Raw genomic sequence first — 576,716 nt, forward strand, 5'->3', positions numbered from 1 at the left:
GGTAGTCTGGAGACCCAGGGAAGAGTTGTACTTCAAGTTCAAAGGCAGTCTGCTGACACAATTCCTTTGGGGGAAGTGAGTATGTTTTCTATTTAGGCCTTCAACTGACAGGATAAAGCCCACCCACATTTTGGAGGGTGATCTGTTATACTCAGTTAATCCAAGCTAAAAAATACCTTCCTAGAAACATCTAGAATGATGTTTGATTGAATATCTGGGTACTGTGAACCAGCCAAATTGTCACAAAAATTAGCCATCATAGCAGGTGAAATCAGGCAATCGTCAACCCCACTAGCAACTTGAGAAACACATGCGCACACGCGGACTGCACAGACATGTACACACTAAACACACTGTAAACCCCAGGGCAAAGCCTAGTGTGTAGATGGGAGCTAAAGACCCTTGAATAAAATTCACGGTTTTTGTAAGTGATCCAGAATCCTGCTTGTACTCCTTCATCGTCCCTCAAGACACCTGCTCATGCTTGTGGGGGTTCTTAGGCTCAGCAATAGCTCTGATCTTTGGGTTCATGATCAGACAACAAAGAAATACACTCGTGCTGCTGTGAGAGGGGTCAGTCCAGCTCCTTGGACCTGCCAGGGAGACTTACAGGAGGAGGGGTGAAAGGGGCAAGTCACCCCAAGAGGTGAGGGATGCGTGGAACTCTGGGAGGGTTGAGGCCCATTCTGGGGTGCAGGCTGGCTCTGAAAAGGACCCGCTCCTGGGGCAGCCCCTTGTCCCAAACTGGGGTCAGTCCCCCTGCCCTGTGCTGTGGCACCCTGAGCATAGCTTGACCATTCCTATGTGCCTTATCTCACTGTTTACATGTGTGTCCTGCCTCCTGGCCTGTGTGTTCTAGGGCAGGAGTGTGTCACCAGCACACTGCCACGCTCACCCCAGGACCACTGCCTGGGCCCTGTAGGCACACCATTGCTATTTCTAAAATGACGTGAAGGAACCCCTGGCTCCCACCATCGGAGTCATGGGTGCAGGGCCTCAGGGCTGTCTGCAACCCTTTTCTCTACTTAAAACTCTCCCAGAAGATCTCAATCCCAGCCCAGGAGGCCCAACTCCTAGGGGACCCCATTTTTTTGTCTGTTCACATCTGTCCAGCTCTTCCTGAAACTCCAAAGGAGAAGGACCTTCCAGGGGAAATGCAAATGCTGGATGTCAAACTGGGACTTGGGAGTGTAGCTTGATTTTTTTTCAGGTGTTTTTAGGTACTGGGAAGTAATATTCAGCTACCAGGAAAGAATGGGAAACCTCTTGCCATTATGTTTTTCATTCTTTGTGTATTACATGTTTCATGTTCTGCCTTCTGCATTGGCTACAACGGCCTTGAGGACCGGGACTTTGTCTGTTCCAGTGCCTGGACTACAGTGGAGGTTTAGATCTTTGCAGGCTGACTTGTGCCTTATGCTGGACAGATTGAAAACTGGTAAAAATGCCCATTGGTGCTCTCTTCTTGAGATTTACAATCTCTGACGACAAGCTAGGGGAGACTGGGAGAAGACGGCACCCTGCCTACGGCTGGGGAAGGCTGGGGAGGGGTCCCGATGGTCCAGCCTGCTGTTATCAGAGGGAGAGGGAGAAATGGGTGGTGCTGGTGACCGTAACCACAGACTAGCAGAGAAAGAGAAGCAGCATGACAGAGAGTGGGTGTAAGCACAGCACACAGAGTAAGAGCCTCTTTTTTCGATTGAATATATTTGACATGTAACATTGTGTAAGTTGAAGGTGTACAACGGGCTGCTTCATACATTTATATTGTAATATGTAATATACATGATCCTTGTGGTTGTATTTACCATGTTACATACCTGTAGTGCAATATTATTGTTTGTATTCATTATACTGTGCATCAGACCATTATGGCTTATTCACTACATGCGCCAAGTTTGCGCCGTTAAACACCTTTACTCTTACCCACCCCATCCCCACCCTCCACCCCCTGGTAAGCACCATTTTCCTCTTGGTTTTTTCAATGGTGGGAATGAAATTAGTTCCTGAAACAGAATCCCCAGGTCACCAAGTGGTTGGGAACTGAGCAGTAAGTCACACCTGTCACTTCATGCCCTCACCTGACTCTGCCCGGGAGCTGCACCTGACAGTCCTGCCCCCAACCCTCCAACCCCCAGGGCCCATCAGCATGCATGCCTCCGGTGGCCAGAAAAGTTCATTAAAAAGAAACCTCACTCCCTGGCTCTTGGCCTTCAGTATTATAGGACCTGAGGAGGAAAATTAGTTGTGGACTTAAAGCACAGAACTTCCCTTAGATGCATAAAAATTTTAGGGCGTTCATACTGCCCACTGACAAAATCTTTATGGCTAACCTAGAGATCTCCTGTCAACATCTTCCTGCATCACCGAAACTGAAACTCGAACTGAGATCTAAGGGACCCAGACTGCCTCTTAGAATGAGCCCCTGTCATTACGTCACCTCAAGGGTGAATCTGCGGGGAGCAGGTGTGCGGTCTCGGGAAGGATCCAGAGGAGGAGATGGACCTCCAGGTAACCTGGGTGGGGACTGCCAGAACATCGCCAATCCCTTTTGCCTTTAGTACATATGTGAGGAATTAATAATTATTGGTGGCTGATTCTTGACTTCTGGCAAGACAAAACTGGCAAACTAATATTGGTCCTCTCTTGGGGACTTGACGAATCTGAAGCCTGGAACTGCCTGGAGAGATAGCAGAGGAGATGGCACATAGGCCACGGGCCCTCCCCGGAGAACGACTGGTGCAGGCCAGGGGTGATGGGTATGGAGGGTGCGTTGGGAAGGGAGAGAGTAGGCGCTCCTCTTCATTTCAGTGGAAGCTTTAACCAGGTCTGAGGGCTGCCCCTGCTCGGTCATTCCTTTTCAGAAGGACAAGCCCTGGGAAGGCGTGGAGGACGGGCCTGCAGATGCAGGCGGCATTCCCGGGATGGGCAGGCTGCAGCCCACTCCTGATGGCGCGCTTTGTGCTTTTGGAAGGTCCTTGGAGATCTGGATTCCCTGTGCTGAGAAACAACATGGAATGTGCCCCTGATGTCTCCAAGTCTGAGGAAAGCACCCAGTTGATGTAAAAATGGCTTAGAACTGGGACTTCTGGTGTTTTCACACCCTGATCTGGGCTTCCTCTAGAGACCCTTGACCAGAATATCATGGCTGGGGAGAGTGGCTCCAGACCTGCAAGACCATTGCCCTCAGGAGAGGGGCCGCTGAAGATCAGCAGTGACAGACCCAGCGGGTGCCTCTGTGAGGGCTCAGTGGGGAGTGGTGTGGATCTTTACTTAGAACAAGCAGGAGAAGTTATCCCTGCCTCTGATCAACCGGGAGCCCCTTCTGAAGGAGAGTAGGAGAGAGGGCACTGGAATTCTTGGAGGACCTTGTGGGAAGGGGAGGCTGTCCCTGGCCCAGGGCAGCGCTGGAGTGGGAGAAAATCCACCTCACCACCACTGGATAGACATACTTCAGAAGTGACCCTGTGACCTGTGTCCTGGCCCCTGCCGTGGCTCCCGCAGCCCCACGGCACACTGACCAAACTCCTGTCCTGTCACCTGCCTGTGACTGGATGACTACTATCTGACTCCTGCAGTAGTCTGAGCCACACCGAGGTCCAGCCCGGGTCTCAGTTATCTATCACTGTGTCCTGCCCATTGGCTGGGGGCCTGAGGCCTGGGAGGTGCTCAGTGATGACTTGATGACTAGCTGACCTGGTATCAGTTGACCCCAAATGTCACAGCTTGAGATGGTGTGTGCTGATGCTGGCGATCTCGTTTCCCCAAATGTGTGTGTGGGTGCATGCGTGCGTGTATCAGGAAGGAAGGGAGAGAGAGAGAGACGGCTCGTGTTAAAAACAGTGCTGAAGTCCAGCCCTAAAGCCTTTGAAGAAGGCCTGTTCCTGGGGAGTCAGGATTGCAGGGTTTTAGACCTTGTCTAAAACCACTGCCAACCCCAGGGATGGCTGATCAGCTGAGTAATGTTCCCCCTCCCTGGAAGAAATCCTTGCAGAGTGCTTAAACATGTGCTTAATCATCAGGCAGCCGCCAAACTGGAGTTTTTGGTGTAATGTGGGAGATTGATAGCTGTTTTCAGCAAGCCGAGTGATACCCGAGCACATGAAACTTGTTGGGAAATCCAGCTTCCTCCTTGTCCGGCTGCACCCAGGATAAAAGGGCCCTGGTGTGGCCGTCTTCACGCCACTCGGATCCCTGATCTCAGGAGCAGCAGGACGCAGGTGAGTGAGGCTGCTCTGCTCCCTTGCAGCTGTGCACGGGCATTCTCTTTTTTGGTAATCTAGAGAATTATTTTTTAATTTTTTACATTGTTAAAGGAATATTAATTAACTAATTAGGTTTTGCTGCAAGGAGCAAATCTATCCAGTTTTATTGAGATAAGACTGACATGCAATACTGTGTAAGTTAAGGAGTACAGGATATGAGGAGAATTTCTAGAAGAGTGGAGGATACAGGGGGTGGGGTGGGGAGAAAATTCAGAGAAGCAACAGGAGAGTAGTAACGGCAGAAAGAGACATGGGAGGTGGGACCCGTCAGCCACGGAGAGGAATGGAATGTGAGATCCCGGTTTTCAATGTGATGAAAATTTTAGATGAGTAAAACTATGTCCCGGGCCACAATATGGTTTGTAGTAAAACTGGCCCCAGCCCTTCTCTTCTCTAGCTCCATTTCCATTCCTCTTCTCTCTTTACCACTGTGCTTGTTTCCTTAGCTAGAGCTTCTTGCCTGCTGCTCCGAGCATGACAGGCCATCTATCATGGGATTAAGCTGAAGCGCTGAGCTGTGTTCTTGGTACTTGAGCAACCTGGTGGCTCTGATTTCCTATGGATTATTGTCTTTGTTCTTTCTTTCTGATTTTTTATTTGGCCCTTGAGTGTGGGAACATATATACTGCCTGCAGAGAGTTGCCAGGATTCCCTCTGGAGTGTACAGAAGGGAGAAGAGAGAGAGCAGAGAAAGAGAGAATTGTCTCTGTCAATCACAGACAGACAGACCCAAAGACAGGATGATGTGCAGGGCACACTGGAAGTCCCACTGCATTAAAATCTGCATCCACACAGTCTGCCGTGCAACCCCTGAGCAGATGCTTCAGCCTTGGGCCAGTCCAAAGTGGGAGGGACCAGTTTCCTACCCTCTCACCCCTCCATGCTGCTTATCCCCTCTGCAGGCCCACAGATGGTCTTGTTCCCCATGAAGGGCTGCCCTTGGGTGAATGCAGGCTGCATTATTGCCTCTCAAACATTTTCTTCCCCAGGATGATCACCCCCAGCTTCTCCTTTTCTTTACGGCACAGTATTTTGACTCTAGGCCATTCCTACTGCCTTTCCCCTGACTTGATCCACCAGGAGCATGTCCTTCTTAGGGACAGAGCCTGGAATGGGCCCCAGTTCTCTAGGTCAGAATTTACCTTGGGCAGCTGCAGGGTGAATATTCTGTTATCAGATGCTCCTCTTGACTCACCATCAAGGCAGAGAGCAAGACAGGAAGGCTGGAGGCTCTGAGAATTAGAGAGGAGTAGGAAGAGACAGGGTATCCATGGAAGAACGCCGCACACTCTCCCCTCCTGCCTAAAATGCTCATCTCTTTTTACCTGCAGGCTTCATCAATCCAGGAAGGATGTCCTACCAGCAGCTGCAGCAATGCAAAGTCCCCTTCCAGCCCCCTCCCCAAGTCCCCAAGCCCCACCCCACCAAGGTGCCGGAGCCCTGCCCATCTCCTGTCCCAGAGCCCTATCCACCCGAGGGGCCTGGGCCTGCCCTCCCACCCGGGGTCCCAGAGCCCTATCCGCCCCTGGAGCCTGGGCCTGCCCTCCCACCCACCGTCTCAGGGCCCTATCTACCCAAGGGGCCAGGGCCTGCCCTCCCACCCGCTGTCCCAGGGCCCTATCCACCTCTGGAGCCTGGGCCTGTCCTCCCACCCCGGGTCCCAGAGCCCTATCCACCCGAGGGGCCTGGGCCTGCCCTCCCACCCCAGGTCCCAGAGCCCTATCCACCTGAGGGGCCTGGGCCTGCCCTCCCACCCCAGGTCCCAGAGCCCTATCCACCTGAGGGGCCTGGGCCTGCCCTCCCACCCCAGGTCCCAGGGCCCTATCTGCCCAAGGGGCCTGGGCCTGCCCTCCCACCCGGGGTCCAGGAGCCCTACCCGCCCGAGGGGCCTGGGCCTGCCCTCCCACCCACCGTCCCAGGGCCCTATCCACCCAAGGGGCCTGGGCCTGTCCTCCCACCCGGGGTCCAGGAGCCCTATCCACCCGAGGGGCCCGGGCCTGCCCTCCCACCCCAGGTCCCAGGGCCCTATCCGCCCGAGGGGCCCGGGCCTGCCCTCCCACCTGGGGTCCAGGAGCCCTATCCGCCTGAGGGGCCTGGGCCTGCCCTCCCACCCGGGGTCCAAGAGCCCTATCCACCCAGGGGGCCTGGGCCTGTCCTCCCACCCGGGGTCCAGGAGCCCTATCCACCCGAGGGGCCTGGGCCTGTCCTTCCACCTGGGGTTCCGGAGCCCTATCCACCCCTGGAGCCTGGGCCTGTCCTCCTACCTCCCAGCGAGCAGAAATGCTCCCCTGTGCAGCATCCCCCATGCCAGAAGAAGCACCTGCCAAAGCAGAAGTGACAGCTCTGAAGCCACCATGCCCTCACCTTGGGCATGAGCTGCTGCATCGTCTCCAGTCCCCCGACTCCTTCCTTCCAGCAACTTCAGGGAACACCACAGATCCCCAGGGGACTCTACCTCTCAGCTGACTCTGAAGAGAATGGCAGCTCCATTCACAGGTTTTCCAGACAATGATTCGACTGGCTCCCGTCAGCTTCCATAACTAGAAAGCAGACAGAAGAGACTGCCGCACCCTGTGATGCAGGCCTTCCCGGCACCACATGGGCACATCCGCGGTGTTCAGGGTGGCCGTCCGTCCAGACGTCGCTGCCGCCCTGCCTGTCTGCTCCCTCGTAAGCCTGAGAAGATTATCGAATGGTGGAAGCTTCCTCCTCGGCTCTGCCTCCTGCAATTTTTTGAATTTTTTGAAGTTTGAGAAGCCAAAATGCTTTCAAATAACTGACCTAAATTATTGGGACGTTCCTCCAAGTTTGCCCCCAACCCCGACACTCTCCCATACTCTTCAGTTATGACAACGGGGCCTTCTGTTCCCCATCACCTCCCTGGTCACCCCTTCATCTCGAGACAGCTGACACCATGTGGACACCCCCAGCTCTGTGATGTCACGACCTCCCCCTTCCCCTTTCCTTTAGTAAATTCAGGTGTTCCTACGTGGGTCTGACTCCTCTCACTGGCTCGTGCTGGGAAGGGAAGGGGCCAATGCAGCAGGTGGGAAGGGTGCGTGCGGCCTGGGCCTGGGCTTGTGCAGGTGCTTGGACAGGCCACCAGGGGGCGGTCGGGGACCACGGGAAGGAGGTGCCGGGATTCCTGGAACTGGGGCATCCAGCATTTCCCACGTGCTCTCAAACTGCCCGCGCTGCCCACAGCCTGACCCGAGTCCCCACTTCCCTCCTTGCCTCGGGGCAGGTGTAGCGGGCAGGGACGATGGGGAGTGCCGGTGTTGGAGGTGTCCGCGTTTGCAGGGCTCAAGGGAGGTGGGACTTTGGGGCTGGGCTCCCAACTGTAAGTCTGCCCAGCGAGGCACTGTGGGTCCTGCTCTGTGGATTCTGTGCCAGGAAACACTCCATGGTGCCGGGAGCCCAAGGCTCTGAGAGAGGAGTTCTGGGATTTTTCAATTATAAATATAAGGCCTGTGTCCTCTTACTCGGTAGATGGGCTTGTGGATGAGAAGGTTGTTGAAATAAATGTCTAGGCCCGGGATGGAGCCCCTCCTGCCCACATAGGGGGACCACATTAGCAAACCCAAACAGAGCTTTCAAGTCCTGTAAATGCTCTGCTTGGCCAGAAACGCGGCATATCCACCAGCCAATCCCCAAACTACAAACCAACTCTGGGCCCTGTACTTCCCTGTTTCTTATTCTTTTTCTATTTTTCTCTTCCTTGTTTCTTATTCTTTATCCTATAAAAGCTTCCTGCCTTCTGCCTCATTTTTCAGTTCTCTGGACTAGTGGGAATGGAGACTGCCTGCTTCATAAATTACTGAGTAAAGTTTGTGTCACCTACATTGTCTTCTTTAATCATTTTTTAACAATATGGATCTATTTCTACTCTTCTCTAAAATTGTTGGGTAATCAGTAACCATTTACTGAGCCGCTGGTCCATGCTGAGAGAAATAATTTGCTGATTCTGCCAGTTGTTGGGGTTCTTGGTTCCAACTAGTCATTCAGGAACTGGAGGAATAACCCCAGGACTGGCTTGGTGCCACTGGCCTGACTCCTGGGTAAGCGAGGTCAAAATTCCATTTATCACTTAACCCTGATATTGGCATTGATAAGAGATTGGCTGCTGTATTGAGAGTTAAAACTATCCACTTCCTCTTTGTCTTCCCATCTCACCCCTGGCTTCACAGTGTTGCTAAGTACCCAGTTCTAAGAGCAGAGTCAAGCCAAAACTTGACATCAGTAGATGCTTACTGGGCAAAGTCATAGGATAAATTTCTGATGGAATGTAGGAGATAAGTTAGTTTTCAGGGGTTGTTGCCGCAGCATGGAATGCCCTTCCCTTCCTTCTCTGACCATTAGCCTTCAGTTCAGTGTGCAGACTCCCCTTAGCATCTCACTAGTCCTGGGTCCTCCACCAGGTCTGCACCCCCTGCCCCTAGACCATTCCATGCATGCTTGGCACCTCCATTTCTGTGCTGAGTGTCCCATCACGGCCCCTGCACCTGGAAGACGAGCAACTTCTTGGAGTGGCCCTGGGCTCTTTATCGCAGAATCCCCAGCTCCCAGCTCCCAGTGAGTGTAGTGGATGCTCATTCAGTCGCTGTCATTTGGTTGGATAAGGTAAAATTTAACAGTGAATTTGAGAAATGAAAATCACAAATGGCTCAAAAGATATGGGTGTTAATTTTTGAAACCAGAGGAATCCCATGAATGCGTGGAAGTTTTCTGAACTCTTCACTGCAGCATTGGACTTCCTGGCTTCCATATCTTAGGCGTGGACACCCCAGAGGCCTGCTGAGTGGATTGCTCAGTGGACAGTCTCCTGCAGGGAAGGCCCCAGGCAGGGTCGGTGCACACTTCAGGGTCTGACCCTGGGCTGAAACTCCCACCTGCTGAGTCCACAGAGCATTCTTCCTGCCCAGCACCTGACAGCCTTGTGCTGGAGGCTCCATTGCAAGCCCTTCCCACCAGCCGTGCCCGCAAGTCCTTCCTCAGGGACGGGGACTTGGGAGGAAAACACCTGGGCCTTCTGTAGGCCAGTGGGTATTCCTGATTTAACTGCTCCCCTGCCTCCCTCTTCACTGTCCCCAAGTCTTTAAGGGCTTCCCTTAAGGATCTACTTGCCTGCCCTGGTCATTCTTTCCTGGTAGGAAACAGTCTCCCCTTCCCAGGCCCAGCAAGACAGCAGAGTCAGGAACCCCTCTGAGACGTTGCTTTTCTTGGAAGGAGCATAAAGGAACATTCCTCCGAGGGAGTCCAGAGCAGGCTGGGGGCAGAAGCAGTCCAATATGTCAGCTTCTTCAGAGGAGAGGAAGTGATTAATAGGAAATATGAAATTGTCTTGGTCGAGGGTGAGGGATTGGAAAGTAAGGAACCTCTTAAGAATTTCAAATTGTTTAGGATACTTTTACCTTGTTACTCAATTTCTTCCAAAGAGTGGAACCCAGGGGTACAAAGAGCAAAGGCAGGCCTGTTGCATCCTTTGAACATCACGGCTTGGCCAGCAGGGGGCAGTAGTGGCTGTGGAGGCGGCCTCTAACAGTCGGGACTTCTCACTGCAGCAGGGTCAGAACAGGGAAGGAAGAACAGGTCTGGTGTCCAGGAAGGGTGCCTGAGACATGGCCCCTCATCCCGTCCTCGCTGTTTCCTGGAGGAGTTGCCGGAAGGAGACTGCTGATGACCTGCAGTCAGCTCGGTGGTCCGTAGGGATACCTTTCACATGGAAGAGATAATAGCTCCCCGGCTGCGGGCGTTGAAAGGAAGGGAATGCAGAGGGGCAGGGGGCAACTTAATGCTCAGCTGTTTGAGGGCGGGGGCTTCAGGAGAGCTCCGCCCCTTTGGTGGCGTTCCTGCTGACACGGGGAGGCGGAGGGACGGAGGGGGGCTGCCGCAGGACATCTTTCCCGGATTGGTGAAGGCCTGCCAGAAACAGGAGATAAGCTTGTCATCTGCAGCGACAACAGTGGAGGCCCGTAATCCTGAGCTTTCACGCTGGAGAAGAGCCGAGCCCCGTTTACCAGCCACTTTCTTATTCTAGGGAGTAAGATTTTCCTACCCTTTTCATCCACTGCCGTGACCCCTAGCCCCCTCTAGCTGAGGGGAGGTCTCTGGGGCTGCCCGAGGATGGCCCTTGTCTGTCCACGTCTTCCCAGCCCCAGAGGGGAAGCTGTCCTGGGTCCTGCCCTCCACGAGGATCGTGCTCACATGGCAATGACCCAGTACCTGTTTCACCGGCAGGTGGCATCTACCTGCAGTACTTGTTAGGAAATGGGAAAATTGAGCGGCGGAGCTTTAGTCTCAGGAAGCCAAGGTTTGGAATGGCATAAGACTGCGCATAATTCGTGGTTACCCCTCAAGGAGAATGCCCCCAAGTACTCCAGAATGTGGGAACAGAGTGAGTGGTGGGGAGTGGTAAGAGATGAAGTTGAAGCCCCTAAAAATTCTTACCCCTTTTTAGCAGCTTTTCCCATGTTTATAGGCATTCTAGCCCAGTAAATATTTAATTAAGTCCCAACCAACCTTTTAAAGGCCTATTGACAGAGAATATTTGATTTGGTGGGAGGCAGGACTGGCTGACTTTTAGGGTGTCCTGCAAATTTCCCTGTCATCTGATCTGTGCCAGTTAAGAGGCTCTGTTGTCTTTTGCCTTAGACAAACTGGCTATTTCTCTTCCCCATCTATGCTTTCCCCCATTACTTTAAAATCTGATCTCTGTGTCTTCAGGAAACTTAATACGTGTCAGTTTGAATTGGCCAATTAAAAAGTCAAAATCAAGCATCAGAAATAACATCCCGTAAAAACCAAAGGCTCTTGTTACCCCAGTCTGAGCACAAGCTCAAGGTGACTGCCAAGGAGGAGCACAGTGTGGGGAGCCAAGAAAGTGGAGTTCTAGCCCAGGCCCATCAGAACCACTCTGATCTGGGTCTCTGGTCCCCTCATCTACAAGTGTGGTGCACCCACTGGAGCCCGGGGTCGAGGCTGTGCATCAAGGGGCTCTGGTGACCGTGCGGTGCTCACAGGCCTGCGGAGATGCTGCTGCTCTGAGCTCTGGGTGGACCTCTGCTCGGCAGCCTGTGGATGCAGATGAGGGAGTGGAGAAGGGGGTAGAGGCAGCCCACTTTGCTCAGCTGTGCTGGGCCTTGGGGTGTCCTGGTGTCTGCGAGGAGACAAGCAGGAAGGACTCGCTGAGCCCCTCATCCCCAGGAAACAGGCCTTCTACCAGGATTCCAGGTTGGGAAGTCAGCACCTTTCTTACCCCCCACACAGTCACACTGTCTTCTTCAGTACTTGAAATAAAATTACCATCAACATCAACACATGTCACTTCCAGTTCTGACCTTTAGGATCAAATGAGTGTCAGAGAACTTAGCTAAACAGTCCTTGAGCCTCCACGAGAGGCCAGCCCCTGAGTGTGTGTGTGTGTGTATGTATGTTTTGGGGGCGATGTAAAGTGTGAAGAAGCAGACAGCCCCGGAGGAGCTCGCAGTCCAGGGTGGAGGGTGGTTATAGATGTTTAGGTACAGAGTTCAAGAATGGGGACATATGACAAAAGTCTCATCAACACGCTGAGGAAGCCAGGTTGGGTGTAGGGGTGGGTGTCTCCTCCAGGGATGATGTAGAGGAGATTCTGTCTCTTTCTAGAAATTTCCTGTGCATTGACCCTCCCGTGGCTTGTCCAGTCCTCTGTTCCCCAGCTGTTTTCATGGGTGGATACTGCACCTTTTCTTCTCCTCACTGGGAAGGCTTCCTGGACTGGTAGGTTAGCAGAAGGTTTCTTCTGACCGATCTCTCAGAATAAGAAATGAAGCCTCATCCTAGTCTGTGCCTCAGTGAGAGACTTGCCTTGTGCCCCTTAGGCAGGCGTAGCCCAAGAGTCTCTGATCTTTTGATGTGACCGGTTCCCAGCTGGTAAAACACTTTAGTGGTTTTGTTAGGCAGAAAAACCGAAATGAGCGGGATGAAAAGGAGAGAGGGCCTCGCCAAAATGACTCAGGGAGTGGGTCAGATAGAGCCAGAGAGCCAGAAATGACTCAGAGACTTAATCAGATGAAGCCACAGGGTCCAAGGGTGACTCAGGAAATGTCCAGGGTCTCCCCAGATAAACATCAGAGAAGCACAGGCCCAGTCCCCATTTCACCAATCAGAATAAGCCTAGAGAGCTAAGAGCTGTCAATCAAGGACCTCTCTGCCCTGCCAAAACTGCATAAAAGAAGCCTCAGAATGAGCATCCGGGCCTCTCTCACCTTAGGCAGGCCCGCTCTGATACTCTGTGCAGAGTGCACTAAAACTTACTCTGCGTTCTTGACTTTGGTTTCTCGTCTCACTGCATCTGACGTCCCTGTGACACTGAGCCGATTTCCTTCCTTCGCAGCAGGTTGGGCAAGGCAGGACAGGGAATGAATGGAGGTCCTTACCTATTCAAGAAGTAGTTTCAGCTTAAAGTTATTTAAGAAATTCTGCCTGCTCATCTTGAAAAAGACTCCAGGCTTTGGAAATTGTGCAGAACATGCATACTACACAGCTACAAAGCAGAGACAACCTAACCAGGGAGTTAAGACCAGGTAAAGAGATTAATAACAAGATTTAGAATAAGCACTGGAAGCCGTCTCTGGTTTCTCTCTGTTTCAGGAGCTGAAATCAACCAATGGGGACATTCCAGAAACCTACAGTCAACTGGGAGAAGGGAAATTGGGTGGAGTTTGGGAAGAGACACCCCCCCACCCCCACACACAACCCTTTCCAGTCCTATGGTAGGTAAAAATTCATTCTTTTCTCTCTCTTCTACACCCACTCTTGGTTGTGCTTGAAATTTCTTGCCCTTTTGGTATATTTTTTAATTGACTGTGACCTGGCTTTACCCCCGTGGAGATGAGAGATCCTACTGTGTGGCTGGTAGGAGAAGGAGAACTGGGGGAACATGGACGTGATCAGAATCAGACTTCCATAATCACTGACATGATTAGCTCCTATGGAAGGTCTTCCTGTGACCCACAGGAGCCCAGGGAAGGTGCCCAGGTAAGACATTAAGGAGTCACCCTCTGCTCTGCTGTCTTCACCATCCAGTTACACAGATCAGCCCCACATGCCCTCTGCTCCGTGATGTATGTCCTGGTCAGATGCCATCTAATGGTCCCTGCTGGCCATATCTGTCCCCACCACCTCAACAGACTTCTGAGGAGGCCGCTCCCAAGGGCCTCAGCCCCTGATTCTCTTTCTCCAGGGTTTATCAGTTCCAGACACTTTATTGGTGCTAATCAATGATTGGTGAGTCCTCGAGAATGAACATGGACATAGAGGTAGGCTTGGGAGACAGCTGGCCCTTTGGGACACTGAGCATGGGAGAGCAGAGAGGAAAAAAAAGAGACCTTCCGGCTTGTTCAGGGTGCCATCTCCCTGCCCCATGAGCCTGGATGCCTCCAGGGCCTTCCCAGCCATTCCCCCTCAGTTTCTGCTTCCTTTCTCAGGACCTCATGTGTTCCTGTGACTTTCTTCCAGCCCCAGCAAGACAGTAGAGACATGGCCTATCTGGATAAAGAAGTTTTATTGCGGAGCAGGGAGGAAGGAAGACCGCAGAGGTTGGAATACCCTAAATAGGCTCAAGTCCAGAAGGAGAGGAGCTTTGTGAGGGGTGTGGAGACAATTAGGGAGTAAATCCGAACAAAAGACCTCGTTACCTCCCTCAGGAGAGTGGAGTTGTGCTCTGAAGAACTCTGGAAAATTTGGATGGGTTAAAACAGTTTTTCTTCTTTTGATTTTTCAACCATATTAGCTACTAGAAACCTTCCTAAAGTTGTTGAACCCCAGGGAGGCAGATTGCTGAGCCTGGAAATCTGGGTCCTTGTAGTGATCGCATACAACCAGCAGGGGGCAGTGTGGTAAGGGGACAGCGGCTGGCAAGTCGGCCCGGTCTGGACACAGCAGTGGAGCAGAAGGGGGAGGACCAGTCGGCCTCGGGGAAGGTAAGAGTCGGTGGCACTGCTGTCTACACCAGACAGTCTCCTGGGAGAGGGGCTGGGAAGAGTCGCTGATTTGGAGAGGAAAACCCAATAGACGATGCCGATACCTTCTGGAGTCTGAAGGCAGCATCTTCTGGGCGTGTGCGGAGTGAGGGCTTGTGGGTGGGCCAGGCGACGCAGCAACCTCATGATCAGGCCAGAAAGGTGGCTTCAGAGGTGTTACTTCTGCTTCCGCAGATAGTTCTGCTGGCAGCAGGGGCACTTAACTGGGGGACACTTCTGCTGGGTTGGGGGTGGGAGGCACAGCTCAGGGACCTGGGGAGGCTGCTGGCAGGGGACTTTGCATTGTTGCTGCTGCTGGTAAGACATTATCCTCAGATTTGAAGATAAACTGGAAGGAAGAAGGAAAGCCCTTTAGAGCCAAGCAACATCAGTGGAGATTGTTTCCAAATTAGCACAAGGGAGAAGCACCCTCCTGCCACCCTTTTCTTTCATATCAAGGCTCTAACAGCTCTCTTTCCCTCCCCACCAAGGCCACCCATTCCACAGGAGCCCCCATGGACCACAGCAGCCGACGCAGAGAAATTTCTAGGGGCTGCCCCGCAGATGCTGTTCTGACTGCCCCACCGGGAGAGGTGGTACTGGGACTGCACCGTGTCCTTTAAAGGGTGGGTGCTCACTCTGCGGGGAGTCAAGGGGCAAGAAAGAGCTTGGAAAGTACCAGGAAAGTGTACCCCCAAATGCAAGGTACAATGTCCTTAGGACAGTCAGCTTGAAGAAAAGTTGGGGGACAACAGAGCACCTGCTACATTTTGTAAGACCTGTTGGTGCAGAGGGTCTGAGTTGGAGAGATTGGACTGTTATTTCTTCCAGATACCAGGAAATGTTTCCTTTCTCTGGGACTATGCCCCTGTTCTGGCTGGGGCATTTCTTCCCCTTACCGTGCCCCCTGGGACCACTTCTCTAGTCTTTCCATATCATTCCTGACCACTTTAAACTAGATCATTGCTTCTTCAAGGATAATTAATGGCCTTCCCAATGACTATCTTAAAGAGCTGGAATCGAGAGCAGAGCCAGAGTCAGCAGGAAACCCCGGCCAGGCATCCAGCCCAGGTCCTCACTAGATGGCTCATGCTCTGAGCTGGGGTCAGAAGCTTGACCACAAAATAAGAGAAATATTCAAGGTGGAGCAAAGACACAGACTGGGGATTATGCAAGCTAAGCTTTCCTGACATCCATTTGGCTGACCTGCACCCTTTTCATCTACACCTTCATCTCTAATCTATCACATTAATCTCAAATTACCTCCCACTTTAGAACAGAGGTCAGCAAACATGTTCTGTAAGGGGCCAGACAGTAAATATTTTAGGCTTTTCAGGCCAGTCTGTCAGAGCTATTCCCCTGTGCCATCGCCAGTAAAGCAGGCACAGGACAGATGGGTGTGACTGTGTGCCAATAAAACATTATTTACAAGAACACATGGTGGGCTGGGTTTGCCTGTAGACCTCAGTTTCCCGACACTGATCAGACAAACCCCTGACTTTGTGCGTCACATGCACCTCAGTTCTCCCAGCTCGCTGTCTCTGTCACCTAGTCTTTATTTTCTGGCCTTTTTTGCTTCTCCCTTCCTATTGCTATCTCTGGCCATTGTTCTTCTCTTTTCTGTACCCCACCCTAACCCATAACTACACAATGTCTCATTCCCTCCTACGGGAACCTACTGATGGCCCTTTTGAAAGCTGCTGCTCACCTTCCTGCTCACCCGCCTCTCCAGGCTGTTCCAGGCCTCGGGAACTCAAGTGCATGAAGCCCACAGCAGGGTCCTTTAATCCTGGGCTCAGCCTGGGCAGGAAGGAACCAGATGGGGTTTCCCCACCATTTTCTGGTGTCCCCATGTCTTAGTCAGTTCTTGAACACACCCGCCAGATTCCCTCTTTGCATGCAAAACTCTAGTTTGGCAGCTTTTCAGGGAATGACAACATTGATACTTCCTCTGGCGGGATCTAGTGTGTGTGTGTGATGGGGCGGGTGGAGGATCACAGGGAGAGATGCATTTTCTTCAAATGCTCCTGGTCCTCAGTGACGTTTGGGTATATGAGACCAGAGGGGAGACCTCTCTGGGCTGGAATGCCCAGAGATAGTCTTTTCTAGAGATCCCAGAGCTGGATCTTATGCACTTCATATTCCAGCCTAGTGTCTCCTCCCCATATTTTCTGCAGAGTAAATGAAGGTACCATCTACACCATACACCTATCTGCAGCATTGAGGTTTGGGGTAAAATGATGTCACCATCATTCGCCCAAAGACCATGGAGCCTCCCACCAGGAGCCAGGTCTGGGTGTGGGGGAGGACACCATAATGACTAAGGAAATTTGGGCTGTGCAGTGCAGCCCGAGAAAATCTCATAGTCTGGTAGGAGACAGGTATGGACGTGCAGAGAGAAGGGAGAGTGCACCATGGCAGATAGTTGAGCGTGCTGTGCATTTGCCAACTGGAAGGTTACATGGAAGAGGAGTCTCCTGTCCAGGGGATTTTCTCCTTCTAGAATTGTCCTGAGCTCTGGAGCTTGATTTCACCCTCCTCCACCAGCGTCACTCATCCTGTCCCAACTCTCATCCATGAAGGGATGTTACCCTCTCTTCTCCTCTCTCCAGGACCGATTGACACCCAGGATCTTATCATATTGCCAAAGAATAAATGGGAGTTCCTCCTTTGTCACTGACCCCCCTGATTGGTCCTGTGAGGCTTTTATCTTGGGACTCCTTTCCTGATCAGCCCAATAATCTCAGAGTCCTGGGCACCACATCTTCCCACCTGACAGCTCTGGATATCTTATGTTACTGAGAAAGTAAAAAGTAAATAGTGTGGGCAGAACAAAAGGTGCCCCAAACAGATTCTGAATCCCCAAGTAAGTTAGCATATTCTGCATCACACATTTTAGCAAAGACCGCTCATTAATGGAAAATTTAATGGAGGTATGGACATTTTAACAATACTACGTTTTCTAATCCATAAACACAGATGTTTTTCCATTTATCTTTACCCCAATTGACCTATACATTCAATGCATATGAATCTCAGTACAATTATTTTTGTAGAATTTGACAAGATTACTTAAAATTCTAATTGAAAAATTTGAATATATACATGAATTTCATCACATTTTTGTGAGTAGCCCTTGACAATTCTAAATTTTGCATGGGAAGACAAGTGACTAAGAATAGTTAGGAACTACTATATCAAAATATAGCTAAGTTAGAGAACTTTACCAGATGTCAATGCTGCAGTAGTTAAGACAGTGTGGATTACTCTTAGGGTAGATGTATAGGCCAGTAGAACAGAATGGAGACTCTAACAAGAGACTCACATGTACATAGTTAACTTGATTCATGGCAAAGGTGACTCTGCAGTGCAGTGGGGAAAGGCTGTTCTTTTCAATAAATGCTGCTCAGATCAACTGGATTTGGCTATGGGGCTAAAAAGATATGACCCCTACCTTATAACATATACAAAATTAGTTCCAGGTGGATTATAGATCTGATGACAAAACAATAGAACTAAAAAAAAATAGCGGAGAATATCTTCATGATCTTGTTGATAGGAAAAGTTCCGTAAACAGGGAATAAAAAGCATAATTATAAGGGGGCAAAATACTAAACTAGATTTCATCAAAGTTAGGAATTTCTGGTTATCAAAACACTGCTACAATTGCAGAAAGGCAAGCCACAGAGATGGAGAAGCTAGTTGTGATACATATATTTCAGAAAGAACTTGCGTCCAGAATATACAGACACAGACAGACACACACACACACGCACACACACAGGCACGCACACACACACACCTCTGCTGATCAACAAGAAAACAAGCAATGAACAAATCGAAAAGTGTTCAAATGGCTTGAACAGACAATTCATGGAGGGGTATTTCCAAATTTCCAATAAACTGATGAAGTGCTCAACTGCCTCAGTTGTAAGAGAAAAGAAAATCGAAATCACAATGTTTTACCTCCACATACCTGCTGAAGTGGCTAATGTGAGAAAGGCAGATACCACCAAGATTGGCTAGAGGGCAGAACAATTGAAATTTTCATATACTTCTGATGGGAATAATAGTCAGATAAGTATTTTTGAAAAATTAGCCATATTCACTAGAGCTGACCATCTTCCCATCCCTTGACAGCCATCAGAATCCTAAGTATGCATGTAACAGAAGTATGCAAAGATATATGAACATGAATGTTTGCAGTGGCACCACTGAAAATAATTTAAAATTGGGCAATACTAAAATGCCTGTCAGTAAAGTGGATTCATAAATAGTGGTTGATTTTCACAAAAAAAGGCTACTGCAGTGAGAATGAACTACAGTTCCAAAATGAATGAATCTCATAAACACAATTTCAATGCAAAATCCAGGCAACAAAGAATTCCTACTGCATGATTCCCTTTATTTCAAAAACAAGAATTGCATATCCACGGTGTTGGATGTCAGGGTACTGATGATATTTGGGGGCAGGTGATGACTGGGAGAGGATACAGGAGGACTACCGGGATACTGGTCACATACTATTATTTTCTTGACGTATCAGTCACATTGTTGTTCAGCTAGTGAAACTTTATTGAGCTTAACGTTTCTGTTGTTTTCCAAATTTGCTCCACATTTTGTTCAATTAAAAGGTTATTTTGAGAAAAAGAAATCATTAGAATACCCACATTCCTGCAAGGTAGTGAACATGAAGAAAGAGATGAAAGGGTCAGCAAAATAGTGCCATTACACAGAATGTTTGGAGGGCAGTAAGGACTTTGGATTTTATTTTAGTTGCAATGGAAAGATGTTTGATAATTTCAGTAAAGACAGCATATAATATTATTTGTATCTCTATGTGATTGTTGCAGTTGGTCTGATAAGGGATTGTTGTGGCTGAAGATAGAAGGAAGGGAACAAGGCAGGAGACTTTTGCAATGAAGGATACTAGTGGCTCCAATTAGGGTAAAAACACTGGAGGTAAGGAAAAGATGAAAAGTGATTCTATTCTTAATACAGAACTTCAAGACTTTGGGAAGAATTGTACATGGGAGGTGATAAAAAGAGGAATCCAATGAATTCTAGGCTTTCAAAATTATTATTTATTAAAAATTATGATTATTATTATTTAAAATTGTAATTATTAATTTAAAGTTTTTATCATTACTTTAAAATAACATCTTTATACACATGGTGACAATGTTGTGTCTGTTAAAAGTGAAAAGTACAGCATAGGGAATATAGTCAATAATATTGTAATAACCTTGTATGATGACAGATGACAGCTATGCTTATCATGGTGAGCATTTCATAATGTATATTATTGTAGAATCACTATGTGTGATTACATACTGATTACAACTGAAGCTAATATAATATTGTATGTAAACTAGACTTCAATAAAATTTTTTTAAAGCTTAAATTCATATATAAGAATTAAACTAAATGTATGATTATTTTATTTTTGTTATTTTTTTCAAAAGCAATATTCTTATGAAAGCTATATGTGTTATTGATCAGTGTAATAAAAGTATCAGAAAATAATTTCACCTTTTGATTGCCTAGAGGACATATGTTCTTTAACGAAATTCTAAAGAAGTATTTCCACTTGAGCTTTAGTTTTTTATATGAAACCATGTTTACTAAATCATATTGTTATTTTAAAAAGTCGACAGAAAATATTCTACAAATGGTTGACATAATATTAATACATAAAAAGGATAAGACAATATTATAAACAATTTTATAACAATACATTCTACAGTTTAGGTGAAAAGTACAAATTCCTTGAAAATACAACTAACAAAAACTAACACCTAAAGAAAATTGGGATAGCCCTATATTTGATGTGTCTACTTGGCTAGGCTAGTTATTTGAACTAATTTGTTACAGTCAAGGCAGATGTGCTTAAAGTCCATAATCAACTGACTTTAAGTAAGACAGAATATCTTAGATATCTGAATTGGTCTGATTCAGTCAGTTGAAAGGCTTTAAGAGCAGAACTGAGGCTGTACTGAAGAAGCTCTACACGCATACAGCAGCTTCTCAGGCATTCAGTTTCAGCCTGTCCTTCTTGATGGCCCACCCTCCTGATTTTGGACTTGCCCAGCCAGCCCCCATAATAATGACAGCCAAGTCCTTGCAATAAATCTCTTAATGTGTATCTCCTACTGGTTCTGTTTGTCTGATAGAACTTTGAATGATACAATCTGTATAATTATTAGAGAAATTTCCCTCATAGTTTCAAATCTCCCCATAAAGAAAACTCCAGATCCAAATAGATGAACTAGTGAGTTATATCAGACACTTAAGGAAGAAAAAATATTACTCCTACATAATCTTTTTCAGTAAACAGAGGAAGAGGGAATAAATGCCCACCAAGTCTTTTTGAGGGTAGGAAAGCTCTGATACCAAAACTTGATAAGGACATTACATAAAGGGAAATTAAAGACCAGTATTCATCGTGAACACAAAAGCAAAAATCCTTAACAAAATATCAGTAAGCTGAATACTGCAGTATACAAAAAGGATTTATCACAAGAATGGAAGATTCATTTGATTTTTAAAAATAAGTCCATGTAAGTCACCAACATTCACTACATAAAGGAGAAAAATCATATTATTTCAATAGGCGTAGGAAAAGCATTTGACAAAATTCAACATAATTCATGATAAAGCTCTCTGCAGGCCAGAAATAGAACAGAATTTTCTCTATCCAATGAAGGTCATCTATGAAAGCCTACAGCTAACTTTATATTGATTGTGAAATATTTTCCCCCCTAACATCAAGAACAAAGCAAGTATATCTCAACTCACTGCTTCTGTTCAACATTTACTAGAGGTTCCAGCCAGCACAATATTGGAATTAAGTGACTTTAGCAACACCAAAGAATACAAGGTTAATATATAGAAGTCAATTACATTTCTGTATATCATCATCACACAGGTGATGAAGTGAAATAAAACAAAGTCACAACATAAAAATCACAGAGTATTAATAGTATACTAAAATAAATATGTAAGATTTCTTTACTAAAAAAACAAAACAATCCAGATAACAATTAAAGAAGATATAAATAAATGAAGAGATATACAGTGTTCACATATTGGATAACACTATTTAAAAGTTATCAGTCATCTGAAATTGATCTAGTGATTCCTCACAATCCCAACAAAAATCCCAGCTGGGTTTTTTGTTTGTTTGTTTGTTTTTGAGAAACTAGTAGGTCAAATTTAACATTTATATGGAAGTGCAAAGAATCTAGACTTATTCACACAATCTTGGAAAAGAACAAAATTGTGGACCTCACACTATCTGATCTCAAGACTTACTATAAATGTTCATTAACCAAGAATATGTGTTTTTGGCATATGGATAGACATACAGGTCAATGGAATGACTTAAAGAATCCAGAAATAGATCCAACATTATGGTCAAATAAAAATATACAAATGGCCAAAAAGCATATGAAAAATATTTAACAAGATTACTAATCAGGGAAAGTAAGCTAAGAAGCCCCATGAGATACCATTTCAGAGCCATGAAAATGGCTCAGATTAAAATAAATGATGAAAAAAAGTGTTGGAAAGGATGTGGAACACTTGGAACTTTCGTAGAATGCTGGTGAGAATGCAAAATGGCACCACCAACTTAGAAAACAATTTGGCAGTTTCTTATAAGGTTAAATATACATCCATGCTGTGATTAAGAAGCTCCATTTCTACATATTTATTTAAGAGAAATAAAAACATATGTCCACAAAAAACTTGTACATAAATATTCGTGGCAGCTTTGTTCTAGTAGTCCCAAATAAACAACTCAAATGTCCATCAACACATAAATGGATAAACAAATTGTAGATAATCCTCACAGGGAAATACTACTTAGCAAAAAAAAAAAAAAAACATAAAGAAAATAGTGACAAAAGAAGTAACATGATGAATATCAAAACATGTTCACTAAAAGAAGTCAAACACAGCAGAATATGTCCTGCATGATTCTGTTTATATGAAATTATAGAATAAGAAAACTAACCTTGGTGATAGGAATCTGAAAAGAAGATGCATTTGGGACAGAATTAAAGAGAAAGGGTTTTTGGAAAGATTCTATACCCTCCTTGTGTCAGATGTTACTGAGGCTATTTCTTATGATAGAATCATGGTATCTATCCACTTCTCTCATTGCCTAAGTTCTTTGTTGAGATAAAATTATTCTACCAGAAATCTACATACCTGAGTTATTTTATTCCCTTAGCCTCAATAAAATGATGCATTATTGCTTTATGTTTTTGCTTTTACTTGAGTGACTACAAAAGCTGGTTATATAAAATCTGAGTTAGCTTTCTTCGTGACGACTAATAAGTAATCTTCATCATATCATACAGGCATGGATATATTCTTCTCCTCCATGGCTAGTCTTCCAGGTGGGAGAAAGATAGGAGTGCCTGTACAGCTGCCAATGTGGTGTTTTCTTTGAAAATCAGGAGCTAGTTTTCAGGAGATGACATGAATCAGAATCGCAGGAGAAAGACTTGATATTTGTTTCAGACTAGTTGCACCAGTCCTCTTCATGCCACTGGGACCTCCTGAGGACAAGAGCAGCTTGGACAGAGTGATGGAGAGGGGTGATTCTCTCTGCCCAGGTGTGGGGATGGGGTAATAATTAAGACTGAGAAGCAGACAAGGATGGATGGACAAGCATACATGTGGGTAACAAACTGATAGGGCACAGAGGAAGTTTGTGTGTTTCATGTTCCAATAGCTGAACCAAGGTCTAGAAGTATAAATTGTGTGTAGGGCCACCCAGTGAATCCCGGGCCCCAGCAACCTGGTTGATAGTGCCCTATTCCATCTGTGGCACTATCCGCTCTCATCTCGTGAGTGGCCAAGACTGGGTTTCCAGAGGGGAAGAGAGATGGTCCAGATTGTAATTATTTATTGAGAGCCTCATATATTCCTGGGAGCTGTTAGGTGCTGAGCATACAGCAGCGAGTAATACAAGAAACTTAAATCCAGCAAAGACAACAGACATTAAATAAGTGGCTACCAGAAGAATTATGTAATTACAATGGCTATGTGTGTCATGAAGGAGTGGCTCAGATTTGCAAGAGCATGCGCCCGGAGGAACTGACCTTTTCTGGAAGAATCAACGAGAATTAGCTTGAACCCTTTACAGTGCATCAAAGTCAGCCATGGAAAGCTAGCTCCTGGCTGATACCAGCATGTGGGGAGGCCCGGACGGAAGGAACCTAGCGTATATGAAGAGCAGAGAGGCCAGTGTGACCTGAACTAGTAAGCCACACCTGGAGACCAGAGTGCGGCAGGGGACTGCCTATGGGGGCAGCCAAACAATCAGGGCCTTACAGGCCAATCTTAAGGAGGCCAGGTATTTTTCTAAGGGCAACAGGAAGTCACTGAAAGATATCAAGCAAATAACATCATCCCATTTGTATTGGCTGCAGTGTGATGACTGGCTTATAAGGCATCCAGACCAATAGAGGCTCTCTACAGTTAGGCCAGGTGAGAACTGAAGGCACCTGGACGAAAGTAGCACGAGTGAGATGGAGGAGGGTAAATGGAAGAAACAGAGGTGGTGATACCAGGTGGAACTGTTCAGCTAACAGTATTAGCTCTGATCCTCCTAATAATTCCCTGGGTCTGGTACCCATAATACCTTCACAGCAGTCAACATGAGAGCACAACCAGTGAGTCAGGCCTACTTTCCTTGGATGCAGCCTGCTTGAGATTTAGAGCTCTATTTCTGTTTTTAAATGAGCATCCAGATAATTTCCAGCCAACAAAACTGAACTCCACGACAGACGTTTCAAATGTGCTGCTGACGCTGGCAGATGGCATCTCAACTTGCCTGGATGTAAATCCAGTTCTAATTTGGGCTTGTGGCAAATATATGTGATCTCTTCCCTTGCTTTTCAATATCCTTTGCACACCTGTACAAAGTATGGGCTATTTTATATCCCTGCTCCCAAAAGTAGATCCAGGAAAGTAAGCCTCATCCTCTCCTCTGCGGCTGGGGGTGGGTCATTGTGACCTAGGCTCTGCCAATCAGAACTTGTTCCAGAGAGCAGCCTTGGGAAGAGGGTTTACCTGCAGAATACGTTTTGCTGGCAAGGGTGGTGGTTCCCTGTTGCCAGGGGGCCAGGTGTTGCCCTGGCCGCGTGCCCATGGCAGCAGCAGCTTGCTCACCAGGCCAGTTCTGTGGTGTGGTTTTGGGCTTTGTTCCTCCGTACTTAGCCTTAACCCTGGTTCTTCAGCCCTCCCGAAAGTTCCATAATCCACCCAAGAGCCTTTTAATAAACCCTTTTTCTGCTTAGTCTGCCAGAGTGAGCTTCTGTTGCTCACAATTAATATTCCCCGCTGATGGAAAACTAGATGTTAATTACACAGTATGAAGCTGTTCTTTAAGTTTCGCTGAAGTGACATCATGCAGCTGAAGCCCGTGGAAGTCTGACAGAGTAGGAGAAACGGGTCTGATCAAAGCTTCTGTTCATACTTAGCTTACATAGGGCTCCTACAAACGTTTACCAACAAATAAGAAAAATGTCTTCTCTGTACTATTCCCAAGAAACTATGTCACGCAGATGAATTCCTGAGCCCACCAGCTAAAAATCAAAATATAGCAAAATAAAAATGTACATGCCTCTGAATTTCTGAGTGAATCTTCCCTGTCTCATTTTCTGGGTGGTGGGGAAGGGTTTGTGAAATTTCCTGAGGAAGCCGTGAGCAGGTGGGAGAGTGGCCCTAGTTGGCAAGATCAAGGCATAAATAATTACAGAAGTTAGCTAAGGAGAGACTTCAGTCGGCTCCCCCAGGCCCAGGGAAGGAGCCCCCTGGAGCATTCCTGACTCAGGTCTTCTAGCCTTTGCTAAAATACCTCTAGGGACAAGCAGGGAATTGCTTTTCAAGGAAACCACTCCACTAGGAGCTCTGTTTGCTAGAAATACCTGCCTTATATCGAGCTGAAACCTGCCTCCTGAAATTCCTACTTACTGCCCCTGTGCTTACTTACCACCGGCACCTCGTCAAGCACTTTTTCTTTATGCACCTTCTTGCAGGCCCTTAGGCTTCCATCTTTTGCTTTCTTTCCCAGCAAAATCTTCTCTTCTCCAGGCTAAGCAATTCGGTTGTCTGTGCATTTCCACTTATGACCCAATGTGATGGCCTTTGTCTTCTCTAACAACAACAGTTCTGACAGGGTTGGAGCCAGACAGACTCTACTAGCTGTACAACCTGGGGCAAGTTACCTAATTCACCCGTAACCGCACTTGTTAGAAAGGCAGTATGTTCCCAGCCCAAGTGACTCAATTCGTATCTTGGTTCTGCCTTTTCTTAATGTGAAAATTAATCTTAAACTATTTCATTTCTTCGTTGAGCTGGAAATTATAGAAAAGACCAGTCAGCGGCGATTGCGAAGATGAAATTATTTCGTATAGTTAAGACCTGGCTCACCACAGTGGAGCTCACAAGACAGTAGTTATTTTATTGTTGTTATTCCCAGAATGTGGCAGCTCCTAAGTGGCTGATGGTGGTGACAGAGAGGTTTTAGTCCCTGAGGCTGAAAGGGGGGTGAGAGGACAGAGTGCCCTTCATATTCAGTCTTGAGGGTCATAGCCATGCGGTTTCAGTGAGAAAGCACTAACTGAGAAAGAAGTCTCTACCGTTTCTTGCAGGTTTCTTAATTCTGGGGGAAGATGCTTTAGAAGCAGAAGCAGCGGCGTTAAGTGACCTGCCAGCCCTCTTTCCAGATGCTGGAATCTGTCCACTCAGGACCTGAGCCTGTCCCACCCTGCAGTCAGAAGGGCTTCCTTCCAGGTCTTGGCTCTGTCTCCACATGTCCTCTTGCTTCTCCTTCTCCTTCTCATTCCTCTTCCCTTGCACCTTCCTTCTTGGCTGTCTGCATCTCCAGAGTCCCTGTCACTTTCTCACCTCTCTTCCCTGCTCTGGGCACTCCCTTCCTGTTACTTCGTCCCCTTCATCGCCTTAAATTCCAGTGCTGTGGACAGATACCAGGTGCATGGGAGGCTGGGCCTCTCAGGGAAGCACGCTTTAGTGGAGAAGCAGAGAGGAGCCGGTGGGGGTGTCTCTGGACCGGAGGTCCGGGCGGGGGAGAGCACGCAGAGGCGCATTCAGCCCCCTAGGAAGGACCTAACAGGCACAGCCCTTCATTGAGTCCGGGCCTTGGTGCACTTTTGCTCAAATGGGAAGAGATCTAGAGAAAGAGATTAAACCTCTGTCCTGAGTATTTTCCCCCAGCCACTAGAAGAAGTGAATCTTTCTTGAGCACAGCTGATGATAAGAGAGTGACAACCGTGCTGGAATTCAGGGAAGATCTGAAAGTGTGTTATTTCTATTTCCTATGGAAGATGCTCCCAAGAAAAATGATTCACTCTGCTTTGGTTTGCTTTGCAGTTACTTCGGAGGGCATCACTTCTGCTATTCCTCCTGACGTGTGAGGTGAGGAGGGCAGAGGGCAGAGGGCAGGGCCCTGGGGTGGGCGAGGCTCAGGTATTTGGGGAAAGGATGGAAAGAGGACCTTACTTTGTTGAAGCTGCTGAAAGGCCATCGTTCTTGGATCTAAGTAAACCTGTAAGATACAAGATGCAGAGATGTTTAGGTATCACACCTCTTTGACTCTGAAGTAAAGTCTCTCTTTCTACAGGTGAGAATCCCTGGTCCTCTCAGCCTTGAAATCCTCCTGGTCAAGTCTGCCAGGAGAGCTAATTCAATCCTAGGCTGCAGAGTTAAACCTGCCAGTCGAGTAATAGGAGGTCCAGTGTATGAGACTGTAGTCAAGAGGCCACGTTAGACCAATGCACCAGAGAAGGTTCCACACTGCCCTGGAAATGCTGACAACAGTGCTTTACTGCTGTTCTCTCTCAATCTGACAATCTCTGGTTGCTTTTTTGCTCTTATTAGGAAACTGAGCTTCAGAGCAGCGAAGGGACTCTGCCAAAAGCAACCGGAGGCAAGTGTAAGCGGGTGGCTGATTATTCCTTCCTATACATCACCCTTCATCGGAATGGTGAATATTTTGAAAATAATCTCGTAAGAGGGATGGTTGAAGGCAAAAGGGCATTTAGTAAGTCATTCTTCCTCTCTTCATTTACTGCAGTCTACTTTGCTGCATTATCCACTAGTTTATATTTCCCCCAATATTAGACACTGAAATCTCCAGAGACAGAATCTGTTCCTTAATTTTCAGTGCCAATCACAAGATCAGGCAAATGGTTGGTAGTCAGCACAAGTATGTAAAAAACTGAAAATTGAATAATATATACATATTTCAAAATACATACTTTTTTTTTTACAAATAGGCAAAAACATAGTTAATTGCCAGAATTTTCAAAATGTTCTGTTCTTCCCTGAAAAAAATTCCTTAAACATTTTTTCCCCTGTGTCTTATATATAAGCAAGTAACAGTCATAGTAAATCAAAACAAAATGAAACAAAATACCCTCACAAGTATCTAGTTGTTTTGATTTGCAGCTTCTAATATTTATGTCTTTTTTTTTTCTTTGTCTCACCTATTGCATTGATAAGGGCCTTCAGTACAAGACTGAGTGGAAATGGTAACAGTGGACACTGTGATCTCATTCCTGATCTGAGAGTTTGGAAACCTCTCATATTTCATTATTAAGCATGATGTTCGCTGTAGATATTTTTGGAGATACTCTGTTAGATTAAGGAAGAACCTTTTATTCCTAACTTGTGAAGAACATTTATCAAATAGAAGGTGAATTCTATCAAATGCTTTTTTAAACATTAAGATAATCATATATGTTTAAAATCTGTTTTCTGGACTCTTAATTTAAAAGGTGTCCCACTCTTTTTCTTTCTCTGGAAGAATGTGTGTAAAATTCATTTTATTTCTTACTTAAAAATTTAGAACTCTATGGTATTGGTCATGCTCTAGTTCTTAATGTGTGGTGGATACATTGGTATTCATTTTATTATTTTTTAAAAAGGATGCATATACTTTCCCCCCTATATATACTCTTACATACTTTTCTGAATGTATGATATATTTTTACAATAAAAATTTTTGGCAGAATTCACAGTGAAGGCTACTGGGTCAGTGTTCTTTGTAAAAAAATTTTTAATAGCTGATTCATCTATTTTACTGTATATAGGCATATTCAGTTTTTTTTTGTTCAGTTTATTTTTGTATTAGTTCTTGTTAGGTTACATTTTTTGTGATTTATCTATTTCATTTAAATTGTCAAATATATTTGCATAAAGTTATTTATAGTGTTCTATTATTACTTTTTGGATGTCTGTAGGATCTGTAGTGATACCACCTTTCCCATGACTAATATTAATTATTTATGTTTCTCCATTTCTTGGCCAATTGTCTATGGAATTATCAACGTTACTAATATCTTTTAAAACTAGCTTTTGGCTTTGTTGACTTTTCTCTGTTCTCTGTTTTATGTTTTATTTCTGTTCTCTATTGTTTTGTTTCCTTCTACTTTCCTTGAGTTAAATTTGTTCTCTATTTTGTTTCTTGATATGGAACCTTACAATTGATTTTCAGTTTTTCTTCTTTTCTTCTATGTGTATTTAGGACTATGGAGTTCCCTCTTTATAGTGCTGCATCAGATGAGTTATGGTATGTCACACTTTCATTATGATTCAGTTAAAATATTTTATAAGTCTTATAGAGATTGATATGTTCCCATGGGTTATTTTGAAATTATATTGCTTAATTTCTAATTAGTTTGTAATTTTCTAATTACCCTTCTATTATAAATTTCTAGCTTAATTACAGGATATTTGAAGAATATATTCTGTATGATTTTAATCCCTTAAAATTTGTCTCAAGTATATCATCTGTTTTGGTAAATGTTCTATGGGTATATTTTATTGGATATGATATTGTGTATATTTTAATTAGGTCAGGTTTGTTAATTGTATTAGCAAGATGTTCTAGTTCCTTATTGACTTTTTTTGTCTGCTGGTAGTAACTCTTGGGATTAGTGTGTGGTTTTGATTTTCCTGTACTTTTGGCCTGTCAATATTTGCTTTTTCATTTGGAAACCATGTTTTGAGGTGCATACACATTTAGAACTCCTATACTTTACTTCATTGATCATTTTATTCTTATGAAATGCCATTCTTCATTTTTAAAAAGGCTTCTTGACTTAACATTTTCTCTTTTAGTAGAGCTATACCAGCTTTTCTTTCAATTATTGTTTGCAGTCTCTTTTCCATACTTTTAACATCAACTTTTCTGTTCCTTTAAATTTAGTGTCTCTTATGAGGAGCATTCATTTTTTTAAAAATTCACTGTGACAATCTTAGTCTTTTATTTATTTGGCCTATTAACACTTAATTGATTATAATTATCTTCCACTTTACTATTTGTTTCTCTTTGTCCTACTTGTTTATGTTCATTTTCTCTCTTGCCTTTTCTGAATTAATAAAATATTTCTTATAATTTTATTTTCCTTTGATTAATTTCTTAGTTTATATTGTTTTACTATTTCTTTAGTGTTACTGTAGAAATTACATGAATTTTTAGCTTATTACAATCTAATGCAAATTATTTCAATTACTTTTACTACTTCCCTGTAATATTTAGCTTTTCAGTGTCTCACCCCATGCAGCTTTGGATTTGATCAATTATTTTCAAAATAATCAGTCACGTGTTCAAAACCCGTCAAGTCTACAGTTTTGTCACACGATGCCACGAAGATCACCAAAAGTTTCTCTGCCTCTCAAAAGTAGCTGAATGCCTGGGCAAGCCCAGAATATCAGCCTCTAGTTCTCTGCCAGAACTGGCAAATTCTCCCAGAGGAAAAGTCTCTCTGGTCTGCATTTCTCCAGGAACTCTTCTAATTCTTTAAACAGTTGATTTTAAAATTACATCAGGCTTTTCTATTGATTCCTATTGAAAGCATTGGTTTCTGGGGAAACCAATGAGCAAATCCATGAGCCCAGGCCGTGTATTGTGTTATTCTTATTGGGGAAGACAATTCCAGGCAGAGGGAAATGCAAAGAGGAAAGGCTTGTTCTGCTGGAGAAGTGGAAACAAAGCAGTTTGCTGGGATATAATTGTTACCAGGTGATGCAATCCGGACACGAGTACCGGCTTTTGGAATAAGCCCGCCCACCATCTCAGAGAGACCTAGGTTTCATCTTACCTAGGCTTCAAGCATTCTCCAGAAGACACGTCTGCAAGCCACAAGCCCACCTTTTCCCTGGCCCCGCCCCTCAAAAAGCCTGCCCAAAACACCTGGCCATAGAAAGCCTCTTAGCCTGTAAGAGACGCCCTCTTTGTTCGGCCAGCCAGGACAGAGGGGTCCCTCTCAGGCTTAGCAATAAACCTGCCTGGACCGTTGAGTTTGCGTCCCCTCCGTTCTTTCCACCAGGGATGTGTTCTTGGTCTTGTCATGATAAAGAACTCAAGGACAGACACAAAAATGCTTGAGTTTTAAGAGTATATTGGAAGATGAGAGTTCAAAGAAAACATAAACTACACGCCTTGGAGGTGAGCAGGGGCCAGCCTAGAGAGGGTTGCCTCCAGGAAACAATAGGGAGCTTTTTATGTAAAGGGAGATGAATATTCAATAGACATAGGTTTCAACGGGAACAGGCAGGGTCTTCTTGGAGTTTGGGCTTGCTTCGCCCTCACGCTGGGCAGAGGAGTTTTTAGCTATATTTGGTTCTCAGTGGAACTGTCATGGTATAGAGAGGTATGAGTTTTATTATGTTAGTGTCAGAGGAGTGTGATTTTTACTGGTAAGGAGTGTAAAATGTATTTTGAGGTGAAGTTTGGGTCAACTTCCTCTCCCTGTTTTGGTCGGGTATCTACACCCTCACTGCACACATTCCTCAAGAACAGCTTACACAGAATGTGCAGAATGTAGACGAACAGTTGCTGAAGGCCCCCTCCCCATGCCTGCTCTGTATGGTTGCCCACCTCCTCTAACACAGTGGGCGGGATGGAGGGTTGGGAATGACACAGAAGTACAAGAAAAGGCAGGGACAAAGTACTTGGAGCCTTCTAGGTCATTGACATGGCATCATCTAAGTTACATTTAAAGAGATTATCATGGATTCCGAATGAAGAATAAATTACTTGAAGGCAGGAGTGGAAGCTGCAGGACTTTATTTTGTTATCTCTCATAAAAAGATTGTAACATGAAGATTTCCGGCGTTAAACCTAGAATTAACGTTATGTCTGTCTACCTGCCTATGTATCTAGCTAACCCATTCCTCTAAAACCCCACCTCAAAGGAAACTTCCGTCTAGGTCTGGCGAGAACGCTCTTCCAGCCCAGGTGGGGGCTATCTCAAACCCTAAGGGGACTCTTCCCCTTATTTACAGGTAACTCAGTCACCTATCTCTCCAGGCTGCTTTCTGCCTCAGAGGATCCAGGTGGCTTAAGGAAGGCCTCAATCATGCACCTTTAATCTCAAGCCACTCAGATTTAAAGAAAACAAAGGGGTTTTCCCTAGTTTCCTGTTTCTTGAGCGTCTCACTCCAGGTCCTAAAATGACTTGTGTAACTACTTCTTTCTTGGTACAGAAATTTCCAGTTTGGCAGTATTGAGTAACTAACAAGCTTTCCATCTCCTCAGGAAGGGCAACCATTTCCCACAGGGCCTCGGGCTCTCAGCAGGTGGTGGGCAGCCCTGGGAAGGTATAATAATGGGCCATGGGAGGCAGGACCTTTGAACGGGGGAAGAGCATGTGTGGGACTGGTGCATGTCACGTTCAATGGACTTACCATGTTCTAATGCTGTAGCAAATCAAACCCCATGAGTCTAGACCATTATTGCGGTAGGTGTTCCTAGGAAAGAATTAGGTGAATTTGATGGATTAAAAAAACTATGACAAAAAGCTAAATGAAACCATTTGGAAGATTAGACTGGGAAATAAAGAAAAGCTGACAACCATATTAGGGTGATTTCTAAGGACTAAGTATTGAAAAGTTTCATTACCTCTGGGGGTCTCAAAACTTAAACTGTCTAACTCTGTAACACCATCTGTTAATTAAAACGAAGTTAAAAGCTAAACAAAGTATTATCACCATACCTGCTCTCCCAGTTGTCTGGATTCCTGCTTAAGGACATAAGACAAACAAAAAAATTTGCCTTTCCCTTTAATACTCTTTGGTGCCAAGATGTATATCAACACCAACCTCTTTTTTTTTCCTCCAGCATTGCATATTTTATGTAAATGTATGTATCTCTTTGATCTTGCCTTCATCTCCAAGGACATAAAAACCTTTATATGACTTGGGATCCTTCAGCCATTTCTCTGTGTGGGAGTTAATGTTTCTGGGCCTATAGGTCCTTAGTCTGGCTCAAATAAAACTGTCTTTATTTCAAGATGACTATAATGAATTTTCGTTAAAAGATCTTTGCTTCCACAGCTACTATTTGAGAACAGTTTTGTCCATCAGGGTCTCTACTCTTGATAGAGCCTCGAAGGCAGGAAGTAAAGTAGAGGGAGAACCAATTCCCATTCTCCTCTCATGGGTCATTCGTTGGCTGTCAGTTCAGGAGGATTTGGAAAATAGTGGAGTATAGTCTGTTACCTGCAGCTGTAGAACACCATCCAAGTATAGACGGAGATGCTGATAGTGGGAGTACAGGGCTGGTGAGCAGAGGGTCCTGGGAGGCGAGAGAGGAAGGCACTGGGCAGGCCAAGAGAGGGGAGCGGCTCAGACAGCCACTATGGTGCTGGGTGATGTGTTCACCTTGTACTGCCTGGTAGGGAAAACTAGTTATCAGACCATGAACAGGTGGAGAGAAAAAGATTTCAGTATATGCACCAGAGAAATGGGACTACCATCTGTTAATAGCTGTGAAGTTGAGAGGGGTCTATTCATCACAGATCAATACAAAACGATTTCCAGTAATTTCCAGCATTTTGGTGCATGATACTTGAGCCCTAGTCAGTAGAAAGGGTGAGCAATTACCTGCTGAAGAAGTGTCCTGAGAGGCAGTAGGCTTGGTGGGGTGGGAGTTGCAGGCAGGATGAAAGCCTGTGCAGCACATTCTAGGTGCGGAACAGGTATGTGATGCAACCACCAAAGCTAGTGCACCCCAGGTTTCCCAATGTCAGCCTAAAGAATGGGCATAGCAGAGTTATAAGGAGGTGAGTGAGTTCTAAAGGTTCCCGCAGTCCAGGAATCTTCAATGTGTATGTGCAGTTGATCAACTCAGTAGTTGCTGTAAATGTTATTTACTCTTTTCTGGAATTTAGTGTTTTGTGGAGTAAGATACACTTGTATTTCAGGTAGTCCCAGGAGTGCTGGGAAAAGGGTAGAGGAAGGGTGTTTACCTGCTAATATTCTGGGAAACTAATTACCTAGGGAAATTCAGATTAACATGTAGAAAGAGGAGTTTTGAGACTTCAGTCATGCTGGCATTTAAAGCAAGCGTGACTAAGTGACCCCTAACAACAAGAGCAGCCTTGCCTTGAAGAGTATCTTCCTTGAAAGGAGGGAGGTCATTCCTCCCATCCGGTGTGACTGTCAAGGCCCAAAGGGGTGGATTAAGCTGACTGGGGGTCCTGGATCCCCTAAGCCTTTTCACATTTCTGCACCAGCTGTCCACAACACCCCGTTCCTCCTCACCCCTTGGCTGACTCTCTGAATCACTGATCAGTCAGTGAATGTCTGGATGGGTTTGTGAGCTCCTGGACTGAATCCCCATATGCAGAGATGGCTCTCAGTGGATGGTGGGCAGTGGGGAGGTGTAATGGCTGGACTGTGGGAGGCAGGACCTCTGAGTGGGAGGAGAATATATGTGGGGAATGGTAGATGGGTTTGTGGGGTCCTGGGTTAATTCTGAGAATTAAATGCAATTTTCTGCTGAAGCCGTGGCATGATACCACTCTTCTTTTTATCTCTTTATCAATGCCTTTCTGTCTCTCTACCTTCCCTTTTCTTCTGTCCTGTTCCCTCGCTCTGTCCTGTTGCCCAATAGTCTTCAGGATTGATTTCTAAACCTTGATCCATCTTTTCTACCAACTGTTTGCGTCACATAGAACCATTGTTTTCTCTTCCTTTTTTATAGAGATATGATGTCTTTGTGTTCTTCAAGTTAACTTTTGTATATCACGAAGATGATATTAGGGCTACATTAGTGTACAAAATTAATATTTAATTTATGTAAGTTACAAAGTAGCTTAAAGTTCAAGTTTAAAATAGCTTGAAGTTCAAATAATTAATATTATTGATTTGATTAAAATTCTAGAAATTTTAATAGTGTTTTTCAAGGGGGCTTTGGAACAATGTTTGGTCCATTTAACAACTTCAAAGTTCTCAGAACAACTTACACTGAAGTTGCCAAGTTGTTACATTCAATGTAAAAGTACCACAGTACTCTGACTGACAAATATAACCTCAAATACATATTGAAGAAAATCTATACTTGATTCATACATTTTCTTAAATGTTTCAATACTAAAATCTAACCAATTCTATTATACCTTGCAATTTAAGATCATGTCTAAATTAATCAGTTACATGTTTTCATATAAAGTATAACTAATTTAACATGTCAAATTTTATATTTTAAATATCAAATATGCACACACACACACACTGACAGAGATGAAGGGGAGATAAAGATGATAGAGAGAGAGAGAGAGAGAAAGAGAGCTAGAGAATATAGTCACCATCTACTAGGGACTAGTGCCCACATGGGGTGCTCTCGTAACATATGCCCTCCTGCTACAAATCGCACATTCACCAAAAATTCCCTACTGTTAAAATCTATATCTTCCTTCCCAGGTTCTACCTAACCCCCATTACTACTTGTTTGGATTTTGCTTTTCTTTGGGTCTTTTTGTATATTTGTTCTCTTCCCAGGCTCTAACGACCTATCAGTGACAGTCCATAGGATCATTTCTACTCTTATATAATTCCTTCACAATTTCTTTGGAATGTAAGAATTCTAGGTGAGGTAATATTAAAGAGAAGTATAGAGTCCCTAGTGGATACTAAGCATTTAATAATTCCAATTATCAATTATATTGCCAATGAACTATTATGGTTTTGTTTTTATACAAATTATGATCATTAAAATCAGACTGTTACAAATGGCAAAATATAGGTACAGAATACTGTGGGAGTGTGGAGAAATTAATTCCCATTGTAGTATTCAGTAAGGCTTCATTCATTAGTGTCTTGCAAGCTGCGCCTTGAACAATGCACACACTGGAAGAGGGAGCTGGACTTCCAGAGGGAGGGGCATTTATGGGCCAGGGAATGGCCAGCAAGTTTGTGTAGCCAGAGGGATGGTTACAGATTGAACTGGAAAGGTAACTAGTAATACAAGCCCTGAATGCCAGACCCAGGACTCAGTAATCACATTTTAATTATTTATGTGTTGGAGCATCATGAGAAAACTCTGAAAACAGCGATGTGATCTGATGAATTGGAGAGAGAAGAGGCTGGAGTCTATATATTAACCATTTTACGTCTTGCCATTCACAAAAGGTGTGAGGCATCTCACAAAGAGATGTATGCAGTGATAAAATAAAAACTGAGAACCAACATGTGGAAAAAGAAGAAAACAATATTCTAGAAGAAAGGGCTAAAGACTGTTTTCGTCAGACTTTAAACCGTCTCTTAACTTCCAGGCAGTGAATCCCAAATGCTACCGTGTAATTGCTTCTGTTTAAATCGAAAAGAAATTGGTCATGTTGAATTTTCATGAATACTAACAGTGTTATTATAGTATGCCCCATGGCAGTTTTCTTACTTTTATTTCTTGGCAAATTTTGTTTAAAAAGAAACAAGAACAAAAGTGTACATGAAAAACCAACATAATGAAGATGGTTATCTGTGGAATTACTACCACCTTGGCATGTGGGTTCTTGTGGTATAACTTAAATCATGGATCTTTAGAGCATGTAGGAGAGTGAATTGATTGCATGTCCTGTTCTTGACAAACTTCTCTTGATACACCTTGGATAGGAACTAGAAATCAGTCAGTTTGAAACTGCACTCTCCAGAATTCTATATTTTTGACAGAGGGTGAGTTTGAGTGAATTAGAGATCAGGCGAGCCTCTGCAGAGATGGCCCTCTGTGAAAATGAGGAAATCGCATTCACGTTCAGCTTGAGCGGGGTGGTGGTGGGGGTTGCCTGCCCCAGCCTGGCGAAGTGTCTGCAGGGTACTTGTAGACAAAGCTGGGATTTCCACAGGCAGCTCCTGAGCTGTCTTGTCAGGCGCTGCACGGAGCCCAGGGAACCGCCCTCTGTACACCACAGCGAGATGGTCTTGGAGTGGGAACTCGTCAAGGCAGACCGTGTCCCTCAGTTGCTAGCCGTGAGAAAAGCAGAACAACATTTCCTTGGATTATCCGATTCTAAGCGGGAACTCCTCATAATATTCTTTCTAAAATAAACTGGAAGCAAGAGATTATTGTGGGGTTTTAAAACCTGGACTACTTGGAGGAGCAGAATGGATTCCAGATCACTGATAAACCTTTTGATATATGGAGTAATTTAATTTAAGCCAATGAATTTTAGAGAGTGCACGCCAAAGACATTAAAAAAATTTTTTTTGTAGAATTAGTAATGAGCCAAATACCATCTATTGTGACATCTTGTGTCTGTATATAAAAACATGCTGTGAGTGTATGGGTAACTATTTGTATGAAGACATGCATCCAGCTCATTTTAGAGTATGTCAAATGTTTGAGATAAAACCAAAAAAGGGCTTGGGAGGGTTTTTCTTAAACACAATCTTGCATTCACCACTCGCAAATATTATTCTGTATAGTCCGATTCTTGAGGAACTGTCAAAGTGCAGATATTCTCCAAGTCAAATAAAATAACTGGGAGTCTTTATATGAGGCCAATACTCTTGTTATATACCTGATTCCTAACACAGACTGAAAGGCCAAATAGGAGCTGCTGGCCATTTGGAATATTGCTTGCAGCAGGTTTTTCCATAAAGTGATAGGGAGTGGAATAGTTATCAAGAAAAGCCAGATTAGAGGCTTGCTTACTAACAACGTATAAAATACTAGACTGATAGAGCCACACCTGAAATGTATTAAAAAGGAAGTGAAATAGTTACTATCATGTACTATTGATGGGAGTGTCATTTGGTTAAAATATTTTGGAAATTAATGTCATGCATTTTAAATACACTCCTGTTTTTGACTCAATAATCCCATTTCTCAATTTGGATATTATTTGCATATTTTGAAATGAATAGAGAGACAATCATAAAAGGAATGCTACAGTGTTGCATTAATTTCCTCCTGCTGCTGTAACAAATGAACTAAGCAGCTTGAAAGAAAATAAACTGATTTTCCCCTGTTCTGGAGCTCAGAAGTCTGAAATGGGTCTCATAGGCAAAAATCAAGATGTCAACAGGCTGCATTCCTTCTGATGGCTCTAGGGAAGAATCCTAGCGTTCTCGTCTCTTCCGATGTCTAGAGGCTGCCTGCATTCCTTGGCAGGTGGCTCCCTTCCTCCATCCTCAGAGACAAGGTTGAGCCTGGTCCTTTTCATGGTATCATCTCCCTGTTATGTGTTTTCTGCCTCCCTCCACTGCCTGTGAGGATCCTCGAGATTACAGCTGGCCCTTGGATAACCCAGGCTAATCTCCCCATCTCAAAGACAACCGATTAGCAATTTAATTCCCTTTTGCCATGTAATCCAATATGGTCCTAGGCCCCAGGGATTAGGATGTGGACATTTTTGGGGGGTCAATACTCTGTCTACCACAAATGCTATTTAAATAATGAAGTACTCAAATAAAGAACAATAGCTGAACGGTTGGGTAAATCATGGTTCATTTTTTCCATGGAACATTACGCAGCCAATAGTGATATCAGACAATTACGTGACGGTGTGGGGAAGTGTCTGTGATGTACTTTTATATAAAAATTAGGGTACAGAATTTTATAAACAGTAAAATCTCAACTGTTTATTTTGTATTTTCACTTGCTGGCTTCTCAGGTATTTCAAATCCAACTAATTCTAAAATTGAAACCCTGATTTTTCCCCATCTCTCTCACCACCGTCTATCCAATTTTTTGCTAGGCAGGTGAGAGTCATCCTTGACTCCTTCCCTCCTATCTCTGCCACCCACCCAGCCCCTCAGCAAATGCTCTGGATGCCGCCTCCAAAATGCGTATCAAATCTCTGCACTCCCTCTTCGGCTTTACGGGCTCCGTGCTGATCCAACTCACCGTCTTTTCTTGCCTGAACCCCCTCAGTGACTTCTCCTGGTATCTCCTTGCTTCCTCTCTGGCCACCCTCTGCCACACAGTAACCTGAGGGAGCTCCTTAAATTGTAAATTACGTCATGTCTGTTTCTGCTGAAAATCTTAATGCGGCCTTAAAGTTCTGTTTGCGGTGGTATCTTGAGCCTATCAGTATCAGCCCCGGCACTTTGTTCCTATTTAATTGCATCTGCTCTCTTGACAACTTAGCCAGGTTTTCTTTATCTCCTTGGTTCCCCATAGTCCATTTCAAACCAGGAGCTAGAAGCCAGATGAAGAGGACAGCAGTTGCCCAAACATAAGACAGAGGGCATTGGAGTCTGTTCATCAATAATCTGACGTTAATAAAAATAGCTAACATTGCTGGGGGTGTGTAAGCTGGATGCTACACCAAGCACCTCACACTCACTGACATATTTAATTCTCATAGTAATGCTCTGCAGGAGGTAGCATTCCTGTCCCCATTTTACAGATAAGAGAGCTGAGGCTCAGAGACGCCAACTAGCTTCCTTTAAAGGGACCTCATTAGGAACTGGTAGCTCCAGGATTCATATCCATGTATATCTTCCTTGCTCTAAAACTGAAGCTCTGTGCTGTACTCCTGTGTGATGTAAGGTGACGGGGTGGCTCTGTTAAGTCATCACTGGGGTGGAGCTTTCAGAGAGCAATTCCCAGATTGGCATTTGAAAATAGATGAACTTAGACCAGTGCGGCCCAGGTACTGCATCGAGCCTTTTGTCTGAATGTCACTGACAGCAGTGATGTAAGATAAAAGCCACTTGTGTCCTCTGAGAGCAGAAGCAGCTTGCAGAGGATGATGAATGAGATGATTCTGCCTTGCAGGAGGGGCATCCATCCCGCAGATCCTTGGTAGATTCCCACGGAGCCTGAAAAGTAGGTCTGGCACATGCGGACTCAGTCAGCTTTCAGAATCGGCTTTAGTGGAAATGGATGGATAAATGAATAGATGAATGGGTGGACAGAGATGTCGTAGATCTTACATATGGACAGCTATTGAATTAATGGTATCAGTTAGGATATTCTGAGTGGAAAGAATTCCAAAGATCACGGTCCAAACACAGTGGGAGCGTGAAACTCCAAACCACATGTCAGGTCATGACACTGAAGCCCAGAGCAGATGACTGGCTGCACAGCTCCCCTACGCCTGGCTTGGGAAAAAGACAGTTCTTCAGGTTCCAGAGCTTGGCTCATTTTTCTGCAGTTTCTGACTTTCACTTGTCCAGTTTATAAGGTTAAGTCCCTGGCTCCTCAGAAGCATCAACTAAAGGCTCAGGGTCCATTATCCTAACATCAGATTCATGTGATGTCGCTGGGATACATCCCTAGTGTTATGTTATCTCCTTTCCCAGGGTTTCTTTTTAATCATGGATTAAAGCAATAATATAAAATGTCTTGAGAAAACAGCATGTGTCAAATACTGAAAACAAACCCAAACCCCCAAAATCTATTACGTGATAGAGTCCCGGAAATGTAGTCTGGGAGGTAAATCAGAGTCCTGTAGCTGATGAGATACATCTTTCAGTCCTGTTGATGTGTCTTGTGATTGCCTCTAAAACCATGTTTAGAGATTAAAAACTGAATTCTCACTTTAAAGCCCCCTTTTGAGTGTGAGGCAGAGCCTTCTCGGCTCCACCAGTGAGGGTCCCAGCCATGGGGACAGCTCTGACTAAGAAACGTCTTTCTTGTTCTATGTTGAATCTGGCAGCGTCTCCCTAGGGCTACATGGGGTGACACCTCTGCTCTCTCTTAGCATTTCAACCATTTGGATGGTGCAGCTAACGTCCTCACCCAAGTCTCCTCTTTCCCAGGCAGACGTCCCCAGGCTCCTTCCCTGCCTGATCTCCCTGCCTGGACCTCTAAGCTGGGCAGATGGATAGGGCAGATCCAGAGAACCATTCCTAACCTGCGTTATCTGTTCCTGATCATGTGTGAAGCCCTGTGGTAGACACTGGAGGCCCAAGGTTGAATGAGACACAATCCCTGTTCTGAGGGGCTCCTAGTATTTTATGTAACATATAAAGACACATAGAAAAGTAAAATATGATGTTGACAAGTACAGTGATGAAGAGGCATAGTTTGTAATAAGGATGTTAATCCAACACAGGCTGGCTGAGGTCAAGAGAGGCTTCTTGGGAGATGCCACATCGGATCTGAGACAGAAGCCTGGGGCAGCCAGGCTGAGGGGCATGAGGCGTCTATCCCATGAATGTGTCCTGCTGCAGGACCCCGCAGTGCCTTATTCTCACTCTGATCACTAACCTAGTCTAAGCCCGGGGCCTCGGGCTTGCACTAGGTCAGCAGGCTGGGCTAACCGGCATTCCGCCTCCTCCCTTGTCCAGGGCAGAGGCTCTCCCTGCTTCCCGGCAGCCGCTACAGCAGCAGTGGAGGCTGCAGAGTGTCCTGGCTCACCTGCAGCAGGAAGGCAACGAATCTGGATTACTCTAGGCAGCTCCTCTCGTCATTCAACAGAAGACACTCATTTCTTGATACTATTGATATTCCATAGACACTGGGTGAAGTGCAGTTTCCTATCCTCTAATTTCACGAGGAAAATTTTGGACATTGTCAATTTAGAAATGCCATGTACCACTGGGACCCCTTTGCCTTTTGACGTGAAGATTTTCAAAGCCTGCATATTCCCTGAAGATATATTTCTAATTTTTGATTAGTCTTTACAACTTCTGTCTGTCTGGTCTAACTAAGAGTAGTCACAGTTAGCGTGTAGTCGATCTCAGTCCTTCGCTCCCAAAATTCAGCTACTGGTAGGCTGAGGTTCCTAGCTGAGTCCCAGCACAGTGATATAATTTAAGATTTAGATGAAACTTGTACCTCTGGTTCTAAAGATGAGCAATAATTCATGAACTATAACTCGAACAATGCTGAACAATCTTGTTTTGGCCTTCACGTAGGGTTGCATTGAAAAGATCACAAATACGAGCTCTAAAAAAGAAAAAAATATCAACAATCAATGAAATACTTAGTGACATGTTTTTAACAAATGACAAACTGGAAACATGCTGCAAAAAAAAAATGGCTTAAAATCCTCTTTACTTGTCTCCTCAAATCTGTGCTCATCTGCATAGCAGCTCCTTCTAACTGCTCTCTCTTCTCTTTTCTGCATCTCCTCTTTCTCCCCCCGTCGCTTCTTTAAACTCTTCAGAATAACTCAGTATTTGCTGTTTTTGCTTCTTGGCCCGTTCTTCCACATTTCCAGTTCAACCATTTCCCTCTCCAGGCGGTTCTCTGTCCTTCTTAGCATCACTCTTCTAGGCTTTCTCGTGTTCTTCTTGCCCTCTTCTTCCGTTATCCATTTCAACGCCGCAGAAGGATCCAGTCAGCACTGGGCAGTGAGGGGTAGGGTGTGAGAATGAGGAAGGACACAGAAAGCAGGGCTTAGCTGAATGTTGTTATTTTTTTCCTGTCACAGAGGTAATAAAATCTTCTTCCTAGATTTCACGAGGTTTCTGTGAAGCTCATGTAAGATAATAAAATTTAGGAACCTAAATCATTTATTTATTCCACAAGCATTTATTCAGCACCTAATATGTTCCAGGTCTTGGGCCATAACTTGGCCCAAGCATAGGATGGTAAAGAGGAAGCCCAACTGTTTAGAGAACGGTGGGCTTGAGAGAGAAGCCGATGAAGGGTAAGCCCACTACGTGGACATGGACGTGGTAAGTGAAGCTCAGAGTGCTTTGAGAGACTTCCATTAGAACCTATTTTTCAGTGAATTATGAAAAACCTTTGTTGTGAATAGTGTAGATATGAGCCAGGTAAAAACAGTGAATAAGTGCAAAAGGGTAAGAAAAAAAAAAATGGTGTGTGAAACAAATGACAGGAAGTTTGATATTGCAACAGCATATAGTTTAGGGCATGGAGTCATGAGGAATGAGGCTGGAGGGGAAGGAAGGGCTGGGTGGTGGACCTGGGACTCGGCCCCATCAGTTAATGTATTTTAAGCATGCAGGTGACCTAGTCAAATTTGACTTTTTAATGGGTCACTTTGACTACAATGCGGATGATGGGTTTGAATTAAATAAGACTGGGGAAGACACATGAGTGAGGCAGGTATGGTAATAAGCGTGGAGAGGAACTAGGGCCTTGGCAATCAGCACAGAAGGGGTGAGGTGGGTTCCAGAAATATGCAGGCCATGCGACTGTCATGACTGGGTGTTTGATTGCATAAGCAGCATGTAGCAGAAGGAAAATAGTCAAGATAGCTCCAGTTACTGGGTGATCAGAAATGGACAAGAGAGAGTACTGGAGAGTCAAATGATTTGTGGGAAGATGGGTTGTTGATACTTGGAGGATATTTGGAGAGAGATGTCCAGGGACAAGGTGATGTTTCAGTCTGAAGTGAGGTTCTGGGATATAAATGCAGTTCGTGGTGTTTTTATGATGGTTGAAATCATATGAGTCATTGGGATTAGGACTTGAGAAGGCTTAAACTGGACCAGAGAGCAGGGATTCCCTTTGGCCCTTAGAGGAAGAGGTTCAGATACAGGAGAAGAAAGAGCAAGCCCTGGGGAAGGAAAATCAGCTAAGTGATATCATGGAAACCAAGCAGAAAGTGTCAAGAAAGATGGAAGGACTGATACATTACATGAGATGCAGAAAAGAAATCTAGAAAGACAAGAACTGGGAAATAGTTTGCCTGAAAGTTGGAAAGCTGTTATATTCCTTAGCAGGAGTAATTTCAGGAGAACCGTGGGGCTGAAGCTGGATTGCTCTGGGTTGCCGTGTAAGCGCAATGTGGAGCAGAGGAGGCAGCCAGTGTGGATGTGTCCTCCAAGAAGGGATCTGAGCTATCACCTGTAACCACACAGGATCTCAGCCCCAAGAGATCAATTTTAGAGTGGGAGCACTTCGGCTGGCTTATAGGCTCATAGTGATATGCCCTCAGAACAGGATAAGTTGAGTGAACAGAAAGCTTGATGGCTCAGAGGGCAAAGCTCTGGAGTAGACGGGGGATGAGTCTAGGGCACAGGCCAGTGGGTCAGCTCTGGGGAGAGCATCTTCGTGAGTGTGCTTGGTTTATGCTTTTCTCCCTCTACCTCTCCCAGATTCACTTCCAGTCTTCAGTGGTAACTGGTATTTTCTTTGTAATTTGTAATTGCTTTGTTTTATTGAATTTAAATAAAAATCTCTTTCCTCACTGCTGTGAAAACTGAGTATTTGTTTCCTTAATCACATCTTCACTTGCTCTTCTACATTTTCATAGCTGTATTCTTAGTGATTATATCATTTATGCTTACGGATTCAAACATTGTAGTGTATTTCTTGCTTTATAATGTTTAGACAGTTTCCTGACTTCCCACTAAGTGAAGTGAGGATATATTAATGTCCCTGCTCTTTATCACTCCCTGAAAAGCCACAACTATATTTTACACTTTTACATTGTCAAGATTAATAACTTTTACTTTCTGCACTGTATCTATATTCAAATATTGTATCATTTATACACATGTTGATTTAACAAATTTGGACTCCAGTGAAGGGAAATTCCATTACTGAGGTCTGCCACCTAGTTTCGGAGATCCCCAGCTTGCAGAGACAGCCTTCCCAAGTTCACTCCATGGTTCTGCTGCTTAGTAACTGTGTGACCTTGGGAAATTTGCTTAAGCTTTCTGAGTCTCGGTTTCCTTATCTTTAAAATCATCATCATCATAATAATACATATCTTACTGTTCTTTTTTGAGTATTAAATTCATAAGTACACATGAAGCATGTAGAACTGTGCCTGGCTCTCAGAAAGCACAATGCATATCAGATATTGCTGTGAGTACATAGCATTGTTCACTGTATAACCAAGTAGCTTGTTAGTGTTATTACTTTTCTAAATTATGAGTTTACTGCTCTGGCCTCTGCCACTTAAAGAAAAAATGGTTTTAGCTTTAAGGTTGAGATAATCTTATAGTTTGCTTTATATTTAACCTATGTCTTTCCTGTATTAGATTTTTGTATCGGCATCTTGAATTACCTCCTCCTCCTTCTTCTCCTCTTTTCTTCTTTCTTTTGGGAAATTCAAGTATGCTGCCACTACAAGTGGTACGCTCTCTTCAGCTTATTTGGAGGGATTTGTTGACAAATATTCCAAATCAGCACCTGATTGATGGTTTGGTTGATTGTCTGGACTTGAGAAAGTGATAAAGGAAGTGTTAGTAATGAAGATTAAATTTAAAAACCTCTAGTGTTAGTAGCTGTTATGCTATGAGTAGCAATGTCTATGCACACATACCGGTTTTTCCTCCAGAGAGCTGGCTGGTAATCATTTACCAACACACACTACTGACGATATCTGAAAATTAACTAGCATCTCCCTCTTTCTCTCTCATGTTAGATACAGTTTCTAATTGTAAATATCACTCCTGGAGTCCTCCAAAAATGTTTTTCAGTAAAATCCCGTAGATTCATAAGTGTCCCAGACCGCTGTCACCTAGGGCTTTCATTCTTTTAATTTTTCTCAATTATGTCCATAGTTTTTGGCATTTTAGGTCTTTCCCATTTGGAGTTTTTAATCTTTGTGTTGTTGGGGAAAAACTCCAAGAAGCTACATCAGAAAAGACAAACCTACATCTTTGTATTTTTGAAAATGAGGTTATTTTTCATTCATATTTGATTGATAGCTTGGTTGCACATAAAACGACAAGTTCAAAAATATTTTCCATTGGAATTTTGAATGCCTTTCTCTTTGGTCTGATAGCATACAGGTTTGATGATTTCTTCTTTGCCTCCTGGCTTATTTAGTCTTAAAATGATGCATAATTATTCTCACACCCAGCCTTTCTCCCTCAGGAGTTGTATTAACAAAAAACCTGGACCCAACTTCACTCATTGCTCCTCTTACTGCATTTCTGCCAACTTTGTGTTTGGGGTTGGCTAGTAGAACCTTTTACCACATTGGATTTCACTAGGTGATGGCAAGAAAAATCTGACCAGGGACCATTTCAAGCAAAGCATTTCCTCTGTGCCCCAGGAAGCATAGTGGGCCTTGAGCACAGGCTTGGAATTCCACCTCTGATTCACTTGGGAAAAGTTGGATTTCACCTTTTTTTTCCAGCCATAATGTTTGTTCATTGCCAGATATTCACCACCTTTTCCTGGTGAATACTCACTTTATGGCAAATGTGGACAGTGCCAGAATTCTGGAATCTGAGAGGGAGCCTTTATCTTCACCAGAGATGACATAGAAGACGATCAAGCTCACTGATGTGTTAGATCTGTAGGGGAGAGAGGACAGCATAGACACAGGCTCTTCAACAATAAATTTAAATCTTTAGTGAAATCTGGCAGTCAAGGGCAAATCTGGATGTGCCCTGGGACCATCCAATCCCACTATTGTAATGAGGAATATGACTCCCAGATGGTAGGTGTTTTATCTAAAATCACACTATTGGTGGAACAACGGGGACCAGGACTCAGGCATGGGTACCGGACATGTAGTCCTCTCCACTCAGAATCAGGGTATTCTTATCAGTCTCCTAGGAAAGGACCCGTTTCTTAATGATTATTATTTAATTTTAAAAAAGACAATAAAAAACAACGTCATGCACTTAGATTTGTAAGATTTGGCTCCCAGGTGTGACTGCTGAATGCTGGACTTTTCGTTTCTCTGGACTCCACTTTCCTCATTAATAAAAGGAGGCAGAGGTGGACTCCATTATCTCTGAGGCTCTGTTCATCTTGAATTCTATCACTTTGTGATTCTACAGCCTCTGGAACTTAAAGACATATTACAGCCTATCAGCACATTTCATTATTTTTCAACATGGATATAATTTTATTGGGAACGTACAGAATGAAGCTATAAATGTTAAATCAAGTAGACTCAAAATGGCCCTTGGGAAACATAATCTTCCTCTTTCCTCTTCCTTCCACACCTCTATTCTCCCCTCTCTCTGCCATCTGTTCTTCATTTCTCTGATCCCCATAAAATAGCTCTGTCCTTTTCAAAATCTCTCAGCAAATCGAAAACTTTGGAACCAAGTCATTCAGTCTTGTGATTTCCAGCCTTCAAGATTTGTTTTTCTGGGCTTTTTCTATATTATTTGTATTTTACAAAAATGTTGGTCAGAAAAATACTATTATCGCCATTATGAGGAACCTGAGAATTGTAGAAATGATAAGAAAATTGCTCAAAGCCGCACAATTAAGGCACGGAACCTTGATTACACTCAATCTTGTATTTAAACCACACCTATTTGCTAACCATGTTTTCTCACAGATTTGTTTATTTAAATATTGTATTTGTTATAATTAATTCTATAATTAATAATTATTATATATTTTATTTAAAGGTAGTTAAACATTTTAAATAGGCAAAAAATACACATGATACAAAAATTCAAAAGGCAAAAACGGTCACGGAGTGAAAAGCTATAGACTCCCCACTACTTCTACCCCCCAGATTCTCAACTCCTCTGGTAGAGAACAACTATTACCAGTTTTCAAGTAAAATCTAGCAAACGCTTATGTGTATATTCAGAGATTTAATTTCCAAAGAATGCTTCAAGTACCCATTATTTGCCAAAAGTGCAGACACCTGTCCTTTAGTCATTTTCTCCATAATTATAGAAATAATTATCCCTCTTCCGAAAGATGACAAACCTCATTAACTATTCTTTTCTTAAGAAACCCTGATTCTCCTTCAGTTTATCAGACAAACGATAACCCACTTAACCTGTTGGTAAAAATAACTTTGGAATCTATTAGTAATTCATCTGGCAAAGAACAGCAAGTCTAAAATTGTGCTGGTAGAACTCTTCTAAATCGCATGATGCTTAGGTAATTAACTCCCCTCCTCCAGGAGGCACCGGCTCTTGGCCCTAAGATTTCAACATGGAAAGAATGTTATGAAAGTGCCTCACCCATCCTAAGAGTGTTCCTATTTCTTTTGGCATTCCTGGAAGACGTCAGTTTCCTAATGGTGATCCAGGTGGCTCCACTGATGAATCTGAGAGTGATAGGCAGGAAAACCGGGCTCATCTCGAACTCAACCCAAAGAAATTCTCGTCCAATCCCCAGGTGAAGACAACAATTTTTTTCTTTACCATACCAGCCCAATCAAGTTTGAGCCATTGCAGATGCCACCCAGCATTCTTCCCAGTAAAGCACGCTGGGTGAGAATCTTCCTTCCGGCGCTAGTGAGGGACCTTCTCATTACCGGTGATGTCAGAGGGGGCAGGGCAGGATCTCAGCCAGATAGGCCTTAGTCTGTACAGTACCACTCTTTATTGCATTTTTAACATGTTTGACAGATGGACCGGTTATTCTGATTAGTTGTTCGTTATTCTTAATGGTTTTCCACATTTAAGGGCTTATATTTCTTTCCTTATTAGAAAAGTTTTATTGTGGTAAGAACACTTAACATGAGGTCTACCCTCTTAGCAGATTTTTAAGTGTACGATATTGTTATACATAAGCCCAATGTTGTACAGCAGATCTCTAGAATTTACTCATTTTGAATAAGTGAAATTTTATACTGTGATTAGCCATACCCTTTTAATCCTTCTCCCAGCCCCTGGAAACCACAGTTCTATCCTTTACTTGCACGAGTTTGACTGTTCAGGATCTGCCTTTTTGATTCTCGCTTATTCCTCTTGGCATATCTTCCAGCTCCATTCACGTTGTCTCATATAGGATGATTTCTTTCTTTGTTAAGGCTGAATAATATTCCATTGTATCTATGAACCACATTTCTTTATTCATTCACCTGTTGATGGACAGTTAGATTTCCCCACTTTGGCTATTGTGAGTAATACCACAATGAACACAGGGGTGCTAATATCTCCTTGAGATCCTGATTCAAACTCTTTTTGGTGAATACTCAAACATAGGTTTGCTAGATATATGGTAATTCTATTTTTAATTTTTTAATGGGAACTCTGTGCTGTTTCCCATAGAGTCTGTGCCATTTTGCATTTCACTAACAGGGTACAAGGGTTCCCTTTTCTCCACATTCTTGCCACACATGTTACTGTGTCTTTGATTTTTTTAAAAGATGATAGCCACAGATGTGAAATGATATCTCATTATGCTTTTCGTTTGCATTCGCTGGGCATTAGTTTTCCCCTAGTGAGTACTTCTGGATGAGGTGTTACTGTGGTTCAACAAATCATACTAAGAAAAGATCGATGGGTTCTGTGTCAACCATATTTATTTCTTTAGGTAAAAATATACACATTTATTTCTTTAGGTAAAAAAAAAAAATTGAAAACTAGGATAAAGAGCTTATGGAGGCCCATTCCTTGAGTGCATTAAGGAAGTCGGAAATGCCATAAATGCCATTTCAAAGCAGAGGGTCTAATAAGAAGCCACAGAATTAACTTTTATTTTTAATTGAATTGACTTTTGTAGGAAAAAGTAGCACATGATAACTAGGGAGCATGCTGGAAAAGCACCTAAATGAATGCAGCCCAGACACTGAATCCTTTGGAAAAAAATGAGGGAGGAGGCATTTTGTAGTAGACCACAAATCACTCATGGCCATGAGGGCCACAGAGGCCAGGTGAGTGTGTAAGTCGAAAAATGTGAGCTCTGGGGAGGGGCTCCAACAGTGACTCTTAGGGCCAAGAAATCTGTAGGGTCAGGTGGTCTTGTTCAAGCCCATTGACGGAACCATGGAAACACCCAGCAAGGGACTGTCCCCTCCAAGGAAACCAAGATAAGACTTTCAGGCTCTGTTCCACTCAATGTATTATCCAAAAAATTCTAGAACCAGTAGGACATGGTAAAAGGAAAAGTTAATTTAAGAAAAATTTTAAGTATGGTTAAGATATGGCCAGACCCCAGGGTTAGCAGGGAGCAAAGCTGGATGTTGAACCAGGTAGTGAGCTTACATATGGGATGCCAGGGAACCTGGGGTGGGGAAGCACCGCCTCTGGCTGTGGAGGGGCATCGTGGCTGTCACTGAGTCTCTCACACCCCCTCCCTGTCCCGTGGCACCATCGTGGGAGTGTGACACAGGGTCCCAGCAAGCCACGGACGCTTCCGCGTAAGGGCTGAGGAAGAGCGGAGACGAGGAAGTTCCGTGACACCTGCATGAGTGTGGCAAGTCATTCCTGAGGTTGCACACAGGTGGCATTAGGGTTGGGAAATAAGTGCATCGCCCTGGTCCTGGGCCGTCCTGCCTGGAGTCGCCTGCTCCTTATAAAAGGGCCTCCTCACACACAGAGGCTATCCTGCAGACACACAGTCCTAGATCTTCTTTGGATCCCCGGGTGAGTACTTACCTGAGAGGCCTTTCTTGGCACTTGGGTGCTGTTAGTGTGTAGCATGGGGCAGAAGATGCACCCGGATATTTGTTGAATCTGGGTAACTGGGAGAGGGAGGGATTGAGGACTTGGGTATCCATTTTAGCAGGTTTCAGGAGGTGAGCCTGAAGGGGAGGGGAGAAGGAGATGAGAGGTACACCCTTAAAGGGAAGGCAAGTAAGAGGAGAGGCTGCCCTGTGCTGCCCACCCTGCTTGCAGTCGCCTCCCTGCAGAGCTGAGGCCCCCTGGGTGCTGGCGGCAGCTGTGGCAGCCCCTTGGGAGCCACAGTGGCACAGCCGGAGAGGGGAGGCCTGCGCCTAGCCCTCCATGGCAGCTGTGGTAGGGTTTGCATTGGGATTGGCAGCTGGTTTAAGGCTTGGGTTCTTCTTGTGCCGATGAGGTTTATATTCACACAACACCTCCAAAGGCAACTTTGTCTTGAGGCAGTGGTGGAAGGAGAGAGCAACCAGACAGGGCAGGAGAGCGGACAGTAGGAGGTGCTCGGAGGGGAGGGTGAAGAAGCTGGGTGAGACCCCAGGCACCGGACTGGGATCAGAGTCCCTGGGCACGACAGGGTTGCTGGCGCCCTAATGGCTGTGGTGACAGGCCTGTGTCTGTGAGGAGCCCCGTGGTCTGTTTGTCTTCCAGATTCCTCGGACACAGGAGAGATGTCTTACCAGCAGCAGCAGTGCAAGCAGCCCTGCCAGCCTCCCCCCGTGTTCACACCTAAGTGCCCGGAGCCTTGCCCTCCACCTAAGTGCCCAGAGCCTTGCCCACCCCCAAAGTGCCCGCAGCCATGCCCTCCCCCTCCGTGCCAGCAGAAATGCCCCCCCTGTCAGCAGAAGTGTCCTCCCAAGTGCAAGTAACAGCGCCCGCACTGCCCAGGATCATGAAACGGAAAGACCCAGACTCGTCTCAGTCCCAGGACCCCATCACCCTCTCTGCCGTGGTGACACATGCGTCTTCTCTCAGCTCCCACCTGAGCTGACAGCTCACAGAGAAAAGGCCTGGTGCCTGAGCTGATGCCATGCGGCTGGACGACGCACAGCAACATCATTGCCTAATCTCACTCTGCCATCTTTGTGTGTCACTGGGTGGCGATCTCTGTTCTGTGAGCCTTTGAGCGTCTATTCTTTTGCTTCTCTAATAAAGCAGATGTTTCATGCATGACTCACATTACTTTTGTTTGCATTTTCTGTTTTTAATCTCTTTGGTTAAGTACATTCAATGAGCAATACTTTTCTGTTGAATATTTGGAGTCAGGTTTCTTCATTACACAATTCACTTTGGGTATGTGAAGTGTGTCTTTTGGATTTGGTATAGCAAGTAAGTATATTCTACTGGTTTTTAGAGACATTTCTACATCTTTCTGTCTTGTATGGCCTTGAAAATAATTCCTTAACTTCTCTCAGCTTTAATATCCTGATGCGTAAAATATGGAAGGCATGTGTTAGCTGAGTGTACTCACAGACATCAATTCACTCATGAATGTCTACCTATTATCTATCGTGCACCAGGCAGTGTTCTCTATCCTAGGTTGTAATAATGCTGACCAAAGTCTTTGACCTCTAAAGACACACAGGGGAAGGCAATGTGCTGCATTCATATGCTGGACAACATTGTTTGGAAAGAGTCTCTCAAGGTGGCTTTTGGGAAGAGACCTGAACGAATACAAGAGTGAGGCAGGAGTTCAACAAGGGTGGATCATCCAATGAGAGGACATGGCAGGTGCTCAGGCAGGGCAAGGAAACAGCAGAGGGAATGCTGATCAAGGGGACACTGTTCCCAATGAGGTCAGAGAGGTTGGGTTGGGAACATGTGGTCACCATCTGATATTTGTTGAAAGTTTGAGAGCCATACGAGCTGAGGTACAATGGCCTAAGAATTTATATCTATGTGATGCTCAATTATTATATATAATTTCTTCTGCATAGCATTTCTACTAAACGGACACACTGTCTTTCAAAATTATTTCAGAAATGTTTAGAGGACCTAAGGAATAAAAAGCAACTTTCGTGAAATGAAATATCATTGAGGGGGTGACTACACAAAAAGTAGGTCTAATAGGTTTTCCTCTTATAGGGAAAAGTGCACCATTAATTCTTGTGCCATATAGGTTACAAAAAGCAGAGGGGATTTGGTCTTGCTGTGCTCTGAACCCTAAGATAAGAGTGTTGGGGGTAGACCTTGCTATACTGACAGGGACTCTGTGCTTTCATTGCTGTAAATGATTTATTTTGTCTGGTTTTTCTTTAACAATAACAAAAAGTAAAAGGTCTTCTCTCTTTTGGGGGGAACACAATCAACACATTCAGAAAGTTCATAATCTTCAGCTGTACAGGGTGAATGGTTAGAAATTAAGCAGTTACATATCCAACCCCAAAGTCAAGAAAAAGAACATCACCAACCCTTCAAAAGACCCTTCATGTTTCCTTATTCAATCAGATCTCATTCTAAGGCAGTATAGCGTGGAGAAGACAATTAATGTCTCCATAGCATCTTACTATGCTGATGGACAGTGACTGCAATGGTTCCGGGGGGACTTGGTAATATGGGTGAGTGTTGAAACCGTGGTGTGCTCACGTGTAACCTTCATAAGACTGTATGTCAGTGATATTTTATATTAAAAAATTAACTAAAAATAGAAAAATCAAGATAAAGAATTTCTAAATATAATATAATTTCTAAATATAATTTATAATAAATAAATAAATAAATAAATTCCATCCCACTCTTTCACCAGCACAGGTGATCTCTATCCTGACCTTAAAATAATATGTTTGTTGACTTTCTTCCTTTATCTTTTGCCACCGTCATAGAGTCATCTCAACAAACTGTATACTTATATTTTCCACTTTGTGAACATCATGTAAATGGACTCATATGGCATGCCATCACTTTTGTCTCTCTGCTTTCAATTGACATTATTCACAATAGTGTTTTTATGCATCATTGTATGACTATAGAACATTTTGTTTATTGTAAAGTTGGTGGGTATTTGAGTTGTTTCCTATGTGGAGCTGTCTGAGCCGTACCTCAGTGACACAGTTCTTTCAGGCTTGCTGAGACACATGTCCAGAGATTTCTCTAGGTCATATTCACAGGAGATACACATCTTCAACTTGACAGGTAATGTCCAACTGCTTCCAAAGTACTTGCAGGAACTTAAAATCCTACCAGTGATGTAGTGCATTTCCTGATTTACTCTATCCCTTTAAACTGATTGATCACTGCCACACTTCTGACAGTTTTACCCATCTAGTGTATGTGTGTGTGTGTGTGTGTGTGTGTGTGTGTGCGCGCGCGCGCACGATGATCTTTCATTGCACTTGAATATGCACTTTATTAGCGAATAAGGGATTTCAGATATTTAAAAAAATTCTGTGATTGACTTTTTGAGTACATGCTCTTTTGTGAAGTGCCTGTTGTCCACTTTGCTTTTGAGGTGTTTGTCTTTTTCTGATTGATTATGAAATCTTTATGTATTTTGCATAGTGATATTTAACAGCGATTTCCAAACCAACGGTACCTAAGGTTTGTGTCTGGTGTTTTTCTCCAGAAATTGGAGGCTTATATCTTCCATTTAAGTCTGTGATACATTTTGAATTCTCATTGTCTATGGTAGATGGTAATGGCCAAGGTTTATTATTTCCTGAATCAATATCTAATTGTTTGATCGCCACTTGTTGGCAAGATGACATTTTTGCCCATTGAATTGCCTTAGCACCTTTGTTGAAAATCGGGTACCGTATATGTGTTGTATTTCTCAACTTTCCATTCTATTGCTTGCTCTGTCTGTTCTTATGCCTAGAGCATACTGTCTTCATTAGTGTGGCTCTATAATAAAGTCTTAAAATTAGTCCTCTAACTCTGGTTTCATCAAAATCATTTTGTTGTTCACAATACTATTCATCCCACATGTATTTTATAATTGAGTTGTTGTGAATTTCTCCTAACAACCCACTGGCAGTTTGTCTGGAATTCCACTGAATTTCGAATCCATCTGGGAAGAAGTGATAACTTACAATAGTCAGTCTTTTTATCCACAGAAAGGATCATAAACATGCTCTCAGCACAAAGTGTTTAGTGTTCAGTGTAAAGATGATGCACATCATTTGTTCAGTTTATCTGGCTTTATTTTTGTTGGTTATATATACAGTATCTCAAATTTTTATTTCATAATTGTCTGTTGCTACATATGACCTCTTTTACCTTTTCCATGGCTATGACCCTGCTTCAAACCACTTGAATATCTGAATTATGGCCATAACCTCCTTATTAACTTCCTGCTTACATCTTTGCTCCCAATACACAATGTTCCACAAGCAGTTGGAGTTCATCTCTCAAAGGTTAGCGTTGCTTCTCTGGTGAAACCCTCTCGTCTGAACCAGGATAAGACCCCAAGTCCCTACTGTGGTCTACACAGCCGAATATGAACTGAAACACACTTCTGAAAACCTACCTCACATATTTTCATTCTCATCCCCTCTCTCAGAAAAGCTTAGAAAGGCTGGAAGTTGGGTGACTGACTGGTGGGTTGGGGGGCAAAATTGTGTTTCTCTTAAATTTGTGGGCCATCTAAATATCATACAATACATACATCATTCCAGCCTACTAAGAAATCATTGAAACACATCAGCATGGTTACAAAAGTAACAAGATACTGCACTAAATGATCAGCATGCCAGCTGTTTTCTTTGACACTTGTTCACCCCCTGCGTGTCCTGTGTTCCTGCTCGTTGGCGCAGAAGAGGAACCAAAACTTGGGGAGAGTTCTGAAGAATGATACTCAATAATGAATGCTCATGCACATGCAAACGTATCTTCTTCTGAAATAAAGGCACAACATCTGTTATTGTTTGATTTTTGAGGGATCAAATAAATGATATTAGCTCCTCTTTTGTTCCCAGTTCCTTCTTTCATTTCTTCATTCTTTCCTCTCACATGTTCACCTTATTTACCACCTGAATTTCCCCCTTTCTTCTTGCCCTTGGAAGGCATATTTCCAGCATTTAATAGCCAAGCACCAAAATTGGGAGTAAGGAAAAAAGATGACATGTCATTTTACTTGTCCTTTAGAACCTCAGAATCAGATGTGAAATTATTGTTATTTTATATACACTCCATGTTAACATTAATTTTGAAGAATAGCAAGGAATGTTCAATCTACTTGTGAAAGGGGACTGGAGTCAGGAGATGCTTCAAATAAGCAAACATGAGCGAACTCATTGCAGAGGCATCTGCCGAGACTCCCCCAGGGAGACAGGAGGGCTGAGAGGGAGTAATCCAGGCACGTGGAGCAACCTCAGGAAGCACACAGACACTGCCGGTAATCCAGAACCTTGGAAGGCTGCTTGTCATTCGGGAGGTATGCAGTAGATGGTGTAAGGGATGCTGTTACACGAGGCTGCGTTGGGGGAAGTCGGTGGCCCCTGGTTGTAGAGTTCTTTGTGGTTATCTACTCTAATAACCACCATTGTTCTGTTATTTGAAGTAAGATTATATCTCTATTAAGCTAGAAAATATAAGCTTTTAAATAACAGGGAAAGGTAGCATCTTCTCTGCCCCAGACATCCTCTTCCCTTTACCCAGAGGTACCTGCAGTTGATACCTAAAGAAACCACTGTTAACATGAACAGACATCATTATAGGCACATTTGTATGCATACTAAGTAGAAGAAGACATGGAACACGAAGGTGTTATGGTTGGTATTTTTAAGGCATAGTGAGTCCAGCTGAAGAGGAGAAGAACTCATGATGATACTGAGGGACTGTGAGACCACAGGTGAAAGCATTTCAGAGCTAAGACTCCTACAACTGTGTGAGAAAGCAGATATTAAGAACTCAAAATAGGAGGACTCATCATTTTCTTGACTCAATGTTTTAATTTGGAATAGTCTTATTTATTCCCAAAATGAATGCTGAGTAAATCTGTATCTTCCCAACCCCTTTTTCACTTCCCAATGTTTGCTTGTTACATCTGTGAATACTGACAAGGTGAGGCCTCAGTGACATGCCATCTGGAGGCCTGTGGCTCTCATGCCACACGAGCTCTCACGCCCACCACTGCGGCCAGCTGCTGATCCCGTAAATTCACACGGGTCCCTTTTACCCACCATCTCCCCAACATTTGCAATTTTTTTTTCTTTTTCTGGATGACAACCATCCTATCAAGAGTGAAGTGACATTTCCCTGTGGTTTGGGTTTGCATTTCCCTGACGATTAGTGATGTGAAGCTTGTTTTCCAACACCTGTTGGTCATTTACAGGACTTCTTAGGGAAATGTTTATTCAAGTATTTTGACAATTTTAATGTAAACATACTTTTGTGTGTGTGAGTTGTAAGAGTTCCTTACATATTTTGTGAATTATCCATTTATCAGATATATGGAGACCTCATATTTCATGAAGTCCTACTGTGTATTGTGCATCATCTCAAAGAAAGCATTTTGTTGAGTCTCTGCAGCAAACTTTGTAGGCAGGAATAGTTCGTATCTCTAAGTTCCAGCTGTGTAAACTGACGTTCAGGTGGCTAGGAAACATTTACTGCCACACAATAGTGGTGCCAATAAATGTATGTGTAACAAATGTACTCACGTTTTCTCCTGTTGAGTAATATTACCTGATGTGCTACAGTGATTCAACAAATCATACTAACAGGTTATCAAGGGTTCTGTGCCAGCCAATTTTATTTATTTAGGTAAGAATAACAATGAGTTGAATACTGGGAAAGATAGCTCATAGAGCCCCAGTCCCTGAGTGCACTACCAAAGTCTGAAAAGCCCATAAATGTCATTTTGAAACAGAGGGCCTGATAAGGAGTCAACTGAATTAACATTTGTAGGAGAAAGTAGCAGGTGATATGTGGGGAGGGTGAGTGGAAACCCACCCAAGAGGTACAGGCAGACACTGAATCCTTTTGGAAAAACCTGAGGGTGAATGCATTTGGTACTAGACCCCAAGTCGCTCACGCTCATGACGGGCACATGGGCCAGGTCAGGGTGTCAATCCACAAATGTGAGCTCTCGGGAGGCGCCCCAGTCGGTGACTCTTAGGGCCTGGAAGCTGAGCGGTCAGGCTGTCTCTTTCAAGCCCACTGATGGCGCCATGGAAACACACCCACCGAGCTCCTAGGAAACCAACACAAGACTTTGAGGCTCTGTTCCCCTCAACTAATGTCCAGATAAGCCAGAACCAGTTGGGGGGAGTAAAAGGAAAAGTTCATTTAACAAAAATTGTAGATTCAGTTGAGATATGGTCAGACCCCAGGTCAGCGCACCCTGGTCTCTGCCTTCAGAGGGGGTGAAGCAGGATGCTGGGCACAGAAACTGACCAGGGCAGTGAGCGTACACACGGACGCCCGGGAACCTGGGGTGGAGGAGCACCGCCTCTGGCTGTGGAGGGGCATCGTGGCTGTCACTGAGTCTCTCACACCCCCTCCCTGTCCCATGACACCATCATGCGACATGTGACACATGCTTCCGCATGAGGGCTGAGGGACAGCGGAGACGAGGAAGTTCCGTGATGCCGGCATGAGTGCGGGAAGTCATTCCTGAGGTTGCACACAGGCGGCATTAGGGTTGGGAAATAAGTGCATCGCCCTGGTCCTGGGCCGTCCCCTGCCTGGAGCCGCCTGCTCCTTACAAAAGGGCCACCTCAGCACACGGAGGCTATCCTGCAGACACACAGTCCTAGACCTTCTTCGGATCCCCGGGTGAGTACTTACCTGAGAGGCCTTTCTTGGCACCTGGGTGCTGTTAGCGTGTAGCCTGGGGCAGAAGATGCACCCGGATATTTGTTGAATCTGGGTAGCTCCTGTACTGGGAGAGGGAGGGATTGAGGACTTGGGGATCCATTTTAGCAGGTTTCAGGAGGTGAGCCTGAAGGGGAGGGGAGAAGGAGATGAGAGGTACACCCTTAAAGGGAAGGCAAGTAAGAGGAGAGGCTGCCCTGTGCTGCCCACCCTGCTTGCAGTCGCCTCCCTGCAGAGCTGAGGCCCCCTGGGTGCGGGCGGCAGCATTGGCAGCCCCTCGGGAGCTGCAGTGGCACAGCCCAGGGCTGGGAGGCCCGCGCCTGGCCCTCCATGGCAGCTGTGGTAGGGTTTGCATTGGGATTGGCAGCTGGTTTAAGGCCTGGGTTCTTCTTGTGCCGATGAGGTTTGTATTCACACAACACCTCCAAAGGCAACTTTGTCTTGAGGCAGTGGTGGAAGGAGAGAGCAACCAGACAGGGCAGGAGAGCGGACAGTAGGAGGTGCTCGGAGGGGAGGGTGAAGAAGCTGGGTGAGACCCCAGGCACCGGACTGGGATCAGAGTCCCTGGGCACGACAGGGTTGCTGGCGCCCTAATGGCTGTGGTGACAGGCCTGTGTCTGTGAGGAGCCCCGCGGTCTGTTTGTCTTCCAGATTCCTCGGACACAGGAGAGATGTCTTACCAGCAGCAGCAGTGCAAGCAGCCCTGCCAGCCTCCCCCCGTGTTCACACCTAAGTGCCCGGAGCCTTGCCCTCCACCAAAGTGCCCAGAGCCTTGCCCACCCCCAAAGTGCCCGCAGCCGTGCCCTCCCCCTCCGTGCCAGCAGAAATGCCCCCCCTGTCAGCAGAAGTGTCCTCCCAAGTGCAAGTAACAGCGCCCGCACTGCCCAGGATCATGAAACGGAAAGACCCAGACTCGTCTCAGTCCCAGGACCCCATCACCCTCTCTGCCGTGGTGACACATGCGTCTTCTCTCAGCTCCCACCTGAGCTGACAGCTCACAGAGAAAAGGCCTGGTGCCTGAGCTGATGCCATGCGGCTGGACGACGCACAGCAACATCATTGCCTAATCTCGCTCTGCCATCTTTGTGTGTCACTGGGTGGCGATCTCTGTTCTGTGAGCCTTTGAGCGTCTATTCTTTTGCTTCTCTAATAAAGCAAATGTTTCATGCATGACTCACATTACTTTTGTTTGCATTTTCTGTTTTTAATCTCTTTGGTTAAGTACATTCAATGAGCAATACTTTTCTGTTGAATATTTGGAGTCAGGTTTCTTCATTACACAATTCACTTTGGGTATGTGAAGTGTGTCTTTTGGATTTGGTATAGCAAGTAAGTATATTCTCCTGGTTTTAGAGACATTTCTACATCTTTCTGTCTTGTATGGCCTTGAAAATAATTCCTTAACTTCTCTCAGCTTTAATATCCTGATGCGTAAAAAATGGAAAGCATGTGTTTAGCTGAGTGTACTCACAGACATCAATTCACTCATGAATGTCTACCTATTATCTGTCGTGCGCCAGGCAGTGTTCTCTATCCTAGGTTGTAATAATGCTGACCAAAGTCTTTGACCTCTAAAGACACACAGGGGAAGGGAATGTGCTGCATTCATATGCTAGACAACATTGTTTGGAAAGAGTCTCTCAAGGTGGCTTTTGGGAAGAGACCTGAACGAATACAAGAGTGAGGCAGGAGTTCAACAAGGGTGGATCATCCAATGAGAGGACATGGCAGGTGCTCAGGCAGGGCAAGGAAACAGCAGAGGGAATGCTGATCAAGGGGACACTGTTCCCAATGAGGTCAGAGAGGTTGGGTTGGGAACATGTGGTCACCATCTGATATTTGTTGAAAGTTTGAGAGCCATACGAGCTGAGGTACAATGGCCTAAGAATTTATATCTATGTGATGCTCAATTATTACATATAATTTCTTCTGCATAGCATTTCTACTAAACGGACACACTGTCTTTCAAAATTATTTCAGAAAAGTTTAGACGACCTGAGGAATAAAAAGCAACTTTTGTGAAATGAAATATCATTGAGGGGGTGACTACACAAAAAGTAGGTCTAATAGGTTTTCCTCTTATAGGGAAAAGTGCACCATTAATTCTTGTGCCACATAGGTCACAAAATGCAGAGGGGATTTGGTCTTGCTGTGCGCCGAACCCTAAGATAAGAGTGTTAGGGGTTGACCTTGCTATACTGACAGGGACTCTGTGCTTTCATTGCTGTAAATGATTTATTTTTTCTTTAACAATAACAAAAAGTAAAAGGTCTTCTCTCTTTTGGGGGGAACATAATCAACACATTCAGAAAGTTCGTAATCTTCAGCTGTACAGGGTGAATGGTTAGAAATTAAGCAATTACATATCCAACCCCAAAGTCAAGAAAAAGAACATGAGCAATCCTTCAAAAGACCCTTCATGTTTCCTTATTAAATCATCTCATTCTAAAGCAGTATAGCACGGAGAAGACAATTAATGACTCCATAGCATCTTACTATGCTGATGGACAGTGACTGCAGTGGGGTTGGGGAGACTTGGTAATATGGGTGAGTGTTAAAACTGCCGTGTTGCTCATGTGAAACCTTCATAAGATTGTATGTCAATGATACCTTATATTAAAAAATTTACTTAAAATAGAAAAATCAAGATACAGTATTTCTAAATAAATAAATTCCATTCCATTCTTTCACAAGCACAGGTGACTTCTATCCTGACCTTAAAATAATACATTTGTTGACTTTCTTTCTGTACCTTTTTACCACCATCACAAAGTTATCTCAAAACATTGTATACTTATATTTTCCACTCTTTGAATATCGTATAAATGGAACCGTACAGCATATGGTTGGTCATTTATAGGGCTTCTTAGAGAAATGTCTATTCAAGGTTTGTGTCTGCTATTTTTCTCCAGAAATTGGAGCCTTATATCTTCTATTTAAGTCTCTGATACATTTTGAATTCTCATTGTGTATGGTGGGAGGTAATGGCCAAAGTTTGTTATTTTATGAATCAATATCTAATTGTTTGAGTGCCATTTGTTGGCAAGATCACATTTTTGCCCACTGAATTGCCTTAACACCTGTGTTGAAAATCAATTACCGTATATGCAGGGCTGTATTTCTCAACTTTCCATTCTATTCCTTGCTCTGTCTGTTCTTATGCCTAGAGCATACTGTCTTCATTAGTGTGGCTCTATAATAAAGTCTTAAAATTAGTCCTCTAACTCTGGTTTCATCAAAATCATTTTGTTGTTCACAATACTATTCATCCCACATGTATTTCATAATTGAGTTGTTGTGAATTTCTCCTAAAAACCTACTGGCAGTTTGTCTGGAATCCCAGATTGAATTTCGGATCCATCTGGGAGGAACTGATAACTTAGACTAGTCAGTGTTTTGATCCACGCAAAGAATCATACACATGCTCTCAGCACAAAGTGCATAGTGTAAAGATCATGCACATTGTTTCTTCAGTTTATCTGGATTTATTTTTGTTGATTATATATACAGTATCTCAAATTTTTATTTCATAATTGTCTGTTGCTACATATGACCTCTTTTACCTTTTCCATGGCTATGACCCTGCTTCAAACCACTTGAATATCTGAATTATGGCCATAACCTCCTTATTAACTTCCTGCTTACATCTTTGCTCCCAATACACAATGTTCCACAAGCAGTTGGAGTTCATCTCTCAAAGGTTAGCGTTGTTTCTCTGGTGAAACCCTCTCGTCTGAACCAGGATAAGACCCCAAGTCCCTACTGTGGTCTACACAGCCGAATATGAACTGAAACACACTTCTGAAAAACTACCTCACTTATTTTCATTCTCATCCCCTCTCTCAGAAAAGCTTAGAAAGGCTGGAAGTTGGGTGACTGACTGGTGGGGTGGGAGGAAAAATTGTGTTTCTCTAAAATTTGTGGGCCATCTAAATATCATACAATACATATGTCATAACCTGCCTACTAAAAAGTCATTGAAATACATCAGCATGGTTACAAAAGTAACAAGATACTGCACTAAATAATCAGCATGCCGGCTGTTTTCTTTGACACTTGTTCACCACCTGCGTACCGTGTATCCCTCCCTGCTCGTTGGCCCAGAAGAGGAACCAAAACTTGGGAAGAATTTTGAAGAATGATCCTCAACAATGAATGCTCATGCACATGCAGACGTATCTTCTTCTGAAAGGTACAACATCTGTATTGTTTGATTTTTGTGGATCAAAGAGATGATTTTAGCTCCTCTTTTGTTCCCAGTTCCTTCTTTCATTTCTTCATTCTTTCCTCTCACATGTTCACCTTATTTACCACCTGAATTTCCCCCTTTCTTATTGCTCTCGGAAGACATGTTTCCAGAATATATTGGCCATGCACCAAACTTGGGAGTAAGGAAAAAAGATGACATGTCATTCTGCTTGTCTTCTAGAACCTCAGAGTCAGATGTGAAATACTTGTTACTTTATATACACTCCATGTTAACATTAATTTTGATGAACAATAGCAAGGAATGTTCAATCTACTTGGGAAAGGGGGCTGGAGTCAGGAGATGCTTCAAATAAGCAAACATGAGCGAACTCATTGCAGAGGCATCTGCCGAGACTCCCCCAGGGAGACAGGAGGGCTGAGAGGCAGTAATCCAGGCACGTGGAGCAACCTCAGGAAGCACACAGACACTGCCGGTAATCCAGAACCTTGGAAGGCTGCTTGTCATTCGGGAGGTATGCAGTAGATGGTGTAAGGGATGCTGTTACACGAGGCTGCGTTGGGGGAAGTCGGTGGCCCCTGGTTGTAGAGTTCTTTGTGGTTATCTACTCTAATAACCACCATTGTTCTGTTATTTGAAGTAAGATTATATCTCTATTAAGGTAAAGAAAATAAGCTTTTAAATAACAGGGAAAGGTAGCACCTCCTCTACCCCAGACATCCTCTTCCCTTTACCCAGAGGTACCTGCAGTTGATACCCAAAGAAACCACTGTTAACATGAACAGACATCATTATAGGCACATTTGTATGCATAGAAGTAGAGGAACATGAAGGTGTTACGGTTGGTATTTTTAAGGCACAGTGAGTCCAACTGAAGAGGAGAAGAACTCATGATGATACTGAGGGACTGTGAGACCACAGGTGAAAGCATTTCAGAGCTAAGACTCCTACAACTGTGTGAGAAAGCAGATATTAAGAACTGAAAACAGGTGGACTCATCATTTTCTTGACTCCATGCTTTCATTTGGAATATAGTCTTATTTGTTCCCCGAATGAATGCTGAGTAAATCTGTATCTTCCCAACTTCTTTTTCATTTCCCAGTGTTTGCTTGTTACATCTGTGAATACTGACAAGGTGAGGCCTCGGTGACATGCCATCTGGAGGCCTGTGGCTCTCATGCCACACAAGCTCTCACGCCCGCCACTGCGGCCAGCTGCTGATCCCGTAAATTCATGCGGGTCCCTTCTCTCCACAAATCTCCCCAACGTTTGCGATTTTTTTTCTTTTTCTGGATGACAGCCATCCTATCAAGTGTGAAGTGACATTTCCCTGTGGTTTGGGTTTGCATTTCCCTGATGATTAGTGACATTGAGCTTGTTTTCAAACACCTGTTGGTCACTTATAGGGTTTTTTAGAGAAATGTCTATTCAAGTATTTTGTCAATTTTAATGTAAAGTGTATTTTTGTGTGTGTGTTTGAGTTGTAAGAGTTCCTTACATATTTTGTGAATTATCCATTTATCAGATATATGGAGACCTCATATTTCATGAAGTCCTACTGTGTATTGTGCATCATCTCATACAAGGCATTTTGTTGAGTCTTTGCAGCAAACTTTGTAGGCAGGAATAGTTCTTATCTCTAAGTTCCAGCTGTGTAAACTGACGTTCAGGTGGCTAGGAAACATTTACTGCCACACAATAGTGGTGCCAATAAATGTATGTGTAACAAATGTACTCACGTTTTCTCCTGTTGAGTAATATAACCTGATGTGTTACAGTGATTCAACAAATCATACTAAGAAGTTATCAAGGATTCTGTGCCAGCCAATTTCATTTATTTAGGTAAAAATAATAATGAGTTGAATACTGGGAAAGATAGCTCATAAAGCCCCATTCCCTGAGTGCACTACCAAAGTCTGAAAAGCCCATAAATGCCATTTTGAAACAGAGGGCCTGATAAGGAGTCAACTGAATTAACATTTGTAGGAGAAAGTAGCAGGTGATACATGGGGAGGTTCAGTGGGAACCCACCCAGGAGGTACAGGCAGACACTGAATCTTTTTGGAGAAAACTAAGGGCGGATGCATTTGGTAGTAGACCCCAAGTCGCTCACAGTCATGACGGCCACAGGGGCCAGGTCCGTGTGTCAATCCACAAATGTGAGCTCTCGGGAGGCGCCCCAGTCGGTGACTCTTAGGGCCTAGAAACTGAGTGGTCAGGCTGTCCTGTTCAAGCCCACTGATGGTGCCATGGAAACACACCCAGAGAGCTCCTAGGACACCAACACAAGAACTTGAGGCTCTGTTCCCCTCAACTAATTGTCCAGATAAGCCAGAACCAGTTGGGGGAAGTAAAAGGAAAAGTTCATTTAACAAAAATTGTAGATTCAGTTGAGATATGGTCAGACCCCAGGTCAGCGCACCCTGGTCTCTGCCTTCAGAGGGGGTGAAGCAGGATGCTGGGCACAGAAACTGACCGGGGCAGTGAGCGTACACACGGACGCCCGGGAACCTGGGGTGGAGGAGCACCGCCCCTGGCTGTGGAGGGGCATCGTGGCTGTCACTGAGTCTCTCACACCCCTTCCCTGTCCCGTGGCACCATCGTGGGTGTGTGACACGGGGTCCCGGTGAGTCACAGACACTTCCGCGTGAGGGCTGAGGAAGAGTGGAGACGAGGAAGTTCCGTGATGCCCGCATGAGTGTGGCAAGTCATTCCTGAGGTTGCACACAGGCGGCATTAGGGTTGGGAAATAAGTGCATCGCCCTGGTCCTGGGCTGTCTCCTGCCTGGAGCCGCCTGCTCCTTATAAAAGGGCCTCCTCGGCACACGGAGGCTATCCTGCCAACACTCAGCCCTAGACCTTCTGCGGAGCGTCAGGTGAGTACTTACCTTGGAAGCCTTGCTTGGCACCTGGGTGCTGTTAGCGTGTAGCCTGGGGCAGAAGATGCACCCGGATATTTGTTGAATCTGGGTAGCTCCTGTACTGGGAGAGGGAGGGATTGAGGACTTGGGAATCAATTTTAGCAGGTTTCAGCAGGTGAGCCTGAAGGGAAGGGGAGATGAGATGAGACGTACACCCTTAAAGGGAAGGCGAGTAAGAGGAGAGGCTGCCCTGTGCTGCCCACCCTGCTTGCAGTCGCCTCCCTGCAGAGCTGAGGCCCCCTGGGTGCTGGCGGCAGCTGTGGCAGCCCCTTGGGAGCCACAGTGGCACAGCCGGAGAGGGGAGGCCTGCGCCTGGCCCTCCATGGCAGCTGTGGTAGGGTTTGCATTGGGATTGGCAGCTGGTTTAAGGCCTGGGTTCTTCTTGTGCAGATGAGGTTTGTATTCACACAACACCTACAAAGGCAACTTTGTCTTGAGGCAGTGATGGAAGGAGAGAGCAACCAGACAGGGCAGGAGAGCGGAGAGTAGAAGGTGCTCGGAGGGGAGGGTGAAGAAGCTGGGTGAGACCCCAGGCACCGGACTGGGATCAGAGTCCCTGGGGGGCGCCCTAATGGCTGTGGTGACAGGCCTGTGTCTGTGAGGAGCCCCGTGGTCTGTTTGTCTTCCAGATTCCTCGGACACAGGAGAGATGTCTTACCAGCAGCAGCAGTGCAAGCAGCCCTGCCAGCCTCCCCCCGTGTTCACACCTAAGTGCCCGGAGCCTTGCCCTCCACCAAAGTGCCCAGAGCCTTGCCCACCCCCAAAGTGCCCGCAGCCATGCCCTCCCCCTCCGTGCCAGCAGAAATGCCCCCCCTGTCAGCAGAAGTGTCCTCCCAAGTGCAAGTAACAGCGCCCGCACTGCCCAGAATCATGAAACGGAAAGACCCAGGCTCGTCTCAGTCCCAGGACCCCATCACCCTCCTTTCTGCCGTGGTGACACATGCGTCTTCTCTCGGCTCCCACCTGAGCTGACAGCTCACAGAGAAAAGGCCTGGTGCCTGAGCTGATGCCATGCGGCTGGATGACGCACAGCAACATCATTGCCTAATCTCGCTCTGCCACCTCTCTCTGGTCTGGGTGTGGTCTCCATCCTGGGAGGATGTTGGCGTGTCTATTGTTTTCCTTCTCCAATAAAGCACATGTTTCATGGTAGAGCCCTCATTACTCTTGTGTGTGTTTTGTGTTTTTAATCTCCTGGGACGCAACACTGGATGAGTGTTCCTTTCCTTTTCACTGAATTATTACAGGCAGGCTTTTCCACCGCTGAATTCATTTCAGCCTGATGTATGTGTCTCATTGGGGTTGGTGCATCAAATAATTGTCTTTATTGGTTGTAAACTCATTTCTTTGTCTTTCTAGCTTGTATGTCCCTGTGGAGAATTCCTTAAATTCTCTCAGCTTCAGTTTCCTCATCTTTATAAAGTAGGACAGGATGTGTTCAGCTCAGTGTATTCATGAAGGTCAATTCATTTTTTCACAAATATCTCCTAATTATCTCTTATGTGCCTGACTGTTCAGTGTGCTATGGATCTGATAATGGTGCCCAAAGTCTTGCTTGAGGGGGTTTTATACAGCACAGGACAAGTGAGAGTGACGCATGGGGTACATTAGACTATATTGTTTGGAAAGGCTTTTGCAAGGTGGCCTTTTGGCCAGTGACCTGAATGAGGAGAAGAGTGAGCCGTGAGTTTATCTGGGGTGGACCATCCAGTGAGGGGACGTGGCAGATACTCAGGCAGAGCAAGGTCACTGTTAGGGTCCCGGCTTCCGAGGCTTCTCCAGAGAACAAACTACACAGGCATAGAGATGTAAATTCAAGCAAAGTCTTTATTCAGCCAGCTAGCTGGGGTCCAAGTGTCAGCCCGACGCAGCGGGTCTCAACAAGGACCCCGAGCACTCAGAGCCAAGGGTTTATATAGCATTTTCAAAGCACTTAACTCATAGTAATTTTCCACAACTATACATTATTCTTGCAAGACATACATCCTGGGGTTAAGCAAGGGCAGGATAAGACTACTCCTCAATGGTTAGGGAGGTTCTGCACAATAAGCTTGGTATGTAAGGTTAACTGACCAAGGTTAGCTGACCAAGGGTCACAGCTGCCCACCACCCGGTGCTCATGATTAACTTGTTTTTCAAGGCCTTACCCAGGCCCAGGTTTTTTGTTTTTTTTTTTCTTCTTCCTGAGTCACACCCTCAGAAAATGGTTTCTAGGTTTCTAAGATGGCTATGCTTATGCTAATTTACTAATCTTACTAATGCTTAGATTCTACATTTCCCCACTTTCCTTTGACCATTCCAATCATGGAATGTTTGTTTCTTCCTGCTGTGTGAGTGAATGATACTGCAGTCTCAGCATTAGCACCTGAACAGCACTCACTCTTTCCCTAACAAAGGCTATTAGCCGGTTTAAGATACAGGGACCTAAAGTGAGAAGCAGTATAAAAATAAGCAAGGGCCCTGCCAGGGTGGATATCAGGGTTGTAAACCATGGGGATTTAGTAAACCAGGATTCAAATAGCCCTTGGCTGGCCTCTCGCTCTCTCTTCCTTTGATCTGGCCTCTCTCTAAGTTTAGACATTGAATCTCTTACTATTCCAGAATGGTCTGCTGTTAAGGTTTAGCTAAGTTTTATTAGTTCTTTTTCTGACTCTTAATGCTCTCTGCACTCCTTTACAGTCACAGCAGAGGGGATGGTGGTGAAGCGGACACTGTCTCCAAACGCTGTCAGAGTGCTTGGGTCTGGAGGACATAGTAACCGTCTGAATTCATTCAAATTTTAATGGCCATATAATGCTGATGGGTGAAGGACTAAAAATGCCTATTTCTGCAGTTCTCAATTATGACATAAAATTTCTTCTGGGTAGCACTTTGACTAAAAGTAAATACAGTCTTACGAATATACTTTCAAGAAAAGCTAAAAGAACTGAGGAATAAAATGAAACTCTTTGGAAAATGAAAGCTTACCTTGAGGGGATGACTGCACAAAAAGTAGTTCTATGTTTTCCAACTTAAAGGGAAAACTACTCCTTTAATTCTCATCAAAGCATACATCACAAAATGCACATGGAATTTTGTCCTGCCATACTGCAAACCCTAAGAAAACAATGTTGGAGAATTGACTTTAGGCTCCTGAGAGGGATCTGGTCTAATATTATTGTTGATCATTCTTTTCTTATTTTGTCTCTGAAGACGTAAAAGCCCGTCTTTTTTATGTTGGAACATAATCAACATATTCAGAAATTTTATAAACTTCAGCTGTATAGGGTGAACAGTTATAAAGCAAGCACTCATCTAACCAGTCCTCCAGTCAAGGAAAAGAAAATCACCAACCTTTCAAAAGTCCTAGGTTTCCTGATTAAATTACATCCCATTTCTTCCTCACCCCAGGTAACCTCTATATTGACTCTTCAAATAATCATTTTTCGTTTTTCTTTATATATACTTTCACCACCATCATATAGGCATCTCTAAAAATTTATAATGATTTTTTCCACTTTGGGAACATCACATCAGTGGAAATATATTACATGCCTACATTTTTGTCTCTCTTCTTTCAATAGGTATTATGTAGGGTTAGTTTATTCACTGTCGCATTTGAGTACATTATTGTATGAATACACAACACTTGGTTTCTTTCTTTATTCTCCTCTGGGTGAGCATTCAAGTTGTTTGCTATGTGGAGCTGTTCTAAGCAGGGCCATGATGGCCTTTCCTTCCTGCACATTTCTTTGGTATATTCTCAGGAATTTATACATGTTCAACTTTGATAGGTAATTCCAAACTGTTCTCCAAAATACTTGTACCCATTTAGAGTCATACAGAGGGTGTAGTGCATGTTTGTTATTGAGTTTACTTTTCTTGGTTCTTGTCCCTGGCACAGAAGGAACTGAAGGGCAGAGACACAGCAGTGAAGCAGAGTAGAAGTTTTATTTGCTTGCACTCCAAGGGAGGAATGGGCCAGAGTAGATAAGGCAGGTTTGTTTGATTACACTGCAAGGGAGGAGTGGGCTAGAGTCAAGATAGACAAAGGCAGGTTGACTTGAATAAAGCAGAGGAAGGAAAAATGGAAGAAAGGGAAGCTCATTGAACTGCTGCTTGGGCTAAGGGCATAATCCCTTGCCAACTCCTGAAGCCAGGGTCACCTGGTGTCCAACGTCCATTTGAATCTGTAAGGCATGGGAACTAAGACCCTACCACCCCAGCATTCTGGGGAGCTGCAGAGCAGTGGATGGAGTGAAATTATGTTCTGAGAACTTTCCAAAGGCAAAGAAAAGAGATTTTCAGGCAGGCTACTAAGGAACATGATTGTACAGCGGCAGTCCTGTCTGGGTTACCCAGGTGACAGGGACTTGCAAGCCCAAATCAGAGCTCTCAGCTGCCCTTCTGTACTTTCCTGAAGTAAGACAGGGAGAGACACACACTCGAAGAAAGGGAAATGTGGGCAACCTCAGGGAGGAGGTGTGCTTAAGAGTTTGGGGTCTGGGGTTTTACAGGGTCTTTTTGGGTAAGGGTCAGCATAAGGCATGATATATGCAGGAGATATATAATTCCCAAACTATGCTTTTTTGGGGACTTCAGCACTGTTTGTCCACATGGGTTTCTTTACACTTCCAAGATCTGTCTTCTGCCCTGGTTCCAAAGTTACTTGATTAGGGGCTGGAGAAAGAGGAAAAAACAGCATACAGGTTAAGTTAAAGAATAAACTGGGCCTTTCAGCAAGCTAAAGTAAATCTTACAATGGCATGATCTAACTGATACAATGAAGGCAGGGGCTGAGGTCGGATACTTTTTATCTGGGGAATATTTGGACATTCTAAGTTGCTCCTGGCCTTTGGAGCTTCAGCTGATTAACTCATTAACTCTGTAACTCAATTCTGGATTTCTAGCTTTATTTATTTAACTCTTCGAGTCCCTTTTAGTGGGCTTCACTGGCCTTATTCTCCCTCCACCTGCTCTATTTTCTGCCTAACATGTTCTGCCTTACTCTTCCTTTTAAATTAGTTGATCATTGCCACACTTCTGAAAGTTTACCCATCTGGTGTGTGCATAATGATCTTTCATTGTGCTTTGAATATACTCTTCATTAACTATGAATGGCTTCCAGATATTAAAAAAATACTTTTATTGGCCATTTGTGTACATCCTCTTTTGTGAAATCCCTGCTGTTCATTTTTGTATTGAAGTATTTGTCTTTTTCTGACTGATTTTTATGAGTTCTTTATATATATTGGATACTGATGTCTATTAGCGGTTCGCTTAACCCATGGTAAGTAAGATTTTCTCTGATGTTCCCCTCCAGAAATCGTACACTTGGGTCTTACTTTTAAGTCTGTGATATATTTTGAACTAATTTTTGCATGCCTGGAGGTAAGAGTCAAGGCCCACTATTTTCCATATCAATATTCAATTGTTCAAGTCCTGACTGGATTTCAGATTCTCACACAGAAGTTTTTAAAGTGTGCAAGTAGATCTCTTTCAGGTATGATTGCGTAAAGGAGGTTTCTGTGAGCTCTCTCTGTGCTGAGCCCAGGCTGGGTAGCCAGTTAAGAACTGCTTTTTTGTTTGCTAAGGTCTTGTGGGACTTGGGAATGGAAGCTGTCCTGACCAACAGAGCCAGGTGATCAAGCGGTACATCTTCTAGGCAGCAGCTGCAGAAGCCAGTGCACCAGATATGTGCACAAGCTCCTCCACAGGGGATGCCAGTGACGTGGGACAGGGACCTGGGACAGGCATCATTGTTAACCCTTCCTGCCTATGATGAAAAATGCTGAGATATAAACAGTACAGTAAGAACAAGAAAGATTCCATCTTATGGATAAGATTCCACTTGAAAAACCAGGAAGTTAAGAAGTAAGATTCCTGACATGTTTTTTAGCAAACAGACAATAACTCAGCCCACTTTGGGGGCAGGGTAGGAAGTCTTGATTGATATGTTCCCAGAGGGAAGTTGTTATCCAGGAGAGGAACTGACCAATTTCTTGTGTTAAGTTAATTTTGCAGAATTACCTGGAGGACTGATAATAGAAGAGGCTTAATGTCTCTCACAGTAGATAAGCATTTTGAGACCACTTTACAAGTCTATACCCCCTGGCCCTTTGAAAAATGCTTAAAAGAAGGAACCCCCAGCTTTTTAGTGTTTCTGCTCTCTGAGGATACCCACATTTTTTCTCTTTAAGTGTGTAAATATAAATAAAGCTTTCTCACTGCTCAGATTAATTGTGTTTTGTCTCTCTGTGCTTTTCCAGTGGTAAGCATTTTTGTCTCTTTGCTATTTCATTCTATTTCTAACTCTTCACTTAGTCTCTGCTTTACTCCTGATAAGTAAGGAGCAGCTACTGAAAGCTCAGATTTGGGCCTGCGAGTTCCCCTCGCCTGGGTGACCCGGACAGAAATACAGCTGCAGGAGCCTGCCTGAACACCTCCCTTCTTTGGGAAGTTTTCAGAATATAATCTCACCCCATCCTGTGCTCCACGGCTTCCCAAATCCTGGGGTGCTAGGGGCTAGCCCCCATGCAGTGCAGATCCAAGCAGACATGGGACGCCAAGTGACCTTGGCTTTAAGAGATGGTGTAACTCCAGGGGGAAAATATATTCCCAGCCCAGGGCAAATAACCTTTGAAGCCAAATCAAAGGGAGAAAAAAGTGGGAGAATCCCATTTATCACAAGCAGTCATCTACTCCTGCTCACCCATGTCTCTCATGACCTGCCTGCAAAAGGACCCCACCAAACCTTTCAATCCAGGTGGGCACTCACTCGCCACCTGCCTTGTAATCACCTACTGATATGGAGATGCACTAAGGCCAAGCGAGTTTACCCACAGATGGCGAGGGAATCTGCCCTATACCAAGAAAATGTTTGGCAAGCTTCCCCTCTGCACCTCTGCATTTTCCTGCTCTCAGCTGCCTGCAAGGCCACTGCCATTCATTTCTACTCTCACTCTAATGAATTCCTTCCTTACCTACACTCTTCCGACCTGCTTGAGAATTCTTGTTCAGAGTCAAGAACCCTCCCACATCCAGGTTGTGGTGTCACCTGGTCCACAGGGGCAGAGACCTCCAAGACGCAGTGGCCAGGCAACACCAGTGACCTGGAAGGGGCCAGAAGGAGAATGTAAAGATGGTGCCTGCCAGCCAACCTGGTCTCCAGGTTCAGTGGACTTGAGGGGGGGAATTGCAGTCAACCCCCAAATGTGTGCTAACTTAAAAGCCTGACCATCAGCAGCAGCTTCTACAGTAGGCAAATAGGCCCCTTCAGGGAAAGACCAGGAGATGGACCATCTGCCTACTTCCTCTGTGCTGAGCCCGGGGGGACTGCCACAGCAAGTCCACAGGAGCCTGTTAAGAACTGATTCTTTGTTTGTTATAGTCTTATGGCTCTCAGGACTCACTTCCCGTTGGCTTTCAGAGCTAGGCATTTTGGGAGCCATTCCCTCAGATGGAAGTTTTAAATACTGGGCATAGTTGTTCAGTTCTAACCCTTCTCAGGAAGAAGCTGGGAGTGGGATGTCCCAGTTGAATTTTGCTGCGCTGACTGTGAAGTTTATGGTGAGAGTGTATCTCAGGCTTTTTTACTAATGTCTGTCTGTGTATTTTCTCATTCACCCAAAGTGTAAGAGTCATTCAGCTAGTTTCTGGACTTATTTCAGAGAGAATTGCTCCCTGTGAAGCTGTAGATTTGTTATGTCTATGGAAAGAGGTGAGTTCAGGAGCCTCCTACGACTCCGTGTTGGTCCAGAACCTGGTATAATCTTTAAAAATCAACTCCTTTTACCACTTTATTACTGCTAACCTTGCTTTTGTGCAATCTAAGAGAATTCTTTAATTTAGGAGTCAGCAATGTATGTCCTGTGGGCCAAATATGCACTGTTGCATAATGAGGAAAAGACAGGAAAACAGCACAGTGGACCTGGCTTTGTAAGGTGTGGACCCCTGGGACTAGCTCTGGAAAATTTCAGATTTTCATTTTAAGTTTTAAAGTTTGAGCCTTTAAGGTACATTAGCTTTTCATAAATACTGCCTTGTGTATATCTCATGCGAGATGGATGGAAAGGATAGGAGCACATCTTACATTAAGGAAAAGGGGCATCTTACCCAGGGGATGGAAGGAGTAATAGCCACGCCCCTTTTCCTTAATTTTTTTTCTCACATACAGGACATGGACCTTTTTTTTTTTGCTCTTAGTCTTTCTCTGCCATAGGCACTGAATCCAGTGTGTTCATACTGTACCTAATGCACAGCATTCTTTTGGGTAGAGAGTGAAGTATGTGAGATCTCTCAGGGAGTTGGGAGGGTCCTTCTCAGAGGAAACCAAGTGGAGACACTGAGGCTGCTATACCCTGTGCAGATGCTTCTGATGATCAGTAGAGCCTGTCAGAGGAAAGGCAGTAGCAGGCATTACTGCTTGGTATAAGAATGCCATTCCTTATTAACCACATGTTTTAAATTATTGATAAGCTTAATATGGCTAAATGTTTTTTAGAAAGCTAACATTTCCCGAGGACACATTCTCTGATATGCATGGTGCTTAGGATTCAGACCGGCTTTCTCAGTAAATCTGTATAGAAACCTTTGAGTTAGTTATTGCTATTTTCCAAATTTAGATCTCAGCTCCAGAAATGTTAGGAAATAGGCACATAGCACTGTGACTGAATAGTCAGGCAGGTCAAATTTTCTCCATCTGGGGATGGTGAGTAGGTGCGACTGTGGCTCAGTTAGTTTACTCTATGGAGAGATTGTCCATTGTTTTTGTGATTAACACTCTTTAAGTGAAACTAGCCACATTCGGAGTGGTGAAGGAGGTTAATGAGCTCCATTCCCTGAGTGCGCCAGGAGAAAGTTTGAGCCACCCACTCAATGCTGTTTGAAGTTTCAATAAATTGGAAAGAATCAGCTGAATTAATTTGTTTAGGAGAAGGCAGTGCAAAATATTTAGGAAAATACAGTGGGAAATAGTTCACAGTTGTGGAGCTCAGAGATTGAGTAATTTTTGAAGAAAATGATGGAAGATAATTTGGGGTGTATAGGAGAGCACATTGGCCCAAGGCCATGAAGGCCACAGAGAACAGGTCAAAGGGCATGGGGCCCCCCACGTGGAGGAGCACCTGCCAAGCCAGTCTACAGCCCAGAAGCTGGGAGGTTTTGTGCCCTTGTTCAAACCAACTAAATGCCAAGAATATTGACATCTATCTATTTGTATGTCATCTATATCATCTGTAATGATGTCTATGTCTACGTCCATATCAAAGCTGGGGTGCAGGTTTTAATATGGCCTGAGAGAGCAAACCCCAGCCTCTGATATGCTGGGGAGAAAGTTGGACGCCAAGCAGGTGAGACTGAATAGGAAGCAAATTTTATATCCAGGGGACATGCAGGGTTGGGAGTTGGACAGGGGGCAGGGACAGATGCCATCCCCCCCTAAGTCAGCTAGAGAACTCATGTTCCCCACATGCCCACAAAGCAGGCTCTGCCCTTAGGAAGAAGTCTCGCATGAGGATGAGGTTATTTTGGAATTTCAGAATTGCTTGTGGAATTAGCTAGAATTTTAGCAATTAGGTCTTTCCTTTATCTTACATCCATTCACCCATTTTTGATGCTGCAGGACAGAGGCACTTCTGTCTTTGGAAAGAGGCATGTGAAATGATAAACACTCACAGGGAAAAACAAGGAGGTGCCAGACCAGGCTCATGGGGAAGAGAAGGAAAGTCAGGGAGAATGACTGGCCTGGTCATAAGAGTCCAAAGCATATCCTTGGGGAAGGGAGAGATAATGGTTAGACTCATTAGAGCTGTGGATTATTTTGCAAGCAGAGAAATTACCACATAAGCACTGTTACATGTTTCACTCAGATTCCCGGAGATCTAGAAAGATGTTTTTCTCAGCAGTAGCAATACAAGCAGCCCTGCCAGCCACCTCCTGTGTGTCCACCTGAGCCATGTCCTGAGCCTTGCTTACCCCTGAAGCGCCTGGAACCATGTCCACCTCCATAGTGCCCACCAACAAAGTGCTCCCCCATGCCTACAGAAATGCCCTCCTGTGCAGCCATCACAACCCTGCCAGCAGAAGGATCCACGTAAAAGCAAGTAACAGCACCAGAATTCGACAGCATGATGAAGTCATAGGTGGCTTTTCTCAGTCTAAAGCCCCATCTTCTTTTCTCTAAATGCTGCCTTAAGGAACTGTCTCTTCCTTAAACTTCAGCCTTGCTCTGTTTGGGATGCTACGGCACAGGAAAGAGGGTGTATTACTGAAACTTTTCTAATGCTTTCTGGAATCAATTCCTCTTTTCTGAAGGCAGTGAGCATAGAGCAATGTAACTGGTTTCCTAAAGCCTCAAAAGAGAGAGAAGCAATAGTTCAACTCTATTACACCATACTACGATCTCCTGCGTTCTGTTCATAACATGGGCTCTTGTTTCCATCACTCAGGCTACTGTACCTTTATTCCTGCTTCACTAATAAAGCATGTTTCCTGGTGGTGTTCAGCAGAAAGACAGACATGAGTGGGGTGGAAAGAGAGTAAAGGATACAAAGAGTTAATCAGGTAAAACCAGAGAGCTAGAAAGGACTCACAGAGTTATTAAATGAAGTTTCAAGGGCCAGGAGTGACTTGGAATGTCCAGACATTCCCTAGATGAAAAACAACTCCCCAGATAAAGAAAAACATCAGAGCCCAGGCACAGCAAACACCAGAGCACAGCCCATGTCTTCATTTCATCAATCAGATCCGGCATCCAAGGCCAAGGATTGTCAATCAAGTACTTCTCTGCCCGGACAAAAAATCCCACAAAAGAAGCTCACAGTAAAGAGCTGGAGCCTGTCTGACTAGGCAGCCCACTTTGTTACAGAGCAATAAAACCTGCTTTGATTTCTTGACTTTGGTTTCACGTCTCACTCTCACTTCCCTGTATCATCGAACCCAACTCCTTCCATGCAGTGGAATACAGATATTCTCTTCTGCTTCTGTTTAATCTTTGCCAGTTACATTTGATCATTTAGTCTCCCTCTCTCCTCTGCTCTCATTCTCAAGTGACTACTGAATTCAGAATCTCATAATCTAGGTGAAATGGGTTTAATTTGAATTATCTTATTTGGAGTTGACAGCAAAAATGGTTTCTGGTATTGGAAGCTATTCTGCTGTGTCATTGGCTAAGTCATGTAGTCCCTCTGAGCTTGAGCATCATCATTTCTCAAACTGGAAAAAAAATTTCACGTATGTCTAAAAATAAGCCAAATTGTAAAAGATTTTGCATAGTTGTAGAAATGAACAAATGTTTAATATATGTAAATTGTTCAGCATCATATTTATCATTCAGAAACAATAAATACTTCTATTTATTTTATGACATATATCATTTTATGATATATGATATATATCATAAAATACTAGTAAATAAAACTGTAGTGAATGAAACTGTCATTTTGAAAAGATGCCTGTATTTATGTTTTCATTGCAGCATTATTCACAATAGCCAAGATAAAGGTACAGACTAACTATCCACCAAAGGATGACTGGGTAAAGAAAATGTGGTATATATAATGGAAAATTATTCAGCCTTAAAAGAGAAGCAAATCTTGCTTTTTCTGACAACTTGGATGACTAATTAAATCATTGCCAGGGGTGACTGACTCAACCTTCAACCCATCTCCCCTTCCCAGAGGTTGTGGGGGTCGAACTAGAAGTTCCAACTCTTTATTCATCAGGTTGCTTCCCCTGGAAACCAGCCCATCCTGTGGTTATCCTGGGGCTTTCCAAAAATCACTTCATTAACATAAACCATTAATATAAGGTAAAGCTTGTTATGAATAATGAAAAACACCTATTTCACCTTCATTACTTTAGAGCTATTTCAGGAGCTGGGAACAAAACCCAAATATAACAACAGATGCCCCTATTGCTCTAATCTCCCAGGAAATTACAAGGGTTAAGGGAGTTGTGAGCCAGGAATCATAGACAAAATCTAAAATATGTACTTTTATTATAAATCACTGAATTACAGTAGGTATTGCCAATGTTTTTCAGAAACAGTGGCATCAATTTACACCTTACTAGTAAAATAAGAGAGTTTTGATTGCTTCACATGCTTGCCAAAACTAAGTAATATTTTCAGTTGTTTTAATCATTTTTGTTTTTATATTAATGTCATTTCTGTTGTAATTTTATGCTGGCTGCTTTTAATGTTCATTTTCTCTGACAACCAGTGAGGTTGGGCACATATTCACATGTAGGGTAAGCTGAATAATAGTTCCTCCAAAGGAATATGTTTTAAAACTCATTAAGTGCATACACATTTAGGATTCCTTTTTATTGAAGCATTGTTGATATACAATATTGTATTGGTTTCAAGTACACAATATAGTGATTTGATAGCTATCTACATTTTTAAATGCTCACCCCAACTACAGTAGTTATTATCTGTCAACATAGGAAGATGTTACAGTATTATTGATTGTATTCTCCATGTTGTACTTTCATCCCCATGACTAATTTATGCTATAATTGTGATTTTGTGCCTCTTTACCCCTCCACCTATTTCATCTACCTATCCCAATTCTGCCCCCTAGTAACCACCAGTCTTTTCTCAGTGTCTATGAGTCTATTTCTATTTTGTTCATTTGTTTTGGTTTTATAGATTCCACATATAAGTGAAATCATGTGGTATTTGTCTTTCTCTTCCTGGCTTTTTTTTACTTATCATAATACCACCTAGGTCTGTTCATGTTACAAGTGGCAAAGGTTTCTTTCTTTTTTATAGATGAATAGTGTTCCATTGCATATATGTACATTTTCTTTATCCATTCATCTATGGATGGACACTTTGATTGCTTCCAAATCTTGGCTGTTGTAAATTATGTGGCAATATACATAGGGATGCATAAATCTTGAATCAGTGATTCCACTTTCTTGGAGTGGAATTGCTGAGTCATGTGGTATTTTTTTAGTTTTTTGAGGAACCTCCATACTGCTTTCCATAGTGGTTGTACAAATTTACATTCCCATCAACAGTGTAGGAGGGATCCCATTTCTCCACATCCTCACCAGCACTTGTTTTTCTTGTCTTTTGGATGGTAGTCATTCTGACTGGTGCAAGATTATATCCTACTTTGGTTTTGATTTGCATTTCCCTGATGACTAATGATGTGGAGTATCTTCACGTGCCTGTTGGCAATCTGTATGTCTTCTTTGGAAAGATGTCTATTCAGGTCCTCTGCCTATTATTTAATGTAGTTATTTGTTTTTTTGGTGTTGAAATGTACAAGTTCTTTACATATTTTGGATATTAGCTCCTTGTCAGATACATCATTTGCAAATATACTCTCCCATACAGTAGGTTGTCTTTCTGTTTTGTTTATGGTTCCCTTTGCTGTGAAGAAGCTTTTTAACTTGATGTAATCCCACTTTTTATTATAAATCAGCCACATAACAGTAAAGGCTGTCATTTTTGCTTTTGTTTCCCTTGTCCAGGAAGATGTATCCAGAAAAAAATTACTCATGCTGATGGTCAACAAATTCCTACCTATGTTTTCTTCTAAGAGTTGTATGGTTTCATGTCTTATATCTAGGTATTTAACACACTTAGATTTTACTTTTGAATATGGTGTTAGGCAGTGACCCAGTTTCATTTTCTTGCATGTAGCTGTCCAGTTTTCCAACACCATTTATTGAAGGGACTGACTTTTCCCTACTGTATATTCTTACCTTCTTTGTCATATATTAATTGACCGTATATGCATGAGTTTAATTCTGGGCTCTCTGTTCTGTTTCATTGCTCTATGTGTCTGTTCTTGTGCCAGTACCATACTGTTTTGATTACTATAGCTCTGTAGTATTGCTTGAAGTCAGGGGGCATAATACATTCAGCTTTGTTCTTCTTTCTCAAGATTGCTTTGGCTATTTGGGGTCTTTTGTGGTTCCATATAAATTTTAGGATTACTTGTTCTAAATGCCATTGGTATTTTGATAGGGATTGCATTGAATCTAAAAATTGCTTTGGGCAGGATGGCCCACATTTAGGATTCTTGTATCATCTAGATGATTTGGCTACATTATCATTATGAAATGTTCCTCACTCTTTGTAATATTATTGTCTTGAAGTCTACTTTGATCATAAGATAGCCATTTCAAGTTTTTTTTGTTAGTGTTTGCATATCATTTTTCATCATTTTGCCCTTAATTTTTTTTGTGTGTAAAGTAGGATTTTAGTACAGACTTTATAGTGGGTTCTCAAGTTTTTAACCAATATGGCAACCTCTGCCTTTAATTTGGGTGTTTGGATTTAACATTTAACAGAATTATAGCTATTGTTGGGCATATCATCTTGCTATTTCTTTTCTAATTGTTGATAGAAGTGGTATCTGCTAGTGCTCTGGACCAATTCCATGCTGAGATATGGGAAAAGGCTGACTGCAGAGAAAGCTCACCTAATGAGAAACACATTGGAGAATAGGAATCCTAGGAGACATCCAGGTGGCAGTCAGAGAGCTGCTAGGTAGCAGCCAGGTGGCAGCTGGGAGGCCACCAGGAACTCATCCTTTGGGCAGCAAGGTTGGAAAGAACTGTGGAGACCACATCTCTCTGCAGTCAGGTCTGTGGAGAGAAGTGTCTCCTGAGACACATGAAGTTGTTATCTGAAGGGCAGGGAAATAGGCTGAATCTGGGGGATTGCGGGAGGAAATAAAGAGGAACCCTTCGTGTTATGTGGCTGTACCCCTATATACTGAAGTAGGAATTTTTCTCACCAACAAATGGAAGGCGCTACAGCTTTGGAGAGAAGATTTGATTCTCCTATCAAACACATCTGCTCCATGATGGAGCTGACACTAGAACTAATGTCCCCAGAATCTCTCCTTAATGCTTTTTCCTTTCCAGCACCATACCATGCCACCTGAGGAAAATGATGAGCTGAACACATATGACAGTTAATTGAGCTAAAAGTGTTGGCATCTATAATGATCAGTAATAATTATGAAGCAACAGTAATTTATGAATTAAAAGCTGTTAAGTGAATAGTTGTTAGTAATAATCACTGGTGTATTAAAATGATAATTTCTACTGATCTTTTAAATATGACTGTGATAACCAAACTGCATTCACTTAAATTAATGAATTCAAAATCTTTTTTTTTTTTTGGATAAAAAGTTCAAAGAGCATTTATAAATATGATAGAAAAACTGGCAAAGCAATAGACCAACATGATCAAATCAATATAGCATAACATAGTTTATGGGTAAATATTATAATGTGTACTAAGGAATACCCAGAGAATTTGATTTTAAGGCAATTATTAGGAAGAATATGAGATAAAGAGGTGAAAAGGACTTGGTTCAACAAGGTGAAAGGAACCATCTACCCAAATCAAATACACTTAACAACTGCCAAAGATCGCTTGCATTATAATCATGAGATCAATTGTACACAAAGAAAAACAGGTTTTGATATTGCAGAACTATGCCATTAAATAACCAGTTTCCTAACAATCAATTTGGCTGTGACACATCTGGTTAGGTTAAGTGATATGCTATGGGGTTTTTTTTGTTTTTTGTTTTTTTTAATCTTTAATCTACACTTACATAAAGAATACTATGTTTACTATGCTCTCCCCTATACTGAGTCCCCCCTAAAAACCACATTACGGTTACTGTCCATCAGCATAGCAAAATGTTGTAGAATCACTACTTATCCTCTCTGTGTTGTACAGCCCTCCCTCCCCTTTCTCCCTCCCCCCCATGAATGCTAATCTTAATACCCCCTTTCTTCTTCCCCCCTTTATCCCTCCCTGCCCACCCATCCTCCCCAGTTACTTTCCCTTTGGTACCTGTTAGTCCATTTTTGGATTCTGTAATTCCGCTGCTGTTTTGTTCCTTCAGTTTTTCCTTTGTTCTTATACTCCTCAGATGAGTGAAATCATTTGGTATTTCTCTTTCTCCGCTTGGCTTATTTCACTGAGCATAATACTCTCCAGCTCCATCCATGTTGCTGCAAATGGTAGGATTTTCCCTCTTCTTATGGCTGAGTAGTATTCCATTGTGTATATGTACCACATCTTCTTTATCCATTCATCTACCGATGAACATTTTGGTTGCTTCCAATTTTTGGCTATTGTAAATAGTGCTGCGATAAACATAGGGGTGCATCTGTCTTTCTCAAACTTGATTGCTGCGTTCTTAGGGTAAATTCCTAGGAGTGGAATTCCTGGGTCAAATGGTAGGTCTGTTTTGAGCATTTTGATGAACCTCCATACTGCTTTCCACAATGGTTGAACAAATTTACATTCCCACCAGCAATGTAGGAGGGTTCCCCTTTCTCCACAGCCTCGCCAACATTTGTTGTTTGTCTTTTGGATGGCAGCCATCCTTACTGGTGTGAGGTGATACCTCATTGTAGTTTTAATTTGCATTTCTCTGATAATTAGCGATGTGGAGCATCTTTTCATGTGTCTTGGCCATCTGTATTCCTTTTTTAGAGAACTGTCTGTTCAGTTCCTCTGCCCATTTTTTAATTGGGTTATTTGTTTTTTGTTTGTTGAGACATGTGAGCTCTTTATATATTCTGGAGGTCAAGCCTTTATCGGATCTGTCATTTTCAAATATATTCTCCCATACTGTAGGGTTCCTTTTTGTTCTATTGATGGTGTCTTTCGCTCTACAGAAGCTTTTCAGCTTAATGTAGTTCCACTTGCTCATTTTTGCTGTTGTTTTCCTTGCCCGGGGAGATATGTTCAAGAAGAGATCACTCATGTTTATGTCTAAGAGGTTTTTGCCTATGTTTTTTTCTAAGAGTTTAATGGTTTCATGACTTACATTCAGGTCTTTGATCCATTTTGAGTTTACCTTTGTATACGGGGTTAGACAATGGTCCAGTTTCATTCTCCTACATGTAGCTGTCCAGTTTTGCCAGCACCATCTGTTGAAGAGACTGTCATTTTGCCATTGTATGTCCATGGCTCCTTTATCAAATATTAATTGACCACATATGTTTGGGTTAATTTCTGGAGTCTCTAATCTGTTCCACTGGTCTGTGGCTCTGTTCTTGTGCCAGTACCAAATTGTCTTGATTACTATGGCTTTGTAGTAGAGCTTGAAGTTGGGGAGTGAGATCCCCCCTACTTTGTTCTTCTTTCTCAGGATTGCTTTGGCTATTCAGGGTCTTTGGTGTTTCCATATGAATTTTTGAATTATTTGTTCCAGTTCATTGAAGAATGTTACTTGTAATTTGATAGGGATTGCATCAAATCTGTATATTGCTTTGGGCAGGATGGCCATTTTGACGATATTAGTTCTTCCTAGCCATGAGCATGGGATGAGTTTCCATTTGTTAGTGTCCCCTTTAATTTCTCTTAAGAGTGACTTGTAGTTTTCAGGGTATAGATCTTTCACTTCTTTGGTAGGTTTATTCCTAGGTATTTTATTCTTTTTGATGCAATTGTGAATGGAATTGTTTTCCTGATTTCTCTTTCTATTGGTAATGAATTCAAAATTTATAAATTATAATAGTTATATGACAACTATGGGGATTATGAGCAGGCTTAATGCCAGGTGGACTCAACATAGTGGCTTATATTTAAATGTGGAAGACCTGTGTTCCAAGTGGCCCAAGGACAAACACTTGAGTGCATGTCCCACAAAGGTGACAGGCACCAACTGCAATCTATGATGGAGTGGGGTTCTGTTCTGAGATGAATGGCACGTGAGAATGGAGGCTCATGGTTATTGCACCCTTGAGTGTTCATTTGTCTTTTCTTATGGAGAAGACTAAGGAGAAGTGTCATCTGGACCTGCTAATGGTCCATAAAAGGAGTGGAGGGAGCAGCAGGCTCTAGACTAAGGGGAATTGAGCCTCTATTTTCTGAAAGAAGAGAGCTGAAGCACAGGTAGCTGAAGAGATATATGACAGCACGATTATCGGGCAGTTAGGTTATAGAGTGGTAGGAATAAGCTTCAGAGGCGTCTTCTAGAATTGGAAAGAAGACTGATTGGTGGCCAGTTAGAGAACTTCCAGATTCTCGAGCTGCAACAGGGAACTGTAACAGCCACAGAAAGCAGGACTGCCATGAATCGCTGAGAACCCCTCTGTGGAGGATCCTGGAACAAGATGTTTCAGAGCAAATGTTAAGTAAGTTTTGGAGAAAGAATTACCCAGGCTGTTGGAGGAAGTCATTTAGAAGACGAGAGCACCAGCTGACCCAGGCGCTGGACCCAGACCGTCTGAGGCTCCTCATCCCCTCCCTGTCCTTGGAATATGGGTTCTGCTTGCCTTCCCCTCTCCTAGAAGCTGCTCCAAGGACACAACCTTGAGATATAAATGTGGTATGGTGACTATCTAGACAGTATATGTACTGAATTCAGTTGGGGGTTCCATATAGAGACTTTAAAGATTTGGCAAGTGTGCCCATCTTAAGCCTATCCCTTCCTCTGGTCTCTTCCTGCCCTCTGAGTATGGGGGCTGGGTTCAGATGACGCTGGAAGCTCCCAGGTTGTGAACCAACACAGGCACGCTATTAAATCAGCTCTGGCTAATCTTCCTGGAGGACGGCTCCTCCTATGAACACTGGTGTCTACTCCCTTCTGATTCCTGGAGACACAGGAATGTTACCTGACCAGCATCGGAAGCAGTGAAAGCAGCCCAGGCAGCCACCTCGGGTACACCCAATTAAGTGTTCTCAGTTGTGCCACCTGTACAGGGCCCAACTATTTAGTCCCGTCCACCACGCCAGCAAAAACACCTTCTTGTGTGGCCTCCCCCGCCATCCTGCCAGCAGAAAAACCCACCCAGGAGGAAGTAACAACCCCAAGAGCCTTTGGGAGCAGAAAATGACAGGATACGTGGCTCTTCTTAGCACTGCCCCTTCACAATTTCAGTCCCTTTTCCACCTTTGGCGAGACTTGAAATGGAGGTGGATTTTTCCTGGAATTCTTATTGCTCTTTGAAAAACTATGTCTTCTTGTCTGGGAGATTCTCCAAAAAGAAGCATTTTTAGTGATGCCAGAGCCTCAGAAGAAAGAGCATCAGGATCAAGTCCAAACTTAATCTGAACTGGCAGCTCAGGAGTCCTATGTCTGTTTGGGGTCATGATATGAGTGTGAATTGTGTAATTTCAGCCAACATCGTTCTCTCTGCTTCTCTAATGCATCATGTATTTCATGGTTAAAAGAAAAATCTGTGCTTTTGTATCTTCTGTTTGTCAGAAACAATGCGATCTCTGATGCTCCCCTGTGCTTTTATCACACCATTCCACCTTTCGCATTTCTCTCAAAGTCTTTGTAGTATCTGATAACTAGGACATTCTTCAGATTTTAAAAAATCTCATTTACCCATGGATACTCTTATGCTCAATTTCTCACGGCTTGCAAGTTGTCTTAAACTAGCTACTCATGTTTTTTGTAGAACCTCTAAAGGGAAGAGACTTCATATACATATCATGGCATATCTTAAAGTTATTTATTTCTTTAAACATTTCACTGAGTATTGTATTTTATTGTTACCTGGAAAAACCATGTAATGGTATATACATAGTATTAAAATACTTTAAGTAAATCTTTTGTGAAGTATAGTATACATAAAAAGAATACACACATCATGAGTATACAGCTTAATGAAGTTACATATTAAAAAATAGAACGTTAACAGGACCCTGGAAAGCTTTCCCAGGTTAGCTCCACTCACAGATTTCTTCTATCAAACATAACAGTTATCAATCATCATTCCAACTTCTATTATCCTTGACCACTTCTGTTACTTTTTTAGTAAATATGTCGGTGCTTTATGTAATCTTTTGTATGGCTTCTTTTTTTCTTAAAATATATTTTATAATGCCGACTAAATTTCAAGTCATCATGGCGGGGTCTTGGGTAAACTTTTCAATTAGCAATAATTGCACCTCGGATAAACCTCTTTGGCTACAATACTGCCACTGTGCAAAGCTAGTCTGGCTTCTTTTATTCATAATAGTTTCTTTACTTCCCTCAGAGTGTTGGCCATCACAATAGTTCTTTCACTCATCTAGCCATATAGCAATTCATTCTATGACTATAACAGTGTTATTTAAATCCACTCTACTGTTAATGAATTTTCAGACTTTTTCCAGTTTTTGAGTATTACAAAAGGTGCTGCTATGATCGTTCTTGTATATGGCTTTCCGTGAACATATGTAAAATTTTCTGTTAATTATATGTAGGGGTGGAATTGCTGCATCAAAGGTTTAAGAGACACTGCCATACGATTTTCTAAAATGGTTAAACCAGTTTATATTCTTATCAGCAATGTATTAGAGCTGTAGTTGTTTCACACCCTTGCAACACTTGCTGTTGCCTTTATTTCCATTTTAGTAATTCTGGTGGGTACATAGCCATATCTCATTGGAGTTTCCTTGATGGTTAATAAGATTAAGCCTCTTTTAATTGGTCATTATATTAACCCTTTTGTGAAGTGTCTGTTCTAGACTTTTGCAATTTTTACTAGGTTGTTTGCCTTTTTTCTCATTCACCTGTAAAGTCTGTTTATATATTCTATATATGACCCCGTGGGAGATATTTGTATTACAAACATTTTCTCTCACTGTATGGATAGCTTTTATCACAGTGCCTTTTGATGACGGAAGTTCTTAATTTTTATGAAATTTAGTCTATGATGTTTTTTCTTTTATGATCCTTTTGCCCATGTCCTATGCAAGAAACCTTTACTTACCCTAAGGACAAAGAGATGTTCTCCTAAGTTTCTTGTGGAACCTTTATGCTGAAACTTGTACCTTTAAATCTATAGTCTTTCCAGGATTTATTTTTGTGTATGGTGTAAGGTATGAAACAAAATGCATTTACCTTAATATGGATAGTTAACTGAATCATTCATTAAATCATTCATTAAAAATACTTCCATGTCACATACACTTCACCATCATGTTTAAACTAAATCAAGTGACCATATGAATGTGGGTTAATTTCTAGATTCTATTTGATAACATTGGTCACTGTTTTTCCTTCTGCTCAGATCACACTATCTTAATTACTACAACTTTGCAATAATTCTTAAATAGAGCATTGTAAATCTTCCAACCATGTTCTCCTTTAAGATTGCCTTGGAAATTCTTGGTCTTTCAAATTTTCCTATATAGTAGAAACAGGTTGTCAATTTACACAAACACACACACACACACACACACACACACACACATGAACTTACTTGACTTTTGACTAGTGTCTGTTGGATCCATATATTTAATTGAGAATTGACATCATTACAATGTGGAGTCTTCTAATCCATTAACGTGTTAATAACTTTAAAAATTTCTCTCAATAATAGTTTGAAGTTTTCTGTTAAGAGGTCATATATCTTTTGTTGGATTTGTTCACACATATTTGATGGTTTTCGATGTTACTTTAAATAGTATCTGACTTTAAGTTTCCTTTGTTAAGCATTGGTATACAGACAGAATTTATTTTTATATATTGTATATTTGTATATCATCATAAATTCACTTAATTCTAGATGATTTCATTATAGATTCTTCTGGATGTTCTACATGCACTACTGTGTGATCTGTGAACAATAATATTGTTATGGGTTCCTTTCCAGTCCTTACATCTTATATTTTTTATAATTCGTTTGTTTTACTGATCATTTATTTTGCCTATTGAACTAACTAGAATTTCTAGTCAGTGTTGAACAGAAGTTGTATTAATGGGTATCTTTGCTTTGTTCTTGATCATCATAGGGAAAGCCCTAGTCATTTCACAATTGCATAAGACTTATTAAATAGGTATTCTTATCAGATTAAGAAATGTTCCTTCTGTTTCTAGTTTCCTAAGAGGTTCATAAAATAATTTATGGATGTTTAATGTTATCAAATGTTTTTCCAAATCTACTAAGGTGATCACATGAATTTTTTACTTTTATTCTGTTAATGTGGTGAATTATACTGATTGATTTTCAAACATTAAATCAATCTCACATTCTGGGAATAGCCCAAGTTAGTTATATTATCCTTTTTTTTAATATTGTTGGATTTTACTTGCTAATATTTTTGCATCTATGTTCTCTAATTTTCCTTTCTTCCAGTGTCCTTGTCAGTTTTAAAACCAAGGGTTTCCATGCATTCCATCAATATTCCATTAATGGATTGGGAATGTATTGGGAAGTATCGTCAGTTTTTTCAATTTCTTGGAAAATAATTAGTATAAGATTGTTATTAATTAATGTAAGAATTTTACATTTATCTGATCCTGGCAGTTTCTTTCAATGTGATTAGAGATGTAATTCTTTAAATCTATAACTATACCAGTTTTGTTTCTTCTTTAGCAGTTTAGTTGTGATGTTCCAGGAATTCGTTGATTATTGTCTTCATTTTGAAAGTATTGGATATCACTCCTTAAAAGAGCATCAGCAAGTTTTCCGTAAATGACCAGCTAGTAAATGCTGTATGTTTTGAGGGCAATGTGGTGTCTGTGGGAATTCAACTTTGCTTAGCAAGAAAGCAGCCGTAGGCGATACACAATGGGCGGGCGTGGCTGTGTTCCAACGGAACTTTATTTACAAAAATAATTTTTAAAAGTTTAAAAAAGCAGGTAGCAGGCTGGATTTGGCCCATGGGATACGTAATATCTTGCTATATTTTAAATTTCTGTTTTCCTTTTCATTTCCAATATTAGCGATGCTTGTTTTCTTCCATTTTTACTGGTTAGTTTTCACAGAAGCCTGTCCATGGTGCTAGGCTTTCGAAGAACCAATTTGGGTCTTTGTTAACTTTCTCTGTTTTTCTCCTTTGTTGGGGTTTAGCTTGCTCTTCCTTTATGAGCTTCAGAAGATGCTAGGTTATTACTTAGGTTGTACAAGGTTAGGTTATTATTTTCATGCTTCGTCTATCTGAAACATGCACTTATGGCTCTACATTTAACTAATCACTTGTTAACTGCATTTCATAAATTTTGATACATTTTACTTTACTATTATTCAGCTAAAATTAAAAACAATAAATTCCACTGTGATTCTTTCTTTGACTTTGAACTTCCAAACGGTTAAGGATTTTCTAGTCATATTTTATTTTTTAACTCTAACTTTACTCTGTGCGGTCCTATAACACTCCGGATGATTCAAACTTCCACTATTTTGAAACTTGGTTTATGCCAGGCCCGTGGGGCTTCATGTCTTTTTACAGTGATGGCTGCTCCCTGTCCCTGATGTCAGCACCGCTGAGGGAAGCAGTCTCTGGTCCACCTGCCTGTTCTAGACATTTCTCCTGGGCACCAAACGGAGAAGCATGGAGAAGGACCTTTAAGTGGATGCAAAGTCCCCCGTTTCTGTGGCACCCGGAGATCCCTTGCTGTCATGCCAGCCTGTGCTCCGGTTTTGCCAGTTTGTTAGACACACAGCTGAGTTCTTTTTCTTCGATTTATGGCATCTGACATCTTTCTCTGAGGCCTGACGTAAGTGAGCCGGGGCTCACGTTCTGCATCTCCATGAGTTTCAAGCTCTTGGATCATTTTGAAACTTCCATTCCTGTGGGTCTGAGAAAAGTTACGCTTTTGTCGTTTTGTGGCTTTTGCCTTTTGTTGAGGAGAGAGTGCAGCTCCTGCAGCTTGCCGCACCCTCCGTGGGGCTGGATCCTCTCCCGTCTCTTCAGTATTCCTTTCTCTCTCCTCTCTTGCTTCCTTTGAGATTGACTAAATGTGCTATTATTCCTCCCTCCCCAGTAGCTTTTTAGATTTTTTTTTGGCAGTTCTTTTAGACTCTAGAGATTACAACAAACACCCTTCATTTATCATCTAAGATCCATTAGCACTTGCAGTCTTTCTCAGAAAGCCCTTGAGCCCTTAGAATGCCTTAACTTCATCAGCTTAGCCCCAGGCTCGTGTGTTTGTGTCATGCAATTTAATTACATATAAATGATAAACCTCACACATCATTCTTATTAACATACTGTATTTATTTACATGTATCCACATCTAAATGTCATTGCTCTTTATTTCTCCCTCTCCACTAGGATAGTTTGCTCTAATCTTAGGTCCTTATCATGGGGAAAGTTCATTTTCGGCTTTCATCCGCTTCCAGAGCTAGCCACTCAGGAACCCAGTACAAGCTTTCTTTTCGCTCCCTGTCAGCTGGTCACAAAGAGCTCCCTAGTAGCCAAGGAGGAGAGACTCATATCCAGGGGGTCAACACTGACTGGGTGGCCGCGAGCCATCTGTGGGCCAGTCACTTGATGGCAGCCACCCTTGTGGCTGGCTCTGTGCCTGAGGAGAAGTTCATAGATCCTGAGGGACCAAGCTTGCAATAGAGCTTTGCTCTGAGAGGTCTGGGGCCCTAAACTTGAAGAAACTTCAGTGTCTTTATCGTCATGGACAGCAGCCAATTTTGGGAGGTGTGTCTCTCTGCCACTGTGATCCAGATTTAGGCAAATGAGTCACAAATTCTGGACTGCGGAAGCCAGGCCTCCTTTTAAGAAATTATATGTTGGGTGTGTTGTGAGATTATGAGGAGTCACTTTTTGTCGGGGAAATTCCCTTGGCGTGTCCGGGAGTCTGTATCACAACAATCATGGGCTTAATGATGATGACATAGTCCGCCGACTTCTGTGCTGTAGTTGTTGAGGACCGCAGTTGTGTTCCTGGCAGTCGTGAGCAGTGCGGATCCCACAGTTCTGTTTCCTGGTGATGTGAGGCAGGGACCTGGGACAGGCATCACGGTGAACCCTTCCTGCGTATGATGAAAAATGCTGGGATATAAACAGTATAGTAAGAACAGGAAAGATTCCATTTTAAAAACCAGGAGACTAGGAAGTAAGATTCCTAACATGTTCCCACTTTGGGAGCAGGGCAGGAGGCCTTGACTGCTAAGTTCCCAGAGAGAAGCTGCCATCCTAGAGAGTAACTGACCAATTACTTGTGTTAAATTAATTTTGCAGAATTACCTGGAGGACTGATAATAGAAGAGACTTAATGTCTCTGACCAGAGATAAGCATTCTGAGACCACTTTACCAGTCTATACCCCCTCGCCCTTTGAAAAATGCAGAAACCCCCGTCTTTTAGCACACCTCCTCTCTGAGTTCACCCGCACTTTTTGTCTTTAAGTGTGTACCTTTAAATAAAGTATTCTGACTGCTCAACTTACTGTGTTTTGTCTTTTTGCTATTTCTTGCCTGCGAGTTCCCATCACCTAGGTGACCTGGACAGAACTGCAGCTGCAGGAGCCTGCCTGGAACCCTTCCTTCTTTGGGAAGTTCTCAAAACATAATCTCACGCCATCTCGTGCTTCACGGCTCCCCAAATCCTGGGATGGTAGGGGATAGTCCCCAAGCAGTGCAGATCCAAGCAGACATGGGGCGCCATGTGACCCTGGCTTTAAGAGATGGCGAGGGAATCTGCTCTATAGCCAATAAAATGTTTAGCAAACTTGTCCTCTGCACCTCTGCATTTTTCTGCCCTCAGCTGCCTGCAAGGTCACTGCCATTCATTTCTACTCTTGTGTTAATGAATTCCTTCCTTACCTAAGCTCTTCTGATCTGCTGGAGAATTCTTTCTTGTTCAGAGTCAAGAACCCTCTCCCGTCCAGGCTGAGGTTTCAGGGGCTGCGCAGGGAGAGACCTCCCCAGATGCTGCCTGTCAGCACTGGTAAGTAATCCTGCGCTCCTGAATGGGGGCTTGTATGATTCAGTGTTTCCGCCCTGCCCAGCGCTTACCTGGAGAGTGGGGGTGACGGGTGTTCTCTTTTTGCCCTGTCCTGCTCATATCTTTGCGTCCTTTGGAAAATGACATTCTAAGAAAGATTTTTGATGCTCTCACCAGATCAAGTAAATTCAAAAAGGGTCACCTTGGATGCTGAGGAGAGCAAAATAGATACCATTCATGAATGAATTCACCAAGTTTTTATTGTCTACTCTTTGCCTGACTCTATTCTAGATCACGTGGATATATTCAGAAGAGATAAAGAACTGTCTGCTCTGTCCTCCTGCAGCTTCTGTTTGGTGGAGGTGGTGGGGTGTCTGTATCTGCCTGGTGGGGGACACAAGGAGAAGGCAGATATTAAACAAATAGACCGTAGTAAACATGAAACCCCTCGCTTTGAGAGACTTCCAGCCTAAGCTGGAAGGGAACATGTATACAGGAGTCCCACGGGCATCAGACCTCTGTGCTGTGCTGTACGTGCTCCCCTTATAAATCCAGTCACTCATATTTGTGTCTGTGTGTGAACTTAAATGACTATCTTACACTTTTCTTAAGTTTTGCTCATATTGGACCTTGTTTATTTCTGGAGTTTAGGATATATAGGGCATGGGGCATGCAGAAGGCGTCCTGAGGTTCAGAGGTAGAGGTGGCCCCCTTTGGGCACTTTTGTTAACAAGATAGGGATCCTCAACAATCTACAGCAAAACTAGAACAGAGTTCGTGACAGAAGGGCATAGTGAGGAAGAGCAACGGCGGAGAGTTCTAGACTCGGATGGATAGGAAAGTGCAATGGGCTTTAGCAGCAGGGAACTTCCCAAGCAGGCAGAGATTAGGTTATTCTGGAAGGACCTGAAGATACATTAGGGAGGGTTTCCCAAACATCAGTGAATTCCATATCACTTTTCTTATATCTGCCTTTTGTCCACATTATTACATACTTAGTTTTCACTGAAATGACTTTTAAATCAATAGGCTTTAAAAATGTGCAGTAATTTTAGGCTCTATTATATACTATATGACAAGTTTGAAATTCAAATGTGATATTTACATCTGAAAATTTTCAAATGTAGATTAAGCCGGGAAATGATGAAAGTGTAAGAAATTGTTTGCGTTTGTTAGATGGTTTTCTGTAACAAGTCGCACCATTGCAACCCTTGGGAGCTGTTGTTAACAGGCATTAGTGTTTACAAGCGGAACATTGCCTTCCTAGGAGAGCCCCCTTTTCCAGAGAACTTCCATTCACTCCTTAACTGTCCTCATAAGGAGACCCTTCCACTGTGGAGCAGAAATGAAAGGCTGCGCCATGCCCATCGCCAGCAGGCACGGGAAGAGAGGTGGCTTGGTTCTTATTACTCATGCCTCTTAAATCTGTAGGCTGAGACCATGGGAGGAGGGGCTGGGAGGAGACAGGAACAGCAGGAGCTATTGGGGGCTGGGGGAGGGGAACTTGACCTTTTGGGGGCTTCTGGATTCCCAGGAGCGCTGTCCCAGACAGCCATGCTGCGTCTGCCTGGCCCCCCCACCAGTGTGTAGCTGTTGGAAGGCAGTTCTGCTTCATAGAAAGCACATAATCATGCTTATAAATTGTTACTAAATGAATATTAAAATTTTTTTTCTTTATAGTATCAACAATGAAATCATTAACATTACTAAAAAGAAAGGGCCTTTAGGTATCATTCTGAAGGAGGTAAAGATGCGGCAAGCTGAGGGATTGGGGTACCACTCTACATGCAGTCCTGGGGGGAGATGAGACTCCAGGGAGGAGATTGGAGATGCCATCACCAAAGGACCATGGAAAATAAGCTGCATCTGATGTCTCGCAGCAGCAAGAAGACCCGGGAGGCCTTTCGGGCGTGAACTATGCAAGGGAGGGCTTGCTGCGGTCTCACCCCCAGGACCCTCGTCCACGCGGCCACTCTGCCAGAGTGTGTGGAACAGTGGAACCAGAAACAGGTGATAAGTCACTCTGAGAGATATGATCACTAAAGGACCATGTTGAAAGCCAAATAATTAGTCACAATAAATTAGCAATAAGTCATAACTAAACATTCTTAGCGAATGGTGAATCATGAATAATCTGACTTTTTCCTGGACTTATTTCTGGTTTCCCTGCCAACCACATTGTCATTATTTAAATACATAAATCAATTCAAGTAACAAATATATTAGTACCTTGAATGGCCGACCAAAGAAGTTCTTCAGGGATTAGATTTTTCAGAGATGGGGTTGGGGGCCAACAGGTTTACTCTTCAAAAGTGGAAGAAATGGAAGGAAGTCACCTGGGAATGACTCTGGTAGAGGAAGTGGTGTGATGGGGCTGCAGAACTGTGAGGAGAGCTTCCTCACGGGGCCAGCCCAGAGGCTGGGGCTTGGACACCTGCAGTGCAGAAGGTCTTGGAGTCCTGGCGAATCCCAGATAGCCACCATGGTGCAGGATTTATTAAGACTACAATGTCCAGCTCAGAGCGTGTCTCTGCTCTGTTTGGAGGAAGGCAGCTTGTGAAAATATGGCCCTGGTAGTCACTGTTGGTGGGTACCCGTATGTCTCTACTTGTAAAAAAAATTTAAGGAGAATATTTTCAGTGAAGGACCACTAAGCATGTGCCCCAAGGAGGGGGGATCTTGGGGCAGGATGCTCTCAGTGACCAGGGCACACGTCAAATCCTTTTTTTTTTGGGTCAAGAGTTTTGGGTGAATCGCACTGGGGTTGTGCCCAATGTGCAGCTGCCCAGGTGTGGGCTGCTCCATTTTCCATTAGTGTTGCCTGCAGTACAGCGGCCACCTCAGTTCCCCATCAGCTTTGGGGAATCTGAAGAGTCTGATTGGTGAGGTTCAGGGGGAGGGGTCATATCTTGCTTTAGGTGCTCTGAATTATTTGATTCAGTCTGCAGGCTCACATTGTGTTGATCCGTTTAATGTCATTTGGTCAGTGGAAGTGGCAGCTGGCAGCAGGTTGTTTGGTCTTATTGTTTTCTTTTTTCAGAGAATTGTATGAAAGTTCACAGAGGAAAATTAATTGATCAGAAATGAAAATGAGTGAGAGCCAATGGAATCTCCCCCTTCTCGTAATCATCTCAGGAGTATCTAAGAGATGTGATTTCCAAAACAAGGGGGACCCTTCTTGCCCTCAAGGAGCACAGGAGGCTGACACCATCTTCTCTCAGGACACCTTCTTACATATCGATAGATCCTTCTCTCGTGACAAAAACTGATTGCATCAGTCGCAGAGGAAGACGCAACTGACCCAAACAATAAGATGACTGTAGAGGGACACTCCTGTAGGCAGAGAAGCCGAAGTTCAAGTAAGAGCTAGATAATTATCCCTTTGATTCTCGAGGATCTATTTTGATTTCTTAACACCTTCTTTATGACTGTTTGGATTCCACACCCTTTTCCTGAGACATGCAGTCCTGAGAGCCTCCCCTGAAATCCCCCTCAAGCCCCTGAACCATGCCCACCTGTGCACTGTCAGCAGAAAGCCCCTTTTGTGCACCAGCCCTCATCCTACCAGAAAAAAAGTTCTATCCAAGATCATACTCAGTCTCCAGATATTTTCAGAACCATGAAATAAGAGCAAATGTTTCATCCCAGTAGGTGGGTTCTGAGTCCTCTCAACTCTCTTTTGTATCCTTGCTAATCTTTACACCTGCCCTGTCTGGTATGATGTGCGACAGAGAGCAAAATAGTTTTTCATTGTGTTCTTGATTGTTATGACCTAATAATGAATGTGTTTGAGCATCACACACACACACACACACACACACACACACACACACACACACACACACAAAATCAACCATTTATGTTTATTTGTGAAATAACTTCTTGTGCCTTTTACTTAATTTTTTCTTATAATATTTTAAACTTATGTGTAGGAGTTGATATCACTGGAAAAAAGTGCTTATTGAAAGCTTGATATAACCTGCACCAAAATAAAATTGGGGGCTTAATTTGGCAAAATATCTGTCCTGTTAGGATATTTTAAACTGCTATTTTGATTTTTAAAATAATTGTAAAGGTAGTCACAATTTTTGTTGCTTCTAGAGGGATTTTTTTACAATAAATTTTAATTTTATTTAAAAATTCTGGCCAAGTAAAATCTGTAAAACCTGGGTAAGCTTATGGAATAAAAATCATGAATGGAAAGTTTTTAATGTCTTAGATCTCTTTTTTTTCTCTGCATAGTTTTTAAAATAACTTTTTTTCATTGTGGTAAAGTGTACATGACATAAAATCTGCCTTTTTAAGACCATTTCACAATTGAGTGTTGTTAAGTACATTCACAATGTCGTGCAACAATCACCATTATCTAGCTCCAGAATTTTTCATACCCCCAAACAGAAACTCTGTACCCATTAAATAATCACCCCATTCCTCCCTCCTCAAATCCCTGGTAACCTCTACTCTTATTTCTCATCTTTATGAATTTGACTCTTCTAGGCACCTCATATTAGTGGAATCATACCATATTTGTTCTTTTGTATCTGACTTATTTGACTTAACATAATGTTTTCAAGGCTTATCTATGCTGTAGCATGTGCCAGGACTTCATTCCTTTTCATGGCTGGTAATATTCCACTGTGTGTTTATACCATATTTTATTTATCCACGCATTGGTTTATGGACATATGTGTTGTTTCCACCATTTGGCTATTGTGAATAATACTGATACCTATTTTAGTCCTTGCTGCCTATTCACTTGAGTATATACTTAAAAGTAGAATTGCTGGATCATATGGTAATCCTGCTTATCTTTTTAAGGAAACACCAGACTTGTCCACAGTGGTTGCGCCATTACATAGTCCTACCAGCAATGCATAATGGCTCCAATTTTCCCACATCATCACTGACACATGTTATTTTCTGTTCGTTTTGTTTGCTTGATAATACCATCTTATTAAGTGTGAGGTGGTGCCTCACTGGGTGTTTGATTTGCATTTCCCTGATGATTAGTGATATTGAGCTTCTTTTCATATGCTTATTGGTCATTTGCATACATTCTTTGGAGAAGTATCAATTCAAGTCCTCAGCCCATTTTTGAATTGGGTTTCTTGTTTTGTTTTGTTTTGTTTTAGGAGTTCTTTATATATTCTGGATATTAATCTCTTATTAGCAAATGATTTGCAAATATTTTATCTCATTCTGTGGGTTGTTTTTTTATTCTTTTGATAGTGTATTTTGATGTGCCAAAGTTTTTAGTTTTGATAAAGTTCAAAGTATCTATTTTTTCTTTTCTTACCTGTGCATTTAGGGCCATATCCAAATAATCATTGCTTAACCCAATGTCATGAAACTTTTCCCCTATCTTTTCTTCTAAGAGATTTATAGCTTTATCATTTACATTTAGGTCTTTGATGCATTTTGGGTTAATTTTTGCATAAGGTGTAAGATCATTCATTTTTTGCATGTGGATATCCAGTTTCCCCAGTACCATTTACTTGTCCCCATTGAATGATCTTGGCACTCTTGTCAAAAATCAAGTAACCATACATAGGAAGGTTTATTTCTGGATTCTATTTCATTGATCTATGTGTCTGTCTTTATGACAGTATCACACTATTTTGATAACTAGCTTAGTACTAAGGTTTGAAATCAGGAAACATGAGACTTCCCTATTTGTTCTTTTTCAAAATTGATTTGGCTTACTCATGATTCACTGAAGTTCCACATGAAATTTCAAGGTGGTATTTTCTCTTTCTACAAGAAACACAGTTGAAATTTTAATAAATATTGCACTAGAAATGTTGATTTTTGGGGTAGTACAGTCATCTTAGTAGTATTGTCTTCCAATCCATGAGTTTGGGATGTCTTTCCATTTATTTAGGTCTTTAATTTTTTTAGCAGTTAGTTTTTAGCTTTCCATGTACAGATATTTCACTGATTCATGAGAAAGAAATAAATGTTTGCTATTTTAAGCCACTGAGATTTTGGAGTTGTGCAACGTAAACTATCTTATCTTCATATATTCACCTAACCTCACCTTACCCTCCAGGGCTACTTCTGTCCGTGATTTCATATCCTATCATTTCCGCCTTTCCCTTCTCTAAGAGCTATTGTTCCAGTTACATATGACTGCATAACAAACCACTTAAAACCTTAAAGCAACAATGATTTATTGTTTCTCATGATTCCCTGGGTTGGCTGGGCTCACCTGCATGGTTCTTCTGTCCAATGTAGGTAGCAGAAGGTCACTTATGCAGTTGCATTTGGTAGGAGCTTGGCTGGGCTGGCATGTATAAGATGGGCTTTCACCCTTGGGGATCTCTCTCCATGTGGTCTCTCATCTTTCAGAAGTCTAGCTCAAGATTCTTCACAACATGGAGCTTTCTGAGAGGGTAAGTGCCCATGTGCAAGTCCTTATCAAGTTTCCACTTGCATAACATTAGCTACTGTTTCATTGGCCAAAGCAAGTCACATGGCCAAGCCCAGAGTCAATTTAGGTGAAACTATGAATGACGGGGATTCCAGAAGGCATGTATTTTGGGAGACCTTCAATATAAGTCATTACTTAAGCATTAGCAATGAATATTCAATTTTAAAAGTATTTTGTTTAACAGTAACCCTTAAGGAACAAATAAGTGCCACCTCTATTTTACAAAGAAAGAGACTGGGGCTCAGAAATCTGGACACCCAGAATCATACAATTATACATGGTAGAATAGACTTGACCTTAGGTCTTATTACTCCAAGTCCTGTGTTTTCATATTGTATCACAGCTGCCTTTGGCTGAAAACAACCTGTGCTATCTCACTATGATTTCCATAAATAAAATCATCCATTTTTCCAAATATTTCTTATAGAGCTTAGAGTTCCTTATTTTTATACTCCTGTGTAAATGTCAATACTAACAGATCACCACTGACTAACAGGACTTGTGTTGCTGGTGTGGAGTTGGGTTGGGTGGGACTTACAGAGAAAAATGTATATTGAGAGAGAATCCACATTCTCATTACTGCTTTCAATTTCTGGATGCTGGAGAATAAATCTCGAGGAGAGTAAAATCAGATCTGGCTCAGTGATGCAGCCGCCATGGGAACCAATGGCCCAGGATCAGAGATCCAGGGAAACTACAGCCCTGCTTCCAGACCCTCCCTGGATGAGGCGCTCCCTTGGGGACCACCCTCTGCAGAGTCTTGTCTGGTTCCATACTGTCGGCCTCCAGCCTCCAGGGGACACTTTTCATTAGCAGCTTTGGCTGGCCGGGCCTTTAATCCATTCCCTTCACTCTTCTTGTTATTTTCCTGGTTTGGAGAGAAAGAAGAAAAAGTTTAACTGTAAACCCATTACCTCTGAACAACTCCCACCCCCCTTATAGAGATATCTTTGTTAAGGAGCTTCTCCTTTATTTAAGCAATCTCAGGCTGCTCTGGCTCATATGACATTCTGACTTCACACAAGAGAGGCCAATATGAAGTGTCACAGGGTAAAGGGCATTAGAAAACCAAGTCACGCTGACCACGGGAGCTCAGCAAAATTGCAGCATGTGATTACTAGGTGCGGAAACACTTGTCTCTGTGGGCCTGAAGCTTAAGTAGCCCGCCTTCCCATCTCAGGGCTATCGATGTCCCCATCAGGAGGTCACGTACCTTATTTTGTGTTCTATAATACTCGTTTAACATATACTGATATTTGGGTTGATTGAGACCAAAGAAGACAGCAAATCTCCCGCCAAGGAATTCACAGGCTGAAAGAAAGAACCAGCGCTTTGTTATGGTGAATTAATAACTAGAGCTGAGAGTCGGCGGAAGTACCGAGTGTAAACTTGCCTGCCAGGGCTGACAAAAGATTTCACCCACTCTGGACTCACCCAAAATTCTAGGACTCAAAGGGTGTTTGTTAAATCTTCTGTCTTCATGTGTGATTACATCTCATCCACCCTTTCCAGATGAATATATCAGGAGAGACTTCCAAAACACTAATAACAAGTATATGACTGGTTCTGAGCAATCAGAAGAGATGCTGCCTATTTCTGTGCCTATCAGCTGATCATCGGCTGTGAGTATATTTCAAATTATACCAAATATGTAATCCAGTGTTACCAAGACTCATGCCAGAAATTCTTAGCAGCAGTTTAAGGCCTTACTTGCCTGCTTTCAGTCGCAGTAGCAAGGTGACCTGTAGGCTCAGTGCTGTGACTGTTAGAATCAGGGACAGAGGTTTAACATGAATAATGAGTGGTTTCCTGAAGCTCCTAGAAATGTTTTCCCTTAAAATTACTGGACGTCTGAGCCCTCCTATGACAGGGCTTTCTGGCTCCCATGACTCATTCATTTCTTGGAGTATTGCTCTTAGCATGCATCAGAATGATGCTCTATTTCTAAAAAATGTGTTTTATCTTTCCAAAAACACTTTAGCGCTTTAAGCAGTTTGCTTGCCACAGTGCCTAGTACATGTATAGAAGAGAGGTTTTTGAAATATTAGAATAAATATTGGGAAGTTTTCCTATTTGTAACCTACTAGAACTTGAAATTTTTAAAATAATTAACTACCACCACTGTTATCTGGGTTCCAGCTCTACCCAAAGTCTCTGTGTAGAGACCAGGGTGCTGACCACTAGCATATTTATGCCTCCAGTACAATCTGGAAACCCCAAGCAGAAACACTTTGATGCTACAGCTCTGTTCGGAGCCCTAAAGGCCGCCGGACTCCCTGTGCGTCCTGTCCCTGCTACACTGTCAAAGCCTAACATGGAAATCACTGTAGTCCATGTTCTCCCACATATGCCCTTTGAAGCTGGGTTAGGTTTTGCCCCTTTCACCTGACCTAATCTCCTAAAGCTCCTTCCCTCCAGAACATGTCAGCTCTTCAAACAATCTTGTCCCAACTAGAGCACACAGCTCTCCAGAAGACAGCCGTTCTTCTGCCAATGTATAATGGTTGAGGTGATTGGTATTTCACCTGGATTCCAAAAGTAATTTCCAGGTCACTCAGCCTCCACCCTGATGCAAATGAGCTTATTTCTTTAAGTCCATTACCATCTGACTAAATCATCCCTATCATTGCTTTTTACTGTAACTGAAAGACCCGACCCCATCACTTTCATGGTCCCCAAACTGGCCTCAGCCAGACATACTTTCATAGCACTGTTAAGCCATATGCCAGCATTCCCATGTGTCCCAGTCAAGAGTCCCTATGTTCCTTCTACCTTGGCAATTATGACAACAAACTGTGATTACAGGCATGTCTACTGGCCTATGTTATCCATTGAATACTGAGTCTTTTGAAGGCAGAGGTTTTCATTTGTCTTTGTGTCCCAGGGTCCAGCACAGTGCTGAGCATGTATTGGCACTCAGTTAATGTTTATTTAATGAATGAATAAAGATCAGTTCCGAAGAGTTATATTTTCTCAGATTTTTAAAGTTGTTTTCCCTTCCTATCATATACACAAGCATATGTAAGGTAGAAGGAAATGAGGAATTAGATGTCACCAGTTGTGAGTGTAAAGAAAACTGGTGGAAGTCAAGCAAAATAAGATTTAGTATTCCTTCTGTTACAAATAGCCATTTTGGCCGTTCACTAAGCCCCTGGGAGGTGTCAATAAAGTTCTTGTTCATAGCAGGTGATTATGTCAAGGGAGCTTGGAACTGTGATATATAATAATAGTTAAAAAAAAAACTTGGAAGTTTATTCAGGTGAAGAGTCAGCCCTGGAGGACTGATTATTGTCTTCAAATATTTGACACTCTGTCCTGTGAAAGAGGAATCTGGACTGGCTTTGTAGGGCCTTAAGAAAGACATCTAGGATCACTGGGAATAGCTTTATAAAAGGCATAATATAAGATAGGATTTACTCAGAGTTGGAAAAAGATGGAAGGGTGAAGTTCTAAGCCTTTGGGGATGTTCAAGCATGGATCTGCAAGTGACCAGATCGCCACTTTTTCAGGACACTGTGGAGTGGTTTAAACTATTGGGAGTCCCACGTTACTTTCAGAGTCTGAAAGTCTATATTTAGGACAGAAAAAATAACCTTAACAGTACTTACTAGAAAATGATGTTCTTGCTATTTGCTCTACCCAAAACCATAGGTAGGGTCCCCATGAAAGTTTAGGCTGAAAAAAAATCAAGTTAGAGAAATTAATAATAGGAGTGGTGACTACACAGTCTTTCATGTAGAGTCTTCAAAATGCTTTGTAATAAGTTCCATTTTCTCTCTCATAGATGAGAAAACTAAGATTTATCAAAATTATAAGTTGACTATAGATGGATTTAGAAAGCAAACCAAGGAGAACAAGTTTAACTTAAAACTATAATTTCTATAAACCTTATCTTTTAATTTCACTTTCACTCAGCCCCAAGTTCACTAATATTGATATTCTAAGCTTACAGGATCAAGTGTGGAATTCTGTTTCTCTTTTTCTTCCTCCTCTGTGCTGTATTCTTCCATGATGTCTCCATCAGTGAAATGGATTATTCTTTTGGGAATGGTCCTTTTGGGAGATCCACTCTTCTCTAGTTCTAACGGCTGGAAACTGTCTTTTTCCATAAGGGAACAAAATAACTACTTGATCAAAAACAGGACACCTTAGGGCAAGTCACCCAAGGCAGTGTTTATATAGCTGAGAGGTGTCTAGTTATTTTCAGTGGATGGTAAAGACAGAGAGTTCAGACATAATTATGGCTATGATCTCAACAATTCTTCAAATTCAAGAGAGGACGAATGTTCAGTTCTGCACCAAAATGGAAAAGATTCAATTAGTTGTGACAATGTGCATTTCCGGTCTTCAAACAAAAATTTCCACAGGGTTCCTTTACCCTTTATTAATTGCAAAACCAGCAAATGCTAGTAGGAAGAGGTCATTGCCCTGTGCAAGTTTCTCAATGATTTCAATAAATATTGAGACACAATATGATAGTGATTAAGAGTACAGACTTTGAACAGACAGGAGAAAATATTTTCCAAATATATAACCGGTAAAGGATTTATTTTCAGAGTAGGTAAACATCAATTCAATAGGTAGAAGACAAACAACTCAATTAAAATAGGGGCAAAGGATTTGAATGCAGATTTTACCAAAGAAGAGTTACAGATGCCAAGCAAACTTAGGAAAAGATGCTCAATGTCATTAGTCATTAGGGAAATGCACACTGAAACCACAATAAGATTTCATAACATACTCACTAGAAGGCTAAAATTAAAAACAGTAACAACCTAAATGTTGAGGAGTAAGTGAAGCAACCAGAACCCTCATACATTGTTAGTGGAAATACAATACGGTACAACCACTTTGGAAAACAGTTCTGCAGTTTCTCAAAATTTAAGCATATGCTTGCTGTCTAATCATGAATTTCCATGCTCTTGTGGGTTCAGAGATCCAATTCCAACATAGGGGGAGTTTCCCCTGCCAAGGAGCAATTTTCAAACTGCCAGGATACTGGTTGGGTGTTCCACAATTCAACCTAATTCTGATACTATCTACCCAGAGATAGCACTAGGTCCCACAGGTCAAGGGTCCAAACCCACAGGGCTGTCCCTTCCCCACACTTCAGATGCCAATAGCAAGCCCAGATTGTTACCTGCGCATCTAACCTACTGGCCATAAATCAGAAGTTCTATAAATCAGAGGTTCCCAGGACCCCTTCCTTGGGTCTGGCTAATTGGCTAGAGTGGCTTACAGAATTCAGAAAACCCATTCACTCACTAGATTACTCTTTATTATAAAAGGATGTAACTCAGGAATGGACAGATGGATAAGATCAAGGTATGGGGAAGGGGTACAGAGTTTCCATGCCCTCTCTGAGCACAACACTCTTACCTGGTCTCCATATGTTAGCCTACTTGGAGGTTCCCCAAGCCCTATCCTTTTGGGTTTTTACGGAGGCTTCATTTCATAAATCACTGGAGATCACCCAACCCTCTAACCCCATCCTCAGGTAGGTCCAAAGGTCACCTCATTAACAGAACAACACACCTTTGTCTTTCTCACTACTTCCAAGGGTTTTAGAAGCTCTGTGCTAGAAATGGTGAATAAGACCAAATACATATTTGGGTCTAGATATTTATCCAAGAAAAATGAAAACATATATACATCTAAAGATTTTTTTTTTTTTTTTTTTTTTTGAGAGGGCATCTCTCATATTTATTGATCAAATGGTTGTTAACAACAATAAAATTCAGTATAGGGGGGTCAATGCTCAATGTACAATCATTAATCCATCTCAAGCCTAATTCTCGTCAGTCTCCAATCTTCTGAAGCATAACGAACAAGTTCTTACATGGTGAACGAATTCTTACAGAGTGAATAAATTCTTACATGGTGAACAGTACAAGGGCAGTCATCACAGAAACTTTCAGTTTTGATCATGCAATATGACCTATAAACCATCAGGTCAAATATGAATATTCATTTGATTTTTGTACTTGATTTATATGTTGATCCCACATTTCTCCTATTATTATTATTATTTTTATTTTTAATAAAATGCTGAAGTGGTAGGTAGATGCAAGATAAAGGTAGAAAACATAGTTTAGTGCTGTAAGAAGGCAAATGTAGATGATCAGATGATCAGGTGTGTGCCTATGGACTAAGTATTAATCCAGGCTAGACAAGGGCAGCAAGACATCCACGGATGCAGAAGATTTCTCTCAAAGCAGGGGGGGTGAGGTTCTGAGCCTCACCTCTGTTGATCCCCAAATTCTCACCTGATGGCCCCCCTGCGACTGTGCCTGTCTTAGGTTGTTCCTCCCTTGAGGAATCTTACCCGTCTCTGGCTAACCAGTCATCTTCCGGGGCCATACAGGGAAATGTAAAGTTGGTAAGTGAGAGAGAAGCCATATTGTTTGCAAAGGTTAGCTTTTTACTTCTTTGCAGATTTATGCACTGTGGCTTCTATGCCCAGCACTTGTCTCGAGGTATCTTTACCACCTGGAGGAATTATGATACTCGGTAAATTCGATATGAGGCACGAATTCTATTTAAAGTTTGTAATTAGGAAGGAAGAAGAAAAGCTATAGATGTAGCATATGAAGGAAACTTGGGAGGATTGATTATTTCTTTGACATATCTTCTTGTATAGTACCTTAAGTATGTATAGGTTTTAAACTACTAACTAATTTGCACACACATATTGACATAATAGGAATACGGTGACATAAACAAAGCAAATCTATAATTACCAGCCATCTCCAGTGAAGCCAAGAAAACCATTTAGGCACCCTAGGCATTTGTGAAAATTTATCTATGATATGATGGATATTTTCCAACTGTACTTGAATAAAGATTTTTATGTCAACTCACAGCAGCTTTATTTGTAAGAGCCCCAAATTGGACTCCACCCAAATGTCCATCGACTGGTGATGGATACACAAAATGTGTTCTATCTATTCAATGGAACACCACTCAGTGGTGAGATGTAATGGACACTCATATATGTGACACTGTACATTCTCCTCAAAAGCACTATGCTAAGTGAAAGAAGCCAGACACTATATATTAAATGATTCCATTTATGTGAAATTTTATAAAAGGTAAAATTATAGTAGTAGAAAATAGATCAGTGTGTGCTAGGGGTAAGAGGATAAGGGGAAGAGTTTACTCCAAAGGCACAACAGGGAAATTTGGGGGTGATGGGAATGTTCTAATAGCTATTGTGGTTGTAGTAGCAGTTACCCAGTTGTATACATTGGTTAAGATAGATCAAATTCTACAATTACTACTGAGTAATTGTATTCTATTTAAATTATATCTCAATAAGCTGATAAGCTTTAGAACCAGACTTCCTAGGTTCAATATCCTTTTACCATATATCCCTGTGCCTTGGTTTCCCTACCTATAACATAAGAATAACACACCTTGAGTATATGTTTGAATATAGCACCAACCTTATAAAATTGAGGATTAAATAAATAAAGACAGGTAACGGAATTAGAACAATTCTTAGCAAATAGTAAGTGCTTAATAAAAGCTAGATATTATTGAATACTTATTTTAATAGTATATATGTCTTAATTACTACTGAATATAATTTAAGATTATATCAACAAATATGGCCAACTGAGTTGATGTGGAAGACTTCATCCTGTTCCAAACACACAGAAATACTGGATAAAGTCAAACAAAATATTGAATCAGGTTGCACTAAGGAAGTAAGAAAGATAGAGACAGAGAGAGAAACAAAGAATGCCAGTTTAAGTGTCAGAAAAAGAGAGAAAACTCATATTCATAAGGGTGAACCGAAGTTGAGATACTTCCTGAGAGTTTGTGAACTACACGTAGGCTTTGGGGCTAATGTTTTAATACTGGTACAGAGAGGAAAGAGTCCAAATCACAGATCCCACATGTGTGGGGAGCTGAAATGAAGCTTCCTGTATAAAACTAAGACAATGAAGTACTATTTTTTCTATAAAATAGTAAGAAGTATTTTACTATATGGACTAGAAAAACTACCCACTGGCTTACAAAAGTGGCAGTAATCTGTCACCTCCTGGCAACACAGGTAGAAACAGTCACTTGAGAAATATTGGAACCTTGGGCCAGCGCCATACACTGGTATGTGGCCCAGATTCTTAGTCCTTAATACAGTCCCAGCTCTGAAGAGAAGCTGAATGACCTAAAGGCAGGGTAAGGCACAGAACTGTCAGATGCAAACACAAAACCACCCTGCAGGGATCCTCCGACAAGCCAGGGCACACTGGATCTCTACTCAGAACACCCCATAATGAGGACATGCCCATTGCAAAAACTTACAAGTCACGTGGAGAAACCAACCCTCATGAGGAAAGTTCAGAGGATGAAAAAGTAGGAGAATCCTCAGCCACGAATTAGGAATAATAGAATGCAAAACTTTAAAATGAATCTGTTTTATATGTTCAAAGAGATAAAGAAAGAAAAACATTATCACATCCAAAAGGAACAGTTTGATTCAATTCTAGAAGTGAAATACGTAGTTGACATAGGGTAGGTTGGATGTAGATTAAACAGTAAGGAACTCTCTCATAACACAGCATAAAGAGATATATATTTATATGTTTTAACACAAAAGAAAAGTTATGAGATACAAACAATAGATAAGAAAGTTCTGATATGTTTATGGGAGTTTCAGGAGAAGTGAATAGAAAGAGCATTTGAAGAGGTAATGGTTATGAATTTTCCATATTTCCCTACTTGAATAAAGACACAAATCTTGAAGTATGAGAAATCTGAAGAATACTTGGGTAAATAAAAATTAATTCAAGTCTCGATGATGGAAATTACAGAAAATCTTCAAGTTTACTATAGATAGGGCAGATTGCTCACAAAGAAATAACAACTAGATCATGACTGACTCAACTCAGCAACAGTGGAGACAAGAAGACAATTGATCATTGCCAAAAAGAATTCAATACCCAGCTAAACGATTACTGAAAGAGAGTTAAATAATGGCATCTTCAGACCTATTAAATACTATGAGTTAACCATTCCTGCATCTTCACTGAAAGACGAATAGGATTGCACACCAACAGGAAGGAAACTGAACCCAGAGGTAAGAGTGAGATGTAAGCAGCAAAGGAAATGTCGATGAATCAGTAAGCAGAGTGATAAATCTTGATAAGCAGTGACTTTCAAAACACTATTTCGGCAGGGAGCAGACATAACAAAATAGTATGAAGTGTTAGATAATAATAACAAGTATATGAGGAGTTGACCTCTGAGTGTTGTTTTAGAATAGGTTGGATAAAATAGGTTCTTAAGTACACATGTTAACAATTTAGAGGTAACTAAAAAATAATGGAATTAGAATGTACAGCTTCAAAACCAGTAGAAGACAAAAAAGAATCCAACAGAAGGCAGAAAAGAGGAGAGAAAGAGACCAAAGAGAAAGCTTGATTAATGGAAACACTAAATATAATACTATAAATAATTCCAGATAAATCAGCAGTCATAATAAATGTAATGAATTATCAGCCATCTATCAAAAACAAGATAGCAGATTGAATTTTTAAAAGATTTTTGGCCAATACAAACAAGGATTAAATACACACATGTATTTATATTCATATATATACATGTTTATGTATATATATATATATATGAATACATCACAGATCTTACTGGAACAATGCTGAGTTTTGCCATTGTCAAAGGTCAAGTTTGCAAAAGATTCAATTTGTCATCCTCAGCAAGGTAATGTGACACCTACCCAGCCCAGGGTCCTCTGAGGAGACTTGAAGATAGTGTCCCAGACTTAGTGTCAGTGTATCACAAAAGAGCCTCAGTAAGAAATAGGAAGAGAGTTCTTGCCATTTAATTTTGGAAGCAAAAGAGCAACAAAAAAACAACCATTTTGATTCGGTGTGTACGACCAACAATATGCTAAGCATACTATTGCACAAGTAAATATTGTCAGTGCTAGGAAAATAAAATACATTCTACACCAACGATAGAAAGAAAATGAAAACATTTTCAAAAAGCAACTCACCTACATTATTTCTCTGCATTTTCTTCTATTGCTTTAATGTGTTTTGTTTAGTTTTGAAAGAAAGGAGAGCAAAATTTGGTGCTAGGCTTTGTTGGGTAGACAATAAATTAATGAAACTGGGCAGAGGCCACTTGAAGCCCTTGGCTGTGTTGACGTGGAAGTGTTCTCTTGTGTGTGTCTTAGAGGGTGGAACATGTTTGACTTGTGGGAAGGTCGATCATATTTACACATTTGGCATTAAATAAACCCAGTGGCCCTCAAACTCCTCTTCATTGTAAAATCATCTGAGGGTCTTAAAAAAATTCCAAGACTAGACCACTTAAATCACAATCTCTGGGAGTGGGAGACAAGCACCAGCTATTTCTGAAGCTGGCTGCATGACCCCAATGTGCAGGCACGCTTGGGAACCAGGGCCCTAAGGGGAATGGCAACAGGTGTAACTTTTAAACTGGAACAGAGCCTTGTGATTTAGGGATTTGATGCACTTCAGAAAAGCTCTAACATCAAGCCAATGCCAAGACATCTTATTTTTTTAAAGAGGGTTTTTTGCTTTCTTTCTGAGCCTTTCTCCCCGCCGTGCTGCAGCTAAAAAGTGTAAATACCAAAAGTTTAAGAATAAGGGTTAATAGTCTCATTATAGTTAATTTACTGAAGACCATCTTCCAACTCACACATTTCCAAACCAAATGAAGTACCCTATCCTCCATACACCTGGCTCACCCTTATTACAGGCTATTGATACCTGCTGGCCCTCTGAAGGAAATACTAGCTTCTATTTCTAATGATACTAGTGTTGAAAGAGAAGGAGAAAGAGAACATGAGTGAGAGGAAGGGAGAGGGAGCAGCATAGGTTACAGTTCATAGTGAACTGCCACTGTTTGCTGCCACCTAATGGACATATAGCATGTACTACACAAAATTCATCTGTAGTCATAGTGCCTATGATACAGAGGAGCTCAATCCCGATCAGGGTGGAATCTATTTTTATTTACAAAAACCTTGGGAGCATCACCAACTTCACACCAAGTGCATAAATGTGGATATTTTTGTAAGCGGTGCTTTCAGAAGGCCAAATATTCTCTACAACATGCTTTTTACCTTAGTTTAATTCTTGCAGGCACCTCCACTTTTTGTTTCTTAAAACCCCAAATCTAGTTTACCAAAGATTTTTCCTACGTATATAATGTAATTAACAGATTCATGTAATGAATCTCCCTGACCTTTCAATATTGGAGTACCTCAGGGCTCAGTGACTGGATTTCTTCTGTGTTTTATCGACCCCCTTGGTGATCTCAGTCGGCTGTATGGCTTTAAATACTATCTACACACACATTTATATCCAACGTTTATTTCTCCAGGTCGGACTTGTCCCCTGAATCTCAGATTCATGGCTCACACTCTCCCCTCGACACCTCTTCTTGGATGTCTGACGGCCACGTCCTAACATGTCTAATCGTTGTTCTACTATTACCTCCTCCTTCCAGCACCCCGGCTCCCCATCCCCGCCCCAGTCTTCCCATTTCAGGAAATGGCAACTCCTGTTCTTCAGTTGCTCAGACCAAAAACAAGAGTGGAGTCACTCTTGATTCTTCTCCTTTCATCACACCTCCCATTAAATCCTTCATGAAATGCTCCTGGATACTTCCAGAATCCTAATTCCTCCACTCCACTGCCCACACCCTGGTCTAAACCATCAGCCCTCACCTAGATTATCCAGTGGCCCCCTGCAGTCTATACTCAGAAAGCAGCCAGTCCTTAAATCCTAATCGCATCCTGTCACTCCTGTTTAAAACGCCCCAGGGGCTTCCCACCTCACCCAGAAAACCGGAAGTCTTTGCAATGGCGCCCAAGAGTGTAGATCTGGCCTCCAACACTTCCTGACCTTATTTTGCACCATTCTTCCCCTTCCTCGTTATCACCCCAACTGCACTGGTCTTGCTGTTCCCCCGACCTCGCGGACTCACCTCCCCCACAGGACCTTTGTGCTGGCTGTTCCCTGGACTGTTTCTTCACTTCCTTCAGATCTTTAATTCAAATGGTCTGCTCACAGCTCCTCCATCCCACTTCCTTCACCTCCACCATTCAACATCTTGTTTTTCCTCCTTAGCACTTATCATCACACTGAACCTATTTCTTTTCGTTTGTCTGTCTCCTTCCTCCCTGCACCCCCACCCGCCAGCACCCCCTCCAGCAGAGGGGCTGGGGTTTGTCCTGTATTCTCCTTGCTCAGTCTCCTACCTGACCAGAGGCGGTAACTCAGTATTTGTTTAATAAATGAATCATGTTTAGTTTATTTTAATGGGTGGGGGAAGGTATCATCTAATGAACTGGAAAAATAAGGAGACAACAGACCTGTAGTTGCCTTTATTTCCTGATGTTAAAATGGCTACCTTTCAATGTTCTCTGATAACATTTACACTCTGATCCTTTGCTGAAACACAGCATTGTAACCTGTTTTCAACAAGGTTAACACACTAATTCTGCATCTTGGCATTTAACTTCCAGAAGGTATGATACCTAAACTTTCCTAGGATTCTTGTTTTCATTAATCCAAAATGTTTTTAAATGAACCAGGTCAAAAGACAGCAAGGAACTGTCACTGGGTGATTACACAAGGGCTGATGTGCACTGCTCGCAAGGGCCACTGCGTCCCCCTGCTCCCACCTTGCCCTCTTCCCCGAGGTGGTCTAAAGGCCACAGCCCTGGGGAGAGCAGGGATGGGCCTTCACAGTCCTGCCTGGCAGAGCAGCACCCACCCATTTCTCCAGGCCGCTTCACCCGAGGAACCCGGCCCCCGCCAGTGACTCACCCTAGTAGGCGGTGGCAGGGTAGTGAGGAGAGACATGGAGTAAGAACAAACTGCGGGTGTAAACATACCACTGCTCCCCAGTGAGAACGCTGACAGACCACCGCCTGGCAGGCATCTTCTATTTTCAGTACTGAACTGTGTGCATGCACCCACTGTGAGTTGAGTGACATTACTGACGTGCCTGTCTAACGATGGCAGATGATGTGGGAAATCCTTTGAGACTCTGGAGGTGACTAGCCGGGGAGCTAGTACCTTAGGCCCTGCCCAGCATCCCCCACATGCTAAGACCAACAGCTTGAGGCAAACTAGTTGAGCAGCTCTAAACAATCAAAACGGAGCTCCTGGCCATCTGACATTCTCTCTGGGCAGCGCTCTAAGTGTGCTGGCGTGATCGTACATCTGCCTCATGCACACCACGGGCATCACACGTACCAGATTGGGTGTCTGTAAATTTGGCTAAGTGTGGTCAAATATGGCTTTCTATTCTATAATTTACAGAGTAGGCTCTCTTTCCAGATTATTTTTAGTTTACTATTAAAATGTTTCTTTGAAAATGCAAAATCTAAGCAAACTCAAATATCAAATTTAGAAGTACTTAGACATAAAATTATGGTATCCCAAATGATACAACAAATTTGTGGTCATACACATATTAGAAAACACCTGGTATTTTTTTAAAGCACAATTACTCTGGTAAATAAGGAAATATTTCTGAATATGGTTTCATTTTGGAATACATTATGTATGATTTAGGTTGCCACAGTACACAATACAGCAGCACGCTGGACGCCACCACGAGTAAGATACACACAGGTAGTGAAATTCTACTTCAAGATCAAGAGGTGGTAAGTACCAATAAACATAAAGAGAAACCAAGTCGATGGAGTGCTGAATGTTTAATGTGCGGCGCATGTGGCGTAATACAAACTGATGCAAGTGTGTTTGTCATTTGAAAATGTTACTGAGAAGAATTAGGATTTTGCATTGTATTAACTGTTACCAGCTTAATAAATATAAACATATTTATCAAAAAACAATATTTCCAATAAAATTGTAAGTAAAATTACTTTTATTTTCATAAATAGATGATTTGTTATACAAACACCTTTAGCAGAATGGTAGCTGTCAATACCCAGTTTAAACTAAGTATGAAATGTATGCAACAGTTAAATAGTTATAGTCTCTCCATAACCCTCATGCCACTTCTTTATATTTAACTCCTTAAAATTCTCAGTACTACTTCAAAGAATATGATAAATAATGGAATACTTTAGTTACAAAGTGTCATCTTTACTGAGTCAACTGAATATATTATCTGCTTATGTCAAAGCCACCAATTACTGATTGAAGGTAATGCCAGTATTCACTGCGTTTGACAGAAGCACTGAGCATATAACATTTCATTCCATATGTGGTAGTGTGAGCCACAGAAATGTTAATGTGAAAATTTAGTAACCCAGTTAATAAGTACTATTATATAAGATAAATAGGTCCTATATGCTGAGACTAATACCCTGGTATCAAGTACTGTTTAGAGCAAGTGATTCTGTACTAAGTATTACACATAATACAGTGAAATTTAATTAAAATAATTTTTGTACAGTCAGCCAAATAAAATTAAGTATCTGTTGTTACTCCACTTATTCTGGAAACTGCAGCTTGAAATATTAAGTGCTATACACAGCAAGGAGTAATTAGCATTTCCATGTATTAAAAATCTCACTGATTCTATGCAGCTTTTTTCAGGAGTATAAACTATAATTTAGGCATTTACTTGAGCACAATATTCAGATAGGCATGATCTACTTTTAATTCATAATGAAATGTGTATTTCTATTTCAGCACTTTATACAGATTTTAATTACTTTTCACAGAGTTGCTGTGTGGATTCAATGGCTGCAGTGCTCAGTACAGTGCCTGGCACATTTTCAATATATACTATTACTATTATTCCTATTATGTCAATTAATCTGTCATTTATAATAGGGAAACTAGCTAACTCCCTAAGAGAATAATCAAAAGACAAACCTACAGATGTGTGACTTTTGTTACAGTATAATGTGTCCACTATTTCCCAACTTTGTGTATATACTAAAGTAAGTATTACAAGCTATTTTTAAGATCATACTGTATCTGCTGGCTGAGTTTTTCTATGGCCTTTGGCCTAAAGCAGCACAATTTTGACAGGATATGTGTATTAGAAAACATTTAAAAATGAAAGTATACTGAAATCAGACATTTTATAACTTGTGTAACAAAGAAGGAGAGAGTTACCAGTGTAATTTAAGACAACCTATCTTGTTAAGGTTAAAATTTATATCATGCAATATTTGACTTTTGCAAAAACATTTTCATTCTTGTCTTATCTCATATAGAAATGCTAACAGCTGTTACAAAGTTTTGTCCTTTAAGTAAAAAAATTCATTAGAAAAGGTACCTGTAAAAATCACCACAGGTTTATAGGGACTGAAAGGAAGTGCAGGGCTACCAGAATAGGAGTTAAGGTCCCAACATACCTATAAACACTGATTTTCGAGTAAATTATAAGTTCTAATAAATACAAAGGATTTGGTATTAAGATTTCTGATTTATAAGTGTGACTTTTTTTCCCACCAGAAGACAACGGACTTGCAACATAACAAGCCTGTGCTGCAATTCCTTAGGAGAGAGGGAAGAAAAGCATGAAAAACCGACCCGTCATTCTTCTGGTATCAAGGAAGAGGAAGGAAAATCAACTTTTTTGTGAAGACATTAAAACATACCTGAAACCACATGATTCTGGCCCTATATTAACCTGGAATTTATTACTACCCAGAGTTCAGGGGGAAAAAAAAACAAACCCAGCCCCCAAATATGCCTTTCAGAGGCACAATAAAATCTTTCACACATTGTCCTGATTAAAAAGGAGTCTAGAACAAAACACAAACATCCCCACTATATTAAAAATCAAGAGCAAATAAACTGAAGGTAGTTTATTCAGTTATACTCTGTATTAAATTATTCTATAAGTTTCAGAGAAATCACTTTAAGAAATACGAAGTTCCATGATTTCTCTTATCTGCCAGTAGAGAAAGTCAAATGCACAGTGCGTCAGTGTATTTTAGGAGATGTGGCACCCGGTGTCCTTTTGAGGTTTGATGTCTGGTTCTTTCACAGGTTTCACCACTTCTTCTGGTTTGGGTTTGGTCTAGAGAGAGGAAAACACTCTTTTAGTACATAAACTAAGATTTGGAGGAAAAAACCACTACATCTTTCCCACTTCAGACTTTTAAAAGATGTCATATTAACCTACACAACACTGACATTAATAAAGCTATTCCAGAAGCTACGTATCAATTCAATTAAGATGTAATCGGAAAGCAATATTTCAGTGGCGATGAAAACCTAGATGGGTAGGCAAAAATCAAGCTAATGGAACTTTTACTTTTTCTGAAGAGGGAGAAACTGAATGATGAATCCATGCACTGGGACCTTTAATTCTGGAAATAACTCATGATAATAAGAGGCTACATCTTAGGGCATTATTTTACAGGCGGCACAGGATACAAACACAATTATTTTAAGGATGATGGTTTTAGTATAGGTAGAAAATTATTTAAAAATAACCCAATTTCAAGGAAGGAGTGATGATTGCAAAATAATTCCCATTCCCCCCCCCCTTTTTAATAGATCCCTCATTTTTTGGTAGTCAAACCTCACATCTTCTACTTAATCTACTATGTGATTTAGTACATCAAGATATACAAAGACATCAATGAATAGAAGCAGTCTTATTTTACTCTTGGGTGATTTCATGGAATGTTGAAATTATGTCAAATCTTCAAGTAACCACCAATATGCTAATCAAAAAATAGTAAAAAAATACAGGATATTGCTATAGGGACATAAACACGGATAAACCATCCTCTTTAGACCTTTTCTCACACTTTTCTTAAAGGAGGCTCTGACAAATCATAAAAGGGAAGATAATGTGTTGAAAACATCAATTATGTAGAAAATCAGAAGACAATTAAGGCCTAGAGGTCTTACCTCTAGAGAGCTCTGTAACAGATTACAGTAGTCACTGTAACTAGCTAATTTAACATTCAGAGAAACATGTATTTCTTTATGAAAAAGGAAAAATATCAAAATGATAACTCTGAATTCTCCTTTTAAACTTTTGTGAATAAATGGAAAAAAAAAACACGATCTCATACATTGTCATCCTTGGGTCTTTTGGTGAGATCAAATGCAGCCAATGTTTCTGGTGTCCAGTGAGTACTTGTAGGCGGAAATTCAAAAGGTACAGGTTCTACAAGACCATAATTTGCTTTGAGTTCCAGTTGTGGGGCTTCTGTTGGAATTTTTTGAAAGTAACTGCAAAAAATAATTGGAACAGTAATTCATTTATTTACTATTTGACTGCCAATTATGTTCAAGGCCCTGTGCAAGAAAATGACAATTTAATGATTAGTAAGACAGAGATTTTCCTGCCTCATGTAGATTATAGATGACTAAGTTAGAAGTCAAGAAACCCAGTCAACTACAATGCCAGTAACAGAAGCTACTGAAGGATGTAGAGTGCCAGAACACAAAAGAGGGACAATTCACCCAGATTTGGGGGGGTTCAGGGATGCTTTCCAAAGGAAGACAGCAAAGTTAAACTAGACATGTTCAAGGAAATCAAAGGGCTCAGTATGACCAGATGCAGAATATAAGGGGAGGAATGTAAAGAGATAAAGGCAGGGACGAAATTGATCCTACCAACTTATGCAGGATGGTGACCTAGTCTGAAAATGCTGACTTAATAATGGAAAGCTGCTTGATTAGGCAGGACTGACAGAAAATTAATTTCCCTGCAGTACAGGTAGCTGAAACCAGAGTGGGATGAATATGCACAGGGTACCGACAAGATGTATGTAATCGTGAAGAAGGAATGGCAAGGAAACAAAGCTAAGAGGAAATCAGGACAGTAGGAGTGGGCTACATGTTACTTAGGCTTCAATCTGAAGACCTTTCATACACCATCAACAGAAATAGAATAAAAGTTAGGCCCAACAGAAGTGAACGTTATCAACCAATTTAAAGAGAAAAATAGAGCTGAACTTAAAAGCACTCTGACAAAAAATCTTTGGGAATGTAGACTAACACAAACTGTGGTATTACTAAAACAGTATTAATATCTAAACATAATTATAAGCTGCACTCACATAAATCCATTTTCTCTCTCACATTTTTCCATGGTATTCTTTACAAGATTTCCAAGCTTTCTAAAGAATAAGTGTCCTGAAGGTTTGACTGTTGGTCCAGGTCCTTTGGTTTCTCCATATTCTTTGCATAACGCTTCGGCCTTTGCATAAACTGCACGTGAGAGCAATATAAAGTCATTTGACTGTAATTAATTATCGACTACTTGGCTTTAAATTAGATCTGGTAGGAAATGTTACTGCTCTTTACCTAGAGTAACAGCAATACCAAGAATAGTAGAAGGGGAAGATGCATATTTTCTACAGGTTCTGGGTATTTTCTACAGGCTCCAGGTTTTTGAAACATTTTTGTTTTTCTCCAATTACCTCACTGATTTCCATTCTCTTTCATGAACTCAGCCAAAATCCCTTTTAACTGCTTATTTCCTCTTTCTGATAAAACATTTGTTTTTAAAAAAGGAGCTAATATCCTGGCAGGAATACTTACATTTTTCAGCTTCTTGGAGAGACCGAATTGCTTCACCACATTTATCACTAGCCAACAAAGTCTGACCATGATAACAGTAAGCCTGGTAATAGAAACAAATTTTATTCAGTCTTCCCCCAAATGATGCTTTCCACTATCGCTGTTTTACATATACATCATAAATGCTTTTACCCACTGTCTGAAGTATCAGTGCAATCTCTGACACTTTACTGGAATATGCTTTCCCCCATCTCTGTTACTATAAAAAGTGAAATTATGTCAAGCCTTGAGCCAGGCTAGCCTTCTAACCGTGGGCTGAGAACAAAACATATTTGCTGAAACCTGTTTTTAAAATAAGGGCACAGTGGTAAGAGGAGGGAAATTACTGTGCTAATGCAGGGGGAGAGGGAGAGAGGATTTTGAGGTTAAGGACTGAACAGGTTTTAAGAGAAATGTACCAGCCTGAAGTAGGACTAGGCAGGACCTATACAATTATTAGTAGGACTCTATTAGTGTCCTACTACTATTTTAGTAGGACTAATATATCTTTAAATGTCTACATTAGTACAGGGCAAAAAAAACTATGTACCCAGATCTGAAAAAGGCTTCTTAGTTATCCCTCACAAAATTCTAACCAAAACAAGTTTGTTTGGTGGTTTTACAAGACTGATTAAATTACTTCCAAAAGACCGCTTATAAAAGATTCTTCAAAACCCAGGTGATATATTGTGTGAATGACTTAAGATTAGAATTAATAAATACCTTCTCCTCAATGTGTACGATGAAACAGGAGAATTCTCATTAAGAGAATTCTGCATGCAGAAGATTAAGCCTAAAAGTAGGTTAAATCAAATAGTAATTCCACTGCTATAATCCAGTTCTATAGTTTTCTAGCATCTCTTTCCACCCACTTCAGTTCACAATGGCTGCACTGACCATCAGTGACTCCATTACTTGTAAAATGCTAATTAAGAGTCTAGAGAGATGACAGCCCTGGCACTCAGGGGACTGGAAAGACAGTAAATTTATATTGCCTTGAGAGCTATGAATACTTACATAAGCTGTGTAGAAACACATTTTCAAGTGAAGATATTTTCTCCATTTAGCAGAGTATGCAGGCTCCAAACTGGATAAAGTATGATCTAAAGTTACATTTTAAAAAGCAAAATATAATTTCACCCTGATTCACTAGAAGGCTTTTAGTTCATGTGTTCAGATGCTAAAAACAGAATGCTATTCAGGTATAAAACTCGAGCATTTACATACTTTTAAAAGACCTTCCTTTAAAGTGATTTAGTTTCCCGTAACTATATTCCAACTACATAAGATTAGTTAAACAGCATCTCTCTGGTTTGATAGTTAATGTAACCTTAGTTTAATGATAAACTAAGAACTTCAAGGTAAATACAAATTGTACTATTACACCTTTTAAACATTTATGCAATATAGCAATGCAAAGAGTAGTCTAGCCACCCAAGTCAGAAATCCGTAGGATACCCTCCTCTCACCACCCTATCATCAAATCTTGTATAAAACACACGCTCACGTATCTGCCAAACATCTCTCAATCTGTTTCTACTTCTCCATTTCCTACTTTGCTGTCTTTGTCAACGTTTTTATGGTTTCCTCCATAATCATTTTTTCCTAAGTGTTAAGTAAAGTTGGCCTAATGTTCCTTCACCTAGCAAACATATTTCTCATCTAGCAACCACAGGGACCTTTAGGAAATTGAAATCCAATCAAGTCCGATTTACTTTACATCTTTTAATGGGACCCAAATATCTTCCAAATAAGGTCAAATTCCTCAGGCAGGCCTACAGACCAGTCTATGGTATCACACATGCATACTACCCTAACCTCTTCTCCTTTCTCTCATCCTGTTTCAGCTAAGGGTATCTTTCTAAAGGTTCCAGAATGTGTCTGGTTTTCTCTTATCTCTGTACATACTAGAGAGATAATGTTTCACTCCCATTTGCTAAAGCTTCCTAACAAACTTTCAGAACTTCTATATTTCAAAATAAGGCTAAAACACCATCTTCCTCCAGAAAGCCTTTTCTAGCACACCCAGATCCTTCAGAATTTTATTCCACCACTGTAGCATCTTAATTCATGCTATAATAATGTGGTTGTACATTTGTCCCCTTCCCTAGACTGTGACTCTGATCTATTGATCTTTGTATACTCAACAAAATTGCAATCATCCCTTAAACAGGAACATGCATGTTTCCTAAATAGGTAAATAAATTGAATAGGCTAATGAAACACCCGAATTCTAGCCCCAGTTTCCCACCTACTAGCAGTTAATCCTTTGGAGTTTGCTTTCCTGTTTAAATAAGGATACTAACCATAAAGTTATATAAAGACCAAAACAATTTCAAAAATAAGAGAGCTATATTACTAGATATAACTGCTTAAAAAACATAGGATTACCCTTTCCATTAGAAGTTATGTAGTATGTAACTGTGAACAGCTCTTTTATTTTCTTTTAAACAAGATTAATAATGCAAATATTATTTGTTTTGCAAATGAAATCATCTCAGAATCTTTTTGTTTTGCTTGCTCCCTCTTAAACCAAGAGTTCATCTGCAAACCTAAAGACTAAAAATATGACAGAATTATAAACTTACCTGCTTTTTGATAGAAATTGGCTGTTTCATGTGCCAGTGCAGCAATTAGCCCAGGAGCGTGTTTCAGTTCAATTGCTCGAGCAATTGTTACTATAACCAAAACACAGTAAAGTGAATGTATAAATAAGTTCACTTGTATTCACCCTAAGTTCAATTGTAATTGCAAAAGATGGTACAACAATTTGGGATTTTAATATAGTTTGTTAAAAGTTTTAACATGAAAAGGTAGAGAAAATGCAAAAATAAAGATAAAACATTGAGCTTATTGGTTCTGATACCATTTTTCTTTTTAAAAAAACACAAGCTAGTTACTAGCTAATCACAGAAAATTACTACTATAAAATAGCATGACCTAAGAGAAAACAAGTACTTTCAGGGTACTGGAATTTGAAATAAAAAGTAACAAAAGCCTATGAAGTTTCATTAATGATTTCACCTGAGTCTTCATCTACTTTCTGCCAATGAAAGGTGAAGGTTTCAAGGTAAGTCAAATTGTGAAAGAGGAAAAGGAATGAGTTACAAAATTCTATGCCTTGAGAAATTGCATGAAATCAAAATGCTCTTAAAAAGAGCCATTAAACTATAAAGCCTTTTCCTGCTAACTAAAAATGAAGGAAAATACTACAGGAAAAATTACTCCTCACTATAAATTTCCCAGAACCTAATTCTAGCTAATTCTGATTTGAAGAATAAAAGAATAATGTGCCAATATATTCCTTCAAAAGAAAGCAATCTTACAATATTTAGGATACCTTCTTGAGCTTCAGCCTGACACTGGATAATATAAGCTTCTATGAGTCGTGCCTCTAAATCTCTCCCCTTTTCTGCAGGTGTAATAAGCTTTGGGATATGACTTTCCTAAGAGAGAAAGAAAAACAAACAAAAAAAAAGAAGCCAAATTTTATTGTAACCCCGTTGTTAGAGATAAAGAAAATGGAAGTTATGACACATTCAATTTGGGGACTTATCAGAAATTTAGGGTACAAACAGAAACTGTGTAAAAAGCAGTTTTGAGCTTATAGAGAAGAAAAACTCCTGCATACTAAAATTCAGGAACAAAATCTGGGTGTTAACAGTTTGCTTAGACAGGGAAGTCATGTTTGTCTTAGAAAACATTTAGCTGAAACAGTGGCCAAGGTTCCCTTCTGTGGGGCAGCCAGAACTGCTCATTCACATTAATAAGTGTAGACAAAGAAGGCTATAATTTTATAGCTAACTCAGGGTCACAGCTTTTTAATCACTGTAAAAGCATCTTATTTTATCATGAGAAAACCCAACACTGGCCTTCAGTGAATGGTGGCTTAATGAGAATGAGGTGGGGTAATTCTGGGTGGAAAATACATTAGTCTTTTCCCTAATTCCCATCACATCTTCAGGGAATTTGATGTAATTAGTGCGTACTGATAGCCCCACCAGCATTTTCACTGGCACAGAGAATGCATTCAGAAATTCAGTTCCACAGGATCATGATTGCTTCTGGCAACTGCTGTGGGAACTGTTAACAACCATTGAATTTTTGTACTTTGTTTTCTCCTATCTTTTCAGAAAAGACAGAAAAAGCAGTGAATTATAACTCTGACTTTTCTAATTGTAAAATTAACTGCTGATTTTCTAAAACGGAGACATTTAATATTCTGTAACTGGCTGCACTCACTGACAAGATACTTAACATAAGGAAAACACAACACATATCAGTTCTTTCTACACAATGAAATAATTCTCTACCCCCATCTTCCAAAGAAATAAATAAAAATTACTTGAGAATTAATGCATTAAGAATACATTTTACTATTATTATTGTTTTACCTTTAAATGTTTAAAAATCCCAGCTGCAATTTTTAGGCTGCGATGGACTTCTTTTGCTTCATCTTCTGTTATGCTTAAAGATAGTGGTTACATTAGAGGATGAATTCCATTTCTTGTATTAGAACTAACAACTGATACATTACTGTAACATCAAATGAGCCATTTTTGTGTTTCTCACTGCTAGTTTTCTTCCTTTAAAAAAAATCTAACTCAACACTTAAAAAAGTGTAACAAATACATATGAAAAATATCCAAAGAGAAGATACTACAAATGAAAAAAAGTGAGAACCTATTTAGAAGTCTGGACAAAGGCTTCTTGTTTTTACGCCCATCTGTGCATAAACAAGCACAAAATATATACACCTAATACATGCACACAGTAAAAAAAACAAACACACACAATATTCACTAGATTGCTTGTTTTAAACACCTGAATTACCTTAGAGATAATTTCACATCAGCATATACAGTTCAACTTCATTTTAAATTGCTGCCTACTACGTTCATGTTCAGGTGCACCATAGTAGGTAGGTAGCTGCCAGTTTTGTACTAATATCCTCTTTTACTATTATAAGAATCGTATCTCATTTTATTTCATAATTCTTCAAAACATTGGTCACATACTTATATGCCTTTGTATTTCTATTTTCTGTGAATTGCCTGGTTATGTCATTTGCTTATTTTCAGTTGATCTCTTGGCCTTTTCTGTGTTTACTTGTAGGAGTATACATTATAAAAACAATTCGTCATCTGAATTGCAATTTTTTTGACCAATCTGTCATTTGTTCTTAACCTTCTTTATGGTACTTTGATGCAGTCAACTATTCAATTAGTCTTTTTCATGGTTTGGGGTTTTATTTAGAAAGACTTTCCCTATGAAAACATTAGTTTTTCCCCTTCTAATACTGGCTTCATAATCTGGTACTTAAAATACTAACATTATGAGGCAACCTTTCACTTATCAGAAGCCTAGACGTTTTCATACATATTTAAAAAATAACATATGCAGATAGCCCTTCCCTTTTAACTTACTTTTCTTTTCCAGCCAGTCTTGAAGCATATTTGGTGTACCACAAGGCTACATTAAATCCCATGGAAATTAACTCAAAAACAGCATCCTGCTGGGCACTAGAATTATAAACATGATCATTAAGTTCTACTTTATATCTTGTTTCCTTTAGATTCTATTACTACAGATGACTCAAAGATGATGACAAAGGCTTATTAATCAAATATTACTAATTTTTATTCACTATTCTGCTAAGAACCTGAAAATTCTTTGGACATTATCTCACCTCAAATGATGGAGAAAACAGAATACTCTATTTTATACACATATTACCAAGATACAGAAAAATTACCCAAAGGGAAGAAACTAGAATCATGATTCTGCTTTTTATTCTTTATTTATTGTCTCCATCTTAAAAAGAATGTAGAAATGGAAACTTTTTAGAGTAAAAAAAAATTTTTTATACAACATATAAAATAACTTATAAACTATCCCACTGAACATATTATGTATTAATATGCAAAAACATAAGAGTCATAAATAAACTTCTGAAAACAACTTTCCTGGCTGAAAAATATTTAATGTATAGTTTAATAGCTTACTCTTTTCAACACTGAGGACTTTCAAATGAATTACATCTGGTGATCTTGTAGGCATATCTGATTTATAACTTTAAAAAGATAGTTTATAGTAAGTCCCATGAATAACTCTCTCCCTTTTTATCCTTCATTTATTTCAATCTGCCTTGCTGCTAAACAGTCCATTTCTATTGTACCACATCTAAGTAATAGGGAGTACATACAGTTGAACTTCTCAGTGTACTTTCTATTGAATAAGTAGTACTCAAGGATAAAATAATTTAATCTCAGATATACTGAACACTCAGTATTATTACTTAAGGCCTTCATTTCATAATTCTTCACTGTCTCATAAAACTATACTCAAAAAGGCTGTGACAAGGAATCAAAATCTGTCATGGTGGAAAGGTGCCAAATTTATGTAATCCGAAACACCTGACAGAGATTTGATTCTTTAAGAAAAAGTTCGTTATTAACAGAAATATTCCTTAATTTTAGGTTAAGTACAAAGGGATCATATACAGAAAAACAGATAATGAGAACTTGGAAAACCTTAGTATCCCAGAATATTAAAATTTGGAAAGGATTCCATAGTCCTCAACTTCCTACCCAATATGAATTCTACATACAGTATTATTGATTTTGTATGCCTGGCATTACATTAGTCACTTAACATAAATTTTCCTATTTTGTTTCTCACCAAAGCCCGGTTATCTGTAACCCCAACACTCAAAGAAACGGATGTTCACACAGTACAAGACCTGAAATTGCATCTAGAAGGAGTCCATAGTCCATACTCCTTCCACTCTATTACCTGCCCTGGCCTTTGAGCAATCTCCATTTCATTTTCTTCCCTTCTGATTTTATAAAATAGTAATATTCTAAAGCAAATTGAGATAAAGACATATGATCATTTTTACAACCCAAAGGTGGAAAAAAGATAAAGATTAGGTACCATTTTGATCTGTATCCTTTTCCTGTTATAATTAGGTTTGTCCTAACTGGTTTCAAGTGAGTTACGATAAAGTTCTGAAGGGAAGTCTTTAAAAAAAAATCAGGAACTGTGGATAGGAATTAGGAAGAAAACAAATACTGTGAGTCAAACGAGTGTGGAGTATGGAACTGGGTAAAAGGAAAGAGTGGGCCTGGCCAAAGACACCTGGACTGTCCATTAGAAAAGACAAGTGTGAGAAAACCAAAATTCTGCTCTCTTTGAATGCAGGCAAAGACTGAAAGCCAGATGTGGGCTCCAAATCTCCAAACCATTCTTTGTGTTATTAAAAGCCAAGGATATTCAATTCTAGTTAACAGTTGTATTGCTTACCTCAAAACAGATTTGGTCCAGGAGAAACAAAAGTATATTTTTACTTACTAGAATGTCTTAGGAGTTTAGGTCCAATATTTTAATTTCCTGATTAAGAGAAAATGCTGATCTGACCTATATGTTATTTCTCCAAATACAGAGGCTGTGAGTTAACTATGGTACTGTTAGCATTGTTTACCTAGGAACATGTCCTTGTAATGTATCAGTCCACTTGAAATTCTGAATATATCGTAACTTGCTTTCTTGGGTGGATTCATCCAATGAATTTATGAAACCTATAGAAAGATAAAAAACATTTCAGTCTTTTTATGTTAGGTGATATACAGTATTTTATTGGTTTCAGGTGTACAGCATATTGATTCAACAATTATATACATTATGAAATACTCACAAGGGTAGGTGTAGTTATTTTCTGTTACAATACAAAGATACTATAATATCACTGACTGTATTCCCTATGCTGTACTTTTCATCCCTGTGACTAATTTATTTTATTAATTGGAAGTTTGTACCTCTTTATTCCCCCCTTCACCTATTTCACCTGCTGTCTCGCCCCACCTCCCCCCATGGCAACCACCAGTTTTGTTCTCTGTATTTGAGTTTATTATGTTTTGTTTGTTGGTTCTTTTATTTTCTTAGATTCCACACATTTAACTGAAATCATATGGTATTTGTCTTTCTCCACCTGGCTGATTTCACTTAGCATAATACCCTCTAGGTCCACCCATGCTGTTGCAAATGGCAAGTTTTCATTCTTTTTTAAAACGTTTCTGTTTTAAAAGAAATATAAAATGTTGTGTTTAGAAAATATTTCAGATAATGACTTTTCCAGGTATCTGAAAGAAACTCCTAGCCCCTCTCTCCTTTTCCATCTCTTACACTTTCTCCTAAGGTAACATAATGTGAAATATGCACATACTGTATTTTCAAAATGTTAGAAAGACTACATACCACACCTATATTTTCACATTTCTGAAACTCAAGCATATCAAAGAATATAGCCCAGAAGACTAAACTTTGAAAAGTCTAAGAAATAAATGTGAACTTCTGCATAGTTCTTTAAAAATTCTGAAGTTCATATAAATAACTAACCTTGTAAGAGTGAAAAATATGAATCTGCTGCTTTCATCATTATTTCTGGATTACAACTCAAATCAGTGAACAGTTCAAGCAGTTGTGCTCTGCATGATCTCAAGTCACTTGCATGAGAAAGAAAGAGACAGTTAAGGCCAAGCAGGTGGTACTACAATGGATCTGTGTAAAAGTGGATTAGAAGTTTTAATTGTAAAAGCTTTAAACATCCCCCCTGCTCCCACTCTAAGGTATTACTAAGTACACAGGAATGAATGCCATTAGGACTAACACCAGAGGAAGTGAAATTTCTAGTAACAATTGTTTATAAGTTGTACTAAAATAAACTCAGTCCACTTAAAAGGACAAATCATGAATTCAATTATGTAATAAAAATATACAGCAAGTTTTAATTTAAAATATCAAACACAGCATTTACGATGGGAGGAAAGAATTAAGAATGAGTAAATTAAACAGGTTAGTTCACAATAAAAGCTTTCTGAATGGGAATTTAACATGTTCGTGCGTGATTTTAGTACCTCTTTAAAATTTCAAAATTTGACATATCAAAATATACCCTATTAAGTAGAAAACTGTATTTTAAAAATGAAATTGTATTGTGTAATTCAACATACACGTGAAGAATTTGTAAAACCCCATGGCCACTGGTCATTTTAAAACTGCTCCCTCATCTCTATTCTCCTTTCACTTCTCTGCAGCAATGTTTCAGATCCACCATTTCTCCGGATTCCAGTGATGCTAAATTTTCCAGAGTCTCCTCTTATCTCTGAAAGTTCCTTCTGTATTTTTCCTGTCCCCTTCCTATTCCCACCTCCAAAAATGTTCAATCTCTGCCTTTCCACTTTTCTCTCTTGAATCTCACCTATTTGTACAGCTTTACATCCACTCCTGCATCTACCATCAGCTCTAACTTGGTCCTGTTCCAGTTCCACATCTAACTTCAGAAGGCAACTTGCTTAAAGAGGGTTCACAAATGATATTACATGAACAATGAAGACACTTGTGTGAAATGACTAAAAAAAAAAGACTACATTTAAATCCTAAGCATCAGGAGAGCAGGGACTGTATACCCAGAACTCAGGAGGTGCCCACAGCAAAGCAAGCACTCAAAATTGTCCGAGTGAAAGAATGCCAACATTTCAAACATTTTAAGATTTAAAAGGGCTGCAATGTAGCAGTCTTGATTGGTCTAGATGGGAGGGTTTAGTCACTGGTACTTGCTCTAGAGGCTTATTTCAAGAAGGTGTATACCAACAATTACATACACTGGCCAAAAATGGGGTGGACTATCTTACGAATCTGTCACTGTTACTTAACTAGAAGCTGGGAAGTAGTAGTTCCTGGATTAGGAAAATATTTGAATTCTTAAATAAGGGCTGTTCTAGACTCAAACAGTTGGCTAGCTATTTCCAGGTAGGCACTCAATCATCACGTTCAATCCGACTTGTGTAAAGTGACATTCACCTTAAAATTACAGAACTTGAGAAACATGTACCTCAGAAATATCAATGTAGGCCACTCATTTTGTAGATGAGTACTGAGGCCCAAAGAAGTTGAGACATTTGCCTAATGGTGCACATAAAACAGTTAACTGGGACCAGCTTCTAGGAGCCTAAGACCAGGGTTTGGCAAAATACACCCTGTAATTTGTTTTTGTATGGCCCACAGATTCTTTCTGTGAAAACGAACAAGGAATGTGCAACAGTGACTTTATGTACAAGTCACTGTAAAGGGACTAATATTACTAAAAGATTTGGCCCTTTATGGAATTAGTTTGCTGACCCCTGGTCTACATGCGAAGCCAGTTTTCCTATCTTTTGCTCCAATTACTTCTTTCCACAAAAAGCAGCAACTCTGGCTGGTTTTCCTTTACTGGTAGCATCAATGTCTTGATCATCTAAGTTTTGAATTCCTTATAGATTGAATTATTTTCAACTTCCCACAGCAAATCAGCCAATCTAGCCAGTTGAGTCTTCCTTTGAAATATCTCTTGCATCTACTTTTTTGTTCTAGTCAAATGGATATACTCACTAGCCCTAGAACAAAGGTTTTCCTGTCAGAAATGACTTTCTCTTCTCCCTTCCTAATATCCCAATCAGGGACCAGCACACTTTTTCTGTAAAGGGCCTGAAGGTATTTCCAGCTTTGTGGGTCATTAAGTTTCTGTTGGGACTACTAAACCTGCTACTGTAGAGGACAGCAGCCAAAGACAGCCAGAGACAGGATGTAAATAAGCGGGGGGAGGGGGGTGGCTGTGTTCCAATAAAACCTGATTTATAAAAATAAGCACTGGATCTATTTATGGGATGTAGTTTGGCAATCCCTGATCTGAGCCATATAATTTATTGAAACCCTAGTCAAGTCCTTTCTCCTACATGAACATACTGAAGGCTATCCCAGGTGATAGGAATCTCTCTCCCTGTTCAGAAGTCAATGAATTTACTATGTAGCCAATTAACAATATCCATATACAAGTTGAGTCTTTTGTAACAAATAGCTTAACTCTTTTATTGCGATTTCTTCAGTGTCTCTGGGACTCACTAGGAACCCTGACCTAAATGACTGCCAAAGTTTAAAAAAAATCTATGATTTAATTCTTCATGTCATTTGTAAGGTTTTAAGTAGTCTAAGGTTAGGAACTGTGTGCTACATACTTCTGAATGGCCCATGGGACCTAAAACAAATTGAATCCAAGGGTGGCTCAATACTTAGTGAGACAGACTAAAACTTACCTGCAAATTTTTGAAGCAGCAGGGCCAGTGGCTACACCATAATAGTTAAAAGGGACAGGAGCTGTGGCTTTTAATGGGTTCCTATGAAACCAATGCGTCATTTTTTCCAGACGTTGCCTATAGACAAAAGAAATGTATAAAAAAATAAAGATAAAACATTTGATAAACAATGTAATAGTATTCAAATCTTTAAGAATATAAGATTACTACAGGATATACACATTTTCACATAAAAATACATAGACCATGCATATATATATATATATATATATATATATATATAAAATGCTTCATTGCCATAAGTCAATCTTGTTTTCTCTATTTATAGTAGTCTATGTTTAGATCAGGCCTATAGAAAAACTGCATTTGGAAACCTTCCCAGAGTAACTGCGATGTTAAATATACCAAAGCAGTAATGTTTAAACTTTAATGTTCATAAAAATCACCTGGGGGGAGGGAGTCTTGTTAAAATGCAGATTCTAATTCAACACTATGGAGCAGGACCTGAGACATGATGCTGCTGGTCCCCAGACTGCACTTTTTAGTAGTATAGTACGGGACTTCAGTTGGACGGCTCCAATTGAGAAGGGCACAGAACTAGATGAAAGTAACTTCCAAAACAGGTTCAAATGGTGACCCTTATTTAGACCTCTAAGGTTACTTGAAATAAGTATGTTTTAAGTTAGCTATTTCCCACATGATATTGCTGACACTGTCTGACTGGTTATATAGCATGTGTTCCATAAAATGAGCATTTTCATGATTAAAAAAAAACTCAGTAACTTCTACCTGAAAAACCAAAATGTTTGAAAAATGACTTAAGTGAAAGGCCAACTTAAAAAAAATTAAGTTCCACACCTTTTAGGTTAAACAAAACAAAAAACAGGAGTATTTCACTTGCCTAGAGTCCTTGGGTAGAAAGTGCACCTAATACAGGAAGGCCTAACTAAAGACTTAAATAGGGCAATTAGATTCCAGGAAGTAATAGACAAGATATTATAAGGTTTAATTAATCTGAAGGCATTATCCATGCGTCCATCGACTTTTCTTGCTGGGGGAAAAACAAAACAAAACATGGACTGAATGGTGAGTGATACACCTACTTCAAGCACCTCCCTTAACGGTATTTACTTACTTCTGTTAAAACCGGTTTTGGAGAGCACAAATATTTGATGAAGAGAAAATACATTGTGTACTAAATGAAAAACTGAGCAAATTCATTTATGACTGAAAATATTTACCAAGTCCTTTAGAAATACACATAACCTTGTAAACATCATCCATGTAAACCTCCGTTATAACCCAAGTAAACTAGCACGTGCATATAAGTTAAACCTTCCAGAGAGAAAAGCACACAGTACACTTCATCTTGTGATAGCAACTTTTCTACAGTACTTTCTTAAGGCGGCCTCCCACTTCCGGACGAAAACGCCTTAAGTTCTGCACATGATTACTTCAGCAACGAGAGGGGCAGAACCGTACCCGGCCCCATCTTTCCGCTTCTGAGACCCGGCCCTCCAGTCCTCAGGAACGCGGAGGGTAGGGCAGGACGCAGCCACCCGCGGGCGCGAGGGTGCCTTTAGGGCCATGGGTACAACAGTCGGATCGGCCACCTAACTGCCCCCACTGGGGTCTCGGATTACTGTCAAGGGTCCCCCACTCCCGAGACCCCGGCCCCCGGAACCTACCCGAGCGCCGCGCCGAGCTCCGAGCGCCCACTTCCTGTTTACCACCCAGCCTCTTCCTCCCGGCCCCGTCCTGTTTTCACGCGGCGGGCGGCGACCTGGCGCAGGCGCCAACCTTTGCGTGCCCCGCTTTCTTGAACAGGCATTTGTGTGGAGAGCCGATAGCATCCTTCAGGGAGGGGCGGGCAGACGACCGCTGAACAAACCCGTTTCGCTTAGAAGGCCCCCAGCTGCTAGGGGGGACGCGGGTATGGGGATTCGGCGGAATGTAGCTGCTGGTACCACTGATTCGCAGGGCCAATTTACTTTCTTTCGTTTGTTTCACGGCATTAGAAGACTTTTTCGGACCGCTATCCGAGTCTAAGGAGACTGTGTACAAGGGGGCGACCTATTGTTTGGGACTCCTGGGAAACAAGGGTAGGGAGAGTACAGGGAAACGCCCATTCTCATGACATACTTACAGGATTTCTGGGCGTCTGTACAGCAGATCTCCTGAGGAGAGAAAGGCAATGTCCGAATCCGCGAAAGACCGAGGGCAGGAGTCTGGAGAACCAGAGCTGCCGAATTAGAGCGACGGGAAACTAGGCCTGCGACGAGCCGGAGTCACCTGACCCGGGCGGCCATGACAGCTACCGAGGCGGCAGCGCGCCCGGTTTAGGGGCGGAGGCTGCTTCGTAGTTGCAGCCCTCTTGGGACACTCCACTCCTCAGCCCTCTCCTGATTATTCCTCCCGAGTCTTTTCTCTTGAGCTGCAGTCTTCCCTTCAGAGCGGAAGGACAGAGGTGGCCAAGCCTCCCCAGCCCAGGAAGAATGCCGCAATAGCACTGGCGGCCGCTCGGTGGAGCGGGGCGGCCTCAACCTAACCCGGGGCGGAGCCTCGGGGGCGGGGCCTCGGCGGGGCGGTCGCTCCGGAGCCGCAAAGTTTGGCTGTGGCGGCAAATGGGCTTGGGCGGCTCCTCGGCGGGTGGCGGTGGTGGCCGCAGCGGTTCCTCCTGGCTCTGTTAATGTCGGGGCCAGGCCCGGGGAGGATGGCGCCCTAGAGCCCGGCCCTGCTGGGGTAGGGGCGGGAGGGGACGGTGGTGGGCACCGGCCATGTCGGAGGTGACCCGGAGTCTGCTGCAGCGCTGGGGCGCCAGTTTTAGGAGAGGAGCCGACTTCGACTCTTGGGGCCAGCTGGTGGAGGCGATAGACGAGTATCAGATGTGAGTGACTAACCGCGGGCCCGACCGGCTTCAGTCGGCCGCCTCCCCCGTTACTGTCGGTGCCTCTCATCTCTGCATCTGCGGCCAAGGCTGCTCAGGGTGGGGCTCCGCCGGCTCTGGGCTCAGAGCGCCCTGGCCCCGGAGAGGCTGCCCTGGAGACAGCGGTCCGCTCTCTGGGTTTCTCGCCCATCTTCCCCCTCCGCCTCCAAGAGCCAGTTCCATTCAACAGGTAGCCCTCCTTTCCTGGGGCTCCGGGCCTCTCCGGCTGTGTACTTAGTTTCTTCCACCGCCTCACGGGTCCCCTGCTCTGCAGTCAGTTTCCTTTCCTCCTTTTCCGCCGCCTCTCAGGTTGCTGCCCCTCGATTTCCCTTTGAGATTCTCTGAGGAGTACTCGTGTGCTCTCCACCCACGTTCCAGGGATGAGTGGCCTTGCTCGGTGTATGGTGCCTGCTTTCTCCCGTGTGTAGGACAGGAGGGACCTGGTGGCGATCGAGGGGAGGGGGTGCCCCCAGGAAGCAGAGACACTGGAGGTGCCTCACCCGCCAAAGCAGGGTCCCTCCTCGCGCCCCTTCACCCCTCTTTCCGGGGAGCCGTGTTTTGACAATTCGCCTCGATTCCGTTTCGGTTTCTGAGACTGTTATTTGTTAGCCTGTGTGAGTCCCACCCACCCCCTTGCTCGGTTGCTTTGGGTGGAGTCCTCGCAGGATGTGAACAGAAGAGAGCAAAATGTGAATTCATAGACTACGCACAGGAGCCACCCCTCCCTCCTTAGGTCCCTCCTCCTTTTCCTGTTATAATGTATAGCCGCTGGGTACATGTGAGTACCAGTGTCTTTGATCTTTGATCGGAAGTACGATTTCTTTCCCTTAATGGTTCCCCCCCAAAGCTTGAGGGATGTTTTTAAAATGAAAAGATTTACGTATATGTAAAACCTTAGTTTCTTGCACATTTTACTGAAAATAAGAACTGCACTCTAAAATGCTATTGTTTGCAAACTGTTGCTGTTAATAACTCCTTGGTTTAAAACAAGTTGTTTGAGGTGTTGCCCAGTATGAAACCATGTGTGAGTAAAATCTTTCTCTCTCTCTCTCTCTCTCTCTCTCTCTCTCTCTCTCTCTCTCTCTCTCTCTCTCTCAGTGCCTTCTGGAAAGTAAACACGATTGGTTCTTGGAAACTCAAAATTTACTCTTTCTTTACAGTAGTTATTTGTTTTTATCTGACCATCATGGTAATTTAAATGTGTAGACAATTTTGAACCGCCTGTAGCTTCAAAAAGTAATGGAAACAACCATGCTGTGGGCCATTCTGCCTTGCAGAACAATCACTGGCATTTGATTTGCAATTTCACTTGGTCTTACTCAGTGTGACTATTTTGATTTTACAAAATGAGGAAAGTGAAGCTCAGGCTGAACAGATTACTTAGGGTCACAAAGCTAAACTACTGGAATCTGGGACTTTTTAAAAAATTTCATATCCTGTCTGCTCTACTACATGCTGCTTAAGGCACTTTTAAGTTGTGTTGTGAAAGTGAATTGGACAAATGAGGTTTCCTTCATCACCAGAGAACATAGCCTTCCACACTGTAGCCAGTTAGAAAGAGAGCATCTATGTGTGTGTGTTAATTAAAATGGCATACTCTGAAATACAAAGCAGCTCTCACTTGGGATGTAGTGGGACTTAGCAGCTGTTGGCAGTCAGCGGCAGACCTTACAATGGAAAGTGAAGAATACCGTGTCCAATTGAAAATACAAAGGAAAATTGAATATACAAGCTGTTCAGCCGGAACTTCTAGAAAATCTCAGTGAGCATAATCGACACACAAATCTATTGTTGGACCTCGGTGATAACCTTTGAACTTCGTCTTCATGATTCATAGTAGTTCTCAAATTATTATAAAAACTGCCAGTGGAAAATTTGAATAGAAATATGTAATGATTGGCTTACATTTTGTAAAACATACAGGCTACATATACGATGAAGTTGAATTTAAAATTCATACATTCAGAAGTAAAGGAAAGCCTGCAGAAAAGGAGAACATTTGGGGGCTACAAAATGACATGAAAAACAAATGACAGGATTCAGTCCCTGATGAGAAATTGAGAGAAAAGAAAGAGGAAGAGTCAAGGTTAACTGGCAGCAACGTCTGAAGAGTGGTACGACGTACAGCAGTGAATTTATGGAAAGGGGCTATGGGGAGAGAAGGAACATGTTTGTATTATTGTACTGTCTTCATGTAAGAATACTATTGCTTGAACAACTTCACTCAGCAAGTGAGAGCTGGGGATTTAAAGATGAGTAAGATTTGATTTCCTTCCTCAAAGCACTGAGAGTCTAATGATGGATTGGGTGTTGCTATTACAAAACCATGAAAAGAGTAAGTGGTGCCACACTCCTTGCTGTTTCCTGAAGCAGGTTTCTGCCTTAGGGCTTTGCACTTCTTCTGGAACACTTTTGCATTATCTGTTTGGGTCACTGGATCACCTCCTTTCAGGTCTTTGTTCAGGTGTTATCTTCTCAGTGAGGCCTTCTCTGGCTGCCCTGTTTAAAATCGCAGCCTGCTGTCCACCCCACTCTCTCTACCTCTGTCTTGCCCTTCCTAACCCTCCCTGCCCCCAGTTGTGCTTAATTTTTTCCCACAGTATTTATCACCATCTAAAATATAATATACTTTACATGTTCATTTGGTTTATTATCTCTCTCCCCACTTGAATTATAAGCTCTTTGAGACTAAGTATGGGAGGGTTTGTCTTTGTTACTCTTTACTGTCTACTTAGCGTCCAGAGTAGTACTTAGCTACCATTAAATAATTGTTTAGGTATTACATAATTATTGTATTTTATTGAATGGGTGGATTCAGGAGGTGGATTAAGGAGTTGATGGCAAAATACTGTTGGAAGATTTAAACAAATTAGGTCAAAACTAAAATTGCTATTCCAAAATACATAGTCAATTAAAAACAATTGCATTTAGCAGGCAACCTCTTTCAGCAACTTGGGGCTACATGACTTCCAGTCTATTACAATAGAGTGGTATGGACTGTGTTGCTCAGGATCAGATATTTCACAGGATCAGTCCTGAGGCATTAATCTAGCACATGGATGCTCAAAAAATACTTTGTTAAATGAAGGGGTGAGTTTGAAGACTGGAGAATATCTGCTGTTAATCATCTTTGTGATTGATCGTATATCAATGCTACTCAAAGTAAAGCCTGGTCCACAAATCTTTCTAGTCTGTAAACTGTTATTGGTCTGCAACGAGATAAATAAAGGAACTTGATATTTAGAAACTTTATAGCAATTTGACTCCATCACAATAGTTTTTATTGTATTTTATAAAAGTATTAGCCTGAGACAAAATGGGGGGAAAAACCTAGTCCTTCACTACAGAGTTTGAGAAGCACTAATTTCTGTCATGAATTGTGAGATTTCAGTCAGTCATTTGTTTATGTATTTAAAGTATATTTAAAATCTCCTCCTGAGAATACTTCTGTTTTACCTGTAGGTACCCTTGTAAGGTGAGATTATTCTCTAGAAAAGAATATGTGATAAGGTTCCTCACATTAACTAAAAGAATGTCAACTCTTTTACCTGCTCATCCAAAGTGCATGGATTTTCCTTCAGAAGACAAAATCACATTTGTGGATTTAGAAAATTAATATTTTTATCTAGGTTTCAAAAAGTTTTTTAAAATAACTTTTTGAGGTCTAAAAATATATACCATGACATTCACCCATTTTACATGTACAATTCAGTGAATTTTTTGTAAATTTACCAAGTTGTGCAGCCATCTGTACAATCAAATTTTAGAACATGTCCATCACCCCAAAAGATCCCTTGTGCCCATTTGCAGTCACTCTGTGTTCCCACTCTGGCCCCAGTCAACTACTCTAATCTATACTCTTGTCTAAAGGTTTTGTCTTTTCTGGAAATTTCATGTCAATTGAGTCATATAATATGTGATCTTTTGCTTGTGGCTTCTTTCATTCAGCATAATGTGTTGGAGGTTCATCCATGTTGTGGCATGCATCAATACTTAGTCCTTTTTGTTGCTGAATAACATCATGTTGTGTGGATATAACCACATTTTGAGTATCCATTCACTGGTGGAGGGACGTTTGAGTTGTTTCTACTTTGTGACTGTTCCCAGTAATGCTACTGTGAACACTCACACGTAGTCTTTGTATCTACATATATTTTCATTCTTCTTGGGTAGATATCTAGGATTGCAATTCCTGGCAAATATGGTAAATTTGGTAAATTTGTGTATAATTTTTGAAAGAACCTGCCAAAGGATAGAAACCTTTAATAGAATAAAGGCCATCAAGTGTAATGAGCTTTACACTTGATCTTTAAAGACTTGATGGCATAGAATTCTCATCTTAAGACTTTTTGGGAAACTTGGTGAACTTGCAGTTGGCTTGGTAGGAAATATAGCACTTGCTACCCTTTGTATCCTTGCTTCCATTTCCTACCCAGAATAGTATAGTATGCTTGGAAATAACGGTTTCAGATTCCTTTGCCAGTTACCAAATGTTTTACCAAAGTGTCCTTTTAATTCTTTGGTGGTTTTTTCCAGAGCAAATTTTTGAATAGTTGAGATAAGTATCACATAATATAAAATTTACCATTATACAGTTATCTGATTTGTTGATTTTTAGTATATTCGCAATGTTATACAACCACACCCCTGCCACTATCTAATCCCAAAACATTCTGATATCACCACAGAAGAAACCCCATACCTGGTATCAGTCACTCCCAATTTTCTCCTTCCCTCAGTCCCTGGCAGCCACCACTCTGCTTTCTGTCTCTATGGATTTACCTATTCTAGACATTTTATGTAAATGGAATCCTACAATATGTGATCTTTTGCATCTGGCTGCTTTTATTTAGCATAATATTTTTGAGGTTCATCCATGTTGTAGTATGTACCAGTACTTCATTCCTCTTTATGGCCAAATAATATTCTATTGAATGGATATACCACTTCTGTTTATCCTTTCATTAGTTGATGGATGTTTTGGGTGTTTCCACTTTTTGACTATTATGTATGATGCTGCTGCTGTAAACATTTGTGTGAACATGTTAGCAGTTCTCTTGGGAATTTGCCTAGGATTTTTTTTTTTTAACACTGACAGCTGGGCTGTCTATTGGGGCTTGACCCTGTGACTACCGACATGGTATCATGCCAACTGGGTGGTTGGTCACTGGCTTACATAGGATTTTGAAATTGCTGGGTTATAGGGTAACTCCATGCCTAGCTTTTTGAGGAATTGCCAAACTGTTTTCCACAGTTACTACACCATTTTACAATCCTACTAACAATGTATCAGGGTTCCACTTTTTCCACATCCTTGCCAACACCCGTTATTTCTATTTCTGTTTATTTCTTTTTAAAGATTATTCCAATCCTAGTGTGTGTGAAGTTGTATCTCATTGTGGTTTTGATTTGTATTTCCCTAAATGATTGATATGATATTCACATGCTTATTGGCCATTTTAATATCTTCTGTGGAGAAATATCTATTCAGATTCTTTGCCCATTTTTAAATTGAGTTGTCGTCTTATTGTTCAGTTATAAGAGTCAATCCTTTGGGTTTTTACTGTCTCACAAATAGCTTTGGATCCTTACTGTTGAGCTTGGGCTAGTAACAGATCTGTCCTTGATGACTCATCCAAGGCCTAACTTGTTCTTTTAAGTAGAATGATAATTGGGCAAACAATTATTTCATTGTCTCATTGTACAGAATTTTCTTTATTTTCCATGAAAAATATTTTCAGAAGTATAATTTGATCGAGTATTACCACTTTGTTGTGGCGGCAATTTGGACTAATCTTATCAGCAAGTTAATGATAAAGTGTCTCTGGTACTATTACTGTTGCTCACTGGAAGTGTTTAAGCAGAATCCGGACAACTACTTACTGGCTTGTTAGAGAAGAAATTCCTGCATACTAAAGAAAGTTGGATTAGATGCCATTTGAGATTCTTTCCAGCTCTTAAGATTCTGTTTTCACTGCCTAGAGCTGAAATTTGTCCAGTGAAATGGCATGAAAAGTATTGTATTTTATTTTCATTGTTGTTCTATAAAGTGTTTGCTTCTAAATATAATGTAGATTTATACTTTGAAAACACAACAAAGTATTCTTGTTCTTCACTGTGTTTTAAAAGATTTAAATTGTTTCTCCTTGTTGCATTTGAGACAGTTTGTTTTTCTTCAATTCTAAATAATGTGTTTTCTTCTTACAGATTAGCAAGACATCTACAAAAAGAGGCCCAAGCTCAACACAATAATTCTGAATTCACAGAAGAACAAAAGGTACAATAAAATAACCTCTAGATATATCGAATTCCAAATGAGAAGGACTCTGTTTTGAGTCTCTTGAGTAAAACAGACAACAAAAACTTAAATGCATAAGTGCAAAGGAATGATACTGATTATGTTTTGCCCAACATTAGGTGATCACTAGAGATACTATATGACTTACCACTTAATGAATTTCTTTGCTCAGCCATTTAGACTTTAATCTTAGTGTAGACCTTCCACACTTTGGTTGGGGAGAGCAGGACTCCAGAGACTGGAGTTTGATTGTGAGTAATTGATTCCTGCCCCAATTATTTGACCCTGAAATTTCTCAAAACAAAAAACAGAAATAACAACAAAACCCCAAAAAAGCTACCCTTGGCTTTTAATTAGTTCAAGTCAAGAATTTGGCATAAGAATCAGCAAAATAAATGCATAAGATTGCAAAATGTGTCAGTGGTGTTCTTTCTCCTTGAATTAAAATTTTAAAGTGTCAAGTTAATTCCCTGTACAGTTAGAGATTATACGAATGGGATATTTTAAGAAGCTTTACTTTAAAAGAGTGAGAAGAAATGAGAAAAAACAATTCCCATTTTTTCCTGGCTCAAAGTACCTAGTGTTAAGTCAAATTTTAATCTTGTAGATAATGAAAAAATTTACTGTGTCAGTTTTTCCCTCATCTCTTAAGAAAAGACATCATGAAAACTATAGTGACTTCACTTGCTTTCATTAATTCTTTTTTTGTACAAAGGGTAGGAGTGGAAGTGACTATTTTGTACGTGTTTTAAATAAGCTTTAAACAAATACTATTTTAGTCCTTAGGCCTTGTATTCATTTGATTCTTTTTTATAGGAGTTTGGAGAGAAAAAAAAAATTCCCAAAGATCAGGATTAGCCATATTTTTTTGTACAAGTTAGTATGTTTGCATCTAAAAATAGTTGGGAATGTACGTTTTTTTGTATTTAAAAAAGAAAAAAAAGTTACTACAATTTAATAGTGTTTTTTTCTTTTTTCCTTGATAGTTGCTAATATCCACAATAGTTATAGGAAATTTAGGATTAAAGCCCTGGAAAATACTTACCACATAGGACATGATTGGTTTGCTTAAGAAAAGAATAAAAACTGTATACTTTATCACATCTACAAGATTTGTGAAATCTATTTACGAATTGATTAGGAAATGACCAGTTGACATCACAGAATTGAGAGTTAAAATGTCTAAATTTTGAAACAGAATCTTATATATCTGAGTATGTTCATTAATAGCTAACAAAGTGTGTTATGAATATGGAAACAAAATGAAATTTTAGAAAATTAAAAAGTTTAATGACCCCCATGTTTTAATCATGTTTGCCTTGAGTTACTTACATGTTTTGTCTCCAACCTTCCATGTTTTGTCTGTTGCTTAGGTATGGGACCTCTAAGCCACATGACTTCAAATACAAAGTGATTTGACTTAAAACATACATTTTTTTTTAAATGCCATCCAGAAAGGAACTTTATCATATGGTGATGATAAGAGTAATGAGAAAAAAATAACATTTTCTTCAAGTTTCTAAGGCTGAAGCTGGTGTTTGATAATGCTATTTATTAATTTTTTAAATTTATAGCTGTTCCTTAGTGGCCACCTGGCTGCTGTCTCTTCTCAGCTTACATAGATCCACAGATCTTATGCTCCATAAGGCCCAGGAGGCGGCAGGACCTAGAGGAAAGAGCCTGAAATGTGGAGTCAGAAGACTTGATTTTGAATCCTGGCTCTTGTCTCTGGGCCTTAATTTCCTTAAGTATGAAATGGGGGATCAGATAGCCCTGAATGATCTTAAAAGGTATCCCTGTATCTTGTGATGACCCCCACCTTTGAAGTATTCTGTACCTCCTCCTTTCCTGGAAGCCTGATTTCTGAGGTATTTATTATTTATAATACCTGCCTAGGAGGCATTTGTGGCTGCCAGTTGTGACTACAGAGAGAGCTTGTGCCTGCCTGCCTATTCCTTGGGGCTTGGAGAAGGACCCCCCAAATCACTCTGTACTACATTAGGAATATAAGGCAAGTTGTATGCATTTACAAATGTAATTTTCTTTGAAAATACAGGTGAAACATTCACAATGGGCCGAAAAACTCATACTGACATATAGGCCTTATTTGAATGTCACATAAGGAAAAAGTTAGAGGACCCAAGTTAATAAATGATTAGAAAACAAAGATTTCCCAGAGGTGATCTGGGGAACGTCGACTCTGAAAAATTAATAGATGTTATTTGAAAAGGGAGCATTTATGACTTGTTAGGGTTTTTAACATGCTAATACGTATGTTGAATTTTTAAAGAATTTGGGTAATAGAGTGTTTCCAAAGTTGTTTGCTTTCAGAAGTCCCCTCTTCCCTTTATACAACATTTCATTGGGTCTAGTGTTCTGAGAAACATGTTATGGGAAATTTTGAAACCAACTGTTAGGTCTGCAAAATTAATTGAATAGCAGACCTGGCACATAAGCCAAAGGAGAAAAAATGCAATTATATTTTCCTCAAAAGAGGAAAATGGAGACTATTTCTTACATTATTCTAAGCAAATTGTTCCTTTTGTTTTCTGTTTTGAACTATATTCTTTATGCTTTTACTGTTTTCAATGTTTTTATAACTATGACAAGTTACAACCATGACTTATTCATAGATGATTATTATTTTAAGATAAGAGAAATCCTAGTTTTTGAGACAGTAACATGTAAATCTTTCACTTCTTATTTTAAATCTAAAGAACCCTCAAGTAGAACTGCTGATCTCTCAACTTTATTAATTGGTGATAAAATCTTCATATGGCTTTTCTAGTTATATTATTTTCAAAGCTATCTGGTAGAAAATAAGAAAGTTTATGACTCTTATTTGATCCTCCCTCATGATTAATTGACTTAGCTTTCATTTCAGTTCTCAATAGTTTTGTCATTATGACAACTGCGTTTAGTAGCCAAAGAATAGCTGCCAAAAGCTTTCATTCCATTAAATTCCCTACTTTGGTGTAGTAGATTTTCTCATGTAAGTTTCTGGACAGAGTAGAACATCCTGTCTCATGATGCTTAGAAAGTTTTTCCCTGTTTTGAGTCAAATTTGGTGGTAATGAGAATTCCAGCACTCTATGCTAGCCTTATATTTTATAGGTACCCCCTTTCCACCACCTCCCCCTGTCTTCCTCCCTTCCATGCCTCCCCACAGCTAAAGAGTAGATGACTGGCTGTTCAAATCTAAAAAATTAAGTCTGGATTGTGACTATACTACTTTAACTATGTGTATTTTTTAACCTTGTTTTTCCTTATATAAATTGAATATGCTTTAACAAAATTAATTTAGCTCTTTATTTTTACATCATCTTTGCCTTTAACTGCTCTCTTTTGAACTGTCACTTTCCCTAGTAGTGACAAAGTAAGATAGCCAATATTGTGGAAACGAGGACATTGTCCATTTCTGTACCATATTAGGCATGACTTATTAGGCTGAATGAAGTACTAATAATTTAAATTTTTCTAAAATTAAACTTCACTTAGATCTTCTTTGCTTATTCTTAATGTGCTGGTCAGTATTTGTACTCTGGCACAAGTGACTTTGTGGTTCTTAATCATTTTTCTGAACCATTTGTTTTAAGAAAAGTGAAACAATTATAGTGGCAAGCACTTGATTTTTGACATGAATAAATGCTACATATTTTAAAAGTCATGACTAGAACTGAAAATGATAGTGTTTCACTCCTCTGCTAATATGTTGGGTGTGGTCCCTTAAAATAGTTATGAATAATGCCTATTGGTATCTTGCCATCATTCAGTAGATTCTGTGTAAAAAGCCGTTGCTTCTGCTTAACTTGAAGGAATGAATGTTTAAATTTAAAATAGGTTATTAGTAGACTCATAGTTTTTAAACTGCATTTTACTTTAAATGTTCAAAGCATCAAATCAAATGGATTTCATACTAAAGAAGGAAAAGGACTCAACTTACATTTTGAAAGACTTACTCATTGGTTCATCTCACTAATATAGACAAAATCCTTTTTAAAAACTTTTTAAAAGAATACAGAAGTTTGGCCAAATGGTATTAAATTAAGTGTATTGCTTTGTTGTATGTATTGCTAGTATATAGAAGACATTAATGTCTACAGCAAGTTATGTTATTAACATATCTATAAAAATCTTAATAAAATCTATTTATCTGGACTCTCTTGTCCCCTCCTGGCGTGAGCCGGGAGCTCTGTCCTTTCACTGTATCTCTAAATAAAAGCCTGTACCTTGCTCTCCTAAAAAAAAAAAAAAAAAAAAAAAAAATTAATCTATAAAATAGCTGTTTCTAATTCATAGGATTAAAGTGGGGATTAAATTAATTATATAATGGTTATATGATGGTTATGTATAATTAGGGAGAGCCAGTCATTTTTATTGAGTACTCAATAGTTTGTCATTATTATTACTACATTATTATATTAAATTCTATTTTAGAACAACAGTAACTTTGAGATAATTGTATTTTATGTGTAGAAAAAAACAATTGCTGGTTCCTGTGAAACAGCTATTGGAGAGGGTAAACAAATCTCTGAGTATGTCTTGAATCCGTCTGTGCTTACTATATTAAATATAATCTTTAAATGTAAATTTTCATAATAAAATTGGGTATTTGCTAAACTCTTATACTGAGATTAAAAGTTTTTAAAGATTGCGGAGATAGTCATCATTACTTGTTCCTTGGCAAAGAGTGATACCTTTCTCAGCGTTGGTTTATTTTGTGAGTTGCTGTACCAGCTGTGTATTGTCAGATAAGATAATTGCATAGTTCTCACTCGCCTCAGCTCCTGGGGCCAGGATGATACTGTTACTCCTCTTTGCTCCTCATTTATCTTGCAAAGAAAATTGACAAAAGAGAAAACCACTGAATCCAATAGTACATTTAGTGTCATTTTTTTCCTTAGAATATTTCACTGTGAGGCACTCAAGTATTATACATAGATACCTCACTTTTACGGTCTGAGTTATTCCTAATAAAAACTTAAGAGATGTCTTTTTTAAAGGACTGGAAAATCTTGATGGGCTTAATTCAGCCAACTGCTGGTAGACATGTTTCATGTTTCTTCTACGGGCCACCGTTTCATTTTCATCCTAGTCATTCATGTTTTGATTCTGATTACCATTTACCTGGACAGTTGAAATAACCTGATTGATTTGACTTTTAGTATCTTCCCTCTTGTGCTCCAACCTATGGACACTGTTAATACAACAGTCTTCTTAAAGACTGTTGGTCTTTCTTCTCTATGATGGTCATTCTTCTCTATGAAAATATGTGCAATTTACTACTGAAGTAATAACGGATTCCTCAGCTGGTCATTGAAGTTCCGCTTCAGAGGGACCCCCTCTCCCCAAAAACACACAGGCTTCACATTTCAAACTTACCTCCCTCTGCTTTCCGTTTAGGCCTTTGACATCTGAACCATGAGAATTCTGTAAACTCTCTAGTTTTAAACATCCTCCCAGGCATTGGGGTTTGACTCCTAACACAGATTCTTAATGCTGTTTCTTCAGAACAGATGGTAGCTTGCTTTGCTGAAGCTTATGGAATCAACCATCTCTTCTTTATGTTACAGTGATTCTGTGCTTGTCTAATCTCACATAATAGAACATGAACTTATTAAGACAAGGGCTGTGTCCTATATTTTTTATCCATTTTAAGGCTCCTATCATATAAGACATCTAATTGTAAAATTTGCCACCTTCCATCACAGTATTGATTTTGCTTAACATTGCTTATAAATGAATTAAGTCAAGATTGACTTAAGTGAAAAATTAAATTATACTGTTGTGCTAAATAACTTTCAGGTATTTTTATTCTTAAATGTTTTTGTGAATTTCAGGCTTTACAGAAAAGAGAAGGCAAGTTGGAAGTCCTTCTCATTGCCTCATGCCCTGTCCATCATATCATCAAAGCACCCTGATTTAGAAGTGGTTGTAGCACGTTAAAGCAGGAGATAATGGATACTCACCTTCTCTTCCTATCCTAGTCCTTTGCCTCCTGTTTCTCTTTTGTAAAATCTGCAAGATGCTTAAAAGAAAAAAAGTTTAACTTATTTTTTAAAAATATAGATCCTTTTCATCTGATCATCTACATTTGCCCTCTTACAGCACTAAACCATGTTTTCTACCTTTATCTTGCATCTACCTACTACTTCAGCATTTTATTAAAAATAAAAATAATAATAATAATAAAGGGAGAAATGTGGAATCAACATATAAATCAAGTACAAAAATCAAACGAATATTCATATTTGACCTGATTGTTTATAGGTCATAATGCGTGGTCAAAACCGAAAGTTTCTGTGATGAATGCCCTTGTACTGTTCACCATGTAAGAATTTATTCACTATGTAAGAATTCGTTCACCATGTAAGAACTTGTTCGTTATGCTTCAGAAGATTGGAGGCTGACGAGAATTAGGCTTGAGATGGATTAATGATTGTACATTAAGCATTGACCCCCTATACTGAATTTTATTGTTGTTAACAACCATTTGATCAATAAATATGAGAGATGCCCTCTCAAAAAAAAAAAATATAGATCCTTTATCAATAAAAATTAACTTGATGATTTTGACAACTAACAGTTACATTTGGTATTTATAGCTTTCTTTTTCCTACAGAAAACCATAGGCAAAATTGCAACATGCTTGGAATTACGAAGTGCAGCTTTACAGGTAAATAGGTGTATTTTTTCCTCTCTTTAATATAAGGAAAAGAAATTATTATGAACTATTCTAATAAAACATTAGGCATTCATGCTGGAAGTATTATCGAAGAAGGGTTTTGTAACAATAAGAATTTGTGGGTCAAACCCATATTAAAATGTTTAGTTCAAATTTTATAAACCATAGAAATCAAAGATATAACTTCAATTTCTTTCTGTTATTTTTATTTTTAGCCTGAATGTACCAAAGATACAAAAACCAGTTTGGGACTTTTAATTTCCAATCTGAAAGCAAGAAATAGATTCATTTATTTTGGCTACTTTTTGAATATTTAGTTCTTGACATTTAAAACACATAGAGTATAGTGAAATCTTTGTAATAAAAAGATGTAATGTGCATATTTTAAATTTAGTCCACACAGTCCCAAGACGAATTTAAACTGGAGGACCTAAAGAAGCTAGAACCAAGTAAGTTTTATTTTATATTTTTTAGTGGTACTCCTTTAGAAAAATATTTACTCTATTATACATATTAAGATTATTTAGCATAGGTGCTGGTTTATTTTTGTTAATATCTAGTCCTATGTGATTTTTGGGGGGGTTCTTTCATAATTACTGTAATATTTACAGTAATTAGTTGCTTCACCTTCACTATAGTATATGATGAATTATTTGATTCTAAGTAGTGCCTCATCTATCTGTTTTAGCCTTTATTTTGTTTTAATCACTTTAATAAGACTATAATAATGTTGGTAAGCGTTTATAGTGAAGTCTGCAGGAGAATATAAAGTTAGAGTCATTGATGCCCATTTATACTACATGTCATCAAAATCTCCAGTCTGGTTGTTTGAGCTGCTCTACAAAATATTCCCTGGCTCCCATTTGGTCTTCTTGAAAGCATTTTTTTAAGTAAACAGTTCCTTCAAAGGTTTTGGTGGTTAGGATGATGCCAAATAAAGCTTTTTTGCTGGTTCAAATCAATATTCTCTTAGAGGAAATATTTGCAATTTTAGGACATTTTCATCACCCCAAAAAGAAACCTGTATCTATTAGCATTCACCCTTTTCCCTGCAGCTCCCCAGTTCTCAGCCCCAGGCAACCACTAATTTACTTTCTGTCTCTATAAATTTGCCTGTTCTGGACTGGCTATATATTAGATTACTTTAGGAAAAGCACATATGGCTCTAAAAAAGATTACAACTCCAGTTAGGATGTCTGGGTTATATAATGGTTCTAAAGAAAATTATGTTTAATTTTTTTAATGATAATGAATAATTTAAATTTTTGTTCCTCATTTAGTCACTATTTTCCACTAGTTTTTTTCCCTCAGTTTGTTTCCAAATAAAATTTTAGAATCCTACAAGTATGTAAGATGACTGTTAAGATGGTGAACCATTTATCCTCAGATACTTACTATCTCTTCCTACAAACATGCTTAATTATTTCTCCTCTTGCCTCATTGGCTCTTTCATTGTTAATAATGGTTTTTAAAGTGGCAGCTGTAAACCAAGCACTCAGATAAATTTACTCAGCTACAGTTTGTTAACTGACACTTGCCCATGACCTTGTAGCTTGTAAATGCCAAAACTGGGTTTTGACCAGGGTTCTGAGTGACCCTCAAAGCCTAATGTACACTACACTCTGTTATTAATACCTTAATGGTGTAGCTTCTGAGAGATTATTGACCCATATGTTAGATTGGACTGAAATCTCATTAGTCTTCTATTTCTTGTTTGTTTTTATTTTTTTAAATTTAGGGATGGGAATGGAAAGGAAAGATAATATTATTGGGGTTCATTTTGTTATATGTTGAATTTATATAGTTCTTTCATTCAGACTTCTTCCTTCTTAGTATTTATTGTCTTTTTAGAATATTTAAATTTGCTGTTACCTCTTAAAGGAACATAAATATGTGTGTTGTAACTCAGGGTATGCTTTGTAATTTTTAATTTATCACAGCTAGGCACTTGTTACAGTGTCAAGTTTTGCTGTCTGTCAAGTTAATTACTTTATCAGAATCAAACATTTTTTACAAATTGGTATTTGACTCTATTTTAGATTAAGCATTCTTAGGCTCTCCTCTGCCTTTTCTGACTATAAGGAAAGGAAAATTAATGAATGACTGTACCTTCCAATATGTGGGACTTTGTTGGTTTATTTTGCTAATAGATTTTTCCTTCAGGATATCTCTTGATAATCTTGTCTGAAATTCATGCTAAAACTAGCTAAGATCATGAAAGTACTAGTTGTTTTATTTTCTTGTATTAATCCTTAGTAATCTTCCACTTACTCAAACATATATCCCCCGCCAGCACTCTGTATAATTCCCTTCCATTAATTCATTAAGGCTCCAAAGAAATCCCTCTTTTCCCTGAATGCTTTCTGTGCTCTCTGAAGCTGTAATTAAACTCTACCTCCTGTCTTTTCTGCAAGCACTTTTTATATCCATTATCATTGTCTGTCCTGTATTCTCACTTACATTCATTCCTCTCCTCAAGGATATTGTGAATAACCTTTGTATTTTCTCCACAGAGCCTAATTTAGTGCTTTGCCCATAGTATGAACTTAGCAAATTTTTAAGTTGAATAGGTTGCATGTCCTCAGGGAATCTTCTCTCTTACTCTAAAATATAACCTTTCAAATGGAAGCACCCACTCATTTTGCGTACCACAAAAAAGAAAGAAGTCAGCCACAAAAGCAGAACATATTTTTGTATTTGCTGTCTGTCATTTCTTAGAGCGTAACCTTCAGGAGGGTGGCAGGTCATGCTCCATGAGAGCAGGCTGGAAGTGCTGAGGTTTTACTGGTGGAGGGCATGATCCCGTGTGAGCTGTGCAGTGGTTGTGTGTGTGTAAGTTCTGCTGGGTCAGTCAGTCCCCAAACCATGGTGGATTCATGGTATTACAGTAATACCGTCCATGAAGTTACAAACTTGCTTCTCTTCTTCTCCAGGTCTTCTTAAAATACCAGTGGGTGGAAGAAAAACCTATGTAAAGTTTAAGTAAAACCCAATTTTAAAAGGACATTAGAATCTCTGTATTCCATAATTGGTGAAAATGAAAACTCATCCTACAATTACAGAAAATAAGAAAGGATCTGTTATTTTTCTTCCAAAATTATTCACACAAATTAAATATCTGATATGCTCTATATTTGTAAATACAAAATTATGAGAGGCTATTACACCAAAACAAACATTTCCTTTCCAAAGGATTGATACCTAAGGAAAAATACTGTTTAACTCTTCTATTATAGTACAAATGCAAGATATTCTTAATAATGATAGAGATTTCAATTTTTTATTAATGCTTTTTTATACATGTTTTAAGGGTTGGTTTTTTCCCCCTTTTTAAATTAAAATATGATCATGTCTGTGTTTTCATTTCTGATAGGGGCAATAGATCATCGGTCTTTATCACCTGCTCTTCTAAAGTATCTAGCACAATACTATGTAAATGATTGACTTATGAGTTGAATTAATAGTTTAGTCACAGTGAGCAATTATACATCAGATTTAGAAAGGATTTTCTTAAAATTTTAAAAATAGTGCTTCTTAGTGACACCTGAATACTAGGATTCTAGCCAGCTGGATAAGGGAAGCTATGGAGAGAATAAGTTACCACATAATAACATAGGCTTACGTTTATATGTTCTTTAGATTTTCCTGTGCAGTTTCATATATATTACTTAATTCCCTCAACAGTCTGTGAAGGAAGTGATATTTGCATTTTGGAACTGGGGAAACTGAGATTCAGAGTAATGTGAATGCTCAAGTCATTGACATCGTCGTAGGCTAAGATCTGACTGTAGGTCTTCTGCCATTTCCCTCTTGCTTATCAGACATCAACTGTACAGTCCATTTTATTCTTTGGACACGCCAAGCTAGTTCCTGCTCAGCACCTTTGTGGTTGCTCCAGCCCGTTCTCTAATACTCGGAAAGCCCTTCCGCAGAGCAACGTAAGGACAGCTCCTCTCATTCCAGCGCATGGCCACATGTCTCCAGCGGTTCCCTTTCGAAAGGCTCACCCTGTCCACCTTAGCTGAGCTTCTCCCTCTGCTCCTCTTCCACGGTCTTCCTGTTTGTGTCCTTTATAGCACCAATATAGTCTAGGTTAGCTTGTTAATTTGTTGGCTTGTTTATTGTCGCTTTTCCTGACTGGGATCTACGATCCATACAGGAGGGCAAGAACCTTCTATCTTGATCACTGTCATGTCTTGAACACCTAAAACAGTGACTGAAACATTATGGGCATTCAGAGCATTTGTTGAGAGGAAGGATGAGGGTAACAGCTGGACGCAGAGGGAATAAGAGTGAATGAGAATCTAGACACAAGTCTCAGACTTCTTTTTTACTGAAGGACTTAGTAGGAATGTATGTATTAGAAGAAATCTGATAAGCAAATCTGACTTCTGTTGGAGTAAGTAAATCATGTAATTTTCCAACCTGCGCATTGGGATTTCCTCTTTGGGATGACAATGTGCCACATTCGTTTTAGCTCTAAACTGCAGGACTTCAAAATTAGGTTGATTTAATTAAGTACAAAATCATAGGAACTTTTAGGATTGCCCAATTCATACCATTACTTCATGTTTGTATAATTGCAGGTAGTTACTGGGAACCCATAACGCCAGATAGGAAGTATTAAATTACATACTTACAGTACCTCTATAAGGCATACATACTTACAGTACCTCTTCAAATGTAGGCAGAATTGTAGAACATCTCTCTTTAAATTTAAGCCAGAATGTAATCCTCAGCCACAACCATAATATAGGAGGAGGTGCATGTAATTCGAAGACGTCTCTTGAGGACAAATCCCCCTTTGTGTATGTATGTTTGTGTGTGTGTGTATGTATGTATATATGTACCTATACCTGTGTATGTAATAAACTATCACAAAAGCATATGAGAGTAGAATTATTACCAGTTTTACCAAACTTCCAGTTTTATAGAGTTGAGAGGGAATTTAATCAGAACACAGAGGTATGCTCATGTACCTCTAATCAGTTGTCTCTGATGCCAGTCTTTTAATTGCAGTACTCCAGGGCGGAGGTGTTCCCTTCCTCTGGTGCCCTGTGTCTCACCTTGGGCTTTGTACATAGAATAACTGTTTTGGATTCATTTTCCATGAGGACTCTGAGACTCTGCAACTTACTGTCCTTCAGATCTGACAGCACTCTGAAATTACTGGTAGCATACTATGGATGTTTTCATTTTGCTAGAACCTACAATGGACAAATGTGTTGTAGCTTTGAGTGACAGTAAGATTGGGAATTTGTTTAAAAAGTATTTATGTGCATAGTAAAATTGATTAAAATCAGTCATTTACAATAAAAAATTTTGATTTATGGAAGAATTCATGTTTCTTTCTCTTTCTTTTTTGTTCTAGTCTTAAAGAATATTCTTACATATAATAAAGAATTCCCATTTGATGTTCAGCCTGTCCCCTTAAGGTAAAAAAAAAAAATCACCAATATTTGTCTTCTTATTTTATACCTATTTTTAGATGTCTGGATTTTTTATATCAAATTGGTATCATTGATATCAATATAACATTTTATGTCATTTTTTTTAATGAACATCTTACCCAGGAAATGAGTGGCTACGAGGCTTTATTTAGTATATTTAGTTTTATAGCTCACAATATTTTCTGTTCTTTTGCATGTAGAAGAATTTTAGCACCTGGTGAAGAAGAGAATTTGGAATTTGAGGAAGATGAAGAAGAAGGTGGTGCTGGAGCAGGGTCTCCTGATTCCTTTCCTGCTAGAGTTCCTGGTGGGTATCCCTTGTTTAACAATATATTACTTAAATTAGTCCAGGGTCAGATGTTTGGAATTTATTTTGGTTCTTGTCGGTGGGGAGTAAAACCTCCCCAGAACCCATGTCAATCTTGAGCAAATTTTTATGTCCATGTTACTGGCCGTACCTATTTTGTAAGTGTAGGTCGAAAATACCTTACTATCTGTGTTGGGGGTCCGCACGACCACCAGCAAGTTCTGTTAATCACTCCCAGGACTCAGCATATAGTTGTACTCCTGGCTCTGATTTATTTCAGTGAGAGAATACATGACCACATCAACAAAGGGAAAAGGGTGGAGCCTGGAGGAAACCAGGTGACAGTCACCAAGAGCCCTCTCCCAGTGGAGTCTCACAGGACACGCTTAATGCCCCCAGCAATGAATCATAGCGACACGTGTGAAATGTCCCCTAGGGAAGCACCTTAGAGACTCTGCCCAGAACTGGTACTGAGGGCTGATCACAGAGGCACCCTCTGCCCAGCACTGACCTAAATCTCACACTAAATCCCAGAAGAAAGCTTAAAGTCACCAACCATATTGTTTGCACAAACCACTTAAAGTGACTATTCTTAGCAGAGGATGGTGGGAACCTTCCCCAAATCCAAGTTTTCAGACACTAGGTAAGAGCTGACCTTGTGAGCAGACCTTTCTGCCTTTCTAAGAATCAGGCCTGCTCCACTGACCCTTCTTTGTACACTATCATAAGTACCTCTTTAATTAATCACACCCAGGTCATTAAAACTGGACTTGGTAATGGATACTCAGCAAATGCTCTTTTTTCCCACATCTTGTTTTAGGAAAGCACATAATGTCTGGTAACCTTTTTTATTTATAGAAGATCTTGTTGAGGATCCCCCCACCTCTGTAAATAACATAGGCAGACACCCTGGATAAACTTTTTGTCTCTCCCAATTATCATTTTTACCCTGTTGGTTTTTAAACTGTCTAGTTTTAATTTCTGATAAACTAGTTCAATTTAGGAAGTATAGCAGTAAGCTGTGATATTATGATGCATTTTAAAGTAGATTCTAGAAGCTTTATAGTACAGTTAAATACAGTTTGTGTCATCCAGAATAGTTTCTGGTCATGAAAGTATAGTAATATCCCAGTATTTTTAATCATCCTTGGAGAGGAGCAGCAATGACATAAGGCTTGAACCAACAGATACTCGGTGTGAGTCTAGGCTCTGACTGTTAGTAGTTGAGTGACTTTGCACCTATTTCTTAAACCAGCCTGACATAAGGTTACTGTGAAACTTAAGTGAGGGGCTGGATGTAGAGCTTTGAGTACAGTGCCGATCACATGCTGACTGTTAATGGTGGCTGCTCTTCTCATCCTGATCTTTCAGTGGAGAATAGCAATACCTACGCTAGGATTATTGGGAAAATGACAGGCACCATAGACAGTAGCCGTTATTGTTAATGTTTCTTTGATACAATGGCATTATATCCAATCTGCTTTATGAAAAGAGACTTGTATTTTTTCTTGCTTTTGTTGCGTATGTAGGAAATTTCAAGATTGTTGCGAAGGTGAAAGAAATTACTATGCTGTTTTACCAACTGGATAATTGTTATTCCCTTTTCAAACCACTTACTGTAGTTGATGTAGCTTCCAGTTCTATAAATTACTATCTGATTTGGCTGTTTGCTCACTTGCTGTGCTTCCATAGCAAACAAGATCCTTGAAGTAGATGTTGTAAACCATGAAAACCAGAGTAAGGTCTTTGTGGGGTTCAGGTTGCTGAGTTGAAAAGAAACTTCTGCCATCTATTAAATCCATCTGCTCTGCAAGATTAAGCCCAAATGGAATAGATCTTTGTATTCTGACACAGCATTGTGATATGTCACTTCAGAGGTATAGAAAGCTTCCTGAACCCTTTGATTCCTTGAGTTTCCTTTTCCTAAAGTAAGAAAGAGTATGTATAGCTACTTAGCTGTATTTAGTTTGAAGTCATATTGTCCAAGTCCTACCAGTATTATTAAAAAGTGATTTGTAAAATTATATTCATTCAAATTGTCGTTGAAACAGCAAGATATTTAACTTCTAACTTACTGTAAAGCAGGAAGGAATTTGTTTTACTTGTTACCTGAGAGAACCCAAGAGTCCGGTGATGCGAAGGCTTTGTCTGTTTTTTGTTGGCAAGATGGTTGGAGGAATTATTGTTACTTTTTATATAACCTTTGTTTTTTTGTAGGTTATTGAATTGCAAGTTTGATAGGACTTTTTTAAAAGTCAAGTTTATTGACATATCATTTACATATATAAAATCCACTCTTTTTAGAGTGCAGTTTTATGAGTTTTGACAAATGGATCACTTGTGTAACTGCCACCAGCATGAAACTGACGAGGAGTGAGGTGTGGATAAGGTATGACCCAGGGTAGTTCTTTCCCATTTAAAATTAAAAATGAATTTAACCATTTCTTGGGTAAAAATAAAAAAAAGATAGTTAAGCTTAGCTCATCTTTCTTGAAGTTAATCTCTTTCCTTTACAAAATTTTTGAAGTTCATAAGGCAAACATACTCAATTTCTGTTAAATAACTGGCTTACACCAAAATGAGGTTTAATTTTTCTAAAGGGTGGCATGGTAGATTTCATTTAAATAAATACATAACATAATATAATTTAAATTGCATATAAATAATATCTATAAATTCATAATAGGGTATAAATTTACAACCTCCTATTGTGACCTGAACATTTTTTGACAGGGTTGAATAGTAAAGCTACTAAAATCATAAACAAAGCAATATGACTAACAATAGCCCAAGACACAATTTTCAACATTTTAAAAAACATTTTCTTACTGAAACATGATCAAGCTCAAATATAGGCTTTGCAGTTCTAAATTTATTATATAAATGTGTGTTGGTTTCTTGATCTCTTATATAGGCTTAAATATGCATACACATGTTTATTTTTGAAACTAAAATAAAGAGTGAAATTTACCCCTTTAATGTGAAATCTGTGCTTGGTTTTAACTGCACGAATACTCTGTTCCAAATTGAACTGAAGAGATAAGCAAACATGAATTTCCTTTTCAGCTGAAATAAGGTGTATTTTCTTGCCCACTCATGTAAGAAATTGCAAATTGCAGCAAAAGTTTATTGCTTTCTTATAAATGTCAGGACATTCAGACTTCCACCTCATGTCTAGAGACACAGCAGTGAGTGTCATCTTAAGTGTACGTTAGACCCTGGCCTGCAAAGTTCTTCCTCTTCTCTCAAAGTGTTAAGTTCTCAGGCCGGACCGAAGATTCAGGAGTCCCTTGCCCAGGCATGTATTTGTATTCTGAGGATAGGAACATGCTGTTTGGTTTTGTTCTCTAGTTCTCTAGGGCAGTTTTCAGTAAGATTTGAGACTTATTTTTTAGTTTAAGCTTTCCTTCTACAGCTTAATTCTTTTCTTTTAAATCCAAGAATCCTGTCACTCGAAGGCAAAAAAGGTTTTCTCCAGAGCTTTGCAGAGACTGGTTCATGTGAAATGTCTGCTAAGTAGGCTAAGTTCTGCAGCCCTTCATGTTCAGAGCACCCAGCAACATCTGGATTACTCTTTTTCCCAAGTACTCTGACAGTTCTCTTCTCATTTCAGATACCTGCTGCAAACTCTTCCTGCTTGCTATACGAAATGATGGATGGCCCTTTTTAAACTAGCATTTCTATAAGAAGCACATGCCCACTGACCCATTCCAGATCTGTGGGTGTGTTTTTATTAAGTTACTGTTTTCCAAACAGTGACACTTTTAAGTCTACCATGGGTCAAATCACATATTTGTGATACACTGAAATGAAATTCGGTAAATGTCTATTAGTGTTGATAAAGAAAATTAAGTAAGAGTCAATGTACTCGTATTTCCTTTATGTGTACAAACAACTTTGTATAATTTTAGTTTCACAGACCTAGGTACAATATTACTTAAATGATAATGGCTGCTAAGATTTTTTCAAACTTATAAAGTAATTAAAAAATGAACAAACTTGCAATTTTTAATTCTTTGTCTTGGAAGTTTAGAGGAACCCATGTTCCTCAGCTGCTAACCAATTATTAGCTAAAGACACTGTGTATTTATTTTAATATTTTACCTCAATTTCTCCCTCTAAATTGAATTCAGTATTTCAAACAAATAAATGGTCTCCGTAACTTTTTATCTATGTGCAATGTAAATTGCAAAGATTCTCTATTGCTAGAATTTGAAGACTCATTTAATACTTTATCTACCATTTGCCAAATACTTTGGCGATTCTGAGCAATGTCATTATCTTAAATTGTGTTTAAAATTATCCCAGAAGAACTGTTTTTCTTGAGAGAAAAAGATGCTGCTTAAATACAAAGCATTATCATGTATATCCTTTTATTACACTTTAACAGCATGAAGAAATGTGCACTTAGAAAAAATTGGCTGACAGAGTATGTGAGTTTATGATAAATTAAAACAGTGAAAACTAACAGCACATATATACTACCACATATACATGATACTGCTTAGTTCACATTTTAGACACCCAGTTGAACCCTGTTCTAAGTGTGGATAAAAAAATATATACTGTTTGTTTATAATATTTAATTTCTGAAGCACCAGGGCAAAATAAGAACCAGTTCACCTGTCATTGTAGTACCAGTGCCTGTGGCAAACACCTGTGCAATTGCATAACATGCCAAGCAAATAAACCAGAAAACTCAAATCAGTGTTTCCTAAAGCTGTGCCCTCAGTGAGTTTCTGAGACAGCATTGCCTCCTTAGGTTCTGGTCTAGCAGATATGCCACTGTTTTCAAACTAAGACCATCATGCTATTTCCCATTTTGGACCAGAAGGGGAAAAAAACTCTTTATTGTGATGTATGATATAAGCAATGGCAATTTTTTTAAAAGCGAAACTAATATGATGAAAAAAGGGTGGCTGTCTTCCCTTTGATATGTTAGGACAGAGTCTTAAAGGATTTTCCTGACTTTCATTTCCATACAACTTGTGTTTTCTGCTGTGGCCTTAACGGATCCCTGAGTCCCTGGCTGGTGGTCATCCCGAGTCTGCTTCTCCATAATCTCTCCTGTCCTGAGAGTCTTTGGCCCCACGCACGAACTCCTCAGCCTGGAGAGGTCCTCCTCACGTGAGGCACAGATGGGCGACGAGGGGCCGCAGGTGCCGACTGCCAGAGGGAGACTCTGCCGGCCACGGGCCACCTCGCCAGCCCTCTGGGCACTCGGTGCCTGACATGCAGGCCTCCTCACCCTCCCCGTGGTGGCATGGCTGTAACAACATACTTGACCCCGAGTCTGCACTGTTGCTTAGACATTTCCACACGCCTTAGAAACATTCTGGAAGGCCAGTCTTTGTTTAATAAACTGAGCCATTTCTGTGATGTCATTTAGAGCTGCTTTTCATTTCATCTGCGAGAGTTTTGACACTAGTACCTCTCGGCGAAGAAAGCCACGAGTCGTGGCAGTGTTTGTACAAGAGCGGCGCCAGCTGTTGGTGGCTCCTCTGCAGATGCCAGCTCTTCAGCCGTAGAGATGAAGACCATGCATGAGGCCTCTGCTTGGGGTGGGGCCTTTGCCGCCGAAAAAGCTTACTTGATTTTCACTGTCAATTATTGGCCTTACAAATGCTACAGCCTGACACTTACTGGCAAAGCCTGTCGATTTAACAGAGAAGCTGTTTCTGTGGTTTATCACAGTGCCTCTGCAGCATCACGTGGAATATCGTCAGTATGTCAGCCTACCGTACTGTTTGAGAGTGGAACCTTTTCAGTTTCTCATCTGGCATTTTGTCCTGGACACTTACAGTTTCACATACTGGCATTATTAGATTCTTACCAACTGTGTGACTTCTTCTGGACATTAAATTCTGCTACTGAGTAATTTACTTTCTGAGCCTTTTTAACTGAATATGATATTTTTTTAAAAAGCTTCACTCTCTTTATCTTAAATAGCTGTTAGAATCTCCAAACAACCAGCAGCTTCAGTTGTCAGTGGTTAAGTGACTTTGTGGTTAGGTGCATGCACAGCTGCATTTGTAAAGTGCTCTCTGTGGATGATGATGGTAGAATAGGACAGCTTGGACTACCAGCCCGGTACAACCTAGTGATTGTTTCATCATCAGGATGGACTCGTGTGTGTCCTGTATTGCACTAGTGCAGTGAAATGGCCTCTGAAGTTTGTGATTCATTGTTGCTACCTTATCAGAATAGTCTGTAGGCTTGAGATCTTCCTCTCCTATCTTATACCTCTTCTTCAGAAGCCACTCTGCATAGGAGAATTCCCTTCAGTTTTCTTTGGCAGTAATAGAACCTGTTTGCTCCAGTTGGTGGTACAAGGTGGGGGTCAGGGCAGGTAACCCAGAAGAGGCTGTGTCGTCTGGCTGCCATCCCTGCAGTTTTAGAGCTCACCAGCTATCGACAGCTGCCCTGTTGTGCATAAAAAACTGTAAGTGGATCCAACCAAATGAGCATGATCTTACTGCCTGCGTCTGGATGAGGCTTAAAGCCCTGTAATAAAGTCACTGTGGGTGCTACCAGTCTCTGCTCATCGCTGTGAATGTGCATTGCCCTGTGCAAAGTTCAAATGGCATTTGTTCTTTCTTAATTACTCTTTTGGAGCCTCTAGCCACAGCTCAGGCACACCCTGGGATTCTCGAGAACCCTAGTTGAGAAACTCTGGTTTAGACAGTTAGCTGCAGCATCTAGAGCTTTCTGTATTTAAAAGTGTGAGGCAGAAGTAATGCCCCCCTAAAGATGTGCATATCCCAATCCTTAGAACTATGAATATGTATATTACATGGCAAAAAGGCCTTTGTGGGTGTGATTATGTTAAAGACTGAGATAGAGGTTATCCTGGAGGTCCTTTTTGGGCTTTGTGGACAATTAAATTAAAAAATGGTAAATGAGACGTGGTTAGAAGCATGGACTCTGGAGCCAGACTTCTGTGTGATAATGGACAAGTTACTTAAGTATGAATACCTATGTCACTGTGAAAATTCATTCAGCTGTGCTTAAGAGTCTGAACACTTAAATATGTATATTACCCTTCAGTATAAGGGTTTGTTTTTTAAAAAGGCAAGCCACTGAAAAACTGCTTGCAAGATGTACCCAACAAAAAGCTTTTATCAAAATATTATAGAACTCCAACAAGTGAATAAGAAAAAGATGAACATTTCAGTAGAAAAATGTGCAAAATAATTGGACAGACACTTCAGAAAAGAGGAAATCCAAATGCTCATTCTAAAATGAAGAGGTGCTCAGCCTCTTTAATCATTGAAGAAATGCACATTGAAGCTAGATCAACATTTCTCCACACCTAAACTGGCTAAAGAGAAATCTCTGAAATTACAAGTGTTAAGGAGGATGTAGAGCAGTTGGAATTGTGCTATGAGTAGAAATTGCCAAGTCCTTCACCACCGCTTTGTAAAACAGTTGCCATTCCACAGTAAACATGAAGGTAATGCACCATGGGATTCAGCATTTCCACTCTTGGAAATGTGTGCTTTTGTGCACCAGATTTGTGTACAAGAATGCTTCTAGCAGCATTGTTAACAATTTCCAAAAAACTTGAAGCAACTCAAATGCCTATGGACAGAAGAATGGATACATAAATGTGGTATATTTATTTATACAACCTACATACTATTGCCTAGTAGTATATAATCATAACAAATGCAAAGTTACAGCTCCTGGCAACAACTTGGATAAATCTAAAGTTCAAAAGCAGACAAAACATTACATAGGGATGCTTTTTGTAGTTATTTTAAAAACCACAATAGTGGGGAGGGATTAGGAAGAGCATTGGGTGGGGATAGAAGGGAGATCTTGGGATAATGTTTTAATTTTTGACCTAAGTGGTTTTGTGGATGCTTGCTTTCTGGTTTTATTTGCTTTTCTGTGTGTTAGATTTCACAATTAAAATTTTTAAAAAGAAATAGTACAGCAAGAGACCTTTTATCTTTTAAGAAAACTTTTAAGTATTGAAAATGTGTTAAAATGTGGCAAAATGTAAAAACACTGCTTTGAAGTGTTCCGTTTTGGTTTTCTACTTTGTATAATTCTGACGTTTAATTAGGCATTTTCTTTAATAAGTATCACCAGTAAGGACTCTTAGATTTCTCTCATAACTTCCATATCATAAAATTCACTCACTGTAAGTATACAATTCTATACAACACTTGGATTAATCAAAATCTATCAGTTTGACACAATTTGAGAATATTTCCGTCACCCCACAGAATTCCCTCAAGCCTGTTTGCAATTAAATTTAATATATTATGATGTAAGTAATGTGATTGACATGCTTCATGATTACGAGTAGGGTTGCCCATTGGTGCATAGAACCTTGAACAGTGTCAGTGAAAGTCCATCATGGATATTAGGTTTGATAGTTTGAGGTACTATGTCCATAGTAAATCTAACAACAGTTAGATTAACTGTTGTGTGAACATCTAGTCTCCATAGATGATTTGAGATACATGAACAAGCGGTACAGTTGATTTCTTCCTTCATGTCATTTTATTGGCCAGAAATGCTCCTGTGTGGTTCTGAGTGGTTCTCAATTTTAAAAAATTTAATTGATAATATGGAAAAGATTTCAAACATCAGGTTGCTCTTGTATGGCTTTCTCAGTAGGAATAATTCCTGAGAGAATAAATCATACAGAATAAGATGAAGAAAGGAGTAGGCAATTAGACCGTATCAGTTATCGATGAAACACATAAATAGTAAATTCTAAGTTATTTCCTCCATCATTAGTAACTACAGGATTTGTTGACTATGGCATCAAATTTTTCAGACTTTCAGATAATAAATTTAAAATTCTTTTTCTGTCTTTGTTCTACCACTTCCCATTGAGATATGAAGTATAATTTATATATATATATATGTGAAGTATATAATATATTATGTTATGCCTAATTGTGTGTAATTTGTTATTGGGCTTCCTGGAGTGAGTTGAATTTTTAACAAACTTGAGTTAATAATTTATGCTTTAGTGCTGAATATGAGGTATGGCAGTACAGATGTGTCTTGTGTCTAATTAAATATTTGTCTGAAAAAATGACCCCTCGTGTGAGAGGGTTTTGGAAACCAAAATAATGTCCAGCTAGTTGCTAAGTCAGTTAAGAGCAAGGCTGTATCTCCTCTGTGTTGTTAAAATATTTACTTTGAAATTATTGGTGGAGCTCATTTTTATTGCTGTTTCTCTGTTGCCAGGTACTTTATTACCGAGGTTGCCATCTGAACCAGGAATGACGTTACTCACTATCAGAATTGAGAAAATTGGTCTGAAAGACGCTGGGCAGTGCATTGATCCCTATATTACAGTTAGCGTCAAGGGTAAATAACTGTCTGCATTTTTTTCCTTTGGTGAATTTTATAATGTTGCTTTTCATTTGGGACATTGGGCGGGGCTGGCTCTTCTATATGTGACAACTCAGTTTAGTTCATTCTGCGATGAGGTAATATCCCTGGGAAGAGGTCTCATTCCTTCACCAAACATTTCTGGGAGATATACTAAAAATACTTGGCTGTTTATAACTGCCATTTGCTTTTGAGTTTTCCTTTGTATGTCTTTTTATTCTCAGAATTCTATCCAAGGTGCTGAGTAGACAAGCAGAGTCTTTAACAGCAGATAACATCCTTCCGGAAACAGCTTCCAAAAAAGGCCCCCCACTCCCAAGGCCAAGTGGGTCTTTGCAGAGCCCAGTGCTTTTCCCGTGCCCTTGCTTTAAGCCCCCTCCTTCCTGCCCTGGGAGGTGTGTGTGCAGCAGAGTCCTGCAGAAGTGGACGCGAGGCCTCCAGTGGATCGTCAGTGGGGACAGGAAAATAGGGCACATCCATAAACATCCATCCCCTGAATGCAGTCCTGTGGGACATTGAAAAAGTGATGTATTTCTTATCCTGAACTACAGTACCGTGGTTGTTAAGCATGATTATCCTTAGGCTTTGTTTCCTTCTACTATCCAGGGTAACAAACCATTTATTCCTTGGAAACTTTTCCAAAGTCTTTGGTTTAAGAAGGAAACACAGTGGTTGAATTGTTTTGTTGTTGCCAAGTATTTTATACAGCACTGTATTTGTGAAGCACTCAGTGGTCTCTTAAAAATAATTATTGGATGATTGAGGATGAACTTGTCATGCTATTATTCAGAAATAACTACACAGTTGATCCAATCCACAGTTAATCTGCAGCCTGAGGCAAATCAAAGAAAGAAACAGATACCGACTGAAATTAAATAGGGGGGATTTTTAATCAATCAGAGAAACAAATTCAGACCCATGGATTCATCAGTACCAAATAAAATAAAAAGGAATTCAGCCACAGAGAAGAATTTTAACCAGGAGACACCATGATCCACAGCATTAATATTGTAGTACTTTAATTTTTTAGCAATAACAATTTGTTATTGGTTATCAAATCTGTGCTCTACTGGAGAGTATTTATACCCAACATTATTTGATAGGCTATTTGCAAAACCACATATTTGATTTGGGAACATACAAAAAAAATGTGATGATAATGTGGTAGATATTATGTTACCTTTGCATGCCTGTTGAACTGAAACGTGTTTGTGTAAATATTTTTAAGAACTGAAATAGTCAAAATGTTCTAAACTGTTTTAAGTTTCCTAACATGGATCTGCTGAATGATACAGAAACACTAAGTAGTTATTATAAATGAGTCCATGTTGAATTTGGTGAAATGGGAAGATTCCTGGCTCCAGGAAATTAAAACCTTACACCACACATAGTGTATTATCTGGTTGTAAATCAAGTTTATGTTATAGCAAATACAACCAGAATTTAGGTAATATATATAAGAATTATTGTTTATGGAAAGGTTTCATAAGCACCTTTCATGTCCATTGTTTGGTCTTCCCACTTGAATACAACAGGGAAATCCTGATAACATCAGATTTAAAGGCCTTCCCATGCCATGCCCCCGATCAGCATTGGAAAGTAGGGGTAAGGGTCCCACTATGGAATATTATACACATTTCAAGTTTTTATTTGCACACAAAAATATAGTGGCATATTCCTTAGAGAAGACAAAAAGTTCTTTCACCTCTTAACTATAAAACTGCCTGGCAGGGTAACAGTCGCAGACGATTCTTATTTTCCAGAGAATGATCGGAAGGAAGCCTCCAAGCCCGTCCGGCCCTCCCCAGAAACCTGCTAGATCCGGGTGACACTGGTCGAGCCATCTAGAGCCTGCGTAGGATAGATTGATTTGCCTGGTCATTGACCTTTTTTAATGAGAAAATGTGTCCCACATCAGCAGACAGCTAATTACCTAATAATACATAAACCGTGGCCATCACAGGGACCAGAGGATGTGGGAATCACTGTGGCATGGAGAAAGCCAAGTAGGAATTTTTCAACCCTGAACCAGTCCCACTTCGCCACACTCCTTAAAAAGCCTCTTCTGTTGCTGAGCCAGGAGACGGATTGGAACTGGCCTCCTGCAGTAAAGCTCTTTCAGTTGCCAGAGCCGGTGTCCTGTGTTTTTTGGCTTAGGGTGTGCTTGGGGCAGTGGACCCTTGTTCGGTTACAACTGTGCAGGATCAAACTGTGTTGCCTTCCAGCTTCCTTTTGTACCCATTTTAGGGAAGGGCTTTCTCCTCCCATCCCTGTGGTCTCCCACCTTCTCTCTCCTCAGCTCCCTCCATGTACCTCTGGAAATCAGCATCTCTGCAGGCACCTGCTCACACCAAAGTGAGTGTCTGTTACCTGGGACTCTCCTCTTAGCTCTTGCCGAGATTCTCTAGGGAATACAACCTTCTGCTTTTTGTGAGCCTGTATATTTGACTTCTCCTAAGTAGACACCTTTTTCCCTTTCTAGATCTGAATGGCATAGATTTGACTCCTGTGCAAGATACTCCTGTGGCTTTGAGAAAAGAAGATACATATGTTCATTTTAATGTGGACATTGAGCTCCAGAAGCATATTGAAAAATTAACCAAAGGTTGGTTTGTAATTGTAAATAATTGGCTTATATCCAGAGTTCTCATCTTGTTAATGAGGTATTATATTATCTAGTTTTGTAATAAATAACAGTTATATGATATTCTTTAAGAGTAACATTTTATCATCTTCAACAGCAAAACAATGAAAGCTTCCCTCAAACTAAAGAGCTGGGGGAGGCCGGAGGGGCTCCCTCAGGCTCCCTGATTAAGTCTCTAAAAACTGAAAGAACAAGTGTTTGGGGTATTTTTTTTGCAGCCGAATTTATTGATTTATATGGGTAGAAAAGACACCGTAACTTGTAGTTAGTTAGCAGGAAGATGGGAGGGGACAAATGCAAATCTGTGAAAAGGTGAAATTCCATTTCCAAGTTAAACAGTTCCTCGGATAAACACCTCTCCAGTCCTCTGGCCCAGCGGGAGTGTCCGCAGGCTCTGGGAGGAAGACGCTAGCATCCCTTTCTCACCGGAGAGTTGGTTGCAGTTTTTAGATTTTCAAGCCCTGCAGGAAGCTGGCACAAGATAGAGAAGTGCCCTTTGAACGATGGCCACCTCCTCGGGAGTGCTTGGTATTTTCCCTCTCGGATCTGGTGCTGCTCTGCCCCTGCAGAGCCTCGTCATCCCGAGCTTGTGTGTGAGCAGAGGCTCCCAGAGGCCGAGCAGCAGCAGCAGGAATTGTTCGGCGTGAGGAGACAGGGCAGCCCCGACCTCCCCACTCTGGAACTGTCGGGTGGGACCCAGCAGTGTAGTTTAGAAGGCATTCCAGGTGATTCTGATACACACCAAGGTTTCAGGTCACTGTGTTAGAAGAACACATAGCACGTGCTTATGAAATAATGTTGAAGGCATGCCTGCTGCATAAAAACATTAATAAAAGAATATTTTCCATTGCTTTGAGAAATGCTTCTGATAAGGTGGAGGAGTATTTCATGGGCTGACTTTCCTATTTTTTTGAGCTGTGTTTTCGATGACTTGACTTACAAGGTGCTAATAGTAGAACTATATTCAGAATTTGACTCGCTTCATTTTGTCCACTTTGAATTTATTTTGTACAGTTACTGTGGTTTTAATGGATATGAATGCTAATGAACATACTGTCTTCATGTTCACAAGCATTTCAGTTACTCTTTGGAGGCTTTTCTCACTTCATGTTTTGTTTTCTTTTTACTTTGAAGTATAAAGCACATTATGCAGACCAGGGATGCAGAAAATATATAATCTATTGGTGCAGATGAATAATAAAAATTTTTTTTAGTTCCTTAAAATGATGTTATCATATTTGGACTTTATATTGTTTTCAAATGAGACTTTATTTTCACATTTATTCAGACTTCATACATAGACATGGCAAGGAGATGGGTTCCATAGCCGAAGAGACTAAGAAATGTAATCTAGCTTAAAAGCCTGTGAGGTTTTTTTAATAGAGTGAAACAACTCTGTTAGTGCTGTGGAAGGGAAAAGAGAAGCCACCTTTATGAGGGTATGGTGGGGTCATACACTTGGGGTGCAAAGTCACCAGTAGCCTAGCAATGTTATCCTTTTGTGTGTGTGTGTTTTGGGAGTAGTTGGCTAAATGTGACCCTCTTTCCCTCACCCACATCCCATTGTCTCTTGGGAATTTGGTTTTCTTCCTTCTCTTGACATGCAGGGTATTCCATTTGGACCCAAGTGCAAGGGCTGCATATACATTTCTGAATATTGTTAAACCTCTAGTCACTTGTGAGTTTTGTTATCAGTGAAAGCATTAGATGTATGTTGTCTTTAAAAGCTGAGCAAGGTCCAGCACTGCTCTGATTAAGGGGTATTAATAAGTAGCCAGTTAAGACTGAGACCCCAACTTCTTTCCATCTGTTTCCATGCCTTTAGAACAAACTACTTGGCTACATTGATGACACAACTTACTGTTCTAGTTTTTTTCTTTGGGGAGGTGGGGAGAGCTTATCTGTTGGGCTTTAGAGGAGAAAACTATCTAAACTTTTCATTATTACTTGTTCATCAGGAAGGTGGTAGGGGTCAGGGGTGGAATAGGCTTGCCTTCTTTAGACTTTCTCCTCCATAGTGGTATCTTTACACAAACATATATAATCATGGGGGTTGGGGGAGACAGATGCTTTGAACACTGGAAAAGGTGTTAGGAAAAAGGTTAACATTTAAAAGCTTGAACCAGCATATGATTTATATTGTTTGAACTCCAAAACACTCAAAAATTCAGTTGCGGGGTTTTTGTTGCAGGGGAGGAAAAATGATTTAAGCTTGATTTTTTTTTTTTTGGATGAATGCTTTACATGCCTTTTCTACCTATTGAGTTTCTATGGATAATATTAATACTTAACAGGTATCCTCTGTGTTCTTTTTTTGGTATTTGGTATTTTATATTTTATATTAAGTAATTTTATATTCAGTGTATTTTATATTTTTCAGTAATTTATTATTCTACCTGTATATGAACTTGAATACATTCTTGAGTCAGTCTAGCTCAAGAAGTTTTGCTCTACTTTGTAGAAATGGATGATATGGACAATGTTACTCCATTCACAGGTGTTTTGGGTGACAACCACAGTCTTAATCATCAGAGAGATTGTTTGACAAAGGTGACTTCATAAAATTAAACCAGTTGTTTGTTTATGTGGTCTGGTGATCAAAGAAAATGTGTTGACACACTGGAAATGGGCTATCTGTGGCTTATGTGGTTTGCTTTAATTCCTTAGGTGCAGCTATCTTCTTTGAATTCAAACACTACAAGCCCAAAAAAAGGTTTACCAGCACCAAGTGTTTTGCTTTCATGGAGATGGATGAAATTAAACCAGGGCCAATTGTAATAGAATTGTAAGTGATGCACGTACAAAATTAGTACTAATTTCATGGTGACTAGCATTTCTTAATGTGTGACATTGGAATAGATAAATTATCAAAATATTTTAAACAATGTTTTATCCAACTGTGGTTACAGATACAAGAAACCCACTGACTTTAAAAGAAAGAAATTGCAGTTACTGACCAAGAAACCACTTTATCTTCATCTACATCAAACTTTGCACAAGGAATGATCGTGACGTGAATAACCTGGAACTTCTGTGAATTTTATCACTCAGCAGAAACCATCATAGCTGTGTGGCTTATTCACCCTTCAGCGGGCAGGAAGCAAGCTGTGCCCTTGCCGGTAGGCCAGAGTGAGTCCACTGCAAAGCCCTACCACGGAATCCAGTCTAGCACATCACTGACATAGAAGACGACTCCTTTGGATACAGGCTTATTGTAGATTCTGAAACATGTTTGTACTTTTCTATTAATTGTGCAATTAATATTCTCTTTTCTAATTTACCACTACTCCTGCCCTGCTTCCTGGAACAGCACCGGTGTGGGTAGGATGTGCTCATCTTCAAAATTAATACAGCAATAAGAATGTGTTGGAGTTTACACATCTGTTCACTTCGGCTCCAGTGTGCTCTTTTTGTTTGTTTTTGAGTTAATGTCAAACTTTGGGCTGATGTGGGTAGGATGGTATGAAACTGCTTTGAGAGGAATTGGACTAATTATGCTGCCCAAGTTCTGGAGATTGTTAGGCTGCTCCTCAGAGATGGCCTAAGTTCACCCTGACTGCAGAGTTTTCCTGCTTAGAAACAGTGTGCCTTGGCCAGGTCAGTATCCTATATGGGAGTGTTCCCAGACTGTAGCTGTGATTTTTCCAGATGACCAGATGGTTTTTCTGAAAGTGAGCATATTCTTAGTCATGTTGATTAGCTGTTCTTCTACATCACATTGTTCTTCTGTCTGATAGTGATTCTAGGATTAATGAGGGAACCATCTCAGAATCAGATTTTTAGATGGGTTTATAATGTCTTCTAAATCATATAATCTGAAAATAATTTGAGTCAGATCTGAACAGGATACTGCAGGAATAACTGCTGTTTTTGACAACTGATTGTGAAACCTTAAAACCTGCATACCTCTTCTTACAGTGATGAGTATGCAAAATCTGGAGATACTCTATTTTTTTTATATATATATAGGTAGATAGGAGTGTGCCATTTATTTCTTATTTAGATATACTGACATCCATATGGAAATATGCAGGTCATTAGCTTATTATAATTTGACTATTTACATTACTTTTGACTTAACGGGGCATAAAACCTTTCATAGTACACACAAGGTGGATATTTGATACACAGAACATTAAGATTCAGGGTGGGCTTTCTGTGGGTTAGATATAGAGCTCACATATTTAATGTTCACTTTTAAGTGACCAATGCTAGCATAAGGGGAATGCAGTACCAGTACTTGGCCTATATTTAAGCTAGTATAATAACCCTAGTCAAATTCAATGTTTACTTTTTAAAACAAGTAACCACAATCAAGTTGTTCTAGCCCTGGAACATGAAGACAGCTAGTCTTTCAGTTGTCTGTTAGGTCAATTCTGTTTATGATGGATGTTAAAAACAGTATGAGCCTGAAAGAATTCTCAACCAAATTTAGTCTTGTCTCTCATGTTGATTAGATTAATTCCAAAAATGATTCAAGCCACACTAGCTTGAGGGGATGAAGAATTTGCCTTAATAAATTACTTTGTTGTTCATGCAAATCCTAGACTGTAAGCTCCTCAAGGGGCAAGAACCACATGTTCTCCTTGTCATGTAAATTTTCTAAGGTGCTTAGCAGCACTCTGTACCCTGTGGAGTACTCAGTACCTTTTGTTTGATGTTGCTGACAAAACCTCAAAAATAATCCCTTAAAAAACCTACTATTAAAATGTAGCAAACCTGATACATTGTTCTTTTTTTCAGACCGTAACACATACATTTCAAAGTGATGATTGATATGAAGATGCATCAGCTGTTATTCACATAAGTATGGTTTATATGAACTACACAAGCCCTTAATCAGTATTAAAAAGCTTACATGGAACACTGTGTGATTAGCTTAGCTTTAATTCAGACCTGAATGAAACGACAAAACAAGCGATTGTCCTGAAGGAGACACAGAATAGTCCACATCCCACAGTTTAGATTTACTTTCTAATGAAAGAAATCAGCCATTGACCAATAACCACTGCTACAGTAGAAATGCTTTTAGGCTGAAACATTGCTGCTTAATAAAATGGTTTTAGCAACTAAGCCCAGAAACAAAATTAGCTGGAGATGACTTCTGAATAGAGGTCACTTTAGAGACAGCCCCCTTTCTGTACTTGGCAGCCTGCCTGGGCTCCGCTGCAGAAGTGGCACCATCAGGGCTCAGAGAGTCAGCAGTATGGCAGGTTCCGAACTGCTCCCCTCAGGGACTTTGTAATTTCTCTAGTTTACTGATTTTTCAATAATATGATACACAATAAAAATCAAAAGAACTTTAGAGGGCAAAAAAAAAGACTAGCATTTGGTTTTAAAATAGATTTACCTTTACCACTTGATTATCTTCCTACCTGGTATGATCTATATTTAAATACTATTGAAACTTAGAAATTTTATTCATTTTGTCATTCTTTTGTGAGATTGATATATTCAGGATGTTATATTTGTGACTTATAACCTGTGCTATTCACTATGGAATTTTCCTTATAGATCTCTTCTTGGTATTAAATGGGAGAACAGAGATGAATTCTCTTCTCCTAAAGAACTCCTTAGACATTCCTTATGAATTTTGAGTTTTCTTCTTTCAAAGGTCCTTATCTTTCTGAAGTGATATATTTTCTTAGTTTAATGTAAAGAAAAATTGCTTCATTTTATATTTTTATATATTAAATGTAACTAACAAATAATGATCTAGGTTTCAATAGGATTACATCATAGACCTTAAGAGAATGGGAGAGTATAGTCTTAACAGTGAACAAGAATGTCATCAGGCTTTTATAATTTTGATTTATTCTAATCTTAAACTACTTAAAATGTGCTATGAAGTTACTACTTCATAAGTGTCTAGAGTGAGTTCTCAAGAAACATTGTTTACAAGACATGGTATAGTAATGGGTATAAAAAGACTTATTTAGGGTATTAATTCCAGCTTCTTAGATTGGTGCTTATATTTTAAAAATCAGCAAATGTTCAAATACGAATTTTGAAGTAGTATCAAGCAAAAAGAACAGTTCAGCCCCTGGTTGCTGAACTAAGGCATGTTACAAGCCTCACAATCCAAATAATTCTCAACAGTATTATACTCTTCTGATCTTTTCTGCCATATTCTTTGAAAATTAGTGGCTAGGTATGAGGGTAACAGACTGTACATTTTTAAAAAGAAATTGCCTTTTCTGGTCACAGTACATCTTCAATTTTCTGTTACGTACCCTTTAATGCAGGAATGGTAAAACAACAGAACATCAGGTCAAACAACTCTTGCTATTAATACAAACTCATACTCAAGAAACTATTCTCCACGAGGCAATGAGAGTCCCAAGCAAGCATGCGAATGCTGTACAAACGGGCCCACTGACTTTCGCAGGAAAAGGAAGACATCAGTTGTGGCATTCCCAGGTGACTAGGGTTGAACCTCTCAAGCAGTGAGCAAAACGCCATGTGCTGCCAAGTCACCATTTTCAGTTCTGGAAGCATGAGATTACGTGTTTCCGAAACGGCACATCTTAGGAGAAAAATCCAATGAATCGACGGACACTTGGAAAATATTAATAACCAAAGTTTTATGATCTGTTACTACAAAGAACTTCAGCAAGAGGGGAGATAGTTTAGTGATATTTTAGTAAACATTTTTAGCATAAGTCTTTATGATCAATTATTTTTAAAAAACCACACAAGCTCATAAACACTCTTGCTCTGTATTCAACTTGTATATTAAAAATAGAATGGAAATACATGTTCTTATAGCATTTCCACAGGAAATGTTTGTATTTTTCATGACATTCTAAATCATTTAGTAGTTACATATGCTACATTAACTAAAACACAGGTATTTATTTATTTATTGCACATTTCAAAGTTGTAAGGAGGCTCTAGCTTACAAGGTGATTTTTATTTGGGAGAGAAAATGGTATTTTTTAATTGGCTCAAAAAATGCACACTGCCAGAGCAGCTATTTCTAAAAACAAACCTCTTAAAATAAACTTTTGGATGTTGAAGCCAATGAAATCCGTTACTGTAATGAACAGTGCAGTCTCCTTCGTCTCAGACTAACGTCAGAGTCACAGTTACGGGCTCTGCTTGAAAGCCGGTGAGCAGTCCTGGCTGCTGCCGCGAGCAGCAGCTGGGGGCTCATCTCTAGAGCCAGAAGGCAGTACGTCTTTTGCAACAGGTGAAGGTGGATGATCCTGGGGGCCATGGGTTGGAGGTGGTCCTCGGGTACCAGGAATAAAGTACTCTCTTGGGCCGTGAGAGCCTAGAGGTCTAAAAGGTGTGTGTCCTGGTAAAAATTCTCGAGGGTCATGGGGCAGGTCCCGTTTCCCAGGTGGAATGCCCGGTGCATATTCTCTTAAGCCTAGTGGTGGGCGCAAACCAGGACCTGGAAAAATAAAAAGTCAGGTAAATATGTATGAACATACCTAAACTTCGATGACTCCAGGTAATGTGAATAGTTTCTCAAAGCGCTAGAAGTGGGGTGGTGGCACCCCCACCCTATAGGAGAGGAAAACGGAGGCTCAGCAAGTTTAGGTTGCATGTTGATGGCCAGCAGCCATGAAGCAGCACAGGCAAGATTTAAACATGTTCTACCTCGCTTGTGTGTTTTTTCCTACACGATTCTGCCATTTTTATCTCACAACAGCTTGGTTTGTACTTGGAAGTACCATGTATCATACCAAGATGATACATTATGAAATAGAGGCTTCACTGCAAAAGAAATTTTGATAAAGGAAACTGAATCAAACATACATGCAGTAGCTCAGCAGGGACCTAACATAGGCCCCTGCAGGGAAAGGCCTTCCTGCTGCACCTACTTAGACTGAGCAACATTCATGAGGTAGCTATTCAGTTCTGCCTAGTTCTTAACGCTTCCCATTTACTCCCAAGATGAGAAGTCAGTCTTCCTCTCGTAGTCTGCGACACATTGCTTATGCTTCCATTGTGGTGATTATAAGCTTGATGTCGTATAATGGAGGTATTCTTGGAGTCAGGAGAGTGAGGTCTTTTCCATCACAGAGCCTAGCAAACAGCCACCCATGTTCAATAAACAACTGCAGAAGCAGTACCTCTGGCTTTCTGTGAACAGCTCCTTTGTCCTTGTCTACAAGAGATACTACCTACTGCCCATTTTAGGATAGGGACATTATGAAGCAGCCATGTAGCCTACGAAACCTGAGGAAGAGTTACAGCAGACCCAGCCTGCTTTACCCTTTCACTGCAAAGCTCTCTGATAGCAACTGTTAAAATTTTACAAGGAACAGAGAGAGAAGATGAATATGCTTTACAAGTCATTACTACTGTTCTATCATACCGAACGGTGGAGGAAGTGGCCGAGGCCCGAAAGGCCCGCAGAGTTGAGGAGGTGGTCCGTATCGGATGGACGGTGGTAGTGGTAGAGACCCTCCCATGGGGGAGCTCATGAGGGGCACCCCTGGGAAAGGAGGGGGCCCTTTTGCTGCCATATTAGCCTGCAGAGCAGAAACAAAAGTTTTAAAATACTTCAGTATGACAGACAAAAGCACCAACACCAGTAAAAGCTGAAACCCAGTAAAGCAGACGTCCGGCACCTGCCCAAGGAGCAGAACCAGCACAAACTCCACGCCTCCCACTCACCACTGTGGTACTACTGCTGGCCTGGGCGAGTGGGAAGGAACCCAAGAGGACTGACTGTAAAGGATCTTAACAGAGGTGAGTCCCAACTATAAAAAAAATCGTTAACATCATACTCCACTTCTAGGGCCACCCTTCCCTCCCCGTGTGTTTCCCATCACCACAACAGGACACTACTTCCAGGCTAAGCATGGAGGGATAAAAGGGAATGAAAAACCCACTCTCCATACATGTAATAATAGTTACTATTCAGAGTGCCTGCCTTTCATATATTATCACTAATTCCCAGGTCTCTTAAGTCTCTAAGTGTGATCATCTTGTTTTAAATATGAGGGAACAGAGACACAGAGAGTATAAGATAATTTGCTGAAAGTCATGAAGCACGTAAGAGGCCGAGCTGGAATTCAGGCCATGCCTCCTTCCACTTCTGCCTCCCTGATCTAAAAACGGAGTCTACTCTCTTTGAAGTCTTCACTTTAAAGGGGTCTCAGATCTTATCCAAGTTGCCCATGGATAAAAACATCTAAGATATGTGTATTCCTGTACTGCTGCACTGAAACTTAGAAGCATTTCTCAGCAGAAATAATGGCATATATACAAATTAGGCAGGCACAGCAATAATATTTACCTTCATTCACCAGTAATACTATACTTTATATTATGAGATACTAACTAATCCTATGGGAATCTGGGTTGGAAATTCTAAATAATTAAAAATATACATATTTTGACTTCAACTCTGAGGTATGATCAGAGGACTTAGCAGCTAAAACAGCTATACAAGTTACAAGACAATCCACTTACATGGATATAATTGAAGGCCATTGCTGGGAATTAGGACATCAAGTAACTACAGATTTTCACTGTTGGGTAAACATTCTTGTTATCAATCTGTAATTTCAGATTATTCAAAATAAGGTTTGCCTAGTATACATTTGGAGATATTCTTACCCAGCACAACCCCAAACAAATATATAATAATGACTGTGTAACATAATGAATTTACTTTGCCTTGAACACTTCAAACTGAAGCACACAATACAAAGCTGGAGTGATGACTTTTCACATTCTTCAGTTAATTACATCAAATGTTCTAAACAGGTTAATCATCTAACCAAAACAAGAAAGAGGAAAAACCAAGCAACCAACAAGTCAGATTTTAGCAACCCAGCAACACTTCCAAGTCAGAGACAATGGTGAGATGAACACTGCCAAGCAGTGTAAGGCAAAGCAGTTAGTGACACGCTCGCCATATCCTTTCCAGAAGTGCACCACGTAAAGCCCATTTCAGTCCCCAAATCTAAGTACTTACTGCCACTGGATGCTCAGCCACAGATGGATTGCTGGGAGCTGCAGGCCCTTCAGGCTCTTGGGAAACAGTTTGCTTTTTAAAAAATAAATGGTAGTATAGATAGAACAGAGCACAAGAGCAGAAGATGGATGAGGCAGAGAGGGTGTTGGACAAAGACTTAAATGTGCCTGCAATACTTCACGACAACTAAAAATGAGTGCAGAACGTACCTTGCCATCATCCACCACCTTAGCGGGGGAAGAGCTTCTCGAGCTGCTGTTCCCTGCAGGAGCTGCACCCGATCCTGGATCTGCTGAAGGCCAGGGAACAGATTCAGGCTTATCCTGAATTACATACTCCCTGAGGAAGAATAAGCAATCTTCTACCCACTTCCTCCATGACTAGACTCTGACTACACTCAGTCCCTTTCCCAGATGCCTCAGCTGACCACCGAGGATGGGGCAGTGGCCCATCCACTGACCCTTGAGAAACAAAGAACAGAGCACTTGCATAGGTTTTTCAGAAGAAATAAACCAACTGTGGAAGGTCAGAGTTCAATTTTACCTAGAAAGCAACATTAAAAAGGGGTCTACCAATACAGATGAGGGGAGACTACAACTTATACACAGACTTAAATAGTTAAAATGATTATCCTGGATTGAAAGAACAGCACTAAAGCCTACACACACATTAACAGCACTGGTCAGGCACTTCAAGCAATAGGCTTTATACAATTATATATGCTGATTTTTTTTCAGTCTAAATATTCCCTTTAACAACTTCCATAGTTTATCAAGTATTATAGACATATTTATGAGTAGAAATAGACTTATAGCATTTTATATTACAGCAATAAGAAATGAATGTATGCTGAATAAATTATACTCTTAAGGCTACCTTTATTATGAGAGGAAGTCCACAGAAATTTAAAGATAAAGCTCTACTCCAGTTAAAAATTAAAAAGTAAAAATAATAATAAATAACTTTAATTTATATATTTACTTAAAAATGTATCTTGTATCTTTATTTTACTTGTATTTGTTCATAATCAACAGTAAATGCTTTCTCATCTAAACCAGATCTTTCAGTAGATCTCAGGCAAATTAAGAAATTTTCTTCTCCGTATTAGACATCCGAAATGTTGTGTGGATCAGAATTCTCAAATAAAAGGGAAAACAACACTTGAAATAGTTTAGTGCAAGGTAACATGGGAACACTCACCAAATTCACTTCTTGGCATCTCTCTCCGATGGAGCGTAGCAGACGGAGGTCTCGCAGGAGGGTCTGCTGGCAGCGGGGGGGAGCATTCGCCAGCACTCACAGGAGACGGGCCGAAGGAGCCGTTCTGGCTCAGAGGACCTGAAGACAACAGTGAACTGCTACCACTTTAAGGCAACCTTTCTTTTCTTTACTAAGTTCTTGGAATTACTTCTAGGTCATCATAACTGTTACAGACAGAAATAAAAGGTAATGCATACACATTTTGCATAAAAAAGTAGACTGTAGCCCTTTGAAAGTTCTCCCTACCTCTCCATGGAGGGTTTTGGGTGTTGGGTCTTCCTGGTCTTGGTTTTACAATCACTGGTTCTTCTTGCAGCATTGCCATCTTTTGGGTTATTTCCAATAATCTTGAAGAGAGAGAGAGAATGGACTTAAACATGAAATAGAAAATAAACTCCTTATTAGATAACACACAGCAGAGCCGTAAAACACTCTAAAATGCACTGAAAAAACAGGTGTCAAAAATCACATACTTGTGTCTCAAGTTGGCAGCTTCTCTTTTCTCTTCAGCTATAGCTCTTTCTGCAGCACGAGCCTTGAGCTGTAAGAAAAAAAATACCCAGATTCAGTTGTGGTAGACTGTGCACAAAATAAAGGAAAGAAAAAAAAAATCTTACCCAGTTATCATGAGCTTTCTTCTCATGAGTAGCAATCTGAAAAAGAGAGCACATCAAAAAAGACTTATTATTGTAGCCTTACAATGGTCTGTATTAGAACCAAAACATTCTGCACCCGTAAGGCAGTATAATCACCTGGCTTTTAAATGAGCGCTCTGTCTTCTGTAATTCATCCTCCATTTCTTCAATTCTCCGCCTAAGAATTACATTTGCTCTATCAATTAAAGCCCAACTGAATAAAATTATAAACAAACTTCACCCTTTACTCTGTTAACTCTAAATATTCTCTTTAATAACTGTACCCTTAGCAGCCTTCACACATCACATAAAAACATATTTCACATGGTTTATAGTAATAAAGTTGACACATTATATCAAGTTGTATCTTGAATTGACACATTATGATTTCCTTAACTGTTCTTCAATATGTTCTCAATTATTCTGCTATGAAGACTGTTTTCCATAAAGCTTTTTCTTCTTTCTCCAAAACAGCCACTCAGAAGTGATGCCATGAACCAAGTTCCCTTACAGTCCTGTCACTATTGGGTTTGAAGAAATTTCTGTTAACATTTTTTTTCTTTGTTTACTTAAAGATTATTTTTTCTCATGTGAATTAAGTGTATTTATGCCCTTTGACCATTTAGTTAGGCTTCTCTGCTATGTTGTTCTACGCAATGTAAAAGCGGTTTTGTTAACAAGAGCCAACGGCAGGCAGTTCCGGCAGCCGCTGACGCCCTCTTCGGGAGGCGCGCTCACCTGTAGGTCTGCACCTCCTCCGCAGCCAAGACCACCTTCTCATCCGCCGCTGACAGCCGCTGCTCTCTTTCTTGCCGCTCATACTCTTCTTGACTCAGCTTCCTAAGATAAAACCGGCGGTCAAAGGAAAGTGTTTCTCCTTCTTCCCAGTAGTCTGTCTGAATGTCTCTATTCAAACGTACCTTCCCATCCACTCAAAAGTGCACAGACATACAAAGTTGTAGGAAGAAACTGAAACCTGCCATTTAGGGATAAAAACTGATGTCTGGCCTGTTGGCAAATCACCTGCATTTGCTAACTTCTCCTCAAAAATTCTCTACTCCTTAGTAAATAAAACAAATACATGTTAAAAACACTGTGTGCCCCATGTACAAGCTTCTTATGCTGAAGATGATGAAAGCTCATTTTATTTCAATGTAGAAAACTAGGGCTGATCAACCTAACACAATTAAGCTTAGGTTAAAGTAGGGGAATAATTAACTTCGTTATGTCTACTATGGGAAGACCTGTAATCCCTTCACTTATTTCTATCACGGAAGGACTGTTTCTCGACCCAAGACTGGTACCATGCTAAAGACAGTCAACCAAAGGAGAAGAGCTTTTTAAAACAAGTCTTCTAACTGTGAATTAACCACAGAACATTTCCACACTTCAGATATGGAACTCCTATACACATTTCAATGGAACTGTGATAAAGGAAAAGAAAAACCTTAGAACTGTAATGTCTATTGAATAAACAAAGAATCTGAACTGTCCCATTATCAGGGTATCAGCTACTAAAAACTGGTTTTAACCTAATACCTTCAGGCTTAAGATGTCTGTCTAGCATAATATAGAGTGCAACATTTAATGGTTTAAAAATGCTGTTTTGCTATTACCCTTGTACTTCTTTGCCCATAGCTCTGATTCAAAAGATACTTAACTTGAATTTTCTATGAATCAAAAGCAAAATGAGAAGAGCTATAGAAAAAAGGTTAAGAACACCAAAGAGAAAAAGGCCTCTTTTATAACTGCCCATTCAACACCTCAGCAAGTATTTTATGAGTGGCTGTAATATACTGGTAACCGAGTACAATGCTAAGATAAAAACTGTGGGCAAAGTACTATCCCTGCCCTAACAGAGTTCACAGTTTAAAGTATAAAAGATGCAGGTCATAACAGATCAATCCCTAACTCTGGCTTAGGAAGAGATGCAAGAAAACTGAGTCTTAAAGAAAGATCAGAGAGAAGTTTGCTTCCAATAATGAGTGAACCAGTCTGAGAACAATTAGAATGCTGGATGTAAAGAATGCACTTGAAGGCATCAAAGAGCCAGTACATTAGCTGACAAGTTAATATATGAAGCCGAGGTCCAGTAGTAAAAGTAATCTCAGAATTACAAGTCCCCCTGGCACCTGAAACCACTTTTCCCCTATGTTCATGCAAAATTACTAAAAATATTCAACCAATGCAAAAAGAATTGAAGAATGAAACAAAAAGGAGAGAAAAATGAACACAGAGAGCAGGCCATCAAATAGAAAGCAAATACCAATAGGTAGATTTAAACCTAAACATGTATTTAGGAGTTATAAGAAAAAAAATGAGTACTCTCCAGTCTCTGCGGCTACCTACCTGTTTGTTTACCACGCCAGAAAAAAATTTTAACATAAACATTTAAGTAGGCAGGAGACTGACAGGTGGAAATAATGTAAAAGGACATGTTCACTGCAGACAAAGTAGGACACACGACAGAGAGGCTCAGGACAAGAACTGCGGTCAGTGGGGCTGCGGGTCAGCAAGAATTGGGATTTGCAGGAAATGCACCTGGACAGGCAGCTGGGGCAGTTCAGGGAGGGGTCTTGTGTGCCTGCTGAACAGTCCGGAACTGAGGGGGTGGAGCATTCCTTGACAGACTTTAAGCACATGGTTACACGGATAGACTTGTATTTTAGAAAGTTCACTTTGGCAGCTGCAGAGAAAATTAAACAGTTTGGAAGAAAAGATTTAAGAAAGGGAAACTGGAGATGGGTGATTAGTTACAGATTGGCAGAAAAGATGATAAGGGCCTGAACTAACACAGTAGCTTTGGGTATGGAGGGGCAGGGTACAAACCAGACATGCTGTGAGAATGCAAACCAGCTGTGTGAGTGCATGTTGGAGGAATTAAATAAAAGAGTGCCACAGTGACTGATCCCGAAGAAAAACAACTTCCATTTAGCTAATCCAGATTACTATTGGTGACAGAGAACTGCTCTTTAAAAAAAAAGGAATGAAATGAAAATGTTTCTCTAAAGCAGGCCAAGTTTTCAGAGCTGGCCTGAACAAATCTTCAAAAAACCTAAACTGACTGCTTGGTAAAAAAGGAGTTAGAGAAAAAGCTAGTGGTATGGCTTCAATATTTAGTGGCATCAGGCAACAGCAGCCTAAGCATTTGAAAAGATTACACTGGCACAGCAAGATCAGCCCTCTCGCAGACGGCCGTGTGCACCAAGGAGCAAAGTATAGGAGCAGCCCAAACAGCAGCTGCTGCTGATAAGCTGTTTTTGGAGAATTCAGGTATTTTATGTAGAGAAAGAAACTTAAAATGAACTATAAAATTGTATCTTTCAAAGGATATCTGACTTCAAATTTGAGATGTGTATTTCAGAAACTAGTATCAAAATGTATGTATCAAACACCTATTTCTGTATTTAAAACTCCCAACAGCCTTGCCACAACTACATTATTGTGTAATGTTTACTCTGAGTATTTGACTATATTAGCTCCAAAACTTATGACACAGTCAATAACTAAATATTCCTTCTGAAGTGTTTACTCTACTAAAAATCTTGTTATACAAATCAGAACTGCATCACTGACCACAAGGAAAGAAAAGTAAGATTAAGTGATGGAGCCACAGAAATGATACGCATATTCAAAAAACAAAGCTCCTCCACAGCCCTGTTAGTACCAGTAAATCACTCCCCCTTCAAAGGTTTCTGACAATTGGTTAGAATGGGAAGAAAAATTCAAGTTAGAGGGAACAAGATAGAAAGGAAGAAAGATTAATCTATTAACAATTATAGATGGAAAAAAACCAATCTTTAAAAAAGACAAAACTGTCTATAGTAGTACAGTTAGTTGCATGGCAGTGTTGCTGACAAGAAACCACACCATCTTACTTTTGGAGAGCCATCTCCTTCTGCTGATAGAGCTCATTCAGAATTTCCACTTTCTGCCTCAGGGTTCTGCACTCATCTTCCAGCCCAGCTTTGGCAGACTGCAGTGAATTGCGATCATCTTCTAATTTCTTTATTTGGTCTGTGAAAAATAAAGCATCTGAGCTTTGTGTGTGTGCATAGGGATTTGGCCACTTGTTGAGTGGATGGTGCTAAGAGGGCTGAGAAACTCGAAATCAGGAAGCTAGTCTACAACTTTCCAACATGTGGCAATTTCTTCTCAAGAGTAACCTACCTTCCAGGTTACATTTAGTGGACATCGAGGCTCTAAGCTTAAACTGTAAAAGTTTTAGATCCTCTTCAACTACTGATATTGCAGTTTGTGTCTAGAAATTGCAGGAGAGAGAAATATTCTTAAAAGACAGGCATTGTGAGAATTTACAGGTATTTATAGTACTCTATAAAGAGGATGATACCCGAGAAATGTCCATCATCTGCTTGATCTGATTTTTCATCTTCTCATTCTGGTCACCTAAAAAAGAAAACGCTTCAATTGCTTTTTCCTCCCTGGTTTCTTAACTGTATTTTTTTGATTTCCTAAAAACTAAACAATTACTGTGCTCAAACTTTCAAAGTAGAAACAAATTAGCCAACAAAACTTATCAGGCTATCTGACTTCAAAAGAACAGCAAACTTAAGATTCAAAAAGTAAATTTCCAGTTTGTACAATAAAAATGTTATCCATGCTGTTCTTGAAAGAAGAAGGGGTATGTGAGGTAAAGCTTTCTTTCCCTCTCAAAGTTATCCCTACTTGGTCAAGTATCTTATTTAGAAAAACTCACTCCTCTGTTCTCCCCTTGAATCTGCCACCAGGTGTGGCTTAAAATACCCACTATGCAAGCAAAACCCAACTTGGGAAAGTGTCTAGAAGCATTTCCCTTATCAATAAGCAAACACTACTACCCCTTTCACTTCCACTGTCCTGCCTTAGGTTATGGTACCTACCACCTCAGTACTCTTAAAATTGGTCATGGGCCTTAAAACCATAGAGTTACAGAGACGGAAGTATTAAATTCAAGTATCATCTCCATCAAGATGAGAAACAAGTTTCTCCTGCTGAATAGCTGTCAGGACTCAGGTGTTAGGCACACCTAATGCTGCTGTACGAGCTCCAGGGCACGCATCCAGCTCTCAACTTAAGCAACCCACTCTGCTCAGGACACAGATGTACAGATCTGGATTCAGTGATGTGTGTCTACAACTCTAATGCTTAAGAGGAAATTCAGTCAGCCGAAAAGGAGCAACAGGGTACTTTTAACTAAAGACAGGAAGGCAAAAAGAGGTCCAGCCTCCCTGAAACTGATCTTACCTCCTACTTCTCCATTTGCTAATTCATCTGACTCATTTCCTTCTTTGCTCTGACCTGTAGATTCAGATTCACAATCTAACCGATTCAACTGTGTAATGCAATTAGTCAGAGCCTAGAAGTGAAGGAAAAGTATTATAAAGAGCCTCTCAATTTTAATTGTGCAGATTTCATGAGAACTCATGAGAATTAAGCATGTATTCAAGAAAATGAACTTACACTAATATTATCATCTTTGTGAGTAAGAACTACTTCCAAATCTTTCTGAGACTTCTCAAATGATTTGATTTGCTCGCTGAGCTCAGAATGGGATTTACTCCAGTCTTTGATTTCCTGCTGCAGCTGAAAAGTTAAAACACACGTATTTCCAAAGGTTAGGGCTTTTGAACTGGAGACATTAGGACCATGTCAATGAGAGGGAAGCAGGGAGCCATGTTCCTCTATGGCCTGTCACTATGGGCTAAGGCCTTGGTGAAGGGAGAGTGACTCCAACCCTCTGAGCTGCAGTGACAATGAGAGCTGTCAAAGAAGTTAATCCAGTTTACTGTATCCTTCAGAAAATTGCAGCCAACTGAAATAATTTAATTTCAGTATGAAGAGAAGGGCACATGTGTCTCCCTAGTCCAGACTTCAGATGATGTAACCTTCCCTTGGTCAGTGAAGAAGGAACTTGTCAAAGGACTCTTATAAATACCGAATTCTTTGGTCTAAGAACCAAATCCACCACCCCCTCAAGCCTATTTAAGTCAATAACTGGCTGGTGTTTGACAAGACAAAGACTAAACTATAACAAACTGTACAGAACAGAAAATCCAGAACAGATGGAGAATGTATACATGCACTTAATTTGAGGAGCATAGTTTAAATTTTGTCTATCTAAGAAAAGCATCCTGCATACATACTTCTTTAAAAACAGATCTGAGAAAAGACACCCAAGAGGTAAATGATATTTGGTTCTCTAATTTATAACCTATGACGTTAACTTTTCTTTACCTGCTGTTTCTTCTTCTTAAGCCTAGCATTTTCTTCCTGAACTCGATGGCATTGAGACTTCACCTTCTCTTCACTAAGTTTAGCTTCATTAAGAGCAATCTGAACCTAATACAAAACACCTGTATTAGAGAAGTAACTGCAAAGGGGAAAAAAAGTGACCTGTAACCAATTACACAACACAGTTTTCATTTTTTGCATATTCTAGTGCACATCAAATGTTTGCTCCTCAATAAAACCAAGGCACCGAATTAATATCTTACTGGAATTGTAAGCAGCTTTACCTCTGAAAATTCTGAAGCATTCACTGAGATAATATCCTTTAACTTCTCTATAGATTTCTTGTTTTCCAGTATCTGCCATGTAGGGGAAAAAAAATCCATAAAAATATAAGGATTTCAGGAGAAACAATGGGATATATATATATACTAAAAGGAACATTAACAAAACACAACCCAGAGCCATTCCCTCCATATCAGGCAAAAGCAAGTGATCCAGTTTTAGCCCATTAAAAAAGTCAAGAATGTAAAGACATGAGCAAAGAAGAAAATAATTGGGGCAATAAATATTTCATGCCATCCACAACTTTCCTGGCTGTGAGATAATGTGGTGGATGACCAGACAAAAAGATGAAAGCAAAGAAAATAGAAAAACTTTCATAAACCAATTCAAATCAATGGTTTTTCCTAGAGATAGAAAAATACCTCCAAGGTCACATTTCCTTGTGCCTGAAACGAAAGATGGCTCAAGTTGAGGGAGACTAGATCAATCTCACATACAGAAAAATTCCAAATAATTTATGAAGATACTCTCCTCTCAAGGAGATGAAGCATACTCTCCACTGTTTAACTGTGGGTTGTGCATAGTCAACTTCCTTCCAAAGAGTACAGTATGCAAAGGGTGGAAAAAAGGTAACTCACAGTGGCAAAACCTAGCAAATACTTCAGCCCGGTGATCAAGTTTAATGGGGCGTATATGGGAACCGTCTCTACTACCATTGCAACTCTTACATAATTCTAAAACTGCTTTAAATTTCAAGTTTATTAAAAAAAAAACAATGCAAAATAAAACAAAACAATGTACTTGAACTGTTCTACTGGGCAACAGTTTCTTAGTTGCTCTATATGTTTTGGAGGACAAAGCCAAGCAACATGAAAATTATCCAGGTCTGACAATAAAAATATTTTCTAGGACCCTAAAAATAGTAACTTGTGGTATTAGCACTTAAAATTCCAAAAAAAATGGACAGAAGTCAGTTTGACTTCCCTGACTCACAATCTTACTAGTCACAGCATGGGAAAATGCAAAGTTCAACTCACCCCACACACAAAATAGTATGAAAGCCAAATTACAGTAACACTTAGTAGCAAAACTCTTACCAAGTCCTGTTTCTTAGCATTCTGTTCTCTCTCTGATTCTAACATGACACGCAGACTTTGAGCTGTATCATCTAGAAGTTCATTAGTTTCCTCAAGTTTCTTGATTTTATCCTATGAAAAAGATAGAGGTTAATAATAATACTCATCATTTTTCTTTTGTTTTTAGAACATAATCTCAAAAAGAGAAGGCATTTTTACCTTAAATTTAACTGCTTCATCAGAGAGAATCGTATTTTGTTTCTTGGTTTCTTGAACATGTTTCTTTGATTCCTTGATCTATATAAAATAAAGCATTCAAAATTCAGAAATATAAATTATAGTGCTACTGAAACTTATCTCCAAATAGGTGACCCCATGGAGAAGAAAGCAGTACCCTACAGATATGATGACTGCTTCATATTAGGAGGGTTCATAGTAAATTATCAAACAAAAAGTATGATTTAAACATACCAAAATAACTGAATTAAAAGACAAATAGAAATAATTCAAGCTGGAACCATGGGAGAAAAATACAAAAGAATGATTATACCTTTTGTTCATAATTTGATAATTTTTGTACAAGTTCTGCATTTTCTTTCATGATATTCTTCAACTTCTCAGAAATTTGCTGTTCAGTGACTAAAAAGGGGAAAATCCATAAAATTATTCTGATCACTATATAAAACTTAATCACCCAATGTATGAGAAACAGACATGTTATCTGGCACTATGAGGAAAAATAACTTCTTAGCATAACTTTTATGCATAATTAACTTAGCATAGCTATTGCTTTAAAAACCTATCTGTAGTTAAAAGCAATAGGGTGAAAAAGTATTATTAAAATTTAAGAAAAATATAATAACCCTTATTTCAATGAGATTTCAATTTATTTCAAAGACAAGAAAATATTTTAGCTTGATAATCCTTTCCTTCATGAAGCACCTTTCTTCTCAGAAAAACGTGATAATTTCAAATACATGTCACTTGCAAAGAGAAACAAAAACTGCATGCATGATTTATGTCTTTATTCTTCACATTATCTACTTAAAATGTTAAACTGACCATCTTCCTATTTCCGCAATTTGTTCTATCTCAATTCCTATCTTGGTTGGTACTATCACCATGTACTTTTGTCATCCAAGCTATCAACCTAGGATTAGTAAAATGTTCAGGAGTAATAAGTCCACCAGACATCAGAGGTCATTGTATTTACATCTAACTTACATAAAACTTAAATCAAACACCAATGAGAATAGTACAAATAGCAAAATAAACCTAAATATTTACCTTGATATACTCTATTCTTTACCTAAAATTGAGAGAAATAAAATTACATTTGATGTCAAAACTTTATATTAATAGAAGTATTATAGTTCCTAATACAACAAATAGTAATTAAATGAAAATTCAGTAATTTTTGGTTCAGCATAATGAACCATAGGATTAAAAAAAAAGTGAAAAAGTAAAAAAACATTTCCAACATAATTGGTAGTGATATTCCATAATAGTTTCCAATAGATTAAAGCACTAAGGTAAATAACTCATTATGCAACTAAAGATATGTTTACATATCTATTAAATGATCATCAGTTTTATTAGATAAGTATTTAACTTTAATAATGGAAAGGATAATATTTTCATATTAAGAATAATACTGCTTCATTTACCCAAAATCATTTATTTGACAGATTTGACAGATTAGATTTATTTGACAAATAAATGACCCAAGATCATTTATATGACAATAAATGACATAATCATTTATTATTCAGATCAGTCCCAAATCACCCACGATATCTCAGTATTATTACAATATCTAACATCACTCATAATAGCACTGCTATGGGAAAATGCATTCAGAGCCTCCACTTCGGAAGAAATTACTATTTCTCTAGTGTACAGCCTTGCTAACGAGAGGGTGAGCTTCCGGTGCCCGCCTTACACCCAAATCAGCAGAAAGGAGAAAGCAGGAAGCAGCAGGCAACTGAGGGGATGCAGCAGGGTTCCAAAGTCAAAGGCTGCGGCTGAGAAGCAGCAGGAGCTCAGGAAGCCGGCATTACCGCGTGAAAGTCCAAACAGGTGTTAGAATTTTCAAGAAGGGAGAAACAAGAGTGGGAAATAGAAAACATTTTCTCCCCTTCCCCTTCCATTCACCCCTTTATTCTCTTTTTTTCCTTTTATCTAAGGAAAAGCCTCATTGTGTTAGAGAGGTTTTCCCAGGAATTCCAGGAAAAGACCCTTCTCTTTAAGTAATCTTATAATTACTTGTGCAAATAGAGAAAGCTTATTAACAATGATATGTCTAAAATTAAGAAATCAGAAAAATAATATTTAATTTAAAAAAATACATCACTGCTTTTGGCTGATTTAACTGTTAAGTTTCATCTGAAAGCTCTTCATCTGCAAAGTCATTCTACACAGAATATTTTTCCCCAATTATGTTAGACATAAGTATAAATCTTGTATGAGTATACATACACAGATAAGCACAAGGCAAATTCTGCACCCAAAAAAAAGACTAAGGGATAAAAATGTTAATAGTGTGTTTTTGGATACTATATAATCTGTATTTACAAATAAAAAGATATTTTCTAAGCACAACTATACATGATCAATTTAGAAAATCTAATATATTATATATATACATGAAAAAAATTGAAAAATTTTCTTGCTTCCTAGATATAAGTACTTTTACCATTTTGTTATATTTCCTTGTAGCATTTTTTTTGTGGGTGTGTTTATATAATATAGTTTATCTACGTTCTAAAATCTTGGTTTCTGCTTTTTTCCACTTAATATTAAATTGTGAACATTTTCTGTGTTCTAGTGTCTTGAAATACATAAAGTTGCCTGATATCCCATTATATGGATGTACAATAATTTAGCAATCTCCCCTGTGGATCATTTAGGTTGTATCAAGTTTTCGCTCTAATAAATACTGTTCCACTGAACACCTTTACACAAGATCCTTAAAGCATGATTGGTATTTCTTCAGGATCGATTACTAGAAATGGTATTACACTATATAAAAGGATATGAATGTTTTTAAGGCTTCTGATACTATTATTAAACTGCTTTTCAGGATGGCTATAAGAGTTTCCAATTCTATAACAGTACACATATGTGCCTAAATGGTTAAACTTTGGGTTTTTATATAACGGATTTATAAATTGAAGTTTTCCCACTGAGATTATACAAACATTGTCTTGTTCACTTAAGTCTTCACCAACAAAGATTGCCCTGAATTGTTTACAAGGTTAGCTTAGATTGTAGGTATTAATTTGTGTTCATGTTAGTAACTGAAAGAGAAACAAAAGGACCAGTGATTATAAAATATCTCTTGTAAGCGAATTTGTGACTCAAGTTACTCACAACAAGAATAGTTCTCCAGAAGAAAATGGCAAATGAAACAATTCCCAAGAAGGCAGTAATAAGTACAGGCTTCCATGGCAATCCATAAAAATCAGGCCCAGGCTGAACCTCATCAGGCAATGTAGCAACTAGCTGAAACAGAAATAATAGAAATAATAGGAAACTATAAAGAAATTTATAAAAAGCAGTCACAAAGAAATTTTAAATCAACCTCCATTAGGTAATTACCCCTCAAAAATCTTCAATAGCTTCCACTGACTCAATAAAGAAACAATACTGGCAGCCTTATATTTCTTGTTTGGCTTGAAGTATTTTTAAACATTTTGAATCTAAATGTCTTTAAGTTGAGCATGTGTTTTCAGTTTGCAGTGAGTCCTACACATCATGTTGTCTAACACATGGCTAGGATCTCTCTGGATCATACCTTTCTCTTAGTTGATCTTTATTACCTAAAAAGTCACACAAAAAATTGAAACACACTATAGAAATAATTAACTTTTAGAGCTGCAAATAAACCCAAAATGATGATAATTAATAACACAAATGGGCTTTTCCTCCAAGAGTTTAAATCTTTATTTCACTCTTACATAAAAGCAAATGCTAACTTCAGGCACCTCCTGATAACTGGTCTAGACTGCTTTTGAATTCGTCTTGTCTTTAACTCAATGCCTTAACTTTAGCTTCCTCAAAGACAGTGCATTCAACATCTGCCTGCTTCTACAGTTTTCACTGCCTTCTAAAAGAGCACAACTAACTATCACACTGGCCCAACCCTGCAAGGGTGCGTGGGGTCACTGGAAAAGGCACGTAGGGATGTGATGCTTGCATTCCAGAAAGTGGCTGGACACCATAAAGTGGTACCTGGTACTTCGTACATAGGGCCTGGTACATCGTAAGTGCTCGTAAAAAATGAACAAGTGACAAACCTCAAATACATTCCCACTGGCTTCCCTAAACAGCACAGCACCGTCCTGCCTGCCTCGGGCCTGACACACTCCATTTCTCTCGAGCTCCGTCAAGGAAGTGCCACCCACACCATTAAAACCTCGTCCACCCGCCTGCTAGAGTTGGGGTCCCTCCCTGGGAAGGGGGACCGTCACCTCCAGTAGCTTGGCTAAGAGGGCTGCGTAGAGAACCGACAGGGGTCCCAGAAGATCCGCGTCCCCCGGGGAAGCGGTGACAGAAGGCACAGTGGCAGGTACTGAGTCCATTGTGTGTGCACCGCTGAGCGGAGGCGACGCTTCCCCGTGGAACGGCACTCGACCCCCCCCCACTTTCAACTTGTTTCCTCCTTCGGAAAGGACCCGGCTCAGGGGGAGGATACCGGGAGCGAACTTCACCTTCGCCCGGCGTGGGCCTTTCCGCCCGCGCTTCCCAGGCAACACGTCATCAGACACCGCCCCTGGGCGGACGCAAACGCGCGACGGAGGCCGGGCCCGCGTCGGGCGGGGCCCGGGCGGAAGAGACCAACGGTCGGGAGAGGCCGGGGAGGGCGAGTACTGCGCGGAAGACGCCGAGTAAAGGGGGGCGGGAGGAAGGTGGCGGTTACAGGAAGAGAAAGTGAAATTTAGAGGAGGCCGGCAGTGCGGAGGCTCGCGGGAAGGCCGATGGCAGGCGTTATTCCAGCATTACCTGTAACAACAACAGACTGGAAACAAATGACCATCAGGAGAAGGGTTACTGAATACACTAAAGGACACAATAAACTAGAAAAAGAAGCAAAATAATTCTACGTACTACTAGGGTACAGTTTCCCTACGAAATAACAAAAAGATGTTTTTTAAAAGGGATGGAGGAAAGTATAGAATACTTCTTTTACCTAAGAAAATGAGATGAAATTTTTTTAAGGCTGTGAGATAAAATTGGCACACAATAAACCACGTATTTCAAGTGCACAGTCTGGTAAGTTTTGACATGAATACGTCTATGAAACCATCATCACATTAAGATAATGAACATATGTATATGTTCGCCTCCCAAAATCTCATCCCCCGTTGGTAATCCCATCTCCTGCCATTTACTACCTCTTCCTGTCCCACAAATAGAATTTCTGTCATAATAGATTAATTTACATTTCCTAAAGTTTTTATATATGTAATAGTACACCACGTATTCTATTTTCCCTGGCTTCTGTCATTCAGCATAGCTTGATATTCATCCATGTTGCTGCATATATTAATAGGTCATTCCCTTTTATTGCTGAGAATCATTTCATTGTATGAATACATCACAATTTATTTACTTGTTGGTGGGCATTTCCCAACCCCCGGTTTTCAACTCTTACAAATATAGCTGCTATGAACACTGATCAAGTCCTTCTATGAATGTATCATTTATTTTCTCATGGGTAAATGCTCACCAAAGGGATGGCGGAAACATTTGGCAAGTGTATGTTTATCTTTTTATATAAATTGACAAACTTTTTCCAAGACTGTGCCGTTTTATATCCCCACCAGTAATGTACATTTCCAGTTCCTCCACATGTTCTCTAACACTTTGTATAATAGGTCTTTTTAATTTTAATCATTATAGTAAGTACACAGTGATAATTCATGCTGGTTTAAATTTGCATTTCCCCAATAAGCAGTGATGCTGAACATTTTTTAATGTACTTGTTTTGCTACCCACATATCTTCTTTAGTGAAGTGTTATTTGGATTGCTTTCTTATTAATGAATTTTGAAAGGTCTTCATATATTCTGGATATAAGTCCTTTATAAGATATATGCCTTGCAATGATTTCTTCCTAGTCTGTGGCTTGCATTTTTGTTCACTTAACAGTGTATTTCGAAGAGCAGATGTTTTTAATGAAATTCAAATTATCTAATTTTTCTTTTATGAATCATGCTCTTGGTGTCAAACCTAAGAAATCTTTGTTTAACCTTTTTCTAGAAGTTTTACAGTTTTAGGTTTTTATTTTCAGGTCTATGAACCATTTTGAGTTAATTTATGTTTATGATGTGAGGTATGGATCAATTTTTTGCACAGGGATATTTCCAATAGTTCTAGTACCATTTATTGAAAAAGACTTCCCTTTCTCCACTTAATTATCTTTCCAACAGTCAGAAGTCCATTGCCATATATGTGTGGATCTCCTTTTGGATGATCTATCCTGTTCCAATGATCTGTCTGTCTGTCTTTATGCTGATATGATGCTATCATAATTACTGTAGCTTTATAACAAGTCTTGAAATCAGGTCATATTTGCATGGTTCTAGGTCCTTTGCACCTCCCATATGAATTGTAGAATCAACTTGTCATTTACTACAAAAAATCCTGCTGGGATGCTGATTGGGATTATGTTGACTCCAGTGATCAAACTGGGGAGCTTAATATCTGACATAATCGGGCATAGCGGCAATAGGATACTTAATATTTAGTCTTCTCACTCATGAGCAAGGTGTCTCTCTCCATATACTTAGGTCTTATTTAATTTTTATCAGCAATATTTTATAATTTTCAGTTTATATGTCTGACAGTTTTAACAAATTTATCCTTAAGTACTTCATATTTTTTGATGCTGTTGTACAAGGAAGTTTAAATTTCAATTTCCAACTGTCTATTGCTAGTAGACAGAAACACAATTGCTTTGAGATGTTAATCTTGACCTAGCAACCTCACTAAACTCACTAATTAGCCCTAGTAGCTTTTTTGTAGGTTCCAAAAGATATTATTCATAGACATTCTTGTCTGCAAATAAAGGTAATTTTACTCCTTCCTTCCCAATCTGGATATTTTTTCTTTCTTTTTCTTGGCTTACTGCACTGGCTATTTATTGCATTACTGTGCCCCACTACAATGGTGAATAGATGTGATGAGAGTAGACATCTTTATTTTGTTTCTGATCTTCGGGGGAAGCCTTCATTCATTCACCATTAAGTATGTTAGCTGTTAAGTTTTTCAGAGAGGCAATTTTCAACTCTCTTCTATTCCTAGTTTGCTAGCTTTTTTTTTAGTATCAGTAATCAATGTTGGATTTTTTTCACATGCTTTTTCTGTGTCTATTGAACTGAACATAGGGATTTTCTTTTAAAGTTTGTTAATATGTGACACACTGACTGATTTTCTAATGTGAAATGAACTTTACATTCTTGGGATAACCATACTTGGTCATTTTGTATTACCCATTATATAACTGTTGGATTGGATTTGCTAAAATTTTAGGTAGAATTTTTGTGCCTATGTTCATATCAGATACTGGTCTATGGTTCTGTCTGGTTATCATGCTAATGCTAGCTTCATACAATGAGTTGGGAAGTATTTTATCGTCTTCAATTTTCTAGAAGAGTATGTATAGAGTTAGTATTTATTCCTTACAGGTTTAATTGACTTCACCAGTGAAGCCATCTGGGACTGGAGTTTTCTTTACAGAAGGTTTTTATCTGTAAATTCAATTTTTTAAATAATCATTAAGTCTACTGAGGTTATCTATTTTGTCTTGAATGAGCCTTTGCAATTTGTATCTTAGATGCAATTGCTTCATTTCATCTAAAATGTAAAGTCAACTGGGATAAATTATTCATAATATTCACTTTTCATTGTTTGCTATTTGTAGACTCTATAGTGATGTTCCTCACTAATTGCTGATATTGGTAATTTGTGTATCCTCTTTTTCTTCCCTGATCACTCTGGTAGAGGTTAATCAATTATATTAATCTCAAAGAGCTGGCCTTTGTTTTCATTGATTTTCCTTTTTTTCCCCCCACTGATTTATACTCTTTCTTTTCTTCTTTTCAGGGATTAATTTGTTCTCTCTTTTTTTAGTCTCTTATGGTGGAAACTGAGGTCACTTCTTTTCAAATCGAGACAGTGCTATAAATTTCTAAGTTGTGGCTTTAGAGGTATTGCACAAATTTGTTACATTGTGTTTCCATTTTAATTCAGCTCAAAATACTGACTTCTCTTTTGATTTCTTTGACCCATAAGTATGTTACTTAGTTTCCAAATACTTGGGAATTTTTCCATAGTTCCTTCTATTAATGATTTCTAATTTAACTTTACTGTGGCAAGAAAATGTACTTTGTATGATATGGATCCTTTTGTATTTATTGAGACTTGTTTTATGGCCCAAAATGTGGTTTATCTTGGTAGATGTTCCACGTGCACTAAAAAGGAATATGTATTTGGCTCTCATGGGTGGAGGTCTTCTATAAAAGTCAATGAGGTCAAGTGGTTGATAATGTTATTTATACCTTATAGATCCTTACTGTTGTTCTATTTGTTCTACAAATTGTTCAGACAGGGGATCAAAATCAGTTGTAATTGTAGACTTATCTATTTTTCTAGGTAGTTCTATCAGTTTTTGTCTCATGTATTTTAAATGTATGTGAATAGAAGCACATTTAGAATTGTTATGTTCTCTTGATTAACTGATACCTTTATCACTAAAAAAAATAATAACTTTCTTTTATCCCTGCTAAAATACTCTGCTATGGAATCTCCTTTTTCTGGTATTAATATAGCAACTCCAGCTTTCATTTGACTAATAACAGCATGAGATACATTTTCAAACATTTTAGTTTTAACCTTTTTGTGTCTTTTCATTTAAAGTGTGGTTCTCGTAGGCATCAAGTTGGGTCCTGCTTCTTTACTCAATCTGACAATTTCTGCCTTTTAATTGGAGTATTTAGAAATTTTCCATTTAATGTGATTATTGATATGGTTAAAGCTTAAGTCTAACAACTTTTTTTTCCCTATTTGTCTCATCTGTTCTTTGTTCCCTTTTCCTTCTTATTCTGCCTTCTTCTGGATCAACTGAGACTTTTTAATGATTCTAATTTGTCTCCTCTGTTGGACTATAACTCTGTTTTGTCATTTTAGTGGTTGCTTTAAAGATTTAACTCATCAGTCTACCTTTAAGTGATACTATACTACTTCATGTATATAACAACTTTACAAGAGTTATTACCATTTTCCCCTCCCCTGACATTTATACTATTGTTGTCATACATTTTACTTTTCGTGTTCTAAACCCCATCCTATATTGGTAGTATTTTTCTTTAAAAAGTTAACTTTAAAGATATTTAAATAACAAGATGATGGTTTTATATATTTAACCATAAGGTTACCATTTCTGGCATTCTTCACTCCTTTGTGCAGCACCATTATTTCCATTTGTTGTCATTTTCCTCAAGCCTAACTTTTTTTATGGTGCAGGTACGCTGGTGAATTTGTTCTGTGCTTGCATGTTGGGGGAAAAAATCTTCATTTAATCTTTGTTTTTGAAAAGTACTTTGCTGAGTATGATACTGTAGGTCAAGAATATTATTCTTCAAGTATATTAAAAGATATTATTCTATTCTATTTTCCCATGCCTTGTGACAAGAAATCTCATGCCAGCCTTACCTTAGTTTCCCTCTATGTAAAATGTCTTTTTTCTCTGACTACTTTTAAAGTTGCTTTTTATCCCTTATTTTGAGCAATTTGATTATGATACATCTTGGTGTATTTTCATGCTTCCTATTCTTGGTTTTCCACTGAATGAACTTCTTGAATCTGTGAGTCTGTAGTTTTCATAAATTTTGTAAACTTTTCAGCCATTTATTTCTTCAAATATCTTTCTGAACACCTCTTGTACCTTCTCCTCCAGGGATTCCAGTTGCACATTTATTAGGTTGCCTGAAAGAGTCCCACAGCTCACTGATGCTCTGCTCATATTTCTTGAGTTTTTTTCCCCTATGTGTTTCATTTTAGATAGTTTCTATTGCTGTGTATTCAGGTTCACTGATCTTTTCATCTATAATATCTAGTCTAGCATTAATTCCAGCCAGTATTATTTATCATCTGACACTGTAGTGTCCTTATCTAGAAGTCTGATTTAGGTCTTTTTTAAAATATCTTTCATGTCTCTACTTAACTTTTTAAACACCTCAAATAATGTGATAATGACTATTTTACTAGCCTTGCCTAATTCTACTATCTCTGGTGGCTCTTGGTTGGTTTGGATTGGTTGATTTTTCTCATCATGGGTCATATTTTCTTGCCTCTCTGCATGACGGTAATTTTTGACTGATGGATTCACTGATTGGATGCCACACATTCTGAACAAATACAATGGTTAATTTTATGTGTCAGCTTAAATGGTCATAGGCTACCCAGATTAAACCTTATTTTGGGGTGAGTCTGTGAAAGGGTGTTTCCAGATGAGCTTAGCATTCCAATCAATGGACTCAGTAGAGTAGACTGTCCTCCTAAATAGAACAAAACGCAGAAGGAGGAATTCACCCCTTTCTGCCTGGTTGCTTGAGCCGGGACATCCACCTTCTTCTACCCTTGGTATTCCGGTTTTCAGGCCTTTGGACTCAACCTGAATTATACCACTGGCTTTCCTGGGCCTCCAGCCTGCAGACAGCAGGTTGTGGAGCTCAACTTCCATTTGTGTACTATATCAATTCCTTATAATAAGCTTCTTCCTAAAAACTTCCTATATGTCTGTCCAACTGGTTCTACTTCTCTAGAGAACCCCTGACTAACATAGCAAACATTCTTGAGTTTTGTTTTAAGATGCAGGTAAATTACTAGGAAACAGTTTGTTTCTTTTGGGTCTTGTTTTTAAGATTTGTTAGGTAAGACATCAGTAGCTTTTAGGCTGAGGCAAGACCTTTCTGAGTACTCTGTCCAATTCCCCTAGAATATAAGGTATTATTCTTGACCCTGTGTGAGGAACTGTTCCCTGTAATCATTTAGATGGTTTCTTTAAACTTGAGTAGTTTTGTCACACTCATGTGCTGATCAATACTCCACTGAATACTCAAAGGAGACGTGACACAGATCTACACAGAGTTCTGAGTGTAGCTCTCTCCTCTGGGTAACCGGCGCTATGAACTCTAGCTGCCTTGCTTTCCCTGGACTCTCACCTCCAGCTCTTCAATATAGGGTTCTTCCTTTCTGTTCCACAACCTGGGGAGTTTTTCAATGCAGTAAGCAGGTATAATTGTAGGGCTCACACCATTGGTTCCTTATCTTTCAGGAATGACTGCCCTTTGTTACCTGATGATGTCCACAGTCTTGGAACAGTTGTTCCATCTATTTTGTCTGTTTTTTTGTTTTTCTTAGTTGTTTCAATATAGGAGGATAAAGCTGGTACCTGTAAATCTATCTTGGCTAGATGTGGAATATGCTTAGCTTTTAATGATAGAATAGATAATGAAATTAATTTTTAAAATCACTTATAGAGAAGGTTAACAACAGGTTAAATGGAACTGGGACAAAAGCTAGACTTCTCTGAATAGACTTTGTTTTACAAACTGACTTTAGATGATTATAAAATGAACAAAAATATTTAAAAGCAATTCCTAACAACTGAAAGCAAAAATGAAACAACCTAGTATGTTATCAAGTTGGTGGCAGGACAAAGAAAGTAATTATTTCAAGCATACTCTAGTGGAATATAGCTTAAAGACAAAAAGAACTACAAGGATATTTTCAACAACATATTGTTGGTGGTAATGTTGATATTGGTGTGTTTAATACTGTTGTGTGAATGTTGTTAAGGTAGATAAATAATTATGTTGATGCCATTGAAAACTGGGATTTCCAACACTGGAGAAGCAAAAGTGTAAGAGAGATGAGGTTAAATAAAATCCCTCTAGCATCCTGAATTTTGATAGGGAGTATCCATATGGCATCATGATGAATATTCACACACACACACAAATCCCCATGTATTTCCTAGCTTTGTCCTCTGAAAAGGCCTAGAAATGATAGCCAGTGCAAATGCAATAAGCAATCTTAGTACCCAGAAGGTAGTTTAAATTCCATTTCCAATTAAAAGGAACCAGGGCTCCTTAGAAAAATAGCCCCTTCAAAATCTGGGCAGGAAATGTACAAGGTGAGCTTGGAACATCTTGTCATACTAGAAAACAAGGAAGTTATCAGTTACCACTAGGTGGTGTCAAAAGGCACAGGAATCAAGCTGAAGAGGCTCCCCCCTCAACTAGCAAAAACAGAGAAATTGAGCATCAGTAAGTTAAGTACGGTGGATTGAAACACATCAGATATTTTTAAATCCATGACATCGTAACGAGTCTTAGCTTTCTAGGAATCATTTCTAAGAGTCAGAAGAAACACACACAGAAAAAAACCCTTTGAGCATCTTTGAATAATGTCAGAAAGACAACTCATTATTTTGAAAACTAAATAGAATGAAATATTTACGCTGCCTTAAGTATACAAACAAAATCTCAGTGTAAATAATACTTGATTATAAGCGACTCTTTGTAAAAGTATCCCAGCCTTTAAATGAAGCAGGAACAATATAATTGGACTACCACCATTTTGCAGCCTATAATATATTAACAGATCTAGTCAACATCACCAATGACTAACATCAAAATTAAAGGGCCATCTAGACTTTAGATGCCTCCTGACAGAAGTACATGACATCTCCTATTAAGTACTCTTGCCAAACAGAATTGATTTTGAATCTGATTACCAATTCCCAGGAAATACAATGAATCAGAGAAACATGTTCATTGTACCAGGGGGTTATAGTTAGCAAAATCCAGACCATGATACCCCTTAGAAGCCAAGCAGACCTGTTTCTTCAGTGAATACACTGCAGCAACAATAAACAAAAAAGAGAAATCTGTAGACAGAGTAACTAGTATACTTGCCCTCCCACTGAAAACAATTAGAAAACTGGACAAAACATATGAAAAATTGTTTTTCAGTTTGATAACACCAGGCACCGCACAACTGTGAATCCTGAGAGAAGGAAACAAATGAGGTGAGCCCAGTGATCACCCAGCTACCTGGAGGCACTTTCAGGACCCCAGTTCAGGGGAGGAGAACCCAACCCAGGTACACCAGTCTTGTGGAGGAGGCAAAGATGAGAGTTTGGGGAGACTGAGTTACCCAAAATATGCAAGGAAAGGCACCAGAAAGATGAAAAAGTTCTTGGAATCTGTAATCCATCAATCTTGGGCTGAATCTGAAACAGCACCTGTGTAAGGTAAGATTCCTCATGGATGCGCAAAAAGCAACTAAGTTTGTTGGAAGCTGGAAGCCAAATGATTTTCAGAGTTAAAAAAAAGGACTGGGAGACATTCATATTCCAGCTAGTCAGAGTGAGCTAACCTTACTCAAGGTTATTCTGTAGATTCAAGAAGAACCAAACCTAGAATTTAGATGGAACAACACTAGCTCTAGAGTAAAGACCACTATATACACCTCCCTAACAACCCTTAAAAATAAGATTAGAAAGGCTCAATTTGATCCACAAGTAACTTAACAGTCTACCAAAACAAACTTCAAAACTATGTAAAGGAAGCCACTAACATTCATTCTCAACAACATAACAGTCACAGTTAAAATAACAGAACACTAGACATGCAAAAAAGCAAGAAAATGTGTCCCATAACTAGGAGATATATCAGTCTATAAAACAGATGATTTTTGCAAGAAATTTCAACAGAGATGACAATTAATTTAGAAGGGCTTTAAAAGAATTATTTTAAAATTTACATAAGAATTTTAAAGAAATGACATACTAAAAAAATTGGAAGATATAAAATAGGGCTAAGTGGAACTTTTAGAGTGAAAACATAGAATGACAGAAATGAAAAATTCACTTGATACAGACTTAAAAGAAGATCAGATACTATAAAAGAAAAGATCAATGAACTTGAAGACAACCAAAGGAAATATCTAAAGCAAAGATAATAGAGTTAATATATAAAAATCAGTTGTATTTCTGTATATCAGCAAAAAGCAATTGTAAATTAAATGTTCAAAGACATAAAAAGACTGAAAAAGACTGAAAAACAACTAAAAAGCAAAGACATAAAAAGACTGAAAAACAACTAAAAAGAACAAAGCCTTAGTGACTTATGGGTCTAACATATGTGTAATTAGAGTCCCAGGAGAGGCAAGAGAAGAGGGGACACAAAAATTTTGAAGAAATAATGTGAAAACTCATAGAATTATACACAGAAAGGGTTAATTTTGCTAGATATAATTATGTTGTAATGACTTTTTTAAAAGGTGTGTTTATTCACAGATGACATGATCATCTACACAGGGAATCCTAAGAAATCTACATAAAAATCATATAGCAAGATATAGAGTTAATATACAAAAATCAGTTGTATTTCTGTATATCAGCGAAAAGCCATTGTAAATGAAATGTTCAAAGATACCATTTACAACAACATCAAAAGCCATGAACTACACTGGCATACCTAAACAAAATGTGCATGAAACCTGCATTGAAAACTACAAAATGTTTTGAGAGAAATTAAAGATTTAAATGAATATAGAAATAAACTTCATTCTTAGATTAGAAGCTTTAATATTTGTTGACACCAATTCTTCCCAAATTCACCTGTAGATTCATCATAGTAACAACCAAAAGCTCAGCAAGACATTTTATAGAAATTAATAGGTTGATCCTAAAATTTATATGGAAATGCAGAGAAAAAGAAATATCCAAAACAATTTTGTAAAAGAAGTACCCAACTGCAAGACCTACTATGAAGCTATTGTAATTAAAAAGGTGTGATATAATCTTAGGATAGAAATACAGATCAGTGGAATAAAACAGAGTCCAGAAAGAGACACACATATATGGTCACCTGATTTCAACTCAAGGTTCTGAGGTAATCTGAAGGGGAAAGAAATGCTATGGAAGCAACTGGATATAAGGAAAAAATGAAACTTGACACCATTTACAAAAATTAACTCAAGCTGGAACGTAGACCTAAACATGAAAGCTATAACTATAAAACTTCAAGAAGAAAACATGAGCAAATATTTGCATTGTTAGAACTGCCTCAGATTCCTTAGGCAGGAAACAAAAAGCTGCAACCATAAAACTAAAAATGTATAAAATGGAGTTCATCAAAATTAAAAATTTGCTCTTAAAAAGGTAATGTTAAGAAATTGAAAGGCCAGGCCATACAGAGGAAGAAATCATTCACAACATATACTGACAAAGGAGTTGTATCCAAATATCCAAGACCTTAATATTTAGAAGGAAAAAAAGCTTAAAAGGGACAAATAATTTGAAGAGCTATTTCACACATGAACACACAAAAAAGTATGGCCACATGAAAAAGTGCTCAACATGTTTAAATCTCAGGAAATACAGTAACCTCTGGGTCCTATACCACATCTGTGTCCACCAATCCAGGCCTAGAACAGAGCTCTGTGCATACTTACAGCTAAAATGAATAAAGAATTCCTTCACATATCTAGAAGCTATTATATTTTTGAAGTGATAATTTATTCTGGTAATCAAATTCTAATTCTAAGACTGTCTTACTCACTGAAAATTTCACTCTAACTGTACAGATCCCTCCAACCATGGAGCCTGGCTTCCCTCCACCCTTCACCCAGTGGCCTTTCTCCTGAATGCCTCGTGTATTCAATGTCTTTGTGCTGCCCTCTGACCATCCAAATGAGAAGCTGCAGGGGATGAGATGGTACAAAATGCCAGGTACTGCACTAGACACTTTACATTACCAACTCATGTAATTCTTACAACTGGAGTCAGTATTATCTGCATTTTAAAGAGGAAAGAGCTGAGGTTCAAAGTTCAAGAATTTGCCCAAGTTCCTAAATGATGAATCTGGAATTTAAAACCAGGTCATCCAGACTCAAAACCCATGCATTTTTAACAGAACAAAAAACCCCACTCTTTCCTTAAAATGACAGAACCTAGAGGAAAAACATTTTTTGTTAGGGAAGATACTTTCTCTTTAGCTCCAAAGGCAATTTGGACCCCAGCTTCTGAAAGCTCACTCCTTCCCATAATTTAGCAAAAAAAAAAAAAAGTCCAATTCAACAAATACCACAAGGGGGAGCTAAGTCCTAAAAAGCTCGGATAAGCTTCTAAACCGATAAAATAACTCACCTGGATCTACTCCCTTTAGAAAAATAAATCTGAATAAATATTCTGCCATAAGTGACTCCTTCTAAGAAACAAATCTGACCATATCTCTTTCCTGCTTAAAACCTTCTAAGGTGCTCCATCCCAAAGAGTCTAACATCACTTCCGATATATGACTTCCTTTATGTTTGCCCCTATCTCCAGGACTACCCGCACCCCCACCTCCACCCCCTCCGCTTAACACTGCACGTCAGCCACACCAACAACGCTTCCCTGGCTGCCCCAAATAACCTTTTCTCTATGCCTACATCTCTCTGAACCTGCTATTCCTTCTGAGGGCACACTTGCCTCCGTTTCCCTCCCCCAAGCCCTTCTATTCACAACTACACATCAGACTCACATTTGTCCTTCAACTCTTGTCAAAACGTGTCTCTGCTAACTTCTGACCTCCTCTGATCATCCTCCCACCACAATGAATCACCTTATTCCTGATGCTTTTCTACCATCAGGAAACTACTTCTCTTTCTTCCCATGTCACATTACGTCTTTATCTTCCCACTGGACTGCAAAGTCCCCGAGGGAAAGAACCATGCTTCACAGGTGTGCATATGCCCAGCTCTGGCATGCAGCAAATCCTCTGCAAATTTGGAACTCAACTAAGAACCCATCAAGTCATATATATCGGAGGCTTGTTTCAGAGGCAATCTTCAAAGGATCAGGAATTATCTTCATAGACACATTTTCAGTTCTTTATCTCATGTTCAAGATTAGAAACTAATAATCAACATTCTATCTGAAGAAACTATATATGTTAAACTTACCGTCTTAGTTAAATAAAACATGAATGAATATATTAAAAGAATGGCACTTTCCAAAGGTGTGACACTTGCTGGCTCCTCAGCCTTTGTTTCTAGTTGCTTTTTTGCATCAACAGGATCAAGAGGAGTGCTTTCTGTTATAATTATCCCTAAAAGTAAGGGGGAAAATTGCTATTTTATTTTATGCTTTAGAAGAAGAAGAAGAATTGTTTCTCTTCATTTAAGATATTTTAATGCCCACTAAATGTTAGTCACTGTGCCTAGATATGTGGTTCTCTTAAAGAAAATTGTATAGAGAAAAAATTCAGAATCCCTGTCCACTATAAAATGGACATATCTCCAACATACTCTACCCCTCACCTTTGCCCTCCATCATTTCCCTGGCAATGCAACTGCTATCTGAACAATATTTACTCAGGGGAATTGGGAAAAATGAAATTGTGTGCTTTTTCCGTAGAGATGCAGTCACCTTTAACAAACATTTACTTAGTGCCAGTGATACACTGTAGTAGAAACTTTGAACAAATGACATGTAAAGAAGTATGAGTTTGCAGATTTGTAGGCGGGATGCACCAACACTTAGCCCAGTGTGTGACACCTGGCAGGCACTCAGTACTTGCTTACTGAACGGGTAAATGGCAGCTACACAAAAGAGGATTTGGGAAATGCCAAGAGAGACTAAAGGGAACTGCTTACAGGGTGGGGCCTGGCTTGGAGCTCTGTGTAAGAGGTAGAATTCCAGCTACACCTGAAAGAATTTCCAGAGGTAGCAGGGAGGGGGTTTCAGTACGAGTTTTTAAGTCTGGTGCATATCTTGTAAACAGCTAGCTTAACAAGCAATCAGTGAAAAGCTGGATGAGTTGCCTCGCAGGTCTCTCCCAGCCCTGAGATTCCATTCACTTTGGTCTATGAACCTGACCTCTGGTGAGAGGTCCCCAGCTAGGTCAGCATCTTGATGTCTGAGATGTATGAAGGGACACTGAAGAAGAGCAGCCTGTAAAGGCAGGTGATATCGTTTTGTGGTGGAACTTAAAGGAAGGGCAAAACATCTGTTTTTACTTCTGCAAGTAGGATTTTCCTAACCATCGAAGTTTTTGAGCAGAAGAGAAACAAGTCTAAATGGTGTATGACTCATTTTCAGCCAGCAGAACCTTTCTGAGTTAAAAAGAGTTTAGAAGTAGAGAGTATTGTGTAGAGAGTATTGTATATGAATGCAATATCCTCTGGAGCATGGGAGAGCTATGACATGTCATTTCTTCTCAAATTAGCTGAATTCCTCTCCCTGCTGTGACGTCTATGCTTTGAAGGGGGTAGGGGAGCTCACCCAGCATTGCCAGGCCTAATGGTATCACCAGGTAATGCTGTATCTACAGTTAGGGACCATAACCTCTACAAACACAAAAACAGTAATGCTGTCACATCACCATAGTGGATAGACAAAGTCACACAAGCAGCTGCTTTTCTGATTTACTGATAAAATGAGTGAGCTACATTATTGGGATTGTATTTTTTTTTTTCTCCCAATTGAAATGCAGTAAGTTCGTTCCCATTGGAAGTCTGCTATGCTCTGTAGATGAAGTAATATTCACAAGTGTCAGTTTACACTGGACTATTACATACCACAAAGTCGTGCATTGTTACCTATAATCTTACAGTAAAAGATACCTAGACATAGATACCTCTTCACTGTTTTAAAAAAAAGTCTTTACCATGTCCCAGGTAGCAAATTAACAAAAGAAGAGAGCTATGTTGTATTCTGCCGGTGGGGGAGTGGGGTGACTGCGGAGGGCAGTGGACACACAGAACCCGTGAGCTCTACAGCAGTCACTCATAAACTTTCAATGCTCAGCAGATCAGAATTTTCTTGAGGGCTTGAGACAGATTGCTGGTCTCCACCCCCAGAGTTTCTGATGCTGTTGGTCTGGCTGAAACTACTGTTTTATGACATAAGGCTTTTTAAGAATAATATTTTAGATTAGACTTATTTACATAAGCTGCTGGCAGCCAAACATTGGTTTGGAGGTTACAGGCTCTGGCCTCTTTCCTATTGTTGAATTCCACCTGTCTGAACTCCTGCTTTTCTCTCAGTTCTAAGGCCAGCTTTCTTATCTTTTCAACTCATTCATACTGTACTGTTCTCCTCTCTATTTCCTTTCTTTAACAACATAACTCCCTGAAGCTCTCCTTTGTGATATGCCTCTAAGTCTGTTGAGAAAAATCATCCAGCCTTACCTGGGTCTGCGTCTTTCTCCGTGTCTGGCTTCTGCCACGCTTCTGAGACACTTGTGTCACTAGTCACAGGTTGATCCAAGTGGCTGGGCTCTTCAGGGATCTGTACTTTAGGATCTTCTGTATTATCTTGTGGGAAATTGTCTTCAAGTGGTGGCTGTATCTCTACAGGGAAGAAGAATGCATTACGTGGCAAAGCTCGGTGACACTCCCCACTTGGCCCCTCCCACAGGGCAGCGTTCCCGCACCGTACAACACCAGAGCTTGCGCCGCTGCCTTCCACCGGCTGAGCAGGGAAATAAATATTTCCATTGCTTTTCATCTCACTTCATTTGGCTAATTTGCATAATAAAATTTACAAAGAAACCCTTATTCCAAAGTATTTCATACCTGTATTTACAGTAGGGACTTCAATAACCTAGCTTCCCTTGACAAACCAACACAGGCTCACACAGATAAATGTGCAAAAGAGAATTCCAGTCAACAGCAGAAAAATGAAATGCCTATTCTACACAGAAATCCCATGACCTCTTTGTAAACAAGCATGCTCGTTACACAGAGCTATGCAGAGAGAAGGGCATTACAGAGACAGCTTGCTGAAGCGCCTTTCAAATATTCTCACAGTGCCTCTAAGAGTCAGCACGAGTGAGCGCTCACATCTCCTTCCAGAAGGCGCAGAGCATAGTCCAGTGTGACCCACAGTGAACATGAACCTCCTGGAAGGCTCATAGTTTACCCTGAAAATTTACTTCCATTTTGCATTTTAATCTAAAATGTATCTGCTTTGATTAAATGCACAAGTATTCCTCTCTCCAAATTCTCAGGAAAAACCAGCACTCTGGGAAGAAGTATTTATTCTGTGGCTTTATGTCCCCTTGGTATTTGACCAAATACCTTCAATTCAAACACCTCAGTTTGAAAAGCACGGGGACAGAAAACTCAGCATGGAACTAGGACTCGGCTTCCTGAGGGTATCGACTCAAGGTCAATTCAATCAATATGTATTGAATGGCTTCTATATATCAAGAGCTGTGTTGGAAGGCTCTGCATCCTGGTCTGATGCTTCATTAATCTGAATGCAAGAATGCCAGGGCCCAGGTAGCACTGAACGGACTGACCTAAGTGACTGTCTCAAAGAAGCAGGAAAGAACATGACATCCACACAAGATCAAAGTTGAAAGGAATAAAGAAACTCAGACAAGGCACTGATTTACAAGTTATGCCAGTCAAATTTTGGTCAGAGAGCAGTTATTCTACGATTAGAAACTGTGTTCAAAAAAGCCCCTTCACAGTTTTACATGAAACTTGTACTTTGTTACAGGTCGACTTTCTGCATCTTTTCATAAAGTTTCCTTTTGAAAATGCTACCAATCCCAAATGTCCGAACAGGAAAACAGGGTAAGAAACCCTTACCTGTGCTCCAGCCTATGAGAAAGATGGCAGGAAGCCACCTGGGATGCCACCGTGCTGCTCCGCCTTTAGGCACACCGAGCGGCGCAGCGCTTTACAGACAAGGTAGGAGACGCTTTGGCAACCCTTTCCCCCTCCACCCGGTTTCTCAAGGCCGCGTCACACAGCCACAGGCAGGCACTTTACCTTCCTCTGGTCCACCCCAGTCTTCCTCGGGAGGCTGTGCTGTTCCCAGTGGTACAGTCTCCTCTGCTGTGGAGTGTCTGTACCTGACAAAATAGATCAGGTCTTGAATATCATCTAGCACTGCAGCTTCTTCAAGTATGTTATTTTCCTTCATTCCCAGATCTCTATTTTCAGCCACTCGCGTATACAGCATTTTCTCGGCTACGCTCAGAATTTGTGACTCAGATGCACGAAAGACCTTATCTAGGACTTTTTCCACATTATAGGGCAGGCTCTCCCGCTGTGCTAACTTCAGCTTTAATGACATTTCCTGGAACATGGCTTCCAGCTCACGGACATCAAAGTACTTCTGGAACCGCTGCAAAGACTGCAGTTCTTTAAAGAAGCCGCCTATGATAGGCAAGTCACTGTGCTCCAGCTCTATGGCTGTACGGGGAGTCCAGTGAAACGGGTCACCCTCAGGTTCCTCAGAGGCAGACTCCTGGCTTTCTGTGCCCATGAATTTCCCTAAGTCCCCCTGGTCCTCTTCCGAGAGTTCTTCTACTCCAGGCTCTTTTGTGAGCCCTGAGGCCTTCAGGTGTTCCTCAGGGCTGTTTTCTTTAAGATAATCAGAATCTTTTTTCTCAGACACTTCACCTATCTTTGGAGCCTGATTCTTTTTCTTGTCAGGAAAGTCACTTACTTCAGATGGTGTCTGTGCTTTCCGATCTACAAGAGGGCTTTCTTCTTTTTCCACCACTGTATCATCCAGTTCCTTGCCTACTGTGTTCACCCCTTTGCCCACAGTTTCACCTTTTTTTCCAATTTCCAAAATATTACTAGTTTCTTTGTTTTCTTCGGCTTCTGAATCAGTATTAGTGGCACCTATAATAGTTCTTTCAGGGCCTTGCAGGTTAACATCTAACCACCTGTCCTTAATCTCAGGACTTTTTTCTTTAGACTGTTTTGCACTTACAGCATTTTCATCTTCCAGTAGTTCCTCGAAGGTGTAACCATCATCTTCTGCTGGGGGTTTCTCAGCAGGGAAACCTGGAACTTCTGTGCTGTCAGATTGGTCTGCTGGTTCCAATTCCTGTGTGCCCAGTACTGGCTGGTGACGAACGAACTCTTCAGCTGAGGAGTCCTTTTTGACCTCTTCCTCAGAGACCCTTACCTTCTCATTCATTTGCTTATTAACTGCAGCAGCCACATCTCTTTCTCGTTGCCAGGAAAGATTTCTCCCCAGAATGGGACCCTCTTCTTCCAGTTCTCTTGGCAAATCAATTTCACCTGGAGAGAAGAGTGAAGGTTGGTTGTGAGTTTTAAGAAGCTGTTTCTCTTCAGATTTCTCACTGGGATGCTCTAATGAAAGCGTGTGTGTTTTGGGCCCACTTACTAGAACATCTAATTTCTCCACACTGTCTTTGGAGGCATTATGCTGATCATCTCCCAACAGCAGAGCAGTATCTGTGCCTTCCTGTCTCAGCTTTCCTTTGCTCACGTGATTCCCTGCAGCTTTATGCACTGATTCATGCTCCAACCCACCTTCCAAAATCTGCTCTTCAGGTATTACTTCATGGAGCACTCCTTTTGAGATGTGAACAGCTGCTCCTTTTAGGTCCTTTTCTTTGTTATCAAAGGCTGACTTCAATGTCTCTTTATGCTTTTCAGCAGCTGGCAGAGAGTTGAGGTTACTACTTTGAGTAGAACTGTGAACTGCCCTGCCTTCTCGCTTCTCATCCTCTAGATCTGTCCCATCCTGCACCAGGCCCCTCTTGGATTCCTCGGCTTTATTCCTTTTTCCTATAATGTGAGGTTCTGTGTCCATTTGTGGGTCTTTGTCATCATTTGTTTTAGGAAGTTCTACAGTCAAATGACCTTCCTCTGCCTTTTTAGGGGCAGTATGATCTGTTGGTGACTGCGGTTTCCTCCACTTGCTATCTGAGACTAATGCACTGTCACCTTCCTTTTCTTCCCCTGAATTGGAACTCTCCAAACCCACACCTATTTGTTCTTTACTTTCGGTGACAACCGAGAAGATAGTATCCTCCGAGGTTGTTAGTGTATTCTTATCATGGCTTTTGATGCCAGGGGGCTGAGCTGCCTTGAGCTTAACCTCTTCATTTGAATTCTGCTCATTATCTGTCAAATATTCCTCAACTTCAGATTTCAATGGAGTTTTCATATCTTCTGCATCTATAAAGGTTAGTAATGGTACCTCATCAAAGTTTTCTTTATTCTCCTCTTCTTCCTTCCCAACTGTGTAATACTCATCCAATTCCTCATCAAAATCATCTTCCAATGAAGTAACAAGTCTGGTTGTCTCATCATCGGACACAAGTGCATCAGCAGTTGAGCCAAATTTGGTTTTCAAGTCCAGAGTCATGTCTTTTTTCAAAAGTGTATAAGCGCCAATCCTCTCCTGTTCATCTGAGACCTGAGAACTATTGCCGGTTTTGTTGTTTTCACTTTCTGGCACTTTTAATTTATCTTGCAGTTTCTCTTCAAAAGGTTCAAATAAAGATTGGTCTCCCGGTGCACGATCTATTTGACTGTTTCCATGGGGGAGGTTCTTCTGAGTTCCAAAGCTTTCCCTAAGTTCTTGAGTGTTTTCTGAGAATACATCTTCACTTTCCTTTGAGTTGGCTTCTGTTGGTTCAGGTTCAGGGTCACTGTACTCAGATACTTCAGGAAGCTTTTCCACTGGCTGAGAAGTTTTTTCTAGAGCTTTCTCAAAATCTCCACTTGCAGAATTGTCCAATTCCAAAAATCCTAAAAGTTCTTCTACATTATAATTATCAAAATCATCTCTTCCCCCATCAAAACAAATAAAATCTGTCTCCTGTAAGGGAAAGAGAGAATTGGTGTGTCACAAACCAAATGTCACAAGAGCAAACTCTTACACATGCTAATAATAGAGATAACCTCAAATTCATGTTTGACCCTAGAGGAGCCTTTGTGCCAACTGTGGTTGATGACTGTTCTTGGGAGCTGGGGGATATAGAAGCTGGAACCCCTGCATGAGTAATGCTCCTGCTGCCCTTCATTCTCTCTTCCCCAGGGAAGGAAGGATTAATGTGGCTGGTGACTTGGCTCTGTACCACCCCTGCTTTCTGTTTGGGACCTGCTGGAGGGAGTACACATCCTTTCTCCTCCATGCTGTCTGTTTTATAGAGACAGTCCCCCTTGAAGAGCCCCAACCCCACCATTAGCTAGCTCTCTCTGTGGCTGGGTAAGTCTGTCTTATTCTAGACTGCAATACTAGAAAGTCCATTATTTCTTTACACTTGAGCCATGTTCAGCAAAAAGCTTAATAATGGGGACATTTTGGTCTCTATCTGCCTGACTCTTGGGTCTCTCAATTTGTTCTGAGCACAAGTGGGAAAAAGTAGGTTATCACTTATTGGGTCTCCCAACTCCCAATATCTAAGCTTAATGTTGTAGGAATTCACCTCACAATAATTTGTCCGGGAAAATCTGGAAGCCCATCCAGCCTCTCTATCATCGTCCCTGTTAGGCTGTACTTCTCTGCTTACCCAGCTAGAAACAGGCAGATCATCTTGCTCTCAGGCTCTTATTTTACATGGATTTTTGGCTCACATTCTCTTTGGATTAGGAAAGATAAATCAACTTAAGTATCCTATTGAAATACAGGTGCATGGGAAGTAAAAATTTAGAGGGACAGAGAATGGTGTCAAGGGGGCTCCCCACTTAATTATGACCACAAGTACAATTTGAAAACAAGATTCAGTTAAGGGACATACTCTGCCCTAAATCAAGGTTCTGGGTGTCATTAATATCTGCTTTCAGGACTATGTATACATCTACATTCTTCCTTTCCTCTGCTAATGAACAAACTACATAAAAGGATCCATTAACAGAGGGAAGAGTTAAAAAACCAACAAAGATAATTTTCCTCTAACTAAACTTTCACAGTACTCTGGGGATAGCTGACCACTGTAGTAGGGAAAAAATGATTTCCTCTTTTCATCACATGCATATCTAAGCCATTTTCTTAATACTGTGGGAAGCATGCAGTAAGAAATACAATGAGAAGGCAGCATAATCCCAACAACTGAGATCTCTGTGACCAATGAACTCCTGTCTCACACGCACATCCTGGGCAGTCTCTTCACTAGGAATGAGGCCAAACAGGCAATAAGGCTGATTTTATGACCCTAAAATTATCAAGAATTTTAAGAATAGCGATGGCAATATTAAGATAGCAATTTCAAGACTTCATCCATTCTGCCAATTTCATCTGAGGATTGCCCTAGGTCAGCAGCTTACCTGCTCTACAGCAACTTCAAAGAGCTGCTCAAAGATTTCTGATGAAGGTGGGTACCAACTGCTGTAAGTTTTGAAACTCCAGAAACTAATCAGCTGAAATGAGGACCCCAGCACACAAAATCCTTGTCATCATAAAGTTGTTTTTAAGTCAGTGTGCCCTACATGAACGCTTTATAGAATATGCCGTTGGTACCTTGCAATTATGAGAATGGACCTCATCTGAAACTCTCAGGTTTCCCTTTTCAAATCTATAACATAACTGTAATCCCTTAAATCACCAGAGTACATAATAAGAAAACCTTGTAAATATTTCTGGCCTAGTACATAAGTCAGGGCTTGACTAATTTAACTTGACTACTATATATTTAAAATGTCTAGTAGCCATATAATGAGTAGTTTTCAAATTGAGACACCTTCTCCTTTTGTTTGTAAAAAGAAGTATTTGCCTCTTAAATTTAATAACTAAATACAAAGATATTGAATTCTTTATTTTTTTCTAATAGAAAGACACAAAGAAAACTTTTTATAGAGGAGTCCACAGCCTTATATAACAACTGCTTGAATGTATTAGATAAGGGCCAGATTATGACATAAAGTGCCATGTAAATTCTTCCCAAATTCTTTTTTTCCATTTTTAAATGTAGTCTAATTCTAAATTAAAATCTGAGACACAAATGTTAACTTGTTTTTTTCTAACCAAAACACATTTAAAGACTTTTGGAAATGGTTAAATGAATATAATGGATGAATTTATGATTGAGTAAACCCCCAAATCCACAACTTACATCTGCTGGAACTTGTAGCTCCTCTTTAGTGTATTCATAAACTACCTGGATTAAATCCTTTGGAAAATATCCAAAAATACGCCCAACCTACAGAAAAGAATGGGGAAAAGAAACAAAGATCACTCAAACTTCTGAACAAGAAATGTGAATGTGAGACTTCTTGGTAGTTGGAAAAAATATAGAAATAGATTAGATCACTAGATATAACAAGAAGACATAGTTGCTATTATAATTATATAGATTATTAGTCTAATAAAAATTAAGTATAGGATATTTTAGAACCAACTTTCTAAAACCACTTAAGATTTCTTTGAACATTTTGTTCAGCTTAACAAGTCTAAACAAAGGGCACATAAGTTAGATTTCTAAAGTAGATAAAAGATCTGCATAAGAGAAGATTATTGTATATTATATGATTAAAGCTATGGAAATCAAAGCTGCTTAGAAACACAATTCCAAATAACCTCTAACAAGAATTTACCTGCATATTTCATAGCATGGCTCAGAAGCCAGTACTTGTAAGTACTTCTTATACCACTAAACAACAGCCATGAAAATTAAGTGAAAAGAAAATTTCTGAGATGTATGACCATTACAATGAAAGGCAAATATTTACTCATATTAAGGTCTGCACTAGCTTTTCAAAACCAGATTTTCAAGTATTTGGGGAGGAAATAAAATTCATACTAATTTGCACATAAAGTTTTCATTTCATGCAAAGTAAAGCTATGCTATAGAAAATAAGCCCATTTATCTACAACATTAACAGTTAAGGTATATAAAGTGTGTCCTACTGAGAAACATACAGTTTTTACTAGCTGGTCTGAAACGGAGCAGCAGATCTCTGTCCCAATCGTTAAAGAAGAATACACAGATGAAATGCACAAAAAGAAAAAAAAGTCTATCTTATCACTAACTCCTAAAATATCTTTATTATGAATGCCCTTGTATCTGAAAGTAGACTGTCTTAAAGATTAGATAAGACAGGGCAATTAAGATTGCCATATCAGCAGTTAAGTTTGAAACTTTGTTATATTTTATATGATAAAGAAACCAAAAAGGACTGCAGGATGAATACTAAGAAACAGAAGCAAGAATCATTTTGAAAGTTAAACAGCGTTTTCAATTTCCTAAAGTATAAGGTTCATGAAATTAGAGGGGAGACTGAGGGCAAATAATTTTTTTCTTCTTGGGAAAATTTTAAGAGAAAATCTGGAAATGGGAAAGAAATCAAAGATGTATGGAGAAAGGAAATACATTGACCTTTGTGTAACCTTTGTCAATCAGGTCATATAAAACTATACTTTTAGATTGGGAGTTATCCCATTTCTTATGATCTGACAAAAAAATGTTGCAGGATCATGTCCTCTCATGACTGGAAGTAATCTTTTTATCTAATTTTTCTTCCATATTTCATCCCTGCCAAGGAACTGATAATTTTGGGAAATTACAAAGAGCAGAAATTGTTCAACAAAACAAATTCTGCATAAGCTACTATCAGGACAAAGATATGTTAAGTGCCTCTGCCCTGAAAGGAAATATTCAAAAGGAAGATGGGTAAGATATGAGCCCTTTCTTTAGAGCTTTTGACTTTATAGGAGTTAAGAGAGTACACAATCTCATCCCAGTGAAGGCAGTAAAAAGTTATGCCACATGAGCAGTGCAAGCAAAGAACCACCTAAACAATTATGAGGCACCAAAGATCCCTTCTGGCTGGGTGCTGCGGCTGTGCTTCCCTAAGAAGGTAGGATGAGAACTGGAACTCAGAAAGACTGGCAGGCTTTCTTGAGCTGATTATGGTCATAAGCAAAAACATGAAGGTAGGAAAATGCTAGTCAAGTTCACATATCCAAATGCTCCTACTTAACCACTATGTTGCCGATGAAAAATGCAGGCTCAGTATATGGAAAAAACATTCCAAGAGTAAAGATTATCAACAAACCTCATGTGGTAGACTTGAAAGAAACAGAATAGATTCTTCTTTGTATAGAGTGATTCAACCAGAACTCTGCCTAAATGCAAGGGCTGTACCTGACCAGTGGCCTTTGAAGATTCCTCCCTAGGAATCTGGAGCAGCAACAAAATCAATCTATTTTTCCCTATGAGGGCTTCTCAAGCCTTATTTTCTGTTGTGCTTTATTGAAAAGGAAGGTTTTTACAGTTGGCACTGGGCATTTTTCTAAGGTTGGACAAACCTAAGGACACCAAATACTACTTTCAGTTAATACAGTACACACATCACGCTTTTTAACAAGGAAAGAACAAAAACTCATAAGACTCTCTCTTTCAGGTCACTCCTAGTAAATCTCATTAAAAACATCAAAGCATGACGCATCCGCTGATTTCCATATCTGACATCAAGGCACCTGAAAAACTGCCTGGGAACAGTGATGCTGGAGGAACCTCCAGGAGCAAGTGTCTGAAAAGCAGGAAAAGGATGACCCAGAAGTTGCAAACAAACAAGAAAGCACACAGTGGAAGTGACATATCACTTTTTTAACAGACTAATAACAGCACACGATTAGATTTCCACAGCTGCCACCTTTTGACGAATATTAATAATTTAGAAAAAAAGAAATACACATAAAATCAACTTTAAATATGAATGCCTGAAACACTATCTTGAACATAGTTTATAGGATTAAGTCTAATGCCCATGAATCCTTTCTTTTAAAAGCAATGAAACAGAATTCTTAGGTTTTACCATTTCAACCTTTACTTTATAAGGAGCACCCATGGGTGATATGCCCTAGGGCTTGATGCTGAGAAGCAACAGCCAGACGCAGTTCGGTTCTGTGCTGAGCCTCTACTCTCTGCCAGGCCTGATGGCTAGGAACAATCATCTTTTTTCAAAATCTAGCAGAGAGGACAGGTTAACTCCATCAAAGACTCTAAGAAAACAGTTATTTAAATCTACACTGCTAAAAAAAAGCAATAAAAAGTAAGAAAATAAAGTATGTCCAATTTTTACTTACACTGCCAGCCCAAACTTCAGGCGATCTCCCTGACAGCTTATAGTAGACATATACAGTGTCACCTTTTTTAAAATTCATGAAACGACAATCCGGACCTGTAAAATCTTCTAGAGCTTCACCCCGGTACATTAACACTGTATATAAAGAGAGGGGGGGAAAAAAAACAGCTATCAGGATTCAGTTTTTGCAGAACATACTGATTTATCAGGAAATATAATAATCCACTGTAAACAGCAATCGAGTTTCTCCAGTACTCTCTGGAATCAATCACTTTCAATTCATATGTTCAAAGTATCTAAAATCTTTAGAGCTTTATCAGTTAAAAATCATGACAACCTTTGCAAATAGAGGAGAGGGAAACTCCCTAGTTTTCTTGATGGATAATGCTGAGAAAGAGCAATGTCTACCACCACACATAGCTGGTCTCAGGTGAAACTCTTGGTTCTTTCTCTAACCTTCTAGAGAACCTTCAATTGTTGCTATTACGTAATTATAAAAAGCTTCATTTTGCAATTAGGTAAAATTCAAGGGCAGATTCTGGCTAGCTTAAGCATGGTTACACACAGAGGTAATAGGGAACTGAGGAGAGCGCACAGGAACCCCCCAAGGGGTCAATTAACTTGAACTAACACTAAAAGGCACTATCTTTAAGTAGCTGTAACTACAGTCAGGAGGCAGTAAACACTGTCAATTTCATTTGCAGCCAAGTTGTTCTCTCCACACAGTATTTGGATAAATGAACAGGAAAGAATATCACACCGTATTACGGATCCAATACATTACAAAGCAATGTGAAAGCATTATGAAAGGAAAGAGCGGTGATTGTATCCAACATTAAGAAGGTTTCAAAACAAAGGGAAAATGACCTTCTTTCTTTCTTTCTATAAACAAAACCAAAAGTAGACATCACATGTGGCAGGGACAAGCAAACTATGAGAATTGTTCAGTAGTTACCTTCAGTCTTAAAGTGCAGGACTTACATCACACTCAATCTAGAAACTGGTAGAAGCAGTATTTTTCTTTTTGTTGGCCAAATACTCAGTTTCTGATGTAAGATGAAATGGACAATAAATGCAATTAAATCGCAGAGAAAAAGAAGAATGAAATGGAAAAACAGTTTTTCTAAGGCCAATTAGCAACAAATACATTAAAATGTATCTTCAAATATGTATTTGAGGAACAAACGTATAGATTCTAAGGGGATTATTTTGATTTTGAAGGTAAAATCTATTTTAACACATGGGAGCATCCTAATCCAGATGTAATTGAGAGGCCAGGTTGAAGGAGATGGACAATTCAGGATTGAGGATTCTGTCGGAACTGGAACTGGCAATGTTTCTCTTGTCCTCCCTCAGAAGAGAATGTTGAGGATTTGTAATCAATGAGACTGGAATGGCTGTCTGCAAAGCACACAGGAACACCTCACACCTTACTAAGCAATACAACATAGCACATGGGGCTGCTGCCTCTTGTTTGGTCACATCTGTTTGGACACAAGCCATTTCTCATGCTATGTGACACCTAAGGGCCCTTCCAACACCGTGTCTCCATAGGGAGAACACATCAGAGATGTGATGCTCCATAACTAGTTTTAAGTAACCCAGGTAACAGTGCTTGAATGCAAAGAAGAGCAAACATTTTGCCACAGCCAACCCTGCTTGCTAACAATCTGGGCTTGTCCGAGAAAACTGGAGGAAAAAAAATCTTGGAAGTTGCTCAGCTTTTGTAGTGTTTACTTCCATCAGCCTAGAGTTACCTCTAGGAATGGCTCAAGACAAATCAAAGACTGCCTCCTTTCTTTTCTTTAACGGCGTTGCAGTGATACAAACTCTTCAAATCATGATATGTGTTTTTTAATAACACCAATTTGAATATAAAGAGCTAAACTGTAGGCTTATGACTTTTTCAGAATGAACATTTTTCTACACGTATTGATTAACATTTATGAACCACCGCTTCCGAACGCAGTCATCATCAGTAAATTACAAGGTTATTTGAGACCAGCCATAAGAATGATCCTGGTCAGGCAAGAACGAGATAACGCGGTTCCAACAACGTTAACTGACTAAGGCTGACTGGGTTTATAAGACCCCTGCAGGGTTTATTATTATTACTTTAATAATCCTTTTCATCTCTGTCTGGAAATCTTGCTCTCCTCACCGCCCACAGCGTCACCCCCACCCACCCCCAAACCTAATTCGAGACTGGGGAAAAATTCCGCTTTCGGCGCAAGGAAGAGAAGGTTGCCAGTCCCAGGTGACCGATGCAGATCCTCGGCCTTTCTCGAGAGTTAAAGATTTTGGCCTTCCCGGCGCCCTCTCTGCCTGGCTGTTCGCAAGGAGACTTCCAAGCACAGAAATGACAGGACTGAGGCAGAGCCCGGGAGGAGACCTTGGAATACGTTGCATGCCTAGACTCCGGGCTCGTCCCAAACCTAAACTCCAGTCCCTGTCCAATAAACGGTACGAGCCCCCAGTCCGAGAGAAGCAGAGGGGCGAAGGAACGCGCCCTTCCCGAGTGCCAGCATCAACCTGCGGCAGGGAGTACGCCCACCGAGCCCTCGGAGCATCTGCCCCCGGCTGCACCCAACGAGGTCCCCGCAGCAGGGACAGGCAAGCGCTCAGATGCAACGTGGAAAGCCCAGGGCGCGCGGCGCGCAACCCCATCTCCCCTCGGAGCCCGGGCGGGCCGGGGAGCAGCAGCTGCGCGCTGCCTCTGGGACACCCGGCGGCCACCTCCAGCCCCCAAGCCCCGCCTCAGTCAGCAAAGCGAAACTGAGACGCTGGCAACAAGTGGGAGGTGCAGCCCCCCCTGCGCTCTGCCCGCCCGGCCTGCGACCCCCCGGCCGGCCAGCGGGGCCGCCGAGCTCCCGCCCCCGCGCAGCCCCGGCGCGGCCGCCCCCGGCCCCCGGCCCCCGGGGCACTCACTGCTGCATTCGTCGTCCGCGCAGAGTTTGTGCTCCGAGAAGCGCCGATCTGCGGCTGGGCTCCGCTTGCCCGGCACCCGCCAGGGCGGCCCGAGCAGGAGCAGCCAGAGGAGCAGCCCCGGCGCCGCAGCCATGTTGTGGTCACCTCTGGGGAGCCGGCGACGCGGAGGCGGCGGCCGGGGCGGGCGCCGGGGGCGGGGCGCGGAGGGGCGTCGCCTCCCGGAGGCCCCCGGGTTCCCGGCTGACACGTCAGCGCGGCCTCAGTGAGGGACGGGTGAGGTTGGGGGGGCTTCTGGAGGGGCTCGGCGGGAGCTCCGACCTGCGCCCCGGGGCCTTGTGCTTCGGGCGCTGCCGTGGCAACCGGGATTCTGTAGCTTCTCCCTCGCCCAATCGCCTGCCTTCGCCCCGGTGCCTTCGCAGTCGGCCCTCCGCGCAACTCCAGCCCCTCGCTCGCCCCCTCTGAGTCCTTGGGACCCGCAGCCCCGCACCCTCCCAACATCAGGGCCTTTCTGGCGCCTTCTCGTAGCTTCTCATTTCTGGTCCGTACCAAACCAGCCCGCCCTAGACCCCCCATTCTTGGTTTGGTACCTCCTTTTCGGAACTACCAAATCCCACGCACGATTTGCCATTGCTGGCTCTTTCTCCTGCAGACTCCCAGGGGTTCCTTGGGGTCCCATCCTGTGACCTTTGATGAGAAAAAAGGTGTGTGAGAGTGGAATGGCGGGCTGGGTGTGTAAATTAGAGCCCGTAGCCCCCTTGGTCTTTTTTTGAGCCAGGGGATAGATGTAGTCAGTGGGTACCCTTGCTGAGATCTTCAGATTCTTGGGGCTTTTATCCATACGGCAAGAAGTAATTAAATTCAACACAAATGTGTTGGACTTCCATTGCAGGCAACCATTTAATGCCGACAGTGAACAAAGCAGTAGCTTGCTATAGGTAATGTTGTAGGTCAAGACAAGATATCTAGCCCTTGTCTAAAGAAGCCCACAATTCGGTGGAAACCAACTGACATAAATACGAATAAAGAATAAATTTCTGAGTAGGGAAAAGCCAGTTAATTACAGCTAACATTTATTAAGCTTTCTTTAGGTCCAGGTGTTATTCTAAGGTCTTTATATTTATCAGTTCCTTTAATCTTCACAACAATAGTACCTCACAATAGTGTATCGTATTATACCTTCATTTTTGAGAGGAACAAATTGAGGCATTCTCACATAGAGTGAGTGATGGACCTAAGACTCAAACCCAGGTAGTACACTCCCTTTTAACCACAATTCGGTAAAGCCTCCATCAAGCAACATGCAGTTTTTGTACGTTCTTGCTGACCAGGGAAAGCAAAATCTTGTTTAAATCGCAATGCAACTGAATTATCTATGTATGTGATTAAAAAAAAAAAGTCTATAAGCTCACAGGTCAGCCCAGGGAAGAGTAGCTATAATGTTCTGGCTTTACATTTGCCTGTGAACAACTTCTGCTAAGGTTTGACTTAACACCAGTTAAAGCCATCAGTGGTTTCCCAAATCACTTGGATTCTTAAAAAGCAAGAGGAAAGAATGTGGCCTATGCAATCCATATCAATGAATAAAGAAAAATGTATCATGTTCACAGAGAAGTTCAGAGTTGTTTTGTCTACAGAGGCCATGAAATATCCCATGTGGTTCCCATGCTGTCTGGAGAAAATGGACAGTGGATACAGTCACTGGTCATCCATGTGGTGGTGCCCTTAGGCAGTCTACATTGCTTTCCTACCCCCTTTGCGTTTGTTTGCTTTAGAATCTCAGGTGTATCCAATAGGCATCTGCATGTTAATATGGGAAAGACCAAGCTCTTCATTTTCTCTCTCAAACCCTGCTCCTTTCAGTCTTCCCTATCTCAATAAATAACCATTTTAATTTCTGTCTTCCGGGTGCTTATTAAAAACTTACAAACCATTCCTGACTTCTCTTTCTGTTACACCCCAAGTCTAATCCATCAGCCAAACCTGTGCACTGTTTTAATAGCTTTATTGGGATATAATTGACATATAATAAACTGCATACATTAAAGAGTACAATTTGATAAGTTTTGCCATATGTATCCTCCCATGAAACCATCACCACAATCAAGAAAATTAACACATCATCCCTGAAAGAGTCCTCATGCTCCTTTAGAAGCCCTCCCTCCCCTCACCTGCCTATCTCCAATCTTCTGTTGCTGTAGACTGATTTGTAATAATTTCTAGAATTTGATATAAATAGGACCATACAGTATGTATTCTTTTTTGTGTGTGACTTCTTTCACTCAGCATAAGCATTTAAAATACAGCCAGAATCTGACCACTTCTCATCATCTCCTGTGCTCACACTATGGGCTGAGCCTCCATCATCTCTCACCTGAGACTCCAGTAGCCTTCTCACTGTTCGCTACTCATGTCCTTGCTTTCCTACAGTCTATTGTCTCAATAGCAGCCAGAGGGACTATTTCATGATACACATTTCATCATGTCTCTCCTCTGCTCAAAACCTTCCTATGGCTCCCCACTTCCAAGTAAAATGCAATGACTTTGTTATGGACTGTGCTGTCTTATTTTATCTGACTCCACTCACCCCTTTTTCCCCCATTTCCTTACACTCTCCCCTTGATCTGTTAGTCCCACTTAAACTCACTAAGCTCACTCCTGCATCAGAGCATTTGTGATTGCAATTTTCCCTCGACCTGGAATAGTTCCCCCAAATAATCCACATGGCTAATCAGTTCCTTCCCTTCATCGAGTGTCTGTAACCCCATCATATCTCATTAGAGAGGCATGCACCCCACATAAACTAGAGCTCCTTCCATGATTATCTAGCCCATCATTCTGCTTTATTTCTCTTTAGAGCACTTTCTACCTGCCTTACATTTGTTTATCTATTTGACTGCTCTCCTACCCCAAAGATAAACTCCACAGGAGCAAGGAATTTGTCTGTTCATGACTGTAACAGAAGTGCCCAAGAAAGTGTCTGGAATGTATGAGGTACTCAACAAATTGTTGGATAAACCCATGATTATACTCACAGAAGCTCACTACACTATTAACCTACATAGAGCCTCCCTATGTAAATATTACTGAGAGAAAATATGCCATGAGAACAAGGTATTTTGTGTTTTCCCCTCAGACACTGGGAACAGGACCTGAAACATTTATTGTTGATTGAGAACATATTTATTGCAGAAGGAGTGAATGAAATTGCACTGTATTTTTCCCTCTATACTACCAGAATATTAAAGCAGATCAATGTAATTTTTTCTTATTTCTACTTAGAGTAGAATTAATCACAATTCATTGGTGGAAAAAGCAAAATTCCAAGATGACCTAATTCAATATTACTTTACTATTATCTACTTTGACTAATATTCAGATACTTTCACATGAAAAATGAGAGTTCTGAATTACTGAAGAACTGGCTGCTTAGTTTGTAGATTTTCCAGGGCTCTGATTTATCTGCATTCTTTTTTTTTATTATGTTTATTGCCTTAAATAGATATTAACAAGTTTGGCAGATAAAAATTTCTCAGCTGACCACAGTGAGGGTGGTGGCAGTAATTCTTCCTGCCAGCATGTATATAAATTTCAGTGGATGAGTCAGCATTGATTTTTAATAACATTAAATATGATGCTTAAAATAAATCCTAACCCCAAATGTACTATTTGTTAACAGTTCAAATGTATTTTTCACTGCATAAAGGTTGTGTAGAACTTTAAAAAAAAAATGTGTTTAGTTTGGGGGTGGGGCATAAAAATATGAAGATATGGAGGGTCCTGACCTTAAAGAATTTGCAGTCTAATTGAGAAGACAAGACAAATACATCTGAAACAAATAGAAGACAGCGTAACAACATATATCATTTTAAACTTCCCATGATGCCTACCCTGGAACATCCAGAAGGCCTAACACTGAAATTACCAGAAAGAACCCGGTCTGTTGTCAACTATGAAAGCAGCCAGAATCTAGAGAAGGGTGTGAAACATTTATTGAGGACCACGCTTCCAGCCAAGATGGAGTAACAGGACCAGATTTACCCTTCCACATTAAGCATCTAAAATAAAAACCTGGATGAAGCATATAAAATAAGAATTTTTAGACACTGGACAACAAGCAGTGTAGGACAATAATCCCTAAAATAAGGGGAACAATGGAAGTGAGAGCTATGATTGCCCCAGCTTACTCCCTGCATAAAGTTTTCAGACCACAAAAAGAGAAGGGAAACTCAAGCAGGTGATCTTGAAAATCTGGGAAGGTCAAGGCAGCTGGAATTTGCAGGGAAGAGGGTAGGAGAGAAGAGGGCTGTATGGAGAATAGAGAATTGTACAGGCAAAGCTCCAGAAATATGCAGAGGGTTTCTCTCAAGCCATCAACTGAGTAATGATAAGTCCATGTGTGAAGAGCTACCTGGGGCAGGGAAAGAACCACAAAGAGTGCAGAGAGAATTGTTGGAGCACAGAATAGTTTGTGCTCCCACCAGCGAGAGCGGAAAACCTATAATAAACAGGGCATCAGGTAGAGTGCTCAGTTAAGAGGAAAATATCACCAAAGATTGAAAGATACTATAATAAAGCTTAAAAGCAAGACTTGAGAGGATCAAAAATGTTTCCAAGGAAACTAACTGCATGAAACAATATCAATATGTCGAAGGATGAAACTGAATGCTGCCTTACAACACACACAAAAATTAACTCAAAATGGATCATAAACCTAGATGTAAGAGCTGAAACTATAAGAATCTTAAAAGGAAACATCTTCAAGTAGGCAATGACTTCTTAGATATACCACCAAAAGCACAAGCAATGAAAGGAAAAAATAAACTAGATCCTATCAAATTTAAAACTTCCATGCTTCAAAGGACATCCTGCAAAAAGTGAAAACAATAATCACACAGAAGGACCTCAATAACCACAATGTGGAAGTTCCTCAAGAAGCAGACTTATACAACCAATTTCACTCCTATGTATAAAACCAAGAGCAATGAAAACATCTACACAAAGCCTTGTACACAAGTATTGGTAACATCATTATTCATAATGGCCAAAAATGGAAACAACCCAAATGTTTGTTATAAATGATGAATCAATAAATAAAATGTGGTATATCAATACAATGGCCATAAAAAAGTATGAAGTACTGACATGCCACAACACGATGATTCGTAAAAACATTAGGCTGAGTAAAAAAGCCAACCACAAAAGACCATATATTGCATGGTTCCATGCAAGTCTATAGAGTCTATAGAGACAAGTCACTTGGGACAGAAAGTAGATTATTTGTTGTCTAGGGCTGTCACAGATGAGGGATTTGAAGGTGACAGATAAAGGGTACAAGATTTCTCTTTGCGGTGATAATAATGTTCTAAAATCGATTATGGTGATGCACAACTCTGAATATACTAAAAATGTTGAATTGGAAACTTGAAATGCATGAATTGCTTAATTATGTGAATTGTATGTCAATAACACTATTATAAAAAAAAAAGGAGAATTAAAGACTCCCATCTCCAAAAGCAAATGTCTAAATGTGCAAAAAAAATATTTTCAGAACCCAAAAGCTAAAAGAATTCATTACTACCATATCTACACCATAAGAAATGTTGAAGCCTTTTAGGCAGGAAGAAAATACCAGATTGAAATCTGAATCTACACAAAAGAATGAAAATATAAGAAATGTATATATGTGGGCAAATATGTAATATATTTTTTTATTTAAAACACATCGAATATAAAATACTTTTTCAATTTAAAAATCTCTTTAAGAAGAGTTAACTATTTAAAGCAAAAGTAATAATGTATTGTGAGGTTGATAAAATATATATAAGCAAAAATGTATGACTGCAACAGTATAAAAACAGGGGAGGGGAAATAGACATACACTGTTGTAGAGACCTAAAACTATAAGGGAAGTAAAAAAATATCACATGAGGATGTATATTATACACCCTGTAACAACAATAACAAAAACAAAACCACAAGAGTTATAGCTGGTAAGTCAACACAGGAGAAACACATTCTTAATTAATCCAAAGGGAGACAGAAGAAGAGAAAAAAGGGAACAAGGGGCAAATAAGACAAATAAAAAGGAAACAGAAAGACCATAGATTTGAACCTAATCAAAATAACAGACTAAATGTTAATAGCCTAATGCCCTTTTAAAAGGCATAGATTTTCAGATTCAATTTAAAAAACCACAAGACTCAACTATATGCTTCCTACAAGAAAACACACTTCAAATATAAAGACAAATAAGTTAAATGTTAAAAAAGATGAACCAAGCTAACACTAACCAAAAGGAAGCTGGAGTAATCATATTAGTATCAGGCAAATCAGATTTCACAGCAAAGAATATTACTGGGGTAAAGGAAATCATTTCATAATTTTTAAAAAGTCAACTCATCAAGAGGACATAACAATTTTAAATATTTGTACAACTAATAAGAAAGTTTCAAAATAAATGAAGCAAAAACTGGTGGAAGAACTGCACATATTCACAATTATAGTTGGATATTTCAACATCCCTCTCTCTCAATAATTGATATAAGTAGACAGAGTCAATAAGGATATATAAGACTGAAACAATACCATCAGTTAACTTGACCTAATTAATATCTATAGAACAAAAGCAGAAATATACATTCTTTTCAGCTGTTTGTGGAACGTTTACCATGATATTATAGACCATAGAACAATAATATTAAAAAAAATTCAAAACATGCAAAGTATGGTTTTTGACCACATTGAATTCAATTAGAAATAAAGAATAGAATGATATCTGGAAGACCTCCAAATTTTGGAAATTAAATAACAAATTTAAATAACCCATGAGCCAACGTGGGAAATTAGGAAGTATTTCACAGTGAATGAAAATAAACACACAACAGATCAAACTTGGAGGGAAACTTACAGCCTTAAATGCCTATATAAGAAAACCATAAAGGTCTCCAATCAATAACTTCTGCTTCCACGTTAAGAAACTAGAAGAAAAAGAGCAAATTAAAAACCAAGTAGCAGAAGAAAAGAAATAATAGAGGTAAGCTCAGAAATCAATAAAATTGGAAGAGAAAAGAGAAAAATCAATGAAACCAAAAGTTGTTTCTTTGAGAATCTCAATAAAACTTATAAACTGTTCATTAGACTGAGGAGGAAAAAAGAGAGAGATGGCACTAATTACCAAGATCAGAAATTAGACAGGACATCATACAGATCCTATAGACATCTGAAAAATATTAAGGGAATATTATGAATATTATGCCGATAAACCATACAACTAAGTTGAAATGGACAATGTCCAATAATCTTGACACTTACCACATACCATACACAAAAATTGACTGGAAATAGATCATCGACCTAAGGATTAGAATTAAAGCCATAAAACTTCTGGAAGACAATATATGAGAAAATATTTGTGACCTTGGGTTTGGCAAAGATTTTTAAATACACACAAAGACTATAATGCTAAAAGAAATAAATCAATAAATTGGCCTTCATCAAAATAAAAACTTTTGCTCACACTTCCACATTCATTGTTATGAAAATGGAAAGGTAAGCCATAATGGGGAGAAAATATTTGCGAAACATAGATCCGGCAAAGGAATTGTATCTAGAATATATAAATAACTATTATAGCTTACTAATAAGAAGACAAATAACTCAATTTGATAAAAGTGGGCCAAAGGCTTGAACAGATACTTCATCAAAGAAGATAATACATATGGCAAATATGTATATGAAAAGATACTCAATGTCATTAGTCATTAGGGAAATGCAAATCAAACCACAATGAGATATTATTACATACATACTAGAATGGCTAAAATTAAAAAGACTAATCAAAAGTGTTGACAAGGATGAGGGAAACTGGATTTCTCATAACACTACTGGTTATAATTTAAAATGGTATAACCACTTTGGAAAACAGTTTGGCAGTTTCTGTAAAAATTAAAACACACCTACCATGTGAACTCAGTCTTTCCACTCCTAGGTATTTACTCAAGAGAAATAAAAGAAGTGTCTATCCACACTGAGACTCATTCACAAATGTTCATATTGGCTTCATTGAAAAATACATACTGTATAATTCCATTTATATAAAATTCTAGAAAATTCACACTAATCTATAATGAGTGTTTTTGGTGACAGGGCAGGGAGGCAAGAGGTAGACACAAAGAAACGAGGGTGATGGATGTGTTCTTTGTCTTGATTGTAGTGATGGATTCAGGTGTGTATGCTTGCTTCAGAACTCAGAAAACTATACAACTTAAATACTTAAATATAATTTATACCTCAATAGAGTTGTCCAAAAAAACTATATGGGGGGAAAGTAATTTGTAATACTAGAAGGAAAGAGATGAGATATGGTTATCCTCAAAGTTAACTGAAGACTTATAAACCAGGTAAATCCTAGTAAAGGTCTTTAAAAATAAAAACCCTCTGTTTGGTTCTAATACAGTAAGACAGTAAAACAACAAACACCATTTTTTTGCTGCCTGCACAGTGTCATTTCCTACCGGGCATCCTGAGATCTTCTTCCTTTCTTCTCTCTTCCCAGATTTCTGGCTTCTTTTGTGTCCAGTGTCATCTCTGATGTCCAGTGTCTAGAAGATGGGTCCACCTTTCATATCCATGCCCCCAAATCACCAATCTTGGCTCTACTCACCAATGTGGAGGATGACACTGGATTATATTCTTCAGAGTGGTAACTCCTAAAATAAAAACAAATTTCTCTTGCTAATACCAATTACTTCTTTTACTAAGAATGTTGGGTGTTGGGAGGCCAAAGAACCCTGCCAGACAATAAATGCTAAAATGTACGTTGATACAAATTCTAAGCACTGAAGAGTTAAATAAAGGAGGAAAGTAAATGATGGTGCTGGGATTTGAGTTAGGTCTTGGTGAGTAGGTAGGATTTACATTCTAAAAGGCAAGGAAAGGGCAAGTGGAGAAAACGTGAGAGAAGAGAGCGGAAGAACAGCAAAGAAACCTAATCTTACTAGAGTGAAATGATCCACTGTATGGTAGTGGAAAACATATTTGGGTGGCTATTGTAGGTCAGATTATGATAGCACTTGAAAATCAAGCACATGGATTTAGATTTAATAAAGTAAAAAACAGAAAGCTTTCAGACTTTGAGTAAAGGGAAGAACTGAAGTGGATTTAAACAAGTATCCTCTTCTGAAAGCCAAGGAGAATGTAGTTTTGTGTTAGATATGGCCAGTTAAATCCTTCCCTGCAATGAAAAAGTCATGTCAGGAATATGTTCTACTGTGAGTGAGTCATATACAAGGCAAAGTTTCTATCAACATGGACTATTTGTCTAGTACTGACAAATATTTTCCCAATTTCTATTATACAAAGAGAGAAACTCAAACATCTGAAATTGCCACTAATATATAGGCTTATATATAAGTTCCTGTTTCTGGTTTTGCCTAATTTACCTTGGCACTATTTTCACAGAAGTCAAATATTTGTGCTTTGAAACAAATACAGAACAAATTCCAGGGTGGGGCCTGTACAACTCAATGTCCACAGTGTAGATTCATTGGCTTTATCCATTTACAGTTTTCAGATATGAATTACTTCCTTACCAGGACAATAGCAGAGTCAGGGAATGTCGTCAAAAGCACCAAACTAAGCATCAGAAATCTAATTGTGTGGCCATAGGCAAGTCATCAATTTTTCTGAGTCTTAGATTCCTCATCTATAAAACTGGAGCTAATGTTAAAACTTCATAGTGTTTCTTTAAGAAGCAAATTAGATAATATAAGGTTACCCATTTGTGTTGTTTAAATAATTAACCAGCAACATATCTGGCTCTTAGTCAACAGAGATAGTTGATGATGCAATAAGAGTCTCAGCAAATCAATGACTTCGTCACATAAGAGACATTTTTAGATAGAAACCACCCTGAAAGCTAACAGTCAGCATGGCAGGTAACGTCCTCCCAAGTGGTGCTTGGCAGGTCAAAAGTGCCTCCTAGGGGAGACACTAAGAACTGAGAGAGAGAAAATATGTTCCTCAGGGTAACATAATCTTAGCAGCCCTGTTACAGATCACACATCAAAACAAAGCAAACCTCCTGAATCTTCAGTCTTTACTAATACAAATAGTGTAAAATGAGGGACAGGAACATATATACCATTATGAAGACTATTCAAGTGTGGACACTGAGCAAAACGAATACAGAAAGAGTAAGATGTCCCTGCAAGTATGAAAGCTTGTTCCTATTTAAGTCTACATGGGATATGAAATGGTATGGAATACATACGAGGATAAATGAGTGACATCAAACAAGAATGATTCTATAGTGAACCTAAACCTAATGATATTTCCCTTGTTTCTCACTGAGTCTCTAGGACAATGCTGTCCAAGAGCAATAAAATGCCAGCCACCATGTAATTTAAAATTTCTACAAGTCACATTAGAAAGGTAAAACAAATAGATGTAATTAATTTTAATAATAGTTTATTTCATACCATAAATCCAAAATATGACTGTTTCAACTTGTAATCAATATAAAAATTATTAATAAGACAGTTTACAGTCTTCATTTCCTATGAAATTTGGTATGTATTTTACACTTATAGTATATCACAATTCAGACTAGGCACATTTAAAGACAGCACAGCTCTGGAAAGCAGGGCTTAAGAATTAACACAAGATCCATACAGTGTATTTGTATATATGTGTACATTATTTTATATACACTTATTTTAAAGACAAGTAAAGCTTAAAATTAAAATATTCAAAATATTTTTGGCCATGCTCACTTGGAATTTCTGCAGAGGGAGAGAGAATGATGGCGGTTGTCTCAAAACTCCCAATTTTTTGTATGCTATCAAAGGTTGAGATTTTTGTTGTGATACCTTGAGAAATTTCACTGCCATTTCAGATGAATTTGAAGTCTTTTTTTCTCATTTTATTTCAATTTTCTTTTATTTTGATTTCATTGAGAAAAATGTTTCTATTGCAAGAACACAAATATTATTTTAAACATATTATCTAAAACCAGTAACATTGAGATTAAAAATATATAAATACATCAAAGGAGTAAAACATAGATTTTATTACCTGTGCATCATGAATCCATGTTCCTCTTTCAATTCAAATGCCTACCTAAAGTTGTCTGTAATGTGTAAGTCTTGACCTGTGACATACATCAATTCCTATTGCAACGTTCCTTGTATTTATTTCTGTCTCTATATGGAGTTTAGGTGTGTCTTATATGACAGGTGAGGGGTAGTAGGGTTGGGGGCTTTTCAGTACCATAACTATTGCTTTATCAGGAAGTAGGTCCAAAATATTTGCTTCATTTTGCTCAACAGAAATGAGCCGCTTGGTTTATCTTTTACGTCTTCTCTTTTTTGGATGTAGCTGGTCATGCACAGATAGTAAAGAAAAAAACTCCTCCTAAGTCTTGAGATTTGTAGATGGCACAATCACTTTCAATATCCATTCCATCTTTTGGAAGTAGCCCATGGTGCTGCCCAGCAGTAAGCCATTCACGATGGCCCTAAAGGGGAGCTTTCAGTTGATATTTAGGGTCACTCTAATTGTCTGAAAATCTGATGTAAAGATAAATATTTTAGTGAGTCTGAGATACAGAGGTATGCGTTCATATTCCCAAATGACGGCTGGAATCAGCAAGAGTTTTCTGTAGCTAGATGACGCTGCTTTCAGCAGCAAAATGCAGCTGGGTTTTTATTTTTCACTGTCATGAGTCATCCTATCCATAGGAAGGTAGAAATGCTAATAAAAAAGGGCAGTTTGTTCTGGAGAAGTAACTGCAAACATTCTACAGAAATCCCACTCACTGGCATATCTGATGTCATCGAGATCAGCGTTCTGGTTTGAATCTTGAAGCTGCCACCATCTCAGGTATGCTTCACAGAGCGAACAAAGCATTCAGGGTTTCCCATGTATCCAGTGTGGTCCAGGGACAGGTAACAGATTCCTACACACAGGTTCTCCTGGCCTGAGTCTTTATTAAAAAGTATAAGCTGCAGTCATCATTAAGCTGATAAACTAGTTAAGCTTTTATTATGTATTTTACTATTAACTACTATTAACTATTATGTATTTACTACTTAAACACATTTACTATTATTAAGAAACATTTGAGAAACTGAGAATGACATTTAAATGGGTACTAAAACAATGTGACTGCATGAAAGCCCTTAACACTTGAGGTTAAATAGTAGGAAAACACAGTTGAAATTAAGGAAGGGACCAGAGCACGTTACTTGTTTAAGAAAGTGTTTCTCTCTAGAGCTCCACTGGCACATTCTGGGTGGGACATTCCTACCTGCTGAGGGATATGCAACAACCCTGGCCCTGGCCACACAAGTTCAGTAACATCCTTAGTCATGGTTAACAAAATAAAAACTTTGCACTTCCAAACTCCCTTGGTACGAATGGTACCACCCTCCCAATAATTGAGTTGAACAACTTGAGACTTTTGTTAAAATTTCATTAGTTAACAAAGCATCTGCAGTTGTTAATATTCTATATTCTGTAATTTCTCTTATCAGCTAAAAGGAAAAGATTATACCACCAACCTACAAAAAAAAAAAAAGAGCCTCTGTAGATCCAGGTGACTTTTGCTTTAGTTTGTTTGGTTTTTTTGTTATTAAAGCTAATAGGACTTTAATGATGTCTCACATTTTAAAATTTGTTTTCTCCTTCCTCCAAGAAAGGTCTTATATTGTTCTATTTCTACATTTCCACATTTATTCCCTTCCTGCACTGTCTCATCTTAAATGTAGATCTGAATGAATTGTACTGTTTTTCTTTGTGTTAATATTTTGTCAAATCATGCATACATTTTTTTGAATTATATGGAAAGGATATTGCGAGGTTTTTTTCTTTATTCCTAACAAAAGAACATGTTTCTCAGTTAAAGCTTATGGGAATATAGGTTGAGATACAATATGTAGAGTCATTAGGATAACAGTTGTAATTAAATAAATATAAGTGTATCTTACAAACATGTAATTGGAGTCCCACAAGGGTAATTGCATGGAAAAATGTATTTGTGGCAATAATGGCTGAAAACACCCCAAATTTAGTGAAAAAGAAACTTACAGATCTAGGAAATTCAGTGAATACCAAGTTGGATATTTACCAAGAAAACCACGTAGGCACATTATAGTCAAACTGCAAATAACCAAATGGGGAAGGAAAAGTCTAGAGGGCAGCCAGAGAAAAGAGATGCATTACATGGGCAAAATGATAAAAATGACAGCTGACCTCTCCTCAGAAACAGAAGATCGAAAGATAGTGGAAGACAAAAACTGCCAATCCAGAATTCTAAATTCAGAACAAAATACCCTGCAAAACTGAAGGCAAAATGGACACTTTCAGAAAAACAAAACCTGGGACAATCCAATACCAACAGGCCTGTACAATAAGAATGCGAAAAGAAATTCTTCAGGAGGACTGATGGCACATCTAATGGAAACGGTCTATCCTTTACTGTATAATACATTGAGTGGTTTAAAGTGATAACCATTTATTGTTTCTCCCTGTTCTGGGCCTTGGCTGGGCTGAGTTGGGTGGTTCTTCAGATCTGGGCATTGCTGGCCGAGGTCACCATGCGGCTGCATTCTGCTGGGGAGTTGGCTGGGGCTGAAACTTCCAAAGTAGCTTCATTTACATGTCTTGGTGGCTCAGATGTGGTGGCTGAAATGGATGGGAGGGGCCTCTCCCCAGCTAAACAGTTTTTGTTATTCGGTAATCTAGCCCAAACTTATTTACTTGCTGGCTAGATTCCTAAATATTAAAAGTAGAAAATGGAAGGCTTCTTAAGGCCATGTCCAAAATGGCATGGTAGCATTGCTGCCATATTTTGTTCATCAAAGCAAGTCAAAAGAGCCACCCATATTCAAGGGGTGGGGAAACAGACTCGACCTCTTAATGAGAGAAGCAACATGCAAAGGGATGGGAAGAATTTCTGGCAACTACTTTTGAAGATAATCTGCTGGGAGGAATGAAAGCACTGGATATGGTAAAACGTAGGTGAATATAAAAGGCAATATATACTTTTTTTCTTTAAAATACATACAATTGTGTAAAGCAAAAATAATAATGAATAATAATGAATGTAGATGTAATATATAAGACGACTTGGGGTGGTGACAAAAGGAACTAAACTGTGTGGCAAGGCTCCTTTATCTTATGCAAAGAACTGCAATTTTAACTCTAAGTAGACTGATCATTTAAGAAGGCTTGTCACAATTCCTAGAAACACTGCTACAACAAAAATAAAGCTAAAAGCAGCAGAGGAATTCAAAACAATACTTGACTCATCCAGAAAATGGCAGAAAGTGAGGCACAAAGGAACACAAAACTAACGGGACCAATTGGAAACAAATATCAAAATGACAGACTTGAACTCAATACTATCAATTATTACAATTGACATAAATGGATAAATGGATAGAACATGCCAAAATAGGTAGAGATTACCAGATGGATTTAAAATATGAAGATCCAATTAATTATTGTCTACAAGGGAAAAACATTAAATAAAAAGTTTCTAAGGAGAAAAATGGAAAAAGACATACCATGCAAATAGTATGCTATGAAAGCTGCAGAGACTGTATTAGTATCAGATGAATTTCACTTCAGGATAAAGAGCATTAGCATTTGGTGAAATGGTTATTTGATCAGGAAGGCTTAAGAACCATGAGTGTTTATGTGCTCAATGACAAAGCTTCAAAATATGTGAAGGAAAAGCTGACAAACCAAAGGATAAAAAAGGCAAATACACAACTATAGTTTGCAATTTTAACACCCCATCTCAGTAATAAATAGTGGCGTTGTATGAAAAGTCAATAATTATTTAAAAGACTGAAGAAAGCTATCAACTACTTCAAACTAGAATACAATGCTCAACAGCTGCAGAACATCCATTCTTTTCTAGTGCCCATGGAACATTTCCCAAAATAAACCACATTTTGGACAACAAAATAAGTCTCAAAAATTTATGACATCTCACAGAGTTTGTTTTCTGACCACACCATAAATAAACCGGTAATCTCTAACAAGACTGAGGAAGAAGATGGAAGATGCAGATCACGAATATCAGTGTTTCAAACTACAGTATCTGTGTAACAAACTACTTCAAATCTAAAATCTAGTGGCTTAAAACAACAACCATTTTATTGCTCATAATGTTATGAATCAGGAATTTGCACATGGCTCAAGGAATGCAGCTCACCTCTGTTGCATGTGTTGTCGGTGGAGCTCATGCAATTGCATTCAGCAAATGGCTGATTTGGGTTTAAAGGTCTGAAATAGCCTTCCTCAGATGTATGGAATTAAGATGCTGATGGTTGGCTCCATGTGGCCTCTCTCCACATGGTGTTTCATCCTCCAAGGAGTCTTCGTGTGGCTTCTCTTCAGTAGGATATCCAGGACTTCTTTACATAGTGGCTCAGGGAACCGAATGGGCAAAATAAGGAAGCTGTGCCTTTGAGGACATAGTTTTTTTCTCAAGCCTGAGCCTGGGTGGGATCCTAGTCCATGTATTTTAGGGAATTTATAGCTGGATAATATTTTTCTCTGTATTATTATGTGAGCTGTTTTTGTTTTTATGCTTTCATTTTTGCCACATTTCTTTCTTATCTTGTTCACATTAGTAGCTGTGGTATAGTATTGACTATTTTATAATGCTTTCTCTCCAATTTTTTGACTGCCTGAAGACTGTTCTTTATTATATTAAAGGAAAAAAAACTAAAGGGCTCAAGGGGATAATTGAAGGGTTTCAGAAAACAGTATTCTCTAAATAACAGTTTGCATTAAAAAAATGTAGTCATTATCATATTAAGTTGTTCTTTAGCACAATGTAATTAGAACATCTTTCTGTTCCTTAGGATATGTTTACTTCTAGATTGGTGTCTAGAAAACTGCATGCATTATTTTATATTTGTGTTTTTGTCATGCTGTTTCCTTTTTTATCTTGTTTATGCTATCTGATGAGATATAATATAGTCATTTTTTTTACTCTCCTTACCCAACACATTTTCTACTAGACTTGTACTCCGGGAAAGGGGAAGGGTAGGTAGAACTTATAAAGCTACTAGTTCTTAACTTTCTTTTATCTATTATTACCTAGAGTTATCTGAGAACATTAGGCAAATCAGACATTTCTTCCCCATTCTTATGAAAGCATGAATTTCTAGTCACGTAAATTCAGTACTGGGTTTTTTTGGGTGAAATTATACCTCATGGCAAGGGAAATGCAGCCAGACCAAGCCTCCAGACTAGAAGTTTGTATGATTCTACTGTGTGCCTTCCTGGATTACATCATCATTTAAGTCATCCTTGCCTGTGCAATTAGAGAATAGGCTTGAGTGAGGCCAAGGATTTACATACAACACAAGGGGCAGAAGGAACTTTTCTTGCAAGCTCATAGCTACTGCATAGTGTTTGAGGACAACATAGAATCAAGTATTTGTAGCATTTTAAAGGAATTCCTGTACAAATTCTAGGCCCTCTCATCAACTCTACCACACTCTGATTCTGCTTAAATGGATTACTTTCAGATTAGGAGAAATTTAAGAGATCCCTGAGGGAGCTTCTGCCATAATTTGTGCAGTTTTACTTCTGAACAACATTCTTGTAGTTACTTTAAAGCTGTATCCCTTTAACTGTCACTCCTTAGTCCTAGTTCGGTTCTCTGATGCTATATAAAGTCTGATCCTTCTTTCACAGAACAAACCTCCAAATTTCAGAGATACATATCGTATTCCCGTGGGTCTCTGCTTTCCCATGGTCATCTTCTCTAGAATTCCTCAACTTTCCCTGATCTCACATTTAACCATCTTATTTTCGACTCCTATTTCATATGCTTTCTCAATGTTCTTCATGAGAAGTGACCCCAAACAAGTCCACAGAACCACACCTGCTGAGAGGAGACAAAGATATTCTTGCTCAAATTTTGGGCAGGTAGACACGAGTCACTTTAAGCTTTGAAGAGAGAAAAAAAGATTTCATGGAGGCAATTAAAAGGCTATACAGGTTTATCCTGTGAGGGCCGCACGCCCCATCTCCAAGGCCCCCCCAATGAGCCTGTGAGCCAACAAAACCTTTAGGTCATCGTTTAGTGAATTACTAGGGTAAAGTGACATTATGCTTTTTGACTGCTCACCTCATCCTGCCGCCCACCCCTCGCCCCACTCTCCACTTGCACTTAAAATCTCCTATTTTCCGATGGCGACAGATTAAGACGTAAATTCGAGGCCAATTCAATGAGAAGGCAGAGGTCCACGGCCACTTCCGGGTCACTTCCGGGTTCGAGCCGCGGACAGCTACGCCTCCGCCGACGAAGGAGGAAGTAGGGGCAGAGCGGCGTCTGTCTGCTCGCGGCCTGAAAGTCCGAGCAGATTTTTGCGCATGCTCAGAGGGAGTGGTCGGTAACTACTTCCGGTAAGGGTATACGCACGCTGTGGCGGCGTAGGGGGCCTGGGTTTAGTGTCGCAGAAAAGCCCCGGCTCCAGGGAGGTAAGCGCTGTGAGTGGCGTCCGTCAGTCATTGCCCACATTCAAAATGGAACCAGAAGGGCTGTGCTAGGATTCACCCCTGTCCTCCTCATTTTTCGTCCTGATTCTCTGAAACCTCGAGTTCTGAGGCAGAAGGGGTGCAGAAGCTTTGGTTACCGTGGCAACTGCATGATACCAGTTTCGTCTTTGAGAATTTGAGAACGGAGAACTTTTTCTGTAGGAATGCCTTAAAATATACGTCTGTCAGATTCAAATTCAGGTGCTATTTCAAACCCATGCTCCTAACCATAAGCTTTGATTTTAAAAGGTTCACTCGGACTTAAATGTGGAGTGGCAAAATTTGAGGCAGAGTAAGTTGTTAGAAAGCTAAAGCGGTCTTTCGACACCGTTTGAAGATGTCCTGACCGAGAGTGGTGGTATAGGATTTCGGAGAAGAGGGAAGATTGGAGAAATACTAGCAGATAGCGTCTGCAGGATTTAGTAATCGATTGGATATGGGGAATGAGGGGGAGGGCCCCTGAGCGTGTTGAGGATTAAGTCCAGACTTAGTTTGGCATATGGCTGTCTTTCTAGATTCCTTTCCCGCGGTCAGTTTTGCCTTCCGACCCCCTCCTCCACACAGACCCCAAACTCTGTTCATGCCAAGTAGTTTGATGTTCTGGTTCCTGGATTACTGTCCTCACCTTTCTTGTGATGTTGGGCCAGGTTACATAATTTCACTAAGCCCCTCATTTTTTCAGCATGAAAATGGACAGACATAATTGTACTTACCTCAAGATTTTTGTAAGGATTAAATTAGATAATTTATATGCCTGCTGTATATAAAGGGCCCAATAATGTTAATTACTACTCTTACCATGTACTCGTTTTGTTATGCATCATTTTACTTTTTCTTCCTCTATACTTATTTTTTAATTAAGGGGCAGTATCTTATCTGTCTTGGTGCATGAAACAGTAGTAGCTCATACTTTTTTTGAATGGATCATTTATTTTGGCTGTTGCTGACAATTTTATTTTACTTTCACAGAACTACCAGGTACAATTAATTTTGCTGATCAAATGATATTCGTTAGATAAAAAGATGGCATATTTCTGTATAACTCAGAAGGCAGTGGATTAAAATGTATAGCGAGAGTAATTGATATTCTCAGTTTGGAATAGGTATGAGTGATTCCAGTGAAGAACTGAAAAGGCCCACGACAGAGGATGACCTGAGGGGAGTGCATGTGCTCTCTGGTTCAGGAATGTATTTTCCTTGGCTCCAAAAGCATGTAGAAACTGTGGGTAAGTAGAATAACACATAACTTTTAACTTTAATGCAAGGAGATGAAAAGATTCAATATGGGTCCAAAATGAAAAGCACACTGGCTCAATTTTCAGGTAGGAATATACGAAGGTTTTTTAAGCTTTAAGCAAAAAAGAAATAAATAGGTCCTTTTTTCTTTAAGAATTGTTTTCCTTTCTATTAATAACATAGTCTGTCTTACAGTAGATACATGTTTTTCCAGCAATTTACTGAATACTTATAATATCCCTGGCATTGACTAAATATTGGGAATATTTGTAACTGAAGAAGATATAATTTCTGCCATTGAAGAGTGCATACCTAGCCTGTGTTACCAAGATGTTTCTGTTGAACTGCACTGAACTTGATAGATTTGATAGTTGATCTATAATAGGTTTCAAAAAAAAGAATATTTCCCCCCATTTTTATCTAAGGTAAATATAAGCAAGTTTTCCTGAGATATATTCCCTGTAAGAACATATAAAAAAAGCATTTATCTGTATGTTGGCATGTTGCAAGGTGTAGTTCTGGGAATATATTTGAACCAGCTCTTTTATTATTACCTTCAAATACATTTGTTTTAGCCTCGCCCTCTTTCCTCTTGACTAAGATTCCTTGGCTCCTAGGGTTTAGCTCCTATTTCTCTATCTTTTAATCTAAATATCATCTCATTTAATTATCTCAGTAAATTAATCCTTCGTAATGTATGTGTTAGGCATTTTAGGGAGGAGCAAACTACATTTTAAAGAAGTTAAACTTCAAGTACTGGTATCAGGAGTCAAACCCAGGTCTGTCTTCCCAAGCCTATACTTTTAATGACAGAAGTGTAAATATATATATATATATATATGTGTGTGTGTGTGTGTGTGTGTGTGTGTGTGTATGAAAAGTTCCTAGTATAGAGCCTTATGCATAGTGATGTTGAAAAAATAATAGTTTCTTTCCTCTCCTTTTATTTTTGCTAATTGGTTCACATGGTTTAAGCTCGGTTCAAATGGATGATACTTCAGAGGGAGTGCTACCATACCCTTATGGGGGACTAGCAATCGAGAGCTCCTGCTAGTTAAGGCATACTTGGGCATGTTTCTGTCACCTGTGTTCTACAGAGAGCTCAAGTCAGTCCACAAGCAAATAGGTTTAAGATCAGAAAGTACATGCTTAGAAATGTTTCATGTTCTGGATAACCTGTTTTTGAATTGTTGAATTGGGGTCACTATGGGTAGACTCTTCTCTATTATCTTTATAGTGACTGGAGGGAAAAAGGAGAAGGATTTTGCTCAGACAACAAGTGCTTGTTTAAGTTTCATCCAAGAAGCTCTGCTGAAGCACCAGTGGCAGCAAGCTGCAGAATACATGCACAGTTATTTTCAGATCTTGGAAGATTCTGATAGCAACAAAAGGCAGGGTGCGCCTGAGGTAAGGAAAGTGTGAGTCTGCTGGAAGAGATTATAGATATCTGCACATTTCTGCCTCTTGAGCCCCACCCAGAATAGCTTTTGCAGGATCTCAAGTTCATCTTACTGAAAGCTACTGGAAGTAGTTTTGGGTGTTGGGATATTTTTGCATATTTCTTTTTTATTATAATTTTAAAGGAGACTAAAAATAATTTGAACTCTCAATTCTCAGAGTCCCCAATATTTATTCAATCATGTTAATAATTCTTCCTTCATTCCCCATGTCGTCATTTTCCCCTCTGTATAGGATGTTTCCTGTCATCATACAGATGTGTATTTCTCCCATCTTAAAATCATCTCCTGACCGCCGCTTCCGTCATAGGCTGTGCCCGACTTCCACTCTCCCTTTCAGCAAAACTCCCGGGAAGAGTGTTTACTTGTTCTCTTCCGACCTTCTCCATGAGGCTCCCCCAACCACCACCATCACCAGTTCTACCAAGTTGCTCTGTCAAGGTCAACAATGATCTCCATGTTGCTAAACCCAGTGGCCCCTTCTCAGTGCTTATCTAGCTTGATGTGTTGGCAGTTTCTGGCTGTGCAGAGCGTTTCCTCCTGTGTGCTAAACACTCTTCTCTGATTTCCAGGACGCTACACCCTCTCCCAGTTCTCTCTCCTTCCTCACTGGTTGCTGCTCAGTCTCCTTTCATATTGCTCCTCTTCTCCTTGGCCTTTTGACACGGGAGCAGCCCAGAACTTAATCATTAATTAGTCCTCTTCCTTATTTGAATGCGCCCTTGATGACCTCATTCAGTTTGGTGGGCTTAAATTTAGTCTATATTCTAGTGATTTCCAATGTAAATTGTATGTCTGTGGCCCCGACACCTGTTCTTGAAGTCCAGATTTCCATATCCAGCTGTCTACTCCACATCTCTGCTTGAATATCTCATGGTCATATCATTCTAACATAGCTAAAATGGATCTTCTGATCTCCACCACCTGAGGTCATGGTTATTTTATGTCTAATTGCTAGGGCCCAAAAGTGGTGGAGTTATCTTTCTTTTATACCCCACATCCAGACCATCAGAAAATCCTGTTGGCTCTATTTTCAAAATATGTCTGCAGTCTAAATACTGCTTACCACCTCAATTGCTGCACCATGATCCAAGCCACTGTCATCTAAGTGCTTGCTCTCCTGTACCCCTCAGTCTATTTTCTACACAGCAACCAGAGTGATCCTTTTTAAAAAAAATGATTTTATTGAGATATAATTAGCATATCTTAAAATTCACCCATTTAAATAGTACAGTTCATTTTTTCATATATTCACTGAGGTGTGCAACCATTACCACAGTATAAATTTAGAAGATTTTTGTTCCCCCCCAAAAAACCCATGTGCAGTCACTCCCTGTACCTCTTCCCACTCCTGCCACGACCTCTCCCCCAACCCCCACCCCAAGCCTGGCAACCACTAATCTGCCTTTTATTTTGGACATTTCACATAAGTGGAGTTGTATAATATATGGCCTTTGTGGATGTCTTCTTTCACTTAACATAATGTTTTCAAGGTGTGTCCATGTTGAGGCATGTAATAGTACTTCATTAGTTTTATTACAGAATAATACTCCATTGTGTGGGTCTAGCACATTTTGTGTATTCATCCAGCGGTTGTACACATTTGGGTTGTTTTTCCTCTTCGGTTTCTGTGAATGCTGCTATGAAATTTCATGTACAAGTTTCTGTAGGAATGTTTGTTGCAATTTCTCTTGGGCATATTTCTGGGAATAGCATTGCTGGCTCATAAGGTAACTATGTTTGACCTCTTGAGGAGCTACTAGACTGTTTTCCAAAGTGCTTATGCCATTATTACATTCCCACCAGCAAGAGATGAGGGTTGTAATTCCCTCACATCCTTGCCGGTGTGTTATTGTCTCACTTGTTCATTATAGCTCTTCTAGTGTTTGTGAACAGTGCCTTTTTGTGGGTTTGATTTGCATTTCCCTAATGACTAAAAAAATCCGTTCATAGCTGATGGAAGTTCTTAAATTGGTGTCCTGCGTAAGATTAAATAGAGTCTAGTTGTAGAACTTAATGGGATCTCACGAAACATCTAGTCCTTTGCCCTCATTTTGTGGAAAGTATAGACTGAAGAGTAGTAAAGAAGCCAATATTAATAGAACCCAAGTTTTCTGACTTTAATATTTTTCCTCCTATGCTAATTAAAAATTTTATTTTCACTATGTATCTTAATGCCTATCTTCTTTAGACTAGTACCTTAAAAATGGCACTGCTCTAGTTATCTGGTATTTTCATTTAATCAATGAAAAAGATTTTATCAGATAAGTAATCTTAGTTTCCCTGGGTGAAGTACAGTAAAAGGTACGGGGTGGTATCTAAGAAAGAAATTATAGGTTGCTTTTTAATGTAATCAGAAAAAAAAAGCTTTCTTAGGTACACTTTGGTTAAGGCAAGGATTTTACATTGTTATTAGTAATTTCTGTTTTGACAGATTATTTGGAAGCTTGGAAGTGAAATTCTGTATTACCATCCCAAAAGCAATGTGGAGACTTTTAACACCTTTGCTGACAGGATGAAACATATTGGTGTCATGAATTACTTAAAGGTGAGAATGTGGGCTTTGTGAGCTAACATTTGCAGTATTCATTTTTAAAAAGTTGCATGTTTCAGTGATAAGGAAGGTAATAATAGAAAAAGGTATGGAAAAACGGTAAGACATCTGGATAAATAAGAGAAGCTGAAAAAAAGCAGTGTTGTGAGAACCATTTACTTCTGCATTTTCTGTCATCCCTTGTTCTCTGAGTGAAAACACCTTCTCTTTGTGTATCTCATGGCCAAAGCCAGGCATTCAGTGATGGCATTGTGCTTCATTGTGATCATGGGCCAAATTCTAGTATCTTTGCTTTTAAGTCATTTGAAAATGAGTTCTCTAGGATTTGGTGCTTTTGGAAAAGAGAAAGAACTAAACAAATTGGGAATTTGAATACACACGCACACAAAATGTTTTTCCCCAGCTTTATTGAGATATGATTGACATGTAATATTGTGTAAGTTTAAGATGTACCATGTGATGATTTGATACATGTATATGTTGTGAAATATTTACCACAGTAAGGTAAGTTAACATGTCCTGTAGGTGAGAAAAGCTCTACTCATAGCAACTTTCAGCTGTACAACCCAGTATTATTAACTATAATCACCATACTGTATGTTAAATCCCCAGAAGTTTCTCATCTCATAACTGAAAAGTTTTATCCTTGGACCAAAATCTCCTCATTTCTTCCACCCTTCAGTCCCTGGTAACCACCATACCCTGTTTCTGTGAATTTGGTGTTTTTTATAAGTGAGATCATATAGTGTTTGCCTGTGTCTGACTTCAGTTAGCATAATGCCCTCAAGGTCCATCTGTATTGTTGAAAATGGCAGTATTTCCTCCTTTTTTTATACTGCATAATATTCCATAGCCGTGTGCATGTGTGCAGATCTATATCACATTTTCTTTATGCATTCATCTATTGATGGACACTTAGATTGCTTCCATGTTGTGACTATAGTGAATAATTCTGCAGTTATCTCTTTGAGATAATGATTGCATCTTTGGATATATACCCAGAAGTGGGATTGCTGGATTGTGTTGTAGTTCTGTTTAACTTTTTGGGGAACCTCCATACTCTCTTCCATAGTGGCTGTGCTAATTTATTTTCCCACTGACAATGGACAGGGGTTCCATTTTCTCCACATCTTCACCAGCATTTGTTATCTCTCATTGTTTTGATAGTAGCCATTCTAATAGATGTGAGATAATTTATTTATCCTGCTTTTGATTTACATTTCCCTAATGACTAAAATACCTTTCATTTGTATGTCTTCCTTGGAAAAATGTTCAAGTCCTTTGCCCATTTTTTTTGTTTGTTTGTTTTTTTTTTTTGAGAGGGCATCTCTCATATTTATTGATCAAATGGTTGTTAACAACAATAAAATTCAGTATAGGGGGGTCAATGCTCAATGTACAATCATTAATCCATCTCAAGCCTAATTCTCGTCAGTCTCCAATCTTCTGAAGCATAACGAACAAGTTCTTACATGGTGAACGAATTCTTACAGAGTGAATAAATTCTTACATGGTGAACAGTACAAGGGCAGTCATCACAGAAACTTTCGGCCTTGATCATGCAATATGACCTATAAACAATCAGGTCAAATATGAATATTCATTTGATTTTTGTACTTGATTTATATGTTGATCCCACATTTCTCCTATTATTATTATTATTTTTATTTTTAATAAAATGCTGAAGTGGTAGGTAGATGCAAGATAAAGGTAGAAAACACAGTTTAGTGCTGTAAGAAGGCAAATATAGATGATCAGATGATCAGGTGTGTGCCTATGGACTAAGTATTAATCCAGGCTAGACAAGGGCAGCAAGACATCCACGGATGCAGAAGATTTCTCTCAAAGCAGGGGGGGTGAGGTTCTGAGCCTCACCTCTGTTGACCCCAAATTCTCACCTGATGGCCCCCCTGCGACTGTGCCTGTCTTAGGTTGTTCCTCCCTTGAGGAATCTTACCCGTCTCTGGCTAACCAGTCATCCTCCGGCCTTTGCCCATTTTTTAATTGGATTTTTTGGGTTTTTTGACTATGGAGTTGTATGAGTTTCCTATATTTTTTTGGATATTTTTTAACCTCATCAGATTGATGGCTTGCATATATTTTCTTCCATTTCATGGGCTGCCTTTTCATTTTGTTGATTGTTTCTTTTGCTGTGCAGAAGTGTTATAGCTGGATGTAGGCCCACTTGTTGATTTTTGCTTTTGTTGCTTGTTCTTTTGGTGTCATATCCAAAAAATCATTGCCAAGACTGATATTATGGAGTTCTTTCCCTTTGTTTTCATCTTGAAGTTTCATGGTTTCAAGTCTTATGTTTTAAGTCCTTAATTCATTTTGAGTTACCTTTGTGAGGAATGTATTACAGGGGTCCAATTTCATTATTTTGATTGAGAATATCCAATTTTCCAAGCACCTTTTAGTGAAGAGACTGTCTTTTTTCCATTAAGTATTCTTGGTTCACTTGTTAAATATATGCCAAATATATGACCCTAGTTGACTGTATATATGTGCATGGGTTCATTTCTGGACTCTCAGTTCTGTTCCATTGGTCTATGTGTCTGTACTGTTTTGATTACTGTAGTTTTATAGTAAAGATTGAAGTCAGGAAGTGTGTTGCCTCCAGCTTTGTTCTTTCTTAGGATTGCTTTGGCTATTTGGGGTCTTTTGTGGTTCTATAAAAACATTAGCATTGGTTTTTATGTTTTTGTGAAAAATGGCACTGGAATTTTGATAGGGATTGTACTGAATCTATAAATGGTTTTGGGTAGTATAGATATTTAAACAATATTAAGTCTTCTGATCCATGTATTAAAATGTTTTAATGTTCCTAATGTTCAGGTGGAACTTCTCCAAATTCTTAACATCTGTCAGTAAAAGTCTTGCAGAAGGATTGTTTCCAAAACATTAGATATCTCCCTGTCTGAAGTGATATTTCACTAAAAGAGAGAAGTTTTTAAATGCTTTACTTTTTAATTTTTTTCAGTGTCTATAAATAAAATTATTGAAACACAGTCACACCTAATCATTTCCAAATTGCCAAAGCTGCTTAGAATATGACAAAGGACAGAGCTGTGACAGAGACCATCTGGCCTGCAAAGCCTAAAATATTTACTCTGTGGTTTTTTTTTTTTTGTTTCACTTTTACTGTTCCTATTTCTAATTTTTTTTGTGGTAAATTAACTACATATGACATAAAACATGCTGTTTAACCATTTGTAAATGTACAGATCAGTGGCATTAATTACATAATGTTGTGCAATTATCACCAGTATTTCCAGAACTTTTCCATCATCCCAGATAGAAACTCTGCACCCATTAAGCAATTACTCCTCATTCCCGCCTCCTCCCAACTCCTGATAACCTCAAATCTGTTTTCAGTCTTTATGAATTTACCTGTTCTAGATATTTCATATAAATGAAATCAGAATATTTGTCCTTTTATGTCCAGCTTTTTTCACTTAGCATAATGTTTTCAAGATTTATTCACGTTGTAGCATATATCAGAACTAAATCCCTTTTTATGGCTGAGTAGTACTTTGTCATATATGTCACATTTTACTTATCCATTCATCTGTTGAGTTTTTTCCGCTTATTGGCTATTGTGAAGAATGCTGCAATGAACATTGGCGTCCAAGTATTTGTTTGAGTCCCTATTTTCAGTTCCTTTTGGTATATGCCTAAGAGTAGAATTGTGGGGTTGTGTCTTATATATATAAGAAATATAGTAACATAATTTTAAACAAATACATATAATATATAACATAATTCTATGTTTAACTGTTTTAGGAATCACCAAGTTGTTTCCTTTTGGCTGCACCATCTTATATTCTCACTCTTTCTAATTTTGAAAAAAGGTTTTCTCCTAGTTTAGGTTTCTTTTAGATCTTATTAATTTAGGAAAATTTTTCTGAGTCTCTACTTACGTGCAAGGTGCTCTCTTTTGATCTTATTCTCTAGTAAACCAGGTATACTGAGTGGAAATTCAATGGAGACAGCACATGGTCCCTCTTACGGAAGAACTTGCTAATTGAACTGTTGGAAAAAAGAATGGCCTGTCTTGGTGTTGTGTGCAGCCGTCTCTTCTTTCAGGAGGAAACTGGATAGCCTTTTGATTGGGGAGGGAGGGTGGAGTTTTAACTACATTACTGATTAGGTCCTTTTGAGCTCATAGAATGTATCAGTTGAAGTAAGGGAACTTGAGACGAACCTTATTTCATACTCCAGAGTCTGAGAGTGGAAATGAGATAGGCAATAAAACATTGTCTTGTTAGTAATTTTAAAAACACTCAATTGCATTTTCTAGGTAATGTGTTAGACATGGTTCTTGTAGTGGAGGGAGAGAGGAGTTAAATGGAATTAATTATTATGACTTCCATAGTAGAAATGCAATGTACAGTGAAAAGACAAGGAGAAAATGGTGAGTTCCTGGAACTGGAGAGGGCTGGGACTTACTGTGTAGGGGAAACAGGGAAAGAAAGGGAACGATGTTGGAGATGAGTCTGAGAAAGCAAGTGGTTGTTCACTTGGCGTCCTGGGGGAAAGGGTCGTCCAGCATGGCAGTGGACTAAAGAGTTAAAGAATCAAATATTTCAGTTACTCTAAAAATCACTTGGGTAGAAGCCAGGGAAAGCAGGCTGGGCCCTGTGTGCCATACCTAAGCAGCTTAGATTTTGTTCTGTAAGTCGGGGAAGCCTTTAAAAGATGTTACACAAATGACTAACAAGATGAGATTTCTTTGCAGACACAGGGGAGATGGATTGTAGAGGCTGGGATTGGAGAGACCAGTTGAGAGAAGATTGCAGTGGTTTGTGATGGAGGCCTTGAGTGCTAAGGTCTGACTACTCACGATTAACTACTTTTCATTATTCTCCTCAGTGTCCTCCCTCCTGGTGATGCTCATTCTCTGCGTAATTATTCCTATTTCTTCTCTTGCATCAGAGATTCACTTTCCTGTCCATCTGAACTGATGCTGTTCTTCAATACCCCTTATTAAGATGTTTGAACTTACATAACATTCATAAAATAAGTTACTGACTACCTGGTGACGCCAAGTTAGGCGTTAGGTGGTATGTAAACCTCATTTAATTAATTATCTCATTAATTATCATTTAATTCTCATCACACTAATAATAATTGTTATTATTATAACATTTATAATATAATTGTAACGGCTAATAATAATTGTTCCATATAACAGATGAGAGTCACACTCAGGTCCGTGTAGCTCTTCAGTGGCATCTGAGTCAGGACGCCCTGTCTTCAAAGCTACTGTTCTTTTCACTATCTCACACTGTCTTCTGTCTGTGAGTTTATACAGATTAGTTCTCATTTACATCGTGTTAATTGTTTCATAGATCTTTCGTCTTGGCTGGATTGACATTTTTGATGACAAGGACAATGTTGTTATATCATTTGTGTCCTACCAAAGTCTTAACCCAGATCTATCATATATTTACTGTGCTTTTTGATTAATTGTTATCTAATGACCTATATATAATTTTTCTTATTACTGGTGCAGATCTCCTTACAACATGCATTATACCTTCTGCATCATGGAATGCTTGAGGATGCAAACAGAAATCTCAGCCAGGCAGAGACATGGAGATACGGTGAAAAGTCATCTTCCCAGGAAGTGTTAATCAACCTTATTCAGGCCTATAAAGGGCTTTTGCAGTATTATACTTGGTCTCAAAAGAAGATGGAATTATCTAAGCTTGGTGAGTGAACATAGTGAACTTTTTCTTATGATGAGACTGAATTAGAGGGACAGAAGGGATCTTAAGGGAATAGTCTAATTCCCCTACTTCCAAGCCTTTCTTTATCCAGATGTTACAGAGAGCAGACATTTTTATTGATGGAAAATTCATGATCCTACTTTGTAATATTTCTGATATATCACAAAAATTTTTGGACATAAATTAGATGATTCATAAATTAAAATCATGACCATTTTAGATGAACTACTTTTTAAAATATGGTTTCTAAGGTTACAAATTTTCTTCAGTGGGCATGACTGCATATAATAAACATTTCTTCCTGTGTGTCTAGAATGGAGTTTGTTTTATAATGTTATTTCTTAGGATAATATGTTTAAAGAATAGGGCAAGATAAAGTTGTTTCACTTCTGGACAAGGGTCACAACAGGTAATTTGCTCAATTCACTGACCAAGCCAAAAATTGAACATGTGTCTGTCCTTCTCAAACTGAGTTCCCTTTCACTTGCAGTGGTGATATGAACCTCTCCTCCCCGCCTGATGTGTGTTCTTTGGAGCTATGTAATTCTTTGCATTTTCTTCTCTTGTGTAGTTTTTCTGTAGAGCTGCTTTAGGATTAACCCTTTCATTTTTATTTTCTCATCCTCCGTCCAAATCTCAGTTCTGGTATCATGTCATGTGTGGTGAGCAGTCTGCCCTCATTATTCTTGTGTGGTTAAGTATTATCTCCTTGGTCTCTTGGACATGTGGTTTCACTAATCCCAAAACTCCCTTCCCTCTTTCTGTCTGTGATCTCTCTTCCAAGACACTTCTGAAATGCTATTTTCATCATCTTCATCTTTTAAAGTCTTTGTTCAGTTTCCTCACCGAGAATGCCATCTGCTTTTCAAAACTCATAGATCCTCATTCTAGTACCTTAAACCTGATACATTAGCTGCATGTTCAGCCTACATCACTTTGCTCCTTACGTCATGCTTTTTAATTGTTCTAACTTTTCTCATGTGCATTTTAATGTTGCATCTCTTCTAGAGTAATCAGTCTTTGCGCTCACACATCTGTTCCCTCTTTTGTTAACCTTGCCATAATGTCTGGTGTAATGATTCTTTTAAAAAGGGCCTGCTGATATTAATTGATTAGGTGAGTTTCAGAGTCAGTATTTACTTTTTCTTACACATGGTTAGGTAGAACTCAAGCAAATATTTGATGATTAAAGCAGTTGGCACATGGCACTTACACTGTCTCTTCCGTGGATAAATGATTCAGCACCTTTCTGCAGCTGGCACTTTGTAACAATGAGAAGTGAAGGTAGGATAGTATGTGGAGTTCCTTAGATGATCATTAACCTCAATTGTCTGTGTAATGAGAAAAAAAGTTAGCACTAGTGTTAGATAACCAGACCCATGAGAACATAGCACATGAACTTCTGCTCTGAGTTGGCTTGGGAATTTTTCCTTGCTGCTGTGGCCTGTCCTGGTTGGGTTTGATGGACTTGTTGACTTGGAACCCCCTTTCCCAGTAAATTCAGACCCAACTCATACTTCTCAGGCATCTGCCTTTTTTTCCTTGAAATTTTTTTTTCTATATAATTTCTTAACTTCTTTTCCCTCATCACCTCATTTCCAAGTCCATATTGATATTTATTGGAGACTACCAATGGTTTCTTTTGATGGGGGGCTTACATTGTGTCCACAAAGTCACATTGGTACTAAAAAGTATTTAGTGCTTCTATTAGCTGTTGCTTTTGAGAGACCGAGTTACTTTCCTTCTACACCTTCAAGATGGTAAAATATAACATATACAGAAAAAGTGCATAAAACAAATGTCCTATAAAATGAATTATTATAAAACAAATATCCATGTAGCTACCACCTATTTCACACTGAATGTTTCACGTATGTGTCCCCTGATCACGTATTCTCTTGTTCTGTCTTTTCTTGGGGACGTGTTTGTGAAGAATTAGTATATTGTCTAAATGTTAGAATTCACCAGTGAAACCATCAGAGGCTGAGTTTTTCTTGTGGGAAGTTTGTTGATTACTATCAGCAGACACCCTCAACACTGAATAATTTTTTAAAATCTTCATCTTTGGGCAGATAAGGATGATTATGTTTATAACACAGCATCCCAGAATATGCTTAACCACAGCTGGAAGACATCTGTAAACCTTTGTGCATTGATTCAAATTCCTGGAGTTTGGGACCCTTTTGTGAAGAGTTACGTAGAGGTAAGTAGACTTCATAAAGGTTTATTAGTTTCATTTTGTTAAAAGCCTAATCTTTATTGATCAGAAGACACCTAGTGGAGAAAATTAAAAAAAACAAAAAAGAAGATGATGTCTCTTTTTTAGGTCTGAATAACTTGTTTATTTTACTACTATACTACAAATGTTACTCTGTATGTATTTTTACCAGTGAATAGCATGTTATGGTCAAATATTTATAAAATGAAGAGCAATATATAGTCGTAAATGTCAATTCTGTATTATTCTTATTGGGCTTAAAAGAAAAGCTGAAAGGTCTTTTATGATTTGTTGTGATGTACAAGGGAAGGGGACAAAAATCTGAAACTAGCTTTTAGGGAGTTTATGAGGATGTTGTGTTATCTCAGAGTCCTTGTAGAAGGACTGAGGGCCATGGCACTGGGCACAAGGAGTAAATCTTGAAAATAATTTGCTTTTTGGAAGTTTCATGAGTGCTAAAGTGTCAGAAGATAATCTCTGAAATCATATGCCAGCGGAATTTGGGATTCCTGTGTTAGGATGGGAACTAAACGAAAGGAATCGGAATTTCCCTGCACTTTCATGGCTGACGTCAGTAAGGCACTGAGGTTGGTTGCTTAATTTGGTCTTTTTTATTTGTTAGTGTGGCCTACTTTGAGGACTTCATTTCGTATAGGAACAGTTCTTATGTTGAAGTTGCTGCATTTTTCAGTAACAAAACATGATAAGGGAAAAATGGGAACCCATGTAAGCCTTTGTTGGGAGTGATCTGTGTTCTGTAGAGGTTGTGACATGCTCATGAAAGCAGAAAGTAGCATTACTGTTGCCCCCTATACAGTAGGTACTGTTTGTCAGTTTTAGGAATTTTTTGTACTCATCAATACACTTAAGTGGTACATTATCTTTCATATGGCTATCTACAACTAGCTAAGATATTATGACTTACTTTCTATAGATGCTGGAATTCTATGGGGATCGAGATGGAGCCCGAGAGGTACTGAGCAATTATGCCTACGATGAAAAATTCCCATCAAATCCAAATGCTCATGTCTACTTGTACAACTTTCTAAAGAAAGAGAAGGCACCAAGAGAGAAACTGATAAGTGTGCTGAAGGTATAGAATATTTTAATGTTTGCACAGGGCTTGAGAATCTACTTTAAATATTTTTAGTCATTGTTTTCCAACTTGCGTATGATAGCATGCATAGAAAATGACAGTGTTCGCTTGGTACACTGAGGAAACAGAAGAGGCTGCAGGCTCTAGGCAGGCCCCTGCCACCACCGGTACGCCACCCCCTTGCCCAAGTTAGACTGAGAGGAGGCAGTGTTGCAGAAGCCCTTTGCCAGCCTTGTTGGAAAGTTCTGCACTGATATTTTCTGAAAATTAACTTTACTAAAATTTAATTTACATGCAACACTTACTTTAACTATACACTTGGATGCATTTTAACAAATATACACATCCATGTACCCATGATAATCAAGATACCAAACATTTCCATCACCCCGGACAGTTCCTCATTTCTCCTTACAGCCAATCCACTCACATATTCCTGGCCCTAGGCAATCAGTGTTCTGCTTTCTGTCACCATAGATAATCTTTACTTCTAGAATTTCTAAATGAAATCTTCATTATATACTCTCTTTGTCTGGCTTTTCTTGCTCACCATAATGGTTTTGAGATTCACTCGTAGTATTGTAGGGACCTGTAATTTGTTCCTTATTATTGCTGAGTAGTATTCTGTTTTTGTTCATTTACTTCTTGATGGACATTTGGGTTATTTTCACTCTTTGGCTGTTGGTGAATGCTGCTATGAACATTCATGTACACATACAAAGACTTGTACAACCTAAATTAATGACCAAGAAAAATCCTCATCTATCTTCTTTATTTTAAAAGGCCAATTAGCTTTGATCTGTACCTGCATATTCATCGAAATTGACCTAATTAAACCTTCTGACATGGAAACTGTACATTTTAGAAAGTTTTCAACAGCCATTGTTTCATACACAATGCTTTTAAAGTCGCTATTTTGCTTGGCAAGATTTCCTTTCACTGATTTTTTGCACAGTAAAATACTAAGGATAGTTACAACAGAAGCGGGCTGGCGACTCCATTCGGATGGTCAGACACCAGTGGTGTTTTTGAAAAGACTAAAAGGTAATGCAAAATAACTATGCTGAATACATGTTTAAGACAAGATGAATTTAGAGAAATTCCATTTTACTTTTGAAAAATGCAGTATTTGAAATTAAGAACTCAATCCATGGATATAATAGCTGATTGAACATAGCAGGAGAGAATTAACGAACCGTATAGAACCTATCAGCCCAAAACACAGAAAACAAACAGGATAGAAAGGCTAGAAATGAGTTTACAAAGAACTGGGTGAAAAGCCTGACAAACTTGTAATGGGAGCCCCAGGGAGAGGAGGGAGAGAAGAGGGCAAAAGCGATCGATTAGACAAACAAAGCCACTTTTTGAAGACCTAAAATGGCTAAGAATTTTCTAAAACTGACAAAAGACTGCCAGATAATGTCCTATATTTTTGGTCTGGGTAGTAATGACATGAGTTTGTATGGCTTTGTCAAAGTTTATTGAGCATACTCATGATTTATATATGTTTCTATTACATGTTATATTTCAATAAAAAGTTTTTTAAGAATCTTAAGTTAATTGAGCCATTTATAGAGTTCCATAAATCGTAAGACAAATGTGATTTCATGAACTGGGTTTTAATAATACTCTCTGATACTGCAACATTGTTCTTGATTGATTGATCGCCACTTGAGAGAAATCAGCAAAATTTACTTTTCATTTTGTAGGAAACTATTTCAGTGTAAGGTCAAAAGATTTCAGCAAGCAGACAGAATAAATTCATTTCTAATAGTACATGTGTTGAAGTGAGATATATAATTTTACTTTAAACCCAGTTATTTGCATATTCATAAAAATAGCCCCATTTTTCTTCTTTCTTTTTTTCCTTTTTTTCTTTTGGTATCATTAATATAAAATCTCATGGGCAGCACTGTGGTCACTAGATTCCCCCTATTATCAAGTCCCCCCACATACCCCATTCTAGTCACTATCCATCAGCGTAGTAAGATGCTATAGAGTCACTACTTGTCTTCTCTGTGCTATACTGCCTTACCCATGCTCCCCCTAAAAAATAGCCCTATTTTTAAAAGGAAAACCCTCAGTTTCTCCCTATTACATAAAAAGGTTGTAAAAATATGCACTTGAATACTCATACTGTCCTGTGGTCCTGGACACAGTCTACCAAAGTAGTCACCCTTGCCTTTTTGGTTTTTTTCTTTTATAAGTATTCTGTGATCGTTTGTGATCAATACATATTTACTAAATATCTTTCTGTGTGATATTGTATTTTTCCTGTATTTTTTGTCCCAGTCCTATCTTCTAAAAAGAAATTAAAATTTTAAGTGTGGTAAACAGTACAAAAAAATAAATGGAGAAAATGAGTCCCTATGTATTTCCCTCTATCCACCCCAGTGACTCTCTTATTATTAGCAGGGATTTCTTTATTTGATAGCTTTACATAGAATGACTTTCTGTACTCAGATTAGAAGTGGATAAAAGCAAATCCTTGATTCATTTATTTAGGGCATATTAGACATTGAGAACTTTCTTTGAAAGCTGAAATTTGGGAAATGCCTTTAGCCTGTCTGAAAATTACGAGATGCTTCTTTCTTTCAGATTCTGTATCAGATTGTACCATCTCATAAACTGATGTTAGAATTCCATAGATTGCTGAAAAAATCAGGTAAGTTATTTTTGTCTTATTTCTTTGTGCAGACAAACTGTAGAGTAGTGGGCTAGGGGTCAGCAAACCCATTGGCCAAATCTGCTCCTCACCTGTTTTTATAAATCAAGTTCTGTTGAAGCACAACCATGTCCACTGTTTACATGTTGTCTATGCCTGCTCTTATGGTGCAACAGCAGGGTGGCATAGTTGTGACAGTAGACGGTATGGGTCACAGAGTTTAAATATTTTCTGTCTGGCCCTTCACAGAAAGTTTGCTGACCCCGGCTATAGAACATCAGGCAATAGTTAGCAGAAGAGAAATGGTTTAAATTTATATAGTTCACCTCATTTTAATCCCTACTATGTTCCGGCTCAGTATAGAAAAGAATATACTTCATAGGAGGAAATCAGCTTCAGTCTACACTGCTAGGTCCTGGGACTACCTTGGTACGTCTCATAATAGAAGAGAACATGCTTAAAATGCCCAAATAGGGCAAGTACTTAAAATAATATTCTCAGGAGTATATGACCCATTAGAGGTCAGACTCACCACTGACTTCATTAGCATGAACTGAACTACTGAATTTTTCGGATTCATCACAGGAGGGTATAAGCACAATGAATTGTTTTAAACTGTTAACCAAAATAGAAGACTTACAATTCAGGAATATTTTATGAACTCAATATATTTTTTTGGCTTCGTGTACCTCAGTGCCCTGCGTAAACTCTAGTTATGTGTGACCATTGCAGAAAAAGAAGAGCACCGTAAACTGGGATTGGAGGTATTGTTTGGAGTCTTAGATTTTGCGGGATGCACTAAAAATATAACTGCTTGGAAATATTTGGCAAAATATCTCAGACAGACCTTAATGGGGTAAGAGACATATAGTATTTATTAAAGGATCAGTATAAATAATATTTCCCAATATTTTAACTAATATCTATCAGTTTTTTAAAGTTCTTTGCTCATGTTTTTGGACTTTTTGAACTGTGTCTTCGTCTGTTTTCTGCTGAGTACGTCAAAAGTAAGGAAATCCAAGGTCATAAGTAAAGCATACAAAATTCTATCAAGATTTCTTTTATGCTCTCAAACTTCATACTATAGCACTACACTGCGAGGGGTACATGCGTGTGTAGATTGGAAATAAGGACCAGACGGGACGGTGCCCGCTCTCTTGGCAAAGCTCCTTGTGATTTATGTGTCGTTAGCTTCCAAGATCACGTGAGGAGCAGCGTTCCTCCCAGTTGTTTTCAGTAATTTCAGTGGGTGTTTAGGGCCTCAGAAGATAGTCATTGTAGGTTATTCATTCAATAAATATTTATTAAAGTCCATTGTGAACCGGGTATCTAAAACTATACCTCTGATTATAATGTCATTAGTGCCACATTTTGAGTAAAACTTTGTATGTGGGAAGAAAGGATATAACAAAATTAAGTTTCATTTATTTATTACATCCATTTTAGTTGGTTAGAAAATTCAGTGTCAGTGGGAACTTGTTTCAGGCTTCAGATCTGACCTGACCTTGGAGATGGAACAGTGCTGATTATAAAATGTTACTGGTGTGATATGTTCATGTACTCACTGTAAGCCACTTTCTAAATCTAAAGCACTACATAAACTACTAACCATAAAGTTCTTGAAGGTGGAGAAAAGTGCTGTTTATTTTTTGAAACCCCAGAAGTTCTGCCCTAGGGCACAAATAGGTACTGAATATTTGCTCAATCAAGTTATTGATGAACACTCAGCATTGTGTTCATGTATTTGTGTAATAATGGTATCTTAATTTGTATAGTAATTCTTTATAGCGTATAATTTAAAGTAAGGCTTTAAAGTAACTTTTAAGTAATAACAGTAATGCAAAGAGCTTGCAATGAGACCACTATGCTGCTGGGCCAGTTTAATCCTAGTATGGGTACCATTAATATCCTCAAGGAAATTGAGGCTCAGAGGGGTTAAGCAGCTTTCCCAGGATCACATAGATAGAAAATGGAAGAGCTGAGATATGAATCTAAAATTTTGACTTCAGAGTCTCTGCTGTTAATCACTGTGCTATGCTGAACTAGCTATTTCATTAAATGGAAAATAGGACATGGAAATCAAAGAACTACAAAGGGATTTGCTTTCCTACGTGTGCTGTCCCATGGCTGTAGCCATAAATTAGCTGGGAAATACCTTCCGTGTCATCTTTTACAGACAGTGTAGATTCATCTCTATCCTTGACCTTCCCTCTCGATATTTTTCTTTCCCAGGAATAATGTTGCCTGGGTTCAGGAAGAGTGGAGCTCCAGGAAAAACTGGTGGCCAGGCTTTCACTTCAGCTACTTTTGGGCAAAAAGTGATTGGAAAGAGGATGAAGCTTTGGCTTGTGAGAAGGCTTTGGTAGCTGGACTGTTGTTAGGAAAAGGTACATGTTTTTGTTTTCTTTTATCTAGACATGTCTTTTGGACAATTTTGAAATTGCAGAGTATGACCATTCATTCATGTTACAGTTTACCTAGTACAGTGCCTAAGGATATTAGATGCTGAGAAATAACTTGAGTGGAAAAATGAATGCTGAGCTGGGGCCAGGTGATCTGCTTGTAAGGAATCTCCATGGATTACTGATTTCATATTGTTGATTGTAGTTGGGTTTTATGCTCTAACTTGAATATCTTTAGGAGCCATTAAGTGAGAAGATGCAGGCTGTTTTCACAACAAATGACCATTTGGCGGTGCTATGTATAGAAAGTTCACTGAGATTGCCTGCTTTATTAGAAATAGAAAAATACTCTTTATGGACCTCACTGCTTTATAATAAATGTATATTTACTTATCTGTTCCTGTAAGGATGAAACATTTTTTTCCCCTTAAGAGAAAGTATACCACCTATTAACTCATTTAAAACTCCACTTACAAGAAAGGGAAATTGATCCTTTCTTTGTGGAACATCTTGGCTATTAGAACTCTTACCTGCTTTGTCTCACTGAAAGATGAAAAGGTAGCCAGTATTGAAATGAGACACCACAGAATGTGTTCAGAGATGAAGAAAGTGAACCCCACAGTGACCAAGAGTAAGCAGTTTGTTGCAAGGGAGTTTTAAAGTATCCTAACGAGATTTTTCAGGTTCGTTTTAGGTACAGTTTATATTATTTTGGAATTAGTGTTCTCAGCGGGTGTTTCAGATGGTTACTAAGATTAATGAATGCTGATTTTAAAATTTCTCTCTGATACACTGATGACAAGGAAGAGATGTGATCTGGACTATGATTTTTCTATGTTATGAGTATAGAGGTGTCTCATACAGGTATCTAAAGGCATCTTTAGATATGAGAAGAGTCTGAAGGCCTGGGTTAATTTTCCAGTTCTGTCACTTAATCTTTTCATGTCTCTCAGGCCCACCTTTGGGAGCCTCTCTGAAATGGCCCTTGTAATACCTGTCCATGTTTGCTTATAGGATTATAAGCATCAGGTGAACATCACATCAAAGTGCTTTATAAACTCTGTAAAGTACTGTCTGAATTTCTGGCATAATATTCATGCCTGAAAGTGGGCATATCTCCCTCCTCTTTCAGGGGCTTAGTGTGGGGTTTGGGTCAGTCTGCAGGAGTTGAGCTGGGTTTCGTTCTTGCTCCGGTTGCCCTCGTTACACCACAGGACTCAGATCCTAGCTGTGCGCTGCCGTTGCTCTGTGCCTAGAGCGGGCTGTGGCAGCGGCCCTGCTTCCCGTTCTCGGCTGAGGTGAGCCAGGCCCGTTTCTCGCTGGGGCCTTTCCTGCTTGCCGTGCAGGCTCCCTGGTTGCCCTGTGACGTCAGCTGTCATGGGTTCAAGAAGAGTTAGGAGCATCTGGTTCTCTATGATAGGGTGGGAGCAAAGTTCTTCCTGTATTTTAAATAGAAGCAGAGATCTGTGTACAGAGTATTTTGTTTTTGTTAAGTGGTAGATGTATTTAGAGACACAAATTACTGTATTAATACCACAGATACCACTGCTTCCCAGCTAATAAAATACTAGTAATTCTGGCATCCTATTATCAGGGATCATAAAATGATTTCTCTAGGTACATTATACAGCCAGCAGTTCCTCAGAGAAGATGGATATATACAAACTGAGAAATTAATTTTTCATATGTGATTTATGGTGTTATTTATTTATCAAATAAAAACACGTATATAGCCAGTTTACATTTTTCTTACAGAAATTTGATTCATGTCTCTGAGATATTTAACATGCGTTCCTCTTAGCATTGTAACACTGAGAAAGCAGGTGGACTTCCTATGAGCACGAGGCACCTTTGTCAGAGCAACATGGTTCTGTCTGGCTGCTTGCTAGATGGCTAGAAGGACTGCATGATTTTTTATTCTAACCTGTGATTTGTATATTCTACTCCTTCACATCAAGATTTTCTAGAGACCTCCTGTATTGTTATAGGTGCCTCTTTGGCTGTTTTATAAGATGACATTGAAAGGGAAGCTATAGTAATTTGCTTTTAGGGAGGCTCATTAATATCTGAATATATGTAATATGTATATCCCCTTAACCGGCCTTAAGAGGCAGGGTAGAAAGCAAGCTAACATATATGCTTTGATTATGAGGGATCAGAAACATCTTCATACATAGGAAGCAATATACTTCATTGGTGACAGCTCTTAGAATGTGTTTAGGACATATTGGTATAGATAATGCAAATCCATCTATTTTCCTGATCGTTAGTATGCCAGAGTTGAAGCAAAATTTTCAAAATGTAGAAACAATGCCTAAAGAATTGACTAAAGGTTAAAACTGTTTATTTTGCCTTTTTTGTTTTTTAGGTTGTAGATACGTTCGGTATATTTCAAAACAAGATCATCAAGTCCTGAGGAAGAAAATTAAGTGGATAAAGAAATCAGTGAAAAAACACAGTATTGTAAATCCAAGAGTCTGATACTGAATTTTAGTTATTTCAGATTAGCATTGGTAGTTCAGTAGATAGTCATTGAATGTATTTATTTATTTGATCTTTCAAGAAGGTAGTTTATATGGCTACAAAGAAGTTATTTTTATATTTTTCTATGTTTTCTTTTACCAGCAGTTATAGCTAGAGAAACAGTCTCACTGCCTTTGCAATTTATAAATACATTTTTTTCCTCTTTTGTACTGTTAAACTGTAACATTTATTAAGGAACACTCTTCAAATAAAAATATATTTATCTAATTAGAGAATACAGTTCTGCAGCACTTATTGCTGTTTGCCTCTGACTATTGTTATAAGATACAACTTATGGTAGTGTTAAATGAGTTTATATTCTTCTTTTAGATTCAAAATGATCCCTGTTACATTTATCACCGTGCAGAATATATTGGGCATGAGTTCTGTTGAGGAATTTTGGAAACAGGATTTAGAAAAGGACTTCGTTTTCTTGGTATAAGACATGGCAGTTTGGGGTTAAGGGGCCTTCTGGCAGGAAGGTACCTTTGACTCTAGAGGACGACGTCGGGTCAGAGAGGGTAGAGTGGGCTAACTAGCACTGGCCTGACTTCAAAGGGCTCTCGATTTTTTCTGTTTTGTTTTTTATTTGCCAGCAATCTTAAGACATGCTTTAGAACTTCTGTGGCCTCTCCTTCTTGAAAACTAAGATGCATCAGGAGGCAGCCGGACAGTGGAGAAGACTGCCAGTGAGTTAGTGCCCCGGGCCCCACAGTGACAGGAAAGCTTGGCCCAGAAGCGAGGAACAACTTTCCTGGAATGTGAGCTGGGGTTTTATAATGTGTTGTGATAACAGGTAGAGGAAGTGTTTCTTCGGAACTGTCTTGGCTCTTACACATTTACTCTTAAGATAATTTGTATTTGAGTTCTATGGAGGCTCACTAACTTCAGAGCAAGTCCAATATTTAGATGGCAAATGAACTATTTTCCCCATTGGCTTATATTCCTACTCATTTTTAACCATTTGCAAGAAAGTTGGGGGGCAAATTATGCTTTCTTAATAATTTAGTTCAATATTTTATACTTAGTAAGAAATGACTATCAAGAAATAACCAACCCAGCCTTATAATGTACATATGAAACAGGTAGGTGCCCTGTGGAACCCATAACCCATAAACCAAGTTAAAGCTACTGCATGAGTTGGGCCAGCTTTACTGCTGGGAGTCAGTGGTTGTATTGTATAGATATTTTGTACCAAGTCAACACTAGGAATAAAATTCTCGGGTAATGTGGACAAAATCTCAAGCATCAGATGATGTAGACAAAATCTCAAAGCACAGGCCAACATTGTCAGGGCATCTGTACCCTGAAACCTTTAGTCAAAAGCTATGAAACAGGATTTATGACTTCTCATGGTCTCTAGCAAAATGGAGGTGAACATGAAAGAGAAACGAGTAGGTATGGTTTTTGGTTTCCACACAAAGCTTAGTTTCCTAATTTTTCTTTCAAATGTTCCTGTCTAATCATGCGGTAAGAGCAGTGTGAATCAACAACCTGGATATTTTTTAGGTCCACTAAAGTGAAAGCCAGTTTCATGAATGGTAATGGCTAAAGTTTATCAAGCACTTTGAGCTTTACATTTCTTCATAGCGTTGCCACAATCCTATAAGTTATCCCTATCTTACCAAGAAAGAAAGTAGGGTTCTCAGAAATTAGGTAACTTGCCCAAGGCCACAGCTAAGGAGGTGGAATTACCAGGACCGTGACCCAATCAGTGTCGTTCCAAAGATCACACACTGTCTGTGCCGGTTGAATCAGTGTTCAGAACATGCAGACCGCTGAGGTAAGTAGCAAGAAAGAGTCGGGGGACCCAGAGCCCAGAGCCTAGCAGCTCAAGCAAAGCCCAGCCTCTCCCCAAGGCTGGGTAGGTGCCCTCTCTGTGTCCTCACTGGTTCCTTCCTATACAGCCTCTTAGCACTGCATTGTTCAATAATGTATACATCTGCATCTCAAAAGTGTATTCGCTAGGCCTAATAATCTCCGTATCACCAACACCTAACAGAATTTGTAGCTCATTAAGCATTGAGTAGAACTGAATGAAAATTTATGAAAGGTACTGTATTGGGAAGTAATATCCTGGTGAGTTTATGCCAAGTGTAGGGCCTCAGGAGACAGAGATTTGATACCATTTGGTAGTTAGGAGACTTCTTGGGCAAGTTCCTAAGCTTTCATAGTTTCTTCAACTGTAGATTGGACACAACAGGATTTATGTCATTGGATTGCTGTGAAGAATGACAAATGTAATTAATGCCTTAAGATAATAATGTTTAAAAAATGTTAACCATCCATCATAACTAGACAGGGACTAAACAAAGATGATTTAAAGCCTTGTTTTCCCCTAGAAACCTCCAAAGTATCAGAACTGTGTAATGGATGAGTTAAAGCTTCCTGCTAATTACACCCGGCTTTCAATCTGTGTGTAACCCAGCCGTCAGCCATGGACTTGAAGGCTCCCCGCACATTTGGGGATGTGCACTCTGCACGGTTCCCTCCTTGCATAGCTGCCTCAAACTCTAATTTCTGGCTCATCCAGCTTAGTGGGCCTGCCGCGCTTTGCTCGGACTCGTGCTCCATACCCTATTTGTGGGAAATCGTCCTGAGGCAGAGGAGGAGTTGGACTATCGCAGAACTTTATGAGTTTCACTTCTGTAATCCCAGCCTTCTGTTGCCTGTGGTCCACTGCCTGAAAACAGTTGTCTCAGATATCATCTAGATTAGAAGTGATTCATCAATTCAACTATATTTAAATTAGGACCTTTTGCCTATCAAATGATACCTAAAAGAAAATTAAGTACAGTCTATTAACAGGAAGAAGTATTTGCAACACATAGGAACTGACAAAAGATTAAATTGAAATCAGTACGAACAGGACAAAGAAAGTAATAGAAAAATGAGCAAAGGGCATATGCATGAACCGGTACTTCACAGAAGAGGGCAGCTGTGGAAAATAAGCACATGGATCAGCGGAATGCAAACCAAGTGCATAATGGCGTACCGGCTCAGACCCATTCAATCAGCAAAAATTAAGACATCTGACAATATTAAAGTTGAAGAGGACTGGATCAAGAGAGTCTCTAATACAAACTGATGGGACTTGTAATACATTGCAATCATTTTAGGAAGTTGCTACTCTGACATTTACCAGTGCCATTCTTGGGTATTTCCTTAAGAGAAATGCTTGTACTTGTACACCAAGAGACAGTAGCACTGTTCATAATAGCGAAAAAACTACAAAAAACCCCCACAAATGTCCATTGACATGAGAATGGATAAATCGGGGTAGAGTCACATAAAGGAATGAATCAACTAGAGATTTATGCACCAATGCAAATGAATCTCAGTAACATAATAGTGAAAGAAACAAGTCCCGTTGTGCTACATGATGAGACATAGGGTTAGAACTTATAAAGTTCAAACTTAGACTAAAATATTTACAGATGCTTATAGGTTTTGGTGAAACTATGTATCGCAATCAAGAGAATGATACAACTCCAGAGGTACCTTTGAATGGGAGAGGCAGAGGCATAGGATAGAGGAGAAGCACACTAAAGGATGTGGACTATTGTTAATGGTCTAGGTTTTGGATTTAGTGGCAGGCCCTTCATAGGCTAATACTGTTGAGTTCTGAGCCAAGCATCGTGATTAATTCCATTTTGTGCACTTCAGGTTCCTTTAAGAAATGGAAAGGACCCTATAGCATATGATTCCATTTATGTGAAATGTCCAGAATAGACAAATTGATAGTGACAGAGAAAGTAGATTAGTGGTTGCCCAGGGCTGCGGGCATGGGAAGATGAAAGAGGAATGATAGCCAAAGGGTACAGGGCTTCTCTTGGGACAATGAAAGTATCCCTAAATGGACTGTGGTGATGGCTGCACAACTCTGTGGATATACTAAAAATTGAATGGTACTTTTTAAATGAGTGCAATGTATGGCATGTGAATTACACTGATAAAACTTACCGAAAAAGAAAAAAAGCCCCACCAGCGTCATGGTGTCAGAAAGGCCTGGGTTCAACAAACCACCTCACCTAGGTGAGCCTCCGTGTTATTCTGGAAAATGGGTGCTCTGAGAAAGGCTGAGCTGCTTCTGTGAATTCTGGTGGATAGTTTTTCTCAGTGAGTGAAAATAACATTTATTATGAACAAAAAGAAGGAAACTAAAGAACTAAAGAAAAAAATGAAGGCAAAACCAGACCATTCTTTAAGGAGTTAAGTGTGGCCATTTGGATCCAGTTAATTTACAGCACAAGGGCTCTTTCTGCTGGACTGAATTAGAATATTCATACTTTAAATATTTCAAAAGGAAATAAGCAGACCCTTGACGGATGTGGTCTATAAATCATGACATTTTCTGAATCAGTCAATTTTTAAAAGTTAATCTATTTGAGACTGTTCCTCCAGCCAAGATTCATGCTCCCAAAAGAAACAATCATCAAATAAAAGTCCACTCTTTCTCAGCCCCACAAAGAACCTTCTCAATGTCCTTGTAGACATGGATGTAGCCTTCAACTCAGTGAATAGAGGCAGATCTTGAATTTGCCTTGATCTTGAATTTCTGCTCCATCTGCCCCACAGTGATACCACTGCCAGCGGATTACTTACAACTCTTGTGGTGCCTATACCAAGAATTCACATAATCTTATCAGTATGACTGGATCTTCAGCACACATTTTGGTGGGCTGGCAGTATTTGACACAAATATTTCTAAATGAAGAAGAGCCAGTAAAAGTGCTGTATTTTTTTTTTTTGATACATCATCGTGGAATGAAAAAGATCTGGGCTGTAATATAGAACATCCAAATTTTATTGGCATCTTTCCCATTCACCCAAAGCATGACTCTAAGTATTTCATGGAACCTCTCTGAGACTTAATTCACTTGTAATTCTCTATATGTCGGTAATATAATACCTACCTTGCTTACCTAATGGAATTGTGAAGATCAAATGGGATGAAGTGTGAGAAAATACTTTGTAAACTATAATGCACAATACAAATGAGAAGAGTTTACATTTTACCTAATCTCACAAACGCCTGTTCATTTACAGACCTTGAGAGAAGGCAGATAATCTGTGAAGGCAGATAGGCCCTGGGAGAAGTGAGTAAACTATATGAGAAGTTACTGAGCTAGAATATTTCTTTGTACAATTTTCTGTTCTATTCCATGACCTGGTTCTTGAATAAACAGCAGACTTTAACCTCTCAACATCATTTTAAAAAGGCATTTGCTGTGTGAAAGTGTGTGTGTGTGTGTGTGTGTGTTTGCAACTGCTGTGGATTGGACTGTGTATCCCCAAAAAGATATGCTGAAGTCCTATTGACCAGATCCTCAGAATGTGACCTTATTTGGAGATGGAATCAAGTTAAAATAAGGCTGTTAGGATAGATGCTAATCCAGGACGACTGGCAATCCTTATGAAAGGGAAATTTGGACCCAAACATGCACACAGGAGAATGCCAAATTAACACAAAAACAGAAATTGGGCAACATATCTTTAAGCCAAGGACTAAAATGATGGCTGGCAAACCCTGAGAGCTAAGAGAGAGGCGCAGGCCAGGCCCTTCATGGCCCTGAAAGGAACAGATCCAGCAGACACTTTGATTTCAGATTCCTTGTTAAAGCCGCCCAGTCATGGTACTTTGTTATGGCAGCCCTAGCAAACTAATATATTTTTTAAAAATCTATTTGCTTCAAAGGTGGAAGTTAATGTGATTTCAGATGCTCAGTCTGGTTCCAGCTGTATTTCCAGACTTAATCTCCTAAACTCACCTGACAGTCAAAGTTTGTTTCCTGTTCTTCCCCACCTCTGCCTCATCTGAATACCCTGTCCAACCTTCCTTAAGGTTTTCTTAGTCCCCTGCAGCCTGAGGTCATCTCTCCTCCCTTGGAATACCTCGTGACAGTTCGTTCCTTCCTTAATGTTACCTTGGTCATTGTTTAGACTCTCCGGTATTATTTAGACTCTTCCCCTTTCTTCTCAGAGGATAAACTCCTTTGAAAAGTTTATTTTATATCAGTTCTCTCTGTTAAATATTTCTCTCTGGCATAATATTTTTCACATAATAATACCTTTCAAGTAATTGTACATTAACGATACAATAATAATAATAATAATAATAATACATACATATATACATACATACCTGCTGAACTGACCTGGAGGCATCTATTGTAAAATTAATCACTGCATCATTATTATAGAATCACATGTGTTACACAATTATATCTAAAATATTAATAGTCCCATCTGAAATATTACTTTTAATAATCAGAAATTCATGATGCAGCTGTATCTGCTGGGACCTGTTGGTTTCTCTTTCTTCTGTTCATTTTATAATCATTCTTTACCCAAAACAGTAAGATTTGATTTGAACTTATACATCCTAGGTAGGAAGATACATGTCTTATGTCCAAGTTTTTTTTTTTTAATGCTGTGCGATAATCCTGTTAACAGAGTTATTTAGAATTATTTTCCGAAAGGCAGGCATTCCTTTGGGGCTCAATCTTTTTCATGGATAAAGGAAAACTGAAACATAAATGCCAAAAAAACTAAAAAAGTGCCCTCAGGTCCTGCCTGGAATGGGAGAATGCACTCATTCTTACACATCCCAGGGCCAGATGGTTACCTCCCATTTCTGAGAAGGTCATGGTGCTGTGAATTCACAGGCCGAAGTGAGTCCAGGTGTTACTACTCTTGCCCTAAGGCTTCCAGAGGGATGACCTTATCTGACCTTTGAGCAAACAATCCTGTGGAAACCGTACAGTCACCCTTGAGTGGTTTATGTTTTCAAAAGCAACATTCAACTAGGTATGCTCTTGAAACAGTACCAACAGGAAAGCAGAGATGTGTTGGCAGTTATTCTAACTTCGCCCTCTTCCTGACTTTCCCCTAGTCATACAGATGTTTGTATTTTAAATGTTATTTTGGGCCTTCATAATCCACAGCATGGTGAGTGCAGACTTGACTAGATCGAGGCTCACTGTCCCCTCTTGTTGACATCCTGGCAAGCGCTGTTTGTAGTGATGAATGGGAGAGCCAGTGAGCCCTCCATAGATGCCCATTTGGACCAAGAAGAATCTGTGATTTCAGTTGTATTTCAAATGGCAGTTTTTGCCAGTAAGGAAGTGTGAGGGTGGAGTGGAACCATGGAAAGTACCAGAAGGAAAGTGAACCAGGTACCAAACGTCCCCTGTGGGCCTATGCCCTGTTCCTGCCTCCGTCTGGGCTTGGGGCTGTGCAAAGTTGGAAATATTCACCCACTCAATAGAGAAATATTAATGAAAGGTCTGTCAACACATATCTTTCCAGGTCACGGGGCCCACGCAGCTCACCCTGCCTCCCCCCAGCCCTCTGCATCTCCCCAGGAGACCCGAGTTCCGTGGGGCCAGGGCCATTCAGCACTGAAGGAACGTTTGACTCTTGCCTTCCTCAGTCTCATGTCTGGGACTTCCGAACATGTGGTTTCGCTGTGAGACTCTGGGCCGCTCAGTTTGGGAAGAGACCATAAACAAAGTGTGAATTTCCCCTTCCTTCCACTGCAGGAATTGTTTGCAGTTTTCACAGCATGTCTGCCATTGACCCAGTTGCACCTCTTTGCTAAGCAGCCAGGCACCCCAATAAATAACTCAGCGGTAGGGTCAGGATTTGTGCCAGCTAAATGTTTGGATGAGACTGGAGGGCACAGGGACACCTCTGGCTTTTCACCTGAAACATTTAGCCACCCAGTGCATAGAGGGACACTGCTTGGAGGACACCTCAGTGAACTTGGTGAGCAGGAAGGAAGGAAAAAACCCGGAGGGTGGAGAGAGGGAGGGGACGGGCAGAGCGGGAAGCCACCTCAGCCAGCACAGCGGCCTGAATGTTCCCAGGCCAGAATGCTGAGAACAGCCATTCCCAAGGGTGGTCGGGGTCGGCGGGTCCCTGGCCTCCCTGCTTCTTCTGGTGTTTTCTGCCTCCATCTCACATTTTTGTTGGGCTGGGTGGGCTTGCTGCAGGGACACCCCCAGTGCCTGGATTATGGGCCCCCTTTCCGGCCCCCGCTGCACCTCGAGTTTTGCTCTGACTACGAGTCCTTCGGCTGCTGTGACCAGCGGAAGGACCGCCGCATCGCTGCCCGGTACTGGGACATCACGAACTACTTTGACCTGAAGGGGCACGAGCTGTGCGGAGGTTACGTTAAAGACATCCTTTGCCAGGTAGGCCTGAGCTAGCCCCGCAGGGAAGGGAGGAAGCCAGCTCAGAGAAGTGCCATCAGCCCCAGCAGACCAGGGTGCAGGGCTGGATTGGGGGTGAGGGGCAGGCTCTTTGGCTGCCCGGCCCTTCAGAAGCAGCTCACCTGCAGGCTGCCTCACCTGAGAGCTCTGGGCTCTGGACAGGTACACGGAGGCGAGTTGGTGTTCCCTGCTGTTCCAAAGTTCTCTCTCTGCGGCTGGGTCGACCCTGGTGCTTTCTCGGGCCCCAGGAGAGGGAGAGGGTTTTCTTCCTGGTGCTCTCCGAGCAGCCGCTGTCGGGCTCCTCCTGCAGTGCTCCAAGAGCTGGGCACAGTACGCACGTGTGGTGGTAATGGGTGCGTGGAGGAGGGAGCAGTGGCATCTGCTGGGGTCCAGTCCTTCTCTGGGTCGTCAGTGGCAGGCGGTCCCTGGTGCGGTGGCTGTGGCAGCGGGCCTGGGAGCTGTCCCCAGCATTCCAGAGCTGGACTGAGTGGGCTCAGAGCCGCTGAGTGCAATGACTCAGAGCAGCCAAAATCCACATCCCTGGCAGGCATCCCCCATGCCGGGCGCAGGCTGCACACACCGACTGTGGGAAGAGGTGTCCAGGGGTGCACGGGAGAGTCAGCATTGAAGAGCTGATGGAAGAGGTTGCCAGGAGGAGGGGTGTCTGATGATGACAGACAGGAAGTCCAGGGTCTTGGATCTGAGACCCTCCTGGGCATGTCAGCGCAGATACTTGATTCTCCCACTGCCACCATTCCGAAGCACGCTGGCCATCCCAGCTCCCCATGCAGGGAGCACAGCAAAGCCTGGCACATAAGCCAGCCACCTGGGTGGTATCGGCCCTGCTGTGCTCTCTCACCTCGGGCACCCTCCTTGCCCGCAACCCCTCCCCTGGCTGTTTCCAGAAGAAACTCTAGGATAACCTGGGCAGAAGCTGGGCTCTTAGGAGCAACACTGCTACTTCATTTCTGAGCTCTCTGCTGTTAGAACTGTCTCCTCTCTCCCTCTCTCCTCCCTCCCCCTAATGGTTGAGGTTTCAGAAAGCCAAATTCAACAGCTCTTCTGTTTTAGGGATTTCAAGAATCAGAATAACCTATGTGTGCCTATTTATTATCATTTACACGACCCTGCTTCTTTCTTCTCCCACACATGTAGTGTGTTCCCAGCAATGATTCTGCAAGCAGTTATTATGACCCTCTATTTAGTGAAGACGAATCAGGAGTTTTTTAACGGACTTGTCCAAGGTCAAACAGTTCCCAGGGCACAAATCTAGAAGCTCAGGCTTCCAGTCTTCTGGCCCTTTGATCACACTGTGCCAAAATAGAGTCTCAACAGCACCGGCCCATTCACTCGATGGTTTTGGAGCTGGGGAAGTGGATGCTCCGTTAGAACTGAGCTTTTGTGCATTTTGCTCACTGCTGTGTCCCCAGTGCAGAGAACAGCGCCTGGAGTCTACTGGAGTCTCTTCCTGGGCCTTAGTTTTCTTTGGGAAATGATAGTTACTGAGCTGATTAAGTGGAAGCAACATGCAAGCTCAAAATTTTTGCATAAGAGTGTGCCATGTTGGTCATTTGTTTCCACACCCACTCTGTTCCACTATTTCATCCTTCTATTTGCCTCACTTCTTCTCTCTTCTCACTTCCCAAGAGCGGGCAGCCCTGCGAGGCAAGACTCAGAGCGGTTCCTTTTGCTTCTTGTCAGCAGCTCTGACAAGTTTCCTGAACTGAAATGGACATTCCCCGGGAGACACGGAATCTCTGAGCTCTTTCTTCCCCTTGCTGCAACAACCAAGAGCTTGCTCTGCAATCTGCAATCAGGGTTGAAATAAGAGAGAATCGTGAGCTCAGATACACCTGAGAAATGCAGCTCATCCCTTTGTTAGGCATGAGACAGAGGTGAGGTAGACAGTGTCGTTCTGGCAGCTGCGGGGGGACATGTCAGGGATCTGGAGGGGAACTTGGACCAGATGACTCTGCTCTACTCCACGGCCCCAAACTGCATTCTGTGAGTCAGCCTCTCTTAGTTTCCTAATCTCGGTTGCTTCTTCTCTTTCCTTATTATTGGGAGTTGTTGTCTGCCCACAATATTTTATTTTCCTCTGAAAAACAAAATGCTATAGTTTGAGGAGGCCAGAGAGGCAGATACTCAGCACACAGTCCTTGTATGTCTGTGTCGAGAGCAGGGGTATGGTCCTATTGCCACAGTTCAGATTTGTGTAGTTCCTGGCACGGTACCTTGTATATATTAAATGCTTAAGTATTTTTGAGAAATAAGTGAAGGAACTGCTAGATGCCTAATTTGTGGGAGTGATACATCACGTGTCCATTTTGATAATTTTATTTTATTATAAACTACTTCACACATATGGAAAAGCACAGAGAAGTAAATAATTAACACCATGTTTGCAACATCCAGATTTAAGAAACCTGAAATTTTGCCACATAGCTTCATATTTGGATAAAGAAATAAAAGTGTACAGATACAGCATTCATCATAAAGGGAATGATGGAGAAATTTGGTACTAGTCTCTATTAAAAAAATTCACTGCATAATCATCAAAAAGCCTCCACAGGGATCCGGACGATGCTGCTGTTGTGGCTGCATCCAGCCCACCATCTCCTGGACTTGCCATAGGAATGAGGAGGGAGATGTCTAGGCTGGCATGTGCATACAGTGAGACAACGAATTTGACCGGATCTGTACTGTTGGAACTCAACCAGGAGTTGGGAGGGGTGCAAGTTGTAGCACTCCAAAATCTCATGACTATAGACTATCTATGGTTAAAAGAACATATGGGATGTGAACAGATCCTAGAATTGGGCTGCTTTAATTTGTCTGATGGTTCAAGTACAGTTGGACAATATCCATCATATCATAGATAAATTTTCACAAATGCCTAGGGTGCCTAAATGGTTTTCTTGGCTTCACTGGAGATGGATGGTAATTATAGACTTGCTTTGTTTATGTCACCGTATTCCTATTATGTTAATATGTGTGTGCAAATTAGTTAGTAGTTTAAAACCTATACATGCTTAAGGTACTCTACAAGAAGATATGTCAAAGAAATAATCAATCCTCCCATGTTTCCTTCATATGCTACCTCTATAGCTTTTCTTCTTCCTTCCTAATTACAACCCTTAAATAGAATTCGTGCCTCATATCGAATTTACCGAGTATCATAATTCCTCCAGGTGGTAAAGATACCTCGAGACAAGTGCTGGGCATAGAAGCCACAGGGCATAAATCTGCAAAGAAGTAAAAAGCTAACCTTTGCAAACAATATGGCTTCTCTCTCACTTACCAACTTTACATTTCCCTGTATGGCCCCGGAAGATGACTGGTTAGCCAGAGACGGGTAAGATTCCTCAAGGGAGGAACAACCTAAGACAGGCACAGTCACAGGGGGGCCATCAGGTGAGAATTTGGGGATCAACAGAGGTGAGGCTCAGAACCTCACCCCCCCTGCTTTGAGAGAAATCTTCTGCATCCGTGGATGTCTTGCTGCCCTTGTCTAGCCTGGATTAATACTTAGTCCATAGGCATACACCTGATCATCTGATTATCTACATTTGCCTTCTTACAGCACTAAACATGTTTTCTACCTTTATCTTGCATCTACCTACCACTTCAGCATTTTATTAAAAATAAAAATAATAATAATAATAGGAGAAATGTGGGATCAACATATAAATCAAGTACAAAAATCAAACGAATATTCATATTTGACCTGATTGTTTATAGGTCATAATGCATGATCAAAACCAAAAGTTTCTGTGATGAATGCCCTTGTACTGTTCACCATGCAAGAATTTATTCACTATGTAAGAATTCGTTCACCATGTAAGAACTTGTTCGTGATGCTTCAGAAGATTGGAGACTGATGAGAATTAGGCTTGAGATGGATTAATGATTGTACATTGAGCGTTGACCCCCCTATACTGAATTTTATTGTTGTTAACAACCATTTGATCAATAAATATAAGAGATGCCCTCTCAAAAAAAAAAAAATTCACTGCATAATATAACTGTGTCAAGAACAAAGTTAAAATATTAGAGATAGTAGAGTGAACACGAGATGTATGTATTTTTTTCCCCTTTCTACTTTCCAGGAGCACAGACTGGGTAGAACATTTGGGTCCCAGTGAAGAGCTCTACCAGTAGTTGGTGATAGAAACTCCGGAATCCTGATTCTATCCTAGATCGTTTTCCCTTTTGCTGGCTCAAAAAGTGGGACCAGCCCCATTGCGGCCAGTCTGACTGCCGATTGAGTTTCCATTTCTTTTCTAGGAGTGCTCGCCCTATGCAGCCCACCTCTACGAGGCTGAGAACCCGCAGACACCCCTCCGGAACCTTCCCGGCCTCTGCTCTGACTACTGCTCAGAATTCCATTCCAACTGCCACTCTGCCATCTCCCTGCTGACCAATGACCGTCGCCTCCAGGAGTCCCACAGAAAGGATGGCGCACACTTTTGCCACCTCCTCAACCTCCCCGACAAGGACTACTGCTTCCCTAATGTCCTGAGGAGTGACCATCTCAACCGCAACCTGGGTGTGGTAGTGGACCGTCAGGGCTGCCTGCAGCTCTGCCTGACGGAGGTGGCCAACGGGCTAAGGAACCCTGTCTGCATGGTCCATGCTGGGGACGGCACCCATCGCCTCTTTGTGGCCGAGCAGGTGGGGGTGGTGTGGGTCTATCTGCCTGACGGGAGTCGCCTGGAACAACCCTTCCTGGATCTCAAGAGCACTGTGTTGACCACCCCATGGATTGGGGATGAGCGAGGCTTCTTGGGGTTGGCTTTTCACCCCAAATTCCGCCGCAACCGCAAGTTCTATATTTATTATTCGTGCCTGGACAAGGAGAAGGTGGAGAAGATCCGGATTAGTGAGATGAGGGTTTCTCGGGCTGACCCCAACAAAGCTGACCCCAAATCAGAGAGGTGAGACAGACGCCTGGGAACCTGCCGCTCTGCACTCGGCTCCAAGATCATGCCAGTCTGTGCTCTGAGATGATACCCGGGAACTTCTAGAGCCACTAGCTTCTAAAGTTGATGAAGGAGTTGTTGTAGATGAATGACAACAGCCAAGTCAGACTCTAGTCAAGGGTCTTCATGTGGCACATTCATCACCTTACAGTTATCTCATTAGAGACGTGTTGCTTGTTTTTACAGAAGGTCAGCAAAGGCCAGCAGCCAGACATAAGAGTTTGAGAAATGATCATGGATAATATCAGTATGTTTAATATGCTAGCAGCCTTTGAAATTAAACTAACCCTTGCTATTTTGCTCGAAGGAAGGGATAAAGAGTTCTGGTAGAGCAGAGGAAGGGCAAGCCCCAGAAAAGGGTAGCTGTTACCCTGGCTTTGTCTACAGCTCATAAAGTCAGGATATGAAAGAAAAAGGACCCGTGAAGGAGTCATACTAGGAAACAAAGGATGTCTCAGGGCCCCAAAGCTACCTGCTTGGGGATCCTTGGAAACTGTCGAGCAGATCTTGGCTGGCTTGGACCAGTCATTTCTGGATGTCTTGAGAGGATACGGTTTTAGTTTGTATCAAAACCAAACACATTGTTTCTTTTTATCCTTCCAGAGTCATCTTGGAGATAGAAGAACCAGCGTCAAATCATAATGGCGGACAACTTCTTTTTGGCCTGGATGGCTACATGTATATATTCACTGGGGATGGAGGGCAGGCTGGAGATCCATATGGCAAGTTTGGAAATGCTCAGAACAAGTAAGCTGGATGCATCTGGGCCCTGGTCCCCTTTGGGTGAGCCGCTGGTGCAACATTTTTGCTAAGATGGAGTCTGCAGAAGGTCAAACCCAAATCACTCACTGCAAGATGTAGCTCCCTTTGTTGAGGCAAGTGGGAGGAACATTTAGTTTTCTGTCCTAGATATTTCAGGCGTACTGTATTTTGGTCATTAGTGTTATGGATGCTCAATGTAACTCGCAGAATTCAGTGTAGAGACAAATTCAATGTTTAATATACTATAGCAGGACATTCACCACACCAAGCTTTGATCATCCAATTCAACTCAACAACATTAATTGAGCACTGTGTTCCAGGCACTGTGCTAGGCCCTGGGGAGAAATTAGTTAATAAGAGTTAATATGTACAGGTTTCCCCTGCTCTCTGAAAGCAGAGCGTTCATATGAAACCTTTTGGAAACTGAAATGGCATAAAGTGAAGAAGCAATTACCATTAATTTATATGGAGCATCATGTAAGCGTTCCTGGACCCAAAACCTCTCTTAGGTTTCTCTGATGCCTTAGGGCACATTTTGCTAACAGATGCACAAAATAATTGATAGAGCACAGATGCTCACAGACGTCGTTGAAGCTATGATGCCAAGATGCTGAGTGCGGTCCCGGGGAAGGAACTTGGCGAGCCCACTCTCTCTACTCAGGGTGCAGGTTGCCTCTATAATGACTCACTACAAAACAAATGCTAAATGCTTCTTTCACTTTTTGTCTTTTGTCTTGAAAGCAAAAATCCTCTCTGAGTTTCTTTCAGTCAGCAAAAGCAGACACTCGTGTATGTCTTTTGTAAAAGCAAAATGGTGTAACGTGAACTCTCAGAAAGCAGGGAATGCCTGTATGGGTGCTTATTGTGTGTCAGAGGCTCTTTTAAATTTCTTCTGTGTATTTGAGAACATAATTCTAACAACCCACTGGGCAGCGATTTTTATCTGTTTTGTTAACTGATGTTTCTCCAGCACGTAGGGGGGTGCCCAGCACAGGGAATCACTCCATGAGTACTTACAGAATGAATGGGTCTTGGGAAGTGTGGGTGTTATGAGAGCCACTTTACAGACAAGAAAACAGAGGCAGAGAGGAATAAAGTAGCTGGTCCAAAGTCATCCAGCAAATAAGTGGCAGAACCAGAACTCAAACTCAGACACTCTGGCGCGATGGCTCAATGAAGCTGCGCTACCTCCATGAGGTCACATGATGCCTTTGCACCCAGCAAGCACTTGACTCTCATTTTCCTTGGAAGAAAAAACTAAAGTTGATAGTAATAAAGAGCTAACATACATCAAATGCCTACTGTATATCAGGAATTGCATGACATGCTATCTCCACAATAATTCATTTAACACTACATTACAGCCTCGCCACGAGGTAGTTTCACTCCCCCTGCTTTACAAATGAGGAAACTGAGGCTCGGAGGCCACGGTCACTGGCAGATCCTCTCAAAAGCCTCTGTTCTTTCAACTGAATACATTGTTGTCTGAGAAAGAATAGAACCAGCTCCTTTTAAAAGTTCACAGTATTAGATCAAACCTGAGAGAAACCGTAGATGAGGATCTCATGGGCCAGCACCACATCAAATTTTTGCCTAGTAGAGGCATGACTTTATACATATATATAGCTTATATATATCTATCATCTATCTATCTATCATCATCTATGTGTGAGTATATATTTGTGTGTGTATGTATATATATGTATGTGTGTACATAACACACACAAAGTCATGTCTCCCCATGTGATTCCTAGAAGTTACTTGGCATTGATATCAGTAGGCACTCCTGGGCAGTCTCCTCTGGTTCGGTACCATTTTATTGTATTTTATATTTTATTGTTTTATTTTATTGATTTTTTATTTTGAATACTTAGCACATTTCAGCTGAACACATAATATCTACTTTCTTAAAAATTTTTAAATGTAGATACAATATTGTCAATTATAGGGGCAATGTTCAGCTTATCTATGGAGCTTACTCATCTTGCATTTAAATATCCAATAGGTGTATGAAAAGATGCCTAATGTCACTTATCATCAGGGGAATACAAAGCAAAAGCACACTGAGATGTCACCTGGCACCTGTTAGGATGGCTATTATCTCCAAGACCAAAGACAGCAAGTGTTGGCAAGGATGTGGAGAAATGTGAACCTTTATATATTGTTGGTGGGAATGCAAAATAGTGAAGGAAAACAGTGTGGAGAGTCTTCAAAAAATTAAAAACAGAACAAGCAAATGATCCTGCAGTCCCGTTTCTGGGGGTTCATCCTGTGCCTATTTCTTGGCTTGCTTTCTTTCAGGAGTTCTCTGCTGGGAAAAGTGTTAAGGATCGATGTGAATGGGGCAAGGTCAGACGGCAAACGGTACCGCGTTCCCCATGACAATCCGTTTGTTTCTGAGCCAGGGGCCCACCCTGCTATCTATGCCTACGGGATCAGAAACATGTGGCGCTGTGCTGTGGACCGAGGGGACCCCGTCACTCACCAGGGCCGAGGCCGGATGTTTTGTGGTGATGTGGGACAGAACAGGTTTGAAGAAGTTGACATCATTGTTAAAGGCGGGAACTACGGCTGGAGGGCGAAGGAGGGGTTTGAATGTTACGACAAAAAACTTTGTCACAATACCTCTTTGGGTAAGTTAGACCCTGCCTGTGTGATCTCTTGAATGAGTTGAGGGTTGGAGGTGGAGGTGGGGGAATGAACGCCTGAGAGGGTCCTGCACTGCAGATGGTTTAGGTGGCCTTGTTTATGTCCTGTGGGACAGCGCTTCCCAGCGTGGTCCTCCAGCCCCTTGTCCCAGAAGCACCTTGGGCAGTGGTTATTAACTTAATGCATTTGAATTTTGGGTGGATTGGGAGGAGTAGATTAACCTAGGAATCTATATTTTAGATAAATTACCCATATGATGTTTCGGCATACTATTTTGAAAGCCACTGGCAGAGGAAAATTGGTGGCTGAATGTTTTTATTTGTTTTCCCATTGGGACAGCCCACTGAAATGAAACATCAATAATCAAGGTGCTTTAGATGTACTTTATCATCTTTGCTTAGTCTTTTTTATCCTTTAGGTTACAAAGCAGTCTTACAGACCTTCACAATATTTCCCAAATCTTTAAACCTCAGTAAATATCCACCAGGTCAACCTAGGAGAAGAACTTAGGCCTGTGGATTTCCAGTCACTGCCTCACAGGTGGGGGAATTTTTTGGCTTCCTCTCTGCTTGCAGAGGCCAGTCAAATGGGAGGCTCACAAATATTGTGGCTGGTCTATGGAGAAAAATTAAACACGATTCTCTTGGCTGTCTGTCCAACTAAAGACCAAGAGATAAAGTGCTGTCCACTTAATCAGGCAACTACATTAAAAAGCCATCTTCTTACATAAAGCTCCTAATTTGTAGCTATGACATTCACTATTTTTGTTCCTGGACAGATGACATTCTGCCAATCTATGCTTATGGCCACGCAGTGGGGAAGTCAGTCACTGGAGGATATGTCTACCGTGGGTGTGAATCCCCAAACCTCAATGGCCTCTACATCTTTGGAGACTTTATGAGTGGGTAAGGAAGGGTGGATGTCCCCTCTTTTTTATTTTAACATTTTTATTGAGTTATAAATTACATATGGTGAAATGCAGTCTCTAAAAGCACAGTTGGATACAGTTTTACAAATGTATACACTTGTATTGCCACCAACTAAATCAAGACGTAGAACATTTCCACCATTCTAAAAAGTTCCTTCTTGCATATTGCCTGTCAATACCACCCCTTTCTTACACACGCATGCACACACACACACACACCAGCTAGAGATAACCACTCTCATCACACATTAGTTTTGCTTCTGGGACTTCATGTAAATGGAATTATAAAGTATGTATTCGTTTTTTCGTATATGGTTTCTTTCCTTCAATAACATATATGAAATCCATCTGTGTGGCAGCATGTCTCAGTAGGTTGTCTCTCTCATTGCTTTGTAATATTCAGTTGCACAGATATACCACAATTTATTCACCTATTTTCCTGTTGATGGCTGCTTTGGCTGTTTCCAGTTTTTCATGTATTTATTTTATATGTATTATATACTTGTAGCTTTTCTTTCTTGTAATATCGGTCAGATTTTGGCATCAGGATAATGCAGGTTAACAGAATGAATTGGAGAGTATTCCCTCTTCTTCAGTTATCTGGTTATCTGGAAGAATTTGTGTAAAATAGGTGTTACTTCATCGGTGTGTGCTTCATTCTTCCAAACGAAGCTATCTATGTGTAAAGTTTTCTTGCAGACCACGTGTATTTGGATCTTGTGTTTTGATCCACTCTGACAATCTCTGTCTCTTAGCTGGTGCATTTAGATCTTTGATGTGCAAAGTGATTATTGATACAGTTGAATTAATATCTACCATCCATTATTGTTTTCTATTTGCTGCTCTTTTTGTTATTGTTGTTGTTTGTTCCTCCTTTTGTCTTCCAGTCTTTTTCCACCTTTTGTGGATGTAATTGAGCATTTCATGATTCCATTTTCTCTTCCTTCTTAGTGTATCAGTTTTACTACTTTTTAAAAATTTTTAAGTGGTTGCCCTAGAATTCACAATATACATTTACAGCTTAATCCAAGTTCAGTTTCAAATAACATTATATCATAACATGGGTAGTGTGAGTATCTTATAGTAACAAAATAAACCTACTTCATTCTAACTGTCACTTGTATAATTATTTTCATTCATTTTCCTTATACATAAGCATACATAATTTTTGTATAGTATATAATACTATTTGTAATTAATTTAGAATGATTATATATTATCTATACAATTTAATAATATTATTAATATAATAACAATAGCAAAAATGTATTTTATTATGTATCTTTATATATCTAATATATATTTCCACACAAATACATTGTTTCTATTATTATTTTAAACAAATGGTTACATGGTAGGTCAATTAAGAATAAGACAAATGTTTTTTATTTTACTTTCATTTAATCCTTCTTTGATGCTCTTTTTTTTATACATAGATTTGAGTTTCTGACCTATATCATTTCCTTCTCTCTAAAGATCTTTTAACATTTCTTGCAAGGCAGATCTGGCAACAAATTCCCTCAGTTTTTGTTTGTCTCAAAGTCTTTATTTCTCTCTCACTTTTGAAATATTATTTCACCAGGCACAGGATTCTAGGTTCGTAGTTTTTTTCCTCAACACTTTATATATTTCACTACACATTCTTGCTTACATGGTTTCTGAGAAGTCAGATGCAATCCTTAACTTTATTCCTCTATAAGATTTTTACCCCTTTCTTTCAAGATCTCTTTTTCCTTTGATTTTCTGTAGTTTGAATATTATATACCTATTGTAGTTTTCAAAGCATTGTTCTTACTTGATGTTTTCTGAGCCTGCTGGATCTGTGGTTTGATATCTGACATTAACTTGGGGAAATTCTCAGTAATTATTGTTCATAATGTTTCTTGTTCATTTTCTGTTTCTTCTCCTTTTGACATTCCCATTATGCTTGTGCTAAACAGTTTGTAATTGTCCCACAGTTCTTGGATAGTCTGTTGTTTTGTTTTTTTTTTCCAGTCTTTTTTCTCTTTGCTTTTCAGTTTGGAGGTTTCTATTGAGATATCTTTAAGCTCAGAGATTCTTTTCTCAGTCCTGTCTAGTCTGCTAATAAGCCCATCAAAAGCATGCTTCATTTCTATGACAGTGTTTTTGATTTCTCGCATTTATTTTTGGTTCTTTCTTAGAATTTCCATATCTCTGTTTACATTGCCCATCTTTTCTTGCATGCTGTCTATTTTATCCATTAGAGCCCTTAGCAGATTAATCATAGTTGTTTTAAACTGCTAGTCTGATAATTCTAACATCCATACCATGTCTGAGTTTGGTTGCAATGCTTCCTTTGTCTTTAAAACTGTGTCTTTTGCCTTTCAGTATGCCTTGTAACTTATTCTTGGGCCGGGTAAACGGAACTGCTGTAAATAGATCTTTAGCAATGGGGTGGTGAAGTGTAGGGGGACGCGAAGTGTTCTAAAATTCTATGATTGGGTTTCAGTCTTTTAATGAGCCTATGCCTCTGGACTGTCAGCCTCGGAAGTCGCTCCTCAGTTGTTCTCCCCACTGCCACACACTTAGGTGGGACAGGATGCCTAGAATGAGCTGAAGCTGGGTAGTATTTCTCTCTTCCCATGTGGAAGGCTTAGCTGGCTGCAGTTGGGTACTTGCCTTCCCCTTGGTCTGTTAGACTCTGATAAAATCCCAACAGGTTAGGCTGTGGCTAAATAGGTTCTCCTGAGGGCAGACGTTAGGAAGAACAGAAAGTTCTGGCATATTTTTAAATGGTTCCTTTCCCTTCTCCTTGCTAGAAGCAAAAGGAGATCTTTCTCTGATATTTACTGTAGGAACCTGGTTCAAACCCTGGAGGTAAAAGTCACAAAAGTGCGGAGCTCTGACCAGGTCCTCCCGGAGTTTTAACTCAGATGTGTCCACACTGAGCTTTCAGCAATTTGTCAGTTTGGGTTGTTCTACCCCAGCACTGGTTCCCATGAAGGTCTCTGCTCTTGGATGTCTGTAAGTTGTGATTCTCTGTATCTGCTTGTCTGTCTCTCCAATTTTGGGGGCAGTGGTTTGCTCTGCAGCTTGACTACTCTAATGGATCTAAGAAGAGTTGTTTTTTCAGTTTGTTCAGCTTTTTACTTATTATTAGAATGGAGTTTACTTATTATTAGAACTTCCAAGCTTATTACATGCTGGACCAGAAAGAAACCGGAAGTCCTCTGAAGTGTTCTGTATGGAGACTTTTAGCTAGAAATTCAGTATTTTTTAGTAGATACAGGCTATTCAGCATATTTCTTTCTTTTCAGGGAGCTTTGGTAGTCTATGCCTTTCAAGAAATTTATACTATTCACCTAAGTTGTCAAATTCACTGGCATCAAGTTGTTCATAATATTCACTTACTAACCTTTTAATAGCTGTGGGAACTATCGTGATGTCACTTATCTTATTCCAGATATTGGTAATTTGTGTCTTCTCTCTTTTTGCCTGATCAGTTTGGCTATCGATTTTATTGATCTCAAAAACCAGCTTTTGGGTTCACTGCCTTTTTTTCTATTATTTTTCTGTTTTCTATTTCATGGATTTATACTCTTTTTCCTTCCTTCTGCTTACTTTGGATTTCATTTGCTCTTCAATTTCTAGTTTCACAGGAGGGTATTGATTTGAGATCTGTCGTATTTCCTAGTATATATGTTTAGCTATATATTTCCCCTCAAGGACTGCTTTAACAGCATCCCATAAATTTTGATATATTGAGTTTTCATTTTCATTCAGTTAAAAATATTTCCTAATTTCCCTTTTGATTTCTTTATCTCCTGAGTTATTTTAAAGTGTGTTAGTTTCCAAATATCTGAATATTTCTGGAGATTTTTCTCCTATTGATTTATAATTCAGTTGATTGAGGTCACAAGCAAACTGTGTATGATCTGGGAGATTATCCTGGATTATGTAGGTGGTCCTAAATATAATCACAAATATCTTTATAAGAAGGAGGTAGAAGGAAATTTGGAGACAGAAGAGGTAGAAGTCAGTGTGACAATGGAGGCAGTGAAAGAAAAGCCAGTGTGATGTGGACCAGGAACCGAGAAATGAGGGCAGCCTCTAGAAGCTGGAAAAGGCAAGAAAACATTACTTCTAGAGCCTCTGAAGGGAGCACAGCTCTGACAACACCTTGATGTTTGGCTCATTTCAGAATTTTGGCTTCCAAAACGGTAAAAGCATTAAATGTGTATTGTTTTAAGCTATGACGTCATGGTAATGTGTTACAGAGGCAGTAAGACACAAACATAGTTACTATTCTTCATTCCTTTGTGCAGATGCATGTTTCTTTTTGATATCAGTTTTCTTCTGCCTGAAGAACTTCCTTTAACATTTTTTTGAAAAATGGGTCTTCTGATGATGAATTATTTCTGTTTTTTGTGGTCTTTGTTTTCCTTCCATTTTTGAAAGATATTTTTGCTGGATATAGAAGTCTATGTTGACATGTTCTTTGATTCTTAAAAATGTTGTCCACTGTCTTTAGCTTTGCCTCATTTTCAGTGAAAAATCACTGTCATCCTTATTTTTGTTTCTCCATATTTAATGTGTCATATTTTCTCTGGCTGCTTTTAAGATATCCTGTCATTGACATTGTGCAGTTTCATTATGATATGTATTGGTGTAGTTTCCTTCATATTTCTCATGCTTCAATTTGCTTGTATTTATTGGATCTCTGAGTTTATGGTTTACATCAAACCTGGAACATTCTTGGCTATAGTTTCTCAAAAAACTTTTTTCTGTTTCCTCATCCCCTTTTCTATTCTCATTTGGATACTCCAATTATATGTATATTGGGCTGCTTAAAGTTTTTCCACAGCTCACTGATGAACTGTTCATAATTATATTTTATTCCTCTGTGTTTAACTTTGGTTAGTTTCTATTGCTATATCTTCAGTTCATGAACCTTTCCTGAAATATCTAATCTGCCATCGTCCCATCCATTTTTTTTTTAATCTCATTGTACTTTTCACTTCTAGAAACTTGATTTGGGGAGATGTATGTATATATATCTTCCATGCCTTTACTTAACTTTTTGAACATATGAAATATAATAATCATCACTGTTTTAATGTTCTTGTCTGCTGATTTTAATATCTATGTCAATTCTGTGTCAGTTTTGATTAATTGATTTTCCTCTTTATTATGGGTCATATTTTCCTTCTTCATTACATACCACACAATTTTTTTATTGGATGCCACACATTGTAAACTTAACTTTGTGGGTGTTGCATATGTTTGTATTCCTATAAATATTCTTGAGATTTTTTTCTGGGACACATTAAGCTACTTGGAAATAGTTTGATCTTTTTAAGTCTTTCTGTTAATATTTGTTATGTAGGACCAATATGCTGCTTATTCTTGAGCTATTTATTCTTCAAAACTGAGGAAAGATTTTCCTGAGTACTCTACCCAGTGCCCTATTAATTATACTTTCCCTATTTTTGACCCTGATTAGGTGCCAGGTACTTTTATTTCTAATTCTTTCCCTTGACTTAGGTAGTTTCTTCACACGTATCTGCTGTTAAGTATACTGGTGGATACTTTAGGGGAACACTTTGCAGACTCCTGGGGTCCATTCCCTGTGCATCTCTCTCCTCTCCAATGTCTGCACTACTGACTTCCTGCATAGGTCTTCCTGAACTCTCATCTCTGTCTTTTCAACTCAGGGAATCTGCTAGGCTCTACCTTTGTTTTGCCACCCTGCTCTGGATTCTTGACTCAAGGTAGTTGGGACAATTGTAGGGAACAAACTTACCTTGTTTCCCATATCTTAGGGAACACAGTCCTTCATTATCAGATCTCAGAGTCTTTTAAAACCATTGTCATTCTATTTTGTCTAGGTTTCTGGCTATTTAAGATGTGAGGCTAAGTATGGTCCATGTTACCCTTAGTTAGAAAGGATATTAATATTTTCATACTACAATTCCTCGGTTACAGAGATGGGGTAGAGTTAGTAATTGGTCAGTTATTTTATCATCACTTACCAGGTCATTGGGATTTAATTGTTCTTTATGGGTTTTTTTCCCCACTTGCCCATAACTCTGCCCCCATTTAACACTTGGTTAGTATGTCATGATTCTTAATTGAAGCACATGCACTAGAATTACCTGGAGTTGAGCATCTGTAGTTCCATAAAACTTTTCACATGAGACTGTGGTCCACCCCACTTCTTTTTTTCCCCTTCTCTTCTAAAAATGGAAGTATTTTAGTTTAGATAGATGACAAAGGGATATGAAGCATCTACATGCTACTATATAGACAAAGTAATAGCAATAATAACTACTAGTTTTTGAGCTTGTACTATGTGCTAGTCACATTGGTGAGATATTTGTGTATATTACCTGATTTAACTTCTGTTCACACAGTTTACCTATGGTAAATTCTATTACCGTTGCCCATTTTAAAGATGAAAAAACTGAGGCTTAAGAATATTGAGCAACAAGCCACACAATAGATATAAATTGGTTAGTCTTTTGTAGTAGCATAATCATCATGGGGCACCCAATACTTCCTGCAAAAGAAAGTGAACTTCCCCATCTAAGGCAAATGGTGACTGAAGTTTCTCTGAAGCAGTTTTTTGATTCTTGGGAGAGGATAGTTATTACCATCCTATGGGAGACCCAGTCCTAGTACTCAAAGATTCCCTGATTTTAGGAGAGAAAATATACTGCAGGGTAGAAATATGGATTCGTAAAATATAAGGTTTTATTTTTCATCTAGTCGACTTATGGCTTTGCAGGAAGATAGAAAAACCAAGAAATGGAAGAAACAGGACATTTGCTTGGGCAGCACGGAGTCCTGTGCCTTCCCAGGGCTGAGCAGCACTTACAGCAAGTTTATCATCTCTTTTGCTGAAGATGAAGCAGGTAATAAATGCACAGGGCTATTCTATTGCTGCTTACTGGAATTTAAATAGTCACAGGTGTAGTAAACCAAACATTTATTATTATTATTATTACTGTTGTTATTGTAATTTAAATAGCAACTGCCATTTCTCTTATTTTCACTATCATTTAGTCACCTTTTATCATGTACTGGATACTGTTCTAGGCACTTTACATTTTTAATCTCATTTAGAAATCAGAACATCCCCATCATGTAGTTATTATGCTCATTTCCCCAATGAGGAAACAGATTCAATATGCCAACCTGCCCTTTCTTGGCTGCGGCCCATTCCTCACTGTATGGGGCAAATCAAGGTCTACACACTGGTCTTTTCAATCCTTTGAGTACAAAAGAGGTTCATATGCTTCTCCTCCCTGACATTATTCTAATTTGCAATTATAGGAAGGTGGATAGGGCCAAGAGCAGGGCAGACCAAAGGAACAGCGGCTGTTATATACCGTTGGTGTCCCCTGGGAGGGAGGACGACTGATGATTAGCTCACTGGCTGGGCTGGCCTCTTTCCTGACCCCGCCAAGAGTTTGTGAGGCAACTGCTGTGAGTGAGCAGGGGAGAATTTCTTTCCCGGGAGATCTGAGAAAAGAGTAGACAGCTAGGCAGGAGGCTACTGAGTAGATGGATTAGGCATAATAAGGGAATGAGCAAAACAAGGCATGTGTGCACATGTGAGGGAGGGGGAGGGGGGAGAGAAGTAAAGGGAGGGAGGGGGAGGGGGAGAGGAATAAAGGGAGGGAGGGGGAGGGGGGAGAGGAGTAAAGGGAGTGGGTGCAGGGAGGAGAGGGAGAGAAGAATTCAGCTCTAATTCGTTGCCCAAAATTTTGCAATCAGAAAATCGATTTTTAATTTCAGCTTGACTGAATTTACGTTTTATTTTGTTTTATGTCCGTGAGGTCAGGGCCTATGATCTTTCTGGTATTTGGCGTTGCATCTAGCCATGCTTAGAGGCTGGGAAGAGAATAAAATAATCCCAGGGTTCCTTCCCCACCTAGGATTCTCTGTAAGAGTAAACCAGGACCTTGACAATTTCCTAAATATTTGGTTTCTTTCCACCCTGAGCCATGGGGTGGCTGTACAAGACCGTCACGTGAGTAGGACCTAAAGAAACACAGTCAGCAACTCGACCTTTCCTCTCATCTAGCTTATGAATAGGTAGTTTGAGATGAATGTTTCAGCGGAGCAGAGGATATTTTGGAAAATTAGAGCGTCTTAACAGAGAAAAATCTTTGTGAGTTCCAAAGTGGAAACTCAAACATTTAAGAAATGAGAGAAACGACAGACTGACAGGATGATACTCAGTGGAAAGTAAATGATGGGAAAGGCCACAGGCCTGATCCAGGGAGGTTGGAAGTCCCCCTCGTCCCAGGCTGGAGCCCCCTGGAGGCCGGAGCCCCCTGGAGGCAGGCCTGCCTGGGGCCCTGGGCTGCCTCCTTGGTGGCTTGCTCCCTTGCAGGAGGCCACAGTGTCGCAGCACTGGCCTTTAGGAGTAGAGAGACAGGAAGGTAAGAGTAACTGGCTTGCTGGTCTGGGTTGTTGTGCTGTAAGCTTCTCACAGGAGAAAACAGTTTTTGAGTAGCATTCAGTACATCTGGCAAACAAAACTAAGTGTCCTTGGCTGAGTTTTATGGAGTGGACTTGCCAAGGTGTTTCCAAGCCAGACTTTGCCCAGGAGCTGCCCTGAAGCTAGGGAGGCTGTTCCTGGGGCAAGTTATTTTCGTCCAGTTGCTTGCTTTCACGTTTTGTTTTTGCACAGAGTGATTCTGATTTTTTGCTGGTGTCATAGTCTTTCCTACTTGTAGATATCTTTAGATCTGAGTATTATTTGATTGTTTGATTATTGGTCACCAGCTTTCAATAAGTTATTTTTAATTGAACCAGAGCTCGGCTTCCACTATTGCTATAGTTTATTTCCTGAGTTATAGCTGTGACAGGGGTATAAACAGATCCCTGAGTGGTGCCCTGGGTTCTGACGGCTGGATTTCTGAATGTCAGTCACTAAGCACATTTTCAAAAGGGCTGATCAAAGTAATAATGCTTGTGGTGAACTTAGATTGCATGCATTTTGTTTTACAGGGCATATTATAGCTTTTTGTTGTTGTTTTTTAAAAAACCTCAGTTGGACACTACAGATGAAATTCACTCCCAGGATTGTTTTCCCCTAAAAAATACAATGGGAAGCCTATGGCATGTTTAGGACATAAAATTTATGGAAACTGTAATCACGTGTAGGGATAGGAGGGTTTTCAGTTCTCCTTTTAGACGCGGAATCCTTTGCATGGTTTGGAGGGGCCCCTGCACGAGGGGCAGCTGTGTGTATGCAGACACTGGGTAGACACTTCATGTATCTAATGGCAGACTCACCATCAGCTGTGCCTGGGGGCACTAATCAGGGGGGCAAACGGGCTATACGGTAAGGTGTGTCCTAATAACTCAGACCCCGTACTAGGGGAAGGTAGTATAGTTTGTCAGTACACAAAATCCAAGTTTATTAGGCAGCTGTTACTCTGTGTATGTGAAGACCATGAGCCTCCCACTCAGCACGAGACAAACATTGGTCATTGTTCACAAATTCAAGGAAAGTGAAAATAATAACCAAGCGCTGCCTGAATTCTAGGCTTTTCCAGTTTGCAGTTTCGTGGATGTTTCCATCCATAGGTTGAAAGACAGCATGTGAAAAGCATGTGACAGCAAGTGGATTAAATTCAGTACGTGGCACCTGTACCACGTTCTCAAAGCCGTTTGTCCCAGCACTGGTGCTGAGGAGTAGATACATGAAAGTGAGAGTAACTGATAATTGTTGGACATTTTCTAATTAATACCTAATAAGCATGTGAGGTATTCTTCCTATTTTACAAAGGAACAAATGACATGAGGGTTAATGGGCTGAGAGGTTGCCTGGGACAGTACAGCTAGTAACTGGTGTTACTAGCATCCAAACTGGGATTTACCGAACTCTGAGGGCAAGCTCATCAACCCTGTGCTATGCTGTCCGTCACAGGTCACTGCAAAACAAGGTGGAATGTGGTAGTTGAGCAACCAGGGGCTTGTTCTGAAGGAGGTGAAGGAGGTGGTAGGTAAAGGGGATTTCTGTGCAGTGCTGAGAAGACTGAGAGGCTGAGCGTGGGGAGGGTCATAGGAAATTAGGAGCCCGAGGGCTACAGAAGATGAAATGGGGGAGAGAGTGAGTCGGGAGGGGGCTAGTGGACTGAAGCAGGGACAATGGGAAGTGAGTAATAACTGGTCCTTGGCCTGCAGGTCATCTGTTTCAGGGCTTCACAGAGAAGCCTTGTGAAGAAATGGACAATTCAGTGGAGTGAAGTTTCCTAGCTTAAAGAGATGATAAAGGAGAAGGCAGTTTGTCCAGTGAACATAAACAGAATTGTACCTGTGCTGGGCCACAGTCTGAGCTAATCTTCAGGGTCTTGAAGATGGGCTTTCTCTTCAAGGAGCTTCCAATCCAATAAAGGCCTTACTGCCAATCAGGATTCCGGGGTTCCCTTCCTGGCGCCCACTGGATTTTGGTCCATGACCTCATGTTGATTTTCTGGGCATCCAGCTGTGTCTCTTCCCTGCCTTGTGTCCTGTTACTGATCGCCTCTTCCTGTTTCCCCAGGGGAGCTCTACTTCCTGGCCACCTCTTACCCAAGTGCCTACACACCACATGGATCTATGTACAAATTTGTTGACCCATCAAGGTGAGATTTGGTCTCCGGTGCATTTCTACCAGTCTTTATTTTATCTTCACCAGGTCATGCAAACAGTCTTTACTCCCCAAGAATTACCAGAAATCATCGGTGGAAAGCAGACTGGGACACCAACATGTAGGACCCCGTGTCTATAGAGATCATGGTTTTTGGGAAATGGTCTCTCTGTGGTTGGAAATAAGGATCTTGAGCCTTTCCAGGATGACTAGTCTAGACCTGTGGCTCCTGTTTTGTTTTTGTTTTTTTAATATGTGTCTGGAACTTCTGTCTGGGATCATCTGACAATGGGTAAACCCCTCTGAGTAAGTATTGCTGTCCTATCCCCTGGTTTGGCTGAGGTTTCAAGGTCTTTGGCAAACATTTTGAACTGTCAGGTTTCTCAGTGTCTTCACCTGACCCCTTCTGGAATTTGGTGGCAGTATTTATTCATTTGGTGGACTCTATGCTGTTTATTTCTGCTTCTCTGCCCATTTCTCTCAGAGGCTAATGAACCTCCAAATGATAAGGCAAGAGCCACAGTACAGCTTGCCATCGGTGAGGTCGCTGAGTGTGTGGTCTGTGCCCGTGCCTGGGAGGGTGATGCCCTGTGTCCACCCTGGAGCTCTGGGCTGTGTGCTGGATTTATCTCAGGATTCTTAACTCAAGCAAGAAAGTCTCCCCATGAATCAGCAAGAAGACACACCCACAGAGGAAAACTTCCTCATGGGCTTTTGTTCCCCGTCTCTGGGGTGAAGGTGGGGGGTTCAGAGGACATTTGGCAAATAGGTTGGCAAATAGGTCCAGTGGCTGCTCAGGGCTCAGGAGCCAGGCCCAGCTCAGCTCCAGTTGGCATTTAGGTATTCTCAGAAGTTCCTGGAAGAGGCGCAGTCCCTGAGGCTGGGCCTGGGGTTCTCTCCTGGCAGCAGTGCAGGATTGCCAAGGGGCAAATGAGGCCTGGGGCTGTCTCCGCTACTGGGTCTGCTCCTAGTACATCCCTGGTGCTCAGGGGATGGAGCAAACCCAGGGTCTCTAAAATGCTTCAAGTGGCTGATAACGTCTAGGGGAGTTCTGCTCTTCCCACTAACTCTCCCGTGTGAATCTGTGAATCTCTTTTTCTTCCCTTTGACAGTTTCCTAATTTGGTTGCGGGCTAATTTAGCTCCCCTCTCATGGCTGATTTAACTTAGCTGGGCTCAGTGACCTTCTGCATATAAAGAAAAACAAGACCAGCCATGAGAGGCCGATCATAAAGCAACCATAGAGCCCATTCCACACTGAAGACATCGGCACTTCTTCGCCATTCTCTGGAATTGACTTTTATTGAGTTACCCCTGCGCCGGGCTCTGTGCTGAATGCTGTGGAGGCTCTCACTGGATGCTGGCAGAATCCCAGGGAGGCAGGTCAACACCCTCTCTCCACAGAGAAGGTCACTGAGCCCAGCTAAGTTAAACTACTTGCCCAAGGTACAGCTGGTAGGAGGGGGGGCCAAGGATAGGAACCCAGCTCTCCTTGTGGATCAAAGTCATGTCCACCCCACCCATTCACTTCAGTTCTAGTCATGCTGATCGTAGACTTTTTAAAAAAGCTTCTCTAGCAGTGGATCCAGATTCTGCTCTGCTCACTTTTTCAGCCTGTCTCTGCACTAGCGCACTCATCCCAGCGTTCTGGGGAGCAATTCATTTCTTTATGTATGATTCTTTCCCTCCCAATTTTTCCCCTGCCCTCCCTTTACAGTCATGGATCTTGGATCCTGGGTTTGAATCTTGGCTTTGCCACCAAGTAGCTGTGTGACCTTGTATCTGTTGCTTAAACCTTTGTGGGTTTCAGTTTCCCATCTATAAAATGGGGATACAAATAACACCTACCTTATAGGGTTATTGTGAGGATTCAGTGAGTTCTATTTATAAAGCATTAGTACTGTGACTAAGCACTCTGTTAAGTGTTTATAAAATAATAAAGTTCCTTTTGTTTTTTCCCCTACCTGGGATGGGATGATAGCATGAGAAACAGAGTTGGAGCAGGGCAGAGAAAGTGACAGGGGGCCTGGCTGGGAAGTTCCATCTCTGTTCTGAGTAGCAAGAGGTCCCTTTTATTTCAGAAGATGTACCCAGAGGGCAGTAGCTTCAAAATCATACTAGTAAACAGAGAGACTGGCATTACTTACGGGGTTGTGCCAGGAGTTCCTGAAGGGGTTTTCTTTAAAGGGAATCACTGCCACCACCATCATCATCATTCTTGGAACACTTCTGTGCTGGGCACTTTTCCAAGTGTTTTTTAAAATCTCATTAAGCAAATAATTTAAAAAGTGATTTATCAATCACTTGTGTGCCAGGTACACAGCTCTTATTTACTCCTCACCATCTCCCTGTAAGGATGGACCTATTACTTTTTCTATTTTATAGATGCAGAAATTGAAACTTAGCAAGGTTTGCTTGCTCATGATCCCCAGTACTTGAACCTGATTCTATCGCCGCACCACATATGAGGGGGGGCTGACCCCACTTCTCATAAATGTACGCTTTCTAGTGACCTTGATTTCCTGTGCTCACTTTAGAGTCTCGTGTCCTCATTTTTAAAATCTGTTTTTAGGCGAGCACCGCCAGGCAAATGCAAATACAGGCCAGTGCCGGTGAAAACCAAGAGCAGGCGGGTCCGGTTCAGACCACTTGCCAGTGAGTCCATTTTTATCTTAGGCTCAGACCTTGACACTGAGGTGCAAGCATGCTACAGTCCTCCTGGGGTGGGGCAGGGGTCTTAGTTACCCACCTAAGGCTTATCCTCTAGATGACTGTAACTTGTGGCTCAGTCTATCTATATATACCAGAGTGAGTTGGGGCAACACCTGCTTCTACTAAGACCTGTCGGACTCTATTCATTCATCTGTCAATCATTCACGTAGTCATTCATTCACTTGGCATCATTCATCTAGTACTTTGTGGCAGTGACTGGGGATACTGCAGTGAACCTGACCTGTAGGAGTTCAGAGTCAAATGAGAGGTGGGCGGGTAGTGCTGGCAAATAAAGAAATAAACACAGCACTGAGGTTCTGGTATAGAAGGATTTCCCAAAGGCTGTGAAGGCCCCTAGGGTGAGGATATTTTCCTTGCATGGGTGGGGAGTCCGGAGGATTTACAGAAGAGGGGAACCATCTGAAGGGACCTATTCCAGAGCCCTGTATGATGGGAGTGACCCAATTAAACAAGTGGTATATTTAGATCTAGGCCAGTTAAGGGAATTAAACATTTTAATTTCAAAGGAATTCATGTTCAAGAGTCCTCAGGCAGTCCTAGGGCCTGGGTGGTGCTTCTTTTAGAGCTATTTCCCGGGACTTAATTTCTTACTAAATAAATCTTGTTTCCCAGAGACAGTTTTGGACTTGCTGAAGGAGCAATCAGAGACAGCTGCTAGAAAATTATCCAACGTAACTTCAGCTTCCCATCCCCACCAGGCCTCATCTCGGAGAGGCTCCTCCAAGAAGTCAGCTTCTTCCACGAGCAGCAGGAAACTGTTTCAAGGGCCTGGTACAAAAAAGAGAGCCAGAGTGTGGGCTCCAGGGCCCCAGGGGGAGAGGAAGAAGAGCCTGAGACCCCAGAGAGGCAGGGGAAGCCCGTCAGCGCAGTGGAGAGCTGGCAGAAGCCTCCCCAGGCCTTTTCTGTCAAGGTGGTCGAGCAGCGGACAGGCAAGGGGAGGCCCACCCTGCCACGCAGAAGCTGCTGCTGCTCAATTTGGACCTTAGATGCATTGGAGGTTGGGCATGGAGGTGGGGCCGGCGGGCAGAACTTGACTTGGGCCTGGTGTGGTTTTCCTCTCCAGGGAACCCTGCTCTCTGAATGGACGCCCCTTGTCTGTGTGCAGCCCAAGGCCCTCGTTGCCAGTGCATCTGGCTAATTGTGTGCCCTAGTCCATAAACCTGCTTGGAATCCCACTTGACATCTCTATAGTGTTTTGTAAATGCCTACAACCTAAGGGAATAAATCAATGCTTACTCAAACACACACATCCTTGGATCTCCTGGAGGTTTGTCTGGCATTAGGGAATCTGGTGCGCCTCACCATTTGGCCTAAGGAGCACGTTTCACCCTGCTGCCTCATCCCAGGTCTAAGAGGAGGCTTCTAGGGACAGGTTTCCAAGGAGAGCCCCTCTAAAATCCTTTGTCCCAGGCTGTGGAAAGCCACTCACTGTAGTTTTGATTTGCATTTCCCTGATAGGGATGTTGAGCATCTTTTCAAGTGTCTGTTGACCATCTTTTCAAGTGTCTGTTGACCATCTGTGTGTCTTTGGAGAAATGTCTGTTCAGGTCCTCTGCCCATTTCTAAATTGGATTGTTTCTTTTTCTGATATTGAGTTGTTTTAGAGTTCTTTATATGTTTTGGATGTTAACCCCTTTTTGGTTTTATTACTTGTAAATATGTTCTAGGTTGCCTTTTCATTTTGTTGATGGTTTCCTTCACTGTGCACAAGCTTTTTAATTTGATGCAGTCCTAGTTGTCTATTTTTGCTTTTGTTGCTCTTTTGAGACAGATACAAAAAAATGTTCAGACTGATGTCCAAGAGTTTGCTGCCTATGTTTTCTTCTAGGAGTTTTATGGTTTCTGGTTGTAGATTTAGGTAATTAATCCATTTTGAGCTTATTTTTGTATACACAATAAGAAAGTAGTCCAGTTTCATTCTTCTGCACATTTACACGGTGCAAGCATAGGTTAAGAATTAGCTTGAACCCCAGGTCACAGGACTCTGGTTCCTGAAACCCACACCATCCAACAGAAATATGAAAGCTGCCAAGTGGGAGCCACACAGGTAATTAAAAATTTCCTAACAGCCACAGCAAAAAAAAAAAAACAAAAAAAAAGGTAAAATTAACATAATTATGTCTTATTTAATCCCCTGGATCTCCAATATTATCATTTCAATATGTAATCAGGTTAAAAATCACTCATGGGATAGTTTACATTTCCTTTTTGGCACTAAGTTTTCTAAATACAGGGTGTATTTTACTTTCAGCGCATCTGCATCTGGGGTAGCCACGTTTCGGGCACTCAGTGGCCACATGTGGATAGTGGTTACCTTACAGACAGCTCTTTAGCAAGCCGTAGCCCTGAGACACGGGGAAAAATTCTGGGTGGGGAAATTCAGGTATTTAGGAGGCTCTCGTGGCCCTTTAGTCACGCAGCACCCTGGAATTCCGGGAAAACACGGAGAAATGAGAGCAGCTGCAAATACCGGCTTCCCAAGCAGCGCTGGGCTATTTTGGAAGTCGCCCTCCTTCTCTCTCGAAGCGGGTAGGACCTCCACGCCAGGCGGGGCCCAAGCCCTGGGCTGCCACGTGTCAGCTCGAGCGTGGGCTTCCCTCCGGGCCACGCCGGCAGCGCTCCGGGCCCGGGGTAGGGCGTCGCGACGCGCGCTTGCCTGCCTTCCGACGGGAGATGCGAGCCCACAGCGCCGCCTGTCGGCCCCGTGGGGTAACTGCACGCGCGGCCCCGCCTCCTTCCGCCCGCCTTACGCAGCGCGCCCCGCCCGCCCCGCCTCCCGCCGGCCTTCCCCGCCAGGTACGCTTCTCCGGTTGTGGTAATTCGGTGCTGGGTGTCTGTTTGCACAGGTTTGAAAACGAGCCCTTGGAGCCTCGCGCCTCCCTCTCTGGGGTTTGGGCCCGTAGGTCTGGGTAGCGTTGGGGTCGTAGAAACGGCTCTTCCTTTCTTTTTCCCGTTGTTGGTTGCGCTCCAGGGTTTTCTCTTCCGGGTCACTTCTAAAGCACATTAAAGGACGTCCATCATTTGTATTTCAAGAGAAGTAACTTTGAATTTTGCCAGTAGTGACGTTTTCGGAAACCGCTTTGCTGTTTTGGATTCTCTATTCCGTTTTTAAATGGAATATTCACAAAAAAAGAAGCCGGCAAGAGGCCCCAGCGAGGATCGAACTCGCGACCCCTGGTTTACAAGACCAGTGCTCTAACCACTGAGCTATGGAGCCCTCTAGTTACCTGGTGCGCCCCAGTTCTGGGACATTGGAAGCAGCATTGCTTTAGCTGACTGTGCATTTATTATCAGTGATAATTACAGACTGAAATGCCCCAGAAAAACGCCTACAACATAATACGTAGAAAAAGCCCCAAATCTGAAATTGGTATGCTTATAATTACAAAACACTGGATTATACCAATGGTAAGTTATGCATACAGACAAGAGCTGAAAGGGAAAATGCAAAAATGAAATCATGTTCTGATCACATTATGTACCCTTATGTCTTAAAAAAGCCCCCACCTTATACGACAAAGATGTGTCAAGTTTAGTGTTTATAGGGAAGTTATGGGGGCGTCTTTGCTTCTCATAAATAAGTGATTGATTATGGGTGGATGAATTGATCCAGCACATAAATTTATCGAGTACTCGCATACTGCCAAGCATTGGAGATAGAATAAATGGGTTCTGTCCTTGCTCTTTTTTAACGATTGGGATCATGAAACCATGCCTCATTCTCTGCATAATGAAGTATTTACCGAAGGAATGAAGTTATGGCCACCACGTGATTCATTACTGCAGGAGGAAGAGAATGAAGATCATGCACCCCCAGTGGACCGGCGCGTCTCTCCTTTACCTCCTTCAAGTGTCTCCTCAACAAGACCCTTCCTGACCCTCTAATTCAAGCTTCGTCATCCTCTTGATCCTGTCCCTTTTATCCCATACTACTTAACCTTTTTTCCTACTAGATAATATGCTTATCATATTTATTATTCATTTTGGCCTCTCCCTGTTGGAATGTCAGCTCTTGAGGCCAGGGAGTTTTCTTTTATTCCCTGGTGTATTCCCAGCAGCTAGAATAGTGTGCAGCACATAGCTGGTGCTTAATACATGCTGAATGATTGACATCTCTGACGATGTTCATTTTGTAACCCAGGAGAAATCAGGGAAGTGCTTCGGGAGGCATCTTATCCTTCTCCCTTACTTCCACGGCTTCTCCATCCAAGGTGGAATTCGTAACACCCTTTAGTTTGCTCGTCCTATCTGGTTTTCTTATTGTCCTGCTTCCCCTGCACTTTGCTCCGAGATTTACTGTCCTAATTCCTGGCCGTCCCCCTTACTGTGCTCAGGAGAAAGCCAGACTCTTCAGTCGGTTCCCTTGGTACAGACTTTTCCTCCCCCTCAGGCTAACCTAGCGAGCACCTTCATTTCTCATTTTACCTGATTTCTTCTGCCTGTAACAGCTGAGCTTGATTTTAATGTCTCATGGCAACTTGACAAGAGCATCGAGCTCCGGTTTATTTGCCTCTCTGAGGTGATTTGGAAGAGTGTATTCGTATTTTAGGGCTGCCCTGATGAAGTACCATCAGCTGGGTGGATCGTCTCACCGTTCTGGGGGCTACAAGTCCGAGTGCACATTGGCGGCCGGGCCGTTTCCTTGGGAGGCCTCCGAGGGATGGACCGTCCCAGGTTTCTCTCCTTGGTTTGTAGATGGCTGTCTTCGCTGTGTCTCTTCACAGCGTCCTTCCTCTCTGCATGTCCCTTTCTGTGTTGGAATTCCCCTTTTTATAAGGATACCAGTTATACTGGATTAGTACCCACCACCCCAGTGATCCCACTTTACATTTGATTTTACCTCTGTAAAGAGTCTGCCTCTAAATAGGTCACATTCTGAGCTACTGGGGTTTAGGGTTTCCACATAAGAATTTTGAGGGGACACAATTCAATCTGTAACAAGGAGGCCAGGGTTCAGTTAAGGCTGAAGCAAGGCTCCTCCCATTCCCTTGATCTCCCGCGCACTCACCAGCGATTCTCACCTGTCCCCCAGCCCCTCCCGGCACCTCCCAGCTGGGGAAGGGATGTGATCGAAAAATAGAACCTCTCTCCCTCTCAGTTCTAACTTCTGAACTGTAGGATAAAGGACATGAAGCTGAAAGGACAAGATGAAAGAACGATAAGAAGGGTGAACATCCTGTAAAGATGCTGATTTCCTCCTAAGTGGCACGGCATTAGGGGAAAAAGTCTGGGAGGGCTTTGTACTGAATTTTGTCTTCCGTCCTCCTTCCCCTTATCCCCTCCATCAAGCCCTAGCCTAAGCCGATGCACCCCCTGTAAAGTGGAGGTGATAATTGTGGTTCTATCTCAGGGCAGTTTGGGGGAGCCAGCACAATAACGAACTTGAAAGTGCCGGAAACACTTGTTGTTCATAAGCTGAGCATTTACTTCTAGTTTCTGGGTGCCCCTAAGCAGAAAGTCTCGGGGAGAGACGGGAAGGACAGATGACATCCTAGAGTCCGGTTTGGGGGAGGGCGAGGAGGAGATGGAAGACAGAAGCCTTTGCCCAGCCACCAGCCTCACCCTCTCCAGACTCCCCAGCTGTGCTGCGTGGAGGCCCCCGCAGCCCCTAGGGTTGAGGAGAAGCAGCTCGGAGCCCAGTGGGCTCTCCGCCCACGGGCGGCAGGGCGTCTCCCGCTCCGTCCTGGGAGCCGCTGTCCCCCGTCCTCTGTCCTGCCCAACGTCACACTCCAGGTCAGAGGTGAGGTTCTGAGGTCAGGAGGGACGCCCCGGCACACCGAGTCCGCGCTTCCTGATGACGTTAAGGAAGCCTCGGCCCGGGGAGGGGAGAGGTCTTACGTCATCATGCTGTGAACTGGCAGCAGAAGCCACATAGAAGTGGGGTTTGGGACTTTCCCATGGGTTTTGTTTTATATTCTGAAAGTTGGTCAAAGACAGCTAAAAAATTGAAACAAAAGACCAAACAACAAGGAAGTGCAAATAAACCTTAGCCGACCAACCAACCAAAATTGGAAGGGGAAGGGGCTTTCTGAGTTTGTCCAGGAACAAGGTAAGGCTCTTTAGGACAGGGGGCAGGACAGAGAGGGAGGGAGGTGCAGGGTCCTCCCCAGCATCTGGTTCCTCCTTATACTCAGCCACAACTGAGCTAGAGGTCGGGGTGGGGGCAGGACCCTGTGGCCCCAGAACCCCAGAGCCGGGGCACAAAGGGAGGGAGGAGCCGCAAGGAGGGAGGGGAGGGCGGGAAGCCGAGGTGCCGCTCAGGGCTGCTTTGTAAGCTGATACAAATTCACAGGTCGTCGGCCCTGGCCCAGGTGTCTGAGCTCCTCCAACATCCTTCCCGCAGGTTGAGGGGGGGAGGCCAGCAGGAACCCAGAACACAGGCACGAGGGGCTCAGAACCTGGGGTGCTGGGGTCAGGGGCTCGGGTCCCCGTTGCCTGGACCCTTCGGGGGAGAGGCTCCGAGTGTCCTCCAGAAAGCCTCTGGGCACACGGCTCTTCTCACCGCCTAACCACGGCGAGCCTTGGGGCAGCTGTGTCCCACAGGAAGTGGGTGGGCGGCTCCACAGTGAGCGCCTCCCTGTCTTTGTGCACCCACTATCAGTCATCATCACAAAATTCACCTCCTGGATTTGGGTCCTGTCCCACACCACACAGCCCTCTGTTGAATAGGTTTTTAATCAGATTGCTGGGCTTTTGGGTGGAATTGATGGAAGGACATCAATTTGGAGTCTGGAGACAGTTGTGACCTCTAGTTCGCAGTGGCAATGGGGTTCGGATTGTTCTGGGAGGGAGGATTCTGGAGGGATGAAGCCTGAAGAGAAGGATTGAGAAATGCACCCCTGGCCCCATCACCTTGATCTCCGGCTTGCAGAACTCGTTCGATGGGCTGCCCTGAGCGTCACGTGTGTTCATGAGCTGCTGGGCCAAGAAAGACTGGTTCACGCAGGGGAGGTGAGGGCTGATCACTTCCAGATTAGAATACAGGGGCCCCGGCAGGGCCGTGGGGAGCTCAGGGACTTTGGCTCCTGGTAGAACTCAGTTCAATTTCGGGGACTCCTGGTCCTGGTCATCTTTCGCTGAGCCGCAGAGGGTGACAAGCTGTACCATGGGTCACCTTGGGCTTCAGTGTCACAGGGACTTGATTCCTAGCCCAGCTCTGCCCCTCTGTCCCCTGCTGGCTGCACCGAAATTACCTGCCTCCCAGGAGACTGTTTCTCAGCCTTCTTTATAGACTCCCCCTCCATGAGGGCAAGATGAGGCACACAGCACACAGAGGCCAGCTGGCCCTAGTCTGGATTCTGGGTCTTCTCCTGCCAGTGTGTGGGCCAACGGTGAGCCAAACCAGAAGAGGTACCTGCCCTCGCGGAGCTCACAGGCCAGTGGGAGGAACGGCCGTTATTCAGATAATTGGTGGAATCTTGGGGGCAGAGGCTGATGAAGAGGAGCAGGACATGCAGACAACAGCTTCTCCATGTATATAATGAAGATGGTGAGAGTGGTGACAGTACCATCTCCTGTGGGTCCTTGTGAGGCGTAAATGAATGATGCCTCAGAGCCTGGCACCCGGGGGTGCTTGATGTCAATTCCTTTTATTACTAGTTGTAGCTAAAAGTACTGTGTGAAGCCCTCCCATTGCAGGCGGGTCACTCCCAGAAATCAGGGTGGCAGGAGGCAGAGGAAGGGATGAAGAGCCTGGAGCTCCTAGGGCCCAAAGCCCCGTTTCTGTAACCAGAGCGCCTTTCAGGCACTGTGGAATGAGATGTTACCACTCTCCTTTGGGAGCTGAAATAGGAGTCAATGCGTCATGTTCAGAAAGGGGAGATTGTCTCACCTCCTGAGAGACCACGATTAGAATTAACTTTATTAAAGTCAGACAGGGCAAGTGCTCAGAGAGGCTAGGAGGGGGTAGTCTTCCAGTTGGCACAGCTGTCTTCTGTCATTTCCTGCTCTTAGCAGCCTTTTGTACACATTTCCTACCCCAGGCACCATAGGAGAGTGGGGTGGGGTGTCCATACTTCTGGTGGGAAGAATGAGGTACTGGAAGTGGCTAATTCAGAGACTGGATGGCAGCTGAGACACTGAGGGTGTCCCAGGAGATGATTCAAGGCTTTTAGGACAGTCTTATGAGACGGAGAAACCAGCCACCCCTAGAACGTCTCTGTGTGTCACCTGATCCCAGTGGGAAGGGAGAAAAGAATACCTCCAGGCTGAGGGGAGAAACAGAGAATTTGAGAGTCTCAGCATTCATCCAGCCCCCGTGGGTCTCAATTCTGACTACCCATTAGTAACCTGGGGGCTTAAAAAATGGTCATTGCCCAGGCCCCAGAAGTTCTGGTTTAATTTGTTTGGGGTGAGGCCTAGGCATTCCTTTAAAAAAATTTTTTTATTAAGGTATCATTAATGTACAGTGTTATAAAGGTTTCACATGAGCAACATTGTGGGTACTACATTCACCCATATTTATTAAGTCCCCCCTCCACCCCATTGCAGTCACTGTCCATCAACATAGTAAGATATTACAGAGCCACTGCTTGACTGCCTGTCTTCTCTGTGCTGTACTGCCTTCCCCGTGCCCCCCCTACATTATGTGTCCTGATCATAATAGGCATTCCTTTTTAAACACTCCTCACATGGTTTTGGTGTGCAGCCAGAGCTGAGAACCCAAACTAACGAATCCTTTTTGTCTTGTAGATGACTAAACAGAGACTGTGAGAGGCTAAATAATTGACTCAAAATAAAGGCCATACAGTCACTTCTAGGCCACAGGGTCTGAACATGAACCCAGGGCTGTCTCCATAACCCTATAGGAGAATCTCCTCAGCACTAACACTTTGGAGTGATCTTACAGAGAATAGTTACTGTATGTATGTCTTTAAGCCTAAATCTGACTGTATTATTTGAATAATGCCAGCATTAACTCTAGAAGGAACTGTTGAGTATTAAGACTGCTCCAGAAGTATCTGTACCAGGATCTGGAGATGGTGATGAGCTCAGGTTTTGGAGTCGTGAAAGCTTGGTTTTAAATGGTGACTCTTCCTCTACTGGCTGTATGACCTTGGCCATATTACCTAACATCTCTGAGCTTCAGTTTCTTTACTGGTAATATAGGTATTTCCCTAGAGAGTTAATACAGACCAGTTTCTTGGTGGTGAAGATTAAATAAGAAAATGTCATAAAGCTCCTAGTGCACAACTTGTGCCTTTTAAATGATAGTGGCAGTAGTAGTTAGTAGTAGTAGTATTTTTATATTCCTGTGTACTTGCCTTCTAGAATACTGATTCTCAACCAGGAGGATTTTGCACCCTAGGAACATTTGGCAGTGTAGTCTTTTATAATGGGGGAAGAGGGATGCTCTTGGCATCTAGTGGGTAAAAGCCTGAGATACAACTAAACGTTTACAAGGCACAGGACAGACCCCGGCCACCCCGCTAAGGAGTTATTCAACCCAGTGGTGCCAGGGTTGAGAAGCCGTGCTGTGATATCTGAAAAGAACTGGGAGCTTGCAGGCCAGAGCTACTGGGCGGTATCAAGATGATAATTATCAGCTCTTGCCCTGCTGAGAAGGCAAGGGGGCCATGAATTTAGGGGATGGAGAACAACCCATCTCTCCTTTCACTGGCCACAGAGGGTGGGCCTTCCGCCACTTTGCATATGAGCTTCTGTGCTAATCTGCAGGCAATAGTGACACTGGGGTTTATACGGCACCTAAAGCTTAGAGATGCTGGTATGAAACGCTTAAGTAAAGCCGAGACGATTGCATCATATCCCACGGGAGAGCCGTCTTTCTCCACGGTTGTGCTTTGGACACCGGGGAGCTGCCTTAGCTCTCCTCTGTCATGATCTCAGCATTTATAAATGACAGCCACCGAAGTTGGAAAGTATGACATCAAGTTGGCAAGTGGAAAACCTACTCAGCTTTCTTGCTGGAGCCTTGTGTCTTAACTTATTTGTTTTAAAAATAAGATGAGTATAATACTGCTAGGCAAGCTGTGTTATGAGAGAAGAGAAGAATACGTGTAAAAACTCTCCCTGACAGCACAGAATGTACTTGTCAAGGGTGACGCGGTTGTTTATTTTGGCAGCAGTTGAGGGAGTGGGCGCTAGGTGGCGCTACGTCCCTACACGCGAGGAGAGCTCGCCCGGGGACCCAAGTTACTAATGTCAGTTTGGAGTACGTACACCGGGAGTGAAAAATATAGTAACAGGAAAGATTTAGTTCTTAAAATAAGTCAGCAACCCAGTGAAGCAAATACTACCAATGGCAGGTACATTTTCTTGCTTGAACTGATGGAAAAGGGCATTAACTTCCTCCAGGCACCACCTGGCTGTGGATATCAAACGATAAAAATACACAATTAAATAAACCACGCAGCAGGCCTGGCCTCGGAAGAGAATGAGGACCCCCGGGCTCCACCATAGGCCTGGGATCTGGCACCGACGTTCCTCTGTAATGGCTGCTGTGTGAAGGTGCAGTGTGGAGACGCTTTTAATTTTCTGGTTGGCCTTCCCTGAGTTATATATGAGAGGCCTGGCCCCACGCTCCGGTGGTGGGTGGCAATGTCACCTTTCCGAGCTCCAGCTGTCATCGGTTAGGATAGGATTGCTTTTCTTACCTGTGTTAGAAGTTAAGCGAAGTGAAGATCCCGGGAGCAATGGACAGAAGGGCGGAAGGGGAAGCGATATTTGAGGGTGGTCATCTCCAGGTCCATCACAAGGGGATTTGGACCCACTGGATCCGATGCAAGTTCGCAGTCTCCTTGTCACTCGTGTCCACACTCCGCAGTCACCGCGGTGAAGTCTGAGGCGGGTCAGCGCTTTAGGAAGGGAGGGAGGCACGGGATGCAAGCGTGGCTTCCGATCGCGGAGCCCTGCGTTGCACCGCCACCAGCCAGCGCTTCGACCTCGGAAATGCCCTTTCACGGCGGCCTCAGCGCTCTCATCTTTAAAACATCGATACAATGGGCAGGGAGGTTGCAGGAGTCCCGAAACCGCTCCAAATGAGTTCACTTCAATAGGAAACTGAGGCGACCCGCAAACAAAGCGGCCAGCCAGCCACGTGGGGTGGGGGGTGTTCAACCCAGAAGAGGGGCCTCCAGGGGCCATGGGCAAATCCATTCCCACCACTTTCATCTCTCTCCCATTTTTGCTTGTGGCTTCCTAGGCTTGGTCCTACCCAGGCTTCATCAATTGCCCCAATTTATTCTGTCCTTCAGCTTGCTGACTTCTAATAACGGAGCGATCATTATCATGGAGGGAGCGGCAGGCATAGAACTAACACTTCAGCAACATTTTTCCCCATCAATTTAATGTTCACAAGCACTGGTACATAAAGTGTTATCACATGCGAGGTACACGGGAGGAAATGAAGGCACGTCACTGCAGAGAGTCCTAGGGCAGGTGGGCGGCAGAGCGGAGGCCACCCCCTGTCCGAGGGAGCAGGTGGGCAGGAACCTCAGCTGCCTCACGTGACAGGCAGAGGTTCTGTCTCTTCCCTCTGCAGAGGGTCTAGAGGCTGTGTGGTGAAGCCTGTGCAGTGAGTACTTGTCCAATCGCTGATGATGCTTCAGAGGACATGCAGACTCACATGGGCTCCTCCATGTAGCTGCAAAGCTTTGTCTAATCCTATTTGCACACATTCATCAGTTACAGACGACCAAAGACTCAACTGGGTGTCCCTCCTAACGGCCAGTAAGAAATCTGCCCACATATTAAGGGGGTGTGAGCCTGCTGGTTTGGGCCTGACTGAGTGAGCCCCCATCTTCTCTGTTTGGTTTAGAGTGGGCCAGACCCCTCGCCCCTGGCTACTAAATAAACCAGGGCTGTGTGGGCCAGCGACGTCAGGGTGAACACTCATCTTCCTGCGGTGACCAGTGGTAGATGGTCTCCAGCGTCCTTCTGAGGTCAAACCTGCAGGTTGGAAATGGTTCAAGTAGTAATTCTGATTTTGTTGGCATCCCACCGTCTCCCAAACTTCATTTCAGGTCCTCTTAGAGTCACAGGTCACCTTGTCTCTCACATCTTGTCAAAACAACGGAGCCTCGTTGGCCAGGATCTTTGAGCTTTGGAATATAAAATGACATTTGCCATTTGGAACGTAAAGTACTTTTTTGCCTGCCTCCTAATGGCCCATTCTGCCAGTCACCAGTTTCAGGGAGGGTGGCTGGAGAAGGGAACTAATATCGGTTGAGGGCACACTATGTTTCAGGCACTTATTAGGTACTCTGTGTTCATTTATCTCACTCACTACTGACAACCACGCGGTCAGGTAGCTGTACTTAGCCCTGATTTAGACATGTCTTTAAGGATGACCTTTTCTCTGATTATGTAGCTCGGAAATGTTGTGCTTGAGTTTTAAAAAGCTCAGATCTGAGCTCTTCCGAGTGCACAGTACTGCTGAAGTTTATGCTTCATGTGTATTTATTTAAGTACCTTTTCTGCAAAAAGTGGGGTCGTAGGTAACCTGGAGTGAGGCAATGAAGTCTGCAGCGTGGTTCCTGCTTCAGGGAGTTGCAGTGTGGGGGCGCGGGGAGGGGAGACTTAGCAGAGTCAGAAGTTAATGAATCATACGAAGGGTCATGACTGCCTAGGAAGACGGATGAAACGTTCAGTTAAGGGAGAGACCCCGGGTGCTCGGTGCAGGCTCTCTCCTTTCAGCATCAAAGCTCCATGGAAGAGTTGTCTGCTCTCGCTGTCTCTGCTTCACCCCTCCCTTTCACGGTCTCAGGGGTCTCCTTCTCCAAACCCCATCTGTCTCATCTCCATGACCTTTGTCTTACCACATCCAGTGGCGGATTCTCAGTCTTCACCCCGCTGGGGCCTGGACATGGCTGGTCTTCCTGAAACGCTTTCGTGCAGTTTCTGGGACCTCTTCCTGATTCTCCTCCCGCTTCCCCGGCCGTCTCCCAGGCTGCCTTTCATGCTCTTCCTGATCCCCTAACACTGACGTGTGCCAGGGCCAGATCTTTCCTTTCTCCAGGCTCACTTACTAGATGAGCTCATATTGACCTAGAAGGTTAAACGTCTGTGGGAAACAGAGCCCCTCCCTGCTGCTTCCCCTAAGCCCACTGTGTCTTCCTTCATGGCACTCATCACCACCTGAGGTACAATTTATGTTTATTTTTTTGCTTATCATCTGAGCTCCCCCATCCATGAGGGCAGGGGCTTTGTCTGCCAGCTGTGCCTTTCCTGCCCTCAGGCAGTGCCTGCACAGAGCAGACACACAGTAAATGCTTGGGAGCAAGTGGACAAACAGGGGCCTTGCCTGTCTGGCTGGGGCTGGAGGTGGGGCAGACGGTGATGAATCCAGGTTTAGGCCCGTGGAGCTGGCGGGACACCCCGGTGCAGGTGTCCACGAGCTGCTGGAAATTCCAGCCTGGAGCCTTGAGGGGCATGAGTTGGGGATGAGTGCCCTCATTAAGGTGAAACTGAAGCCAGAGAGCGAGTGAGCCCCTGTGGATGGAGGGATCGGAGGCCTGAACTTGGGGAGATAAGGTGTGGGCTAGGTGTGAGGAGTTACTACCCTGTCCTGGGAGCCGAGGCAAGAGATTCAAGAGAGGAGCTGGCCAGAAGTTTGAAATCTTGTAGAAAAGCCCGAGAAAATGCCACCAAGTTTGGCGATTAGCTGGTTGGGAAATGCAGCTGAGTAGGAGATGCTCGCTGATATTTCAGGACCTTCAGATATTGGAGGGGACGATGCAGGTTACTGTGACTAGCGTTTGATAGGGAAAGGAAGATAAAACATAGGATGGCAGGTTAGAGGGCATATGTGTGACAGGAAGGCTTTTTGTCCCTTACAATTGGGAGGCATGTGCATATAACATGTCAGGGTTTCTGCAGACTCAGGGTTCACAGATAAGCAAACCCAACACATTGCTATAACAAATTATTTGTATTGGCAAATACTGTTTGTACACCTGCATAAAGAAATTGAATTTATAGGATAAACAGCACAGAAAATGTTCTACAAGTAATGAATGGAATCTTTGAGTTGATCAAGATCTAAGTCCTTAACAAATTGTTGGCACCTGTGGCTCAGACAAGCCCACAGCTCAGCTGTTCCCTAGAGGATGTCAGGGGATTGGGGTGACATTCTGCTTTGGACCATAGCATCGGTTGAATCTGAAAGACTCTTTTCTAAGAGAGGGGAACCAGGAGGGACTTTCCTCACTTGATTCAGAGTGAGAGGGTGTTAAGGCCAAACACTCTCAGAGATAAGCTGATCTGTCAAATTAGCGTGGGAAGTTTGATTCATTTATACTGGGACTTACTCATTAATCTGACGGCTGTCTAATCAACACTGAATGACTACTGTATTCCAGACCCACTGCAGGATGTTGAGGAAGAGACAAAAAGAAGAATAAAAATAGTTGATCTCTGTTCTCAGGAAGATAGGAAAATACCTAATGTTTTTGTAGGCTGTTGGCTTGGCAAGCCATTTCACGTGTGTGATCTGAGAGGTGGGTTATTGTCTTTATCTTTCTTTTTAGAGTTGAGGCCAATGACCTGCCCAAGGTATCTCCTGGCAGAGCTGGGCCTGGTAAGCCAAGAAGGAATAACGTAAGGAAATTTAGAGGGGGAGGTGCTGCAGGGAGGGAGCAAGATTGGGAGGAGGCAGAATCAGGGCTGGGGTCTTGAGCACAGGAGAGGAGCGCCTTCGGAAGGAAGATGGGTTGGGTCTTCTACAATGTGGGGAAGGGCATGGACGAGGAAGAGTGGGAGAAGTGGGGGGCATTCACTGTTGTGGCCCCCAGTGTGATGGTGAAGTGTGCCGTGAGATGGTAGGCTTTGTGAGAGTTTGAGATTTTTAGGGAGGGCAGAGAAGGTTTGAACTAAGCGTGATGGGCATTTGAGAAGGCCTCACGGAGCTGTGTGTGTCGGGGGTCCAGTTGGAGTCGGCTGGTTGGGTTCTCTGGGGGCTTGGTGACTTCCACAGCTCCGTGCCCTGACTCTAGGGCAGGAATGGAGGAGCAGACATCCAACTACAGGTGGGCAGTGGGCCCTCTCTCTTGATTGTTAGAGCCCACAATGAAGAAACTGAGTCTTTCTAATTTTTTAAAAACACTTCTGTGTTGCTTTGTACAATGCCTTGCACATAATAGGTGCTCAGTAATTTTGGGGGGATTTTGGGGAGAATTGAACTGATGGTATCCTGTCTATCTTTTTAACACAGGCTCTGGTGAGAGGCCCACAGAGCATCTCTCTCCTGGTTTCCCTCCCAAATTATTCTTCATTTATTCTACATTTATGTATTGATTTCCTACCATATGTGAGAGATTATGCTGGAGGAAACACAAAGATGAATCGGACACTGGTTCCACCCTCAGGGAGCTCTGAGCAATGACTTGAGTTAAAAAGTATTAAATGTTATGAGAGAGAAAAAGTGAAATGCTCTGTGAATTGAGGAGGAGACCACATCTGGGGTTAACCAGGAAGGCTTCATTGAGGAGGTGGCTGTGAACTTCAAAGAGTTTGATTTGGCCACGCAGAGAGGGAAATATGGTCTAGGTAGGAAAGCTCTGGGGGCCCGTACAGGGGTGAGCAGGTGGTTCACTAATGTGCACTCTGCAGGTGTTTCTTGAATGAATGGATGGGAGTTGAATGACCTGGGGCTGCGGGAGCCTGACGGTGGCACTTAGTAAGGCGACCGGAGCTCAGTGGCAAAAACACAAACAATCCAGTTACAACTGGGCAGAAGATCTGAATAGACAGTTTTCCAAAGAAGACACACAAATGGCCAACAGGTACATGCGAAGGTGCTCAACGTCATTAATTAGGAAGGTGCAAATCAAAGACACATTGAGTTACCACACCTCCCACTTTTTCTGGCTGCCACCAAAAAGACGAGATAACAAGTACTGGTGAGGATGTGGAGAAAAGGGAACCCTTTGCACGGTTGGTGGGAATGAAAATTGGTGCAACCACTGTGGAAAGCAGAATGGAATTTCCTTAAAAAATGAAACAGAAATACCCTATGACCCAGCAATTCCACTTCTAGGTATTTGTCTGAAGAAAAAAAATTGAGAAGCTTGCTGCACCCGCATGCTCACTGCAGCATCATTTACAATAGCCAAGATATGGCACAACCTAGGGGTCCGCTGGCAGGTGAATGGATAAAGAAGATGTGGTGGATACACACAGAGGACTGTTCCTGAGCCATAAAAGAGAATGAAATCTCTCCGTTTGTGGCACCACGGCTGGGCCTGGAAGGCATTATGCTAAAAGAACTGAGTCAGGCAGGTGTCTCTCACTTATCTGTAAAATCTAGAAAAAAATGATGGAAAACCAAGCTCACAGACACGCAGAACAAACTAGTGGTTGCCAGGGGCAGGTAGGAGGTGGGAGAAATGGGTGAAGGGGGTCAAAAGGCAAAAGTGAAAAAAAAAATAGAAAAAAGAGAAAGAGGGAAGGTCAGCCAAAGTCTAGCTAATGATGGTAACAAACTTACAATGCTTGACATATGCCAGACACTGTCCCAACACGTTTACATACATTTATTAACTTAACCCTCCTGGTGGATCTGTGACGCAGGGGTCACGATTTCCCAGTTTGTGGTTGAGGAAACTGGCCCAGAGACGACAAGTAACTTGCTCAGAGTTTCGCAGCTCCTCAGCGGTGAGCTGGGCTTTGACGGCAGGCAGGCTCGTCAGAAGCCAGGCAAAGGAGACAGGATCTTATACTCTTAGACTCCTTTTTGCCACCAGCAGCCCGATCGCACAGACCCGACCTCACAGGGTCTGAGCTCTGTTTCCTTTGCATCGTCATGTGCGCCCTCCGCCCACTCCGTGCTCGCTGCCTCCTCCTCCCCGAGGAGGCTGCAGGTGGTGCCTGGAGCCTCACCTGCAGAACCCCAGGGACTCTGGCTATTTCTGGGTAGCTCTCTGCAGTGAGTGGTAATGACAAATAACTACAGCCCCAGTGGGTTTGCTTTAACCTTGTCTGTTTCCTGAGTTTCACAGTTTGGTTTTTGTAGACTTTGGGACAAATATAATGCCAAAATAATTTGGGTAAATACAAGCCCTGCGAACTCCTTGGCCCATGATTGAGATTTTCCTTTTCCACGTCTAGTTTTTCATGTGTGCTGATGACTAGGCCAATTTGTGTGTGTGTATTGAAGAGTCATCTCAGAGCTGAACACACTTCATCTTGCCTCTGTGGGTCAGAAACCTGTGGGAAAGGGTTGCGGAGCGGTGGGGCCAGCCCTGGGTGTCTCAGCAGACCTGTGTCTGGGAAAGGAAAGGTGGCCTAAGATGGATCCTGTGGATTTTGATGTAGATTTTCACAGCTTATGCTGAATCTGTGTAAAGACACAAAGGTCTTCTGACACGTAAGGCCTGGGTAATGTTGCTCAGTCTGCCTTTATGGTTGGACTTTAACCACAACTACCCATGCAAGGGCTGATCCTGTGGCAGGAGTGGGGCAAGGTGTTGGAGAGCTACCGATGCCTAATGGGTCCCTGCCCCAGAGGGTCCCAGCTTAGCAGAAGAGACAGAGACTTCAGTGGGTGACTCCCGCACTGTGTGCACAGGCTGTTCCAGGGACGGGCCTAGGGTGCCCAGGAACACAGAAGAGGGGGCAAGAGGAGGGAGGGACTAGGGGAGAACTGGAATGGCCTCAGGTTGGAGCTGACAACTGAGGGGTGGGTAAAGGCGAGCCTCAGACTGGCCTTGTGCTCGTGGGTCCGCCATTTAGTGCGAAGGGTCAGCTTGGGACATTATGCTGTTCTACACATGAGCTGATTGGGTGAGATGTGACTGATCATACATTTCTGGAATGGCTGTGGGCTTTCCCTGGAGAGGAAGCATCAGCTGGATGACCCTGATGACTCCATTCTGGTCTCCCACGTCCGCTAGGACTGATGGGGTTTACAAGTGCCTCCCTCAAAGCACAAGGTCCTGTCCTCACTCCCCATACCTGGGGGGCCGAGGGTCTGGCCTTTGGATGTCCACACTCTGTTTCTTTTAATTCAACCCGCAGCTGCAAGTCTCTCACTTGGCATATTTCATACCTTGCTGTGGGGAGCAGAGAGAGAAGGGCACAGCCGTGGCATCAGGCAGCCCCTCTCCTTGCTTGCTGGCTGACCCTGGCCAAGTTGCTTTATAAGCGGCCCTCTCCTCATCTGTAGAATTCAAGTTAATCCTGGTTTCTGTCTTTTCTGGGTTCCTCTGAAGCTGAGAATCGATTGTGCATAAAATCCTTTTATATGATGCTTGGCATATGCCCGGACGTTATGTACCATAGATGAAATCATAAAAAGACATAGTTCTTTAGCTCTTGGTTGCTCTGATGCAGTGCTTGTTTTTTGAAGCACATGGTCACGAGTGCTTTTGAAATGTCTGTGGCCTTAGTCATGTGAGTTACTCCCGCCTCATGGACTTTTTGAGAATTTGTGGACTATCCTTGCCTGTGTAGGACCATCTGGGCTGTGGTCACATCACGTTCTTCCAGCCTCTCTAGTGACAAATTCCTCCTGCTTTGAGTTCAGTGTGTCGGGACTCAACCCTGGCTGTATAGTGTTTCTGATTTCTTTAGTCACTTGACAAATGTTTGTTGGGAGCCTCATATGTGCCAGGTAGGCACTGGGTGTCCTGTACTGAGCTATTCAGACATGCTCCTGCCATCTGAGCGTGTCCCCGAGTTCCCACTGTGGGCTGTGCTAGGTGGGCCGCTAGCCACGTGTACTGGAGTGGCCTGCGAGCAGAACCCTCTGTGTGCTGGTGGGCTGGTGGGTGCCAAGTGGACCCTTAGCTGGTGAACTGGTGACTTGCTGAGAGTCTCCACCTGACACTGACCTCTGTCTGCAAGGGCTCACCTCAGCTCTCCACCTTCTCCGGGCAGAGACGTCACATACTCCTGTTTGTGAAGGGGCCTTGAGAAACGTAATGAGAACACACCATTCCCAAGGGAGGCTTAGTCCTCTGGGCTGTGGTCGCATCATGTTCTTTCAGCCTCTGTAGTGACAAATCCCTCCTGCTTTGAGTTCAGTAAGTCGGGGCTCAACCCTGGCTGCATGTCAGAACCAGCTGGGAGCTCCTAAAAGATGCTGATCTGCCAAAGCTCACTCTGGACAGACAGAATCGGCATCGGGCTGGGGCTGGGGCACCTGTTCATTTTTCATGGTCCTTGGTGGGTCTAGTGGCAGTCAGGGTTGAAGCAGGTGCTTCTCAAAGCTTCACGACAGAGAAGCTCCTCAGACTGGCTTTCAGCTGGTGGCTCGCTGGCGATCACTGGGGAGACTGTCTCAGAGCCATTCCCCAGGTTGTCCCCTAGGCTTCCTCCTGAGGGTCGAAAGTGCTCAGTTCTGAAGAGCTTATTTTCAGGTGTTGCTTCTGGCACTTTGTTCCAAGTGGACACCCCCCTACCCCCCTTTTTTGATGCATTCTGAAACCTATTTGCAAAGATGAGGTAACCTCTTGCCTATAAAATGGGACCAATAATACATGATTTCTCCCCTATAAAATGGGAGCACAACAAAAGAAAAATGTGTGGGATTAATTAATGTAGGGAATTGGAAATTAATGTGCCATTGTGCTAGGGTGTTTGTATATGTTTGTACACACATGGATCTACAAGATGAATGGAATTTGGTCACTGTACCCAAGTTGCCGTCAGTCTAATGGGGGGAAAGTCCACCCTGCCATGAAAGCATAAGCAGGGCAAAAACTGACGCCTTAGAGTTTGTGTGGGCTCTGGGGCCAGGCTGTCTTGCCTGGAGTTGAATTCTGGCTCTTAGACTTTTGACAAGGCATTTGGCCTTTATGGACCTTAGTTTTCTCTCTGTAAAGTGGGGGACAAGAATCATATCTAGGTAACCCGGGTGTTGTGCCTAGTAGATATGTAACATAGAAATCATGCAGAATAACGCCTGGCAAACAGGAAGCACTTGGTGAAGGAGAGAAATTATTGTTGCAGGATTACAATATCAGAGCCGTTACATTTCCCATTTTTAGCGACGTTCAGAGATTGTGGAATGGTCCCCAACAATGACTGGTGCAGACACCCTCCACTTCAGGCTCTGGGCAGTTGGCTGGCCATTTCCTCCGTTGTCCTGAGCCCCACCTGTGATGCTGCAAGAGCATCCCGGGCATACTGTTCACTTGTCTGAACCTCGATTTCATCATCTGTTAAATGGGGAGTCTCTTTCACAGAGCTGGTGTGAAGATCCCCACACAGGACTTCTCGGGGTAGGTGCTCCACAGATGGCTCTTCCTTCTGCGCAGTGACTGAGCTGGGCACTGCTTTAGGCTGGGGTATCACTTAGAGTAGAGGGGTGCAGCTGGAGGGAGCCCAGAGGTGGGGAATGAAGAAGTGGGAGGGTGGGAGAGGGGGATTCTGAGGGTGAAACTTGGAAATACTAACCCTTATTCTCAAAGCTCTTTTCTCCAATCCCCCTGCACCCCCAAGTTGGTACTGTACTGTGCATTTGCTAGTGGTGGGATTAAGTGTGCCACTGGATTCTGGGGACAGTGGTGAAGGTGAGCCATCTGACATTCTCATCTGCATGAAGGGATAAACTGTCCTTGAATCTAATCCACAAACTAAAGTATAAAGCTATTAGGCAGGTCTCTAGGCAGAACTTTATTGGACTAAAGTGTCTAGAGTGGCTCTTCATACCTGATAGATAGTTTTGGGAAGACTGAGTGTGCACATTAATTCCCTTCCTCTGCAAGATGAAATCCACTTGTGAGCAGTATTGGCTTATTTCATGCCATTCCAGGATCCACAACAGATGAGCAGAAGTGACAAGGACAATAGAATACATTTTTTGGGGGTTAAACCACAGCCTTGAGGAGGCCATGCCCTCTTTCCACGGTGGTTTGCTCCTTGGCTAAACTGCTCCAGCTGTCTGTTTCTAACTCTGCCAACTGGGCATGGGAGTCTTTAGCCTGCTTCCTTTATAGAGGGTGGAAAAGTTAATAAGATGGCTGAAAATTTCTCTGCAAGGTACAGGCTGACCCAAAAACTCCTATTTAGAGTGGATTTGTACACGGTGGCCATTTATAGATTCCAGAAGAAGGGTCATCTGAGTAGTATGACATTGAATTGCTATGTTTGCTTTAATTTAAAGCAGTATTTCCTAAACGACAGCCCTCTGGGAGCACCACTCCTGAGTGATGTTCCCTGAAGAGGGACTGTGGTCACAGTGGCCTGGGAAGCCTGAAGACTGCAGCACCTCTTAGAAATTCACAGCTTATGTTGGCAGGTGAAAGGCTCTGAGAAGTCCTGCAGAGAAGAAATGGGTTTTAATTTGTTTAACCAAGTTCTTCTCAAACTTACTCGACCATGAAACCCTTTGTACACATACAACACCCGCACTTTGTGAATCTGGGTTGAAGTGAAAGGAACACCATTTATGGAGCTTCGTCCATTGCAGGAAATCTGCCAGATGCTTTGTGGCCATTATTTTATTTATCTCTCAGGTCAGCTTTCTGAGCTGCAGTTTTCATGGCCATTTTACAGGTGAAGCACCTGAGGTTTAGCAGCGTCCGTCCGTTTGCTGTTCAAGGTTACACAGCTAGTAAATGGTGGAGCTCAGATTTGAACCTTGGGCTGTGTAACTCCAGATCACATTCTGTTTTCACCTTGCCAGTCTTCATGATCCCTCTCCTGTTTTTAACTGTGTAGCCAGAAACAAGTGCATGGGAAACACCAAAGGATTTTGCTTGTTTGGGTGCAAGTTTGATATTTTTTTCTTCCCCCCTGGATACAGTCAAGATCTCCCACCTCATAGGAGTCTATCTCTGCCAAAAGAAATAGTTGGGAGGTGGTCAGGCCCCATACATATAAGGCTTATGCTATCAAGAGGCAGCTGCCCTTGGGCCTGGAGTCCAGCAATGTTCACATGGAGTAACAGAGACCCACAGCTTTTGTTATGATCCCCCCATTTCAAGTAATTCTTTGATCAAGTTGTCCCCCTTTTCCATCTGCTGAAGCTCTTGTGGGTTATGAAATGTGTCCCCAGGTTCTGTGACAGAATAGTTTGCAAAAGAAGCCAGCAGGGTAAAAATGTCTGATAAAGCATCCTGCTCCCCGTGGCCACCCCCGTCTGCGGTCGCCCCGCCCCCAGGCGCCCCATGTGGGAGGGGCTTCCGCTTACGGGGCCTTCAGAGGGAAGGGGCTGGTGTAGGGCCTGCGTTGCTGGCTGCAGCCCTGGCGTCCTCAGACTCGTGGCCAGACAACCGAGGATGTCGCTGCTGATAAGTAGGGATCCGATGTATCCCACCGTGCAGGGGGATTTCCACTCTTCTGACCCTTGGCAGCTTGTTGATCTTCCTGGATTACTAAGGGGTTTTGCTACCATACCTGGCTTCATAGCACAGTTTAAAAAGGTTTCCTTTATGACCCCGCTCCCTGCTGTGAAAAGCGGGCAGGAAGACAGCTTTGGCTGCAGTGCTGGTTTCAGCAAAGATTTGAAGCATTTGGTAGAGAGATCTTGGTCTTGGTCGCTGTATTCAATGAATCTAAAGTGCTCCTTGTGCTGGGGCACAGAGATGAAGAAAATAAGGCTGAACAAAATAAAATACTCCTGGGAGAATGCATGTAAATAATGTAATTGCAAAACAATGTAGCCTCTTTTTAGAAGGGAGACTTGCAAGGTGGGGAAGGAGGGAGTGGTCAGCAAGGCCTGGGAGTCGGGGTCTCAGAGCTGAGCGTGGAAGCAGGAATCTCCTGCTGTACAGAAGGGCGGGGAGGGAGGAAGGGCATTCCGGGCAGAGGTAGCAGCGTGTGCAAAAGCGAGGGTTCCATGACCGGGGTGGGGGGTGTTGGGGAAGAACTTGCCCTGGGGTCAGGCCTGGGATGGGGAGTGGGGAGGAGGAAGGAAGACCACAGTTCAGGGATGCAGGGGGAGGGAAGGGCATGTTAGTGTGGTAGATGCTATGCGGAGGCACTGTCCCGAGAGCTGATTTATCTCTGAATCGTCTTAGTTTTGTGTGTGGGGCACAGGATTTAACATCTCATCCCCCATCTCCTTTCCTGGAAGGACCGTTGGGGCGGGATGATGAGGTCTCTGTCCAGCCTCTCACAAAGCCAGGTGCCGTTGGCTGAAGGTGAACATTAATAGGATTGTTCACCGTCCGATCAGGTAGCGTGGAGGTGATGGCAGGATCCTGACTTCTCTAGGAAACTTTGAGGCAGACGAGTGAGCCCTTTTCCCCTCCGTGGCTGAGTGGCCTTCCTGCGGGGGCCTGGACGCCGGCTCTGTCCCAGCTTCAGGTTGCAGGCTGCACGGGAGAATTTCCCCCGTTGTGTGTGGAGCTGTCAGGGCCTGAATATATACAGCAACCCACACTGCCATGTGTCCAGAGTTGCTATCAACAACAGCAAAAATAAATAACATAAGGGAGATCTCCATGTCTGCCTAGACGTCACACCTTGTAGATTTAAAGCTGGAAGAAGTGACGCCGTCGCACCTGCAGGGGGCACACCTGCCTTCCCCTTGTATCACCCTCCAGCCGCTCACTGCCATTCCAGCTGGGCAGGCTCTGCTGATGAACCCGGGCCCGGCCCGAGGGCCGCTCAGGGGACTGCCGGCTGCACGGGGCCCCCGCGTCCCGGAGCAGGACACGTGAGGACCTCGTTTGCTGTGTCCTGTTTGTCCTCATAGCCCTCAGTGACCTCGATCGGGCCTTCTGCGGAATACTAACAGCAGGGAAACGTTTTGGAGGAGAACTGGGGGGCGGCGAGGACAGACTCCGGTTCTGTGCTCTAGTGGGCTCCCCCCTCGCGCTCTGCGTAGAGCCTGTCCGTCAGCGCCTCTGCGGAACCAGAGGGTCGGCAGGTGTTTCTGAAGGATGGGGTGGGGACGGCGACAGACAGAGGGACAGACTGGGTGGGCGGAGCCAGTGAGCGCAGCGGCCTGCGGGCAGAAGGCCAAGCTCCCGAGGACCACGGGGCCCAGCGGGGCGGGGAGGAGGGCACACAGGTCACAGGGAAGGCCAGAGGCCAGGCTGTGTGTGGGGGAGATGAATAGAGGCCTCCAGACAGCCAGGTGCAGGGAAGGAGTTCTACTTTTCCTTCTGGGGCTTTCTGGAAGCCCGTGGAAGTCAGGCCAGGCTGTGGTCGAGGAGGACGGTCAGGAACGTGTGGGAAAAGACTTGCCTGGGGGCTCAGCCCGAAAAGCAGGGTTTTATGAATCAACTTTTTTCTTTTTCTCTCCCTTCCCTCCCTCCCCTCTTCCAGGCTGACCCACCCTTTCTGGCACTCCTATCCAACCCCAGGTTTGAGGGGGAAAATCTGCATTTCATTCCCACTCTCAAGTACAAGGTTTTGTGAGTGCTGGTGTGGACCGCCTAAGGCTTCCGATGATGGCGTGGGGTGAGGTCACCTCTCCCTTCTGGTTAGGAGAGGCCGTGAGGATGCATGAGAGGTCTCGTTTGCCGCCCTCTCTCTTCTGTGCCTCCCATTTCTGTCTGGGGGGTAGTCCTGGGTGAGTGGCAGCTGAGGGGCAGCCCCACCTATCAGTGGGGGTGTTAAGGTCACAGACAGGTTGGGAGAGGACAGGTGTATCGCATGGCTGAAGGCTGCCTGCAACACTGAGCCTGGCTTTTGTCCCACTCCCTGGGAGGCGGGTGAGAAATTTTGATGTAAAAGCAGAATTCGGGTTACAGAAGGCTCTGGGTTGTTGGCAGTGTGTCGCTGCTTGAAGGAATAGCAATGATGGTGGCCACCTGGCTGTGTGAAAGGCAGGAAAGGACCCAGGTGCCTCCAATGACCTGCTGCCTATTACGGGTTGGCCAAGGAAAGCTATTCTGCAGCCCTGAGTCAGAATAATTCCATTCTCTCTTGGCACCATTTGACTTAAAAGGCCAAGGTGTTGTGGGATGGGGTGATGAAACGCACCATCCTTTCTCTTCCTCCTTCCTTTTTCAAACACACGCTCAGATGGACAAACTGGGAAAACAGAGGACAGGCAAAAAAGAATGCAGTCTGGGCACAAACTGCAAACACTCAGGAATAGAAATTGTCATCTTCATAGGACTTCCCTTTCAAACTGCCATTCCTCCACCCACCCACTTTCTGCATTAAGGGTTGAATGTTGAATGCTGGAATTTTCATTGTTGGAAACCCAAGTCCACTTTGGGATGGCTTCACGGGAATGTTGGGAATCTCGTACTGCTGGGGAATACCAGCTTCCTTCACCTCCCCGGGGAGTGGCAGGGGAGGAGGAGGGGGTGTGAGCATGGGGTGGGGGTCCCTGAGCTCACAAAGAGGCCTGTGGGCAAATGGGGGTCTCTGCCTTTGATCTTGATTCTCTGCTTCCATTCATTTCGGCCACGTTGTAAAATCCTTTTGAAATCACAATTTATAATTCTGCGGCCCTCTAAATTTTTTAACACCGGGTAAACCCCAGTGGCCCTGTCCTTGTAGTATCTCTGGATACAGGAATAAAGGATCTATGCAAGGGAGCTCTACTATTTAAGATAATAGCTGAAAAAGAGTCAGAAAAAGAAACATTTTATACTAATGCTTAGATCCTTTAAATATGTCTTGGGTCTCTAAAAAGTCCTATGGTGCAGTCATAAACTTCTAGGGATCACACATCTTCATCCATCACTAGGCAGTCAGTTTGAATGGTTTTGACACTCACGATTCCAGTCTCTCTCCTATGACCCAGTATCCCTGGGGGGACAGGAGGACCTAAAGGTGGTTCATTCCCATCATGCCTGGGTGCTTTGTACTGGTTATTTCACTGAGGCCCTCTGCCCTGACCCCCACACCCCGTACAGGGAGGTGTCTCTCCCTATTGTGTGAGGACAGTGAGGCTCAGAGTCTGGGTCATCTGTCCAGTTTAATCAGAGTTAAAGGGTAGAAGCTGAGCAGGGTCAGTGTTGGGATTTGAGCCCAGGCCAATCTAACTTGGAAAGCTTTGCTCTTTCTATTACACTATACCATCTTTCTATGGCTTTAGTTCCTGTTTTAAAGGTCACAAACACAGAATATTCCATCTTTTGAGGTCAGGTGGCAAAAATTCAAGGCTTGGTACTGGACCCTTGGACTCTGTGAATGCCTTTGAGGTGAAGCCTGTGATTTGCCCATATGCACCCCTGCCTCCCGCAGCTGTGGGCTAAGTTGGATTGATAGGGCAGGTGGCACTTAAGGTGGATAATTGATTTTCTTCTTATGAATATTCATTTGAGGTTACGTCTCCATCTGCCCTCCTTCTGTAAGTTCAAAATGGCCACTGAGTACTGAACAGGAGCATGCCTGTCCCTCTTCTAGGTCACTCCTCTTGCCAGTGGAGGAACAGGGCTGAGCCAGTTACCTTTGGAACACCTGAACGGGGAGCATTGGGTAAATTGCCTGGGCTTGGGGCTTTTCCAGATTGCATATCCTTAATTGCACTGAGCTCTTTAGAGCCATCTGATGAATTGATTCTCAGCATGGCCCTCTGCACAGAGATTCAGGGCTGCACAAAGGCCTGGGAGGCAGTTACGCTTGAGTTCTGTGGCTGAGCCCCCCGGGAGGCTCTTGGAAGAGGAGAACTCATAGGTCGCCGATAATACTCCATGATGGAGAGGAAGAACCATAAAGGGCAGAGGGCTCATTAGCTTTGATGGATCTGGCTCAAATAATATAACATTTTATTCCCTTGGGTAAAATTCAGGCAAGGACCAAATAGAAATGTCTCTTTGCACCTATAGTAATGGTCTCTAAGGGGAGGGGAAATTTGGTGATTCTTTTACTATGGTTCAGGCATTCAAAAGTGGACTAATTTGCGTTTGAATCCATGTCTTTGCCTCAGATGAGGCTGTTCATCTGGTGCTCTGTCAACAAGAACTGTATAGTGGGCAACTCTTCCCTCACCAATGAAAGGTGATAATTTATATTCCTAATAATGGCTACTAAAGATGGAAATACCTTAAATGGCCCCCCGTGTCATTACCAATGGACTAATTATGTTCACCAAAGTTTTAATGTAAAATGAATTTCATAGGTGCAATTCTGGGACCAAATTCCAATAGGCTGGTTTTTTTCCCCACACCAACAAATGATTCTCAGATGCTGGCTGTGTGTCCTACAATTCAACTCAGTTCTGATACCATGTACCTGGAGATGGTGTCAGATCCCGCATGTTAATGGCTCAGTCCCACAGATTTCCCTCCAGTTCAGATGCCAAATGCAAGCTTAGGTTGCCACCTATGCTTCTGGCAGACTGGCTACATAGAGATCAGGGGTTCCTACAGCCCCCTCATTGGGTTCAAATTAATTTGCTACAGGGATTCATAGAACTCAGGAAACCAGTTTACTCAGTAGATGGCTGGTTTAAGGATAGTGAGGAATCTGAATAAATAGCTGTTTTGCTTGGATTAACACTTAGTCTACAGGCACACACCTGATCATCTACATTTGCTCTCTTACAACACTAAACTATGTTTTCTACCTTTATCTTGCATCTATCTACCACTTCAGCATTTTATTAAAAATAATAATAGAGAAATGTGGTATCCACATATAAATCAAGTATAAAAATCAAATGAATATTCATATATTCATATTTGAACTGATTGTTTATAGTTCATAATGCATGATCAAAACCAAAAGTTTCTGTGATGACTGCCCTTGCACTGTTCACCATGTAACTTATTCACTATGTAAGAATTTGTTCTCTATGTAAGAACTTATTCGTTATGCTTCAGAAGATTGGAGACTGACGAAAATTAGGCTTGGGGTGGATTAATGATTGTGCATTGAGCATTGACTCCCCTATACAGAATTTTATTGTTGTTAACAACCATTTGATCAATAAATATGAGAGATGCCCTCTCAAAAAACAAACAAACAAACAAACAAAATAGCTGTTTTGCCTGAGGGTTCCAGCCCCAGGCAAGTTCACCATGGATTCAGTGAGACCAAGAAATGACAACAGAATGTTCTTGGGGTAAAAGGGTTTATACCCAGCTTTATTCTCCTGGTGGTAGGTTGAGCACTAGAATCACATCTGCATCCAAAAGCCTGCAGGTCTGTAATCCACCTCCTTCTCTGCTTCCACCCAGAGCACCGGGGCAGAGCTCTTTCTATAGTGACTCAGTCAATAATAGCTCCATTGGTTATGGGTGTAGAAACATTAGCCTAGCAGCAGGCCAATTAGATCATCAAGTTGTTAAGGTTCAGGTGAGGATCCTGTCCTGGCCATAGGAACTTCCATTTTCCTCATAATAGCTTAGTGAAGAGATACATAGGGTGAGCTCCTGAACAAAGGAGCTTCAGTCCTCATGAAGTTTGGACTTGGCATGAGGGTACATCAATGTTCTGGTTCACCAACCTGGAAGTTCTCCAGACCTTGTCCTGTTTTGGGTTTTTATGGAGGCTCCATTACACAGGTATGATTGATTAAATCATTGGCCACTGTTGATTGGTGTGACCTCCAGTCCTTCTGCCCCTCCTAGGAAATCAGGAGTGGGGCTGAAAGTTCCAGCTGTCTATTCAGGCTGATTCCCCTGTGTGGATAAAGCAAAGGTTCCTATGGCCAGAATTCTCACCTGGTCCTGGTCAGTGTGCTTACTACACACGTATGGGCAATACATCATTATTAAATCTCTATAAAGAGTTCTGCCCGGTGTTCTGGGTGACGCGGTGGCATGGCTGCAAGTCTGCAGGAGAGCTGAGGACAGAGACTGAGACAGCTTCAGGGGACAGAGGGGCCCAGAGGCAGAGCCTGGCTTGCTGCCTGCAGACTTGCTCTGAGTGGATGGGATTCTAGTGATTGACCTGCCACTGTGGGAATAAAGTTGGGTATAAACCCTTTCACCCCAAGAATGTTTCATTGTCATTCCTCAGTCTCACTGAATCCATAGTGAACTTGTCCAGGGCTGGAACCCATTGGCAAGACAATTGGCAATGGTCGGCAGGATTCATTGTTCACCAAGGAAAAGAGCAGGCTGCCCTCATGGGAGGAGTGTTTCAGCAGGCTGTGCCTATGGATGGGGAGACATTCAAGTGTCCCCCAGTGGACACGTGGTACTGGGAAGGGGTGGAGGACTGGGCTCCACCCCAAGAGAGAGAAAATTTGTTGGTGATTGAAATGGCATCACTGCGAAGTTCTGTGGAAATGGTAAAGGATGTTGTGGTGGCCCAAGAGGAAGCTGCACGAGAAGGAGCAGTGGGCCCAGAAAAAGCAGCATGAGAAGCAGCGGCACGAGAGCGCAGGCTGCCGGGTGCCGTGGGGCAGGGGAAGGATGCAGTGGAGCCATCAGCCTCAGGAATGGGGGAGCAGAGGTTTGACGAACACGTGGGGGTGGAGGCCCTGCCGGTGCTGGAGGCACCAGCCCCTCGTCAGGTGAAACCCCACCTGGTTGAAAGCTGGTGGAAAGCCCAAAGGACTCGGCAACCGTGGGTTCTTCCAAGAGAGGTGCAGCCCCCTCCTCAGGTCGTGGAGCAAATGTTCCCATCATTCTTTGGTCTCATTGAATCCATAGTGAACTTGTCTGGGGCTGAAACCTGTTGGCAAGACACCCTGGTAACCAGCCCCCATCCTTAGGTGGGTCCAAAAGGCATCTCATTAATATAAATCCAGTTGTGGTGGGAAGGGGCTTGTTAGGAATAATAAGACATCCATTTCACCATCATGGCTCTAAAGGGGCTGAGGATGGAAGACAAAATGTTATAACATTGCTCTTATCCCTCAGGAAATTCCAAGGGTTTTGGGACCTGTGGGTGAAGACCAGAGCATACATTTATTATGTCACGATATCACAATAGGGTTCAAATTCTTTGAAAGTTGTTAGTCTTTGCATAGTATATTTAGGAACACTCTCAGTATTGAGATATTCAGTACAATTCTGACCACGATGGATAAGATATGGCTTATTTTAGGTTTCCATTCAACATTCATTCCTGCATCCCTCATTTGCAATTCACCCTTTCATTCTTTTTTTTAACACAATGCCTGGCACAGGGTAAAACAATCAATAAAATTCAGATTTTACTGTTACCTAGAAAAGAGCATTGATGGAGCATGAGTCTTAGGCACCATGAAAGGCGTAGGATCCAGAGTGCCTAGTAAGACCCGGCTGGTGCTGGATCAGAACATACGCCAACGGGGGGACAGGCAAGGAAGCCAGGCAATGAATGCCTCAGTGAGGGGGTCACGCGGGAAGGGCACTTTTCCCAGACCTGAGGGGCTCAGGGAATCTGAAGGAGAAATCGCTACTGCCCAGGCTCAGGGGAGGACCTGCTGCAGAAGCGGAATATGCCTGAAGGCAAGAAAGAGAGCGTGGGATTCCCAAAAGGGGACTGCTCCCTGGAGAGAGACCACTGCCCTCTATTTTGCAATGCTGTGTTGTTTGTAGCCCCTACCCTTTCCTCCATAGGAGGCATCTGTGCGGACTTTTGGTCTATATTAGTGGTTCTCACCTGGATTCTGCTGTTCTCCCATCTCTCCATCCCCAGGGACATTTGGCAAAGTCTGGGGATGTTTTTGATAGTCACAACTGGAATGGGGGTTGCTACTGGCATCTAGTGGGTAGCCTCCTGTTCATGCACAGGTCAGCCCCCAACAAAGAGTTCTCCAATCCCGAATGGCATGAATGCTCCTTCTGAGGAACCTTGGTCTGCAGGTCTGAGGAACCTTGGCTCATGCTGGCTGGGGTACTGAGGCCCCAACCAGGCGCCTGGTCTCAGGCCCATCCTGCTAGATGTTGGAGAAGATATTTCCTCCTTTGTACTTTTTCCTCTCGTACAGAATTACCTAATGTGCATCCTTAATAACTCTAGAATGGGTCAAAGTACAAGCTGCTGCCTTACAATGACATTTTAACCAGTAATCAGCTGAAGAGTTTGGGTAAAATGAGATGATAACATCACACTGGGTGGTTATGACAAGTAAAGGACTAATGTACGTGAAGTGTTTAGCACAAGATGCTCCACAAATGCTGCTGCTCGTTTTCCTTACAGTGTGATGGCTTCTTCGGTGTATCAGCTTGGCTAGGCTATAATCCCCAGGTGTTCAATCAGACACTAATCTAGGTCTTGCTGTGAAGGTGTTTTGCAGATATAGTTGATGCCCCTAATCAGGTGACGTTAAGGAAGGGAGATTAAGCTAGATCACGTGGGCAGGCCTGACTGAATCAGGTGGAAGGCCTTAAAAGTGGGGCTGAGGCTTCCCCAGGGAAAGAAGGAATTCTGCCTTTGGATGCCAGCGTCCGCCTATGCCTGTGAGTTCCAGGTCAACCGAGATCTTTCCTTTCTGACTCCCTGCCTGAGGCACATCAGGTGTGCTGGGCTGACCCCCACAACTGCACAGGTAGCTCCTTGTAATAAATCTCTAAATGTATGTAAATGTATGTAGCTCCCACTGGTTCTGCCTCTGTGCTTGAACCTTGACTGAGACAATTACTCATATTTCATGTCTGCTTAGTAGGAGGTATTTCAAGGTGCTTGAAACATATGTAAGAACACTTTCTGCTCCCACAGCGGAGTAGAGAGGTGATTGTTTCAGGACCCTCAGAATAAAAGGAAAAATCTTTTAGTCAATCTTTCAGGAGTCGAGGCTGAGAAGGTAGATGGGATGTGGAATCGCTCTGGTTGGGTAAATGGACATGATCTCTAATCTCTATAAACTTGCAATCTAAAAATAGGTTTCAGGGGAAGGTTACTTAGTTTTGATGTGCAGTTCAGCTTTCTGACGAGGGTGGGTTCTGAGGTGAAGCATTTATCTGTGGTGAAGGGGCAGATGTGAGTTAGGGTGAATCTTTTACTGAAACCAGGGAGATGGAGAGAAGCTAAGGGCAGGGAGAGAGTAGCTGAGGGGCTGCTGAGGCAGTGGAGGGGGGCCTTCGAGGAGAGAGGAGGGATGAAGGGGCTGTGAGAGGAGAATTCCTGGGAAAGAAGGGAAAAGCATACAGGGAATTTTAAGGTAATTTTTGCTTGTGGTAGGAGACTATAAACATTCTTCTTTGCCTTCCCATGAAGGATTTTATCTTCAATAAAACGTTTATTTTTATTAATGAATTAAGTTTGATCCATTCCTGGGATGTGTTCAAGTGCTGGGTTCTGCTCAAAGGGGAGTGGATGGTGTGATGGCGGTTTCATTTGGGACTTGGTCACATCTGGGTTATAAACCCATTGAGGATACACATTAGGTAGTTCTGTTGAGCAGTTAAAAAGTTTGTCATTTATGAGAAAGTGGCTCATCCATGCTTTCCTCATGTATTTATTGCACTGTGCTAGGTTTGGGCATAATCTGAGCATCAGGTGTGCTGGGCAATTGGAATGGGGGTTGCTACTGGCATCTAGTGGGTAGCCTCCTGTTCATGCACAGGTCAGCCCCCAACAAAGAGTTCTCCAGCCCCAAATGGCATGAATGCTCCTTCTGAGGAACCTTGGTCTGCAGGTCTGAGGAACCTTGGCTCATGCTGGCTGGGGTACTGAGGCCCCAACCAGGAGACTGCCATGGGAGTTATGGTCTGGTTTGGGGAACATGACACAGATAAATAAAAGGGAATTATAATGTAGTATGATGAGAAGGTGCTATGGGAGCCCATGAGGGCATCCAACCTGAGCGTGGGAGGTCATGGAGGCTTTCTGGGGGAAGTGACACCTCATCTTAAACCAGAGGATGAGTAGGAGGTGACAGGGAATGAAATAATGCACTTCGGCATGTGCATTATTTTGAGCTGAAGGTAATCGAGACCCAACAGACTGAAGAAAACCTTTTAGGTCTTCCCTAACTACCTAAAAGAATTTAGATAGGGACCTGGCCCAGAGAGGGCTATTACTAGAGATAAATTTTTATCTGAAATATGTATGGCAGAGAAATGTCTAATAACCAAACATCTGTTCTCGTGGTCCTGTGAATCACCATCCTCCTCCCCTCTGAAGCCCCAGGTCCCTATCCCATTCCTTAGCTCAGGATGCGATATAAGCCTCAATTGCCCAACCTGTCCTTGGGTCTCCTATTCTTTATGGGGCTCCCGTACATATGTAATTAAATTTGTTTTCCTCCTGATAATCTGTCTTGTGTCAATTTAATGAATAGACCAGCCGAAAGAACCTTGAAGGGTAGAGGAAAAAATTTTTCTTGCCCTACAGAGGTAAGAAGATAAAGAGCTAGAGACAGGTGATTAATGCTCTTAGTCTAGCAGGCAACTTATTGAGTAAGTGCCATGTTTTTTTGTTACCACTCCTCTATTTAGATTCTTTCTTGGATGTTCCTTGTAGACCTCATACCTTGACATAAAGTAGGGACTCAAAGTGAGGCTAAGGCTCTTAAAGTCTTTTCTAGGAGAAATTAGTCACTGTGAAAATCTTCCAAGCAGAAACAATAGAAACAGTCCAGTCTGGACTGGTTTTCTAGCCATCCTGAACATCTAAGTTGAGAGTGGTACACTAGAAGTTAAGAAAATTATGAAGGTGCAACATAACAATTTGTAATAAATATATACCACGGCACAGACATGGAGTTGATAACAAATCTCACAATAACAGACAACCCTTAAAGCCTGAGATAGACAATTTTAGGGCAAATACAAGTAAAACCTTCATAAAGTCTCTTATGGAACTTTTATTCCCTCGAATGTAGCACAGTCTGAGATAAAAGAAAAATGCAATAACTTGGACAAATTAATGTATGATGTATAGTCATAATGGGCTATGAAGGGAATCAAAGGCTATTTGGAATAAATCACATAATCATCAAGTTTTGATATCATGGAAGATTTAACATGTCTCAATGACATTAATTACCAAAGGGACACTAGAAGAGATGGATCATGACAATTAATGCTCTTTCCCTAAGTGGGTGTCCTAAACAATGTATATCGAGCATGTTTTTATTTGTGTTTTGAACTTTCCTTTTAAACTCTTCTCTGTTTTTCTGGAAGAGAGACTTAAAGCAGCAGAGAGCTATGAGTAACTGCACCCGGCCAGCTGCAGATCTGTTACATGGCTTCTACCCATTTCCACCCATCATACTGTATCCATATGTCCTCTGTCTTCTTTCCTTAGACCTTGATACCATACAGCTGACTTTGTTTCTGATCACCAGTGTCTGTTGATTTATTCCATTCAGAACTTGGAAATTGAGTCTCAGACTCTGTGGTGGGAGTTTCTTTTACATATGCTAGTGTGAGAGTCTGCCAGAGTGAAGAACATTAGCTCATCATTTGACACGGCCCTCGGATAATTGATTTGCAAGTGGCAGTCTCTCATGTTGATTACAGCAGGACATGGAGAATTATCATCCAGAAAAGGACTATGGAGTAGAATTCCAGCTGAGTGGGGAAAGGGTTGCATGCTATCTTTTTTGTTTTAATTAAGATTTCACATTTTAGAATAGTTTAAGCTTCACATGCTATCTTGTTTTTAAGGGGTCTGCTTTCCAAACATAAGTGGAATAGAAAAACCAGATATTTAGCCAACTCTTGTTTGCAGGTAATTTCCCTGAATCATCTAGGTGGTCAATTGTGTGTAAGAGGGCATATTTTTTGTTGGTATTTTCAGGATTGTTGGCACAGATTTCCATGTCACTCTCCCACTGTGCAAAGACTATGCCACAGTTTGGTGAATTACAGGGAGAAGCAGCAGAATTGTCACGGGTAGTGGTGAGTGTGATCTTTGGGGTCTACCCTGGGACCTCCTTGAACCCCTTTCTTTAGCCAGTTCCTGGCCCTTCTCTGCCAGGGCAGGCTTGGGCTGGGTGACCCTCATCTACCTTCAGAAGTACCTTGCTGTCTGCTACCCATTCCTCAGAGTGGCTTGTGGCCTTGGTCTCACTGGAGCTCTGTCTTACCACTTCTGCTCTGTTATTAGTTGACTCTTTAAATTCTGGTGCTTTCCTTGAAATGTGGGGTGTAACATGGGTCAATAAGGCCGGCAGCTGGGAAGCAATGGGATTCCTGACCAATTCAGCTTTGACTCTACCTGCTGAGACATCAAGCGTCCACCCGTCAAGGTGAGGTAGAAGATTTCCTTCATTGGGGTGGCAGGAAGAGGTGTCTTCCGATTCCCTAATATTCTTTGATTCTAAGATTTGAAGGACAATTTATTATATTCCAAATCTCCAAACAAATTTGGTTTTGTCTTTATGTGTGTTGAGTAAGATCTAAAATTTCTTTACTTTCCCTTCCCCCTGAAAGCTGGCGCCCTGCCTGATCGCTCTATCAACTAAGTTTGTCTCTTCCCTCCACCCCCTAGTCTATTCCCCTGACCACTGGCCACTCTATTAGTAGATTAAGGAAAACTACAAAATTAATACAGGGTCATTGTGATACGTGAAACAATACAAAGACATATGTAAAATAGCTAGTAATATCCGATCTACTACCCAGCCCACACAAATGCTATACTCATGAAATGACCAGTGTTAAAAATCCCTGATGTATATACTGTTTAGCCTCTTTCATTTTGCTCATACAAGCCCACACAACCATACCTGACATGTAGATCACGACTTTTACTTCCTAACATCTTCTATCTTGCACTTTTTCCCCTAAAAGGCACCATGAGCCTCCCTGTGGGTGAGCAGATGCCTCTGACCTTGCTCCATTCAATACAGTGGCCCCTAGCCACGTGTGGCTATTGAGCACTTGAACTGTGGCTTGTCCAGATTTCTAGGGCTTAGTATGAAAATAAAAAGAATATAAATATCTTGTTAGTAATTTTTATGTTGATTGCATATTGAGATGACAATGTTTTGGATATATTGAGTTATTAAAATTATTTTCACCTATTGAAAATCATTATTAAAATAAATTTTCACTATTTCCTTTTTAAAATTGTGGCCACCAGAAGATTTAAAATTGTGTGCATTGTGTGTGTTTTGGACAACACTGTTCTAACCCTATTTTTAATAGTTGATCAAATACCAAAGAACTTCATGTAAACTTTAGTAAGCCGATGATTTACGTCTATACAAAAGTACTTTGTTGGAAACTCTGTTTATGAGAACTCTTTATTTAACCACTGTAGTCTAGAAAAGTGGCCATTTTTCTTGAAGACTACATGAAAGTGGTCATAGCTAATGCGAAATACACATTTCTAATAGGATACTGAGCTACCAGCAAAATTGCCAAACTATACCTGTTGTACCAGGAATTCCTCTGAGTCCTGTTCTTTTTGAATAGCTGTCATACATGCAAATAATTTTATAGAATTACATATATTCAGTACTGAGGCTGCAGGTACTGGACCTGATAGAGCTGGTGGAGCTTAGAAAGCTTCAGAGACTTTAAATTTGATGTAGAGTTTGCTCAGCAAGAGGCATGTGGTATTGTAATTTGGAAGAATATTCTGGGAGAGGCAATAACTGGCAAGTCTGTCTGATAAGCTATGCAGAACCTGTAGCAACTTCCTTTTATAGAGAATGAGCCACATTTTGGAATCAGAAGAACTGGGTTGGAATTTGGACTTAGTTTTTTCAAAGCTGTGAAGCTGTGAGCTCTTGGTTGAGTCACTTAACTTCTGTGGGACTTGGATTTCTTATTGGTGAAATGAGGTTAAGTGACTCCCTATACAGTACTCTTTTCTTCCATGCCACGATGTTTCTTGAAGTTGATGGAAGGATGATTATAAATGAATAAATTAAGTCATTAATTTATTTTAGTTCCTTTCATTAAAAACAAAGTCCAATTTATAAGTATGCAAAGTAATAATGTCATAAATACATATGTCGGCTTTCCTTCCAGTTATCTGCATTGAGTTCCCAGTTGTTAATTTTTCTGTTTTGTGGTCAGAGTTATAGAGGACTCAGAACTCACTTATTGTGGTGGAGACAGGTCTAGCTTCTCAGTCCTATCCTTAATTTTGTCGCCTGTTCTTTGAAATACACCACCACACTGGCTTCTTTGTGCATTTCAGTGGCTAAATCCTTCCAAGAAGGAAAACTATTTTAAGAGTGGAAAATTTGGGGATATATATCTTGGACATGAAATTTGGCTATATCATAGGGAGATATTTATAAGCAGGAACTTTAAAACATGGCTTTACTTTACTAATGACTATTACAGAAGGTCTCCCATTCAATGGCAGGACTCTTCTTTGGGGCAGTCTGGCTGCCCCTGTGCAGTGGTCCTCGCTCTTAGCCCCGGGGTCTGTCTGTGTCTATCTGTGATGCTGTAGGCTGGAGCAAAAATGGAGTTGTTCCATAGCCGACAGAGAGCATCTGCCGAATGATTCCTGCATTGGGCTCTGCTGACTGTCCAGGGTTAATGACCTTGTTGCAAAGCATCTGTCAGTCACTGGACAGATTTGGATGAGTTCCAACAAGCAGGCCAGGCAAATTTCAAGGCTTTAGACTGAACCCCCCAGGGAGAAATGAAAAGCAGAGGGAGGGAGGGACAGCAGATATTCTGGTTGTGGCAATAAGCCTGTGTGTGTGTGTGTGTGTGTGTGTGTGTGTGTGTGTGTGTGGCCCTCTAGAAGTGCTCAGGTTACCCTTGGCTACCAGGCAAAGGTCACCCTACTCTTTTAGGTTATCCCCCAAAGGCCATCAAGCCCTCCAAAAAGAAACTGATGTATTGTAACTCTGATAGTCTGATTGTACTTTCCCAGTGTTTCACATGATTCATTTCCAGAAAGTAATTTTAGTTGATTGCCTTGTGGTCCTTTTGAATGAGGCATTTTAAGAAATAGGAGAAAATTGAAAGGGTTGGCTCACTATCAAAGTATATCCCTTCTGAATGCTCCTAAGGGCAGTGCAACTGCCAATTTGGGATGGAAACTTGTTGGGATTTCTGTCTCTGGAGATTTTTTAATGTGAGGTGAGACAACTGTCTTTCTTGGTCCATTTAGTTGGATGCCTGCCTGGGACAGGGGTATCGGATGACCTTGGAGTCCCTTCCAGTATTGGCTTTTGATGACTGAGTGGTAGATTCATGAGACTGTATTCATGAGGCTGGGGATTTAACCCGTCTGCTTTATTCTTTGGACTAATGTCTCTCAGTTTTCTTTCTCCAAGCAGATTTAAAACTCTTTAAAGGCTAGGATGCTGCCTTGTGTGTTTTTTTTTCAAGTTCCCCATGGAAGAGAGAGAGGGTGGGGTAGCTTGCTCTAGAGAATGGAGAAATGCTCGGGGAGAGAGAGTGTCTGGGGAGAGAGCACGAGGTCCCAGGTGGAAGGCTGACCGTTGATGGGAGGAAGGATCTACATCCTCTGAGGATGGAAGGAATGAATCAAAACTGATATGGATGAAAGAAGATGGGGGAGATGACATTTCATAACTTCAGTTTCATTGATGAAGGATAAGAAAAGATTATCCACTGAAAGAAAGGAATCTAAGGGATAGAAACAGAATGGCAAACATTTGGAATAATTATCGCAGAGATTGGAAGAGGGTGCTGACCAAGGACAAGTCAAAGGTTTGGTGGGTGGTGCTAGAGGCTCAAATGAATTCTGAAGCCATGAATATGCAGAGGAACCGACCCCGAGAGCTGCCTGGGATTTTGGCCAATGTGTAGCTGATGGGCATACGGTTGGAGAAGGGAGACTGGAACAGTGAGTTCAGAGTTTGGATTTCCCTGAGCAATGTGGTAGAAACATAGAGATACAAGGTAAGCAGACAGAGGAATGTTCAGATAACCCATCTGGGGATGTAGGCTTGGCAGGGAAGGAAAAGCATTGCTGGTTAAAAAATACTAAATAAATAAACAGACAACAAGAAACTGGAACACTTTGTGAGGGCAGGCAGCAAGTGTAGCAGGAATAAAGATATGAGAGAACTCAGAGGATAGGACAATATGGCCAGAGAGTGGAATATTGGAGTTCAAGATTTTTTGATGGTGACAAAAGCCAGGGTGTGACCATGAGAATGGGTGTTCCCAGGGCAGAGTCAGGGAGAGTCATGGACTTCAAGGTCACATCGTTGGCTGGATGATCCCATGGGGGTTTATTTTCATGGACGTGCACATCTCCTAGGATCTGGTGAGGAGCAGGGGTGGGAAGGACTACGGGGGAGGTCTCAAAGAGCTGTGATGGGGGGATGCATACAGAGATCTGGGGACCCCAGAGGGTCCCCTACTACAGATGTGGAGAGCCAGCAGACTTGTGGGGGGCATGAGAGCTGACTTGAGCCCCACAGTATGAGCGAGGTCAACCAGGGGAGGGAGAAGGAGGGCAGAGAAGAGGGTAGGATTGTTCCCAGTGGAGGAAGTAGACTGTTAACGAGATCCATGTTTTATAAAGTGCCTGGCTTCATAAAATGAAAGATAATCTGGAGATGCAGAACCTGTTATTAAAGAACACAGTCTGTAGTTTGGTAATCTTCCCCACTCAGAGTAGCCCCTATTTTGTTATTTTTGATTTAACAGATTGTTTTATTAACTCAGACTTCAGGGGGCTACAATTCACACCCTCAGACTTGTAACATATTGTGAAGCCATTTAATATAAGGAAGGAGGTGAAATGTTCCCCAGGATCTGTCCTTTTCATGCTGTATGACTTAACCCTCTGTCTCCAGATTAATTTTCAATTGTAAAAGAAGTGCATTATTTATTCTACGTGGCTGGAGAAAGACCTGGAACTGGCAATATGGGAGAACAGGCTATGGAAGATGAATAACATGTCCAAGAGCATTTTGAGTTATGCCTTAGTGAGATGCAAGTGGGGGGCATTATTAATATGTGCCAATGTTCACATGCTAAATGTGGGTTAAGAAAAGAGAGGAACGCTCAGAGAGGAACTGAGTGTGAGGGAAAGAGAAAGTCACAGAAGAAGCCAGCTCTTTTTCAGCCAAGTACCTTGAGTCATGAATTACATCCAAGGAGACATAGCCAACTGACACGCTGGACTTGGAACCCACTTGCCTTTATCCACCTCGTTCTCGCGTGGGAAATGGTTGGATGTGGCTCAGTGCCAAGAGCCCAGGCTTTGGACCAAAGTGGAGCTTGGCCTGCGTCCTTGGCTGTTGAGCAGTGCAACCTTGAGCATGCATCCAGGCATCTCTGAGCCTCTGTTTTGGCGTCGGTAGAAGCAGCAGCAAAAAAACATTAAGGAAAATGTTTTAAGTCAGAAAGTGGACTTGATGCTTGGAAGTTAGGTATGTGAGGTAGTCAGAACAATGGTAGCTGTTAGCCACGCCTACTGCTCCTACTATTAGTACTGCTACTGGTACTCTGCTCAGTGGATGGATGTGTACGATAGAGGGAATGCTTGGACATGTGCATGCTGCACTCTTCCTAAGTTCCTGCCCTAATAAAATAATTTAAAATGCAAATGGTACCTCGGTAGTGCTGCAGCCAGGTTCACACTTCCTCTGGAGGCCAATAGGCACTTTTCAGAGGCCTCATATGTGTGTGTCTTTATGGAGGTGGGGTCTCTGGGAGATGGGGAGGCGATTGTGAGGCTGGAAGCAGCTTCCTTCTTCTAAACGCACAGTCTGGAATCTAGCACTATAGGAAGTTTCTTAAGTTGACTTAGAGAAATAACCCAGCCCTGGTAGCAGTGCACAAATGCTACTGAGAGCCATTTTTTCAGAGGGAAGATAGTGACTGCAGTATCCTTAGCTCCTTCTTTGAGCAGGACACTGGGAGTGTCGTCGGGATGTTTGGCTTAAGGACCATAACCCTTAAGGATTTGGAAGGGGACTTCAGGTGCTGAGCCTCCTAGAAGAGCCCACATGTTACAGGTCTTGAGGAGGCTCCCCTGTGTACCTTCCTGGCTTAAGCCATGGCTCATGTCTAGCTGGACTGAGTATGGGACATCTCTCCACTCTATTTGTGCCCCTGTTCTGAGCTGGGTGCCAGGGATCTTTGGTCTTCCTGCTTGACAAACAAATTAAGTCAAGTTTAGACCTGACTGTTTACATAGTGTCTGGCAAATATACTTTTAAAGTGTATAATCTCTATTTTGATGTCCCTGGAAATAAGAAAGTCAAATTCCAAATAATTTGTATTAGAAAAGCCGTATGGAAAAGGGTCATTAGGAAAACATAGTAGGGTTCAAGGCCAAATGGGGGAAGTAGGGCAAACATCAGCTTGGTGATTTTAGACTGGGAAGCACAAACACAGGATGAGGAGTTTCTTTCAGTAAACGCAGTTAAATTTCTAGGAAGATTACCTGGGAAAACTGTGGGCCTGCCTTCTTTGGATTCCCTGAGGAAACACCTTTGTCTGCTTGGAATAAATGAAGGAAGCCTGTCTGTAGGCAGTGAGGTTGTGAGATAATCGCTAGTTCCACATCATACATTTTGATTCCATATTAATATATGGAGCTTCACATTTTAAACAGAGCATTTAAACATATTGAGATGAGCAGATTTCTGGAGCCTTGCCATTTGCAAAGTATTATATTGTCTTAATTCACATAAGTGACCCTGGCTCATATTGCCAAGTGCATGCTGGCAATTATCAAGACACTCCAACAGGTAACAACATTGGGATTTATTCTCATGGCTCAACCTCCTCTTTGGCCTGCAGCCTTTATTCCATTGCTGACCAAAGCCTCAGGATTGGCAGCCTGGTTTGACTCCCTCCTGCTGTCTGTGGGCTCCACCCTGTGCCCCAAGGAACCGAACAATGGGGACCAGCTGGTACCTTGTCTCCCAAAGCTCTACTCTGTTGGAAGAGACAAAGTTGAATTCATCTCTTGGGGTTACCATCTCTGTTAAGGGAAGAACAATCAGAAAATCCATACTATCTATGACTGCTTCCTATAACAGGGGCATTCACATCTTTATAGACTATAGGACATAGACGTGTAAATGGAATTATGCAAATTACATTCACATCTGCAAAGTATTGCAGACCAAGCCAGGTCAGGGTCACAAATCTTTCAAAACTAACGGTTCTAATGAAGTCCATTTAATTGAAAAGTTAGCTTGGGAAAGAGTGGTGCACAAATACCTGCCTAAACTTACTAACTTCCTAGTTGCTCACAGACATTAACCTTTGGCTGAGAGGACATGAAGTAAGCCTTCTCATTGTCTCTTGACTGGGCTTTGAAAAAGTAGGGAATTCTGGAATCCAGTCTCTTACTGTGAAAGTTCGCTGTAGGCACATTATCACAATCTCATTTATAGGAAAGAAAATCCTTTGAGGAGTCAATCTGTTCCACAAAGTTCTAATCATGATTTTCCTGTTCACTGAAAATGAATATGGAAGTGAGAATTGTGCTGGGTCTGGGAATCAATCAATCGGTCATATTGTCACTAACATTGTGTCATTGAAATCATCTTTCTGTCTTATGTCAGTTCACAAAACACTGTCACGTGGGCCATCTTGTCTTCTCTCAATCATCTCAGAGGCAGACATCATTTATCCACATTTTGCAGGTAAGCAAACAGGCCCAGAGAGGGCAAGTAACTTGCCTGAGGTCTCACAGCTCGGAGGTGGCAGGACTTGGACTGGGAAGCAGCCCCTTGAAATTGCAGTCTGCTTTTGCTGCTGGGCCATTCTGTGTTGAAAGTATACATAGTAATGCTGTAGGGGCCCACTAATTGCTGTATAAGGCTGATTAATCTTCAGACTAAATGCCTGGGTACCGTCCAGCATTATTCATCCTTTGACTGCCTGGTCTCTAGACTCTCTGGAGAGGTAAGCCAACCGTTTAACACTCAGCATCCCTTGTCACGCCCTGCACGGTGGTGATGGGGCTCCGTGTGTCCTGATGTGGGGCCTGCAGCCTTGGGCCATGAGCTACTCTGGCCAGCAGAGGCAAGAACACAGGACCATCATCCATCATGTTGCTTTACTGCCTCTCCACATTCCGTGGACCTGTGTCCACAGCTAATGAGTGTAGAATGAATACAGCACTTCCATGGAAATCAAGCCACCACTGGAAAAAGGGGAAAATAGATTCACAAGTTATGGGTACATGATAATGATGATGATACATTTTGCTACATCTTTTACTCCAGACCAGAGTAAGAACCTGGCATTATATTGTGCACTGATGTCCACAGCACCTTAAAAGCAAGTATGTCAAAAAGAAACCCTGAGCCGGCGGCCAGCAACATCCCGGTTTTCGTCCAGTGTCTTCAGCTGTAACTGTATCCACCGGTCCCCTTGCCTCTCTCCGTTGTTCCACTTTCCCCATTTGCAAAATGGACCATCCTCCCCTGCAGGATGAACCAGGCTGCCGACGTGAAGTGCCAGCACGAAGCATGCCATAGGCGAGATGATAACAAACATCTCTGGCTACTGGGTTATATGCAAGCGTCAGTTTGGAAGGTATCATTAGCTGGTATTTCATAGTATTGTATGAAACTTTTAAAAATGTATTTCTCCTTTGTATGCCCCAAATTATTATTTCTTCCTGTCTTTTGGGCATTAAGGAAGGGGGCTACTGCTCAGGTCAGATCGCTGATAAAAGGAGGCCGAGTGGCAGTGGCTTCTGACTTTGGAATACCTGCCCTCTGCTTGGTGCTCTTCCCAAGGGTAGATCTGGGGCTTTGCTCCACTTCAGGTAGGTAGTATTTTGGCCCGCTGCTTGGGTATTGTACTTCTGTGCTCTGTTGTCCTGCAGTATCGGGCAGATGTATCTTCTACTTTTTTTTTAGTGGGACGGCAGCTCCCTGATGGGGGTCCGTGTCCTGTACTGGACAGAAACGCAGAGCCAGGATGCTTCTCACACAGCATCAACAGCATCATTCATGGCCAGGATTATGACGATGCCTGTGATTTTACTGTGCCCTTGGGTGAGGAATGAGGAGTAAATGGGGTGTTGTCTCAGCATACCCAAACCTTAGGGTTCAAGCCTCGTCTTTCACTGTTTTATTAAGAAAAAAATTGGAAATAATCTAGATGTCCATCAAGAAGGGATAGGTTAAATAAATTATGATACATCATCAAAGAGGATGAAATAAATTTGTGTGTGCTGCTATAGAGAAATATCCATTTAATAAAGTAAAAAAGGGATATATATTCTGCTTGACTCATTTTTATCAAGAAAAGATCTTTATCTATTAGCATCATCATCTATCTTTCTACCTTTTCTTCTATATCTATCATCTATCTTAGTTTCCTTACTGATGAATAAAGCACTCTGAAAGGATATTTTTATAGTAAGGAAGGATTCACAAGAAAATTTTAGCAGTGGTTCATTCTAGTGACTCGCCTGATGGTTGGAGAACAGGGGCATTCTAACTTACCATTTTATATCTTTCCATATTTTTTTGAAATTTTAACCATAGCCCTTATTCTTTCTGTGCTTTGGTTCCTTCACTTATAAAATGGGGAAAATAATAAGTGGGTAGAATTTCAGTTCATGACACCCAAACCTTGGGGTTTATCCTTATCTTTCATTATAATACTGTTTTTAAGAAAAACATTGGGAGCGGTCTAAATGTCCATTAAGAGGGGATGGATTAATATCTCAAGACTGTCGATGGGCTTGAATTATTAAATACAGTAAGGTGCTTAGGACGATGCCTGGCACCTAATAAATGCTCAATAAATGTTGACTGTTCTTAGTTTTGGAGTTTTTAGTAAAGAGGAAAAATTGCTTTTCTTTGAGTTCTGCTAGAACTGTATGTCTGTAAATAGAACAAACTCAGGGCTTCCCTTCTAGATCTGTCTTCACTTGAGCCTAAGGGAGAGGATGGCAGAATCTAGTCTCAAAGATTCTGTCCCTTTCCCCTTCACAACTGCAGATGGCAGCTACTTTGTATCTTCCTAAGGTAGAAGACATTGTGAGGGCAAGTGGATACAGTTTCAAAATGTTTATATCAGATGGAGGAATAACTGAGTGCAGTATAATAAAGAACGTACATGTTACTCGTCCCTGTTCCTGGCACAGGGCTTCAATTGCCCTTTGTGTTTCCTGAGTGACTGGAGCGTCTTTGTTACGTTAACAAGGTGAATCAGGTGGGCCGCTGGACAGTTTCGAGATGGGAGCTGGTCCCCAGAAGAAGGGCTGAACACATACATGATCAGGAGGTTGGAACTTTGGACCAATTCACCCTCTGAGAAAGGGGGCTGAAGATTGAGTTCAATCATGTGATCAGTGATTTAGTCAATCACGCCTTTAATGAAATGCCAATAAAAACTCTGTGCCCTGAAGCTCAGTGGAGCTTCCTGGCTGGTGAACCCACTGATGTTCTGGGAAGGTGATGTGCCTGATTCCACAGGGGAAGGCACGGAAACTGCCCTCCCCCCCAGACCCAGCTCTATGTGTATCCTTTATAGTAAACCAGGTGTAAGTTAGCACTTTCCTGAGTTCTGTGAATTCTTCTAGCGAATTATTGACTCCAAGGGGGTCATGGGAACCCCCAAATTTGTGGCTAGTTTGTCAAATGTGTGGGTGGCCTGGGGACCCCTGGAACTCTGGGTGGTTAGTGGCAGACTTGAATTACTGCAGTGTACCCAGGCGGTGTGGAAACAGTAACAGAGTCACATGGTTTAACTAATTATTAGCAAAACCTCCTTCTTCCTCTCCCATGAACCAGAAAGCCCCATTTCCCTGTGGTGTTAGGGGCAGAGTAACCCACACCGGAGGCTGGAATGGTCTGGGTGTCACCATATGCTCTTTATCCCCGCTTGTTCTCCTCCTCTGCCCTGTGGCGCTCATGAAAATTTATCAGTAAAAATGATGGTGAAGTGACCTGAGATTTTTTGCATTTGTACCCAGGAATTTTTCTACTCATAGATTGAATGCAGCCCTTCTTGGTATACAAATCGTAGTAATTGATTTTCCTTGTTTCTTTTTCCCCACTCACTTTCCTCAAACTGGGACTGCCAAGGACATATGTTTACTGAATCGCAATTTCATTTACAAGGCCTTCCCAACCTATTAGACATGGAGTTCACACAAGAGTTGCTGCTCCGTGTTTAAATGCAGCTCATTAATTGTAAGACACGTTACTCTTACTCTCTGCTAAGATTTTTAATGAATGCAAATAGCATTTTATTTCAAAGCTGGGAAAAGCAACCAAAATATTGCCAGAAATTGTCTTGATTGTTTTAAAATAATTATTAGAGCAAGACAGAAGCACTCCAACCATGGATTAAATAGCATCCTGTAGGAATCAGAGCTCTTGCTCTCCTCTGTCCTGATGTGCAGGTTTTCTTTCCTTTGTTCATTTTTAGACTGGATCATCTATCTGGGAACCAACTACCATTTCACATCACCAGCAGCATATTCTTGTATTTCTTCCTGTTAAAACAAACTGGTGCATGCTTGGGAAATGCAGACTCATTCCACTACCAGCATAATGAAACCAAATATGAAATGCAAATATGTTAGCAAATATATGTGAACACACAAGCACCTAAAGCCAAATAGGTGTAGGTTTTTCAGATGACTTATTTGTTCATATCACTGTCCTGGAAGGATCGGAATGGGGACCATGGCAAACCATGCTTGTGAAAACCACCCAGAATTACAAAAATCTTACAGGTGGAAAGATGTTCTTACCTATGAACCTTACCCTCTTACCCTCTCTACAATCCCCCTTGTGAAAAGTCATCCAGATTCTGTAGGAACAGTCTAAATACAGAGAGGTTCTCATGGACTTCTGCATGGTCCACTCTTGGATGAACCTCTAGTTATTGCATGTCTCTTCTTACGCTGCGCTGTGTCATGCAGCTGGTGTTCCTGTGTCTTCTTGCTGGCCCCCCAGAGAGGTAGTGTAAGCGCTGTTGGACGTGGTGGTCCTTCTCCTGTGGGGACAGCTTGTTCATGGTGAGCCCCTGTATTGGTTTCCTACAGTTGCTCTAACAAAGCACCAGGAGCTGGGTGGCTTAAAACAACAAAAGTTTATTCTTCTGTCGTTCTGGAAGCTAAAAGTCTTATACCCTGGCTGTGAGCAGTGTTGGCCCCTTCTGGCGGCTCTGAGGGGAGTGTCTTCTTTGCCTCTCTCCTAGCCTCTGGCATTGGCAGGCGGTCTTGGAGTTCCCTGTCCTGTAGCTGCATCACCACAATCTTTCCTTCTGCCTTCCCATGGTTCTCCCTGTGTCTGTGTTTTCCTTCACTTGGTCATCTCCCCTCTGTGTCCCTTATTCTTGTAAGGACACCGGGCATATACAACCAGTAAGCCACGATGCCCGTATGACCTCATCTTAACTTCCGTTATCTCTAATAGGCCTACTTCCAAATAAGGTCCCATTCGGAGATACTGGAGTTTAGGACTTCAATATGTCTTTTCTAGGAACAAAATTCAACTTGTAAAAGTACTTGAGTCCTTTTAACTATTCTTGATAGAGCAAAGGTTGCAGGCTCCTCATCAACCTGTTCATCTCCATTTATAAGGTCCAGGTTGTCCATGTTCCCTTCACAGCTATGGTTTGAGAGATAGTAGAGCAGAGGACAGGGGATTATCTTTTACTCTTTTTTTTTTTTTGGAGTCTAGGAATAAAAATAAAATATATCTAGTTTTAAATGATGAAGGGGTCAGTTTCAAAATAATATTTGCAGGCAAATTAAACTTTTAGAAGTAGTGTTTATCTGTGAATAAGAAAGTATTTGGCTTTCTCTGTACCTGAGACCTCCTGTTCTCAAAGGCTGCCACCTCTTGCCCCCATCTCTGATTTCCTTGGGATCCCAGGACATTGTTTCACATGCTTGCAAAATGATTTTTCCAGAAAACATAAGTCAGTGAATCATACAGGAGCAAAAGAAGCCAAAGAGGGCAATTTCAGAACACCTGTTGGGCACGGTGTCTCACGGGGAGGCTGTGAACCCCCAGAGCATTTGTGTTGGTGGGATGGGCTCTGTAGGACTGACTGTGGCCATGGAAAGTGTTGAATCCTTTCTACACAGAGATCACCTCCTGCTCCCGGAGGGTTGCGGGGTCCAAAGCAGAGTTCAAGGACCTGGGCTGTTGTCCGTTAGCTGTCCTATTACTGCGGCTCTCGCCATTTGGGCTCCTTCCTGCAGAGCTCTGCATAGCCTTTGGAAGCCTTCCCTGTTGTTAACCCCACTTTGGGACCCTGACCTTGTGGTCCCCACTTTGTCATGATCTGAGCCTCTGGCAGTAAGAAAGGGATCTTCTGCTGAGGATGAGTCGCAAGCAGGGATCTGAGGCGGAGGCTGCAGAAAGGGGATGTGGAGAGTGGGTAAAAATAACCAGTAAGCCACTACTTGTGCTGAGTAATGGTGCTTACAAGTATCCTTGGGTAAATGTGCCCAACATGACAACCACAATGTGTTTGAACCAGAAAACCCTTATATTTGTTTTTATAGCTTATAAGAAACATTTCAATTCTTGCCACATTCACTTGCCTGCATTTTTAATAGGAGGAAGTGTAATTACTGAATGGGCATTCATTACAGAATGCATCAATACTGCACTGGGTTTTGCAGTATTTTTCCTTTTTATCATTGTAGTTGTAGATCATGAGTCTAAGCAGGTTCAGGTAATGCCGCTCCGATTTCGGAGAATGTGATGTGTTCAGAAAGGTCTAGAAGTCCTCTTCACACAGAGGTGGAGGGCTGGGGGTTGTCATGACGATGCAAAGGGTTGGTGACTCTGCTGTTCTATTGAGATATATTCTATTTAGAAATACTAACTGCCCTCATGGATCCTTAATTAGCCACCTGTTTTCTCAGCTTTCCTACGTCCCCACTGAGATGTTGCAAGTTTTCATGCTTCTATTTGTAATGAGTACAGTGGAACAGAAAGGTGTTTTGTGTCAATGTTTATGGGAGAAGTAGAAATTGGAATAGAGTTTGGAGGTAATATATTTCATGGGGCAATGGGGAAAATATATTTTGATCATTGGAATGATTGATTTTACTTACTGACTTGAATGGAATGAGATAGATCCAGTCCATTTAATTAAAACGTTTTTTGAGTGTCTACTACATATAAAGCACATAGTGGTTGGGTGGGAGAATCTATCAGAACAAGCCTTAACACCAAGTAGAATGAAATATATACCAATAATGTTAAAAGCATCAGTTGAAATCAAAAGAAGAGACCATATTTATTTAGTGTTCCAGTTAGTTTCCCATAAAAAAAAGCCTGAAACAAGATCTTACATAGTCACACTTTATTAGGGGTGTTATCCCAGGAAAGCAACAGTGAGGCAAAGAAGGGAATTGGGGCGAGAGCAGACAGCAAATGCAAGACGGCGAATTACCAAGCTGATTACAGCTTTTCAGAATACCAGATGGTTGCTCAGCCCTGTGGGCCACCTCCAGAAAAAATGCCAGGAACAGTCATCTATCCATCATAGAGAAGGAAGAGGGAGCAATTTATTTGTTGACTCTTGCCTCTCATTCTCTTTCACATTAGTCTAAGTCTGCCCCATGGATGCCAACTCTCATCATTTTGAGTTGTGTTATTCAGCCCTCCAGAAGGTTGCCAGGGAGGTCAGAGCCTCAGTAGGCCCAGTCTGTCTAGTGCACAGACGTGGTCAGGTGGTACCCATGGGTATGTCTTGGTCTGTGGTGGCAGCAGTGGTGGCTTGGGCTTTATGATCGTGGGAACAACATGAGCTGTCACTAGGGTCATTCTGGCCTGGAAGTAAGGCAAGAAAGTAAGGCTGGGGTGAGGACATAATCAGGGCTGAGCAGATCTAGGGTGGTCCATTTCTGTACAGTTGTTAGGATTAGGAAGGGCTTTAGAGAGGAAGGTAGCCCATGAGATGGCACTTAAAAGGATGGGTAGGACTTTGATAGGCAGAATTAGCGGAAATGTTGTTGATAGTGGTACTTGAATCAAAGAAAGACATGAAAGTGGGAAAGCAGGGTTGACTGAGGGCACAGTGAGTAGTGCACTTTGATTGGACTCTAAGGTATGTGTAGAGGAAAAATGAGAGATAAGTTTGGAAATGAAGACTAGGGCTTGACTAAGGAGCGATTTGAGAGTAAGTGTATCAGTCAGCTATTGCTGTATAACAAACACAAAAATCTTACTGGCATGTAACAATATATATTTATTTCTTGCATATCTGCTGGTCAGCAGAAGTGGCTTTGCTCCAGGCTTGAGCTTTGTAGACTGGTTGGGCAGTTATGTTCTACACATTTTCATTTTGGGATCCAGGCTGAAGGGGCAGAAGCTCTCAGGGGGCAGGTCTTATGGTGATGGCAGAAGCTTAAGAGGGCTGTCCAACCACACAAGCACACTTCAAACTGTTGGTTATGTCATGTCTACAGGAAGTCACATGGCCAAGGCCAAAGTCAGAGGGCCAGGAAGTATACCCTGCTTCCATGAGACCTGGCAAGGGTGTACTGTAGATGGATACATTTCTTTCAGGGAAATAATGAATTGTGACTAATAGTTCAATCTAGCAGAGCCAGAGAAGACTGTAGACTCAAGGAAAAAGAATGGTATTTAGAGCATTCTTTTGTACTTGTAATGCTAAACACAGTGCCTAGAACATAGTAGATGCTCAGTGTCTGGTGAATGTCTGACTGAATGGATGCCAACCACTGTGCATTCAGCAGTGTGGTTAACACTGCAAATTGAGTTGCGGGTCTACCACTACCAGCATTTTCTCCAGATAAGCCCTCAAGATTTGTAAAACTCATATCCAATTAGATTAAAGCACTTGTTTCAAGATAATCTTTCCAAAACTTTGCTTTTTTTTTTTTTTTTTTTGCCTTTCTTTACTCAAGAACTAATTAGAACCTCTTTTTGATTACTTTGTCAGGCCAGCCTTCTCTGCCTAACCTTCCATGACCTGGCATTATTTTCCACTGTCCCTCAACACAGACTGTCCATGCCAATCATGCCATGTCTTTGATGGTCCTTCCCCACCCCCTATTCCTATTATGGTTGTTGTTTCTTCAGTGCCTCTACCCAGGCTGCTGTCTTTGAAAGGTGTGTCTTCTCTGCTCTCAGATCTCTCTCTCTCTACTATTTACCCTTCTGGCTTGACTGAATGTCTCTTTTTCCATAAAAACTTCTGGAGCTATTCCAGGCCTTACTGATTCTTCCTAAATAATTTGAACACCTGTGGAATGTTTTACCCTTTTATTGCTCGGTAACTGTCTCATGTGGGTGAGTCCCTGAGAGTGACCGTGATACTGCCTGCCTCCACATCCACTTTGTTTGGCTAAGCTGTCTGCAGGGACCTTAAACGGACACCAGTGCCCCTTGGCTAAGCTGTCTGAAGGGACCTTAAACGGACACCAGTGCCCCTTGGCTAAGCTGTCTGCAGGGACCTTAAATGGACACCAGTGCCCCTTGGCTAGGATGTCTGCAGGGACCTTAAATGGACACCAGTGCCCCTTGGCTAGGCTATCTGCAGGGACCTTAAATGGACACCAGTGCCCCTTGGCTAAGCTGTCTGCAGGGACCTCAAACGGATACCAGTGCCCCTTGGCTAAGCTGTCTGCAGGAACCTTAAACGGACACCAGTGCCCCTTGGCTAGGCTGTCTGCAGGGACCTTAAACGGACACCAGTGCCCCTTGGCTAGGCTGTCTGCAGGGACCTTAAACGGACACCAGTGCCCCTTGGCTAGGCTGTCTGCAGGGACCTTAAATGGACACCAGTGCCCCTTGGCTAGGCTGTCTGCAGGGACCTTAAACGGACACCAGTGCCCCTTGGCTAGGCTGTCTGCAGGGACCTTAAACGGACACCAGTGCCCCTTGGCTAAGCTGTCTGCAGGGACCTTAAACTGACACCAGTGTCCCACCCACGCAAGTGCAAACCCTGGGTAGTGACCCACAGAGTGGTACAAGCAAATGTAAATTCTTGATGTGACTCTGCCAGTGGTCCTTTTGATCAACAGTTTCTCCTGATTGCCAGGGCCTTCATACAAAGCAGATGAATAATAAATAAGTACTGATGGATTGATCCTATATGCACTATGTCCATATTTAATGAACATGGCTTTTGATCATCCTGTGTGCATTAGAAAGTAAACAATCAGAGGGTACTAATAAAACCTAGTACATATATGTGGCTTCCACCAGTTGTCCTGACATAGCCCTTGAATCAATAATTGGTGAACCTATGATATATGATCAGCCCTTCTCCTCATAGTGCCTTATCATGAAGATGCCCATCATTCAGAGGCTGAGGGAACACAGTTATTTTCAACTAACCAAGCCTAGGTCTTGATCCTGCTGTACGTGAACCTGTGGGAGTGTGTCTGTCTCTGCTGGGGCTTCCGCGATGGAGTAAATTATGTCATCCCAAGGGCCTGCAGAGGATGCCCGTTGTCCTCTGGGCTATCTACGTATTATCTTTTACCTCTTATGCAAATGAGGTATGAAAAGAGTAGACTTAAAAAAAATTTCTCCCTATGAACCATGAAAACAGTGAACATTTGTTTCTGTCTCTGCCTGAGATGAAAAGGAGCTGGACACCATCCTTTCTGGTGAGGAAGATTCAGGGTTTCCCTCCTCCCCTCCTAAAGCGAGACACTTGTTTCGAGTGCTGTTGATTCGGGAGCACACTGAGTGAAGCTGTCCTTCCAGAGAAGCCTGGCTTTTGGGTTTGCTGGTTAGACTTCTGGGTAAAAGCATGAGCTCTGCCTCCTCCCTGTATTATGTACTATTTACTGCAACCTGCAGCTTTGGGGATATCTGGAGGAGGGCTGGTTGAAACTGTTCCCAATTCTAACTCTGGGAGGAAAATATGTTCCCAGCCCAGGGCAAATAATCTTTGAAGTCGAAATCAGCCAAAGGGAGAAATAAAGTGGGAGAAACCTGTTTACAAGCAGTCATCCACTTCTGCTGGCCCACGTCTCTTGTGACCTGGCTGTAAAAAGGGACCCCACCAAACCTCTCTGGTCCAGATATGCCCTCGCTCCCCCAACCCTTGCAATCCCCTCTTGATATGGAGATGGACTACTTCTCTCCACCCCTTGGAAACACATACTGATTTGGAGATACACTAAGGCCAGACGAGAGATTCTGGAAATACTGCAGTTTTACCCACATCAATCTTCTTATCCACCTTTATCACAATTTCAAAACCTATCTAATTTGTGCTTCATAAGGCTGACCCAATTAAGCATCACATCATTCTTTTCAGTGTTTTCATGCTGTTCTTCTGAAACAGAACTTCCAGGCAAGGAAGTCACAAGATAATCCTGGCATATCTTGTTCCAGCATTATTCAGTGGCAAGTGATTTTAAATATCTTAGAAAACTAAGATGAATGCTGATAAGTTGTGAAATAGAATGCAGAGTTCCAGTGAAATTTTAAGCTAAAGCTTGAGACGATACATTTGTGCTTTCCATGGAGTGTTCTGGGCTATGGCCTTTACTAACATAAGTTTTTTAACTCTAAAAGCTTTGGAGGACAAAGCTTAACATGCATTCTGTAAACACTTTCTGGCATAATGGGAGGTTATGTAGAAATGCAAATGAAAAGAGTCAGGGTGAGATCAGGGAATCAGTGAATCAAAGACCCAGTTAGTCCATGTCCCAGAGGCAAAGCAGCCAAGGCTTGTATGGAAGTTGCTGGAAGGAACTTGGTACCCAGCATGGTAAATGCCAGAAGTAGATTAGAACAGAGTCCAAGACCAGGCATTGGGAAGCACAGTTAAAGTCTTGAGAACTCTTTATCTGGTTCTGTTGAATTCAACCACTTCTGCATGCTGTGGCTTTTCTCCCATGTGACTTAGAGGAATGGCTTTCATGTTGGATATGTGTGTTCATGGAGGCTCATAAAGTCTTTCCAGAGAACTTTCAAGGGTATCCCTATCCACATCCTCAACTCATAAACATAGTCTCCCCTAAAATTTCTCTCTCTTAAAGAGCCCATATCAAGTGCTTCTCTCCTACCTCCTTATTTAATAACCTTTCTTCCACTTAACAAAAAAATGAATACCTCTCACCCATTCTGAGTCTTACCATGGTGAATTTTCCCAGGGTATAAAACCCTTCAGGGCTGCAAACAAAGATCTCAGGATAATGGTTCTGAGATGGCTGGTAGCTAAAACTTGATGGATTCTAATTCTTTGCTTTCAATTTTGAAAATTGAGTTTTCAGTTTTAAGACAAAATAAATTTTGATTATAGATTGTTATATGAGTTTTGACACATAACTCAGAACTTCAAACAGGGTTACATTGCTATAACTAAACTCCTTCCATTCCCATCACTGTATGTGTTTGGACAAAGTTTCTTAGTGCTTTTGTCTATAAAGAACAAAGAGTAGACACATAATTAACTACTATAGGATAATTTTCAAAAAGAAAATGAGTTTGCTAATAGATGAAAACTAGTTATTGTCTTATAGGGCAAAAAATATAATGTTTGGAATCATGTTTTCTAAAGAGCAGAAACCAATTGTATGTCTACTGGACAGAATTAGTTACTTCTGTTAGGGGTAGGGTGGAGATTATTTTCCTCAGTTCTTTTCCCCACTGCAACAAAGAATTGAAGGGCAGAGCCACAGTAGTGAAGCAGAGTGAAAGTGTTATCTGTATATACTCCAAGGGAAGAGTGGGCCAGAGTCGAGGTAGATAAAGGCAGGTTTACTTGGCTAAAGCAAAGAGGAAGGAAAAACATTTCTATGAACAAGAGTGAGAAAAGGGAAGCTCAATGAACTGCTGCTCAGCATAGGGCAAATCCCTTGCTAACTCCTAAAGCCTGTGTCACGTGGCATCCAGGGTCTGCTTAGATCTGCAGGGCGTGGGCACTAAGTCCCTACCACCCCAGGACTTGGGGTAGTCACAGAAAGCTAGATGGAGCAGATTATATTCTGAGAACTTCCCAAAGGCAAGAAAAGAGATTTTCAGGCAGGCTACTAAGGAACATGATTGTATAGCTGCAGTCCTGTCCCAGTCAACCAGGTGACAGGAATTTGCAAGCTCAAATCAGAGCTCTCAGCAGCCCCTCCTTACTTATCTAAAGTAGGACAGAGAGAGTGACACACTTGAAGAAAGGTGAGTGTGTGCAACTTCAGAGAGGAGGTGCGCTTAAGGGTTTGGGATCTGGGGTTTTACAGGGCTTCTTTGGGTGGGGGTCAGCATAAGGCATGATGTATGCAGGTGATTCATAATTCCTTTGGAGTTTCTTTTTTAGAACAGGGTTACTTAGGTGGTTGTTGGTTTGAGACTTCAGCATTCTTTGTCCTTGTAGATTTATTTACACTTCCAGGTCTGTCTCCTGCCCTGGTTACAAAGTTACTTGATTAGGGGCTGGAGGAAGAGGAAAAAACCAGCATATAGGTTAAATTAAAGAATAGACTGGGCCTTTTAGCAGGCTAAAGTGAATCTTACAATGGCATGATCTAACTGATACAATGAAGGCAGGGGCTGTGTTCAGATAAGTGACTCCTGGCCTTTGCAACTTCAACTGACTAACTCATTAACTCTGTGAGCCCTTCCTGGCCCTCTAGTTTTGTCTGGTTAAGTCTTTGAATCCCTTCTAGTGGGCTTTACTGGCCTTATTCTCCCTCCACCCTTCTCATACCTATTTTTCTGCCTAACATTTCTATGAACAAGAATCATTTTTATTACTTTCAATTTGCTAGAGTTGTAAACTAAATTATCAAAGAGAACCAAAGGTATATATCCCTATACAATCAGATAACTGTCGTTGGAGGGGTCTGTGGTGGTCCTTCTAGACAACACTCAGGTTTTCATTGAAAGAATATTCAATAATCTCTTTTTTCCCATGTCAGAATCTTTCACAATTTTTCTAACAGGTCCTAAACTGTGTTTCAGTCTAGCAATAAGAACTCTTATCCAAATATAGAAGAAGTAATTAAAAAAAAACCCAGTCCCACCAATCTCACTGAGATTTCTTTTTTTTTTTTACAAAAATTACATTTGTTTAATAATTATTTAGCAAAAAGTTACGTTATTTTGATTAGTTTTTTATTAATAATTATAACAATAACTAAATCCAGGAGAAATTTTTAAAACATTTAAAGACTTATAGTTACCAAATATTTAAAAATAATTTAAATAACATCCATATTTTATTGCAGAGAATTATGATAGGGTGATCAGTGAAAGAACCAGCAAAATCTTGTGGAGAACTAGAAAAAAACTAAAATCAAAGAGAAAAAGGAGTGTTACAAATTTTCTGACATAAAAATTTGCTCATGTACTTAAAAAATGTGTAATGGTGTATATTGAATTGTGTTATTTAAATTCTATTGCATATATACAAGAGTAATCTATTTTAAAATGTTGATATTTACAATATCCCATAAGACATAGCCTTTGTGACTCTTTAAACTTAAGATGAAAAATTTTAGCTGTCAAGTAAATTAGTATGAAGGGATACATAGATTTTCAAAAACCTCTTGGGGAGCATGCAAATGAATGTTTGAAGAGGAATGTCATAAAGAAACCCCCTGGCATCTAATAGGAATATAGCACTTAATTTTGGTAGTTACTTCAATACAGGATTTGCACACAAGCAGCATCTTGCTGTTTTTCACTGCAGGGCCAATTGCTAATTGATCACAGAATTCTTTCTTGCAGAGTCTGAAAACAGCCTCAGAATTTCAACAGAATGCTCCAGGCAGTCCCTACCAATGGATCTGGCACGTGATTTAATTTAAGGGTTCTCAAAACTCTTCTCTGGAAGCTCTGATAAGGGTGGAAACACTCCTGGTTCCCACAGGTCATTGATGCGACAGTTGGGTGTGGTTATGCTCCATGGAGCGTCTTTGAAATTCAAGGTCACACCTCTCAGATGTACGGGGAGACTCTGCAGCTTAACCCAAGCCTGGACCTTTCCTTCCCACCTTTTCCCCAGCACTGGGTACTTTCTCTATCCTCCATGACTTAGCTGTAAAACCTACGGTGGAAGCAGTTCTCAGAAGTCCGGAGTGGTTCCTGGAGAGCCTTCCAGGGACAGCATTCCAGCTGTCCGTGTGATCGCTTGCCTTTGAAGGGAGGCTGGCTGGTGACGAAGGTCAGGAACAGACTGTACTCTTGGCAGTTTCGGGCCTCGTGCCTCTCTGACCCTTCTTCATTGTGATGTGATGACATCGACCCTCCAGTGTCTCAGTGGCTGCATTAATTAAATGAGACTGGCTACTTTTTCCTATTTTAAGAAAATGTCAAAAGACAAACAAGATTATATACATGAGCTCTCTGATTAAAACCAGATGCCCTGTAAACTTCTCATACTACCACTTTTTTCCTGTTAGACAAGAACTCAGTACTTGTAAGTTGGACCTCCGGAGCCCTGAGGTGGATGTTTTTCATTCTAAGGCGGAGGTGGCATGACATTAGGCTTGTACTGTGGGTACAGGTTTGGGGTGTTACGGTGTGGCATATGGGCTCTTTGCTCCCTATTATTCTAGTCAAAACTACAGCTGTCCCATAGGGGCTTTGTGCTCCCCACCTTCACACCCCGGAATTGGACTTGAGGAAGATACAGAGTCCCAAAGAGGTGGTAAGAGAAACAGCACAGTCATTTGTGAGTGGACCTCTGATTAAAAGCACCTTATCTTTAATAGAATAAGTATGCATATTATATCATATATATGCAGATATATATCTTTGAAAATATAAACATATTTGTATAATGGAAACCACTATACTTTAGAATAAGCAAAAGGTATCTTAAGTGCAGAGATCCCCATAAGGTATTACAAGTAATTCAAAACTCAGAGATTGTGATTTGATGTTATAGACTGTCCTTGCATTTCAAGCTCCCTTAAGCGAACTTGATCTTGATATATAACATGCATACAAAATCTGAGTTGTTAGATGGATTCAAAGATTAGCCCCTAACTTCATGAAAATGGTCTTGTTAGTATGATGCTTATATGTGTGTACATGTGTGAGTGTGTCTGTATGTTTGTCTATCTAAATGTAGGAGGGCCACAGGGTGGCCTATGGAGGGCACTTCATTTTTTATTCTATTTTATTTCTTTTTACGATTTAGGTGGTTACATCTAACAAAATGCTAAGTTTTAATTGCCTGAAGAGGCTATGGATGTTTGTAATGTAGATTTTTTTTTTATTTCTTGTATTTTTTATACTTCCTCAAGTAACAATTACAGGAAGAAACCTCTGTTGTGAGTGCAGTTTTGCATTTCTAAAACCCAGTACGTTTTCTTCCTGTCCAACCTGCCACTTGCCGCCATCATCTCCTCAGATCATCCTGCACCTGTTTGACTCCAAACCTTGACTTCTTGTCTTTGATGCCCGCTTTGGACATCTGATACTATTTCTCTTGCAGAGGAATTGCCCCCATCAGGAAGACTTTGGCTCTGACACTGAGCTGCTGAGAATGAGCTTCCTTTCCAGGGGGTGCAGAGACTGAGAAGCAGGTGGCTGCGGGTCTGCACAGTGAATCTTGGTTGTCTAAGGAAGACGGCTCTGCTGACGTGAATGTAGACATGTGAGCGTAGACATCACTCTCTGGCATGAAGCTGGGGGCCTTCTGGGCTGGTCTGGAAGGGACCTTAATGGCAGATAAATCCTCAAATCCAATCTCCTCATTTCTCATACAAATGAGCAAACTTTGGCCCAGAAAGATCAGAGTGACTTTCCTTAGGTCACCCTGCTACCTTGGGGCTAGCTGGCACTGGATAGAAATATGACCCTAAAAAGACAGGACTTGTGAGTCCATCAGTTAACCCTGGAATCTTCTTTATTTGGCAGAATCCATTGTGTCCACATTAGCAAAGCTATATGAATACGGACTATTAACTGGGATGTGGAAACAACCTCATTAGGGAAAAGTACCTGTTAAAATGAGTTTTCTCATCTGTAAAATGAGAATATTACGGTGGATGGACTTTAAATTCCTTCCTCCTTGAAGGTCTGAGATCCTGCTCATATGATGGAGGATTGCAGGTACCCAAGTTAGACAGCGTGTAGGCTTGCACATCCCGGCAAGGGAGCGCTTGGTTTGGTTTGTAGACTGGCTTCCACCTCTGCCATTTATTTGTCTTGCCGTCAGGGCTGCTTCACTACTCTAAACTCAGTTTTCTCACCTGTAAGTTAGGAGTAATGATATCTACCTCCTGGATCCCTCATCCTAACCCAGGAACACAGAAAATGATTGAAGTGATGATTTTCTCTGTTCTCTTTTAAGGATGGCACAGAGATAGTATCATGCATAGGCGAGAGGTCCATTCATGTATGATGTGTATGCACGTATGTATGAAGGGGCCTGCCCTTTAGCATTAAAGTATAACTTTCTTCTGGAGTCCTGGTGGAGACAGGCCACTGTACAAACTGTGTAGCAAACTGGAGACTATGCTAAAAATATAAGAGAGTATTTCCTTTGTGTCCAGCTCTTGTTTTCGTTAATTTTATGTCCAGATCTCTTGCCTGGAGAGCAGGGGTGTGAGGTGGATGTTTTTCATTCTAAGGAGGAGGTGGCATGACATTAGGCTTGTACTGTGGGTACAGGTTTGGGGTGTTACGGTGTGGCATATGGGCTCTTTGCTCCCTATTATTCTAGTCAAAACTACAGCTGTCCCATAGGGGCTTTGTGTTCCCCACCTTCACTCCTCTCTATGAAGAGTTTCGGGCAGTAAAAATACCAGATTTTAGGTTGGCCGGCAAATCATTTATGACTCACAGGTAGGGATGGGAAGCCTTTGGCCCGGAGACTTAACGCAAGTACCTCTGACAGGCCTTGTGTGGGCATGATCCTAGGTTAGGTGCCTTTAAAGAAAATAATATCACTGATAACTGACTACTTTGAATGTAACGGATTCCGTGCTGAGCAGTTTACAAAGATCATCTAATTTAATCCTTGCAACAACTTGGAGATATAGACATGAAAATAGTCACTTAATAAATAAAGGCACCTAAGGATCCAGTTAGTTAAGCACTTGCTGCAGTAACACTACTAGTTCACTGCTAGTGGCTGGGCTGTGGCGGGCCGTGGGGGTGGATGGGCATCCTTCCCCTTGTGGCCCTCTGTGAATGCCGCCCCCTGGAGGTGGCAGTGTGATGGTGCTCTCTGGAAGAGTGCAGCAGCCTGAGGGAACTGGGATGTCGGTCCAAGGCCGTGTGACCTTAAGTTCTGTTCCTACACCGGTGCTGTCCCTTCCCTAGGAAGCGCTGGGTCTAAGGGCTGGTTGATGAGGTGGAAGTAGGTGGCACTTACTTCCTATATCTGAATCCGTGTGTGGAGCCTAGTTGAGCTGGGCCATCAAGAGAGCCAGTCTGACTTCAGTGGGGGTCTTAGGGGGCAGGTTAGTGGTTGAGAACCTGGGGAGGGGGTACGTGTTGGGGTGTGTGTGTGTCTGTGTGTGTAACTGTGGCTCCATTTGCCAGGGCTGTGAGTTTTAAGGAGAGAGATCAGAAAACCCGAGGACATGGTGTTGGCCAGGACAGGGAGCCCCGAGGGAACGATCTTCCTATGTCCACGCTCTTCTGCCTCTGACTGTAATTGTGTGTGTGTGTGTATTGTGTGCGTTGTGTGTATGCACATGTGTTGAAATGAACACTCTCCACAAACACTGGATGGACTGTGGGGAGGAAGGGGTGCAGGGAGCGTGCCAAGGGTACCTCTCTGTGGTTGCCTCCCTCTGGCTGGCCAAGGGGTGCATTCTCTGAGAGGTGGGCAAAGACCGCCAACGACTGCATCCTATTTTTGTGAGTGCCCACGTGGAGTTGAGAACAAAGAACAGGGTTGGGACTCAGAAGATTTGGCTATTGGCTGAATCACCTTGGGAAAAATGCTGAAAACTGTGTGAATTCTAGTTCATTCAGGAAAAAGATGGTACTCCTTCCACTGGACAGGAGGCTCTGGCTTTCACATGGTGGGATGAAGCCATCTTCAGCCACACTTTGAAAGGGGGGATGACCTTAGTCATTTTTACCGATACTGTTATTTGAAAGAAATTTTTAACCAGAGCCCTCTTTCTCATCAAATTTCCACCATCATGCAGACTCCAAAACTGAAATTCCAAATGGAAGGTGTTTCTTCTCCTAAAAACTTTCAATTATGCATGATTTTCATGATGTCCTTCTCTTTCACGCAGTTAAAAAAGAGACTGTGCTTTGCCATTCATTCTCCATGCTCATTCAAGAGCTTCCAACACCTCCTGTTTAGACTGGATTTGATTTTAGAAATTATGGCTGCAAAGACACTGTGAAGAGCATGGTTGTCACCTTAGCACACAGGAAAAATCGTAGTTTCCCATATGCCGGGCACACTGTGCTGCGCTTTGTGTGTGGCGCCGGCTGCTTGCTGGCTCTTTGGAGGCGTTAGGTTTCATCCACGCTGTCCCTTTGCTCTCCTGCAGTCAGAATTAGTTAAAGTTGTTTCACAGGGGGGTGGGGAGCATGAGTGGATATCCCTCTGTTTAAGCTGAGCTTCACAAAGTGCAGCTAGGTAAGTCCCATCTCCCCTCCTGAGAAAGGACAGAAGGTCCTCATGATCCCCCCTTCCCCTAGGTCATGGGCAAGCGCCTGGTGCCCTTGGGTGGCTGTTCTTTCCCTGAAGGTAGTTCACAGGGGGACGCGCTGTCCTTCTGGACTGATGTGGCTGCTGACTGAGGGGTGGATTGTGTGGCCCAAATCTGGTTAGTGTGTCCTTCTCCTTTCTCCTTTTCTGGAAGTTTTTATGAACATTTACAGTTGTGTCTCCCTCTTGAATTATTTAGGAGCCACCCACGGGAGGGCAGGAGGACAGGGTGGACAACCCCTTGATGCCTGTTTCCTCAGATGGCTCCCCTCCATCCCGAAACCTGGAGGTGTGCAAAGAAGTTCACAACTGTGTGGTGACTTCTAAGGAAAAGCAGCCTAAGGAGGCCCTCCTGAGCGTTCTCTCTCAAGCCTCTTGAGAATCAGTTTGGCATCAAGCTGAACCCAAACCCCCGGACTCCTGAGCTCAGCATGTGTCTTTCCCTTAAGGTGCTGCGGGAGGTAAGCGAGTGTCCAGGGGCTTTCTGTCCTGAGTGGTCACCTCTGCTCCGCGGGGTTAAGGTGTCCCTTACCCGGCCCCATCAGAATATCAAAAATACATCGTTGTCACAAATGCAATGACTGTGGGCAGACATGGCTTCTGTTAGTGAGGCTGTAGAAGAGGTCAAGGAGGCATAGGGTCCAGGCAGCCAGCCTCTCGTGTGGGAAGGTCTCAGCAGAAGGGCAAGGGACTGGCGGATCAGTCAGGACAGAAACAGGGCCCTGCTTCTGACCTGCGGCTGAACCTGGGCTCCTGAGGGCTTGTGGAAGTGCTCATGGGGGACAGGGAAAGCCTTTGATGGTGTCCTCTTTTGCACAGGATTGTTATGAACCGAATCATGTTCCTCTCCTGCCCGCAAATTCGTACATTGAAACCTTAACTCCTGATATGACTGTTTTTGGAGATAGGGCTTTAAAAGAGATAATTAAGGCTAGTGAGGTCATAAGGGTGGGTCTCGAATCCAATATGACTAGTGTCCTTATAAGAAGAGGAAGGGACCCCAAGGATGTGCATGCCATGTGAATGGCTGCAAGAAAAGGCCTTGAGAAGACACAGCAAAAGGACAGCTGTCTGCAAGCCAGGAGAGAGGCCTCAGGGGACACCAGGCCTGCTGAGACCTTATCTTGGACTTCCAGCCTCTAGAACTGTGAGAAAATGCATTTCCGTTGTTTAAACCACCCAGTCAGTGGCATTTGTTATGGCAGTCCTAGCAGACTAATACAAGTGTCATTCACTCCTCTCTGTTTACACTGTCAGAGGCCGTTAGGCATCGTCAGCATTCAGGCACCCATTTCTGTTATGATCATCATCATTATCTAACATAGAGGGGCTGTACAATGTCCACTGGTTGGAGTGCAGTTGAAGCCACACTGATTGGATTCAAATCCTGGCCTTGCTACTCACTGGCATTGTGATTTTCAGCAAGTTCCTTAACGACTCTGGGCTTCCATTCCATCACCTATAAGCATAATAGCAGGACCAACTTCAAAGCGCTGTTGAGAAGATTAAATAAATTAACCCATGAAAAGTGCTTAGAAAAGCACCTTATACATAGCAAACACAAATGCCCAGTAAATTCTTATTATTATGGTCATCCTTTCTGCTGGGTTTCCATGTGACTAGGGCCCCAATATTCCAAGCACTGTGGGGAAAGTGACTATGGCTGTTTTATAAGTCCAGGCACCTAGGACAGTTTATTCTCATTCAGCGAATATTTATTGAGCATTGACTTTGTGCCAGGCATGGGTCCAGGTGTGGGGATCGATGGTGAGTAAAGGAAGATTTGGCCCCTGCTCTTCAAGAGCCTGCAGTTCTGAGACACCTTGGGTGCTCAGTAAATATTTGTTAAAATAAACAGGTTATATTCTTGGCATGTCTCTGTAAATAGCAATCTCTGTAGGGTAGGGCAATGAAAGAGAGCTAAGACTTTGCAGCCGGAGTGATTTGAGCTCAGACTGTCGCTCAGAGAATTGCTGGCTGTGTAACTGTGGGGAAGTTTCTTCACTTTTCTGTTCATCAGTTTCCTCATCTGTAAAATGGAGATCATAGTAGTACTACACTCCCCATCCTTCTAGAGCCTCTATTCTGTTAAAGTGGAGTCAGATCTGAGGATCTGAAGGTTGGCACTAAACTTGTTCACTGATTCATTCCCTCAGGCATGGGGTGTGATTGTTCTAAGCGTTGGAAACACTGCAGTGGACAAACAAAATCCTTGCCCTTAAGACACTTACATTCTAAGGGGATACATACAATAAAAACAAATATTATAATTCACTTTATTTAAATTCTATGAGAAAGGTAGTGAATAAAACACAGTCCCTCCAATTGATAGCAGTTTTGATTAGGATCACAGTAGGGGGTCATGTCCTTTTGTTCTGATCAGGGTGTTCTCCAACATTCTTCACTCTCAGGCTCCTTCTGGGGAAGGACATGCTGAGCTTTGGCTTGTCCCCCACAGCCCAGAGGTTCCACTGGATGCAGGTTGACCTGGAGATGCCTCACCTGTAGGGTAGTCTTTAATATTCTGGAGGGGTCCCACAGATCTACAGCAAAACAAGAGTTAGACTGGGTCACTCCAGATCGGGTGTAGAGATACCAGCCTTGTCCTGGGAGGGCGACCCTGGGAGAATGTGAGTCTCCCGGGTGTGCACCACGTGAGAAGAGTCTCTAGCGGAACGTAGATAAATGGTGCCCTTTCCGGCTCCCTGGGTGTAGCGGGGGGGAAGAGAAGGGAATAGGAAGGAGGAAATGCTAGCTCTTGATCCTCCCCCCACAGCAATCTGAAGGTTTGTGCTCATAGCCCATTAATTACTTGTTAAATGCAGTCTTCCCCAGTAGGTGATTAGCTCCTGAGGCCAGCATCCACACCTGTCTGCCTTGTTCACTTTTGCACTTGATAAATGTGTGTTGAATTGAATTATATATTCTTTAGGAATATTACTAAATATTACTAAACTGGAATTGTGTTTGGAGGCTGTAGTTATCCCATAAGACATATGGGATGAGCCCTGTCACAGGTTGGGGTCTTCAGGAAGAGGGTCGGAGACGGACTTTAGCTTACAGCATGTTTATGAAGGAATGCTTTTGGCATCACTGCCTAATGAAGCAGGAAGAAAAGGAGCATATTGGTTAGGGAGAGATGTCTTACCATTACGAAGATCCAACGACAGCCTCAGCTGACCCTCTGGGAAGCTTTGGGGCTAGAATGCCTCCTCAGCACTATTGCTAAGTGACATTTACCCCCAAATCTATTTCACCGTCTCTGTGGGTCAGGAATCCGGGATGGCTTAGCTGGGTTTTCTGCCACTGGGATGGAAGGCTACCATCCAGGTGTCAGCTGGGGCTGTGGTCTCATCTGAAGGCTTGGTGGGGCAGGCTCAGCATCCAAGCCCACTCGTGTGGTTGTTGGCAGGATTCAGTTGCTCTTGGGCTGTGAGCTGGAAGCCTGAGCTCGTCAAGTGTAGGTGAAAGCCCCACTCTGTTCCTTGTCATGTGGGCCTCTACAGAGAGCATCGCACAACACAGAGAGCTGGTCAAAGGGCAAGTGAGAGGTCTGTCAACAATATTTAAAAGAGAGAGAGCTAGCAAGATGGGAGTCATGGTCTTTTATGAGTTTGTCATAGAAGTGACATCCTATCACTCTGCCATGTTCTGTTTGTTAGGAGCAAGTCAAGCTCCAGCCCATGCTCAGGTGGAGGGGATTCCATATGGGCATGAATGCCAGGGGGAGCACAAGGGCTGTCCCAAGTCGGGCTGAGGCGGCCAGGCCTTTACACTGCTGCGTGGGTCGGTCACTGGAGGTGGGTCACTTGAGACTTTGGGTGGGCACTCTCTGTACCTGAGGCAATCCTGGAAGGCTGACAGCTGAAAGCTGAGGCAGGAAGTACTTTGCTGAAGGAGGACGGGGGAGGCACATGTGCACATCCATCGCAAGCCCTGTGGCCCATGCAAATAGCAGGCAGCCACATCCACAGAGTTTGGTGAATTCTGCTGATTCATGTGTGAGAGGAGAGGGAAAGAGGAACTGTCTCTTTTTGGTATTTTTATCCACAAGGAATGGTTCTACTTAGTTGGGTTTCTTCCTTTTACTTTGCACTTTCTGGCCCCTGAGTTGCAGCTTTATCTGAATGCTAAATAGAAACTACCTGGAAATAAGCCCCCTCACCACATATCACCCCTCAGGCCTCAAGTGCAGGGCCTAGGCTGGTGGGTCCTTCAGTCCCACTGCTCCCAGGGAGAGCGTGAGATGGCATCTCTGCAGGGCCAGGTCAGCACAGGGCCCTTTGGCCTGCCACTCATCCATGTCCCATTCCTTTTGCTTCTTCACTGGGCTCCTTGGAATCTAAGAAGCCAGTAGTGTCAGGCATCTTGGAGTTTCTCTAGAAGCAGAGCCCGGGATGGGGATTTTTGGAAGTAGGGGAGTGCACGCAGGAGAGTGGAGGGGACGGGGGCACGCTGTGTGCCAGTGAGATGTCTGCTGGCCTCTAGCTGCAGGCTGGCCCCCTGGGGTACTCTGGAGCACAACGTGCACCGCAGACTCGATCCTGTTGGGAGGCGAGGGGCCCAGCCTGTGTGCCTGTGTGTCATTCAAGCTGTTGGTGGCTAAGGTGTGCAGAGCTGGGGAATTTGGGGTGTGGCAGGGGCCCATCTTTTCTTGATACAGGACAATTCTTGCAAGAAGGGGACACATAGAGTTTATCAGCCAACACTCTTGGGACCTGGGGAGATGGACGTGCCACAAGGAAAGACCGTGGGGCAGGAGGCTGGGATGAGGTACTGAGAGCATCTACCCCAATTCTTCCTTATGTTGAATTACATCCTTCCTCTAAATTTTGCTTCCCAGGGCAAGTATTTCATTACGGAGTAACAGAACAGGGCTGGGAATCACATCGATATAGATGCGAATCTAATTCTCATCCTTTGGAAACTGGCCACCTGGGATAAATTATATAACTTTTTAAGCCTCAGTTTGCCTGTCTGAAAAGTGGGTATGGCAACACTACCTCGTATGGCTAGGATAAGCACTGAAGGGTGTGAACGAGATGGCAGTGCCTTCCCTTTCTTTCTTCTCCCTGTGCCCCTTCTGGCTACTTGAACAACTTCTTTCCCTGGTGTCGCCCTGCAGAGCCCTGAAGGCCGCTATGCCGCCCCCCTTAGCTGTCTGCTCTCCTTGTTAAGGGGTCCTGCCTGTTGCTCCTGCGGCGGCCCCCCAGGCACCATGGCGTGCTCGCCGCTGTCCTCTGGATGAGTTCCCCCTTGTCACCATCCCTTCTACAAAGTCATGTCCAGGACTGAACACGGCTTTCTTCCAGGGGTGGTCCGACAGGGCAAAGGGCAGCTCATCTGTGCTTGCATTTGGGCTGAACACTGAACTCTCAGAGATGCTGAGACTGACTTTGCCTTTTTGACGACTTTAGAGATGGTGGTTATAAGGAGCAAGAAGATCTAGAGCTCTTCGGGGCATGCTGAGCTATTGCCCTGACTCTTTCCCAGGGATCTGCGGGCTGCTGCTCCCTCCAGCTCCTCACCCAGGCAGCCGGAGTTCCCTGTGCACCTGATACCGCACGTTTCAGAGCCAGCTCCCAGCCTTCGTGCATCTCTGTGTGGCAGTGCAGGTTGTGGGGTTACAAGCTGCATCAGGAAGACTCTACAGTGATGCCTTAGTGGAGTCACTGGGAACGTCTAAAGCTATGCAAAGTGGCCCCAGAGATTCTGATATGACTCTTAGAACCTCAGAGATGGGCAGGTGTGGGTTGTACAGCTCCCCAGGTAGCTTACTAAGCCATCATCCTCTCCTTGAGATCCACTGTGCTGCAGCTTCTCCTGGAAACGAGAGCTTTCCTGATAGGTGCCGAGCCATCTGCAGATGGGCCAGATTTTGTTATAAATCCCTGAGGCATGTGAATCTTTGCAAAGGCTCTAAAACCTTAGCTCTCTTGAAGAATAAGTGGCATTTCCAGTCCACCGATCTGTGTGATTGATGTTTGCTCCTCTTTCACTCACCAACCCCGCTGGCCCCCACCCCTTCTCTGGATGCCTGGAGCCCGGGTGGGCTGCCTGACAATGCTGGCTTTTCTCTCTCCCCTCACCAAACCCCTCCAGGTCCATCCCAGGAGGGGCATCTCTCACTTTTCAAAGAATAAATCTGTAATAGAGGCAACATTTCCAGAGCAGTAAATCTTTGCTCTGTGTGTGTGGCATGCACGTGTGCATAAGGGTTTTTGAAATCTGTGCTCTTCGTGTATATCTGTGTGTCTGCTGAGGGAACAATGGAACCGACAGCATTAAAGGGCCTCTTAATTTCTGAATAGTCTAAACCACAAGAGAGAAAGACGTATTCAGGAAAGTGAGGGAGTGTCAGACTGCTGAGAGAGAGGATGGAGCTGAGGAAGGCACATGCTGGGTAGAAGTTCCCAGTTTGGGCTGTAAAAAAAAAAAAAGGCATTCCCAACTTGACCTGCTGCTGATGTATCTATGCACAAATGCCCGGTAGCCACAGATGGTCCGAATGGGCTGATTCGCTCCCATATTGGGACTTCTCTCTGTTGCTTTTAGGGCAGTGGAAGGGGCCTCTAGCCATCCTGCGCGCCGGGTTCTTCGCGCCCTGGCCGGTCAGCCGCTGGGTTTTGTTTTCTTAGATGCTGCATGGTGTTTCCTCTGCCCTGTCCAGAAGAAATGATCAGAGGGGAACCCTGAAGAGGACTCCGAGTCAAGTTTAACTCTCCAAATAGTTTTCTGAAAAGCTCTGAACAAAAGCAGAACTCTTCCAATCCACAGCCAGTAAGCTCACCAGCCAGCCCCAAACAGACGCGTGGAGGTGGCAAGGGCCCTGCCCTGAAATCCAGGTTGTCGGCTCTTGCTCTGGCGTGAGCGAGCGCGGGTGCAGCAGGGGTCAGCCAGGGGGTGATGTCAGTTGTGATGGGAGCCTACGGGAGCCGGGGGCTCTCACCGAGCATGGAACACTCTCGGTCCCTCAGGACTCGGGGGAGAGGAACAGTGAGGGTGACAGACCCACTGGGAGTTCTCCAACCTTGATTCACCCTCCCCTCCCACCCCCCAGTGAACCTGATGACGGATAGTCACCCAGTGAATTGCCACAGACACCATGGGTGGGACTGTGGTCAGGTCCAGGGCACACACTCAGGCCCTACTAATGTGCATAGTCTGAAAAGAGTCCATACTCTTAACAACGAATAGAATATTCCTACCAGTGTCAGGCCGGGGTGGAGTAGAGAGAAGGAACGGAGAGCGAATAGGAGGGAAGAATAAGGTGTTTGGGTTTGTTACGAAAGACGAAAGGTAGGTTCGGAGACAGAATGAGAGTGCAAAGTGGAGGCAGAGTGTGCTGCCTGGGCTGGGAAGAGGCCGAGGGGCTGGGTCCGGGAGTGTCCGCGGGCAAGGTGCTCCGTCCTAGCCAGCCAGAGGCACTGGAGCCTGTGGGGAGAGGGAATTCATCCTGGCGGCGAAGGCAGGCTGATGCGAGGCCCACAGCCAGGTCCTCACTTGCCTGGGGACCGAGCACAGCCCAGGATGGAAAGGAGGAGGCACAGAAAACTCCTGAAGGACTTAGTTTAACACTTTCAACCTGCGCTGCGGTGCTGAAGTCGGTGGCATCCTGCATATGGCGGCTTTCCCTCGGTTGAACCGAATTTTGGCCCTTGATTGGAGGGTGTCTGAGAATGCACACGGGGAAAGTCGTGAGGCCTCACCCGAGGCCTCCAGCCCCCCTGGGAAGGGGCATCCGCTTAACCTTCTTTCTCCCCACTTCCATCTGCTTTTCATCCTTGGATGTTAGCAAAGTGGCCTCCAAGGCAGAAAAAGCTTAGGAAGACTGTTTTTGTCCCAGCTCTTACTGACCTTCAGGTTTTGCCGAGTTCGCATGACACTGTGGACGTTTGTTGGCTTGTCTCATCTCTTTTTACTTCCTTTGTTCTGGTTGAGACAAAGTGCTAATGAACACTGCAGCCTGAGGGTGCATGTGTAAACATGGTAAACACCCAAGGTGCTCCTTTAACACGTGGTGGGTGCCATGCTTTGCTCTAGGCCATGTGGGTAGGGCAGAGATGAGTGAGGGAAATATACAAAGGCACAGATAGAAGCCTGGCAGGCCCGAAGGTGACCGGAGTTGTCTGGGTTGATCCTACATCAAACTAAACTATATTAACTGCCTCATATATGGGGGAGCTGCTACTTAGCCCCATGTGATTATTGCCCCATGGGAAGAATGTAGGTCCAACATTGCCAAATCTTCCAGTTTTTCAATAGAAACTGAAACAGTGTCCACAAATTGGAAATCACATCAGGGTTCATTTGCTCATTCAGCAGATATTTACCAAACACCCATCACATGCCAGTCACTGGGGGTCCAGTGGTAAAGAAGACCTGTAAGGAACTTTATGGAACTTTTCCTAGAGGGGGAAGTTGCTAGGTTATATACACATAGGTGAGGAAACAACTAAATGCATACTTTTGAATAGGAGTGTGTGCTGTGATAGAGCTCGTGCAAGGTCGTGGGGTGGAGGGGTGTGGAGGTGCCTCCTTCCTGGAAAGGAGACGCCTGCTGGGTGAGAAGGAGCCTCAGGGACAGATCTGCAGGAAAGAGGATTTCTGGTTAGGAGGGGAGGCAGGTGGAGCCCCAAGGCTTGGTGTGCTCAGAGATGCAAAGACAGTGCTCTGGGTCGTGTGCGGAAAACAGAGGGGAAGTGAGAGAAGGTTTCTGAGTTAGAAAAGTTTCCTGTTGCCAAGCATTCTTTTAACTATTTTTGGGTGTGTTCTGGTCCCCTTCCAGGGCCTCTTGGAGGCTGGAGGTGCAGAGATCTAGTACCTTCACGGTGCAGTGAGGCAGAGCCCCAGAAGGGGGAGCTGGGACAGCCCGATCAGGGATTTTTCCATTCTGCTATTTCTTTAAACCTTTTATTTTTTAAAAACTAGTTTTTTTTAAAAAAAGTAACACATGCTAAATGATTAAAGCATTTTTTTCCAGTATTCAGAAAGGTGAAATAAAGGTCACTCTTCTCATCCCCATTATCTTACTTTCAGGGATGATTGCTAATATTTTCAGAAATGTTTCTTACATATGTAAACATTAATATATTGTGGCTGCACATATGCATGCAAACATAGAATTATATTATACATATTACCCTGCTTCTTTAAAACATATTTTTATTGAAATATAATTGACATAATGTATTAGTTTCAGGTGTACAACATAGTGATTCCACAATTATATACATCATGAAATGCTCACCACTGTAAGTGTAGTTACCATATATTACCATATAAGGTTATTAAAATATTATTGACTATATGCCCTATGCCATACTTTCCATCCCCATTGCTTATTTATTTTATAATTAGAAATTTTTACGTTTTTATCTTCTTCACCTGTTCTGCCGATTTCTCCCTCACCCCCTACCTGACAACCATTTGCTCCCTGTGTTTATGAGTCTTATTTCTGTTTGCTTTCTTCTGTTTTGTTTGCTTTGTTTCTTATGTTTGCACATGTAAGTGAGATCAAATGGTGTTGTCTTCTCTGTCTGACTTATTTCACTTAGTGTAATTCTCTCTGAGTCCATTCATGTTGCAATGGCAATATTTCATTCTTTTTTATGGCTGAGCAATATTCCATTGTACCTATGTACACATCTTCTTTTTCCATTCATCTATTAACAGACACAAGTTGCTTCCATATCTTCATTACAAAGGCAATCTACTTGTGTTCCACACCAACTCCTTTTGGGTTGTGGGACCCAATTCTAATGCATGTGTATGTGGGAGGGGGGGGTCTTCCTATGCATGACACCAAGCAATTCTTGAACACCACCAGGGTGTCTGAGAACTCAGTTCTGATTCTGTCTGCCTGGAGACAGCACCAGATTCCCCAGGTTAATAAGGGCTCTGTCCTACAGGACTGCCTTTTACTCCCCACTCCAGTTGCCATTCACAAGCCCCAGGCTGTTACCTGTGCTTTTGACAGACCAGCTACCAATTGCAGGTTCTCACGACCTCCCCCTTAGGTTCAATTAATTCGCTAGAGCAGCTCCCAGAACTCAGGAAAACACTCATGTTTGCCAGTTTAATAAAGGACACCCCTAAAGGACACAAGCTAAGAGATACAGAGGGCAAGTTCCCAAATACAGGAGCTTCTATCCCAGTGGAGATTGGGCCCTGGCTCGGTGGTATGTGGAGGTATTCTGGCTCTGCAAGTGTGGAAGCTCTGCACAAAGAAACAGCATGTGTAACAGACAAATATGCTTTTCTTAAGGGTTTCTGAAGGCTTCACTGCACAGTCACGATGGACTAAAGCACTGGCCATTGGCTGGTTCAGCCTCCAGCCCCTGCCCTGGGGTGGGGTCCAAAGTCTCTCATTCACACGACAAGACACACATCTCACCTTTAAGGCTCTGAAGTGTTTTCAGGAACTGTGGATGCAGACCAGATGTACCTGAGAAATATATTTTTGGTCATCTGAATGACTAAATATGTTATTTCTTATAACGCATTGTATCACACAACTGAATGGGAAAATATATTCACAAATGTATATCTGATACAGGGTTAATATTCCAAAATACGTAAAGAACTCACACACTCAACACACATACACACAAAAAAATCAACAAATAACCTGAATTAAAAAATGGGCAGAGGAATCGAACATATAGTTTTCCAAAGAAGACCAACAGACACACGAAGAGATGTTTGACATCATTAATCATCAGGGAAATGCAAATCAAAACCCCAGTTTGATGCTGTCTCTCACCAGTCAGAATGGCTAACTAGTATCAACAGGACAAGAGGATGTGGAGAAAAGGGCGCCCTTGTGCGCAGTTGGTGGGAATGTGAATTGGTGCAGCTGCTATGGGAAACGGTGTGGAAGTTCCTCAAAAAGCCAAGAATAGAAATAGCATACGATCCAGTGAAAAAATGTCTGGGTATTTATCCAAAGAAAATAAACACTAATTTGAAAAGATACATGCACCCCTGAGTTTATTGCAGCATCATTTACAGTAGCCTGCTCAGGGTTTGAGCCACCTTCCCTGCAGCGTGTGGAGGCTTTCTTTCCATAGGCCAAATCTCTACCGTGGGCTTGGTAGGCTTAGGGAGATGGGAGACAGACAGGTATTCCGTGAGTGTGCTCAACACTTCTGAATAGGTTTTAGTGAGATTTCTAAGAAGGGTTCTGATGTGTGGCCTGGTGACTGTGGAGATTCCGAGGGCCTCTGTGTTGTCTTAGAGGGAGATACCACAGGCCTATGGAACAGCTCTGTCATGTGGACATGAGTTTCTGGCTTCTATTTTGGGGAGAAAACTTTTCCTGAGATGCACATTATTTATGGATTCCAGATCACCACCCGGTCTGAAAACACATAAAGTTGATTTGCGTGGGGAAAGCAGTTTGGGAGAGGCCACCGGGCAAGTCAGGAGTGTGTAAAAATGACCTCATGCAGCACGGGCCCATTCAGGGCCACAGATCAAGCCCAGGCATTCCACAGTCCGAGGACAAAGGTGGGTTCTCTGGGCCTATCATCCTCAATCAGCCTCCATCAGAGAGTTGGGTCAAAGTGAATTTTTAGAAAAAGAATATTATAGAAACCATATGTGTGTTCAAAAACATTGCCCTCCCCCTTTTCTTTCCCCCATGACTGGTAAAATTTCTTGCCATTTTCCTCGAAGCCTTTCTGAATTGGATATAATGTGATGCTCAGAGGGAGAGGATTGCTTTTCATGCAACACAAGTCCAGCAAAACAGGGGATTCATTATAGTAATGTATGGTGGACTTTCCTAACAACAGTCCCTTTTAAGTTGGTGGCATTTAGGGACCTATTAGTCACTGTAATGAGCTAGGCAGGCCTGGAATATAAAACAGTCCTAGAAGTTTTATGGCCCAAGAAAGAAGAATATCTTAACATTTTACCAAGTTCATTTTCTTTCTCATTGGTGTAATTGTAAATCTGATGTCTTTGGGCCCCAGGTTCAAAACCAGCCATTTTTAACTCTTGTTGATTGCAGCCTAAGCAATAGAGAGATGCCCTCTTCCCCCCACCTATTTCCTGGGCTTTGGGGAGACAATATCTATGCCTACACTTTTATCCTTGCGGTTGTGTCAAAAACAGGCAGCATGAGCTTCACTTTATAGTAAATCTTTTTCTTAACAACCCTAAAAGCTTGATTTAGAATTCTGTAAGCTGGAGTGGCATTTTAGAACCTTGTTTTCAACAGAGATCAGCCACGAGTGAAATAAAACACATACGACATACCTATGGTTGTCAGAGTGTGGTCCCCTGAACACCTGCACCAGCGGCACCTGGGAATCTTGGAACTGAGAATTCCAGTTCTCACACCCCACCCCAGGCCTACTGAATCAGCACCTCTGGGGGTGGGGCTCAGCAGCAGTCTGTTTTCAACAAGTCCTCTGGATGATTCTGACTTGCGCTAAGGTTTGAGAACCGCTGCTCTTAGCAATAGCAAAGCATGTGTTAGACTTCACTTTTTATATTAATAACCGTTTAGCCAAATAAATCACATGTTTTTTTCTTACACTAGTGCACTACTTCCCTGGCTCTCACCCTTATCTGCAGCTTTGATGGGAAGCCAGATCTCTCCCCTGACGACGCAGCAGAAGGAGGTACGGGAAGCACTATACGTGAGGCTAAGCAGTACTTTACAGAAATGTTCACTGGTCTTCTGGTTTTGAGGCAGAGGATCTCTTTTGCCTGAGGGTGAGCACAAGAAATGTTTGGTTTTCTTTTCTTCATTTCTTCCTACAACTACTTTGTCTTCCCCTTAAAATATGGTTAGAGAACCAATCGGTGTTAATGACAAGAGGGAAGGGCGTGCCAAGGACAGGTATGGCTAAGGTTTGATGTTTCTCACTGGTAGTTCCTTTTTTATTTAAAATGATTAGAAATCATTTTGTGTTAAGAAATGAATTAAGGTATTTGAATCCTCACTAATGGGTAGTATATATTATTTTTGAAATGCTGAGACGTTAATGTTGAAATTAAACAGCCTGTATGAAGTGCAAATTTAATTACTGTCACATTAATAGTGAGGGATGAAGGTAGAGTTACCAGGGCAGTGAGTTCTAAGTCATTTTTAATGAAGTACTATGTGGGTATATGATTAATATTGACTTTTAAATATAAAGCAGGGTATTTTTGGTAGACGGTATGTTTGCGGTTCATCATTAATTCCCTCTCCTCTGGAAACAGCTGTCCACATTTCCTTTAGGGAAGCATCCTTTCCCAGCTATAGTTTCATCTGAATGGGTCCAGCTTGGCTCCAGGCTGTGTATCCTGATTGGCTTAAACCAACAGGGAGTTTGCCATCTCCCGGCCACAGTGACTGGTTCAAGCATGGTGACATAATCTAGTCACAGCCAATGAGAACCAAAATGACATTTTTTGGAACTTCTAGGAAAGTGACTTTGTCCTTCCCTGAATTCAAGGGTAGGAAGAGGAAATGTGAGCTTGGTCCTCTTTGATTGAACCATAGTGAGGGAAACCCACTGAGAATGGGCCTGGAAAAGCACAGCATAAAGAGTTGCAGAAAACCTGGGCCTGATATTTGGATTAAACAATCCCAGATGCTAGCTATGCCCATGGACTTTGAGGTACATGAGCCTGCGCATCCCTTTTTCCTGTTTGAGCCAGAATGACTTTTTTTGTGTGTCATTTACAACTCAAGGAGTCCTAATAGTCACAGAATTTATCACCAAAGTGATCTTGAATAAGATTTGCCTCCAGTTAGATGACTCAGAGGCCCATCAGAAACTTGCAGTGTCACTACCTGTATTAACAATATTTTCTCATTTTCTGTATTTGTGATGCTCTGGCCTCTGGGGCCTCACTGCCTGGGGAGAGGCTGCCCCTTGTGGGGCTGGCCAGTTCTTAGAGCTGCCAAAGGACCCACCCAGGAACATGTCTATCATATGCAAACTAACCAATCTGGAGCCCAGACTCCAAACCACTCCTCTCTCTGGCTTTTACACTCCAGGAGGCCATTTTCCTTTGCCCTAAGCACCCCAGGGGCGGTTACCAGACAAGTAACCCCAATACCCAAGAGCCTACTGATTATTCAAGCTAGCCAGTTCTAATTCTGCACACCCTGCCCTGCTTTGCTTTTCTGTTGGAAATCATAGTAAAGGTTCTTGCCCTTGTTTTCCCCCTGCTCCTTCTGCTCCCCGACTGACCCCGGTGCTTTCCTGCCTGGCCCTGCATGATGTGGCACACCCCATCTACTCGGGAACTGTGAATGGCAAACTCTGTTTTCAGTGGCAGTCATCTCCTGCCTCACCATACCTGAACAGTCATAAAATCTGCATTTTAAAGCATTGCCATGAATTTAAGATATCACAGCAGAGGTACCCTGTGGATGCCAGAAGAGGCCATTTTCATGAATATTCCAGGGAAAGGTAGCAGAGCATACGTATTGGTAAATTCCCTTTTGCTTTTGTTCTAGGAATGTTAATGAGCATCAGTGTCATTTATTCTGCAAAGATTGCACAGCGATAGGTAATGATGGTGTGCTTTTTGTAAGATACGCTGTATTTTGTCTTCTGTTTTTTTCAGTGGAGTTGCTGGTGAGGTGAGGAAAGTTCTAAGGACATGCAAATGGTGATGCTTAAGTTTTATGGTTCTGTTTTATATCTGAGCAGCCTTAGGAGAGTACAAGCATGATAGAAAGGCATTATATCAATTTGTATCTCAGTTTTTAAAATACCAGTTTTCATATACGAATTTCTTGTAATCAGTAACTGGTTTAGGAGCCAGAATAGTGCCATCATTCATCGACTTCCCACCCCCAAGGAAAAAACTCCAGTATATCCAAATCCCCTACTTTGTTCTGCTGGTGATTGGTCCCATGAATCATTTTTAGGTCTGGCAAGATAAACAGGTCAAACAGTATAAGGAAGTAAGGAGCTCAGGTTTGCTGTTTGGGATTCTGAGCATGTGGTCACCTACTCTGGAAGTGGAAAGTTGGAGGTCATTCGTTCTCTCAACAATTCAGTTGTAATAGGATGCCTGTTGGAGGTTGAATGTTAAATTTTTTAAAGCTGGAAAACTGCCATTTTGGGGATTGCAAGTAGTTTCCGAACTGTCTTGTGTAAAGCCTTCTGTGACAGTCTGGGCGCTTGCTTTCAAGAAAAAGAAACCAAGGCTGAATAGCTTAGGTTGGAAATGACTTTTTGGCAAAGCTAACAAAGATATCAGTTCACAGAGCTGACAGGGAAAGCTGGGGAACTTAGCTTGGTCTTCATTTCATCCTTAACACAGAGCTCTTAAAACCCATGGAATTTCCTAAGAGATGAGAACCGTAACAGCATCTTCTGTTATGTGAAGGAGGTGTTTTTTGGAAAGTCCCTAGGTAACCTAAGGATGGGGTGTTGTTGCCAGGGGACCACACTATGTGATCAGAGGGTTGGAACTTCCAGCCCTGCTCCTACTTCTAGGGATGGGAGGGGCCGGAGGTCACACAAAACGATGGCCAGTGATTGAGTCAATCATACCCACCTATGTAATGAAGCCTCCATAAAGACTGAAAGGATGGGGCTCAGAGAGCTTCCAGGCTGGTGAGCAAGGGAAGGTGCTGGGAGAGTGACGCACCCAGTGAGTATGGAAGAACTGTGCCCTGGCCCCACAGCTTGTCTGTGCGTCTCTTCCGTCTGGCTGCTCCTGAGTTGCGTCGTTGTCCTGAGTTCTGTGAGCTGCTCTAGCAAGTTAACCCCAAGGAGGAGGTCATGGGAACCTCCAGTCTATAGCTCATGGTTCTGATGCCAGGTGACAACCTGTAATTTTGGTTGGTATCTGAAGTCGGGGGTGGTCTTGTAGGACTGAGCCCTTAATCTGTGGGATCTAATGTTATCTTCAGGTATATAGTGTCAGGATTGAGTTAATTGCTTGAAGGTGTTGGGGAAAGCACACATATCAGAGGACTATGTATTGATCACTGGTTCGGAGCACATACAACATCCTATAAGGCTGCACCCAATATCACAGAGGATTTTTTACCAAGATGGCATTGTAATGGAGGATGCAGTGGGCCATTGCACTATTGCATAGCTGTCTCTGGGTGATGGGAGGGGGGGCATTACAGTATCACTGAACTCCACAGGCATCAGTCAGACTCCCTTAATTCTTTTCCTGTAGCATGAACCCCTTGGTCAGAAAAAGTGTTCTATGGGATTTAAATATATATAGGCAGACAGTAAGCCCACTAATGGATATCCTGGTAGAATCATGTTGGATAACATGGAGAAAGCTAATTCACACTCACAAACAAGTTCATGCACCTTCCTGATGGGAGGGGGCCCATATAGGCACTGTCTACAGCCTTGCCCCATAGGGTGCAGTGCTCCATTAGGACTCTGAGTAGGGTGTGCTGGCGAGTTGGAGGAGGTTATGTTTCTGTTTCTCAATCAGGTGGGAGCATCTGTCTCCATCAGCAGGTTGTGATGATGCTGATTGAAATGGGAATATTCTGTAGGGAGGGAGGACTGATGATATGGGAGGGAGGGTATGACTGCAGGGGTAGAGTCCTTCATGGAAGTGAATGGGGGTGACCTCCAGTGTGCAAGTGAAGGGCAGGCTGAGGCAGGACCAGGGACGGCCCATCCAGTTCAACGTGAGGGGAGGGAGAGCTGCTGGGTACAGATGTTTCGTAAACACTCCTTTTTTTTTTCAGTGAAATGAGGCATGAAGTTATCAGCTAAAAATGGGGATGGGGAGAGGAGCTATTGAAGGAGTAATAGAGTCATTGAGGAGAGGGAAAAAGGTATAAAATAGTGTCTTTAAAAGTGGGGAAGCAAATTTATGATGGAAACATTACGTGATTCCTGGGCAGTTTGCGTGATGATGAGGCTTCCTCCAGCTCTGTCCAGTTGTCTGTGCAGGCACGAAGTTGGAAGTATCGCGGTTAACTCACAGAATCAGAGGAGAGTGGAAGACCCGGTGTGGGAAATAGGCAGTGACCCACAGAGGCTCCGCAGAATGAGCATTCAGGCCAGGATGTGTCCACTGCCACTGATGCACACCGCTCCTGCCACTCCATGTGGCCGCCATTAGACACTGTCACTACCGGATACTATAGCTGTTGGACCTGGGTTCCAGGGCTCTACAACTGTCCAGCCACCACAGAGGTAGAGACAATCTCTCTGACCTTTGGTCTCTGTACCACTTGTTCATGATTTAATGTATTGGCTGGGGTCGGGCCAGGACCACCACTAGCCCATGTAAATTTGTTTGCCAGAATATCATTGTAATAAATACACGAATTGAGGGTGACTGTTATGTGCATGGCACACCTTGGAGTTGAGCAGCATCAGAGCAAACACAGCAGTAACGCTGGCCTTCTGTGTGTCCTTCATTTGGTTGCCAAGGTGTGGAAAGGATGAGAATCACCCATATCTAACTTCTGTGGACCTGCACAAGGTAGGTTCCCCCAAATTGGGAAGGAGCTTTGTATCCTGGTCTGCAATCAGTTTCATACACTTCCATAGTTTAGCACCCTCTCTTAGATAATTTTTCTTTTAATCAGGCAAACATAAGGCACAAACCTACCTGATGTGTTGAGGGAGACCTGAACTAATAAAGCTATTCAAATAGATATGCTTTAGACGGAGATGCTAAGTCTTCTGTTCAGTAATGCAAACTGAATGTATCTTTAGCAGTTAGATTTTCCCCACTTAAGCCTGGGTTTGTGCTGTTGTATGCTGGGGAGTTTTCAATTCTTCCTGGGACAGATATGTGGGTGTCTTTTTAACTCAGATTAGTTCACAGAGGACTGGACTATGTCAGGGGAGATGATAAGCTTGACCCTTCATTTATCTTATCCAAGAGGAGTGACTTTGAAAAATACCAACACTGAGCTTAGCAGAGTTCCTTGGGCAGTAGTGTTGATATCTGTCATGGATCTTACTACTCGATAAACCCACATTTTAGACATTATTGATAAATATAGTGATTGCTTTTGAAGGTGGGCTGTAGGGAGCAAATTGAACCTTGTTTCTGAAGGTAATGTTCCCCACTCACAGCCATCCTGAGGAGGACAGTCAGACAGGGAAGGAGGACTTTCTTGTCCTTCTCTGGTCTGCCACTGGAATGGGGCCAGGTCCTCAGGCAGAGAAAGGCCTGGAGATTCTTATGGGGAGGCTGAGCTTCCATCTCCCCCTTATCTCACCAATGAAAGCTAGTGGCGAAATAGGCAGAGATATGAAGTCAAGGCCAGGGGACTTGTATCCACACGTCGTAGCAGATGAAAGCACCGTGTGAGGTCCTGTGGTCTCTCAGTCTTCAGTAACTGACCTGCTAGATGCTATAAATCTGTTCTTAGTGTGCTGGGCATTGGGGTGCAGTTCACACTTGAGATAGAATTATGTGGAGTGAGCAAGAACAGGCCAAGTAAAAGATGGCAAGAGGTGACCTAGAGGATGACAGATGGAAGAGGCACATGTTCCCCAGGACAGAATAGTGGGACAAGGTATCCTTGTTTGCCACTGCTCAGAAATTACTTAATGAGAGGAAGTCTTAAAAAAGAGGGATTTCCCAAGATCCTTGTGGTATGGGCTTGGATTACTTATATTAGAACTTTAAAGAAAAAATGCCATCTTGAAGGCTAGAGAGCTCGGGGACATAGAGGTGGCACATTTAATAAACACACCTTTATTGATCTGCTACGCATGCGAAATGCACTTTTTTGAGAACATGAGATAGACACTTGAATAAGATACAGTTCTTATCCTCCCTCAACTCTCGTAAGAAAACTAGACCAGCAACTCACCAATCACAGTTCATTAAAATGTTCTATAATGAATGCCTAGCATGGGATCTCAGATGATCTTTTCCTGCAAGGGAGGTGAGGTTTCTAAAGTTACGTTTTAAGTAACATTCAAGAATCAGATTTCTTCACCTTCTCCACCCCTGTCTCCTCCAGTGGATTTTCTACCGTATTCAGTTGGGCTGATAATGGCCGTGGTGCAATGCAGCTACATTAACATTCTGCTCAGACCCAGAGCTTCCCCTTTCCTGGCTGTAATATATGGCTATCTGCAGCTTTGGTGTTGCAAACACAGATGCTGGGAGGGATTGGACTGGCTTTAAGGGGAATTTCTGCCTTCAGAAGAGGATGTAGAGCTGACTTGGGAATATTCTTTGCCTTTTGGAGGTCTCAGGGACAAGGGCGAGAGTTCATCTGTGCAGTAAATACTGAAACCTGTGGACAATCCTGCAAAGGCGTCCTCCCTAATTCATGCAAGATAATAGCTGTCATTTACTGGGTCCCGTTATGTAACAGACACTTTACCTACATTTTATTTTAATCCTCAACAGGAGGCAACTCCATGAGATAGGCAAGAAAAAGTGAAGGCCAGAGAGTTTGACCAAATTGTGCAAGGTCACAGCACAAGTAACTAAAACAGAATCAGAATTCAAACGTTTTTGTTTCTGACGCAAACCCTTAAGAGTGTTTCTCAGCTGGAGGTGATTTTGCCCCCAGGGGGGTGTTTGAGAGTGTCTGGAGACATTTTCGACTGTTGGATCTGTGAGGGCGCTACTGGCATCTTGTGGGTGGACGTCAGGGATCCCGCTAGACATTGTGCAGTGCCCAAAACTCTTCCCTTTTATGGGCTAATTGTGTCCCTTTAAAATGATATGTGGAAGTCCTAACCTCCAGTATCCCAGAATGTGACTCTATTTGGATATAGAGTTGTGTAGGTAATTAGTTAAGATGATGCCATATTGGAGTAGGTGGACCCCTAATCCAATGTGACTGGTGTCCCTATAGGAAGAAGGCCGTGTGAAGACCCAGAGACACAGGCAGAACCATGGGAAGATGGGGGCAGGGATGCAGTGACACAGCATCAACAAGCCGAGGGGTGCCTAGGACTGCCAGTCATCACGGAGCTGGGAGAAGCTCATGAGACAGACTCTGTCCTTCACAGCCATGAGAAGGAATCTTGAGTTGGGACTTCTGGCTTCTGGAAGTATGATAGAATACATGTCTATTGTGTTAAGCCATGCAGTTTGTAGTAGTCTGTTATGGTAGCCCTAGAAAACCAATACACCCCACAAAAAGAGAATTATGCAGTCCAAAATGTCAGTAGTGCCCCCGCTGAGAAACCTGGCCTTCAGAGAACACCATGCTTCCCCACCCTGGGGCATCCTGCCCCCTTCCTTCTCTTTCTAGGGTCTGCTGAAGATTCCAGGAAAGGTTGGGAGCACTTCCGTCTGTATCCAGAACAGGGAGAGAGCAGGCTATTTCAGAGAGTAAAAACCACTCTTTTACAATGTTGAACATGGCTATTCCATCTGGCGACTTAATTAGCCTTGACCCACCTCAGCAGGGAGAGGCCCTGGCTGGAGCTATCTGGTGGACTGCAATATTGTTTTCATAGAGCAAGACCCTGGGTCTCTTCCCAGCCTTGGCTGAAAATCTCTGGCTTTCAGTACTTGGCTGGGTGGTCTGAAGCTCCCTTTACAATGTCACACTATATTTTATTAGTCTCCATTTTCCTCACGAGGCTTAGGGCTGTGTTTCACCCCAAACGGAAGAGTGGGATTTCTTGAGAATTGGAAAAGAAAACATTCTTCCAGATTGTACCCAGAAAAGCAGTGTGGTGGGAAGACCAGTCTTCCTCAAAGCAAATGAAATAAGCCTTCAGTGCAGTTGGCTGATTCATTATCTAGTAAAGTGTTACTGCCACAAAACGTGTTATCTCAGAGCCTCAATAGCCCATTCATCTTTTGGGTGTAAAACCCACTTCATTAATGAGCCCAGCATTGGCACTGCTATGTTTTGGTTTTCTTGTATGCTGGGATACTAAGATAAATAGTAAAGGCAAGGTTATGCTTGGTGGGGTCTCCCTCTCTTTACGAGCATGTGTGTTTTAAGGACATTGTGCCTCTAGGCAAAGATACAAAACATAAAACAAAAAACCTCAGAGGGGTAGTTAACTTGCACGGATTTGGGAGCTAACAATTCTCCAGACCGGTGCAGAGGCTTTAAAAATGGATCCTTTTCATTCACTGGGAAAAGTTTGAGGTGCATTAAATCATGGCTCTAAAATGAGCCATGACTCATAGGAAATAGAGCCTTGGCCAATGAGAAGCAGGCCTTCCAGGAATGGCACTTCCAGATCCCTTAGAGGAAAGCGAAGATAATCTTGACTCTGTTGATATACTCTTGTTTGCATCGGGAGAGCTGTTTTAACTGGCTTGCCCAGGGCAGGAGTACATTTTCTGCTCATTTTGTGCACCTTCTCCCCATCTTCCCAAGGCTCCTGTGTCTCATGGGCACTTAGTGATGCTGTTTATTGGTACTGAAGCTGGCAGTGGGAAGACCTTGGAATTTTCTTAGTTCATTCTGGTCTCATCCCCCAGCATCTTTACGCCCTTACTATGTTTACCAGAAAAACATAGGTGAGAGAGAATAGGATTCTAGGTGGATTTGCCATGTACAGGTGCTAAGCAGATGCCATCTGCATCATGAGACTCCTTTACACGACCTTGACATGGGCCAGTTTATTACTGGTATGTCATTTCAAGAAGTTTGACAACCGAATGCTTCCTGTAAGATAGTTATTTGCTTTTAGCTCTCATAATAGCAGGTTTTACATAGCAGGAAACACTGCGATTGAAGCCTAGAGACCTGGGTGTCAGGCCCAGCTCTGTCACTTACCAGCTGTGGGACCATAGGCAGGTCACATAACCTCTTTCGATTTTAGTTTGCCCATCAGTCAAATGGGCTAGGGGTCTGTGTTGCATATTTCCAAGGGTTCTGTGAGCAACAAGTATGGGAAATCATGTCAAAAGGGCTTTAAAAATGGCAAGGTGATATTTAAAGGTCAAGTCTAATGATGGATAAATTCTGATTCATTTTTAAATTTTCGTGGTTTACTGGGATCATTTCCCTAGTTAGGCCTCCTTTTGATGCAGGGACAACAGGCACTTGGCTATGCAGTCTGATGTGTTTTTTGCTTTATTCTTACCCTGTTTGCTCTTCAGTGACCTGGTTCCATTTTTGCCATCTTGAGACTGGTTCTTTCTGTGAATATGTGTACTTCTCATTGTCATTAACTGCGATGTGGACAGTGCTTTATAAGATTCGCAGATGCCCAAGGCACAGCATTTAAAGTGCCATGGGTGCTTCTTTATTTTAACGTGACACCTTGCGTTTGTAACTGGGTGTGATTTATGGTTTCCAAAAGGTCTGTTTGCAGCATTTGGTAGCATTTTCATGGTTAAATCTGCAGCTGCTGAGGAGCAATCAGCAGTGCTTGTGAGTGAGGGGGTTTCTGGTGCATAAAAGATTGTCAGAGGGCTGAAAGGGGCCGTTGCTGCAGTCGGCTGTTCTGCAGGACCGTGGCAGTCCTGGTATTTGCATACATACTTACTATGTATAGATTTTTTCCCCTCGTGAAAATACAGGACAGCAGCACAGTGGCCTCTTTCTCTCTGTTCCCATCCTTGCTGAGATCATTCATGTTCCTTCCATGGTCAGTGGTCTCACCATAGTCACTGGGCTGTCTTGCCTTCCCTCCATATCTCTTCTTTCCTCTGCTCTGTCGAAGCATTGGGCTGTTGGCAGGGGGCAGCCACTGCCCTGGGCCCTTTGTGACTCGGGGGCATGTGCCTGGAACACAGTGGCAAGAAGCAGCAGGGGTGTGGCAGCGTGGCTGCTGTGCCTGGAAGTCAGAGATGAGCAGATCCGCTGGCCAGGTTGCCTCAGAGGGCTGCTGGGGGCCTTTTCTGATTCTGACTGAGGCGGTCTTCAGACCAGCCAAAGGGCCAGTGGAAGGCCTGGGGTGATTGACATGGGGCCATGGCATCCACACTGGGGTTCCTGAATTCTTTACCTTCTGACTTCCCTGAAACTTAGTTCCCAATCCTAGGAGTCTAGCGTATTCACCTGTCCCTGCTTATCTGCAGATGGCAAAAGGTTGGTTGATTTGAACAAGTGATTCACTGAATGAAATATGTGCTGGAAAATGCATATGTATGTGCTGCAAGATATTCAGAAATAACAAACGCAGATTTGCATAGTGCTCTTTCATAGGGAAAACTTTGCTCACGTGAATGATCTCTCCAGCCCCATGAGGTAGGGGGTGTGTGAATCATAATGTCTTTTTACAGGTGAGAACACAGCACTGGTTATATTACCAGTAAACCAAAGAACCAAACCTCTACTTCATGATTTCATTTCTGAGATCACGTCTGCTTTTATACCACAGGCTCTTGGGATTGTTGACCCGTGGGAAGGAGAGGAGAGGATAAATCAGACAGAAGCTCGCAGTTTCAACTCCAGTCATGCTTGAGTCAGTTTATGTAATTAGGTACAGTGGAGGCCAGGAGTTTTGTTTCATGTTATTTTTGGAATTCCTATTCTTTATCCTTTCTAGAACAGTGCTATTTAACGTTTTCAAAAATTTTATTATTTTTTTTAAGTCAAAAACTTCTTCCTTTGGACAAATGAAATCTGATATAAAAATCCCAACATATAAAACTTCCGAGGAGTGGCTGTGATTGAAGCATGTGTAGACCTTGTCTGATCCATGTCGTCTTGCCCTTCCCAGTGGCCCTGAGACACCTTTTAGAGCTTGAAGAAATGAGGATGGAGACTTCAGGTCAAAGGGGTTTTGATCTCTATCCCCTTCCTTCCTTCTTCCCTACTTTTGTCCCCTGTCTATGCTTTGACTGTCCTCTTGCACAAATTACCTAGAGACCTCATGGCATTCTCCCTTCTTGGCGTCCAGCACAAGTGAAGAGGCTGCTTTTGTTCAATGTTCCAACAAAGGTGCAGGAAGAAAGGTGGTAGATACCAACCTTTGTGTCCCTCAACTGTTCTTTGTTTCTGTTATGGCCAGAAGACAGAGGGCATGCTGTCCAAGGACACCTCCATTCTCAGACCGCTGCTCAATGAGCCAAGCCCTGGAGCCTGTTCTGGGCAGTCAGCACCTTTTCTGGGCCTCAGATTCTCCTGAGTCAGTGGCACAAAGCACTGAACCATGGCCCAAGGTTCTCCAACTACATATGGGCTATGGCACATTAATCATCCGCTTGCCACCATCCACAATTGGATCATCTGTTTCTGTTTATGTGCTGATGATTAGTGCCCGACTGCTAAGTGATCTAGACACAGCCTTTCCCTGTATTATTATAGCCTTTCCTGAAAGTCTTATTAGGTCCTGCAGTGGTGGAATCGCAGTTTGGCTGTGTTTTGTTCCCTGTGCCTATGGGATGTAACCCTGCCTCAAACCCAGGTGGTTTCCTGTGGAATTGGGAAGGAATCTCCTGCCTTATCAGCCATTTAGTTAGGCAAATGGGCATCTTACTTCCCAGAAAGAACTTCTCAGTGAAGCAAACATTAGCTATATAGGCTTTCTTGCAAATTCTTATTTACGTGACTTGTGTTTTTTCTTCATGTTTCAAGATCTCTTAATAGAGGGCAGCAAACTTCCTCTCCTTATGTGGAGGAAGCGCTTTCACGCGCGTGCACTCTCTCTTCCCCTCCTTGCTGGCTTTGTGTCCTACCCCCTGCCGAGAAAGGCTTACCAAGAAAGGCCTGCCCATGTGGAGTGTCGATTGAGTCTCTTGAGATACTTCCTACACTTTCAGGCATGGAAAACCCAACCTTGAACCTTAGCATTGCAAGTAACCTAAATGGCATCTGAAATTCCATAACTTCTGGGAAACATTCTCTTTGTTGTTGGGAGTTTGCAGTTTAGGTTCCCTTCAGTTATGCACTTGAATTACTTTTTAATATTGCAAGAAATATTACGTATTCCTCCACAGAGAGCTTGGGTCACGGGTTTTGAATGATTTCATGATCCTCAAAACCGTCTGTCTGACTCTGGACAACTGAATTTTCTCTTCCCAAGTTTCTCAAGGCCCTGTGGTGACCTCTCAGCCATCAGACCCACCTCCCACTGTTCTTTGTGGCTTAGAGGTCACTGGTTTTTACTGCGTAGCCACCTTGACCAAGTTTATGAAAGAAGGAGAAATGTGGAGATGAAATGATAGTGGCCTCAGCCAGTACAGAGGGCTAGTCGGGCTCCTTTGCACCAAATGTGCAACATTCCAGCCTCACAGTTATTTTCTCTGTGATGGTTCTAAGCGGTTCTTCCTTGAAAACTTTCCTTAGCACCCCTTTAGTCAAGCAGTAAAATAAAATAATGACACTGAAATCCCCTTGAGCTGTGAGAAGAAAAGCAGGGATGGCCATTCCTGGGTCAAAGTATCCTGGTAAAACGAACATGGAGTAAAGTGATAAGGGGAGGAAAAAGACACTTTGAACTTCTTTCTCAATCTTCAATTTCTTGAAAGGAAACCTCCACCTGGGGAACTTCCCCAGTCCTCTGATTGATACGGCAGCTTTCCCCTGGTTGTGAGGTAGATGAGATATCTGTGGTCCCCCTTCTGCATCCCATATCCACTCTACTGTCACCCTCCTCCCCTCTCGTCAGTGGGGACTCTCCTTTCTACTCTCCTCTCTCATCTGAAAAGGCTCCCATAGTAATCATTTACCCAAATGGTGAGTTGCCTCTCTCAGGGGAAAACTTCATTTTTTATTTTGGTTTTAATTATGAATTGATTACCTTTGCACCCTGCTAAAGAAGTTCTGTTACCTGTAAGTGAACTTACTTGGGGAGAGAAGGGGTGCTTTCTCACAGTCTCCGACATTGCCCTGAGAAAGCCTCTTCCCCATCACTTCCTCGGGCCATCCATAACGACGATCTCATCATGTCCTTTTCCCATAGATCTCCAGACCCACCTAGAACTTGTGGGCCCCAGAGCGGGCCTGGGCTGCTCTCTGTTCACGGGTGTGTGTGCTTTCTCAGAATCTTCCCGATGCCAATCCCCACAGCAGCCCCACATGTTTTTTAGGATGCCTGTATTGCCTTAGGAGCAACCCCAAATCTTCTGGGCAGGAGCTAGCTGGTATGAACCCACACCTGCCCCCACCTCCTTGGCTCTCTGCAGCCCTAATCCTTCCCTTGTGGGACCCTGCCTGCTGTCTCTGCCCGTGGAAAGCAGCTGTGCCATCTCTGGCCCAATCAGATTCCAGAGGGACCAGATTTACAGGCTAGAGGAAGGCGAGTCAGGACCCATCAGCCCTGTGTGAGCTCTCCCTCAGGCCACATTTCTCTGGTCTCAGGTGGAGGGACGCATACCCTGTCTGGGATTACCCAATGGGTACTCACTGTAGCTGATGGATGAGTCATACGTAGGTAGGTAGTGACGCATTTTGGGATTCAGCCAGACGAGGCAGCCCCAGGCGAGTGGAAGGATTGGTCAGTACTGGGATTCTAACAGCGAGTGCCTCACTGAAGCTCCAGTTCCGTCAGTGCTCTGAGCTACTGACTGCAGCCTGGTGGATGCATTGCCTCCAAGGAAAGTGTATTGATGTGCTGCAGACGAATTCACTTTGACGTAATGGAATTTTGTGTCACCACTGCGCAGGGAAACAGCCGCCTTGAGCAAATGAAACTGTGTGGCAATTTGTGTGTTTCCAGCAGTGACCATGGGTGGACCAGGGGTTCCTGCAGAAGGAAATGTGGCCGTGCAGAGCAGGGCTGGCTGATGAATGATTAATGGAAAGCAGTGCTGCCAAGATGCTGGCCCTAGAAAGATAAGGGAGAGAGATGGTGCCGGCTGGAGGGGAGGGGAGGGGCTTGGACAGCTGTTCTCCTCTTGCGGGCAAGATGCCAGGGAATCCAGCTATTGCCAGGGACTTAGAGTCACTTCAGGGGAGAATGACCAGGGTCAGTTTCCCTGCAACTGGCAGAAAGGGAGGCTTACTGAGGATCTTCCCTCCTCCTGCCTTTTCTTGGAGACCCTGCCCTGGTGGGACAAGGCATGATGCCTTCCCTCAACACCCCCTACTCCTGTGTGTGGTGCACACCCCTGTCCACCACCTCTTCTTTCAGAGATTAACTCTTTCTTGGCTCTGTTTCCTTGCAGCCACACCCTGCATGTCGCCGATTCTCTAGTAACAAAATCCCTAGTTCTGTGGCCAATTGGGTCTTTACTACTTACCAGGGTCTTGGGAACAGACTGTTCCCTGCAGCCTGCCACGAGGGACCCCAGATTCCTCCTTCCTACCCTCAGTGTTGTTCAGGTGAGGCCCTCAGGTGATTTCTGTACTTGGCCTGACCTGCAACCTGGTACCATAATAAATTCTGTGGATGCCCTGTGAGTTCCCATCTGTCTCACCCCTGGCATAGTAAGTGTTCAGGGAAGGAATCTGGGTTACTTTGGGATACACTTTACCAGTCTGGAATTCTCTGTGCCAGGGTCAGAGGAACTCTGCACCCCAGGGGTGGTCCTTGTATTCACAGACAGGGGCCAACAGCTTCATTAGGACACAGCGAAGGGCAGTTTCTGAGGGAGCCAGTGTCCTTAGTTATATTCTTCCCTGTGATGGGCTTACTTCTGCTCCCACAATGGGATCTTAATGCAAGTGCCCTTCACTGGGAAGGAAATAGAGTGGCTGTTTAAGAGCATGGGCTTTGGAGTCAGACTGAACTGGCTATAACTCATATTCCCCAAGCTGAGCCCCAGCTTGGACACTTATTTGCTGTGTGACCTTGGGTAGGTTGCTTAACCTCTCTGTGGTGGATTAAAGATGGCCAGAAATTCTTTTACATCTCCTATCACCAGATGGGGACTATTTCTCCTCCTCTGGCATCTGGGCTGGTCTGGGACTGTTTTGACCAACAGAGTATATCCAAAGGAATGCTAAGCTGCTCCAGGACTAGCTTTCAAGAAGATTAGCAGCTTCTAGCTTGGTTTTTGGGGACCCTGAGTTGCCACATAAGAAATCTGAATATCCTGCTGGAGGTAGAGGCCACACGGAGGCACCCTGCAGCACCAGATGTGTGAGGACAGCAGTTATCTCAGATATCGGGTTCATGAAGCCATCGGATGAACTGTGGGTCCCTGCTGACATCTGACTGCACCTGTACGAGCATGAACTCCCGAAAAAGAGCAGCTGGTCGAACCCCAGTCAACTGACATAACCAGGAGAAACAATAATACATTGCTGTGTTAAGCCACCCTAATTTGGGGCGATCTGTTATGCAGCAACCAGAATGCTCATGAGTTTCTATTTGCTCCTCAGTAAAACTGAGATAATAGAAGGACCTCCCTCACAGAGTGGATGCAAGCATTTAAATAGGAGGCTTTGCCTGTTAGTGCTCAGCCACGCTCGATATATTAGTTAATTAGGCTGTATGTCATCGATATTCAAAAATATTGTTGATTTTGAGCACAGTGAGTTCAACCCCGGTACACTGGATTCCGGGGTAGGGATTAAAGGCTGGTGCGCCCCTGAGAAAGCAGAAGGGCTTGGACTATGTCTGACTTGCTAGCTTGGGAAGTGGACTCAGGGAGACCGAGGCTGGGTTGGGCGATCAGGGAGCAGGAGCAGGGGAGGTGGGGCTTCAAGTTGCCCTGAAGAGCAAGCGGCGGGTCAAGCAGGATGACTGAATGACTGGTATCCCTGAGTGTATTTAGCAACATACCAAGCAGGAGGCCCGTTTTCATTTCATCAGCACTTCCTGGATAGGTCCTTAAGGAGGAAAAGTGAGTCCGAGCACTGGTATTCCACCAATTAGCGGATAACCATCTTGTCCAATATTGTCAGTGCCTGCTGTCTGGTCCTGTTAAGGAGGAAAGGGAGTCGGGGGGCATCTTATCGCCTGCTTGAAGTTTTCTTCTCTGGGATTGTTCACATTTACATTGGAGCCCTCAGTGTTTGTTAGACATCCGGCATCTCTGGTAAGAACCGCCGATGGCCGACGCTGAGCTGAGAGTGAAGGCCTGGGCGATGCAAAGCACTTGACCTCCATCCATTTGTGTCCGCGTCTCGGTTCTTCCCGCCGTGTAAATACCCTTCCTCTGTGTGATGATAGTGGTCGAAACAAAAAATGGGCTTATTACCGAGCAAAACAAGTCAAGTGAAATATGAATAGGATGTATTTTTTCTAAGCTTTCACATTGCAAACAGTTTTCTATGTGATGGAAGGAAGAGAATAGCATTTGCGGTGCTCTTGCTATTGTCAGTCTTATTTGAAAGAACCATGGAAACTTACTTTCCTCATTGTCATTGCGGTCCTGTCACCCTCTCCAGCCCATATGCCGGCCCTAATGAAAAGATTAAAGACCTATTAACGTCATTTGTTTTGTTTCTAAGCAGTCGGTGACAGGAGAGCCAAGTATTCTCTCTGAGTTGGTTCTAAAGGCACAGGGACTAAATGGCTTCAGTGGCCTTGCTTTTTATGTTCAATTAAATGAACCAGAGATAAGATCTATATTGTTTCTGAATGGTTGAGGTCCACAGACAGGGGATGAGAAATTTCTTTGCCTGTGCCATTGGGAAAAACAAATGAAACACCCTGGGAATTCAAATGTGCCCTCTCAAGTCTCAGTTTTTTTTTAACTCAACCACTGCAATGCCCTTATTTGATAGCAAGGGTTAGTTTGAGGAGCTGGCAGCACAGGGCATCGCTAGTGATTCATGGGCTTATATTTGCTTGTGAATAATATTGTTAACCATTAGGCTACTGCATATCAATTGGCCATATGATGTTGTGATGGGTGCTAGAGGGGTTATAAAGAGTTGTGAGAAGCCCCTGCCTTCCAAGATAGTTTGGAAGCAGAGCATCTGTGCATTCAAAGCAGAGATCAGTACACCAACTGTACTGAGCAAAAGCCAAGTGTGGGAGCATTGAGCGGTCACTCACCTCTCTTTCCCAAAGGGGTCTAGCAGCTACACAGATCATTAAAGCCATACCAGCTAAGTGGGCAAGGAAGTACTGATTTATTACTTTGGACAATTACCCCAAGTATTGCTTCGATGAGTTGTATTGGGGAGTATGAGTTACAGCTGAGGTCATGGTGGGGATTTATCGCTCCCACCCCAGTAGAACTGAGCCTGTCCCAGGGATTCCAGCTGCTTTTGGCAACAGGCTGAATGGACAAGGACCACAGAGAAGAGTGGACTCTTCCCATATGTGCATTCTGCACAGGGACAGAAAATTGAAGAGAAACTGTGACTGGCCATAGGAAATGAAAAAAAACAACAACCGTTATCAACAATTGGCCTGGTTCCTATTTTGAGGCACAGTTAACATGCTTCCTAGTAAAACACAGTCCATTGAATGTCAGACTTTAATCAGTCAGCTTGTAACTCTTCTGAGGTTTGGAATCACTTCTAATAATCCTTCATGTGGGGAGCGAGCTCTTGAAGGGAAATCCCTTATAAATATAAGAAGATGGGGAGAAATATTTCTTCTTCTCCGACCGTGTGTTAAATGTGTTATAAGAATAGTTTGACAGTGGTAGTGGGGAGAGACAACTCTAGGGTGGCTCAGGGTTGGGGACGGTCTGGGGGGGTCTCATGGTAAGGTTGGTTTTGAATTGACTTGAAGGTGGGAGTGTGTCAAGAAGGCAGAAGGCCTTCCAGGCAGTGGACGAGGACAAGCGATGGAACCGTGTGTGGAAGCAGTGAGGGACACTGCGGATGGAGCCCGGAGCAAGGAAACCGTGGACCAACTCGATGGGCTTGGGTGTGATGCTCGATCTTTACCCTCCATTAACTGGTTAAGATCCTGGGAACAGGTGCTTTGTAAAAACTGGTGGCTGGGAATAGGTGACTTGTAAAAATTGCTTAGGGCCCTACCACCATGGAGAGGAAAGGGGCCTCGAGCAAGGAGAGAAGCTCCCACGCGCAAATGTGGCCGCAGTATTGCACAGTTGCCTTATGTGGCTTGCCCTAAGGGAAACCATTTTTGGGAAAAAGAAAGAACCTTTAAGCAGAATGAAACCTGCCTGGGTTTCGTCTATTTATTGCAGGAATCTACCCTCTTATGTCTCTCAGAAGAGGCTGTGTGGTTATCCAGTCTCTGCGTAAATGATTCTTGCTATCTCACTATTTCTGTAGGCATCTTAATTCCATCTCTCCTTTTACAGAATGCTCCCCTGTCCTGAAAATTTCCTTCCTGTAATTCCCAATTTAGTAGTCCTAAAATAATAAAGAAAAACTCTATTGTCGTAACGCAGCCCAGCTCTTCAGATACGTTAGGATGCTGCTTCAGACAGCTGTTTGCTGGGCTCAGCTGGAGGACAACCTCAGTTTCACGTGTCTCAGAGCTAATGCCGTCTTATCTTTAAATCTTCTCCCCTATTGTTGGTTTGAAAGCTCCTTGGGAGCTGCCCAGGTGTCATCTGAAACTGTCCTCCATGTGCAGAGGGCAGGGAGAGACTGAAGAAAGAGGCAGGCCTCTCCCGATTGGTTGGTGGCAGATTTCATAGGCGAGGGAACTTACATATGGGGCCTGTCTTGTGTGGCTGCGAGACAAGTAGCTCTTTGCATCAACCTGCTGAATCTTAAGTTTACTTGGAAGACTTAACTGGGCTCAGTCATGTATGTCCTGCAGATGGTCTCAGCACCACATCATTCTCTCAGGGCCGTGTTTTTACAGCCTCTGGGAGTGGGGAAGATAAGCGGAACCCACATTCCAAGGACAGGGGAGGACTGAGGAGCTTCTGACCCCAGGTCTAGCTCACAGGGCAATGGGCAGTCATGTGATCTTGATGACCTCCCCCAACACCCTTAGGACCCTTCAATCCCAGGAGGACCCTCAACAAATGGCTCTTACTTTCTCTTCACTGCCCCCATCCTTCTGATGCTCTCTCTTCACTTCCTACCCAGCTTACACTTTATGATCACGCCTTTATGTGTACCTTCGGTTCCTTTGCCCCTGTCCCACTTTAAGGTTTTAGTAGAACCACAACCCTGGTTAAATCTCTCTCTCTATCTACCCTGTGACTAAACGTGTACGGTCGAATGTTGCTGGAGAAAATCCCAACCTTGATTCCTGGTTTGATTTTATATTCATGACCATAAACTTCAAATGAGACCTTAATGCTGCCCGGCACCATTACCGTAATGTATTTCCCTGGTCCATGTACTCTCCCACTTTCCTAGATGGCCATTCAACCATTTCAAACCTCCTACAACTCCTCCATCCTCACTCTCACCTGCTGACCCTGATACCTGCTTTACTAAGAAATTGAAGCAGTTAGAAGAGAACGTTGGCGGACTTCTACCTCCGCCCTCTGCCCAGCCTTCGAGCATCTGCATCCATACCTCTGCCTTCCCATGCCTGGTTGCTTTGGGTGATGCCATCTAAAACTAAGTCCTGTCCCCTCTCACCACTCAAGGACACGGCTTCATCAATTCTGCTCTTCTCTGTCATTAACTTTCCCTCCTCGCTGGATACAAACACACTGTTATTCCATTTAAAACAAAAACCTCCTCTTGGTCCCATTGCTCCTGACAACTAATTCCCTGATTCTTGCTCCCCATTGCAACAAACTTCTCTAAAGGATTCAATCAAATTCAGAATCTAAATTCACTATCTCCAATTGCTCTTCTCACATTTTCTTAAACTCATTCTAGTCAGGCATTTCTCAGTATCCCCAGGCCCTGTGTTGCTATGTCCAGTGGTCAGTTGTCAGTCCTCATGTGACATGACAGTCAGGAGCATTTGTCAGTATTGATTATTTCCACCTCTTTTTTCTGGCTTTATTGAGACATAATTGACATAGAACATTGCACACATTTAAAGTACAGACCATGTTGATTTGATACTTTTATTTATTGCAAAATATTTACCACCTTAGAATTAGTTAATACCTCCATCTCATCCCATAATTACCATTTCTTTTTCTCCATTTTGTAGGTTACCTCTTTATTCTTTTGATTGCTTCTGTGCAGAAACTCTTTAGTTGTAGTCCCACTTGTTTATTGTTGCTTTCAGTGTCAATCCAATATTTTTTATTGTTATACAAGGAGGCAGGATCACAGGGGATTTTTCCTGCTTGCTGATGTGGCCAGTTGCTTGCTTCCTGGAAAAAAAAGGAAATCCTACCTTTAGACAGGTGAGAACACTTAAGATCTACCTCTTAGCAACATTCAAGTATACAATACAGTATTATTGTCTATAGTCACCATGTTATGCATTAGATCCCCAGAACTTGTTATATAACTAGAAGTTTTAAACCTTTGACCAGCATCTCCCCAATAACCCCACCTCTCAGCTCGTGGTAACCACTGCCCTGCTCTCTGCTTCTCTGAATTTGGCTTTTTAAAATTCCACATAGCAAGTGATGTCATAAATATTTGTCTTTCTCTGTCTGACGTATTTCACTTAGCATAGTGCCCTCAAGGTTCATTCAAGATGTTGCAAACAGTAGGATTTTCTTTTTTTTCTCATGATTGAATAATATCCATTCTATATCTAAAACATTTTCTTTCATTCGTTGATGGACACAGGTTGTTTCCATATCTTGGTTGTTGTGAACAATGCTGCAATGAACATGGGATCCTGAGATCCTGATTTCAATTCCTCTGGAATATATACCCCAAAGTGGAGTGGTGGTCCATATGGTGGTTCAATTTTTACTGTTTTGATGAACCTCTGTACTGTTTTCCACAGTGGCTGCACCAATTTACATTCCCACCAGCAGTGCATGAAGGTTCCCCTTCCTCCATGTCCTCACCAACACTTGTTATTTCCTTTTTTTTTTTTGATGGTAGCCCTTCTAACAGCTGTGAAGTAATATCTCATGGTTTTGATGTTCATTTCCCAGATAATTAGTGATGCTGAGACCTGTTCCTGTACCTTTTGGCCATCTGCATGTCTTCTTTGGAAAAATGTTTACTCAGGTCTTCAGCTCATGTTTTCATCAGGTTGTTCGTGATTTTGCTATTGAGTTGTGTGAGTTCTTTATGTATTTTGGATGCTAATCCTTATCAGATAGATGATTTGCAAATATTTTCTCCATTTTGTAGGTTACCTCTTTATTCTTTTGATTATTTCTGTGCAGAAACTTTTTAGTTGTAGTCCCACTTGTTTATTGTTGCTTTTGCCTTTGTTGCTTTCAGTGTCAATCCAATATTTTTTATTGTTTATACAAGGAGGCAGGATCACAGGGGATTTTTCCTGCTTGCTGATGTGGCTAGTTGCTTGCTTCCTGGAAAAAAAAAAAGGAAATCCTACCTTTAGATATAGGAGGATGTGATGCTTGGAGCTATGACAACCATTATAGGACCTTGAGGGAAGCTCAGAGTATCACAAATATACCAACCCAGTGTCTATATGGAGCTTATGAGCCAACCCTACCATTACCCACCTGCAGACTTCTTGTGATAAATAATAAATGTCCTTAGGGTTAAGTCATTATTATCTGCATTTTATTTTACTGACTGATGAATGCATCTTAGCTGACATAGTATGTTTCCCTCTTTTTTAGGAATTATGTGACCAGAGTTTCATTTCTATTTGCTATTTTTGGAAACTAACCTTAAAAAAGCCATATTCAATGATAACATCCTATCGATCTATTTCTCTTAAATGTCTTTTCTAAAGCCTAGGAAACTTCTTGGCCCACCAGTAAGTCACGAGTTACTGAGTGCCTACTGAATGTAAGGCACTGTGCGAGGAATTGGAGAAAAAGCAAAGAACAAGATGGAGTGTTTGCCGCCTCGTGGTCTGGTGGTGGTGGGGAGGAGGGATACTGATGTACCTGGCGTTGTTTTGAACTCTCAGGAGATATGGTCTATTTTTACCAAGGTACTTGCCACTTCTCCATTCTGTCCCTGTTTCTCCTTTTGGTCAGAATGAAAACCCGAGTCACTGTGGCCACGGCTGCTCCTTCTGCTTCCAGAGAGATGAAATGGTTGGACGTGGATATCACGCACTGTGCCTCCATCTCAGTTGCTCAGTGGGACAGATGGTAGCGTGTGGCTGAGGTACTGACCTTGCATGCCAGCACTGTTTCACCCAATTTCCTTCATGTGAGAAGTTCAAAAGATCAGAGAAGGCCTTTGCCAAGCATTGAATCTATTTGGTTTATTATCTTTGATTGCTTGGATTGCTTTCTCCCAGAGAAACCAAACTTTTTTCTTTAGAGAAAAAAAAAAAAGACTTAAAAATCTTGAACTGGCACATTAAAGTGGTCATGCAATTATCTGGATGGCAACTGCATCTCCCTAAAGCAATGTTGTAGCTGTAGTGTTGACAAGGCAGAAACAGATGGCCTGGGTTTCCCTTGAAATATCCTGATGATGAGAAGAAAATGACTTGGCCCTTTATGGTTTAGATTCTGCCAGATCCATGTAAACAAGGGACTCTGAACGTTTGGCCTGAGCTCCAAGTGGGCTCCAAAATGTGCAGAACAGGTCTATCCTGGCCGATGATCTCTAGTACTTGAGAAGTGTTTGATGGAGCAATGACTTGTGCTTTTCCAGAACATTCCAGTCACTGCCATCTCCTTGTCCCCCTTGCCAGTGTCCCTGTGCTGTCATTTATCTGCCTTGCTTCTGCTGACTTCTTCCAGATGGGCCACACCTTAGGGTCAGTGAACGTTTTCATTAATCTCCCTCTTGCTTCTTGTTTTCCTCTTGTTTCCCTTTGCTCTTCCCTTCTGGAACTCCTCAAGATGGAGAAATACGATGCGGCCTCCTTAACCAAGAGGATTATTCCTTCCTTTTTACTGACGAATCATAAACTCCTGGAGCTAGAAGGACCTGGGATCTCCTCCATGCCTCCCCCCCTCCTCAGTCCGATCACAGGGATGGGCACCCTACAGCCTTGTCTATAAACACCACCCAGTGCATAATGATGACCACCATTGGGAAATACGTCCTGACAGTTGATTTCAAATTTGCACAGGTCACATTTTTCTGAGTCTATTCTCAGGGAAGCAGGTCAACTTGGTATTTACCTCTTATACACTGGAAGAACATTTAAAAGTCACTCTCTAGCTGTAGGCCACAGCCAGGGGCAATCTTGGCTCCCAGAGGATGTTTGGTAATGTCCAGGGACATTTTTCGATGTTATGCTGGGGTGGTGGTGTTCCTGGCAGCTAGTGGGCAGGCCAGGGATGCTTCTCATCACCCTACAGGGTAGAGGACAGATCCACACAATGAAGAACAATCTGACTCACAATGTCCATAGTGCCCAACACTAAGCAAAGTTTTAATTCTTTTGAAAGTTAAGAGGAAATATAAGTCGCATTAAAACTGAAATACAACTTGATGACTTGGTGACTATGTAGTTGCAGTATCTCTGAGCTCAGGTCCTTCTATAAATGGGGACACCACTCCTGTTCCATGTAGTTGTGAGTCACTGAGCTCATATATGTGACCCGCGTATAGCCATGTCTGGTGTGAGTGGACATCCAATAAATAGGAGCGACATATTCATGTAGGAAAAAAAATTTACTCCCTGATTTGCCAGAGACAATTTCAGGGGCCTTTGAGTGTACCAGTGGCTGAAGTAATTCCTCCGGGCAGTTAAAACTTGGTGTTGTTAAACTGCTGGTGTTTGAGATGGCCTCTAAGGAGTAGTGCTGCTGGTCTTTGTCTAGTAAAGGACAGAGGTGTGAATGTTTTTCCTTGTCACAGACAGCGTCACAGAAAGGCCTCAGGATTCTGGAGCCCACCTGGGTGCTTTCTGACACTGTGCCCCAAATTCCCCGACTGGCAGCTCGGATATTAAAGAAGCTGGTTTTTACTGCAACTGCTGAATAAGAATAAGAATAAGATACTGTTAAGAACTGAGTGACTTAGAAATTTGTCCCCGAGATGTCTGAAGGTCCCTGTGTCCCTGGAGCAACCACACTATGCCTTAGGCAGGCCCAGTGGTGTTTCTTCTTCTTCTGGGGTTTCTGACTTGAACAAACTCAGTTTTCACTGGGGGAGACCCATGGTGCCAGTAGGGACTGTGTATGGGCACAGCTTGGTGGAGTGGCATCTGGTGCATCTTTGTACCTGGAACATCGGCTCGATGTTCCCAGATGAGAGATGTGAAATATCTCTGAGGGATATTTGGGAGGAAATGATACGAATTTGTCCTGAGCAGACTCACTAAAGGCAGCGTGGAGCAAATGTTGCCGATGGTCGGACTGCGCCATTTCTAAACAGTACCTTCCTGTGTTGATCCAGGCCGTTCTTCTCATAACAGGAAGGTCCACATTCTGTTTGGCCTCCATGTGACTCCATTTGATGAATTTCAATCCCATTCAAGCAGCTATTGTCAAGCCTATGGTGACCAGATGCTGAACAACCTGAAAGAGGGGTGTACAGTGAGTAAGATGGAGCCCCTGCCTCCCTCAGGTGGCTTACATCTAGTGGGGGAGATGCCCCCAGAGTGTGGGAAAGGCAGTAACTGAGGGGCAGGCAAGGTGCAGAGCAAGTGGTGCTTGCTTCTGCTGGCTGGGGGAGGGAGGCCAGGCAAGCTTCATGGAGGAGGCGGCATTTTGGGGTACATTTCCATATTCAGGAGAAAGGCAAAATCTTGGCATGGGGATATTTGCCTTTGAAGTACCTTCATCTCCCTTCATGTCCCATATGGCAGCCATCTGCTTGCCTAGCAGACGTCCACGTTCTCTATTTTCCTTAGTAAAGGAACCCCTGATATCTGGCTGATCTCATGGCTGTGTGTCCCAGCGCCCTGGCAGTTGGGTGTGATGGTGTTGCCGACGCCCCTGTGACTGTGTGATTCTGAAGGGAGGGGTCCCAGGCCGGAGTGCTGAGCAATAGTAGGAAGGGCTTCCGCGGGAGGGAGACCCACTAACAAAGACTAAAAGGGGCAGGAGGGACCGAGGAGGGGAAGAAGAGTGACATGGTGCCCCAGAAGAGAGAGAGCAGTCAGCAGTGCCCAGCACTGCAGAAAACTCACCAAAAACATGCTGGAGCATCCCTAGTGCCCACTGGAACTGGCCCTAGGTGTTCCCTTTTGAGCTTAAACTGAATTTCTGAATTCTTGCAGTGAAGAAACATTTTTTTTGGTGGATGAATTTTGAAATGGACCAAAGAGAAAAAAATGCCAGGGTGGGCTGTTGCTTTGGGAGGGATGAACCATCAAGGAGACCAGAGCAACAGGCCACCTGTGCCTTCCCCCTGCCACTCAGGCGTCTGGCTGGGCTGCAGCTCCCCGGGGCGGTGGGACTCTGCTGTCCAGAGCCGCTCCTGCTTTGCTGGCAGCTACTGGAATTGTGACTTTTTGGTTTTAATCTCTGGAATTTATAAGTTGAGCCAGGTGAAAAATGAGCATATGAATTTTTTTCCTTTTAAAAATATTTTAATGCAATTTAGATATAAAACCACCCAATTTAGAAGTTTTCTGACACTGCTTCAGGATACAAGTGTCAGAAAACATGTTTTCCCATTCATTTCTGAAAAGCACACTGGTGATTTTTCTCTGGGACTATCCCACCCCACCACTGTCGGGGAAACTACCCACTGCTTCCGTATTTGAGAAAATTAGCTCTGCAAAGAAGGGGAAGGCAAGGTGTGTGTGTGTGTGTGTGTGTGTGTGTGTGTGTGTGTGTTCATGAATTTGTTGTGTGCATGCACGTGTGTGTGTGTTCATGCATTTGTTGTGTGCATGCATGTGTGTGTGGGGAGGAGTTAGGCATCAGAGCTCAGGTCTCTGTATCTTAAACTCACTGGAAAGATGCAAATTCATTTAACCTTATGCTAACCTTTCAGTTTTCTATCAAGAGCTTATTTGGTTGCTCTAAAGAATGCATTTTAGCAAAATAGGAGCCCTCAGGCCTTCTCTTTCTTACTCCAGCCAAGAGGTGTCTCCATGGAGGTTCATGGCAGAGGTGATGACCTTTCCCAGAGAGCCAGAGTCCTGGACCACATTTATTCCTAAAGTCAAATTTGAGGAGCAATTCTGGAGAAAAACCCTGATAGCCATCTGGAAGGGGTTCTGCATTTTCCATTTAATGTGCAAGGCATTTTACAGTCTGTGCGGCCTTGTTACCTGCAAAGTCCTTTGATTTTCCCAACAATCCTGAGAAAATTTATTTATTCCAGGAGGAAGTCAAGACCTCGAGGGCCTTTGAGCCTATCAGCAGAGTTGGCCGTAAACCTGGGTTTTGGGTTGTAGGCCCAGGTGCTTTCCAGCAAACCACTCCATCACCAGCACTGCCTCCTTCCCGTTTCTGCACGTGGGTGTGAGCCAGCCTGCACGTGGGTGTGAGCAGGTGGGACGCTGTTCCCGGGAAGTCCCAGGGCTTGCCTGCCCCACGTCCACTTTCGTCTTTGTTAAAATCCTCATCCTTGTTTGCCTGCATGCTGTTTCCCTTGCTCCCTTTGGTGCATTTTGCTCTTTTCCGAGCAACGGAGTGGCTGCCTGTCTGATTAGCTCTTCTCTCCTGTGTCCCCATGTTCCTGCTCCCTGCCTTCTCCGTCTTCCTCACACACCGTCTCTTCTTTGAGTGAAAGATACTCTTCGTGTCATTCCCCAGTGATCCTTCTTAAACCATCTCTCTCTCCGTTCACATTGTCCTTATCTGATTGGGAATTCCTCCCAGCCTGGGACTCAATCTCAGTAATTAATATATTCATTCATTAAACAATTCATCCAGGTTTTAGGGAGCCAATAAATCTCATCTCTCTTCCTTTCTTAAGTTGAGACCCATTGAGAGGTAGATGTGGGAGTCAGAGAGATGGAGATAAAAATACCCCTTTAATTATTGAAGAAAATCAGATGGGAGCACATAGCTTTGGGTCCATGGCCAGCTGCCTTCCCTCTTGACGAGAAAGACTTAGCAGTCCACCCAGTGGGACCGTGACAGGCCTTCCCGACAGAGCAGGCTCCTGACTGCACGGGAGAGGGTGGGCTGGAAGGCAAGCCCCCTGAGGGCAGGCTCCTCGGAGAGCAAAGCCAGGAGGCTCCGCTGCACATGCTCAGCTCTTTCTCCTGGAGAGGCCGGGGCGTTACTCTAGTGGAACTCTCCCTGCGTGGGGACCCGAGGCCAGGGAGCTCGAGGTTCTCCCCAAACAATTCACTGTGCACGTCCAGATGTTCACAGAGCCCTGAGGCTGCTACAGGGGCTGCAGCTACAAAACTGAGTAAGACGTTGTGAACTTCTCATCGCATCTCAGCCTAACCGGGATATGGACAGATGAATCATGTATCGCAGGACTTCAATGAGTGCTAGACCCGTGCAGCAGGAAAGGGGGCTTCCTTGCCGGAATCCCAGAGGAGGCGATGCCCATGCTGAGCTTCAGAGGTGGAGTAGGACTCACCAGATGGCGGAGTAGTGAAAGAACATCCTGGATAAAGGGGAAGTGCACGAAAGCTAGGAGAAGGGTAGCACTAATGGCCCGCCTGGGGAGCGGGGATAGTTCTGGGTGGCTGATGAGGGGTGCATGTGCATGTGTGGATGCGTGTGTATATGCGTGTCTGTTCATGTGTGTATATGCCTGTGTGTCCGTGTGTGTGTGTGTATGTGTGTATGTGTGCTGGGGATGTGGTGAGAGTGACAGGAGATGGATTAGGGACCAGACCAGGAAGGGCCTATGTGCTTTGCTAAGGAGAGTCTGGCCTTGATTCTGAGAGCCGTCGGGAGCTGTCGAGGGGTTTCGAGCAGAGGAGAGACATGGACAGGTTTGCATTTTAGAAAGAGCCTGGCAGCACCCTTGTGGAGGGCCAGCCTAAAGTCTGGAACCCAGTTAGGAGTGACTGTGGCGATCACATGGGAGGGGTGAGAACTGTCTCCTAGGAGATGGTAAGAACGGAGAGTGGGACGCTGGGGCTGGAGAGGAGGGTGAGGAGAAACTGGAAGGAGGGGAAGGACCACAGTTGCGCACACATGGCCGCTCAGTACATGTGACCAGGGAGTGAACTGGCCGGAGGCCTCCTGTCCCCCGGTCTGTAGGTGGTCTACACCCTGGGACCTGGGCGCTGAATCCTCAGACCCGTGCTGCTGAGTGACAGGTGCCGGTCGGGGCTCCTCCTGAGTTTGGTGAGTCAGCGCTGTTGTCTAACCTGCCGTTTGCCTCCGGGTCACGGCACAGGGTGGTAGTGAAGACCCTTGGGTTAGACCCAGTTTGTCCACTTACTGCCTCTGGGATCTTTGGCAAGTTACTTAACCTCTCTAGGACAGTGACCCTGTCTGCAAAACAAGAATGATAATAATAATAATAATAATAATAATAATAATAATAATAATAATAATGATAAATTAAATTAAAGAAATGAAAAATTAACAATGATATCTACCTCATAAGAGGTCTTAATTAATTAAGACCATGCAAGCGCCTGACACGTGGCATATAACTGCTTTATCCACATCACCCATAGCCATTAATGGTTTAATTCAGACGCCTGCATCTTCCCCCTTTGCCTCCCCGTTCTCAGGTCCCTGCTCAGAGGCCTTTGTCCATCTGCTCCTGGTCCCTGCTGGGTGTGCATCTTTTCTGGCTGAATCTGTTCAGGACGCAGAGTTCGTCATCGGTTGTGTCGTTTCTTTGTCTGCTGGGGAGGCCGAGTGCCTCATGCATCTTTTAAAAACACAAATTCGCTCTGATGACTGTGCAAATAACAAAATAATTATAAAAACAACTCTTGAAAAATTAAGGTGGATGTGATTACCTACCGATATTTTAAATATGACTAAACTAATAAACTGAGAAATGTTGTCCAGGCTATTATGACGAGTGTCATAATGAAAGGGGGGAGATTTGGAGATACAGCGCCAGAGAGGAGCTGCTGAGACATTTTCCCTCAGAACTGCGTCGCCTCCCCCCCCCCACCCCATTCCTCAGACCCTTTGCTCTCATCAGTCCTGCGGTGATAGGTCAGGGTCGTGGAAGGCAGGAGGGATGTGCTGTTTTGGGTCACCACAAGTTTGCTTTTTTGGGTTATAAAAGCCTTATATAAAAGCAGGGCTATCTCTCTTGGGGACAGAATGCACAAGGTTCCTTCTTTTAAGGACACCCTTCTCCCTCTGCACCCCCTTTCCCTTCTCTACCCGTCCTTCCCATCTCAGCCCAGATGTCCCCCTGCTCCAGCAAGGCTTGCCCAGACCCTGCCCAAGATGGGCTTTCATGAGCTTCCGTGATACCTTGTGTATATCTTTATCTTTGCACCTATGTTGTTGTTATTGAGATCGGTTTAGATACCTGCCTACTCCACTAGACCAGGCATCCCTGGGTCTAACTCATTTTTGTTTTCATGACACCTAGAATAGCGCCTAGTGCCTAGTAGGTGCTCAACAGATTTTTGCTGAATAATCAGTGGATGAATTTAGGAGAGAAATTAGACTTGTGTTGTAAGGCTCCAATGGTTAACTAGGACTAAAGATTAGATACTATAGTGTGATGGGTTTTGTTCCAATGGAAGGCAAAATTAGAGCATATGAAAAGGTTATGGGCTCCTTTGGGAACTAGCGAGTTCCTGGTTGCTGAAGGCATTTAAATATAGGTGTGGGAACCACATCAGGGATACTGCAGAGAACGGTCAACCTCTAGATTATTTTATCTTGATCTAGGGCAATTTTTAGGGCTCATTCAATATTGAGATTCCATAGTCCTATATTGCACATGTCATGAAATGATGTAATTTGTGATCAGAAATTCCAAGTTTTGTAGCCTTGACTAAGTTCTGGCCCTTTGGTGCTTATAGATAAGATGAGAGTTCTCACTTCAGTTTTTATGTAGCTTTAAATAATTATACAAATTACTTATACTAAGTAATGCTCTTATACTAAGTGTTTCTATCAATTCTCAACTCATGCAGCTTTGTATCCAAATAAATTGCACATTTCCAGAACTACAGACTTATTCCCTCAGGAACTGGCTTTGAAACCAAGTGTCAGTGAATGTGGCCTCTCGATCCCTTGAAGAGCAAGATTGCAACCTTCTCCCCGAGCTCTTTGTGTTCTCTCAGCTTCTGTCTGCTCTGTGCCCTTCAAGTATCTAGCCTCATGAAGATCTGCAAGGCACTTTATCTGTTGTGGATTCTGTTTCCTAGGCCTCAAGGAAGGCTTGATTTATCACATTACTGATAGGATTGTTCCCTCAAAATCTGAGATAAATAAGGAAATGCAGCAAAACATCTATCTGTGATAGCACCCGATGCTCGGGAGGCACTGCATTCCAAAGAGGATGCACTTGGCAGGGGATCCTCTTCTCCTCTGATGTTGCTCCCTTCAGAGCACTCCTGGCAGCTCCATTTTCCTGACCCGGATTCTCTCCCAGCCCCGGATGCAGTTGTGGTGGCCCACAGGCCTGTGATCAGATGCAAAACCCAGCTTCTTATCCCTAGTCATCCCTCAGCCCCCCTTCCTTTCTTGGGGTGCTCTCCTCTCTCCATGCAGCTGCCACCATCTACGGCATGCATTTATCTCATTGAATTCTTTCCCCAGCAGAATGGTTATGGACCAGGATCCTATATCGCACACTTCTTTGGCCTCCGAACACAGCCCACAGGGAAGCAGCCATGCAGTAGGGAAATGACAGATTTGGAGAACTTACCCATATTCTGTTAAGTCAAGCAGACTGTCATGGGGTGTCATGGGGCTGCTGCTCTTTCTCAGAGGTTCCTTTCGACTGCTCTCTTACAAGGCCTATGGAAAATCTCTTTCCCCTCATGATTTCTCCAGTGGTCTTTGGCAATGGGCTTCCTCCAAACCGTATTACAGGACTGTATTACAGTCATCGGGCAGCTTGCCTTCTTCACCTCCATTGGGCTGTAAATTCCCTTCGAGAGCATCTGGTACATGTGAAGTGCTCAAGACATCTTGACCTTTTTGTGACTTACTCATTTTTGCTTTCCTGACCCCTGAAATAATATATAGCACATCGTAAGTGCCTAATAGATATTTGTTGAATAAATAAACGAGTGAGTGACTGACTAGCAGCAAAATCAGGGCCTCCAGGGTTTAGACTTAGATTTTAGTGTGGAGGATTATCAAAATTATAATTTGTAATCATGGGTGGCTTCATTTGACAAAAGAGTAAAGAATGATAGCAGAGAAAAGGGGTTTTTGAGGTATAGGGAAGGGATGGGAACAAGCAGAGGATGCGAGTGGAGGTGCACCATTAGGATTTTACAGCCTCTATGGATGCTGAATCTGGGAGAGTGAACCTGCCCCTTTCTATGAGCCCTTTGTCCTGGGGCCCCCCCTTAGCCTGAACCATTCATCCAGGGCCCATGCAGCCACCCACTTTTGGGGCTTAGAACTCTTCTGTGTTATCATCTTTATGGCTATAATATAAAAATACACAGTTTTGTAGTTTTACAATATGATTTCAAGCTTGCTGCGTAACATACTATTTACTTTAAAAATTTTGTAATTTATGCCGTATTTTATGTTTTGACTAGGTAATATATACAATTGTATATGGTAGCAATAAAAAATAAGTCTCCTTTCTCTTGCTTTCTTCCGGTCCCTGAGTTCCCCTTCCCAGAGGCACTCACCATTATTGGATTCTTATATCTCCTTCCAGAGACTATCTTTGGATATATAAGCACATATATCTTTCTTTTCTCGTAGAAATTGTAGCACATGATATTTCTTGTTTTCTCATCTTGCTTAAACAAAAGTTAACCAGTACATCTTAGAGTGCGCTCCATCTTGGTTCACATAATGCAGTCACATCTTTTTTTGAGGCTCCATAAAAATATTTCATAATTTGGAAGTTCCTGAATTGGTTTAACCAACCCTTTCACTGAGTCCTAGACACTTGGTCCTTGTCCAGTATTTCGCTCTTACAGACAATGCCACAATCCAAGCTTGTGTGCACAAACCTTGCACACACACGTGAATGTATCTGTAGGTGGAATAAATTCCTACAAGTAGGAATGATGTGTGAACGGGCACGTACAGTTCCTTTTGCTAATAATGTTAGTAACTTATTAGCATTAGTGATAATAGCCATGTTCGCTCAGTGATTTACCATGCCAGTCGTTACTTAGCACTCTGCATGTACTATGTCTCATTGCCTTCCCACCACACCGAGGGAGGTGCTTTTATCATCTCCATTTTCCAAAAGAGCAAACAGGCATAGAGAGAGCAAATTGTTTATGTTCACACAGTAACTGTGGGTAGGTTAGGGCTCTCAACTACCTCCTTGCCCTTCAGAGTGGCTGGACTGGCAGTGAAAGAGAGGGAAGCGCACTTCATACAGATCCAGACATGCATGATCACAGTCACACGCTTTCTTTGGCTTCAGTTCAGAACTAGCTAATATACCCTTTTGAAGATTCCTGCAGAAAAGAGTCACTTTTGATACGTTCTCTTCCTAGAAAACATCAGGGATACCCAGGAGATGGTTTTTTGGATGGAACAATGCATCTCTTACTGGTCAATCACATGTTGACTGTTATAGCCTGCTTGGAAAATAAGAAAAGGACCCCAGAGTGAGTAATCTACCAGTGTTTCTCATTAAGTCATGGCCAGCGAAAGCTATTATTTTCTGAAAGACAAATAGTGCTTTGGCCCTTTAACGGTGGGCTTTAGGTTGGTTTATTTCAACAGAGCAAAGCTAATTTGAATTTGCAAATGACTCAAATGATCAGATTGGATCCTTTCCTGTCACCCATGATGAAGACTTTTTTTCTTTAAGCCAGGAAAGGACAAAATAATTATCTTTTCAGAGTACTTGGTCCTTGGAGTCTGATGTAACCCAACAGACTGAAAAAGCCTGTTCTGGACTTTATTACTCACAGACCAAGGGCTTTCTCACACCAAATCCATCCCTATGGTGTCTTTTTGAAATTAGGACTGAGGAAAGAAATACAGTTACTTTATGATCATCTCGTCTTTCAGACTCTGCAGTTGAACAAATTCCCCATCTCCTAGGAAAGCTTGTTTATTCTTGAATTTATTCAGTAACCACTTGTGAGTGTCCAGTGTAAGCTGGGCACCGGCCAAGCAGAGACACAGGCCCACCCTCATTGCTTATTAAGGCCTGTAGAGGCTGCATAAGGCTGTGGGAGGAAAGCCCAGTATTTTATTACTGGGCCAGATTCCTCTTAGGAAGCAAATTATCTTTCTGGGGGGATGGGGGAGGAATATCCTGAGGACTGATTTGGGTGCAGAAGTTGAAGTCCATGATTATGTATGGCATGGCCGGAGACAGAGAGACTGGGAGAGGGCTGAAGTGTGCGGCAGAAGACACTGACATATGTTAGAAGGTTGGGCCAAGGAGAAAGTAATGCTGGGCCAAAGGAGTTTTTGATGTCTAATAGCCAGTTTTTAGAGTCTCTGCTGTGTAGTCCTGTGACACCTCCCTCTGTGGTCTGCACGGGGGCTCCTGGATCTGTGATAGGCTCCTGAGCTCTGGTTCCCTGGCAGGACCAACCCTCTGCCAGCTGTGACACACTTACTGAACCTATAAAGGGGACCTACCAAGGTCAGCGTGTCTGTGTCTTCTCGAGTCTCCATACCCTCATGTCACTCCTGCAGAATGCCTGAGGGGCTGACTCTGAGGAGGGACTTTCAGCGAGCACAGATCACCTGCCTTCCCAGGAAGCCATTGCGGCCACACTCATCAAGCCTCCCTGTTCGCCTCGGACAAGAGGCCTGAGCTTCACCTGCAGGACTGAGTTATCACCTGGCCACTTATCCCCACACAGGTCTGTATGTACATCTCCAGACTCACCCAATCATGCCCTGCCCATAAGCACGGCCTTCCCCCCTTCGCCCCTAGTGTGCCTTCTGGAGGGTATGGTCTGTGTTAAAAAAGATTCTGTCACTTGTTAAAATGGCAAGGAAGGCCGTATGTAGTGCTATAGGTGTCAAGGCTATTGTAGTGGGAGAGAGAGATTTGACTCAAATTCAGCAAAGAAGTCTGGGAATTTACAGCTGATGAAAGGGTAAGGGGCTCAGTGGATGGAAAATCACTAAGAGGAGACATCAAGGGTGGAGGGATTCTTGCCAAAGGCAGGCCAGGAGAGTCAGACATCCGGGGAGGAAAGCTTCTCACTAAACAGACTGAGCAGGATTCTGGCTATAGTTGAGACTGGATAAGTCAGGCCGGCAAAGATCTGCCTTCTGCTCCCCTTTTGCTCATGTTGTCGCCCTTCCTTTTCTCCTTCCTTGTGTGCAGCAGAATGATTTTTGGAGATCCACCCTCGCACAAATGATTATCACAAAGAATTGATCATATGCAGCTCAGAAAAGGCCTTTAAACTGCAGAATGACTCCTAGATCTTCGCTACTCCCGCCTGAGCGAGAAGACCTGGCAGTGTGGCTTTGTGGCCTGAGCAGATACACCCAGCTGCAGCATGGAGACCAGGCAGGGCCTCCCTTGCTGGGTACTAGGTATTGGGTCAAATCTTACTCAATGTTCCTTCCTCTCTCCTTATCATTTTCCCCAAGGACATGCATCTGTGTAAAATCTAGCTAAACCTTACCATTCAGGAATGTTCTGAAGAGGGCCAAGGAGTCACAAAGGGGCAGTCTGAAGGGTGTGGCTAGATAGAGGGACTGAGTGGCTATTGTAAAGGAAAAGATTAATCATCATCACAATTACAAAAATAATAATGACCAGCTGTTATAAACAATGCTGTGATGCAGACGCTCAGAGAGGCTCAGTTTTGATTGAATGCAACCGGAACAAGATCTTTTGGCAAGTCCCAAGCCTAGAATTTTTCCATGCACCGGGCTAGTTGTGTAGCTTCCGGACTCAGGCCATTTTTGTTCATTAGCTAGTGGGCCAGGCTATGTGTCTTGATGCTGTCTCCTTGAGTCAAGTGCAGGCAGCATGGAGCTTTCCAGAAGCTCTGGCTGGGGGATTTTTCTAGCTGCTAAGCCCACGAAAAGAGTGCCACTGCCAGTTGGACTAGAAGCACAATGGCTGGATTCTATCCTGGGTCCTGTCAGGTACTGCAAGTCTGCAGACCCGAAAGGGAAACATGGTCGGCCTGGCAAACGTTAGATAAAAATAGAACTGGGTAAAGAACGCCAAGTTCAATAAGATGAGATGGGGAACAATTCTTTTATATAAGTCTGCAAGCCCCTTTTTAGCTGGGATTTTAAAATGCTGAGGTTCTCTTAGAAAGATGGATTCAAATTGTCACAAACATGAGATTTTCGTAATTGCCATTTGTAAATTGCTTGTGCTGTCATGCAAAGCCTTAGATACTTTTTCAGATAGAGGCTTTGGCACCTGGGAAACTTGTAAATTTTTTCTTTTGGCATTTGTAGTCATTTGTGACTGGAAAAAAAGGCACTTAAAACCAAATTACTCAAGGCCCCAGTACTGGAGTGAGAAGAGCATGCAAGGAGAACCACAACACAGGTTATGTGTAGCTGTGGTTCCCTTTATCTCAGATCGACCCTTACATTTCATTGTAACAAGGTATTTTTCCTCCATTGGTGATCCCACCAGAATCTCTGATGCAAAGACCTGTGAGGTCTCTTCAATTTCAGACAGGCTCAGGGAACCTCTGACCTGCCATCAGCGTCTGAAAACTAATGGAGCAATTCGGTGCTCCTGGAACTAAAAGAACGCACCGCCTTTGACTTGTGCAGGGCTGGCTCTGTGATGCCTAAGGCGCTTAATGAGCAGAATAATGGGCAGGTCAGGGTCTAATGTCAGAGGTGCATCGGTCTAATGTCGGAGGTCTAGCACGCGACAGAGTGCAGGGATCCATTTTGCTTGTGACTTCTCTGCAGGCAGGAAGGTGAGATTTCTCTTCTTTTCTGAAATGCCCTTTTTTTTCTGCATCTTGCAAAATGGAGGATCATTTTATACATTTGTGCCTTGGAGATGCAGCCTATATGTTAACAACTCACCTATCGTTCTAACCTGTGAAGTCTCTCATTTGGACTCCTCAGCAGCAGGACTTGCTGCTCCTTTCCTGATTTGGGTGGAAATAGGGGAATATGAGTCTTTTTACCCTCCATGTTAAAACTGCATTTTATATTGTCTACAACCTCTTTGTAGTTGAGACTAGTAGCTCAATTTGCTGCTGCTGACTGTAAATCCCTGGCTGTGGGTTCCACTGATGGCACTTCAAGTGGCAAGGAGTCATCTCCTCCTGTTCTCTGCCTGTCATGTGAGAAGCAGCAGTTTGTCCTTGATCCTTGTACCTGGCACCATGCTGATTTTTATGCAGGCTGAATGATGAGCAATCCCTCATTTAGCTGCCAAATTGCCTTGTAGTTATGATCATTTTAGTCTTGGGAAACGCACATTGGTATTCTGCTCTAATCCAGAAGTCACTGAGATGAAAGGATATTTTTCTCCCTTGTTCCTCTGGCTGTAATCAGTCCCTGAACAGAATTTATCTACTGCAGGCAGATCTTCCTACTAGTTGCTGTGGGGATCACATGAAAGAGATGGAGGCTACCTAGAGTTCCTAGCAATACCAGGCTCCCAGTGTAAGACATTACAACTAAGACCCATTTATATGCACTAGAGCAAGGGTTGGAGAGATAGAGTAAATACAGATTATTCACAGTTACAGGAAAAACTTTTAGCAAATTCAAGAACTATGAGACGTTTTTCACTTTTGCTGTCCCAGAGCATAATCCTGTTATTTTAATGAAGAGTTTGTACCTTGATTTCATTGTGGAAGGCAGCACAGGAAAGTGATGAATTGAAAGATTTTAAATGTAATCTGAAATGTTGAATGATTCAAAGCTATTAATGTCAGTGATGTCACTTGCAACGAGAGGATTAACTCGATGGCAGATGTGTGAGTGACAGCACTGTGATGTGGTTAACTGATCTCATCTACGGGCAGCAGCAAATGGGGTTTGGTAGATGAAGGCAACGTGGGATGATACAGCCTCACATTCATGGCGTCAGTAATGGGAAGAAAGGCAGGCTTCACAGGCTTCCTGTGTAGTCAGCCCATCACCTAGGACTGCTACAACTCTTTCACACCCGTGTCTGGCTCTCTGACCACACGTGCCATCCTTGCAGTCCTTTAGCCCATCCTTACTCCCACCATGCTTATTCCCAGACTCCCACAATCTCTGTTCCACGCTTTCTTCTCTCTTTCCTGATGTTATCAAGTGCCGAAGGCCACATGGTTCATCATCCTGACAGGGGTTGGCAGACTTTTTCTGTAAAGGGTCAGATAGTAAATATTTTAGGCTTTGTGGGCTACACAGTCTTTGCCACAGCTACTGAACTGAACTATTGCTATATGAAAGCAGTCGCAGAGACCGTGTAACCAAATGGCCATTGCTGTGGTCTAATACAACTTTACTTGTGGATGCTGACATTTAATTTTCATAAAATTTTCTGTCACAAAATATTCTTTTGAGTTTTTTTCTACCACTTAAATATGCAAAAACTATTTTTCACTTTTAGACTTATAAAAATGCAGGTGTTGGGCTCAAGTTGGCCTGAGAGCTCACTGAGCCTTCAAGTCATTTTCTTCTCAACCTTCTGGATTTCTTTGCTCCATGTTGTTCTGTTCAGTGTCCTAGGAAAGCTCAACACTGGATTGGTTCAAGGTTGTGCTTTCTTTTCTCTCATCTATATCTTCACACTCTTAAGACCATCAGATAATGGTCTCCCTGTGTTCAATATCCCTGTTTTCCACATTTTTTGACTAAATGTTTTTTCTAAATTGCTGATTTGTTCTTGTCATGCATCTGGCTTAAAATTTTCCAAGTCCGGTTGCTTTGTAATCTTGATCTTGTTTACCTATCCAATCTTACCAGCTCTCTGTTGTCACCTCTCCCCTGTTCCCCTGCCACCATCTTGGGTCTTTGTTCCGGCTGTACTGAAATCTTCACAGTTTCATGAATGTACCATTTCCTCTGTGCCTTTAATCTTGCCACCTAATCTCTCATGAGTTCCAGTCCCCTTTTCATCAGCTGGCTAACTCTTAATGGTCCTTGAAACTGTAGCTCACGTGTCAATATGTCCATCTTACAAGGGACCTTCCTCAACCCTTCCTTTCCATTACTATTTAAGTGTCTTAAATTTAAGTGTCTTCTTAAGCACCACGCTTGAAGGCAGAGGCTCTCCTTATGTCTGAACCCAGGGGCCTAGACACAGTCCCACATGTACAACAAAGATATTGAATGAAACCAGCCCTCTTTTAGGGTAGGAAGGGCTGAGTGGCAAATACTGTAGGTGGGAGACAAATTAAGAAACTCTGCTATAGGCCAGGAGAGATACGGGGACAGTCTGAGCCAAAATCCAGAGCAAAAAGGATGGGTGAGAAACTCAAAGATACAACCTTTCTGGTCCTCACATTTTTCATCCCCAAATGAAAAGCTTGGCTTAGTTCCAAGATTCCTCATGCTCTGACCCAAGGCTCTAAGCCTGGCCACTGGGGAAGCTTTGTGAGGTGTCATGAATCTGGCTTCGCAATTCTGGAGTTTGGTGTGACATGAAGTGCTAGTGGCAGGGATATATAGGAACAAGAGCCATGGACTTGGCAATTGCCTATGTGGACTGCAGGCAAGAGTTGTTCTAGGAGCCAGGGGATTCAACAGGGGACACAATGTAGAGGTGGAGGAATATGGAAGCTTGGGGCATGCCTACCTCTCAGGTTACCAGCTAGAGATGTCCTCAAGGGGATTACAGAATAAAGAGAAGGTTCTGTTTGGGTTTATTTTAGGATAGTGGATGCATATTTTAGGCAAGGGGAAGGCAGTGGGGAAAGAGGCTGAAGATTTGAGAACTTGAAGTCAGATCCTAAAGGAATGTGGAGGAAATGGAACTGGTAAAGGGTCAGGTTAGACGGAGAGGGGCACTTCTTCCTCTGCAGGGGAAAGGACAGATAAACAAAGTTACACAGGCATTTTGAGGTGAAGAGAGAGAGAGGAGATAAGGCAGCATCATTTTTCATCCAGAGAGTGAAGGGGGGAAAGGGTAAACCTAAGGCTGCTAAAAATGCTTGGGAAAAGTCCGCGTGAGGAGTGGAATGGAGCTCAACTAAGACGAAATGGTCGATTAAGCATCGTTCTGGAAGGGGGCAGGGATGGGGGTGCTTCCCCCCCCAGCACAGAAACTGTAAGAGCAAGTGGATGTTTGTGGGGCAGTTGTTGCTTCTAACCTGTGGTAAGTGTGAAGTCAGTGAAGGTGTGAATTAAAAGACAGAATTCTGCCTGAGGTTGTTTGGAATGGAATGGATCGTTAGAGCTGAGTAACGGGCAGCAAGAGCCCGCTCTGGGATTTCCCAGTTCAGTTCTGGTGAAGAGACTCCAGACCAAAGCTGGGAGTTTGTGGAGGGAGGATGGTGTTGGTTATAAAGGGACAGCTAGTGTTGCCTAACAGGAAATCAGTCTTTACGGAGCTCGCAGCCACTAACTATTTAAACAAAGACTGACTGATCATTGGCAAGGGTTACCGCACATTTATTTGGTACTTTGGAGGCAGAGATTACAGATCAGTACTAATTTCCTTTCTTCGCCCGGAGGTTTCATGAATAGTTCATGTATGCAATTCTCATGCATTCTAGAGAATGGTAGGACTCTAGGCCATCACATTCAACATCATATGGATTCAGATACTTCACAGGCTGAATCATATCTCTCAGAACTAACTGCACTAAAACATCTTTGAAAGTATGCTTTTCTTCTATGATGGATGATAAATCCTGACCCCCAGACTCGGCGGGGTGAAAGAAAGGTTAGCATTCAAACTGCATGCCATTATGAGGCGACATACTGTATGGATTCCTGGGCCTCTGATTTTGAATTCTGATTCCACTGTGGGTTCTTATTTTTTTCTTAAGTTTTCTATATAATTGTGTGACCTTGTGACCCTGGACAAGTTATCTTTAAACCTCAGTGTTTTTCATTTGTAAAGTGGGGACAAAAATAACATCTACTTCATCAGGTTGGTGTGAGGATTAAATGAGGTAAGACCTCACAAGGCACTTATAGCTCCTGGTGCAGGGCGAATGCTCGGTGAACGTGAGCCACCGGGTACACTAAAAAAGGCAGAGTCCGGTGCCTCACAGACACCAAACCCTGAACATGGGGACATGCTGCTTATGAAGGCGATTTGGTCCGGTAAACCTCAGGCACAGCAAGGTGCTATGGCTGAATGACACAAATAAGAGGGGATCTTCTCTTTTTGAGCATGGCATCTCCTGCCCTTTCCTAGTAATTGTGATTAATTTAAAAGTAGGTAACGTATTTAAATTTAATTACTGAAATGATAAAGTTTTTGTATGCATTCATCAAGGCATCAGATTATTTAGATGGCTATACTTCTCACAACACAATGGTGAAATCTTTGCAAATGGTCAAAACACAGTAAAACTCCCAACTGGAAATCCCCAGTAATGGGATGGCTGTTACTAGTGGCTTAGGTATAGTGTTAGGTCATTTTTCTTTGGTTAAGATTCAGTCTCTAGATGGAGAAGGATTAGAAGAGGTGTTTAGTTTCTCTGAGGATGAAGAGATTACAGTGTGAAAATTCCTTGACCTTCCCTCAGTATTTTCATTAAAAAAATGTAGTGACAATTTATACTTAGGTTGATGGGCAATGAGGGACCATCTAGTTGGTAGTATAGCAGACACTGCTGGCTGCCTACTCCAAAGCTGTGGACTTTCTCTCCTTCATTGTAGAACCTCAGTTCTGTTCAGGGTGTGTGATTTTTTTTTTCTCTTACCAACCCATTCTCTGATACCAACTGGGTGTCCAACAATTTAATTTTGACACTAATTATCCAAAGTTACTGTCAGAACTCACAGGATAAGGACTCAGTCCCACAAGACAGCCCCCACTTTAGATGCCAGCTACACATGGCGTGCCTAGGCTACCCACACTTCTGCCCAGCTGATGAAACTTCAGGGCTTCCCATGACCCCCTCCGCATGTTTGGTAATTCACTAGAATGACTCTGATTCAGGAAAGCACCTTACTTATGGTTGCTGGTTTATTTTAAAGGATGTGACTCAGGAACAGCCAAATGGAAGGGAGGCATGGGGCAAGGTTTGCTTGGGAGGGGCACAGAGCTTCCGTGGCCTCTCTGGGTGTGCACCTTCCAGCACATTGTGCTCACCCGCACAGAAGCTCCTTTAGCCTCATTGACTCAGAGTTTTTATCGAAGCTTCATCACGTAGGCATGATTGATTCATTGGCCAGTGGTGGTTGAACTCAATCTCCAGCTCCCCTTCTTTCCCTGGAGGTAGGGGAGTAGGGCCAATGGTTCTGATCCTATAACCACATGGTTGTTTTTCCTGGTGACCAGCCCCTATCCCAAAGCTGTCTATTCCACCCACCCTCCCTGCAAGGGTCTTAGGAGCTCTGCATCAGGGACCACAAAGACCAAATATGTATCTTTTGTTGTATCACAAGGGATTACTGATGAAGTGGCCCTAACCTAGTCCCAAGGGGGGTTCCTGACAGATTTAAGCCCATCAGGATGGTTGCATTCCCTAACAAGAGCTTGATTTATTCATGGACACAGGAGGCACTTATGGCCAATGAGACATGAGATAAGGTTGGCTGAGGGCTTCTAGGAAAGGTTCCCTCCATCCAATAAGACTCTAAAAGGAGTTCCTCTTCATCTGCTGGATGTTGTCATATCTGCATAGCTAGAGTTATACGAGCCACCTTGTCAGAGGGAGAGAAACTATGCCTTCGGAGGGAACACAGTATGGCAAAGTAGAAATCTAAAAGAACCTGTGTCCTTGATTCTATCATTGGGACACAGCAAGTCTCCTGAATTCCACGCTAAGGACTTTTTCCTTCTTCCTGTAGGCAATTTCCAGTCTAGACATGTTTGTAACTCAGGAATGGGCTAATAAACTTTGTTTTTTTTCTGATTGATAACTGCAAATCTTTGTCCAGTACCATGGACAAAGATTTGCAGTTGAGGGACGTCATAGGCAGCAAGGTCATTGTACATGTCCTGGTTTCGGACAAAGATGCCTGCACGAAGGGAGTGGCTATGGAATTGAAGAGGACCTGCTGAGTCAGACACCGCTGAGGGTGCATCTGCAGCGTGCGGTAGCCAGTGAGGCAAGAGGGGTTGAATAAGAGTTGTGAAGAGCATTCTTGGGTTTCTAGCTTGGTAGACTGGCTCGATGAAGATGTCTGTCCTAGAGAGAGGAAATAAAAGTTGAGGGGCAGTTGATGTTTGTTTTTTTAGGTTTCCTTTTTCTGGCAGGAGGATCATGAGCTCGGTTTTAGACAGATGGAGCTGAGGAAGGTGAAGCATCTCTGATGTTGGAGGTGTCTGGCTGGCATGTGGAGATATGTTCTTGGAGCTGGAGAGTGCTTAGGGGGATTTCCACAACAGTTGAAATAACAAGGCCCCTCTCATGTGAGAACACTGCCTGCTTCAGCCATTCCTTCATTATATTTACAGAATCCTAGGGAGGAGGGAGCTCATGTGTATGGCTTCATTAAACCAATGCAGAACTAGATTTGTAGAGATTAAATGAGGTGGCTAACTTCACGCAGCTGCTGACTGGTGGTTTTAGGGGAGGAATGGAAATTCTGTTTCCTGACTCCTTGGCCAACGTTCCTGCCCAAAGACTCAGTTTTTCTTAGTCATGGACCGTTTAATACATGAAATTAGGATGTTTGGCTCCTGCACCTGTTGCAAAGACAAAGATTAGCATCTAGGGAGTTTTCTTTTATTTCCCACTTTATGAGATGTGCAAAATTGCCACAAGTTTGCTTTGGAAAGATGAGGAGTTAACCAAATAAATGCAATTGCTTTTTAGGAAAGAGAAGATAGTGTATAACAGGAAAGACTCAAAAATTACTGATCTGGAGAAGCCAAAAACTCCTCTCACCTTGTGGTACCACCTAGAGTACACTAGCAGTATGTACATACGTATGCGCATATGCAGGATCACCGTCAGAGGAGAAGCAGAGCACGGTGGGTAACATCCTGAGTTCTGGAAACTAATACGTCTGCATCTATATCTTGGCCTTGAACATTCAATGCTCTAAAAGGTTACTTAACTTCTCTAAGCTTTAGTAATCCTCTTCATATAATAGGTATAATATCAACAAACTTATGGAATTGTGTGAAAATCAAACTAGAACGTGGACACAAAGCCCTTGGTGTTCTATTAGTGCTTAGCACAGAGTGAATACTCAATAAATGGTAATTCAAAAAGTAGGGTTGTGGAGTCAGAGCATGCTGGTGACAAAGGATGAATGTGTGAAGAGGTTAGTCAGTTATTGCCCTGAGCTGCTGATGTTGGAGGAATGTGTTTCTTATGAGTTTAACGTGGGTCATAGGAAATTGAATGACACTGTAAGTAGGAAAGGACCATTCTTTTAAAAAGCAGGAAATGAACATACTCACCTTCACTTCAATCTGCCTCTGATGGCAGCACAACCAAGGACAGATAACTTAAACTTTCTGGCCTTCTTACTATTCACCTGTGAAATAAATGGATTCAAGTTATATATTCAACACAAGTTTATTGAATGGCTGATATATGCCAGGCTCTAGGGATAAAATAGTGAGTAAACTAGACACGATCTTTACCTTCATAGAGTAGATATCTGATAGGGGGAATCAACATGATCATACAGACATATAAGTACATATAAAACTGCCACTGTAATAAATGCTCTGAAGGGACGGTTGGGCTCATGTTACCAAAGTGTGTCAAAGAAAGACCCAGATCTGGCCTAAGAGAGCGTGAGAGTTTTCCTGAGGAGGAGATTTTAGTTAGCATCTCATATGAGCGCTCTGCTCTCCATGGTCTCTACAGTGCATTCCTGCCGTAGCATGTCCTCCTGACCTGGCACCCATGATGGAGTCAGGGCGTCCGCTGAAGGTGTGCGCAGCTCGCCTCCTTAACCCAACTCCATCCTGAGTTGCCCGCCTCTCTCCTTTCCTTGGAGGAGGCTGCTTGAGAGAATGGTCTGAGCTTACACCACTCCCCGTGGCCCAGGTGCTCTTCAGTCCACTACCATCTGATTTTTCTCCTTTTTCTCAACATAAACAGCTATCATTAGTGTAGCCAATGGGTCTCCTGGTTAGTAAGCAGATTACTTTTTGGTCTTGTCTTGACAATCGAGTAGCATTTGACCCTGGGTCTCACCTCCTGAAGACTCCCTCTCTCTCCTTGCTGGGGTGACACCCATTTTTACTGCACCTTCAGCTGCTCCTTCCCAGTTGTCTTCATGGTCCTGGTCCCACAGCACCTTCTGAATGATGTTCTGAGCTCCTAGTCTTTGGGCTTCCTCTCTACACATGTCCTGACTAACAGGATCCTCTGTACTGACAGCTCCAAGTCTGTTCTTTTTGTTCTAATCTCTCTCTGAGCTACAGACTCCCATTTCCTGCAGCCCTTTGGTCATTTCTCCATGGAGGCTCTGGGGGGGGGGGGGCGCTCTGTAGACAAATTCAGTGTCTCCAAAGTGGGTTCATTCTCTCTGTCACTGAAATCTGTTTCTCTGAGGAGTTACACCTCATCTGCTAGTCACTAAACCCATAAACACAAACAACTCCAACATCTCCCTCAAATTTACCATGATATTTCTCATTTGGTGACTTTTTGTTTGCTTGTAATTGTTTGTATCCTTTCTCCCCTCTCATTCCTTTCTATTCCCATTCAACACTTGTTCTCCTGTCATCTCCTTTAGGAAGCCACTGCAATGTCTTATTATGATGTATCTTGGGTAGTTCCTATAACAGGCAGAATTCTAAGGCTTCCCACCCCTTCTATGGAGTGCATTTAGCTCCCTCCCTTTGAGTATGGGTGGAACCTGTGAATACGATGGAATGTTACTCCCATGGTAGGTTATGTTATTTGGAAAAGGGGAAAGGATTTTGTGGGTGCAATCAAGGTCCTTAATCAGTTGACTTTGAATTGATCAAAAAGGCCCATCTTAGGTGGGCCTGACAAAATTAGGTGAGCCCTTAAAAGAGCATCTAAAATTCAGTTTTCTGCTTATCGTTGAAGAAGTTACCTGTCATGTTGTGAGCTGGTCTATGACAGGGATCCGTGGGGGCCTCTGTAGGCCTAGTGTAGCTCCTGGCTAAAGGCCAGAAGGAAAGGGGACCTCAGTTCTGCAATCACAAGGAACTGAATTCTACTAGCATCCATGTGAGCTTGGAAGAAGACCCTGAGTCCCAGAAAGGAAAGCAGCCTGGCTGATGCTCAGATAAAAACCTTGTGTGGCCCTGAGCAGAAGACTTATGTAAATTGTGCCCAGACTCTTGACCCATGGAAACTGTGGATAATATATGTGCTTTGTTGTAAGCCACAGGTTTGTGGTAATTCGACACACAGCAATAGAAGACTGATCCAGGACCCCCTGGGCAGTAGCTAAATGCGCTGCTGGTCTTCGTCATAGCCCACACCCCACTGACTTGAGAATCTATTGACTTAATCTGTTCTCTTCTCCAGATATAGGGGAATTTTCTTTATTATCAGTACCTGGCACAGCATTCTCAATAATCACACTGAGGAATTGGAATGAGCAAATGAAATGACTCATGAGGAAACAAAAACATATATGCTTGGAACAGATGAATTTTGCCTTCCTCATGGAAAATTCTCTGAAAAAAAAATCTGAAATAGAGTTTCATAGCAGGTTTCCTGCCTATTAATGAGTGAGCTTTTTTTTTATGGTTACGTACCTTGTTTTCTTAACCCCTGGGCTTTAACTAAGATAAAAGTTCTGAAATGCATAAAAGTTTAAAAGTCCCCAAAAGCTAGATTTGGCCATAGCAATGCACTAACCAGCACTGACTGGGTCAGGATGATGAATGTGTGCCTGAAGTAACTTGGCTTATGTCAGGAACTGATGGAGGCATCTGGGAGAATTGGGCTCAGTAGTCATTTTATGTTTCGGATGACATGCTGTTTTCTTTCCAGTAAGATCTGCCAGCTAATGAATTGTGCGTGTGAGTGTGTTCCAACATTGCTCTGCTTGAAAATTACATGCTATGAAATGTAGGCCTTCAAATTGGCCTGGAAGGATTTCTCTATTGGGGAGAGTTGAAGAGAGAACTGAAAAGAGTCTGCAGTATGCCCTGCCACTGTGTTTTAACTAAGAGCTCTAAATCAGAAAAGTCAAGGCCACATGTGTGTAGTTATGAGGCACAGTGGTGAGTACTGCATGACCGGCTCAGAGCTGAAGCTCCGAGGGGAGAAGGGGTGTAGCCAGGACAGAGACTTGGGTGGGTTCCTTTACACATAGCTGTCCATTTAATGATGTGGCTCTTTACATTTTCATCATTATAAAAGTAATAGATACTTAGCATAAACAAATCTAATAAAAAATGAAAAAAGAGATATCTCATAATTTCACTAAAGACAAAATCACTAATATCACTTTGGTATATATATTCTTGCAATTTTTTTCTTTACTATAAAAAAGCCCATAGCTATGATCATACTCTTTTTATAATCTTTTTCTCTGACTTATATTCTGTCTTCAGCTGCATTTAATCTTTTGTTAAATCTATCCATTGAGCTCTTAATTTTTGTTAAGAACTTCTGCTTATCTTCTTTTTGCCGTTTCCACTTTTATCCTAAAATTCTTCATCAGGTCATTTATTTTCTTGAACACATTCAACATAATTACAATATCTGGATCTCTGTATGTCTGTTTCTGTTCGATACTAGTTTATTCTATTTCATTGTCATTTTTCTTTTATTTTATGGTCAGTTCTTACCTTTTTGAATGCTGGTTTTATTTTTTTCTTATGTGAGTGCTGTACATTGTGTTGAAACATTATAGAGATGCTTTAAAGTTATGAATGATATATTCTGGAAAAGATTAGCTTTTGCTTCCAGCGGGATGTGAGGTGAGGAATTATTACCTGGACCCAATCAGGAAATGAGCTGTTTGAAGCCAGGCTTCAGTCCCTGTGAGTTGTTTTCTACTTCACTCTTTCCTTGATTGTAGCCCTTCTGAGTCACAACCAAAAGTGTGGAATATTTTCTGCAGACCTGTGTTCTTTGTGGCATCGAACTCAATTTTTATACCCCTATCCCAGTGAGAAACTTATGAAAACTCTGTTCAGGTTCTCAAATTCTCAGTTGCTACTTTTTAATTGACACATTACCTCACAGGGAATAATACACCAAATATTAGATTCATTTCTCTGAGCTTTCCTTCTCTCCAGGATTTTTAACTTACAAGTCCTCGCTGCCTTTGTCGCTGTTAGGCATGTTCAAACAGACACTTTAAAGTATTTTGTCCCTGTTTCCTCGTAATTATTGGTGAGAGAGTTGGTCCAAACAAGTCAGTCCACTTTGCCAGAAGAACTTTTTTTATTTTAAACAGAGAGAAAAAGATCAGAGGCAGGAAAACCGGGGACCAATTTGGGGCATGTATGGGAAGATGAGTCGGACGTCCCGCTGGAGCGGGCTGTTGGACCGATGATGCCAGTGCGCTGAGCGTGGACATCTCTTTCACTGGGCAAATCGGAGTGCATCTTCCCATCATTTCAATATGGAGAACTCTCTCCTAGGCTTAAAGGAGGCTTAGAATGCAATCTAATATGCCTAATCCTTATAATGATCTTAATGCTTGAGCTTGCATTTCCTTATCCTAGAATTTTAAAAGGGTATGAAACACCTGCTCTGGGTTTTTGAAAGGATGAAGTGAGATATTGTGTGTGAAGGCGCTGTGTAAATTTTAAAGTGCACCTCCAATATAAATGTTTATTTTTGATTTGTGCTTCCCTCCCAGTTCCCAGGATTCCTAGAATCTCTGAAAATAAATCCCAGCCATAACAGTAATAATGCTTGCATGCTAGGACTTCCAGTGACAGGCAGAGCTTGCTTGATCACGGAACTGTCATGAGTTTGGGAAAAGCTTGGCTCTCTTGTTTTTCTCTTATTTATGAAGTATGTCTTGTTAATGCTTGGATTTTATCCTCTGACAATAAATTTTATGGCTGCTATTGTTATTATTACTCAGTCTGGGACATAATACCTGCTGATGGGTGGGTGCCTTGCCCCATTCAGTTTAAATGGAATGAGAGCCAAAACTTTTTCCCTTTTTCATTCATAGACTATTCACTGGAGAGTTAAACCGGAGCAAGCATTTCTGAGCAGTCTGCCAAGGGCTGAAAAGATGACATTTAAAGATAGCAGTTTCAAAATCATCTCACAATAGGCATCTAAACTGTATTTTAGACCAAATCAAGAAAATTGGCTCCTGGTAGTTATCAATGAAATGTTTTCTTTTATATAATTTTTACCAGAAAAAATCCTGCTTCCCAAGATATCCCTGATTTATTTGCTGGCTCTTTGTTCTACACTAAAGGAAAAATACCATTCAATTTGCCATCATTCTCATTAACTACCACCATTTATGATGTACCTTTTTCATACAGGGAAGTCTTTTTAGTGCTGGGTTTCAAAAAATACAAGATCCACTCCATGCCTTCCAAGGGCTTCAATATAGTTGGGGAGATAAGATATGTGCATAAACATTTGTAAATAATAAGTAAGGCATTAGGGACTAAATAATTGGTATATGTGTAGGTGTATGTATGTTGTATAATAGGTGTATGTTTGGTTGGAAGTTAAAGAAGTCCTAAGCATAGACGATCTGGAAAGAGTCACGGAGGGGATATAATTTAGCTGGGCTTTGAAGACATTAGAAATTAAGTAAGTAGAAATGATGAGGGTTGGGATTCCAAGCAGCCGCAATAGTATGTGCAAAAGCCATGAGGCAGGAATCCATATGGCAACAGAACCACTAGAAGATAAGCCCCAGGAGAGCAAGGCCCTGGTCTATTTTGTTTGCTGCTTCATCCCCAGTACTTAGGTCAGACCCGGACCCACAGCGTATGCTCAGTAAATACTGATTGGCTGCATGATGCGTCTGAGACTAAGGAGCCCACCAGTTTGAGCGCATGGGATTCTTTGCAGAAGTTCTCCAGGAGAGAACAGGAAGCTGAAATCTCCAGGGAGTTGGGGTCCTGTCTGAGAGCCACAGGCAGGGACCCTGAGGGATCTTGATCTGCTCACACGAGTGGGCTGCCTCTCAGGCCCATGGCCTTTGCATTGTGTTGGTGGGCAAAGATGGACCATCAACTGGCAAAACCTTCCTATCACATTTGGGCCTTTCTGAAAGGCGGTCCTCCCACCCCCACTTTTTTTTCTGAGGGTGTTTGTTTTGTTTTGTTTTGGTATTGGTAGTAGAGCCTTTGTGTAATGGGAACTAAAGCTTAGACAAGACACTCAGTGAAGGAAAGGCCTTTCTTGAGAGTGAGACACACTGGAGATCGGGAAAAGCAAACTGCTAAGTCTTGGGTCCTGAACATCTTCCATTTTCCATGAGTCTATGTTTTATGTGCCACTTCTTCCCTGTGTCTTTAGTAAAACACTGTGTTGCCTGGGGTGACCCAGGTGTTCCCTGAAAATGTGACAAAGCCCGAAAACTTCAAACTGACTGATGTGAGTTGTCCAACAAACTTCCCGGATTCTAGGGACAGAAACTTTAAATCGAAGCATTGTCCTCGCAAATGCTGGAGTTGCGTATTTGACCGATGGTTTGAATCCTCTGAAGAACCAGTGATGAGTATAAAAGCCGACACTGATTCATTGAGAACATGTCATGTTAACCTCGCTTCCTTTTGGGATGGGGTCACTAGACTGAGAGACCAGGCAGCGCTCGGCAGTGCTTGCTTTAGTGCAATTTTCTGCTGAACAGCTTGTGAACAGACAAAGGAGGAAATATCTTGAGCATTAGCCTTACTCTAAACTGAACCCAGCAAGGGGTTGTTCAGCTGGAGTAATATAACAGATTGGGTAATAACACTAATAGTATTAAGGCTCACTTTCAGAGCTTCAAGTCTAGGGAATGGTGACATGCTTTATGAATAACTAAAAAAACAGAAAAGCCAAACTTTCCAAACCTATAAGGTAGCTTAGTGCCAGCTAGGCTTTTGACAAAGTTCTGTTCATTTCTAAGTTGAAGGACTAGGATAATGAAGTTAAATAAAGGCATAGGTGGTCAAAACACTGTGCTGCATGGTAAGAATGCGGATTTGTGACCAGGCTCATCACTAACATGGTGTGCCTGAGGATTCTGTCTTGTGCTTAGTACTGCTTGACATGGTGAGTGATGTCAGTGTAGACAGAGAAGCTGGCTTATTATTTTGTCCATAAGTCTGTGGCACATGGTTATATGTGGGAAGATGCTTGTAATGTAATAATACACGATCCTTATTTAGGCTTAATTTTGTTGCCGTAAAAATAAATTGGATTTGTATGTCTGTAAAACCCAAATGTACCAGCTCAGAGGTTCTGAGATGCTCACTGCCCTTTTTGGAGAAAAGTCATTGCAAATGATTTGTACCATGTGTCCCTCTATGGACTCCAAGGATTGGTACCTGATGAGGGACACCTGGTTGAGTCTAGGAAGCATTCTTCCCAGTGAAAATACTTTATTTTGGACAATGACCAAGAGATCCAAAATAAGTCCCTTATGGGGATATTTTTTAATGTGAGAGGCAGATGACCCACAGACAGTGGGAGCACACGTGAAGAGAGCAGGAAGAGCGTGGGGGAGCCATCAGGCAGGGGGAGCACTAGCTGGTGCCATGGAGACTGGAGAGGAGCAAAGAGAACAAAAGGAACAGAAGCCCAGAGGAGAGGTGACATGGGCGGCACTGGGATTGCTGTTGGGACATAGATGTTACCCTTGGGTCCTGAACAACTTTCTATTTTCCATGGGTCTGAGTTTTATGTGCCTGTGTCTTTAGCAGAATACCTTGTTGCTAGAGGTAACCCAAGTGTTCCTGGAAAACGTAAGAAGCCCAAAGACTTCACACTGAATGATGCGAGCTGTCCAGCAACCTTCCAGGGTTCTAGGGACAGAACATTTAACTCGAAGCCCCAGGCAAAGTGGCCTTGAGGAGGTTGGTCCTTTCGGTGACAAAACAAAGATGGTGCCTCGCCGGGAAGTCACCCTATTTCAACTGCTCGAGGGGTTTTCCTCTCATTTTGACTATATTTAGCACTCAAACACTATTAAAATATCTAAGTTTGACTTTAAATCAGATTAACCATAAAAAGTATCTGAACTAGTTTATAATCCTCTAATGTTTAATAGCATTTAGAGAAACTTTGGAGTTAGAGTTATAGGTTCCTCTGAGTGAGGCTGACAACCTGCAAGTGCCACTAGATATGAGGTCTTTACACCTATTTTCTTAACTCTCACAAAAGAAAATGGCATCGAGCAGGAGCCAGGGGTGGACAGAAAAGAAATTCTCTTTTCTTTATGGCTAAAGGGTACCTATAGTCCATTTCTCTTGTCTGCATAGAGAGTAAAGATGGGCTTTGAGCATTTTCATCTTACTCTGTCCTGATATTTCTCTTCCTTCGTTCCTTAACCTTAAATTGTTGAGCAATGGCAAAGAGAAAGGAAAAAGAAAGCAAAAGACAGGACATCAGTTTGGAAAGATCAGCTCCATTCATGAAGTGTCATGGGGATAAGATGAGGGCCTAGGACCACAGGGGAAGAGCTAGTCATGGAAATGGGGCCAAGAGTGCGAGAGCCCCATGGAGATCTTGAGCCAGGCAAATAATCCCCTTGCTGTGGGGATCTCTCTCCTGGTATCCCTTGATATGAATGTTAATAAGTCCTTGTAGGTTTGGTCTTCTGCTGCAGGATGTCCTGGTCTCTGCTGAGGAGTACATGTCTAAGACCCCTTGGCCGTTAATAATGAATTCTTATAAAATGTGGCATCTTATCAGCAAATTGTCCACTTGCCTCAAATCTCTGATTCTGAAAATTATGTCCCAAGGATATAAAGCAGATACTGGATTCCAGTTTTACTTAGTGGTCAGAAAAATCTGCCAGCGAGGAACCCAATGCCACATTGGGGTTGGAGAATAAGGCGAAAAAGGCGGGTCACAGCGGGTCAGCAGGCTACTGTCGTGGTTCAGATTCCGGAGAGTCGGGCAAGAGGCTGGGGCTCTAAAGCACTCATCTAAGCACAGTCCAGGGGAGGTGCAGGGCCCAGGCAGGCTTCACATGCACCCTCCCTCATTCGCTCAGTTAATATTTGTTGAGTGACTACTTACTGTTAGATCCCATGCTAGAGAGGTGAGCAAAATAGGCAGGCATGGCCTGTCACCTCTGGGATTTATGGTCAAGTGGGACAGAGGGCACCAAATTGGCCCTAAGGAGGTAACTTACCCGATTTGGAAGCTTGATGCAGCAGGGGATGGAGCTAGGCCGGGGGAGGGCCATGCCCTGGTGGGATGGATGTCTGTAGGCTCCATGAAGCATGGATGGGTGTTCTTTAAAATTACTGTTTTCAAATAGAATTCGTGCTTCATATCGAAGTTACCGAGTATCATAATTCCTCCAGGTGGTAAAGATACCTCAAGACAAGTGCTGGTCATAGAAGCCACAGGGCATAAATCTGCAAAGAAGTAAAAAGCTAACTTTTTCAAACAATATGGCTTCTCTCTCACTTACCAACTTTACATTTCCCTGTATGGCCCCGGAAGATGACTGGTTAGCCAGAGATGGGTAAGATTCCTCAAGGGAGGAACAACCTAAGACAGGCACAGTCGCAGGGGGGCCATTAGGTGAGAAATTGGGGATCAACAGAGGTGAGGCTCAGAACCTCACCCCCCCCTGTTTTGAGAGAAATCTTCTGCATCCATGGATGTTTTATTGTCCTTGTCTAGCTTGGATTAACACATAGTCTACAGGCACACACCTGATCATCTACAATTGCTCTCTTACAACACTAAACTATGTTTTCTACCTTTATCTTGCATCTACCTACCACTTCAGCATTTTATTAAAAATAAAAATAATAATAATAAAGGGAGAAATGTGGGATCCACATATAAATCAAGTATAAAAATCAAACGAATATTCATATTTGACCTGATTGTTTATAGTTCATAATGCGTGATCAAAACCGAAAGTTTCTGTGATGACTGCCCTTGTACTGTTCACCATGTAAGAATTTATTCACTATGTAAGAATTCGTTCACCATGTAAGAACTTGTTCATTATGCTTCAGAAGATTGGAGACTGACGAGAGTTAGGCTTGAGATGGATTAATGATTGTACATTGAGCATTGACCCCCCGTCTACTGAATTTTATTGTTGTTAACAACCATTTGATTAATAAATATGAGAGATGCCCTCTCAAAAAAAAAATTACTGTTTTCACGTTATGCAAGGAATGAGTGTGTATGTGTGTGTATGAGTATGTGTGTAGAAAGGACTATTTATAGTTAGGTGGTTTTTAAATGAATACCTAGTTTAGTAAACTCAAAAATCTAAAACCTATTTTTTCTTGAAGTTTTAAGTTCAACTTGCAAAACTTGTTATTCTATCTAAATTTACTCAGCACTTATTAAGAATAAACATAAATACCTTTCCATGTACATTAATAATGTTCAACAAATTAATAAGTTTAATAGATTTATTTTCCCCAAACAACCCCATTTAGAAACTTAATTAATTTACATCTTTTAAATATCTTTGTGTACATTGAAATACAATGTGTCTGATGCTCTTAAATACATCAAATATTTGAAAGGGCACACTTATACACCCAGGAAACAAACTCTCTCTCGTTTCAGAACAGCGTTTGTAATTTAAGTAATTCATGTTCATAATTGTCATTATGTTAAACATTCAAACTTATTATAAATAAACTTTCTTACAGCTTTGCATGCAAGACGTGGTCCAGTGTGTGTGTGTTTTTCCAACACTGCCAAGCAATTGTCTAGTTCTCTGTGGACACCAGCTGGGTGTCCTATAGTTTAACTCAATTCTGACACTGTCTGCCTGGGGATAGCATCAGATGTAGTAGCAAATCCAGGTTGTCCCTGTGCTTGTAACCATGACCCCCTCCTTGGGTTTGATTCATTTGTTAGAGTGGCTCACAGGACTCAAACATTTACTTAACAGTTTATTATGAAAGGATATAATTCAGGAATAGCTAGATGAAAGAGATACAGAGAAGATGTATGGGGAAGGGGTGAGGATCTTCCCTGCCCTCTCTGAGAGCCCCACTTTCTCCAGATCCCCACAAGTTTGCCAGCCAGGAAGCTCTCCGAATCCTGTCTTTTCAGGTTGTTATAGAGGCTCCATTTCATAGGCATGATTGATGAGATTACTAGCCATTTGTGACGGAACTTGATCTCCAGCCCCTCTGCCCTCCCCAGAGGCCTGGAGTGAGGCCAGAACTTCCAACCCTCTAATATGTGGGTCGGGTCCCCTGGCAACCAGCGCCCATCCTCGGGATACCCAGGGGCTTTCCAAAAGCCGCCCCCTTCACAAAACAAAAGACACCTTGATCTCTCTGAATGCTTTGGAAAATCCAAAGGTTTTAAGAACTCTGTGCCAGGCATAGGAAGAAAATGAAATCTATACTTCTTGTTACAAGTCACTATATCACAAGTAAATTCAATATGAAATTGCACTGTTTCAATAAGAAAAAAAGTGGTGAGAGCTACAATTAATTATAGGACATTTATAAACTTGACCAAAGGTATTTGAACAAAGTTTTTATATAGTCCATCATCTCTGTTTTTATATCTCCCTACAGTTTTAAAGTCACATATCTGATAAAGGGAGAAGATTAATTCTATCAAGTGGGCTAGGAAAACAGAGGTAAAGGTTAGGGCCATGAAGTGGGTGCTGTTTACCAGAGATGTGACAAGGCCTGACTTTCTGTATGACCCAGTTCAGTCACAGGAGAATCCATGGGGTCCTTTCTTCTGGCTAGGGACTGTCTGCTAAGTGCATGAGGACCCAAGCCTGTGCCTTGAGAGCTTTCAAGATTCATTTTTACCTAATTTTTATTCTCTCTTTCAATGTTTTATTGCTCATTTGGGTAGAAGGGATTGCCAAACTCTTCCCATCCCTAATTGGGTGGCCTCTAGTCTTTTGGTTGGATGACTATAGAGTAGCTAATAGAACTCCATATTTGCTCATCCAGGTTGTCAAATTTTCCAGTTTCATTGGATTTTACATTGTTAGAAAATTTTTTTCTTCCCTGGCTTTGGCCACGATTCTGTAGTCATTTATTAATATCTAAGAGATTCATCTGGTTAAAATGGGGCTGGGAGGTGGTGAGTGTGGAAGTCAGTGCTACTTTTGAGGCAGAAGGAAGCAGAGGGCATCTGCAGAGCAGCTTTCAACCTCTCTGGTCCAGTGACATGAAAATTCGGCCCTGGAGAGGAGAGCTGAAATGCTGTGCCTCTCACCTCCCCAGCTGCAGCCTGGGCCTGGGCCATCCAGAAGGGGGCTCTAGGGAGACGCAGCCCAAACGACCCTGGAGGTTGTTCCCAGGGGACCCTGCCATGCTTTAAAATTTCTAGGTAACAAGTAGATCCTGCCGCATGGAACTGCCGAGTAAGGATGGGAGATAAATAATGCAGGTTCATTTAACAACAGCAGTTTCTTTACTGTATTTTCAAAACTACGAATGATCCCTTCGCTCACTTGCTGGACTTGCTTTCTTCTGCCCCGGAGACCAGGAGAAAGGGAAAATGACAAAATTTTCCATTGAGTGGTACGATTCTCCAAAGGAAGGCCACCACTGAGGATGGTTCAGTACCTCATCAGGAAGACTGACAAGCCCTGATTTAATATTAATTAATCATCCTGAAGCTCCTTCGGTAAGGTCTCTGCGGGATCATCTAAATGACGGCTCTGGAATACACCCACCGCCCTCAGGGAGGGTGTGCATTTCCGCTGCTGCACAGCAGGCCCTAAAATGGGCATCAACACCCACTGGATTTCCGGTGGAGGCTTATTCAGGATGTGCCACTCCGTAGAACAGCTGCAGAGGGATGACAGGGGCACAGCTGACTCTGTGAATGCAGACAAGGGGCAAGATGCTGGCTCTGTGGATATTTGCTTTACCAAGATATCTGGAGAGCCTTTTCTTGGCCAGATGACATAATCCTAGAGCCTACAGTGATCCAGCTTCTGATCTGAAAACTCAGGCCACAATGCTTGTCATCTTTACATCCATGGGCAGTTCCACGGAATAGAGATTCTGATTAATGTTAATTTGAGTTCATTCTTGCCACAAGTCTTCTCTTTAAGACTCACTTGAGCATCCTAATCCGGGCCCATACCATGTACTTGATTTACCATAGTACTTCCTTGTGTCTGACTGCTGATCCCGCCTACATCCATTTCGGGTCCCACTGTCAAGATAATTTTTGGAAAACACCACCTTTCATTATATCACTATGCTGCTCTGGCACTGTACCGACATCCTGTTATTTACAGCTTAAAAATAAAACCACTCTGGCTTCTAAGGACTTGCAGTGTCTGGCCTTATCCTGCTATCCAGCATAATCTTCCAGGGCTCCCCTGGAGGGGCATGCATCTTCATTGACTGGGCCTCCTCCCTAGACCCTATTTCACTTTGGGCTCCTTCCCAGAGCACGTCTTGCACCCTCTTGACCTCTTACCTCTTCCAGGAAGCCTCTCCAACCACTCTAGGCCATGCTAATTCATTCATTCATTCATCTATCCACCCATTCATTCATTCATTCATTCATCCATTCATTAAACTTACTGAGCACCTTTGGTATTCCATGCACTGTAGGCTCTGGACACGTGTTCATGACTCCTTTATCATCAAGGCTACTGCACACACACTTGTGCAGCCTGTGCTCTCACAAAGGGGCAGAGATGGCCAGTAAAATTAGATGCCAACCTGATATTCTCCTCCAGAAGATGGGAAAAAAAATCAATGGTGAATTTATAATTGTGTGCTCTGCATTACTGAGTATATTCTCGAAGGAAAGAAATTCCATTTTGATGAGAGGATAAAGAGAACTAACTCCTCTAACATATTACACATTTGATGATTGGAAGACTTTCCCACAGACTACCTTCTGTCCCTTGTGCATTTCAAGCCTTGTTTCTCCTCCACCTTCCAACACCACTATTGGGCAGATTCCCATCACATATGACTTCTGGTCCTGGTCCTACCCCTTCATGTCACAATGCCAGGCGAGTCCTTGCTGGGGATGACGGAAGTATTCCTGAAAATCGTTCTTACACTTGGATGGCTGGCAACCACTTTGTCTTACCCGAGAGTAACAGGGAACTATGTAAATACATCCCGCAAAACCCAAATTACATGTATCCCCAGTACAACTTTGTTTTAGCTGAATCCTCTAATGCCACCTCACAAGAATGGTAACGATATGGAGGGAAAGCTGGTGTGGAAAGAGACAGTACTCTTAATCAGCTGCAGTTAAAATATCTTATTTTTGAAAATTTAGAAACATGCAATGTTATGTAGGCTCATTGCTGGGGTCCCTCCTGTGTCCTTGAGAAGTGCCCATGCAAGCGAGGGAGGCTGCCGCTTCGGCTCTGTGAGCTCCTGATAAACCTGCCTCAGAATCTCCTGCCTGTTGGGAAGGGCGCTTCCACCCCACCCCCCACAGCCTGCCTCGTCCTTCCGCTGCGGGGCTTGCTGCTCCGAGCGAGGTTTCCACAAAGGACCCCAAGAGACGCCTCCAGGACTACGGGGGGATGTCATGGCAGGGTGCAGGCAGACAGGGAGGCAGGACCTGCGGCCCATGTCTTTATTAGGGTCTGTGGGTGGAGTGCCCTGGGGTTCCCAGCCTAAGACTGAATTGGTCAGTTCAAAGAGAGTGGGTTTGGTAAACCCCGAAGGGGTCTTGTCTAAGGGGCACACAAGAGGAAGGCCCTGTGAGCGGAAGGATTGTTGTTCACAGGGTCTAGAGGGGGTCGTATCAGGAAATGATATTTGCTTGTGACTGTGGACTGCTATTGAGGGCATGTGCTGATGTTGGTTTAAGATGCCCGCAAGCTGTTTTGCCAAGCAAAATGGATGTGGAGACAGCAATACCATTGAGTGACTTAGCTAAACTCTTGACATGAGGTCTGGGAAGCAATCAAGAGGGTTACACGGGATTTTGGAGGACTGTTTAATGTTGGTGCTGGTTTCAGAGGGGAAACAGGTTAAAGGAGCCCCGAGGGGTGTGGAGGCACACGGCAGGAGCAGCAGAACTCTGCCGCCGGACCAGGGGGACCTCACGGGGCTGCCACAGGGCGGTCGTCTCTGGTCCGCTAATTCTGGGTCGTGGGCACTGTCCTGTGCCTTGTAGGACCATGGCAGCCTCCCTGGTCTCCATGTGTGACATGCCAGCAGTGGCCACTCATCTGGTGGTGTTGGACCAAATGGTATCCACCCTTTGCCGTGTCCCCCAGGGGGCCAATTTGCCCCTCCATTGAGAACCACCTCAATAACGGGATCCAGTCCTCACCAGGCCCAGACTAGGGGCGGGGTGCGGGGGAGGATGCAGAGCACCTGCTGCTGCGCTCAGCCTGCCTCCTCGCCTGTCTGCTAGTCACTGATGACCCCAAACAGAGGCCAGGTGACAAATTTAAAATTTTTGTTCCCTTTAGTATGCATCTTTCTTTCACTGTAAGGCTAACTCCCCGAAGACCACTAGACCTGCAGTTCTGGACCTGACAGAAGCTATTCATTCATGTGCTCAGGACCACTGATGAAGATGGCCTTGGGCAGCCCAGAGATGAGTTATCAAAGTCTCTGCCAGGGACAGGCCTCAGCCTCTTGCCTTCCTCCCTGTTGGCCCTACCCTGGTGCACTGCTTGCCTGTTCCCTGTTATCCCTAACTTGACATCCCCGTTCTGATCGGCCTGCCTGCTTACCCGCAGAAGCCCCTTGGGAAGGTCTGCAGAAGCTAAGGGAGCAATCATCACTTCTGGACCCCCAGAGCTCATTTTGATTCAAATCCCATCCTGGCCCAAATTTCCTCTCTCATTTGTCCCTCTGTGGTGTGGCCAGAGCCTTTCAGAGGAACTGCTGCCAAATGATCACTCTCTTGATTCTGTTCTGCACTAATATGTGAGTGTTTGGACAGAGCGGTGGCCACCCCGTTGACATCACAGCCAAAGCAGGCTGTCAGGTAGGAGTCTGCTGACCGACTGGCTGGATGGACACTCAGCCATCTTGGGGCAGAGCTCCTACATTTTGTTGGGAGAGTGGTGCTTCTCACACTTTTTAATGAGTACACGAATCACCCGGGATCTTGTTAAAATCCAGACTCTGCAGGTGGGTTTGGGGAGGGGCCTGAGACTGCAACGCCGGCAAGCTCCCAGGATGCTGTGGCTGTGGGTCCATAGGCCTCACTGTGAGCAGCAAGGACTTAGATGACAGCAAGACACACGCAGCTTTCTGATGTGAACAATCCGTTATTTACTGATTTCTTTACTTATTAAGAACCTATTGCAGAACACCAGACTAGGTTCTGTAGGGGAGGCAGGTGCCCATGTTCTTTTTTGTCCTGAAGACCCCATACAGCTCTGTGCTAAAAAGACAAGAGATTTTTGTGGCTGTTGTATTTCTCGGGAGGCGTTTCTCTTCCAGATGTGCACACAGCTTTTGATCCGACGAGTCTCAGTATTTCCCCAGATGACCGGTCTGAGCGCTGACTTCCACCGCTTCTGTCGTGCCTCCTGTAGCAGTAGTGTTTAATCTTGATGCATAAGGAGAAAAAAAGACGCTTCTTATCCTATGCCTGGGTAGGACTGGGCTGTTTACCTCTCTGTGCTATGGCTGAATCATTTCGGTGACAGAGAAGTAAGTTAAGCATGGCTGCTTTTCCACGGGGAGGGCAGGCTGGTGTGTTTGTGTGTGTGTGTGTGTGTGTGTGTGTGTGTGTGTGTGTGTGTACACATGTGTAGGCTGTGAACTCAATTTGGTTTTGTGATTAAGTTCCCTTCTAAGGACCATCACCCCTTTGATGGTTCCTGAATGCCAGCCCAACGGAGCAGGGAAGCATACAGGGCCTCTATCACAGGAGCACTTTGTTTACCTCGGAATTTTCACTCATGGCACATGGCTCTCGTCTGCTGGGGGCCTCCGTTTTCGGTCCGCTGGAGCACTGACAGGGTGCTTCCCGAGGGCATGGACCCAGAGGAAGACTTGGAATGGGTCCTTGGATAAACTCTTAGGGAGTCGCCTCGCTGATGAGGGGCATCCAGTGAGCCTGTGTGCGTGCTGCTGGCCGCCTGACGTTCTGCCCCCACACCTGTAAAGAGGGTGGAGGGAGTGGGGCCTGTGCGGGCTGTGGGGCTCGCCTTTAGAGCAGGGCTACCCCCTTGCAGAGAAAACACTCTTTTTCTCTTCAGGCCAAAGGGGCCTCTGATAACACTGAGGCGACTGCATAATAAAATGATGGGATTGAGATAAAAATCATTTACGGGAGGAAAAGGTAGGGCTTTGTGTTCTGCTTGTTATACAAGTTAATTTAAAACCAAAAGGTGGAGGAAGAAAAGCATCCAATTAGGCTTAGCTGTTATTGGTGCTGTTTGGGTTTTGTGTTGGGCCAAATTTAGGAAAAGCAGGTGGAGCGGGTTTGAACAAGGCACAGAGAGGGCTTGTGGATCTTGAATAAGAAGGAGGCGGAGAGTGGGCAAGGTGCTCAAGGGTTAAATGATAAAGCAAGACCTTTATTTGAAAGATACACTTAAAACAGAGTTGGGGGTATTCACAAATTTGCAGGTCTTCTGTCCCTGCAATTCAGGGAACCAAACAAATCAAACCGAAAAATACAGAATACATTACCTGCACAGCGTTTCTTAATGACACTTTGGGACACGGAGTTCTTTGTGTGGGCGATGGGCTGCACACCATAAGATGTTTAGCAGCATCCCTGGCCTCCCCCACCAGGTGCCAGTGGTGTATCTGTCCCGGTTATGTAAACCTGAAATGTCTTTAGATGTTTCTGAATGTTCCCTGGGTTGGGGGGAGGGCAAAACTGCCCTCTCCCCTAGTTGAGAACCTCTGATCTGTTCCAAAATGAGAAGAGGATCTCTGAATTTTCATTACAGAGTCTTGCCTGGTGACGTTACACAGAGCACAGTCCATCAGCAAAGACTCAGGGGAGCATGGGGCTTCCTGCCCTCTCCTCAGGGATATCTGTTTCTTTCAAACTAGGGAAATGGCTGGGAACTGAGGCATGCCTTGCTGTGTGTAAGGACAGACCTAGCCGGGCCCAGGCGAGGTCCTGTGCAGTGTCATCAGATTGGGAGGGAAATTGCAAGGCTCCGATGGTCACTGGCAATATGTACCAAGATTTAAAAAAATTGGGCTAGCCTTTAAACCAGAAATTCCACTTGTAGGAATTTTTCTCAGAAGATATCTGAATAAGTGTACAAACATGGTCTATAAGAAGAATGTTTGAAATATATAAACAACAAAACTGGTTTTACCACTATTCATGGATTGGCTACATTATGGTATATACAGATAATGAAATAAAATACAGACACTGCATGTCTGTACTTATGATTTAAAGTGCTTAGTTTATACAGACATGCACACACACAATACTGATAGAATAGGTTAAAAGGTGGCGTATTGAGTATGAGCCTGCTTATTTAAACTGTGTGTACATGTGTGCATGCATATGTGTGTGTGTATGCATGGGTGAGACTACAGGGCAAGATGTTTGGAAGTATGCCCCAGCCTCAAGCTGAGTGTGGTTATTACTAGGTGGTTGATTTCAGGGTGATTTTATTTTCTTCTTTAAACTTGGCATTATTTAAATGCTTCATCGTGAGTATGAATCCTTTACAAAATCGGAGTGGGGGGGAATCTTTGCATATTAAAAATAAATGTTACATCTCAGTTACTATTCAATCCCAACTGGATTTGTAGAGTGATTCCCCTCCAAGTTAAAAATCACAGGGAATCATTCCTCGAGTTATACTGCCATTTCCTTTCTTTTCTCCATACCTGGAAACCATAGGCTAATCTCCAGGTAGTTCCTGCTCTTTCACTCCATGAATTCTGGCCTGGACAAAGCTGACATAAGGAAGTGAGTTTTGCTTTTCTGGGGCATTGTCTGCTATTTAATATTTATCTGGATATCTCAGACTTGCAATTATAGGCTGTCTCCTGAGAAATTGATCATCTATCTCATCACTGTATCGAATTATACGATCAGAGGAATTTTCCATGAGGGGCCTCCTTGCGCCCTACCAATGATCTCATTATTTCAACAGGGCACTGTCCTAGGTCATCACCATTTGCAAATTCAGTGAAAGCTGAAGTCAGAGAATTGTGAGTCCGTCCTTGTCACGTCATCTTCTGCTTAGAGAAGAGGGAAGCTGGTTCCACTGCCGTTACTGCACACGGTGCCATCAGCAAACATTAAAGAAGGAAAGGAAAACTCTCCCAGTCACTCTAGGACACACACACACACACACACACACACACACACACACACACACACACACGCATGCACGCACACACTTACTTTAGGGTTGTGTTTAGTTCAAAAGAAAGATAAGGAAGGAAGGGTTGAATATAACGAAGCTGTTGTCCAGGGACCACACAACTTTGCTGTCACACCCTGTCCTTCCCTTGGTAAGAATGTTCTCCTTTTGGAAATGCAAGTAGAAAGCTGCCGCAGGGCTGAAGCTGAGTCAGCCAAGGGCTGCAGTTTCTCAGGAGCGGCTGTGAGGGTGTTGATGGGCCAGCCCAGTGCAGTTGATTCCACAGGATGGTCAGAGTCTCTGCAGTTCCAAAGTCATGGTTGTACTCATGACACTCTTTGTTTTTTGTTATTTTTCTGAAGTGTGGTATTTCTAATAGTTCCTCCTGAAGGTAGTCATTTTCAGAAAATGTTCCTTTTAGGTATTTAATTTGGATTTCTCTTAGCAGAAAGAAGCTCTCTCCTTCTGTTTTCTGCTCTGACAATAACTTCAAGGACTGTAACTAATGAGTCTAATATGAAGCCTCCTATTGTTTAACAAAAATGTCCATAAAGATAGATCAAATTGGCCGTATTTAGGACAAGAAGTAAGTGAACACTCTAAGTGGAGAGAGATTCTTTTATTTTATTGTTGCCTAAATGTCCATATTGTCTCTCTAGCTTTGATATATTTGGCTTTGAGGCTTCGGAGTGATGTTAGAACTTGTCTTGATAAACTGAATGAAATCAGTGCTTCCACTTACACGAGATCAAAAATAAAGGTACTTTTGAAGAATTTTGAAGTGTCCTGGGAATTTTTTATATTGCTCTTTGTCCTATACATCTCATGGTGGAATTTCCAAATAAAACCCTTCATTTATACTATACTAGCTCTCATCTCATGGTTTTTCAATACATAGGCAGGTCAGCTCAATAGGATAACAGCAAAGAACAGCATCATCTGGCCTTACCTCATCTCCTACTACCCCCTTAGTCATTCTCCTGTATCTTGCCTGGTTTTCTCTCTCTCCTTTCTGCTTCATGACCTGCACAGTGTTTGTTTATTTTCTTTCAAATGCTCTTGCCCTTTACCGCTCCTTCCACTGTCCTCCCATGCTTGACAACCATCTCATCTTCTGAGTTACAGTTGAAGTGTCCCTTCCTCAGGCAAACCTCTTGAGTCCCCAGAAGATAGCAGGGATGGCAGGTCTGCAGTCATGTTCTCATGGCCCCTTGGAACCCTTCTGTGCAGTGGTTGTCAATGCAGTAATTATATATATATTTATATAATTATTTTCATGTACATCTTATTCCCCAGGCTATACGTACAAGGACCAATTCTGTCATGTTGCTCTGGTGGTGCTGGCCGTAGTGTCTGATACGTGATAGGCACTCAATGAACACTTGTTGAATGAATCAGCAAATGGAATCTTGGGTACTTTTGGTGACAAAGAGGATGATGAAGAAGAGTGTATGTATGGCTCAGTACAATTCCATCAATAGCACTGTTTAGGAGAAAGTGGGAGAAAGAAGGGGAGAAAGGGAGTCATATATTCTGCTGATGGTGTGTAAGGTGGAACACCAGTTGTCACATGAATTAGGGGGATCTTTCAGGTAACAAGACAGTTCCAAATAGCCTTGAACAGAAATCTGTCTGCTCTGATGGCTTTAGGCTTACCTGATACCGACTGGGACACCTACAATGACGATGCTGTCCAGAGGATGACAGTGAGCATGGGAGGCTGACAGCCGTAATGGCAAGGGGGTCTCTCTAAGAGCTGAAGGGAAGAGGTTGACCTTGTATAGTGGCTGTGTTTGTTTCATCTTGGAGTGGCTTTGATGCCTGTGTCAGTGACGTACAGGATGGAAACACCTCCAGTAGGAGCTGGGTTTTGCTCATTAAACTATCTTTTTAAAGTCCCAGCTGAGTTGAGGTTACCCAGACCTTGCTGACCATTCACTGAGGCAAAAGCACACAGTGTAGTTTGTTTTCCATCCTTTTCAGGTTTTCTAAAATCACAGCTGGTGGTTTACAGCATGACTAGAAGGAAAGTGTTTAGATTTAGCATGGAGGATGGAACTGGGATGATGGAGAAGCCTTTTGCCTAAATCCTCCCTTTTTTGGAGTCAGGAGGTGTAAAAAGAACATTCTTTACAATTTCTCAGAGCATTTTTTTATGCCTTTCTGTATCTGTCTATTTTCCACGGTCTTTCGGCACTCTATTTGAAGTAGATGTGAAAATAGCTTGCCAAAATACTTCTTATATGCCTGCCTCTCTTATCTTTGAGTCTTTAGTAGTGTATAGTAGTCTAAAAATAAGTTATTAGGATATATTCCCAGAAAAAAAAATCAGGAGAGAAGTGGGAATGTGGGACTGGGAAAGAAGGTGAGCAAGTGGAGGCGTGGCACTAAGCAGTCTCACCTGGGAGGTGAATTCCGCATGGTTCTGCAGGGAACTCTGCCGGCAGATCGGCCCTACTAGTGGGGCCGCCTCTCAGATCGGCCCTACTAGTGGCAAAAGGAGCTGGAGTGTTTATACCTTCCCATCCGCTCGTTGGTTAAGAGCTGCCCCCTGGGACCACGTGAATCCTCAAGCACTTGTGGCTGCCCACTCTGTGTACAGGTGACATGAGTTCTGGTGACCTGAGTGACGTCTTCTAATGAAGAAACATACAGGTGCTTGGTGTTGGGAAGGACAGCAAACTGAGAGCCAGTGTTCAAACACCTGGCCGAGGAATTCGCGGTGATGTGGTCCATCCTGTGCACCGTTCAGGGGCGCTTGCATCTCATGTTGTTTGTTCTACTGATTCTATGTGGCTGGTCCCAGTTCCTAGGGAAATAAAAGGACTTGCAAGAGGAAGGTTAGTGGCACAATCTGTGGACCCCGCTGTTTAGCTGGTCCTCAAGCCATAGGTGGGACCCATCATCTCCCTCCTCTACCAGCTTTTCAGATCTTTTCCCACTTGGACTGGATTTTAACTGATGCTTATTTCTTTCCAGTTGGGATGACACAAATCTTCCTCACTGAGTGGTCTGAGGGTTAGATTATTATGTCCTTCTCAGGCCATGGATGCTATTTTCGATCAGTCACAGTTAAAATTTGGCACGGCAGCACCAAAGGAAGGCATTCCTGGGGAGGAAGCACCTCTTCATTCAGTGAACCCCCAGAGTTCCTGACTGAGTTTTTACCTCCCCCTTGAGGAGCAGCAGCCCTATCTCCTCTCATCCTGGAGGTGGTGAGTGGTGGAATCAACTACGGCCACTCCAGCCGGGACATGGCATCGCTCCTGTATTATTAGTTTGGACAGGATGTGGATGTCAGTACCTCCTGTGGATGTCAGTACCTCTTCTTTGCTCAGTCTGTCCTTTCCTGCTCTTTAAGACAACAGTCCATTCATTTGTGTGCCACGTATTTACTGTGTAGGATAGCCTGAAGGTTCTCTGTGGGAACCTGGGCCTCCCCTACCAGGATCACATGGTTGGTGAGGGGCAAAGGTCAGTGCTCCTTAATCCACGTGATGATGGGTGTGAAGGCCAATACAAATGCAAAGGACTATGTCGCTCTCTCTTCCTCTCACACCCCCACCCACCTTCATCTCCATTCTCATCCCTGTCCAGTCTCCATCTCATCTCCATTCCATCTCTACATGTCCATCTACTTATATATTTAATCTGCAAAACAGACCCCTAAGCACTGTATAGAGGAGATGTAAGAGAAAAAGAACACAGAATCTACCTACAGTGTTTATTCTCAGGAGAAGAAGTTTTAAGACTGATTACAAGGTCCCATGCCAACATACTGCCATCTGCCCAGAATAGCTCAGAGCTGAGAGGACAGACATAATAATTCAGTTGGAAACTATATCTCCAGATTCTGAGTTCTTATAAATTGTGTGTGTGTGTGTGTGTGTGTGTGTGTTATGTCCTACAAATGAATGTTTGGCTGAGAGCATATGTTGTGGATACTCTTGGGATGTCTGCCTAGGCCACGATAGCCAACTTTCTCCAGAAATGCCCCTTATCCTAAGAGTGGATTCTTTGCTTACACTTGATACAAAGTGAACTGGGCATGTGACCAAAGCCGAGCCAATCAGATTTCCTTTCACAGGAATTTGAAATTGGCTGCAAGAGATCCTAGTGAACCTTGGTGGCTGCTGTGAGGATAGTGATGGATGCTCTGGTTTGAGGAATGAGAGTTTATCTTTCCCTGTAGGTACAAGGAAATAGAGCATTTACAAAGATGAGCAGAGAGAAGTGGAAGCAAGAGTTGGAGGGAAATCCCTGCCTGAGACCCTGGCAGCTCCCAACTCCTGTCCCCTGTCCCTTTTGGACCCTGGAGACACTCCACTCCCTGACACAGCTCCAGATTCTTCAACAAATTTATTTTAAAAACTTCCTTATGCTCACTCTTTCTGTTACTTGCAATCTAAAGAACCTCAAGAAAACCACAACTAATTCTTTTTCTATGTTGTGTTACTAGTTGAAGGCTATATTCTATATCCTGCCTTGTACTACTGTGTCTGATATGACTTGTATTTGTTTCAGCCTCAATTTGAGAACATTGTAGATGAGCTATTGCTGGAGACAAATTCTTGTGATAATTGTATAAATATTATTTTGGATACGTTATTGATGACAGGAGGGTAGACAGGAGGTAGAAGGGATTAGAATAATTTTGAGAGGCAATATAATACAGAGTAGAAGTTAAGAGTGTGGTCTTTGGGGTCAAAATGCCTGGGTGCGAATCCTGTATACACCCCTTACTTTCTGGCTGACCTGGACGTGGTCATGCCTCAGTAACTCAGTTTCTCCATCTGTAAAATAGGTGTGCTAATAGTACCTATGTTAAATATGTTAAAGTTTGGTTGTGGAGATTAAATGAGACAATACGTATGAATTACTTAGAATACTCTGCCTGACCCCAAAATGGCACTCAGTGAATGGTAGTTCTTATGACAGTTGATAAAAGGGAAAAATAAATGAAGACAGAGAAATAACCTTGCTAATAATCCTTGGGATAGGGATGGTCTATGTGGCTATAATCTTTTCTTTCTGCCAAATATGGGAAAGAAAATCCAGAGATGAAAGTTGGAGCATGGAAAGGCAAACAAGATTTTCCTCTGACTAAGTTGTATACCCCTAAAAGAAAGTGTTTTCCCTCAGAGGAGGAGATAAAGATAAAAGCATCTTAATCTCGATGGGATGAGGATGATCTACATAAATCCAGGGGATTGCTTATTGAAGTGGGTCTTTTTTCAAAAGAATAAGAGGGTCTTTTGAAAGGAGCAAGCAAATTAGGAATCAAAACCACTAAGAATTAGTAAAAGGAAAAGAACAAGATTATTTAAAAAATTTATTTCAAAATATATTTTCTCCGTATGTGCTGAATAAATATTTTAGTCCTTTCCACTAAGAGCTGTACGGCTTTTATGGATAAAGACTGAAAAATCCTGATTTCTTTCCTGAATCTGAAATTCAACATTACCCTGCAGTTTTGACCATAAGATGTGAACTTTTTTTTTCTTTTTGAGAGGGCATCTCTCATATTTATTGATCAAATGGTTGTTAACAACAATAAAATTCTGTATAGGGGAGTCAATGCTCAATGCACAATCATTAATCCACCCCCAGCCTAATTCTCGTCAGTCTCCAAACTTCTGAAGCATAACGAGCAAGTTCTTACATAGTGAATAAGTTCCTACATGGTGAACAGTGCAAGGGCAGTCATATCACAGAAACTTTCGGTTTTGATCACTCATTATGAACTATAAACAATCAGGTCAAATATGAATACTCGTTTGATTTTTATACTTGATTTATATGTGAATCCCACATTTCTCCCTTTATTATTATTATTATTTTTTAAAATAAAATGCTGAAGTGGTAGGTAGATGCAAGATAAAGGTAGAAAACATAGTTTAGTGTTGTAAGAGAGCAAATGTAGATGATCAGGTGTGTGCCTGTAGACTATGTGTTAATCCAAGCTAGACAAGGGCAATAATACATCCATGGATGCAGAAGATTTCTGTCAAAACAGGGGGGGGTGAGATTCTAAGCCTCACCTCTGTTGATCCCCAATTTCTCACCTAATGGCCCCCCTGCGACTGTGCCTGTCTTAGGTTGTTCCTCCCTTGAGGAATCTTACCCGTCTCTGGCTAACCAGTCATCTTCCGGGGCCATACAGGGAAATGTAAAGTTGGTAAGTGAGAGAGAAGCCATATTGTTTGAAAAGGTTAGCTTTTTACTTTGCAGATTTATGCCCTGTGGCTTATATGCCCAGCATTTGTCTTGAGGTATCTTCACCACTTGGAGGAGTTATGATACTCAGTGAATTTGATATGAGGCATGAATTCCATTTAAGGGTTGTAATTAGGAAGGAAGAAGAAAAGCTATAGAGGTAGCAGATGGAAGAAAACATGGGAAGATTAATTATTTCTTTGACATATCTTCTTGTAGAGTGATTTCAGCATGTATAGGTTTTAAACTACTAATTAAATTGTGCACACATTAACATAATAGGAGTACAGTTACATAAGCAAAGCAGACCTATAATTACCAGCCATCTCCAGTGAAACCAAGAAAACCAGTTAGGCACCCTAGGCGTTTGTGAAAATTTGTCTGTGATATGATGGATATTGTCCAACTGTTCTTGAACAGTCTGAGAGAAATCAGACAAATTAAAACAACCCATTCCTGGGAACTGTTCACATCCCATATGTTCTTTCAACAGTAGATAGTCTGTAGTTGTAAGATTTTGGAGCACTACAACTTGCACTTCTCCTAATTCTTGGTTGAGTTCCAAAAGTATAGATCCAGTCAAATTTGTTGTATTACTGTATGCACAGGCCAGCTTAGATATCTCCTTCTTCATTCCAATGGCAAGTCCAGGAACCAGTGGGATGAATGCAACTACAATTGCAGCATCGTCTGGATCTTTGTTGAGGTTTTTTGATGATCATCTTCTGGTATGACTCTTCCAGAGAGTGCTGATGTTGGAAGTTCTTCTTCATATCGTATCTTAGTTCATTTTCTGGGTAGCCAAATTATGCTTTGATCCTCTGTATAAACACAAACAGACCCTTTGCCCACACTTTGATATGCCCTTTATACCATTGTGTAGAACTCATTGGAGGTCACCACACAGGAACTGCTTTTTTTTTTTTTAAGAGAAAGGAATATTATCAGAAAAGTGTACCTCCATAGCTGATCATCTGACACCCTTTAAGTGATCAAAATTAAGGATATTTAAAGCATGCATTAATCACTGATTTACACTTAGTTTTATCCTATCAGGGAATAATCCCCCTTTTCTTTCTTTCTTTCTTTTTTTTTTGTTATCTTTAATCTACACTTACATGAAGAATATTATGTTTACTAGGCTCTCCCCTATACCAGGTCCCCCCTATGAATACCTTTACAGTCACTGTCCATCAGCATAGCAAAATATTATGGAATCACTACTTGTCTTCTTTGTGTTGTAGAGCCCTCTCCTTTCTCCCCCCCCATGCATGCTAATCTTAATACCCCCCTTATTCTTCCCCCCCTTGTCCCTCCCTACCCACCCATCCTCCCCAGTGCCTATCCCTTTGGTACCTGTTAGTCCATTCTTGGGTTCTGTGATTCCACTGCTGTTTTGTTCCTTCAGTTTTTCCTTTGTTCTTATACTCCACAGATGAGTGAAATCATTTGGTATTTCTCTTTCTCCGCTTGGCTTATTTCACTGAGCATAATACCCTCCAGCTCCATCCATGTTGCTGCAAATGGTAGGATTTGCCCTCTTCTTATGGCTGAGTAGTATTCCATTGTGTCTATGTACCACATCTTCTTTATCCATTCATCTACTGATGGACATTTAGGTTGCTTCCAATTCTTGGCTATTGTAAATAGTGCTGCGATAAACATAGGGGTGCATCTGTCTTTCTCAAACTTGATTGCTGCGTTCTTAGGGTAAATTCCTAGGAGTGGAATTCCTGGGTCAAATGGTAGGTCTGTTTTGAGCATTTTGATGAACCTCCATACTGCTTTCCACAATGGTTGAACTAATTTACATTCCCACCAGCAGTGTAGGAGGGTTCCCCTTTCTCCACAGCCTCGCCAACATTTGTTGTTGTTTGTCTTTTGGATGGCAGCTATCCTTACTGGTGTGAGGTGATACCTCATTGTAGTTTTAATTTGCATTTCTCTGATAATTAGTGATGTGGAGCATCTTTTCATGTGTCTGTTGGCCATCTGTATTTCTTTTTTGGAGAACTGTCTGTTCATTTCCCCTACCCATTTTTTAATTGGATTATTTGATTTTTGTTTGTTGAGGTGTGTGAGCTCTTTATATATTTTAGACGTCAAGCCTTTATCGGATCTGTCATTTACAAATATATTCTCCCATACTGTAGGGTTCCTTTTTGTTCTATTGATGGTGTCTTTTGCTGTACAGAAGCTTTTCAACTTAATATAGTCCCACTTGTTCATTTTTGCTGTTGTTTTCCTTGCCCGTGGAGATATGTTCAAGAAGAGGTCACTCATGTTTATGTCTAAGAAATTTTTGCCTGTGTTTTTTTCTAAGAGTTTTATGGTTTCATGACTTACATTCAGGTCTTTGATCCATTTTGAATTTACTTTTGTATATGGGGTTAGACAATGGTCCAGTTTCATTCTCCTACATGTAGCTGTCCAGTTTTGCCAGCACCATCTGTTGAAGAGACTGTCATTTTGCCATTGTATGTCCATGGCTCCTTTATCAAATATTAATTGACCATATATGTTTGGGTTAATGTCTGCAGTCTCTAGTCTGTTCCACTGGTCTATGGCTCTGTTCTTGTGCCAGTACCAAATTGTCTTGATTACTATGGCTTTATAGTAGAGCTTGAAGTTGGGGGGTGAGATCCCCCCTGCTTTATTCTTCTTCCTCAGGATTGCTTTGGCTATTCGGGGTCTTTGGTGTTTCCATATGAATTTTTGAATTATTTGTTCCAGTTCATTGAAGAATGTTGCTGGTAATTTGATAGGGATTGCATCAAATCTATATATTGCTTTGGGCAGGATGGCCATTTTGACAATATCGATTCTTCCTAGCCATGAGCATGGGATGAGTTTCCATTTGTTAGTGTCCCCTTTAATTTCTCTTAAGAGTGACTTGTAGTTTTCAGAGTATATGTCATTCACTTCTTTGGTCAGATTTATTCCTAGGTATTTTATTCTTTTTGATGCAATTATGAATGGAATTGTTTTCCTGATTTCTCTTTCTATTGGTTCATTGTTAGTGTACAGGAAAGCTACAGATTTCTGTGTGTTAATTTTGTATCCTGCAACTTTGCTGTATTCCGATATCAGTTCTAGTAGTTTTGGGGTGGAGTCTTTAGGGTTTTTTATGTACAATATCATGTCATCTGCAAATAGTGACAGTTTAACTTCTTCTTTACCAATCTGGATTCCTTGTATTTCTTTGTTTTGTCTGATTGCCATGGCTAGGACCTCTAGTACTATGTTAAATAACAGTGGGGAGAGTGGGCATCCCTGTCTAGTTCCTGATCTCAAAGGAAATGCTTTCAGCCTCTCGCTGTTCAGTATAATGTGGGCTGTGGGTTTATCATATATGGCCTATATTATGTTGAGGAACTTGCCCTCTATTCCCATTTTGCTGAGAGTTTTTATCATGAATGGATATTGAATTTTGTCAAATGCTTTTTCAGCATCTATGGAGATGATCATGTGATTTTTGTCTTTCTTTTTGTTGATGTGGTGGATGATGTTGATTGATTTTTGAATGTTGTACCATCCTTGCATCCCTGGGATGAATCCCACTTGGTCATGGTGTACGATCCTTTTGATATACTTTTGAATTCTGTTGCTAATACTTTATTAAGTATTTTTGCATCTACATTCATCAGGGATATTGGTCTGTAATTTTCTTTTTTGGTGGGGTCTTTGCCTGGTTTTGGTATTAGGGTGATGTTGGCTTCATAGAATGAGTTTGGGAGTATTCCCTCCTCTTCTATTTTTTGGAACACTTTAAGGAGAATGGGTATTATGTCTTCTCTGTGTGTCTGATAAAATTCCGAGGTAAATCCATCCGGCCCCAGGGTTTTGTTCTTGGGTAGTTTTGTGATTACCATTTCAATTTCTTTGCTCGTAATTGTTTTGTTTAACTTTTGTGTTTCTTCCTTGGTCAGTCTTGGAAGATTGTATTTTTCTAGGAAGTTGTCCATTTCTTCTAGGTGTTCCAGCTTGTTAGCATATAGGTTTTCATAGTAGTCTATAATAATTTTTTGTATTTCTGTGGAGTCTGTCATGATTTTTCCATTCTCATTTCTGATTCTGTTGATTTGTGTTGATTCTCTTTTTCTCTTAATAAGTTGGGCTAGAGGCTTATCTCTTTTGTTTATTTTCTCGAAGAACCAGCTCTTGGTTTCATTGATTTTTGCTATTGTTTTATTCTTCTCAATTTTGTTTATTTCTTCTCTCATCTTTATTATGTCCCTCCTTCTTCTGACTTTAGGCCTCATTTGTTCTTCTTTTTCCAATTTCGATAATTGTGATGTTAGACTATTCATTTGGGATTGTTCTTCCTTTTTCAAGTGTGCCTGGATCACTATATACTTTCCTCTTAGGACTGCTTTCGCTGCATCCCACAGAAGTTGGGGCTTTGTGTTGTTGTTGTCATTTGTTTCTATATATTCCTTGATCTCTATTTTGATTTGTTCATTGATCCATTGATTATTTAGGAGCATGTTGTTAAGCCTCCATGTGTTTGTGAGCCTTTTTGTTTTCTTTGTAGAATTTATTTCTACCTTTATGCCTTTGTGGTCTGAAAAATTGGTTGGTAGAATTTCAATATTTTGGATTTTGCTGAGGCTCTTTTTGTGGGCTAGTATGTGGTCTATTCTGGAGAATGTTCCATGTGCACTTGAAAAGAATGTATATCCTGTTGCTTTTGGATGTAGAGTTCTATAGGTGTCTATTAGGTCCATCTGCTTACTGTGTTGTTCAGTGCTTCCATGTCCTTACTTATTTTGTGCCCAGTGGATCTATCTTTTGGGGTGAGTGGTGTGTTGAAGTCTCCTAAAATGAATGCATTGCAGTCTATTTCCCGCTTTAGTTCTGCTAGTATTTGTTTCACATATGCTGGTGCTCCTGTGTTGGGTTCATATATATTTAGAATGGTTATATCCTCTTGTTGGACTGAGCCCTTTATCATGATGTAGTGTCCTTCTTTATCTCTTGTTACTTTCTTTGTTTTGAAGTCTATTTTGTCTGATATTAGTACTGCAACCCCTGCTTTCTTCTCGCTGTTGTTTGCCTGAAATATGTTTTTCCTTCCCTTGACTTTTAGTCTGTACATGTCTTTGGGTTTGAGGTGAGTTTCTTGTAAGCAGCATATAGATGGGTCTTGCTTTTTTATCCATTCTATTACTCTGTGTCTTTTGATTGGTGCATTCAGTCCATTTACATTTAGGGTGACTATTGAAAGATATGTACTTATTGCCATTGCAGGCTTTAAATTTGTGGTTACCAAAGGTTCAAGGTTAGCCTCTTTAGTATCCTACTGCCTGACTTAGCTCACTTTTTGAGCTGTTATATACACTGTCTGATGATTCTTTTCTTCTCTCCCTTCTTATTCCTCCTCCTCCATTCTTCATATGTTGGGTGTTTTGTTCTGTGCTCTTTCTAGGAGTGCTCCCATCTAGAGCAGTCCCTGTAAGATGCCCTGTAGAGGTGGTTTGTGGGAAGCAAATTCCCTCAGCTTTTGCTTGTCTGGCAATTGTTTAATCCCACCATCATATTTAAATGATAGTCGTGCTGGATACAGTATCCTTGGTTCAAGGCCCTTCTGTTTCATTGCATTAAATATATCATGCCATTCTCTTCTGGCCTGTAGGGTTTCTGTCGAGAAGTCTGATCTTAGCCTGATGGGTTTTCCTTTATAGGTGAACGTTTTCTCTCTAGCTGCCTTTAAAACTCTTTCCTTGTCCTTGATCTTTGCCATTTTAATTATTATGTGTCTTGGTGTTGTCCTCCTTGGATCCTTTCTGTTGGGGGTTCTGTGTATTTCCGTGCTCTGTTCTATTATTTCCTTCCCCAGTTTGCAGAAGTTTTCAGCAATTATTTCTTCCAAGATACTTTCCATCCCTTTTCCTCTCTCTTCTTCTTCTGGTACCCCTGTAATACGGATATTGTTCCTTTTGGATTGGTCACACAGTTCTCTTAATATTGTTTCATTCCTGGAGATCCTTTTATCTCTCTCTATGTCAGCTTCTATGCGTTCCTGTTCTCTGGTTTCAATTCCATCAATGACCTCTTGCATCTTATCCATTCTGCTTATAAATCCTTCCAGAGTTTGTTTCATTTCTGTGATCTCCTTTCTGGCATCTGTGATCTCCCTCCGGACTTTATCCCATTTCTTTTGCGTATTTCTCTGCATCTCTGTCAGCATGTTTATGATTTTTATTTTGAATTCTTTGTCAGGAAGACTGGTTAGGTCTGTCTCCTTCTCTGGTGTCTCTGTGATCTTGGTTTGCCTGTAATTTTGTCTTTTCATGGTGATAGGAATAGTTTGCAGAGCTGGGACTAGTGACGGCTGGAAGAACTTTCCTTCTTGTTGGTTTGTGGCCTTCCTCTCCTGGGAGAACAGCGACCTCTAGTGGCTTGTGCTGGGTAGCTGCACACAGACAGGGCTTCTGCTTCCTGCCTGGCTGCTATGAAGTTTATCTCTGCTGTTGCTTTGCGCGTGGGCTCGCTCGGGCTGCTGCTCCAAAGTGGTGGAGTTGCGTTGGAGGGGGAGCAGCTGGGAGGCTATTTTATCTCCGTAAGGGGCCTCCATGCTCCCTGCAGCCCAGGGGATTAGAGTGCCAAGAGATCCTGGGATTCCCTACCTCTGGACTAAGTGTCCCGCCCTGCCCCTTTAAAACTTCCAAAAAGCACCCGCCAAAACAAAACAACGACCACAGGAAAAAAAAAAAGGCCATTCGTTTTTCTTTATTCTCCGGCGCCAGCCTCGGGCACCCACTCACCGGACTTGCTGCCCTGTTTCCCTAGTATTGGGGTCCCTATCCCTTTAATACTTCCAAAAAGTGCTCGCCAAAACAAAACAAAACAAAACAAAACAAAAAAGATTAAAAGGTGGCTGCTCACATTTCTTTTGTTCTCTGGCGCTGGTCTCTGATACCCGCTCTCCGGTCTTGCTGCCCTGTTTCCCTAGTATTGGGGTCCCTGTCTCTTTAAGACTTCCAAAAAGCACTCACCACAACAAAACAACAACAACAACAAAAAAAAAAGATGGCCGCTTGCTTTTCTTTTGTCCTCCGGCACCGGCCTCCGGTACCTGCTCACCGTTCTTGCTGCCCTGTTTCCCTAGTATCCAGGGCTCCGCGCATGCACTGTGTCTGCGCTCTGGTCCGGATGGCTGGGGCTGGTTGTTCAGCAGTCCTGGGCTCCTTCTCCCTCCCGCTCAGACCTCTCTCATCCTGCCGGGAGCTGGGGGGAGGGATGCTCGGGACCTGCCGGGCTGGGGCTTGTATCTTACCCCCTTTGCAAGGTGCTGGGTTCTCGCAGGTGTGGATGTGGTCTGGATGTTGTCCTGTGTCCTCTGGTCTCTATTTTAGGAAGAGTTGTCTTTGTTATATTTTCATAGATATATGTGGTTTTGGGAGGAGATTTCCACTGCTCTACTCACACCACCATCCTGGCTCTGCCCCTTTTTTTAAATAAATGAAGTCTGTTTTATTACTTCAAGTGTTAATGATAAAAAAAATTTCAGCACAGCTGTTGCATTTAAAAAAGTGAAACTACATACTATGTTTCTAGCTCAGTAAACAGATGAACCTGATGTCTCTCAATGACATAATTGAGCATTGTACAGTATATCTTATGAAGACCCATAAATTAAAGAACTACTAGTTTAAAGTTAGTGATTATGAAACAAATATGTATTCATCGTTTCAGCTTCTTTTTCCTTCCTCTACCATTAGGTGCTCCATCCATTTTATGTTTCTGACCAAAGAAGGCTTTGGTCCTCTTTTCTTTTTCTCTGCCTTCTCTTTTTCTTCTAGTTCCATGTTTTCTCTTTCAACCAAGGTAATTAAGGTATTCCATCTCCTCTGGAGCTCCATTGCTGTTCTGATCTTAAGAAACCAGTCGAATCTAAACTGTGGAGAGTTGCGAATACACTGTCGTAATTCATCATAAACATTTTCTTTGTCAAATCCAAGTTTGTGCAGCATACAGATCAGAAAATGATCCTCTTCCTCAGTATAGTTTTTTCCTTTATTAGTACCATATGATATTCTCAGCTGATGGAAAGGTGCTTTGTACCGTCCAATCTTTGTGTCAAGTGCTTTTTTGATACTAATTCTTCTTTGAATTCTTGCCTCTCCCCTTTCAATCTGAGCCATAATCTTCCCTATGTCTTGGAGTTCATTGCATCTTTCCCAGAACACAGCTGAGTATTCAATAACTTCTTCTGGAGTTTTTCCTTCTACTTCCCTTGCTATATTTTCAATATCATCACGACCCCACTTCTCATTAGCTTTGATAAACTGGTTAAAATCTCTCTTATTCCAATTGGTAAATCCCTGTGTTAGAAGCTTCTCTTTTTCTTCTAATTCTTCATCATTTAGGGGTTCAGCTTCATCAATTTTAAGCTGTTCTTCTTTTTGTGCTTCTGCTGCATTTGGTAGGTCAGGATTTTGAGACATCTTGTACCCACCAGTTTTTCAGTATAGAATTTCTTTTTTCAGTAATTCAAATAAATGTGGAGGAAAAAACTGGAGCTTTAGGTTCAGTGACACCAAGAGCTTCCCTGAAATAGGCATCAACAGCATAGTTGGCTTTTCTTTCTTTTAGGTGGTTCAATCCACTCTGTGAAAGCAATCTTTTGTTTTTCTCTATAATCTTCTCCTTCAAAGGTATAAACACTCGATTCTGTATCCATTGTAAAGTTTCTAAGTGAGCTTTCACCCATCTTGGAGAGATTTTCATTCATGTCTGCAGTCTTCTTTGCACCTCTTTCCAAAATGCCATCAATATCTTCATCAGTAATCTCACTTTCCTTTGAAGCAAATACATGCGTTGCCCCATGTCTGATAATTTGGAGCATTTCATCTTTGCCAATTTTGTTCAGATTCTGATCCACAAGTCTTCCTTGTTGAATGACTATTGAATCCAGTCTGAGTCTCATCTCAGCACGTTCCACTATTCTTTCTTCTACAGTGTTATCAGTTATAAAGCGGAATACTCTGACTGTCTTGGTTTGTCCAATTCTATGTGCTCGGTCCATAGCCTGGAGATCTACTTGGGGATTCCAATCTGAATCATACAGAATTACTACATCAGCAGTAGCAAAATTGATGCCAAGACCACCAGCACGCATGCTTAACATGAACACAAACTTTGTGCTGTTTGGTTCATTGTATGCATTGATGGACTCTTGTCTCTCATCATGGGGTGTCTGCCCATCTAATCTGCAGTACTCATAATTTCTCCACATACAATAATCTTCCAGAATATCCAACACCCTTGTCATTTGACTGAAGATTAGTACTCGTGAACCTTGTTCTTTTAATTTAGGGAGCAGCTTGTCTAATACCACCATTTTGCCACTGTTGGTAACTAGATGCATATCTGTGGTATAAGGTGGACCAGTTTCAGCTCCATCAAAGAGATATGGAAGATTACAGCATTTCCTCAACTGCATCAGGATGTTCAATAACCTCATTTTGTCCATCTTCCCTGCAGAGTTTAGTATATCTATATCCTTCATTAATATCCGAGTATACCATTCCCTCTGCATTTTGCTGAGACCCACGTAGATTTTTACTTCCTTCTTTGGAGGCAAACTCTTTTCAACATGAACTTTAATTCTTCGAAGGAGGAATGGGCGCAATACCATATGAAGCCTTTCAACTAGCTTTTGATCCCCCAGGCAATTATTTGTATCAAACCAGGAATCAAAGTCATCATCTGAATTAAAGACATCTGGCAACAAAAAATTAAGAAGTGATCAGAGCTCATGCAGGTTGTTTTGAAGAGGTGTTCCAGTTAATAATAATTGATTTGTAGTCTTGAATTCCTTCACTATTTCTGATAGCTTAAGACTTTTCATTTTTGATCCTGTGAGCTTCATCTATAACTAAGTACCTCCAATTAAACTTTTTGAAAAAACAGACTTATCTTTCATAAGCATTTCATAGGATGTTACACATACATCCCATTCTCCTGGTAATAAAACGTCCCTGACAAAAGCAGCTCTTTGTTCTTTATCTCTTATCAAACAAACAGACCTAGGTGTTGGTACCCATCTCTTGAATTCACTCATCCAGTTGTGTAATGTAGATTTAGGAACCAAAACCATATGAGGACCAGGAATGTTTCTATAGTGTTTCATATACCCAAGAGGAGAAATTGTTTGAAGAGTCTTTCCCAGACCCATTTCATCTGCAAGGATACCATTGATGCCATTCTCATACAAAGAAATGAGCCAATTTAATCCTGGAACCTGATAATCTCTCGGTTTACCCCATTTTACATATGATGGAGAGTCTTCAAATCGAGTGCAAACGTTGGTTGCTTTGGAGCTTTCTGTTCATAGGTCTTCATCTCCTCTTGCTCTGTTCTGTGGTGTCGGTAGTCGCCTACTGATAGCAAGTTCTGTTTCTCATCCTTTTTTATTCGTGGGCGCCCTGGTTTCATTTTCAAAGGTGAGGTTGGAGTCTTCTGAGCAGCAGGCTGAATGAAATGTGCAAACAGCTCTGTTTGTTTTAATAAATACTCAAACCTATTTGCTCCGTCAGTTTGCATTTTTTCTTCATAAGTAGGATCTGGCTCTTGGATTTCTTTTTGCTTTCCAGGAGATGCATCATCAAATACTTCCTCCACCTTGGCGTCCGCGGGGCCCACGCCGGCTGCGGAGGGGGCCGCCTTTGTTGCGGCTGCTCACGCCGCTGGCGGCTGAGGACGCGGGCTTGGGGGGCGCGCTCTTGGAAGGCTCGGCCGCGGACGACATGCTGTTCCATCTGCGTCACCCGCCGCTGCCAGAGGCCGGGCCCCGCGGGGATGAGCTGGAGGCTGAGGCCTGGGCGGCTACGTCACAACCGGCTGATGGAGGAGGGAGAGCACCCCGAAGGCCCCCTGCGCCGCCGTTCCGTGACGAGCCTGAGGCAGGCCCAGCAGCCTGGCCTCCTCAAGATGTGAACTTTTGTCAAAATTTGGTAGCAACTGTTGGGAGAGGCAATCCTCTGTGGACTCCTAGTGTCGCTGTACATTTTTGCTGGATTTTTCAGGCAAGGAAGATGCTCACCACTCTGCCTGGGCCCTTTCTCAGGCCATGTTTGCAAGCAACCTGGAGGAGTGAGGTGAGGACTTCCTTTGGAAAAGAACAGGTTTGCTATAGCGGAGGTGGGCTCTCCAGACTCGTTGCTCCTCATCTGCGACGTGAACCCATTCGTTGGGCCGCATCCACGTGGGCTGCTTTGAGTTGCCCCTACAGACATGGGGGAGGGTTCTGGAGACAGAGGGAAGGAACGAATAGAAAAGTCATGCTGTTGCTGAGCTGCGAGTAACAATGTCCTTTTTCTTTAATCCAAGAATCTCATGTCTTCTGCTGTTATCCATGAAATAGTAACAGGTTAACTTGTTACCTCCTAAGTAGGGTAAATTGCCAGATCCTGACTATGTTTCTTCAGAATGAGGAGAAGGGAAGTCCAGGAGAAATGCAGCTGAGTACCTTAAAGGAAATCCATATTGCTAAGGCCTGTCATCTGTCCAAATATGGGCAGACAAATTCGAGAGACTCGGAATGGGCTCTTGATGGTGGTAGAAGACAGAAGTAGGTGGTCCTACTATGTTGGAGGGAAAGAAAACACTTCATCTAGGGGTGGGAGAGGCAGTTATGGGGCACCCTGGGCATATTAGAACTGAGATTGAAGTTAGCAGAATGAAGGTGCCCAGTGGAGGCTGGGGGTGGAAGCAAGCCACAAAACAGAGAACACATGATTCTTTACATAAGTCCTTGCTATCTGAAAGAGAAAGGTAGAGATTTCCCTCAATTCCAGTGAATCCTGTGGGATATGCTGATGAAATTTCTAGGGCTTTCAGTTGGGAAGATATTTGAGGACCCCCATGCTTCCATATGGAAATGTGGAGCCTATCCTATCCTTAGTGTACTTGACTTCTTCAAATCAGCCCATATAACCCACCACGTAATAGGTGCCCAGCACCCAGAGAGAGTGCCACCGTGTTCACAGAAGGTGCCCTGGGACACATGGCCTTGTCTCTGCTGTGCTTCTCACCAACTGCTTCACCTTCTGTGTCCCTGGCTCCTGATTTCCTGAGCTCGTCCCTAGTCTTGACAATGGATTTGGCTTCTCCAGGGCTGACGGTTAGCATTTTATTTGGACATGTTTTGTACACCTCACTGTTTTTTTCTACCTCCCTTTTAGGGAATTATTCTAGCCACCCAAACCCAGGCCCCGGTCTCAGCTCTTTGGCCACGGGCCCCCCTTGCCTGGCTTGACCTCCCTAGGAACGGGAAGGTAGGAAATCATAATCAGCTTGGGCTTAGCTAGTTGCAAAGATAGATGCCTAGCTAGTTCATCAACAATGAGTGTTTAAAAAAGATAAGATGATGGGAAAAAGAAAAGAAAGCATTTCAGTAGCTTTTGTCATTTTGAAGATCAGTCTGCAGTGGAGTTGATAAAAAATAGCAGCAATGCAAACATCTGGGTGAAGGAGCAGCAAATCAGCTTACAATTCTTTTTTCTATGGAAATATTTACATTCTCCCAGGCCTTGGATCCCCAGTTAGTGTCTGATGTAGAGACAAAGGAATGCTTCACTTCATTTAGTGATGAGCACGGAGAATGAACCGCAAGCGTGACGCCGTCTGCAAAGGAGTGTGCATTTCACGTTTGTGGACAGGACTTCCTGGAGGCCGCTTGGAAAATGATGCTCAATCCCTAATGAAAGGGTATCTTACATTTTCCTTTCTCTATGAAAAGAACCATTTGTGATTCTTTCCAATATGAACACTAACAATTTTTAACACTAAAAATGCAGTTTCAGCTAGTTCAACTCTAATGGGGCTGGAGATTTATTTCCCCAGAAATCTCTACTATAAGAAGGAATGAAGTCTGTTCCAGTGCAGGAAGCTTTAGCATTATAGGAATTAGGTTACACATTAACTTCCATGTTTATTTTCAGCTTCAGAGAGTCTGATTTTTTCGGACAGAAAGAAGTCTGTTGTGTACTTGTCTTGGCCTGGAATAGGGGTGGGGCCAGGCAAACAGGAGGACAGAACCTTTGGTGAAGAGCCCTGCGGGGAACAGGGACTGTGGAGATGAGGACTGTGGGCTCAGGTGCATAGAACTGGGTATATTCATAAGGAACTAACTGACCGCATCCCTCGCTTTTCATAGTTAGAGGGAATTAAAAATAATCAGAGCTCAGTGTTGGCTCAGATTATTTTTATTGCGATATTACAAAAATAGGTGTCTACAAAAGTGATCATAAACTCACTGTATAATAGGTTTTATTCAAATGCAGGCACAGCTAATTAAAAAGTTACATATGAGCTGGCAGTTAGGATTTAGAAAGTTACAGGGGAATGTGGTTCTCATCCTAACTGGATAAAAAAGCTGGATTGGTCACAAAACAGTCATTTAAGAAACCTGCCAGAGAGTTGGAGGTGGAAAGAAATCTTAACTGAGCTGAAGTCCGGAAGGGAACAAGCCCTGCCCAGGGGAGGAGCCCCGCGCTGCTCTCACCTCCGGGAGTAAAGCCGGAGGTGCAGCCAGCCCTGCTGCAGAGGGTAAAACTAGCCACACTTTCAAGAGCTGCCCATAGGCTGATGAAACAATTGAATCCCTCGTTTCTTAGGGCTGCTGTAGCAAATGACTACAAACTTGGTGGCGGAAAACAAGATAAACTTATCTCACGTTTCTAGAGACCAAAGGTTTGAAATCAAGGTGTCAGCAGGGCCAGGTTCCCTACAATGGTTCCAGGGATCACTTACTCCTTGTCTCTTCCTGGCTTCCGGGGGCCCCTGGTGGTCCTTAGTTTGTAGCCACATCACTACAATCTCTGCCTTTGCCTTCACGTCGTCTTCACCTCTGTGCCTGTCTCGGGTTCTGGGTAGACATGAATTTTGAGTGGGGGGAGGCACTATTGAACCCACTGCAGAGCCCCAGATACAGGATGAATCCACACTCATCCTGTTCTGGTTATTTGTTGCTGTATAAAAAAACTAGCCCCAAATTTAATGGCATAAAACAGCCATTTTATTATAGCTTGATTTTTATGAGTCAAGAATTCAGGTGGGGCGTGGTCGAGTAACTCCCGTGCTCTACACGGCATCAACGTGGGCCACTTGGTGGTACTCTGCTGCTGCCAGTCCAGTCTGCACAGTTCAGGGCAGCCTTACTTGCATGCTGAGTCCCTTGGTAGACAGCTGCAAGGCTGCATGTAGCTGGGCCCTCTCCATTTTCATGTTGTCTCCATGTGGTATGTTCAGCTGGGTAGTTGGACACTCCCGAGTGGTCCAGCAGATAGGAAGTAGAAGCTGCTGGTTTCTTAAACTCTGGGATTTGAAACTAGTGCAGCATCACTCCTTATGCCCTAATTTATCAGGCGCAGCAGAGCCTGCCCAGCTTCCAGGGGAGGGAACGCCATGTGACCCTTGGTGTTAAAAGGATCAAAAACCCAAACTAAAAATATTCATGGCATTTTTGTTCCTAAGAGCCAGAAATAGCCATATGCCTATTAATAGGTGAACTGATGAAATAATTGTGATATATTCCTACAGTAGACTGCTAGTCAAAAGCAAATAAATGAACTGCTGACACAGTAACACCATGGATGGATCTCAAAAACTTTATGCAAAAGAAACCAGACATACACACAGCATATATAATGGCTGATTCCATTTATTGAAGTCCAAGAAGCTATGGTGACAGAAATCAAAATAGTGATTGCCACTTGGGGGAAGGGTGGATTAAATCTTGGGAAACATTCCTGGGGAAAGATATTTTCTATATTTTATTTACTGTACTGCTTTTTTTGTACTAGTGATTGTACAGGTGCATACAATTCTCAAAAAAGTCATCAAACTATAAAGTTAAAAATATATTTGATGTGAATTATTCACATACCATACAGTCTATTCATTTAAAGTAAATAATTCAGTGGGTTTTAGTATATTCACAGACTTGCTCAACCATCAACTCAATTTTTTAAACATTTTTATCACCCTCAAGAGAAACCTTGTATCATTAGTGTTCACCCCCCTTTCTTATTCTCTGACCCCCTGCGTGCCCCTCCCTTAAAAAATCTGTTTTTGCTTTTATGGGTTTGTCTATTCTGGGTTGAAGGGGACGGCCTTTGTTTGGCCTTTGTTTTCCCGCATGTCTACACGCAGAACGGGGAAGCACCTGTAGTGCCGGCTTGAAAACAACTGGTGCAGTCCTTGGAAGTTACCTGCCCACAAAAGTGTATCTTTTCCTTCAAAACGATCCAAGATGCCTTACCCTGCAAACAGGACGGCCTTGGGGATGTGTGAAAACACCGTCCCTGCTTACTGGGCAGATTCTAAGAAATCAACAGAATGTTCTGGCCTGTTCCCCCTGAGTAGGGAAAGATACGTATGGCATTGGGCTGAGGTCCGAGAAAGGCAGTATAAAAATAAAGGAGCTGTGCCACATCGGGGCTGCAGCCATTGTCTGTCTGTCTTTGTTGTCTGTGTTTTTTGTTCATTCCCTTTTCACCCAAGCGAGCGGCTCGCATCATGGACATTTCATATAATAGAATCATATAATAAGCTATCTTATGTGTCTGGCTTCCTTCATTTTGCATGTTTCCATGAAGTAGTCTGTTTTAGTACTTCAGTCCTTTTTATTGCTGAATAATATTTCATTGAATGAATATGTAAGTTTTTATAGTTTTGGCTCTTATATTTAGCTCTGTGATCTATTTTGAATTATTTTGATGGATGGTATAAAGAAAGGGTCCAGCTTCATTCTTCTGCATGTGGATTTGCAGTTGTTCCAGTATCACTAGTTTGAAAAGACTATTCTTTCCCCATTGAATTGTCTTGGCATCCTTGTTGAAAAGCAATTGACCATAAATGTAAGGGTTTATTTCTGGGCTCTTGATTCTGTTCCACTGAGCTATACATCTTCTATCCTTATATTAATATCACATGATCTTTGTTACTTAAATTGACTTTAATGCTATTTTTTCTGAAATTAAGTCATTCCAGCTACTGGTCCTATTAGTCCCCAGTTTCTTCTGAATGCAGCATTAGGTCTAGTAAGTCTCTCTCTACTTTTTCTGTTCAAACTGCTGTAACATCTTCATTTCCACGGCCTGATATAACCTCCTGTTTGTCCTTTCCTTGGCCCGAGGACATCTTTTTCTTTTCTTTTTTCAGATTCCCTCCGGCTTTTTCTAATAGCTTAGAACATTAAAGAAGTACTACTTCTTTACTTTGATGTTTTTCATAATAACAATTTAAAGCCTTAATTTACTAATTTGAGGAGTGAAATTCTTTTTGATTTTTTAAATTAAGGTATCATTGACATAAACTCTTACGAAGGTTTCACAATAAAAACAATGTGGTTGTTACATTCACCCTTATTATTGAGTCCACCCCATACCCCATGGCAGTCGCTGTCCATCAGTGTAGTAAGATGCCACAGAGTCCCTATTTGTCTTCTCTGAGCTACACTGTCTTCCCCGTGACCCCTCACACCATGGGCACCAATCATGATACCCACAATCCCCTTCTTCCTCCTCCACACCCACCCTCCCCCATCCTTCCTCTTTGGTAACTACTAGTCCCTTCTTGGAGTCTGTGGAAAATGTTTTCATCTTTCAAAATCTGACCTTTATAACTGGTGCAATAATCACTGTTTTATAACTGGTGGAAGATCTTTATAACTGGTGAAATAATCCAGTTTTGATGTTACACTTAAAGGGAGTTAGTTTGATCAGATCTACCAAGGTAGTGGCTGTGAGCATACTTGTCCATCCATTAACGGTTAAGTACTGTAACCGCAGGTGATCTTTGGTGCTAACAGGAACCTGAATGCAAACATAAATGCCATCTCTAGAATGTGGTATTTTTTAACTTGAAGAGTGATCATACAGATTATCCAGAATAGGCTTAAAATAATTTTAGTATGTCATTGGAATGAAAACACACACATATGCATACATGTATGGACAGGTGTGGGACCCCTGACATTATATCATGGACCTTATTTGTGCAAACCCAAATCCTAGGAATCATCCTAGACAAGTGCTTTTTGTATATTTTTCATGTGCAGTTTATCACTAAGTCCTTTTGATTTCATTTTATAAATATTTCTCAAGTCTATTTACTTCTTTTTCTCTATATTTTCTCTACCCTACACCAACCATCGTGTCTTGACTGGGCTGTTGCAACTGATGCACCCCTATTATCGGCTCTCATAGCCCTAGGTATCCCTCGTTTAGGGCACTTGTCCTTACAGCAATTATGGGTTGTCAGTATGTATATTTGATTAATGTCTGTCTCAGTAGCTTCTGAGCTCTTTATAACCTGGAGCCATGTTTCCTTTGATTCATTATTTGTATCTTCAAAGGCAGGCGCACATTAATAAATGAATAAGAGCTCTGGTACAACCCAAAGGAACTTTTAAAGAAATGGTGAATGATGTCTCTTTGCAGGAGGTCTCAAGACTCTAAGAAGAGTCATGTCTGTTCTGTGATATCTTTTATCCTGATCTAAGTAAATATGTTGATAGAATATGGGTAAAATTGCTGGAACCCTCAGAAAAAAGAGAAACTATTATAGGGTAGATATGAAAAATTGCTTTATGGGTTGCACCAATGTAGTAAATTTAGCAAAATGAAATTTAATAGGGAGACGTGTAAATGAAGCATACTGACCGCCAAATCCATACTGGACAGGAAAGCTGTATCTGAACAGCGTCATTCATGGAAAACGTCCTGGAAGTTTCGGTTGACAATAAATTCATAGTACTCAACAGAGAGGTATGAATGATTTTATCTATTAATTTAAAAAATAAACATCCAGTAAACATATGGGCAAAAGATATGAGCAGGCAATTTATAAAAGAAATTAATATTGACCAATAAGTAAATGAAAAGATGCAAATTCAAACAATATTAAGGTACTATTTTAGGCCCACCAAATTGACAAATATTAAATAAGAGGTAACACACAGTAATGCTAGGGTTTGTAATTAGCAGCTTTTATACTTCTGATGGCAATATAATAATTGCTATTTTTGAAGGTATATTTGGCAATTCTAATTACGAAAATCTTAAAATGTGAATATATTTGAAAGGATATATTTAAAGGATAAAATAGATGTATGAAAGATTTAGCTGCAAGGGTATTCACTCTGGTAACAATAGCAAGAAAGGTTGGCAACAAGTCTCTAACAACAGGGCATTAGTTAAAATAGAGCATATTCATATGAAGAAATATAATGCAACTACTTAAATGTCATGAAAAATATTTAAATACATGGACAATTGCTTTAATTTAAAAATCAGATTACAAAACATTACAATATGATCTTATTTTACTATAAAATATGTGCATTGGAAAATGGTTATGGTGGTTTTATGTGGCTGATGGTGTTAGAAAAGACATGCAAGCCCCAAATGGAGTCACTTATGCTAAGTGCATGCCTCCCGGCGAGGATGTAATACCTGACCTCTTTGCAGTTTCAGCCTGTCCCAGGAAGGTAATCTTAACCAGTCAGTCTGGAAGTTCTTGGTCAGCACTAGTGAGGTAACCAGCCTGATTGATCCCTGCTGTTCCCTGAAGCAAGGTGAGCTTGCCTGAAACAATCCACTTTTTGCTAGTAACTTCTTTCTCCCACCTCCTTCTGCCTATAAAAGTTTTCGATTTTGTACAGCTTCTCAGAGCTCCTTTCTGTCTGCTAGATGGGATGCTGATTCATGAATCATTGAGTAAAGGTAATTAGATCTTTAAATTTAACTCAGTTGAATTTTTTTCTTAACAATGGAGGTTTGGACTATTTGGCTCTTTTTGCTTGTCTTTGTCTTCTACAAGAAATACATCCTGATTCCACAAATGGTAAAAAAAAAAAGGTTATTTAAATAGAGAGGGCATGGTGCCAAAGAAGCTGTTGTGCATTTGGTCTGCATCAATAGAAATGCACGTTCAGAACAAAGGCCTCGGAAGTCCCACCTTGCTCTGCCACTCACCCAGGCCCAGTGTATTGGATCCAGCAGCGAGTGCCTTCTTACAGGTGAGTGTCCAGAGAAGAACATCAGGGAGTATGAGGGGGTCTCAGAACCACGTCATTTCCTGCCGCAAAAGGAGCACAGGATTGGGAATCAGGAGGCTTGGATGCGAGCCAAGTTTCTGTCACCTTTCAGTCGGTGACTTTAAGGCAACCACTTCTCTCTCTGATCCCAAGTCTTCTCATTTGTTAAACAGGCATGACAGCATCCACACCAAGTATGTTGTTGTGCATGTTAACTAAAATAATAACTGGGAAAGCGGTTTGCAATGTTTATTGGAAGAACTGCCTGTGTCCAGTTTGTAACGAAGAGGGGATGGGAACAGTGGGTGTGCTGCTGTATAGCATTTGATAGGTATTATCTTTTTTATTTTGAAGTATACTGACAGGTTATCTTGTATGGTAGACTACTGGGTATGCATTCCAGGAACACAGGTTTTCGTTAAAATAAGGCTGACGTTTCTAATAGCTATGATTGTTCTAAAATATAATGGATGGCTTTGGATTCAATGGCTTTCTTGGAGCTGTAGGATTTCTCACAGAGATAGCTGCTCAGTTATTGAGGATATTGGAGTAAAGATTCAAATGCTAGTAAAAGAATAGCACAGGTGGCCTTTAGGATATTTTCTACATGGATATTCCAAGATTCTCTGCACTGAAAATCATGGTATCATCTGCATTTCCAGTACCATCAGAATAGTTACAGAGTTGGAAGGATCTATGCATTTTGAGACTACATAATGTCCATCTGTGAAGAGAGACTGTTCTCTATGTTCTGCATGGTTCTGAGGGTGCTTTCACTAAAGTAATATCAATAACATTAATAAAATCAGTAGGCTTAAAATAGGAAGCCATACCCAGGGAGGAAACCCCAGCGATATGAAAAGACCATTCAGCGGCCTATGAAAAGGTACATGGCAGGTTATGAGAGCTCAGTGGGTGAGATCAAGCTATGGTGGAGAGCATCTGCTTTTAGTTATTTCTTCAAAACTGCATTTTGGCTTTCCTGACTTGGCCATTTGTCCTGCAGGTAAAAGCCACACACATGTTTTTAATGAAAGTTTGAGGCACTGTGTTTGATTTCCTCTGATGCCTGTGTGCCATGTGAAGCCTTTAAAGATACATGCACAGGGGTAGACCACCTGGACTACCCCAGAGTCGTCTTCAGCCACCATCTCAGTGGTGAGGATCCCCTGCACACTATGAGGGAATTGTTGCACCTGCTCAGGGCTTGTGAATGGCCCTCACTGGGTCCCAGCCTCTTCTGGGTGTCTACATCATCATCAGGTTACCTGTGGATGGCCTGGCAACACCCCAAGAATGACACAAGAACTCAGCATGGCAGGTTATCACTGAAAAGTGAAGATCAGAGCTCTGTACTGCCTTACGAAGGCCAGACACACCAAGTTACCAAAGGCAATGGTGAATATATAACTGCAGCTCTACCCCAGCCCCGAGAAAGGGGAGTAATGTGTAGGGCTGGGCCTCTTTCACATAGGCCTCTGGGATTTCTCAGTGTACCCATTGCCAGGGGGAAAGGTGGTCATCCTGATCTCTGGGCAGCTAGATTGGAGTTACCCCATTCAACCAATTCCTGCAGCCCTGGCTTCCCTTGCATTCCGAGAGCATGCTTTCAGCTATGATCTAATCTATCACTAATGCCCTTCTCTCTCCCAAAGCTCAAGCACAAATGTATTCTTTCCAACTTAACCTTATTCAATAACAATTATTTATTGAAACCCAACTATGTGCCAGATAATTTTTTTAGATGTGAGAATATGGTAGGAAATAAGTCAGACCTTGTGGGTTTTATATTCGAGAAAGGAAATTTCTTGGAACAAGGAATTGCAGATTGTGTTAAGAGCTCTCCAGGCACTCACCGTACTGGAGGCCCTGTGATTGTACGTGCTGCCCTGAGCGCAATGCAGGAAAAGAGGGTCCATGCGTTAGGAGGGCATTGAGTGGCATTGACTAGAATGCCCACTAACAGTGGCTGAATCAGTAAGGCATTTAATTATTTTAAATAATAAATCTAGAGTTTGGCAATTCAGGGTGGAAGTAGCAGCTCAGTCATGTTCTCAAAGACTCAATCTCTTTCTCTCTGTTTTCTCTGCCTTCACTGACTGGTTCGGTGCCTCCTGGTGGAAGCTGTCTGCTGTAGCTCCAGGCATGGCATCCATGCTCATGGCAGGGAGAAAGGGGAAGAGCGCTGTTAGCTGTGCTGTTCTTCCATCAAGAATGCCAAGGCTTTCCACAAGGCACCCCCATCCATTTACGTCTGAGTGGCTAGAACTGGAGTGGGCAGCAGCCACAGTGAGGCTCAGAAACTGGGGAGTGGGGATGCTATGTTTGGCTTAAACTAGCCATAATTCTGGGGCCACGCACTGTGCTCTTCCAAGACTGAGGTTCTGTTAGTGAGCAAGAAGGGGAAATGGACACGGGGTTGATGACAAAGATTCATCCACCATACAGAATATGCTTGTAGAGCAACTGTTTGTGGAAAGTGGTGGTGGTTGGTGAGCCAGATCAGATCATGAGGGATGGTCTGAGTTTGAAGACTGAAAGCAAAGATGACTCAGACTCAGTTTAAGGAAGTCCTCACTTTGGTGTACCACTGGACCAAGAAATGAGTCCAGCCGAGAAGAGCCAGGATATCAGTGAGTAGATGCACACCCCATCCTCTCCCTCCTCTGCACGGAGATACGGTCATCGTGGTCCCTGTAGAATGAGACACACCTGCCAGCTCAGAGGATCCCAGAGCTGTGGGCTTACTGCTGTTTACACCAATAGCTGGAGGAAAGGCCGTGTCCGCGTGTAGTCATCTACCGACAAAGATCAATTTTTGCTGTGGTACAGCATGTGCTTGTTTTGACAATACGTATATTAAAATGTAACAGCAACAGAGGAAATGGGTGCCAATAATCAGAGCATGTAAGGAGGCATAGATATGAAGCAGATATACAAAGAGCATTTCTTCCATGAATCTAACCTAGAAGCTGGGAATGGGGGTGGGGACTGAAACATAAGAAAGGCTTGATGTATAAAGACGCTCATCCCAGCATTTGGCTCCCACAAAAGGCCGCAGAGCAATGCGCATCGACTGCCTGACTTGCGTCCTCTCTTTCTTACTGGAACTTCTTTCCTCCAAAGTTGGCCATGCATTTAAAATGTAATACATTTTTTCAAGTGTTTCAAATGATTTGTGAGAGGCAAACTTTATGAGATCTAAATGGAAGCTTACCTGTACCTTCACAATAAATAGCTGTGTTTTTATAGTGTCTTGGTACTAACTGACAAACAGCTATCTAAAGGACACTTCCTTAGCGATAAGGAGGAAATTGTGTATCATTAATATAGTAAATGTGGTAGAGGAAGGCTCTGAGAAAAGCATAGGATGTACATAGACTATGAGATCAAGCACTTGGTTCTATTATTTAAATATTTTAAATATTTTAAAAATTGACAGAAAAATATTGCTACATTTGGAGTACATACTTAAAATACATGAATATTGGGACAATGTTTTACAAAAATAATGAATAAATACACATAAGGCTGGTGGACAAAAATAGGCACTAAAAGGCATAAGCCTGTAATTAAATAATACATAAACACAAGATTCATATAGCATCTCCTTAACCAATACTCCTTAATCCAAAATTTTCCTGGCTGAATATTAATTACAAAATTCAATATGACTTCCTCAATTTTGAACATTTTAAAACAGTTCAGTCTAGCCGGTCATATCTCTCCCTCAGAAAAAAAATATTCTATTTTATCAAGAATTTAACATGACTTTAAGAAAGTCCTTTTTTTCCTCTTAGTCAGTTCAGTGTGCTATGTTGGTAGACCTGACATGTGGAGAGAGTGAACATTCAGGTAAGGGGGGGAGCACGTCCATGGGAGCCCCGGCTCGGCAGCTCCCTGAAGGGAAGGACAGATTGTGGGGATGGCAGGACAGTTTGGGTATTAGGACTGATTGTCACTTTTCCACCTCGTTCTCTTCCTTTCTCCCCTACAGGCGTCAAGAGAGGACCAATTCCCTTCCATTGTTAAATAATTCCATATATGAAAACATAGTCTGAGCTTTCTTGTAGTCCGTATCAGAAGTTTTCATTGATATATTTAATTCACATCTATTAATGCTATAAAGCACAAAGCAAAATAATTGCTCTCTCTTCAGAGATAATTACAGGTTGATTACAAGTCATAGTGCATTAGAGATGGTTTGCTCTGATGCCTGGGAGTGATGTTCAGTATGGGTGATAACATTTCTTCTTTCATTCATTCAGTGTGTATCTCTGTCACTGATGTAGCACTTCATTTGGAGATAACCATGCACATCTAAATGTGGGTCCCTTTATGAATGTGAGAACTTGCATAAACAGTTCTCCTGACTCCCTGCTTTTGGCTGAGGGTGAGGGTGATGTGTCAGAGCCCAGCAAAGGTGCCAGAAATGGTTATGGAATGAATAAATGCATTGCATGGTGTAGACAGACAGAAGAGAACAGTCATAGGAGGTGGAAGTCAGGGAGTGGTATAATGTGTTTTCGTTTTATTGGTGGTTGATGTATTTAGGGGGGCTACGGTTTACTAGATTTGAAGCTTTTCTAGATCAATGAGGCTGTGAAACAGCAGCACCAGAAAACCTTCTAATTCTGCATCTTGAAGCAGTGCAGACCTGTGCAGAGCATGCTGAGGTGGGGCTACACCACATGCCCTTCTAGATTAAATCTGAGTCCCATTTGATTCAGGAATGAGTGGTAAATGCTTGTCTGACAGCAGATCAGAGGGGACAGGGCACAATTTCAGCTCAGTGGCAGTAGCCAAGGCGATGTCCTGTGAGGGTGGCAGTGGCAAGGGAGCCAATGGCATGGAATGCAAAGAGAATGGAGGTGTGCACGGTGCAGGATGAAGTAGTCACAGTCTCCACGTGATGTTCTACTGAACTACTACATGCTGTGTTTCGTGGTCAGGCTGTATTCATATTGTGGCTTCATATCCAATATGAAGCCTATCTAGAAAGTGATAGTTGGGTTTTAAGTGATTCCAAGCTGTTAACAGTTTTGCAGTGCTCACTATGATTTTGGAGGGAAGGGGATTCTATCAGAGTCACTGGGGGCTGGATGAAGTGGCACTAGGAAGGACTTCGGGGGTCTCAGATTCTCTTGCCTTGTCATGGGAGCTCAGTTGTACATTCAAAGCAGAATGCCTCTGTCCCTTCCCCACATGGCATTCTCAGCAAGCACTGGAGCAGGGGAGAGCTGTCCCTCTCATTTGAAGTGTAATTGACCAATTTAAGTGCGTGGGTGTCCATATGTGTCCCTTGGTGTCTTAGAGAAAGAGGTTTATCAAGTCTAGATGGTTACTGTTTGAAATAATCCATCAATTAGTCAGAGTGCTTTTTAACAAAATCATGGGCTGTGTTATGATGGAACAGGAGATACTGGTCTGCTTTCTCTTAAAATGGGAACTTTTTAACAGGGGCAAGCTTTGTGAAGTCTGACCACATAGAATAACTCGATTTTATGCAACTATTTTTCTGAGGAGTGGGGAATGTGCTGTGGTTCCCTTTTTGCTGGTAGATAAATTGAAAAAAAATATCAACCTCTCTTTAATTCAACTCTATTAATTATGATTAATAGCCCCTGGCCTTATCACAGCTGTATGAAATGTGATGTCTTCTGCACGGCTTTCTTCACAGGGAAGAATGTGTTTCCTTGTCTCCTTTCATCTTGACAATACCCTGTCCCAGAAAATTTGTGGAATCATATAAGGGGCACTAAGACAGCATCAGCTCAGGCCTAATAAAGAGATTTCTTTCACAGATGTGGGTAATTAAGGACGACTCACTAACTGGAGTGCAGGATTAAAAACGTTATTATTGTCTTATTAGAAGTGATGAGACATGGGTAAAAGTATCTGCCTGGGAATGGGTCTACTGACAGCTTCTTGTAACTTTCACATCTGATTAAAATGCTTAATTGATTCCAGAGCTAAAGTGCAAAATCCCTGATTCATTTTTGATACCAATAAGAGAAGAATATTCTCTAGATGTGCACATGTGGAGAAAGGAGCCGTGGTGGGGAGTGGGGGGATCCGTTGCTAATTAACTGCAGGTCAGCTGTCGAGTGTGGGCTACTGAGAATGGCAGGCCAGCTCCAATGACAAACAGCTACGGGGTCACTGCTGCCTCACCACTGTGGCAGGAACACACTGTTACTTCGGTTTCCACAACTGTAACGTGGGGTTGTTAGCATCAGAGGGCTCTTGGGGCATGAGTTTCTGCGTAGGGACGTTGTGGGAGCTGGAACCTTCTGTTTTTTTTCTTTTTAAATCTCTTCTTGATCCTGTGACGTCCTTGCAAATCCTATATTATTATAATCCCATTTTAGTGCATTAACATACTACTGGTATAGGCCAGTTCAGGGGATTATTGAAAACCACCCCCCTGTTTATAAACTGGTAAATTTCCCCACTTGAGGTTTCCCCTAAAAGAGCATTGGCCCAAACTCATTTAGAAGTTCTCCTTGTTGCATCCATTCTGTTCATTTCCTTCCCTGCTCCGCCTGCCTCTCCCCACATCATTCAGTCCAGAGAACTCTGGGCTAGTGTCCCCAGGGAAGGAGCCAGAGGGAATAGACTGAGAGGCAGAAGCCATCCCGTTGTAGTGCTGTGATCTCACTTTCCTTGGGTCTGTGATGGCCAGTTTTATGTGTCAACCTGACTGGGCCACAGGTGCCCAGATATTTGCTTAAACATAGTTCTGGGCATGTGTGTAAGGGTTTTCCTAGATGGGCTTAACATTAGAATCAGTAGACTGAGTAAAGCAGATTGCCCTCCCCAGGGTGGGTGGGCCTCACCCGATCCACTAAAGGCCTGAATAGAAAAAGAAGGTGGAATAAGAGAGAATTCTCTCCTGTCTGCCTGCCTCCAAGCTGAGATATTAGTCTTCTCCTATCTTTGGATTTGGACTCAGATTGGAATTTATACCCCCAGCTCTCCACCACAGTCCCCAGCTTGCCAGCTGCAGATCTTGGGACTTCTTAGTGTCCACAATTACACGAGCCAATTCTCTCTATCTCTGTCTCTATATCTATCTCTGTCTCTCCTCCTATTGGTTCTGTTTCTCTGGAGAAGCTGGGCTAATACAAATTTTGGTACCAAAAAATGAGGTGCTTCTGTAACAGGTACGTAAACAAGTGGAAATGGCTTTGGAACTGGGCAGTGGGTGCAGACTGGGGGAGTTCGGAGGTGTCTGCCAGACGTATGAACGTTAGAGGTTGTTCAGGTGGGCTGTCAGATGGGAATGAGGCATGCGTTGCTGGAAACTGAAGGAAAGGCGATCTGCATAATAAGGCACCAAAGAACTCGGCTGAACAGTGTTTTAGTGTTTTATGGAAGGTAAGCCATGAAATTGCATATAGCTGAGGAGATTTTAAGCAGAGTTGAAGGAGTAGCTTTGATCTTCTCAACTGTTTATAGTAATATGTGAAAGGAGAGAGTTGAATTGAATGAAAGATGGAATTAGTAAACAAAAAGGAAACAGAACTTGAAGATTTGGAAAATTCTCAGCTTTTCGATATTGCCGAAAATGAGAAAGCTTGTTCTGAAGAGAACACTAAGGGTGTGGCTGCACAGCCATTTGATAAAGAGATGGTGGTGTGACTCATGGTTTAATCAGCCATTTCAGCAGAAGTGGAAATAGACATGAGATTATATCAGCAAACACGTTGCCAGTTCAAATTAAAAAAGATAGAAAAATGGGCCAAAATGAAGGAAGGCTGTTGGAATTCTTAGATCCTATAGGACTGGAACCTTTTGGTATGTAGTTGAAAAAATGTGTACTATTCTTCAAGAAAATTGAACAAAGACCCTGAATGCAATTCAGAAATCAGCAGGGTCACTGCCTTGGTTTTAATAGGCCACATGGCCTCCTGCTGAAGCCCTGGCAGTGGGGCTGCTCTGCAGAGGCCTTTGGCTGGCACTGCCCTGTGGAACCTTGCAGATGGAGCTGCGCAGAGCCCTGGGGATGCGGCCCCACCCAGAAGAGCTGTAGAAAATCCAGAAAGCAGGGCATCAAGTCAAAAAAGGATAATTTTCCAGACTTGCTCTAGTAGAATTTGTCTTGCTAAGTTTTGGACTGACTTGGGACCTGTTGCCCATTCCCTCTTTGCCTTTTCTCCCTTCTGGAATGAGGATGTCTCTCCTATGCCTTCCATGCTATGGTATTTTCGAAGCACAAAGCTTGCCTGGTTTTACAGGTTCACAGCTGGACAGGAATTTGCCTCAGGATGAATTATACCTTGAGTCTCACTCGTATCTGACCTGGATGACGTTTAGATGGGACTTCAGAGTTAATGCTGCAACGAGATAAGACTTCTGGGGCTGGTGGGATAGAATGAATGCATTTTGCATGTGATATGGACATGAATTTTGGAGGGCTGGTGGCAGAGTACAACAGACTGAGTTCTGTCCCCTGCCAGAATTCCTATGTTGAACGTCTAATACTTAATGTGGTGGTTTTAGAGATGGGCCTTTGATAGGTGACTAGGGTTAGATAAAGTCATGAAGGTGGGCCCTAATGATGAAGTTAGTGGCTTTACAAGAAGAGGAAGGGAGAGAGATGGTTCTCCCCCTGCCATGTGAGGACACAGTGAGAAGATGGCCACCTGCAATCCAAGAAGAGAGCCCTCGCCGAAGCCTGCCCGGCTGGCACCTTGATCTTGGACTTCCACCCTCCAGACCATGAGAAATAAACTTCTGTCATTTAAGCTGCACAGTCTATGGGATTTTGTTATGCAACCTGAGCTATCAATACAGGTCCCTTGCTTATTTTCCCACCAGACTATCTTCTTATGCTTGGAGTCTGGCATGGTGTTTGTGTGTGTGCCTAAAGACCATGCTACTTCCTGTGAGTGCACCCATCGCCAGCAACTCTCAGCAAATGCGTACATTGGAGTCACATCGACCATCACTTTGGGACTGTCCCATTTATTACTTAATTACTACTTGAAAGCTTCTAATTGCCCTAAATTATGAGCTGAGAATCTTGTCAAGTAGGAACATACATGGAATAAAAGCAGAAGCTTTTATGAATCTGCAGTCTCAGATACGGAAGAATGGGCTGGAAACTAAGAAAGCAGGAGCAACTCAAAGATGCTGACCACGGGAAGGAAGGAGTGGAACTCTCCCGCCTCTTCGCCCTCCTCCCCCTCCTCTGTCCCTGGCACTAGGAAACAAAAGTGGATTGCATTTTTCTCTATTTCAAGTCCTGATCTCCCTGTTCCCCTCCATAGCTTCTTGCTGTGGAAGAATCCAGAAGTCAGGCTGTTTCTCTGCAGTTGCTGTTTCTTAATGACTCTGACACTCCATGCGACTTAAGACCATCCAGTGGGATAATGATAGTACCTACCTGGTAGGGCATTTGGGAGGGTTCAAAGGGTACTTAGGATTTACTCATGCTGATTATTATTCTGGAGTGCCAGGGCCATTCAAAACCCTTGCAGAGGATTTCAGCATGTGGGGTTCAAAAAAAAGGTAGAACCCATCTAATTCATCCCTTGGCCAGATTCTCTTGAATAGCAATTATGCAATGCTAATAGTGCCTTACTATGAGCTGACATTTATTAAATGAACTAATCCATGGATGAAGAACAAAAGTGTTAATGAATTTTAAAAGTCTGCTAATTTGTTGAACATTTAGAGCCATTAATAAGTGCTTGTTTTGGCGGAACATACACTTACCTTTCCTCTGTTAAACAAGCAGTTAGCTAACACCAAAGCAAGATTGTAGAAGATATTAGAGGTGCTGGGGTTGACTAGTGATAAGGCAGGATCTCTCTTAATGGGATTTTAAATACCCACCTTGCCATCTTCAAGGACCAGGAAGGCTTGCTGTCTATTCATATGCTTTCTTCTGCATAATCTGGAAAATAATTCAACCTGGCATTGGCTACAGTTCAGCTCCTGCTTGGTTAATACCATTTTGTGCTGTTTCTCAAACTGGCTGGAAATTCTTTATCTGTCTCTGCTTGCACCTGGGTGGCATGATCACTGGGGCAGAGGATCATCAAATAGTCACTGCTTTTAGCACCATGAAATACCATATCCTGCATTACCTATTGTCATAGCATAGATGAAGGATTGTCCTATTGATTCCTTGACTACACCAGCAGTTTATATTCATAAAATATGATCTTAAAAAGCATGTACTTTGTGGGCCCCAGTACAAGATGAAAATGTGGGACCAAGTTGGGGTGGTAAACTCAGTCTCCCCTTTCCACATGCTGGCTGCCTTACCCTGTGCCTGGATGTGCTTGGCACCTGGATTGAAGTTGACGCCCCCCCACCCTCCCTGCAGTTGCCCATCAAATGTGCACTGGTGCTGCCAGCCTGGTGCATGATGGGTACTGTCTTGCCCTGTCCTAAGATGCCATAGAGTGAGCATCTCATTCTGATCCTTCTCCTGCTGGGGGCAGAGAATGACGGCAGAATGCGGTCCTCTCTCCCAAATGCTACTTGGCCTCCGGCCCAGTAGGAGACCAGCAGTGGCTGTGGGATGGGACCATGGATGAGGTGCCAGGGTACTGGGGACAGACAGCTATGGCTGCAAGGCAGAAATGAGGGGAGATGGTGTGCAGTAGGATTGCATGTGAGCCAGAGCGCCGAGCCCCCTACTCCTCTGTCCCATGGACTTCACTAACCAAGCACAAATTCAAAGATAAACTTTTAAAGAATTTCAAGATGGCATGGGAGAGCATTGAACTCCAAGTGCAGGCCCTTCTGAGAGTCCCTGTGTGACTACACTGGTCACTCTCCCACGAAAAGGCTGTTAGAGAGGCAATGGACTGGAATATTGTTAGAAAAATGTAAATACTGTGATGCCAGGTATTCTGGCACAGCTTGAGGCTGAATTCTGCAGGCAGAAAGAACGAAGAGGAGATCATAGGCAACCTTCAGTCCTTGAAGATTGGTTTCAAGACTAGATTCATAGAATATTTGGGTTTAGAGGGTTAGATGAGAGCATCTGTTTCAATCCCCTCATCTAAAATGTGAGGACGTGAAAACTTGCAGAGAGGCCCAAGGTCACACAGCTAGTTGTGATCAGATCTATCATTAAAGACAGTGTTGTTTTGCTATTAAATTGATGTAAGAAGGGCTCGAGGAAATTTTGGTGGTTGATGGCTATGTTTCTTATTGTGATTGGAGGGATGGTTTTATGGGTGTTTGCATTTATTAAAATTCATCAAATTGTGCACTGAAGATACTTGTAGTTTACTGAACATCACTTATTCATCAGTAAAGCTGCTTAAAATATTTAAGGCAAGAATAAATGTGATTTAAGAATGAGGTAAGTAAGTCAGCAGTTGAAGGGTGTCAGGAATATGGGAGAAAGGAAAGGAGCAGTTTCTTAAACAAATAAACTGCCGTTAGTATCAGGCTTAGAGTTTGCAAAGTGCTTTTGCTAATATTATCTCAAAAGGTTCCTCAAGGTGGAAATTCAAGGTAAGGGAATGGCGCGGGGCTACAGATGAACCAAAGGCCCTGTCCCAAAGCTGGGAGCATGGGAATCCCGGAACCTTGAAGGTAGAAGAACCCTGGGAACCCACACAACTACCAGAGGAATTCTTCAAATGAGCCCCACTTTTGTGGGGGAAGTTGGGAGGTACAGGAGCAGTGATGTCCATTTGACTTCCTTTGATAGGAAGCGTTTATGCTGTTTTTATCCCCAGGAACCGGGCTGTCCAGCAGTAGGAAACTTCTCAGCCACAGGCTGCTCCCGGGGGTGTGCATGATTCTCACCCCCAAACCCGGAGGGGAGAAACTGGTGCAGAGGCCGGAGGCTGGGAAGGGTCTTTTGATCCCTGGCAGGTGGTTGCGCTTCAGGATAATTTGATCTACTGTCTTTCTTCTGAGACTACCTGACAAATGATTCAGTGGGGGTGCAGAGGAGAGCAGTTTAAAGAAAAACATTAGGGACTGTGAAAATTCAGAGCATAGATTTTAAAATAAAAAGCATAGATTCTCAGCCTATTTACTCGTCCTTGTGGACTGTGGACCCCAGGAAACAGTGGGGAGGCCCCTTGGCATCGCGTCACTTGGAGGAAGTCTGATATCTCGGTCCCATGCCCTGGGGGCAGCGAGGCCTTCTGGCTGGGTTCCTCATCCCCCGGGGGTGTTCGCGTTGCCTGGAAGAGGGTGAGGGTGGGCCGCCCACCAGGAGGCAGGCACTCAGGGGAGGCAAAGCTGCGAGCGGTTCCCCAGGGAGCTCTTGGGAAGGTCAGGACCAAAGCCAACAGTGGGCTTTCTCTGAATGCTGAGCCTTCATTTCAGGGAGGCAGGGAGTTCCCGCTACTTGTGATTTTTTTCCCAAGTTGCTTGGAAAGCGGGTTGAGCTTTCTCCCCGGTGCCATCCTTTCCGTCTCACTGGGGAGCTGTTCCCACAGGACCCTACTCTGAGGTGGGGTCTCTGAAGGACCTCACCCTCCGCCGAGCCCCCTTCCCACCGCCTGGTCTGGTGGACCCCAGGGAAAGCTCCCCGGGCCGTGGGTGGGAAGGGTGCTGTGGAGCGGGAAGGTGCCCGGAGGAGAGGGCGACGTGAGGCTGTCACTGCGGCCGAGGGTCTGGAGGACCCGGGCATGTTCTGAGGATCTGGGAAGGCACAGAGGAGGCAGACGATGCAGAATCTGTCCCGACGGCTTTAGCTCCTGTGGCCAGCGCTCTCCAGTTCATCTTGCAATTCTGTTTTTCTTAAAAATGCTGTGTGCACATGAGAGAGTGACATCCACAAAACACGCATTGACTGTGAATGGAAAGGACCCACTTCTTTTTTCAGGGCTGATTTTATTTTCACGGTTAATTATTTATTCATAAATCTTGCCTGAGAGATTTTATTTTGGCTCCCAAGTGATAAAAGCTCAAGGTCACAGGGGAAGTGTTTTCAAATGCTAAGTGATCCTCCTCCAACCTAATGCTGTAAAATTTTTATTTCAGGAGTAGTGTTGCTCACAGGAGGGGTAATGACTTAATTTTAGCTCCTCGATGAAATATTGAATCCTGTGCTGATGAGGGATGGAAGACGGCTCGGATCGGTGTCACGAGGGCCGCGGCTGAGCTGTTTCCACTCTGACCTGGCAACCCCTGCACTGTGGGATGACCTTTGCACAGTGATGTTGACGATGATGATGATGATGTGTGTGTGGGGGGGGGCGGGGGGGGGCGTGAAGGGAAGCAAGCGTTTCATGGAATCTTAAAAATGCTGCATCTTTTTCTCATTGTACTGCTGAGGGCAACAGTCACCCAAAGACAGTGAAATTCATTCATGTGAGACAAAGGATTAGTAGCTAAAATTCTAGCCACTTCTTGCAATTTATTTTAGATTAGTTTCCTTTTTTTAGGCTTACATATAATTATTTTAGAATTGTTCTAAATAGTAACATTGAAAAGACACCAAATATAGGTCTTCTTCCTCTAATACTCCACCCACCTTGTCTCCTAATAATTTCATTGGTATTTTTCAGAATATAGTCATTGGTATTTTTTCAGAAATATTCTGTTTATAAACCTTGCATACATATATACATCTTTAAAAAATTAACTAATAATGCCATTTAGGCAATTTTTTCCTGAGATTACTCCATTGTCAGTATAAATAGCAGCTTTAATATTTTATGAGGCCTCCGTAATCTGTGGTAGAACTGGATCGGGAATGCAGAGTCCTTAATGTTTTTTTTACTCCCTTCCCATAACTCTCAACTATTTTCCTTTGATCCTAAAATATTCTATAGCATAAAAGACATTCTAAGTGCAATGGCTGTCTTACTTAGTGCAGTGGTCAGGCTGCTATAACAAAGAAGTCCTGAGGTATGATAGCTCAAGTGAGACTGTGGCAGCTCAGAGGGCAGCAGTCCAGGGCTTGTAGGGTAGCAAAGGTGCCCAGCAAGTAAAACTTCCACCTCCGAGTCCAAAGCAGGTGATTAATTTGTGATATTTCCCTCCCCAGAGTGGGAGAAAGGGATTCAGAGAAGCACGTGCACATGTCTTTGCGGGGTCACAACCTGGGTGTGGTGTCTCATTTCTGCTTGTATGCTGCTGGCTAGAGTTCACTCACATTAGCCCCACTAAAACACGGGAGTTCTGTTACTAAGGAAGACAAAATGGGTATTGTTGACCAACCACAGGCAGACCCAACTGAGCCCAAGCTGACCGCAGGCCATGAGGCTGATACTTCCTTCTGCCCCTCCACTCCCCTCCTGGCCCATGATGACATGCAGGCACCCTTTGGGTCTAGTGGGCTGAGATGATAGGTCTGAGAATTTCTGTGTTTCTACAGGAGGAGGAAAGAAATTTGGCTGTGGGGTCCTCGTGGTCCACAGGAAGAGGATGTCTTCAGCTTTCCAAATGGAGACCCAATGGCATCTTTTTTTGCAGCCTGGCTCCAGGATGAGATCTGATCCCAGATGGAAAATGGGACACTGAGAAAAGTTGGAAAGGTCCTTTTTGACAAGGAACCTTATGAGAGCTAGGGCTCAGGGGACAGTTCAGTGCAGACAAAGGGGAGAGGGGTAGCTGTCTACCCCTTCTGCATGGAGCATACTGGTGTCCTCCAAAGGAGAAAGGAACTTAAATTCTAGTGGAGAGACAGACAGTAAGTAAACAAGACACTTCAGTAAACTGGATAGTATTTTGATAAGTGCTGTGGGGATAAATAATGAGGAAGGACATTGGTGGTGGTGGTGGAGGGGGTAGTTGCCATTTTGAAAGAGTAACCTAGGAAGGCTTCTCTGAGGAAGTGACATTTGTGTGACTATCTGAAGGATAAGAGGGTCTGCAAACCCAGTGGCTATTTGGAGGAAGTGCATCTGGGCAAAGGGAAGACCAGATGGAAAGGCCTTGAGGTGAGGGCATGCCCAGTGTGTTTGAAGAACAGCGAGAAGGCCAGTGTGGCTCAAGCAGAGGGGTGAATAGGAGGTGAGGTCAGAGAGGTGAGGCGAACGGATGTGCAGGGCCTTGCAGCCATTGTACAGACTTTAGCATTTATGTGGAGTGATATGCGAAGGCGCTGTAGGGCTTTGGGAAGAGGAGTGACATGATCTGACTTCCTTTATATCATCACCCTGGTCGTTACCGTGCAAATGGACCCTAGGAAGGCAAGGGCTATTCTGATGACTTGGTGGAGGGTTATGATTTGGTTTAGGAGAGGAGCCAGGCAGCTTGCATTCAGGATGTATTCTCACGGTGGAGCCACAGTATGAAGGATCGGATGGAGGGGGTCAGAGAAAGAAGGGTCAAGAATGCCCACAGCTTTTGCCTGAGTGTCTGAAGGATGGCGTTGCCATTCACCAAGATGCAAAAGATACAGGAGGAGTGGATTTTTGAGGAAGATGAGGAGCTCAGGTTTTGACACATTAGGCTTGAGATGGGCATTGGCCTTCCCGATGATATGATTTGCAACCCTGGATTCAGCTCTCTCTTTAGTCAGGTAGACCTCGTGGATTTTCCAAGTCCATGAGCCAGTGTGATTTTTTTTGTACTGGGATCCTTGCGTCCATGACTGTAGCCAAAAGTCCTGGTTCACTCACCTTATCACTCACCTCTTTTTCATGTCTATTCTATGGAAGTTCACTGTGCCCACCCATTTCTCTTCAGTCTCTCCCTGTTATCTGTCTTGGTTATGACCCATGAAAAGGCAAGAGCCAGCTCTGTGGCCTTGGAAGCTTTCTGTGTGTGTGTGTGTGTGTGTGTGTGTGTAGGGGCATGTGTGTTGAGAGAGAGTATGTTTGGAGGCAAACAATTAATAAATTATTTTTGATGATAATTTAAAAGACATCTATTGAGTAGTGAATAAGACAGTGTCTGCCCTCATGAGTAAAGACAGATACATTAACAAATATTTATAATGCAATGTGACATAAGCCCTAGTAGGACTATGGGAATAAAGATCAGAGGAAAATTAGTCCTGGGCAGGGAACTTCTGGCATCTTTCCCTTTTCACCAGAAGAAATGGGAGAAAGCATTCGATTTGGAGTCCGGAGACCACTGTTCAGGTCCTGGTCTTACTAATGATGAACTGTGTGACCGTGGGCAAGACATTTAACTTCTCTGAGCTGGGTAGTGGATATACATCCAAGTGATATGATTTGAAATTCTGGATTCAGCGGTGCCTTTAGTCGGATACGTCCCTTGGATTTTCCAGTTCTGTGAGTCAGCAGAGCTCTCCTGCCCCTCGCCTCGGAGCTTCACGGGGCTGTTAAGAGAATTAAGTGTGATAACAGATGTGAAGGTGATTTAGGATCTATACAAGGCCAAGATGGAGGTTTTTATGAAAACCAAAGCATTTCTGTGAAGCACCCCAACTTCTTAAATTCCAGGATTCTTTAACAGACAAGGGAGGAAAAAGTTCCCACAGAACATCAGAAAACCTGTGCCTTCCCTCCCAGGGAATCACCCAAGTCCGATGACAAGTGGGATTATCTACAAAGAGTCTGAGAGACAAGGCTGCTGTTACCTCTTCCCCTAGGTTGGCTGGTTGATAAAGTGCTGCGAATGATACTTAAGGGGCTGCCCAGAGGATGGGAGATCAAGAAAGAATTAAAGTGTGTGTCGAAGGTATGCATATGACCAAGTGAGTTGTATTTGTATAACGATCATAGAGATTTTGAATCTCATGTCACCATGAGAGGGGGTTGGAAGTTGGTCTTCCAGCTACATTTTTCTCTAGAACTTCCTAAGAGACTTGTTTCATTTCAAAAGTTGAAAAGTAGGCATCTGGTTTGTCCTTCCTAGGGCAGCTGGGCCCGGGTGTCCAAGTGAGGGTGTCTAAGCAAGGATTACCCTGAGAGTCAGACAAGGCTTCCTTCCTCTGCCTGCGTAGCTCATTTTTTTTCTGTCATTCAGGAGCAGACCGAGGTTTGGGGTCCGAGAATGTGAGAGTATCTTCAGGGAGGTGTGGAGCAAGGTGCGAGAGGACAAATGCAAAGGATGGGACCCCAAGAGGCCCAATCAGGCAGAGTTGAGCTTTTTAAAGAAATATTTTATACATACAAAAATATGTAAGGAATATAAAATCACCATTTACTCGCTAGAGTGTTTTTGGTAGGCAGATTTTCAAGACTTTTGAAATTAATGCTTGCATTTTCAGCTTGGTGATGGTTATCCTCTTAGACACGGAATCATAAAAATATAAAATTTTACAGAAGGGCTAACAGTCTGCAAAGCATAGGAGTTAACTTGGAGCTAAGATAAAAGAGAAATTTGACAAGGACAGGATATGACAAGGCAAGCAAGAAGCAAAATCGGACCCTGGATTGACTTTGGACTTTGTTCTTTCTTTATTTCCTCTACTCCTTTTATAAAACTTAGAATGTAATTCAAATGATGTGGGAGTGCTTCTAGCATATATTTGGATCTTGGCTTGGATCCAGATTAATGGGCCAACTTTTGAGTGTCATAGATCCGTAAAATATTAGGGCTGGGGGTTAGCCCTCCACTCTTCTCACCCTCTCTCAACCTCTGCCAGCACCCAGAGTCTATAAAAATGTTTCCTAAAGTGTATCCCATGGACACAAGTTCTATGGGACAATAATTGTTATTTGGGAAGAGGGGCCTGGGCCAGAGTTAAGGAAGTTTCCCTCCATCAGGACCCATGTGATCTCTTGCACTTGGATGTATGTAGAGATGGGGGCAGAGGTAGACAGTGAGAGGTAGTATGTACACTGTCCAGGGTCTTTCAAAATATTTACATTTACTACCCTGGTGATATGCCACCTTGGACTTTTCTCTGCTTTTTGCTTGTGTCTCGGTGAAATTCATGTCCTTTGACACTCAGGATTTAAATTATATATATATATATTTGCTTATGTGTTTGCTTTAAATAAAAAAAATATTGGGGAGGGAGAGCAAAATCAGAATTTTAGTGTTCCCTAATTTTTAAAAAAGCTTTATTGAAGTATAATGGACATAATTAAAAAGTACATATTTACATTTTATATACCATTTGGTATGTTTTGACATATGTATGCACTTGGGAAACTATCAGCACAACCAAGGTAATGAATAGATCTACCACCTCCAAAAGGTTCCTTGTGGCCCTTCTCTTCTTCTTGCTATGTCTTGCCCACCTCCACCCTATCCCCTGGCAACTGCCGATATGCTTCCTATCACTGTGGATTAGTTTATAGTTTCTAACATTTGGTGTACATGGAATCATATACTGTGTGTGCTTTTTCTTTCTTTGGTACAGTGTCTTTAGCATAGCATAATCGTTTTGAAATTGACCCATGTTGTTGCATTCTCAATAGTTAATTCTTTTTCACTGCTGAGTAGTATTCCATTGCATGGTCATACCACCATTGTTTTATCCAGAATCCAAATGTTTGGCTTGCTTCCAAATTTTCTGATATTTTTTAATCGAAGTATAGGTGATATACCATACTGTATTGGTTTCAAATATACAATATAGTGATTTGACAGTTATATACATTATTAAATCCTTACCCCAACTAGTGTAGTTACTCTCTGTCAAAACAGGAAGATGTTGCAGAACTATTGACTTATTCTCTATGCTGTACTTTCATCCCCATAACTAATTTATATTATGATTGAGATTTTGTGTCTTTTTATTCCTTTCACCTCTTTCACCCACCCACCCCAACTCCACCCTCAGAGTAATCAACAGTCACTTCTAAGTGTCTATGAGTTCATTGCTGTTTTGTTCTTTTGTTGGACTTAGAGGGTATTAAGCCAAGTGAAATAAACCAGGCAGAGAAAGACAAATACCATATGGTTTCATTTATATGTGGAATCCAATTTTTTGCTACTACAAAGAAAGCTGCTCTGAACACTTGTATGTCTTTCATGGCTGTATGCTTTCATTTCCCTTGGAAATACCTAAGACAGGGATGGCTTGATTATATGGCAGGTATATGTTTATCTATTTAAGAAAATTGCCAAACTTTCTTTGAAAGTGGTTTTGCCATTTGATGTTTCCAGCAGAAGTGTATGAGAGTTCCACTTCTTCTACATCCTCACCACTACCTGGTATGGTTGGTCCTTTTAATTTTAGTCTTCTAATAGGTATAAACTGGTATTGCCTTGTGATTTTAATTTGTATTTCCTTAATGACTAATGCTGTTGAACATCTTTTCATGTGCTTATTTGCCATCTTTATGTTGTCTTTAGCAAAAATCTTTTGCTCATTAAAAAAACATTAGGTTATTTATTTCTTATTCCTCAGTTTTGAGAGTTCTTTATATACTTTAGATGTAAGTCCTTTGTCAGATAGGATTTGCAAATGCTTTTTCCAATTTTTGGCTTGGCTTTTCATTACTTTAGTGACTTTTGAGAGTGTAAGTTCTACATTTAGATAAAATTCAGTTTTATCAATTTTTCTTCGTGGACCTTACTTTTGGTGTCAGATTGAAAAGATTTTCTCTTATGTTTTCTTCTAGAAATTTTATAGTTTTAGATTTTACATTTAGATTTATAATTAATTTTGAGTTGATTTTGTATCCTGTGCAAGGTATACATCACAGTTCACTTTTTGCGTGAATATCCAGTTGTTCTGGGAACATCATATTTGTATTGAATTGTCTTTGCACTTTTGTAAAAAAATCAGTTGTCCATATGCATTTGGGTCTATTTTTGAGTTCGCAATTTTGTGCCACTAACTAGTTTTCTATCTATGCACCAATAATGCACTGTCTTGGTTACTGTAGCTCAGGGGTTAGCAAAACTTTTCTGGGACGAGTCAGATAGTAAATATTTTAGGCTTTTTAGGAGCACCTATGTCCTCTGTAGCATGGAATGTTTTTTTTTTACAACCCAATAAGAAATATAAAAACCATTCTTAACTTGAGGGCTGTAAAAAAAGTGCTGGGTTTGGCCTGCAGGCTCCAGTTTGATAACTCTTGTTATAGCTTTATAACACATTCTGAAAGTAGGTTGTCCTGGTCCTTCCCCTTTGTTCTTCCTTTTCAAAGTGTTTTGGCTATTTTAGGTACATTGCATTTCCATATAAATTTCAAAATCAATTAATCAGTTTCAACAAAAAAGGCTTTTGGATTTTCAGTTGGTCTTTGTGTGGTTTTGGGGTTGCATTGATTCCTAGGTCAATTTTGGGAGAAATGACATCTTAACAATGTTGATTTACCTCCCAACTCACTCCTGACATATCCCCTGCATATCTAGGTCTTTGTTAATTTATTTCAGCAATATTAGGGAGTTTTCAGTGTATAGGTCGTGTGTGCCTTTTATCACATATATCCCTAGGTATTTAATATTTTTTGAAGCTGTTGTGAACAGTAGTGTTTTGATATTTCAGTTTACATTTATTTTGTTGCTTGTGTTTAGACATAGAGTTTTGTATGTTGATTTTATAAATGACAACCTTGCTAAACTCACGTATTACTGTCGTTATCTTTTTTGCAGATTCTGTAACATTTTCTACATAGATAATGTCATCTGCAAATAAAGATAATTGTAATGCTTCCTTCTCATTCTGGACTTCTTTTTCTTTTTCTTTAATTGGTTATCACCTCCACAACAGAGGGGAAGAGAAGTGAGGAAAGGAGGCATCCCAGCCTTTTTCCTTATTGTAGGGGCTGTGTGAGTTTGCTAAGGCTGCTATAGCAAGATGCCATTGACTGGGTGGCTTAAGCACAGAAACATACTGTCTCACATTTCTGGAAGTTAGAAGTCTAAGGTCAAGGGGATAGCAGGTTTAGTTTTTCCTGAGGTCTCTTTCCCTGGCTTGCAGATGGCTGCCTTTTCAGTTTGTCCCACATGGTCTTTCTTCTGTGTGTGTGCATGTCTGTGTTCTAATCATCTCATTTTTGTATAAGGGGACCGGTCGTGCTGGATTAGGGACCACTCCTATGGTCTCATTTTACTCTAATTATCTCTTTGAAGGCCCCTCTCCAAATACAGTCACATTTTCAGGTATTAGGCATTGGGCTTTCACCATAAAAATCTTGAGAGATACAATTCAGCTCACAACAGGAGGAGAACATTTAATCTTTCATCATTAAGAATGCTGCCAGCTGTAGGGTTTTCACAGATGCCTATTACCAGGTTGTGAAAATTTCCTTCTGTTCTTAATTTGCCAAGAGTACTTACCAGGAATTGATGGAAATAATATTAGAGTTTGTCAATGCTTTTTCTACATCTATGAAGGTAGTAATATGACTTTTCTTAGCTTGTTTATATTGTGCTCTTAAAAGGTTAAACCAACCTTGATTTAAATAAACTCCAATTGATCACGATGTTCTAATCTTTTTAAAAAATGTATTATTGGACTCAATTTTCAAAGGTGTACTAGCTAATGAAACAATAAAACTACCAAAATCGAAGCATCATTTACATAAAAACATAAAGAAATATGCTCAGAATCAAAATAATTCTTTGAAAGAAACTGTGTTAAGTTAAAAAGATAGAAGAAATAGATTGTTTTCACTATTTCATGTATAAAGGATAACTTCATGTCACTAACACTAAAAGCCAAACATAATTACTGAAGCTGTTACGAAGATGTTTGCTTGGAAATGTTTGGTAAAACAGCTCAAGTGCCACCTTTCAATGACGTAATGGCTTGGTATGTTTTTGAACAGGCTAATGACATGGAAAATCATTACATACATAAGTCTAATAACATTTCTTTCTTTGCAGCTTGTTTTATGCAGAAATACTGGTAACCTTACAATTCTTTTCATGTATGCACAGTTTGAACAAGATGGCAGTTTGAAGAATTCATTTTTTTCCAACTCATTGTCAACAATTACAATTGGTCCTGAACTGCATTAAACTGTGGTGGGTTACAAAGTTAATAAGTATTTTTTGGAGTTAGCTCTGTGTAGAAATGTGCTCTGATGTCCAAGTTGCAGTAAAGGAAACTTTCTGGAATAGTTACCTCGATCAGTGAGAAGGAAATCAATACACTGCTTCCTTTACTGAGAAAGTCTTGTCATGAAAACCATGTCAGCCAACATATACCATGAACCAAGTGACACAGTAAAAACTGTAAATTACCTAAAGGGCAATGCATTAAATTCCTGATTATTTTCATTGCTATGTGAAAATACGGACAACGAATTATAAGTGACTTTCATTGCACAGTGAGACACAGTGATGGTAGAGCAGGAAAAGTTGAGATTGCTTGATCTAGAGAATAGAATCTTGAAGTTTCTGCAAGATAAGAAACCTGTTAGGCCCCATCTTTTTAAAGAGTCACCTCTTTAAAATTGGACAGCAGGATTTACTTAGTTGTCTGATATCTTTGGTATTATACTGAACCTAATACTTCCATGGGAAGCAGTACAGCATGATTTCAATGGCAGATCAGAGAGAAGATCAAAGAACAAGAACAAAAGGTAGAAGCTTGGAAGAACTACAGCTCTTGGAAGAGTGTCTGCAGATTGTTACGACATGTTCCACACTTCAAACACAATTATCAAAAAGATCAGGATGCTGATTTTTCAAAACTGCAAAAAGTCATCACCCAACACCTTATGAGTTTTGAAGCAATGTTTGCATTTTACTTTCCACAAAAAGAAGATCTTGAAATCCATTCCTTTCACTAAGAGATAATATAAATTTAATTATGACTTTGTGGGATAAGTTGCCGGAAGTGGTTACTGATGAAGAATGAAATAGGAATTTTGAAAATAAACATTGCTTTTCTCACACGAAAATCAGATGCGAATATCCTGTTTGCTGAAATTACTTTTAAAATCATTTCTTATCTTCCTGTCGTCATACTTCTGTGCAAATGATTTCCATACTGTACTGTCAGTGTTAGTAAAACAAAACATGGAAACACTATTGAGAAGCATTGTGATCAGTTCAAACTAGATCAGGTACATTAACAAGCACAGAGCATGTTCATTTGTCACGTGAAGAACTTTAATACTGATAAAAACAATGTTCCTTCAAACTGTACATTGAGTGTTTAATGAAGACTCACTCTTGTATTTGTAACTATTTAATTACAGTTGTAGAATGACAGAAAGTTATGAGTGTGTCAGTGACTCATTTCTTCACCTATACAAGCACTTTCAATAAATAAAGTGTACAATTTTTGCCATTCTTTTTTTCTAGATAGTATGTGTTCTTACATTTCTCAGACTGCAATTCTATGTCACTGAATATGATAAAATGGGAGCTTGTATTTTGTTCATCTTTATTTCTGTTTCATTTTTCTAGTACTTTTTTTAACACTAAAATTTATTTTTAGAATGGTTTTAGATTTACAGAAAAATCATACAGATAGCTCAGAGAGTTTCCATATAGCCTATACCCATTTTCCCTTCTTTCTTACATCCTATATTATGGTGGGGTACATCTGTTACTACCAGTGAGCCAATATCAGTACATTATTATTGACTAAGTCCATGCTTATTTTACTTAATGTCCTGTTTCTGTCCCAGGAGACCACGTTATATTTAATTATTGTACCTCCTTAAGCTCCTCTTGGCTGTGATAGTTTCTGAGACTCTTCTTGTTTTTGATATCCTTGGCAGGTTTGAGAAGTACTGATCCACTGTTTCATAGCCTGTCCCTCAGTTGAGATTCATCTGCAGTTTTCTTATGATTAGGCTGGACTTACAGTGATCCATTTCTATCATATATTACGATAAAGCATGGGTATGTGCGGAAGACTGGAAAATTAAAACGAATGAACAAACAAACAGGTTCTTCACAGATGGTCGATAAAGCACCTCTAGTAATACTGGGGTCATTCACAGAATTGAGGGCATTCTGAGTGACATAGGACAAGATGGATTCAGGGTGCCTCTGGATTCCGGGGTCCCCAGTAGCAGGGGTTTTGCTCTGATGACTTCCTTCCAGCATCTTCCCGTCCCTGCATCTCTCTCATTGACTTTTGGATTCCAGGAGGGGGACTCTTTTGGGGGCTGGGTCACTAGTAATTATGCAGTGACCATACCTGGTTCTGCAGGTGGAGCCTTAATAACCCCAGACTTCAGCCTGGAGGAGTTGTTTCCAGACTCACGTACCCTCACTTCCATCACACCCTCACCCTCATGTCCATTTTTACCTATTGCATATTCCTTCTTTTTAATCCCCAAACTCTGGCTTTTCATTCTTCTTTCAGGGTAGGAATTCTACTTTCCAAAGAGGATGATGAGCTGTCTCTTAACTATTTCATCAAATGGGCCAGGCTGGGACTAGGAATCTAAGGTAAGAATAATCTCTATTCTGTGATTGTTTTAATTGATAGCACTCATTCCTGGGTAGAAAATGTGCATATCTCTACTTCTTTTTTCTCAAAAATATGTTATTTTAATGTTTGCTGTTCACTTTCTGTGCCTTAATTAGGCAAAAGAACCAGACATTGCAAACATGATACATAGATTTTTCCATCATGATGTTCTGTGGGGAATAAATATAGGATCGCTAACTAACAGGGTCATGATCACCTCCCTCCCAGGTTGGTCTCCCTCCTTTTTCCCAGTGCCTCTGCTGCGGCCTCCTAACTGTCCTGCCTCCCTCCCCCTAGTCCGTGCCTCCTCCATCCAGCCTGCACCAGCAGCCTGAGGCTCAAAGAGGCACGGCCCCCCTTATCACTCCCACTCAGAATCCTGAGCACCCCTGGTTGCCCAGGGTGTGTGGTCTCGGGACCAGCAGCATCGGCATCACAACGGAACTTGTTACAAATGCGAATTCTCCGTCCCCAGCCCAGACCTACTGAATCTGGGGAACTCTGGGGGAAAAGACGAGCAATCTGTGGTCAAAAAAAACCCAAACTGTCCGAGAATTCTGGAGCATGCCCGTTTGAGAACCACTAGCCAGTGGGATATAAGCTTCTTGTCCAGAGAATGCCTGCTCTGCTTTGGCCCCCCTGTGTCTCTCCTCGTTGTCCTCTGCCATTTCCTGCCCTGCGGAGCTCTCTCTGAGTAACGACTCTCCAACGCCTTCCCACTTGTTGGCTGATGCGGAGCCTCCTTGGGGGGAAGCATCCCGGCCCCTCACCTCGCCAACCCCTGTGGACACTTCACCCCTCGGTTTAGGTGTCGTTTCTCCAGGAAGCATCCCTCTAGCTTCCCCGTGTCCCCTTAGATGCTCCCTGTGACCATCTCTGTGATTCAACATAAAACGCATCACATTATATTTATTGGCTTATCTGTGTTTTTGCCCATTGATTGTGAACTGCTTTTATTAGCGACCAAGCTTCCTTAGTTTTTATATCCCCAGCACCTAGCCCAGTATGGGCACTTGCCATGTCAGTTACTTGACAATCCCTGAATGATCTACGAGTGAATGAAATAACGAACATATACATATTCATTAACGTTTCTCTCACCTCTGTGGTTCTATTCCTGCATTCCTTTTTTGCCAAGTAAAATTTCCATTTCACTTGTGAGGCCTGGGAAGCACCAGGAGATATTAATTCTATCTCCTATTAATTTTATTAATTTTGCTAGTATTCAAATGCAAAATAGATTCTTCCTGCACTAATTACTTCCACATTATATATTATAAGGCACCGGCATTCGGTCCAGAGGCCAATCTTACCTCGCTCTTAGTGACATTATCATCTTGTGAATTCGGCAGAAGCAGTCTTCTGATTGATTTCAGTCACTTAACGTGGACTCAACTCCTCTGAGTCTGCTGAGGTTTCATTGTGAAGTTAGTATTGACGGAATCACTGGAAGCGCTTTTTAAAAATTCAGCTCAGTGCTCCCTTGGGCTTCTATATGCTGCCAGGATAGAGGCGTATATTTAAAAGACGAAAGAAATACATTTCAATACTGCTTGTCCATATTCCCATTTCCTCCTTTATTTACAAGCCCCGGTGTCTTGCTTGCATCAAAGGAAAGTGTAGAAATTTGAAAATGAGACACTAAGTAGTCCTGTGTAAAATAATACCAGTAGAAAACAAGATTGGTTCTCCAAATAATTTCTCTCCTTGCGCACGCATGCCAACCAAGTAATACAAATCCTCACACCTACCATCCCATTTCCTGCAGACGTGGAGGTCACAGAGGCTCATCCGGTGGGGGTTGTCAGGCTGTGCAGATCCAGCCACGTGCTTCTGACCACAGGTTTGAAGGGAACGATAATAAAAATAATAAATAAAAATGATGATGATAATTTCACCTTTTAGGTGCTTCATATTTTTCAGTAGGCTTTCCCTTTTATTCTCACATTTGTTTTTTGCTCTGATAAGCCTGTAAGGTGTTGAGTACATTTATGAAAGTGTGCTTATTTCAAACTTTTCTGTAAGGAAGCTGTGATAGCAAATATTGAATTTCCCAAGATCACACAGCAAGTCAGCCAAGAACCTGGAGTAGAATATTTTCTAATTCTCACTTGCTTACTGGATAGGAAGGTGCCAGAATGGAAGTGGCCAGGTTGTAAATTGTTCAATAATGCATGCAGAGCATTAGTAGCATGAACAGGTTTGCTCACATGGATATGATATGGCAGAGTTCAAAGCAGGGGCTCTGGGGTCAGACTGCCCACGTTTGACTTCCAGCTTTTCCGTTCACTTAATTATATACACTGAGCAAGTTAATTACACTCTATGAACCTTAGCTTCCTCCTCTACAAATGGGAAAAATTGTAACACACCTCATGTAGTTGTTATGAGGCTTAGATAAATTAGGAGAATTTATATTCTCCTAATTATACCTGGAACAAAAGAAGTCCTCAAAAAACATTAACTCCTATTATTATGCACTCAAAATTCCTCTATGAAGTCTCCTCTGATTATACCAACAAATCCACATAACTCTTTTTCTTCTCTGAACCCTAGTCCTCTTTTTTTAATGATATAACTTAGCACTACAGAAAATACTTGCTAGAATACTCTTTTATAATTATTAAAGGTATATTTAGCTTGTGTAAATGCTGGAGGCAGACTGTGTTGTATACATCTTCTGAATCCCTGCCACGCTCCTAATTAATAAATGAATGAAAAATCTTTGGATACAATTGTTTAGATTCCACTGTTATTTTCAAAGATTATTTTAAAAACATACATTTGCCTCCTGGCCTATTAATTTTTATATTCCTGTACATAAATCGCCTTATTTACATTTCACAATGACACTGTGCAGATGAGAACATTTTATTATACCAGCTTTACAGATGACTAATAAGAGCATCCGAGGATCAAAATGATATAGTTATTAAACACATGGGCCAGAATTTGAACTCAGGTCATTTTAATCTAAAATTAAGCACTTCTCCTTCACTTGATGTGTATGGTCAATTTAGACTGGACCACACAGTTGACAGTCATTTACAGATTTCTCCCTTTGTTTCCTATTTGATGTCTGCTTAGGGAGTTAAAGCAGGCACATTCAGAAAGGGATGGAAATCAGGATTTTAATTAGAGAGTGGTACAAATAGAATTCGACCACATCATCCAAGCCTTCTCAGACCTCTTGGTCAAGACCAAACTGAATAACAGCAGAACTGGCGGCAAGCATTTGGTTGCATCTCGGACACTCCTGCAGAGGAGTTGAGATCTTAGTGGCATAGCAAAGCAGGGGATGATTTTTTATATGACTTACAAAATAAAAAAGGCAAAAACGGAGAAGACAAAATTTCATACAATTTCAAATCCTTGTTAGGGAGGAAGGTTATTTCCTAAATATTTCAGAAAGACGCTTCTGAAATGCAAGCATTTATTATGCCGATACTCTCACTGAAAGAAAATAAACCTGTAATCGTGGTTTTCTCTGTCCAACAAAGGTGGACATCAGTGTTTCTTCCTGTTTTCCAATCTGGAATATTCCGGAGTGACAGTTAGGGGCGTTTCCCATTTCCTTACTGTTACGACCCTGCGCTTTGATTTGCAGCACAGCTGTAGCCTCCAGGCTACCACTGTTCTCCTTTTCTGACCGTTCATTTGCTTTACGGGGAGAGTGGGAAACTCAGCAGCAGGATGTGAGGGGATGGCAGGTATTTGAAGGGAATTTAACAACTGAGCTATTTTCAAAAGAGAAGGCGGGGTGTTAAAAGCCACAAGAGACTGTGCTCCCGGGAAGGAAGGATGGAGGAGGAAGGGATGTAAGGGCCTATGGGATGAAGGGAGGAGTGGTCACTGGAACCCAGGGAGAGAATCCTGCGGCCAAGGCTGCTGGTATTGTGTGGCTGCTCAGGCTTCAGCCAGGACCCCGCAGGAGGTGGGGCCAGGGGTGCACGGACCTGCCTCTCCCCACCTCCCTCCCATTTTATGCCAGGGCTTCCATTGGCTCCACCCAACCAGGAGCCAGAGATCAGCTCATTGATTATGTCTTCCCAAATCAGCCTCCAGGACACAAGGCAGGGGGAGAGGGTGAAGAGAGCCCGGGCGGGCGAGGGTGCTGGTGAGGGCAGATGAAGTTAGCCAGCATAACTGTCAGAGATGAGCATGTTTTTTTTCTCCCCCTCGCTGGGACTGTGCAGCACAAGAAGGCTGAATGGTCAGCATTTCCTGTTCAATTTAATGCATTTCTTGGTTATGTGGTGGGGTTTCCTACTTGCAGTTTGTTTTGTCTCTTCTGCCTTACAGTTAGGGGAAGAAAAGAGTATGCCAAATACTGAAATCTCTGCCCTTAAGGTCTCTGCAGTTTAGAAATCTTTCTGGTGGGGATGAACCTAGAGAAATAAGAAATGAAAGCGATGTCTCTCTTTGATCAGATGAGGCGCTTAATTGCTTCCTTCCCTCTGGAGGGATCCATCTGTTTTGTCTAAGGAACCTATCATGCCCCTGCTTGACTTTTCTGAATGCCCCTTCTTCATCTCTTTGTATTCCTCTTTTCCCACTTTCTCCCCATGTTTTCCTCTTGTGCTGGTGACTGGACAGCACCCTTAGCATGCTCTGCTGGGCTCCAGACATGGCGATGTGTCCAGGGTGGGCTAGCTTGGCCATTGTCTGCATGGCATCTGCTCTCTGCTGTTTCCTGCTTTTGGAGGTGGACTTTGCAGGTTCCCATCCCTAGGGGAGAGACTTCCTTGGGGTAGGGCGATTTAATTCTGGTTACCTATGTTGGATCAGACATGGACCAGCTATCAGATTTTCTGACAGCGTGTCCTTGGAGCCTGAGGTGATTTCTCTTGTCCCTCCATGCCTTCTGGGGACTTTACCTCAGTCCCTGCTCACCTTCTCCTTCCCCTCACACCAGGGTCTGAGGTGGAGTTTTTAGATCAAGGAAGATCTGGTGTAAATACCTGGTCCATTGTTGCCACTGCCCATTCTGTGCCTATGACTGTCGTTGCTAATCTGAGAAGACATTTGTAGGTTGACTGTTTAGCATTCATACAAACGATTTCCTCTAAACAGCCCTACCTGAGTTTCTGGGGTAGGTAATCCAACACACTGGCCCAGGGATCAGCATGTGACCTAGCTTGAAGCATTCATTGTATCGCATTGGTACCGAGTCCGTATGTGTCTATGAGGCTTCAAGCATAGCTGCTCTCAGGACTACAGATGGAAATGCTGGGATAAAGATGATGCAGTTTTAACTTGCTGAATGTGAACAAGAAATCGTGTGGTCCCAGGACCTCTGGCAGCCATATTGGGATCACAGGGAAGCAAGAATCAGGATTAAGTTGGCCTATTGGAAGGCAGAATTTAGACAGTGAAAGATCAGCAACATTGTGGAGCTGCTGGGTTGGCATCATCTGAAATCAACCCCTTTTTGTTAATACTAAAAATTTTTTTCCATACTGATTAGGCTAGTTTGCTTGAGCTTTCTGTTACTTGCAACCAAAAACGTACTGATAATGCTAATTAGTCATGGCATCCTTTCCTGCTGCAGAGAGAGCCTCAGAATCCTTTGAAATACACCAATCCAAGTGGCTTCTCTTCCTGTAATTATAGTTGACAAATGAGGGCCTGAAAATCCATAGCTCTCGAAGCGTTTGGCTCCTGCCTTGTTAGGGGGGCTGAAAGAAACCTTCCAGCTCTTATGGGAAGGAAGCTTTACTGTACAAACCACCAGGGGGGTGTTAAATACAAACCTGTTCTGCAATAGTACAATATGAGACGTATCTTCAGTTTTTCTCTCGAAATGTCTCTCTTATGTTTTGCTATTAACATTATTCTGGCTTCATTACATGAGTAGAGAGTGCTCTTCAGTTTTTTATTCTCTGAAATACTTTTTAGAAGATTGTTGTTATTTTTTGGAAATGTTCGGATAAATTCACTGGTGAAGACTTCTGGGCCTGGAGAATCTTGGGGAGGAAGACTTGAAATTGTACATTCATGAAAGTTGATATGTAACTAGTTAAGCATTCTTTTCTTTTCTTGTGTAAGTTTTTGGAAGTTGGATTTTTTTAAGGAAGTTATCTGTTTCACCCAAATTCTTATTTCTTTGGTGTAAAGTTGTTTATAGTATCTTCTCACTAACTCTATCTACCTCATTGATCTCTGCCTTTAGATTTATTTCTTTTACTATACTTTCTTTTGGTTCACCTGTTCTTTTTCTAGTTTTAATTTATTTTTATTATTTCATTTTTGTATTGATATAGATGTTTAGAGCTATGAATTTCCTCTGATCCTTGCTTTAATGCATCCTATAGATTGATAATAGTGTTTTCATTATCATTATTTTTCAGAAATTCTGTAATTTCTATTTGTATTTCTCCTTTGCCCAAAAGTTGTTTACTAGAAGCTCTTGTAATTCCACATGGAAGGACCTTTTATTTTGACATTATTTTTACTGTCTACTTTTTTGCATTCTGACCAGAGTGCTATTGGTAATATTTCTGTTGTATGGAACCTACTGATGGTTTCTTTGAGCTGAAATATATGATCAATTTTTATTCCATATGCACTTGAGAAGAGGTATATACTCTACTATCAGAGTATATTGTTTAATATATGTCCAAAAGATCCACCTTGTGCTGTTTACATATTTTATAATCTTACTTTTTGATTGATTTCACCTGTATTGTTCTGAGAGTGATGTGGTGAAGTGTCTTAGAGTGTTTCTACTTAATTCTCCATGCATCTCTCATTACTCATAATTTATATAGGTGGTTGCTGGGTTATTGGTGTCTAGATATTCATAACTTTTATATTTTCATTGTGAAATATGGCTTTCAACATTATGAAATGTCCTTCTTTGTCTCATTGAATGCTTTTTATCTTGAAGTCTACCTTGTCTAGTATCAGAATTGTGACTGCTGCTTTATTTTACCTTGTAAATTTTTGGTTACCCCTATAGTCTTAGTCTTTTTGACTGCATTTTAAGTATATCTTGTGCATGTTTCATAGAGTTAAGTTTTGCTTTATATGCCAATTTGAAGATTTTTTTTATAAAGAGGTCATTTAAGTCCATTCACATTTATTGAGATGGCAATAATGTTTAGTCTCAACTCCACCCTATTATATTACATTGTGATTATTATGTGTAATATTCTAAATTTACTGTGTTTCTCTATTTGGTACATGCTCTTTGTTTTTTCAAATATTACTTTGGTATGTAGGAAAGTTTTAATTTTATTCTAGTAGTTACCTTTGTAGTAATGCATTTTTTAGTGATCTCAAGCACTTTTACTTATATTTAACTTAGTATTTGTCAGTTTTAAATAGTGTTCTTGGCCTCCCAACTTTGCCTGTACAAAGTTAATGATCTTATTCCCCCCTTTTCCTTCATTTTTCCTCTCTCCCTTCTCCTCCTACTTTTTATTTTTACTCTTTAAACTTTATCAGAACATACAGTATTGACATATGATAACTTAGTCCATGGCCTACTCTGATTTTGTTCTCACTTCTACAATCAAATATATGTATCCCCACTACCAGCCCTTTTGGGAGGTTTGCCCAGCCATTTTCTGATTGGGTGAAGCTCATCCTCTACTAGGTTCATTGAAAAGGGCTCATGTGTGCAGTATTTCCTGAGTTCTGGCACATTCTGATGTTTCTCTATGGCCTTAAAACTTGAAAAACAGCTCAGTTGGATTTAATATCCTTAGTTTATACTTTCTCTAAAAATGCTATTCTATTGTTTTCTTGTTTCTAAGTTGTTTTTCTGAAGTTTGATGCCAATCTAAACTTTTTGCCTTCAAAAGTTATTTCATTTTTTTTCCTGAGGATTTTTTCTTGATCTTTAAGGTTTATTGGTTTATAAGGACATGGTTGCAGTTGTTGATTTTGGGTCAATTTTCTTTATATATGGTGGCCTCCTTCTATTTATAAATTCAGATCTTTTAGTTATGGAAAGATTAGTTGAATAATCATCTTAAATATTATTTTGTTCCCTTTCAAAAATTTCTTCAGGGAATCAGTACAATGAATGTTCAGCTTCCTTCGCCTGTCTTCCTCTTCAGGGTCTTTCTCTTGACCCTTTATACTTCTTCTGTATCCCATTTTCATTCTGTTGGTTGTTTTTATATCTTTCTTCAATGCTCTTTATAAAGGATTCATTCCAAACTTGTTCTCTCTTGAGTACCATGTAATTTGGTCTTACTGAAGTGATTTTGTTTTTTCCTTCCATTGCTTTTCTGAGTTCATTGTCTACAGAGTAGTTCGGATTCAGAAATCTTGGGATGTTGTGACCTCTTCAACTGTCTTCTTTGCCTTAATAAGCCTAGTGAAGCTTTTTAATTTGCTAGGGGTGAATGGGTGATTTCTTTCAATCACAGTATCTACCTTATAGGGCTGTTATAAATATTAAATGAGCTAATACTTGTAAAGCACTTAGGACGGAGATTGGTAAACCTTTTCTGTAAAGGGCCAGATAGCAAATATTTTAGGATTTGTGGGCCATATGGTCTCCTTCACAACTACTTTAGAAAACATCTATAAGCAATATATAAATAAATATGCATGTATTTGAGAAACTCAGGTTTCCATCTCCTGTGTGTCTCTTTTACTAGTTACACAGAATACTTGACTTCTGATGCTTCTGATCACCAAATGTATGGGCTTTTCCCCTATACCATGCGATTCTCCATGACACCAGTGGCTGTCCTACAATTGAACTATTTTGACACTATTTACTTGGAGATAGTGTCAGATCCCACAGGCTAAGGCTCAGTCCAAAAGGCAGCCCGCCTTCAGATGCCAATCTCAAGTCCTGGTTGTCATCTGCGTTTCTGATTGATTGGCTGTAAATTTGAGGTTCCCACAATCCTTATAATTGAGTTCTACTAATTTGCTAGAGTGGCTCAAAGAACTCAGGAAAGCAGTTCACATATGTTTACCAGTTTATTATAAAAGGTTATGATAAAGGATACAGATGAGTATCCAGATGGAAGAGATTCACAGGGCAAAGCATATGGGCAGAGGGGCAGAGCTCCCACGCTCTCTCCAGACATGTCACTCTCCTGCAGCTCTCTCTGCTCACCAGTCTGGAAGCTCCCGAGACCCATGCTACTGGGATTTTTATGGAGACTTCCTCACTTAGGCATCAATTATTAACTCCATTTTCTGACCTCTCTCCCATCTCTGGGGAAGGGGTGGTGGTGGTGGGAAATGGACCTGAAAATTCCAAGCTTCTAATCATGGTTTGGCCTTTCTGGTGACCAGCCCCCATCCAAGAGCCACCTCATTAGAAAAAAATATACTCTTAGTGCTCTTATCACTTAGGAACTTCGGAATTTACAGGGGTTTTGGGAGCCCTGTGTCAGGGATGGGGTCAAAACTCAAATATTAGAACAAGAGATGCTCCTGGTATTCTTATTGCTTAGGAAGTTGAAAGGGTTTTAGGAGCTATGTGCAGGCCCAGGGGGCAGAGATCAATATGTATATTCTATGATCTCACGGCATGTGACTGTGTTCCAACAAAACTTTATTTACAAAAGCAGGTAGCCCATGGATTTGGCCTCTGGGCCATAGTTTGCTGACCCCTGGCTTAGAACAAAAGTTGACACATGACAGTAAATGAAAGTAAGTGATATATGAGTATTGATAGATAAAATGAACTAGGTTCTGTGTGAAAGGGTTGTTTTTTAAAGATGGTTATCAAACACACGTTTACCTCAGCTTTGTGCCTAGTGTAAATGCAGTGAGATCTGGATAAACATACACAGGCACACAAAAAGGCATGTACATACATACCCTCACACTCAATCACCTCTCCCACCCACACTCATACACACACCCCCCCCTCCACCACAGAGTTTATCGCATTGTGGCTCATTAGCCCTGCTTAATGCATTTCTCACTGAGTCTCCCTTGACATCCAGGCCATGCCGGATTAAACTCCCCAATGTCCTTGCTCAGACTGCTTGGGGATGCAGGCTAATTTTAGTGGGACCTGAGCACACAGCAAATCACTGTATAAAAAGCACATAACGTCCCTAAGGCAAATATTCATTGGTGTCTTGATTAAATTCTGCTTTGCGTTGACTATTTCCTTTTTTTCTTTTTCGTTAGTGAAGACAACGGAGATTTGCTTATGCATTTTTAATTTGTGTAATTTTTATAAACGTGTAGTTACCAAAATGTCTCTGGGTATCTTCTAATAAATGATCACTTGGAGACTTCATGTCGGATGATGGATTTTGGTTAGGTTCCAGTTGAATTTTGTATAGAATCCCCCTTTGGATTATGAATCACTGTGCAGGCAAAAAGAATGAATAGGTCACAATATTTCCTGTGCAGAGGCCCACAGACTGCAGAAGTGCATGCCTGCACACACCGGCACCATGAATTCCGAAACAGAGTGGCAAATGGGATTCAGAAAGAAGCACAGCGGGAGTCCTGGGGAAGAAGGGCTCCTTCCCTGGTGTTTGTACTGCACCAGGAGCATGTCAGACACAGGTAGGAGTTTGATTAATTCTTTTGGGTGATGGTCATGATACTGCTGCTGCCGCTGATGGCAGTGGAGAATAATTACGTTTTCCCAGGTGGCTGAGTCTCAAACGGGGAGAAGAGGCTCTTCTGGGCCACATGATGAATTTGGGCCACCTAGGGACTGGAACTTCTGAGCTTCCCGAGCAGCCAGCTGATTTTAGAAGTCCCACCTGCCTAAGGGCTGTCTTTGCTTTCCTGGTTGCCATCCTGCATGGGCTCTGGCACAGCTAGAAAATGTTGCTGACTGTACTCAGAGAGCCAACCAGCTGTTCTTAAAGCAAGCAGATTGTTTCTATGCCCTCCTGGTCAAGTCAGACTCCATGGTGACCAATAAGTAGTTCATTCAGTAATAGCTGAGCTGTTTGGGTTTTTTTTTTGTTTTTTTGAATTTTTTTCAAGTCCAAAGGCAATACAACATTTTTGCCAGTTACATTTTGGTTTGAAAAGATGAGTCATCCTCATGTTTGTGCTCAACGACATCTAGTTATGCAGGATGATTTGCAGACTAATTTTGTGTGGGAATCACCTTTTGACAGCAGATCAATATCAATATATGTGTGTACGGTGGGGAGGAGGGAAAAAAGCACACATCTTGCTGGTCAGGAGAAAACTTGAGTTGCTATTTCTCAAACCTATTATTGCAATGTGTTACCGAAGTCAAGAGGTCATACACAATGACATTTAAAAAACTAACAACAGCTCCGTGTTTTGAGTAAGACTCAGACTTAAAAAACAGCTCTTTCTTCTCCCTTTAGTGAATTTCAAATTGAGTGAGATTGTGGTTTTAGCACCTTCGAAACTCCTTACTGTCTGGATTTTTCCCACTTCCATCTTTCTTGTCCTGGACAAACAAGTCTGGAGGCAGGAAAGAACAGAAGGGAGAGTGAAGAAACAGGTGCAGTATCAAGGACATGAAATGACCTTGAGAAGTCTGGGTCACTCACAGATTTACTTAGCTTTGTTGATAGAGGGAGAATGCATGATAGAATTTTCTGGACACACAAATCACTTTTAATAGAAGTATTTTTCAGTGTAAGCTATGGATATGACTGATTGGTGGAAGATGTTATTTACCTTCCGATATTTCTATTCATTTTTATTACAAAAGATAAATAGTATCCATTTTTATTATGAAAGCGAATATGGTTGGCCAATTAAAATATTGGACCTTTTTTTAGTGAGGGACCAGGTATAAATGGTAAGACACAAACTCAAACAAAGAAATTGTGCTCAAAGGATTCGTAACTTTCTTACTCCTTTCCTCTCTGTTTCAGAGGGATGGGTGCAAAAAGGAAAAAACTAAGCTTTGTAATGTGTCTTTTTCATGCTTGCTTTCATTTGTTAACCATTTCCATAGATCTGCAAGTTCTGTGAACTAGTTTCTCTTTTATTATTTTATATGCAAAACATTACTGTCTTATAATAATTTTTTTTGATATTACTGTTTTAATCTATTATTTCTACTTTCTTCAGTGGTGTCTTGTGTGCTTCCTACTTACCCTCTTGAGTATCATTTTGTTATACATGTGGAGTTTTCTGAAGCTACTGAAGCACTGTGACCTGACTATACCTCCTGTCTAACTAGCTTCAAACCTATGATGTTAACCTCAGCCTAAGGGTGTCTTCTGCACAGTATGAAACACCACAGCATTTTCCAAGCTGTCATAAAATGTGACTCAGCCATCCCCAAAGCAGCCTGTTGCACACCCTTAAAGGGGTGCAGAATGGATATCAACCCTCAATGATGCTTGGAGGGAGAATCAGCCAGCAAAATAAGACCTGTTCCCCAGAGTCTTACAGCTTCTTTCTCTCATGTCTTTATAACTGTACCTACTTCTAGGTTCTAAAACTTGGAGGCCTGTGTTTATGCTGTCCAGGTTGACATCTGCCAGAGAACACAAGGTCTGAGGCAGATGGCTGGCACCTGTTCTGAAGGTGAAGCTCACATAGTGCAGCCCCCTTCACCTTGTTCTATTTTGTAATTCCACAGAGACCTTTCCTACATCTAGAAGCCACCAGAAACTTCTTATGAGGATGCATCAGTTGGCATTTGCCTTGCTGCTGAGGAGAAGCTGTCTATTCCCTTTGGCATTTCTTCATAGGAGATCAGTTGGCCCCCAAGTGGTTGAGTGGCTGAGGCTTGGAAGGTCAGTTAGATTCCATGATGGCCCTTAGACTAGAAGAGCTACCAGGAAAGCCTGTCATTAATGTAGTTCTGGAGGTTCCAGCTGGAGCCTGCTTTAAACTCCCCAAATCACTTCTCTCCTTCATTTACAGAGGTAGTTGGAGCTGATTGGAGAGCCACAGTGATTGCCTTCCTGGCCTCTTGGCAACCCTGACTCTTTCCATCATCAAATTAATCATAGTTCATGGGGCAATTGTCTAAATGGCAGGGAACATTTAGAACCTGGAGCAGAATGCCTGGGAGAGAGGTTGAAGCACAGAGAGAAAAATTAAAGAATTCAATAACTAGGTCTAATCAGGTCAGAGTCATTACATGCCTCTTTAGAGAGAAGGACTGTGGGACCTGGCCAGAGGATGCTGGACAATGCCAAGGAGAAGGGCAGGAGGAGACAGAGCCTGCAAGGGCACTTCTCATACCACACCAGGTCGGAACTGTGGCAGCTCCGGAGACACAAACGCAGATGTTTCATGAGCTGCGCAGAGTATTTCAAACTGTAAATAGACTCTTAAAAAATATTGTTTGGCTTTGGTGGCAGTGGTGGTTGGGAGGATGTGTGAAAATGGAATTATAAAGGTCTGGAGCAATATTTTCAAAGTGCCTTTCAAGGAACAGCATTTCAGTGGGAAGGTAATAAGTATTAAGAAAAACAAAAGCAATCTGTTAGTCAAATAATTTTGGGAAATTCTGGTTTAAGCAAATTTAAATGACCTAGCACTTCTCAAAAGCTTTAACATACATGTAACATAAGTGTGTATTGTCTGTGAGGTTGGTGCCTATCCATGAGGTTGGGGCATAAGATACAGGGTTTCCCCAACTTATGATGTGAGCATAAAGCTATTTATAATGGAAAATCTCACAAGAATAAGTCTTCTGGGGAGCAAACTTTGTGGAATCTTGGTCTAGCACATATGATTCTGTCTTGGAAGGCAGGCCGGAAGGAGCACCGTTCTATTTTTTAGATATTTTAGCTAGTGAAGAAGAAGCTATATGGGTGCAAAATGGATGTTTATCAATGTCAGGAATTTTCTCAAACTAAGTCCAGCACCAGTACTTTAAACACTCAAGTTACAAGAAGAACTCAGCAATATGGTCTATGAAGGCAGTGGCCACCTGTTCTCTATGGATAATAAAAGAGATTGAATTTGTAACTCAGCATTTAGGAGTTCTGTGAGAGTTCGTGTTTTGGTCCACTTGTTAGAAGATGAATTATTAATTGGCCTCTTGGAGATATTTACTGTGGGTTAAGAGGACTGGATGCATTTAAGGTGGAGGGAAAGATATAGGAAGATGCAATGTAGGTGTAATTAGTCTTGGGAGTCTTTTCATCTAGCCCAAAATATTATTGGTCCAGGTGTTGCTGGAGTAGAAGCTGAGGGAGTCCTGGTTAGCTTGTTTTGGGCTGTGTTCTTATATCAGGAGAGTATAATTGGCTGGAATGGGTGAAAAGATAGGGAGTATCATGGTCAACTATTTTCACATCTTGAGGTTTGAAGGTATTGAAAATTGCTTACTTACCTGTTTGTGATCTTTACATTTCTCTAGGACTTGGTACCCTAACTACTGGAGCATCAGCGCTTAGTTCACCAATCTCAGTTTTGCCTCTCTTTAGGATTTTAGGATGCCATTCATTCTGTTTGTAACTCAATTTCTTTGTCTAGAATGGGCACAATAATTTAGCCTGTTTTATTTCATTCCTATGATTCATTCATTCATTCACCAAGTTAACAAATGTTTATGGAGACTCCACTTTGTACTGTGCACTTTTCTAGAAATGGCCATGCCTCTGAGCAAAACAGAGTTTAATATTCTTGTAGAGGAGCTGAACAGCAAGTAAATAAACCTATAATATGACCTCAGAAAGTGATTAGCATCATGAAGAAAAGCAAAGCAGTGTAGGGGATTAGAGAGATAGGAAGAGCAGTAAAGACATCCTTGAGGGTGTGATGTTTGAGTATAGACCTCAGTGAGGATTGAACCAATGAACCAAGGAATGTCTTGGGGGACAAGAAACAATAGGTGCAAAGGCCCGAGGTGTGAATGTGCTTGGCAGGATGGGAAAACTGCAGTAGCCACAAAATCCACCAAATTTCAGTGACTTAATACAATGAGAGTTTATCTTTCACTTACAGTAGAGTTTAGCATACATCAGTGGAGTTCGGTTCCTCTTCATAATCATTCAAGGCTGAGGAGGCTCTGCACACAGTGGCTCCCAGGGCTACCATGGGCATCACGTCTAGGCCAGCATGAGCAGGGCAGACAGCGAGTGGAGGGACTATTGCATGAGTATTTTAGAGACCAGGTCTGGCGGTGGCATACCTCTCTCCCACCAACGTTCCCTTGGTCAGAACTCGTAAGTGTGGTCTCACTCTGTTGCAAGTGGTTGGGATTTATAATCTGGTTGTGTGCCCTGGAATAAGAGGAGACACTGGAATGGTAGTGAGCACCAGCATTCTCTACCGCAGTGTGTTTGAGTTACTTTAGGAAGGCCAGTTTGGTTGGAAAACAGGGGACCAGCAGGTACTTGTAAGAAATAGTTGTTGAACCGATCAAGTAAAATAAAGTCGAGAAAGATGAGGCCACTGCTTTGGTTCATCAGCTCCCAAATGCTCTTGCCTGTGTAAGCCATTCCATTTTGTGTCCTGCTAATAAAGAACATTTTCTTCAAATTAAATGGTTATGCTCTGTTTTTATCACTTGGAACTGCCATTTAAAAATTACAGAAAGGATTCTTTTAAACATATTTAGACATTTAAAAAATTGTATATCACTGTTGTGCACCCAATAGAAAGGAAAATATAAGCAAAATAAATTGGCTGATATGTTCCTAAAAGTTCTTCCTATGGACAGTCCAGTTTTTCTGAAGTCATTTTCAGGTCTGTCATCAATGTCCATGTTTTTCGACTCACTGCTGTCCTCTGTGCCATCAAGGACTTTCCTTAAAAATGTTCTTCTTGATGGCTGTTGAATTTTCCTCTGGGCCACTTACATTCTTCCTGCATTTTGATGCAGGCATTTTTTTTTAATCTTACAAGAAAATGGCAACCAGAAATCATATTGCTTCCTTAAGTGACTATTAGATGCTGTGTTGGCTGGAATGGCTAGGGTTTGCCATTGTTCAGAGAAGCCCCAGGAATAGCAACCAAGTTCACATGCCTGTAGGAAACTGTCATGATGACCGCCCGGCCACGCGTGGTCGTGAGGCACTGTGGGTTATTAAATCAAACCTGATGAAATGGGAAAAGAACTCATGTCTCACAATAGACTAAGCAGCGTATTTAAAATGCAAAGGATAAATAGATTCCTTCAAGCTAGGTAAAACGTGAGATATTAACTTAATAATACATTTCTAGGAGAGCCATCGCATGGGACTTGAGCGGATGCGTCTATGAGTCAGGAATGGAATTGCTCCTCGGACATGAGAGGCCTGATACTCGCCTTTGTTATTTGTCTCACAGACTCAGAGAGGGGAGGGAGCTCTGTGGTTCACTCTCTGCCCTCTCCAGCCCTCTCCAGCTGCAGACACTGGTGTCTTCTCCCTGAAGCGTCCACTCGGCGTAGGAGTGCCGGAACGACTAACGTTGCCCCCTGCTATGATCCACCAGCCCAGGAAGTCGTCTTCCTGCTCCGCTTTTCTGGCGGCCTCGGGTGAACCGTGCTGATGCTGTTCAGGAAGCTGTAGCCTTCTCCTAAAGTGGAATGCGGGTTCCCACTCAGCAGCACTGGGCTTCTACTGGTTTCTTGTTCAGCTTCATGCTTCACATCAGGAGTGGGCACTGCCCTGGCCCTCGGTCCTGTTGACTAGGAGCTTACCATCTCACCTAACTCTTACCAGGATTCTTTTTTTCCCACCTGAATAACAAATCCTTCCCATTCTCTCCCATGCGGCTGGTGTCCTGTACTTCTGTTCTACTAGACTGGATTTTGCATGGATGTGGATGCCAGGTAAAGACATCTTTGTATCTCCCAGTTGTTTGGAGGAGTTACATGGGAGTCCTTGGTTCCTTGACTCTTAATTTTCCTCCAGCTCATCCTCTGAGGATGGCCACCTTCCTAGGTCCATGCCAACCGAGGGCCTGGCAAGGCTGGAATGGGAACTCACTCGTCAGGAACCACTGGGGATGAACACGGATGGAGCACCCAGGCTTTCGAAAATGTGATACCTTAATGAGGCCCTATCCATGAAGAAGGGCCTTCTGAGGTTTTCAGAGAGTTCCAAAGTTCTTATTAAAATGAACGAATGTCGGGATACTGATGTTTTGAAGACTAGATGGGACTTCAGAGAGTCATTCACTTACATATTGAGTGGTTGGTGTCTTATTTGAGGAATTTACAGCCACTATAAATGGGCTGTTAAACTGTGCTTCCTAAAGTCCACAGCTGGGAACTGTTAAGGTTAAATTATTAAAGAGTAGCCATATTTGTCAAATGGATGAGATTGTAAAATAAGGTTTTCTGGGGTTTTCGAAATGGCCAATGTAATTTTTTTCTCTTTCTTGTTTAGGTGAACACTTAAATTTCAAATCTTGGCTTTTAGGGGTTTAACGGTCTTGCGTTTGTTTAACTTCAAATAACTTAGATAATTTGCAGGCATAATTATGGCCATTTGATTCTTACTGTAATTTTATGGGACTTGTTATTTTTCAGAATTTTTCCCCCCATATCTTTGCACATTGTGTAGGTGACCATCCCTTTTAAGGTAGTTTCCAAAGGTGTTAAGATATTTTCTGGGGGCACACTTAATTTAATTGCTGCCAAACACCCAAGTAACTCATCAGGAATTGGAGAGCGTGAATCCCAGCCTGGGGACTAATCGCAGCCCATTTTCTGAACCAGGCGACAAGTCCCACAGACATCAGTTTAAGGTTAACGCAGATGGCACAGTCCTGGTTCAGTTTCTGGCAGAGAAAAACATATTAGAGATTGGGAAACTCCAATAGTTTTTTAATGGAAATGTGTATTTATTCTTTATTTATGTCAGTGGGCTGTGGTAAAAAAAATTGACTTATACATCCATCCAAACGTGGAGAGATCGTAGAGCCTTTGACAAATAAGGTAACCTCATTTGAGGCCAGCTTTTTCATTGAAGAAAGAATGGTGGGACAGAGGACAGTGATTAGTATTTCACTTCACTTTTTTTGAGGCATTTCTTTAATCTCTCTCCTTTGGAGTAGTGAAATTATATAATGATATGTAAATCATAATTTTTTATATACTGTATACTTATTATAACTTTTTTGTCTTTGATTTTTATTTTCCTTCTCATTCGGTGGGAAGTTTCTTGGAAGGTGGGAACTTGTAGCGTCATTCGGCAGGCCTGAAGGGGTGCAGTCCCTACGCAGAAAAGCCCTGAGCTCATCAGACTTTTTTCATTTTCAGGCTAGAATCCAAATATACAGTCGAATGACCTGAGATAGACCAGTCTGCTAACGGAGGGGACACCTCCTCTTGAAGGGATCACGAAAGGACAAACTGAAGATAGGACTTTACCTAAAAACTGCCAGGAGAATTTAAGTCATGGATGATGAGAAATTGTAGAGGAAAGACATGGGTGTGTGCAAAGCTTGCACAGTGAGCATGTGGACACACACTCCTCACACTGCTGCTAGCTGCTAACCATCTATTCCTTGGAGAAGAGCTGTCAGGATTAATTACTTAGACTCTGTATAGCGAGTGTGAAAGTAAAAAAAAAAACCTCTGTGAGTGCCAAGTATTATCAGTTTGCATCACAACTTAGGTATTTGGTGGAGCAGCAGACAGATTAGGCATTTTCTAAGTTTGGAGGAAATCTAAGTTTGTTGACCTTTCCTGCATTAAGGATTTTTATTAGTTTTTTGATGGGGAATGCTATGATTCCATTCCACGGAGGTTCAATAGCTCATAATTCTTTGTAGCTATTTTTTGGGGGGTTAGTTTTTCAACTTGTTATCTCTTGTCTATCTTGTCTATTATTTTGGCCTTTGTTTCTGTTCCGTGTGCTTCAGGCTAAAGTCAATGCTCTATTTTACAAACAAGCAGAATCCTATATTGGGATAAATGGGAAGAGTAAATGAAGCTGTAGGGTAAGTCTCAGAAATTGTCTTAATTGTAGCCCTTTGACAAGCTCTTTCTTACAGAACGGAGCTCTCTTCTCCACCCCAACAGCAGCTGCAGCATCCTGTGGATGGATAGTTGGGGCTGATGTCATAAAACACGTGCAAGAAAAATGGTCATACCCCACAGGGCATTCCCCCTTCATTCGGCAAGTGCACCATAAGTACTTTCTTAATACACACCTTTTACTTTCTATCCTCTGTAAGTAACATATGTTTATTAAGCTCTGAAAAACTCTTTGTGGGTTCTAGCAATGCAAAATGGGTATGATAGCTTTCCTGCTCCTAGGTATCTTGTCCAAGTCAGGAGATAGACAGGAAAATCCAGAGGTACCATATGGTGTCACAGATGCCAGAATACAAATGTGTGTAGAGGCCAGCTCAGCACTAGGTATGGTGCTTCAGTGGCATATCTTTTTTTTTCTTTGATATTTTTTTTTCTTTGAAAATTCTCAGCTATTATTTAATTTTTTGAAAGAATTTTTCTTCTCTACAGCTGATACCCTGTCCCTCTGGAGAGTGTATTGAATCTTATTATGCTACTGTGTCTGCTTACTGACCTTTCATTTTCCACTCATTCATCTCTCCTTGCTACTCCGCAGTGAGCCAGTTGCCTCTTTGGTATTTCTAAGCTATCACTGATCCACTGATGGCTTTAAACGGGACCATACGTCTTTCTAAACACCAAACCAACCGAGCAAATGAACAGCTTATAAAAATAAACTGTCTTATCTCAGCTCAAGCCAAAATATGATATGCAAATTACTAGAGTCTCCAAAGGAAAACAACTTACCTTGGGAGAGATTGAACCAAAACAGGAAGAACTAGAGCTGTTTTTTCTTACATGGTGCCTAGGAGCAATGCCTGTCCAGCTGAGATTCTGCAGAAGTCTTCTTATGAAATTTGCTCTTAAGGAAAATGGACTGAGATTCAGTCCCAGCTTCAGTTACTACTACAGTGACTCCCCAAATGAAGCCCTGGATTGGTGCAAAGAATAGGGAAATATTTTGTGCTGGGTGAGAACATACGAAGTCACATGAGTTACTGTAGTAGGAAGACAGCAAAAAGTAGCAGCAGGAAAAGTCTGGAAGGATTTACTAAGAGCTTATCCCCAAATGGCTTCATCACCCAGTCATTTTATGCTAATATTTACATGCCAATCTATTTTGTCACTGAGACTCCAGAGCTGAACTGTCAACTATTGTGAAGTCGTTTATGGCCAAGGAAGAGGGGCTGCTTTTACACTCTCTGATTTTAAGGGGAGGACCACATGCTTGGAAGATGAACATGGTGGCCTCACAGCTCGGGAAAACTCCAGAACCTCACTTGGATTTCTTCTTTGATCACTTTTTTTTTTTTTTTTGACTCTCCTTTGGGAGTCATTTTCCTTTGTCTGAAGTAATCCATTGTAAAGTTCCTTTAGGACAAGATTTTTTTAATGGTGAATCCTCGATTTTTGTTTATTTGCAATTTCATTTTGCTTTTGTTCATGAATATAGTTTTGCTGGTTAAAAATGTTTATACTGAGAATTATTTTATATGAATATTTGAGGATATCATTCCACCGTCTCATAGATTCTATTATTGATTGTGAGAAATCTAGTGTCATTCTTGTTGTCATTCATTGTTAGTGATCCATCCTTTCTTTCTGGCTGTTTGATAATGTCTTTGTATTTGTTGTTTGTAGCTTTATTATAATGTGTCTAGTATGGATTTTTCTTCTTTGTGATTGAAATATCTTGGGCCTCTTGGGTCTTTGTATTCATATTATCTATTAGCTGTGATACATTCAAAGCTGTGATATTTTAAAATTTACCTCTCCTTATTGTTCTTATTCTACCTGTTCGGGAAACTGATTAAATGTATGATATACCATTTCATGTATTGTCCATATCTCAACTTTTTTTTCATATTTCCTGTCATTCTATGTTTTAATGTAGCAATTTTTATATACATCTTATGTGTTATTGTTTCTTCCATTATAACTGATCTGTTGTCTAACACTATCCTTTGATTTTAAAAAATCACATTCTGTTTATGATGTGGTTTGAATGTTTATGACCCCCTTAAAATTCACATATTGAAATCCTAACTCCCAAAAATGTGGGTATTAGGAGGTTGGGCCTTTGGGAGGTTAGGTTATGAGGGCAGAGCCTTCATAAATGGATTAGCACCTTATAAAAGAGGATTCAGAGAGATCCCTAGTCCCTTCTGCCCTATGAGGATATGGGAAGCCTGTGACTTGGAAGTGAGTCCTTACCCAATATACTTGCACCCCAATTTCAAATTCCTAGCCTCCAGAATCATAAACAATAAATTTCTGTTATTCATAAGCTACTCAGTCTGTGGTATTTTGTTATAGCAGTCTTAATGGACAAAGACAATTTATTTGTTCATTTTTAATCTGAACCTCTGCGTTGCTATTTCCAGTGACCAATTCTTAGTCCTCCTATTGCTTGAGCTTTAGTGACTTGACGTGGTCAGCCGTGCCTCCCTGTCTACAGGAATTCCCTGCCCCATTCCCTTCAGTCACTGAATCCTCCTCTGTCTCTTCTGTTGACCCCTCCTTTTATTACTAATACTAATGTTGAAAAACCACAGGGCTCAGTCCTTGAGATTATTCTCTTTTCTATATGTGCTTGGTAATCTCGTACTCCCTTGGTAATCTCATCCAGGTTCATAGATTTAGAGACCTATTCATAACAGTCAAATTTGAATCTCCTGCCTAAAGCCCTCATCCAAACTCCAGATTTGTATAACGAGTCACCTACTTGACATTTCCACTTGGATTATCTCATCGACATCTCAAAATTAACAAGTCGAAATGGAACAAGATTTTCTTTCACAAACCTGCTCTACTTTCCTTCTCTATTTCAGGGAAAGGCAATTTCATTCTTCCTGATGCCCTGGACATAAGACCCACATCTTGTCTAAATCTTGGAACTATTCACCTTTTAAAGTTTTCAGCAGTCTCTTTGGCCTAAAATGACATCATTTTGTTTAAATTTTATTTCTGTGATTACTAATGATTTTGCATCCATTTATTAGCTTTCTTTGGTTATCTCACCTGTGTATTGCCTAGCCATATATTTAGCCCATTTTTTCTGCATTAGGTTGTTGCTATTTTTGTTCTTTAACATGTTGTGTTTTCATCTAGAGCCCAGCGCCTGATCTCAGGGTGAATTATTTCAGTTTTCTAAAGGACAGGGTTGCAGGCTTTACTATGAAAAAATAGGTATTAATTATTTACGGAACAGAAAACATCCTGTGTTTACTTATAGTAAACACGTAGTGGGCAAACTTTTGCAGATTACTCAACACTATCAGAGTCATGGGCCAAAGGAGACCCCTATGTCCCGTTTCTGTGCATCTGGGTTTGTAGCTTATTTCTCAGAATGTCAGTAAAGTGGACTGCTTTCAGACTTCCTGCTGACTGGGATTCTAGCTCACCCTCATTTCCCATTTCCCTCTCTTCTGCTGATTTCTAAGCAGTTGTAAGCTCAAAATCAGAATAATTATATGGATCACAACGCTAACTTCCTGGTCTCAATTCTGCTTCATTACACTTGAAATGGAGTCTTCTAGATTAATATTTTGATGAGGGAAACATCTGTTCTGTTTTTATATTTCAACTGACACTGAATGGCTTGGAAATTTCCCCTAAAGCCTGCTCTCCAGATTCTTAGGAAATAAACTTCTTAGCATAGATCCTGACTTTGTTATTTATTCATTTATCAGGCAATCAAAGAAGAAATTGGAACCCAGTCTTATGTTGGTGTTGTTTATTTATTTAAATTTGAACAGTCTCTCCTATTGAGACCAACCAATGGGAGTATTGCCTTGGGAAACTAAGGTTTAGGCTGAAATGTTCTGTTTCATTGTTTCTCAAATTGTACTTTGTGAACTTTGGGGAGTCGATGAGATTCAGAGGCAGTGGCTCCTGGGCTCTCGTGTGGTCAGGGCAGGGCTAAGGTGGAAGTAATTCTGCTCTAGCCTTCCTTCACCAGAGCGATTTTATTTTTAATAGTTTACATATTGGGGTCACACAGAAGATTTTGATAGACAGTTTTCATAGATGTTTTTCATTATTTAGTTAGGTTTTTCCTATAATGAGTAAAGTAGACAGTTAGTTTTAACCACTACAATGGGGATAAAAGTAAATTCCAGTTCTTTGTCTGATGAAAATTTCACTTTCCTTTATGTTACCTAAAGATTGCCTCTGCCCATCAATGCTGAGCTACAATAGGCACCATGAAAGAGTGAGAGTATCCTTGCCTTCAGTATGTTTTATAGAATAGTAAGAAATAACATATATAATGTGTATACGTGCATACACCATATACTAGAAAATCTCCAAAGTAAAGGAAGCGACATTCAAAAGAAAATAAATTAATGGCATGCAGTCTGCTGAGTTAATGGGTCATATTGATAAAAGCTGGGCTTTTAGAGTCTACTGACCTTGCCTTAGGTCCAGCTTCAACTCATCTCTAAAATACTACTGATCGTGGAGTTGGTGTGAGGATGATGAGATATAATATACGTGAAATCATCGTGACTATACTGCAAAGTTGCTTAATGCTGCTTCCATATCCTTCTTTTTGTGCTTCTTTCATAGACGTGAGCTACCTATTTTAATCCCCATCAGCCCAGTTCATGTTCTCAAATTCTGTGCATGCACACATGCTAGATACTGTGTTTCTTACGAGACTGTAAATGTCTTAAAGGCAAGGGTAGTTTTACTCCCTCATGGTGCCTACTAAGCTTCAGATTTGTTCCTTGACATATGCAAGATAAAATAACATCTGTTCCTCTGTGTGTCAAAATCCATACACAACCCCTGCATAAACATTTGCTCTTAGATCTCTGGACTGATGAAAGCTTTTTTTTTCTTGGTTAGATTCTAGGGAATATAAAATTTCTGGAAAAATTAATGGGAATGAAGAGATGACAAAATGCACATTAGAGATATTTATCCCCTGCCAAATATGTCTACTCAAAAATCCACTAAAAATCCCTTTGGGGAAAGGTGACCACTGGGTCACTGGAATGTCATAATCCTTCGAGTTGTGATTCTCATCTGAGAATGATTTTTGGAAATTCCAATCCAAGTAGTGAGGTTTGAGCTAAAGTTAACATTATATAAACAAACTATAAAAGTTTGAAGGAAAGCCAAGAAGAGGCTTTCTTAAATAAATGAGCAACTTTTCAAAGAAATCAGAAAGCTTGGGCCTTCTGTCAGTCTAAAAGAGATAATTCATATTCTCTACAATGTTCAGTTTCAGAGATTTATTATGTTCTAATTCTAAGGTAATTCTTCTAGCTAAAATAATAAACTGTACCCAGTGCATTTAAATAAACCCTATGACTAATCTAATGATGATGGAAACACTTTGCACTTCATATGGAAGAAATCCTGTCAAATCCTTGGTAAATGAGTTTACCATTTCTCACAACCTCTTGGGAACTTGTTCTCCATTTGGTGTGGGGGCTCAGAGGCAGCACTGCCTAGGTTTCCACAACCCCTAGTATCTAGATGTTACCAAATACCTGGATGTTGGGATTCAGAAAACCATCTGCAGGATTTGATGCATTCTTAACCACTCAATTGGATAACTTAACATATTGCATCGAGATGGCCAAAGTGGCTGGATGCTTATTCCCAGGCATTGGGGTGCGGTGGGGTGGACAGAAGAAAAGTAAGAAGAGGTTCCCAGGAAATTTCATGCTCAGCCAGTCCTGAGCTGAGGGAAAAGAATTGCAGAGCATCTTGGACTTTCAAGAGCTATGTAAGAATCTTTAAAAATGCTGCTATTTTTTACTTAATAAAGGAGTGATACATATTAAGCACTAGCTATAATTCTTGCCCTCTCACTCCATCTTGGGTCGGTTCCTGCTTTTCAATCTTTGAAGGTTCTGTGTCAAATATTTTTTCTTCTAGTGACTCAACCACAGTAGAGAGTGATTGGATCATATAGTCCTTTGCCAGTTTTTGGAACAAGGATTTCTTTTTAGTGAAAAGAAAGCTATGACCTCCAGAGGCTAAAAAAATATTAATGATATAGTTTTCATTATAATAATTGGTAGAGTGTTGCGTGTACAAGTTGCCAGGCAGTGGCTTAGGTATTAAGCACATATGAATTTATTTAATCCTAGTAACAATATTATGAGGTAGATGCTATGATCATGTACATTGTTACAGATCAGGAAACTGATACCAACTATACATAATTAGCTTGTTCAGTGTCACACTGCTAATAAATAGTGAAGTTGGGATTTGAACCCAGTGACCAAATGGTGGATAACAATCATCCGTGGTGTGTCAGAGCTGAGCATATCCTTGGGTGTGGGAGGCTACTGAGAGATAGACACATTCTGCTAATTTGAAGTTAACATATGTTTTCAGGGGTTTAGGCAGAAGGGTTAGAATTTCCTGAAGCTTGACTCTCATTTTCTGTGGGCTTTACTCTCTTTTCTATTCAGGCTGCCATTTCTAATCTGGCTGGCAAAATTTAATAGAATGAATTGAATTTTTATGTAGGTCTAACAGAGTCTTAATTCTTGGGTTTTCCTGTTGACCAATGATTCCTAGAGACCTTATTGGTGTGATTTCATAGAAAGCCAGGCCCTTTTGGTTAATTATGTGGACTGACTCCAATCCAGTGGAGTATATCAGAGGTCATCTGATCACATTTCCTGAAGTGTAATCTGGGTTTTATGTCAAGGGCAGAAAGGGTGGTCTTTCCCTGGAATATATGTCTCTGATATCTTTTTTCTACTTTCTAAAATAAATTCAATTAAGTAAGATTAGTATGACAAGTAGAAACTTTTGCCTTGTAAGTTTCCTGCCAGAGAAATAAAGCATCTTGCCTTGAAAAATAAGTACCTTTGAAGTGATTGGGGTCAATGAGAGCCCAACCTACAAATATCCTAACTACAAGAATATGAAAGAGACAAATAGAATTTGGATTATCCTATATTAAAATCAAAGAACAAGACAAAGTTTTCAAAGTTCACAGTATACCAGAAAAGGAATAGCATTAATGTGCAATGAATTTTAAATACTTCCAGAACACTGGTGAGTGGAACCAGCCAGTTATTCATGCAGTTTCTAATTGCACAAGTACCTTCTGGAAGTAGGCTCCACGGGAGAAAATAACATATGATGTCAAAATCAGAAAATAAAGCGAATTACTGTATGTCACTATTGGAAGTAATGGAGAAAAATATGTTTGCACATTAGAGGGGCACACTGTTTAGTAATTTAAATAAGGGACAATTTCAATGTTAAAAACAATGTAATTGATAACAGTGTTTTCTAGTTGCAAAGTTTTGTCACTACAGTGGTGTGCCAGGGGTTGACAAAACCATGCCCCAGTGATTTTCTAGGAGGGTTCACAGGACACAGCATATATTTGTACTCACAGCTATAATTCATTTCAGCAAAAGAATAAGAAGCCTAATCAGCAACAGGAAAATGTTCATGAGTGAAGTCCAGAGGAAACCATGTGCAAGCTTTTCAAGGGACCTCTTCTAGAGGAGTCACACAGGATGTGCTTAATTTCCCCAGAAACAAGTCATGACAACCTGTATGAAATGCTGCCAGTTGGGAACCTCATCAGAGACTCAGTGTCCATGGATTTTGTTGGGAGATCACTATAGGTACCTTTTACCAAGCAAATACAAAAATTCCTGGCTTCCAGAAGGACAGCAGGTGTTTAGCACAAACCATAGTATTTTTATAAACAGTTCAGGCACTGCAAACCACTCAAGTTAGTGTGGTGGGAACCCTTCTGAAACCAAAATTCCCAGATGCCAGCCCAGAGCCGACCTTGCAAGAAGGCCTTTCTAAGGATAACTGGCTTTTTTTCTGGACAAGTGGCAAACAGCATGATTAGTTAGGATGTTTGAACTAAAGATAAGCTTCGTATAAATGATTGAGCAATGGGGTTTCTGAAGTTTAGCTTGAGCCTCCTCAGAGCAGAGTGACTCCAAGCCAAAGCGGCCTCTGATGCAGCATGACAAAACTGGTGGAGGGATGCAACTCCGGCCCATGTCCACAAGAATTCAGTATCTACAGTCACTTACCCCACTCCCACTTTCTTACCCCAATCTTTGCTCTGAGCATGGCTGAGCAAGTCATTTGAAATAAATTGTTGTACTTTAAAATAGCTTGAGAAATTCTCGTCAGAGGAATATTTGCAAATTCTTTGGCCTTTTGGGTGAAAACTATTTTTTAAAGGTAGAGTTCTTACTGGACTCTTAGAACATGTAGGCATTTCAGAGCAGCACCACAAGGGCCCATAAAGGAGTTTTTCTTCATGTGAGTGTTAGTTTTTAATGTTACACATTCAGACATTGTAACTAAGTTTGTTTCTCTGAAGATTCTGAACTAGTGTGTTAAGTGTACCATTAAACCTGAACGTCTCTAAATTCCATACTTCTGGCCTTATAAACAACCAAATGAAATTTTTTTTTTCAGACTTTAGAAAGTAACAAATCTATTCTGCAATGGAAATAGAAATGACATGCCTATAATCAGAGATTCTGCAGATGAAAAAGACCTTATTAGGTCATTTAGTTAGCAGCCAAGTTCTTCTCAGAACAGTTAGTTGCCAGTGTTTAAACAGGCCAGGCTCAGCATTCCAATGTGCTTTAGGAAGGCTCTGCTACCATCTAATGAAGCTGGAAATATCACCTAGAATATCATTCTGCCACCTGTCTAAGAGCTCCTACCTGTAACTGGGGAGGAAGGATATATTTTAATGGTGTTTAGGAGGAAAAGAGCTGATGCAAGGGTCTCTGGGGGCAGGAATGAATTGAAATTCCAGCCTGGGAAGGGGGAAGAACACTCAGAAAAAGAGCTGTGGGAGGGGCTGAGGTAGTGAGTAAGGGCTGCTGTGCGGAGTGCCAGGCACTGAGGGGAGTCGCAGGAAGGCGAAGGAATAGCTTCTGCTCTGAAGGGCTTGTGTCAGAGAGAGGTAACAGGAAAGTCCAAATAGGAATTTAAGAAAAATACAGAAAATTCTTTCCCCTTCTTTCCTCCAAATTGGTGCATTGTAAAATCCAATTACATGACATCTTTCATTCATAATGTCATTCACCCCCTGTCAGTGAGCCACAGGCTTTCACAGCAGGGGCACTAGATCCGGGCTGCCCGGGTGCGTTCTCTGGCCCTGCGTTTCTGGTGTCCCTTGATGTATTTCCGAGATAGGGAGCTGGAGTGAGTGAATGTCCAGCTGATTTGAAGTAAAAGAGATGTGGCCATCCACACAGTTATACCTTCCATCAGTGTAACATTTTTGTAGGTGCATTACCTTAACATGTGAAGGAAAAGTGACCATACACACCTTCTAACATTTCAGACTTATAGTAATGACAAGAGAGGACTTGGGAAGGGAAGAGAGGGATCCCAAGGGTTTCCTCCCTTTTTCTTTCCTCCTTTTTTCCTTCCTCCCTTCTATCTTCTCCCCTTCTCTTCCTTCAATACTTCATCTAACTTACATTTATTAAAACACTTCTACGGACCAGGTACTGTGATTAAAGTTGGGTCCCTGTATTCACAGAACTTTTGCTCCGATGGAGGATCAACTATGCAAACAATTACAGTAGAATGTGGTAAAGTCTGTGAAGACAAGGGTCAGGGTGCTGGAGGAAACACATCAAGTGGTATGCAGCTCAGTGTATCTAGTTCAGAGAAAATCCCTCATAGGAGGTGACATGGAGCCTGATACCTAGGGGTAGGTAGGAGTTATCCAGGTAACAGAAGGGTGGGTAGAGCAGTTGAGACGGTCTGTAAGTCTGCAAGAGCAATTGAAACAAGCCCACTGTGCCTGGGGCACATGGTGGAGGCGGACAGAATGCTAGCGGTGAAACAGGAGGCAGAGGAGCTGTTGGGATGGAAGGGTGGAAAGTGATAAGAAACCAGATTTGGAGGTTATACTTAGTAAGCCGAACTTTCCCCAGGTAGCATTCGGGCCCATTGAAGAGTGATAAGCAAGGGAAAGTCATAATAAAATCTCTTTAGAAATATTTCCAGGACATTCCTGCAGAGGGCTGGTAATTAACCCTCTGAAGAGGTTGGTCCAGTGGGGCTCTGTGCTTAGCAACACAAGACACAGGAGAGTCCGGGGGTCCAGTGACACTAGGGGAGTTACCCGAAGGTTGATGTTCTGAACAGTGAGATCCAAGCACAAACTTCTGATCAGATTTGTAGTGCCTCCTTCTTAAAATGAAGACACAACCAACCATCCGTAGATCTATCTGAGGAAGGCCTCTAATATGAAAGCTGGAGTCCAAAATAGCAAAATCAAAAACCTTCAGAAGAAAGAGGAAGTGTAGGAAAGCAGCCTCCTTTTTAAAGAAATTTATTCTTAGAGAAATGACATGGCATTTCATCTATAAAACAAGGGTGGAAAAATCTACAAAAGAAAGGGACATCAACATTGTCAGAGTTCAAAGCTGTGGCGGCCCGATGTTGAGAGGCTGAGTGGGGCTCCTGGGGAAGGAGCTTGCGGGGGGCCCTCCGGGGGGGGGGGGGCCCTCCCACTGCGTGGGGGGTGTGCTGCCCCTCTAACGGCTCAGCTCCCGGCAGTGCGAACGCTGAACACTGTTTTCACTTTTTGCCTTTTTCTAAAAGCTAGAATCCTCTTCAGATTTCTTTCAGATAGTGGAAACAGGTTGTAATGTAGGTCTTTCATAAAAGCAAAGCGGCATAACTTTTGAAACGTTGGGGAGGCTGGTGGGAGGAGGCCTCTACAACGTTGCACACAGGCCAGGTCTCAGGGAATGGGTGGAGTTAAGTGCAGGAGTAATTCGGAGAGGAGGAGAGAAATGAGTTCTGGGAAGCAGGCTCCAGGACAGGACGAAGGCGCCCCGACCCCCCTGGGCAGTAGCGAAGGGAGCCCCTGCACAGCGGCTCTGCAGCATCCCGGGGAGCAGCAGCGTGCACCGAGCAGGGTGAGGCAGAGCTAAGACGGACGGCAAAGCTGAGGAATGATTCGAGACCAGACTGGTACAGCTGGTGGGGAATATGGGAATAAATGACGAACAGCACCCAGACAATTTAACCAATGTATCAGTTTCCTACGGGTAATATGATAAAGTACTACAACTTGGTGGCATAAAACAATACAAATTCACTTTCCTATGTTTCCCGAGGACAGAAGTCTGCAATCAGTTTTATTGGGCCCAAACCAAGGAGCTGATAAGGCCACACTCTTATCTGGAGGCTTCCGGGGAGGATCCATCCGGTTGTCTGTCTGTAGAGCTCTCTCCTCCCCTCGCATTCTGCAGCTCACAGACCCTCCCTCCCCCTTCAGATCTCTTGGCTGAAGCCACATTTCCTTTTTTTGAATACTTGTGGTTATAGAGCACCCACCTGTTTAATTCAGAATAATCTCCCTACCGTAGCTCAAGATCCTTAATTTAATCACCTTTGGAAAGTTTCTTTTGCCGTAAAGGGTTACATTTATTTACAATTCCGGGCAGTAGGACCTGGATATCCTTGAGGGCCATTATTCAGCCTGCCGAAGCACTTAAAACTGAAACAGTTACAAAGTCAAGAGGAAAATATTATATAGGAAAGGAAATTGAATTGTAGTAAACTGCATGGCTCACTGTGAATAATATTTACACGGTCCTAGTCGTGTTAACCTGTTTATGAATTCGATCCCACATTCTGAAATTGTTGCTGCAGAGGTTGAGAGAGGGACAGTTTATATGTGTGTGTATGTGTCTGTGTGGTTTGGGAGACAGTGATTGGGATGACAGCTGAATCTTTATTTTCCACTAGAGGAATTCAATAGATAATGTCTAAATCACACCAAGAAACAGTAACATAAGTGTTGTGTTGAGAGTAATATAAGTATGTGATTGGCATTTTTTAAATACCAAAATAGCTAAAGAGGATAGAAAGAGATTGCCATTGAACATTCAGAGAGCTGGGATGGTGGAGAAGTGTGGGGACTGCTGTTTTTCCTAATAAGTCTTACAAAATGCCAAATGAACTTAAGAAAAACAGTAGTTAAAGTGAAAAGATTAAATTATTAGGCACGGGTGCAGAAAATTTTTAGAAGTGAGGTGATTACATGAGGCAGAGAAAAAAATGCGTCCTTCTAGCTAAAGTGTGAACGGGACAAGGTAGAAGTTGGGAGATGAACTAGAAAGTGGGAATGTGGAGAAGAGGAGGGATTTGGAGATACTTAGGTGGTAGATTTGATGGGAAGAACTATTTATTGGAAGTGAGAGTTGAAAGAAAAGGAGATGGTAAGACAGACACTCAGCTTTCTGGTGTGGGCATCTGGGTTGATGATGCTGCTGTCCTATAGGAAGGGGTATTCAGGAAGAGAAGACACTTTGGAATCAGGCATGCATACTTTGGAATCAGATTGTGGTACATGCATACTCTGAGGGCTGGTGTGTGTATTTAGGAATTTGCACAGTGAGAGGCATGGGAAGCAATGAATGTTTCCTCCAAGGAGAGCCTGCCTCCCAGAGAGTTCTGAGGAATAAGTGTACGCATTGCAGGCAGGAGAGTCAGGCCCTTCTATTCTTTTATTTCTCTGCTTGACTTTGCCAGTTTACTTTTCAAATGGACAAGAGTGGTTGAGACATCAATTAATATTTCATTGCTTAAAAACTTGCAGAGGATTTCTCTTATCTCCCAATAGAGACTCTAAATTGTAGGAGGGCATATGTGAATATTATTCCAAGATGAATATTTAAATATGGAAAATGGTTCATGAGAGCCTATGTATCTGTATGGTCTCTTTCACAGTAGATGGTTAAAATTTCCATTTGTCAGCAAATTCTTTTAAAGAGGATTTGGTAATTGGGATATATAGAGACACTTATCTTGTTATGATAATGGAAAAATGCAAACCGGAATAAACTGTATAGAATGCATTTATAATACCCGACCTGATAATGTGTGAAATTTAGGTGTAGTCAGCAGACTCTGGGGAATGCTAAAAGTTAGTCTAGGTGCAGCAAAGAAAGGTCCATCCCACGAGCTAGTCACATGGCTTATCTGCCTTATTCTTCTGTATGTAAGTGCTTTTTTTTCTCTGGCCAGTTTTGAGATTTTCCCTTTAACTTTGGCATTTAACAATTTGATTATGATGTGGCTTGTTTTGTTTGTTTTTGTTTTTCAAAAATGTTTACCCTCACCAGGGTTTGTTGAATTGGATTTGTGGGTTTATAGTTTTCATCAAATTTGGAAAAATACCAGCTACTATTCCTTTAAATATTTTTTCTGAATCCTCTTTTCTCGCCACTCTCTTTGAGACTCCAATTACACAAACATGATTCTATTGATATCATGAAACTGTTTATTTTAGTTGTCTTTTTTTTCTCTACTTGATTTCAGTTAGTTTCTACTGTAATTTCATCAAGTTCACTGCTGTTTTTCCTGTACTATCTAATCTGCTATCAATCCCATTTTTATCTCACATGTTTTATTTTCTATTGCTAGACATTCCATTTCAATATTTTTATATGTGCCATTCATTTTCATTATATTCTCATCTTCCTTTACATGTTGAGCATATTTATAATACATATAACAGCCCTTTAAGATCCTTGTTCACTAATTCCATTATCTCTGTCATTTCAGGGTCTGTTTCTATTGATTGCTTTTTCTCTTGGTTATTATTACTTGCCTAATAATTATTGATTAGATGACATTGTTATTACTGTGTTTTGTACTCTCTTTTGTCCTACTCTTATTGAGTGCTGCACTTTGTTTTGGCCTGCAGGTAAGTTGCTTGTGGATCACTTTGAGGCTTACCTTTAAGTTTGTCATAGTAGGTTTAGAGTATCTTTTACTCTAAGGCTAATTTAGCCTGAATATTATAATTGTTCAGAAGACTGCTCAGTATCTTGCATACCTTAAAGTCTTTCTACTCTAGTTGGTGGAAATGTGAACAATTCCTTTGATTTCTGGAAATTGTTCAGACAGCAGCTTTCCAGCACTTTTTCTCCTGACCTTATGGAGTTTTAACCCATATATGCGTAGATCATTTCTCAGCCAAATACTCAAAAGGACCTCTCTGTAGCTCTCCAAAGCTCTCTCGGTGAAGCTCCTTTCTCCCCATTTTTCTGTGTTGCCAATTCTAACTGCATTGGCCTTCCTGAACTCCTTCCTATCTTATCTCTGCTACTCAGTGATACCCACAGATTCTTTTTGAGTTTTTTACCCTTCACCGCAGACTGAAAACTACCTCTAGGTGGTAAGCTGGGGGGTAGGGAAATTATAGGGTTCACTACATTTGTTTCCTTTCCCTGAAGTATAATAGTCCTAGGATGCCTGTTTTCCAATGTCTGAAAACAGTCATTTAAATATTTTGTCTGTTTTACTGATTGTTAATGGCAGGATGGCAATTCTTATAGCAGTTATTACATTTACAGATAAAAATGGAAGCCAGATTTTGGAGAACTAGGGAGATTTAAAGTTTAGAGCACAAGCTTAAGTGTAGGTGTTTGCTAGGAGGCTGAACAAACTGGCTGTTTATAAAAACATAAGTAAAGGTTTTATGTAGTTGAAAATAGTTGCAATTATCTGGAGCAGGTTTTTGAATCTTAAAGCCTGGGGAATCAAATATGAAAAGAGATGGGAAAAGAATATGGGCTTAATTCAGAGCACTCAGGTTTTTCTCTGGGCTCTCCTATGAGCTGGTTGAATGACTTTGGAAAGTCCCTTATCATTGTATTTCCCATAACGAAATGATAGGTTCAACCTATTCCTTTCAGCTCTAAACTATAATGCGTTTAAGAAAGCTCTTGGTTTACGACCACAGGTAAGAGTCTATGCTTTCCTCTCGGGCTTTTTAAAAATCCTTATGCTACTGCCTCTCTCTGGAATTTCCTTCTCAGGGAGCTTGGACATCTTTCATTTGCTCAAGTTCTGCCAGTATTTGAAGACCAAAGCCAAATGCATCCTGCTTCTCCAAAGAGGTCTCCAGGATCTTGTAGTCTGACATCATTTCTCCTTTTGAACAACAACCCAAGACAAACACACACAGGAAAAACCTTAATGAGAAGTGTGTGGCTTTATATGAATGCAATTATAAAACTTTGTGCTTGGTGTTAAGAGATAAAATTTTGTATAATGAAGAGAAATATCAGACCATTAGGTGGGAACACTGTTTTAAACATAGCAACATTTTTCTCAAATAAGTGAATGTATTTAACAGAATTAATCTAAGGAATGCAGCAATCAATTATTTTTCTGTATTCTCCATTTTTAAACTAATGAAGTGATTTTAAAATTCATTTAAATTTTGTAGGCAAGTGTAGCAAAAAAAAAATTATCTTGAAAGAGAAGAGTCTTGGGGTTGGAGTAGGGGACTTACTGTTGTCACATGTTAGTTTATATTAAGCTGTAATAATGATATCAGTGTAGAATCAATGTAAGAATTGAGAAAGTGATTTAAAAAAATCAGTATAGCCCTCAATTATACACTGGTATATGTAAAGACTTAAGAAAGGAAAGAAGCTTTCCAATTATTGTTGTTGCTGAGATGTCCTTCACTGACACGTGGAATAAATTAGATTCCCCCTGTTGATGTCCTCATAGTAGGTCTAGTGTAATTACACTGCTTAATATCTGTCAGCTCACGGATACTCATGGCTGTGACCAACTTGGTCAAACCTATGCAATCTGCATGTAGCCCAGTAGCTGGTTTATGGTAGAAAAGGAGTATTTGTTAAATTTTTGAAACAAATGCAGGAAGGAGAATAGCTTTTCAATAACTGTGGGAAATGAGCATTTGGAAAAGATTAAATTTGATGTTTACCTAATCCTGTACTTCACTTTAAGCTCCAGATGAATTAAAGTAGTGATGTGTAAAATGTAAACATACGTGTCTAAAAGAAATAATAAATTATTGTGTATCCTTTCTTGGCATAAAAAAAATAATGACTTGCAACAAAAAAACTATGGAAAATTTATAAATGAAAAGTTCAATAGAATTGACCTAAAAAAGTTAAATAGTTCTGCATGTCATAAACAGTATACACAAAATTTACAGGGGAAAAGTCTTGATAATTACATCCAAGTGTTGGCTTAATTTATTAATTTGTTAAGAGCTCTTAATTTGTTAAGAGCTTTTACAACTCCATGAGGAACAGTGTATGGTAGTAGAATATCCAAAGGCTACAAATGGGCAATTTACAAAATAAATAGAAAAGGTTTATTATAATGTTCAATATATGAGCATTGCATATACAACGTACAGCATAGAAATCCAAAGAACTACAATGTTTATCATACAAATCCAAATAAAAAATAGGATATCATATTTTAATATATACAACTTTAAATAGAAAGCTATAGTGAAATTAAATTTTTACCACCAAGGTGTTTCCTTAGGGCCCCTGGGCTGTGACCGTGGAGACACCTCTGTTCCAGGCCTGGAATCAGAGCAGCCGAAGCATGAAGGCCGGAAACAGAGGTAACCCCTTGGAGGGTGGCGTGGACTGGGAGCTGGGGCTGGAGGCTCTGCTTCGTTCGGGCCTCTGCTTTATTGCCTCAGGGGTCGCTGGAAGCCCCTTTGAATGGTCAGGATGATGGAGACTTTATTGCCTTTGGCACTGAGCATTCATGAGAACAAACAGAGATATTTCTAAAGCTGGGAAGCAGCACTGGCCTGTGGAATCTGCTGAATGTGTGCTTTCTCCCACTTCCTGTCTCTTGGATTACTTTTTGCATCAGGATTATTGAGCAGAGAAATTCCCCTTGGCCAAGTCCCAGTTCTCCCAGGTCCCTTTCCCTATTACATGCAGAGGTGGGGGACCCAGAACCCTGAGAATGTAATGGGAGGTGTGTGTCATTCTAACCTAGGCAGCCATGAGCAGCCAAGAAGAGCTGGTGAGGTTTAGCATAATGTTTCCAGGCTTTAGAAGGACAGAGCTTGCACACTGATGCAGGGTCTGTTGTGCCTGAAGAGTGAGGCCAGAGCCTAGTTCCTCCTTCAGGCAGCTCCGAGGAGTGAGCAAAGCTGTCAGGATCTGAGACAGTAGGGAATGGTGGAGGCTGTGAGGAATGGTGAATGGAGACGCCACGCCAGCCCCCACCGGGGCAGCTGGGCTTGGTTCCTGCTGATACTGGAGGAAATCCGTACTCAGTGAAGTACATCTTCTGAATGTTCAAAAGTTGGGGATTTGAATCTAACTATGGGCAACTCATTGAATAAAACAAAACAAAACACTCTTCCAGCAACAATCAGACCAAAGGCCATAGGCCTCCAGGTTGCAAAATCTAGATTGGACTGGCTTGTCTCGGAGGAAAATTATTGCTTGTCTTGGGAGGTACGCTTTCCATTAGGTGAGGCAGGGAGGCGCCCCGTAATACCTGCAACCCCCAGGCAGAAGTGGGGCCCTGCCTCCACTCCCACAGGAAGGACAGGAACCACCTCTGAGAGCCTTGGGATGGGTCAGAAGTGAGTGTCCACCCTCGAAATCTCTCCCAGTAGAAAGGGGGGAGGTTTCCCAAGGAGGGAAAGCTTGAGTGAAGTGTTCATGAGCCACTTTCCTGGTGGAGGCTAAGTCCAGATTTCTTTTGAGAGGCACGAGGTGAAGTCCAAGCTTGAGTGCATCTAGGTATCCTGGGGAGATGGGTGTACCCTTCAGCAAAGTATCTGTGGATGGACCCTTTCTTGTGGGTGGGGCTGGTGGAAACCTGAGGAGCAGAGGGCACTAGATGATGGGGACAGGGTGGCTTGGCCTCTGTGTTCATTTCCTGAGGCTGTTGTAACAAATTACTATAAACTTGGTAGCTTAAAACAGCAGACATGTATTCTCTTAAAGTGCTGGGGGCCAGAAGTCCCAAACAGTTTGGTGGGGCTAAAAATCAAGGTGCACACAAGGGGCGATTCCTTCTGGAGGCTCCAGTCTGGGCTGGCCTCCCCCAGCTTCTGGCGGCTTGCTGGCATGCTGCGGCTTGTGACTACATCCCTCCAGACCCTGCTTCTCATCACATCGCCTTGTCCTCTTTTATTGTCAAATCTCCCTCTGCTTCCCTTTTGTAAGGATATCAGTGATTCTATTTAGGGCCAGCTGGTAATTCAGGATAATCTCTCCATCTCAAGATCTTTAACTTAATCATCTTTGCAGTTATTGCCGTGTGACATTCATAGGTTCCAGGGTTTAGGACCTGGCTGTCTTTGGGAGGCATTGTTTGGCCTACACACAATGTCAATTAACCTCTCAGATTCTGATGAAAAAGGAAGGTGTCTTCAGGTGGACATGGGTGGTACCACCTGTGGCTAATGTAAGAGTTGAGAGACCCACAGCCCAAGGGCCAGAGACTTTAGGAATGAGAATATGCACAATAATGTCTCCAAATGCCCCATCGGAGATGTCCACACTTTTGAGAAGGGCACAAAGGTGGGGTCCAGTAGTATCTGGCCACAGTAGGGTTCCTGTCTGCCTCAGGGCAGCATTTTATTTTCCTCAAGCTCATGCCTAAAGATACACAAAGCAGCAGTGAATGTTAAAAAAAGATTAAGTCCTGGTTTCCCTCAGTGAGAGCTTCTCAGAGGTCCTACTTGTCCGTCCACACACATTTTACCTCATCCTCAGCCTCTGGCAGGCTGGTTTCTGCTGTTTGAATTTTCGCACCCAGAGGTTCACTGACTACTAGGAATGTTTTACAATTCGGGTGAGCTGGTTGTATAAAAAAATCCTCTTGTGTGTCCATGTCAGCCATGGAAATGTGTACTTTCTCCAAATCCCCACCCCTTCACTTTTTCTCTGTACCCCTGATTTAATCTCCCCAGAGCATGTGTCTCTGAAGTTTTGCCCTGATGTCTTGTGTGTCCTCCTAATGTCCACCTGTCTCTTCCTTTCCCACATGAGCTCATGGGTGCCTCAGCATCTCGGGGGGCAGCTTTCTGACTTGTCCTAGAGGATGGAGGTGTTCCTGAAGCTTGCTGCTTGAGGCTTCACATCACGGAGACCCACACAGTTTGCCTTGTGGAGGTCCTCCTACCCTGCAGGCAAGTGTGTTTGAACAGGAGAATATGTGCATCTATTCACTCGGTGTTTATTTAACACATTTAGTAGGCATTGCTGTAGGCTTGGTATTTTACTGGTCCTAAGGGGACAAAGATGCATGAGGCATGAGGGGTTATAATCTAAAAATAAAATAGCTGCCATTTATTAAGTGTTTATTAGGTGTTGGTTAATGGGTGCCTTCTAAATGTGTTCCATTCAATCCTTACAAAGACCCCGTGAGGTAGATATTTTCATTCCCGTTTATACATGCCAAGTGGACCCACCTTGGAGGTGGGATTGCTGGGCCTGTAACCCATAACCTCCCTCCAGGTCCCTGCTGCAAACATGAGCTCAACTCCGAACTCAGAATACAGTGTGACTGGGGTATATTTTCCCTGACCTTGGTGCATCTCCCTTGTTCTGTGGCTTTGCTGGAGATGTAAGGGAGTTCTCGGAAAGTGGGACAAAGAGGCCCGCTTACTCTCACACACGTTGCTTTGAAGAGTCACGACTGCTACATTTCTTTTGGAAAAAAGTCTATTAGAATACAGGAAGATACTTTAAAACTTTCAACCTAATTATGGCTCTTCTGGGTATTACTCTGCTGAAAGAACCAAAAATATGGAAGAAGCTTTTTGCCTGGGGATGATCACTGAAGCATTCTAAAGAGAGGTAGAAAATTTGCTTGCGCTGTTCAGATGTGCAAAGGAAATGTAACTTTTCTTTTTTCCTGAAACTAACCTAATCTTCCTTAGGAGTGCTCATTCTGCCATTTCCCACTACTTCCCTCCGCCCAGTGGGTGAAGGAGACACCTAAATGTATTGGTTTAGCTCAGTTTCTTTGGAATAAACTCTCATATTCTTGCCTCTCCCCTTAGCCCACCTTGAGATGGCGTCTGGGTGTGGGGGTGGGTGTGAAGGTGACCTCACGGCCAGCAGAGTCCTGGAAGCTTAGAGGCACATGCCCAGCCCTTTGTCCTGTCCTCTGCCTCCCCTCTTCTTGTGGCAATGGACCCTTTCTCTAGACATTCCGCTGTCCTTTGATGTGGGGTTTTTGGGTGGTGAATTCATGGCCAGGATCTGCTGGCCGACTCAGTCCCACCTCAGCTCAGACTGGAGCTGTGGAGCTTCTGAGGCCTGGTGGCAACCACCATTCAGTCATTGATCTGCGAAGCTTGCCCCGTACCTGTCTGCTGCCTCCTGGGGGTAACGATGAGAAGATAATATTGTGGGAAGTAGGCAGTGACATTGACAAAAAGCAGAAGAGTCCTGTCAAACATACCCTCAGGATGAAAACTGAAAGAGCCAGTTATACCAGGCAAGATGCAAACACTCATATGCTTCAGTGCGGAGGAAGAAGCCCATGGAAAAATCTCACCAATGTCAAGTATTGAAAGAGAAAAACATGGATAAAAAAAGTGAACCGGCTCTTGTGTACAAAACTAAGGGATACACAAATATGTCAGTTGCTGTATATCCCTTAAGTGAATTTAAATTCAATGAAAACATTTGAAAAGCTGGGGAAGAAAGGGTCAGTCCCTCAGCCTTGACTGAGAACCAGTCTCTGAAGCTGCCCGTTCTGCATTTCCATGCCCTCCGTGCCTCCCTGGGGCGGGCAGGCCCATCTCCCTTTGCTCTTCACACGGAAGGACTCTCTGCCTGGCCCTGGGGCAGTCCCAGCTTATGGCCTTGGTACCCAGTGAAGCTCCATCCCAGTGTCTTTGGGAAGCCAGGTTGAAGTCCCTTCTGGCTTGCATCCCTAATTAAAGGAGGTTCTTTTTGAGTAGGAGGTTCTTTTTAAGTACAAGAGGTCAAGCATCATAGAAGCACTGAGTCTTAAGACGTGAAGTTGAGGCCTCACTGAGCAAGGCAATCGTTACAGCCGTCAAGAGGCAGAACCTGTAGTCACACCTTGAGTCTCTCAGCCACACCTCCTCCCTTCTCCCTCCTTCCTCCCATGGAGACATGCCCACTGTCCCTCCAGTCAAATTAAAAATTAATGTTCATGTCTGAACGTGAAGCACTGAAGGATCATCTCCTGCCCTTGCCCGGAGCACTTGCATTTTAGAGAGTGGAGATCTTCAGCATTTTGAGAAAGGGGGTTGTAAGACTGAGGAGGGATGGTTGAGGGTGCAGGGCATGGTGACGTTTGAGGAGGGAAGGGCCGATTTGGGATTTGGTCAGCAGAGTGAGCAAGTTCTCCGGGGAGACGTTCTCCCCTGGCTCCATGTTCGGCCGCATTCCGGGCCTGCCGTATAACAGGACCAGGTAGATGCATGTATTTACCTTCTCATCTATTACTAAGTATCCCAGTGCTTGTTCACAGTGTTAGTCATTTCTTGAATTTAATTCGGTGACGCATTACCAAACGGTTCAGCAGGAAATGGCTATAATGTGTTTTGCAGACACAAGAAATACCCCGAGGAGAAAGTTAATGGGAGAGAACATAATAAGCCTTTTTGTGAAGAGTAAGATGTGAGATATATTTTATCTTAACAGTTTTCATGAAAGCCCCTGGTGGTTGTTTCTATGTGGGTAGAAGTTTTTCATTAAACCAGAAGTCTTTTTCTTTTTTTTTAATTTGAAACATTTTTGCCTTAAATATTTTTGTTTCCAGAGGACACCTCAGGCCAAGCCCCACCATCTCCAGTGGTCCTCCAGTTACATTGGTTATGTTGGTTGTAGACACTCCCGGACAAGCATTACAAAAAAATTTATTTTCTGTGAGGATTTTCCTTTGGGGATGAGGTTCTATTAAGTAAAAATGTCTTTAAAAGACACAGAGAAGGACAAAAACATGGTAAGTAACCTCAGGGCCTTCCTCCTGTAGTCACAGATTAAATCAGAATCTGACTCATGGGGCGGGGTGTGTGTGAGCACTGGACTTATAAACAAGCATAAAGAAGACCAAGGTTGGGGATCTTTAAGGGCACACTTATTGGGGGGGGGTCACGCTTTCCACAATATTCTTAAGCACCATTTCACAGACACACCAGCATCCATAAACTCCTTTGCCACTTCGCTGGCAGTGGCATCTCTTAATTCTTTCATTTTTGATGCAAATGACACACAATTCAGGATTATTAATTAATTTTTGGTCATAAAATTATTCTCACTGGACACCATCCAGTAACATTCTTGAATTTGAGAACTTACATGTATCTGATATGTGAAACCCAACAGTGAAGGTGCACCTATCCTATACTATTCTGATAAAGAATTGTAATGAGTTTGGAGAAAGAAGGCTCTGGGGCCGGCCCCCTGCTCACTCTCAAGCTAACTGTGATTTTAGGAAGTCTCTTTATGTTTTGCTTTCCTTTACAGGTGGGTTCTGAGAAGTTCTTAATGTAATACGGAAAAAAGAAAAAGTGGAAAAGCGTTGAGAAAAAAGTGCTGACTCAGTTTTAAACACCAGGAATGATCTAGAACCGTTAGGCACCACACTTGCATTCGCACTGCATGCAGTGGCTAGTAACTGTTTGCATGTAAGGCGCTCTGCATTTGGGGTAGCTGGGAGTTGGCTGGCTTACAGAGTTCCAACTAGTTTTATGACCTCTAAGAGTCAAAATGCCAACTACATTCTTTAGTATATAATCCTAACTACAGAAAGCAACAGCTATGTCAATCTGAAGTCAAAAGGAACATTTACTAGGATCACACCTTCAGTGCTAAGGGCAGGGATGGATTACGTAACTGGGACCTTGAAGCCAACAGTGATACCAACGTAGGAGAAACCCTTTGTGTAGTCACACTTATAGGATGGCTGTGAGGTAGAGCACTTGGGCGAGTAGTGTGTGTGGAGAGCAAAAGCAAAGGACACTACAACCAAAGAGAAGTTATATTCTAAGCAGGCGCTGAGATCCAGCTCTGGGCTACAGGGCAGGTGAGTGCTGAGGAATGCCTCTGGATCTGACAAGCAACCATGCCCTACAATCCTGTCAAAGAAATGGCTCTGAGTAAGCGAGAAGGAACTTAACACACAGCAGCCTCTGCCAGATTATGCCGGAGCTGATAAAGCTGCCGTGAATCCCAGTTGTCATACATTACGATTGGAGTAGCACTTGGACGAGAGCAGGAATCTAAGGAAAATGTAACCACTAGGAATGGGGCAGAAGGTTAGGACAAAGGGCAACCTTGTTTACCAAGTGTGGCTCAGGCTTCGAAGATCAGCTCTGAGGAGCGAATGCATGTGGTCCATTGTACTCCCCAGCGGGGGCTTCTGGGAATCTGGTTTAGGTGAAGAGAAGGAATGTCAGCAATAGATGAAGTTTAGAACTGGGGGGAGAGGTGGTCAGTAAAAGATCTGCCCATACTATGCATGAAGGTGCTAGGTGAGCAGGATTCAGGTTAGGGAAGAAAGCAAAGAGAGTCTCCCTTCCTGTCTCCCATCTTAAAGTCCAACCAGCCAGCTGTGCCAGACTTGCAGACCCTTGAATGGGTTGTGCTTTTCCATGGCTCTTACGGATTCCTTATGCCTGGCGCACTGTGCTTTGTCAGTCTGATAAACTAACAAATATACTCCTTCTAAGGTGCCCGATTCAAGTAACTTGGAAGTTTTCCTTGACTCTCTAAGCAGAGTTGAACATTTTCTTCTTGGTATCAACCTTTCACCCTCCATTTTTCTTTCAATTATTATACTATATTGCAATTATTTGTTTGTATGAACCCTGGGTAGGAAATCCACAGTCTTGGTCACATTTGTGCCCTCCTGCTTAATAAAGTATTTGACACCTCGTAAGGATTCAGTAAACCTTTTTTGAACAAATGACTTGAATTTAGAGCAAAGCCCCAGTGCTAGAGTTTATGTAGGATGCTGGACAGCAAGAATGGGGGAAGTCTGGGGAGCAAGCCGCTTTCATGAACTGGGCCAGGGCAGTGGGTAGGGCAGGCGAGATCAGGGCACTTCAGGGACCCGAGGACTCATACCTGATGCTCCAAGTGCCAGACTGCTTTACTTGGACCAGGAACCACAGCAACTCAGCAGCCCTGGTTGGGACACCAATGTCCAGGCCTGGGGAGTGAGACTGAATTCCTAGACATGCTCCTGAGCTGGCTTTGGTGAGAACGGGCTCTGCACCTGGGGCAGGAAGAATCTGCCAGTGGAGAGACACCGGCAGCAAAGCAGAGCAAACAAAGCTGGAGCTCACATCCACGTTAATTGCTTCGGCATATCTTTCTGAGGGAGAGGAGAGGTACATGGATGATGATGAGTCTTTCTCTTAAACGCCTAGTGATGTGATTCATAACCTACAATGTGCAAAAACCTCTTCTAGAAAACTTGATAAAATTCATATTCTCAGGCTTCATACTCCAGAGACTGAAATCTGCTGGAGTCCTGGCTGCATGTCCCGGGGATGAGCATTTAGCCTGGTCCCTGAGTGATTTTACACTTTGACAGACACCGAGGCAGGAGTTCTTAAGTTCTGGGGACATGGCTGATGCCCGTCCTGAGCCCTCTGGGTGGACGAAGCAGAAAACATCTTTCATTCACCGATACGTGGTTTTGGACCGGTCTTTTCACAGACTCAGGATTCTTCCTAGCACCTGCATGTTCAAGCTGGGGGAACCATATCTGATGCTTCTAGAACACATTCACCCAACCTTTCTTTTCCCCCATCTCTTTCCAACACAACAACCGGGAAAATGCTGGGCTCATAGCTGATACAAACAAATTCTTATTGCACAGCGCTGTTGAAACCAGTCGTCTTATCACTCATCTCAGAGCACAGAGGCTGCTGTTCCAGCTCAGAAGCCTAAAGAGGGGATGGATGACATGGATTGGAAAGAACACGTAAGTTTAAGATTGGTTATAAGCTGTAGCTAAAAGACTGCAGAGAAGGACAGCTGGTTAAGAGGGTCTCTGAAGAGAATTTGAAAGAGAAATGCTTAAGTAAGGTGGGTGCAGGGAAACCAGTTCAGCAGAATAATATCTTCAAGAGAATTGTATTTCTGTCTTAGGAGGACTCTATACATATATATATATATCATCTCTACCTATCATCTATTTATCCACCTACGCATGTCTCACATACATACACATGTATGCTCGCACACACGGTGAGAAATGTGTTTGACTAGAGGATGAAAGCCTAATATCTGTTTCTGTTCAAAGACATGGCAGCAGAAACATTTGGGGCAGGCCATTTTTATACTCTTAGTATAACTGGCTAATGAATGTACTTCTTCTCATTCTTAATATATACATCTTTGATTTTCTTGAGTGCCAGCTGGCTTGTTCGGGAGGCAGTGGTAATGAAAAAAGTCAAGATACACCAGAGTTCTTTTTCTGCTCACTTAGCTTTTTGGTGGGGGCTGACACATTAATTCATCAAACATTTACTGAAGCCAGAGGTAGTTCTCATTTCTCAGGGAGTAACAACAGGGAAAGCTGAGGTCTGCAGGGTCTTTGATTAGGGGAGAGACACTTCCACTCTTGTCTCTGGGGCCCTGATATAAACAAGTCTTGGAAGAATGAAGAAATCAGAGGACTGTGTGTGTCTATGTGTGTACGCACACATTTCTTGGACCAACCCCAAATATAAGAGTTGACCTGCATTTGAATGTTGTCATGAATAATGATTTATACTCTGTTCTGAGTGGCTTTCACTTTACTGCCATAGCCGCAAATAAGTGGTGCAAATGATGACTACACTGTGTAACACTATCAGTAAGTAGAAGGATCATTTCAGTGTCTCTTTCTTTCCTTCAGGGAGCATGCCTAAAGTGAAGTGGTCAGCATAGCCTGTTGAGAGTGAGGAATCTTCTGGATTAGAGGAACCTAGAGCTGTGGACTAGATGGCTTTTGCACTGCAAGTATTGCAAAGATCTATCTACTATCATTGCCCTCCTCCCCCAGATACTTGTTTCCCCATCCTGTTTATTGCTTCCAATGATAGGTCTAATTGTGATCTTCCACACTGAGTTCCTGAAAGACAGAATTCTCCCTTAATTGTCACTTTCCCATTGGACCCTGACTGATTCTCTTACATGTCAAAATATGGATCCTCAGTGAATGATTATGTGATATTAACTATTTGCTCCTAACACTATTGTGAGTGAATGATGTTTAGAATGGAGGTAAAGATGATTAGAGATGAGAAGGCCCATCAGTAGCTAAATACTGGAGTGCAAGTATAATAGCTGTATTTGGAATGGGGAAGAAGGAGCTAAAATAGTGAACAATAGTTGGAATAGCTGAATAGTATGAGCCTCAGAGGAGCATGAAAGGCGGACTGGAAGCAGCACTGAAGAATGAGGAGGATGCGGGCTCTCCACCTGTGGGTCCTGAGGTCTGTGGGGTGCAGGGAGAACGAGATGCCTCTATTTGATAGTGAGATGGAGGAAGTAGTGTCCTCAGGAGATAAACAAGTTTCAGTTCAGCCAAGAATGTTAACTAAAGCTTTTAAAGATATAGAGGGATTTGTTTACCATGGAGGGTTTGTGAGAGATGGACAAAAAACAGCAGGAGATTGAGCCTGGGAAAAAGCACCCAGTGAAATCAGGACAAGAGCATGGGGATGCTCAATAGCCAGAAAGGATTTAAATGCCAGGTGCTGACTAAGGGTAATAGGGAATCGGAGGTAAGAATGTTGGGGCAGGTTTGCCACAAGTTGATCATCTGGGTTACTTGCAGGATGGAGGTAGTTGTATGAGTTCAAAATTCTGGGCTCTCGGAAGTCAGCCTCAGCCAAAATTGATTGTATTTTGGAAGGAATCCTTGGTCTTGGATGGGTGGGCAGTGTGTTCTATTGAAAAGGAACCAGTATGTCTGAATCAACCACTGGGTTTCAAAGAGAATCTCAGGGCAGAGGCTTGCTGCACAGGAACTCCCAGGAGTGGGTGGAGACTGGGTCTTTTTGTACCAAGGCTGGGGTGGGGGACGGAGGACACTCGGTGGTTGGAAGCCTGCTTTCTGAATAAGTTCTATTTAGAGTTATGTAATGATGTTATTTGAAATGATAGATATTAGCAAAATAATTTATCCACTCCAGAAACAAATAAAATAATGCTTAATACATACTGTTAATTAAATCTACTTGTCTCAATGTCTGAATAACAAAAATGATTTATTTTAAGCATTAGTATCCATCAGTATATGGCAGATATTTTATTACTTTGGTTAAATAAGTTTCAGGAAGATAAAGTGTTATTTGACCTTTGGTAGTTAATAAAAAAACCCCAAAGACTTCTGAGTTCTCCAAGCAGCTCATTATTTAGTGTGATGAAATACATGGTATAAAAATAAATATTAGGGGAAATTATGGGGAGAAAAACAGTAATGATTACTACTGCACTGGGAAAAAAGGCATACAGTTTTGCAAATCTATATCCTAATTATTTTTTTGTTCTTTCACAAAATGGCCCCACATGACAGTAGTGAGGGTTTAAAGGTGGGACAACAATCTGGGAAAATATAACTCTTTGAGATCCAATTAAGAGATCTTAGTCTATGAACTAATTCCTAGCACCATCATCTTTAAGAAACAGGAATTGAACAATACAGAGGGTATTATTTTCAATGCTATAGATATGAAATGTATAACTTGTGGTTTAGGGGGACTTGTGTGGGAGACAGGTTGTATGTGAGAGTTGGTGGTCAGGGGAAGTTTCATATGGAATGACAACTTCAAGTAAGTGCAAAACAAGTCTAGTTATGGAAGGGGCAAAGTGGGTGGCAGCTGGTCAGTGTGGGTAAAGACATCAGAATGTTTATGAACAGCATGCATGAGACGGTTGTTCATGTGAGAAAGGGAGAACATTGGTGAGATCCAGACTAAAGCAGGCCTAGTAATTACAATGACAGATATCAAGTAGAGGTCTAGTATAGGGGCAGGAAACTGCTGCTAAGACAAACTGTAGATAAAAGGCAGAGGACGACTGACACCGGAAGGAGGGGCAGGGACACTGATAAAACCTCAGCCCTAGGCTGTGGAGCACAGGACCTCCCGAAGACTGACATTAGACCAGAAAAACTGAGAGACACACATGCACACACCACACACACCATGAGCGTCACATAGAGTACCGAGCAACAGTAGAGTACTGCTGAGAGAGGAATAAGTTCATGGAAAGAGACTCTGTGATGTAGGTGTTTAGAGGCTGCTGAAAGTGGAGAGTGAAGCACTAACCCTGAGAAGAAAAACACCCACACCACAGTTGCCACCTTAAGAACCAGGCAATAGTAGCTCGCCTCTAGAGGAACTCGAAGACTGAGGCCTGCTGCAGGTAACTATACCAACAACAAAACCCACGCTCAGATTAACTCGCAGGTAAATTGACTCAACCTCCTACACTAACAGCCTGATACAATATTAGGCTTGAAAATTCCAGGAGTAGGTACCATCCACTTCCATTTTCTTTGCTAAACACAATGTCTAGCATTCAATTAAAAATTATGAAACAACCCACTGTCAAGACATAAAGCAACTGATAGAACTAGATTCAGAGATGACATAGATGTTTAAACTATCAAAAACTGTTTCAGTCATCTCTGGCTGCCATAACAAAGTACCACAGACTGCATGGCTTAAACAGTAGAAATTTATTTCTCATAGTTATGCAGGCTAGGAATCCAAGATCAAGGTGCCGGCCAATGTGGTACCACCGATGCTCTTGCTGGCTTGCAAATGGCCACCTTCTGCTGTGCCCTCACATGGCGGGGCGGGGGGGAGGGTGAATGCGTTGTGTTGGGTTTCTTCCTCTTTCTCCAGTTCCATCAGATTAGAGCTCTGGCCTTATGATCACATTTAATCTTTATCAGGTCCTCAAGGCAGTGTATTCTCATACAGGCACATTGGGGGTCAGAACTTCAACATCTGAATTTTGGGGGACACAAACACATAGCCCATAACAGAGACTTAAAAAATGTGCAATTAATTTTTTTTAATCTAGTGTAAGAGTTTGACAGCATGTTTGAACACATGGTGGGATTCCAGTAGAGAGAAGGAAACTAAAAGAAATTATCAAATGAAAATGCTAGATATACAAAGATGATATCAGAGATGAAGAATTTATTTGACTGGCTCACCAACAGATGACACAACTGAGGGAAGACTCAGTGAAAAGGAGACAGGTCACTAGACATTATTCAAGATTAAAAGTTAGACACAAAGAGAATAAAAAGAGAGAATATGTATAAACCTCCAGATTACCAAAATCTGTGGAATAACACCAAATAGTCTAAGACATAGGTACTGAGAATCCTAGAAGAAGAAAGAGGGAAGGTGGGTGAAGAAATAATTGATGAGAATTTACCCCAAATAGTGAAATACATCAAATAGAAGACCCAAGAATTCCAGAAAACCCTAAACAGAATAAATCAAAACAACAAACAAAAAAAAACCTGTCACATCACAAGCTTCTGAAAATTAGATAAAGAGAAAATTGTGAAGAAAGCCAGAGGTATACAGGAACCATGGAGAATTAGAGCAGACTTCTTTTCCAAAACCACTGGATCCAAAAGACAGTGAAGGGATATTTTTCAAGTACTAAAACAAAAAACAGGGTAAAACTGTAAACCCAGAGTTTTAGGCTCTGTGAAAATATCTTTAACAAATGAAGGTGAAATAAATAACTTTTTCAGACAAATTAAAGCTGGGAGAGTTTACCTCCAGACATCTTATGCTAAAAGTACTGTCAAAGGAAGATCTTCAGGAAAAAGGAATGTGATAGAGAAAAACTTGGATATATACAAAGATGTAAGAAGTGGTAAAAATGATGGCTAACAGCTACATCTGTGTCCCTTACTCTGGTGATTGCTGTCAGATAAAGACGGTCCCTCATGTGAGGATGTATCCCATTTCTGGTGCAGCCTATATCTGATGACTTTGAACATGGGAGTACAAAAACCCAATCTCCTAAAAAATTCAAAAAAATTTGTGCAGGATAATTCTGGCTATGGAAGTTTCTGCAGAATTATTTGAGGCCTTTAAGATAACTGAAGCTCAATTGCTCAATCTTTCTCTCGTCTCGTCTTGCTTCCTTCACCTCCTCCCCACCACATTTGTTGATACAGAAAGGACCCCACAGTAAAATTCCTGTGGTTAATGATCATCTCAGAGTCTGCTGCCCAGAGAACTGGACCTGTGATACATGCTAAAAATGTGAGGGTTGCTTTTATGAACAGGGTGGCTAAGTATTCTTTCCCTCAGTAGCTTGTTATTTGACTCAGTGACCTCACTACATATGTCCCCCCGTTAAGAAATCCTAATAAGAAAATTCCAGACTTGTACACCAGATGAATGAGGGTCTGGCAGTTCACATTTAAAAAGGGATCTTTTAGAGAAGGAGCTTTTTAAAGGAATTTGATTTATGATTCAATGAATATACACAACTCTTCAAGAACACCCCTATTATGTGAAAAAAAGATTACATTTGCACTAATTCAATAAGTTATATTTAATTCATTCAAATTCATTTTTTAAATGAATTAGTTGGATTTTCATGGTCAGATATTTTTTTCCCTTCTATGTGCACCTTATCTTGATGGGTGTACATACGTATCTTTGGAAAGGAAACAAACCCAGTTACGTTTTTCCTGACAGGGGTATTTCCCTTTTGAGATTCCAGCTAAGATAGTTGCAGACTTGGGAGAAGACTGTCCAGAAACCACCTCTGTCTCAGCTGTAAACCTCCTCTGACTTCTCTGCTTTTCTAATTAGATGCGATGGCTTTCAGATTGTCAATGAGTCCTGCTGTGAAAAAAGATAGCACAACTCAACTCTGAATTAGGGAATTTTATCCTTTTCACTTTAGCTCTACCGGAAGTCATGGAATGACACCGAAACATGTGTCATTAATCAGCAAAGAAAGATGAGATGACAAGCTATACTGGAGGGATTATGAGTTTGTTTGGCAGCTCCTAGTGGGTGGCTACATTCAGAGAGCCCTGAATGAGGAACGGCCCTGTTCTTTTGGAGAAAGTCACTGGGAGAATCCCACAAATCCCGTGCAAGGATGAAAGAGCACATCCACTGGCATGAATGTACATTCTTATCACCCAAGGATTAGGCCCATTTCTTTGTAGTCAGTTCAAAAGGTGTTCTGAGCGCATCAGAAGGTAAGGAGGCGAAGCAGATCGTCTAACTGAGGGGGCTGGTATGTGGGCCAGCATGGCATAATTTACACACCTAAGTTAGTGCCTCCACCTAAAGAAGGATGTATGTATTCCAGCTGCACAGTGCTAAGCATATATTAAGCACTCAATAAATATTTATTAATGAATGAACAAATGGATGAGTCACCTAAAGCTCTTCTCAGAAACACTTTTTTTGAGATTACTTCCAAGAAAGCAAGAGCTTTCTCTTATCCATTTTTTTTTACATTATTTCTATTCTAGAATAGAAAATAAAGGATAATTAAAACTCAATGTAGTATGTGCTGTGTCCCCAAGGAAATCAATACATTCATATGTTCCTTAAGCACCTGTTGTTTGCCGGGTGCTAGGCTGGCTGAAGACGGTGTAAATATGGACAGCTCCTGTCCTAATATAAGACCAACACATAGACCAATAATGGGTAAAACATCAGTGGGTAATTTCAGCAAATCAAATTCTGAACCTTCATTCAGAGACATGAGCTAAATGGGAGGTAGAAGGTGTGCATGCACACGCACACACACCATTTAAAGGTGCTTTCTACTCCCCCCACCCTACCGCCTCATTCCTACCACTGAGTGTTTTGCATGGTAAGTTTCCGTTATGTCTTTGTGGATTGGATCTCAAGATGAAAATGCTCTTTACAAAAAGTTACCCTGCTTCTTAGATGCAGGATGCATTGGAAAAGTGGTGTCAGGGTGCTGGAGACACCCCACTACCACCGGTGTTTTCACATGTAAAGTAAGAACAGGAACAGAAACATGAACACTTGCATTACTGGTTGGAAAACAGAAGTGCCCTCCTGACCTTGCAACAGGGAGCCGTTGTCATGATTGGTTTTACTTCCTAGGGAATGGCTTTGTATCGATCCTTCTGCACACCCTTCCATCCAGTATCCCTGTGAATAGTAATTGGCATTATGTGAAGCGGCTTGATGACCCTTTGATAAGGTGAACTGATTCACACAGTGTTAAGCCAAACCTGTGTGCTCACTCTCACTGGAGAGCAGTCACAGAGTGATTGGTTCAAAAATGCAGTGGGCAATAAATACTAAATGCAGAACATTAGGTGTCATATGTCTTCCTTGCTAGTAGAGACTGCCTCCCGAAGTAGAAATGGAAAATATCCGAAATTCACTTTCCCCAGTTTCCCTAACAGTTGGTGTATGTATAAACATGGAACCCAATCTGGATCAATGGGTCCTGAGCAGAAGTCTGTTGGGGAGCTTCTGAGAACAGGAAGTATGAGGAGCAAATCCTATCCCTGTGCTTCGGCTCAGGATGGTGCCAGTGTGAGGATGGGATGTATGGAACAGCCATCGTTGGCAGCCATCTTGCGCCCATGAAGCAGTGAGGCTGAGGAGGAAGGGCTCTATGCTGAGGACAGCCCAACAGAGAAATGGAAACACCCAGATCCTTGATGAGATCATCGTGCCCCTGAGTTAATCGATCCTGGGAACATCATCTCTGTTACTTGAGCTCATAACAATGTTCTTAATGGGTCAACATTTATTATTTAATTTTCTGCTTACTTGAAGCTGAAAACACTCTAAAGTACAATGAAACAAACAAGAATAACAGAGTTCTGGAGATAGTTGTAGTTTAATGTAAGTGGAAGGCCAAGTACAAGTGACCAGAGCTAAGAAAATAAAAGTTGAAAAGAATGGAATAGGAGTTGACCATCAGTAGCCTTATAGTATCATGTACCAGGGTGGTTGGTATAACTGCAATAATCAGAACTGGGCATCTTTAGCCTGAGAATATGCCAGAGAGGATGTGATTTTATTTCTCCTGTTTTAGGCTTCTAAACTTGGAGACTGCTGTTTAAAAGCATGTCATTTCCACTCTGGGCATTTTTCATTAAGACCATTATTCTGTTACCACGGATGGGAAGTGGGGAGCAGAGACATGCTGGCAGGGGACAAGATTTGCTGTTAACAAGTAAAATATTTTCAGATGTTCTCTGGGTGCAGAAAATGTTCCATTATGTCATAGAATCATTGCATTCCCAAGAATCCACTGCTTTCAGATCTTGTTAAAATGATGACTTCCTGCAGTGACACTGTCTTGCCAATGGGTTTCAGCCCCAGGCAAGTTCACTATGGATTCAATGTGACCAAAGAAGATGACAGCAAAACGTTCTTGGGGTGAAAGGGTTATACCCAACTTTATTTCCAGGTAGCAGGTCAGTCACTAAAATCCCATTCACTCAGAGCGAGTCTGCATGCAGCAAGCCGGTCTCTGTCTCTGGGCCCCTCTGTCTGCACAGCTGTCCTCTGGGCCCCTCTGTCTGCACAGCCATCCTCCGGGCCTCTCTGCACAGCTATCCCACACAGCCGTCCTCTGGGCCTCTGTCCTCAGCGCTGCCACCACTCCAGCCTCTGCTCTGCTCTCCTGCAGCCCTGCAGCCCTGCCACTGTGTCATTCCTAGAGCACTGGGCAGAGCTCTTCATATAGAGTCAACAGCTATCTGTTGCCCACAGGTGTGCAGTGAGCTAGTCAACTAGGGCCAGTTGAGAATCCTGACCACAGGAACTCCCATTTTATCCACAGACACACACAGCCATGGGGCACTGTCAGCACTGCTGGGGAGTGATGGTTTTCTTCACCAAAAGCCCCCCGACCTCTCCCTGCCAGTGCTTTAATGACTTTTACTCAGCAGATTATCTGGAAAGTGAATGCATCTGCCCCTCCTGTTTTCTAGAGGCATGGCTTTCATCAGTGGGTCCTGAAATCAATTTATGGGGCTGAGATCAGCATTTAGAAAAAACAAAGAGAAAACAATAGCATAGAACTAAATAAAATAGAGACGAATGTCATTGAATAGGCCAGAAAGCATCAGGGAATATGGAGAGGATAAAAACGCACATGGAGTGTCCCAAAAGTCTTAATTCAGTTTTAGATGTTTTCTCAAAAATACTTTTTAGTTTCAGTACCTCTGACTGAAGAAGGCCAAAACTGAAAAGAATTAAAAAAAGTATCCTTCAGCATTGACAAAACTCAATATATATACAAACATTTAAATAAATGCTTAAATGATGCTGTTCTATGTTTGTAGCACTTAACCTTCTGAAGTTATAATAGCTTAAAACTGCCCTAGAACATGTGGGACACCTTGTCTCGCCTTGGAAACCTGCTTCACTTGTGTGTGTGTGTGTGTGTGTGTGTGTGTGTGTGTGTGTGTGTGTGTGTTGGTAAAAACATGTGGAGAGTCACCTTTCCAGGGTTCTAGTATATTGGGGATTTTCATTTAGTTTCAGCACATGGATGCAATTTGATTTTTCTAATGTCTTATTGACGTCATTTGTGAGTACAGAATTTAATTAATCTGAGCCAGAATCCCTAAAGAAATTAAATAGTGGGTCTGAGGAAAATGAGGCACAGAGTCCAAATGAAACTCAAAACTCTCTGCCTGTCCTTTTGAATGTTTTGCTTTTTTCTTCAGAGACGCTTATGCTTCTGGAAAAATACCCAGCTGAGGAGGTCTGCCGAAGGGAGAATATGGGTGTTAACCTTCTGAGATGGAAAGTGCTAAAACAAGCTAGAAGGAGAAGCCCAATAACTAGGTGTCAAGCAGATGGCTTCCACTGTGTTTTTTCATCTGAGAAAGCACTTTGCTTAGCTGCTGAACATTTTCCCTTACCAGTGAAAGTTCTCACCCATCGTATACTCAGCTCTTAAGGCCCACTTCCCCAAGGTTCCTGCGTCCACTTCCACTCCTACATCACAACACACACACACACACACACACACACACACACACACACACACACACACACACACAAGCACTTATCTGCCCCAAATGTTTTATTTTCCCCGGGGTCACTTTGCAAATAGGCAAGGTAGATACCTGAGAGTATCTGCCTCGTGCAGTAAAGAGGCTGCTTCCTAGTGCCACACCCTACTCTACTTGGATGAGACACAAATTAACGTGTGTGAATAAATTTTACTACTTTTGATGAAATTCTCACTACCCTATCATCTTTCTATTTATGTCTGTCTGTCTGTCTATATCTACCTATCTATCTATCTATCTATCTATCTATCTATCTATCTATCTATCTATCTATCTGTCTATCTATCTATCTATCTACCTATCATCTATCACCTATCTATCCATTATCTATCTATCTATCTATCTATCTATCTATCTATCTATCCATCATCTATCTACATCTATCTATCTATCTATCTATCTATCTAATCACCTATCTATCCATCACCTATCTATCTATTATCTATCTATCTATCTATCTATCTATCTATCTATCTATCTATCTATCTATCTATCTATCATCTATATCTATCTGTCTATCTGTCTATCTATCTATCTATCTATCTATCTATCTATCTATCTATCTCTCTATCTATCTATCTATCACCTATCTATCCATCATCTGTCTATCTCTCTATCTATCTATCTATCACCTATCTATCCATCATCTATCTATCTATCTATCTATCTATCTATCTATCTATCTATCTATCTATCTGTCTATCTATCTATCTATCTACCTATCATCTACCACCTATCTATCCATTATCTATCTATCTATCTATCTATCTATCTATCTATCCATCATCTATCTACATCTATCTATCTATCTATCTATCTATCTAATCACCTATCTATCCATCACCTATCTATCTATTATCTATCTATCTATCTATCTATCTATCTATCTATCTATCTATCTATCTATCATCTATATCTATCTGTCTATCTGTCTATCTATCTATCTATCTATCTATCTATCTATCTATCTATCTATCTCTCTATCTATCTATCTATCACCTATCTATCCATCATCTGTCTATCTCTCTATCTATCTATCTATCACCTATCTATCCATCATCTATCTATCTATCTATCTATCTATCTATCTATCTATCTATCTATCTATCTATCACCTATCTATCCATCATCTATCTATCTATCTATCTATCTATCTATCTATCTATCTATCTATTATCTATCTATCTATCTATTATCTATCATCTATCTATCACCTATCTATACATCATCTATCTATCATCTATCTATCTATCTATCTATCTATCTATCATCTATCTATCTATCATCATCTATCTATCATCAACCATCCATCTATCCATCCATCATTCAAAAAATGGTTGCTAAGCAATGACTAAGCCAGGTACTCTACTGAACCCTAGAGTTACACAGAAACATATAACATTATTCTCCATCTCATGGAACTTTCTGTCCCATGGCTGCGATGAACATGCCACAGACAGAGGCAATGCAGGGTCTAAGTGCTGTGACAGAGGTGTGTTCGGTCAGCGTGGGAACCCAGAGGATGGCCAGCCAATCCAAAGAGGAAGACAGTCTGATAAAGCTTCCAAGATTTTAACTAATGAGTACAAGATATCCGAGGCATGCAAAGTGAGGGGATGGTAAAGGGAGAGGTAGGGATAGGTGTAGAGAAATTTCTTCAAGCTGAAATAGTAACATGTGCAAAGGTACAGAGGCATTAGAGAACATAGCATCCTTTGGGAAATTGAAGGTCATTCTGATCTGCAGGACTTGTGGGGTGGAGTAGTTGGAAGGTAAGGCTGGACAACTGGAAGGTGTGGGTTGTGAAAGTCTTGCATTGGGGGAGGATGAATGAAAATCTTTCCTCCCTTCCTCATGCTGGAGATATGTTGAAAGTGGAATTGTTGAGGGAATTCACTCCTAGTGGCATTTAGAGCTGGTGAGATGATTAGGGAGCTTTCGGAATAATAAATCAGGGTTTATTGTTTCATAAGGGGCAGGGGCTGAGAGGTGGGATGAATAAAATTAACTCCAATCTCTGCATCCGAGGTCTGAGAAATAAAAGAATAAACAAAGAGGCAGGTGAACTTAGAGTCATATTAAAAGGAAGACTCGCCTTCCTTCATATGAGAACAGGTGGCTTAGGATCTCTCTGGAGAGGTGAGCTTTCTCCCTAGGGAAACCGCGGGGAGCTCAGCTGTAGCACCCACTGATGGTGACACCAATGGGGAGTCAGGACCCACTACAGTCCACACCATGTGACCACAGATTGCCCCACCCTCCCTGGCACCGCATGCTCTGCAGAGAAGAGAGGACGCATTCACAATGGACAGGAGTGCCTTGACTTGGCAAAATACGTGCACAAAAAAGAGAGATTGAGGCTTGAAATGTCTTCACCCTGTGAGGAAGAATAAAACTTCCTGAGGAGAGGATGGTTCACCAGACTGGGTCACTGAAAGAAAGGAGTTAAGAGAAAAAGGAGGTGGGATTGAGAGACGGGCGAATTGGCGGAGAGGAACTGCCTGCTGAGGGCTTAAATGGCTAAGGCCATGTTGCCCTTGTTCTTCTGTGTGGCGCACATGGGTGGTCTGGTGGGATGATACCACAGTCGCTCTCTTTTGTACTCTGTATTAATCTCAGATGAACTCTATGACCCTTTAATAAAAGAACTTTATTTTCCTCCATGTATTTGATCTAGGAAAGACCAACCAAATAAGAAATGTTCAGGGAAGAGGCACGAAGCCCTCCCACTTCAGTTTTGGGTGATAGTTCTGATAGAAGGAGGGCGAAGAGGGTTGTTGGCCCCTCACCCTAGTCCCTGACAGTGATTTTCACATCAATCACCATGATTATTGGTTATTTCCTGGGCCAGCAGTGAAAGAGAAAGACTGACGTGGGCACATGAAGCTAAGGAGTTTGAAATTTGTCTCAAAGACAATGGTGCACTATTGAAGGATTATAAGTAGGGTGTGATATGAGCATATTGACATTTTAGAAAGGTAGCTGAGCTGACTAGAGTTTAGAAGATGACTTGAATGCAAGAATGACCACACATAGGGGGACCTTTCAAGAAGCCTTTATGGTAATTTAGACATGAAGCAATGATGTTCTCCACAGGAAGACGGTGGTATGAGGATAGGAAAACCATGGAGCAATCTAGTGGTTGTTTGGTTTTGCTAAGTAGAAGGGGGGGTTTAGAAAGATTCCTTTTTGTTTTTGGCCCTGTAGGCTGGGTAAGTGTGGGGTATTGTTGACTAGCATAAACATATAAGAAGAAGAAGAAGCCAGTCAGGGGGACTTGGAATGTTTTAGTTTTGACATGTTGCATTTAAGGCTGCTGCTGATGGGAGATGTGCAGGAGGTGGGCGGCCGCACAGCTCTGGATGGAGTTCAGAAGGTCAGGCCAAGAAACACGGACTTGGAGTCGTCAACACAGAAGAACTAATTGGAAGCCAGGGAAATATATGAGTTTAACAGAGAGCCTGTAGCATGTAAGGAGGAAAGGGAAGATGGAGAATACTGAAAATCACCAATATTTAAAGAAAGGACAGAGGAAATGAGTGAACTACAAGTTGCAAAGATTCAAAAGCAAAGAGACAGGAGGAAAGTAAGAATGAAGGTATCCCAGACATTAAATGTAGGTTTCCAAGATTTCCGAAAAAAGAAGGTGAAGGTGTTAAATGTCAAGTTAGTTAAGCACCAGATTTGGTAACGAGTGCCTTTTGTGGGCACCTTGGCAAGACCATTTCAGTGGGCAGGGGTGGGGGGGACACAAAGCTCAAGTAGAGGTAAATGAGGAGGAACTGGGAGGTGAGACCGTAGACCTAGGAAGTTACAGACACACAGGAAGCCTTCCTAAGCACCAGTTCAGCTAGTGCAAACTGAATCCCTCTTCCCGCCGTCTTCTTTCCGTCCCTTCATGTCACTTCCCCAGTCTTCCTTCTCTTTCTTTCTCCCTTCTTTCTGGCCACAAATGCGTATTGAACACGCAGCGGAGTCCAAGAAGCAGGGAAGACACAGGTACAAAGTAGAAACCAACACGGCCAGTCTTCTGCAAACTGTTGTCTAGTAAGTGAAATGAGATAAAAATAATACAGGAAAGGGGATTTGCCATATATAAGGCAGAGCTAAAGAACAATGTGGATATTTTGTTTTGAGTGTGTATAGGCAGAGTGGGGAGGGAAGGTAACATTTGAAGCAGATGAAGTTAATGAGGATGGGAGCCTGGGGCCGTTCCAAGCTTAGAGAACAGAATCAGCTCAAGGGCGCTGACAAAGTGAAGGGAGGCGTGCTGGGGTGCGTGCAGGCAGCAGTGAGCAGCTCCTGGGAGCTCCAAAAGTGGGACTGAATTAGCAAAAGAAGGGTGGAGGAACTTGCATACCGGGACCAAGATTTTGGTCCCCAAGGGAGAAACCGTGGGGAGTTTCCAGCAAGAAGGAAGTAATCAGACCTGTACTTCGAGAACATTTTTCTGGTAGAAAAGGGTCCCAAATGGGAAAGACCTCAGGCTTAGCTACAGACGTTTAAGCAATAACAAAATAGTTCCTCAAGTTGTGCGAATCAAACTGTGGCTGTTAAATCACCATTCATTGGCAATAATGAATAACCCATCCCACAAATAATTCTGTGACCTGGTGAGATTGCTTCCTCCTGTTGCCGCTCTTTCTGGCCTCTGTTGCCTTTTTCAAAGCGTAAAGCAAATCTCATTCTCCCCTGTGTCTTCCTGCAGCAATGCATTGAATGGAAATACCCTAGGATGATAATCAAATTCAGTTCATTTGCTCTTGCTGTGGATTGATTTTTCCGAATACCTGTTTGACCCTGAAAGTGTTAAATCTCTTTTGACTTTGGAGGTTGACTTTTTAATAGGCTGCACATAGACTTCCTAAAAATGATTGTGATCTAGGCCATAGGCACTGAAATGAACAACTGACCAACAGAGTTCTTTTGGGAAACAGTCCAATGATGAGTGTCCCATCTCACAAAGAAAATAGTGCGCAGCGGGCATCTGGAGCCGTTGACTCACTTCTCAAAGCCCCAGTTCTCGAGCCGCCCAGTACATGGGATATGAGTCAGACTCAGGCTAGCAGGGAAGCGGGGGCCCTTTTTGGGCACTGAGCATGGATAGTGCATTTGCCCCGACATCCTTTGCATGTTTCCTGAGAGATACCGATATATATTTGATTCACGGCTTGGTGTCCCAGGACAATGCTCGCAACAGGGGAATCAAACCACCATAGGTGGTTCACAGCAGGGGTGTGGGGTACAGTCTTGATTTCCATGTAAATTGTTAATAATTTACCCCAATCCTTGATTTGTCCTTCATTGAAATGAAGACTTTCTTTCTATTCTGATGACGTGTTTTTTTTCAGCCACAATTTGGAGTACGCATGCTCCACGAATGCTTTTCTCCTTGTCAATTAATCAATAGGTGGAAACCATTTGAGCAGCCTGGATGCGGAAGAAGGATGGCTGACCGAATAGAGAGGAAAAATCAAAATTTGCCACTATCTCTGACCAAAGTGCCTCCATAATTTTCAAAATGTTAACATTTTTTTCCAATTGCTTAGGCACAGACCACCACATGTGTAACAGCACCTGCTGAGTGGCTTTTAGAACATATTTTTATAATCAGCCCTGGCCAAGAAGGTCTGTGTTGGACGCGGTAGTTTGTACTTTGAAAAGTTCCCTAGGGATTCTTCACAGGACCAGGTTTTAGGATCACTGGCTTAACACTGGCATGCCACTTTGGGGGTTTCCAGTTATAGATTGCTTTTAATCGCAATGTCAGTTGAGCTGGTTCTAGGAATTGCTTCTCTTCTTACTTGCCCTGAGGCCATCACGTGAATTAAATATCTGAAAACTTCCAGGCCAAACCTTGCTATACTATAGTTTTTTGGGTCACTCTGTCCCCCAGCCACGGCGCCCCCTACTGAACTCATCCCCCGGGTGATCAGTAACCAGCATCTGAGGAAGGTCTTGCTGGCTGGCATCTCAGCTGCTGGGGGTGTGGGGTGTGAGTGGGGGGCTCTATTCTCTCTCTGCCACCTCCCAGGTCTTTCTGTGTCACCTTCCCTCCTTCATGTCTTCAGGGGCTCATGACTGAGTCTGAAACTCTAAATTTCCTCAAGCTGACCAGTTCGGCCTTCTTTATTTCCACCTCCTTCATTCTCTGAAAGAAGACTTCACCTTTCACACAAAAAGGGACTCGTCAGGTTATTTTTCCAAAGTAAGAGTGATTTGCTCGGCTGTGAGTGAGGCTACTCTCCTACGCAAAACACTGAATTCTTGTTTTAAATATTGATTTCTTCTCCCTGCTCCGTCGATGTCCATATTCTTGCTGTTGGTTCTAGACTGCAACCTCTTATGCATGGATTCATAACATTATTTAATACTCTGAGATTATCCATAATCCCCTCCTAAAAAATAATAGCAAGTACCTAACGGCTTTTTTATTTTTAATGAAGAAAGTTTAAAATAGGTTGAAAAGAAAAGTTGGTGGCCTCTGTGAAGACAGACATGAATGTCTCTATTAAGAACCATAGCTGGGAGGGAGGGTGCGCAGCTCCGGAGCAGCTTCAGCATTGCATGCAGTCAAGTGTATCTCACAGGCTCTGACCTGAGTAAGAACAGAAGAAATAGGATATTAAGTGCAACAAGAACAACTCAGCAAAAACCCACCTGTAAAATTCCAAACATTTTGAGGGAAATATTAAAATTCTGACAACTCCCCACCACTTTGAATGCCAGTTACCTGGTTATTTTCATAAATCCATCACTCTGATTAAATTCTTGTGTAGCCATCTGGTTTACCATATGAGAGTGGGAAAAGTAGATTTGGCTATCAGGATAAAGAGTTTTAGAAATATGGCTTCCCCCAGCTCAGCAAAGAGAGTCAAACAGCATTGCTGAGCCCATCATGACTACAGCAATCTGAGATAATTATCTTTCTGAGAGATAAAGAAACATAGCTCTGAGTTTTTCAGAAAAAAATTATGCAAATGCATGATAAACAACTAAAAATGTAACAATTTCAATTCTGGCTCAGCCATGAGGTAAAAGAGGAAGGAAAATTATTATGCTAATTTGAATAAAGTGTTTGATAAATTGCTTTAAAAATTGTAAGTAAGCAAATATTGATGCAGAGTAGAACTGTAAGAAAATAGAGTGCTATAGCTTCTTACTACGCTGATGGACCATGACTGCAATGGGGTGGGGAGGGGACTTGATAATATGGATGAGTGTTGAAACCCCAGTGTTGCTCATGTGAAACCTTCATAAGATTGTATATCAATGATACCTTAATAAAAAAAAATAGAGTGCTACTTTAGTTTATGTTCAGAACAGGAGAAATATTTTTTTTCACCCATTAACCATTAGACAATCTGTAAGCACATAGTCGGGGGAAGGTACAGTTGTCGAGGGCATATTTGGAAATTGGAAGGGACGTTGGATTGGAGAAGATGCCTCAGAATTAAGAGATGGCGGCCTGGGTTCAGGAATAAGGCTCTGGTATAACCTTCCTGTGTGACAGGGAGTAACAGGCTTTCCCTCTCTGGGCTTCAGTTTTCCCAAGTGTGAGATGAGTAGCTTGAGTTTAGAAAGCCTCCAAATTTTCTTTCAATTTTGTGTTAGAATATTGTGATTGTAAAATGAAATTCCCAAGACTGGTTTTGAAACTCTTGTATTTCACTGGCATCACAGCTAATTCCTCCTTCCTTGGCCTCTTTGTTATTTCCCTGAACCAGAGGTTTGCAACTTCGGCGGGCATCAGACTCACCTAGAGGGCTTTGAAAGTATGAATTGCTGGGCTCTGCCCCCCGAGTTTCAGATTCCATAGGTGGGGTGGGGCCAAAGAATGTGCACCTCTAATCAATCTCCCAGGAAATGCTGATGCTGCTGATTCCAACAGCACCCTTTGAAAACCTTTGCCAATAGTAAAAGCCCAGCCTTTATCTGCAGAGAACACAGAGAAGTTCCGAGATCCTGGTCAGCCTAACTGCTCGCTGCTTGCGGACATGGACCCAGGCTTACTTCTCTAACCTCCTATTTTTTGTATGGATTCTCATGAAAAATAGAGATAAGGAAGTCAAAGATAAAATTAAGGCTATTTCTGCACTGACGTTAGCATTCTGGCTGTGTCCCAGTGGGCAGAGAGCAGAATGAGCTTAGTGAAGTAGGCTTGTCGGGGGCAAACTGGGCAAATTGCTTACATTCTCTAAGCCTCCGGTTCTAAATCTGCAAACTGGGTCTAATGATATCTACAGCAGAGGACTACTGACAAGTTTATATGAGGATGCGCCTGAAATGCTTAGAATCATTACAGGCATGCAGTCAAGTACTCAGTGAAGGGTGGTTATGATTAGTAGTAATTTATGGGCCGCTTTCAGAAATCACCCCTGTCAGGAGACAGTGGCACTTGTGTTAGGAACAGTGTGTCCCAGACAAGGCCTGAAATCTGAACAACATTTAGGTACTCTGGGCAGCTCCTGATTTCAGTGGTAGCTGACCCAAACACTAATAGCTCAGGACACCTACACACAACAGCAATTTCTTCCAGATACACTTCACCAGATCCAATTCCAGTGGCCAGTGTCCTCCTATTTTGTTCAGATAGAGTCTGAATATGTTCCTCTATCCTGGACTATAATTCCCAAGTGGAGAAAATAGAAAATATTTTCTAAACTTGAAAAATAGAGCAATGCCGTCCCTTTGACTGTGGATTTAAGATGAGTCATCCCCCTTTGGGCGGGTTTTCCATTTGTGAAGGGGCAATGGTTAGGGCATAACTAAAACCTCTTATTTTCAGCATGTTCATATGATTTATTTTATATAACAAGCAAGTACTTTATGGATAATCTCAAAAGTCCAGTTTTCTGTGTGTATATATATATCCTACACAGTGAAGTTCAGGGCAATGATTAATAATGTTTAGTAGGAACCCACTGTGTGTCCATCCCTGAGGGAGGTGCTCTGGGGGTAAAGGGGACCTGTAGGAGGTAAATTCTCTCCTCTCTCCTCAGACCTGTGTGACGGTCTTTGTCAGGCAGTCAAGGTTAACGTATAAATGAAGTCAGGCCCTGTTTATCAACCTTCTCCTCTCCCCATCCCAGTTATGAGGCAGCCTGCAAAAGGCAAATGGCTTGGTTTTTCAAACAATTTGAAAGGCATAACTTTTATCTTGAATGAAAGGATCACAGACACATAAGTAATAAAGCTGTAAACACAGATATAAAACTGTATGTTAGGCAAACAGGTAATCAAGGAAGCTAATGCTGTTGGAATTATCTTTCTATGTAAATGGAAGGCGCCCATTGTAGTATGTAAAAAGGTTATTACTAGGGCTGGAACTAAAGTCCTGAAGGCTTGAATAAAACAGTTCCTTCCCACTTTTGATGCTTCCTGTCTGGATTGTAATATAATAAATACCAACTGTTTTTCTCTTAAATGTATAATATTATGTAAAATAAAGAAGAACAGTGAAGAAAAATGGGAACAAAAAGTCCCAGGGACATTTATGAACCTGCTCATGGTCTAGTGTGTGCAAATTGATTCTACTGGAGACACATGGGTCAGGGTCTGTCTAGGGAGATCTCTAGTCACACCCCAGGGACCAGTTGCTGATTGCCAGGAAAAAGGGTTTTCAATCAAATCACATCTACTGGCTCTCTTGGGGTGTCTGCATTGTGCTGGGTGCTTCCACACATATCTCGCTTTTAGTGACCAAGGAAGCCCTACAAAGTGATATTCTCCTCATCTTACAGATAAGCAAACAGGCTCAAAGAGACTAAACAACTAGTAACAAGCAGAGACAGAATTTCACTTGCTGTGAGCATATCCTGACCTCAGAGTATCAGGTTGAAAGTACCTATCCAAGGAGGTGCCTCTAAATTCCGGCCACAGCACAGATATTCAGAAAAAGCCAACAAGAAAATGAGTTTCTAGCTCAGGAGGAGGATGTTAAGCTTCTTGGTAAAATGCTCAGCATCACATGGACCAAGCAGTGGCCTGGGGTGACCCAACGCTGGGCCGGCCAAGGGGGAATGCTGCAGACAGGCCCTGCGACTGCTGGCAGAGCCCAGCGGACTGCTTGACATCCAAGAGACCCTGCCGGGGGTGCTCACCCCACGGCACTCTCGGGGGTTCAGCTGTAGAACTGCTACCGAGAAGTAGAGGTTTTCCTGAGACACAGTTTGCAGTTGAAATTTTACTGCTAGGAGTGGAAGCAGTAAAAGGCAGAGGGATGCTTCCCGGGACACACCAGGGAGGGACAGCAGGTGGCTGATATCTATCCAGAAGGGCTGTTCACTCAGGTTTCCTGGGGAGGTGGGCCTGGGTCCAACCAAGAGGGACGTGACAGGACAGGTCGCTGGGCTAGACACTTGCCAGGTAGGTATCCGCACACGATGGGGAATGACTTGGCCTGGTGCTGGCCTGAGTGTCCTTCTTTTCCCAGGCCCTCTCTCCGGTCTGGCTGGGTCACAGGCCAACGCAAGGGTCAAACCCTCTCCGCTTGCCGGTGCAGCCGGAGGCCTCTGAGTTCCAGGGCAGGGGGGTTGGCAGTGCCTGCGCCCAGGCTGTGCTCTAGTGGACACTGTGCAGAGTCGTCCCACTGCCTCCAGTCCCCAGGTCTCTGAAGACAGCAAAGGCTCCATCCAAGGCAGGGCTTTCCGGGGAACCAGGTGTCAAATCTGGTTTGTAAAGCTGAATTCTTGCCATGTAAGGCAGTGGAATCCATCCTTCAGGGCTGGCGATGTGTCGCAGAGAAGGAGGGTGGCACTGGGAGGGACGCAGCCTCACCGCGGAGACCTCATCTTTCCTACCCAGACTCCAGCCCGAGCTCCGGCCTCCACCCCGTCCTACTGGTCCAGTGGGAGAGTCTGGGAACGGGGAAGAGTCCCTGAGAGTAGTGAATTTTTGGATAGTTGGCTTTTTCACATGAAAGAAAAAATGGCTCTTAGAACAAATGGCTTTCAGGACATAGGAGAGCTGTCTATAGTGTCGGGGGTGGTGACTAAGCATAAAAATAGTTTATTAAGTGACTTCACAGAGTTATTTTGGATGTTAATAGCTTCTATATAAGGTAAAAGTTCTGTAGTCAGAATTCTGACTTTTGGGTCAAAGGAGCTGTATTACAGTGGGAAAGCATGAAGGGAAAATGATATCTTATTCTGGATTCTGTGTGTGTGTGTGTGTGTGTGTGTGTGTGTGTGTGTGTGTGTGTGACAAGCTCTGAAAGAAGAGAGGGAAGGAGAGGGTGGGAGTCATCCTATTTCACTGCCAGCCTCCTGATATGCCTGTAATAAGCATAATTATGTCCACATACTCATTATGTTACTCCCCACCCCTAGCCCAGGGCCTGACCTGTACTAGCTAGGTTAAAAGGCGTCTGTTGGATGAATGAATACATGAAACATTTGTGAGTCTGTTCTAATGAGTTCCATGCCCAACACTAGGGACACCACAGAGAACATGGGCTGAAGCCTCGCCCTTGGTGAGCTCGCACGGGATTGCAGGCGACAGACCCACACCACCTGCAGTGCTGCCCCACCGGGTAGGTGTGCGGTGGACACAGGTGTGTGGGCAGCTGCGTCCGGGAGCAGGCACCAGCCACACTGGCACTGGCCTTCCTCTGCATTTTTCTGCCTGCTTCCGTCTCTTCCTCATGAAATTCTAAATCCTGCTAGGAGCCAGGTACTGTTCTAAGACTGTGTTATCTATCCTCAGAAAAAACCTGTAAAGGAGGCACTGTTACGGAACACATTTATAGGAGAAGAAGATGAGGTGGAAGGTGTGCCCGAGTCACTTCCCTCAGGCCACATAAACGAAAGTGTGCACCTGGGCGTGCGAGCTGATGGTCACCCCCGGAGCCCACTCTGGTCAGCCCCTCTGTAAGGATGCATCTCTGAGGTGCTCCCCTCACTCTTGAGAGAGCTTCCTGCCTCCTGGGAAAGAGCTGACCATTTATTCGGGTCAATGTGTGGGTAACTTTTATTCTTTTAAAAAATAAGCTAAATCTCAAACTCGAAAGAATGAATGGGATTCCTGTTACCAGGGCACTGAGACAATTCATTTCCACAGGTATTTATGGAGCATCCGTGTTGTGCCAGGCACTGTGCTGGGCTGTCAAAGTTCAAAGGCTCCTCCTCTGAGAGCCAGCAAGCCAGGAGGGGATCCCCGGGCTGCCGCCTTCCCAGGTGCACACGGAGGCCCTGTCTGCACTCTTTGGAATGTGTTGAGTTACCCACAGAAGCATCCGTTTGTTTTTCTCAAGCAATATCGAAACTCAGAAGAAAGTAAAAAATATTCCCAACTGGTTTCTGTCTCTTAAATAGATGATTGCACGAAGATTTACAATTGCAGGAAGAACCGTGTGGGCCGAGGGTGCCACATCGCAGGCCCTAGGTGGCCCACTGTATAAAGATGCATCCAGGGCTTTTTTTTTTTCCTGAAACAAACTTTTGTCTGAGAACACAGTGTTTTTATGTTCTAAGCAGGAAACTGGAAAGTTACAGAGACACGGAAGGAGAGGAGAGGCAGCAGGTTAAGGGTTGACCAGGGATGGCTTTGGAGCCAGACGGAATGGGCGGAGAGTCTGCTTCTGTCACCTGTAGCTGTGGGTCTTTGACTCTTTGAGCATCAGTTGCTTTACCATGAGATGATGCAAGAGTTTGTACATTGCAAATTTCTGTGTGTATTGGAGATGATTTTTATAAAGGAGTTAGAACATAGTAAGTATTTAATAAATACTCAAAGGGGCTCGTTCACACTTTGGTCTGATCCCATTTCTTCTTGTTCCTACCTGCACTTGGGACACGGAGATCAGTGCTTGATATCTTTTTCTGTAAGAAATCTGGGCCGATAGTCAACCCTTTGGAATTAAGTCATTCTGGGTAAATGCTTCAGTTCCAGAAGCTCTTCTCTAAGTAGGGTTGCCAGATAAAATACAGGACACCCAGTTATGCCCAATGGGACACACTAAAAAAATTATTTCTTGTGTATCTGACATTCAAATTTACCAAAGCACCCTCTGTTTTTATTTGCTAAGTTGGTCAGCCTTACCTAAGGCCTTGGTTTTCTGATTCCCCACTTTAAAAGAATTCATGGCTCACTGCTTCTCCTCTTGGGAACTTCTAGTACCAACACGGCACCCCCTGGATTCCTGTGAATTTCCAGATCTCCTTTCAGACGTCTTCCTGGGTGGATCAAAGAATCTCTACTGGCTTCACAGTTTTCCTTCCCATCTCTACAACCCATTTTCTAGCCCTTTGATCTTTTCAGAGCTCTGGATGGTATCCCACTTGTTTGTTGAAGACATATGATGGGATTCGGCTGCCCCAACAGAATGGTAAACCCTTAGTCTGGAAACCTTGATTTGGGAGCAGCTTGTTTTGGGGCCAGGAAGGAGCAGACAAGGCTTATTCGGTGCCTTCCAGACTATACAAAAATAGACCCATGTGCTCGCTCTCAGGCTTACAATTGTGCCATTAATCTTTCCCTGCTCAGTTCAGTGCAACAGTGTTGCGTGTAAGTCTGTGGAGGTGCAGTGCTAAAATCTGTGGGGACAAAGATGAATGGGACCCTGTCCTGCTGCCTGGGATCACTCCGATGAGGGGAGCGCACAGACAAGCAAGCAAAGGGTGCTGAAGCCATGTGCTTCAGGCTGTGGCTGAGGAAGGCCAGGGAGGCTGCAGGGGCGGAGGGCAGAGAGCAGGTGGCTGGCGCAGAAAGGCAGGGTCAGAGAGGAGCAGACTCTGTGTTGACTAGTTGATGAGCTACCAGGGAAGAAAGGTGCTCAAGGCGTTCCAGACGAATGAGACCACCAGAATGAAGGCATGGCTGTGTGAGCTTGAAATGTGTGTATCACCATTGACTTCCATGTGTAGCTGCTATTGAGTCAGAGTCTCAACAGGTCTTATTGTTATTATTTTTTACTTTTATTCTCAGCTCTTAAAAGAGAGACAAAAAGAAGATTAGGAAAACTATTTGAAATCATATATCCCTGTATCCTTTATATCCAGCCCATCAGTTATCTCACACTGGAAATTCTTAGGAGACCAGATGCTCAGAATGTGCACTTTAAAAGACTTAGGGGCCCAGGGAAGCCCCGCTGCAGGGAAATGCAGGGAGCTTTGTGACAGATGGACGATTTCCTTAAAGTCTCCCCAAATCACAGCATCACCACGTCGTGTTGTCAAGTCCTGGTGACATCAGCAACGCGAAGACGAGCTCCAGTCCTCATCACTTTCTGCAGCTCCAGCTCCTTGGTAGGCGGTGGTGGTAGACCGTTCCTCAGTATCTGCAATAGTCACATCCGCTGCAGGCCGGGCCTCTTTCCAAAACATCTGAAAGCGGTGAAATCTCCCCCGACCAACACTTCGTTAATCCCCTCATGTCCAGCATGGAGCCCCACAGAGGCGCACACAGCATCACTCGTTCCTGAAGCGCACATGTGGAGGGCGCTGTGCTGGGATGGAGCTACAGCCGGTGTGACAGCCCAAGGCCCCGGCCCTTACAGGGTCTGCTTCTCAGCAAAAGAACAGATACAGACCCAGAGAAGAGGATGACGCTTTCGGAATGACCCAGGCTCCTCACCAGGGTGATTCATCCCCGTGGACATGCCACAGCTGGAGAGGGGCTGCGTCCCCGGGAGCGGCAGAGTCATGAGGGGAAGGGGTGTAGGTTGGTCAACTGACTTTCCTAAACCTCAGTTTCCTCCGACAATGGAGATTATAGTGCTTATCTCTGAGGTGGTGCTACGAGGGCTACCAGAGCAATGATGCAGGCCCAGTGCTTAGCGAAATGCTTGACATGGAACTTGATGGATGCTGGAGCCCTTTATTAGGCTGGTCTGAGGTTGCACATTCTTGAGCTTATGGAAATACCAGATTCCACACCCCCACAGCCCTACTCACACCAGCAGTCCTCCCTTGCTTTGCCCCGAACACGTGCACCTCTGATGTGCTGCTTCATTCCACATGCTCTCAAAGATCTGACTCCCTGGGCTTCTCTTAATCTCTAGTCTTCTCTTTAATCTCAGATTATTTATCTTGAGACTTCAGCGTCCAGGCATAGAAGACTGTCTCACACACTATGTCTTTGTGGAATATTATCTGGGAAGTAATTAAACAGGTTGATTTTATATCCTGTTATACATTTCATGTGTGTCATGCCCAAACACAGGGTTGGAATACATTTGTACTAATTAGTTGCACTAATTGTTACTTTTGTGAGGTTAGGCCCACTTGAGTATATTATGCATTCAAATTTATGTAAAATAGATGGAAATGGAATAATCACCATATTCTTTAACCCCTTTTCTCACCCGAGAAATGTATTATGAAGACTGAGTTAGAATTCTCTGAAAGCTTGGCTTTTATCGATAGAGACATAGACAAACCGTTTGAATCATCTGTTCAATTGTTTCTATTACAGATTTAGCATCTGAAAGCCTACAAGGGTCTCTGTGATGGTCTCAATTGTCTTTCTAGTAGTCCTGCTGGTCAAAGACAGAGACACAGTGATGGACAATGACTGCAATGTGATATGGGGGGGACTTGATAATAAGGGTGAATGTAACAACCATATTGTTTTTCTTGTGAAACCTTCATAAGAGTGTATATCAATGATGCCTTAATAAAAAAAAAAGACAGAGGCACAGATATCTGACACCACTTGAGCCAGAAAGAAGACATTAAGGTAAATATTTAAAAGTTAATATGCTTTACTCCCTGGATATTATAAACAATTAACTGACAAAATCTACAGGGATGTTGTGTGTTAAGCAAACATGTAAATAAAAAATTCAGTCTTATAAAAACAAATTAGGGAATGAATGATCAGATTGAAGATGAATGCTTTGCTCTACAAAATAATTCATCACAGTGTACATTAGATCCCACCTGGCTTGGTACATTTAAAATGTGACTGCCATTTGGAAAGTAAATAATTTACACACAGATTTTCAGGAAATTATCTATTATCTAACATGAGGTGTCACCCAAGCAAGATGTTTTATTTATGACTCAGTTGGACTTATGGATCAAAGACGGCCTTGAAATAAATGTAAGGGAAAGTGTAGGCTTGGCAGTGCCTAGATGATAAGAATAAGAAGAGAATATTATTGTTTATATCTTTAAAAAACGTGTGCCCCAGACACCACTCAAGAAATGGAGAAGCTGAGATACTTGATAACATTTGAGAGAAGGTGTTATGAGTCAGTTTGCCAAAGACAAGACCTTGGGGGCCTCCGTGAGACTTGAGACAGGGCTTAACACAGAGGAATGGTACTGGCCAGACCCCCTGGTGCAAGGTCAAGGTGGTGGTGTATGTTTGGGGAATCTCATTGTTGGAAATTAACCTGCTCCACAAATCCAGGCTGTTTTGGAGATTCTGCCCTGCCTAAGGGCTGGCGCTCCTTGGAAGCCCCTTGCATGCTGGTGAATGAGCCTGTTTCACTGCCGTCTTCTCTAGCCAGAGCTGCCAAGCAGCACGTCTCCTTTTGGACCTTATCAAACTCTCTTTTAACCAACTGCCTCTATGTCTTTATCTTCAGCCTCGTGATTGAGTGATTTAATTTAGTTGTCATGTACTAGCTTTCCACTATACCAGTGGTTTTTGGTAATTTGTACTATGCACTGTCATCTATTTTGGAAATTTTAATTTGGTAAAATCCTACCTAACGCAGTGCATATGAAAAACTGTATAAAAGAAAATTGTGCTGTATTGATTTTTCTGGGTCTAATTGTTCTCTTGGACCTTGGTGAATTTGTGTCTGTCTTTCTCATATATCCTTGTAAAAATCCATAGAATTGTTAATAGCATTTTATATCTACATTGTGCTTTTTTTTTTTTTTTAACTGGTCTGACTGAAGACAGTAATAGCTTGAAATGCTAACTGTTGTATCACAACTATTCAGTAGCTGGAAGGGGAAGATATTTTTGATCTGAATGCAGTTTTTAGCTCCTCAAAGAGCGAAGGTTAGGGAGGAAATTGGTCAAGCTTATTTCATTCACTATAACAACACTTTCTGTTTATACTAAGATTACATAGAAATTTCTGATAAACGCAGTCAGTTTGTTTAAAAAAATAGTGTAGCCTGTGTCAATATAACTCTGTTGGCAAATAATTGATTCTGTTAATTTAGGGGTCAGTAGTCCTGAGCCTTGAAATCTTGCTTAAGAGTGGCCTGCTTTGGGGAAGGGAAGGAGTATTGTTATCTGTTTAATGCATAGAACTTTTGTTTTCATTTTGAAGTTACCTACTTTGTCATGGGTGATGCTTTATATCTTAAAGACAATAGTTCCTTAGCTTTCTTTATTTTAAAATAATCCTAAAATACCTTTCTTCACCCTTTACTTTCAAATTTTACTTCAGCTTTTTGGAGAGGTCTCTTGTAAATAGCATATACCCAAGTTGTTTTTATTTTTTATGCAGTCTAACAGCGTTTCTCCTGAGAATTAGTCCCTCTACAATTCCTGTGAGTTCTGGTATATATGATGTAAACTGGAAACCTAATAGCTTCATTTCCCTTGTGATAAATAAGATACTTTTATGCTGATCACTTCCTAGTAAATACTTGCTTTTATAGCTCAGTGTTTTAGTTCTGCCTGTTTTGTTACCCCATCAAATTAGGCATCATTTTATCTAACAAATATGATGCTTGTTTAGATTTCCACTTATTCACCCATATTTTTACTCACTGTTTCTTTTTGCATCATAGCTCCCACCTAGTTTTTCTTCTATCTGAAATGTATCCTTCAGCATTTATTTCAGCAGTGGTTTATTGATTACACATTCTCTGCTTTTCTCTGTTGAAATGTCTTGATTTTGTGTTAAGTGGTCAATTTTTTATGTAAATACATCTAGATCAGCAGTTATTTGTTTTCAGAAGTTTGAAGCCATTATTTATTATTGCAGTTGAGAAGACTTTAAATCTAACTGATATTCTTTTGTGGGTGATTTGTTCCTTCTCTCTGGATGCTTTTACAAATCATCTCTTTCTCTGGTGTTATAAAGTTTTAGCCATATATTTACAAAAATATATGGGAAAATTGGACTTCTGAGATCTAATGATTAATATACTTTAACCATCCTGGTCATTATTTCTTTGAATGTTGCCTTCTGTTCAACTTCCATATAAATTTCTTTGGAAACTTCTAGGCTTTTAGATTTCCTCACTCAATCCTTACATGTCTCCTTCATATTTTCCATCTTTCCTCTTTGTTCTACACTATGAAGTATATTTTTCAATCTTTCTTCCAGATCATTAATTCTTTCTTTAGCTATGTCTAATCTCAGATTTAATCTAATGAATTTTTCATAACAAATCATTATGTTTTTATTTCTTGAGGATTTCAGTTCCTTTTCAAATTAGCTGCATTGTTCTGTAATTTCTCTGTTCATTGTCCATGTTTTAACAGTATCATTTAATTTTAAAAAATGTTTCGAAAACATATATTTTATATTCTGTGTACAGTTTTCCCTAATCCCAAAACTTTCGTTGGTCTGATTCTATTAATTATTTTTTTGTTAGGTCTCAAACTCTTATTTCCTTGTGTCTTTTAACTATAAAATGTTCATTTTTCTTATAATTTACTTGTGGGTATTTTTTGAGGTCTGTGTTAAAGGTTTTGCTCCTGGGGAGAAAAAAAATTGTATCTGCCTTAGGCATTTTCCTGGACTTATTACTCTCCCAGGAAAACTTTTAAATCACATTTCTCCTAGTGGTTTTTCTGATTACATGTAAAGCAAGAATTTGGGTAAAAGGTATTTAAAATATTTTTTGTTAATAAATTCTAAGGTGAGAACACTAGTTTCAAGATTGTCCTGTTTCTTTGTAATTCCAATTTGAATGCACATTTATTGTTTATTAACCTTTACACTCAGGAAGTAACTTGTAGCAGCCATGGCCTTGTTTGGCTCTCCCATTGAACTCCCCCCTTCAGCAAGCTCTAGGCTATATTCTGTTCTCTGTGGGCCTCAAAGCAGATGCTCAAAGCCTCCATGGTTTGGCAAACTGTAAGGAAAAAAGGTGGCTTTGGTGCTAACTGAACTCCTTGGATTCCTGCTTTCTCTCTCTTACTAATAATGTAAGCTTAGTACTGTGTTTCTAAAGGAAATCATTTTCATTGAGTCATTTGACATATCATCTGCTGCCCTGCTAGAAATGGATGTTTCTGGGCTCTTTGTGTCAACATTATAAAGAGAGTAAAGAAAGCATAAATGTCTTGGAGATACCTACCTAACCTTGGGACCTTTTTGAGGCTTACTCATCTCCACACTCTTGACCCTGCTTGCTTCCTCTTGAAATTCCTCTGTTTGTGTAGCTTGGAGCCTGGTCTGGCCTCTCTGTCTAGTCCCTTTGAGTGATGCTTTATTTGGTCTGTGGGTCTCATTGGTCCTCCTGGCCAGTCATCCCTGGGTGTAACTTTTGTGTCTCAGCTCTCTGCTTTGACAGCTGGGTTAACATCTCCGCTAGGCTTGCTGCTGGCTCCAGATCCCAGGACTGAATATGACCACCTCCTTCCACAGAGGTTCCCAATGATTCAGGAGGGCAGAAGGACAGCCTCGGGGGGTGAGCACATTTACCTTGCCCACTACTCTAATTCTCATTCCTGGCCCTTTTTCTATGAGCAGCAACTTCCCCAGGGACGTGATGAGTAACTCCAAAATCTCAGAGCTGAGTTTGTTCCATTTCACTCTGTTGATGAAGGTTTAAAAAATCAACCAGAAGCGAAGGGACCCTGCTCTTCAAGGTTCAATAAACAGAGGATTATCTTGTCCTCTTCTCTTACTCCCCTTTCTTAAGCTAGAAACCTTCTAAGATATTTTATCTTCTTATCTAAATTTCTGAAGATATTCTAAGAGTTGAGCTTCTTATCAACTCCTTTTGATAGTGATATTTTCTTCTATTCATTAATCCATCAGCTATTAATTGAATGCATAGTACCTCCTAGGCACTGTTCTAGACACAAGACAGCATGAAAAGATCAAGGCTAACCAGATAAGAAACTATATCCCCACTCTCGGGGAGCTTATGTGCTTGTGAGACAGACAAAAATAAATAAATACACATGTCACTGAGGGGTGCTAATTGTTGCGCTGAAGAAGACAGCAGTATAAGGGGCCAGGGAGGGATGGGTCTGCATTTGTGTGTGCCCGTTTTACCACACAGGGTAGTTAGAGCAGGGGTCCCTTATGAGATGACACTGGAGCAGGGATCTGAAACAGGTGATGGCCTAAGTCATGCAGATGGCCAGGAGAGGAGAGAGGGTCCCGGGCAGAGGGAATATCAAGGAGAAAGAGCCTCGGAGGAAGAACTTGGAGACATGAGGTCAGTGTGGCTGGAATATGGCAAACAAGTGGGGGGAGTGGCAGGAAATGGAGGTGAGAGAGGTGGGGGGGATCACATTGCATGGGCCCTGGAGGCCTGTGAGACCTAGCCTCATTTGTTCCATAGGATTTATGGCACGTACATGACAGAAACATCTGGACACTGCCAGAATATTTCAACCTCATTGTACTCATCAGAATCACCTGGGGAGATGGCTAAATATACGAAGTCATGGCTCCACTCCACATTTTAATAAAAGTCTCCAGTAGATTTGAGAATCTGAAATTTTACCAAGCTTCTCTGGTGATTTCTGTGAAGCCACAGCAGCCTTGCTCTGTGAACTGGTGTTTGGAGGCTGCTGTGATGAACGTTAAAAAATTGCCCTTTGAGGACAGCAACTTGAAACAAAAACCCTGCCTGGAAATGTGAGTGTGTCCAGGCTCTGCCCTTTCAGATGACAGCTCTAATGGCTTATTATGGGGTCTAGTGGAAGAGACACATGGATCCGAAGAGCACTGGAGAAGATGTTGTGAAGTGGAATAGAAAGCTGCACTGGAAATCCTGGTTGTGAACCTTTGAGCTAAGTTTATGGCCCTATAGCCAGTTCCCATCGTGATGGTGGACACCATGAGTGCAACAAAGTATTACAAATTTCAGGGAGCTAGAAGGCTGGCCTTCTTACACATACTGTTCAGGGACTTCAGAAGGCACCCTGGCTATAAGAAGTCTGCCAGCAATAAAATATTGTATTTTTTATTAATCTTTCTCATCCATCAGAGGAAACAAAGCCAAGTACGATCTAGCTGGAACCAAGAAAGTGAAAGAGAGAAATTGGATTATATTTTCTGTAGTGGTTTGAAGGGTGGTCCCCAAAGTGATATGTCATACCTAATCCCTGGAAACCTTGAATATGACCTTTTTTGGAAAAAGTGGCATTTGCAGGTGTAATTTAGTTAAAGATCTCAAGATGAGATCATCCTGGATTATCAGAATGTGTCCTAAATCCAATACCAAATGGCCTTATAAAATGCAGAAGAGGAGAAGACACAGACACAATAGAGAAAGCGACATGAAGACTGAGGTAGAGGTGGCATTCTGCAGCCACAGGCCAAGGAATGCCGGAGGCCACCAGAAGCTGGAAGAGACTGTGAAGGAATCCTTCCCCCACCTTAGCCTGCAGAAGGAGGTCAGCCTTGCCTACTTCTTGATTTCAGACCCCTGGCCTCCAGAACTCTGAGAGTGTACATTTCTGTTGTTTTAAGACACCAGGTTTGTAGTTATATGCTATGGTAGTCACAGGAAACGAACACATCTTCCTTCACCCTTGAATATTAATCTCTTTACAATTGTGGCTTGTTCAGCCCTATTTTAATCTTTATACAATTGTGGTCAGACTGTTCTCTTTTGTCTTTGAGCAGTAGATAGCTTTTAAATACAAGTTGAATTTGTAATGTTGTTCTCCTTTTACAGATTCAGAATTCTTTGTTCTGCTCCTTTCCTAGCATTCTCTTTTTTGTTCCGTTTGTCCAGAGACGCATGTACCAGCTTATTTCTAGAAATGCGCCTTTTCCCTGGCAGCTTGACACAGTGGCTGATGTCTCTCATAAAAACGCTTAAGAAACGTACTGGGTAGTGGGTTGCCTTTTACTACGAGGAGTGCAGTTTTAGCCTCTGGAGGACCAAGGGCTCCAATAGTTCTCTGAAACCACCCAGTTTTCCCAGGAAATGCTGTCAAATTTTCAATGCAGGAACAGAAATGTTTACAGAAATGCAGATGGTGACAATGTTTGGACTTGTCTGGCTCTTGTTTGGTCTTAACTGGCACATATCTCTCTGTCCTAATTCATCAGACGAACATTCAAGGCTGCCAGTTCAGGCTCCAGCCATTCATTCTTCAAATTTTCCAAACTTCTCTCCACAGTTACTCCGTGTATGCTTCACTCATATGGCCTCCCATAGCTAGATTGCCCCTTCTCCTCTCTCTATGCACCAGAATTCTGCTCACCAGTTTCATTTTCCCCAGGGAGACTCTTGATCAACTACCTCTCCCTGCTGTGAACTAAGAGACTGTACAAATCCGTTTGGCATTGATACTCTTGGGTTGTTAATGCCCTTCTGGAATGCCCAGGTGAAATGAACCCTGGAGGCTGAGGCACATCCTCTCCTCTGTATCTCCCCTGTGTCTGGCCTAGTGAACCACACTTACTAGAAACTCCTCTTCTGGACTGAGTTTTTGTTTGGAAAACTGCTAATCCTAGAGACAGATGGCAGCCCCTCTTTCTAATCAGATCCGGAACTTTGATGCTGTTCTGGGATGCCTAATTGTTCTTCATGGATAGTTAAAGCCTGCTTAATTTGTTTCAGCACTGAACAGGATCTCTTGATTTATAGGAGCTCAATCGGGCGACAGTTGGGTAGCAGCAGTCATAACTCTTGGCCACGGCCTGGGCCAGGAGGCAGCCCTGTGGTCTGGACTTTCTCACCTGCCTATCCACCAGCATGGGTGCTGTGGGTGCCCTTGAAAGGGCAGTTGGATCCCTTCTTTGCGGCACACCAGGAAGTAGGGAGATAGAAGACACCAGCTCACTGTCCTTTCCCCGGAGGGCTCTGCTGTATTGTCACACAGAGCCTAAAGGTCCCAGCTGATCACTCCTGAAGACTGTTCCTGTGTAGGTGGGAGCGTGGATTCTCCCTGTCGGGTGGGGCTGGAAGGTGGCACAGGGAGGGGCCTGGAGAAGAGAATGGCTGTGAGCCTGGGCTGTAGACTTAGAAAGACTGAATTGACGTCCAGACTGTACTGCTCGCCAGCTACTGGATCTCTCTAATTCACACTTTCCTCCTCTGTAATCTGGTAATTCTCGTAGTTGTTTCCTGTGATTTTTATGAAGAATAAATGAGACTGTGAATGTAAAGTATTGAACTGAAATCTAGCCTATGATAAGCATTCAATAAATGGCTGCGTCAGAATCTCTGTGTTCCTACTTCACAGCACCCTGGACTGGCTTCTTGTACTTTCTGCTGGGCACTGTCTCTGACTCCCAGGCTCTTGTGTCCTGCCTGCAGGGACCCTTGATCTCATTCTCACTTCCCATAGCCACATGCTCATTTCCTATCTTCCTGGACTACCTTTTCCACTTGGAATAATCTTGGTGACCACTGTGGCTCTACTTCCCTGCAACCTATCATCAAAGGGCAGATGAGACCCCTTTATTCCATTCCTTTAAAATAGATGCTTCCTTAAATCCATCCCCATCCAGTGTCTTGCCCATCACGAGGAGGTGCCCCCACTGTAACATGGGAGAGTTTCAGTCTAGCGGTGTTTGGATTCTCTGTCAGTGTTCAGCCAAATCGTCTCACAGAAAGGGAACAATTTGTGTCCATTCTGCCCTAGAAAACTACAGCTTAATACAATTTTTTTAGGTGTGCGAGCCAGTGATAAAAGTTCTAATCTCTGTAAAACATGGGAAGAAGTGTTAATACAGCTTGGGAAAATACCCTCCCGCCCTCAATTTCCTGGCGTGCTCCCATCCTTCGCCAATGCTGAGCTTATCTCCTGAAGGCAGTGGATGCCAGAGTGACACTTTTTAGACCAAGAAATGGAATCTGTTTTTTCTTCACCTGCAGTTTCCTTGCAGTATTTTGGGGAAGTATTTAGAGTCCCAAAGGGGAAAAACTTTATTGATTTGGATAGCTTCTCTTTCCCTGTCCTTTCTGCTCACTTTTTTTTTTTTTTACAGTTTCAGTAGAGTCATTGGCTTTATAAGGCTATCAAAAGGGAATCTAATTTTGAGAGAGAAAAGGAAAATGCTTGAAAAGCTCTTCTTGGAAGGCAACAGCAGTATGTAGCTATTGAACTGGACTCCCCAGTACCCAATCATTAGAGCCACTCTCCCTGTCCATTCCCATCAGTATACTCAGCCTACAGACTCCCATGGGGGGCGAAGTGTGGGTTCAGTAAGAGTGGATAGACTTGCTGTATTTACCTGTGTAAGTTCAGCATCTCATCTATTTGCTGGGGAGGCTTGTTCAAAGAATGAATAAATGATTGTGTCGGAAATAGGTCCAAGCATAGGCTTGTCTTTAGACCCAGTTTTCTTCCTGTATCATGAAGTGTTTAGGTAGTGTTTATGAATTTATTAAACATTCATTGAGCATCTCCAGAGTGATAAATACTTTGCAGATACAGAGGCAGCACAGGCGTGAAAGGCAAGGTCCTGGTCCTGTAGGAACTTGTATGAGAATTTTCCTGCTTCACCTGACTATTCCAGTCTACATTGTTTCTTTTAAAACATTTTTCTGTTAAGAAAAAAGTTAAGAATTCAAAGCAATATAAAAATCCATATACCTTGTTAACATTTGTCCATATTTGCTTTAGTTTTCTAAAATGTAAACTATTGCTAATGAAGTTGCTCACGGTACCCTCCTCCTCAGTCCAATTTTTCTCTCTCCTAAAGCAGTTCTTATAATGAATTTGTTGCACATTCAGTTCACATGTTTATGCTTTTACTACTTGGTGAGTGAGTACACAATACATTGTATCAGAGGTAATAATTTTGTAAACATTAAACCAATGCCTTTAATTTTCACCCTTTACATCTTGAATCATTACAGCTGGTTAGAGAATTCAGGCCAACTAATTTCTTCTCAGCACTTTGAAATGCTTGCTGAATGAAGTATTCTTTCGTTGAGACAGCTACATCTTTTTTCAAAAATACTTAGCTTGTATCTCTTTGAATACTGTTTCTCACCTTTCCTATTATTCTTTCCATCTGATACTCCTATTAAACATTTTCTGGAGACTCTCATTCTAGTACCAATGTTAATGGAGTTTTATTCTCCTCCACATTTTTGTCCTTTTATCTCTGTGTGTAATGAGTTGGGTGAATTCCTTAGTTTTACCTTTCAGTTTACTAATTCTTTCTTTGATTATGTCCATCATAGAGTTTATGCCATCAATCACACTTTAATTCCAATGGCTATAATTTTTCCATTTTCAGGACCAAAAGTTGATTCTTTTTCATATCCTTCCATTCTTGATTCATACCTTTCTGCCTAAATATATTGATTTTAAAGTCATTGTGAGGCTTACTTTTTTAATCTAATTGGACACAATTTTCTTTTCCAATTGCTAAGTGTACTGCTACCTTTCTTAGTGTGAGTTTTCCTTACGTACTATAGAATGATTGACTGTAGACTCACGTTGTGTGGGAGATTCTCTTTTCCTGTGCTTGCCATTACCTGCAGTGGAGCTGGGCCTAAATCTGGAGCTCAAAATATCTTTTCCACCAAATGTTTATTCACCACCAGCAAATGTCTCCAGGTGATTTATCCCTTTTTGCATGTCTTTGGTTGATATTCAACTAACATAACTCCCTCAGACATAAAGCACTACAGCACTTAATCAAATACACTGACTGAAAGTCATCCCCACCTACAGAGCTATAATCAGGTCATTCAGAAAAGGTGAATAGCCAGAATGAAATGCACACACCACATGCGCGCGCGCGCACACACACACACACACACACACACACACACACACACACACACCAGGGACTATCTTAAATCAGATCTCAAAAGATTTGTTGCTTAGGTATTACTTGGAATTTGGAATATTTTGTTCTTGTTGTTTATGTTTAAACTAACTTCCATAACTTGGGTGGAAGTTGCAGAACATTGTAGACCAGGTTTGGGAATCTGGCCTCCTGGTAGAGGTGGTTTTGGCCATCCTGTCTTCATTAGTTTCTCAAACATCAAGCTCCCCTCTGGGGTTGATTTGACCATTTTTAAAAAGTTTTTTTAATGTCACGAATATATTTTATGACATAAAAATATAAAAATATGTTTATTATGTTATGTGTTATATTTTATATATTATTTATAAAATTCATCCATGTTAAATGTACACATGGTGAATTTTGGAATCCTTTACCCATTTGTAAACATCACCACAATGAAAACAGAGTATTTCCCTCACTTTGAAACAATCTTTTGGGTCCCTCTGGAGTTAATTCCTCTCTCCCTGCCTGGCCCCAATAAGCCACCAATCTTCTTTCTGTTACTATAGTTTTGCCTTTTCTAGCAACTGATATAACTGAAATCATAGATTATAGTCTTTTGTGTTTGTTTTATTTCACTTAGTATAATGTTTTAGAGAGTCTTCCATATGTGAGTATGGCTGTTTAGTTCTTTTTTATTGCTGGATAGTATTCCATAGTGTGACCATACCACAATAAAAAAATCCATTCTCCAATGGATGAACATCTATGTGGCCTCCAGTTTGGGGCTATTGTAAATAATACTGCTATAAACATTAGTATATACATTTTTGAACATGTTTCTATTTCTCTCAGGTGAATTTATGGGTCATATGGTAAGTGAATGCTGAATGTTTTACGATAGTGCCTCTTTGTTTTCCGCATGGTCATGACATTTCACTTCTACCAGTGATAAATGAAAGCTCCAATTCAAAGATCTACATTCTCTTCAATACTAGGCACTGTTCATCCTTTTAATTTTAGTTATCTAATGGATGTATAGTGGTACCTCATAATGGTTTTAATTTTTATCTCTCTGTCAACTAAAACGTTGAGCATCTTTTCATGTCCTTATTGACTGTTCATGTATCTTCTTTTGTAAAGTGTTCAAATCATTTGCACATTTTTATGGGGTTGTTTGTTCTCTTATTACATGGTATAAAAGTTCTTTACATATTTATATGTAGTCATTAATGTATACAAGCTGTTTTCAATTATGCTTTGTATAAGTTTTCTCCCAGTTCTGTGGATTGCCTTTTTATTTTTTTAACTATGCTTTGAAGAGCAAAAGCTTTTAATATTGATGGTGTCTATTTTATCAGTACTTTCTTTCATAGTTTGTTCTTTTTCTGTCTGGGTTAAGAAACTTTGCCTAAATCTGGTGTCACAAATGTTTTCTCCCTTAGTTTTATTTCAAAAATTTAATGGTTTTAGCACCTGATTTCACAAGGTTTTAAAAAGCGAATTCTTCGCATCCACAAAGATACTATTTCACATTCACAAAGATGGATATGATTGAAAAATGGAACCTAATAAGTGCCAGCAAAGATGTGGCACCATTTCATTGCTCCCACCATTTCATTGCTAGTGGGAATAAGAAATGATGTAGCCACTATGGAAACAGTTCAGTGGTTATTCAAAGAGTAAACAAAATTACCAAATGGTATGGCAATTCCACTCTTAGGTATATACCCAAAAAAACTGAAAGCAGGATCTCAAACAGATACTTATATGCCAATGTTTGCTGCAGCATTATTCATAATAGCCCAAAGTTGAGAACAACCCAAGTGTCCATGAACAGGTAATAGATAAACAAAATGTGGTTTATACATATAATGGAATAGTATTCAGCCATATAAAGGAATGAAGTTCTGATGTGTGCTAAATGAAACACAGATAAGCCTAAAACATACTATACTAAATGAAATAATCCAGATATAAAAGGAAATAAATCATGATTTCACTTAAGCAAGGCACCTAGAATAGTCAAATTTATAGAGACAGAAAGTAGATTAGAAGTTACCAGGGGGTGTGTGGTGAAGGAAATGGGGAGTTATTGCATAACAGTTACAGAATTTCCCTTTAGGGTAATGAGGATATTTTGGAAATAGTGATAAATGTTGCATGACATTGTGAATGTAATTAATGCCACTGAATTTTACACTTAAAAATGTTTAAAATGACACATTTTGTGTTATGTATATTTTACCCCAATTAAAAGAATTAATGATGTTAGCTGTGAAGCCCATTCTGCTGCTACACTGACTGTCTTCACCTCGTCTGCTGTTCTCTGCCCTGTCTCCTTGGCCCAGTGCCTCCTCTGGTCACAGCTGTAGTCTGTTGGGGCTGGAAGCTGGAGGCTGTGGAAATCAGGAATAGCCAGGAGATACCCAGAATGAGGTCTCAGATTTTGAGAAGGGAGGCTAGGGAGAATGATGTCTTTATGTATGAAGTCATAGAATTTGGAACTACCTTGTATAGGGGGAGTAACACACTCGGGTGCCATTCCCCATCTCCCAGTGACCAGCAAGGGTTTGCATTTGATTTACCATGTCACCAGGCCCCAGTGTTTTGTGTGAGGGGGTCAACCTAGACAAGCAGTTTCCAACTGTGGGCCATGGCCCCCGTAAGCACCAGGATCTGCTGGGATGTGGAGTAAATATCCCACATGGAGGGCTGGAGTCCTCGCCTTAACACGACCAGTGTTACCATATTATTTATTGGGCTGTTAGGTAACATTTTATTAGAAGAAAAGATTGCAATTATGTTAAATTTAAGAATAATGAGATTAAGTAATTTCCAAGGACTTTGTAAGCTTGAATCTTCGGTTTGTTTTCCCTTTCGTAGACCTGTGTCGTCGTCCTTGGGAAAGTTGCTGTATCGTTCTGAACTCACTTTCCTTATTTTTAATGAGAACTACCTCAGAGAGTTCCTTGAGGACTAAATCACTTCAGAGCCTACGTAATCCAAGTGCAAAATAGCTCATGAATAAATGAAGAGGATTCTTCTTATTATTTAAGATATATATGGTCATTCCATTTTATTAGAGGAGCAGATTGAGATCCAGAAAAGTTGGGATTTCCTTAAAGTCACACCGCCAGAGGGGGCAGAGTGCTGGCGTTCCTGCTTGCACCCCAAGGACTTCATACCAGGCTTACTGTCTTATCTGGGTACTCGTAAGGCTGTAGCCTGTGCCCCTTGTTCTGCTGTGAGTTGTCTGCCCAAGTTCCTAATGCAAGTTAAATCACGTGTACATGCATATGGAGTAATGATACCAGTAACCCCCTCTGACCTCCGGGACAGCCCAGTGAAGAGCCAGTCGGCGTCATTTCCACCTTTGGGTCCTGGCATTTGGTCGTTCCTTTAACCTGAAGCACTTCCCTGTGCCTGTACCCGCGGCAGAAGTCTTCCTGGAGTTCTGTGTAAAGAATCATCCTTTCCACTGTCTTCTCTTCACCTGCTTCATCTTTCTTCATGGAACTTATCACTGGAAATGGATCTATGTTTCTTTATTGTCTACTTCCTCAGGAGGCTGTGGGCCACTGATGAGCCGGAACCTTGTCTTCTGACTGTGCATGGATAGTCAGTGTCTAACCTCAGGAGGCAGTGAACAGACATTCCGTAAGTGACTGAATGAGTGGGTCCCATTTTGCAGATGAAGGGACTAAGGCTCGGACACTGTGTGCCTTGCCCGGGGTCACTTGGGGCTAAGGGGCAGGACAGGACCACAGCGGGGCTCTGCCAAAGCAGGTGCAACTCTGGTCCTCTAGATGACCTGCTTTAGATTATTTCCTGGCCTGTGTGGATGGCACGCACCTCCACCCCCCATCCCCAGCCTTCAGGCAAGTTGTTGATTGTTTTGGCTGATGGTTCCAGCCTCCTGAGCTGGTGCCCTTCCAGATCTACTGCTGTCATTGTTCACTTCACACTGTCACATTCTTGTAGATGAAAGGTGGGTCTGCAGTGCATCCCATGTGCCAGCTTCTCTGTGGACTTAGGAGGGTGAAAGAGAAGGGGTGGGCATAATGCCTCCACCCCTCTAATTAGCTCTGGGTTGGAGCAAGTTGCAGCCTTGCCTTTTGTGAAGGAATATAACCAGAGCGAGAGAGTTAGGGGACTTTGGGCGTGTGTGGTACAGGGTCCTATGGCGAGGGGGGAAATTGTTTCCTGCACTGTGTTGGTAATGTCGTTGTTTGACTAAGAACCAGCCTGTCGTGGAAGGCGCCTGCCCTTACAATGGGGTCCGCTCCTTCATCCCTGAATCTGCAGCTCACAACTTGCCAGGTGTCACGGAGTCCTTTGGATGAACGCAGCAGGCAGACGGGGAAGGGGGAAATGGAGGGAGGCAGGATAAGGCTTCTGGCATGAACCCCCCCATGCTGCCTTCACACAGGCTGAGATAACCTGGCACTGAGGATTCTATGGAAGGGTGGCCTGCATATCATGCAGTAAATCTCCTGATCTGGCCTAAGGCAAATATAAAATTTACATCTGAGAACAATCTCCCAATCTAGTAGAAAAGTCTGACAGCAGCAAGAAGCTCTGATGAACAGTTACCTGGAAATGTGAGCAAAACCCCACCGTTTAGCTGTGTTAAAATTTTTTGGTTTTGTTCTTTTCTGCATACAGGTCAGCAGCTGGGCCCAGAACCTCCCCCAGCCTCACACACCAATGCAGACAGTCAAGACTAAGATAGCCGTGGCAACGTCACTGGTCATCTTAATAACTGCTCTTAGTCATTAAGATGCCTGAATTGGATTTATTACCAGTGATTGGATCGATTACTTGATGCTCAACTGCAATCTAAGTCTTTCTGTGCCCTCACTTCAGTCATTTTATTAAGATGGATGAGCTGGTAATGCCACCCCCATGAGAGATCGGGCTGGAGGGTTCTGTCTGAACGGAGCCTCGGAGATAAAAACGCACTGGACGGGGCCAAGGAGCAGAGGGAGGACTCCTTGTTCGCATCCCCTGGTGCCTGGGATCCCACGCAGCCTGGCAGGCAGTTCAGCTGCAGCTGGTGGTGACAGCTCACAGCAAGGGTCCCAGGCCACTGTCGAGGACTGCCCTTATGTAGGGTTTGCATTTTCCAAGCGTGAACACAATTTCATGGAGATCTTCAGAGCTTGTTTTCCTAGGCCTGGCCTTCCAATTGCATGCAACGTAGGTCTGTGTTACGATCTGAGTCTCTGTCAGTCTTGGTAGGTCCATCCCTCCCACGACAGGACACAGATCTCACTGGAGGAACTAAAATGTCCTTCAGGCCATGGCCTGTGCCTGTGGCTCCTGGTGGGCCTCCTACAACAAACAGTGCAAGGAATGAACAGCTTCTGGCCTGTTTTCTAATGATGGGAGTTCGTCAGCCTGGTGCTCTAGAGAGGTCCTCGCTGATGGCTGCCCTGCCCCACGCTGGCTCTGGCTCACACCTACCTGCCTCAGCTGGGACGTCCCACGGATCCTTGCTGTGTAACCAATTTATGCCATTGCTGCCCTCACCCTGCAGGGTGCTGGGACCCCAAGAAACTCCATGCGCCAGTCCTGACCCAGTGTGCACTCAGTGTGACACCGAGTGGCCCCTTCCTGTCCCTCATTTCACAGCTCCTAGCCTGCAGCAGTCTGGGTGGATAGTTTTGGGGTTCTTGGAGTTGGTACAAATGTCTGAGCTTCTATTTTGCAGCTCTTCTTCACTCAAGAGCTGCCCTAGGTCCTCGGGCTCCGTTCCGGGCCCTCAGTCCCACACTGTTTGCCTTGACTGGCACCACGTCCGGCCCGGCCACATGTTCCCGGCCACCCAGACTTTTGCATTTTGGAGGCAGACTTGTATTCACAGTATCATTTACAACTCTCTCCAGATATTATACTTCTTGTTTCCTTGACCAGGAACCATAATCTGGCAGCTCTGGGTAACTAACCTGCTTGGGCCTGCCTGGCCCCCCGGAAGACCCCCGTCAGCCCAGCCCCATAGGTGTGAACTGGCCAGTGTGGTGCGCTCTTTCCTGGAGAGTAGAACTTGGTCACGCCCACACGTGGTCCTCGCCGCCTCAGTCTTTCTATTTAGTTAGAGAGATTTCTTTTATTCCTTTTGTAAAGGAAGGGGGCGTTTAATCTTCCTGATTACAATTCTTTCATCCTGGAGCCTGAAAACACTGATTTCAAAAAGCTATTTGATGTTCATGAAGACTTTGGAACTTCCTAATGAGCTTCTAAAAGTTCTCTGGGTCACAAAGATTCTGTTTTATGGAACCTGAAGAGCCTCATTTGAAAGGAGTTGGAAGGCTGCTCAAACTGAGTGTTTTCTGAGGCTGAGGAGGCGACTGCTTTGTGTGGCAGGAAGCCAAACGTTCTGTGCCGGTGGACCAAGAGGGTAGTAATAATTATAGAAATGCGTATGGTCACGTGCTGATACAGGTCAAGTACTTCACATGTGTATCATCTCCTAGAACTCGCCCTCCACCTCTGGCCAGGAGGTGGTGTCAGGAGTTGGAGGACTGACGCAGCCCTTCATCACACATGTGACTCCCATTTCTCTAACTGAAGTGAGAAATTCTCCCAGTTCCCCTTGTCTCACTCTTTAAGCCGTACACATCACTATTTTCCCCAAAGTCCCAGCAAGCTTAGTTTTAGAGAAGGTAGGCCATAGAGGAAGCTGGGGTTCAAGTACCAGCCCTGCCACCTCCCAGCCACATGACCCAGGGCAAGGCAGTTAGCATTGCTGAGGCCCGTTCATTCCCCGGTATTCCCTGAGTGTCCACTATTGCAGGGCTGTGCCATGTTCTGGGCAGGCGCTCGATCATAATGATGATGTGACAGCCATACTGGGAACTACCACAGATTAAGCCTGGTTTATGTGTTAGGCCCTGGAATTAGTGTCTCATATGCAACTTTTTTATTTAGTTCTGTGATAAACCTTTATGATAGGCAGGGTCAACATAGGGAAGCTAAGGCTAAGAAAGTTTAATTAACTGGCCTAAAAGCCCCAGAGCTTGTAAATGATGGAGCAGATGATGAACCTCAGTTCTGTTGGACTTCAAAGGCCATGTTTCTAACCACCAAGTCACCAAGCTGTCTGACACCACAATCCTGCATTTAGACCTTAGAGGGGAGATGAAAACTGTGTATAATTAAGATAGCTGTCCTTAAAAAGATGGTAGGTTATTAGGCAACAGATACTCAAATACTAAGACTTCAGACAACAGAGAGAGTGTTTTCAGCTGTGGGGATCAAGGAAGATTTTGTAGAGAAGTTATTTTAACTTTGGAATCGAGTTATGATTTGAGGATGAGAAACGCATGCAGGTGGTGGTTAGAATGGGGGACCCCGCCATTCTGGATGTTCTAGCAAGTGCTTTGCTAGGAAACTGTGAGGCGTGTGGAGAAAGTGGGGGTCAGTTCTGCCTGGCACAGCACATTCTTAGCCTAAATAAATATATGAATTAAATATATCTGTGTTTATATTTTTTATTTATTTTTTTAATTTATTTATCAAATAGTTCCCTTTATATTTATCTATGTCCATCAAATATATTAAAAAAGCATATATATATTTATATATGTCCATATCTATAATCTATGTCTATCTATACCTATATATTTATTTATATCCATATCCTCTATCTCACAGGGCCTAATTTCACTCTTGGGAATATGTCCCCCAAGAAAAGAATCCTGGCACAGATCCATAAAAAAATATGTGCCGTGATATTTTAAACAGTGTGTTGTGTGTGTGTATGTATGTGGGGGGTGTAGGGTGGGACTGCTGGGACACAGGCAGTTCATGCACAGTGCACTGTGTGACAAAGACGCTCTGTGACCTGCTCTAGTTGGGCTCCTCTAAACTCCCGATGTCCCAACCTTGGGCTGTGTCTTTGGCCCACTTTGTCCATTTTTAGCAAGAATCTCCCCTACTCTTGATATCTGATCAAATGCGTCCTCCTCGCCCTCAGTATCTTATTACCCTGGGCTACCTTCAGCAAGAATCCTATCAAGTTGGTTTAACCAGGATGCCTTTGTCTCGGACCCTTCTCCCAGTGATTTTCTATCCCCCTGACTCTACCCTGCTCCTTGGCTACACATCCTCCTTGCCCTTCTTGCATTTGGGATGGACCCCAGTTCTATTCTGAGGTCTTTCAACCCCATTGCAATAGCTCTAGAATAGAATTTGACTCCACCCCTTTAATCTCTGGCTTTGGTGTTCCCTGACCCTTACCATGCCCAAGTTAGAAGTATGCACAGAGGCATGCGTGCACCTTAAAGTTACCATGTTGAGTGAAAAAAAGGAAATATAGAGCACAATACCATTTATATAAATTGAAAATAGATGTATGAAGTAACATTAGGTTTTTACAGGGACACCTACAAATAAAAAGGAAAACATTAAACACATAGATATGATTGCCTATAGGGAGGTAGGCCTGGAGAATGGAAATAAATGTAAGGATAGGTAAGTAAATCAAAGGTTTATACAAATCTAGGATGATAGTGTGTCATGGACTAAGGGAAATGATTCATCCCCAGCCACAAACACACAAAGACACACACACATGCATACCTGGTTGGGGGACAATGGAGCAAGAGGGGTATCAGGAAACATTGCACCCTGGTAACAGGTCATGTGTTCACCAGATATGCAAGGGATTCTGTGATCCTTGAGCCTGGGTCTGTCCCCAAGGTCTGGACAGTGTGAGTAACAAATAGGCATAGCATCTTAGGAATGGAATAAAACAAGAAGGGTCTGGCCTGCAGATTATCTGCATATGTGTGGTCAGAGAGAAGAAATACAGGCATAGCCTGAAGAAGAAGAATCTGGAGCCGGAAGTTCTCTGAGAGGGGAAGGAGCGACAAGGTTAGAGCTGTGGGGAGACCATGTGCCCAAATGCATAGGAAGAGAAGGCATGGGCACAGGGGGAGGGTACTGAGTCAGCCCACAGTGGGCATGTGGGGGATGTTACTTATATGCAAAGCTTTGGGTGAACTGCTCAGGCAGGGTGACCCCTTAAAAATGTTGCTCCAGGACAAACACCATCTCCCCCACTGAACCCTTCTCCCTCACCCAGGACTTAAACACTTTTTGAAAAATAGGGACCCTTTCTTACTCCCCTCTGTAATGCTGGTGCCAGCACATTCTCTACAATGTGGGACATGCTTGCTAAATTTGAGCAGAATTGCAGTACATTATTAAATACAAACAAGAAAAAACATGGCACTGTCCCAGGTCATTGATAAAAGCATTAGTGGTACTTATTAAATCAAAAATTTTATTTATAATCTCAATGTGTCTCCATGCTCCCCAGGACTTAAATTTAAGCCTTCATTCCTATAGCTCATTCTCCAAAGGGATTCTGATGAAAGCCAGATCTTTCTATAATAGAGATTCATTTTATGAATATTCTCCTATAGCTCAGGACTCTGCCTGGGTGGGACTGATGGGCTTTCAACAGCTTTGTTCCCAATCCTCAAATTGTGAAAAATATTAAGCTTATTCAGATAAGTTTTATTGGTAATCCAGGCCATTAACTATTATTATAATCCCGAGGACAACACAGAGCCAAACTTTGTATTCAGTAAAAAAAAAAACAGCTTTCATCGTCTGTCCCCAGCTGACATATTTACGGGGGACTTGTCTTTGTTCTGCCATCTTTATCATTTTTGGTTTGTTGGGATGGGTTTGTACCCTCATCAAGGCTAGAAACGCACTGGAGACAAACTTCGGGAAGAAGAGTAGATGCAGTCCTAGTTGTAAATCCTCATAATCTCTTAAGGAAATTCCAGAACTGTCCTCCTCAAAAGGGCTCAGGTACTTTGAGTGGAAGCCTGGCTGCGGGGTCCCCAAGAGGGGCAGCTGCTTTGGGACTGGCACTTCGGGTTTCAAGCTTTGGGGTTTCTGCTCCCACTCTGCTACCCATCAGCTGTGTGGCCTTGGGCAAATCGGTTCCTCTCTCTGCGCAAAGGAAGAAGGAAGAAACATCCACTGAGCCCCTTTCATGGGCTGAGCACTGGGCCAGGCGCTAGCGATGCGTGCTGACCTCATCTTGAGAACAACTCTGTCAGCTGAATATGTCTCGATCTCCATCTCCATCAAGGAAATGGAGGCTCAGAAAGCTTCAGTGAATGACTCCAAGACACAAGACGGGCTCATGACAGAGGTGGGTTTTGGAACCAGAGTTAGGGTGTCTCCAAAGGCTGCCTCCTCCTTTACCAGGCTCTTCCTCCAAAAGATGCATTCCTTGGGTACCCCCTGAGGTGCTTCCAGCTGCAATTTATAACTGAGTGGGGTTGCTTCTGACAGCTTAGGGATTCATTCTATGCCACCGTAACTCACTTCTGTACATCTCAAACCCCGCCCCTTCCTCTGACGCGGACTTCCCATTCATACAGGCTGGTCCCTGCCTCCCTCCTGCCACCTCACCCTCCCCTCATCCTGCTCTGTCTTGTCCCAGCACTTTTTACTTTTGCTCATTTCCCTCTTATCCTTCCTCAACAAACATCTTCCCTACCTACCTGTTTTTTTTCCTCCTCCAAAAGATCCCCATGTAAAACTCATCTCCCTTTCACCTGCAAGCTTTCCTGGTTAGAGAAATGATTTGAATGGCTTTGGAGAAGCCACTTCACTCTGCACTGCGTCTTCCTGCGTCCAGTGAGAACCCTGCCTCAGATGGTCTCCCCGGCACCAGTAGGCTGTGATCACAGACAAACCCGATCTCTTCCTCTCCCTCTACAAATAAGGCTGCTGTGATGTCTCAGCAGCTGTGAACTTTGTTTTCATATTAGGCTAAGTTGCAGTTTCCGCCATGCTACTTTGCTTTTATCCTTGTGTTTTTGCTAGGTGCCGCATTTAGGTAGTCCTATCTAGATTGGAAAGTCTTGGAAAGGAGGAACTGTGTGACCTCACTTCCTTATCTTATCTACTCCTATCCCCAGTACAGGCCAAATCCATGAACTCAGGGGTTATTCAAATACTGGCATCCACTGTTGGACGGATGACAGATGACAAAGCCCGTCCAGAGCTTTGTATTATTTTGTGTTCTTGCCATGTCCTTGCTGCTCAGCTTTTCAAAACATATTTTTACCCATTGGTCTGAGAATTAGGTCTTAGCAGTTGGTTTTTCTATGATTGGATCTATTAACACAAGCTAGTGAATCTGTTTCTGTGCCCTTAATTGGGAAGTATGATGGAGGCAGAACTCTCTTTGTGATGTCCCCTGGGTTTCAGGGGTGAAATTTGGGTCCTCTTGGTCTGATGGAATGCATGTCACTTTCAGATTCATCCAGGTGATGTCCATTCCAGTATGGTTAGATTCAAGTGTGTTTCTAAATTCTGCTCTCTGCAGGGTCTGATGCTTCTATTATGGTGGTAGAAGTCAAGATTTATTGATTCAGTCATACACTCAAAAATCATTTTACAGAGCACTTACTATGTGTTAGAAATAAAACAAAAAGGTAAGTAAAACTTGATTCTTACCTTTGTGAAGTACTTGGCCTAACAAGGAAATTGGTATGAAAAGAATTACTATAATGCAGGGAGATAGCCTGTCATAAAGGTATAATGAAGGAGAATAAACAATTCGGAGGAACTAGGAATTGGTTATAACTAGAAGCATCATAGAAGAAGTCATAGAGGAGGTAGATTTAGGGCTAAGCCTGCATAAGACTTGGCAACAAAAGGGCAGAGGATGTGCCAGGCAGAAGGAGCAGCCTCCACAAAGGCATGGGAATGAGGGCATGGGGCGAAGGGACAGAGAGGTGAAAATAAGGTTAAAAAGGCAGGCAGGGGCCAGATCACGAAAGGCCTTAAATATCCTATAGTGGAACCCTGGCCAATGACTCTCAAACTTTACTGAGTTGGAGGCTTATCCAGGGAGCTGGCTGAATATATCAATTTCTGGGGCCTGCTGATTTGTTTCAGTTGTTTTGAAGTGGGGTTCAAAAATCTGTATGATAAGCTAGCTTCCTGGACAATTCTGATGCTGATCCCCTTAGGCAAATATTGCTGTTTCGCACATGGCAGTGGCAAATACATCGTGACCTCACCATTTGGGGATTTTAGGCAGACAAAGCCAACACAGTATGGCAGGTGAACTGAGGAAGAAAGGCTCCATGTGGGGTGGCCAATTAGCGTTTTATTGTGATGTTTCACATTAGGAATACCCAATGCCGGAACTGTTGCAGCAGGTGGCAGTAATTCAGACAACGTGGTGGAGAAATCTTTCAGAGGTCGAATGGGCAGGATTTAGTGAATGAATGGAAGTTGGGGAGAGAGAAGTGCAGGGCCTCCACGTGTTCTTACAGGAGTGATGAGGATCTGGTGGTGCCATTAACGGGCAGCAAAATGTGTGAGAAAGAAGGCAGAAAGTTTGTGTGGAACTTACTGAGTTTTTGGTGCCTGTAGAATCTACAAATAAAGATTGAATTCAGATCTCCAGATTTGCCTTTGGGAATTACGAGCATGTGTAGATGAAAGTCAATGCCAGGGAGTCTAAGGAACTCTGGAAGAGATTAGAGAAGGCCCTTGAGAGAAAGACAGAGAGGGGAAGCCTATAAACCAGACTGTAAAGGCAGGTGAGTGGAGGCTCAGGGAAATTAAAGGGGGGCGAGAATTGCAGGAAGGGCCTTTTCAGCATCTGGCTGGGACTGAGGTCGTTTGCCCCCTGGAGGCGAAGAGGGATATTGCAGTAAACAGAGCCAGATGGGCCGGAAGGCAGCGCGAAGGGCCCTTACGGGATGGGTGACGCTCAGGAGTGTGTCAGATAATGGGCATGTCTGTGTGTATGTGTGCACCTGGATGTTTGCATAGCCATGAAGTATGTGTTAGTTTAGGCAATACGTATCTAACAGGGGACTTCTACGTGCCAGGCGTCTGATAATCCCTTGAGCCAGGTTGGGGAACGGCAGCCGGTGTGCAACACACCCAAGGGTCAAGAGTCAAAGAGCAAGGGGAAGGGAAGTGAGAGCCAGGAGCTGTGGAGTGGGCAGTGGCCTGGAGGAATTCCAGGGAGGCTGCTGATGCATTGGCAGGCTGGGTGGCACTGAACGCGGCCAGAGAGAGGCTGATGGGAGAAGACAGCAGCGCCGAGTGCCGCAGAGGGATCAGACAGACTGGGAGGAGGCCTGGAGAAGAGTGGCATTCGGAAGGTCATCTTTACAGCTCATCTGAAGGGTGAAGACGATGTGAGGGAAAGAGGCAGGGATCCCGGGAGAAGCGGGGAGGAGATAAGGTCAGGCCACTTCATCCATTAAGCTTATTGGTAGAACTGGAGGACTTAAATAGACTTGTTTTGGACAATTTGCATTTCAAAAATTAGTCTTTCCCAAGAGGTTGTTAAAACTTTAAAACACCATCATGTGCTTTTCTGCAGTATTTAAATAGCTACTTATCCTGTCAGTTGTTAATACTTGCTTCTTGAGGAATTCTGTGCCTTCAGCAATAAGCCAAGTAACTATTCTAACAGTGAAAATAAAATTGCTCTTTGTTACTGATGTATTCTTTTATAAGTATCTCTCATGCTAACTCAGACTCAGGTGTGTATGCATGTGTGTGCATGTGTACATATATGTAGAGTTAGGATGTGCCTGCACTCATTTAATCAACGAATATATTTCATCTTCTAAATGTTAGGCAAGGTAGGTGCTAGTATGTATCACTGAGCAGGACGGACATGGTGGAACTAGTTGTCACAGAGAGCTGAGACAAGTGCATATGTGGCCAAATTCTTTCGTGCATTATTGGCAAAGGAGGAGAGCTGATCAGGAAAATGGGGGACCGGAGGTCAAAAGTGTAAGAACTATTCCTATGGAAGGACAAGCTAATGCAGGGATGTGTTGGTACACTGGTTCTCTGAGAGGTGCAGGAGGAAGGCTTGGTACATAACATTTGCCACTTGCCATAGTGTAAATACTCTCACCATGGCTGACGTCAAACTAGCAGCATGATGTCACTGAATGGGGAGTTAGGGGAAGAGATGAGCACAGTCCAGTCCTTGCAAGTGCGTACAAGCCAGCTCCGTGATCCATTATACTCGCAATGGAGATAATAATGAGTCCTTTCGTTTATGGAGCTCTTTGTGGTACATCAGACACTTTGATATGTATTTGGTTCACCTGCACAATACCTTGAATGTTGATATGAACTGTATGTGATTCCAAGAACATGGGAAAATCTCTTTGACTAGCCACAGGCCTTCAGTTACCATCAAGGAAATTCTCTTTGGTTTAACATTCGTTAACAGAGACCGGGTCATTTAAGGAAGAGAAAATAGGATATAGAGATGCTGGTAATGCAGTATAAAACAAGAAAGCCCTTGATTGTAGGATATCCTGTAGAGAAAAGATCTGAAAGAGGTCACTAAGAAGTTGGGTAGCTAGGTGAGGAAAAGGTTCAAAAGAAAGATCCAAAAGATCTTTATTAAAGATAGAATGTCTCCTACTTCATGATTCTGCTCAGGGCCTGGCCAGCCCCTAGCTCCGAGATCTTGCCAAATATAGTTCATGCTTCATTATCCACTTGAATGCAGGGAAGTTGGACAACATAATTCAAAATAATGGACAACCTTGAAAGGTATATACAATTGGATTTGCAGAGGATATCAAGTTTGTTTCTTAGTATCTTAACTGTCCTGTGAGTGGTTCATCCAATCTGTCTCTGGATGTTAACCTAGTCATGGCAAGTTATATTGTAGAGAATTAAGAAAAGCCACATGATTAGTAGCAATCTCAACTTTTTTTTTGGTATGCGCGAGTCTGGGGTTGGGTGGATATGTCTCTCTATAGCAACACGAGGTTTTATTTAAGAATTACTTCTAATGGAAGAATGAAAAAACTCCTGTCCCAGGAAATGAAATACGTTTTCTGAGAGAGACATATCTAATTCATTTGACCATAAGCTTTAAAGTGTACTCTGTGTGTGTGTGTGTGTGTGTGTGTGTGTGTGTGTACTTCAACTGCTGCTGACTATGGGAGAAATCATCAGGTTGTGGGCTGTTATCACATGGTGACAGTTGATATATTGGTGGCTGGCAGTGAGAATGGTGGGTGTGCATCCTATCAATTTTTAAAGCATATTTTATCTGTATGAGTAACAGTGGCTCAGTATTCCATTTGTCATTTGCACTGTTGGAAGTAGGAGTTGATAAATGACCGTAAGTTTTAGCCCATCAAACCACATGCTTTTCTACATCTCATAGTTCAGCTTCAGGTTAGGAGGAGAGAAAGAAAAGAAAACTTCTAATCTGTAGGGTAAGTTGTGGGTACAGAGATGTAGAATAGGGTAGGAAATGCAGGCCAAGTGGTGGCTTCAGTGAAAAAGGCTGCTGTTTTTTTTTTTTTTTTGAGAGGGCATCTCTCATGTTTATTGATCATATGGTTGTTAACAACAATAAAATTCTGTATAGGGGACTCAATGCACAATCATTAATCAACCCCAAGCCTAATTCTAATTCTCAACAGTCTCCAATCTTCTGAAGCATAACGAACAAGTTTTTACATGGTGAACAAGTTCTTACATGGTGAATAAGTTCTTATATGGTGAACAGTGCAAGGGCAGTCATCACAGAAACTTTCGGTTTTGATCATGCATCATGAACTATAAACAATCAGGTCAATTATGATTATTCATTTGATTTTTATACTTGATTTATATGTGAATCCCATATTTTTCCTTTATTATTATTGTTATTTTTATTATTTTTAATAAAATGCTGAAGTGGTAGGTAGATGCAAGATAAAGGTAGAAAACATAGTTTAGTGCTGTAAGAGGGCAGATGTAGATGATCAGGTGTGTGCCTGTAGACTATGTGTTAATCCAAGCTAGACAAGGGTAGCAAAACATCCACGGATGCAGAAGATTTCTCTCAAAACTGGGGGGGGTGAGGTTCTAAGCCTCACCAAGGCTACTGTTTTGATAACTGCAAACTCCTGAGTTGAAGTTTATTTCCTTTGATTGTCATCAATGGAAACAATTTTTTGCTTGAATCTGTGGCCTAAGCCCCCACCGGTCCACTCAGTGACCAGCTTTGGCGGTTTCTCTTTAGTGTTTATTGCTGCGCTTCCGTCTTGTCAATGCATTACTGCCTCCACTCCATTCCTAGATTTCATTACTTCACCTAGGGATAAATATAACACCTTCCAAATGTTGACAGTAATAAAAGCAATATCACCTACCTAAAATCTGGGTAGTGTTCACTGTTGGCTGAGGACTTTGACTTACCTTGTTTCGTTTAATCTCTATAGCTGGGAGGTAGGAAACTGGAGCTCAGAAGGCCAAGTGCCCTGTCCAGGCTTGCAGCATTAGCAAGTCGGGGAAACTTAAATTAGGCGTACTGTCCCCAACCCAGACTCTCTCAGCTTATCTTTGTGCTCTGTGCCTCTCCTTGTTCTGATCTAATTTATACACAGTTGGTAGAATAATCATGCCATAAACTCTTCCTATAAGAATGCTCTCCTGACACACTCAGCCTAACCCCCTTACCTCCTTACTCAGAAGGTGCTAAACAGCCATGACCCCTGGTCTCCTCCTACACTTGACATATTTCTTCAGCCCTTGTTGAATGTATTGAATGTTGGATCAATTAAAATCCCTACATCTCATTCATGAGAACTTGTAAGTCTTTTGGTCAGGTGACAGCAGATACTGGAATGGTGAGAGGAAAACTGCCTATCAAAAAAATGCTGTAATCTCTTTTTACAAACATCCTTTCTTCTATCTTTGTGATGGAAATCTACTCATCTTTCAAGGTTTACCTCTAAGATCATTTTTTCATGGAATTTTGTTTTGGTTCTCTAATCAAACCCAATCTATCTTTTGACTTGCTTGTTACTCCTGTTACAATTATTTTTATTATTTGTCTCATGCCCACTACTAATCCCTGAATCCCCTGGGATCAGTAACAACAAAGTTGTGCAAGTAGGAGATGGTCAGTAGCATGTGTTGATTTCAATTGAAATGGATTCGTTTGAAGGCACTCCCAGCACAATAGAAGACTTTTCATCCAATGTGATTGCTGCATTATTTTTTGGTTAATCAGAAAACGTAGGAGCAGACTCCAGAGAGCTCAGAGCAGCCCTGCCACCAGCCTAGTTACCATCATACCCCAGGAGGAGCCACAGATGCTGTAGGTGGCACCTTCCAGTCATCAGCCCCTGGGGACAAGAACGTCACCACAACAAATGTTTTGGGAGCAGTGAAATGGTTCTCTGTTAGACATGGATGTGGGCTCATCAACAAGAATGGCACTGACGAAAGATCTACTTACACACCTGACTGACCTTGTACACCACCAGGGTGTGGGGATGAAGGGACCAGTGAGACAGAATCTGTTTCTGGGTTATGGACCCTGATTCCTCACCAAAGACAGTCCAGGGAGGACAGCAATGGAAAAGGTCAGGGAAGTCAACGAGAGGAGACTGAAGGTTGGCAGCCACCTCTAAGTCTGTCTGGTGGCAGCTTCATTACTGACACAGTGTGGATAAAGTGGAGGTTCCTGCGGCCAGGATTCTCACCAGGCCCTGGTTGGCTAGCTCACTCACTACACATGTGTGGGCAATACATCGTTATTGGCTCTATATAAAGAGCTCTGCCCAGTGCTCTGGGTGACACGGTGGCATGGCTGTAGGGCTGCAGGAGAGCAGAGCAGAGGCTAGAGTGGTGGCAGAGCCTAGAAGAGAGGCCCAGAGGACGGCTGTGTGTGTAGAGAGGCCCAGAGGCAGAGACTGGCTTGCTGCATGCAGACTCGCTCTGAGTGAACGAGATTTTAGTGACTGACCTGCTACTGTGGAAATAAAGTTGGGTATAACCCTTTCACCCCAAGGACATTCACCTGTCATTTTCTTTGGTCACAATGAATCCATAGCGAACTTGCCAGGAGCTGAAAGCCATTGGCAAGACACGCAGACACCCAGAAACCCCTGAACCACGGGACAGCAAGGAGGCCATGGCAGCCGACCCGCCAGAGCAGAATTCCCCTAGGGGGGGGTTGAGGAACTTCCTGCTCACTCTCCACCATCATCTGTTCTAGTCGTCCGTGGGGAGGCAAAGAATATGCAATCCCAGCAAGTAGAAATGAACGGAAGACTGGAGCTGAAGACCGGAAGTGCTTACTTTTTGCTCATTGACACATCCCTTGAACTAGCTGCATTGTCTGTGCAGCATGGGGTTATTTTACCTGAAGACGTCTCTGTGCTAATGAAAATTGTAGGATTTTTTTTCAAGCCTGATTTTTCTAAATACACTTTAAAATGTTTTTAAGTACTTGCATATCTGGTTGAGAATTTTAAGAATCTCATTTTTAATTTGTAATAAAAATTTACAACTTGATTTTTTTTAAAAATCAGCAAACTGCCAGCACCTGTTAATTAAGATCTTAAATGAATTTTTGAAGAGTAGATTAACATGGACAGTCACTTTACTGAAAACCTACCTTCATTTGCCATGTTTCCTGAGGTGGACCCCAAAGGACTCTTGAGTATTTTTCAGATTTGAGTTCCTGGTGTTCTTTCTTGCATTAATCATACCCATAATGGAAATATTTAAATTTCCAATTTCAGTTTCTTCAATGTGGAGGGGAAACCTGCAGACATGTGCAGCACAACCTGAGTTCAAGAATCCTATTAAAAATTGCCCCCGTCTGTAATAATTGTCTCCATTAGCTGAACTGCAATTCCTTAGAGGCACAGTAATGCAGTAGTCCCTTGCCACGCGTGGCTACTGAACACTTGAGATATGTTCAGTCAGAAGATGGGCCAGAAGGATGAATACAGTTTGGATTTCCAAGACAGTACAAAAAAAGAACATAAAATATCTCCTTAATAATTTTATATGATTACCAGTTGAAACAATAATAGTTTGGTTATATTGGGTTAAATAAAATATAAGTAATTCCACCTGGTCCTTTTACTTTTTAAATGTAACTACTGGAAAATGTGAAATTACTTAGGTGTTTTGCTATGTATTTTATTGCACAGCACCGCTCCAGAGAGTCATGTTTATTGATTCTTTGTAAAACACTCAGCGTCACTTTTATAGAAACACTGCTCTTTCCATTTGACTCATATTTTTTAAATGCACTTCCTATTACATTAAATTACATAATTATAGTAAGAAGAACAACTATCACAATCAGGTTTGGAAGCAAACAGCTGAATTTTGACATGCTCGCTTTTCAACAGGTGGGAGCAGAAGTCCACCACTGAGAGTCACCTCGCTGTGTTCTTACGTGCGTGGCCTCAGTGTTGAATGAGCAGAGGTGCATGTGGTTTATTTGGTAAAGCAGTGAAAGCTCGTACAGAGATCCTCTGCTGACCTCTAACCTCGAACAGCATTTTGGGGCTGCCCCTTTGATACGCTGTTTTAAAATGTCAGTATCACAACTTTTATTTTCCATTAACTTCCCTGGCACCCTCAGGATTGTAGGCTTGAGAAATGAAATTCAGAACTATCCTGATTAAATTGAGAATATACTCATTTCATTATGGGAAAATAAAAGGTCCAATCGAAGGAATAAAGGTTGGCTTCATGACAATGGCTACATAGAGTGAAGGTATTGGGACTGAGAGGTTGTCCATATCTAACCAGCAGATTAGTGGGCTTGCTGGCAAGTTAATAGGCTGTTGGGGTTTTGCTTTGCTCTCAGGGTGCAAGGGTGAAGGATGAGGCACTCTCTGTCTTGGAGAGGAATCTGCCCTTGGTCAGGGTCTGGCCTGCAGTGTGAAGTCATCCCCATCGCTCTTACTCCATTGCGGCCTGCGGGAGTCACGCTGAAGTGCCTACTTCCGTGTAAGAAGACAGCCCTCCCCATCCGCAGCCTTGGATGTCTAGGAGGGCTAAACAGTTTGCCAGTTACATTATGTCTGTAAAGCACGTGAGCATGTGAGAGAGGATTGTGGAGTCTGCTTCTGCATCCCAGCTGGGACCAGGGCATGCGCTGTGGATGGTCTTCTCTGTCCTGGAGGTGGGGAGGCACTGAGTGGGGTGGGGGGTGTGGAGGATATGGGGGACAGTTCATACCCTCTGATCCATCATCCCTTACTTGCCTGTGTCTGACAGCACCTCCGTGTGGTTGTGGGTCTGGGCACAAAGTCTGTGCATAACACGATGAAAACAAATCTGAGTTCCCCCACAGCCATGGCAGAAGCAGACGCAAGACAGTTGTTATTTCTCCAACAGCCTTTTCTCCCTCCGAATCCAGTGCTATGGGAATGGGCGATTTAAACCTAGATCAAGACGGTGTCGTGTAGATCTAACCCTGATCTAAGCAAATAGCAAGGCTGGACCACCTGACTTGTTCAGACCACCAAACTGAACAGTGTTAAAAACATGCACTGTAAGCTGATTTCAGGGCAAGAACATTCGTCAGGAGATGATTTTTTGTTGAGCACTATTACTATTGGTTTGTTAGCAAATGACAAGGAAAACAATCTTTCCGATCGGGAAAATCTTTGTTTTATGGATCTCACCTGAAAGCTGGCTCTGATTTTTTTTCCATGATGTGTGGAAGAAAACACAAGCATATGGAGAGGCTTCAGTAGTAATTTTATTACTATTATTACAAACATTTACTGTACTCCAGGACTGACTAAACACTTTATATACAAAGTTTTATTTAACTTAATCTTTCCAATAATCCAAAGAGGAAGGTATTTTTATCCCTGTTATTTAGAGGAGGACGCCAAGGTTTAGAGAAGTAAGGTGGTTTGTCCAAGGTCATGGAGCTTGGAAATGATGGGACTAGTATCTTAATCTGCTCTTACATTAACATTACGGGAAACTGTTGTTATTTTTTATATCAATATTTCAAACAGGAGTAAAAAAAATCCCAGAAAAGTCCAAAGGCGGCTTTACAACCTGATTTCTTTTTGGCCTTGTAAAGCTGAGTAAAAATTGCTGAGTCTTTAGTGCAGAAGGAGCTTTGAAGTGTAATACAGGGGAAAATCCTGATGCCAGGAGCTGTCTCATGTTTGCCTTTAAACTACAATGGCCCAGAGCTACAGCCCTGGAGTCCTATTTATTAATCACCCATTGTGGGCCAGGTAGTGCAGTCCCGTTGTTGATGGGAAGTGCTGACTTTGCAGTTGACAAAGCATGCTTGCTACGTAAATCCTCACGCTGCATCCTAGATCCAACTCAGCGTGAGAGGGAGAGCAGGAAACGAAGGCTCAGAGAAATAAAGATCCAGATTAGAAAGTAGAAAAGACAGGCAGGACTCAGAGAATGCACACACAGAGTTCATTTTACCACATACCTTTTCTTATCCCATTTTCATTCATAACATCCCTGCCTTCTTTTTTTTTTTTTTTTTTTTACTTTCTGGAGCTTTCTGAGACCACTTTTGAATTGAATTCCTCCGTATGAATAGGGTTGGTTTGAACTGCCTTACTTTATATGTTGCTAATAAACATACCATTTAAAAAAATACTGTCTATTGAAAATGACTGGACTGTGCTTTTCTATTTATCTTTGCATCTCTCTATAGGATCTAACAGTGCTTAAAATTATTTAGGTAATTGTCTCCTTGAATATAATCTTCATCCAGTTTCCCTCTCTTTTAGACTCAGTCTTTAAAAGATTAAGAAATTAGTTAGCATCCCTGAATGCATAGCTTTCTATGTAATGCCTATGTTTGTGTTTACCTTTTCTCTTTCATCATAAGCATTGTTTTAAAATATTTTTCTATGAAGTTTCTTTATATTTTTCATTATGGAGAATTTCAAACATATGCAGGAGTAGAGAGATTATTATTATTGTGAAGCCAGTGTGCCCAACTTCAGAAATGATCCTTCTATGAGCAATTTTCCTTGATCTATATATACTTCCACCCATTTCTTACCAACAGGATTATTTTGAACTAATCCCAAATATCATAACATTTCCTGTGCAAATATTTCATATATATCTCCAGAAAATGAGGACTATTTTAAAAAGTGTAACCACAATATCATTACCACACCTGAAAAAATTGATAGTAATTCTTTAATATAACTAAATATCCATTTGTTTTTCATATTTCATTGGCCATCTTTTAAATTGTCTCAGTTTGCTTATTTGAATTGGTTTCCAAAAAAAAAAAAAAAGATTCCAACTATGTCATTAGTTGTTGATGTATCTCTTTACGTAGGTTTTACTTTATAGATTTCTTCTCCATCTTTTTTTTCTTGTGGTTGATTTTGAGGAAACTGGTTGCTTTTACTGTAGAGATTCCATAATGGATTAGAGTCTGCAGAAATCACTTTTAGTTTGACAGCTGTTCTCAGCCTGGCCACCAATCTGCTTTTCAACGAGTACCTGTGGGTGGTTTTGTGTTCTTTTTCAGGACTGTCTAAAGCCCAGTTGTCTTCCCTACACTTTGTCTTGTCTAAGTGCTGATACTATGGGGGTTTTGGAGCTGTCGGTGATTTCTCTGTGCATCAGTTTTACTTGAGAGTTTGGAAAGATACCTTTTTATCATGTTTTGTTGTTGTAGTTTTAAAGTAAATCTTTGATTTTGCTATTCTGGTTGTTACATTTTTAATATGTCAGATTGACTATTTTTTTTTGAGAGGGCATCTCTCATATTTATTGATCAAATGGTTGTTAACAACAATAAAATTCTGTATAGGGGAGTCAATGCACAATCATTAATCAACCCCAAGCCTAATTCTCAACAGTCTCCAATCTTCTGAAGCATAACGAACAAGTTCTTACATAGTGAATAAGTTCTTACATGGTGAACAGTACAAGGGCAGTCATCACAGAAACTTTCAGTTTTGATCACGCATCATGAACTATGAACAATTAAGTCTGATATGATTATTCATTTGATTTTTATACTTGATTTATATGTGAATCTCACATTTCTCCCCCCTTTTTTTTAATGAAATGCTGAAGTGGTAGGTAGATGCAAGACAAAGGTAGAAAACATAATTTAGTGCTGTAAGAGGGCAAATGTAGATAATCAGGTCTGTGCCTATAGCCTAAGTATTAATCCAAGCTAGACAAGGGCAACAAAACATCCACGGATGCAGAAGATTTCTCTCAAAACTGAGGGGGTCAGGTTCTGAGCCTCACCTCTGTTGGCCCCCATTTTCTCACCTGATGGCCCCCCTGCGACTGTGCCTGTCTTAGGTTGTTCCTCCCTTGAGGAATCTTACCCGTCTCTGGCTAACCAGCCATCTTCTGGGGCCATACAGGGAAATGTAAAGTTGGTAAGTGAGAGAGAAGCAATATTCTTTGAAAAGGTTAGCTTTTTACTTCTTTGCAGATTTATGCCCTGTGGCTTCTATGCCCAGCATTTGTCTTGAGGTATCTTAACCACTTGGAAGAATTATGATACTCGGTAATTTTCGATATGAGGCACGAATTCTACTAAAGTGTTGTAATTAGGAAGGAAGAAGAAAAACTTTAGAAGTAGCAGATGGAAGAAAACATGGGAAGATTGATTATTTCTTTGACATAACTTCTTGTAGAGTAACATAAGCATGTATAGGTTTTAACAAAGATTGACTATTTTTAATAGGAAAACATAACAACTAAACTTGTTTAGATTTAGATCAGATTCTGCCACCTCAGTGAATGCCTTGATTTCCTTTTGTCACTCTTCAGAATGTTTAAAAAAGTACCTGTTAGCATGCACTTCAACTGAACGATCAGTACCATCCTTCTATTATTCTCTGGTATGTTTTCTGATGGATGGTATCTGGTTGTTAGGCCAGCAATCAACAATTCAGATTTGTATTCATGTATCTGTGTGTGTGTATGTGTGTGTGTGTGTGTGTGTGTGTGTGTGTGTGTGTTTAAGAAACCTGTGCCAATATTAGCCCTAGATTTTTCTGAATTTCAGGAAGTTGAGTTTTTGTGTTCTAAGATGATGGGACATTTGGTAGTTTCTATGTCTTGTGTAAAAATGATAGTAGATATCATGCAATTCCTCTCCTTAACTTATACGTGCAGTAGTCTCTCTGTAGGGAAATTATAAACCTCATCTGGAACCCAAATTTACATTCCCTGGGTACTTGCAGTCATAGTCTAGATTCTTTGCATAGATAAAAATGCATATTCACTATCAAAGGTATTCTGGGAAGGTGGAGGCAACAGCATAGTTTAAAAATTTTCCTCTTTAGCACAGAGAAAATAGAAGTAAAATTGAAATCCATGTGCAACACTTAGAATAAAACTAAATAGGGTATACTCCTGAACTCCCAAATTCAGCTGGGTAGAGAAAAATGAGCAAAAGGCCCAAGACTTACATGGGATCAGTGTCTGTTCAAAAGGAAGCAAAGGAAAGCAATGGAACCTTTAGTGAACCTGAGAAGGAGAACCCAAGATAGCCAACAGGTTCTCCTCAGAAAGCACAGGGTCCAAATTGAGAACAGCAAATAAAATTTGGACAGCTTTTGTCACTCCATGCAAGGAGCTTCGAGTGAGGTCTCTGATAACAGTCTAGACTCTGTGAACTCTTGAAACCTGTCATCTGTTTCAGGACAGTGCCTCATACAGAGGAGAAGCTTGTGAGGTGTGGAATCAAAATCAGCAAAGACAGGGACAGTAAAATCCGTAAGAAGAGAATGTATAACTAGATATGGTAGGGGCGGGGGGAGGCAGGTGGAGAGCAAGGAAGTCTCAAAAAGCAAGGACGTGTCATATTTTTAAACATTACCCAAAACAACAGAAAAGAAACCTATGAAGTTAGAAGAGCTATCCTGAGCCATGCTATTTTTTAAAGTTCAAGAAATTAATTTCACTAAAAGTGAACAATAACACAATATCAAGATCAATTCTCAAAGTTATTATAGGTGAAAATAGACAAAGAGGATAAATCCCTAAATGAAATGAAAGTAGAATGGAAAGATGTGTCTGTAAAACTGTACAAATTTGTAACTTACTATTGTAAAACAAGCTGAAAGATATTAAGAAACTAATATAAAACATGAAGAAACAACACAAATTAGAATTAGAGAGTTCAGAAATGTGATGACAGAACTAAGAAAAGCATTAGAAATTAAAGAATAGTAATTTCAGGAAAGAAGACTAAGATAGAAGAAACACAGAAGATTGTACCTTAAGATAAATAGAAATGGAAAACAAGGAAAAATTTAAAGCTAAAAAAGAAACAGCTATTGACATAAAAAAGATTCAAAGTGGCAAATATTGAAAAGAGACAAAGTAAGTCCAACATACAGATAATTAGAGTCCTTACAAAAGAAAATCAAAACAAGAAAACAGCAAATATTAAAATGAAGAAAGTTTTCTGAAAATAAAAAATGAGCTACATATTGAAAACACAAATGCATAATACCTGAGAATATGAACTCAGGAAGACAAACACAAAGACATATTTAACTAAAATTCCTTGAAATTATAATAAAACAAACCAAAAATTTCCTTTAGTCGTCTTGACAAAAAGACAAAGTGATTTATGAAAAAATAAAATTATCAGAGTTTCAACAGCAACACCTTTTGCTAGAAGAAAATGGAGTGACATTTAATATAATCAAAGAAAGAACATATGAGCCAAAGAACTTACATCTACCAAAACTTATTTTCAGTACAAAGGGCCTTGAAAAAAAAATGTTATCAATGTATGAAAACTCAGGAAATATATTCTTGTTCCCAGGAAGTATGCTACAGAACAAACTTTCAACAACTCAAATGATTAAAGAGACATTACTGGTAATTACTGATGGTGAGCTTTAAATATATGCTTTATGAATAGAACTTAGACTAAAAGTAGGACAGGAGTTTAGTATGTAATGGCTATATGTTCCTATAATGTAGATGTAGTAAAAGATAAATGAGGAAAGTTTGGAGAACACAAATGCAAAAGATATTTTAACTGGTTTTGAATTAAAATCGCTTTGTTGAGACTGTTCAGCATTGACTATGTGATGAAGCACATAAGTGATTGTGGGCTATTCTAATTCTGTCACCCTGTATGTCCTTGAAAAACCAGTAGTCTTGATGTGGAAGAATGGAGACACAGGTGTAAGATAGAAAGAGTTAAGAAGGAAGCTCTGGACTTGAATATGTACTAGAAATATCAGTATGGGTTCATGAAGTAACTGAACTCTAAAAATGTAAATATAAATGTCTATTTCTAGCTCTGTCTATTGAAAAAGTCTGGAAACTAATAAAGACTATGGAGTTTGTGTTAAAAATCCTTATTTTATGAGGCTTCTAATAGCCAACGTGGGAAAATTTGAACCCCAATCATCATCATAAATGATAATACATAAAATGATTAAAACTCATCAGTTATATTTAGATTAATGAATTCATAATGATAAAAATAATTTGCCATTTCTAAAGGATGATAGAGAACAAATTTATTCCCTTTAAAACTGACAAAGAGAAGAATCAAGCATTTTTCATACTTTCCTATGTGACATATAACACTGGATAACTAAATAGCATATAGGAAGAAGTGTTTATTACAGAATCATTCTAGCTAATAAATGAAAAAAATAACAATAGAATTGAAACATCACTATTTGGGGATATAGTCATTGAATATCAATGGTTGCTAACATCAGGAAAAAAAAAGAAACAACCAGACATAATGAGTCTCCTGATGAAAGAACATACCACCACTGCCTATATTTTTGTCAAAAGAATTGAACCTGAGTTTGATCCAGTGTCTAAATCCACTGGCACATTTGTAGGAAATCTAGAGGATAGAGGAACATGTTGAATGGCACTGTTGAGTTGTCAGAGAGAACTAGTTCTGGACACTAGTTAAGGCAGTAAAAGTAGATTTTATTCAAAACTATTACAGTAGGGAAAAAGAGTCTTCAGTATAGAACTGAGCTCAATTTCAAATATAAGTGGAGACTTTTAACCATGGAGCAGGGTGAAGAGGTTGGTGGGTAGAAATTTACTAAGAGGAGACATAAAGGGTAGGGAGACTCTTGAAAACAGACTTAACTGGACTCTTGCTGAAGGCAGGCCAGGGTGATCGGATATCAAGGGTGGAAATGAAAATCTGATCAGATATCAAGGGTAGGGAGACTCTTGAAAACAGACTTAACAGGACTCTTGCTGAAGGCAGGCCAGGGTGATCAGATATCAAGGGTGGAAATGAAAACTGATCAGATATCAAGGGTAGGGGGATTCTTGCTTAGCAGGATTCATGCTATAAGTGGACAGAGAGGCCAAATGCAGAGCCCATAGACATGGAGGACCCAGAGAAGCTTGATCAAGAAGGGCGTATTTTTCAGAGTATGCACCAGCTCCATTCAGACTGTGGGAAACTATAAATTACATGGCCTTGGCTCTTGATACAGAAATTGTAAGGAAAAGAGAGGGGTGGGGAGACCTGTAGATTAGAAGACAACAGATCATCGGTAACAAATAGGCAATGCTAACCATTTGGACTAGGGACAGGCACCTGATGCCGTGCTTGAATGGCAGCCCTGAAAAGACATATCCAAGTCCTCACCTCCTAGTTTCTGGGAATATGACGTTACTTGAAAATAGGGTCTTTGCAGACAAGTTAAGGCTCTTGGGATGAGATTATTTTGGGGTTTGAGTTGGCCTTAAATCAATGACTGACATCTTTATAAGGGAAAGGAAAAGAGGATTGTAGACACTTAGGCACAGAGGAAAAGTCCCTGTGGAGACAGAGGCAGAGACAGGAGGACAGCTACAAGCCAGGGGATGTCAAGGATTGCCAGCAGCCAGCAGAGGCTAGGAGAGAGGCCTAGAATATATTCACCCTCCGAGCCTTTGAAAGGAATCCACACCAACACCTTGATTTTGGACTTTCGAAATCCGAAACTGTGAGAGAACAATTATCTATTGTTCTAAGGTACCCACTTTGTGGTGATTTACAAAGGCAACCCTAAGAAACAAATACACATGGGTGTATCAGGAAATACAAAAAAGTAGGTGTCATGTATATCAGAATTACTTCTTTATTCAGGGAGGAGTGTGGGATGAGAACGAGGCACATGGACATCTTATGCAGAGGCTGAAAATTTCTGTTCTTGCCCTAAGTGGTGGAGACACTGGTGTCCACCGTAAAATAATTCTGTGAGTCCTGCAATTGTCCTATTTCTGTTTCTGGCTCATATTTTCAGTAAAAAAGCTTTTAAAGTCTTCATACAATTTATCTGAGGCTCCATCCCCATATATACTCCTTACCATTCTTTCTAGAAAGAAATTATATTTGTCTGTAATTTATTCTTGACAAAGCCGTCTATTTGTTCCTGCCATTTTTTTGCTGATTAGAAATTTCATCATTATTTCTTCTTATCTTCCCAAGTACCAAGCATATCAGTAGCTGATTTTATTTCTCAGTTAGATAACCTTCTCTACCTCTTTTAAAGAAGTGCCTTTCACTGCCAGTTGAAGAAATTGGCCCACCCAAAATGCATGTCATTGCCCTTTGCTGATTTGAACACACCATTTAAAAAAACAATCTTGAACTACTTTCTTCCCCAGTCCAATTTAGTTTTTCACCTTCACATCATAAATGATGTATACTCCATATCATGGTTGACCTTTTAAAATATGCGATCAAAATGGAGACTAAAAATAGCATCAAGCATTGCTCCTTGGGTTTTTAACATTATCTATTATCTGCTTTCATGTTCTGTCTCTCTAGGTGGAAAACCCTCTTAACCCACCTCCGCTCTTCTTTTGGGTGATAGAAAAAAGCAAAGGTCTCTCCACTGCCTTCGTGTATCTTATTATATATACTGCTTATTGTTTATCCACACCAAAGTGGTACGAATCACAATAAAAAGTCATATTCCTTTTCCCAGGAACCATACTGAACTTTAACAAGTAATTTGCCAGCTCGTGGCTGGTCTGTTCTTCTGAAATGAAAAGTCTGTGTGCATCCCGGCTCTTCCTGTGTTTATTCACTGATTTGTTGTGTTTTTTTTTTTCCCTAGGAGGGCCTTATGAAGACCTATTTAATATGAAATTGGAAAGAATAAACAAAAGCCAAATAATTCCAGGGCCAGATTCATTGTACGGGCATCCCAAACGGCTTACCCCTAATCCCTGTCTCTCTCTCCCCTCTCTTTCTCTGTAACTCTCTCCCCTCTCCCTGCTCTGTGACCCTCAGCAGCAGACAGACGCCAGATTGGGGTGGCCTTGCATCCTAGCTCTGGCTTTCCTCTACTCGGCTGTGTGGAATTGGATAACTTCTTTCAACACTCTTGGCCTCTGCTTTCTCAGATCTGTTCTGGCCAAGGAGCCCCGTGTTCAAATGAACCCTGTTTGGAAGTCCATTGATAAAGGCAGGTGTGCAAGCAGAAGTGTGTACGTGTGTGCTTGCTGAAGGTAGTTACCTGGAGCAGGACTGGGCCGGCCCCTGGGCTGACTGATTTCTTGGCTCCCTTCTAGTTGAGAACTTCTATTTGTAAGTTAGTTTCTGGGCTTAGTCATGAATATAACTAGGGAAATACTAGCCTGAGGTTCTAGTGGGCCTTCTGAGTAAGGATGTTTATCAGGCATTTGGGAAGGTGGGACAGGCCTAGAGAAGTAGCCTTGGGATCCAATCAGATAGGTGATGGTTGAAGCCATAGGTTGGGGGAGGCAGGGGACAAAGGGAGCTTAAGGGCCAACAGCCATGAGTGGGCTACACTGGCTGCTCCCGCCTCTTCCAGTCTATCTACACATATTCCATCTTGCTGCTAGAAGTGCCAGGCTCTCTTTGCTTGCTTTCCTCATACCCTCTCTGTCGGATCCCTGGATGACCCCCCTCTCCTCCTTTCACACCCGCCCCTCCTATTCCCCTCTCACCACCCGGCTCACACGTCATGTCCTTGAGGAATTCTTCCTCGGTTCCCCCTGCCAGCCTCAGTTACTGGCTTCTCGGTAGGTCTGCAACCCTTGGCTCTTATCTCCCCACACGTTCTTCAATCTCAGCTATTATTTGGAAATGACCTGCGTATTGGTTTTCCTAGCCAACCATGACCCCTGAGAGGGAGCTGAATTTTCAGCTGTTTCCACAGATTCTGGCACATAATTAATGATCAGTAAATGCTGGACAAAGGGACATTCGCATTTTGAGGGAAGGAACCACGCCTTTTTTATACTGTTATCTTCGTCTTGGTGCCTAACAAATTGCAAGAGGTCATTAATATTGCTTGATAAATCAAAGCTTGTATCTGGGTCTGGGGAGTAAAAGGAAAAAGAGAATAATGAGCA

The 576,716-nt window shown here is 42.0% G+C and overlaps 7 protein-coding genes, 7 long non-coding RNA genes, 2 other non-coding genes and 2 pseudogenes across 38 annotated transcripts; 9 read left to right on the top strand and 9 right to left on the bottom strand.

Moving 5' to 3' along the window:
• The first annotated feature begins 3,798 nt into the window (after positions 1-3,798).
• LOC108386361 (uncharacterized) lies at positions 3,799-7,257 on the top strand. The gene is made up of 2 exons (XM_037014588.2): positions 3,799-4,220; positions 5,597-7,257. The coding sequence occupies exon 2, from the start codon at positions 5,617-5,619 to the stop codon at positions 6,601-6,603; it is 987 nt and encodes a 328-aa protein (XP_036870483.2). The 5' UTR covers positions 3,799-4,220; positions 5,597-5,616; the 3' UTR covers positions 6,604-7,257.
• Positions 7,258-7,406: 149 nt separating this feature from the next.
• LOC108386362 (uncharacterized) lies at positions 7,407-25,459 on the bottom strand. Of its 6 annotated transcripts, none has more exons than XR_012124946.1 (5): positions 25,272-25,459; positions 14,329-14,612; positions 12,558-12,679; positions 9,677-10,184; positions 7,407-9,531 (listed from the first exon to the last, which is right to left on the bottom strand). It is a non-coding gene; the product is annotated as an uncharacterized lncRNA (long non-coding RNA). The 6 variants fall into 6 exon arrangements; XR_012124945.1 differs by lacking the exon at positions 25,272-25,459 and adding an exon at positions 15,972-16,809; XR_012124947.1 differs by lacking the exon at positions 25,272-25,459 and adding an exon at positions 15,972-16,809 and having other exon boundaries at positions 7,407-9,563.
• Positions 25,460-34,503: 9,044 nt separating this feature from the next.
• On the bottom strand, positions 34,504-47,554 carry LOC140845968 (uncharacterized). 2 transcript variants are annotated; one of them, XR_012124943.1, is made up of 6 exons: positions 47,354-47,554; positions 46,031-46,207; positions 45,602-45,706; positions 44,467-44,620; positions 41,316-41,426; positions 34,504-36,547 (listed from the first exon to the last, which is right to left on the bottom strand). It is a non-coding gene; the product is annotated as an uncharacterized lncRNA (long non-coding RNA). The 2 variants fall into 2 exon arrangements; XR_012124942.1 differs by lacking the exon at positions 44,467-44,620 and having other exon boundaries at positions 34,504-36,632.
• An 8,684-nt stretch (positions 47,555-56,238) lies between these two features.
• On the top strand, positions 56,239-58,663 carry LOC140845969 (uncharacterized). Its single transcript, XR_012124944.1, has 2 exons — positions 56,239-57,451; positions 58,142-58,663. It is a non-coding gene; the product is annotated as an uncharacterized lncRNA (long non-coding RNA).
• Positions 58,664-64,317: 5,654 nt separating this feature from the next.
• LOC140846116 (uncharacterized) lies at positions 64,318-65,779 on the top strand. The gene is made up of 2 exons (XR_012125016.1): positions 64,318-64,573; positions 65,248-65,779. It is a non-coding gene; the product is annotated as an uncharacterized lncRNA (long non-coding RNA).
• Positions 65,780-84,404: 18,625 nt separating this feature from the next.
• Positions 84,405-84,539, bottom strand: LOC118971717 (U4 spliceosomal RNA). The gene has a single exon (XR_005060307.2). It is a non-coding gene; the product is annotated as a U4 spliceosomal RNA (small nuclear RNA).
• An 11,538-nt stretch (positions 84,540-96,077) lies between these two features.
• Positions 96,078-106,852, bottom strand: FAM177B (family with sequence similarity 177 member B). Of its 2 annotated transcripts, none has more exons than XM_037014036.2 (5): positions 106,670-106,852; positions 100,595-100,937; positions 100,253-100,319; positions 97,858-97,955; positions 96,078-97,512 (listed from the first exon to the last, which is right to left on the bottom strand). In XM_037014036.2, the coding sequence occupies exons 2-5, from the start codon at positions 100,751-100,753 to the stop codon at positions 97,339-97,341; spliced, it is 498 nt and encodes a 165-aa protein (XP_036869931.2). In that variant the 5' UTR covers positions 100,754-100,937; positions 106,670-106,852; the 3' UTR covers positions 96,078-97,338. The 2 variants fall into 2 exon arrangements, with proteins under 2 accessions (XP_036869931.2, XP_017521539.2); XM_017666050.3 differs by having other exon boundaries at positions 106,666-106,852.
• Positions 106,853-110,525: 3,673 nt separating this feature from the next.
• BROX (BRO1 domain and CAAX motif containing) lies at positions 110,526-128,789 on the bottom strand. Of its 3 annotated transcripts, none has more exons than XM_073221503.1 (13): positions 128,441-128,789; positions 126,295-126,411; positions 123,563-123,669; positions 122,649-122,745; positions 120,592-120,687; positions 119,560-119,632; positions 118,506-118,611; positions 117,754-117,843; positions 116,183-116,268; positions 115,148-115,229; positions 114,664-114,814; positions 113,671-113,830; positions 110,526-112,661 (listed from the first exon to the last, which is right to left on the bottom strand). In XM_073221503.1, the coding sequence occupies exons 2-13, from the start codon at positions 126,393-126,395 to the stop codon at positions 112,575-112,577; spliced, it is 1,236 nt and encodes a 411-aa protein (XP_073077604.1). In that variant the 5' UTR covers positions 126,396-126,411; positions 128,441-128,789; the 3' UTR covers positions 110,526-112,574. The 3 variants fall into 3 exon arrangements, with proteins under 3 accessions (XP_073077604.1, XP_073077605.1, XP_073077603.1); XM_073221504.1 differs by lacking the exon at positions 128,441-128,789 and adding an exon at positions 127,983-128,126; XM_073221502.1 differs by lacking the exon at positions 128,441-128,789 and adding an exon at positions 127,777-127,795.
• Positions 128,790-128,924: 135 nt separating this feature from the next.
• On the top strand, positions 128,925-164,687 carry AIDA (axin interactor, dorsalization associated). Its single transcript, XM_017666064.3, has 10 exons — positions 128,925-129,181; positions 135,428-135,497; positions 142,141-142,194; positions 142,598-142,652; positions 147,575-147,638; positions 147,854-147,960; positions 157,174-157,296; positions 159,803-159,925; positions 162,632-162,749; positions 162,874-164,687. Exons 1-10 carry the CDS (start codon positions 129,072-129,074, stop codon positions 162,968-162,970), a joined length of 921 nt encoding a protein of 306 aa, XP_017521553.1. The 5' UTR covers positions 128,925-129,071; the 3' UTR covers positions 162,971-164,687.
• Positions 164,688-166,165: 1,478 nt separating this feature from the next.
• On the bottom strand, positions 166,166-211,678 carry MIA3 (MIA SH3 domain ER export factor 3). Of its 9 annotated transcripts, none has more exons than XM_073221500.1 (29): positions 211,188-211,655; positions 208,261-208,394; positions 205,286-205,372; positions 201,756-203,052; positions 200,232-201,500; positions 198,639-198,800; positions 196,410-196,555; positions 182,761-182,892; positions 180,676-180,697; positions 179,939-180,027; positions 179,608-179,685; positions 179,410-179,520; positions 178,315-178,386; positions 178,034-178,138; positions 177,260-177,382; positions 177,044-177,155; positions 176,151-176,206; positions 175,970-176,060; positions 175,678-175,816; positions 172,538-172,639; positions 171,917-171,977; positions 171,782-171,817; positions 171,638-171,705; positions 171,411-171,511; positions 171,105-171,242; positions 170,114-170,196; positions 169,905-169,976; positions 168,294-168,450; positions 166,166-167,363 (listed from the first exon to the last, which is right to left on the bottom strand). In XM_073221500.1, exons 1-29 carry the CDS (start codon positions 211,318-211,320, stop codon positions 167,053-167,055), a joined length of 5,487 nt encoding a protein of 1,828 aa, XP_073077601.1. In that variant the 5' UTR covers positions 211,321-211,655; the 3' UTR covers positions 166,166-167,052. The 9 variants fall into 9 exon arrangements, with proteins under 9 accessions (XP_073077601.1, XP_073077600.1, XP_073077596.1 ...); XM_073221499.1 differs by adding an exon at positions 209,215-209,305 and having other exon boundaries at positions 200,232-203,052; positions 211,188-211,327; XM_073221495.1 differs by having other exon boundaries at positions 200,232-203,052; positions 211,188-211,657.
• LOC140846079 (uncharacterized) lies at positions 184,306-205,272 on the top strand. 2 transcript variants are annotated; one of them, XR_012124966.1, is made up of 5 exons: positions 184,325-184,662; positions 192,431-192,711; positions 195,051-195,195; positions 199,957-200,150; positions 203,272-205,272. It is a non-coding gene; the product is annotated as an uncharacterized lncRNA (long non-coding RNA). The 2 variants fall into 2 exon arrangements; XR_012124965.1 differs by lacking the exon at positions 192,431-192,711 and having other exon boundaries at positions 184,306-184,662.
• A 10,610-nt stretch (positions 211,679-222,288) lies between the features above and the next one.
• LOC108400598 (protein ARV1 pseudogene) lies at positions 222,289-228,864 on the bottom strand (annotated as a pseudogene).
• TAF1A (TATA-box binding protein associated factor, RNA polymerase I subunit A) lies at positions 228,517-250,875 on the top strand. Of its 4 annotated transcripts, none has more exons than XM_037014467.2 (11): positions 228,517-228,620; positions 229,846-229,978; positions 231,226-231,395; positions 233,880-233,993; positions 239,515-239,713; positions 241,804-241,934; positions 242,884-243,042; positions 245,644-245,710; positions 246,443-246,566; positions 247,943-248,097; positions 250,481-250,875. In XM_037014467.2, exons 2-11 carry the CDS (start codon positions 229,858-229,860, stop codon positions 250,591-250,593), a joined length of 1,353 nt encoding a protein of 450 aa, XP_036870362.2. In that variant the 5' UTR covers positions 228,517-228,620; positions 229,846-229,857; the 3' UTR covers positions 250,594-250,875. The 4 variants fall into 4 exon arrangements, with proteins under 4 accessions (XP_036870362.2, XP_036870365.2, XP_036870363.2 ...); XM_037014466.2 differs by having other exon boundaries at positions 228,540-228,695; XM_037014470.2 differs by lacking the exon at positions 247,943-248,097 and having other exon boundaries at positions 228,539-228,695.
• A 6,142-nt stretch (positions 250,876-257,017) lies between these two features.
• HHIPL2 (HHIP like 2) lies at positions 257,018-283,601 on the top strand. 2 transcript variants are annotated; one of them, XM_037014038.2, is made up of 10 exons: positions 257,018-258,405; positions 258,633-258,833; positions 263,139-263,788; positions 264,437-264,580; positions 266,897-267,228; positions 268,023-268,149; positions 274,902-275,047; positions 278,695-278,776; positions 281,353-281,435; positions 282,126-283,601. In XM_037014038.2, exons 1-10 carry the CDS (start codon positions 258,304-258,306, stop codon positions 282,497-282,499), a joined length of 2,241 nt encoding a protein of 746 aa, XP_036869933.2. In that variant the 5' UTR covers positions 257,018-258,303; the 3' UTR covers positions 282,500-283,601. The 2 variants fall into 2 exon arrangements, with proteins under 2 accessions (XP_036869933.2, XP_017521554.3); XM_017666065.3 differs by lacking the exon at positions 257,018-258,405 and having other exon boundaries at positions 258,483-258,833.
• A 695-nt stretch (positions 283,602-284,296) lies between these two features.
• LOC118971647 (uncharacterized) lies at positions 284,297-332,626 on the top strand. The gene is made up of 4 exons (XR_012124851.1): positions 284,297-287,562; positions 323,632-324,610; positions 324,715-324,845; positions 324,940-332,626. It is a non-coding gene; the product is annotated as an uncharacterized lncRNA (long non-coding RNA).
• Positions 284,658-284,730, bottom strand: TRNAT-UGU (transfer RNA threonine (anticodon UGU)). Its single transcript has one exon. It is a non-coding gene; the product is annotated as a tRNA-Thr (tRNA).
• Positions 332,627-388,936: 56,310 nt separating the features above from the next.
• Positions 388,937-390,021, top strand: LOC140846177 (uncharacterized). Its single transcript, XR_012125091.1, has 2 exons — positions 388,937-389,076; positions 389,550-390,021. It is a non-coding gene; the product is annotated as an uncharacterized lncRNA (long non-coding RNA).
• A 41,267-nt stretch (positions 390,022-431,288) lies between these two features.
• LOC140845933 (SWI/SNF-related matrix-associated actin-dependent regulator of chromatin subfamily A member 5 pseudogene) lies at positions 431,289-439,346 on the bottom strand (annotated as a pseudogene).
• Between the last annotated feature and the right edge of the window lie 137,370 nt (positions 439,347-576,716).

The sequence above is a fragment of the Manis javanica genome, chromosome 14 (assembly GCF_040802235.1).
Source record: "Manis javanica isolate MJ-LG chromosome 14, MJ_LKY, whole genome shotgun sequence".
NCBI classification, from domain to species: Eukaryota; Metazoa; Chordata; class Mammalia; order Pholidota; family Manidae; genus Manis; species Manis javanica.

What these genes read in the sequence shown, in the direction of transcription:
- AIDA (XM_017666064.3), top strand. Translation starts at nt 129,072, where the DNA reads ATGTCGGAGGTGACCCGGAGTCTGCTGCAGCGCTGGGGCGCCAGTTTT. An exon ending in TACGAAGTGCAGCTTTACAG is followed by an intron (nt 142,195 to 142,597) that starts GTAAATAGGTGT and finishes TTTTAAATTTAG; the next exon opens with TCCACACAGTCCCAAGACGA. An exon ending in GGGCCAATTGTAATAGAATT is followed by an intron (nt 162,750 to 162,873) that starts GTAAGTGATGCA and finishes CTGTGGTTACAG; the next exon opens with ATACAAGAAACCCACTGACT.
- HHIPL2 (XM_017666065.3), top strand. Translation starts at nt 258,513, where the DNA reads ATGCTGAGAACAGCCATTCCCAAGGGTGGTCGGGGTCGGCGGGTCCCT. An exon ending in GCTGACCCCAAATCAGAGAG is followed by an intron (nt 263,789 to 264,436) that starts GTGAGACAGACG and finishes TTATCCTTCCAG; the next exon opens with AGTCATCTTGGAGATAGAAG. An exon ending in TTGTCACAATACCTCTTTGG is followed by an intron (nt 267,229 to 268,022) that starts GTAAGTTAGACC and finishes GTTCCTGGACAG; the next exon opens with ATGACATTCTGCCAATCTAT.
- TAF1A (XM_037014467.2), top strand. Translation starts at nt 229,858, where the DNA reads ATGAGTGATTCCAGTGAAGAACTGAAAAGGCCCACGACAGAGGATGAC. An exon ending in TTGTGAAGAGTTACGTAGAG is followed by an intron (nt 241,935 to 242,883) that starts GTAAGTAGACTT and finishes TACTTTCTATAG; the next exon opens with ATGCTGGAATTCTATGGGGA. An exon ending in TGGACTGTTGTTAGGAAAAG is followed by an intron (nt 248,098 to 250,480) that starts GTACATGTTTTT and finishes TTTGTTTTTTAG; the next exon opens with GTTGTAGATACGTTCGGTAT.
- MIA3 (XM_073221495.1), bottom strand. Translation starts at nt 211,320, where the DNA reads ATGGCTGCGGCGCCGGGGCTGCTCCTCTGGCTGCTCCTGCTCGGGCCG. An exon ending in ATGCTAAGAAACAGGACTTG is followed by an intron (nt 178,387 to 179,409) that starts GTAAGAGTTTTG and finishes CCTACATGGCAG; the next exon opens with ATACTGGAAAACAAGAAATC. An exon ending in GATGCCAAGAAGTGAATTTG is followed by an intron (nt 170,197 to 171,104) that starts GTGAGTGTTCCC and finishes CCTGGCCTTCAG; the next exon opens with CAGATCCAGGATCGGGTGCA.
- BROX (XM_073221503.1), bottom strand. Translation starts at nt 126,395, where the DNA reads ATGACGCATTGGTTTCATAGGAACCCATTAAAAGCCACAGCTCCTGTC. An exon ending in ATATTTTTCACTCTTACAAG is followed by an intron (nt 122,746 to 123,562) that starts GTTAGTTATTTA and finishes ATCTTTCTATAG; the next exon opens with GTTTCATAAATTCATTGGAT. An exon ending in TGTGTTTCTACACAGCTTAT is followed by an intron (nt 115,230 to 116,182) that starts GTAAGTATTCAT and finishes TTCTATTACCAG; the next exon opens with GCTTACTGTTATCATGGTCA.
- LOC108386361 (XM_037014588.2), top strand. Translation starts at nt 5,617, where the DNA reads ATGTCCTACCAGCAGCTGCAGCAATGCAAAGTCCCCTTCCAGCCCCCT.
- FAM177B (XM_037014036.2), bottom strand. Translation starts at nt 100,753, where the DNA reads ATGGAAAAAGACAGTTTCCAGCCGTTAGAACTAGAGAAGAGTGGATCT. An exon ending in AGAATTCCACACTTGATCCT is followed by an intron (nt 100,320 to 100,594) that starts GTAAGCTTAGAA and finishes ATTTTTTTTCAG; the next exon opens with CCTAAACTTTCATGGGGACC. An exon ending in ATTATAGAACACAAAATAAG is followed by an intron (nt 97,513 to 97,857) that starts GTACGTGACCTC and finishes TCTCCAAACCAG; the next exon opens with GAAAATAACAAGAAGAGTGA.